This window comes from Microcebus murinus, chromosome 2 (genome assembly GCF_040939455.1).
Source record: "Microcebus murinus isolate Inina chromosome 2, M.murinus_Inina_mat1.0, whole genome shotgun sequence".
In the NCBI taxonomy this organism is placed as follows: domain Eukaryota; kingdom Metazoa; phylum Chordata; class Mammalia; order Primates; family Cheirogaleidae; genus Microcebus; species Microcebus murinus.
The window spans coordinates 51,467,625-52,028,938 of NC_134105.1; the positions used below are offsets into that span (position 1 = coordinate 51,467,625).

General features: G+C 37.4%; 1 protein-coding gene and 1 pseudogene across 3 annotated transcripts; both read left to right on the forward strand.

The window, feature by feature from the left end:
• Positions 1–90,177: 90,177 nt before the first annotated feature.
• PDE4B (phosphodiesterase 4B) lies at positions 90,178–487,077 on the forward strand. 3 transcript variants are annotated; one of them, XM_012767157.3, is made up of 17 exons: positions 90,178–90,353; positions 92,225–92,337; positions 98,967–99,205; positions 367,701–367,895; positions 377,001–377,037; positions 377,148–377,218; positions 385,626–385,675; positions 446,777–446,889; positions 470,217–470,310; positions 475,795–475,973; positions 477,265–477,363; positions 477,510–477,674; positions 479,524–479,623; positions 480,609–480,763; positions 480,859–480,981; positions 481,707–481,889; positions 484,772–487,077. In XM_012767157.3, the coding sequence occupies exons 2-17, from the start codon at positions 92,296–92,298 to the stop codon at positions 485,135–485,137; spliced, it is 2,211 nt and encodes a 736-aa protein (XP_012622611.2). In that variant the 5' UTR covers positions 90,178–90,353; positions 92,225–92,295; the 3' UTR covers positions 485,138–487,077. The 3 variants fall into 3 exon arrangements, with proteins under 3 accessions (XP_012622611.2, XP_012622612.2, XP_012622615.2); XM_012767158.3 differs by lacking the exons at positions 90,178–90,353; positions 92,225–92,337; positions 98,967–99,205 and adding an exon at positions 156,638–156,882; XM_012767161.3 differs by lacking the exons at positions 90,178–90,353; positions 92,225–92,337; positions 98,967–99,205; ... (3 more) ...; positions 385,626–385,675; positions 446,777–446,889 and adding an exon at positions 462,617–469,577.
• On the forward strand, positions 241,415–254,615 carry LOC142865790 (small ribosomal subunit protein eS27-like; annotated as a pseudogene).
• Positions 487,078–561,314: the final 74,237 nt, after the last annotated feature.

Consider the following 561,314-nt stretch of genomic DNA (forward strand, 5'->3'; position numbering starts at 1 on the left):
TTCTTTTTTCTTGCTTCCTGTGGGTTACTGGAACATTTTGTAGGATTTTATTTTTACTCATTTATAGTGTTTTTGAATGTATTTCTTTGTATGGTTTTCTTAATGGTTGCTATAGCTATTACTATGTGAGTGAGTGTGTGTGTGTGTGTGTGTGTGTGACTTAACAGTCTAATGGTATCAGTGTTCTACTACTTTGAGTCAAGTGTGGAAACTTTACTTCTACTTAGGTCTTTTTACTCACCCTTTTTGAAAATGCTGTTATCTTATGTATAAGGCAGTGTTATTTTTTTTTATAACCATCAAATATGATATAGAAAACTCATATAGGGAAGGAATTTGCAGTTGACAGTTCTTTTCTTTCAGCACTTGAAAAATGTTGCAGACTTCCTTCAGGCCTCCATGGGTTCTGATGAGAAATTTGTTGTCATTTGCATTGATACTCTGCTATAAGCAATGTGCCATTTCAGTTTCAAGGTTTTTTTCTATAGTTTTAGTTTTCAGAAATTTTATTATGATGTCTCTTGGCATGAATTTCTTTCAGTTTGTTCCATTTGGGATTTAATCAGTTTCTTAAATCTGTAGGTTTGTTTTTCACTAAATTTGGTAGGTTTTCAGGAATCATTTCTTCAAATAGCTTTTCAGCCTCACTCCTTCCTTCTCTCCTGTGGCCCAGATGGTATGAAAGTTGGATCTTTTGTTATTGTCCTACAGCAACCTGAGGCTTGGTTCACCTTTTTTTCCCCCAGTCTACTTTCTCTTTGTTGTTCAGATTGAAAACATTCTATTGATCTGTTCTCAAGTTCACTGATTCTATCCTCTGGCATGTCCAATATTGAGCTCATCAAGTGAGTGTTTTATTTTGGTTACTATATTTTTTCAGTTTTATCATTTCTGTTTGGCCCTGTGGTGCCTCTAGGTAAGAGTGGTGCCTCTACATGCGTTTTGGCCTGCAGGGGAAAGGGGCACACTTGGGCCTTGTGCTTTTTGTGCAGGATTCTCCATGCCAGTGCTTTGAGGACACCTGCTGTTGTCACCTGGACCACAGTTAGATGCAGGGGAGGAATGAGCTTGCCTGGATCATTTTCTACTGCTAGTTTAGGGGTTAAGAGACTCTGGCCTTGGAAATCTGCTGTTGGGCAGGAGGTAGGAAGACACCCTACCACTGTACTGTTCTCCAGCCCAGGATAACTAGGCAGTCCAACTCCCTCTTTCCATCATTCTGGGTCCTCCTTGGGTTGCCTCTTGCATTATTTCCAGGGTTTATAGTTATACTTTGGAGGGGAGAAGCAGGAAGAGATGAGTATATATCATCTGTCAGGTAAGTGTATGCTTTTATTAAAATACTCTAACTTCTCAGCTATGTAATCTATTAATGTAGTTGAAAATACTAGTTTTGTTGTCATTTCTCTATAATATGTATTTGTTGTAGAAACATAGTCTTTATCTCAATTTTAAAAATCTTACTTAAATTAGGTCAATTAATATTACTGTAACTGGAGAATTAAATGTCAAGTCACATCCTGTCCGTGGAATCTAAGAAAAATATCCACATATGTGATATTTACTTTGTGGAACATTTTTCTTCAAGTTGTCTTAAAACATTTGAAAAATATTAGTATTTTTATCTGTTGGCCATCTCTGTGGGAAATGCTAAAAGAAAATCCTTTATCAGATGGGCAGTTTAAACTTTAGAGAAAATAAATGACATTATTTGCACAAGCAACTTGCTGATATTTTGAGTGGATTAAGGAGCAGATACCAGGATTCTCAGTCTGGCTCTCCTGGTTTATATCACAGTGTTAACTCAGAATTAAAGCATTTTCAGAACTGAAAGTAATGTTAAAAATCACCTATTTCAACCTTATTGTTTTATATATAAGAAAATTGAGACCTTGAAAAGCCATAAGGGAATATAAGTTGCTTCAGTTCAGTGATATCAGGGCTTGTTTATGCAGAGTCCTTAGTATTTCCTAATTTTATGTTTTCTTCAAGAAATCAGATTGCCTTCCTTTGAGACTTGTTAAAAATTTATTGTGAGGCATGATTTTTCAGTACCTTTTTTTAATGAGAAAAAATACTTTAATTAAAGTTGGGATGACATCACGGTCATTTGTTTGAAAAATAGACTTGTTTGAAAATCTGATGAACATAGGGAGCAATTATCCAGAAAAATAAACATGCACTCAAAAATTTGCATCCAGTGTTGAGGGCTTATAAATTCCTAGGGAAGACCTCCAGATATTATTTTGTGTTATACCCATAGGTTCACCATGGATTGTCTTTGCTGGCAAATGTGACTTCAGGATAATGACTCATTTTATAGCCCACATCATCCTTAAAGGCCTGTGGGTGGTGGCTGTTGTCCTGAGCCTAGTGCATTGGTATGCTGCAGGATTTGTTTTCCTGCGGGTTCTAGAGTGCCAGTAGGTAAGAAGGATGTAGCAGGACCAGCAGGTGTTCAAACAGACTGCGCCAAACACAAACAGGCAACTCAACCCACAGTGCTTGCTCTCTCCTCCCCCGCACACACATATACACACTTACACACGTACCTCAAGGCTCCTTGGAAAGATTCTCCATCTGCTCCTGTCTGGGCTCGCCTTCTTACTGTACAGAAAAACAATGCCCCTTTGAGATAATTCTCTGCTTCTCTGGTAAGGCTGCTCTGGTAGACATTTAAAGCTAATTTCACCCCTATCAAATGTTAGGGGCAAAGGAAGCTTACAGTGGCATTTGGTGTATTTACTGAAGGATTTTCCTGAGGGTAAAAACAAAATCACATTCATGTTTTTCTTGTATCACAGATCAAAATAATTTAAGACCATAAAATGATAATGTCTCTGATTGCAGAGATCAGGAAGCAAGGTCAGTATTGAAATTACTCTTAAGGAGGCTACCTTCATACATCTAAAGGAAGCTCCTATGTACTTCTCTGTGACTACTACAACTCCCTGGATAAGAAACAAAACTGAATTGTTTTGCAGTGTCATGATGTATACCAGAGTGGAAAACCCAATGCAGAGAAATGGAAGGCTATACAGAAAGAAATAATAGAACGAGACAACTTTTTTCCCAGCACATTACCCTAGAAAGCATTTTCTAGGACTTTTGTTTTCAGGGTTACTTTTTAGTAACTGAATAAGTGAGGACTGGGAATAAGGGGTCCTGAGTTCCAGTACTATCGTGCAATGAATTGGGTCAGTGGCATCCTCTGTGTAAGCCTCAGGGTATAAAATAAGACTTTGGATGATAATAATCTCTGAAGTTCTTTCCAACGTTATCATTTGGTAAAACTTCAGATTAGTTGACATTATTTGACAAAACATTGTGGGCATTTTGTGACATGCCCAGGTAATTAAACATTATTCATAAGAAAGCTCTTCAAGAAATTAATTTTTTGAATTTGAAATTATTAATAGTATAATATCTTGATATGGTCAGAAATTTGCAATAGTAAGAGAGGTCATGGTTGGGTTAAGTGTACCCGACTATGTGAGTACAGCACATAGCACAATTTGGGGAACAAACACTTTGCTGATAATGATAATGACAGCGGTGATGATGCTATTGTGGATGGCACTAGACTTAATTGCTCTGGAGTTGTGGCAGATACTGTAGATTGACTCATTTAATATCAGTTCACCCCCTTTCTCTTTTGTCTTCCTCTGCTAGACAAGTTGGAAAGCAAAACATTCAATTTTCTAGCTTCCCTTGAAGCTAGGAGTGGCCCACATAACAAAGATTAGATGAAGATTTCTGGGGCGCACTTCCCTTCTTGAACAAAAAAGCAAAGCTTCTAGAAAAGAAGTCTCTTGTCCTTTATTCTTACTGTTTTTTTCTCTGTAGAACATGGATGATGCTTTACAATTATGGCCACCTTGCAAGCATGAGGAATAAATCCATATGCTTAGGATGATGAAGCAGAAATACAGATGTAGCTTGGCTCCTTAGTGACATCTTCGAGCAGATGTATCAGCCCTGTACTGCCTGGTTCCATGCTTACTGTCCCATGAGAAAAAATAAACTCCTTAATTGTTTCTTCCACTATTCATTAGGTTTTCTGTTACTCCCAGCCAAACACGTTCCCAACTGAATACATAAAGTAATTGTTAACACTTTTCATTTTACATTTTTGAAGGATAAAATTACTGTCTACAGATCTTTGTAATGAATGACCTTGGACTGCAAAATTTAGGCTAGTTTGTATAAATATTCTCAACTCTGAAGAAGCTTAGGTGTGAAAATTTTGAATAATTTGTAAAGTTTTTATTTTATTGTTCATTTCATGATGAAAAAAAGCATGAGACTGTAAGAGTCTTTGTTTTGTATTGCTTAGAGAATATTTCAAATTTTATTCAATGGATGAAATTTATATGAGGAAAACTCTATTTCTGTGAGTCACACCTCCTACTTAGCTATAGTCTTCAGTAAGATGGGGATACAGCTGGAGAATACCAATGAGTCTTGAAAAAAATGTTTTCCTCCTTTGGCTTATTGGCAAAATGGATAGCAGAGTGGGTTGCCCTCTTTACCATTTAATGTAGGTTTATTTCCAGCAGACTTCTTCTGACTTCACACTTTCGTACAACCGGGAAATACTCTGAAAGGAAGAGTTTAAAGGTTAGTAGGATGGCCATTTACAGTGAGCGGATATAAAAGATAACAAACATTTGTGTGTGTGTGTGATGTAGCACCTACACACTTTGCACATTTGGATTTGCCTGACTTAAGTTCAGGGAATTACTTTTTGCATTAAGCCATATGATGAGAGAAAGAAAGATCCTATTGGGATATACTGATGATATTTTATCAGTTAGAATTGCATTGATTTGGGAGTAACCAAAAATTTGACATACAATACTACAACAAGTAATGAGCTTTTTTTTTTCTTTTTTTTACATGCCATCAGATGTCTGGAGGGAGATAGTGTGGGGATGGGGGAAGATGGTCCTTAATAAGGAAGGAGATTATCAAGGCTTTGGGCTCCTTCTTGCTTTTGGCTCCACTATCATTAGTGTATGTCTTTCATTCTCCTGGTGAAAAGACAGTTAGTGAACCTCGTAGGCATGGCATCTTCCTGCCACAGGCAGGAAGAAGGGACCAGACCCAAGGCACACAACAGCAGAGTCAGTCTTTTTAAATAAGGAAAATAATATTTTCCTGGGAAAATGCATCTCGTAGACTTCTACTAATACCTATTGATCAGAATTGTGACAATGGCCATCTCTAAGTGATGGGAAGTCTGAGAAATAGATGAAGTTTTTTTTTAAATTTGAATTAGAGAAAATTGGTAACTTCCCAAAATGTCAGGATTCTGTCATATAATGAAAAGGAGAAAATAGATATGAGGTATGCAAGCATCATTGTAATTGCATATGAAAAATATTTTTCAGCTTTTAAAATGATATTTATAGTGTTGTCTTGTAAATTTATAATCTGAATATTTCTTAAAATATGACAGTTTAAAATGATTATTAATTATTATTTTCATTAAAGTCTTAGAAGTTGAAATCATTTAAAAAAGTTTTTTTTTTATCAATTGTCACTTTATGTTAAGGTAGCTGATTGATAGATAAAACTGAAAGTGTATCTTGATAGTCATTGGTATTAAGTTAATTATGGATAAAAATAATCATAATTTCCTTCTACAATTAATAATGACGTGTAAATGTGAAATTCTGAGAAATCATACAGCGAAAATATTAGGTACTATTTATTTATGAAATACTGTACTTTATTTTGTGTTTATATGTGCATTCATATATTTTGGGCTATTTTCTTGTTCTCAGATTTTTAATAATATATATGAATATTACCCAAAAGCAGATATTTATTTTAAAAAGAATAAAATTGGCTGAATCCCAGCATTTCTACTTGGCTATTCTCATTCAGCATATTAACAAAAATATCCTGAGTAATTGAGGGTTTATTCCCCAATTGAGGTAGGCACTCTACTTAGAAGCTGTTTATTCACATCAAGAAGGATAATGGGTCTTTTCTAGTTAAATTTTTTCCCATTAAAATAGGGTGAGGCAACTGTTCTCACCACACTTTAGAGAGATATTACAAAGATAAATGAAATAATGGATGTGAAGTGCATTATTCTGCTCTGAAAGAAAATGTTATATAAATTCTATAAATAGTATTATTAATGTGTGAACAAGATGATGGGTGATCATTTCCAAAAGTGAGTATATAACCAGGAATTTCCAGTGTGGTCCTCAATGTCACTTTTGTCAAAGGAGAGAAATAGCAACATAACAACACATTCTTATGTTCCTACATTGAAATATCAAAGGTAAACCTCATTGTGAGAGGAAGAGAATATATAGAAAGAGCTTCAAAGAGAAGTGATTTATTGAATGATAGATTTTTCCCAGACACAGAGAGTCTTTGGGGTCTCTCAAATGGTTAGTGAAATGGGAAAACTCTGATTAAAATTTATGATTCCAGTTTTAAGAAGTAAATCTTCAATCTAGAATGGCACTTCCAATGGCAATATCTTGGAAATAATAAGGCTTGACTAATAAAAATCTTCAGCAAAGACTATTGTAATATTGTTAATAAAGGCTTTTGTCATCCCTTTGGCTGTAAGTTTTTATTCCTTGAAAGCCAATTTGAGATAGGAAGTTGTTCCTTATTTCTAACTTAAGTCCTATGCTTTCTTTCTATGTACTGGTCACCAAGGAAAATGAATTGTATGGTATGGTGATAATGTTTCATTTGAGCCAGGGAGCAAGATTCACGTCTCAGCTTTGCCACTAATTTGTCTGCGTAACTGGGAAAATTATTCAATTGCTTTGTGTAAAGAAACATCATTTAAACTATATTATTTTTCTTTTTAGGCTTTCTAGACTTAAGGCACTTGTGCAATTGAGGTCATAGGGGAAAGTCACACCTATGACCCAAAATACTGGGTCTCCATGTCAATCTTACAGTGATGGGAGTTTAGCCACGAAATTGTCATGTGAAAAGTGCCCTGGAAATAGGTACAAGGAAGAAAGCTTTACTTCTCTCTGTGCCTCATTCTCTTGGGCCATTTGTTGAAGATAAATGCTTAGGTGTGGGCTCACAGTTGGTGCATGCAAATGAGACAGTAGCTAAAATGGAACAAAGTTGGTCAGTTAAGGAGAGCATGTCATATTCTGTAAATCACACTGCCTGAATTATTTTATTTCTTTTTGCATTACCCTAACTTTTGGCTGTATTATGAAAATTAATGGGAAGGTCAAATTGGGGCAAGTCCTTTGAATGGGAAGACGTGCCCGCAGCCCAAACCACTGCGGTGGTAGCAGTAGCAGCAATAATTACAGAGTAGGAAATTCTTAAGAGAAGACATGGGAGAGATTAAGGGGGGAATTTGGGAGCCATAGCTGCCAAACACCACTAGAGGTCGAAGTGTAATTTTCCAAATGGGGAATTTTCTTCCACTGTGCAGAATGGAACTGTATTTCTTAGTCATTTAACAATTCTAGGAGGGCTGGGAGGGGAGAGAGGAGCTCTGATCTGCTGTTTCAAATGAATGGGGTGGGTACTGCTCTGTTTCCTGCAGTCATTCAGGAACCTCAATTAGAGTAGAGACGCTTTTTCTCAGTTTTCTTAATTCACAGACTTTATTTTTATTTTTTATTGATATATAGTATTTGTACATATTTATGGGGAACTTTTATTTTCAGTTCATAGGTTCCACATTTGTCATGTTCATCTCCATCTAGTCAGAGCATGGAGGACAAAGAGTGGGAGATTTTTATGGTGTAGTGCTGGAAGAGGCACCCATCCTTGCCGCTTATATATTATTGTCTAGAACTCAACTTTGTGGCCAAACCTAATTGCAATAGAAGCTGGAATATTTTGTTTAGCTTTGTCTGTAAAGAAAAGGAAACAGGTTTTCATGGACAGTTAATAGTATCTTCAGTATAATCATTCTGCAAATTTTTTGTTGTTGTTGCTTTACCTCTTTCCTATTTTGGATTCCTTGTTTCCTGATTTCCATATATTGATGTTTCTTGGTTAATCCCTTATATTTATAGATGGAGCATATCTTCCAATATCTTCCTTAGAAAGAGTCTGTCTAAAGTAGAACTTTTGAAATGTTTTACATCGGAGAATGTTTTTCCTCTGTTTTATACCTGACGGATAGTTTTTCTAGATGTAGAATTCTAGGAAGTCATTTTGGCTTAGAAATTTGAAGGCATATTTGTCTTTGTGTTCCTGCTTAAGTCATTGAGAAGTTTGATGTTTTTTTGAATTTTGATTCTTTAAATGCGAACTTTTCTCATTTGAAGCTTTTTTTTTTTTTTTTTTTTTTTGAGACAGAGTCTTGCTTTGTTGCCCAGGCTAGAGTGAGTGCCGTGGCGTCAGCCTAGCTCACAGCAACCTCAAACTCCTGGGCTCAAGCAATCCTCCTGCCTCAGCCTCCCGAGTAGCTGGGACTACAGGCATGCGCCACCATGCCCGGCTAATTTTTTGTATATATTTTTAGTTGGCCAATTAATTTCTTTCCATTTATAGTAGAGACGGGGTCTCGCTCTTGCTCAGGCTGGTTTCGAACTCCTGACCTCGAGCAATCCACCCGCCTCGGCCTCCCAGAGCGCTAGGACTACAGGCGTGAGCCACCGCGCCCGGCCTCATTTGAAGCTTTTTGTACCATCTCATTGTCTTTGGAATTTTCAAATTTCATGATGATTTGCCTTGATACAGGTCATTTCTAATTTGTTGTAGGGGGAAATTCAGTATTTTCTTATTTGATACTGTACTTGTTCTTTAGTTCTGGAAGTTTTTCTTGTATTACCAAATTTATCAATTCTAAAGTGAATTTTCCCCCACAATTTAACATCTCAAATTAGCAAATCAGGATGCATCTTAAATTGATGATGTCTTATAATAAATAGCCAGGTGGCAGCCATGATGTTGTATAAAAAAAAACATTCTACTAGTACTTTCTGATATGATAAAAAGTACCAGCATCAAGAAGTCTTAGATTTATGAAATATTGTAAATTACTTCATTTAGTTTTCTTGGTTCTGTTTTTCTGGGACCTCTATTATGATATTTCATCTCATCTAATCTGCTCTTGATTGGCAAATACACCGTTATTTTATGAATCAGTAAGAAAAAATACTAGTAGTTAAACTGGGAACAAAGTTTTCTTCTCACTTAGAAAATTAATTTTATTTTTCTTAAAATAACATGTTTAGACAAACATAAAAAGGATCATGTGTTTCTCCTATGAATACATAAAAAGGAACACATACTAAAAGAAATCAGATGAGTTATTCTAAAAACTTATTCACATTCAAAATTTTTAATTCACATTCAGAATCATCTCTTTGGAATCCTGGGTCATTCTGTCTGTGTCTATTCATGCAGTTGTACTTTATGTGCCAGCAGTAGTGCTGGTCCTGAAAAGATACTTAGCAATTATATTCATCAGAACTGCTTTGTGATTCCTGCTATGAGGATGTTGTTAAACGTACTTGATTCTCCACTGCTCCTGTCCCTTCTTTGCAAACATATGATTTCTAGGTGTTAAAGGATGCCCCATTTTTGCCTCTTGGATTTTCTCCCAACCAAACTAACATTCATTCTGCAAGTTTTCATGAAAGTGCAGGTCATGACAATGATCTCATTACTGCCGTCTCTCCAATGGCAGTAGTAAAATACTGTCAATTATAAGATGTATCCTGGTATCAAAGCTGTAATAATTTGGAAAATGTATGTGGTATTTAGATGTTGAACCATCTGGACTAATCCTCTACAAATTTCTTATTTTTAAAAAACAAATTTTCTTTCACATCTTAATATTGTAGTATGTGTAATTACTCTTCTACTGTGTGCCTTAATTGCAAGGTAAAGAAGAACTTGAATTTTCTCAAAGTGGAACAGAAATGGCAAGCATCCTTGTTGTTCCTTTACCTCTAAAAGCAGCACATCTACTAGAAGATTCACCTGGGCTGGGAACTGATCAAAACATAAAAAGCACCACATTCATGATTCAGGCGCCTCTTCACAGGTGCCTCAGTGAACCATGTCTAGAAGCAGGAGGAAACATTTTTCCAGCTGTCCCTTTGCATAGACCCACAACCATATTATACACACTGTTCTATAACTAGATTTATTCACTCAAAATTGAGTCAAAAATAGATTTCTAGCATCTTTATGAAGAGCCACATCGTATTTGATTGAATGAACTTACTAAGCTTTATTTAATCCATTCTCTAATAATGAATATTCAAATGGCTTCCATTTTAAGTATCGGAATTTACCAATGCTTTAATAAGCATCCTAAAACAAATGTCTGTAACTGCTGAGTTAAGAGCTATATACATTCTAAAGGCTCTTTGACATCAAATTTCCTTCCAGAAAAAGTATACCAATTTATACTTTCACCCATTATCCATCAGAGTGATCAGTGCCTCACATCTTCTAATTCTGGGTTTTGCCAGTCTTTGATCAATGTGAGGAGAGAACAACGATCTCTTTGTTGTTTTCAACTTGTCTTCTTTGATTACTGGGGAGGATGAAAAACTTGTTAGTGCGATATAGTGTCCTTTGTGAAAGAGGCTTCCCAAGTAGGGTGGGAGTGAGCGGGGCAGGGGAGGGGCTCTGTGGTTGTTGTCAGTAGAAGGTATCTGTCAGGGAATGAGTAGTTACTGCTTTGGAGTCCTGGAACGTTTGGGGAACTCTGTAATTTAACTCCTTTAGGCCTCACAGAGATCCTTTACATGTCTTCCCAAGGTAGCTGGGTGCCAGCTACCATAGTTATTGTTACTTTGACCACAGTGTCTGTGTGAATACAGAGTTGCAACTCCTAGACTGTGTGCTACTCACCTAGTCCTGTAGATGAGGTGGCCCAGGAGCAATACATAGGTGAGGTGTAAGTGGGGCTTTGAGTCAGTGGAGATTAAAAGAAAGGACGGGTCCACCAAACAGGTGGAAGAGCACCAGTGTTTGGAGGCAGGCAATATGAGGCATAGTAAGGGAACAGTAACTCTAGACAGCAGTCCACATAGGAGAGGAGTTGGAGCATGTGTTTGCAAGGTGGGCTGAGGTCACATGGGCTGATTCGATGGCTCAGCTCGGAAGGGAAAACGGTTCCAGCAGAGGAATCCATGCTTGGGCCTGGTCACCTGGGTTTTTCAAGCAGTAGCTAGCACCAGTGTGGAGAAAATCATTATTTTAAGTGTTATTTCACCAGTGTTTCACCATGCTGGAGGACACCGGGCATTTCACCAGTATTTTTAGAGGCATGGTTTCATGAGCTCACAGCCTCAGGTGATTCTCGCAGAGATTTCTATGTGGAGGCCTAGCTACGGGGATTTTTCCCAGAAGTCGGTCCTAGAGCCTTTTAAAATAACCATTCTTTAAAGAATTATCTTCCTATCCATCACCGTTACTTCAAGAACTCTGAGTGTGCCTCAAATGTGAGCTTAAGGAATTTGTTGTTTATCTCAATGGCAGTGGGAGACTTCTGAAATTTTTGAAGTTCAGTATGGTGAGACCTGACAAAAATCATGTTTTAGGAAAGGTAACAGCATTGGACAGCATTGGAAATGAATTCAGGAAATCCAGAAGGTTTCTACGTGCATCCTGTAGTTGATAAAGGCTAGAACATTTCCAGTTGTGGCTGATTTGTATTTAGAGGAAAACAGAACCAGTTGAATGTTTCTAGTACAGGATTATTGTTATTCTGTATTTGCCAGAATTAGACAATTTAGGAGATAGTTCATTTTTTGACAGACAGGTCAGGTCTTTAGAAAATGTATAGGTTGTAACAGAAAATGGAACTGTTTTTGAACTTTCCATGTTGTATGTGGGTAGATATTTTGCATTTAAAAATGCAAAATGTATTCAGAAGGTACATGAAAAACACTCTTATAGACTTGCCATAAGATCACCCACCAACTTTGCCACATGGCAACAAATATGTAATTTTGAATGGAAAATACATCCATTAAGCCATTTAGACTAGCAAAGTTATGTGTCTTATATTTTATATTTCATTTGTATATGGACACATCTTTCATACTTGAAATATTAGAGAAAATGAGATGATCTAAACACTGCCTTAATTTGGGAAATTATTAATATCTTTAGCATGTGGTATAGGATATGTAGAAAGTTTTTAACATTATTAGCTTGGAATCTGACGGCTTATGATTATTTTCTTATTTTCACCGAAATTTAGACTGTACTTTCTGAGATAGCATTTATTATACTTTTAGATATCATCTGTCTTGGCTGGGAAGTCAGTCACTGAATAAGTAATTTCATCTCTGGTATTACTGCCTGACAAATAGTCATTTTCAGAGATGGTCATAAAACCATTATTAATGATCATTTTTAGAGGTAGAATGGCAAATATCTTCTGATAAATCATGCCTTGTGCTTAACTCATTTACTAATAGTTTCTGCTATGGATCTTTTTGGTGCTCATAAAACACAGTTAAATTTTTAGTTCAAGAATTCAATTTTTATGCTTCCAGTAACTGCAGCCAAGGGCTGCACTCTCTTTCAGACTAAATAAGTCATAGTGACATTCCTAGGGCAAAAGAGGATGCTTGTTGAAAACCGGTGGGTGGTGAGAAGGAGATGCTACGTATAGCTTCCCTTTCAAATGCAGTTACGGGGCTTCTCCAAGGTGGAGTGTTTATAAAGTACTGAGTATTCTAGAACTCCTCAGTCCACACTTTCTGTTCTAGCAAAGGCAATTTTTGCTATTTATTTCAACCTCAGTACTTTTATAAAGATTTTGTTTTTTCTCTCTGGGGGATGGCAACTAATATTTATTGAGCACCCGCTATGTGCCAAGCACCTTACCAAATACTTTAAAATGCTATCTCATTTAATTCTTACTGTAACTTCTTGATGAAAGCATTATTATACTTACTTTGAAGATGAAAACTTGAAGGCTCAGCCAAGTAAAGTGCTTAAGTTCACTTAAAGGCTAGAGAGGATTGTTGTTTCACCAATCCAAAGTTTATACTTTTTCTGTCCCTGCTTATGACTCAGTATGCCAAAACTTAAAAATACTTACTGAGAGTTTTATTATGTTCCAGGGATATATGTAACTTATCTCATTTAACCCACACCAAAAAGCATGAAGTAGGTATATTTATTTTCATTTTAAAGGTAAGGAAACTGAGAGTTTCAGAGAGTCTGAGTAAATTGTTCAACGTTATAGAGACGTAGGATTCAAACCCAGGGCCATTTGTCCAAAGCCGATGTCCTTACCTACTACATTGACATGTAAGACATTTTCTTAAAGGGTTATATTTAAAAATTGCTATTACTTTTTTAATAATCATTTTCTATTTATTTTACTGCTTAAGAGCATAAATGGTGCCACCTTTTCATGTAAATATAGTAAGTGTAATGTGAGAGGCCTTTATTTGTCTACATTAGAGTTTCTCAGCCCCATGCTATTGACATTTTAGGCCAGATGACTTCTTGTTGTTGGGGAGAGGAGCTGTCTTGTGGATTGTAGGATGCTTAGCAGCATCCCTGTCCTCTGCCAACAGCACTCTTCCCAGTTGTGACACCCCACAATGCTTCCTGACATTGCCAGATATCTTTTGCTGGGGAGGAAATCATCTGAGGTTGAGAACCACCAGTCAGTCTACCTTATGTCATCTTATCCCATGGAGCTCGTATCATTATGATATCATTATGATCTCAGTTTTATACAGTGAGAATAACTTGCTCAGAGTCACATTGCTGTGAAGTAGTGTCTCTATGACTGAAATTCAAGGCTTATCTATGACTTTATGCTAATTTGTGTTGTATTTCATGAGCTATGGCTTGTCTTCAAACTTCATTTGAGCGTTCTGGAAGGTTTGGCTGTGTCAGAGTCTCCTTCTGCTTTTGCCCCAAGGACACCTGCGACAGTACTTAATACCCAGCAGTGCTTTGACAGATGTTCATTAAACACATGGCCCATTTTAGGTAGGTCATATTTAAGTAAGAATCTTTCATATAAAATGTAACTTAGTAGAGTAAGTAAGAATCAGATATATCACAGGTTTATATTTGATCTTTGTCATTTACTTGTTATAGGATCCTGGGAAAATTTTATACCTCTTTTAGCTTTGGTTTCCTCACCTCTTTGGGACTAATAATCCCTCCTGTGGCTATTATGAGGAATAAATGAATTAACATCTAGAAGTCATCTAGCACAGTGCATGCATGATGCAAGGTTAAAAAATTAAGTAAATTTGTAGACACAGATGTATGCAATAAAAAAAAATTAAGTAAATAATAGCTACTAGTAACACAAATAATATTAATATTAACAGTATTAAAATGATTTGGATTTTCCCTTTATGTCATGGGATACTTTGCATATACTTTCATTTCAATCAAGTTAGAAAAAAAATTTTTCTTTTTTTCTGCCTGGCACATCATGAAAGCTGCTGTTTCATTAACATTGAATAAAACTTACATAAAATTAAGAAAACCATACAGAAGCTAAATGAGGAAAGTAGGGAGGAAAAGTAAAGCCAAACAAACCAACAAAAAACTATTATAGTGAGAAATTAACAGAATGAATTACTTAGATTTCTGCGAAGAATTAAGTTTAGTTCATTCCATTTCACTGTAGAATTATTAACCCTCTTGGTGGCTCCAGGGAGAGGGCTTCTTTTGGCTTTAAGAACAGCTGAATTGACTCATCCCTGATCTCAGCCCTCAGCCTTCTGCTGGTTTGGCATTTCTCACTTCCTTTCCCAAGGTCTGACCTTTTGCCTCATTTCCTCTGACTCATTTTTGGGTTCTGTTTTTGGCTTTCAGCTTCTGCTCTGAAGTTTCCTTTTCTAAGTTTCAGGGTCTTCTTGTAGGTTAGTTATTGATTTGATTTAGTTTCTCTGCTGGACTCTTTCCTTAAGGGATGATGCTCCAAGCTCTGCCATGCCTGAGTTGCATTGATTGCTCAGAGGGAGCATTTCTCACCTTCTTCTGCTCCTGCAGGTCCTGGGCCAACTCGGACAAATCCCTTCTAAGTGTCATTAGCCATACTCATGTAGATTTTAACTACATAGGTTGGTGGCTTTGAATTCCCCAGACAGTAAAATGCCATGGTGCAAATTCATTGCTTTTAGACTCTGGAGGGACTTTTTGTGTTTTAAATGCCACTCAAGTTTTTTTTTTTTTTTTTTTTTTCATCTTCTTTTGGTACACTTTGGAATGTTATTATTTGTAGGAAACATTGAGAGACATAGATAAAGCTGTTTTTGTTTCCAGGACCTGCATGGCTATCCTAAGGACTGAGAGACAACATTATGTATAGAGGCAGACTGGCTGAGAAGCTCAATTCTAAAGCACCCCATGAAAATATGAATATTTTCATATGCACTGTGCAGGGGGTGGGGGAGAGTGAAACCTTAAACAATTATTCTTTAGCTTCTTCATTTCTATTTGTCTATTGAATGCTTTCTGAAAGTCCAAGCCAGCCCTGTATAATTTGCCTCAGGAATAGAAAGTCTTGAGAATGAGGATAAGGACACTGAAGTTTCTCTAGGGGGCTGGAGAGGGAATAGCTAAATCGGTTATAAGACATAGTGGGAAATATTACAGCTGGAAAGCAATTGGGAGCAGGAAGAATTAGGAGGTTATTGAAGGAGTTCAGAACTGAGATTTGAGGGTTTGGAGTATTGGCAACTAAATTGAAAAGGAATCACTCATTTTATATTCATATAGAAAAGACTTAACTGTATAAAATGGGCCAGCCTTTAGATATACATTTAACACCTTGGCAAATGAAGCTATATTTAGACACTTAACTAATTATGGCAGGCCACCATAATTACCATTTAGATGTGAGAAGTGCAGAGAGAAAAGAGTCAATAATAATATTCAAATAAATATTTTAATGAATTGTGGGGATTGTGTTGCCATTCACTGCAAGAAAGAGCAAGAATGGGTAAGGAGATGTCATGTTGAGCTTTGAACATCCTGAGTTTGAAATATTTCTGTGATATAACATAACAGCTATCTGTAGAGTACTTGGAAAGTGGTTCTGGAACTCTCAAGAGCCAAATCAGAGAAACCAGATTTTAGAAGTGAACAATGTAGAGATCTATACATTTTTGTTGTAGTTCCATGGAAATCATATGCAAAACTGTATGAAAAATGTGTACCAGTGTAGTTTTTCAGAGGAGAGGGTCCTCTATAGTTTCAAAGAATCACTGCTACAGACAGTCAGTTAAGGTCTGAAGGACAAAATGGCAGGAATTACAATTTACAAAGTAAAAGAGGCAAATAAATCAAAGATAACTTTCGAGTATATTTTTCTTTGGCAGTGATGTAAGAGCATGAAAGAGAGTTGGTTTGGAAAGATATGTGGCAAGAGATAATGAATTTATGTTGAGATAAAACTTCCGAAAATAATGTGTCTAATAGACAGTAGGCATTGCAGTGATGGAAAATATTTGAGAGACCTGGAAGATAGATTTGTTTGTCTTCAATATTATGATGATAATAGCAGCCCTGAGTGTATGTGAGCTTTAAGCAAAGGGTTAGAGTAAATAGAAAACAAAGAAGAAGGCCAAGTTTTGAGCTCTGGGCATTACCCAGAGTAGAGAGCCAGGTGAACAGAAGGGCTGGGGCACTCCGGGCACTTGACAGAAAATTCAGTCGTGAATTAACTAAAGCACGTTGCTTGCCAAAGCCTTGCTTGAGGCAGCTGCTGGTTGATGGAAGCAACTCAAGATATGTCTCAGCACTCTTTTACTCTGCTTTGCTGGATTATTGGTCTTCAAATCTTTTTTCTCCCTCATCCGTATAACTAAATTTAAGCACAATGTCATGTTATATGTATGCATGTGTGTATGTTGTAGAGAATACATGAAAAGATAAATTTGTAAAGATGAAATAAATTGATAAAAAGATGAATCATAGTATATATTCATACAATCAATGGATTATATTGTGCATCTTTTGCAATTATTTTTTTGTGAGACTGAGTCTTGCTGTCACTCTGCCTAGAGTGCAGTGACATCATCATAGCTCACTGCAATTTTTTTAAACTTTATTCAAATATTGCTTAAGTACAATAAATTACACCCACTTAGAGTCTACAATTTGGTGATTTTGATGAATATATTCAATTGCTGCTTTGCAGTCCATTCCTCTCTGCACCCCAGCCCTTGGCAACCACTGATCTGCTCTCTTTCACTATGGATGAGTCTGTGGTTTTGAAAATTTTATATAACTAGAATCACACAATATCTGCTCTTTTGTCTCTTTTTGTCACTCAATTCCTTTTTTAAATTGCTGTATAAGATATAGCACAATTTATTTATCTATTTACCTGTTGTCATTTAGGTTGTTCCAGGTGTGGGCTATTACAAAAACAACAACTACAAAGATTTTTGTATAAGTTTTTGTGTGGATATTTTTATTTTCTTGGGTAAAATCCTAGTTATGGAATAGATTGGTTGTTCAAGGAGTCAGGAAGTGCATGATGTGAACAAAAGTTCTCTGAAAAGGAATGTGGAGGAAAGAGACTTTATTTTAGTGAACAGTTTGCAAATCAGAGAGATGCAACCTTTGGTGTAAAATGAAGGTGAGTTTCAGAGAACAAAGAGTAGGTTTCAGTTTTATAGCCAAAGTTCCAGCACAAGTTCCTAATAAGGTCTGTTTATGCAAATGAATAGGTGATGACCATAGCTCCTTCAGCTAGCTATGGTCACCTGGTTCTGCTTTAACTTTGAGCACTTCATGTAGCCATGGAGAGTCCATTTTGTCTGTCAGCTGGTATATTCACAATGGCTATACCAAAATCACTGCATTTCCCCGAATAAATACATTCATTCATTCTTCATTAAATACACATTTTTGAAGAAGCACACTTTGTGTTTTGAGAACCAAAATTAAATATTGCATCTCTGCTTGTGTAGAGATTTAAGAAGTATCAATTCAGAAGCCACTTACATGATTAAGTTGGTGTTTCATGTCATGGGAGAAAACAATTATTTATCAAGTGACTGGTAAACTTGGGGAAGAAATTGAACACTATTGGCTTTGTAAATAAAAAAAAGTACAACCAAAATTAAAAATCAAAGCAATATTAAATGAAGTACGGTATCCTGGATTGGATGCTGGAGCAGTAAGTGGACAGTAGTGGGGACATAGGTGAAGTGTCTGTGGGAACTTTGTACTATATTTGCAACGTTTCTGTAAGTCTAAAATGATTCAAAAATAAAAAGTTAATTAAAAAAAAGTTCATTGAGATATCAAATGTATAATTAAGAGTTTTTGCTCAATAAAGTTTTCACTAAAGCTAAAAAAATTAAATTGAGATAAACATTTCATATGTATGATACAGATACATCCTTATTAAATAAAATGCACTTGTAAGTCAGTAATAAAAATACTAATCTCCTGAAAGAAAAATGGGCCAAGGACACAAAGGCAATCAGTAAAATAATTTGTACATAATGCTTTTTAAGGAAGGAAACATACTCACCTGCCTTATGTTTCTATATAGGAGGGTTTGGGCTAAAGTAACATGTTAGCCAATTTCACCATTTCTCACTCTGTTCTCAGTGGGGAAGACTTACTTGTCTGATTTTAATAATTTGGGAGGAAAAATCACACATGAATGGCTCAGCTCTTTCTCTGTTTTCCTTCTTCCTTTGGATTCACCTCTGCTGCTTGTGTTTCAACCTTAGAAGAATCTTGGAAGGCCCAATTATTATCAAAAATCAAATATTCTTTTCTGATCATCCTAAGCATTAGGAAAGTTATTTTTTGAACAGGGTGATTCCTGTTTCTATATTTTAGTTATTATTAATGCAGTCTGTGTGTGTGTGTGTGTGTATGTGTGTGTGTGTGTGTGTGAAAGAGAGAGAGAGAGAAAGAGAGAGAGAAATGTGGAAATGTGGTTTATCGGTAGGGTGGAGAGTGTGACAAATTATCCCAAATGTTGACAGCTAATAAACAGTTGAATATATAATAATTCTACATACTAATAAAAAAATACAACTTAAAGCAAGGAAGTTCCATTTTTCTGCTATGAAACTAATAATTTATAAAAAGGTTTCAGAAGGAAAAATAGCCAGTATTGAAGAATTTATAGTGAAAGGAATTTTAAACTGTGAGTAGAAATATAAATTGGTTATAATTTTCTCAAAAGGCAAATCATAAATTTGTATCAATAGCAATAAAATGATTCATACTTTATTTTGATTTTAAAATAAAATCTAAGGTAGTAATCTTTCTCCCAAAGATTCATAAACAAAGATGTTAGCCACAGCACTATTAATATTGGATAAAAATGAAAAACAGCTTTATTGTCCAGTATGAGAATACTGTCCTAGTTATGATTAAATCCATGAAAAACATTTTTTGAAGAGTATTTACTGAATTGGGGAAATGAATGATATAGTGTAAATTAGATAAAAGCAAAATATAATCCTAGTTTTGTAAGCAGCCTCTCTGTCTGAAATAAGTTTTATAAAATGCATTTTCATGAAATTTTAATTTTGAAAACAAATTTTTTAACAAAAATCAAACATATTCATGAATATGTTTGTAAAACAAAATATTAAGTAACATTATTCTTGTTTTCTAGACTTGCAGCTGAGGTCCAAAGCTGAGGACAAAGGTTACTGCATATACCCCAGAAATGACTGTCTTTTAGGGGAGCACACTCTTTGTGAGGAGTGGCCCAGTGAAAGGGATGTTATCATGATACCTGACACACTGGATATCCAAAGTCAGAGAAGCAATAACAAGGGAAATAATTAGAAGCAGTGACCAACTCTCCCAGTTAACTTAGGAGAGATTGATTCCTTTTCTCTTTCCTTGCCTTCGATGGAGTTAGCCTTAAAGAGAACGTAGTATATAAAGATGCCTTTCCTGACATTCACAACTTTTAAGAGTCAACACAAGTCTAGCTTTCATTGGTGACAGGAGAATAGAAGAGCCCTGAATTTAAAGGTTGAAATTTAGAAATGAAAGGACTAAGCCTTCAGTATCAAAGTGAGACTGTTCTATAGTTATAAATTTACATGTGAGTGTGGTTTTTTGAGGGACCTCGACTCATGGTAGTATACACATGAATTGGCTTTATTTTTTCTACTGTAGTATGTTAAACTCCAGTGCCCCTGCCTTTATTAGTGCAACTTACTGACATGTTGACTTAATTTTATATATAAATTTGCTTTTTATAGAATTGTGTTTGTATTTCGTATATTATAAATAAGTGAAAAGGGCTAAAAGAATATACACTAAAGTTTAATTAAAGATTAATTAATGATCTTTCAGTAAGATTATTTATCTGTTTTGGTCACATCTTTAGTCTTCCTTGTATTTTCAAAAACAATTATATGTAATTTATAATCTCCTAAAATATATATTACAAAAATATCTTTTGTAAAATTATAACTGAAGATGATGTGCATTGTATTATGTGACTTACATTTTACAAGGATATACTTATTACTTTCATTCTTAAAATATTAACACCTCAGGAGACTTTTTTAGATAAACTTGTAAGATTTCTTTTATCAGATAAGAATATAGGGCCTCTTCGGCTTTAGTTGTTAGAAAACAAAGCTAAATTTGTGGCTCAACTGTCACTGCCATTGATTTTGCTCTCATCATATCTCATTTAGAATGCCTCAGCAGCCTTCTGACTATTCCCTGCTCTACCCTCTTCCACCCTCAACAATGCCTTTCCAAGGATGTTTCTAGCATGCAAATCTGGCTGTATTTATTTTCCTCCTTAAAATTATTCAGTAGCTTCCTGTAGTCATAAAACCAAACTCTGAGTCTGGCACACTGAACCTTTCCCCCTCAGGACTCTGCCTAAATGACTATCCTTGTGTCTTGTCTCTTTCCTACTTGCATCCTATTCTTCAGCCTTATTAAATTACTTGTAGCTTTCCTAGAGTGCTGCAATCATTTTTTCATGCTTTTGTTCCATTTCGCATGTTCTTTGTCTTTCTCTCCTTCCCTTCATACTTGCTACCGACCCTGTCTTTGGAGAAAACGTTTCCTTTTTCTTTAATGAGCTCTGTTTTACCTGGCAGAGCAATATGTTCCTTTCTTGTGTTTCCAGCCCCACATGCACAGAACCAGAATTTCTTACTTTTTTTTATCTTTTTTGTCTTTCCTGTAAATATCAATTCTCAAAGGCCCAAGCCATGTCTTCCTCAGCTATCTAAGGGCTTATTATATAGTAAATATTCAATACTTACATATATACAAAATAGATAAAAGCTTTAAATATATTGCCTTTTCAAATCTCTGCAACAAACCTATGAGGTGGATGTTATAATATAGACAAAAAATTGAAGGTTAGAGATGTTATATTTATTGTGTTATTTATATTTGCTTAATACCTGTCCCTTCCTCTAGACTGTAAGTCAAGGAAGCTAGGATATACTGCAGTAATAAAGCACACCGAATTTCAGCAGCTTCCAAAAAAACCCCACAAAATTGTTTCTCACTCATATTATTACACACTCATGGTGAGTTGGGTGCCATTCTACTACTCCTAGATTTCAATATGTGCTCAGTCTGACAGAGCAGCCTCTATCTGGAACTTTGCCGACTATCACAGTAGAAGGAAAAGGGATATGGAATCATACATTGGCTTTTGAACTTCAGCCCATATTTCATTGGTCAAAGCAAATCACATAGCCAGTCCTTGGCACAACAGGATGAGTATGTATAATCCTCCTATAGAGGTGGCACCACAGAGGGGAAAATGAAATATATGCAGACAACATGATCTACTACAGGGGACCTAACTGTTTCGTTTGTCATTGTCTATCCAGCACTCTATGCCTGGTACTGCAGGTCTCAGTGTTTGGTCATTGAATGATTGAATGTCATGAAGTGTGTAGGAGTTCCAGAGACCACTCTGGATGACTTTGCTGATTATATTACTTAATCTCAACTACTTACTAATATCCCTTTTCTGCTCATTCTCTCCTGTTTTTTGTATTGTTTTCAATTGTGCTGTAAATAGCAGGGAATTAGTTGCTGTGACCATAAAAGAAATTAGAGAAATAATGATCAAAGAGGTAGAATGAGGCCAGGAACGTATAGTTTCAGAGAAATCATGTTAAGGAAAAAAAATCACAAGGAAAATAATAAGAGACAGCATCTAACATAGCAAGAAATTGATTAGGGAAAAGGACTATAAGATTTGGTTGGAAAAGGTGTTTGCTGCCAGACACTTCAGTGGAGTCATGGGGGCTAATAAGTGAGCATTTAAAAATATTTAAGGTGAACTCTAAAAGATAGAAGTGAGAGTGACAATTTTGTTTTTCAGGGATTTCTGAGACTGAGATAGGGGTGGAGATGTGGTCAAGATCCCATATTGAAGGTATAGAGAGCTTTTTCTCTTTGCAGTATATTCAAGTGGCTTGTTTTCCATTTTGTTAGACAAGGAGAAGGAAATATCTTTAAAATATCTTTAAAAATGAAAAATGAATAACCACATTAATCTCCTTGAATGACTGATAGCAATCTCAATGATTCTCTATATAAAAAAAGTAGAACTTCAAATCTTGTAAGGTAGGCACTTTTTAAAATTTCTGGTAATCTTCTTTTATAGTTAAAATATGAAATAAAGATTCATCAAAGTATTGTTTTCTCACTGATGAGATTAGATTGTGTGCAGTCAGGAATATGTATTAACACAGGTGAGTTTCCGTAGGGGGAGAGGAATTTCTTTAAGAAGAAATTTAGAGGCAGAGTAAGAATACATGTTTTAAGCAAGGTGGATGTAGATTATTTTTACAATTATTTTAACCACATGGATTTAGGTTTTAATTCAACCTATATTCCTTGATACTTGATAACAGTGAATCTATTGGAAAATTAATTTTTTTTGGTTCCTCCTTTATCTCCAAAGTGGGAATATCATATTTACTTTGACATTTCATTTAATAAATAATAATGCATGTGCAATATTGACAATCAATGGTAGCTCTGATGATGTACTATTAGAAATATTTACAGTGATACTTACTACTCATTTATTTTCAACTCTTAGGAAAGAGCAGGGAAAGTGAGATGACATGGGCAAAACTTGATCAACACTGGTTTACTTTTTGAGACTTGTTAATATCTCCAAAAGGTAGGTCAGCTGTTAGTGCTGAATGGGGATCCCCAGCAGGAGGAATTTCTTTCCCTAGAACCTCAGAATCCTTTCAGCTACTTGGCATCTTAATAAAGAATTTCAGGTGCCCTGACTATAATTTGCAAATGCTATGGCTTGCCTGAATCCATTGAGGAGAGATGAGTGCAGAGCAGGGGACAGGGCACTCTGCTCCAATGACTCCAGCTCGTCCACAGCTTGGTCAGGCACAGTGGAATTCAGTTCATTCTGCACCTAGAAAGCTTAAATTGGTGCATCATTTATAAGCAGCCAACCTTTTTATTCTTGCTTAAGGTTGCAGGAGAGTAATTGCCATAGCAACAGCTATCCCTTCCAATGCAAATAAGTACAAGGATACCCCTTGGTAGAAAGATGGGAGGTTGATGAATTTCCAGTACTGTTATGATTTATTCAAAAAGTCTTCAATTTTAAAGCAATTTAGCAAGTTATTTTGCCACATTTTCCTGGAAAGTAGCATAGATTCTGTATAATAGTACTTAGGGTTAGAAGCTACTGCCTAAGGAAATAAACTTACTTTTTCCTGTCCTGATAGAAGTTCTCCATTTTGTGAAAATGAACTTAAAAATCGACTGCTTATTCCAGTTATTTGTATCTTATTTTGTCCTTAATTTTCCCCAATCCAGTTCTCCTTTAGACTTCCCATTCTAGTTAATGGTACTCATATCTCTTTCTACAAACAGAAGCTTAAAATTGAGTCTCATATTATACTCCTTACCTCACCATCTAAAATTGTTGATCTCCTGTCAAGTTTTCCTGCCTGGGACAGTGGTTTCTGTTCCTGGCATATGTAAGAATCACTTGTGGAGCCTTTTAAAAAATGCCAACCCTGAAACTCTCTGGATCTATTGGGATTTGAATGTCCATCTTTTGTATTTTGAAAGTTTCATAGATACTGAAAATAAGATACATGTAAAATATAAAAATAAGGTAAAAATGTAATAAAACGACTGTCTAGCTATTAGCCAGCCCCCCAAACAGAACATGATTCCTCCTGTGTATTCCTGATCTATCATTTCCTTCTTCTTGCCTTTAAGAGTAATTCCTACTCTGAATATTACATTTATCTTTCCCTTAGATTTCATTATAGATATATGCCTTCCTAAACAATAGATGGTCAAATTTTTTTTGTTTGATCTTTATGTGAATGTTGTCATACTGTATATAATATGTGACTTGCCTTTTTTATTCCCTGTTGTTGTTTTAAGATTCATCCGTGCTGGTGCTGCAGCTGTGGTTCATTTATTGAGTGTAGTGCTCCACTAATGACTGTAGCCTAATTTATTCATCTACTCTCCCATGGATTGTTTCTAGTGATTTTTTTTTAATTTTGCCAGATGCATGTATTAAACAGCATCTCTAGGGCATATATCTAGGAGTAGAATTGCTGGACTGTATCTTCACCTTTACATTTACATTTTCAATTTTAGAAAATAATACCAAAGTTTTTCTTACCAAAGTGGGTGTATCAATTTAATCCCATGATTGTATATGAGAATTTATATTGTTTGATATCTTTTTCTTCACTTGTTACTGCCTGCTAACTTACTGTTTGAAAGTATGTGTCACTACAAAATTCTTAGATTGGAAGTTAAACCCCAAGATGATAGTATTAAGAGGTGGGAACTTTTGGCGGTAATTAGAATTAATGCCCCTATGAAAGGGCTGAAGGGAAGTAGGTAGGCTCCTTTGCTCTGTCCTTTCTGCTGTGTGAGGACATAATGTGTGTCCTCTCTAGAGGATGCAGCGACAGACATCATCTTGGAAGCAGAGAGAGTCAGTGCTTACCAGACACTAAATCTATCAGCAACTTGATCTTGGACTTACCAGCCTCCAGAACTGTAAGCAATCATTTTTTATTATTTATAAATTACTGAGTCTGTGGTATTTTGTTATAGCAGAAAAAATGAATTAAGACAGTGCCCAAGTTTTTGTTTTTCATTTTTATACTAGGGAATGCAAAGTGGTCTTGCATAGTGATTTTAATTAGCCTTTTCTTGATAACTAATGAGGCTGGCATCTTTTCTTATGTGCATCTACCATTCTTCCTTCCTCTTCTGCAGGATTTTTGTTCCTCCTCTTGCTATTCATCTGCATTTTTAAAATTCCACAGGTAATTCCACAGGTAAGAGCATCCCAGGGTGAGAGTGACTACCTTTATGTCTCTCTCTTCTGTCCCTTCCTCATTGTTTCCACTTCATCTGCCCTCGTTCATGCCCTAATCACCTTAGAACATCTCATCTATTTGCAGTACTCTTCTCACTGGTCTCTAAGCATCTAGTCTCCCCACCATCAATTCATCTGACCACATTCTTCTTCCTGGACCCTAGTTCTGACTGATCATCTAACCCCCCTCGTCAAAATATTGGTGAGTTCCCATTGCCTGAAAATGAAGCCTGAACTTCTTATGTGCCTCTTTGATTAATATCTACCTACATGTCTCATGTTGAGTCCCTCTAGTTTCATCACCTATACTTTACTTCTGTTGATCTTAGTTTCTTGTTAGTCTAAATATGAACATCACAGTTTGTTTCTTCCATGCTTGACTACCCATGAGCTCCACTGTTTATACCCTATCTATGCCCAAAATGCTGGAAGCAGTCTCGTTTTTTTTTTTTCTCTGTTGTCCAAACTGTTGTAACATTCTGTAATTGTTTATATTTCTCTTATGCTCCTTACCACTTTCCACCTAGTGTTACAGTTGTCTTTGCCAGGCAGTGAACCCATGGAGGTATGATTCTTCATTCCTTCTTCCTTCCATCTTAGTGCATTTTATGTACTAGGTGATGGTAACTTTTTTTGGTGCGTAAATGAAATAGTAGAGTGAAAATAGAAACTAAGTCTCAAGACTTAGCCATTTTTTTTTTCTTTCTGTGAAACCAGTCAACTCCTCAAGACCAATAGTTGTGAGTCTTCTCAGACTTGTGTGTTCTTTGTCCTAACTAGAATATTTTTCACATACTTGTTATGAAGATAAAAGGAGGCCATGGGCTTTATTGTTATTGTTTAGGCAAATATATTTAAAATTACACAATCAACTATACCCTTAAGACCAAAGATACTTTGAAAAATTCCTAGCGATGAAAAATAGTAACTATTTTAGTGTGATTTTGCTTAAAGACAGTAATTTAAATTTAAGAATTAAATCTGGTGAATAAAACTAAGCAACTAGACAATACTACTTCTCATAAAAAATATTGACAGGGCTTTGTATGCAAAAAATATTAGTGGATTAATTATGTGGAAATATGAAAGAATAAGACTGAAATTTTTATGTCACTTATAAATTACCCCTAAAGTCATCATTACATGAATATTCTAAAAAATTTTAGGGAGGGCAATATCATTGAAAGATATATATAATCTCTAACACAAATATTGTGTGTGTGTGTATATATGTATATATATATAATTTATGCTGCAATAAGTTCTCTCATGTACGTATTTTAAAATAATTCTTGGCATTTTATAATCTCATTTTACAGGAAGCCCCTCTGGTAATATTTTGTGCTATTGGTTCTTAATATGACATTTTTGCTACTTCCTCAGGTTTCCAACTTGGCTGGTGTGCAGGCAATAAGAAGGACCAGTTTTCTAAGGCCCTGTTCAATCAGGCTCCTCAGTGATGTCCCGGATTATTAGAATGGTTAGTTTGGGTGATACCAAAGGTCCATTAAACCCAGCCTATCTCTAATAATGATGGCAGAAGAATGTGGCTTTTTTTTCATGAAATCCCCCAATATATTAATATTAGATCAGTAGCAGGTATGATTGGCTGGTGGCCTCATAGCACTTCTTATCCATTCCCCTTTTTATCTCCTGTCCCCTTCCACTAGAATTTGAAAAACCGAATACGTACATGCGACCTTGTGGTGGTCAAAGAGACTTAAGAGAAAGACTTGAGGACTGTCTGAGAAAGATAATTTGCTTCCCAATGAAATAGATAGACATATGAAGAGAGGTCATTGTCATTGTCCCCTCTTTTTCCTTCTTTCTTGAATATTGGTGAGATGATATTGCAGTCATCCTTGACCTTGTTGAGCAATGGAGTGAGCCCTGGAAATGCCTACTTATATATGTACAAGTAAACAACAAATGCTTTTTGATTGCTTTTCATTGCACTTTCTGTTACTTGAAGCTGAATACATCCTAATTGATAGTCATATGTTGAAAGAGTCATCTATCCATAATTCTTGCTATAATCTGTTAGAAAACATTTCTCTATCTGTATCATTCAACAACCTCTTGATGAGTTTTTTGTTATCTGTCCTAAAATGAGCTTCAAGCATCTCCCTTAGTTTTCCTTTCTTGAGATTTTTTTAGACAACTTCTTACTCATTTTCTTTATATACTACATCCTCTGGCACTGGTTGTGAATACTTTTACAGTGATGGTATCATCGTCTTTATGGCAATCTGACTCATATTCAAATTTCATCATATTTTGCATCTGGACTAACATATGATATTCTGCATTCATCTATATGAAAAACTTGTCTGGTTTACTAAGGAATGACTAATTTTGTCCCTTTAGGGAGTTTTAACAGAATAGCTTCTCTTTCCTAGGTCTACATTTCCTAGAAATTTATGAGACTTCTTACTTTGGAAAGGTTGCCTTATGAGAGCTAGGTAAATCCGTAAATCCTTTTGATGCTTCCTTGTAAAAGAACCTTAGTAGTCTAAGTTGTTATTTTTTTGTCCATGCCTCCTAAATTCCTGATCATTGAACTTGCAGCACCCATATCCAATGAATATGGGGCTTTTTTATTTTAGAGCAAGAGTTGGCAGACTTTTTCTGTAAAGGGCCAGATAGTGAATAATTTAGGCTTTGGGAGCCGCATCTCGTCACTGCTGCATATTTTATTTTGTTTTTATATTTATAACCATTTGAAAATGTAAAAGCCATTCTTAGGTCATGGGTCATACAGAAACAAAATACAGGTTGAATTTGGTTCATGGCTGTAGTTTACTAATCCTTGTCCTGGAGGGTTATTGTTAATTATAGGGATAAGAAGCTTCTGCTCTTCCAAAATAGAGGTAAAACAGTTGTGAGTACTTAAAAGAAACATCATGAGGGAGAGAGATAGAAAATAAGGAGAAGAAAATATTCTAGCATTCCAGCATTAATATATATGTAATAAGTATGAGGATAACTTTTGGTTTCAGCTTGGAAATATAGAGACCTGGAAAGAGCATTGCTTCCACCATACAACAAGAATAAAGTTGGAAAAGCTGCAAATTCATGATTTTTTTCAAAACCTATCAAAGAACTGAGGTCTCAGGGCAAACACAAACATGCAATTTGGAGAGGTGCAGGTACCTGCAGGGAGAAACAGGAACTGAACATTTGTTTACATGAGGTACAATGCAGAGTGGCATGTATGCTATTTAGCTAAAATTAAGAAAAATTTGGTAACGCTGGATGTGGCTTAGAATGACAGTGTAAAGTCTGTGGGGCCATAGACAAAGAGGGATTCACACCTTCTTACATACTTTTCCCTCCTGAGTCCTACCAGTTACTCAGAGTTCTTTTAAGATAAAATCAGGGAGAATTCTAAGAAAGATGCCCTTGGTCTTCATAGTACTAGCTTGGAGAAGGAATAGTAGCCACTTTGAAACTGCCCAAACCCAACACCCCAGTCTTCCATATGGGAAAAAATCATAGGCTTAGAGCACTCATGCTAACCCATTATATCTTAGGAAATAAAATAGAACAAAAAAGAAAGACCTGTTCAGGGAAGGGGCAGGAATGTAGGTTTGGTCCAGCAATACTTCTTTTTGGAGGAGGAGAAGGAACACTTATGAAGATAACACCACAGATTGTGACCCAAAGTCACAGTGCCTGATTAAAAATGAAGCTGAGTCAAAACATTAGATGCTCTACACCCTTGATCCCTTCTCCACCATTCTAACAAGCATTAAATAAAAATAATAGTGACAAACAGTTGGCAGAGCTGCAACAGGGAGTTTCTCTCCTGAGAGAAGTACAACGGGGTGACCCAGAGTGAAGAAGGAAGACCTCTGAAAAATTACTGTGCACATTAAACACAAGGTATCACTAGAGAAATTTGAAGTCTGGATGCAATGAGTGTAATCCTAGCAACCATAAACATCTGACACAGCCCAACACCTGATTAGATTAACACAGCCCCTCTCCTCACAACTAAAGATCTAGCAGAACAAAGGTCTTACTCAAAGTATTAAACAATATTTATGTAAGTATCTACTGTCAAATACATGTCTTGGTTTCAACAAAAAATTACAAGGCATATGAAAAAGCAAGAAAAAATTCTATCTGAAGAGACAAAGTAATCATCAGAGCCAGACTCAGATATGACACAGATATTGGAACTATCAGAGAGGAAATTTAAAATATCTATGACTTATATGTTATAAAGCTCTATTGGAAGTTAGACAAGATGCAAGATCAGATAGATAATTTCAGCTGAGAAATGAAAACTACAAGAAAGAATCAAATAGAAATGCTAAAAATTAAAAAATAGTAGCAAAAGTAAAGAATGTCCTCAACTGACTTACTAGTAGAGTTGACACAGCTATGGAAAGAATCGTTGAATTTGAAGGTAGGTGAATGAAAATTTCCCCAAACTGAAACTCAAAGAAATGAGAGATAAAGAAAGAAAAAAGCAGAGCAGAGCATCCAGGATCTTTGAGACATGCTACTGGAATCCTAGAAGAAGAGAGAGAAAACTGGTCAGGAAAATATTTGGAGAAATAGAGGCTGAGAATTTTCCAAACTTAGTAAAAAGACACCAAATTATAGATCTAAGAAGCTGGGAGAACACCAAATTAAATAAATGCCCAAGTCCCACATCTAGATATATAATATTTTAAAATGTTGAAAGCCAAAGATAAAGTGAAAATCTTGAGACTAGGCAGAGGAAAAAAGTTATATTACCTATAGAAGAACAAATAAAGTTATAGCAGACTTTTCATTAGAAAAAATGGAAGCAAGAAAACATTGATATGACATATTTAAAGCACAAAGACAAAAACTTGTCAAGGCTAAATTCTATATCCAGGGAAAACATTCTTCCAAACTGGAAAGAGTATTAAAGATATCCCCAGACAAACAAAAACTGAGACAATTAGTAGTTATTAGATCTAATTTATGAGGAATGTAAAGGAAGTTATTTAGGGCAAAAGGAACATTATACAGGTCAGAAACATGGATATAGACAAAGAAATGAGGAACATCATTACCAGAATAAAGATATAAAATATTTTTCTTATTTTCATTCCTTTAAAGGATTATTGGCAGCTTAAAGCAGGGTACTGGCACAAGGACAGAGACATAGGCCAATGGAACGGAACTGAGAGCCCAGATATAAAACCATCCTCATTTTGCCATCTGAGCTTTGACAAAACAGACAAAAACATATACTGAGAAAAAGAATCCCTATTCAGTAAATGGTGCTGGGAAAATTGGATAGTCACATGTAGAAGACTGAAACAGGATCCACACCTCTCACCACTCACAAAAATCAACTCATGATGGATAACAGACTTAAATTTAAGACATAAAACCATAAGCACTCTAGAAGAAAATGTTCAAAAAACTCTTATAGATATCAGCTAAGCAAAGAATTTATGAAGAAGATCTGAAAAGCAATCACAGCATCAATAAAAATAAATCAATGGGACCTGATCAAATTAAAAAGCTTCTGCACAGTCAAGGAAACAATCATCAGAGTGAATAGACAACCTACAGAATGGAAAAAAAAATCTTTGCATGCTATGCATGCAATAAAAGGCTGAAAACTAGAATCTATAAAACACTCAGGCAAATCTGTGAGAAAAAAATCAAACAACACCATTAAAAAGTGGGAAAATGACATGGATAGAAACTTTTCAAAAGAAGATAGACTAATGACCAGAAACATATGACAAAATACTCAACATCTCTAATATCAGGGAAATGCAAATCAAAATCACAATGATATATCACTTAACTCCAGTGAGAATGGCTTTTATCAAAAAGTCCCAAAACAACAAATGTTGCTGTGGATGAGGAGAGAGAGGAACACCCATACACTGCTGGTGGGACTGCAAACTAGTACAACCTCTATGGAAAGTAGTATGGAGATACCTCAAAGATGAGGTATGGAGATAACTCAATGTAGAACTACCATTTGGTTCGGCAATCCCACTACTGAGTATTTACCCAAAGAAAAAAAAGACATTCTACAAAAAAGACATGTGCACTGAAGTGTTTATAATAGCACAATTCACAATTGCAAAGATGTTGAAACAACCCAAATGCCCATCAATACATAAGTGGATTAATAATATGTGGTATATGTATATCATGGAATACTACTAAGCCATAAAAATGGTGAACTAATACCTCTTGTGTTAACCTGGATGGAACTGGATCCCATTCTTCTAAGTGAAATATCACAATAATGGAAAAATGAACACCACGGGTACTCACTGTTAAATTCGTACTAATAAATCAACACTTATGTGCACACATGGAAGTAACATTTATTGAGGATTGGACAGGTGGGAGGAGGGAAAAAAACTGAAAAGGGATAAGGATTAATTCACTTTTATCCTTATCCCTTATGGAAGGGATAAATCCCTTATGAAAGGGATATCTTTATGGAAGGGATAAATTCACACCTAACAGGTCCAGTGGGTGCAGTGTGTGCTGCACACTATTAAAAAGAGGAATGAGTTAAACTTGGTAACCTAAGCTTACATAGTAAGAAATCAGAGGAAGAAGAGCAAGTTAAACACAAGCAAATAGAAGGAAAGAAATAATAATAAGGATTAGAGCAGAAACCAAGGAAAACAAAGACACAAATTACTAATATCAGGCATGAAAGGGGTGGATACATTACTAGTGAATCCACAGACTTTTATAGAATAGTAAGGAGATACTTTGATCAATTGTATGCCCATAAATTCAGTAGATTTTATGGAACAGAACAATTTATTAAAAGATTGAAAACTATCAAAGCTTACTTAAGAAGATTACAAAACCCAAATGGTCCTATAACTAGTAAATAAATTGAATTTTTAGTTTAAAACTTTCAAAAAAATATTTAAAAAAGGAAATTACAGGTCCAGATTGTTTCACTGGCAAATTCTATGAAACATTCAAGGATGAAGTATTCCCATTTCTTCACGATCCCTTTCAGAAAATAGAAGATGATGGAATACTTTTCAACTCATTTTATGAAGCCAGCACAGCTTTAATGTCAAAACCAGATAAAGACATTATAAGAAACTCCAGATGGATATCTCTCAGGAACATACACACAAAAATCTTCAACAAATATTGGCAAATTAAATTCAGCAATATAAAAGTGTGAGAGTCATCCCATTGATGAACATCTAGAGGTAAATGAAAGCAAAAATCTCTTCATTAATTCATTCAGCTATTTTTTCATTAAATACACAGTTATTCAGTATTTACTATGTGTAAGAAAATATATTAGCATTGGGGTATCCCCAAAACAATGGTAGGAAGGAGAACTTCTGTTGTGACTTTTAAAGAAAGAGATCAGTCATGGTCATTGGTAAATTCTTTTTGGGAGACACAAAAATGACAGGACGTAGGCATACCATCTTGAGATTCCAGGATATAGCTGCAAGTTTGTTGTTGCTTATGAAATCTTCAGACTCCTAATGATACATGTAATATTGAAAGAAATAATTACAATGTCTAGGGAGATTCTTTCAAAGATTTTGAAGTAGGAGGTAAAACTTAGGGATGTGGGAGCACATAGGAACACAGTTGGTGTTTGCACTGCAGGATAAACTTTAGAAGAGAGGAGATCTGCAAGTTAAACAGCTGCTGTCTGTAAACTTGAATCAAGACTGAAATATCTTTTGGCTGAAGATAAAAAACATGCTCTGCATGCAAGAAGTGTATTTAATTGGCATCTAGGTAACTTGGTCAAGAGTGATTTAAACTAAATTTGGAAGTGGAGGGAGGATTTGGCCCAGATAAACATATGAATCTAGTTTCTATGTGTTGAACATAGAGAATAAATACATAACTAAGAGTTCTGGTGGCACTCAGTGTGACTCACAAGAAAAAAGAATTAGGAAAGGGGCCAGAAATGCTATTGCTGCCTCAGATACCAATCCACAGATCATAGGAAATAGGCAGAATACATTGAGATTATAACTTGGGGAAGTGTAATTGGTCTTATCAGAATCACTGAGTTCTGATGGGATAGAAGTCAGCTTCAGAAGTAGTGGAAAGTGTGTCTTCTTCTGAAAGCTTCAATCAATGGTTGTCAATAGGGAATAAAGAACAAGGATGGTGAATATCAGAATTTCATGTGGAACTTTGAAAGATCTAATTGTGTATATTCCTAATTAAAATTATTAAGTGGGTTTCAATAGTGCAGCCAAATGATCAGAAGGTTGCAGCAGATCTAGTGCTGCTCAATAACATGTTTGGTTCTACTCCTGAGCACAGGGAATATTGCCCTTGTCTGCCTCTTCCTTGAAATTAATGTGACTTTCTATGATGAATGAAAGTTAGCAAAGTGAACAACAGTATTGGATTTGGATAACATTTGCGTGAGTGAGAAATAAATTTTTGTTGTATTAAACCATTTCGATTTTAAGGATAACTTGCTACTGTTGCATAATCTAGCCTATCTTCACTGATACAAAAATATATGTAGTTCTAAAATTTATAGATTGGTGGAAATATATAAATAGATAATGATAGAAGTGGGTTTCAGCCAGGTTTTAAATATAAAACTTTTTCCTCAAATATAAACTTACAGAGATTTCCAATATATAAACAGATAAATTGTGTGACTGCTTTGTTAGAAGCAGGAGCTGGCATGTTCCCCTCTAACCAGCCTTTCCACCCTAAGGAGATTTTAGGGCTGCTGAGGTCCTTGGGGTCCATTTGCAGAACCACTAAATCTTAACAAAGCACAGTTGAAAAACCACAGCTACAGAAAGATAGATTTTAGTTCAATAAAAGGAAGTACTTCTTATCAGTCAGAAATGTCCAAAGGTAGAATGGATCACTAAAATAGGGAGCTGCTGTCACAGAAGTGTGAAAGCATTGACTGGTTACACTAGGCAGGTAGTGATCTGTCATTAACCGGTCATTTCTAGCCTCAGAGGTTTTGGTTCTTATGTCTCTTCCAATAGACAACCTTCTCTATTATTTTATCTCTTTATCTGCCTTATTTTTCTTTATTTTATTTAGCACTTGTTTACATTACATTAAAAATTCCTCTGTCATCTATCTATCCAGTAGTATGCTGAATCAATTTTTAAAGTTTTAGAAATTTTTTGAGCCAGTTGTTAAGCACAGACATTATTAAAAATGAAATTATATAAGCTTACATCTGAGTAAATTATGTCAGAAAACTAGGTAATAATGCTCAAAACTCATCACTTCCTGATTACCTTGCTATATTTTGCTAAATGCTTTTGAGCTTATTTACATGTATTATGTCTGTATGGTGGGAACATTATGTGACGGTGTGCTACTGAACATCTCTCCCAACTTAGCACTCGTGACGTCATGTTGATAGCTTGAAATCAGCCATGTAGGAATATTTATACCACAGGCATCATCCAACTCTGCAAATCAGAGCCCCATCCTTGGAGAACTGCCTGTTCAACATTTACCTGCACACTGCCATATCCATCTATAGCTCTCTCTGCCATGAGGACATAGACTCTGCCTGTTATGTTTATTGTTGTCACTGTTCAAAAATATGTATTTATTGAATAAATTAATGACTGACTAATAATAGGGCCAGCGGGAATTTTAAAAGAAGCAAGATGAGAAAAACCAGGGAACATGAGTGGGAAGGTTTAGAGGAGGTCGAAATGGCTTTCTGTGCTTTTTTGGTATGCCTGCTTTGGCTGTTTTATGGGGGCAGTACACAGGAAATATCATCTAACACTGCTCAGTTTGTATATAGAAATTATCCTGCCCAGTTCTCCAAAGAGAGCTTTCCAAAGCAATCCCTGAGCCATTAACAAGTTCCTGAAGAAAATTTGACATTCTTTTCTTTCCTTGTAGCGTTCAATACAAGTACATTTGAAGGGAGGAGTGCTGATTTTGTGGACAAAGAGATAAAATCTTAACTCAGAAAAATCTTACTTCTCAAAATGCAATCTCAGCAAACCTAAAGAAGAAGATAAGGCTGTAAAGTGGATTGTCTGCCTATCTGGAGAAGACAAACCCAATTAGGTGGCCCCCAGGGAAGGATGAGCAAGTGAAAATGAGAGCAGATCACACCAACCATCCTAAAGAGATTTCATTGCAAACTTCCCTATACTGAAATCTATTGATTATCTTAACGAAGTTCCTACAGGCGTTAACTTTTGACCAGCTTGACCAGACTAAAATACGTTTTCTGAGGACATTGGCACTGCTGTAGGCTAGGGCTCACCAGCTAGAACCCTCTAGGCAGTGTCTGAGCTACCAATATGTTAGGTCTGAACAGCAGTTCAAAAAATTGAATTAGTTTCTAGCACTTAAATATCAGATGATTCCCACTAAAAATCTGGATTTCTGACTTCTCTTGAAAATTCAGCATATCCAGTAACACCAGACCTGTATGACAACAAGGCAAAAATCCACTTGAGCTAAGTAATGCTTAGATGGATCATACACTCTAGAGCTTATAATCATCCCCACCATGTCCCCACATCCTATTCTTGGGCATCCTTACTCTGTAAGCTGATTTGCCTGGTCCTTGTAGTCTTTTGATATTGCTGCATAGTCATGTTCCCCCATGGGATATTGATTACATTTGGTGGTTGGATGGCTAATAAGGACTACATTCTGTTGTTTAGCAGCCAGTAATCCTTCCACTAGACAGTTAACCTCCCTGGGCCTCATTTTCCTCAGGTATAAGTGAAATGGTTGGATCAGGTGATCATTAAGGCTTCCTATTGCTCTAGCACTCTGTGTTTAACACTGAATAAGCTAAATACTCATGCTATTCTCTTACGGCTTTTGTTTCCACCTATTTCTGTCTCTGTTGCTCTATCCATCTCCATCTCTATCTTTATCATCACCTAAAATGTTATTGTTCTCTTACCATCTCTTTTAGAGAAAGATTATCTTTCTCTAAAGAAAGCAGGTTATCTGTAGCAGAGAGGAAGAGTGTGGGATTTGATGAAGGCTAAAAAGCATGCATGATCACCCATTCCCCATTCTGTCTTCTTAAGAGAGACATTGTTTGCTTTGCTAACTAACAGTCTTCACGGAGCTTGAAGCAGTAAAACATACTGATTCTAAAAGAGGATTTCAGAAATCAAGGAGAATACTTCCTTTTTAAATTCTGCCTTACTTTCTAAGTATAATTTTCTCATAATATAAAGAGATCAATTGCTAGAAATGTTCACTGCACACTTTTCAAAGTTAAATATACCAGCCAGCACCATTTCTTTATCATTAAGCTACCATGGTGATAGATATCCTAGACACACATATATAAAGAACAATTTGCATTTTTCTTTATATACTGCACTAGAGGTTATTTATATATTATATTATGTATTGTTTATATAAAGGACAAAGTGCTTTTCACATCTAAATGGATAGCATTTGAATAGTATTTCTCAAACCTGGTTCACGGGCATAGAGATGCTCTCTCCAATACACCAGCTGCTCCAGTAACCTGAGGACCAGGGTGTAAGGTAAATGCCGAGGGGACAAACTTGTTGGGATGTTATTTTAAGCACATCTAATATAATGTGCTGCTGTAGTCTTTTTTCCCCTCTGGATAATAAACAACATCATGAAAAGGAAATGAATTTTTATTTAAGTTTCATAACTAGATGGGATGTATATAGTTGTGTGAAGGGATTGAAATTTTTCTTCTCGATTTCTTATTATTTTCAAATTGGAAATGTTATCTCTTGCCAGTGAAACCTCTGTATGTAATTTGTATTTAGAGTGCCCAAGGATCGACATTGTGTTTCAAAACAGGTAGGACAGTCCACTACTGGTTTTGTTATTTTGTGTTCTGGATCATCAAAAAATGTATAGTGACAAGAAATTTAATTGTCTCTTGGTTGTGGAAGATAACGTTAGAATTATGTGGAAACAAAATCTACACCAGAAATACTTTCAAGGTTTAATAAGGTGTCTAATTTAGAAATAATTTTGTTTAAGACACTTTACGTTTTAGTTCTATTGATCCTTCCTCCTTCCTTCCTCTAGCTTGTTGTGTGTGTATGTATGTATATATATATTTTCCCATTTCTTTATTGCAGGAACAGATGGTGTTAGTAGATCGATCTAGCCCTGGGAGATGACTTGATAATACCAGGTTACTCTAATTGCATTGCTTTACTTTATTTTTTCTTTAATAAGACTGAAAAAAATCCTGTTTTTCTTACGTGTTTGGAAAAGCTCCTCTAATGTTAATTATTCTTACTGACTCATAAGCTTTTGGGTTTCTGTTGCTTAAAAATGACAAGTGCAAGCAAAGGTTTTGTGGAACCAAAAAAGAAAGACCTTGAAGCTAATAAATGCTTTGTATAATTTCATTGTGTTGGATGATGAACTTGAAAAGGATGTGCTAAGGGAAAGAATTTATTTCTGAAAACTAATTGTAACTAGTGCCTTGTTTAGTGGGCATATATAAAATATGGAATTTTTGTTCTGTTCTTTAGTATTTGGAAATAAATACAACAGCTTATAAGTTATAAGCTTAAGTTATAAAATAACAGCTATAAAAATCCTTACATTATCTACCTTCAGCTTTCCAAGATTAGATCTGAGTTCTTTGGTTAAATGTGTATGTTTCTGTGATTTTTAAATAAAAGACATAAGCCAGCTGAAAATAGTATGTGTAAATTACAACACATGAAAAAAAATGACTGCTGAAGTTAATAGAGAGCTATATAGTTACATCTAACCATGGCCTTAAAACTTAACAAATAGTTGTTGGTTATATCATTCTCCAGCAAATATGGTAAGAGCGCAGTTTAGATATAAATAAATATATATATATAATGATGGAAAGTATGGAAAAGTTATATTAGAAGCAAATTAATGTAAATTCTTCAAAAGAAATGTAGATTAGACAAAGATGCCATGTTAGTGTAGTACACTTTAACTGATTTACAAGAATAAAAGTTTAAAAAGAACATGTAGTTATATAACTAATCTTCATATGCAAAATGATATCGAATTGGATTTAAAAAGAATTATTTTCTGAAGACATTAAAAATTATCCTGATTTTTTAATGACTAGTTGCACTTTTATTATAACCTCTTACAGGTTTAGCTGGTTTGTCTTTAGCATTTTTCAATATTACAGTAAGCATTAACAATACAAAAAACCAAAACAACAGATTGATGATTCAGTTCAGAAAATAGAAATAACAGTGAAAAAAAGGTTTCCCAGAAAATATGAGGTATTTAAGGATATTAGCCATCTCTTATACAGATTTAGTTCAATAAATACCTTAGGAATGCTCATTGGCTACCAGAACCTGTGCTGAGCACTGGATGAATTAGACACATTTCCCCTCTTTAAGGACAGATGAAGTGGCTATCTTTGCTCCTTATATGTATTATTCTTCTATGCACTTTTAGTACCTAGAATAGAGCTGAACATATAAAAGGCAGTCAATAGCCTCCTGTTGCATGAAAGCAAATAGTAGATGCAAGACTTAACTGAGATTTCAGAACCACTATGTTGAGTCATATTTGGGCTTCTCAGAGATTATGTAAATGGAAGAGAACGTAGATGTAGGATCTCTTGAACTTGCTAGGATACAAATTATTTAACAATATTTAAATAAAACCATTACACTTAGAGTTTATAGTACTAAACATTTCTATTTATGTTAATGTTTAATGTAGTGGAAAGAGCAGGAGTCTAGGGGTTAGGTACCTGTGTGGTCTCAGGCAAGCAGCCTACCATCCTTGAGGCTGGGTTTTCTCTCCTCTCCTCTTTAACATGAGGGCCAAACAAGGGTTCTTAACCAGAAGTCGCAGATGACCTTAAGGCCTTAAATTATCTAGAATGGTATGTAAAATGATTTGGGTATGTTTGTGCATATAATTTTTACTTGGACAAGATCCAAATTCAGTAGATTCTAAAGAAGTCTTTACCCTCACCTCTAAATTTATTTTTTGGTCTAAATTATCTCTACAGTTTACTACTGTGAAAAATAGTCTTTAATAATCAATAAATTAAAATTAGGGAACAAATCTTTCAGCTTGTTATTATATAATAGAAATGCCATTTGGGATTGTTCTTTGCTTTCTACCCTAATGAAATAATTAACCCATGAAGCAGCTAATGAGCATTTATTGATAATCATTATATATTCGGAACTGGAATAACAAAAGGAAAGAGTGAAAGATCGACCAGTTTCTTTCTTCAAAGAATCCATTATCTAATTAGGAAGATTAAATCATCCTAGTCTTTCCTCTCAGTATCATCATGGAGATGAATCGTACACCATGGAAAAGTACCGGGAAACTATATTTAAGACTATATTGGCTTTAAGTGTAATAGATTAATTCTAGCAGATTTATTAAAGAGATACCATTTTCAAGGTGCTGTGCTAATCCATTCATGCAAGACACATTTATTGAGCACTGACCATATGCCAGGCAGGCACAAATATACACTAATAAATAATATATGATCTTTCAGCATTGAGGATTTTTTTTTACATTTTTATTTCAAGATAATATGAAAGTACGAACATTTTAGTTACATTTTGTATCTTTTCCTCTCCCTAGCAAGGGTTAGAGGTATGCCCTTCCCCTCCACAATTCTCACCACATCCCTCAGATGTGGGTCTACCCTCCCAAACCCTGAATCCCTGGTGAACACCACCACCATTTGAGCACCACAGAAACAAATAATTATAGTGTTGTGATTCAGTATTTTAATTCAGATATGAAAAAGTTGCATGGGAAAACAGAATAGTCACTCCAACATCACTCCTTTTGTTCTGGTTCTCAATGGTCTCAAGTTTAATTGAGTGATCCAATAAAATACACAAGCAACTGGTTAGGCACAGTGGCTCATACCTGTAATCTGACCATTTTGGAGGGCAAAGGTGGGAGGATCCCATGAGCCCAGGAGTTTGAAGCTGCAGTTAGCTATGATTGTGCTATTGCACATGGGCCAACAGAATGAGACCCCCATCTATAAAAAAGAATAATGATAATAAACAAATAAATACACACAAGAAACAAATAAAATATAGGACAAAATGCTTTGTATCATAATTGCCTGCAAAGTATTATATGCTGCTTCTGATGAAGAGTTCTCTGTCATTACTAGGGATGGGACTGTGAAGGAAAGGTCAAAACAAGGTTTGTGGAAGATATGGAACCATGATTGTGGTGGAACTTAATAACAGCAGAGACAGGCAGAAAGGGAGTGGCAAGAGCAAAGACATTGGCCAAGGGCATATCTGTGACACAGCACATTTTCCAGTTTACCCGGAGCACAGGGTGTAGATAAAGAAACAGCAGGAACAGATGCTGGAAAGGTGGACCAGGGTCAAGGATGGGGGCCAAACCTTATCTTTTAGGTACTGACGAAGTTTTTTTGGATTTATCCACAAGGGGAAAGTGAACAGAACTGTGCTCTCTGAAGCTTAATATATAATGAATTGAAATGAGGAGAGAGCCAAAGAAAGAACTGCTATAGCAGTAGACCAGTGCGAAGTAATGAGAAGCTAAACAGAGATGAGTGCATTGCAAACAAAAAGGAGGGAACAGATTTCCATGGCGTTGCAGAGGCAGAACAGCAGGCTTTGACAGTTGATGAGGTGTGGGAATGAGCAAGGTAACAAAGATGAGTCAGGATTTTTTTTTCCTTTTTTTTTTTTTTTTACCTGGGTTACTGGCAGGATGCTATTACTATTGGCAGAAATAAGAAAGTCAGAAGGATGTGTTGTTTGAGAAAGGAATGATGGTAGTCAGTTTAATTCTTATTGAGGTCAGTGTGGATGGGAACAGTCATGCAAAGTTTAGGAACTTGGAATATGGACTAGATTTTGAAGGACAAATTAAATTTGGATAAATGTAGAGGAGAGGCACAAGGACCAGCATGCATGGAGGTTCATGAGTGGGAATATTGGAGGAAACCATAGCAAGGAATATTATTTAATTCAGCATATATTTATTGAGTATTACTGCTATAAGGTTCATCTGACCTGTTATCCCAAGCTTAAGATGATGGTGCCTAGCATTTGACATGAGTTTAGTAGATGGTTTGCTGAATAGATAAATGAAGATCCCTTCCATGTCAAGAATTGTGCAAAATACCAAGAATGAAGGAGAGAATAAGTTTGTGCTCTCTAAATGTTCATAGTCATTATACATGTGTGTGTGTATTTATTTTCAAAACAAAGTGTTACATAATAATAGAATTATATGCGATGCACAGGAGGTGCATCCAAACAGGCTTCATAGAAAAGACATCAGCATTCTCAGAAAATGAGTAGCATCTAGAAGGATGAATAGGAGCCTATGCCAGGCAGATAAGGAACTGGAGGAAGGAGTTCCAAGTTACATGTGCATAGGCATGGGCATTTGAAAACGCATGAATTTTTGTTGGGGAACCTATCAGATTCATAGGATACAGATAGATAAGGGAAGGGGGAAAGATGAGACTGGCAATGTAGATAATTGTAGACCATTTCTTAAAGGACCTTATTTGTCATACTAAGGAACTGTGAATTATTCTGAAGGCATGGAGTACACTGAGGAATTATGAAGAAAAGAGGCAATGTAGGAGTTATACTCTTAGGCATGGCTGCCAGCAAGAGTGAAACTGAGGAGGTCCAGCTTCCTATATACTTGAAGCATACTCATACCTCTTAGGAAGGTCTCAGGAAAATCCCCAAAGAAGGGATTTTAAAAGATGTACTTGCTCGCTTCTCTTTCTATCATTTGGCTTCACCTTTTGGAGCCTGGGTACTCTTATTCCTATATGGCAAACTTTGCCCTTTCCTTCCTTAAGGTACACTCGTTAAGAGAACTACTAAAAGCCATTGGTGACCATGAGAGGCACCCATGTTAACAGGTAAAAAACATAAGTTATATTGTGGCCTTTCAGCTTTTCCACTTCATAATTATGTGACATGGGACTTAATTCATTAGTATATCTAAACTTGAGTTTCTTCATCTGAAAAATAAGGCTGAAAGTTTATGAGTAAATACATGTATTTAACCAATTTGTTGAATTATGTTTAAATCAGTAGATGTTAAAAGACAGGATATATATTTTTCCCAAGTGTGATTTTTTTCTTACATTTGCAAATGAGAAGTTTTGTACCCAAACATATTATTCTTCCAAATTTTTTAAGGATGAAGATACATTTTTTAAAAAGCTGTAATTTAAAATTTCCTTTTGGTTAAATATAATTATTCTAAAAATGGCATATCTCTACATATGTTTGCTTGGTAAAATTGAATATTACTCGCCTGCTTCTAGACTGTGACATAAGTGGGAATAAGACAATTATAGACGCTTCTGGTAATGAATTTACCATATAAGGTTTATATGAGTGAATTGCTTAGTTAGATTGTTTTTTTAAAGTTTTAGGTAGTCAAGTTTCTTTTTTCCTGCTTTTTGCTTTCTATTTGACCTTAAGGGAAACTAACTGTATTTATCTCAAATATTTCTTATCGACATGTCTTCAATATATAATCATAATGCTTGGTACACTTGAAGGCCCTGACATCTGATGCTCATAAGTTGCTTTATGAATGTGGACTTACGCCTGGGGCAAGACAACAAAAACAGTCTACAGAATAAGAGCATTTATTGGGTACTGATGATTGTACTGGGTGCTGTAGGGAATAACAAAATGGAGAAAGAATATTTTCTGTGCTTTCAGGTAGCCTACAATTTAGCCAGACAGTCCAAACACAAATATCTTTTTGAAGAAGAATAGAAGTAGTGTACATGGGAGTATTTGGCATTGCCTTGGTGATGGGTCTAACATTACCAAAGAAACATAGTCTCAGAGCTGGAATCTTAGAGACCATAGTTTTCTCTTAGACAAATGGATGTTTTCCAGCTAAATTGGTTTATTCATTACTATTAACTTGGTGGCCAAAAATGGCTTACTAATTAATTTTTGTTGGATTTGAAATTTAAAAAAAAAATTGAAACAAAACAAGACAAAAACTAATTTGTATTTTTTTTTTTTTTGGTAATTTCTTTAATTACTGGTAGTTTTGTTCCAAAACTGTCCAGTAACCAAAAGAAAAAGGCTGTTGTCTTTAATATGTAGTTTATTCCCTCCACAAACACATTAGTTGGAAGAACAGCAACCAAAGAGGGAGGTAAAATGAAGCAGACAGAGGTTATATACTAAGCATTCTCTTCTGTTGCTTGGCTTGGCACTAAGATGTTGTGACCAGTCGGACAGCTTTTCAGAAATTAAGCAGATGAATAGGCCAATTGTTTTTATCACAGAATTATAAAGAAATTCTGAGGTGAATTGTAAAGCAGCTCTATTTAGGACTAGTTCTGTGAAAGTTTGGCTCACAGTGGGTTTGACAAAAAAAGTGATAGCTGTGCACCCAGACAGTCCCAGCTGTTGCATCTGCAACTACAGTTCTGCCCACCTCCGTGTGTCTAAGGGGCTTCTCCATCTGCCTTTTCTGTACTCTGGCCTTCTACAACATGATAAATTGCTTTTAATTAGTATGCTGGACAATTTTTCCTTCTCTGGATAATATCTCAGCATACAACATAACATCCAACATGACTTTGGCAGTTCAGAACTGAGCTTATACAACATGCATTACTTATGTTCACAGTCATAAAGAAATGCAAATTATTTGTCGAGGAATATATTAATACATTCACTGCAATATAAACGTAAAATACTTTTTTTCAAATTTAAGTTTTCAACCCTGCTATGTGGATCCTCTTTTTAAACTCTGACAACGCCTTGGCTAGGTTCTGTAGCTTTCTAGTCATTTCTCAGTTATTAAAATTTAGTTTTTCCCAGTTTAAAACTTTAACTTATATGTGATTCAAAGCTCTCTCACCTTATACTGTGGGCTATAACCCTGACTTGATCATAGGGGTGAGGTATGGCCTGGCTCTGAGTTACCCTCTATGTTTTACTCTTTGAAGTTAAGCTCTTCTGGTTTGAGAAAAGGTAGGTAGAGTGAAGAGTAAGGAAGCAGAGACCTTGTGTATAGCTGCAGCTCATCCTGGTTCTGGCTGATCCTGGTGAACTTTGTCAATGTGGAGCTTGTCCACCTAAGTTCTGTGCATGTTCTTCTTCAAGGAGTGCTCAGCTCCTGCTCCTTCTATGCCCAAGGATTCCTTCAGATTGAGGAAGTCAGTTCTTGAGTTCTGCATCTCCTTTCTCTGGATGAGTGTCTTTTTACAGGCTCCATGAGAACCTTCAATTTCTCTCCAATGCCTTCTAAGGGACTTTGAGAATAGGGAAGTAGGTTCCCATCTTGTTCTTCAGAGTACACTGTACCATAGTCTCTCTATGCCTTGCTGGCCTGGCCACTTCAGAGGCCTTTCCATTTTCAGATATCTTTTTCAGAAAAGGATCCCAATCCCTATACTCACATATCCCTCAAACTTCAGAGCTTATATTGTAAGCTTTCCCTCTTCTTGTCCAACTCCATGACAGCCCAGGTAGGCCTGCGGTTTATTTCTCCCTGGAAAACATCCAAGCAGGGTAGATGCCAGGACTTCTATTTTCTATGAATGAATCTCTTGGAACCTCTTTCTCTTAGTTCCAGCAAGGGGAAAACAAAGAGAGAGGACGGAATGATCTCTCTCCATGAGCTTTGCACTCCCCCAAGCTTGTGGAGACTGACAACAAGCTTCAGCAGACTGGGTTAAATATTAGATAAGTTATATTTCAGTAGATAGACATAGGACAAGATTGTGGGTTTTCAGATAGAGAGACAATAGTGAACACAGAGTTGAGAAATCATAGAACATGTTTGGAGACAAAAAAATAGGCTAGTTTGATTGTCACATAGAGAGGTAATAAAAATTCAAGTTACACAAAGGAGAACAACTTGGGACATATTATGAAAGGCCTTGAATCCCAGGTTGATGAGCTTCAAATTATTAATAATTTAATTTAGGAAAGGTTATGGAGCTAAGAAGTTAAGGATACAGCTGTGAACAAAACAGAGGGGCAAATGCTGCCAAGTTTGGACATTGTTGTCTACATAGCATTTCTAAGGCTTTTTATAGATAGTAATAAGTGGTTCTGAAAGCTCTACAATTTTAGCTGTGTATCTGGTGCTTGTCAGAGTTACTTCATTTATAGGTATAGAGAATCCTAATAGTTTTTATTTCAGTCATCTGACACAATAGAGTCTTTTTTATCAGAAATTTGTATTATTAGCAATTTCTTACCTTTTAGCAGATAACCCCAATAAAATGTACCAATCCATGATACTCTTTACAGAGTTATAGAAAAACCAGGTTATTCTTTGGATACAGTAAATAATTCTTCCCTTGTATTGATTCAATGTAGGAAGAATTGTAACAATACAGCAGCAAAATGGCATTGAATTCTTGTTGAACACATTAACTGTTGTGGATTGCAAAAAACAGTTTTCTGCTAACAGTCATAACATTTTCTTACATTGTTGGGCAATAGTATTGATTACTTCTATTATGATAATTATTTTAAACACTGCAGTAGTATATAATAACAATAAAATAACAATATAACAATAATAAGATATGATATTGAGATCTTACTGTATGCCTTCCTTTTGGTAAAACACTTTCTCTGGGCTTATTTGAGCCCCACAACAACCCCATGAAGAAGGTAGTTTTATAGATGAGAGAACTATGGCACAGGGAGGTTAAGTTTCTTGACCGGGATCACATTATGTGTAAAGGTGGAGTCAGGGTACGATCCAGGGAGTCTGAGTTCAGTTGCTGAGCTCTTTAGCACCACAGTTATGGGTGGGACTCCATGAGGGATACCCTGGTAGGCTTATTACAAGCAGATTGAATGTCTGTGACCTTTAGATCTTTATTTAATGCAAGTTGGTAGGGCTGCCTCTTTCTCTTAGCCTCCCTCCTTACTGAAAGTGTCTGAGTTAGTTACTGTCATTGGGTATTTATTTTATAAATGTCACTTGGTTAATTTGTTGATAATGTTCAAGAATTCTTTTTTCTTACAGATTTTCTATCTGCTTGTAACTACAAGAAGTGTGTTATAATATTCCAGCTATCTTTGTGCATTTATTTATTTTTCTTTTACGTTATGCCAGTTTTTCCCTCATGTTTTTTGAAGTTATTTTATTAGGTACATACACATTTATAATTTCTATGTCTTCTTGGTTATTTGACTCCTTTCATTGTAACATACTTCTTTTCATCCTGGTCAAATTCCTTGTTGTGTAGTCGACCATGGTTAATATTAATATTATATTAATATGAGAAACATGAGTATTCTCATGATAACACTTTTTGTGTTATATTTTTTCCTACTGTTTTCTTGTAATATATTTGTGTCTTTATATTTTAAGTGGGTTTCTTGTAGACAGCTTATGGTTCGGTCATGCTCTTTATTTAATCAAGTCTGACAATCTCTGCATTTTAATTGGCGTGTTTAAATTATTTAATGTTATTATAGATATGTTTGAGTTTAAATCTACAATCTTTCTATTTGTTCCATCTATTCTTCTTTCCCTTTTTCTTCTTTTATGGATTGTTTTGTTTTAATTGTATATTTTAAAATGTTTTAAATATATTTTTCTCCACTATTAAATTATTAGTTATAACACTTTGATTTATTTTTTAAGAAGTTATTCTAGGGAAATGTTTCTTAATCTGAGTTTAGGGAGAGAATTAAACTTAATAACCTGAGGAATCCATTGTATACAATGAACAAATTCCTCTCTTATTTGACTAATATGGAACTATTTATCTATCATCCTTTGGAAAATGAATAAAATAGTCATTCACATGGTTTTCTGTGCTCTGTGGTTCAAATGAGAGCAGTGGGCTGATTATAGATTCTCTAAAAAGGTTCATAATATATGATATGCTTATCATAGTCCACCTTCAAAAAATATACCACTTCACATATAAGAACCATCAAAAACATAACCCATCTCTCCTCTCTTGTTCTTTTAAATTGCCATACATTTTGCTTCTCTCTCTCTCTCTCTCTATATATATATAATAGTGTATTATTTTTCTTTTGCTTAAAAGAGTAATTTTAAAGAAATTGAAATTATTTATCTTATATTTTCTCATATGTTTACAGAATTTCAAGCTCTTCATTCCTTTTTGTGGACTCAGTTTTCATTTAACATTTTCCTTCTGTTCAATGAATTTTCTTTAGGATATCTTATACCTCATGCCTGCTGACATTGAATCTTCCCAGCCTTTGTTTCTCTGAATAAGTGTTTATTTTGCTCTCTTTAAAAAGAAATGCTTTCTAGTATATAATTCTAGATTGACAAGTTTTTCTTTCATCATGGTTCCATTGACTGCTGACTTGAGAAGTCTGTGATCATTCACATATTTGTTTCTCTGTATGTAGTGTATCCAATTTTCTCTGGATGCTTTTACATATTTATCTTTATCACTAGCCTTTGACAATTTAATTGTGATATATGTGGTGTGATTTCCTTGTGCTTATCCCACCTAGGTTTGTTGAGCTTCTTAAATGTAGGTTTACAATATTCATCAAGTTTTTTAAGATTTAGGTAGTTTTTTCAGTATTTTCCCATTTTCCCTATCTTTCATTTGAAACTCCAGACCTCTCAGTCAGACCTCATAGAATTATGCTTCAGGTCACCAAGTTTCTGTTCTTTGTTTTTTAGTCCTTTCTTTCCCTGAGCTCAATTTTGGTTTTAATATGTTTTCCAATTTACTAAATTTTTTCATTTGAGTGTCTGATCTGCTATTGATATCATCCAATGAATTTGTTTTTCAATCATTGTTTTTCATTTGTATAGATTCCATTTGATTCTTTTTTATATTTAAGTTCTCATTTCATTATGTATAAACTTTCCCTCAAATATTAGGAAATAGTTATAATGTCTGCTTTTATGTTCTTGCTTCCTTATTCCATAATTTCTGCCATTTCAGAGTTGGTTTTTATTGACTGATATTTTTCTTGGATAAGAATCACATTTTCCAGTTTCCTTTCCTGTGTGTTATGTCATTAGATACAGGACATTGTGAATTTTACATTGTTTTGTGTCTGGATTTATTTTGTTCTTTTCTCTTAAATTATATTGAGATTTTTTTCCCTAGCTGTTGGTTAAGTTAATTGCAGCTTATCTTGATCCTTTTGAGACTCTAAAAGAAATTTAAATAGAATGGGTCTTGAGTATCCCTTATTCTGGAGATAGAATAACTCTACTACTTGAGCAGAATTTCTAGAACCTTACTGATTATTCCAGTGGTCAGTGACGAATCTCTACTCTGGTCCGAACTCAAAATTTTCCCAGTCTTGCATGAGCTCTAAGAACTGTTGAGTTTACAGCCACCTGGTTATCCTGGTTATTTTTTGCTTGATTTTGTGAAATTTCACCCCACATCTGTATGTCTTAGTATTCAGTGGACTCATGGAGATCCCTGTGCATATTTTTGGAGCTCTTCTTCTACATAACTCCCTCTTCTCTATACCTCTGTTCCATTGCTTCCAGCCTCCTCAGCCTGCCTGGAAAAATCTGATCTTTGTGTACTCAGGAAGGCTTCTGTGTTCTGCTCAACATCTCTCTCTCTGCTTTGATATGTGGCATGTGATCAGATATTTGTGCCTTCTAGACTCGGTATTTCGTTGCCCTTGACAGTGTTGTACAAAAACTTGCAGGTTCCTGATCTACGATTCCCTTTTCTTTTCCTAGATGTCACCTAGGCCACTCAGGTTGCCATGTTCTGTGTTTTGTAGGCAAGTTATATAATAAAGGTGACTAGGCTGGAGCCTTCTTTTGTATCCAGACATCTTTTCCTGGCTTTGCACACTGGTTATTTTGCTTGAATTTGGAAGTCCCGAAATAGACTCAGGTGTATATCTTTTGGAGTGGGTTATTTCTATTGAGAATTAATTTCATCATTTGTTGTTTCTTTCTGAAGGTTTCATTCTCAGATCGCAACATTAATTTAAGTTCCAGGGCAGCTCATTGTAGTCACTAGGAACCACTGTGAAAGTGTTGAAAGTGAGTTCAGTTCAGCTGTGAGCATTTGAATTCATATAATCAGTGTTTATTCCTTGCCACCTCCTTATTATAAATGGTAGTTAGGTGTGCAGACAAACCCACAAAAGCCTATTTTAGCCACATGAAGCTGAACTGTAATTCTAATAATATCATTCTACATACCAGACTTGCAATCTTTCTTGTATGAGAAAAGTATCCAAGTTTTAAGCTACTATGAAGGCTATCTGGCTGCAAGTTCCAAATAATTAATCTACAAACATTTTTGAAATATATTTTGATGATAAGTTGGGGTTTACATTTACTTGGAAGTATTTATTATCTTGGATAAAATGTGTTATATAATGAAAATAATTTCAGCAAACACAAAAAAATCCTTGAGCATGCTTTTCCTTTAATGTGCATCCATATATCACTTGAGTTAGAGAAAATCTAAGATAAGAGAACTGTCACTAGCATACTCAAACTCAATCAAAATCAAGGCTAAAGCAATTCCTCTAGAAACATTTTTTAAAATAAAGTAAATTTTAAGAAATATTTTTAGAATATGGTTGTGATGATAAGTAGTTTTTTAATTTCCCTGAATTCACCATAATAATAATAATAATAATAAACCCAGCTAGGATAACAGGGCCCAGAACTCACAGACGATATCTATAACAAAACTATCTGAGGAGATATGAATCCCAGAATATGAGGAGGTTAGGTAAGACTACCAACAGCAACAACAGCCATGTCTTAGCAACCTCTATCTGTGACTACTCATTTGCTAGAAATAAAATAGAGGACCATGTTAAACCCCACTATAGAACTACAATAGCAGATTCTGGTCTGGGGGAAGAAACTCTGCTGAAGAAATATTATCTTTAACAAATAACTAAAAGAGTGAACAAGGATAGATTAAAGAGACTTCAGAGGCATATTGACATATTGAGCAGCTGCAATGCATGGTTCACATTTGGATCTTGATTCAAACAGACTATAAAAATTATAAGAAAATTTAGAAAATATAAATATAACTGAGTGACTATATTAAGGAATTATTATTAATTAGAAGTTCTTAGATATGATAATAGTGTTGTGATTATTTTTAAAAGAATTTCTAGCTTTCAGAGATGCATAATGAAATATTTACATGTAAAATAATATAATGTCTGGAAAGGAAGGTATAAAATGAGATACAGATGGCATAAGATTGGCCATGAGTTAATAATTATTGAAGCTAGATGAATGAGGTACATTAGAGTATTCTCTCTACTGTGGAATATGTTTGAAACTTCCTATAATAAATTGTTTTTTAAAAAATCCACTAAGAGCACAAAAGGACATTTAAATGAGACTATAAGTACCAGAGGATGTGCTATTAGACTTTAGAGAAAGTGTTTTCATAGTTTCAAGAAAAGGAATACCACAATAGATTTTAAAATCCTGTGTATCTAGTAAAAATATTTCCAATTCTGTTCAAATAGTAAGGCTTCCTAGCAATCTGCAATTGCAGGTAAGTGCAAAGCCATTTCTTTATAACTTAGGAATATATTTCTTTTCTGGCAATTAAAAAGGTCTATCCAGTAGATTGGCAATTCCTCCAAACATGTATCAAACAGGGCTTATTGTTGGGTGTGCTGAGCATGATTGACTTTAGCCCTTGTGAGAGCTGGGGAGTCTAAACACATGGGCTAAGACTTCTTGTCTCTAGCTGTGTGCGGCTTTGTCTTTTTTGTCCTAATGTTCTATACAGATATTGTCATTTTTAAACATGTGTCATGCCCTAAAAATGTTTGGGAAGCACTAGACTATACTGTAAATCTGACTCGAAATTCCCTTTACTTGGGAACTATTCTCTGTGCCCTACATCATTGTTCAGAACGGTTAGTGTTTTTTCTCAAACAGAGATGTACACTTCAGAGAGAAGCAGATGTCAATCAGTCGACTGACATGCATTTATTGATTTCCTAGACATAGTGAGGAGGGAGGATACGTTCTTTGTCTTACAATTTGTTTTCTATAAAAATTCCTTTATTTCTCCACTGGCTCTGATATTACACTCACTTTATTGCCATTTAATAAACTTTTAATGAGTGGATAACAATGTCCAACTTAGGGTTGGATTCTAGAGAAGAGGAGAGGAATATGGGAGACATGGTTCTCACTTTCCTGTTCGTTTCTTAGTTTTCAATATCGTTGTCCTCATTGCTAAATCTGACACTGATAATCTCTGCCTTATAGAAACTTTATAATCCTTAAGCTTCCAGATGACTCTTTAGACTCCCTCTGCCTCAAGCTTATTCCATTTTTCTAAAAATTCACTGATTGATGCTCCCTCTAATGAAATATAGGTGTTTCTATCATTATTATCTGCCATTTACTTAACAGTAGTTGAGCATCCTACTATGTTCCAAGACTTAGGAACCTGGCTCTCCAGCAGGAGACAGAGATTGCTAAATGCAGTGATAGTAAAGAACAATGAATAGAGAGGGTTCAGAAGGACACTGCCTGGCGGCTAAGGGAGGGCGTCACAGAGACTGAAAATTAGCCTGGGTTTCAAAGGGTGACATGCAGAGTTAGCTTGACATTTTATTTCCACTCCTTCTCCCTCCTCCATATAGCTGGGATTATCTATAGCATTCACTCATTTATTCATTCATTGAACAAATATTTATCAAGCCCCTCCTATGTGGCAGGAACTCTGCTAGGCACTAATTCAGCAGGTGAATGGCCACCAAGCTAGTAAAAAGACACTATGGAGAATATGGATAATCGGGGTTAGGGCTGGGGAGTGGTACAGGGTCAGAGATTCACAAATCCAGTCCAGACAGGGGAATGGAAAACCTGGTCTGATTCTTGGCAGATGTTGTGTTCTCTGGAACATGGAATGGGGTATAAGCAGACAGCTTTGGAAGTACAGGCATATAATGAAGTTAAATAATTTTCCATTCCAGTACAATCTGTGTCATTTACATGAATTCACATCCCAAATACGTTATTTTGGGCAAAGTTATCCATTCTGTGCCTTTGTGTCCATATTTGTAGGATAAAGAAAAGGGTAGCTACCTTACAAGTTCTTGGGAGTATTAAATGTAATTTATATGATTAAAGAGATTTGTCACCTGAAGGTGCTCAATAAATGTAATTGTTTAAAGTTTGAGATTTTGAATTAATGTTGGTTGCAGCAGTCCCTGTGAAAGAGCGAGGGGTATGCATGTGTGTGTGTATATGTGTGTACTGTATATACAAAGTGTGCAGGAATTTACAGAATACCAAGAAAGAATTCATTTGTGAAACACTGGTAGTGATTAGTCATTATCATGGATTTAAGTATCTGCTGTCAGTTCCCAATGACAAGCAAGAATTGCAGTCAGGAGTGTTGGAAGTCCACTTTGTGTTTCTGAGAGGGAGGCTTGATGGTTTCTACATATTTTTCAATCACTGACTTTTGAATTGAATATTCAAAAGTGAATTGAATATTTTTCAAAGCGAATTGAATATTTTTCAATTCACTCCTTATAATTTGTGAGATGATATTTATATTTTTTATTTGCTTTAATTTGAATCATGAGAGTGCTGGAAAAAACTGTACCTATATCACAGTTTAAAAATTGTGCACTTTTGTATCTTTTAGTAGAAAGGACAAATTTTCAGTTTATTTTAGTTTGTAACTCATGATTTTTTTTTCATCATCCCATGGAAATGCTCCCATAAGGCAATTAGAGCCTTTAGTCATTATGGCCATAACTTTGCTTCCATCAGAGATGGTGAAAATGTGAGTGTGGCTGTGGGAAGAATTTGAGAACCAAGACAGCTTACATATGTCATAAGATTAATTTTAGACTAGATTTTTTTTCCCATTAAATGCTCGCTTTCTCCATTTTTACAGTATCTTGCTAAGATTTAAAATATCCAAGAGATTTTTGACCAGAGAGGCAGAATTATATCCCAAGAGGGTTGATTCATTGTGTATTTATATTCTTCTCCAGACTGAATAAATTGCAGAGCTAGGCCAGGAAATGTATAAAATCTTTACATATCCTAACCATGTCTCCTGAACTAACATATTCATGCTCTTAGATGTTATTTTGTCTTCAAATCCTGTCCTAAATGCTCACAATAGCTCTTTCTATTGCTTATTAAGCAAAAAGTGTATCATTTCTCAAGTTTTCCATTAACCCTTTCACTTCCTTGCCACCAGCTAAAAAACAAACAAAACTAAAAATTTAAGGAACAGAAGGATTAAAAATTATCCTCTGCTTAGGACACATCACAATTATTTCAGGTGTTATTTGAAGTTTAAAATATGAAACAAAAACAAAAATCAACACATTTTCATCTGGGTGCAAAGATGGCACTCCTTAATAAAAAGTCTTTCAGACTAACATGAAAATTAGTAAAATATTTACAATATTACTAATTCATCTTTCCAATCACTAATAACTAAAGTTTTTTTTTTTAATTTTTTTTTATTTTGGCATATTATGGGGGTACAGATTTTAAGGTTTCAATAAATGCCCATTTCCCCCCCTCCCCCCAAAAATAACTAAAGTTTTTAGTGAGAGGAGAGGGACATTTTCCCCATGCACATTGGACCATTTAAATAAATTATCAGCAATAAGACAAATATCTTACTATAACCATATGGATGTGAGCAAGCCTATCCTTATTTAATATAGAGCGAAGCAAGATTATCAGGGAGCACAGTGATAGACAGCACCTTGTTGCAACTTAAGTAGGCCCAGGTGTTGGTAATTTTAATTTGTCTAAAAACCAGGCAGGTAAGAATGAGAAGATCTGGGTCAAGAGAGTTTGACACATGAAATTAGAGATGCCAAAATTAGAAGAAGGATCATGCTATAAGACTGATGTCCAAGGACAGCACTGCAGCTCTGGGGCATTGTCAATACTGGGTTCCTGGGTAGAATATTTAGACCAGAAGTGGAGAATGATGACAGGGACCTAGGTAGCAGGATTGTGGTTCAAGCTTCCAAGGACAAGATAGAAGACTGGCTATTAGGGTGAGTCATAGAGTCAGAACTCTTCAAATGATAGCGTCTGTTAGTTGAACTGTTCACTAATATAGCCTGGTGGTTGAAGGTAGACGTTCTAGTATTAGACAGATACCCTTATTAGATTTGGGACCCAGGTCAGTTTATTTAACTTCTCAAAGCCTCTGTTTCTTTATCTATAAAATGTGAGTAAGAAAATTATTTCACAGCATTATTATTAGGATTGATGTAAAACACTTGGCCTAATGCCTGGTATGTAGCTTATTAGAATTTGTACTTTATTTTTATTTCTACCTAGTTATCAGGGTATGAAAAGAAAAAGGGTTGAAACTCAGGCACCAGTGGACACACAGCTTTCTGTGATCTGACCGTGCATTGTGTGGGCTGCTTCTTCTGCCTCTTTCGTTGTGCCTGTCAGCCTGGCTGAATTGTGTGATTGTGTGACAATCCTATAATAAGTATCAATAAAAACCCTGTAGTAATGCTTACTAAGAAATATAATGTCTGAAATCTTATCTCTAGAGGTCTGTTTAATATATTAACCAATTTCATTTAAGCTTTGAATATGACTTTTCACTCCTGAATACAATACAATATGGAGGGGCTTTTTTTTTTTTTTGCAGATATGATTATTTTGTGAAAATGTAAGCATTGTGCTAAGAATAAGATGTGAACATTTTTTTTAAAGAGTAGATGAAATTAAAAATTGTTCTTTTAATGGTTACTGTTTTGTTTTTAGGCACAATTTTATGTGAAAAAGTTATATACATTATGTATAATTATCCAATTTCTTCTTTTGTGTTTATCAAACTCATTATTTTCCTCAAATGTATATGTGCCAGATATAGCTGTATTTTAGAAAATGTGAATTAAAAAAATATTTATTCCTGTGTGCCCACCAAATTATTTAGGACTTTGTCTGAAATCATTCTGAGAAAAATGGTCACATTTATGAGTAATGAAATTAAATTAACAATTTATTAAATAATTGTTAATAATTGATGACAAATAATGAACCACAGTCAAGAGACAGATTCTGGCCTCAAATAATTTATATTTCTTAAAATCATGAGCAGACATTTCTCAGTAAGGTCATTGTTTCAGTTGACACCAAGTTCACTCTGTGAATGGGAAGTGAACAAAGAACAGTGGTGGTTTAACATTACCAGGCTTGGTATTTACATCAAAGAGTCACTGACAATTCTAAACCATAGCAGCTTTGTAACTCTCTGCACTCAATGAATAAATTGCCAAGGTAAATCTCAGTTGTTTAATGTCTAGTGAAGAAGGGGAAAAAGCAGCTATTAAGCCATCACAATTTTCAAAGGAGGACAGAATGACAGTGTTAATGGATGTAGAATTTTCTCTGTCTTCAATCAGTCTGCATGCTTCATTGAATACTTACTGTATGCTAAGTACTGCATTCAAAGTACTATATACTAAGCATTTTGGTGAGATATAAAAAAAAGTATAATATAGGCATTGGTGTGGCACATTTCAGCTAAAGAAAATTCTTTTGCATGTATTATCTCATGTAATCTTCACGACTTCACTGTGAGGAATGAATATAGATGTCATAATTTTCCCCATTTTTATAGATAAGACAACTGAGATTAAATGATTTGCTAAATGATCTGCAGAGTTAGCTTTGGATCTACATCTTCATATACAAATATTCATTTATTCAAAACTATTTATTGAAGGACCACTGTGTGCAAAGCACTACCAAGTACTGTTCTATGACAAAACTAAAAGCCCCTGCTGTTTGTTCCAGAGCTCACAGTCCACACAGGGAGATGGAAATATAACAATTACCAATAGAAAATGCTGGGCTGTAGATGAATGGTGCAGATGTTAGCAAAAGGCACTTAACAATTCAGAAAAGGAGGTTATTTTCACTCTGGTAGAGAGGGATTTATGCTGGACTTTGAAGTTGTGTGTGTAGATAGTTCTTCAAAGGGAAGAGGGAGGATGGTTCAAGCAACAAGATAGAACCCAGGAAGGATAAGATAAGTAGGCAAAACCAGCCTGGGCAACATAGCGAGACACTGTGGTGTGCAACAGTAGTCACAGCTATTTAGTAAGCTGAGGCAGGAGGATTGTTTTAGCCTAGGAGTTTAAGGCTGTAGTGAGTTATGATCACACCACTGCACTCTAGCCTAGGCAACAGAGCAAGACACTATCTTGAAAGAAAGAAGAAGGAAGGAAGGAAGGAAGGAAGGAAGGAAGGAAGGAAGGAAGGAAGGAAGGAAGGAAGGAAGGAAGGAAGGAAGGAAGGAAGGAAGGAAGGAAGGAAGGAAAGATTTATAAGTAGGGCAGCAATAAAAGATGACTGGGCAAAAAAATTGGGAATTATGTCCCAAAGGGTAAGATAATACTTGAACTTTATGAGGTAGGTATCATTAAGGGTTTGTAAGCATTGGAATGATCTCAAGCAAATAATGAAGATGGTAGAGTGTGATGTGCACGTTATATAGTGTGAGGCGAGAGGGAAGAAACCATGTTTTTAATGATCACTTTAAAGCATTTATCTTCTAAAATTAATTATGTTTTTATAATAATTATCACAGACTTTCTTGAATTATTCCTTTGAAATACAATAAAAATATTTAAAATTTAGGGGGAATTATTAAGAATTTAATATAAAAGAACTCTTTTAATTGAGTACATGGAATGAACAATTCTCTTTTTCGGTTACTAAGATTTTTTTTAACATATTATTGTCTAAGACATATGTTTCATAGAAGCACAAAATTCTCTCTATATATGCTAGAGCTTGACATGATATTTCACAAATAGAGCTTGAAATTCTGATTACTTTTCTTCTTCATAGTTTGTTCAAGGACATCCCTTCTGAATTTATTTTTTTAATATTGTATTCATCTTCATCTTAATGCTTCATTTATTTTCATAGGCAATCAAAATAGTTCAAAAGTTGATATAACATGGGAGGGCAGGATGAATTTTTCAGAATTTAAAGAACAATATCAATGAAAAGAAGAATTTTATTACATATCCTAAACCTCCATTTTAACATGAATTACTTAATAATGACTTCATTATGGTTTTGATTCCAGATTTCCCCACTATTAACAAGTAGAAACACAGTAGATAAACAGTATTAGTTTTTATTATAAACATTTCTGTATGTAATTTAATACTATCAATCCTTATAGAAATTCCATTAACTAAAACATTGTCCCTAAGAAGTTGTCAGAATCTACTGTTTAGGATCATAAAACTTCTTATGAATGTCACAGCATACAATGAAAAAGTGCTTAGTATTTTGTCAAGTAATTAAAACAAATATTAATACAATTATTAGTGCATGTATACATATTACATATGTACATACATGCATGTACACATTTGCAAAATTTTATGTTAGATTTAGGTTTATTAAAGTAGAAAAATAAAATGAACATATTATTTTATTTACTAGTAAATCTTTTAATATTAGTGTCAGTACATGGCCAAATTTATCAGAGTCCTCATCAGTAAATTATTTGAATTATTGGTGGTCAGGGTTCCTTAAATATATGATCTTATAGCTGTTGATTAACACATTTTTATAACTTATGACACATTACACATATATAGAATTATTAATAGGATATATAGAATATTTAAATTTAAACAATTTGAAATATGTTCCTAGTTGGGAATGATAGCCTGAAAGTATGCTTTTGTATAACATTTTCAAGTTAATGTGATCAGCAGAGAAATTTTCAAAGTTATGAAAACTTTTAGAAAATTAATGATAAGAATAATTTTATGAGTAATATCTAAACATTTTACACACATATCTTCATGTATACTCGGTAAATATTATTATTCTTATTTTAGAAATGAAGAAACTGAGATGCAGAAGGGTTATATCCCTGGTTTCTCTCCTTCACTTGCCCTCCAGTCTCCCATTAGTGATTCTATTTAGCTGAATCCAGCCAGAAGCCAGCTGACAGGTGTGCCTGGGAAATGCAGTATTCAAAATTCAACATACTGTTTGGTTACTATAGTGTTGTAGTATAGTTTGAAGTCTGGTAATGTGATGCTTCTGGATTTGTTATTTTTGCATGAGATCTCTTTAGCTATTTGGGATCTTTTCTGGTTTCAAACAAAGCATAGGATTATTTTTTCTATATCTGTGAAATATGACATTGGTATTTTGATGGGATTGCATTGAATCTGTGAATTCCTTTGGGTAGTATGGACATTTTAATAATGTTGATTCTACTGATCTATGAACATTATATGTTTTTCTATTTGTTTGTTTCATCTGCAATTTCTTTCCTCAGTGTTTTGTAGTTCTTCTTGTAGAGATCTTTCACTTCCTTGGTTAAGTATATTACTAGATATTTTATTTTCTTTGTAGATATTGTGAATGATATTGGGTCTTTGATTTGACTCTCAGTTTGACTGTTATTTGTGTATAGAATGCTACTGATTTGTGTATATTGATTTTGTAACCTGAGACATTACTGAATTCATTTATCAATTCCAGGAGTCTCTTGGTGGAGTCTTAGGGGGTTTTCTAAATATAAGATCATATTGTCAGCAAAAAGCAATAGTTTGACCTCCTCTTTCCCAATTTAGGTACCCTTTATTTCTTTTTCTTGTCTGGTTGCTCTGGCTATGACTTCCAGCACTATGTTGGATAGAAGTGGTGACATTGGGCACTCTTGTCTTGTTCTAGTTTTTAGTGGAATGCTTTCAACTATTCCCCATTTAATATGATGTTGGCTGTGGCTTTGTCATATATGGCTTTTATAATTTTGAGATATAGTCTTTCTATGCCTGATTTGTTGAGGGTTTTTATCATGAAAGGGTGCTAGATTTTGTTGAATGCTTTTTCTGTATCTATTGAGATGATCATATGGTCTGTATCTTTGCTTCTGTTTATGTGGTGAATCGCATTTATTGATTTACATGTGTAGAACCATCCTTGCATCCCTGAGATGAAGTCCACTTGGTGATGGTGGGTTATTTTTTGATGTACTGTTGAATTCTCCTTGCTGGTATTTTATTGAGGAATTTTTCATCTACAAATATACATAAGAGATATAGGTCTATTGTTTTCTTTTTTTGTTATGTCCTTTCCTGGCTTTGGTTTCAAAGTGATACTGGCTTCATAAGATGAGATGGGAATGATTCCCTCCTTCTTGATATTATGGACTAATTTCTGCAGTATGGGTGCAAGCTCTTCTTTGTAGGTCTGGTAATATTTGCCTGTGAATCCAACTGGTCCAGGGCGCTTTCTTTTTATTGTTGGAGGATTTTTTATTACTGCTTTAATCTTACTATTCATTAATGGTCTGTTCAGAAGTTCTATTTCTTCCTTATTAAATCTTGGGAGGTTGTGTGTTTCCAGGAATTTGTCCATTTCCTCTACATTTTCAAGTGTATGTGTGCAGAGATTTTCATAATGTTTACAGAAGATATTTTGTATTTCTGTGAAATAAGTTGTAATAACTATTTTTTAATTTCTAATTGAGCTTATTTGGGTCCTTTCTATTTTATTCCTGGTTAATCTAGCAAGTGGTCTACCTATTTTCTTTATCTTTTCAAAGAGCCAAGATTTTGTTTCATTGATCCTTTGTATTATTTTTTTGTTTTCCATTTCATTTAGTTCTCTTCTGACCTTTGTTATTTCTTTATTTCTGCTGGATTTGGGTTTGGTTTGCTTTTCCTTTTCTAGTTCCTTGAGATGTGACATGAGGTTGTAATTTGTAATCTTTCTGTCTTTTTTTATGTAGGTATTTAAGGCTATGAATTTTTTCTCTGAGGAATGCTGCTGCTGAATCCCATATATTTTGATAATGTATGTCTCCTTTTTCATTCATTTTGAGGAATCCTTAGATTTCCATCTTAATTTCATTATTGACCCAATAATCATTCAGCAGTAGTTTGTTTAATTTCCATGACTTTTTCTAGAATTGAGTGTTTCTCTTGGAATTGATTTCTAGTTTTATTCCTTTCTAGTCTGAAAAAATATACATGGTATGATTCATATGTTTTGAATTTGTTGAGACATGTGTTGTGGCCTAAGATATGAACAATCTTGCAGTCAAGTGCTGATGAGAAGAATGTATATTGTTGATTTAAAGTCAATTATATCTGATATAATAATGGCTGCACCTTTCTTTAAATTTCTGTTTGAATGGAATATTTTTTCCATCCTTTCACCTTGAATCTGTATGAGTCCTTGTGGGTTAGATGTGTTTCCTGTAGACAGCAGATATTTGGATTGTATTTTTTTTATCCATTCAGCCAGCCTATGTCTCTTAAATGGGGCATTCAGATGGTTCATGTTGATTGATAGAATTGATATGTGGGATGGCATTTTTATCATGTTGGGTAGTACCTTATTGCTTTGTTTACCTCTTGTGCTATTGTTTTACATAAGCTCTGAGCTTTAGCTTTTGGGTACCTTTACTCTGGTGGGTGTCTATTGTGCTGATAAATGTATCATGCATTTCTGAGTATTTCCTGCAGGGCAGGTCTGGTCTTGACAAATTTCCTCAGTGTTTGCTTGCCTGGAAAAGACTTTATTTCTCCTTCATATATGAAACTTTGTCTTGCAGGCTACAAAATTCTAGGCTGGCAGTTGTTCTATTTAAGAAAAATGAGGATGGGCCTCCAGTTCCTTTTGGCATGTAAGATCCAAGTTTAAAGGTCTACAGTTAGTCTGATGGGGTTTCCTTTGTAAGTTACCTGATGTTCTTACCTTATGTCTCACAGGAGTTCCTCCTTCATGTTGACTTTGTCTAGTCTGATGGCCATATATCTTGGTGATTTCCTCTTTGCAGTGAATTTTCCAGGTATTCATTGAGCTTCTTGTACCTGGATTTCTTAATCTCTAGTAAGACCAGGTAAATTTTCCTCAATTACTCCCTCAGATAGGTTTTTTGGCCTTTTTTGCATATTCTTCTTCACTCTCAGGGATGCCCATGATGTTTATATTTGTCTGTTTTATGTAATCCCATGTTTCTTGTAGTCTTTGTTTCTTTTAATTTTTTGTTCCTTATTTTTAGCTGACTAATTAAAGGAGTTATCTTCAAGCTCTGAAATTCTATATTCTGCCTGGTCTAGTCTATTCTTAAATGTTTCCACTGTGCTTTATATTTCCTTCAATTAATTTTTCATTTCCAGAAGTTCTATTTTTTTTTTAATATGTTGATCTCTTTAGTGATTTTTTTCATTCATTTCCTGAATTGTTATTCTGGTTTGTATGCATTGGTTTTCCATTTTTATCTTGGATTTCATTGAGCTTCCTTACAATCCATATTTGGAATTCTTTATCTGTCATTTCAATATTTTCAATTTGGTTGGGATCCATTGATAGGGAGCTGGTGTTCCCTTTTGGGGTGATGATATTAGAAGGTGGGTGTTTTGGGGAGATGATTAAGTCATGAGGAAAGAGCCCTCATAAATGATATTAGTGCCCCAGAGGGACTACTTGCCCCTTCTACCATATGAAAACACAGTGAGAAGGCACTGCTATGAACTAGAAAGTTATCCTTCACCAGACAGCAAATCTGTCTGTGCCTTATCATGGACTTTCCAGCCTCAGGAATTGTGAGAAATAAATTTCTGTTGTAAAGAAGATACCCAGTTTATGGTATTTTGTCAAGGCAATATGAACAGATTAAGATAGTGCTCCCTTGCCCTTTGGATTCCAGCTAATTTTGGCTGATGGGAAACAGTAGTAGAAGAAAAGATGAAGAGGAAGAGAGTGGTTCAAGTATTTACAGCCCTTGTTCTCTTTCCTAGGCTGTAGTTTTCTCAGAGGCCACGTTCCTTTAGCTACTGTGAGGTAATGAGGTGAATCCCTCATTCCTGATTCTGGCTCTTATCACATTTCAGTAGCACTGTACCTTTCCCTTTCCCCTTAGCCACAGGCAATGGTGGTAACAACTCCCCACTATTGCTAGTCCTTGGGTGCTTCATCATTCCTTGTAAATTCCATGACTATTCCTTTGTAAAATGTCCCCTCCTCCAGTGCTCTTAAATTAAGCTTTTTGAGTGTGTTCTCCATTACTATTCTTGAATCTGTGCTACCCCATGCAGACACTTTCTTTAGCACTGACGACCAGCTCAGCTTTCTCAGGAATTGCCCTCAGTCATTTGCTTTTGCCAAAGTCCTGTCCACTTCTTGGAGCAGCTTACATCCAATGACTGAGTAATGTGAAAGTATAAAAGGCCTGGCCCATTGAACCTGGCTTGGGAAAGTGATAGGATTCTCTGATACTATTGTTGGGACTGCACTGAAGCTCAGCATCTCTCCTTGCTAGACCTGCTTCCTGTCCTTACTTCCATAAATGCAGATCCTGAGAGTATTCCCTAATAATTTTCTGCAATGCTGATCTCAGTTTCAGAGCAGGCTTTCCAGAGAACAATTTACAATACCATTTCTTAAAAAGCACGTGTGCTGGCTAATTATTGTAAAGATTAATTATTTTCTTTTGCCTAAAATTACCGATAGGGCCCACAATTGGCATAGCCTTGTTTTTGTGCCTTCCCAGTTCCTTTTTCTGGGATCCTTTATGGTCTTATATTCGTATGCCAATCTGTGCTCCTGAAAAATGATCTAAGCATACTAATTAAAGCTACCTTAAATTATGATTTATGCCTACTAAGGCAGCAAACTTTTAAAAATATTATAGCCTCCAGTATTATTGAAGTTGTTATGGCATGGATATATTTATACAGTGCTGACAGCATTGCAAACCAAAATAACTCTTGAGAAAGATAGTATAACAGTCTATATCATTATGCTATTTGATCTAATAAGCACTTTCCTGAGAATTTATTCTTAAACGATTAAAAGGAAGAACAAATCTATATGTACAAATTACCATCGATTTTGAAAGAAAAGACCACCTCTCAATTTCTGAAATAAAATACTAAATGTATTACTTTTTTAAGCAAGAGAGAGCCTTGCCTGTGAGGCACAGCCACTTTCAGCAAAGCATGAAGCTAATTTTATAAAGAGTTTTGGGAAGTGTGGAGTCCAGGGGTTTGAGGATCTTCTGAGGTAGGACTGTTTAGTGATTAATTGACCTTTCATTGTAGAAGCATAGTTACCAGTGTGCTTCTGTTTTTTTTTTTTTTTTTTTTTTTTATAAGAGCCCCAGTGTTAATGCTTCTGTTGTTGATTGGCTAACCTCAGAAGTATGATCACTGAAGTGAAGCTGTTTCCAATTGGCTGACTTTCATAATCCTGAGCTTTTATTGATTGGCTGACTTTTAGAAACATGGTTATTAAAGTGAGTTGGCATTGACTAATTATATAAGTTTAAACCCAGTTGGGTAGCTATTTATTATCATGACTACCAAAGAATCAGTCTTTTCATAGAATTATAAGAAATTTTTATTCTCAACAGCATATTCTCTAATAAAAACCTGAACATAATCTCAATGTCTATTAATATGCAAATGGTTAAGTAAATTATAGTGAAGATATAATGGAATATTATACAGTTAGTAACTATTATCAATATTCAATAGCTACAGAAGAAATGGTTTATAATATAAGAGTAGGTTTAAAAAAGGTATTTTGAATTGAATTTTATTGCTGATGGCAACTTTTTGAAAAATGGATGTGTATGAAAAAGTATCAGTTCATAGAAGAATGATGAATGGCATTTTTAATATTTTATAGATGTTTTATATTTATATGTATTTATGTATGTGAATACACAACATACATATAATGTTTCTCAATAAAGATTTTAAAAGAAGACAATCTAATAATTCATCCAATAACAGGAGTGTTTAAATTTTAATAGAGAATGTTGAAATGGAGATACTGCAAAGAGCTAAAAGTAGAACTACCATTAGATCCAGCAATCCCATTACTGGGCATGTACCCAAAGGGAAAAAAGACATTCTATAAAAAAGACGTCTGCACTAGAATGTTTATAGCAGCACAATTCACAATTACAAAGATGTGGAAACAACCCAAGTGCCCATCAATACATGCGTGGATTAATAAAATATGGTATATTTTATTAATTTTTTAATTACTCAACAACAAAAAACAATGGTGATCTAGCACCTCTTCTATATCCTGGCTAGAGCTGGAGCCTATTTTACTAAGTAAAGTATCACCGGAATGTAAAAACAAGCACCACATGCACTCACCAGCAAATTGGTATTAACTGATCAACACGTATGTACACATATAGTAATAACATTCATCGGGTGTTGGGCAAGTGGTGGGGGTGAGGGGGATGGGTATATTCACACCTAATGGGTGTGGTGTGCACTGTTTGAGGGATAGACATGCTTGAAGCTTGGATTCAGGTAGGGCAAACGCAATATATGTACCCTAAACATTTGTAACCCTGTAATACGTTGAAATAAAAAAAAAATTTAAAAAAGGAAATGTTGAAGACCAATATGCCTATGCCTTTAAGACACAAATGAATTTATTTCAATTTAGGCCATAAGAGTGAAAAGAACAGTGAACTTGGAATTAATGAGTTAATTTGAGTTTTTGCTATGTCAGACATTACTTATCTTACCTTGAGCAAACCATTTGTCCTTTCTGAGCTTCATTTGCTCACCTTTAAAATGGGACTAATAATTATATGCATCAGAGATTTAGAGAATTAGAGAGGACTCCTATGTGAAAGTGCTTTGTAAACTGTAAAACGTTATGCAAACTCAAATTATTGAAGTCCCTGCTTGTCCACTTCAACATTTCCACCATAAGTAACTCAAAACTAATTGCTAAAAATATAAAACAAAATGAAATTGTAAATTCTTTAAAAAAAATAAAGTGCTTGAAATGTGAAGTGTGTTTGAAATTGAAGCCAAGGAAAGCACATGCTGCTGCTGAAAATATTTGTCCCTTTATGGGGTGCCAGATGACTCAGCAGCTGACAGAGAGTTGGCCAGGTGATAAAGGGGGCAACCTTCCTAAGTACATTGGCATACTGTGTGGCTCCTGCTTCAGTGGGGCACCCCAGAATAGATACACTGGCATTATGGGATACAATGTGCCTTTGTACAGAAGCTTCCTTTGATTTGGCATCATTGTGTTCAGTAGACATCCAAATGGAAAAGTTACAATTTTGTTGCTGTAGAATGCATCAGTATTGGTATAAACAAATGTAGTATATACTCTCTCTTATTGCAAAGTGTCCACTGGCTTCACAATCCTACCAAAAGTTAAACAAACACCCAAACTAAATCATATCAAAGTTGTATAGCTATTAATTTGATAAGTGCAACAATTTTAAAGTTCAACTTTTAAAAACTTAAACAACTAAACCGTAAGTTAAAAAATGCATTTGTACCATTGAGAAGATGAAGAATTTAAAATTGCTGGAATTCTTGCAAATCTTATAATTAGTAGGGGAATTTTGTAATTTAAAGCTTGATGAATTTGTTTTTTCTTGTTTGGCCAAATCCAGTGTCATCTTTGCTTATTTTAAAAAATCTGATAGTTTCTCCAACTTAATCAAAAATATTTAAAAATAATTTGCCATACATTGGTTTGTATTTTTATGGAAATACCATTTTTATGTACATGCTATTCATATGTAATGGTATGTGTGAGTGTTTTAGTACATCAAGTTTCATGATTTTTTTTTATACGGTTAAAATCTAAACCATTCTTACCCTGGAAACTGGAGAATTATACAATTTAATCAGTGGATAAACTAGACATTGTAGCAGATGCAGATGTACTTAGTCTCAGTTGTTCTTTTCTGATTGTGGTAATTTGAGTACCCAAACCACGTTAATGAATTAACAAACTATACATTGTGACAGATTGAAATATACATGTTTTCAGGCTCAATGTATTAATACTTTCACTGTAGCTTTGGAGACAAAGTAAACATATTGACCAATTAAAGAATAATTGAAGTCAGCTGTAATCAAAATTGAGAGGGAGGAGAGAGAGAAAGAGAGAGAGAGAGTCAAGAGAAAGAGATGGAATTTAAGCTGGTAACAAAGAATTTGAATACCTAGAGAAGCTCTCCTCCAGGAGAAGAATATGTAAACATCTAGAGGAGACATAGCATGGGATATTTACGTCTGTTTTTCAAGTAAAGACTGCAGTTCTGCATCTTCAATTTGAGCACACACATGCACAACTGCAGAATTAACAGCAACAAAGGGACTGAGATGGAGCAGCTAATGTGGTTATTAGGAGTATGAGCTCTCAGGTCAGATGCTGGAATTTGTGTTTCAATCTTTCTTAGTTCTGTGACTTTAGATGAGTCACCCACCTGTTCTAAGCTTCAGTTTTTTCATATGTAAAATGGGGATGATTATAATACTGCCTGATGGAAATGTGAAAATTGATGGAGAAAAATTACTTTGAATAGTGTCTAGCATGTAGTTAGGTATCGGTAAACACTGATTGTTATCAGTTGCCATTTTTGGAGGATATATTCATAATTTTCTCACCTTTGATGTATTGCTAAAGGATCCTGGGGACTATAACCTATATCTTTTATTTTTAATTAATTAGTTCATTCCAGATTCAGGTTTTAGAGCATACATTTATACCAGTGCTCAAGAAGATTTAAATTATCTAATGACAGATATTTAATCTTTATATGTTGGATATAATTAATACTTGTTGAATTAAAGTAAATAATTATCAGATGATGGACATATATATTGTCTTAATGGTTAGTCACTTTTCTTTCCTTGGTAGTTCCACTAGTATTTAGTATAGTCCTTATAAAGTTATAGTATAATTATATTTTATAATTTCTTAGTATTTCCTCTTGTGTGTGTCTGTTCCAGTAATGAAACTAGCCTATTGTATGTGGTCAAGTTCATTACTACAAAACATGTATTACTTATTTCAATAACAAAAGTCTAACTCTAGCACTATCACATTGGGGACTGAGTAAAAAGAAGTCTGAGTTACATAAGAAATATTGAATAGATTTACATCAATGTAACTCATCTTAGTTATTTTGTTTGTTCAATATTTCAGCGCTTTAGTGGATTTAAGACTGAAATGCTTATTTATTTAATGAAAGTCATGGTAGAATTTCCAGGGTGCAATGTACTGATGGTAGTTGGCATCTGTGTCAATTGTTGTGATGGATTGCATGATTAATATTAAACAGAACATATTATTTTTACTTTCCATTGTGGAAAATGAAATTAGTGTCTTTTAGAGGTCAAACAGTTGTTCCAGGATTCATTAATGAAATTGGATACTGCCTGAGATTATCTATGATGTCAGGCCCTTGTGATCTGATAATCTCCTTTATACTAGTCCTTTTCTCAAGTAAAGCTGCTCTGTTAATCTCATCTGTAGGTATCTTGTTTTTTTAATTTCAATTCATTTACTTGTGCCTTGATAAAAGAGAAATTCTTATAACAGTAATTCTCCAACTCTTGCCTCTTTGACTGATATCGGTCATAGAATTCTAGAGCTGGAAGGAAATAGATATTGTCTTCATAATCCCTTTATTTTATTGGTGAGAAAACTGAGGCCAGCAGAATTATTGAACTATCTTAAGACCAAAGTGACAAAACCAGAATGGCACTATGGTTTCTGTTTTCTAGTACCTACAAACTATAGGGACTCATACTATTGATAGTATATAATTTAAGTATACTGTATTTCTTGTAAATTCTCTTAAGAATTTTGACAGGGGCTACCATAAATGAGTCATTATTTTGAGTTGAGTGATCTTTTTAAATAGGTCAGGATCTTATTTTACTGTTCAAGGAAATCATCAAACACAACATGCCCCAAACCCTATTTATACTATTTGCTCCCCTATTAAGTCCTGAAAGTCACAATGTCTCCAGCACTCTAATATCTGAGCACTATTTTAATAAAAGAAAATTGGATTAGATATATATTCTCTCTCCACTTAAAAAATGTGTCTGCCTCTGCTGCACCCCTGCCAATCCCAATACCTGCTTCTTTATAAGGCTAATTGTGTACCTGTGCTGTGGATCTGTTCCTTCTACTCCATCAATTATCCTTCAACTTCTCCTTGTATATCAGCTCTTTCCTCTTAACTAATAGACTTATTCAGTCCTCTCTACCCAAAACAAGAACAAAACCCTTTTATTCATCTTCTGTTCCTTTTCTTCTTTGGGTATTACTCCCTTCTTTCTTTTTGCAATAGATCTATGTTTTATGAGGAAAACAACCACATTTTCTATCTCTATTTCACTAGCTCAAATTCACCCCTCAGAAAGTACTTCCATACATTTTCATGATTTCCTTAAATTGAAAAATATCAATTAAAAATAAGTATAGAGGTAATAAATAATAACATGAACATAAATAAATATAGTTCAAACATCAAATGCGACATATTGAAGGTTTATTGTACTCTCTAAAGGAATAAAAGATGAAGATACTATTGACAGATAGTAGTTTTGGAAAGAGGTGTATAGAAGAAAGAGGTGTATAGAAGGTGTATAGAAGGTGTATAGTCATTTTTTGGAAGGAGTTTTATTTTGCATGATGTTCCCCCCTAATAGTCTTTGGACCTTTTAGGGGCTCATGGTTATCTTCCACTCAAATTGCACATAAAAATAAAACCATAATAGAATTATTTTTGGTAAAAATTAAAGAGATATTTTCTAAATTTATATTGAAATGCAAAAGTGTTCAACTAGGTAAACAATTTTAATTTTTATTTTTTCCTTTTATTTTATCATATTATGGGGGTACAAATATTGTTAGGGTTAAATAATTTTTAATAATAAAAATAGAGTTGGAGGATTTACCCTAACTGATTGCAAGATAATGCTGTATTGGCATAGGGATAGACACTAAATCAATGGAACAATTAGAGAGTCCAGAAATAATCCCATGTGTATATGATCAAGTAATTTTAAACTATAGTGCCTAAGTAATTCAATGAGGAAAAGATAGTATTTTCAACAATTAGTGTTGGATGTTTTGACATATATATGGGAAAAATTAACTTGGACCATAACTCATGCCATATATAAAAATTAACTCAAAGTGAACATAGATATACATATAGAACTTGAATATATACATTTCTAGAAGGAAAATAATCTATGTGACTATGAGTTAATCAAAGATTTCTTAGAACATCAAAAAGCATGTAACATAAAATAAATAAATAAATTTGAAATCGTGAAACTTAAAACCTTTTGTTCTTTAAAAGACACTATTACGGTTTTTACTGATGAACACCTAAGTGCACATATAGGAATAACACTCATTGTCGTCGGGCAGATGGGAGGGGGGAGGAGGGGGTGGGTATATACATACATAATGGGTAAGATGTGCACTGTCTGGGGGATGGGCACGTTTGAAGCTCTGACGGGGAGGGGGGCAAGGGCAATATATGTAACCTAAACATTTGTACCCCCATAATATGCTGAAATAAACAAACAAACAAAAAGTAATCTAAAACATTTGTACCCCCTTAACATTTTGAAATAAATAAAAAAGACACTATTAAGAAAATAAAACTGCATGCCATAGCCTTGGAGGAAATATTTATAAAACATATATCTTGTGAAGAATTTGTTTTCAGAATATATAAATGTTATTTCAGTAAGGGGGAAAACAACCAGATAAAATTATGGGCAAAAAAATTTGCACATAATTCACAAAAGAAGATATATGAATGGAAGAGAAACACATGAAAAGATGCTCAACATTATTAGTTCTTAGTGAAATGTAAATTAAAACCATAATAAGATACCACTATACTCCCACTAGAATGGCTAAAGTAAAAACGCAAGTCAAAAACAAAAATCTGATAGTAGCAAGTTTTGGCAATAGTGAAGGGCATCTGGAATTCTTATGCACTGCTACTGTGAATGCAAAAGAGTTTAGCCATTTTGATACATTACTTGGTAGGTTCTTTTAAGTTAAAAACATACACTTATCAAATGACTCTGAAATCCCAGTCCTGGTTATTATTTACCCAAGAGAGATGAAAACATACATCCTTACAAATATTGTATTGTACTTGAATGTTCATTGCAACTCTGTAAGCATAAGGGTTTGGGATTTATCACAAACAGGAAACAGGGGACTCTATGGAGTGATGGAAAAATTCTATATATTGATTGTGGTGCTGTTACAGAACCATGTATGTTACTCAACTTAAAGTTGGTGAATTTTAATATGCTCTTTTTACTCCAGGTATGCTGATTTTAAAAATGACACTTGAACAACTGAATAAACATGGGATCTATTTGAACATTGATTCTGTCTCCCATTACACACAAACATTAACTCCATATGGACCATAATGCTTAACATAGAAGATATGATTATAAAACTTCTAGAAGAACAAATAAGAAAAGCTTTTTGTGCTCTCTGGGTAGGTAAAGAACTTAGAATACAAAGTATACTGTATTTCTTGTAAAAAGAAAAAAAATTATAATTTGACTTTATCAATGTTGAAAACTTTGCACTAAAAACAGGTTTAAAACACTAAACAGGCAACGCACAAATTGCATGAAATATACGTGGTAAAGGACTTGTATAAAGATATGAGGAACTCCTACAAAATTAATAATGAAAATATAAACAAGTCGGTTAAAAATGGTTAATGTACTTGACCAGACACTTCATAAACAAGTCGGTTAAAAATGGTTAATGTACTTGACCAGACACTTCATAAAAGGTGATATACAAAAGTAATAGGAGAATGTTCTCAACATTACTAATTACCATGGAAATATAAGTGAAAACCACAAGTTGATACCATTTCATACCTGGTAAAATGTCTAAAGTTAAAAAAAATGACAATACAAATACTGGTAAGACTTTGCAACTATTGCAATTCTTATACATTGCTGGTTTCAATATAAAAACATTAATTTACTTTGGAAAACCACTTGACAGTTTCTTTTTAATTTAAACATAGACTGGTTATATTCAGAAATTTTGCTTCTAGGTAATTCTTAGGAAAAATAAAAACATATATGAATACACAAAAACTTGTACAAACTATTTTTAGCAGTTATATTCATAATACCCCCAAATGGTAACAACCCAATTATCTATCAGTAGGAAAAAAGGTAAACAAATTGTGATATATTCATAAGATGGAATAGTTCTGAGTAATATAAAAAAGAATGAATTGCTGATAGATATAGCAATACAGGTGGAACTCAGTGAAAGTAAGCTGAGCAAAAGAAACTAGTCACAAAAGAGTACATAGTCTATGACTGCATACATATGAAGTTCAGAAACCTGTATGGTGATAAAAATTCTTCTTTTTAAAAATTTTATTAGTGACCCAATTTCCTTACTAGAATCTGAAAGGATTATTTTTACTTTTCTGAACCCATTAATTTTACTAAGATCTGATCATTATGGGCCACTTTTTCCTGGACCACACTATTTCACTTTATTAAAAATGTTATTTTATATCTAGAAAATTATCTTAAATTATAATTTTAAATATTTGCCTGGCTTATATTATTGCCTTTTCCATTGTTGCATTTGTTCTTTTTTCAGGGATACTGATTATGTGTTTCCTATTTTCCTTATCCATTGTTTAATCCTTTAAAAATCTGTTCATTTCCTGCATTTCCAATGTTCTTTGCTTGCATTATATGTTTGTACCTTTCCAGCACCGTTAATTCTTCCTTTTGCTTCTTTTAAATTGGCCTTTATTTTTATGTTGATCTTACTATTTATTTCCACTTTTTTGCTATGCTCTGCTAATTCATAGTCTGTTTTCTTTTATTGTTTTACAATAGTCATTTATTTGACAGATAATTATTGAGTGTCTGCTACTAAGTAATATATAAAGAACAGAAAATTATTTTTTTACAGTTCTGGAGAGTGGCAAGTCTAAGACGACAGTGCCAACAGGTTTGGTATCTGCTGAGGGGCCAGTTTCTGCTTCCAAAATGGTGCCTTGAGTGCTACATCCTCCGGGAGTGGGAGAGAATCCACTCCATAAAACCCTTCTTAAAAGGCATTAAGCCCACACTCATGGGCTAATCACCTTTTAAAGGACTCACCTCACAAACCCAGTACACTGGCAATTAAATTTTGAAATGAGTTTTGGAGGGGACAAATGTTCAAATCATAGTAATAATTATGTATTAAGCTCTGTTCTCTAAATTGTTGTGTTTCTTCTACGTGATCTTATTTGTAGAAAGTGATCAGTCTTTCTCTCTCTCTCCCTCTCTCCACATACACACACACACACACACACACACACACACACACACTCACACACATATCCACACATACAATTTAATGCCAGTATGCTTTATTAACATTTTTTTTTTTTTATTTTTTTTTATTTTTTATTTTTTTTTGAGACAGAGTCTCACTTTGTTGCCCAGGCTAGAGTGAGTGCCGTGGCGTCAGCCTAGCTCACAGCAACCTCAAACTCCTGGGCTCGAGTGATCCTTCTGCCTCAGCCTCCCAGGTAGCTGGGACTACAGGCATGCGCCACCATGCCCGGCTAATTTTTTATATATATATCAGTTGGCCAATTAATTTCTTTCTATTTATAGTAGAGACGGGGTCTCGCTCTTGCTCAGGCTGGTTTTGAACTCCTGACCTTGAGCAATCCGCCCGCCTCGGCCTCCCAAGAGCTAGGATTACAGGCGTGAGCCACAGCGCCCGGCCTATTAACATTTTTATCTAGTCTCACAATAGTATTTTTCATGTGGTATTCTTTGTCTTCCATTTATTTATCTGATACCCTTATTTAAAAAAAATTTCTTTGCATATATTTTATGTTCTTTCCTATTCTCTCTCATTTGTGGGTAAAGTGAGTTCTTCTTGGCCATTATTTGCGAGAAGGTTCTATAAGAGTGGGGTCAGGACTTTGTTCTAGAAATAAAAGAAATTCTCCTTTTGTCATAGGGTTGGGTATATGAGTGACTTATTTTAGACTTTATTTCTTCTCAGGCAACTTAAATCAGCTCTGCAGTGCTGTTTATGTTTGTAATCCCACATGGGAATGCACACTAATCTTTTCAGGGCATAGGGCCTTTGAAGATGCTAATTTCACCCTGTAGCACCCTCAAATCAAGCTTCTACCTCTATCATTTTCTAAGACTTTTCTTTTCAGAGGCAGCTAATGACTACCTGATTATTTCTATTTAATGGTCAGTTCTCAGTCCTTATCTTGTTTGGCCTTTCTGTGCCATCACACAGTGTCTATTGTGCTTCCTTCTTAAAGCTTGTTACATTTTTGCCTCTGTCACTGTTGTCTCCCTAATTTCTTCCTATCTTTTTGATAAATCCTTGTAATCTTCTAATTATCCTTCATTCAAGATTCTACTCCCTTCAGATCACTTTCTTATTGCCACTGCAATACATTTTCTTGATTGCAGAGCCTAACACTTTGCTCCCCTGTTTACAATTCTTCAAAAACATCTCCTACCTCCTTTATATATAGAATGAATTCCATACCATTTGGCAATACATTAAAATACCAATGTGTTCTGTCTCTTACATGTCTTTCCAGTTGTGTTATCCATTGCTCTCCTTTCTGCAGATCCTATTTGTGAGAGCCATACCAACTACATATAACTCTCTAAACATACCGTAATGTTGAATGTCTCTGGTATTTCTTCCAACTGGATTATTCTTCCAACTATTTTCCTCTGGTGAAATCCACTCATCTTTCAGAACTATGATTCGGTGTAAGTCTATGACCTTCTATTTGGTGCTGATTGGTCCCCTCCATGCATTACTGTCTGCATAATGCATAATGCTCATTACTGCTCATTCAGTACTGCAGTGTCTCAGACTATGAGCTCTTTAGTAGATTATTGCTTTATTTCCTGTCAGGCATTAACAATTATGACCAGATGATAATGAAACAAGAGAATTTACAGATATAATTTGTGGAGTATGGAGGCAATTTTCTCTCTATTCACTATTACTTAACACAGTATTAGATTTAACATGCTTAACAAATGACAATGGCAATGGTTTTCTATCCTCTGGGAAAAAATAAAAAGGAAAATAATAATTGTACTTCAAAATACCTACAATTCCCTAAGAAGTGAAAGAAATATTTTGTATAAACTTTGCATTCTATAGTAGCAATCTATTGGTATTTTTTAAAAAATTGATCTACCTTCTCATTTTATATGTATATTTATAATTTCTGTAATACAGCCAGTAGAACAAATATTAAACTCTTTAATATGAATTGCCTGTTCCTAGGACAATGACCCATTTCTAATGACAATCTGAAAAGAGATAAGGCCCAAAACTTGTGTGACTGAGGTAGTATTATTTAGCTTTAAGATTAAAAAAATAAGTAGGCATTGCTTCTTATACATTAACTACTGAGAGAGTATTCTAGATTACATTCATGGTTAGATAATAATTTGTCAGTATTTGTCCTTTCCTATAATCATTCATGAATAGACTATAGTCTAAAGAACTTGGAATCAATGCCATTTCAGACATTACATTATTTCCTCATCTTATGATTTGTCCTTTTGTGATGATTGTAATGTTTATCTTATCAGATTCATCTTGACCCCATGTCCAGATCCCTGGAGACTGTCTCTCCCTTGTTAGACAGTTGTTACATTCTCTTATAATAAGAAAATTCAGGAATAAATAGCTCTAAAGCAGAGTTATGTAAGGTCGTGTTATTTCTTTTGTGCTTTTTTATGTTTAAATCTTTGAGTTTATTTTATTTTTTTTTAATTTCAGAATATTATTGGGATACAAATGTTTTGGTTCATGGATTGCTTTTGTACTGTTTGAGACAAAGTTATAAGTGTGCCCATCACCTAGATAGGTACCTGTTAGGTATGATTTCATCCATCCCTGCTTCCCCCCTCCCACCTGCTTGATTTCCATTGAGTTTTATTTCCGTCTGTGCACTGAATGATGTTCAGTTAATTTCAATTTAGTGGTGAGTATACGTGGTATCTGTTTTTCCATTCTTGCAATACTTCACTTAGGAGAATGTTTTCCAGTTCCATTCAGATTGTAACGAAGGTATGAATTCATTCTTTTAATGGCTGAGTAGTACTCCATGGTATACATATGCCACATTTTATTTATTCACTCATGAATTGATGGGCATTGGGTTGATTCCACATCTTTGCAGTTGTGAATTGTGCAACAATAAACATTTGAGTGCAAGTGTCTTTTTGATAAAATGACTTTTTTTTTTCCTTTGAGTAAATCCCCAATAGTGGGATTGCTGGATCAAATGGTAGGTCTACTTTTAGCTTTTTGAGGAATCTCCATACTGTTTTTCATAGAGGCTGTACTAGTTTGCAATCCCACCAACAGTGCGTAAGTGTTCCTTTCTCTCTGCATCTATGCCAGCAGCTACTGTTTTGGGACTTTTTGATAAAAGCCATTCTCACTAGGGTTAGGTGATATCTTGTGGTTTTGATGTGCATTTCCCCAGTGATTAGTGATATTGAGCATTTTTTCATATATTTATTGGCCATTAGTCTATCTTCTTTTGAAAAGTTTCTGTTCATCTCTTTTGCTCACTTCTTAATGGGGTCATTTGATTTTTTTTCTTGCTGATTTGCTTGAGTTCTTTGTAGATTCTTGCTATTAGCCCTTTACTAGATGTATAGCATGCGAATATTTTCTCCCATTCTGTAGATTGTTTGTTTGCTCTGTTGATTGTTTCCTTGGCTGTGCAGAAGATTTTGTGCTTTTTAAAAGGAAGTGAGGTTGAAAGAGGGCCTCTCTGTGGTGAGGTCATGAGAATAAGACATAACTGAAATGTTTTGCTGGGATTGTGATTTGGCAAACTATTTAATGAGGACCTGAGATATGCAAGACCCTGCCAGGCACCACTCACTATTTCATTTAACACTCACAATAACCCTTTCAGAAAGGAGGTATTGTCCATATTTTTTTATAAATAACAACATAATTTCAGTTGGTTCAAATAAATTGTTGAATGTACCACAGTTAATGTGTGACAGAATTGGAATCTCAAACCAGAGTTTTCTGAATCCAGTTTCAGAGAACTTTCCTGCACATAGTATTGGCTTGCACTGAATATAGTTTATATTACAGAATCTGCAAGTGTCTATTGCTAATACCAGAAATATGACTGCTCCTATCTTTCTAAAAACACATATTGTTTTATCACCCTCTTATATTTATCATGTATTATTGCAGCCATATCAGGAGTATATACAACAAATAATTGTTTTTCGCCAATAGAAATGCAAGGTTGGAAAGATCAAATGACTCATTAAAGATTCTATAGACACCAATTAAGCTCATATTGGTAGCTAAGGATCAACAAGAAGTCTTGGTTTGCTTATGAATTAACTAATTCTTTATGTTCCTGATAAAATTCCACTTACCTTGTGAGAGCACAGTTCAGATCTTCCTTTTCTAGGAAACTTTCTCTGGCTCTCATATGCAGAATTACATAGCCTTCCTATATGCTATTACTGCACCCTGTAAAGTACCTCTGTAGTATAACTAATTGTATCAGTTGTTCACTCCCACTCTAACACTCTACTTAAACTCTATAATCCTTGAGGACAGAAGTCATGCCTTTTAATCTATGTATCCACAATGTCTGTACAGTACATGACCCTCAGTAGGGCTCAATAAATGGTTTTTGGATAGATTAATGAATAAATAAATGCCTTAGCAAAGGAGTATAAGAATTCATAAATAAATTTATTGGTGATGAATTATTTTTGTTTTGATGTTAGAATGCTTCATAATGTCTAAATAAGTCTTTGCCAAATCAAAATAACCCAAAAAACCCCTTTAAGTTAGAGGCAACTGATGCAGGCACTGTAGTGGAACCAACTGTGGACAAAAAGCCAGATTACTGAAGTTTTAGTTCTAGTTATTTCACTAACTGAATGACAAGCCAACATTTATTTATTTTTTATTTATTTAGTTTTATTAATTTCAAACCAACGGGGGTTAATTAGTGGGTACAAGAGTTTTTGTTACATGGATACCTTGTATAATGCTTAAGTCAGGGCTTTTAGTGTTCTCATCATCGCAATAATGTTTGTTGTACCAAGTAGGTAAGTTTTTATTCAATAGCCCCCTCCTTTCTTGATTTCTCATGTCCTTTATATCGCTTTGTGCCCATGTGTACCCATCACTTAACTCCCACTTATTAGTTTTCCATTCTTAGGATACTTGATTTAGAATAATGATCTCCAGTTCCATCCAAGTTGCTGCAAAAGACATTATTCCATTCTTTTTAATGGCAGAGCAGTACTCCACAGTATATATATACCACATCTTCTTTAACCATGCGTGAATTGTTGGACACTTTTAGGTTGAATCCACATCTTTGCAATTGTGAATTGTGCAGAGATAAACATTTGAGGTGTAGATGTCTTTTATAAAATGACTTCATTTTCACTAGATAGTTCCCCAGCAGTGGTATTACTGGATCAAATGGTAAGTCTACATTTCTTTCTTTAAGGAATCTCCATACTGTTTTCCATAGAGGTTGTACTAATTTGCAGTCCTGCCAACAGTGTATAAGTATTCCATTCTCTCTGCATCCATACCAGCATCTATTGTTTTTTTGACTTTTTAATCATGGCCATTCTCATAGGGGTAAGATGATATCTCATTGTGGTTTTAATTTGCATTTCCTAGATGATTAGTGATGTCGAGCATTTTTTTCATATGTTTATTTTCCATTTGTCTCTCTTTAAAAAGTTTCTGTTTATGTCTTTTGCCCACTTTTTAATGGAATTGTTTTTTTCTTGCTGATTTGCTTGAGTTCTTTGTAGATTCTGGTTATTAGCCCTTTATTGGATATATAGCTTGTAAATATTTTCTCCCATTCTGTAGGTTGTCTATTTGCTCTGCAGATTATTTCCTTAGCTCTGCAGAAGTTTTTTTTTTTTTAATTTAACCAAGTCCCATTTATTTATTTTTGTTGTTGTTGTAATTGCCATTGGGGTCTTAGTCATAAATTCTATGTCTAGGATGATGTCTAGAAGAGTTTTTCCAACATTTTCTTCTAGAAGTTTTATGATTTCATACCATACATTTAAGTCTTCTGTCCATCTTGAATTAACTTACGTGAATGGTGAAAGACATGGATCCTGTTTCTGTCTTCTGGATGTTGATATCCAATTTCCCCAGCATCATTTATTGACTAGGGCTTATTTTCTCCAGTGTATATTATTGTCTGCTTTGTCAAAGATCAATTGGCTCTATGTGGATAGTTTTATATCTGGGTTCTTTGTCTTGTTTCATTGGTCAATGTCTTTATTTTTTGTGCTAATAACATGCTGTTTTGGTTACTATAGCTTTGTAGTATAGTTTGAAGTCTGGTAATGTGATGCTCCCAGGTTTGTTCTTTTTACTTAAGATTTTAGTGGCTATTCAGGCTCTTTTCTGGTTCCAAATGAAGAATAGGATTATTTTTTCTACATCTGTGAAATATGACATTGGTATTTTTGATAGGGTTGTGTTGAATCTGTAATTTGAGTAATTTGGACATTTTAACAATGTTGATTCTGCCTATTCTTGAGCACAACATATTTTTCATTTGTTCATGTCACCTGTGATTTCTTTCTTTCAGTATTTCATAATTCTAATTGTAGAGATCTTTCACCTCCTTGTTTAAGTATATTCCTAGGTATTTTATTTTCTTTGTAGCTCTTGCAAATGGTGTTGGGTCTTTGATTTGACTTTTAGCTTGACTATTGTTTGTGGATAGGAATGCTATTCATTTGTCTAGATTGATTTTGTAACCTGAGATCTTACTGAATTCATTTATCAATTCCAGGAGTCTCTTGGTAGAGTCTTTTTTAATCCATTCAGTCAGCCTATGTCTCTTGAGTGGAGTGATCAGACTGTTTACCTTGATTGATAGAATCTATATGCAGAATGTGTTCTGTTCATCATGTTGGGTAATACCTTATTGCTTTATTTTTACCTCTTTTGATCTTTTTTTGTATGAGCCTGAGCTTTAGTTTTTGGATGGTTTTACACTGGTGGGTGTCTATTGTGCTGATCCTTGTATAATGCAGTTCTGAGTATTTCCTGCAGGGCAGGTCTGGTCTTGACAGATTTCCTTGGTGTTTGCTTGTCTGGCAAAGTCTTTATTTCTCTTTCATATATGAAACTTAGTTTTGTAGGATACAGAATCTAGGGTGGCAGTTGGTTTGTTTAAGAAGGTTAAATATGGGGCTTCAATCCCTTCTGGCTTGTCAGATCTCTGCTGAGAAGTCTACTGTTAGCCTGATGGGTTTTCTTTTGTAGATTATTTGTTGCTTTCATCTTACAGCTTGTAGAATTTTCTCCTTCATTTTGACTTTGGCCAGGTTGATAACTATGTGTTTTGGAGATGTCCTATTTGCTATGAATGTTCTCAGTGTTTGATGACTATCGTGTATCTGGATATCTAAATCTCTGGCAATACCAGGGAAGTTCTCTTCAATAATTACCTCAAATATTTTCCGTATCTTTTACTTTTCCTTCTTCTCCCTCTAGGATACTTATAATTTATACATTGGCTTGTTTCACATAGTCCCATATTTCTCTGAGTGATTGTTCATTGTTCTTTTTTTTTTTTTTCCTGCATCTTTGACAGACTGGATTAGTTCAAAAGCCTTGTCTTTAAGCTATGAGATTCTTTATTCTGCTAGGTCTAGACTGTTTTTGAAACATTTTGATGCATTTTGTAATTCCCTAAGACACTCTTTCATTTCTTTAAATTCTGTTACATCCTTTATTATTTTGTCTATCTTTTTAACAAGTTTTTAATTTCTTTTCATTTATGTCCTGAAACAGTTTTTTGGCTTCTTTGTGTTGGTTTCCACTTTAATCTTCAATTCCATTCATCTTGTTTGCCATCCATATTCTGAATTCCATTTCTTACATTTTGACTATTTCCTTTTGGTTGGGGCCCATAGCTTTGGATCTACTGTAATCCTTTGGGGGTGTTGTAGTAGCTTGTCTTTTGTCATGTTGCCAGAATTATTTTGCTGGTTTCTTCTCATTTGAATCCTCTTCTCTCATCTCAGCATTGATAGATTTGCAGCACACTTTTTCTTTACTTCTGGGAACTCTCCTACACAGTGAGAATGAGGAGAGGTCCCTAGATAATGCTTTATTATCATACTCTGGAGGACTGACCTGGTAGGAGAGGGGCAGACACACTGAGAGCCTGTAATACAACTATTCTCCTGCAACGTCTCAATCACGTGTGGTTGTCACAGTCCAAGCCGATGCTGGGGAATATTCTTTAGGATTGGTGGATTGGTCCTCAGGTTGCTGTTGGAACCTGTTGGGCAGAAGTCTATGTAACTCCCTCTCTATAGAGGCAGGTGGCATGACCTTAGCCAATGCCTGAGAGGGTTATAAGACCTTAGCCAGCAGCTGGATATATTACGGGATTACAGCCAGCCGTAGGGTGGGTCATGGGATCTTGTCAAGTGCCTGGGTACATCATGGGACTGTGGTCAGTGGCAGGGCTGGGTGTGGGAACTTGGTGGATGCCTAGTACATCATAGGACCTTGGCCAGTGCCTAGGCAGGTTGCATGACCTGGGACAGTGCTGGGGGATCTTCATGTGGAGTGCTGGGTTGGTCTCTAGGCTGCTGTTGGAAGCTCAGGAAGGGGGCTGCGTGAGTCCCTTTCCACAGAGGCAGGTGATGTGGAAGATTGAGCTTCTCAGGTCTCCTTGTGCTGGTGGCAGTGACTGGTGAGCCTATCTAGGTAGTGGCAACAGATGTCAGGGCTGTGGGCATTCACTCCATCCAGATCTAAGTGTAATGGCAGTATGTGGAGGGGGTGGCTTGTGGCCATGGGGGCAGCTGGACCACAGGAGTAGTGTCATGCAATGCCATGGGGGCATGGCCCTCTGGCCAGCATGCTGGGCAGGGGCGCTTGTTCTGCTGGTCAGGGTTTAGGGCCACAGGGACATGACCTGTGGGTCAGCACAAAGAACCAAGGGGTATGACTCACCATGTGGCACATGAGGTTGGGTGTGTGACCTGATGGCTGTTGTGAGTTTCAGGGGCATGGCTTGCAGTGCAGTGTGCAGGATAGGGGGTGTGGCTTGCTGGTTAGTGCCCATGGGACTGTGGGTGTGTGAACTGTTGATTGACACCCAGGTTTGTGGTTGTGTGGGCTGGGGCACAGTGAGGAATGGGGCCAGGGTGCTAGTTCAGCTGTTTGGTGTGCAGAGCCGCAGTGGTTGGGCTGTTTGATGGCTAGTGCTCTTTCTCCACACAGGTCCTGCTGAGGATGCTACTGCAGGACCTCTTGAGCTCTGTTGCAATTTCCCAGTGAAGTTGCCACCCAGCTCACAGTCACAGGCATGTGAGTGTGTCTGCTCTCTCTCCCCTCCCTATCCCAGGAAGGGGTGATGTTGGGGCAGCTGCAGCGAAGTTGATCCCTGTGTAGACAAGGTTCTGTGGACCTGAGAGCCCAGATTGGAGTCACTGCAGGCAACTGGGGAACTGAGACCTGGGACCCTGCTGAGTCTGGTCTTAGATGCAACTTTTACCATACATTCTCCAAGTAATTCCCTGATCAGTACAGAGGACCATGGTGGTTGTGGGGGACTCTCCACAGCTCGAGTTGCAGCATCTGCATGGGAGAGCATTGGGCCCTGGCCTTCTCTCCTTTATCCCTTCCCCATGTGTAGGGGTCTCCCCCGTACCCTCCAATCTTGGCGAGTGGAACTCCCTGCCCCTGTCTCCTTCACTCTGAGTGTCTCCTGTTGGTCCTCTGATGATTTACAGCGCTCTCTCCAAGAAGGTCCATCTGTAGCTTCATATCTACTTGCATTTTTTGATCCTTTCCTAGAGAGCAGCATGTGTGGGCTGTTTCTAGTCTGCCATCTTGGCCTCCAACTTTTATAGAGTTCTATATTTTACCTGCAAAATGAGGGAATCATATGTGGCAAAAGTTACAAAGATAGTACTTGACTAAGTAAAGTTTGGAAACCACTGTTCTGAGACATTTTGTGGAGGTGGGTATAATAAGCAGTACTGGAGTGATTTTCAAGCTTTTCTTTTTAAGCGGCAGAACATCTTGTCAAATAAAATCTTACACAGAACTCCAGAATGTAAAGTAGATAAAAATTTGAGATGCTGTGGCTGATAAGCCTCTTTGTCCTTTAATACTTGCTCCTGTTCTCTCATTTCCTACTTATCAAATGTATTAGGTGCTTGGCAGATTCACGGGTGAGTCCAGTTTTAGGGCAAAGCCTAATTCTCCATCTTTAAAAATAACAAGAAAATTATAGTTTATAAATATGAAGATATTTAAAGATAATCAAATATATTTTCCTATGTTCCTTTATGTTCTATTGAAACAATATCACATGGCATTCTGGTATTACCATATTAGTTTCAGCCTTCTGCTTTAATGATTGCTTTTGTTATTCATACAGCCACATAGATCTGGATCCCCTGACCTTTGGTAGGGCTGGGACAGAGTACGTGGCCCAGAATTGGGTGTCTGCTTCTTAGTCATAATTGGAAGAGTTTATATTCAATTAACTCAGTTAAACCAGTAATTATCATGCCATTAGTTAATTTTAGGTCCTTGGAAGATTCCTCACATTTTTGTGATCTACTTAGGAAGTCTATAAATGATATAGTATTTATATTTCTGAGAAAAGAACACAGAGAAATTTTATGTGCTTGCTTGCTTAAAACAATAATGAACTATTGCACTTCGTTTTTCAGTTTTCCCAAGAAAAGAAAAATTTTTAATTGATCATGAGTGTCCAGAGTCTTTGAGACTAAAAAGAAGACTTGGACCAAAGTCCTGTTTATCTCACACATACACAATGTTTGAATAGTATTTTATTGCTGGATAATTTTTAAAAAGTCTAGGGACATAGCACTTAAGAATGAATATCAAGAGTCATCTGTATTAACAAAATAATTTTAGACACTGAATCAAAGACCCACTTTAGAGGAAAAAATTGTGAATTCTTGTTTAAGCAAAAGATAGAGGCAAATTATTATGCTTTTCAAGTTATGTTTTGGATATACAGTTTTATACGCATAATTTAAGTTTTCCAATTTAACATAAATTTCTATGAGATTACATTAAAAAAAGTAGCTGTTCATGGGCTCCATATGTTCTGCAAACTGCAGTGTCATCTGTCTTTTTTGTGTTACCATTAAGAAAAAATCTGGTTCCTTTCTTGTTCTGAAATACTGCCCAATTATCCTCTGTATCTTGGCCCTGACCTGTCCTCATCTGCTGCTCGTTCTCTGATAAATAATGCTTGTTTGCTGCTTCCAAGTGGCAGCAGAGGGTAATAGTTGATGTCATGAGCTTGGCAGGCACAGTGCCTGGGTGTGAATCTTGTCTCTGCCTTTTCCTAGAGGAGTGAGCTTGGATGAGTCATTTACCATTTCTAGTCCTCAGAATTCTCCTGTATAAAATGGAGATAAAAATAGTTGTGAGAATTACATGAGATGATACAGTTATAGGGACTACAGAATAGTGCCTGTCACAAAACTATTTGTATCTCTATCACAATAGTAAGAATTTGTATCCTGTCAATATTTATTTTCCGTGAGCTGATATTTGTAGTTTACCAGGCATTCTGATTCTATTTCCTGCTCCCTTCTATCTGCTGCCTTTGTATCATCGTAATTTTAGGGCATCGAGGAAGAGGCATAGAGCCTATCTAGATTATTCATTCAAACAGTTACTCAGCAAATGTTTATTGCTTGGCACGGGGTTTATACAGTGATTAACTGGATTCACTATGAGCTTCTGAGAGGCATAAAAAACTATGCATCCATACAAATAAATATATAATTGTGATAACTACTGTGAATAAGAAAAATAATGTGATAAGACCTTGTAGAGACGACCATAGAGAAATCTGTAAAGGCTTTTATGAAGAAGCGACATTAAAGCTGAAACCTGAAGAATGAGTTATCCAGGCAAACTTGAGGATGTGTTAAAGTGTAGGGAAAGTTCTGAGACAAGAAAGGCATGCTGGATAAACGCTAAATTGAATTTCACTAAAGAGAAATGACTCAAATGGGTGAGTGATGTGGGATAAAGTTGGAGAAGCAAGTAGAAGCCAAAATAGAAAGTTGAGGCTAGAAATGCAAGCAGGAACCAGACCTGTGGGGACTTGAATGATTAACCATGATATTGAGGGTTTTACATTATCCTAAAAATAACAGGAAGGCATGAAGAATGTAAAGTGGGGGAGTAATATAAAGAACTTTGCATTTTAAAAAGATCACTCTGAAGAATAGAGAGAGGATGAGTAGAAGAGCTTCTTTTTTTGTTCCTTAGTTACAGTATGTGTGAAAGCACTGTAGACTCCTCATTGAAGCTTTCCTTGATAATTTTTGCCCACAGAGGTGGCCTTCACTCATTTGTTCACCTCATGAACCCATTGTCTATTGCTGTCATAGAACCTCTCGCTTTGCACCATGAGCCTGACACAGGCCAAGGATGCGATCAGTATTGTAGAATGAATAATCATTGATTCTTCTGTTCCAAGATTAGACAGTGGTATTTTAAGGTCAAAGACTATATCATGTTCATCTTCATGTCATCCACAGCATCCAGCAAGGCCCTGCCACACGTCAGGCTCTCAATCTTTCGTTATTTTTGTTGTTACAGAGAAACAGCACAAATGAAAAGAAATGGTCAATATTCATGATGAATACAAATGGGGATTTTGGATCATGGATGCAATTTAATTTTTTATATTCTCACTGAAAGTTGGTAATATTAACTGGGATCCTAGAGTGTCTGTAATAGGTTTATGAAAGTTACTAAATAGCACTGAGGGTGGCATTCGAAGACCTGAATTTGAGCATGAGCAAGAACACAGCAAATACTTATTAAGTAAATTGAGTATGTTTCAGCCATCTGTGCCCTTTACATCTGTGTTTATAGATCTTCTATGGTTCATTTTAGCAGTTAGTAAAAATTTCCTAATCTTTCCTAAACCTCCCCTAATCACATCTTCACCTTGGTACAGTGTTAACTCAGAGAGAAAACCCTCATATGTTGAGAGAGATTGTAACATCAAATTATTAATTGATTTCAATATAGGAATTCTTTGTTCCTTTCCCTTCATTTAAAAGGGAACCAAAAATGTCTTCTTAAAAACAAAACAATTTAGATGCCACTTATGGTATGTTAAACTATAAAACATTCATTAGTGGTACCAGTTACTTTTTTAGAATAGGAAAAATAATTCAAATCTTTAAAACTTTCCTTCTTAGGGAGTATTTACTACATTGAAATTCATTTAAAAATCCATTAAAGCATTATTTATAAGTGGAGAAATATAGGATTCATTTGTCACATTCTCTCTGTGGTGTTATTGTTGGAAATTAGCATTCATCCAAACAAATCGCATACTAAGAGTTTTTTCTTTTTTTTGTGAACATGTGTATTGATTTAAAATTTTTACTGTATTAGAATATATAAAGAACACATTTTACAGTAGAAATTGATGTTAGGTGGTTGTTTAAGAGACATGTTTTACTCAACACAGCCTTTAGCCTAGCTACTTTGCCATCTGATGACTATTAGATGAATGCCTTTTTCTCTTTGTTACTTATCTCTCTCTGAGACTAAGCTAATGGTTTAAGTTCATATTAATTATAAAAACTTTTAAATTTTTTTATCTCAAAAGTCCTTGATACTTATTACTTAATTGAATGATTTTTTTCTTTTCATGAAATATTTGCATCTAAATATTGAATAATTTTATGCAGAAAATGACTTTCCTTATTACATATACATTTTTTCTTTAAATTTATTTGTTCTCCATTATTTGCATCACCCCACTTCAACAATTTTCAGGAGGAAGCACATTTGTCTCTCCTGTTTATGCCTCTGATATGCAGATCAGAAAGCAACAGTGATTGAGTATAGTCGTCCTGAATTTTTTGCGATGAGACCAGTAGATTCAAACTCAAGGGAAGAGTTTAATACATTATGTATCATATTCAGGACACGTTTATCCATTTGCTGAGTCTTGAGAGTTGATTTTTATACTTTGTATTTATTTCTGCTAGATTTCTGAAATTTCATTACTTTCATAAAGTTTATGGATACTTACAAATCCAACCCCTTTATTGGCAATTGAGGAAACCGAAGGCTTGGGGCCAAGAGGATAGCTATAATTGGGTGGATGTGGGGGCTGGGAGTGGAGATAGCAATTCAGGCTCTTCTCTGTCCAGACTTTCTTCCTCCCATTCATACTATATTAGATGCTCTCTCAAACCAGGGAACCCTTCTTTTCTTGAACTAGACTTTAATGCTTGTCTAGGGTAGAGATTCGTAGACATTTATACTTTAGGAATTAGTAACATTTCCAAAGGATTAGAGAGGACTGATGTAAAATTGCCAATTTTTAATTTTCTCAGTAAAGCCCATTAAGTACCAAAAGAAATACATGCCTGTGCCTCATTATATTTCCATCATTTCATAAATAGACATATTTGCATCTAAAAACCTGAAGAGCAGGACTTTTCTTGTTAAGCTACAAAGGGAAACTGTAACCCAAAGCAGTAGACTAAAAGCCATCAAGGTATCTCACATTCTCTAAGGAGAACCATATACAAATATAGTCAGGCACCTCCCTCTGAGGGAGACAGAGGTAGCCAGATGGGTCCTGATACCAGTCATCACCCTGGCAATCTCTTGACTCTCATATATATAGGAGAGAATACAGAGAGGTGCTGGAGAAGGGAGTTATTAGCCTATAGAAAATTAAGAATCACTTCTAGAGAGGGAGGTGCCTTCAACAAAGGGCAGATTAGCTTCTGCATCCCTTAGGTTCCAATCAGGAAAACAAAAGGGATTTAACACAAAAAACTGATTACACAAGTATTGGATGATAAAATTGAAAAGGGGCCAACAAGGTAACCCAAAGATTAATTAATTCCAAGAAGCAACCTGCCATTCCTGAGGGAAGAAGGGAAAAGATGATGTTATAAGAATCTAGCAGTGCAAAGGAGGGGTCACCACTATAGGAGCTGGGACCACAAAGGGGTCGCTCTGAAGCTAGTCAGTAGAGCTCTGAGGGGAGTGTCATATGGCTGGTTCTGGGTTTGCCAAGAGGGAGTGCCTGAGTTGTCCATACTCCTGGGAGGAGAAAGAGGGTCCCTTCTCTCTAACTCTCTTCTTCTCGTATCCTGCAAGTGATTCCCATTGTTAGAACCTAGAGGAAGCCAGCTGGGAGCAGATTCTGTTAAATGTAGTTAGCAATTTAGTCTGCAAAGTAGTTTGCATCACAGAGCAGAGTTTAGAGTGATTGGCTTGGGCCTGAAAGACACTGGCAAATAACTCACAGTATCATATTTCTTCATGGATCAATTATGCAGAAAAGTTTTGTGCCTTTTCTGACCAATGAGAAAGAGAAATGGAGAGAGAGAGCTAGCAGGGTGGAGAGAAGAAACAGCAGCAAAGCAGCATACACTTTCACCTCTTAGTGGGACAAGGATACTTGGGCTTATCCTGGATTGAGTGGACATTGTAGCTTGAGCCAATTATATCATTACGCCAATCAAGACTATAGACTATAGAGCCCATTATATCATTACGCCAATCAGGCAAGGGTATTCGACCAGCAAGAGTTTTAATTTGTATCAGTGGGAGTAGAACTGAGGAGACTAGAAAAGTTATTTCTTCCCAGTGTGAAAGCTCCTACTTTACACTAAGTACACAGCCAGCAGTTGGAGAAGGCATCGATGTACAGTGTCATTTTGCCAGAGAAACAGAGGCACTCAAAAAAGGACAGCAATTAAATTCAATTAAATTCTCTGTTAAGTAAAAGGATTTTTACTACTTCATTAGTTCTTTTACTTGCCCCAGTGTGCAAAGAGGTAGAACCTGGAGGCAAAACGGAGGAGAAATAAAATAGTAGACCATTTCTTCTTTCCACTCCAAGTCCCAGACACTGGCCACTGAGCTGGGGGGGGGGGGGAGATGTGATTTAAAGCAGATATAAGATTGGAGCTATGGAATCAATCCAAACTGTTGTTAAGGAGGAATAAATAGATTTGACATTGCAGATGGGAAGGAATTATTGGAGAAAAGTGAAGATCAGTTCATATCTGTGCTTTACTGAGTTCAGAATGTTCAATAAATCAGTACACAAAAAACAAAATGAAATGTATTTGAACATCATCTCCAGAATAAAAGGCAATCTGTAAACTGGAAAAAAGTAGCATGCTTAAAAACTCAAAATATTTCCTTTACTTTTCTCATTCCTGCATAGTTTGGTCTAGCATGTATTCATGATGTAGGATTTTTAAATGATTACCATTATTCATTGAAATTCCTATCAGCCAGGCATCACTAGTACTGATGACTGTAACCTGTTAAAAGGGAAATTCACACTATTACTACAGCAGACAGGGTCGTTTTCCTCATTTTAGTCTTTGATTCTCTGTGGAAAAGGGGGAAAGAGGAAAATGTGAAATTATATAAAGAATATTGTAGTCTTTGAATGTAACAGAGCGTTATAAAGGGCTAATATAAGTTTAAAAGCATCTTCTAAGTGATGAAATATAAAAACCACAAGGAAAACTATTAAAAATATGTCAGGAATGGAAAATATAGCCATTATACTTACTCATTACCTTAGAAATTCTTAGAAATGCTTTGTTTTAATGAGGCATATGGTGTTCTATTTATTGAGAAGCAAATTTTATAGTGGAAAAATAATCTCCAACATTTGCATTAAATTTGAGGCATTTAAAATTTTTAGTATCTTTTAAAATTACACCTTTTGTCCTTATAATAATAGGGAGCATGACTCCAGGAAAACAATCAACTTAACTTGTTTATAGAACAACAGAAAAAAAAAAAGAAATAAAAATCATTTTATTCACTTCCATTTTGAAAAGATGTGAGTAAGACCCAATCACCTATATAGTGATAGGTTAAGAGACTTGGTTTTAGAACCAGAATGTTCTAGTCTTAACCAGTGGAGTGCATGATTTTGGGCATGTTTCATTACTATTCTAAGACTTGATTTCCTCACCTGTCATGAAAATTGTGCCTACTTCATTTGATTGGTTATTTTTATGAGATAATTTAAATCATGTATGTAGATTACATAAATTGGCTCAAGTAAATGCTCAATCTATATTAGCCTAAATGAAAGGCAACAGGCACTAACAATCAGCAATAATATGGCATGTATAATTCCTAGTCTCATGTATTTCAGCAGAATTGCCACTGCCACCCATGAGTGAGGACATTAAACTATCTCTGCCTCACAAAAGCAATTTGAGATAATGCCCACTGACCTTCTTTTCTCGAAGTATTAAAGCCATTCTTGAACCCCCACTAGATTTCATTCATTCATTCTTTGAATAGTTACTTAGGGAGATCCTGCTTGTGTCAGTCACTATGCTAGGCACCGAGGACAATATTTTAAACCTGCCCTCTGGCTTTGTAAAGTTTTGGTAGCAAGTCTATCTTAGTTAGGCTCCTAGCAGATAAGAGATTGCATGCCCAAAGTGGGTGAAAGAGAGTTTACAGGAGGTACTACTGACAAAAAGTATGGGCAAAGTTGAGGATAACCAAGAGGGGTGATGAAGCACCAGGAGCCTAGCGACAGTGGGAAGCTGCTTCCAGTTCTATGCCTAAATAGGGATGCCCGTGGGAGCCGTGACCGAGAGTAGAAGCCATTAGCTACTGCTGTCCTGTGGCCAGCAGAGAGAGATCTCTCTTTCCTCTTGCTCTCTTGATCTCCTGCAACTGCTTCCATTGGTTGAACACTCCCAGGACCCAGGGGGCAGAGAGTCCCTGAGGACCAGTCTCTTAGGGCACAGACCAGGATGGAGAATGGTGACAATGGATCTGGAGGGGCACATGAGGAATATCCAGAAAATAATCTATGTTTCTTGCTTCCTTTTTTTCTTGTCTTATATAACAGATGTTGGCTTTTTCTCCTGAATATAAAAGTAATACATTTTTATTGTAGAACATTTGGACAACTGCCTTGTAACTTGCAATCCTACTTTTTCCTAGCCAGGACATGTTCCCGGTTGAAGGCACATGAATTTATCCAGTAAGCTTTCATACTCAAAGGATCACAAAACAAATTTATTTCCATGGATAAGACCTTACAAAAATGGTCTTGCTTACCAAAAGACCTACTGATGTTACCCTGGAACATTTTGTCTTTCTGCCTGTCGTAAGTTTCTTTATCATGGCATCTTCCTACATGTATTGTATTCGTGGCATATTAAATTCCTTTTTATATTTTTGTATACCATATTGTTCCACAGTATCTCCACTAAACAGATGCAACTCAATATTAAAAAGAAAACTTCCTATAATCCTTATATGATTTCCATTGTTATCATTTCACATGCCATCTTTAATATTTTTTCTGTTCACATTTTTACAGAGTTATAATCACTGAGTATGTATAGTTCTATATCTGGCATTTAAAACTTAAATGTGAATATTGCTTTTGTTTAAAAAACTTAGGAGTATAAGCTTTTTTTCAGGTTCAACCCTACCTATAGGGGCATTCAAACTTGACTATCACTCTGTGATGAAATATCTGTTACTTATCTACTTGTGTTAGGTTTCAAGCAGCCTTTGACTAAAAGCTTTAAAATTCTGCCTACACGCTGTTTGGTCAGCATTACAGGAGCACAGTGGTTGTAATCATTCCTCGGAGTGTGCTGAGGAAATTCTTTTCCTTAGTATATTGAATCAAATACCTCAAAAGCCTGTGGGGTTCTCTCCCTGGAACACTTATAAAGGCAGAATGTCTCCCTCCCCCCACTCTCTTATCTACTTTGTCAGTTTCACTGCCAACTCCTGCATAATATAGTCAAATTATGTGTTAGAAATTCAACCCTGGTTTCCTGGGTGATGGTACAATGCCACTACTTAGTATTCCTAGTCACATAGCTACAATTCCATCATGCTCTTAATCTATATATATCTTCATGTTAAAGAAGCAGACTTTTCAAACAAGGCATGCATTGAGTTTCAATGAACAGAGCGAAGAAACATACAGGAGATCTCGAGTTCGGCAATAATGCAGGACATTTTTGATATTAAGGTCTTGTGAAACCACTATTAACATTTCTTTGATTTGGTAATTTTTGTAGTGCATCTTTTCTAGTTAAATTCTCAGAATTCCGCAAATTCTCTTGTAGCCTGTTATGACAACTTTAAGTTTGAGCCTGTTTTAACAGCCTGAGTCTTCATAAACCAGTGACTAGTTTTCCTCTGAGGCTTGCACAACTGAGGTGCACCCTTAAAGTTTGGTGATGTTATTGAGGCTCTTTGTTTCTGAAGTGACTTCCAAGGATCTGCACAAAACAAGTGCCGTGAGCTGCAGCGTCTCTACCACGAAATCGCCAGATTTGTGTGATTTAAACCAGGCAATTTAAGCTCTTTCTACCTACTGATTGCTAAAATTCCCTGTGATGAATACTTGCCTACTTGCCTATTGTATTTATACATGTGAGAGGTTTAAACTGGTGGTAAAAATTGAGATTAGGATTTTTTTCTCTCATACATATATTTTTGCATTGATAACTTTCCTTTCCTTTTTCTTTTTAACAGTATCAAGGGGTCATATTCTTTAAATTCTGACTCTTTCATGTTTTAGCTATATTATCTTGGCCGAATAATTTTCCTGCCTTTCTGTTCTTATTAGAAAAAAATGATAAAAATAATCTCACAGACTGTTGTGGGGATCAAATGAAGTATTTTATGGGAAAGTACTGTGTAAGCCACAAAGCCCTACACAAATGCATGTTATTTTTGTATTGGTCATGATCATTGATTATTTGGGAGCCTAATTGTTACCCTCTATTCTTACACTCTTCTCTCAAATACCTTTGCACCAACTTCTTGGGTTTTTGTATTTTGTGAACTTCTTTACTCAGCATGTCAAATGTAATTGGCTTGATAAATTATGATACTTGTTTATTGACAAGGTACACTGTTACATTTCAAATGTTAGTTTAGAGGATATGCCATATATTTTTATTTAAGGATATAGAGCTGTTCTTTTTTTGTGTGTTTTTTCTCCTGTAGGTCTTAAAAATTGTCAGCAAAGCTGCTTTGAATAATAGGCATCCTGGGAGGGCATATTTTCCACTTCTATAATGAAGAAAAGCAGGAGTGTGATGACAGTGACGGCTGATGATGTAAGTTCCAGAAGGCAGAGTTGCCGTATCCCACTCACAATCGTTCTGTTCAATAAAGCAGTCACTCGATAATTCTACTCAAAGGGCAGACAAGGGTATTTAACACACCACTCTGATACTAGGTGTTCCCATGACATAGACATTGCCAGCACCTGAATGGACCCAGCATTCTGCAAGGTGGACAGCAAGAACAATACCCTCCCTACAGCTTGGAGATGGCCTGAGTTTCAGCTTGTGCTTTTCATTCACAAAACTGCCAGTCTCAAGTCTATGTCCACATCCTAACTCTTGGGTAATTTCTCTTTCCACACTGCTTGCATTATCAATCCTCTGGTGGCTTTCTTCTATACTTTCTTCCAGGCTAACCCTTGAAAGTCATTTCCTATGGGGAGGATTTTGTGATACACACATTTTCTAGGTCTTTGCTACTCAGGTGTGGTCATTGAATCAGCAGCATTAGCATCACCTGGGTGTTTATTAGAACTGCAGAACCTCAGGCCACACCTCAGACCTACAAATCAGATTGCATTTTTAACAAGATCCCAGGTATGTACATTATGTTTGAGAAGCCCTACTCTAAATCACCTGAAAAAGTCTATAAACTCACCATCTTATAGCTTTGGATCTTGGTCAGTTGAGACTAATTATCTCCTTGCTTTCAACTGACCCCCATTAGTGTGTTTTTAATTTCTAGTTCTTACTCAAGTACCATTTGTAATTGGGCTAAAAATTATAAGCCACTAATCAGATGTGTGAAAGGAAAGAAGGGAGGGAAAGAGGAAGAAGAAGTAATTTTCTATGATTTCTGTAAGAGTTCATCTTGTTGTTAAGCTCCTATTTCATAGATTGGGAAGAAAGCCTTGGAGGGACTTAAACTTGCCAATCAATATAAAATGGTTTCTTTTTGGGAAATGCCCAGTTTTTTCAGGATTTCTCCTACTTCTTACTCCTTTCTTTTATTTACATATTATGTGGCCAAAGCAGGAAACTTAACATTAAGTTATTGTAGCAGGGCACTAGAGGTGGATATTTTCCTTTTCTTGTATTTTCCTTTTCCAATAGCCTCTACTCTTGTCTGCTTGAGGAATAGATCATTTTCCCAGGCCTTTGTCAGTCTCTGCCTAGGTCTGGTGCTGCACAGGTCTGGTGGCAGGTAGAACAGGTGAGGATTACTCTCAGTGTGAGCAGTGCACCTCCTCAGCTTACTGAGAGTTTGGTCTTTCCCTCACTACCTGGACTCTTCACCTGACCTTTCTGTGGGGTTCTGGTCATTTAAGACTCAGCTCAACTCAGTGTCCAAGTACTTTTGGGTGCTCATCTTTGGTATTTGTGGCCCTTTCCCCCACTTTGCAGCAAACTCCTTTGCAGGTATGTTAGGACTAACTTTCAGCTTCCTTCTGTGTCCCCAAGGAGCTTATGGGATCTTCTAGGACTCACAATGCAGAGGGAAACTTAAGTATGCTATTTAGGCCCTTGTCTCCAAAACAGACTCCAAGAGCCTAACATGTTAAATTCTATCACCTGTGACAATGTTTTTTTTTCTTTTATTCTCCCTTCCGTGCTCCCACACCAGAAGGACATTTCCCTTAACTTACAGTCTAAATTCTCAGTACCACTGGCAAAAAGCTATGTTCAGGCTTCCATGCACTGCACGGGATATCTAAAGGAAAACTTCTGGAATTTAAGAATTCTTTTTCTCTTAAAAAAAATCTGGGATTGTCCCTTAATACTATTTATATGCTGTGTGCCCCAAGATTTTTGTGTTTGGAACAATAAAACTGAGCAATGCATTCCATCTATACAAGATGCACAAACCATTTTTTTTGTTTTTCATTGCATCTTTAGAGCAATAATCCTGATCCTCACTAAGGGAATGGTTGCCACTATCAAAAGAGGAGGAAGGTTGCCTGCAAGAATGTGTAAAAAGAGAAAAAACACTTTAAATGAATATTAACCCCACTAGATTGGATAAATATTGCCTACTCTTACTCTGTCCAATGTGGTAGCCACTAGCCACGTGTGACTATTAAGCACTAGTCTGAATGGATATGTGCTGTAAGCATAACATAGACCTTGGATTTTGATTATATAGAACAAGTATAAAAATTGCAAAAATTTCATTAATATTTTGATATTGATTACATATTGAAATGATAATATTTTGGATATACTCACCTAAGTAAAATATGTTATTAAAATGAATTTTACCTGTTTCTTTTTACTTTTTTAATGTTGCTATTAGAAAAGTTAAAATTACACATTTAGTTCTCATTTTTGGGTTGGCCTTGGTTTGTAGTGGACAGTGCTGACCTAGACCTTTTCATTGTGCACCTCACCCTTGCAAGTACAGTGTAGAAGATCATACTGAATGTTTCACACAGTATCTCTTCCCTCACAACAAAAGCAACTTAGAAGATTTTATATTTTATATATCATACCCTTAAATTAAGTTTGCACCCTAAGTCAGGGATATTTTATTATATTCTCATTCATTTCAACTCAGCAAACTTTTATTCAGTGATTTAAATATTCACCTAATATTAATTCAGCACTTATTATGTGCTAAACACTGTTCTAGGTTCTAGAGATTCAGAAAGAACTAGGATAATATCCTTGTCCTCCTGGAGCTTACATTCCAGAGGGTGGGGAGACAGAAATAAATTAACAAATTATAAAATAATCCTAGATATGATAAGGGTAATACAGAAAAATGAAGTTGGTCAGGGATGCAAAGAACAATCGGGTGGTAAGAGTAGGGTCTTTATGGAAGGACAACGTGAGGAGATGACATGTGAGCAGAGGTGACACATAAGCAGAGAGGGAGGGAGCCTGTGCAGGTCTGGGGGAAGAGCATTTCTGGTAAAGGGAACAGTGAGAGAGGAAAGGCCTTTACTGCATGCAAGACACTGTGTTTGGGCCTGTGGGAATACATACATGAATGAATCCTGATGCCTGCCTTTATATACTTGCAGCACATAAATAACTTTAATAGGAGACTTAATACAATGCCTATCATAGGAGCAATATGCATTGAATGCTTGGCATTCTGGAACTAAGTTCCAGAAGTGAGGGGTAAATTAAGCACTATTCAAGTACTGAACACAAGCAATTATTTCTTACTATGGGAGTATAAGATAGTTTAGAGGGGAGGAAGTTGAAGGCTTAGGGAGGAATTGAAAAGGGGAAATTAGGAGAGAAGAACTAGGAGATATGTGTATAAGTGAGAGAAAAAAGGAGAGAGAGAATAGCTAAATATATATATATATATATATACATATCCTATACTATATATCAATATATTATAGTATAGTTTAATATATATGTATATATAATATAGTTTATATTATAATATATGTGCACATGTATGTATATATAGTATAATGAAAAGACAAATATCCACATCTATATCATTATCATGTTATCATTATCATATTATATCAGTTATCATTTCGAACTTCTAATCATAGACATTAGGAGATTGTTTGAAAGAAAGGAAGTAGTAAGAGAAATAAGAATCACCTCTAGCAAACTACTCTTGTAATTGATGGTTACTGCCTACAATAGAACCACAGTGTTCAAGGACCAAATTGTTTTTATTACTGCCTCATGGAGTATCACAACATTTAGCCTAACAGGGGCCCTGAGTGTCATTTGCTGCTTCCCTAATTTCCATTTCTGATTTCATAAGGTTTGAAAAGTTTTGTCCTGTGGTCCAAATTGAATGTGCATCTCAGCACAGAAGTCCTTAAAAATACCTTACCCCACTTTCTTACTATGAGCTTAATGAAAGAATTCAAAAAGTAGAGAAATTTCAAAAATGACTGAACTAGACAAAATCATAACAATGAAACCTTGACTACTTAGGCTCTGACATGTCTTATCTGGATGTTTCAGTGGTCCTAACTTGGTTGGTTTTGATACGGGAACAGGACAAGAGATCAGTCTCTTTGGTATCTCTTTCCCTCTTCCCTGCAAATTTCTACTGAGGTGCAAGGATTTCACACTAGCTTTTCCTTTGTGATAACTTTTTGGTATTATGTTAGCAACAATATTTATTTTTAAACAAACAATTATTCAGGAACATGAGAATAATGCAAAACTTAAGGATTATTAAGGCAAAAGGCCAAATTTGGAATGTGCGATGCATTTGAAAAGTAGTGATTTACAGAGGTAAATTCACATTAATATTTCTTTCTCAAACATCTTTGATTTGATGAGTGATATACAGTTGTTCAAAATCATACTGGTTAAAATAGAAAAATAAGTTCAGGATCATAAATTCAGTAATTGAGAATTCATTTGAATTAAATTTTGCCTTTGAGAATTTTAGTACTTTTAGGGGAGTAGTATATAAATTATGGGTATGAATTATAGAGTTTGAGGTAATTACGAATAACTCTACATAGGTTAATAAATGTTTATAAAGCAATATGAAGTTTTCAATATTTAATTTAATTTATAAAAAGCTATTCCATTGTGTTCTTTTGTGGGGATGCATTTTCATGTTAACTGAAGTCTTCTGAAACAAATCTTTTTAATTCAAAGTGTGACTTCAAATCTGTAAAATCAAGCTTGTTTACATATTAATGTGGGAAATATTTTTGTGTAGTTGTGACTTTGTTATTTTTCAAATAACAAGTACCAAATAAGTACCCATTGAACTCTTACTACAATTAAAACTGATTGGCAATATGTCCTTTTTCTAAAAGAGAAAAATGCCTAAAAATTTTATTAGGAGGCTATGATGGTTGGTGGTTTAGCTAAATAATATATTTATTGTTATTCTTTGGTACAATATTTCTTACATAAGAGGTAAGGTGTATAGGCAAGACTTTTTCTCCAGATAACCAGTACTTTATTTACATGCATATTTGGTACCAGACTGATTTACAGCTATACTGTCTGGCTTTTAGTTTGTTCTTAAATCTTTTCAGAAATATTTTGTATACTCTTTATCCTCAAGTAATTTGTAAGTCTTTTAAGAAACAAATTTATGTATACTAGGATTTTCCTTTGGCCTTTAATTTCTAAAACACACACACACACACACACACACACGCACGCACACCATGGAGTGCTAGGCTTACAGTGGATTAAATATAATAACTAGTTACTAAATAGTAAAACGTGAATGAATTCCAGGATATTTCAAACTTTAGAAAACTTTAGAGTTTTCAAACTTTAGAGAGTCTTAAATTGTTTTGACTTCTTCCTGTCACAGAATTGTGGTTCTGTTGAATTTCAAATAAATGACATATCAAAACCATAAGTCAAGTGCAAAAAAAAAAAAAAAAATAGGCTAATATCCCATTTTCAGTTAGGGAGAGTAGGGATCCTGAAAATTGTCAAGCCTTTTCTTGCTGAGATTTTTGTCATCAAAATATGGTCTTGTGTGGATTAGATAAGTATAAATCATTATAATACAGTTCTCTGAGAATAGATACTATGCCTCTTTTTGCTACTGTATCCTTCTTAAGTAGTACAGTGCAAAACAATAATAGATATACATCAAATATTTGTTGAATGAATACAGCTGGATCCTCAAACTTGAGTTAATTATTCTTGTGTGAACTAGGATAGGGTCAGCCTGGTGGAGGAGTAGAGTGTAAAGAACTTTAGTCCTTTTAAACCTTAGGAGGTCTAGTCTAAGTTTCTCCTAAGTCTAGTGTGAAGGGCTATTAGGAATTACCTCCCTTTAGGCCACAGAGTGATTTTTCAGATGAGACACTTTGGCCTGATGGTAGGACTTCCATGTTAAGATAAATGTGGAGAGTGAAAATTATAATTTTTATATTCCAAGTTGCTCTTGACCACTGCATTGCTATAATATTTTCTATCTTTGAGCTGATACGAAGGGTATACCAGGCAGTGGTTCATTTGGGACTCCCACTCTCAACAGTACCAGGCCCCATAATAACCAAGAGATATGGGAAGAATAAATAACTCATGTGATTGGTTATAGAACAATGCCTTTATCTTCTTACAAGTATTTCATTTGTGTCGGCATTAGGGCATGTACTTGAACATGGCAGTTCAGGAATGGATAACACATACCTCTTCTTTTTCTGACCTCTTATGCAATTTGAACAAAACGAAAATCACCAACCATCAGAAGACTTGCTCCTTTCATAGGAGCAGAGCAGTCACCCATAATTATCAATATTTTGCTGTCTTAAGAAAAATATATTTTACTTTAAAGCACCAAACAAGAGACTTCATGCTTTATTATAATTTGTTTTCATATTGTAGAGTGATAACATTGGTTCCCAAAATATATTTTCAATTTAGCAAATTTCATTTTAGTAAATTAAGGATAAAAGAAAAATAAAAAGAGAAATAAATGAAAAAACCCTCCAATCCACATGCTATAACTGGTAAACATTATCTACATGAGTAAAGATTTCCAAGAATATGCAACTGATGGATTTATTCTAAAAGTTGAGAATCAGCGCCTCCCCCCTTTCTCTTAAACTTTTGACATTAATGTTAGATTACATTTGTGAGGTAATGAACCAGGACTTCATAAATGACAGCTTGATCATGTAGTTTCTTATTTCACTTCATCATCTTAAACATTTGAATTTCATTTTCTTTTTCTTCTTTTTTTCCCCCCCCTGTGGTTCCTCTAGAATGTTAAGGATTATTTTGAATGTAGCTTGAGTAAATCCTACAGTTCTTCCAGCAACACACTTGGGATCGACCTCTGGAGAGGGAGAAGATGTTGTTCAGGAAACTTACAGTTACCACCGCTGTCCCAAAGGCAGAATGAAAGGTCAAGGACTCCTGAGGGAGATGGCATTTCCAGGCCGACCACACTACCTTTGACAACGCTTCCCAGCATTGCTATTACAACTGTAAGCCAGGAGTGGTGAGTAGCCTCAAAGTTAAATGTCAATTCTTAATTTTATTGTCCTATGACTCCAAAAACAATTTCATGGTATTCAAATGTCAGTTATCTGTGAAATAACTAAGATTATTGACATTTTGAGAATTGATTTCCCTTTAGATAGAAAGATGAAGTCTTTTTTTTTAAATTTTAAATTTATTTATCCCATATTTATTTTAAATTTCTTTCTCTTTTTTTTTTCTGTTAACAATCTTGGGTTAAAACTTTTCAGGCTTTAGAAAGATGAAGTCTTTTAAACAGTGTAGATATTTTCTACTTCTTCAGATTGGAAGGAGCCTGCTTTGGATAGAGCCTATTGAAGAAGGAATGAAATACATTTACATTAATGTCAAGGGAAATAAAAATGACTGCCTATGATCTGTTGTTTTAAACCTATTCAGTGTGGATCAATATTTTTTAATTTAGAAAAGCAAAATTATATAAGAGTACTTATAGGATATATATATATATATATATATATGATATTCTTATTGCTGTACTCCACACATATCTCTACCTTCTTTTCATTATAATTCTACTTTCCTAATTTCAGTTTGTGATTACATATAAAATAAAACACTTCACTATAAATGAAAAGAGCAATGAAAATTGTGCTATCAAAAATATGAGAGATACTTGGACTGTTTTGCAAAGTCTGTATTTGTGAAAGGGGCTGTTTTAAAACTAGTGTTGAAAAATAATCAAATACATATACTCTTAGTACTGTGATTAAATTGTGCCATGATTGCTTCAAATATGTGTTTTATTATCTATTAAATAAGTAGTTTCTTCCTTTTTCTTTTCTTTTTTTTTTACTACATAATTTTCAAATGTTTTCCAAGAATGGTCTGCTTACCTACATGGAGATTTATCATTGAAATTAAAAATATTTTTCTATGTTCTATATAATTTTAAATTATAATAATGTGGTAGTTTTAAAATCTCTTCTTATTTAAATCATTTATTAAGGAGAAGGACTAAACATGTCATTAAAAATCCATGATTTTTATGGTGTGCCTTATATCTTTTCCACACGCTGAGCTCTGCAGTGCTGATATGAGCTCTTTGAATGATACACAGAGTCTTTTAGTCGGTGTTTACCTAATGAGCTAAAAATTAGATCACTGAAATTCCAGGTATCACAGTTAGTAGCATGAAATGTTTCATCAAACAATTTGTATGTGATAGAGAAGCATACAAAAACATTGTAGGGAAAATGGGTTAAAAATTTGAGAAGCACTGATTTACATCTTTCAGCTAAATTAACATTATAACAGTCACAGCCAATCATTACAATGGGCATATTGCTTTCACATAGCCTACTCAATCACATGGCTTATGTGATTAGTTTGGTTATGCTTCTGCATAATTGTGGATTTGGAGTCTTAAAGACTTCCAGATTTATTTTTTCAGCAAGTTGGCACTGATACAATTGTACCAGTTATTAAAATATTGAAATACTTTCATACTAGTTGGTAAATATATGCTTTCCTGAGCTCTCTGACTGCCTCTACTACCATCCCAGACTTTTCCCCAGAAGCCCCCAGAATTCAATTCAACAACAAAGAAGTGGTTACTGGCATAGCAGGAGTCTTGTTTTGGTGGGTGTTGGTACTATATCTGTTGTTAGATATTTTGAATGACATCCTGTATGAAGCATACAGTACCTTTTAAAATTTGGGTTAATTTAACTCAAGACATTTTGGGAGTTGTGGAGTTGCTCCTTCCTTAGAAATATCAAATCTAGACTCTACCATTTGGGTCATGCTTGTTTACCTCTCCTAGATGAAAGTGTTTATTTTTTTCAAAGAAGGTAATATCTGCATATGGAGATTAAATGAGGGAATCTAGTCTATATAAGGTATATGTTCAGCAATCAATGAGTGTGATGCCACCATCTGGGGGATGGCCATGCTTGAAGCTCTGACTTGAAGGGGAAGGGGAAGGGGGGCAAGGGCAATATACGTAACCTAAACATTTGTACCCCCATAATATGCTGAAAATTTTAAAAAAGATATATATTCAGCAACCAGCAAATGTTATTTTCTCTCCTCTTGATCATTATCCAGTAATGCCTCTTGAAAATTAGAACCCATGTTTCAAGTATCAGTAGCCTCATGCTGGGTGTCAGTAGTTTAGGGTGAAATGTATATTTCAGCCATTATCCAGAAAGTTTATGTTGTATAGTCAGTGAATACCACATATTAGTAATTCATTCATAACATGTCTGTTTTATTTCAACTAGCTGGATACTTTTAAAACTATGAGAGTATTCAGTCATTAACTCTCAGTTGTTTAAAAAATATAAACAACTAAAAGAATTTCTGTACATCCCCTGAAAATGCTTCCATTGGAATATTGATAGTTGAAAGCTCGTTGGATTACTGGCAGAGCAATCTGATAGAAAGATGATTTGATTAGAAGTGAGAAAGCAGGGTTTCAACTATCATCATTGCCATAAACCTGATGAAAGTTCACAGAGATGTACGACCAGGTGTGAGAAAGAATTATACTTGCCACTTAGAACCCTGAGAATATGGGATCAATTTCCATGTCTAGACCAGCAGTCAGCAAACATTTTCTGTACAGGGCCAGATTAGTAAATGTTTTCAGTTTTGTGAGCTTTATAGTCTCTGTCACAACTACTCAGCATTGCCGTTGTATTGTGAAAGTAACCATAGACAATGTGCAAACAAATAAGTATAGCTGTGTTCCAATAAAACTTTGTTTACAAAACAGGCAGCTGGCGGGAGTTTTCTAACTCTCTTTCTAGACCAGTAAAGATCTCTATGACACATGTGCCTCCTGATTTGGTAATTGCTTTGGTAGTTAAAAAAGATAGAAACTGACCTTGCGGTCATGGCTGATGTGCTAAATAAGTCATAAGTATGGGATTTTGTACTCCAGATCAAAGCATCCAAGCCAGTGAAAGAATTTAAGTGAGTTCTAAAGACAAGTATTGCCCAATACTATAGAAAGTTAAAAATAATAACATTGATATTACCTAAACATTTGTACTCCCATAATATTCTGAAATTTAAAAAAGAAATAAACCAGTGGTCCCGTATCTTTTTGGCACCTGGTGCCTAAAAAAAAAAAGTAAATATATAAATAAATATAACCCTCTCGGGGGAGAGAACATTGATTGTGGGAGCTGGCCATCATTGAAGGCAAAAGTCCTGAAATACAAGAATAGTAGTTTTCTTTATCATGGAGCAAGAAAGAGAAAGGACTTGAGTCCCAATTTTATCAGGTGACTTTCATCCTGTTGCCTTTTGGATGAGTTTTCTCATCCTGCAAAAGACACAAATGAACAAACAATGGACATGATAATACCTACTTTGCAGGTTTATGATGAGAATTAAAGAAAATGTTTGTGATGCATGTAGCAGAGTATCTGGCAGTTAAATGGTTGTTTTGATGTTATTATTGTTATTGTCATTTTTGTTCTTTGGGTCTGTTGCCGGAGACCTATTGTGACCTTTTGTGGATATTGAAAAAGCTTGTTTTTTCATGTTGTCAGGTTTCTTATGCTGGTTCTTTCTCATCTGAAACCTCTTCACTCATCTCAGGGCGGATACATTTGTGGTGCACCTGTTCTCTGCTGGGAACTCTCCCACTTAGTGAAAAGAAGGAGAGGTCCCTGGATTGTACACTTGTGTCTTATTCCAGAAGACTGACCTAGCAGGAGAGGAGCGGAGAGCCTGTAATGCAGCTGTTCTCCTGTATTGTCACCTTCTCCTGTGGTTGTCAAAGTCCAAGCTGGTGTTGGGGATATTTGTGCAGAATGGTGGGTTGATTCCAAGGATGCTGTTGGAAATTTGGGCAGGGGGCTGGGCAAGTCCCTCTCCATGGAGGCGGTTGGTGTGGGAGTTTGCTTTGCCTGGGTATCTCTGTGGCAGTGGCAGTAGTGGCTGTGTGAGGTTATTTAAAAGGTGACTGCAAGTGTTAGGGCTGTGGGCATTCACTCCATCCAGGTCCAGGAGCAGTCACAGCACATGGGTGTCTGAGGGCAGTGCTACAGCAGCTAGGTGGTACATGGTGTAGGCGGAGCTGCCAGGATGCATGATGCATGGGGCCATGGTGACTGGGTGTCATGCAGGGCCACAGCAGCCGGGCATCTCATCTGATCTAAGGTATGGAAACAACCTAAGTGTCCATCAGCAGATGAATGGATAAAAAAATGTGGCATATATATATATATATATATATATATATATATATATATATATATAATGGAATATGAGAGGACTTCAAAAAGTTCATGAAGACCATGGAGTTCTACTCACACAAAAAAAACAATGGTGATAGAGCACCTCCTGTATTATCCTGTATAGAGCTGGAGCCCATTCTAATAAGTGAAGTATCATAAGAATGGAAAAACAAGCACCACATGTACTTACCATCAAATTGGCATTAACTGATTAACACTTAAGTGCACATATAGTAATAACATTCATTGGCTGTTGAGTAGATGAGAGAGGGGAGGAGGGAATGGAGGTATATATACCTAATGGGTGCAGTGCACACCGTCTGGGGGATGGACATGCTTGAAGCTCTGACTTGGGTGGGGCAAAGGCAATATATGTAACAACTTTGTACTCCCACAATATGCTGAAATAAAAAAAATTAACAAACAAAGAAAAATCTCATGAAAAAATGGAATTAAAAGATAAAAGTAAAAAATATGAGCTTTATTTTTCAACATAAGCTGCATCAAGGTCAAGACACTTTGTAAGCAATAACACCAGCCATTTAGTCCATCCCTATAAAACTGAGGGTTCTGAGAATTTAACCATGTCAATGCAGTGTTTTGTACATTGTTAACTGAATAAAAGTGGGTGCCTTTTACATGATTTTTAAGATTAGGAAACAAAAATAAATCAGAGGAGGCAAATCAGGACTTCCTAATTGACTTCCCATTGAAAGTCTTGCAAAATTGCCCTTGTTTAATGAGTAGAATAAGCAGTAGCATTGTTGTGTTGAAGGACTCTCAGGTAAAGCTTTCCTGGGAATTTTTCTGCTAAAGCTTTAGCTAACTTTCTGAAAATACTCTCATGATAAGCAAATGTTATTGTTTTTTGGACCTCCATGAAGTCAACAAGTAAAATGTCTTAAGCATCCCCCAAATGTGTTGCTGTGACCTTTGACTGGTCCACTTTTGTTTCGGCTGGACCACTTCCATCTCTTGGTAGCCATTGCTTTGATTGTGCTTTGTCTCCAGAACTGTGGTGGTAAAGCCATATTTCATCTCCTGTTGTAATTGTTTAAAGAAATGCTTCAGGATCTAGATCCCACTTGTTTAAAATTCCCATTGAAAGCTATGCTCTTGTCTGCAGCTGATGTGAATATAACGGTTTTGGCACCCATTGAGTAGAAAGTTTGCTCAACTTTAATTTTTCAGTCAGAATTATGTAAGCTGAACTAATTAAGATGTTTATGGTGTTGGCTATTGTTTGTGCTGTTAAGGTTAGTCCTCTTCAATTAGGGCATGAACAATATTAATTTTTTTCCTCACAAATTGATGTAGATGGTAAGCCACCACAGGCTTCATGTTCAATATTGTTTCTTCCAGTGTTAAAATGAGTTATCAATTTGAAAATTGCTGATTTCTTTAGGGTATTATCCCCACAAATTTTTCTTAAAGCATCAGTGATTTCACCATTCTTCCATCCAAGCTTTACTGTAAATTCGATGTTTGTTCTTGCTTCAGTTTTAGCAGAATTCATATTGCTTGATAGGGGCTCTTCTCAACTGATGTCTTATCTTTGTCTTAGTGACTTATGATCTCTTAGTGCCTCAAACTAAGTGCTGTTCAGACATATTATAATAAGTTAGTATAGGCTTATTTTGGTGCAGAAACACTTTTAAATTTATGCATAGTGTTTTCATAATTTGCATTTCCTTTGAATTTTTTGAAGTCCCTTAGTATTATTCAGCTTTATAAAGAATGAAATTATATAATATGTGAAAAAATGGATAAATCTTTAGAACATTATGCTAAGTGAAATAAGCTAGTCACAGAAGCACAAATACTGCATCATTCCACTTATATGAGATACCTAAAATAGTCACATTCATAGAATATGAGAGTGGGATGGTGGTTAGTAGAGGCTTGTGGGAGAAGCAGACGGGCAGTGGATAATCAATGGGCATAAATTTTCAGTTATGCAGGATGAGTAAGTTCTAGAGATTTGCTGAACAACATTGTGCCTATAGTTAACAATACTGTATTGTATACCTAAAAATGTATTAATGGGGTAGATTTTGTGTTAAGTGTTCTTACCAGAATACAGTAGAATATAATAAAGATATATTTTGGTGATATTTTATTTACAATAGCACCAAAACAAATAAGTGAAATACATAAAAATTTAACAAAATATGAACAGGAACTATATGCAGAAAACTCTAAAACTCTGCTGAAAAAAATCAAGGATATAAATAAATGGAGAGATATTCTATGTTCATAGATTAGAATATTTAAAATTGTTAGATTGCAATTATTCCCAACTTGATTTAAATTCAAGAAAGTTCCCATTAAAATCTTAATAAGCTATTTCATAGATGTTGACATATTCATTCTAAAGTTTATGTGAAAGACAAAAGATCTAGAATAGCCAATACAATATGGAAAATGGGGAGAGGACAGGAAGCACAAGAAGAAGAACAAGAAGAAGAACAACAACAACAATAAGAACAAAAACAGCAACAACAAAAGTTGGAGGGTTCACATATCTGATTTCAAGACTTACTATAAAAACATGACACAACTGTATAGGGAAAAGAATAATCACATAGGTCAATGGAATAAAATATTGAGCCCAAAATTTGACCCACAAAATATATTCAACTAATTTTTGACAAAGGAGCAAAAGTAATTCAATGGAGAAAGTACTGTATATTCAACAAATGGTGCTATAATCATTGACTGTCCATATGCAAAAAAAAAAAAAAAGGTGAATGTAGACACAAATTTTACACTTTTCACACAGATCAACTCGAAAGGGATCATAGACCTAAACGTAAAACACAAAACTGTAAAATTCTTAGAAGATAACATAGGAGAAAACCTAGGTGTCCTTGAGTTTGGCAATGAGGTTTTGGATTTACAGTAACACCAAAAACACCATCCATGAAAGAAAAAATTGATAAATTAGACAATCAAAATACCAAACTTATGCTTTGCAAAAGACAATGTTAAGAGAATGAAAAGAAAAGCTACAAATTAGGAGAAAATATTTATAGAGCACATATCTGATAAGGGATTTATATCCAAAATGTATAAGAAACTTTAAAAACACAATAAGAAAACAAACAACCCAATTAGAAAATAAGCAAATGATCTGAACAAATATCTTGCCAAAGAAAATATACAGATGGGAAATAAGCATTTGAAAAATATTCAACCTAATTTGCCATTAGAGAATTGTAACATTAAAACAATAATTAGATACCACTACACATTTATTAGAATGGCTAATATCCAAAAAAACTGATGATACTAGTTTCTGGCAAGATTGCATAGCAATAAAAACTTCCATTCATTGCTGATGGGAATACACAATGGTACAACCACTTTGGAAGAAGTAATTTCTTACAAAGCTAAACATAGTGTTACCATACCACCATACCATCCAGCAATTATGTTGCTAGATATTTGACCAATTGATTTGAAAACTTATATCTTTACAAAACTTACACACAAATGTTTGTAACAGAAAAAATCTCAAACTCTGAAGCAACTAAGATGCCTTGCAATAATGAATTGATAAACAAATTGTGATATATCCATGCAATGGAATATTATTCAACAATAAAAAATGAGCTATCAAGCCGTGAAAAGACATGGGTAGATTTGAAATTCATATTACTAAGTGATGGAAGCCAGAGTGAAAAGGCAATATACTGTATGATTGTAATTATATGATATTTTAGAAAAACTATAAAACTATAGATATAGTAAAAGACCAGAGAATCATGAGTGGAGGAATAGAATGTTGTAATAAAAAACTATTGTAGGCATTAATGCCCTCAGACACTAGTGGGGAAAATAGATGTAAAAAATTAATATAATGCAATATGGTGAATTCTAGAGTAAGAACATAGATCACTATCCATTAATCCTTCCCTAAGGGGAGCGTGAACAATAAAAGGTAATATTTGGTTTTGATTTTGAAGCTGAGTAGGCATCTGTTTCCTGGATAGAAGTGGAAGTTACATTTCAGGCAGAGGAAATAGCATAAACAAGACCATAACTAATTGATAGAAAGTACATATTCAAGGAATGCAAGTATTCATGGGGTATGTGAGACGGTGTGGGTGGAGACATGGTCTACATACATATCTTGGGAATGCTGAGTCTGAAAAGGTTGTCAGGGATCAGATCGTGAATGATCTGGAAATTTTGGCTGTATCCTTTAATAAATTGAAGCCACTGAAATATTTTTAAATAAAGTGAATATAGATCTATATTTTAGTAAGGTAGTAAGAGAAAATGTAGAGGTTTTTTGGAAAGAGGTTGGAGGTTGGCAGACTAGAGGAGAAACTTTCAAGTGAGGTGGGCAATAAATGCTGAGGAATTTGAGAAGGGAAGCTGCTGTGAGAATGGAAAGGAGGAGGAAAATGTGAGCAATATGGGAGTGGAATGAATGGGAATTGATGCTCAGTTGAATGTGGACTTAGAGAAGGGGACAGAAGCCATGAATCATGTAGAGGTTTCTAGCTTGATCAACTAGATTAATGGTAATTCCATGAACAAGACAAAAAAAAAAACAAAAAACAAAAAACAAAAACTAAAACAAAACAAAATGTGAGTAAAGTATGAGGAGAAGAATGACGGGCTCAGCTTTGAACAGAGTGATTTTAAAGTATCCTGGACGTGTGCTAAATGAGCATTGTCTGGGGGCAGTTAAGAACATGTGTACTCATAGTTTGGAGACAAGAGACATACAGGTGGCAATGAAGCAATGGAATGAGTGAGATTGTCCAGATCAAGTATGCAAAGATTAATTAGTGTCAATTTTGTCTTGAACTAAGGATACAGTCCTAAGGAATAATAGTAATCTGGGGTCAGGGAAGGAAGTGCCAGGGAGAAGGCAGAAAATGAACAACCATGAAATTAGGAGTAAACAAAATTAGAATAGGGAATTGTTATGAAAGAAATGGAAGGAAAGTCTTAGACAAGGTTTGGTCATCAAAGACAGTTGTACAGAGTGTAAGAAAGATGAAGACTGGGAAACTCAATTTAGTAGACATTAATAACACTAGGGTAAGCTGTCTCCGTAGGATGACAGAAGTCAGAATGCATCGGATTGAAGAATGATCTGGGGGTGGGGGACAAGAATGGGGAGGAATGCACAGCAATGTGTTGGTAATGTTTTAGTTCTGATGGGTGACTACCTATGTCCTTTTGCATATTGGATGCTATATTAACAGTAATAATAGAGAAAATAAAACCTAAAAGAGGCATAAATTGGAGCCGAAGAAGAAAGGGTAGCAATAAAAATTTCTCTTTCAAGATTTTTGTGGGTGAAAGGAAAGAGAATGAGGATGGAAGCTGATGGTGGGGAGAGGAGATCAAGGGAAAGTGCTACAATGTGGAGACTTGCCTATGTGTGCAGGATGGAAGGAGCCAGTAGGTAGGGAGAGGGTGAAGATAAGAGAGATGGGCAATAATTGATGGAGAATATAGCAGGTGGAGCACAGGAGAAAAGATAAACTTTAGATTAGAAACTTCTTTTGAGATATACAAATCCAAGGCAGAAAGGAATGAATACAGTTACATGTTGCTTAATGAAGGAAATATGTTCTGAGAAGTGCATCGTTAGGCAATTTTATTATTGTGTGAACATCACAGCATGTACTAACATGAACCTAGATAGTCTACTACATGCCTAGGCTGTGTAGTAGAGCCTATTGTTCCTAGGCTACAAACCTGTGCAGCATGTTACTGTACTGAATACTGTAATTATAACACAATGGTAAGTATTTGTGTATATAAACATAGAAAAGGTGCAGTAAAAATATGGTATAAAGGACAAAAAATGATATACCTTTGCAGGGCATTTATCATGAATGGAGCTTGCAGGACTGGAATTGCTCTGGGTGAGTCAGTGAGTGAGTGGTGAGTGAATGTGAAGGCCTAGGGCATTACTACACACTCCTATAGGCTACACTAAATTAAAAATTTTTTTCTCTCTTCAGTAATAAATTAACCTCAGATTACTGTAACTTTTTTACTTTTTGAACTTTTAAATTTTTTTAGCTTTTTGACTTTTTTTGTAATAACACTTAGCTTAAAACACAAATATGTTGTATAGCTGTACAAAAATATTTTCTCTCTTTATATCCTTATTATATAAGCTTTTATATTTTTAAAATTTTTAATTTTTTTTTTACTTTTTAAACTTTTTGTTAAAAACAAACACACATTAGTCTAGGCCTACAGAGAGTCAGGATCCTGAAGCTACTGTACAATTAACATTATACATCATGTATATATACATATATATACATGTATGTGTGTGTATATATGTATTTATGTATGTATGTGTGTGTAGAAGGAGTAAACTGTAACATAATGAAAAAAAGTCAGTGCAGTAGGTTTGTGTACATGAGCATCTTCACAAACAGGTGAGTAATGCATTGCACCACAACATTAGGATGTTACTAAGTGTACAAATTTTTAAGCTCTGTTTTAATCTTATTGGACCAGCATTGTATATTCAGTCCATCGTTGACTAAGTGTTGTTACAAGGGACATGACTTTATTGGAAATGAGAAAGATAGAAATCATAGAACCCAATTTCAAAGGGTAGAGATCAGTGGTTAGAGTCCATCAGAATCACCTGGGAGACTTATTGAACACAGGTTGCTGGACCTCTAGAGTTGAGGGTCTGGGCTTAGGACCTGAGATTTTGTATTTTCTAACAAGTTTTGAAATGACACAGTATTGACCTAGGGACCACATTTTGAGAACTATTGGTCTAGATTTTCTTAATAAGGTAGGACGTTAGGTCATCTCCTGAGAATAAGGCGGGGGCGGGGGGGAGTGAGCCCTTCACTCTCCTTTCAGCTGAAGGCCAGCATGTTTCAGAGCACTGAAGCATATTAAGACTAGAGTTTTCATATGGGGGCATTTTTTTGTTCTAGGCTAAGCCAACTGACCTGGGTGGGATTGGACTCCCAGGTGCTAGATACTGGGTACTGCTTTGAGAATACTCACAGCTTAATGTTAGAACAGTCGCCAGCCTCGTTGTCAGTTAGATAGGACGAGATGCAAAAATAGAGAAGGCAGAGAATCTTGTTTCAGGTTTCCTCATGATGCATTTTTTCATAGAAACAGTTTTGTTTCTTCCTCTGTTGTTCCCTAAGAGAAGATTATAAATACAAGTTTGCTTCTCTCCCACCTCCATCTGCCCAAGGGCTGTGCTTTGCTTCTCTAAATGTTTCAGTTGTGAACATGGTGATTCTGTTTGGGCATCTATTAACTTAGGTGTGATGTCCTTAATGTGCACTGTCCCAACTTTCACCTCTGTTGGGGAGAGTGGTGCCAATTTCCTGACTGTTGCCTGGAAGGCTGGAAACAATTTCATCTGTCCTCATTATCTTGGAGGAGGAAGGTGGTCAGTCCACTGAGGTGCCAGCTCTGAAACATGGGACGTACTTTATTGCTCCCACAATCTGTCACAAGTTGATAGTCTGATGAGGCTTTCAATAAAAATATTTTACACTTTTGTGCTGCCTCTCAGCTACAGATCCTAAATCTGTGTTTTAAAGATCAAAATACCCACAGATGCTGAGTGCAAATGCCAGGGATTCAACAAAAGCTGGTGTGAGGATGGGAAATTGATGACACACACATCTGTTCAGCTCTCACCCGGCTTCACCACCCACTGGAATCAGAAACTGCATTTGTGATTCATGCATCAAGCACTGCAATCGACAGGTCAGCAATTCACAAAGTCCCCTTGGGGCTCCCTATTTTAGGTAGGTGAGATAATGGACCTTGGATATTTAAAAGCATGCATCGTTCCCTCTGCACCTCATTGCTTATATATTCTGTTAGTATTCAAGTTTATATTAGAATACAAAAAACACAGGTTTTTTTATGAAAGGTACCTAGGATAGATTTTGACCTATATGATTATAATTGGTGTAATACTTTACAGTATAGATAATATTCTCACATTATAGTATATAATGTTCTTTCCATCCTCTATTTCAATTAAATTTAACTCCACAATAACCTTGTGAGGTGAGCGTTATTCTGCAACCAAAGTGTAATAATTTGTATAAACAGTTTCATAGTAGAAAGAGCTCATTTTTGATGTGTAATGGCTGACAGCTTTCAGTTCCCCACCTCTCTACTTTCCCCTTAGCCCCACATCTTGGAAAGATAAACAAACCTGGGTACTCCCCTTCCTCAGTGCCCATGGGAAAATTCAAACCATGCAAACCCCTGTCCTCTCTAGGGACTCTCACTGTAGCCCCAATTCCCCCTTGACTGTAATACAAACCCTAAACCACCACCACCCTGTCTCAACTTGTTTCATCTTAGACAGGCCTAAGCCCTTCTCCTCGAGGAAGAAGTGAGTAGTAAACTTTATTTCAAATCTATTATTCATATATATAATTCATCCAGCAGGGGATGCTAGGTGCATGGATAAAATAGGTTTCTTAGTTTTGGATTAGCTAATGGTGCTTTATTCCTTCAAATGGGTGGTTATTTCAGATAATAAAAAAGGTATTGTGCTTAACTCAATGCTAAGAACTGAAAGATGAACAAAACATGGCCTCTGTCTTTCCTTTCAGTAATTATAGCCTAGTAGAAGAGGCAGACATGTAAATTAGAAAGTCACAAGGCAATGTCATGTATAGCATGTACAGGGTACTGTAGGAAAGCAGAAGAGGGAGTGGCTGGTTCTTCCTGGGCTGAACGACATGTGTGCAAGGTCATAAAAGCATGAAAGAGGATTGCATGTCGAGGGATCTATATTTAGTTTGGTTTGGCTGGAGAGCAGAGTGAGTGTGGTGAGATGCAATTGCAAAGGGCCTTAAAGGCTCTGCTGGCACATTGGATTTTATCCTGAGAGCACTGGTGAGCTTTTGGAGGGCCTTAAGAAATAAAATGAGAGAAGAATGTTTTTATTTTAAGTAGTTCACTTTGATGGCAGTATGGGATATAGTTTGGAGTAGAGAGTGAAAGACACTTTAGAACACTACTGTCAGTAGACCAGTAATCAAAGAAAGAAGTTACCGTATTGGCTGGGGTAATGCACCTTGATCCTCACGGGAGGGTAAAGCTGCAGCTAAGTAATGGTAATAAGAAGCACAGATATTTCAAGGAGGGTAATGGTGAGCAAAACCACTCCTACTTCTGTGACTTGGCTCCTTGCCATATGTTGTCCCATTTGAGGCTATAGAACCATACATTGTCTATTGGTTTAAAGTATATACCTCATCTTAAAGGATAGTGCCCCATCCTGCAGGGTATGATCTCCCTGGCAGCACCTCAGTGACAAATGTAAGAGTCCATGACATTTCTTTCCAAGGCTGGATGGGGTAGTGGTGGTAAGATGAGTGAACCCCTTGTTTATTTCCTCTCCACCGTACTTCCTTTGCTATAAAGTAATCCCTTGGCCTGAGTTGATATTATGTGAGATTTCAATTTGGTTATTGGATCCTTGGATAGTGAACTGGCTGGGGCACTATAGTCAGGAAAGAAGAATGTAGACCAAGAATACGTGTTAATTCTGTCTAGATTAAGCATACATTTTTCTGGGCGAAAGGGTCCTATATAACCAACTTGCCACCAAATGGCAGGTTGGTCTCCTTGAGACAGTCTCTGCATTGCTTTCTGTTGCCAGCAGGCCTGATATTCAGCAGCAGCAATTACTAGATCAGCTTAGAAGAAATGGAATCCATGCTGTTAGAGCCATTCACAGCCTCCATCTCTACCACTATGGCTACTCTACTTATAATACCAGTTTCCAGGCATCAAAGTGGCCAAGTACAGAGGCTGACTGACATTTACTGGCCATCTCATCCTTGGGATTATTTAAACTTCTTTTGCAGTGGAATCTCTTTGGTAGGCATGAATGTACAATGTAATAATCCCTACACTTTGTAGAGGTCCATCTACATGCCTCTTTGCCCAGGCCTTCTCAGACCTGGTCTTCCAATCTTGCTCATTCAAAAGTCCTAACCAGTCAGCTAGCTAAGTCATTAATCCCTATGTACCAATTTGAGGCCACTTTTCTTCTTCCTTTAACTACTATTTTTTTCAGAGCAAAAAATTGCTGAAAATTATAGTTCAACAGCACCTCATTTCCAGCTTACACCCACATACTGAGTTGATCCATCCCTGTACAAATCTTGGGCTTTTACTTCCTTAATCAACAGGTCACAAGAAACCCTTCATGCGTTCATAGATGTGAAATGAGGAAGAGGCGTTGTTGCAACAGTGACCGTTGGCATGGGGTTTGGGACATATCTTTTGCAGTTTTCTTATACCCTCTGGACTTGCTCAAGTTTGAACCTGGACCTATCACATGCATGTTATGGTGGATCCCTGCTGGGATCATCTGACTTCATGACTTGCTGGGTCTATTACTATCAGTGGTATGCTGATAAATGTTTAATAATCACTTAGGAAAAATACTTCCCTGGCTTGTAGCATTTTCTAAATTCTGTGATGTAAATATTTCTACCATGGTTGATTTCCGGCGCCAAAATTATGTCACAGAATGTGGAGTTAGAAAGAGATGTGTTGGTACAAATCATGTCTAGTATATCACTGTATTCAGCTAGTGGCCACATGATTACTTGATGTCACTTTAGGTTCCTTGGTTTGATGGTCAGTTTCCACTGGGGACAGTGGCTTGCTAGGAGTTGTTCATTAATAGTTTATAGTTCTGTGCTGCAGATGTCATAGCTTTGCTCTGGAACCCTGGGAGTGTGCCCTGTACATAATATATTTTGCTATTATAAGTAATTCAAGTACTATGGGTGGTATGGTCCAAACAGTAATCCTGAACCTTATGTAGAATCCTTCCTAGCCCTGGGCTCCACTCAAAACTAACATGTTTTTGCATCTGAAAAATGGGTCATAGCAGTATTCTCCATTGTGTTATACGTTCCCTTTTAAACTCAAAGAGGCCTACCAAACATTGTGGTTCTGTTTCAGTGATAAGACACAACCTAATAACTTATCTTTTACTTTGGAGTAGATATCCCAGGATACCTAGAACACTGGACCTCTAAAAACTTTACCTATATGACAACCTCTTGAGTTTCCCTCTGGAGCACACATTTCTTTCCAAAACATCCAAAATACTTGCTACTTCTTGTGCATCAGGTACAATTAACATGACATCCTCAATTTAGTGGACCAGTCTGATGTTCTGCAGACTGTCTAGATGATCCAAGGCCCTTCTGGCAATAATATGACAAAGAGCAGAAGAATTAACACAGCCCTGGGGCAAAACTGAATGTACACTGTTATCTGTCTCTGTAAATGAGAGCTTCTAATTCTACTTCCTGATAATAATGAAAAATAATACATTTGTCAGTCAGTGGTGACCCACCAAGTAGTCAAGATTGTATTAATATGCTCTAGAAATGTCCTGCATTTGGCACAACAGATGGAATTGAAGTGACTGGTTAATTTTCGGTAGTCTATTATAATCTTCACTGGCCCACCCAATTTTTGCAGAGCCAGACTAGTGGGTCCTGTTGGAAACGACCACTCGTATATTCTTTAAAGCTTTGAGGGTGGCATTAATTTTTGCCATTCCCTTGAGATGTTGTTATGGGTTGAATTTTGTCCCCCCAAAAGGACTTATTGAAGATCTTATCCCTAGTATCTGTGAACATGAACTTATTTGGAAATAGGGTCAAATGTAGATGTTATTAGATAAGATGAGGTCATACTGGAGTAGGATAGATCCTTCATCCAGTATGATTCGTATCTTCCTGAGAAGGGGAACATTAGGACACAGATATAAACACAGAGGGCAGATAGCTAGGTGAATCTGGAGGCAGAGATTGGCATTATGGTGCCACAAGCCATGGGTTGCCTGGGGCTGCCAGAAGCTGGAAGAGATGAGGAAGGATCCCCTTTTTGAGGCTTTGGAGGGAGCACGTCCCTGCTGACACCTTGGTTCCAGACTTCTAGCCTCCAGGACTGTAAGAGAATAAATTTCTGCCATTTAAAGCCACTTAGTTTGTGGCACTTTGTTAGAGCAGATGATATATATATCAAATTATATACATATATAGTTTGTTATCCTCATGGAAGGGTCTTAGTGGCATTTTCAGGATCATCCTCTTGGCTTTTGCTACAACAGCAGCTATAACTTTCCAATTCAAGGAACAAAGTTAGGGTTCTGCCAACTGCTAAGTATGTTCATCCTAACTGTACGTTTGGAAGCTGGGGAAAGCACCACCAGGACCCCTGTAGATAGACATGTTTTGAACTCTATTACTAGCTGACTTCCATATGCCTCTACTCTTAACAGGCGGGCCATGATGGTGTTTCAGCTGTTTGGTTATCAGCATCAATCTGTGTTCAATAGTTTGGAAATATCTGGGTAATTCACAGATTAAGCTGTGGTGTTGCAGAGTCTTTCCTTTTCTTTACTTGATATGCTCTGGGTCAAAGAACTGGCTCAGGACTAAAAGCTGACCGTGGGAACATGGCCTTTCACTGTGAGTAGCTGACCTTAAACTTCTGCTCTGCAGTCATTTATCTTCTTTGAAAATGTATTTTCAAAAGAGAATGCCCTTACTGGCTGTCTATCTATGTTGCCTGTAGGGACAAAATGTTCCATGAGCCATCTCCATAAAACTCTGTGTGTCAGGGCTTGCTGACTCAACCTGAACTTGCTGCCGATGATAGTAATTCTGTCCACTTTTTTTCTAATGGGTATATGCTGCCACCTGGCCTCTGCTGCTCTTGGATCCTATCATCCCCATTGCTATTAGGGAACCCAGTACTATAACAATATCTCCTACCATTATTCCCAGGTATCCCTCTAACCTTATTGCCTTGACAAAGGGAGTATCTTCCGGGCCTCCCTAAGTAATATGGGCAGTTACAGGGTTTTCTGTGTCATACAATGACCCCACTCCTGGCATGTGTGCTTCTGTGAGCCTTTTAAGCCCTTCCTCCATTATATTCTGCTGCAATTTTTGCATCTCGATTTTGTTTAGCATGGGCCTTTCTTTTTTTCATGTTTTCAAGGGCTATTCCAGCAGCTTATTACAGCTATCACTTGGGTCCTTGCCAGGGTATTAGATCCTGTGTCACTGGAAAGTACTAGCCTATTGCAAAACCCTCCCTAACACAGCTTCATATCCTGTCCCCACTTGATCTAGGCCCTCAGAAACCTCTCTCAGTTCCTGATCGTATCATGTTATTCAGGTCCTGGTGCTTTTTAGGCATATCATTTCTCTTTTGCCTTAGCCAGACCAGTACTTCCTAAATCAGATTATGCTGGTATTTGACTGTAATTGTGAACCAAGAGAAGAGATAGGGAAAATCCTGAGAAGGTCAAGAAATGTCATCTAAGACACTCTCATTTGAGGCCTTTGTATAACTTTAAGTGTGTATGTATGTGTGTGTGTGTGTGTGTGTGTGTGTGTGCGCGTGTGCACACGTCTAGCTCTATCTTCCAATAAGGGAGAATTGGCCATTTCTTCAAGATTCAAGATAGCCTCAGGAGTCACGGTTCTTAATGGTGTCTACACTGGTATCCCCATCCAAGCATCAGGGGCCCACTCTTTCCCTATCAGGGACCTGAGTTTGTACAAGAGGCCTGCCCAGGCTGAGCTTCAGCTCTTTCTGAAGCTCTGCTAACAATTAAGTCCTGTCCCTGTTCTTCAGCTATGGCCACCATCCAGCTGCAGGAGTGGAAGTTTTCTTTAAATGCTGCCAAGGAGTTCCTCTTGCTCTCACACTTTACTTATTTGTTGATTAATAGGCCTGAGCTTGTCATTTTCCTTCTTCAATCAGTGGTGCTTAGCAACAGCCAACCAGTTCCAGTTCTTATAGTTGTTATCTTCTCAAACCTCTGAAATACCCAGGGTGTTGAACAGCTACTGCCTTCCCTTCTACTTGTGTCCCATTACAGGTCACCATAGGTGAAAACCAGAAAAATGCACCAGCATCCCAAGAACTACCTGTCACTGGTGATAGGCTTCTTATTGTCGTGTAGCTGTAAAATAATCAAACTCCAGAATCCCTGTGTTCAGAATCTGTTTCCTATGAGCACTTTTGGTATTATCAGTCATGGATTGGATTTCTTAAGCAGAACCTTAGATGAAGATGCTTGTTTAAGTGATTTATTTGGGATGCGCCTAATAAAGGGTAGTGAGGGAAACAGAAAACAGGGTGGGGGGAAATGCCAAGCAAGACTGTGATCTCAGGAGAAACAAGGTTCAGCCTGATCCCACAAGACACTCTGGAGTACAACTTACATAACAGAATTAGTCCCACATAAAGACAAAGAGGTTGGCCTTAGGTATCCCATGCCAGGGAGCTGGTGGGGGGAGGGGAGTGCATCCTCCCAGGCAAGGTGCTCCCATTTGCTTCAGGGAAATTCTCTGGGATAGAAGTGAGCTCTTTATTGTCATCTAAACACTCACAGCAAAAGGGAGATGGTGCAACCAGAAGAGAGGATGTGGGCAAACACCAACTGCATCCACTACAACGAAGCAGAGCTAATGGGAACTGTCATGACCAGCAAAGTCTTTGAGTTATTCTGTATCCTAGATAAGAACTAGACTTGGGTAGGTAGGATGTTTTTATCTTCTCTCCTTTTTAGTGGAATTACACTGGATCCTGCTAGCCATGAATTTCAAATACCTACTTACTCTCTTTAACTAAGGACCCTCATGCAAATAAGATTCTTTCTGGTCTGCTGTCAACTCTTCAAGTCCCCAAATTGAGAATGTTATTCCCCACTGTGACCCTTTTTAACCTCTCTCCTTCTCATCTTTGCTCTTAAGCTATAATGTTTGGAGTAAGAGATTATGAGAACATTCCCTTTCAGATACATTATCCCATTTGGAATAGCATGGTATACTGCGAAAAATACTTCTTGCTTTCTATGTGCAAGTGAAAATGTCTCTATATTAATATGTGCTATTTATGAAAAGGGACAGAAAGAAAAGAGAGACAGGTGATTCAAAAGTAATGTGCAAGTGATTGAGAGTGAGATTTTGGTTTCCTATTTTTTCAGTTTGAGTTTGGAATTTTGTGTTGTGTGTTTTTGTTTGGGTTTCCACCCCCCAGTAAAATAAGTATAACCTTATCTCAGGGCTTCAGTGCTCTCAAAGGATCTGGCAGTTCACAGTGAGAACCACTCTGTTCTTTTCACCCCAAGACTTTGAGCACACTGCTGAATCAATAGTCTACTCTCCATAAGCACTTGAGAAATGGTGCAAAGCATTTTGAAAACTGTAGAAATCCATGTAGAAATGAAGTATTATGGTTGTTTTAAATGAACCTCTCCAATGTTTGTACTAACATTGTCTTTCACCTTTTATCCCATTTCCCCCATACATGAATCCTGAAACTCTTCCTCTGATTTGCTGTAGAATGCCCTTTAAAATTGCATCCAAAGTTCTAGACTTGATTTGAATCTCATTGTGAGGAAACAAATCCTGATACTCTAAGGTTTGGCAACAGAAGGTGAATCTCCCTTTGGGAAAAACAATGGCAGAAACTTGTGGGCTTCACACCTGTCCACTAAGATTCTCCTTCCTGTAAGAGACCTCCTTTCCTTAGGACAGTGTCCTCCAAGTTGGGTCCCCAGGCCAAACTACTAGCATCACTAGAGAACTTGTTAAAAAATGAAGATTATTGGCTCCATTCCAGACCTATTAAATTTTGAACCTTGTATGTAGGATCCTATAATCTGTGTTTTATGAATCCTTCCAGGTGATTTCTGAGGCCTGTTTAAGTTTGGGAACCATTGTCCCCAGGAGTGTCTTACTGATCACTTTTGGTACCACCCTGCCAGCTTCAGGGAGTGTTCCCCGATTTAGTACTTTAGACCAAATAAACCCTTAACTGTCATGCCATAATTGGTATGTTTAAAATAACTTTCCTAATGACTTGTCCATAATAAAAGTGAACTGAATTCCCAGAGTAATATACAAATAGAGTCAAGAATTCATAAGATACGGAAATGTATTCTAATGGCCAGAAACACCAGTGCTCTAGTCAGACAAGCTAGACTTTGATTCCTTCTTGTCAATTAAGCCTGTTATGGAGGCCCTGTGTCTGTTAAATGATGGCAATAATACCTACCTTTTAAGACTATTGAGAAAATTAAGTGAGATGATGAAAGTAAAGAAATTAGCAAAGTGCCTGACTCATAGAAAATGTTTAATATATGGAAATAAATTGTAATTTAGCTTAGTCATCATCAGTTCATAGATCCCATTTACAGTGAGTCTCAGTGACTACCTCCCAGGCCACCTCCACAAGGAATGGATCATTTTTCACCCTTGGAATTCCGAAGCACCCCAAATATGTCTTGCATCCCTGGAGTCTAGGCCAAGAGAGATGCAGGAATTTTCTCTTCCATGTCTGACTCCCACTGTCCAAATTCTAGTTTGCTGTCTCGAGACCCTTATCTCATTTGAGTTCTTGTTTTTAAAAACATCAGGGCCACCCCTGACATTTACAGTGCCTGAATGAAGAGTGCACACTGGAGACCTGCAATCATATATGTATTTGTAATTTACAAAATAAGTTAAAAATGTTTTATCCTCTGTGTAGACAGGACAAAAGTCTGCAGAATCTCTGGAGCCTGTGAGTGTGTTACCTTATGTGATAAAGGGACTTTGCACATGTGATTAAGTTAAAGACCTGAGATAGAGGGACTACCCTAGATAATCTAGTCCACTGTAATTCCAAGGGTCTTTATAAGAGGGAGGCAGAAGAGGCAGAGAAGGAGACACGACAAAGGAAGCAACTGTTGGAGTGGTGAATCCATGAGTGAGGCATGTGGGCAGCCTATAAAAGCTGCAAAACAGCAAGGAAATGGATCTCCCCTAGGAACTAGAGAGAGAATGCAGCCCTGCTCACCCATTTTGGACTTCTGACCTTCAGAACTGTTAGGATAATACATTTGGGTTGTTCCAAGCTAGGGTTGTGGTAATTTGTTACTACAGCAATAAGAAACGAATAATCATTTTACCTTCATAACAACATAATTTTTAAAAATTGTGTACATACGTTTTTATAAGACTTCAAATTGGAAAAATATCAATGATGATTGAATTTAGTGATAATTTTGCATAGCAAATGGTCTTCGAATGATTCAGTAATAGTTGAATGAATAATGAAATAAAGATGGATACATCAATAATTTTTATTACATAACACTTATTTTTCTTGCCTTTTTTCAGCACAGTCATGAGTTATATAATTCAGTCAGCGAACTTGTTTCTTATAGATATTGTTGCCAACCTAGGCCACCTGTCTTGATTTGTTTCAGTTTTTAGATAATTTTAAAAAAACTAATTTTGATTTGTAGAAATTTGAGGCAATAGAAACAGCATTGTCTTTAAAACTCTTAAGAAATGCTTGGATTAAGAAATATATTGTTAATTTATATGTCATATCCCACATTTTTGATGGGGTCACATATGATAAATTATCCTGATTTCAGAAAAAATTACTAAATATTTAACTTAAACAAGTAGATCACAGTCACATATATTGTGATTTTGAACATCTACAAAGTAATATGTAGATGCATAGAGTTTTACTTAAATTATTTTCCAATCTTTTCAATGCTGAAATAGTAAAAGAAAATTAAACAACGGAAGTATGGTACTTAATTTGTTCAAATATCTCACTTCATTTGAAACTCTAGCTAAATCTAGAATGGCCAGAATGTAGTCTCTGGTTTATTTGTACACAAATCTCCTTCATCCTCATGAAAACATTTTTTATTTCCTCTTTCTAATTTTTTAATATTTTATTGGGATATCACTTTGTTGCATTTTGCATGTGGTTTATTTCAATTTAAGAAGAAATTTTCAAAATATTTAGAAATCCTTTTTATTCTTCTTAAAATGAAGTAGCCAAACCTAGATCTGTTTGTTTTTGTAAGCTTTTGGTATATTATTAATAGCAAGCAACAATTCATACTGCATCCATTTATGAGTCCCTCGAGAACCATGAACACACAGAGATATTAGAAAAACAGATACTTGGCATTACTGGAAAATGATATATTATTACACAAGAATCCTTTACCTTCATTCTATTTGAGAGGATGGATTTGAGTAATTAATTCGAGTTTTCTTTTACCTTAATCTTTCCCCATATACCGAAACCATTCCCATCTCACATGTCAATTTCGGCACAGCCCATAAACCTTCAGGCACTGACACACAACGACCTTTTGTCCTGAGGACTGGGACAAGAAATGTGAAGTGTTTCCCTGGGGGGTGGACAGTTTATGACCTACCCTCTGACGTCAAGCTTGGTTCTGGGGATACTTTTTATGAGATTTTACATTCTCTACCCATAGAAATCTGTCTTTCTCCAATTACCTGAAAAAACAAAAACCAGTCATAGAAATAGTAATGGAAATACGATAATATAACATAACAAGTGACACATGTATGCACACTGAAGCATACACATACATAAGTGAAGAATTGAAACAAGTTACCCAAACTTGCATTATTGACAGTCAGATCTGGGATTCAAGCCCAGGTTTGCTTCACATTGAGCTCTTTCTGGTGTACCAGCTTGTTTCCTCAAGAGCAGGGTTTTATCTTTCTTTTTCTAGTTTAATTATCTAGGATCTTAACTCTATTTGCCACTCAAAACTCACATTTCACTTCTTTGAGGAAGACCTCCCAATACCCTTTTGAACTTTTTATACATAATTCCGATGTTACAAGTATCACATTATACAGTTATTTACTGGGTTACATGCTTTTATCCTGCTGGTTTCTGATTCCTTGAAAGTAAGATTTTTTTGTTTGTTTGTTTCTAATTTCTGCATTTCTGAGGCCTGACAGAATGCCTAGAATATATTAGGAGCTGATTATGTAATAATAAGAAAGCTCCTAATTTACAAAAGGTAATTCACTACCACCATAATTCAGCAAATGTATAACAGTAAGTATGGGCATGACATTCAGAAGTCATTTGGATGACTTTAGGTCCCAGATTGATAGCCACTGATATATTTTAAGAGGAATCCTGAAAAGATTCCACAGTTTTCTTCAGCAATTTATTCAAATATGGGCTGTTCCATGCTGTCAGCAAATTCTTCCTGATATTTAACCTGAAGCAGTAGCCTATAAATGTTATGTTGAGGCTCTGACAGAGTTTATATAATTGCCAAAGTTTCATTCTTAGCACTGGGATATATTTAAGATTTGGGAAAGTCTTAATTCAGCACATTTTAAAGAGCAGTATTTTTAGTTCTTTGGGCAAATGATCCTATTTTAATTTAGGAAACAAAAGGTGTTGATTTAACAGTTCGATTTCACTCTCTGAAGCCTTTCTGCCAACCACTCTCTTTTTCAGGCAAAACCACTATTTCTTCCATGTTTTCAAAGCCACTTTATTTAAAACACATGCATGCATGCCTTCAGGTGCACACACATGCACACATATTCAGTGTTATAGTACTAGTGTTATAATGCTATTGTAGCTGTAGAACTGGAAAGAGGTAGATATAGGTGGTAGTTTCTTGAGTTTTAAGGGTTTCCTCCTTCTGTGCTTCTTCACTGACTTTCCAATGCCATAGCAAACTTCCAGTAAATGTTTTTGAAATATGTGAATAATAAACAAGAGAAAATGAGATGGGGTTTGAAATACCCTTGCCACTTTCGTTTCTGTTACTATAAATGTTATGTATACAAGTCTTCTCGTACATATGTGCAAGATTTTCTCTAAGAGATATACATTGGGATGATTGCTGTCTTAGAGGGTATACATACCTTGAACTCTACCAGGAAACACCAAATTATTTTTCAAAATGTTTGAAAATTTACACTCCTACCAGCAGTGTATAAAAGTTCCTATTTATCTATGCACTCTCTGGCTCTTGATACTGTCAGACTTCTTAATTTTTGCCAATCTAGTCCATAGGTAATGGTATCTCCTTGTGGCTTTAATTTGTGTTTATATAATTGCTAATGAAGTTGAGCAATTTTCAAATGTTTATTTTCCATCTGTTTTTTATTTTCTATAACATGTCTGTTTATGTTTTTTGTCCATTTTTCTATGTTTTTCTTCTTTATTATTGACTTGCAGGCATTTTAAACATATATTTAAATATTAACATTTTGCCAGTGATATGTGCTGCAAATATCTTATCTCAGGCTAGCTTATCTTTATGGGGATTCTTGAAGAATAAAAGTTCTTTATTTTTATGTAGTTGCATTTTATCAATCTTTTATTTTATGTTGTCAATGCCTGTAGTTAAGAAATTCTTTTCCTCTCCAAGTTCAGACAGATATTCTCCTATATTTTCACTAAAATATTTAAACTTTTATAAACCATTGATTGACCCATACTTCTCTCAGTGATTTGCACTGCCATCTCTGGGATACATCAGGACTCCATTTATGCAGAGGTCCAGTCTTGAGCCCTCTGTTCTGGTTTGTTTGGACCATGTGTCTGTCCCTGTCTGTAAGGCAATTTCCCCCACACTGTTATGCTTCAGAAATGGTGGGTTCTTCTTGAACCTGTGCTCATTCGTGTAAATTTAAAAATCTGCTAGTTAAATTTTATAAAAACTTGTTAGAATTTTGGTTGTAATTACAGTTAATCTCGAGAGTCATTTGCTGAGAATTGGCATTTTTATTGTATAGTGTATTCCTCTTCATTCATATGTTATCTTTACTGTTAGGTCTGGCACATTTTTGTTAGATATATTTGACTTTTGTTGCTATAGGAAGTAGTATCTTTAAAAGTACATATATTTTGAATTAGTGGATGATCATGCAAATAAAATTAGTTTTTGTATTTTGACCTTACAGCGAGCTCTTTGTTGTCTTATTATTATTTATAATAATTAGTCTAGAGATTCTTTTGTATTTTACATAAAGACCTATTTTCTGCAAACCCATTAATACCTTTGTTTTTACCTTTATAATCTTTACTTCTTTAATTTTTTTTCTTGTAATTGTACTGACTGTTCAGGTCAGTGTTGAAAAGAAGTAGTGTTATAGATGTGATTGTTTTATTTTTAATTGTAAAGGGAATTGCAATCAGTATTAAGAATTATGTCTGTTGTAGGCTTTTTATAGATGCCTTTTATCAGGTATTATCTTTTAATCTCTTTAGTATTTGGAGTTATGTATCTGCAGTTGTGTGCAGTTATGTATCTGCAGTTGTTATACATAGTTAATTTCAAAGCTTTATTTTGGAAAAATTAAGTTTACAGCTATGTATTAGAAGAATATTATGGAATATGTTTAAATAATCATTTTTAAATTTGAGTCCATTCTGGGCTTTTCTGATATATGAATAAAATATTTCCATTTATTTTTGGGTAGAAGGTTCTATAAATGTCTGTTAGGCACATTTGTCCTAGAGTCCTGTTTAAGTCTAGTGTTTCTTTATTTATTTTCTGCTTGGATGACCTATTCAGTTCTATTAGTGGGATCTTGAAGTCCCTGGAAATTACAATGCTGCTGTTTATCTCTTTGCTTAGATCTAAGAGGGTTTGCCTTCTGGGCCCTCCTGTGTTAGGTGCATAAATATTTAGGATTGTTATGTGTTCTTGTTGAATTTTTCCCTTTACCATTATATAATTACCGTCTTTGTCTTTCTTTACTATTGTTTATTTAAAGTCAATTTTATCTGATATGAGAATGGCTATATCTGTTTTCTTTTGGTTTCCATTTGCATGGAATATTTTTTTCCATCCCTTTACCTTGAGTCTGTGTGAATCCTTGTGGGTTAGCTGTGTTTCCTGGAGACACTAGATACTTGGCTTGCATTTTTTCACCCATTCAGCCAGCCTATGTCTCTTGAGTGGGGCATTCAGACCATTCATGTTAACTGACAGAATTGATATGTGGGATGCTGTTTTGTCCATCCTGTCGGGTAGAACCTTATTGCTTTGTTTTACTTTTTATGCTATTGTTTTATATGAGCTCCAAGCTTTAGCTTTTGGGTGGTTTTACTCTGGTGGGTGTCTATTGTGCTGATCCACGTATAATGTGGTTCTAAGTATTTCTTGCAGGGCAGCTCTGCTCTTGACAGATTCCCTCTGTGTTTGCTTGTCTGGAAAAGTCTTTATTTCTCTTTCATATATGAAATTTAGTTTTGCAGGATATGAAATTCTAGGCTGGCAGTTATATTTAAGAAGACTGAAGATGGGCCCCCAATCCCTTCTGGGTTGTAAGGTCTCACTTGAGAAATCTACAGTTAGTCTGATGGGTTATCTTTGGTAAGTTACTTGATGCTTTCACCTCATGTCTCACAGGAGTTCCTCCTTTATGTTAACTTTGGCCAGTCTGATGACTATGTGTCTTGCTAATTGCCTCTTTGCAATGAATCTCCCAGGTGTTCATTGAGCCTCTTCTTGGATGTCTAAATCTATAGCAAGACCAGGGAAGTTTTCCTCAATATTCCCTCCAATAGGTTTTCCAGCCCTTATATGTTTTCTTCTTCACCCTCAGGGATGCCAAGATTCTTACCTTTGGCTATTTTACGTAATCCCATGTGTCTTGTAGGCTTTGTTCATTCCTGTTAATTCTGTTCTTTATTTTTGACTTAATTTGAAAGAGTTTATTTTCCAACACAAGGGGGCAGCATTCCCGCACTGTTCATTTCTTGTAGGACTGACGCTGCTTTACTTTGTGTGGGTTTAAATACAAAAGAGGTGCAATCACCTCTTTCAAATGAGTAATCATTAAAGAATCATATAAACACAGCCCCATGCTATGTCATTTATATGACAATAATTTTAATGCTAGCTTTGAAATCAGTTCCCCGTAATGAGCAGTCATACACATTTTATAAGTTTTATGTTTGGATCATTGTTTCTGATTCTGTAACATATACCCAATTATGAGAAGAGTAGATACTGGTGTGTTTTATAGTGTTTATGTATGGAAATTTTCTAGAAATATAAATTCCCTTAAATGTAATGTTTAATTATATTACCGGGAAATAGGTAGGTTACCAGGAAATAGACTTGTTTGACTTAAAGGATGAGTAACCCACAGAGCAGATGAGCTTCCTCTTAGCTATGACACAAGATGTCTGCAGGAGAATAAAAGGGGTGCCAAGTATTCCAGCAGGTGCCTGCAAATGAATTCATTTGGAGATAGCGAGTGGGAGTGCAATAATAATAATAATAAAGTACCATTATTGGCTACACATTATATTCTTCTTCTTTTATTTGTTTTACTTACATTGTTTTTTATAAAGTAATCTTGCAAAGTAAGTATTACTCCAATTTTTACTGATGACGATGCAGAAGCTTGGTTGGGCTGACTCACTCCTTAGATCATGAAGCTGGTAAGAGGCAGTGCTGACTGCTAAATCCAGGCCTCTCCCACTACTCCACACTGCCTCTCCCACTACTCCACACTGCCTCTCCATCAACAGTAAAAGAGATTGAATTCAGTGATTTAACAAAATAAGTAATTTGATTTGATATAGAAATTCCTTCATCCCTTACCATATCCATTTCATATGCATGATTTAGTCTAGGCTACCTTAAGCAAAATACAAAATGCTATATAAAGTCTAAATTTTATTATTGCATTTATAATTTTTTAGCTTGTTACATCTGAGCAATTGTTTAATATCTATGTATGAGAACCTTGATTTCAACAGGGGAACTGTGGGTGAGATTCCAGAAGACTCTAGTTCCTTTTAGAGTTATTGTTTTACTGTGTCAGTGACTCCATGACAGGGAAGTGGGTATTTGCTTTATGCAGTAGCACTGTGGATTCACAGAACACATTTTCCTCCGAGAAGCCCAAGGCACAAGCAAAGACAGTGGGTCACCATTTCCATTATTTGATAGAGATGGATATGGGAGATAGAATTCCTTCTTAACTTTGGAGAAAGAGAAAGTGAAGCGAGAACAGATTGCTGAAATAGATTGTCCATGCTTGCCAGTGGTTGAAATTCTTTAGCTAGTATTTTTTTATTCTTGCACCAGAACTGTATATCTTTTGGGTTTAACATCTCTTTAGGAATCACACAGCCCTGAATTTTAGTCTCAATTTTGCCATTGTCTGGCTCATGATCTTGGTCAAACTCTGTGAGCCTCAGATTCCTCATGTGTGAAAGAAAGATAACAATAATATCAATTTTGCAGGACTGATAAATATCCATCTACCTCAGTCTATCTCTGTGTATCTATATATATATATGTTTTTTCATACATACACATTCAATAAATAATGGCCATTTTAAAAAATGTATGCTGCTTGGTGACAAGGGCACTGATCTCTTTATCTCAGAGCCATCTGCAATTCTGAGCAGTGCCCATTAGGGCCACTGGGTGTCTCTAGAAAGCTTGAAGTTTAAGAGTAAGAAAAAAATATCTGTGAACATTCTTTATAAACTGTAAAGCTTTGTAAAAACATTAAATCACAGTCGCTCTCTTTTCTGAACTCAATTTCCATTTGGTACACCCCTATACTTTTGCATTTATCTAGTTACTTCTAATCAATAAACATTTATTGGGCACCTAATATGTGCTAGGGAAACATTCATTCATTTAAAAAATATTTATTAAGGACCTACAACGTGTACTGTTCTAAGCACTAGAGAGTCAACAATGAAAAAAACAGACTCATCCTTTTGCCCCTGGAGCTTGTATTTGTAGGGGTGACATATGCAGACATATATGTCATATGTAGAATATACAGAGGATAATAAAGCTTGGTAAAGGATTAGAGAATAATGGAGGCTGCTAGTTTTAGATAAAGTTGTGTAAAAAGCCTTTTTTGAAGAGGCAGAAACTAAGCAAAGATCTGAATGAAATAAAGAAATGAGCCACATATTCATCTAGAAAAAGTGGGTTCCTGGCAAAGAGAACAGAAAGTCATAGGTCTTGAAATGAGGATGTGTGCTTGGTATGTTTGCAAAACAGCAGGAAGGGCAGGGTGAACCATACAAATTACTGGGTTTCCTACGTAATTCATTGTCTTTTTGAGAGACAGTATCTATTATAATAATTTTATAGCTCCTCTTTTATAGGTGTTCATAATAAGAATAATGATAGTAATTAGTACTTATTGAACACTAGCTATGTTCTAGGTTAGTCCCTACAATCCTACTAAATAAATATAATTATCCACTATTGTTCAGAGACTGTAAATAGCTTCCTAAGTATCATATCATAAGTTGGTGAAGCAATACTTTGTCTTACTTCAAAGTGCAGGCTGCACAGTAACTCAGTGGGCAGACAGATGAGTGAAAAATACATAACAAAGTGAAGAAGGGTTATGAAAAGTTACAAAGAGGGGGTGACATGTGATTTATGCCATGGAAGATGAGGATGCTTCCTTAAGCAAGGAGGAGATGGGATGGGAGTGGGAAGAGAATCTCCTGGCAGAAACAAAGGCATAGAGAAGAACATAAAAGAGCATGGTGTCTATATGCAAGAAATAGCAAATAGTTAAGTGTGGCTGGATAGTCTGTAACACTCAATGTAATACAGATACTCTTTGACTTACAATGAAGTTACAACCCAATAAATGCATTGTAAGTTGAAGATATCATACGCCAAAGATGCTATTACTACACCTAACCCACAGAACATCATAGCTCAGTTCAGCCTGCCTTAAACATGTCCAAAAAAACTTACATTAGCCTACACTTGGAAAAAATCGTCTAACACCAAGCCTATTTTATAATAGGGTGCTGATTATCTTGTGTAATACATTGAATACTACACTAAAAGTGCAAAACAGAAAGGTTGTATGGATTCTTGAAATGTAATTTCTATTGACTGCATATTACTTTTGTACCATCTTAAAGTCAAAAAATTATGAGTTGAACTGTCATCAGTTGGGGGCCATCTATAGATACATTCACGTGCCTACTGTGCCAGGGAGAGCCTGCTGCTGGAACACAAGACATTTCCCAGCCATGGCTGATTGGGCAGAGATGGAACCCTGATCCAAATGTAGTAGAATCCAGCACTATGTTGAATAGAAGTGGAGATAGTGGGCAACCTTGTCTTGTTCCAGTTCTAAGTGGGAATGCTTTCAATTTTTCCCCATTCAGTATGATATTGGCTGTGGGTTTGTCATATATGGCTTGTATCATTTTTAGGTAAGCTCTGTCTATGCCTATTTTGTTGAGCATTCTTATCATAAAAGGGTGTTGAATTTTTTCAAATTAAAAAGCTTCTGTACAGCCAGAGAAACTGTCAAGAGAGCAAATAGACAACCCACAGAATAGGAGAAAATTTTCATAAGTTACACATCCGATAAAGGGCTGATAACTAGAATCTATTTAGAACTCAGGAAATCAGCAAGAAAAAATCAAACAACCCTATCAAAAAATGGGCAAAGGACATGAACAGAAACTTCTCAAAAGAAGACAGAGTAATGGCCAACAAACATATGAAAAAATGCTCAACATCTCTAATCATCAGGGAAATGCAAATCAAAACCACAATGAGATATCACTTAAATCCAGTGAGAATGGCCTTTATCAAAGAGTCCCCAAACAATAAATGCTGGCGTGGATGCGGAGAGAGAGGAACACTCCTACACTGCTGGTAGGACTGCAAATTAGTTCAACCTCTGTGGAAAGCAATATGGAGATATCTTAAAGCGATACAAGTAGATCTACCATTTGATCCAGCAATTCCACTACTGGGCATCTACCCAAAAAATCAAAAGTCACTTTATGAAAAAGACACCTGCACTTGAATGTTTATAGCAGCACAATTCACAATTGCAAAGTTGTGGAAACAACCCAAATGCCCATCAATACATGTGTGGATTAATAAAATGTGGCATATGTATACCATGGAGTACTATTCACCTTTAAGAAACAATGATGATATAGCACCTTTTGTATTTTCCTGGATAGAGCTGGAACCCATTCTACTAAGTGAAGTATCTCAAGAATGGAAAAACAAGCACCACATGTACTCACCAGCAAATTGGTATTAATGGATCAACACCTCAGTGGACATATAGGAAAAACATTTATCGAGTGTCGGACGGGTGGGAGGGGGAAGGAGGGGATGGGTATATACAAACACAATGAATGAGATGTGCAGCATTTGGGGGATGGTCACACTTGACCATTGGGAGGGGGAACATGGGCAATATACATAACTTTAACATTTGTACCCCCATAATACACTGAAATATAAAAAGATTTAAAAAATGTAGTAGAATCCATTGTTTTACTAGGGACATATGACTTGCATGGCTTGATCAAACAGGTGAGTGGGCTGAATGAGATTCTGTCTTTCAAAACATTGAAGCAAGGATGCGGAGACTGTCCATAGTCTATGAATGGCTCTGGTAAGGGAGGTTATGCAAATATGGGGGTTCAGGAAATCATTTGAGGCTATGTACAAACTGATTAGGAAGCTATCTACAGAAGAAGAAAAATGGAGCAAGTGCAGCAAGCAGCAAAGATGGAACATCATGAAATCTCCAAGAGAAGTGGAGACAGTATATCCCCAGTTTCTGTTGTATTTCCAGTTCTTGGTTCTTTAGGCCTCAGGAGGCAGTATCCAGTGATGTTTGTACCTCAGTGATCTTTGTATCCTCAAATTAGGGGGGGCATACAACTTATGATCCAAACTGTCTTATTCCTGAGAGTGAAAGTGGGTGCTATCAATAATTACAGGCATAAACTGCAAAAGTACTGGGAAAACTGGGGAGTATACAATGGTACACTAAGAAGTGTTCAACATCTGGCTCTCCAGAAAACATCAGCAACAACAATAACGACAGACCAAAATTTGGTAGTGTTTGCCAATTTCCATGGTGTAAATACTTCCACCATGGCTGATTTCCAGCCACTCATGTGATATGAACTGGATTGAAAAATTTCCAAAAACTTAAACATAAGCCTCCTCAAGCAGGCATAAGTCAGCTTCAGAACACTATTGGATGCATATTGCCCTACCTAGAATACTCTCTGTCTATACTCCTCCCCTGTAGTTTTACTTAAGTTGTATGAGTGTATTTGATCCTTGCAATTCTGCAAAATACTGATTAGAACAGTACTGCATTTGGACCTGAAACTGCAGGTAGTGGGAAGCCTTGAAGGGAGAAATTGTCTTAAACTTCCTTTCCACGCCCTAGTGTGCCCAGCCCAGTGAGGAACATGCAGCAGCTGTCAGTGAGTGACTGCTGAATTAATGCTCCAGGTGTCACTCATTGCACCCCTGCAGCAAGGTTACCCAGCTGTGATTTACAATTTGCCTGTCAGCAGTGGGAAAGTAACTTCGTGACAGCAGCAAACACCAGCTTCTCAGGGGATTTTGAGACCTGACTCTGACATTTTTACCCAGATATGATTGTTGTCAACTCACCATCCTCTGTCAAACTCCAGGCTTCCATAAGCAGAAAATGAAGTTTGTTAATTCAGATATGGGATGGTCTTACTCTTTAGCCACGTGGGTGCTAACAGCCTGATCAGTGCTTCTCCTTAGCATGTTCACGTTGGCCTTAGGCAAGCACTGTCACAGTCATTCTTCATTCTTCCGATAACACAATCTTTGCCTTCCAGAAAGCAGAATCTTCTGGTCTGCTTTAGAAATAAACTGGTTACCTGAGCTAATTAGTTGATCTTGGATTGTACAAATGCATTCTTACCTGGAATCTAGGTTTTTCTTTCCTTTTTCCTTCTTTTTCTTTCTATTCTTGTATGTAAAGATCTTTATGTATTTTCAGAGGTTGGTGAAATATCAGAAGAATTCATTTTCTGCCAGATTTCCTAAAAACAACTATTTTCCTTGTTTTCAAGAAGTAATAAGAATGGAAAACCTTTCCTCTGAACATCCTAAATGTATTATTGTTACGTGATTGATATTGCACTATTCTGAGACAAAATTCATTTCAAGTCAGGAATGTGTGTGAGCTCACACACGCACATGTGTACACACTTCTGCAGTTCTCAGCTGAAATAGAATCAGGTGAAATGACAATTCTATACTTGTACTAATGCTGTTCTTTTCCTTAAATAGTTGTTTTTTCACAAAAATATTCCCAGGTTACATACCAAGCATGGTTAAACAATGAAAAGATTTCCAGCCAGGCACCATGGCTCACACCTGCAGCCCCAAGTCAGCTGAGGCCAGGGCAGGAGGATCTCTTGAGCCCAGGAGTTTGAGGCTGCAGTGAGCTATGATCACGCCACTGTACCCTGCCTTGGGTGATACAGCACGACCTTATCTCTTTAAAAAAAATTAGAGATTTTCAAGGCAAATTGTTTCAAAGGACCATAAAAATTAAACTACGAAACCACACTTGTAACTAAAGACTCTAAGTCTCAGTTTTCAGTAGGGATGCATTTATCTAGAAGGTCAAGATTCACTGTTCCTGGTACTTTTGGTTGTAGCAAGAGAAATTAACTTCTATAAACCATAGTGTGAAAATCAATTCACTGCAAAATTCTGTGTGCTTACAGTATGCTCATTCATGTCCTTGTTAATGTAAAATAACCATGGCATGAGTCTAAATAGTAGATGTTTATAGTGTAGTATATAGAGAGATGTTTCTAAAGCATGTTTAAAATTCTGAAAAAGAATAAAAATTCTACATCTTTAATAAATAAGCATGATTTAATTTATAACCAGATAATGAATTGCTCTCTGAACATTTAAAGCCATGTTGCAGAAGAATATTTGCTGTTATGCAAAGATAGTCAAAATATATTGCTAAGTTGTGAAAATAAGCTATAAAACTTTATAATAACTTTTTTTACATTTTTTTGTGTTGGGAGCAGACATATGACTAGAAAAATATGATCTATTAACAGTGGTTATACCCATTAGTTATACCTAGGTAGAGTGATTAAAGTCATATTGCTTTATTATTCTATTTACATTTTTTATTGTGCTTTGTTTTTACTGTCTTGAGCATTCTTGACTATTTTAGTTAAAGGAAAAGTTATTCTCATGAGCTTGATGAACTTTATCTTCTTTTTAAAAAATTATTATTATTATTATTATTATTATATGAAGGGGTAGGGGTTGTGAGGAGGGATGCTCAGTGTCCTTGTTTTTTGTTTGTTTGTTTGTTTTTTGTTTTTGTTGTTGTTGTTGAGACAGAGTCTCAGTACTCTGAGCAGAGTGCAGTGGCTTCATCATGGCTCACTGCAACCTCCAACTCCTGGGCTCTAAACAATCCTCCTGCCTCAGCCTCCCAAGTAGCTGGGACTACAGGTGTGCCCTATAATGCCTGGCTAATTTTTTCTGTTTTTGGTAGAGATGGGGTTTCACTCTTGCTCAAGATGGCCTCAAACTCCTAAACTCAAGCAATTCTCCCACCTTGGCTTCCCAGAGTGCTAGGATTACAGGCATGAACCACTGTGCCCAGCTTTGCTGAACTTTAAACGAGATAGAATCGTACACAATTATTATAAAATTATATATATATATATATACACAATAAACTTAGTGTGTGTGTCTATATATATATATGTGTGTGTGTATATATATAGACACACACACTAAGTATATATATATAGAGAGAGACATAGACATATATATAGACATATATATATATATATAGACACACACACACTAAGTTTATTGTGTAAAATAATAATGTGTGAGTAATGCATTGAATTCCTGCCCTTTTATTTAGGGACAGGCTTTAGAATGATGAGCATGGGCAACCTAGAGGAATGAGAACACCTTGGGCAACATGAACTGGTGCCTGCTTAAAGAGTTAAGGCATCTCATCCCCCCATGGAGCAAAGAGAACAAAGCTTTTACTGTACTATTAATTAGAATTCAGCTTTGCATAGTCTGTGGTTACAAACTTCAGTGAAATTGGTGCAGGATCCTATTCTCAAAGGGTTACAAAGCACATATTGTTGTCAAAGTAAATTCAGTACAGAAAGATGGCATCCTTGGAATAGAAATTAAACACATTTTATATGGAGCAAACCACATTAGACACTTTCATCATGTCTATATTTTATAAACTATATTTTATAAACTCATAGGTTTAAATATTAAACAGTGGGGAACAGTTCCAGGAATCTTGTCAGCTTTTTTTTACTTAAAACGAATGTCCTTATTTCCCAGAAATCTAAGACTTAACTTTTTTTTATCAGCTTAGCTGGTGGGGAAAAAAATCTAACTGGAATATAAATATTGTTAACCATTATGGTTTCTAATTAATGGATCAAAGTAACCATGAATGAATTTTCATAAAGCAAAAATCACATCTTATTCACCTTTTGCCCCCAATGCTTAATACAATGCCTGACATATTATAGACACTCAACAAAAGTACCCATACTTTAAAGAGCTAGAGAATGTACATACTGTAGGTCTCTAATCTGTGCTTGCTGATGAATAGAATGACATCATGGAATGAGCAATGGACCAAAAGACCAATATCCAAACCAACTGGGAGTGAGTTCTAATTCTAACTCTTCTATTAACTCAATGTATGGTTTCTTCTCTTTGTGGCTCCATTTACCCATTTGTTAAAAAGAGTGTTAAACTAGATTTACTCCAATGGGAGTTTCTTGCAGATCTGAGTCCCTAAGATTCTAAGGGATCCCTCAGAGTTTTTTCCGTTCTCTCCCTATTGCCAAAGCTCATGCATTTATTAATGTATTTCACAGATGCTTATTGAACGTCTTTGTTGTATGTCAGGCATTGTGCTATGTCATGCAGAACAGGCCTGCAAACAAAGCACACACACAACCCCTGGCCTTCTTCTAGCGAGAGAGTTGTGTTCCTTTCTATTCAACTGACTACACACACACACACACACACACACACACACACACACACACACACATATTTTACTCATTGTTTAAAATAGGATCTTAGAGGAATGGTAAGTGATTCTTATTGGGTGAATTGCTTGTCACTATAGAGTTGTCTTTGATGAGATAGAGGAATTTAGAAAGAGTAAACTCAACTTGCATTTCTTTGTGAATTGTTTGAATGAACAAGAATAATGACAAATTTGGTGTTTTGTAGCTTTTTACTGATGTCGTGGGTATACTTCACATTATAATGCATATGTATGTTTAAAATTGCATTTTTTTTTAAATTTTTTTTTATTTTGGCATATTATGGGGGTACAGATTTTAAGGTTTCAATAAATGCCCATTTCCCCCCCTCCCCCCAAAAGTCTGAGTCTCCATCATGACCATCCCCCAGATGGTGCACTTCTCACTCATTATGTATGTATATACCCGCCCCCCTCCCCCTTCCCACCTCCCCAATACCCTATTACTGTAGCACCTATGTGTCCACTTAGGTGCTACTCAGTTAATACCAGTTTGCTGGAGAATATATCTGGTGCTTGTTTTTCCATTCTTGGGATACTTCACTTAGTAGTATGGGTTCCAGCTCTAACCAGGAAAATATAAGATGTGCTATATCACCATTGGGCAAAGGACTTGAACAGAAATTTTTCTAAAGAAGACAGAAGAATGGCCAACAAACATATGAAGAAATGCTCAACATCTCTAATCATCAGGGAAATGCAAATCAAAACCACAATGAGATATCACTTAACCCCAGTGAGAATGGCCTTTATCAAAAAATCTCCAAACAATAAATGCTGGCGTGGTTGAGGAGAGAGAGGAACACTCCTACACTGCTGGTGGGACTGCAAACTAAAATTGCATTTTAATATTGTTTTTAATATGCCAGAGTAAACTGACTATTTAAAGGAATGTCTGAGTAACTGTAACTAATATAGTGAGTTACATTGTCATTATTTATGACCCAACCAATACTTTTCTTTTACTATCAGATTTTTCTTAATGCAAAGTATCTTCAAACTTTAATACAAAGGAGATAGTTATACTAAAATATTCACAGCCACATTGTGACAAAGCATAGCTCTTCTTATTGCTTTGGTCTAATAGTATGTACAAAATAGGAGGTACTAGAAAATCTCATCTAGTTTACCCAGAAAACACCCTTCTTCTGCAAAGTGTTTAAGTCAGGGTAGGCTGGTTATGATGCTATGACAAAGAACTCCAAACTCTCAGAGGTTTAAAGCACTATGTAGATTTTCTTCTTGTTCATGCTGCTTGTTAATCTTGGGTATAGATGAACTAGACTGATCATAATCACTCTGAAATCCAGGCTGACAGCAGCCAATATCTCAAACATTTTGATGTAAAGTGCAAGAGGGCAAAAAGAGCTCTGGAGGGTCTCACTTTGGCAAGGAATTGTTTGGTTACATCTAGTGACAAATCACTGGTCAGGATTAGTCACATGTTCCATATTTTCACAGAGGGACCAGAAAGTACTATCTTACCATCTGCCTAGGAGGAAGACAGCTGTGATACTTGATGAGTAACACTAATTACTACCATGTACTATATGAAAGAATTGTTTTTAGGCATTAGCTCTCTTAATTTGCTAGGATATCAATTAACTGTTGGTTATCCTAGCAATGTGTTTAGTTGAGAAGCCATGTTAACTTTCTTGAAAAGATCTACTTCATTATATTATATATTGCTGGAATTCCATCAACATCTTCAAATTTTAGGTTTATGACAATATTTGCAATGATGTATTTCTATATTTTTGTCCATAGATATTAATCACTTTATTACTCTGATTCTCAGAAGCATTAAAGAAAAAGAAAGGTTAGGTTATAGTGGATGTTTTCTTTCTTAAATTTTGCTGTTTTCCTTTGTGTGTTCATTAGACCTTTTCAGGGTTTTGCTTCAAATTGCTATTTCAGGATCATTCTTTGATAGTACTCTATTAGTGCTTACTCATTTTCCATTCTAATGCAGTCTGAGCCAGCAGTTATGAATTTGTCAGAAGATTATTTTAGACTCTTAAGTACTTCTAAATATCAATCTTAAAAAGTTTATTTCATTATTAAACTTTCTTAGGTAGAGTAATAAGCAATGCATGAGTGCGAGTGCCTTTTAATCTATATCTTAAACTAAAGCATTATTTTTATATGTATTAATTATTCCATTCACTTATTTCACAAATGTTTATTATATGCCTTCTATTTAGCAGGCATACAAACTGATTTAGTTATATTTTTAAAAGATTTAATTATATACTAAGAACTTACGAGAATTTACAAATAATTTTCCATGTAAGTTCATTATGTTTTGAAAGTCATAAAGGTTCTATGTTTTTTTACATGAAGCTGGGCAATACAAGCCTAGCGATGGAAATAGATTTTTACATACATGACCAGAGACAGGGGCTAGACTGTATTCTTTCCTGTGATCCTTTGCAGAAAAGTAATATATGTATTTGGAAGATTAATGACATGGAGGTATTGATATTATATATTGATATAATATTATATTCTGGGATCCATACTTTATTCACTTAACTAGCCCAAACTGACTATGTGTTTACAGTGGGTCTTACACTTTGGTAGAAAATTAAAATATAAAAATTAAGACATAGGCCACATTCTCATGGAGTTCACACACAATGGTGGGAAATAAATATATTAATATATAATTAACAAATATATAGTGTAATAAGTTTGATGGTAATGGTATCTACCTAGTACAATAGAAATACCAAGAGGTTGTGGAAAACCAACGTGGTAGTATCAGTGAGATCTTCCAAGAATGGAATAACCAAGGGACATTTGATTGGGGTCTTGAGGTGAAATGCACTGGGGAAGTGGGGAGGGATAAGAGCATCGCAAGTACAAGCAGCATGAGAGACTAAATCCATGAAGTGTGGGAGAATGTGTAGCTGGAGGGCTGTGTACCTGAGTTGTGGGGAGGGTCCAGGAGATAATGCTGAAAGGAAACCCTGGGCCAGACGGGACAAGACATTGCCTTGAGTTTGCCTCAGAAGAATATATTATTTTTTCAGGATAAAAAGGAAAGGCCTAAGAGCTTCTGGAGAGGCATTAGCTAAAGGGATTGGAATTTATCTTGTTAGTACCTGGGATCATTGAGTCTTACAAAGCAAGAGGGTGACATGGTCAGGCTGAGATATTTAGGAAGATAAGTAATTGTAGTGAGAGATGGAGAGGGAGAAATTAGAAACAGTAAAACCTGAAAGCACATGGAACTTAAATCTTGGCTTCATCAGTTTAATTTGCCAGTGGGTAGATCTAGGCAATTGAGATAGGTGACTAATTCTTGTACTTTAATTTATAATATTATGACTATGTGCTTAGAAAATGGCAGCTGGTCCTTTAATAACTTGATTGCTTTTTCTATATAAAACATCTCCATTAAATTTTCTTTGAAGTACCAATGCATTTGCTAGAAAGCATCAGACATGTTAATAGCAGTCATTGCCTTCCTCAGCCATGAAAATCTGTGTGGTACTAAGTACTTACTTAGGCATTTCTATTAATAGATAGTAATAGGTATGCTGGGGAGATTTCTGAGGGAATCATTTTAGCAAGAGCCTTATGTGACTTAACTGCAAGAATCCATTAATGAAGAAAGGAAAAAGTTGATGTCACTTATGTAGCCATAGGCATAGTTTGAAGAATGATATGTAGTTGAAGTGAAATGAAAATGCTGAGAGTGATATTTATTCCAACTATTTCAAAAGTAGAATAAGACAGTCCCTGACAGTGTTCAGAGAGGATGCTGTTATCAGCAGTATGAACTGCTTTTGATAAATCAAGAATATAAATGAGGGAGAATGATTAGTGCCAAAACTGACTACTTCCAAATAATCATCTCTAGAATGCCTAAATAGGTGTTTTGCTATATTCCTGTAGCTATAACAATATATCATTTGAGAGATTTCAGAAATGAGCATCATTATCAATAATGAAACAAAGTAGATCATAATCTCTTCTCTTTTTTTTTGGCTTTTTAAATGCCATGTCTTATATCTTATGAATATAAAACCATTATCTGTGTTACTAAGAAACATCCATCATTGTTGCTTCTTTCTGTTATGAAATAACGTCATTCTTTCCAGCTAGGCTGGGTAAGAGATTCTGGTATGAAAAACTTTGGTAACACATTATAACTGTGCATTTGTTGGATGTTCTGTTTATTTGAAATTGATATGTTTGATTTTTAAGTTTCTAAACATTTAGGTCCCTCACACTTTCACATACAAGTGTGTTTTAACGTATATGTTGTGCGCTCAGATGGCCAGTTGTTTTGGGAATCAGTTTGCCATTTAGATGGTCAGTTCACCAAAAGGCCAGGAAATTATTCCTTCAAATGGCCTTCTGGGCACATGTGTACATTTTTTTATCTTGCCATATGACAGAGAATTTTTTGTCATTTGAATTATTCATCTGTTAGAGCTGGTAAATTCTTGGGAGATCCATAGATCTACGTCTTTTAAATTTTAGAATTTTTTTTCCTACAACCTTTTATAGATCTAGATTATTTGAGAAGAGGTGTGGCAAAGCTGAATATTTCCCTAAGGAAGAGACAATTTGTAATCTAGATCAACTTTCTGTCATGGAAAGTAGCTTTAGCCAAACGATGACAATATTCTTCAATTGGTGAGTATAGAATTGGTTAAGACCTGAAGGCCTATGCATATTTACTAAAAAGTAGACTAGAAATAGAGGAAAAGGAATAAGGAATTGCATCCTATCTGATATACTCTGACTGACTTAGTGTTTCTGTTTAACTCTTTCTGGACAGGATTTTCAGTTTTTTCACTTATTTAAATGCAGTCACACTATAAGTAGTCTTTTTACAAACAAGCCTTTTCAGTAAAGAGAAATATGTTCTGTTTTTTTTAACTTCTCTGGAACCAAACTTTACCCATTACTTTGGGTCACGCATGAAGTTGAACGTGACAAAGTGTTGCCTTAGAAAGTTCCAGACTAGTGAATATTTTGTCTTGAATATTCTTTTGATTGCATTTAGGTAAAGTTCTAGGAGCAAAGTGTTCCTTTGGCTGAAAATCTGTCCCTTCTGTTTGTATCAGAAAAACCCAGAGCTAGCCAGCTTTGAGCATTAGCTAATTGAAAATATTAGGAAAAAAAAATCAGCTCTAGAACCAAACACCTTTTCCTGTTAATTGGAAAGCCACACAGAATTATTCCTTAACGTAGTCCCACGTCCACAGAACTAAACTGAAGGTAAATGGGTGACAGGGAAATGCTTCAATTCACAGATAATTATGAATGAATGAATGTAGTTTTCATTCATACTGATTTGTTTACTAATGTAAGTATTCAAATTCAGTCATTATTTTTGTATTTATACATAGAATGTATATGTATATTTATAATGTAAGCATGAAATAATATATACTCTTTTATAGAGTAATTGATTTTTAGAGAAAACATTTTAATTGGAGAAGGAACTTTGGATTGAGACAGCTGGATTTGAATAAAACTTTCTCTTATTTATTAGTTTTCAACTTTGAATCTCAGAACATGGGTTTAAGTGTACAATGAGAGATGAAAATGCATATCATCCAAAGTTGCTATAATATTTGCAAAGCTACTAGAACAAAGTAGACAACTAGGAATTGGTAGTATTTTCTTTTTGTTGTTAATTTATTTTTAATGAGTATTCTAATGCAATTATGAGCAGAAGATTGCATGAAGTTATTGTGAGAGGAACACAGACAAAAAAATATAAGATCTCATTCTTTAAGGGACCTTGCCATAGTTTAGTTGGGGAGATAGATATATTCACACATCCAATAAATCTGAAGCAATCCTAATATAAAACATACAAAGCAATGCAAAACCTTTATAGGGCAAAATATAGTGCTGGAATAATTTTTATTTCACCAGGATGGATATTCTAAATCATTGTTGCCTTCTCTTCCAATCTCTGTTTAGTGATATCTTCACTATTTGTGATAATAGAATACTTTTAATAAACTAAAAGATGTTCTTGAGAATCATTATCAATAATTATGATGTGTCCAACTATAAAAATAGACTGTGTTAATAATTGTCATGGTTCGCTTCAACTTCATCCTATGTTAAGATTTCACTGTTATTTCCAATAAGCCACCAATCTCTAAAACTACATCTTCAAGTTGGCTTCTTATGCAGGAAATATTCAGATGTTAACATAATTTCAGAGGCTCACAGTTGATCACACTGCACTGCCTGGCTGCTACTATCCCCTTCTCCCTGGTCTGTGGTGGACATTACCTATTGATCATGGAATTCTTCCTATTGAATGTAGCCTCACAAACCTCATCTCTGTGTTTCAGGCAGTCACAACTAATTAATTTGACTTGACACATGAAATAACACCTATTTTTCATCCTGACAAAAGCATTTCTGAGTTTGAGAAAGCCCATGCTCACTATCTTAACTAAAGCTACATTCTAGCCCAGTTTTAGGGGACTTGACCTACTAGTAATAATTCTGCCTTTTTCTTTTGGCCTGATAGTATGCTAGAATTCCATGATATCAATTCTGAAAACATGGTAGAATGAAGTGGCTCACAAATATTGTCCTATATCAGAATCATTTAAAAACTCATCAAAGCAAAAATTTCTGGGTCCTATCCTAAGAATTTTTGATTCACTATCTTTGAAAAGAGGTACAGTATACCTTTAGAAAATACAGCCCCAAGTGATGCTGGTGATGCTGGTCATAGAACCACACTTGGAAAACCACCAATATAATTAAAAGAACATAGAATTACAGACAGAAAAGGCTTGGGAACATCATTACTATTAATATTCAGGTTATTAAGTATGAAATATCCGATTTCCTTAAGTACTAGGTTTGAGAGTTAATCTCTCTAACATTTCACTTTGACACTTCTTGTTTTGTGTTTACTGTGAAGGTACATCCTCAGTCTTTCAAATGCACATTTTGCTTGTGATTATTTTTAAATTTTTTTAAAGCAATTTTTGTGAAGCATGGATAAGTCAAAAATCCAGGTTATTTTCAAATATGAGTTCCATGATGGAATCAATAGAGTACAGATAGCTTGAAATATCACCAAAGTGTTTGGGAAGGATGTGGCTAATGAACACAAAATATGTTGATTGTTTGAGAAGTTCCATTCTGGTGATTTTAATCTTGAAAATGAGCCACGTGGGCAAATTGAGACCAAGGTGGATAATGATGAGCTGAAAGCTATAGTGGAAATCAATCCATCGCAACTTATGTGTGAATTAGCAACAAGGTTTAACATTACTATTCCAACAATATTGGACCATATGAAACAAATGGGCAAGGTAAAGAAGCTGGATAGATGAGTTCCACATGAATTAAATGAGTGCCAGAAGAGAAATCATCTGGAAGCTTGTCTTTCTTTTCTGTCACAACATAAAGATGAACCATTTCTACACCATATTGTTAAGTGTGATAAAAAATGGATTCTTTTTAACAATCGCAAGTTTTCATCACGAAGATTGGTAAAGATGAAGGGCCGAAACACAATCCAAAACAAAATATTCATCAGAAAAAGCTAATTGTGTCTGTTTGGTGGTCCAGTGCTGGAATTATCCACTACAGCTTCATGAAACCTGGGCAATCGATTACAGCAGATGTCTACTGCAACCAATTGGATGAAATGACAAGGACGCTGTGATTAAGTAGCTGAGATTGATCCATAGAGACAGGCCAATCTTTTTGCAAAACAATGCTCGACCACATGTTGCACAAAAACTCTGCTCCAACTACAGTGGCTGGACTTGGAAACTCTCTGGCATCCGCCATATTCACCATACCTTGCACCAAAGGACTACCACTTCTTCCAGGCTTTGGATCACTCCTTGCAAGGAAAAATATTCAACTCTCAATAAGCTGTGGATTATGCCTTTTGCAATTTTATCACCACTTGATCTCCAGCCTTCTTCTCTGCTGGCATAAAGAAGCTGCCATTATGATAGCAAAACTGTGTGGATAGTTTAGGCTCATACTTTGATTAATTGTACTGCTTCTTGTTTGAGATATAATAAACTAAACTTTTGATTCAAAATCGGACATTTCATATTTAATTATCTAATCATTTCTTGAGCCTTAAATTTTCTCTATGAAGTTTTCTTTATAATAAAGCCTATTTCATGGAATTATTTTAAACATTACCTGAAAAATATTTCAAGCATTTAGTAAAAATAATCCCTCAAAAATGTTTATTTCATTTGTGTACTTTTTTTGTACTTTGTAATTAAAAAAATCAGATCTAGCATTGTTCTGGATACCATAGGGAAATGTAGGCAAGGATGTATTGTTCTTATTCTTTATGCCATGAAATGTTACATATTCTAATCATCAGAAACTCACTCAATGTTATTCTAAAGATAATCCCATATTTGCTCTTTGCTCTGAAAAGCTTACTTTAAGTCCTGTGGAGAAAGTTTTACTTTATTTAAGTTTGGGAAAGTAGAAAAATGGTAATCCAGCAGATAACTGTGTATAAAAGCTGAGGGGCTACATTGAGGCTGGAATTTCCCTCTTTACAGGCAGTACTTAAGAATGAATGTGATAATATTGGCAACACTTTTTTGATCCTGCAAAGAAGTATACAATCCAAATGTATGTACCAGTTTGCATTGTAAATGCAGCGCCATTTACATTTTAAATTGTAATTTGTTGATTTACATGAATTGCCCTGAAGAATACTTGGTATGAACATTTACATCTATGGACAAGGATGTTGGAAACAGAAAGCTTGAAGGAATTGCCCAAGGATGATGGAGAAGCTGGCTAAGGTCTGATCTCAAAGCAGACTCCTGATGAATAATTCATTCACTTAGGTCATTCTCTTACTTGATTGCTCTTCAATTTACCAGGGGTTTAATTTGTTTCCACAAGTATTTTCACATGCAGATTCTTTATAGATTGCTATATTTTTGTGCCCAGTAATCTTAATAAAAACATCAAGAGTACTCTTTAGGAAATATAATGTTATCTATGGCAAAATAGTTCTTAATTATAATACAGTGTTTTTGGACAGTATAAATGATAGCTTAGAATTGAAAAGAGAATTACTATGCTTACCATAAATCTCCTTGACAACAAGTTCAATGTTTTGAATACTGAATTATTTAGAATTTTATACAAATTCACAGGTCTCTCACCTTGGCAATCTATTTCTTTTTTATCCATCTGGGATTTTAATAGGTATTCTTCAAAATCCCACTAAACATTATTGCCTTAATACATATTTTTGGCTGTACAACTTAGTTGTATTTGAAACTTTTTCCTAATTTTTGTCATCATCATCATCTTCACCTTTCTCCAATATTTATTGAGTTGTGAAAAACTGTGAAAATCAAGTTCAAAGAACATTTTGATTTTTACTGAAATGAAGCTCCTTATTGAAACTCTATTCCATTAAAAAAGAAGTTGTTCACAGATCCCAGATCTTCTACCTAAGGGATATATAATGTCACTTGGGTAGTTACCATCCCCCCAACTGCTTGCTTCTCATTTTGAAATGAAAAGAAAGCCCTCTCAGCATATAGTATTCTGTACAGATTGCTTTCCTGTCTCTGGCGGAGCTCCTGTTTCTCCTGTGAATCATTCCTCTGCACACAGTGTTACCATTGTGCTGTGTGAAAGAGCAAATCCTGCTGGGTGGTGGTGCAGCTACTCCATTGGGAAGGTCACAAGTTCATGTCTGCTTTGCCTTCTGTCTAGCAAAAAGTGTTCCCGCTAAGGAATAGAGAATTGCAATATTTCTCTGCTTGTAGAATGTTCGGCTTTCAATGGTACTGGAGCAGCAGTGGCTAAAAGGCCATTCATGGTGGTAAATTTAGAACAAGGATTATTCTTGCCTATTGTCTGTCGTTCACATGTGTCTTTTAGCATATCTTCTCAGTAGCTGTAAAAATGAATCTGCTTAAGGACTTGGTTGAGGATGAGGCAGATGGTGCTTAATGGGACCTCGGAGTGAATGCTCTTGAAGTTTAACTAAACGATCTTTATTTATTAAGCAGGTATTTTTTTGAACATCTACCCTATGCCATGCATTGCTTTAGGTACTAGAGTTCGTGTGGTAAATGAAACACTAAAGGTCTCTGTTCTCACAGTATCTTTATCTTAGTGGGGGTGTCAGGCAATAGCAATGCCAGAGAACCACAGAAGCTATTAGAAGAATAAAGCTGAGTAAGGTGAGAGGGACAATGGGGGTGCTGTTTCACACAGGGTCATTGGGGATAGCCTTTCTGAGGAGAAGACTTACGAATAGACACCTGAAGGAAATGAGAGAGGGGACCCACAGAAAGGTCTAGAGAAAGAGCTTTCTATGCAGAAGTAAAAGCAAACAGAAACTGCTTGGCCATGTGATGGAGGCCACATGTGAATTCAACATTTATTTGTAACAGGAATGTTTTGTTGATAATGATTATACACATCTATGTAAAATACATTTGAAAATATTACATTAAGAACAAAAAACCGTCAGCACTTCAAGAACTGTGTGTATATAATGAAGGCATAAAATAATATTTTTGTCATAAATGTTTTTCCCAGTAGAGCCATCACAGGGTTAAAACAATATGCTTTATACATAATGTACTGTAACTGCTTTTTTCACAACTGAAAATGTACAGAAAATGGTGTTTTGACTGTCTATCTTTAGTCTTCAGCTGTTGCTGTCACGATTCAGAAGTTTGGATCTCTGCCTTAAGAGGCACATTTCCTTAGCTGTAAAAAAATCTGATGGAATCTACAACTGTAATCATAGGCTGTGATTTTAGAATATAAATTACTTCTTATAAAGGGGTGTGTTGGTGTTCCTTTTCTTTTCATTTGATTCTCATTTGTGTTCTCAATATGCTTTACTTTGAATTTGTTCATATTTTGATGAAGATAAGATTTCCTTTGGCTTTGGTGTGTGGCAAGCAGTGCCCACTTATTTTAATAGATGCTGTACCAACCAAATCCCAATATGTATCAGGTAATCTAGAAAACTGAACCCAGAAATGATGCTAGGCACAGATAGAAGGAAGGAATCAAAGAATCTCTACATGTTACTTTGGTGGTTGGTATCAAGTGGTACCTTATAGTATCTTCTATAAGTGCATCTACATTCACAAAAGTTTAAAGAGATTAAATGAATGTAACACTATTAAGGATCAACACTCATGTGCACAGATGGAAGTAAAACTCAGCAGAAATCAAACAGGTGGGAGGGAGAGAGAATGGATGGGTGAATTCATATCTAATTGGTTACAATGTACACTATCTGGATGATGGGCACACTGATAACTTTGACTCAAGCAGTACAAAATAAATCCATGCAACCAAAACATTTGCAGCCCATAATATTCTGAAATAATAATAAACAAATTTGTTCTCTTACCTCTAAAATTTATAATTTGCCAAAAATAAAATGAAAATATTGACTATAACTAATTTAGCACAAATTTAACAGTTTAAAATTTCACCCTAAAGCTTGCAAAATCAGTACAGATTTCAAACCAAAACACTATTTGTAGCAATGATAGCCAAGAGAACTAAATACCTAACCTAGGAGTCCCAAGACTTAAATCCTAGGAGTGTCTATTAGAAGGTGAAAGAGGCTAGAAATAGAATCATAGGACGACATTTCTATATACAGTATTTAAGATCAAAAAGAAAAGGAGGCACATAGCAAAAATTTCTGGCTTTTAACTCATGCATGTCAAATACATTCTCAGTTTGAGTTGCTAATGGATATACATGCTAAGGCACATTAAACCAGTATCTTCTCTTCCAAAATTGGCTTAAGATTGATGAGAGTGCATCTAGACAAAATTATCTTTTAAAATTACTCATTAATAAAATGAGCTTGCTGCCTAGGTAAAACAAATTTTTGTCACCTATTGCAATCACTTTATGTTGTCCTGAAATATCAAGTTACTTTGTGTTATCCTGAAATATGACAGTTATGAAGAAACGATTCTAGTTTCAGGATATAACATAATTGGGATTAATAAGTTTTTAAAGCAATGTGTTATCTTTATATTTAGAGCATATTCATATGTTTCTTTTTTTCATTTTTCCTTTATAATGAAGTATAGTGGATTAATGCGTAAGTTTTGAAGTTGGGTGGCTTTGGGTTCCAATCCTTACGAACTGGCTGACCTGAGAATTCATCCAAACTTTCTGTCATTCACTTTCTTCATCTGTAAAGTGTAGATTATATACTTCAAAGAGGTAAAAGGTTAAATATGATAACGTGATAATAATATATATGCAAATAACGAGTACATAATAAACTCTCAATAAGTACAAGTTATTATAGCTTGGTCCCTAATTGGTTCTCTCTTTCTTCTCCTGCCTTCTCCCTGAGAGTGGACTAAAATAGATCCTTTCCTTATAGCCTTCATAAAGAACTAACTCTTCTGACAACTTGATTTTTGGACATCTAACTTCCAGAGCTGGGAGACAATAAATTTCTGTTGTTTAAGTCACCCAGTCTGTGTTATAACCAGGAAGTTCTAGAGTAGTGCTGTAAATACTTTACAACTTTAAATATGTATAAATGGCTTTGGAATTTGATTGTGGGTAGAGAGCAGAAGAGATTTGAGGTGCTCAATAGAAAATGTCTAGATTGCCTTGAGGAGACTATTGGTAGAAAAATGAATGTTAAAGGTGCGTTCGATGAGGTCTCAGATGGAAATTAGGAACATTTTGTTGGAAACAGGAGGAAAAGTAGTACTGGTTATAAAATAGCTTGGTCTAACTGTGTTCCAGTTTCTTTGTGGAAAGTAGAACTTATAAGTGATGAACTAGGATATATAGCTGAGGAGATTTCTAAGCAAAGTGTCGCAGGCGCATCCTGGATTCTCCTTGCTGCATATAGCAAAATGTGAGAGGAGAGAGAGAAATTGAAGAAAGAATTGTTAAGCAAAAAATAACCAGAGCTTGAAGATTTGGAAAACTTTCAGCCTGTTTGCAGTAAATATACACAAATATTATGTACCCATAATAATTAAAAATAAAAAAATTAAAAATAAGAAAAGAAACAGCCTTTTGCTATCTACACACCAGGCAGGGAAAAGTTAGACTGAGGCAGCTAGATAGTAAGCTTTCTGATAATATACTGACACTATAAATTCTTTAAAAATAGAGTAGTACTTATTGGAAATAAGTTTCTTACTATTAAAGTTTCTTACTTTAATAGTTTCCTACTATTAAAAAATAAAATGTTCAAATGCAAAAAAAAAAAACCTATAAAACCAATTTGAAAGTTTCAAAATTTTATAACTAACAACTATAAAACCAATTTGAAAGTTTCAAAATTTTATAACTAATACTCTTCTATTAAAGGTTCTGATGCCAAGTAAAATGGGAGTAATACACTCCATTCTGTCTCTACCACAGAATACAGCTTTAAGTCCTAGACAGAATGCATGGAGCAGCTATCTGAGAGCTCTGACAAGTAAACACTAGTAGGCAGATTGGGCAAGAAGACTCAATTGTAAAAAAAAGAATCAATCCAATTTGCAAATGGGCAAGAATCTTGAACAGATACTTGCCCAAAGAGAATATATATGTAGCAAATAATCACTTGAAAAGATAATCAGCGTCAGCCACTAGGGAAATATAAACTAAAACCAGTGTGAGATACAACTATACACCTAGTAGAATGGCTAAACTAAAAAAAAAAAAAAAAATAGTGAAAAGATGTGTTAGCAAGTATGTAGAGCAACTGGAACTCTCATATTGCTGGTGGAAATGCAAAATGATACAACCATTCTGGAAAGAGTTTGACATGTTATTATAAAGAGGAACAAACTTATCAATGACCTAGGAATCCCACTTTTGGGTATTTACCATAGAGGAATGACAGCATGTATTCACACAAAAACTTACCAATGAATGTGTACAGCAGCTTTATTCATAATTGCCCCAAACTAGACACAGCCCAAATGTCCTTCAGTGGGTGAATGAATAAACAAACTGGGAAATACTATTTGAAAATAAAATTGAATGAACTATCAATAAATGTAACATCTTGGCTAAACTTCAAAGACAGTGTGTTGAGTGAAAGAACCTGATCTCAAAAGGTTAACTACTATATAATTCCATTTATATGACATTGAAAAGACAAAACTATAACAGATAGAAAGTTGCCAGGGATTAAGGGTAGGTGGAAGACTTGACTGTAAAGGGGTGGCACAAGAGAGTTTTCTGGGGGTGATTGAACTGTATATCCTGATCCTAGTGGTGATTACACAAATCTACATGTGTGTTAAATTTCACAGAAACAGTGCACCAGAAAAGGTCAATTTTACTGCCTGATAAATTAAAAAATAAAATAAAAGAGACAAAAAAGTAACAAAGGAAGCTTTCCAAAAATATGTAATCTCTTCAAAAGTCTTTGCTATAAAGCTCAGCATGCTCATGTATAAAATGTCTCCAGCCTTTGATTTTACATAGTAATATTGCAGTTTTGCTGATATGAAATTAAATTTGAGTTACTTCTTAATTCTAGGATTTTATAGCCAGTCTTGATAAATAAAATCCTATTTTCTTCATTATAAGCAAATAAGCCATTATCATTAACATTACTGAATTTTAAAAATTTCTAATATAAGCAGATTTAAAATTAACAGAATATGTAGAGAATACACAAATATTCTCAAAATTAAGACTCTAACCTACCATTTTTGAAACATTTTTCCATATTGATATGTATTCTGTACCACTTAAAAACTCATAACATTAAAATATTAATTTAGGAAAAATATTATTTCTGTGAAATAGCTTGAAAATGTATACTTAAACATGAAATTGATCCCTGAGCATGATTCTTTTTTAGCAGCAATGGAGTGAATTTGATTTTTTGAATTTCTGTGATCTCAATAGTATACGATTAATTAGACTTACATAGGGAATTATTTACATTTAAAATTTTTAAGTGTAGATTAATACTACTTCATTTTGTTCTTACCTATTTTACAGAAGTCTATTGACAGGGTAGAAGATAAAAAAAAATGAAAGTTCATTTCAAAGAACAAGGTTTTCCCAAATATACCTTTGTTTCCAATAGGTATATCTCTAATACTGTATTCATCTAAAATCACCCTTTAGACAATTTGCTGACAGGTTAATATTATCTTTGGGAACTGGAGTACCCTCTTTTAGTGTGTTTTTTAAAACACCTTCCATGGGAGCAGTTTCTCTCCTTGCATTTAGGTATCTGACTCATCCTTGCTAATATATCTTGATGTTAACAATGACCTAGGAAACAAAGAGAGAAACTTCCTCAGTATTTTTATTCTGTGTAATCTGCCTTCTCAGAATGTGCCTTCTGAAAGAAACACCTAATTACTCTGCCAAAACCAGAAAGCACTGAGAGAGGGGAGCCTGGCAAGTCTATGCTACCAGCATACCACCTAATGAATAGACATTGTAACACACTGGTGTTCTGCTTTTGCAGAGCAGTGAGGTTGTGAATAATAATAATTATTATTTTAAAAAAACAAAGAAATGATAGTTAAAATGGTAAACATAACCAAATTGCTATGATTTAGAAAGCTTCAGTTTGAAATCCTTTGTAAGCTCAGGTGTAAGAAGTTAGGATATTGGCTGGAATAGTTTTCAAGATAAGAAAAATCCAGGACTAATCGGAGGTCATGATTTGGGGCACTAAATTTATTTTTCATTCATATTTTTAATTGATAAATGTTAACCAGAATTGCAAAGTCAGGCTTTCAGGATACAAAGATGAATGCAATAGTTTATGACCATGGAGAGCTCATAGAGTAGGCCAGGAGAGAAATGAAAATAGGTACCGTGATATATTAAAAAACATTCCGAGGAATGAACCCAATGCTGGTGGAGTAGAGATGGGATGAAATAGCTGACTCTGCCCATGGAAGTTGGAAAAATTTTCATTGAGGAGTTTTCATTTGAATTTAGCCTTTATAGATGAGACATAGTATTCTCGGAAAAGAAAATAGAGACATAATATTCCAGGCAGTGAAAACTACATTAAATAATACATAAAATTTTGAAAAAGTTACTGCTTAATGCCAGTATAACTCTTGCTCTAATTTGATAGTTTATTCCACTTTTGTTTGATGCCTCCCTCATCTTATTCTGCACTGAGCAGATTAGTTATTTATTCATTCAATGAATATTTATTTAAATACCTACTATGTGGCAAGCACTGTTCTGGCAGTTGGGATTATAGGATTGAACAAAACCAATTCCTTTCCCTCATGAAACTTAAGTTCTAGGGGCAGCAAACGGGTGATAAACAAGTAATTAACTAATATTAACTATATTATATGCTGACAAGTACTATGGAGAAAATCAAAGCAGAATGGGGGAGATCTTAGTTCTAAACAGGGCTATTGTGGCAGACTTCATCAGGCAAGTGATATTTAGGCAAAAGCTAGAAGGAGATAAGGGGGAAAACCATGCAGATATCTTGGGGAAGAGGAAACTCGAACAACAGTGAGTAGAAAGGAGGGCTTCATGGGTGGAGCAGAGTGAGCTAGGGTGAAGCTGAAGGAGATGAATTCAGAGAGGCACTGCAGATGGGGAAGCGTGGGGACCCTTTCATATAGGGACCTTAAAGCCATCGTGTGGACTTTGGCTTTTACTCTAAGTGATGAGGAGTCACTTAAGGGGTTTGAATGGGCAATTCTTTCTTGAATAGGTCCACCTTGAAGAAAGATGATACCATAGCATGCTCGAGCATCTAGCATACAAGCCTCCCACCTCGGATTCAGGTGACTTCACCAAGTGGTACAGGTTAAAAACTGATCTCTCTGAAATGACAGTTTACAAAAGATGAGTAATTAAATAGCATCATATGGATAAAAGTGAAGTCATTCACATCATCTTATAAAGAAAACATGTTAGGTAACTTCAGACTCAAAGGTGTTTGGTATATGTGAAGATGAACTTCTAGCAATATGACTAGATCACCCTGTAAGCCTGAATTTCCTCTTCTGTCCCATGAGGTGTCTTCTGTTGCAAAAAGCGTGGGTAGCACTGGTGTAGTATAATAAAATGGATGCTATAGTTAGAGTGGGAAGACCTGGATTTGATTATTGGATCAACTCTTTAAAAACTATGCAACTTTGTGTCTTGATGTTCTTATCTGAAAATGGGAAAAATAATGTACATTCAGTCTACAAATATTTATTGAATGTCTACTCTGTGCCATACACTCTATTCCACATTCCAAAAATACAATATTAAACAAGACTCAGCCCAGCCCTAAAGGGTCATACATTAAATATTTAATACATAGGGAAATCAAATAAGGAATTTCAACAGTATTTGTCTAATACGTTTAAGAGGATCAAATAAGATAATGTATTAGAAATGCTTCCTAGCATTTCTAGCACTCAGTAGGCATGCAGTAAATATAAGTTACATCTCTATAATTCTTTATTCTTAAGATTTGTCAGTTATTTTTACTTTTCCAAGATGGCTATATAACCATTTTAATTAAGGTGACTATTATATTTTTTTCTATCATGTTAGAATAATTCTCTAGCTTCATGTTTTAAAACTAAAATAGGAAAATTTGGAGAAGTTGCAATTTGTGGTGATATAGTTATTTCTAACAGTGTATTTACTGTTATATATTGTTGTGTAACAGCATATACTGTTGGAAGAGGTTACAGTTGTTTGTTAGTGTTCTGCTCCACTCACTTATTACCTTGTCTTTGACTGAAGGGCGGACCCTGGTATACCTTTAATTGAATAGAGTTGAATGGTTGTGCTCAGATGATGGGTTGTTTTAGAAAAATAGAGCTAGACAGTGAAATAAAGACATAATCAACAATAATTCAACTCTGTTAATATTGATAGTCTTAAATCTATTCCTCCTTTTAAAAAGTTCCAAGTAAATTATCTTCTCAAGTATCCAGCTTTGTATTAATGACAAATAGGAGCCATGTTATTTTGAGTTCAATGTTGTGCTAGGTATAATAATATCATTGCACAGAAACTGCAGTTTTTAGTTTTATAACAGTCAGTTGAAAAATGGTCAGAGAAAATTTATTCCAGGTCACCTTTTAAAGTCTGAAGGATATTGAACATAAAAAGAATGCAATTATTTTCACCTGAAATAATTTTATTACAAAGATGTTATCTTCTAAAAATATTTAAAATAATGTTATTATGCTCCTACTACAAGTTTACAGTTTTCCTTGGTTGTGATTAATTGGCCTTCCTTTTCAATTTAATGAAAATCAATTTGTCCATAATATTTATAAGTAATGCATTATTTAATTATTATTGACTGTATAACTCTATTCAAATCCTTTAATGGTATTTAATGTGATAAATTCTTGATTCTTATTGCTTTGCCTGGATGTGGATACCAGAAATTTCATTATCTAAAATTGAGACGTAGCTATAATTAGAATTCTGAAATCATTCCCAAGGGGAAATATCTGTACACTGATAAATTGGTTGAGAATTACTCATTTCTCTTTTTGAGGTATCCAGGGCTAAAAACTATATGTGGACAGGAAGGTTTTCATTTTATTCATTAGCTCCCTCCCAGGCACTCAACAGGGCACGTGAACTCTATTTGCTTTCTCTCCTGTTCTCCTAGCTACTTCTCAAAATAGTACCCATTGCTGAAATATAGCAGGATGTTTGCTTCTATTGTGCTTGTGTTTACTTTCTCTTAGGTAGCATCTCCTGTTTCCTACCATCTAGATTTGTCTTTGATTTCTATATTTGGCACAGTGTCTCCTTTTTCTTTGGCATTTTGACTCTAGAAACATTCTTTTTTTTCAGAACTAAGTAGTTCAGACTTTCAAACAGTTTGGTTATTTTTTGATTTATATTTCAATACACTTTCTTTGGTATGCCTAAATTTTTTCCAGAGTAGATAGAGTTAACAGATTTTACATATTTTTGAGAACTTTATTTCTTAGGATGATTCTCAATTTCTCTTTAATTGGAACATTGGCTGTCATAGCAGGTAAAGTGAAAAGGGTAATGTGGAATGCCACATGATGTCATGTAAATTGGCAATAACAATTGGGAAGTAATTATAATGGCACTATTATGCTGCTTTAGCCAAGTTTGTGTTTCCTTATCCAAACTTCAGTTTACATACAGCTAAATCTGGGTTGTAAAATTTGCCATTTTGTTGGGGGGGGGGAAATTTCTAAAATGCTAACTATATTTTGGAAGTTTTGAAAGTAAATATGAGAAATATCTTTAGTGACTTAAAATCGCCATTTTACTTTTTGCTAATAAGTCACTCAGAATAATGGCAAAATCACATATATTCATGTCCCAGTTTTAAACCATATTATTGCTGAAGGAAAGTCCTAGCTTTGTTTTCATAATGTAGCAAATAATAGGTAGCATTGGCCATATTTTCTCCCATAATATCACTAACAATCTGTCTTCTCAAATATGGCAGTTAAAATATCTCTAGATATTAAAAAATACATTAGGACTTCCTGGACAAAATTACAATATTGTAATTGAATTAAAGAACACTCAATTGGGAATCAGAAAACCTGGGTTTTCATTTTAGCCTTAATATAAACTACCAGAATGACTTTAGGCAAGTCACTTAAGTTCTCTAGCTCTGTTTCTGTGTCTTTGGAATGAGAAGATGAACAGGTGATTACTATTATTATTAGGATTCAGCACAAGTCTAAAATTCCATGTCTGTGCTTTTGTTCATGATATAATTTAGTTAATTATTGAAATATTGATATGCTTTCCAAGACAATACCTACAAACCGTAGTTTAACCCCTTCCTATTATGTTTGAACCACTTCCCCAAGGGCTGGTATGGGATCTACTTGCTCCTACACATCAGTTAGTCCACTCTTATTTAGCCCTTTAGATATTTAGCACATTTCTAGCCAGAGTATCTGACATATATGAATGATTTTATAAGGGCAGAAGATCTCACACCTTACTGGAAAAAATAAATGTCTCCATTTTTCACAGAAGTCTTGCTGTGAATCATTCCTCTCCTGTCACTCTCGCTGACTAGCCCTAGTTCTCCTTTGTCAAATTTGTTTGAGATCAGACTGGCCCTGGCGACAGTCATTGCCAGGACAGACTTTTCACAACTTCAAGCACCACAATTTTCTTTCTACTTCCATGTGTCTTTTAAAATATAGAAGCTGAATTCCAGTGTATATCTAAATGTCAGGTTACAGTGATCTACTTTTGGACTTGAGACATTTTTTTGAACTCCCCTGCCTGTATGTTTCACTTGCAACCCTTATGAACAAAGTACACACACACACACACACACACACACACACACACACACACACTGTCAAGTCTGTGTAGTCACACACAAGCATACAATATTTTGTATGCTTGCTTGCATGCACAAACACGTGCATAGTGCTTGACTCTGGTCTCTGCACCTTAACTGGGAGCATTCATTTTCCCTGGTTGCTCCCTCCATTTCAGATTTGAGCTTTGGCTGTCAGCAGTGGCTTTGCATCTAACATACAGTGGCTGCTGTGGGCAGTCCATGAACAATGAGCTCAAACAGAAGAATGAAGATAATGCTTATTGGAATAAAGATTGGGTTTTAAATTCCTTGGGGGAATGGACCAAATCCAATGTTTTCCTGTTCACTGACATTTTTTATATTAATGCTGTTTTGCGTCTTCTAGAGAAGGAAGGGGGGGAAAAAGTTCAGCAAATTAGCTCTTTCACTCAGAAATGGAATTTGGAAGGCTGTTTTAGCTAGGCATTTTGACAATTCTTGATTTAATCAGTTTATACTGTGATGGGGAGAGGAGCCTCACAAATTTTGTGAAAATCTGAGCAATGAAGGGTGTTGTTAGGGGGAAAAAACAGAGAGCAGTTGTTTAAATAATGCTGAACCAATAGCATTTGGTAGGTGGAGTTACTGTTGTGTGCATTACAGAGGAAGATAATTCTGAATGAAGACTTTAAACATTACACATGCTGGATGGATTTTTTTTCTGTTCTTTGTGCAAACAGAACAAGTGACTAGGTGATTAGGTTTTGCTTACTATCCATTAGTGAATGCAGCTTGTTTGATAAGATTTAAAAAAAAAATACATGTAAAGGATTTATCAGAAGCCCTTATGAATATTTCATGAGTTGATATATTCAGCTGAATGAATTCAGTGAGTGTCAGTGTGTAGCTTGCAGACAAACCTCATCCACAAGGAGGCTACTGACATTGGAAGCACTTTGGCGCATTTTCAGAGGCAAAGCCAGCCTGATAAAGCTTCTTGTGACAGCCTGACTTGCCATTCTTCGAGTATGCTGCTCTTGCTCTAAGCAGCATACATTGGAGCCACAGCTTCCCAAATTAAACTGGAAATAGTTTGCAGACTTACCAGCCTTCTAACCTGCAGCAGTATCTCTGCTATGTTTGAGGCTTTTGTTTTGTATGGTGAAAGCTAGCACTCCTTACAAGACATGACAGCAAAAGATTCTTCAAAGGAACTTACTGCTTCTGAATCTGAGGTTTGCATAAAGACTTTCAAGGAGCAAATGCACTTAGAACTTGAGCTTCCGAGACTACCGGGAAACAGACCTACATCTCCCAAAATTTCTCCACGCAGTTCACCAAGGAACTCACCATGCTTTTTCAGAAAGTTGCTGGTGAATAAAAGCATTCGGCAGCGTCGTCGCTTCACTGTGGCTCATACATGGTAAGACGGGACTTGGAGGTATCTACAGTGCTTTTCAGATTCTTGCATGAGCAGCTGTGATCTAGAATGTAGAAAATGGAACGTTTGAGTTTTGTTCCTAATACATACCCCAAGTGTGAAGTGAATGGAGACCAGGTCAGCTGAAGAATACATAGTGCACTGTGTGCTAAATTATCATTGTGCTACTAGCTGCTTCCAGATAAAATACGCCTCTGACTGTAGAGACTTTAAAATTACTGCTCTTAAAAAATACATAGCTAATTCTAGGTAAATAGAATAACAAAGTAGTTTTAAAAGTGAGTTTTTTGTTTAATCTCTGTTGAGGCAATAGGTGACTTTTTTTTTGTTTTGTGGTTGATGATTTTTAAAATATTTTTGGGACAAAAATAAGTGTTTTAATCTTAGTCCTAATTTATTTCTTAAGACAATGTATAAAGTAAAACTTAGTTAATTGTACCACATGTTTACAGGGTATAAACCGATGGGTTTTTGATTATTGACTTTTATGTTCATACTACTTAAAGGAGAACTAAGTTCCCACTTTTGAAATTGAATGACTAATTATTTTATGATTCCAAAATTTCTGTTATCTTTAAGAGCCTCTATTTTTTTTAATAAAAAGAAACTTAAAATTTACAGACATTTTGTGAATGCCAAATAAATACATTCAAGAACCTTCTATAAAAATTGCATTGAACCTGCCACCTTTCATATGTATGTTTATAAGGAATGTAAATATACCAAAGTAGCCTCCTTAAACCAGTATAATAATGAAATATAAGGAAAAACACAATAATATTAAATTACCTTTGCCTGTAAAAGCTAGACCACTTCAGATTTCTTTGAAGGCTATATTTCTTTTCAGATTAAGGTACCTTTCAAGATTGGGTACTATACCTCAGTTTTATTTACTAGGGATCATAGCAATAAAGGGAGCTCATACCTCTTAAAGGCAATTATAACATCGTGATTTTGTGACTGCATGCTAAATTACCAACTAACATTATAAACTGAGGAGATCTGATTGTTGAAAATTAATATTCACTTGACTTATTTTCTACTTATCTGAAATGTTTGTCTGCATAATCTATTGCCTAGTGTATTGGCAAATTAAGGTTACCCCTAGAAAGATGTAACATGCCTTTGATAGATACCACATGTTTAGCTAACATATACTTTACCTGGCTAAGTATGATATGGCTATTCTTGTTTCCTGGCAATGGACTGGTTTTCATATAATTGCTTTATTGGAGAATGTTATTGGTCATCCTCTTGATGTATTAAATATTGTTATTTAATTGTAATCTCTTGTAGAACACACGTGATTAGTTTTTCAAAACCTACCAATGGTGGTAGCACTAGTAGAAAGGTTTTTATATAAGGATGTACTGATTTGAAGTTCTCTCTCTTGTGCTCTATCCCACCCCTAACGTGTGTATATTTTCATACAGTTTGCTAAGTAATATAACTGAATAGGGAAGACATATAGTCATATTGTTAATTAGTTCTCACAAAAAACATATATAGAAAATACACAATTAATTAATAGATGCATATCTTTTACTACTTGAGTTAATATTAAACCATTATTTTGGCCAAAAAGATATTTAATTTTAGATAGTTAATTTTTAGATATGATAAGTCTTCATAAAACCCTGGTAATATTCTCCTTAATGTTGAATTTTGGTTTCCCAAATATAATATTGTGACCTTTCTTTTTCTTAGAATAGATTTTTTATGTGCTAGGAACATAGAGCTATAAATACTGGTGTTTTTTTTCCTTTTCAAAAGAACCCAAATTTTAAAATGACTAAAAAGCCTGTTTTACTCATGCATTATACAAATTTTCTTGCAGCAAGTTGCAAAATGAGCAATTAAATGATATTTGATGTTACTTATGCAAAAATGATCTTCTTTTAGGTGAGTTAAAACAAAATTCTTCACAATTGCCAAAAAAAAGATATGAGTTTGGAATAATGTTCTATAATATAGGTTTAAAGAATTCATTAATCATTAAATATATAAAATAACATTAGTAATGACTATGATTCATTTTTATCTTTTATTTCCTTCCAACTTACACACTCCCCTTCTTCTGTTTCTTAGCAAAGCTGTATCACAGTTTGTTTTCAGCTCATGGTTATCTATATTTACATTTATTTCTATTGTTTTACCTGAGTATATGCTTAAGATGTTTCAAATTTATTTTCATGAAACATGACATGAAAATTGCTTTTTGGAAAACGGACATATATATCTATGTATTTTAGTAACTTTTTTTCAAATCTTAAAAATTAGGTACTTTTTAATATCAGATGAAATAGTTACACGATGAAATAAGAGTATAGGTACTTTATTTTGCCTCTTTGTTATAATGAAATGTAACCAGCCTTTCACGATTAACGATTGGCATTTTTCAAACCATGCATTTAAGTTAGAAATTCCAAGATATGCACTTAGAAGTCTCTAAAAACATGTTATTACTTTACAGCAGACAGTAGGCTTCTTTTAAGAAGATTGGATTGTTTTGATTCCAGCATTGAAATTAAAGTAATTTTCATGATGAAGCTAAACAATGCAGAAGATGCAGTTTATACCTAAACCCACTAAACTGCTTTTAAAAGATCTTTGGTTATTTGTAGATTTCACATTTTAGTTATATGAATGTGTAGCTCTGGATTTGAAAACCCAAGTTATAAAGTGTGGGCTAATGGCAGAAGATTTAAGAAATACAAGTGAAATTCCAACTGGGATTATTTAAAAAATATCTGAAGAAAAGTAGATGTTCAATATGTTGTCACTAATCAGAGTATTTACACAATCCTAAATCTGGAAGGAATTTGGGTGATTATCTCATTGCTCCCTTTTACCCTTGGGAAGGACCACAATTACTCCATCTTTGACATATGGGAATCTGTCCTACTTTTACAACTAGAGAAAATAATTTTATAACCTCACTTAGTACACAATCTTACTACTTCATAGTCCAGCTGTTGGAAAAATCTTACTCCTGATTAATCTTTATTACTTATACATAATATATACTCTGTTTTTCCCTCTCAGTGGATAGTTAGAAAAGATTTACAAGAAGCTCCATGAATCTGAAGATCGTTATTAACTGTTCCCAGGGTTTTTTACTTTTTCATTCAGTCAACACACATAATCAAGTACTGCTGTGAGCCAGAAATGAAAAAAATTCTGATTCGATCCACATATATTCTAATACCTACTATATTTTTTTTACTAGATGTTCATATGTGTTACCTCATTTAAGTTTCATTTGGAGTGTAAGCATACCCCAAGTTCATGTTCCTTTCAGTATTATGTTTTGTAGTTATAAAAAGTATTCTTAATTGCTTTAGTTCTCTTAATTATTTCTACTCCATTAATTGTTATTTTGACTCTGAACCACCATCCCAAATTTCCAAATTCCTCTTTGAATTCTGAAACCCAAAAGTGGATACCACACTCATTGTTAGGCGATGTAAGAAAATAGAGGTAAAAAACATGTCATAAACTGTAGACTCTGTTCAGAAGGGACAGTGTCAATGGCATGCTGAATAGGGAATGGGGAAATCACTGCTAGAGTTCTCAGGCCAGCATAGTATTTGTCCCTAACCCCAAATCAGGTGTGATAACTTCTATCATTTACTCAGCACTTGTAATGTGTTTGGCATTATTCTAAATGTATTTACTTATTTAATCCCCGAACAAGCCCATGGGGTATATACATCATATACTATTATTATTTCTATTTTATAGGAAAAGGAATGATCAGAGAATATAAGTAATTTGCCCAAGCTATTCAGCAAATATGAGGCTGAATTGAGCTTTGACTCTGAGCATGGGGGAAAGTACACATAGTCCACTGTGGTTACAGCCCAACAGGAAGTAAGACTAGGAAGTAGGAAGGTGGAAAGGCTAGGAGGTGAGACTGTGCTGCTACATTGGAGCCATACTCTAGAACTTCCAGTAACATGAACAAGACTCCAGGCTTCAGCCCATCATCTGTGGGGAGCGGCTACAGGTTGTGGATTGCAATCTATAGTTTTTATTTTTTAAAAATACTTCTTTCTATATCTCCCTTGGAGAAAGAATATAGTTTTTACCTTGGAAAGGTACTTTGCAGAAAGTGTGGGGAAATGGATTGGAGGACAAGGAGCCTGGAGGCAAAGGGAAGAGGGAGAATGTGCATTTGAGATAATGGAGATAATGGCTTCTAATTATTTTGTATTTCCCATAACATTGAAAACTGTGTTTATGACATCCTTTATGACTTAACAAATTACAATTTATGGAAACTGGGAGGAAAGGGCATGAACTTGTTCTTTCTTGCATTTATGTCCTACCAACATGATGCTATGCATGGTACTAGCTGGTTCATTTCCCCCACCTGTGCCAAACAATCATAGCAAAGGTGCATAGGAGGATGGGGCATTAGGGGAAAATCCAATTAGCTCAGTCCTAATTTACTTGAGGTGCTTTGTGTTTTGCTTTATGTGCAGACTCCTGGTGAGGCTTTTTTTTTGTAAACAGGAATTATCTTAGTCCACCATCTGAATCAAATGCCAATGGAAATCTATGAATCATGGTCTGAGGTTGTTGCTTTAATCAGAGCAAGCATTTTATCAGTATATCTATAAATAGTGTTTTCCTGACCTTTTAGTGTCCTCAAGTCTTCAATATATTGGAATTTTAAAATGCTTATTGTAAAAAGGGCTTTGTAAAGTAATGGCGGCAACCCCCAGGACACATGCCGAAAGGTGGCCCAGCAAGCTTGGCCACTGCCTGACTGCTAAAGTCAAGTCTAAGCCCTTTTTTATGAAATCCCATTTGCTTTATTTTTCCATTCTTCTCTTTCTTATCTCCCAGTCTTTCTCCTTGGTTGTTTATAGAGTTTCCTTCTCTAACATCACTGTCAACACACAAGCAGCATCATGCTGGAAGCATTTAAGTGATTCTTAGAAAAGAGCCTAAAATGCTCACCATGGTTTTTAAGGCCCTGGGCCCAGGCTGCCTCTGACCTCATCGTCTGTTCTCCAGCAGCGTGAGCCTTCTCTCTTTACTTCAACGAGCCACACACGTTTACACTTCTGGGCCTTTGAACTTGGTTTTCTACTGCCTGGAAGATCGGTACCCAGATGTCAACACGGCTCACTCTTACTTCCATTCAGACTTCTAATCAAATGTCACTAGCTGAAGAGGCTTTTGCTGACTCCACTGCAATCTAAAATAATGCCCTTTCTAGCCCCTTGCTCTGCTTTATTTTTCTCTGTGGTACTTATTCTTACCTGAAAATACATGGTAAACATGCTTATTTGTTATGTTATTTTATCCTTTTGTTTCTTCTACCCCTAGTACATTTCATGAGAGAAAGGATTCTGTCTTGTGTTATATACCCCAGGAACCTACAAGAAAGGACGAAATTTAATATATATTAATATTTGTTGAAACAAATAAAAGAAAGAATGAATGTCATTCCTGTTCCCTGCCCTTTATTCTTAGAGCACTTTTCCTTTAGCCTGATAAGAAGGAGGAGGAGAGGAAGCTTAGTTGACCCTTATTTTACAAGCATCCTTACTCCATTCATCTTTTAATAGCTGTGCTCCCTTTCTGCCAGCAAGGCTGTTCCAACTTGCTTCCTATTTTGTGTTCCATGATATTGCAGATAGAGTTTTAATTACAATATCTCACTAGAGGCTAAGTGTTTTACGGGGTAGCCTATTTAATCAAGCCACCATGTACAAGTCATACTACCTGGGCTGTAGTGCTGTAAAGTAAATATTTATGGCACTGTACAATTATTTATGTGGTTACTCTTCATGCATCAAGCAGCACAGTTGGTGCTTTAGCTCCAGAAAGCTCTCTACATCTCTGTCATCAACTGCTGAGTAGAAGTGTCGTGTAGAGGAATCCATTTGTTATTTTGCCTTCAAAATATTTACACAGTATATATTAGAATGTTTAATTATCTATATTTTCCCACTGGTGTTTCATTCATAATATAAACACTAGCAATAGCTACAACAATTTGAGATTTTATAGGATTTCCCCAGGGAACTTGGAAATAAGAGTCCGTGACTTGTAGAGTGACGGAATTGTGAGTTAATAACCCTTGTGCTCTAGAAAAGACATCACCAGGAATGAAACTTTTCACTTGGTTCTGTCTAATTTTTTTTTTTTTCTGAATTAGGAGGTTAGAGACATGTCTCACTCATAGTAAATTGTTGGACATAGGTATTTTGGGGTGCCACTGTGTACTTTATGTTTAAAAAAAGTTGCTTGACCATCTCAGGTTGCTTCTTGCTAGAACTTAGGGAGAATAGGGATGAGTGTTTCTCAAGACCCCTGTGGAAGAGAACACCTATGATATGGTGTGTTCTTCTGACAGAGCCAGGCTTGTCCTCCTCTTCCTAACTACACCTTTCACAACTCAGGCTTATTGCAAATTATGTGGATTAGATGTAAAGGGTTTGAGGATAGAGTGACTTCACAAAAAGCATTTCTTTCAAATTGTGTTTTCTGGAATGTCGGTGTCCTAGGAACCATTTTGAAGATTCCTTGAAAAAGAGGATGGTGACGATCTGTTTTCTGGTCCTGGGCCTGAACAAAGCAATGTGGCTAATTATAGGCTTGGAGAATTTTGGAAGATTCTCATACAGATTCCATAATCTCCAAGTACTTGAAAAGCACCAATGTAAGAGATAAAGGCATAGAGAGGAAAAAAAAAAATCTGAGCTTGATAAAGCCACAGAAATTTTCAGGTAATTTATAACATTAAATTCCACACATTCAGTATGTCCAGGAATAAATGAGGAGGGTGGAAGCATGTGTGCATCAAAGAGAGGTCACTGGTAGTGAAAATTTAAAATTTCAAAAAATTGAAAGCATAGAACAATGAAGACCTTGTACCTAGATTAACTAATTAATGGTTTTCCACATAGATTTCTGTGTCTCTCTCCATACATAAAATCATATATATATATATATATGTATATATATATACATATATATATTTTCTTTTTGTTGAAGAGAGCATATTTAGACAGAGAGCAGTACTTTGGGATCAAAAGAAGACCAATAAACATTTTAAGGTATGGAATTATTTCCATTTCATCAGCATGCTTTCCTACCATAATTTAAGATTTTAATTCCTAACAGTGTACTAAAATAATGACAAGTTATAAATAAGTTTGTAGCCCTATTTTTAAAAAGAAAACCATTAATCCAGTTATAGTGGAGGGTTAGAGGCATCTATAATAGATTTTTATGGCTTTCCTTGGTGATAAATTGTTGGTTTTAGTTACCTGAAACAGTTCCTAAGAGGATGTCTATAGCATTCAAATTCTCCTTGCTCAAAAAGGATGGTATTTCTTTTTATATAACTATAAAATCTGCATTGTTAATATGGACCATTATATAATTTCTTAATATACTACACATGGGGTTCTATCATTGTGTAATTTTTTTTTTTTTTTTTTTGAGACAGAGTCTCACTTTTTGTTGCCCTGGCTAGAGTGAGTGCCATGGCGTCAGCCTAGCTCACAGCAACCTCAAACTCCTGGGCTCAAGCGATCCTCGTGCCTCAGCCTCCCAAGTAGCTAGGACTACAGGCATGCACCACCATGCCCGGCTAATTTTTTGTATATATATTTTTAGTTGGTCAATTAATTTCTTTCTATTTTTAGTAGAGACGGGGTCTCGCTCAGGATGGTTTCGAACTCCCAACCTTGAGCAATCCGCCCGCCTCGGCCTCCCAGAGTGCTAGGATTACAGGCGTGAGCCACCGCGCCCAGCCTCATTGTGTAATTTTGATGTTATATTGAATTTTATTTTTTACTGTTAATCTTTGTTTTATGCTACTTCATGTGGAGTCAAGGAAGCTAGGTTGGGTGTCAGTATTTTCTCTTGATTTGCTATGGAAATTTTAGATCGATCAATTAACTGTCCTAGACCTCAGTTCCTTCACTTGCAAAATGGAGAAAAGAGCCTATGTTCAAATATTTTCAAATGTTAATTTAATTAAAAAATAGCTGCTAGCCATTGACCTCTTGAGAAAATGTATTAAAGTACTTAGCACAATATTTCATGCACTATAAGTCACATAATAGGTCTTACTGTTTAATTATCTGACTAAATCTCTAAACAGACACAAACATGTACACTATTGTCAGACTTGATTAATAAAGCAGAAACTATTTTTTGAAAAGCATCCCTGTGTTTGGAATATGCCAATTTGAAAGAGTCATAGTGCATGTGGATTTGTAAAGAAATAAATTTATAATATCCACAGTGCTACCATAATATACTAGAGAAACAAAATATTATTCATTTATTGTCATGTAATATTCACATCCTAATGAACCAGGCTAGATAATACTAAAATGCACAAATTATCAGAAGACCCAGTGTGAATAGCTTACATTCCTAGTAAGAAACCTTAGAGCCTTGTTTTGCTGTCACCAAGATATTTTAAAAAGCCATTTATTTATTGTCCACTGTGTGAAAGAGATAGAAAGAGAACCACTTTGAAGTCCTTCTATCTGCTTCCACCAATAAGCTTGAAAGCAAAAAAAGAAAAAAGAAAACATAAGAAGATGTCTTGTTTATTTCAGGATCCACATATGAAAAGCCAATATACGATTCATTGAACAAATGCCTTGGGAAGAATTCCAGTGTCATCAAAAACTGACTTATCTCAAAATGTCTCCTTGCCACCCTTCATATTCCTCCACAAAATTATTAAAGCCAGTCTGTTGCAGCATAGAGGATCTAAGAGTGCTTCTGTGGCTTTTTTTGTGCTGTAATTACCTCAGCAGTTTATGGTAGAAACCTTTATCTCACCATCAGGACTACTTAGGCCTCCTCCAGAGAGGTCAGGGAAGACAGGACAAATAAATGATGGGATCTAAGTCTTTCTTGCTGGTATCCTAACTGCCCAAGATTTCCTCCAGAGATGTTGTTGTTGAAATTCATATGCAAATTTTAACTTCCTGGGACTAACTGTGGCCTTTGCCTTTACCTATCAGCCTGATCAATCAGGAATAAGCTCACCCATAAAACATAGTTGAGTCTCTCAACATGCACCTTTACCAAAACAACACAGAGACGTTAGAAGGCCTGGTGGTATGGTGCCAAGAGCACAGTATTTGAATTCCATCTCTACCTTTTACCAGTCACTAGGTTTTGGGCAAACCATTCGACATATCTTAGCTATCTGAAAAATTAGAGAAATGCAACTTGTGTTTCATTAGGCCTTTATGAAGAAGATTAATGAAATAATTTGCATACAATGATGAGTGTAGTCCCTATGACAGGGACTACCTGCCAATGGCAGGTAATAAGCAGACATGAGTTCACTAATGTATCCAGAGCTTATGATTTCATATAAAAATGTATATATTATATATCATAATACAAATTACTTAAATATTTTTTTATGACATGATTTAATTAAATCAGTTTTGAGCAACTATGGTGCATCTTAAATTCATTTTTTAGACCACTTCAGTATTACTAATACTTAGTTTCATAAGATAAAACTTTACCTTAAAGCCCATATTAAGTGTTCTTACCACAATAAAATAATTTTTTTTTAAAATTGCTATGCATTAGGGTGTGTAATTACTCTAATTCATCACAGAGACAACTGCAAATTGCAGACTTTGGCGACGAAGTAACCTTTCTTCTTTAAAATTATATTTACCATCTTTAATTTGCTACTTTTCTTCAATAGTGAAACTACATGCCAATGAAACTCTTTTTCTTTAAGTTAATGTAAACAAATTTCTACTAAATTAAAAAAAAAATTAATGGTCTTTTCAAAATACGAGAATGTTTCTGAAGTTGTTTTCCCTAGTCAGTAGAATCTAACCTCCTAGTGACCTGTTTATATAAGAAAGTTTATTCATGAGAGGCGATGGAAACGAGCCTAGGATCTAGAGTCAAGAATCTAGACGTGTACCCTGGCGCCACCACTGACAAACTGTTTTGTTTTTTTAGGTTTTTTTGAGTGCAAAGAGGTAGTCATTTGACCTTTGGGAGCCTCAACTTTCTCATCGGTAAATTAGAGATAAAACAACAACATTTATTTCTCTATTTGTATGATCTTATGTGATTATTTGCAAATATTAATTAGTATTGTTGAGAAATATGGGAAAAGATAAGATTATTGGACAGAAAATAATAATACACTATCACTAATGTGTAAAAAGCAAAGCGCTTCGTTTAAATGTTGGAGGTGTATTTGGGTTGTCTATAAACAGCATCCTGTTAATAAACATTATTAAATACCATAAACATTGCTCTAGATTTCTTTCATAAAAGGGGGAGGAGTTTCTGCTGTATGGGACCACTTAAGTGAGAGACTGTGGAGACAGGGGCTAGACTAAATGGTACCTGAATCTTATCTATGCCATGGGCTTTTGTATCACTTTATGCTTCCTGCAGAAGGATAATAACAAGATCATATAACCAATATGCAGTGCAGTGAAAGTTGTATTTAACCTTTATCCAGAAAACTTGATAGCATTTAAATCAAATAGTTCTTTATTTCTTGGTCATTGCCAAAAATATTGAGGGATGAAAACAGAAATAAGGGTTATATAAGGGTTAGTGCTTCCCTTCTGATAAAAGCTCACTTCTCACAATTTTTTTTTTTTTTTTAGAGACAGGGTCTCTCTCTGTTGCCCAGGCTGGAGTGCAGAGGCACGATCATAGCTCAGAGCTCATTGCAGCCTTGAACTCCTAGGCTCAAGAGATCTTCCTGCTTCAGCCTCTCCAATAGCCAGGACTATAGGAACATGGCACCATGCCCGGGTTATTTTTAAATTTTTTATAGAGATGGAGTCTCACTATGTTGCCCAGGCTGGTCTCGAACTCCTGGTCTCAAAATATCCTTCCATCTGGGCCTCCCCCAAATGCTAGAATTACAGGCATGAGTCACCATGCCTGGCCAGGCTATATCTTTAAGGCAAGGGGTTCTATTTAAATAAACTGGTATGTCATTAAAAATGGCTATTTAGATAAACTCAAAGCTTGGTGACAGTGAAAAATAAGATAAAATACTTTTGAACTTCATAAGAATCATGCCAAGTCCCTGGCTCTGTCTAAATTAATAAAAATACTATTTGGGGAAGCCAATCTGGAAATTGTAGATTAAATTAAGCAACTGCTTCATCTGAATAAAGCTTTGCAGATTCTAATATTATGAAGCTTCTAATATGATGAAGGAGCTATCTTCATAAACACAGTGCTTGCTTGGGATTCAAGGGATTTGAGTTTTAATGCCAGCTGAATCCCAAATGCCTAGGGAGCAAATATGCATACATTTGCTGCTGGTAACATTTTTGTCAAATGGGATTAATAATTACCTGCTCTACTACCCTTACCTTATGTATTAGGGTATGAATATTCAATACTGATGTTTATAGAGTGCTCTGGTTTTCTACAAAGTAACATGGCAGAGGTATTCAGAAGGAAAAAAAAGGTTTCTAAAAATGGTTTATGCATATCAGATTTTCAAAACTGTGTCTTGGCTTTAAAATGCATTAATGAATTTTGTATTTTATGTGAACCCTAAAAATGCTCTTGCCAAGTACTTAGTACTCTGAAAGTTAAGAAGATCGTGTCTAGGGTTTCTTATAGCATTTCTGTATTTATGTATGTTAGGTGTTTCTTCAATGGATAAAAGCCAGATGGGCATTGTTTAGTGAATTAGCTCTAATGTATGGCTTGCACTTTCATTTTTCTTTGATTCCAATCAACAGATATTTACTGTTGGATGATGCAAACATGATGCACCTTCTGATCAAGGAGATTTATTTGGGGCAAGGAGAGTATTTAGTCATTTGACATGCGAAATGATTTATTTTGCATAGATCCAAGTGTTAAAAGCCTGTAAGTATAAAATATAATGGCTCTCCCACTGCTACCATGCAGTGCCAATCTGACTATGAAACTAAAGTTTTGAGGAGCAATGTTCCTCCTCCCTTTCCAATGTCTGTGAACCTTGAATCTGCTCCTGTGATGGTGACTTATTTTCTTGAGCAACAAATCACCAGGAAGCTATCTTTGGGAATCTGGAGTACCAGTAAGAGGTCTGCCGGTGTGAACAGTCAGCAAGTATGTTCTAAGAGAGAGGGAAACGAAATAGCAATGTCTTAACTTTTCACATGGAAAATGGGACAATGATAGAACAATTACATCATACACTTCTTATTCCATTGGATTCTCATCTTCATTTACAGATAAGGAAGCTGAGGCTCTGAGAGAGGTCAACTGACCTACCCTAGGTAACCAAGCTACAAAGTAAACCAAGAATTTGCCCATGTGTTCTCATTTGCAGTTGTATTACATATATTGGCAAGGTCCGTAGAACCAGTGGTACTCCATCACACAACCCCACCCCCAGCCCCTTCTCAACCTCTGCCTCCCAACCCCTGTGGGAACACATCCAGGGTTATCATACTCTCATGTCTCCTTATTAAAAGCCTCTTCTCAGTGAAGACCTCACAAATTCATTTGCACTTAAGCATAATTGATTCATGGGGTTTAATGTGTGATTCCATTTGGGGATGATAAACATTAAATCAGAATAATTAATCTCTACTTATAGAATTTAACACATTAGAAAGCAGAAGCAAAGGGGAGTATTTTGGAGGATGAAAGGTTATTATTTTCCAGTCCCATGAAGGCATGGGACATAGATGATGGGTTGAATGTCCCAGGCATATAGTTTTATTTGCAAACCATTCATTCACTGATTCATTCACCACTTCACCCACCTGCCTGTTCTGTGCCCATGTTTCCTGCTTTTCCTCCTGTTTATGCAGATGAATTCCATGTATCTGGTTAAGGTAGCCCTGCTCACCTATGCACTGCATTTGATTCCCTCACCCACAAGGGCCTTGGCCTTGCACCTGCCCCTACTATCTCCTGCATGATCAGTTTTCCATCCTATTAGATGATTTCTATCAGTCTACAAACATGCTATTCCTCTTTAGAAAGCCCTCTTTGACCCCCATGAACCCTTCCAACTATTACCCTGTTCTTTCCCCTTTATAGCAAAACTCCCCCAAATAATTGTCTTTGTTGCTCTCCTTGTTTCCTCTCCTCCACTCTTCTTTTGGAAGTTTCTAAGCAAGTCTTACCCTTACAACTCCTCTAAAGGTGTTCTTACTGAGACTATAACATCCAAAGCTAATGATCAATTCTTAATCCTCATCTACCTCCGCCCATCAGTAACATATGGACAGCTGATTATTTTCTCTTTCTCGAAACACTGCCTTCTCTTGGCTTCCAAGACATTAATGTCTCTCCTTCCCCATGGGTTGCTCTTTCTCAGTTTCCTCAGCTGATTCCTTCTCATGTCCCGAAACTCTAAACATTGAAATACCCTAGATGGTTGTACACCTCTTCCTTTTCGGTCTACAATCATCCCCTAGGCTGGTCACTTTAAATAACATTTGTATGCTGATGCTGCACAAATTTATATCTCTAGCCAGGCCTTCCCTCTGAACTCTAAACCTTAGGTATCTATCCAACAGCCTTCTTGACAACTAAAACACCACAAAACTGGCATCATGGTCTTCACCCCCCCACACACACACATACCACACCTTTGTTATAATGTGCTCGCAATCTTCTCCATCTCAGTAAAATGCAATTTCATTTTTATAATTGCTAGGGCAGAAATCTTGGAGTCTCGCGTGACTCCTATTTTTCCCTGATATTTCACATTTCAACTGCATCAGCAAATCCTTTCAGCTCTACTTTCACAATGAAGCCAGAATCTGCCTGCTTCTCACCAGCTGCCACCATTGTGATCCCAGTCACCACTCCTTCATCCCTGGATTAATAAGTTAACCCCTTACCTGATCTCCCTGCTTTCACCTTTTGCTCTTCCCTGTGTATTCCCCACATAGCTGCCACAGTGGTCCTTTATAATGTCTGATCAGCTGTGCCACTTCTCTATTCAGAATGTTCCATCCGTCTCACCCAGAGAGTGGGTCACTGTGCATGGACCATGCCTATAAGGCCCCACTGGTCTCAACCTCTTACTTCTCAAACTTCTTTCCGTCTCACATCATTTCAGCCACACTGGTCTACTTGTCGGTCCTCAAGCAGTCTAAGCAGCATCCCTCACCAGAGCCTCTGCTTTGTCTTTCAAAATTTCCTCCAGGTATCTCATGGCCCTTCTTTTTTCTTCTTTCAGGTTGTTGCTTGCATCCACCTAATTAGAGAAGACTTTCCTGATCATCTATGTAAAACAGTGCTGCCCAGCCCAGCCTTCCTCTCATCCTTAGCCCTGCTTTGGCTAAGGTTCTTTACAGCACTTATGACCACCTGATGTAATATCTATAACTATATCTGTATATATTTACCTATATCTACATCTATATTTATATTCATATCATCTATATCTATAAATATAATGATTTAAAATTCATGGTCCCAAACCACAATTACTTTTGCAACAACCTAATAACTTCTTTTCTGTCCCCATCAACTAGAATATAAACTCTATGAGGACAGGACTTTGTCTATTTTGTTCATTGTTAAATTCCCAAAACTATAACACAAGCTAGCACATGGTAAGCAGTCAATATATATTTGTTGAATGAATAAGGTAATGAATAGACAAATGATTTGCAGACTATTTGGGTACCCGCCAGTGTTAAGCACTGAGCCCTCAAGTTGAATGGGAGAGAGAAATGTGAACAGATAATTTAAAATACTATATGATATATAAAATGACAAAAGTAACTATTCCCCTCAAAAGTGGCAATTTTGTCTGCAAATATAAATTTTAAACATTAAAAACTATTATTATATAAAATTTAGCAATATATTAATTTATATATATATACATATATAGAGGGGGAAGTGTGGAAAGTATGCTGAACTTATATTAAGTATTAAGAAAACTTGAATTCATATTTTGATTACATTGTTTACTAGTTGTATGATCTTAAGCAAATAATCCAGTCTGTTCCTCCCATGGTACCCACTACGCTATCAAATTTATCTTATATTTATGAAGATTAAATCAGATAATATGAAAAATAGTAGGTACCAGTAGATATTATTTTTTTATTTCTTTCCATATCCAATACTTCACATTACATTCACAGGTTAGCCTTCTATGCTCTGTCTTATTCCTCCATAATTTCTCAATGAGTTTCTAAATTCCCACCTCATTGACTTTCTTCCATTTTCTTCCTACAAGACTTTCTGACATCATGTGAGGCTATAATCAGCCTCACCATCTCCACAAAGATAATCATCTTGTTCTTCTTGCTTCAACAATGTCACATCTAGAAAGAATTGGTAAGCTCTTTAGTTCTTTCTATGGGTGGAAAGCTAGATCAATCTCAAACATTGTACGACAGTAATAAGTGAATATTTATTCTTTAATTGGAAGTATGTTTATTTGACTAAAATTAGAACAGTGGTTCTTATTGTATCACTAATATGTCATGAATCAATGGAATTAAAAAGGATATTCATGGAGTAAGTGCACAGTGAATTATACCTAAATCAAAACCAAGGCTATATTTTATTCTTGTGCTACAGTTGGGTTGCTGAAACAACAGCAACATGAGTATTTTCAGGAGAGTATCACAAATGTAAATATAATATTGTTTGTAGGCCATTATGTGGAAGAAAAATGTATCAGTGGTCACTATATTACACTAATTTCTTTGAGGACAGGTGCTATTTCTTATTCATGTTACACTATAGCTACCAAGTAGATGTTGGACTGATTCTTTTATTTTTCTCTGAGGTTTCTTGTCTTTATTACATGGGGGTCAGACTTATATTGGTCCTTATTTTGCCATTGAGATATGGCAGGCAGAGGGTGATACAGTAATGTAACATCTGAAATTATAGGCTATGAAGAAACCCACATACATATTATTTTGTCAAACAATTAGAATATTTCTAAAATGTGAACAGATGTACAACAGAAATTAGCAAAAAGAAAAACAACCTACTTTTTGTTTTTGATATAAACATAAATAATTTATATGTGTTTTTTCTAGGTTTTATTAGTTAAAACCTCTTCATTCTTTCTTTTTTTTTTTTTCACCACCCAGAGCACACCTTCATTTGCTGCCTTGAGTATATTCACAATGAAAATCATGTTTTTATCTAGGAACACGGAAGAGGTTTAAGACTGGACAGTTTAAGTGTAAACTTGAAACCAGTGAAAATAAGAACAGTAATGAAAAATAAGAAAAGTAATGAAAGCGCTGAGCACTCAGAAATCTGTGCCAGATCAGAGTTGTCATGGAAGACGTTTATAATGAATGTAATGAAAATGATAGCACTATTCTAACTGTAACTAAAAAGTGGTAAGAAGTAACAGTAAACTAAATTCATAAGTAGAATTTATGTACCTATTTAAAATATGGACCCTGTTATAGTAAAAGGGCAAATACGCCTAAACTTAATGTCGTCTTGTCTTGAGCAAACCTCGAGCAATACTTGCATGATTAAGGCTGACTCTTTATATGTATAACATGAAATACCACTCAACTGCAAAAAACAATGGTGAACTAGCATCTCTTATATTATCCTGGATAGAGATTGAGCCCATCCTTCGAAGTGAGGTATCACAAGGATGGAAAAACAAGCACCACATGTACTCACCATCAAAGTGGTACTAAGTGATCAACAGTAAGGTGCTCACATGGTAGTAATACTCACTGGGTGCTGGTCAGGTTGGAGGGTGGGGCGTAAACCCACAATCAATGGAAGCAGAGCGCACCATATGGGGGAAGGACACACTGGTAGCCCTGGCTTGGGAGGTGAGGAAAACACATTATGTGTAACCAAAACAAAAGAAGACTGACTCTTGAAGCAAACTCCAAAAGGCAGTCATGAGGGTTTTTAAATTTTTTTTATTATTATTTTTTTAAATTTCAATAGATTTAGGAGAATCGAGTGGTTTTTGTTGTTGTTGCTGTTACATGGATGAATTGTATAGTGGTGAAGTCAGGGCTTTTAATGTACTTGTCACCTGAATAGTGTGCATTGTGCCCAATAGGTAATTTTTGATTCCTCATCTCCTTCCCACCCTCCTTGTTTCTGAGTCCCCAAAGTCCATTATACTATGCTGTGTGACCATGCATACCCATCGTTTAGCTTCCACTTGTGAGTACATTCAGTATTTGGTTTTCCATTTCTGAGATAATTCACTAAAGATAATGGCCTCCAGTTCCATCTATGTTGCTGCAACAGACATTATTTCATGCTTTTTTTTATGGCTGAGTAGTATTCTGTGATATATATATGTATATATATATACACACACCTATATGTATACATATATGTATACATATATATACACACACACACTCACACACTACATTTTCTTCATCCACTCATCAGTTAGTTAATGGGCACTTAGATTGATTCCATATTTTTACAATTGTGATTTGTGCTGCAATAAACTTAGGAGAGAATGTGTCTTTTTGATGTAATGATTTTCTTTTCCTTTTCCTTGGATTGAATGGTAGGTCAACTTTTATAGTTCTTTGAGGAATCTCCGCACTGTTTTCCACGGAGGTTGTACTGATTTACATACCCACCAACAGTGTATAAGCATTCCCTTTTCATCCCATCAGCACCAACATCTATTATTTTTTGACTTTTTAATGTTTTTTTCTGACAGGGGTAAGTTGGTATCTTATTGTGGTTTCAATTTGCATTTCCCTGGTGATTAGTGATGTTGAGCATTTTTTCTTATGTTTATTGGCCATTTGAATATCTTCTCTTGAAAAATGTCTTCTCATGCCTTTTGCCCACTTTTTAATGGGGTTATTTATTTTTTACTTGCTGATTTGTTCAAGTTTCTTGTAGATACTGGATGTTAGTCCTTTGTTGGGTGTATAGTTGGGAATATTTTCTCCCATTCTATAGGTTTTCTATTTACTCTGTTGATTATTTCTTTTGCTGTTCAGAAGATTTTTAGTTTAATTAAGTCCCATTTATTTATATTTGTTTTTGTCATATTGTTTTGGGGGTCTTATACATAAATTCTTTGCTAGGTCAATGTCCAGAAGAGTTTTTCTTAAGTTTTCTTCTAGAATTTTTATGAAAACATCTTTTTTCTAGGTATTCAATGAAGAACTCATTTTTAATTGAGACCTAAAATTTATAATTTTTTTTCCTTTTTGTATCATAATGGTGACAAATATCAAAAATTATATCTTATAATTTTTTACACAGGTCCAAGTGCTATGTTTTGAACTTTCATGCCAAATTTTTTTAGTCAAGTTTTTGCCAGTTGGAAACTCTTAAGGGTTGTTTATTTCTCAGTGAAAGACAATCTTTTAAGGAGCTTATGTCCTAAATATTTTCTGGTTTTTCAGTAGCATACATCAGACATAGTCATTGTGTTTGGATTGGGATTTTCATTTTTAACATGTTCTCAAATTCTCTAGGCATTTAATGTTTCCATCTGGTCCTCATAAAAGATTTCACATTTGTAATGCAGCTCAGGCTCCTACTCAGAGAGCATCATTATAATTCCAACCATGACTCTAGTTTGATAGAGCAAATACTTTTTAAACTTTGGACTTGTTTTTAGGTTTTCTCTTTCTTTCTTAAACCTAGGAATAGCATTTAAGTTTAATGGTGCATTTCTCTCTGAAAATAATCATAATGTGCACACCATGACAACAGGCTCACTCCCCACTTCCTTCTGTGCAGTTTGAAGCTCCTAGGGCAGAAGAAGTAACCAAATTGTGAGCCCAGTACAGGGAAACTTAGCAGTTGTCTTACTTTCTCTTCATTAAACAATCTGTTCTCAGTCATCACAGATGGAGGGGATATTTTCAAGGACTTGAATATTTTCTTGAAATACCCAAACAGCAAAGAATCCCCTTTCCAAATGTTAAACAGTAGGTTCTAGGGCACAGTTTGAGCAAAAGTTTACAGCTTCTAGCAAGGTCTTTTCTATGTAGTTAGGTACACAGTACATATTTGTGGATTTGTTTGGAGTGTGTACTTCTGTATGTCAGGCAATGCTCTAGCAACTTCACAAACATTAGCTCATTGAATTCTCACAGCAACTTTATGAATAAGGCACTATTAGTATCCTCATTGAAGTATGAGGAAAATAAGGCAAAAAAGGCAAAAAGACCACAGCTAGCAAGTGGCAGAGCTAGAATTAAAACTTAGGTGGTCAGGCTCCAGAGTCCATGATCTTCACTACTAAAGTACTATGTTCAGCTGCAGATTTCCAAAGGTCTATTATTATGTTCCAAGTATTGAATTGTACACTCTGTGTAACTCCTCCTAGCACCATGCTTGACTCATAGTTGGCACCAATGAATGTTTGTTTATTTTAGTGTTTAATTAAGAATGGGTGAAATAATAACTGAGTTTGCCATAATTTGAAATAGAACCAAAGACAAATCACAGTGGTAGCCAGTGGAGAGGCTGCTCTTCCTTCAGAAATACCACTGGGCCCCAGTAAGGCTTGGGTACTTCCAGGTTGATGCTTAGGATTTTGCGTTTTCAAATCTGGAAGAGCTCTCTTCATTTCATAATTGCTTTTGACTGATACAGTTTTTTTTGTTTGTTTGTTTTTGTTTTGTTTTGTTTTTTTATTTCGGCATATTATGGGGGTACAGATTTTAAGGTTTCAATAAATGCCCATTTCCCCCCCTCCCCCAAAAGTCAATACAGTTTTTTTTAAGTATAATAAAACATAAAACACATGAAATTTACCATCTTATCTATTTCTGAGTGTTCAGTTCAGTAGAATTAAGTACATTCACATTGTGTGCAACCAGTGCCCAGAACTCTCATCATCTTTTAAATCTGAAACTCTATACCAATTAAACAACAACTCTCCATTTCCCCTTCCCTCTAACTCCTGGCAACCACAACATTTTGTTTATTCTTTTATCCATCTGTGGGTATTTGGGTTGCTTTCACCTTTTGGCTATTGTGAATAATGCTGTTATGAACATGGTGACAAATATCTCTTTGAGACCCAACTTTCAATTCTTTGAGGTATACACTGAGAAGTGGAATTACTGGGTCATATTATAATCCTATGATTAACTTTTTGCCCATACTGTTTTCTATAATGACTGAACCACTTGCCAGCCCCATCCACAATACACAAGGGTTTGATTTTCTCTCCACATTCGTATTGATATTTGTTATTTTCTCTTTTTTTGATAGTAGTCATCCTAATGGGTATTAGATGATACATCAATGTAGTTTTGATTTGCATTTCCACAATGATTCATGATGTTGAATACCTTTTCATGTGCTTATTGGCTATTTGTATATCCTCTTTGGAGAAATATCTATTCAAGTCATTGGCACATTTTTAATATTATATGTTATCGTGGAGTTGTAGGAGTTCTTTGTATAGTCTAGGTATTAACTCTTTATTGGATAAATGATTTGGAAATATTTTCTCCCTTCTATGGGTTGTCATTTTACTCTACTGATTGTGTCTTTTGATGCACAGAAGTTATAAATTTTGATGTAGTCTGCTTTATCAGTTTTTAATTTTGTTGTCTATGCCTTTTGGTGTCATATCCAAAAAATTATTATCAAATTCAACATCATGATACTCTTCCCCTGTGTTTCCTCATAGGAGTTCTATAGTCTTGGCTCTTGTGTCTAGGTCATTGATCCATTTTGAGTTGATTTTTGTATGTGGTGTAAGGTAAGGGTCCTCCAACTTCATTCTTCTGCATGTGGATATCCAGATCTCCCAACTACTGACTGACTATTGTCTGTCTGTCTGACTATCTCCCAACTACTACTGACTATTGTCTCCTAGTCTACTGACTGACACAATCAGTAGAGTAAAATGACAACCCATAGAAGGGAGAAAATATTTCCAAATCATTTATCCAATAAGGAGTTAATACCTAGACTATACAAAGGACTCCTACAACTCTACAACTTCATTTTTTTATTGCTGTTAATTCAAGGAAAAAAAGGTTGCATAAAATCCAATCTGTTCTAGAAATATAAGTGGCCTTTCCAGTACATAACATTTCAAATATCAAAGTATATGGTAAAAATACAAATAGGGAGAAGGTAACATACCTCCTGTGTACAGTACAGTATTTTAAAAAGACAGTTACAGATCTAAGTGAAAGTCAAACCACATAGCTATAAACCTGTAGTTTCTATCATATCTTTGTCCAAAACATAATGAATTTAGAGGAATCATTTCCAGAGTTCTAGAAACTGGGGGAAATTTTGTCCCCCTGAGGACATTTGATAGTATGTGAAGACATTTTGGGTTGTCACATCTTGGGGTGGGGGTTGGGGTAGCAGTTGCTCTTGATATCTACTGGGCAGAGTCCAGGGATGCTGCTAAATATCCTACAGTGTACAGGACAGCTCCCTACAACAAAGAATTATCTAGCCCCAAATGCCAATAGTGCTGATGTGGTTGAAGCCTGGCCTAGAGGACAGTAAGGTTAATGTTGTGGGACTGAAAAATTGGGGACCCATTATCTTTTTTTGCCAGTTGAGGATTTGACAATTATAATTCCTGATTCAACTACTTAATGGTCTAATTAAATGACTAGGTGGTTTTTAAAGAGACTTGAATTTTATATACATCATATACATGTTAGGTTTTAAGAATAGGATGCTATTTTGCATTTTACTTTTGCTTTCAAGACTGTCCTTTATCACTTTCTTTCACCATTACTTTGTCCAATTATACATTTATTTTCTCTTTTCTATCAGGAAGCAAATAAATAATTGTAGAGTTGATCATAGGATTTGGGGTCCTATGTGGTTGTATAATGGCCAAGGATTACAGGAATGCCTACCACCCATCTTGGCCTAACTACTCCTACCACTGCTGAGCTACTTGCAGGAGAAAAATGCACAAAGGACAACATAAACAGGAAATAAGTTACTTTATAATAATAAGTTAATTTATAATACCTAGACCTGTATTTGTAATCCCAAAGTTTGGCTCTCTGCCGATCTGAGCTGGAGCACATCAGCACAAGACAATTTTATACTGGGTGGTTATGGTGGTGCAAACTTCATTGAGGAGGTCATGATTGAGCTGAGATCTGACTGACTGAAAGTCTCAAGCCATGAGAAAATTAGAAAGAAGAGTATTTCCACCAGAAATAATAGAAAATTACAAGTACAAAGATCTTAAGGTGAAGGTAGCTTGGCATGTTCATGAAATACAAATGAGGCCAGTATGGCTGATGCTATGAGTTAGTGAGAATAACGGCAGTGTGTTATAGCAAAGATCAAATTAATATTTTTTTCTCCAGAGGAAAAGAGAGGACACACTGCATAGAACTTCTCCTGGGATAAGGAGAATACGTCAAGGGTTCCTCTCAACCTTGGAGACCTGCAGTGGGCAGGTGTGTAAGAAATTGATTTTGTATTGCATGGTTGACTCATATTACCAGTTACTGTTAAAGTATTTATTTGTTCATATATCAGAAACCACCAAACACTTCAATATTCCAGGCATTATTCTAGGGATAGGCATTGGAGAGATTGAGATGAGTAAGACAAAATGCTCATGTCAAGGAACTCATGGTGTGTGTTGATGGATAGGTAGTTTGATAGAACTCTTCTCATTGCTGGGTATGTAACCTTGGGTAGGTTACTAAACCTCTATGTATCTGAGTATCTGCATCTATAAAATGAGAAATTTATGGTAGCTCCTTCATGGGGTTGTTGTGAGAGTTAAGTAAGTTAATACATTTAAAGCATTTAAATCAGTACTGGAGACATAATAACAACTCAATAACTATTAACTATAATTACTGTGAGTATTTTACAGAAGGACAGAAAGAAACTAGTTAATTCCATCCTATAGGTTAGGAAAATTTGAAAAAAGAGGTGAAAATTGAGTTCATTCATTCACTTATCTATTTATTTAATAAATATATATCAAGTGCCTACTGTGTTTTAGATAATGCTTTTCTGCTATTGTAGATACTTCCTTCTTGCTACCTGGATTATCCTTGATACTATCATTTAGCTGTCAGACTTTAGCATCTGCATCATCCTCCTTAATGTAGCCTTGTTTAGTGTGGGGAAAAGTACATATATTAAAGATATAAATTACACATATAATGACAATTGTGAGCCATAATATCAAGTGTAATCCAGTCAGTGAAAGGAAAAATACAGAGCATCTTAAAAGAATGAAAGAAGGCCGGGCACGGTGGCTCACACCTGTAATCCTAGCACTCTGGGAGGCTGAGGCAGGAGGATTGCTCAAGGTAATGAGTTCAAGACCAGTCTGAGCAAGAGCAAGACCCCGTCTCTACTAAAAATGGAAAGAAATTCGCTGGACAACTAAAAAATATATAGAAAAAAATAGCTGGGAATGGTGGTGCATGCTTATAGTCCCAGCTACCCAGGAGGCTAAGGCAGGAGGAGTGCATGAGGCCAGGAATTTGAGGTTGCTGTGAGCTGGGCTGATGCTACGCGTCACTCTAGCCTGGGCAACAGAGTGAGATTCTGCCTAAAAAAAAAAAAAAGAATGAAAGATGATGAAATGTCTTAGACAAGAGATGCAACACAAAAGAGATAAAAATATAAGTTATCATTAAAAAACGAAATAATCAATAACTTTGTAGATTCCTTAAGCTTCCTGTATTTCATGTATTTATAGCCTTCTAATTTTCTATTATTAAAGCACTTACAACCAAAGGGCTTCAATGCTTGTTCTTTGGTCAGCCATAAATACGCAAGGAGCAGAGCAATGCAGCTTGCTCTCAGCTCCAAATCAAACTTGAGTTGTGGGGGGTATTTAGAGATAGGTTATTCCAAGGTGGCAGAATACATAGGGCACTTACTGAAGGAGAGGTGTACAGGCTCTTTGGGTATTCTTGCAGAGAGAAAAGGCAAACAGGGTTGGGGTAGGATGAGGAGAAGAACTGGGCTAGAGTAAGGAGCATTGGGATGGAACAGGAAGGTTTGAGGTGGTTCTCTGAAATTTGGGTTGTGCCTATCCAAGCACTTCTTTGCCATGTTGGGGTTTACATACTTGATACCTTCTATTAAACTGTTGAATAATAGAGCAAAGTTTTCAGAGCAGAGAATTTCTTGTCTTTGTATAACCAGCATCTCTAATTGTGCTGCGTATATAAAAGGCTTTTAGTAAATGTTTACTGAATTACTATATCAATTTATATATCAATTAATGAAGTAATAAAATAAGATTGGAATAAGAGGCTCATATTCTCTAGAGTTAGCCTATAATTTGTACAATATTGATGTATTTAAATATAAAAAATCTATCTAAGTAAAAGATCAAAATATAATATGTGGTTACCATAGTCAGGATTTATTTAGCATTTGTATAAACCAATAGCCTTTCAATTTATTTTATATGTATTAGTGATTGTGGTATATGACTGATTTTTTTTGTGCTCAAAAATTGCATATAGAATTATATTGTATTGCTAATTCTACTTGCTCTCTTGAAGTGTAGTCAATATTATGGAAAGAAAAATGGTTCCAATATTTCTGTAGATTTTCTTGTTTTTATATCTTTACTTGTAACTTGAGAACCAGAAAGCTGTTTAGAAAATTTTAAAATAAAATAAGTCATTCCTTCCTGGAATCCCTATACCATGCATTTCTTGGGTTTAGAAACTCAGTTTAGAGACACTAGTGATTATTCCATAACTACAACTAATTGTGAGGTTCAGAAATTTTAATGATGATAACCCAGTATTAGTGATATTTTAAAAATTTTATAATTAAGGGTGCTTTCTAAGAGCAATTTACACTTCACCAATTATATACAGAGTTGTATATGGAAACCAGAGTTAACTGGCACCATTTATTTTTTATACTTTAAAACCACTTACAGATTGACACCTGGGTAACTGGCTACGTTTTATATAGCCATGTATAGATCATGAAGTCTTAGAGATGGAAGTTGTTTCTTCTTTTACTGTTACTCTTATAACAGGATACATTTAGCTGTTTCAGTAAAAGTCAGGCAAACATTTTATCTAAAGATTATATAGTTTTGACTTTTATAATAGAGTAAATCCTCCTTGTTTTAAGTTTTAAGATTAAGTTTTAAGATTAACTATTTCACTTTTGTACTTCGCTTGTATAGACACAGTAGAAATCTCACAAGATATTTCCAATGTAAGGTTAATATTTTCATATCCCATATCAAAATGTCTGGGCACCTAGAAAGTGTTTGGCAGTGAAAAAAACAGCTTAGCTGGTCCTTCAAATAATTCAACTTAAGGATAGGATTTAGAAACAAGTAGCACTAATGGTATTCATTGGACTGAATACCATTTTATAAAAGTGTCTATGAAATACAATCTTAAATTAGTGGAATATACTTATGCTATACATTTATCCAACCAATATCAATTGAGGGCCACTGTATGTTGACGCAGATAATAAATGTGTATTATTATAATTTAAAGTATTTTTATACAGATTATGATCTGAGGATAAAATTTATAAGATGTAATGATTACCATAATTTCATATTTTATAATACTGAAACTACTTATAAAATTAAAATCACCGTATTTTACTTTTTTGCTGCTTTTGGGACTAATTATACTCTTAAGTTGATGGTAGGAGTTCTTAGTTACTGTTTTCACATTTAAATGCTTCCTGATAATGATGACATAAAGCTTTGATGACCTGGTTAATACTGATGAAGACTTTCAGTGGCATTGCCTGGGGAAAATAGCCTTCTGCATATTTTATTTTGATATTAGTGCAATAATAACTAAATGTATTGGTGCTCTCCCTAGCTTATAAGACATCAATTAAGGGAGTGAAGGCTAATTTATTTAAAAAGCAATTTTTAGAACAAGTTTACAGTTCACACAGAGTTATTTAAATATCCCATGCAAATTTATGGGATGTTCTAGCAAATATTTTCTAGAATATTATTTTCAATAGATTAAATCCTTTTGTAGGAGTCATTGCAAACCAGTATTCCATGGGAGTTCCTTTGCATCAAGAAACACAGACAATTAGATATTTACACATCTAATCACACTCTTTTTTGTTTAATCCTACTGTGTAGTACTAACCTAAATCCAAGTTAGAAGTCTGTCCAGCTCCAGTTTGGAGGCCTAGGTAAGTAAATAATACACTCAGAGAGTTACAGGAGCTACGTGTACATCTCTGGTACATTTGTGGGCATTATTCAAGCCTCAGATTTGGATTCTTTGGTTTAGGTCAGCCAGTCTATGAGAATTCACTGAACAGTCACTTATGACAGCCATCTATACTAAACTGTGTACATAGATGTCAAAGAAAAATAAATTAATTATTATCAACAAGCATTTAATTGATACACATAGGCACAATTTCTCTTTCAAAAGTTTTCATTATGTTTAGGAGGCTAGACATCTATATTTTTTAAATGCCTATTTAAAATATGGCCAGGAAACTTTGTTGCTGGTGAACAGTATAGCTGGGCCAGTTGCAATAACAAGTCAAGTATAGTAGGATTCAGATTTAGGCAGGTGTCTGACATTGTAATAGAAGTCTGGAAGGTCGTATTCCAGGTATAGAGCATAAATTAAAGAACACTTTGAAACAAGACTCTAACCATTGTATGGGGACACTGGTGAAAATCTTTTATTACCTTGGAGAGCTCCCAATAACCTCTAACTTTGATTTTGTTTAGGTACTACTGAGGGTTTTTGGTTTCTGAGCCTTAAGCCTACCTGATTGGTTCTATCACCCTGATGGAGCTAAAAGATAGTTAATGCAGCTGTAGCCCAATTTCTGTGATTAGATGGTGTGGTGCTAGGACATCCTCTTCATTCTGCCAAAACCTTCAGCCCTCACACAGATCATAGGCAATATTTTTGAGTCCCTCAAATGTTCCTATGCACTGAGGAGGACAGATAAGCTTATCAGGAGTTCACAGTGTTGGTGCCCTCTCTCTGCAGGGCAAGGGACATTTTTGGCTCAGACAGGAAAAGTGTTGTCAAGGAAAAGATGTCATATGCTCTGTTTCAATTAGTTGTAGAGACAATAAACACTGTCAGAGTTCAGAGAAGGAAGTTTTTACTAAGGGCCATAGAACCAATAAAAGATGCTACAGAATGTATGGCCTTGCAGTAATGAAAGTGTTCAGATGACTAAGCCAAGGAAGAGGGAATTCCAGGTGAAGAAAATAGTTAACATCAACATTCCATTGATTTCAGTGAAACACAATTACAAGGAAGGGTCTTTATGTTTAATTAGCCTATAATCCACCTGAAGGAGAAAAACCATGCAAACAGAAAACAACATTAGAATAAGTAACAGTTAAGTGTAAAAAGTAATGAGGTAGAGTGTAAATGTAATAATGATACTGAGGAGATAAGGCCTTAGGAATAAAGGATCAGTGCTGTGTGGAGATTTGTCTCCTAATCTGAATTATTATTTTCTGTTTCTTATATTATTATAGTACTTCATAAGTATATGTTGTGTGTGCTTAACTGGAGGATTGAATTCAGCAAGTAATCCTCATAATGTAAAGGAAAAAAAGCTATTATATACAGGAAGATCTTATTTATACATAGTTTGATCATTAATAATGTGGGTTATTTCAAGCTGAGTTTATTTTCTATCTCTTATGCTGCCTACCCACTACTGTTACTGCTCATTTTCCTGCCAGTCTCTTAACTTTGGACTTCTCCACTCTGAAAGATTGTCCATACAAGTATATTCCATTAATGTGATGTAGAGTTGCTTATATTTACAGAGTCCAAGGAGGATAGGAAATAATCAATAATGGGCATAAATAATACATAAATACTATTTTCAGTGGCATGCAGTTAGGTCTTTGGCCAAGGCATTTTTAGAATGCCCCTACAAAATATATATCTAGCATCACAATATCTTGGAGTTGGAAATACTTCAGAGGTCAGCTCATTTACCCCTTGCTGAATCAGGTAGCCCTCCAACTTGCATTGCATTTCTTGCAGCTGGTCACTAGGCTGTGTCAACATTTTCAAAGTTGGAAAGCTCACTACCCCCAAGGAAGCCATTCCACTGTTGGCTAACTTTAACACTTGGAAAGGTCTTACATTAAGCTGGAATCCTGTCCCCATGACTTTGTTTTCTTTTTAATTATTATGGGAACATAATAGTTGTATATCTTTATAGGGTACATGTGATGTTTTGATACAGGCATGGAATGTGAATTAATCAAATCAGGGAAATTGGGGTATCCATCACCTCAGGTAGTTAACATTTCTTTGTGTTAGGAACACTCCAATTCGACTCTTTTAGTTATTTTAAAGTATACCCTAACTTATTGTTGATTATAGTCACTTTGTTGTGCTATCAAATATTGTTCATTCTATTTAATTATATTTTTGTATCCATTAACCAACCATCCCTACTTTATCCTTGCCTCCTTGCTACCTTTCCCAGCCTCTGCTATCTGACATTCTACTGTCCATTTCAATGAGATCATTTGTTTTTAGTATTCACCTCCCACATAGGAGTGAAAACATGCTGGATTTGTCTTTCTGTGCTTGGCTCATTTCACTTAGCATAATGTTCTCCAGTTCCATCCCTGTCGTTGCAAATGATAGGATTATAATATTCTATTGTGCATATGTGCCACAATTTCTTTATCCATTCATCCACTGATGGACACTTAGGTTAATTGCATATCTTGACTATTGTGAATAGTGCTGCAATAAACATGGGAATGCAGATATCCTTTTGATATGCTGAATTCCCCTCCTTTGAATATATACCTAGCAATGGGATTGCTGGGTAATATGGTAGTCCTAATTTTAGTTTTTTGAGGAACCACCATACTGTTCTCCATAGTGGTTACAATAGTTTATATTCTCACTAACAGCATACAAATGTTCCCCTTTCTGCACCTCCTCACCAGCCTTCGTTATTGCCTGTCTTTTTGATAAAAGCCATTTTAACTGCAGTGAGATATTTCTTTGCAGTTTTGATTTGCATTTCTCTGATGACTAATGATACTAAGGATTTTTTCATGTACCTATTGGTCATTTAAGAAATGTCTATTCAGATCCTTTGCCCATTTTTTAATTGTATTATTTGATTTTTTCCTATCAAGGTGTTAGTGCTTCTTGTATATTCTACCTATTACCCCCTTGTCAGATGGGTACTTTTCAAATATTTTCTCCCATTATGTAGCTTATCCCCTTATTGATTCCTTCCTTTGCTGTGCAGAAGCTTTTTAGCTTGATGTGATTCCACTTGTCTATTTTGCTTTGGTTGCCTGTGCTTTGGGGATATTGCCCAAGAAGTCCTCCCCCAGACCAATGTCCTCAAGCATTTCCCCAATGTTTTCTTTTAGTAGTTTCATAGTTTCAGACCTTAGACTTAGTCATTAATCCATTTTGATTTGATTTTTGTATATGGTGAGAGATAAGGGTCTAGTGTTATTCTTCAGAATATGGATATCCAGTTTTCCCAGCACTATTTATTGAAGAGATTGCCCCTTTCCCAATGTATGTTATTGGCTCCTTTGTTGAAGATAAGTTCACTATAAATGTGTGGGTTCATTTCTGGGTGCTCTATTTTGTTCCATTTGTCCATTTTTATGCCATTTTGATGCTGTTTTGGTTACTATAGCTTGGTAGTATAATTTGAAGTCAGGTTATGTGATTCCTCCAGTTTTGTTCTTTTTGCTCAGGGTGGCGTTGGCTATTCTGAGTCTTCTTTGGTTCCATATAAATTTTAGGATTATGTTTTCTATTTCTGTGAAGAGTAGTATCATTGATATTTTGTTGGGGAATTGGATAGAATCTGATTGCTTTGTAGATTGCTTTGAGTAGAATGGACATTTTAATAAGATTGATTCTTTCAACCCATGAGCATGGAATATCTTTCCATTTTCTTGTGTCCTCTTCAACTTCTTTCATCATTATTTTATAGTTTTAATTATAGAGATCTTTCACTTCTTTGGCTAAGTTTATTCCTAGGTATTTTATTTTATTTGTAGCTATTGTAAATGGGATTACTTTCTTGGTTTCTTTTCCAGATTATTTACTGCTAGCATACAGAAATACTACTGAGTTTTGCATGTTGATTTCATATCCTGCAACTTTATTGAGTTTATCAGTTATAATAGTTTTTTTAGGTTTCTCTAGATGTAAGATCATATCATCTGCAAACAAGAATAATTTGACTTTTTCCTTTCCTATTTGGATACCCTTTACTTCTTTTTCTTATCTGATTGCTCAAGGTAGAACATCCAGTACTATGTTGAACATCAGTGATGAAAGTGGGCATCTTTGTTTTATTCCAGATCTTAGAGGAAAGGTTTTCAATTTTTCCCCATTCAGTATGATAGTAGCTGTGGATCTGCCATATATGGATTTTTACTGTGTTGAGGCAAATTCCTTCGATACTCAACTTTTTGAGAGTTTTTATCATGAAGGGATGTTGAATTTAATTGAATGCTTTTACAGCATCAATTGAAATGATCACATGGTTTCTGTCCTTCTATTTGTTGATATGATGTTTGTTTTGTACATTGATTGATTTGTACATATTCAAACATTCATGCATTCCTGGGATGAATCTTATTTGATAGCAATGAATAATCTTTTTAATGAGTTATTGAATTCAGTTTGCTAGTATTTTGTTGAGGATTTTTGCATCTATACTTATCAGAGATAGTGGCCTATAGTTTTCTTTTTCTGTTGTGTCTCTGTCTGGGTTTGGGATAAGGGCTATACAGCCTACTAGAATGAGTTTGGAAGTATCCCCTCCACCTTAATTTTTGGCATAGTTTAAGTAGGATTGGTATTAGCACTCAGTGGGAAGACAGATTTTTAATAAATATTTTTGTATCAGCAGATGGATGGGTAGATGAATAAATTATAATGTGTTCTCCTTTTCACTAATAATTAATGGGGAAAACTCTTGATATATAGGTAAATTTGGTGTATTCATTGATGAGTGAGCTTGGACTTGATAATGTCAATGGTCCCTTTCTAGATCTAACTAATATTGTGTCTCATGTCCTCTATTATCCCAATGTGGCCCTAATTATGTGAGGCTATAGCCTGGCAGTGTAGCTTCAAGATTAAGCTCTTAAGCTTGGAGTCAGATGATTTGGATATATATCTTGGTTCTATTAGCTATGATAATAGGAAAAAAGTATTTAATTTCTCTATGTTTTTTTTTCCTTATCTGTATAATGAAGTTAATAATAGCACTTAATTCATAGGTTTGTTGTGAGGCTACCACAAGTTAATATATAAAAAATGCTTATGACTGAAATATAATAACTACTATGTGTTTGCTATTATTGATATCTATATAAAGCACTACGCATACTGCCTAGCATATAGTGTGCACCCAGTAAATGTTAGCTGTTATTCTTATTGCCGAAAACTCTATCCCAATAACAGGAGGAATTTCTCTGTAAGCCTTATTTCAGACTTTGGTCATAAGACAGAACAAATGAGAGTATATCCTCTAAACACAAATCTATATTCGTCACTTCATCAAAGAAATCAACAATATAGGTTTGGCAAAAGTATGAGCTTCACCTTATGATGTTATATACTTGCAGAGAATAATATATTATATAATACAATATAATATAATATAATACAATATATGGCTGTGTAAACTTACTTTTTCATTTTCAAGCTGCAAATCAAGATTTACTTTGAGCAATCCTATTAGTTTATACCCAGTGTTCCTATGAAAGTGCAAATTGAAATTCTTTGCCTGTTAGTTTTAATGCACTTTCCTTTGTAATATTATAATCCAGTACAATTCAAAATTTTATGATTAGATAGGATGCTTGCTCTAAGTTGATAGAATGTAATTTAATACAAAAGAGGTTGAGTAGAAACATTTTTAGATAAATATGATTAGTATTACAAATATTTTAGAGCAAATTTTTTCAATTTACCATGTTAGAAAAGTGTTTTAGATTAAAGATTAATGATGAAGAATCTGTTTACTCTTCTTTCTTAAACTAAAACACCAATAATGATTTATATACAAGATGAATACTTTTACTTTTTGACAGGAAATGCAAGTCATATGTTACTACAATAATAAGCACTACTGACAAAATGTATTCTTACTTGTACTCATCATAACAGTGATTTCCATTTGCTACACCTAGACATGAAATCATGAAATACTTTGAATATTGAATTTAGGATAGATTTGATTTTATATAATCTTAAACTGAAAATTACCACTTTCAAATTTCTCACTCAGTGCTCATAACAATAAATAATATTTTCTTTGTATACAAAAGTGCTTTCAAGCAGTATACAAATTATTAACCTGCTTGTTGCTCCCCACAAATTAACCCTAATTTCAGAAGACTTCAGAGAGATTAAGTAGCATAGTCAAGCATAGTGACAGAACAGGTATTTAAATCTGAACTCTGATGCCGAATACTGTATTTGCTGTTATTTAAAGTAAATAGATTAAAAGAATTGATTAGAAAATAGTAGATGAAAGGATAACATTCATTCTCCATAGACAAATGAAAAACAAATTAGTATTCCTTCTTTTTGACTCTTATCTCACATTCCTTTACAGAGAAGGGCAATGGAAAAGAGGGAAGGTTCCAGGGAGATGTGGTCAAGGAAGGAAAGTAGTTCAGCCAATAAACAAGGAGGAAAGATAGCTCTCATTGGTGAAAATTTGGTGCATTACACTCAAAATATAAAATTTAATTCATATTTTTAAATTGATAAATATTTTGAATTAATAACATTTGAAAAAATGAAATATTTTAGTAACCCATGTATTTATTTTTATGTGTTTATGTGTGTGGGTTTGCATTTTTTGGGTTTTTTTTTTTTTTTTTTTTTGCCTATTATTCCAGAATTGGGCTGCAGCCTACAAGTAAATTAGAGAGCACTTGTTGTTTTCATTTTTAATTATTGATAAGCTGCCTGTAAGGTTCATTTTCTATTAATGTGGAGGTGGAATTATGCTTTTTCCTTGCTCTTTAGTTCTTGATGAACCCCATATGGTTCTGGTGCTCACAGCTCTTCAATAATTCACGATTATGATGGAAAAAAATCATCAAGTTTTGAAAATCTAGATCAGTGGTTTTCAAAAGTTTTATTCCTCTTAACAGTAGACATATTTTTCAAGTTAAATTATAATCTAGACTCAAACTTTTAAACTGTATTTGAGTGATGGAGTTTGTTTGCATATAAGGAGAATTTATCTCCATGGCTCATTCAACTCTCCAACCCTCTCCCATAGCCTCACAGATGGCTCTTTCAATTCCTGGGGCTCCCACAGAACAGAATTTGAAATGCAGTGATGTAGATTATAAAACAATTAGTAGATAAAATGTAGCTCAGGCCCAGTGTTGAGACAAACCTGATCTGGGTTCAAATTATAGCCTCATGATCAAGTGGCCTTGTTACCTTGAACATGTAGCTCAACTTCTCTATTGTCAGTTTACTCCTCCGTAAAAATGGCAACAAAATACTGCCCTCATAAAACTATTTTGAGAAATGAATTAATGCATATAAAGAATATAGAAGAATGGCCAACAAACATATGAAAAAATGCTCACCATCCCTAATCATCAGGGAAATGCAAATCAAAACTACAATGAGATATCACTTAACTCCAGTGAGAATGGCCTTTATCAAAAAGTCTCCAAATAACAAATGCTGGCGTGGATGTGGAGAGAGAGGAACACTCCTACACTGCTGGTGGGACTGCAAACTAGTTCAACCTCTGTGGAAAGCAATATGGAGATGCCTTAAAGCGATACAAGTGAATCTACCATTTGATCCAGCAATCCCATTGCTGGGCATCTACCCAAATGATCCAATGACACTCTACAAAAAAGACACCTGCACTCGAATGTCTATAGCAGCACAATTCATAATTGCAAGGCTGTGGAAACAGCCCAAGTGCCCATCAATCCAAGAATGGATTAATAAAATGTGGTATATGTATACCATGGAGTACTATTCAGCTCTAAGAAACAATGGTGATATAGCACATCTTATATTTTCCTGGTTAGAGCTGGAACCCATATTACTAAGTGAAGTATCCCAAGAATGGAAAAACAAGCACCAGATATATTCTCCAGCAAACTGGTATTAATTGAGTAGCACCTAAGTGGTCACATAGATACTACAGTAATAGGGTATTGGGCAGGTGGGAGGGGGGAGGGGGCGGGTATATACATACATAACGAGTGATATGCGCACCATCTGAGGGATGGTCATGCTGGAGACTCAGACTTGTGGGGGGAGGGGGGGAAGGGCATTTATTGAAACCTTAAAATCTGTACCCCCATAATATGCTGAAATAAAAAAAAAAAAAGAATATCTAAGTCTCTTAGATGGTGGCTGGCCATTAGTTACTGCTTTCTATCCCTAGAAGTCACCTTAATCTCTAAACTTTTCAGCAAAAGCATCAGGTGAGAAATCTAGGACAACGTATCCTATAAGATAATATGAACAGAGTGGAGCAGTGAACATACTACTGCCATTGTTTCTCTGTCCACCAAACCGTCTTGATTCTCATAGATTCCTTGCCATGTGTTGCCTGGCTCAGGTTCTCCTTGTTCATTCTGTTACATAGGCACTGGCTTTTTTGAGTGCTGCACTAAGCTCTATGAGAGTAGGACCTCATTCCCTATTACCTGCCAGGCCGGGTGCATATTATGCTTCAATTTACAAAGTGGATTAAAAGGTATCATCTTAAAAAATAAAAATACATGCTGCTGGGAAATGTATTTCTAAGAGTACATTTTATTTTTGTTTAGAACCTTTATTAGAATGTGTTAGAATCCAGATGAAAGCAAGACTAGCCTAGGAAAGAAGCCAGAGAGAGGGTAGGTGTGTCAAACAAAAGAAGACAAGACAACCAAATTGAAAAATTTGGAGAAGAAGAGGCTGAAGGTACATTTCCTCTTGTATTTTTTATTTTTGTAATTTTGCCTTAAGCTTTCCATTCAAATCATCCTGTGCTTCTTAGACTAGCTGTTAATATTAGATGTTTGGTTAACTAGCATTTCAAAGAGATAAAGACAATGGAGGATGATTCTGTGAGTCATCCCCTCCAATGAATGACAGCTTGACTAACCCAGTGACACACAGGTCCCAGCCCCACCCCTGCCCTGCACTTGGCTTCTCAGAATTTGCTCCCTTAATCTTGCTTGATCTTTATGTGCTTCTCACACATTCCATTTTAAAGTCCCTTTTGCCTCTTGTAATGAATCCTTTCTTCCTAATCTTTTCCCCTATCTCTCTCTGTGTTTGTATATTTCTTTCTCCCTCTTTGAGTTAGCTTTTTTTCTCTTTCTCTTTTACTCTTAATATTTTGCATACCCTTGATTCATATTTGCACAAGCCATGGATTTTGAATTACATGTTTAAAGTGTTAGCTGAAGTTATTTAATAAAGATTTGTACAAAACTCTAGTTTTACCTTAAATAATAAATAAGTTGAAAGTTTAAAATTTCACACTTCAAAGGAGAGGAAAAGAGCTTTTTTGCTAGGTAATGCACTCCCTCATTGGACTTAAGGTCAGAATATTCCAGTAGAAAAAGAATCATTAAATCTAAAATGGCTATGCTAATTTATAATACCACCAACATTGTATAAGGGTTCCCTTTTCTCCACATCCTCTCTAGCACTTGTTATCATTAATGTTTTTGATAATAGCCAATCTAATGAGTGTGAGGTGATATCTCATTGTGGTTTTAATTTGCATTTCTCTGATAATTAGAGGTGTTAAACATATTGGCCATTTGTACGTCTTCTTTCAAGGAATGTCTATATGAGTACCTCACCCATTTTTAATACAGTGATTTGTTTTCTGTTTATTGAATAGCTTGAGTTCCTTGTATATTTTAGATAGTAGCCCCTCATCCAATGTATGACTTGCAAATATATTCTCCCCATCTGTGTGTTGTCTCTTCACTCTGTAAATTGTTTCCTCTGCTGTGCAGAAGCTTTTTAGTTTGATGCAATCCCATTTATCTATTTTTGCTTTCATTGCCTGTGTGTTTGGAATCATATCCAAGAAATCACTGCCAGATCAATGTCATGGAGTTTTTCCCCTATGTTTTTCTTTAGCATTTTTACTGGTTCAGGCCTTACATTTAAGTCTTTAATAAATTTTGAGTTGTTTCATGTATAAGGGGTGAGATAAGGGTTCATTTTGACTCTTCCACATGTGGATATCCAGTTTTCCTAACACCATTTATTGAAGAGATTGCCCTTTCCCATTGTGTGTTCTTGGCATCTTTGTCAAAAATCAATGAACTGTAGATGTGTAGGCTTATTTCTCTGCTCTCTATCCTATTCCATTGGTTGATGTGTCTTTTTTTATGTCAGTGCCATGATGTTTTGATTACTATAGCTTTGTATGCTTTTGAGATGTATTGGTGTGATGCCTCTAGCTTTGTTCTTTTTGGTCAAGATTGCTTTGACTATTTAGGGTCTTTTGTGTTTCATACAAATTTTAAGATTTTTTTTTATATTTCTGTGAAGAATGGGATTGGAATTTTAATAACAATTGCATTGAATCTACAGATGACTTTGGGGAGTATGGAAATTTAGCAACATTAGTTTTAATCTGAGAACATAGGTTATCTTTCTATTCATTGGTATCATCAGTGCTTTATAGTCTTCAGTATATAGATCTTTCACTTTCCAGTGGTGGAATAAAACTAGTACATATTTGAGTGGTACATTTTGACTAGACCAAATGTGTGCAGTAGATAGGATTTATTTATTCAGCTAGTCATTTAGTCATACATTCAAAAATTATCTAGTTGCTCCTTGTGTCTGTCATTGTACTAGGATTTGGACTTTTGGTGGTAAATAAAAATAGACAACATAAAATATATTCCTATATAGACATGAATTTAATAATCACACAAGAATTTAATGATAAACCATGTAATATATGTTTTTCAGGAAAGGAACTGAAGTCATAAAAGTATACAGCTGGGGCTCTGTTGTCTAGAGTGGAGAAACAAATATTTCCATGATAAAATGACATTGACCTAAATATTAAAGTGAGAGTGAAGAAAGCATTCTTTTTGTTTTGTTTTAATTTAAGATTGGCAACCCTGGGGCATTCTTAAAGTTTAAAGGGAAGGATTCAGCACCTAGGGAGTAGCTGAAAATACAAAAGAAAGGAAAATGTCTGCAAGATATGTGAGATGGTAGATATAGGAAATGATTTTATGGGGGTGGGTCACATTTTGATGGTGTTTTTAAGACAAGAAAAAATAGTTGAGATTATTTTGTAAATAGGCTTTTGAGCAGGGAGTAAATTGGCGAAGGTGTTGCTTTAAGAATGGTGGCAATAGATTGTTGAAAGATTGGAATAGGGATGGGCTAAAGATAAGGTCAAGTGAAAGATCACTGATATAAACAGGCATGGAGTAATAAGGTCATGAATTAAGATAGCTAATGTCCATATAAAAAATATCCTGTATGTGTTTTCTGTTTTTTTTTTTTTTTATTTTTAACAAAGTATTTCAGATACCAATGTTTTCTGTTTTCGTGACATCTTTTCACTCCTAAAAACATGGAGTTGTGTGTAAGTATTTCAAAAGTTATATATGCAGTAAAGTCTTGCCCTATTTCTCTCAGGAAGAGTTTTATTGCTACTGCCCCAGAATCCCACAGAATTCTAATTCTACCTCTTAACACATAACTTTATGAAACAATTAATTATTTATGTTCTTGTTCCCTGAATAAAACTGATAACTTCCCATGGGCTGGGAGAGTTGTTATTTATTTTATATAGGGCACCTAAGGCAGAATTTGGAAAACAGTTGACATATAACAGATATTGTTATTAGTTGACTGTGTGCCTAAATGAATAGAATTAACACTGGCATTTTTTATATCTCTCCATATGTATCTAGTCTTGTTGCTTTTCTTTTTAGTATATCTTCAAATAAAAGACTTCTTAATTTGGAGAGAGCCCATATTTTCTTTTTGAAATCAATTGTATGCCAAAAGAATAAAGATACATTACTTTTAAAGACACAGAGAGTGAGTGAGTGGTAACTAATTTCTTTAACAGTATTATTATTTACTTTTAAGTATAATATATACCAAAACATTTTCTGTTTTTCTATTCTTCATGGCTGGTCTTAGAGTTTCTGCAACAATATTGTTTATTCTTTGCTCTTTCTCATAGCTTTATATCTATCTATCTCTCAATCTATGTGTCCATTAATCTATAATCACATATACATACATATATGTATGCTGAAACCAAATAAACAGGGGTTTAAATTGTGTTGGCTTCATTTAGCTGTGACCCAGAAATGTCATATAGTCACTCAGCCTCAGTTTCTGCATCTTAAAATGGTGAATAATTCCTCTTGTCTTGCAGAGTTTATGGCTGGATTAGAAATAATATCTGTGAAGCATTTAGTAATTGGTATGTAATTATTTTGATATATGTTTTATGGTACTATTGTTATACACTTGTAAGTAGGCGTAAGTGGTTATTGCTTTCCAAAACTGACTTAATGCTTTCTGACATTTGGTGGACATATGAAGGGCAAGTCTGTGATTTCAGATTCTGCCCCTTTAAAAATGGACAGTTGGGAGGAAAAGCTAGGATTCTGTATTCCTCTTCCTCCATCAGCATCCAAAGTGGAGCCTTCAGGTAATGGGACCTCTAATGGGTCCTCCTATTAGAGAAGGTGGCTGGACCATCTGAATGCTGGTTGTTCCTAGGACTCCATGTCCATCTTTCAGTGTTTTAAACTAGGATGACTATTGTATTGGCAGGAAGAGTGCTTCTTGTTACTAGTGTGGGTCTGCGCCCAACTCCGAACTCACAAACCTTTTAGCAGAAGGCACCCAGGGCACTCAGGCCCTGTCTAGTGTTGACTTGAGAAGCAAGCACCCCATTTTACTTAGAGGAACCACCTGGAAGTCTCTTACAGTGATGATCAATTCTTTCCCTTTCCTTAGCCAGCAAGAAGAAGGGGGCTGGAGGTACAAATGCATGTTTCTTCCCACTTCCAAAGAGAAAGGCTATGTAGAGGGAGTAGGCTGGATGTTACAATTCTTTGCTCCATTAGAAGATTAAAATGACAGGTGACACTTCTCTTTTATAAGCCAGGCACCTAGGGGAAAAAAAAGTTGCTTGCTTTGTTGTTTTTCTTTTTTTTAATAAGGAGAATATGCTGAGGCACAGTATGTTGGGAAGTAAAGAGTGGGTAAGAGGTTTGATGAAAGGTTGAGAATAAAAGCAATTGCATTTCTAATACTGCATAAAAACATAATCCTGTAATGTTTGAGATTGTTTTGGATGCAGTTTTAAAGCACTGACTTTACTCAGGAAAGTCATTTTTCAATTAGGGAGAGCAAAGGTAAAGAAAGGATTTTCAGCTTGGGCCCATTTTTAGGGAACACTTGGGTGTCGTTGTATAGGGGCCATTTGGGACATCAACCTTTAGCCTGAAGTATTGGGGGAAAGGAAGGAAAGAGGGATTATAAAAGGAAGTAGGAAAGCCAAAATCATACCTTGCTCACTTGATAATTTTGCTTAAAATCTAATGTGCCTGATTTTCTTGGCTTAATGACCCCATCTTCTTTAAAACCTTTCAGCCCATCTTTTCTGAAATTGGTAAGATTGGAAGTGGAGAGGAGGAGCTAAGTGTGCCTTCAGATGATTTCCTATTGAATAGAATAATTTTTTTCCCTAGAACTAACCCACTAAATTGTTATAAACAGAAGGAATTAGGTGGTGGTAAGTAGTTATTTCTTGGGCAAACATGCTAAGCAAAGTAACTTAAGAGAGCGTGATGGCCCAAAGCTAATTAGTAGTTGGCTTCTAAATTTTTTTTATGATCTAATATTCACATATATGCAAAAATTTTCCAGCATTTCCCCAATAATGAAATGAGTACTATCTTTGTACTGACAATATCCCTTGTTGTTTGTCTGTTTCACATTTCATCTCAAGCCAACAATAGTTAGTGTAGCCTCTGAAGCTTTTTGTCATCAGATCTTACTGACCTCTCTCCTTTCTCTTTCTCCAACTTAAGACCCAGCTGTCTAGAACTATTTGCAACTTCTACAACATGCTATCTTTGTCTGTGCTGTACCCAGTGGATGGAACATTTGAAACTACTTCTCCACTTGCCTCATCCTACTGAATCCTCAAGACAGGACTCAATGTCCTACAGGAAACATGGCCAGCAGCAGGAGGAAGTCAGAGTTAGCTTTCTCCTGCCCGCTCCAGTTGGATTTTTGAGCTTTATAATAGCACTTGTCAAAACATACAGCATGTTGTTTTTCTACCTCCCTCTTCCTAGATCATAAGTAACTTGAGGAGTAAGAATATGATTTACTTTTGCTTTGAAATATATGTATACACACACACATATATAGATGCACATACACATATACACAGTACCTAATATATGATTCGACAAAGTGTCTGACTCAGTAGGTAATCAATAGGTTGAAAGAATAATGAATATATAAATTTCTTGTACTTTACATAATGGATATATAATATGTAAATGTTAAATGTTTTCAAAGGATTTGTTTTTCTTGAAGAAAACAAACTCTTTGATTCTATTTTTATTACAAAAGCTTGAAGATATATTTAATTAACTATTTTAAAAGGAAATGTCATAAATGGAGGTCATTAATCATACAGTAATTCCTTTTCAACCAACTTCTGCTGATTTTCCCCCAAACACCTTCAATTCAAATAAATATTAAAATTCTTAGTATAGATATTAAAATGATTGATACAACTTAAATTTAAATAGCTAAAAAGAAAAATGTTTTAATAGTAACATTTTCAGACCAAAAAAGTAGCATTAGTTTTTCTCATGTTTTCCAAAAAAGGAAGCTAGACTATTGAGATTTAATTTATAATATATTTTAACATTAATGAATGAAAAAATAATAAAGTGTTTATTATCTGAAGAAAGTAAATATTGAGGCCCAGTACATCTTAATATACTGGTTCATTGCTTATACAATGTATATATTATTAATTATGCATAATTTCATTATGTAGCATACATATTGGCAGTAATTCTTGTGTCTGAGATACATTTTTGAATGAGTGATTTACCTACTAAATTTGAGGGACAAAATAATAAGTTAGAGTAAAGTACAAAGCATGGCCAGAACTGGGAGGTAGCTGAGGAAAATAGTGGAGTCAAATAAACTTGAGTTCAAATACTGGCTTTCTCACTTAATATTATACCTCTGAGAACATGATAAATGACTTAACTTTTCTGAGCTCTGTTTTTCTAATCTGGTACAGGCTGTTAATGTTTCCTAGTTCAGATTGTTGTTAAGAGGTTTGAAAGAGATAATTTAGGACAAGCACTTAACCCAGTTCCCAGCATACAGCAAGCACTCAATAAAACACCATTTCTCATTTAAGGCAGTATGTTGCAGTGGTTTTGAGTCAGACAGTCTGTATTTAATGAGACATTTCACTTCAAATTTTCTGATTTGTTAAAGGAAGAAAATTTTTACTGAAAAAAATGATTATCTTATATTAGAAAAAAGTAGATATAATTATTGCTAATACAAAAATAGATTTGATGTATTATTTAAAAATCTGAGTGCCCAATGCCTTTCAAATTTCCAAACACCAACAGTCATGTGAGCCCAGTAAAATAGTGAATCAAATTGGAACTATACTTTAGCAAAAGTGTAGTTCTTTGCAACGTAATCTATTAACTATTTTCTTATTATATGAAATTCACATGTTGTTTCTATGAGCCTTGGATTATACAAAGTCTAATGTAGTTTGTGAGTTTAGGACTATGAATTCAGCTTTAGTCTCATAAAGGAAAAAGGGCACAGAAGGATCAGTGTGCCTACGGCGTGTTCTAGTGCCTATTGAGTGCTTTTGGGATAAAAAGATGAATAAGTTTGAGCCCTTTGACAAAAGTATTTTAGAGACTTTAGAGGAAGGAAAAGAAATTAGAGAAAATTCCTTTGAATTTTTGACCAGTTAGAAAATAAAGCGAAATGTAGACGTCAACTAATTGGATTCGTTTCATTATTTCAGTAAATCTGTGCTGAATCCTTGAGCAAAACTGGTCGGGCAGCTTACATGACAGTTCTCCAAGTAAATGGAAAATTTCCCAAGCTCATGCTGGTTAGGAAACAGAAGGCCTCTTTTAAAACAGTGCAGAACTCAGCAGTTTGGGTTTCATTGAACTGGTTTAGTGGTTTCAACTTATATAACTTCCATATGGAAACTTAAGGGAAGCAGAGAAACTAAACCCTCTTGTTGTACCACCTGAGAACAGCTGCTTTCAGAATAAATTGCTCAGGACCCTGGAGATTTTTTTTCTGAAAAACTGAAATTCTTTCCAAAGACCAACAAAACCATGAAAGTCAAACATATGAAAACGAATTTCTAATGGCTGTGAGGGAAAGAAATCCAGTTTAATCTCTTCAAAGTGCAGGAGCACTTGGAACTGCTTCACCTAAAAGTCAGCAAAGGGTCCAGATAGAACCAAAACCAGACAGGCAACAGAATTGTGTTCTGTAGTGAAGCATGGATGGTGCGATAATTTTGTATTTCTTTTGAAATAGTCTAAAGGCAAATAAGAAAATTAGGTTGAGAATTGTACATTACAGACAGCTAAAGACCACGGTTGGTAAGGACTAAAGATGCAATTTTGAAACTAAAACCAAACAAAAAACCTATCTCTCTCTTGGTTATGGGAGGGCATTGAATGTCATTGAAAGTCTATCAAGTATTATACTAAGCTTCTTAAATGTGCTTTCTTATCTAATTTTCTTGTCATTTTTGTGGGTAGGAATTATTTCAACCCCATTTAGCTTCTGAAGAAACTGAGAGCTGTAGTGTCTCTCTGAAGGTCACATGACTGAGAAGGGATGGATCCAAGATCAAACCCACATGTGTCTCTACCTCTTTTCAATACACCACACTATATTTTGAGGTGTTTGTAATATATGTCTTAGTTGTGTGGATTTACAAATGGTATGGGTAAGGTGAAGCATCCTCAAAATATTGATTGATTTTTTAAAAAAATTATTATAAAAACATTTGCATACCTAAAATTTTTCATTACTCCTTTGAGCAAGTTTCTACATGATTGGATATCTGTTATGAAATGATATGTTTTAGAACAGAAAAATAATGAAGTATTTAATGATTGTAAAGTGTTTCTATCAAATGATTTAGAACTTGGATAGCTTGTTTGGATTGCTTTAGCAGTGGGATCACAAGTTTGATTTTTTTTTTTAAGTAAATGTTTGAAACATTGGCTGTATCTTCAGTTAGATAAAAATTTCTGGATTCCTAGTATGCAGAGGAATTTGAGAAAACGAGTATAGTTAAAACTCATATGTCCATCAAAGTTGCATTACATTTCTTTTATGTTTCATGAGATGTAAATGAGATATTCCACATAACTATTTTTATGTGAATGTTAACTCTGTAAGGGAAGGATTTTACTTCTAGGATTTTGAATAAAGATCTCTCTAAGGAAAAATCCACATTATCCTGCTTCATGCAATCAGTTCCTGAATAAAATTTTACCTTTCCTGGAATCTGAGGTCATCATTATAAACAGCTATTGAATTATTCTGTTAACTGTCATTGATGTAATTTTTATAAAACATAAACTTGAGTAACAACTGGTCCTAGCTTTAAAAAATAAAATCCTAAATTACCCATTTATTTGTAATTATGACATATTTTATTTTTAAGTCCCTGTTACTAGATAACCAACCAACGTAGGTATCTGACCCACCTGCATCCTAATTCTAACCACATGATGAAGGTGAAGCTCCTGCTAAGTGTTTGGCCTTTGTCTTGACATAGAGCTTATCAGGATTTGTGACTCCTTCCAGACTGACCTTTTTCTTCTTTGAATCTTTTTTTTCAGTATATGTGCTGCCAAAGCAAGCACTCTCCTTTGACTCTTTCCTTTCACTTTAGAATCTCAAAATAGTACTTGATCACCAAATATTTGTTTCTTTTGTTTTAAAGCCTAATCTAACTCCTCTAGGTCCCCAGAGGTAATGCTGATTCCTAGAGCGAAGACATCCTTAACTCAAAGTTAGAGATATGATCCAAGTCCCTAAGATCCCTCAACTATCTCCTCCTAGCATGTTTTACTGAAATTATGATACAAATTCTTGTAAAAAAAAATTTACAAGCAAAGTTTTTTGTAAAAATGTTTTCCTGACATGTGTCTTCTAATTTTATTCAAGAATGTAGCAGGAAATTCATGAAGCATTTCTCAAGAGCCTACTGAATGGGAAGTACTCTCAATTACTACACACACAAAGATGGCTAAGAGGCATGCTCAACCCCTAAGATGCTCATGTTAAAGGAGGGGACAGAGGCATAAAGATGTAATATGTATGGAGTATCATGAAGGATACATGCAAGATTCAATCAAAGAAGAGATAAGCTTGGAAATGAATTTTGAATGAATTAAAAAAGTCTGACTAAGAAAATGGGAATAAGCCTGACAGGTAGTGGACCAAGAGACATATATGTACAGGTAGATAGATGCTGTGTTCCTGGAACTATGTACAGTTAAACAGTGCTGAGCACAGAAGTGAGAGAAACAGGGAGTGGCAGGAGAGCAGGCTGTAGGGTGGCAACCATACCATGAACAAGGCCAAGCTAGGGAGCCAGACTTGGTTTTGTACATGGTGGGGTGCTTCTGGAGTGTGTTTATTAATATTTAGCTAAATTAGTTTCTAGTAACAGTGAAGAAGAGACATTTGAAAGGGGCAATGCTGGAGGCAGGAAACCCAGTTAGGCAGTGACTGTAAATGATCTAAGCTGGATGGATATGAGGAAGATCTAGACTCAGTCCATGGTGATAGCGATGGAAGAGGAGATGGTTAAGAGAAATATTTAGTATGACATGGAGAGTTCTAAATGTTTACATCAAACAGCATAAACAAATCCAGATTTTATGGGGCACGAAACATAATACAATTTAGGAATAAATAAAGTTATTAATTCAAAATTAGACGTGAAAATAAATATGTATCTAAAATGAGGGAAGAAATCACAAAGTTATACATTTTAAGAAAATGGCGAAAGCCACAAACCTCATAAAATTCAGAAAAAAAATCTCATTAAGTACATACCAAATGTTTCACCATCTCAACTTCCCCTTAGCCATATCCCAAAGCTATGTATACCTTTTCTAATATCTCCCAATATAGAGAAATATGACAGAGGTAAATCAGATTTCAAAGAGAATCAGGAGAGAGCAAGATACATCCCAGAACATTTTGTTCTCGGTGGCAAATTGAGCAATCGTGCCTCGAGAATGGTCAACAGAGATATGGACTTATTCTTGTTCTTTCTTATCTGCATAAAAGATTTTCAATTCTTTATCAAGAAGATTCCGAATTATCAAGGATTACATGGTTTTAGCCATAAGAATAGAATAATGACTATGATTATTAATAATGAGGAGTAATGGAGGCCATTCAATGAGGGAAAAAATTATGTATTAATAACTTTGCTTCACATAGGTATACTATCCCCTTCTATCATTTATTCTTGTTGTGCATTGCTGAATAAAATGCCCTCCAATATTCAGATACAGTGAGCTCTGCAGCATTCTTTCAGAACCAAAATCTTGAAATCTGTAATGAGTCAATGTAGATAAACTTCTCTGAACTTTAATTTTAATAGAATTTTATCAAATTAGAGGACTGTGAGCAGAAACAAGATAGAAAAACTAAGAATAAACAAGGTTTTATAAATTGTTTTATTTACAGAATAGCAAATATTAACCTTATACTATTAATTCCTGTAATTTTGTTCATATTTGTGAGACAACTAGTCATTCCAGTGAGAAATCTGGCAAGACTGATGAAGCATGTTATCTGTGAAGCTTTCTGTGTCCCTACTTTGAGAGAAAGTATAGCATAGGGATTACGGGCAGGAACCCTGGACCTGGACTGACTGAGTTGGACTTGTAAATAAACCTTATGTGCCTCAGTTTCATCCTCTGTTATTTGGGGATAATAATAACACCCATCTTATTGAGTTAATGAGTGGATTATAGGTGTTAGGTATGGAAAGATCTTAGAAGTAATGCACTTTAAATAAACACCACATAAGTGTTTGTTATTATTATTATCCTAGAGGTAAGAAATAGAGTTTTTCTTACACTAGCCTAGAAGTGCCTGCACAACTGAGTCATTCCGATTTCCACCCTTTATTTCTAGCTACTGTGCCAGGTATGCTGAACTTCAGCCCAGAGTTTCCCAAACTGTGTTTCAAATGGGTGTTCTGAGATAATTCACAATGCCCAATATGTGTTGAGTTGAATTAAATTAAATATTTTAGGAGACCAGAAGCTTCTATATAGTTTTTCACGCCCTAGACCCATAACTACAAGTCTACAGGGATGTGGTTTGAAAATGACTGAGCAATACCCTTTGTATTTGTGACCTTGAGCTTTTGCTGAATATAATTGACTCTGCTAAGACTTTGGCTTCTCCTAGGCAGTGCTGGAGGCAGTGGTGGTTCGGGCCCTTTGGAGAGGCAGATTGTAAATGCCAATTAAATAAATTCCACCCCAACATTAGCTGTCCTATCCTGCCAAGGGAAGTGTGGCTGTTTGCTTAGCATTTGTGATCTTGTTAATATTGGTGATGGCCACCTGTGGGTATGAATAGGACTAGCAGGCTGGTAAGTGACAGATGAGTCATTTCCACAGGGTGTGCACATAAAGTTGTTCTCTGGATCGTGACTAGAGTTGTCCTTGGCAGACCATTGCCATTTTCAGACTTGCTTCCAGTATCCTCTTTTATTTGTCACATTCTAGCAACTTGTCCCTTCACTCAGGCAGAAAGCTCACAGTTCTCTCATTGCTGTGCTTCTTGTACCATCCCCTGAACACAAGGGTTATGTGACTGCCATTATCACTTCCTTTGGCTTTTGATCACTGAACTTCCATCATCCAGGCATTGATTGCATTTATGAGTAAACTCGTCCTTTCGAGCCACCCCCATACTCCAAGGCTCCTAGATGAGCCGTTCCCTGACAGCTAAGGAGCAATCATCAACTCCACCATCCTCCTACACAACAATGAATAATCTTTTCTGTAGTCGACAATACAGGCTCCCACGATTGTATCCTTTTATGACTTGGGGGTGGTGGTGAAGAATCTTGACCAGATATTATTTGATTTGGGAAAGTAGAACAATATGAAGTTAGTATTCAATATTTTTTTTATTTAATAACAATTACCTGGAAAGTGTAACCATCACATTAAACATGACTTGTGCTATAAAGAAAGTAGTCTAAGAGAAATAAATCATGGAATCCAGGGATGTTTAGTGACAAAAGGAGTAAACATTTGTCTAGTCTAGCTCTTTTGTATTAAAGCTGTGGGAGCTGCAGCCAATTAGAGCTGACTTGCTCAAAAGCACACAGACAAGGAGCAGCAGAGACACTGGAATAGAGTCTTCCAGTTCACACAACCCAGTGCTCTTCATTTTCAAACATTTTATACCTGATAATATGTTTGAAAATGCCTGAATACCTTTGGTTTGTAGGCTATTTGTGATCACTTCCTTTTTACCAGGTATGTCAAAGGACATCTAAGAAGTCTACTTTTAATTATGTCAGTAAGTCAGTGATGGATTAAGTGAAAGAATAAGTAGAGACTCCATTTTTAAGATACATTGGGAGAACACTCTCACCAAATTGGCTCTAGGTCTTCCTTGAATGTATCTACTACAATTGCTACAGGAATTGACTGGCCCCCTGAACTGTGGAGCTTTTTACTAGATTCTCTGTATTTTATATTTAGGTTCATTTTTTTATAGTCGTTACTTAAAAGTAGAAGGAGCATAAACTTAGAATAAGAAGATTAGGTGCTACTCCAAATTCTACTGTGAACCCGAAGCCTGATCATGAAAAAGTTACTTCATCACTCTTTGCCTCATTTTCCTCACATGTAAAACTGGAGTATTGCTCTAAATTACATCATCTGAAATTCATTTAAGTTATGAATGGAAAAAGCTACAACCCCCGAATGTTAGAATTGTTGGGTCAGTTAACCTTACACATTTCATACATTTCCCATGCCTGGTTGTTGGAAGCGGGACAAGAGTGGGAGTTTGGCATCTGTGTTAGCACTACCAGCTGAAAGGCTTTCAAACAGGAGTAGCATGGTTTGAATGGCAAAAATACCTTCTTAGGGTGTCTCACCAAATAATGAGAGGATGCTGAAGAGAATTTCTGAGTTAGAGTACTGGGATATTTTTGAAGGTTTTTCAACTAGGCCTCTAATTCACACTTAAAAATGTGAAAACCCATGTAATTAATATGTAGCTGAATTATATTAAAATTAGTATAGTGACATGATATGTTTGAAAACTGGATCACACAAGCCTGGATTTCCTAAATAATCCTTCAAGGAATACAGCAGGAAATTAGAGTTATAGGACCTTACTTAAGCTCATTTACAATATGGTATGGGTCTTCTTGAAAGTATACATATGGAAAGCCACAAAGTGGGTCTGGATATCAGTGATGCTAAGAATTTGACTTCAGCATTTCTTGGCCCTTAGTATTTAACCATTGTGCACGTCCTCAAAATGTCTTTCAGTTTACTTTTGCAGAAATACAAATTGAACCTTAGGTTACTTTTTGCCTTAGTGATGAAAAAATATGTTTAAGGTTCTTACACTACTGCAGAGAATTTTAAAAAGTAGTGTGAAAACCCCACACAAATAAATAATAATATATTTAAAAATATTCCTATAGGAATAATTTGAAGAGAAAACTAGCTTGGGTAATAGGCATTAAATAGTCCATTTTACCTAGGTTTCTTTGATTCAGAGATTCATCATAAGACTTACGGAGATAAGTCCTCAATAAATTAAAGAATACAAAATATACATTGTTTCCTAATATAACCCTGAGAAACTTTAAAATTTATTTTCATAAATTCTTTGTTCACTTGGAAATATACATTTAATTCAGTATCAATAGAAAATCTATTGTTTGTTACTAATGACTCAGATGCTCAAATGATCTATTGTATCGGTGGCCAGTGGCAGGAATGAGGCTCTGTGCAGTATTGTTGTAACCATGACATTCGTGACATCATTTGGTGGGAGTAAAATTTGGAACATTTGGGAAACAAAGCAGTGGCTTCTTTGCTTGCCTCTGTGAGAACCTAATGAATACTAAGAAAGTGTCACCGACAGTGTTGATTTCCCTACCTATATTTAGCAATTTTACATATATTCACACACATACATACACAATAAAACATTTTATTTAATTTTGCCTGCTAATGTATGAGATTCACAATGCCCTACAGACTCTGGGAAGAACGTTGATCTTGAATCGCAAAGCCACGCTCTACTTGAAAAGCAATACCTTTAGATTATGCAGACTATGACAGGGCCAAGAAAACACGTAACATTGGTTCTATTCGGAGATACACCTTTGTTAAAAGAGATCCCTTCAATATGTACTGTCTGAATAAAAATGATGAAAGGGAGGGTACCCTGCATGGCTGTGTTAGAGATCTGTGGTGTTGGAGATCAGTGAGGGGGAGAGCATCATTGTTACCATAGAAACAAATGCTGCTTCTGTCATGGACACACAAAGGACAAACTGAAAACCGAGGAGTGGAAAAGCAAAGGGAGGAAGAGGTGCCATCAATTGAGAATAAAGAAACTATACATGAAGTACTGCATTGATTAAAAAAATAGCATGAAGCAAAATGAGGAACCTCAGTACTGAAAGTTCCCAAAGGAAATGTGAAAAACTGTATCACCACTTGGGTGGGTGCAAAGAAATGATGGCTTTTCTATTTTTAAAAGTTAAATTTTTTTCTAAACTAGACACATTTTTTTTTGCCTTTGGAATTAATTTTTAAATCCTAAAGTCTCTCTTAAAAATTAAATTTGAGAGAAAACAAAATACGGAAAATACTGAAGTTTATGACAAACTGTGTATTTGAATCCTGAGTCTTAGAATTTGTGACAAGTTATATGACCTTACCTTAAAATAAAGAAAATAATACCAACCTCACAATTATTAGGTAGTATATAAGAGAACAAAATTCAAACCCTGTTCCGTAGAGTGAATATTTCTATTTTGAGGAAACGATTTGGGAATGAAATCTGAATATAAATCACTCATTTTAGCATTTGAGAATGAAAAGAACAAAAAAAGAGAAGGGTTTTTTTCACTCATTTCTACCTCTAAAAAGTAGAATGATTAGTTTATGTTTGAAGACTGTGGATAGAGGTAGGAAACATTTATTATACACAGGTAAATATATAATTGGATGACATTTTGCAAAATGAATGAATAAAATGCTATTTTTATTACTTTTGACCTTAAAAATATCTTTATAGGTTTGCTATTATTCATTCATTTGCTAATTTGGATAGATTATCAAGTAAAATTTTATTTTAACCATCTCTTTATGCCATGAATAGACTCTAAAAGTAATATTTCTATAAAATTTGATATATTTTCTATAAATGTTTATCTATAGATTAATGTCATTCATGTACTGTGGTAGACAAGGTGATGTGCTGTCCAGATACCTTTTATGGAAACACTTGCCCAGCTCCTGCTTCTTTATGCATGGGTCGTGCTGTTCCCAGTGCAGCCTACTTTCATGGCTGATGGACATTGGGGTATAAAAGTCTAGCCATCTCGGTTCCATATGGAACAACTTTGATGTCCTGGTGGGTTGGCCAGGCCTGTAGTAGGGCCGACATTGTAGCTCAGCTTCTCCTTCTGCCAATCCCAGTCCCCTCCCCTCCCTTCCATGGTTGTTAAGCCCAATGACACTCCTTAATAAGCATCCTGCCTGCTAAACTCCAATTCTGAGTCTGATTTCTAGAGAACACAACTGGCACTATGTACTTTTTTCTGTTGCAAGTAAGTTTATCATATGGATAAATTTATTTTTTTTCCACTTGAAATGTCTACAGAGTTAAAAAGTCAGTTTTCAAATGTATGCATGGCTTCAAATTATCTGTATTATTCTTTAAGAATTGACAAAGAAAAGTAAGAAATGCCTGCAAAATTTGTTTGCTCATGTTTTTTTTTTTTTTTTTTTTTTTTTTTTTTTTTTGAGACAGAGTCTCACTTTGTTGTCCAGGCTAGAGTGAGTGCCGTGGCGTCAGCCTAGCTCACAGCAACCTCAAACTCCTGGGCTCGAGTGATCCTTCTGCCTCAGCCTCCTGAGTAGCTGGGACTACAGGCATGCGCCACTATGCCCGGCTAATTTTTTATATATATATATATATCAGTTGGCCAATTAATTTCTTTCTGTTTATAGTAGAGACGGGGTCTCGCTCTTGCTCAGGCTGGTTTTGAACTCCTGACCTTGAGCAATCGGCCCGCCTCGGCCTCCCAAGAGCTAGGATTACAGGCGTGAGCCACAGCGCCCGGCCTGTTTGCTCATGTTTTACATGCAAAATCTCAGCTACTAAAAAGTATTGAGCAAATGCCTAAAATTACAGGGTTTAAGGAAACCCCACAGATCCTATCAAATCCACTCATATTGATGAGAAAACTGGATCCCAGAGGGCTAAAAAGACTTGCTCAAAGTCATGCCAGTAGGAGTATTAATAATAGAAGTAGAAGTAAAAGTAGAAGGCAGAACTACTAATTCTCTAGTTTTCTGTGTTCAGATATTTTTTTTCTTTTCTTCTCTCCTTCTTTCCTCATCTATTTCTTTAACCTAATTTCCTTTCTCATGTCCCTAAGCCACAGCTGGTTCCCAGAACTGTGAAATACTTTCAGAGAAATGATTAGGAGTGTGGTGTGTAAGGAGGTATACAAAGGACACATATAGTTCCTGTAATTCTGTCCACTTGTAACTGTGCCTAAAATTTATCAAATTAGAGGGTGCGTTCTGAACCCCATGACACTAAGTTCTCCAAGATGAAGTGAATATTAGTCAGGCTTCTTCTGAAAACCCTGGAGGCAGGCGGAGGGACAGCTTCTGCACTTCACAGTCAAAACTACACATTTGTACCTTCCTCCCAGGAGCACAAGAAATGTATTCTGTATATTTTAGGCATTAGATTCAATAAAGTGCCATTAGGAGTTTTGCAGTCTGTGAAAATGTATTATTTCAGAGCCCATTTTAGCTGTTGCTGTGTGGGAAGACAATGCATTTACTGCTAAATATGTTCCATAGTGTGTGGTCTGGATTTATTCTGCTTTCATCTAATATCTGAGCAGATATTTAGGTAGGGATGATCCATTATCTTTCCTGTAATGCCTTAATAATGTTTTTATAACTCTTTAGCATGTAAAAAATGCTTTTGAATATATATATAATTTTTTTCTTGAATAAATTCTACTATACATATTTTTTATTCAGATACTAGAAAGAGTTATGTAATAATGTCACTTAATTTAAGCCTCAGAGTAATTCTATGGAAGTAGATATTATCATCTCCATTTTCAAATAAGAAAGCTAAGGTTCTGCAAGTTTAAGTTTTTGTTTTTGTTTTGTTTTTGTTTTTAAGAGACAGTGTCTCTCTCTCCCTGTTACCCAGTAACAGTGTAGTGGCATGATCATAGCTCGCTACAGCCTCCAACTGCTAGGCTTAAGTAATCTTCCTGCCTCAGCCTCCTGAGTAGCTGGGACTACAGGCATGCACTATCATGCCTGGCTAATACTATGCAGTACTACTTAGGCATAAAAAAATGACAAATTAATACTGCTTGTATTAACCTGGATGAAATTGGAGACCATTCTTCTAAGTGAAGTATCACAAGAATGGAAAAACAAACACCACATATACTCACTATTAAATTGGAACTAATCAATCAACACTATGTGCACATGTGAAAATAACACTCATCAGAAATCAAGCAGGTGGGAGGAGGGAGGGGGTGTATGAGTAAATTCATACCTAATGGTATAATGCACACTATCTGGGTGATGGGCACACTTATAACTTTGACTCAAATGGTACAAGAGCAATTTATGTAACCAAAACATTTGTTTTCCCATAATATTCTGAAATAAAATTTAAAAAGTGTTTCATACTGATGGGGTCTCACTATGTTGCTCAGGCTGGTCTGGAACTCCAAGGCTCAAGCAATCCTTCCGCCCTGCCCTCCCAAAGTGCTGGGATTTTTAAGTGTGCACCACCACATCAGGCCAAGTTTAAGTTCTGATAACTACTTATTTGCACTTGCTGTTTATTATGTCCCAAGTGTGTTCCAGGAGCTTTATGTATACCGTTATTTGTTCCTCAGAACAACCCAATTAAAGTTGGTACTGTTATTATCACTGGCATCTCACAGACGAGCACACTGAGTCAGGGAGATAAAGCAACCTGGCTAAGGTCACACAGTGGGTGAGTGTTAGGAGTTGGGTTCAGCTGAGGTAGGGTGACCACCCAACCTGGTTTGGCCAAGACTGAGGGGTTTCCCAGGATGCAGGACTTTCGGCGCTCAAACCATAACAATCTCAGGCAAAGAGAACAGTTGGTTATCCTCAATCCAGATTGTGCCCCCAAGGGCCACACTCTGAAGCACTTAGCTCTTCTGTCTCTCAGGCAGAAGGTGATGGATCCAGGATTTGAACTCCTGTTGAGTGACTCTGAAGCCTGTGCCCTGGTATTTCTATCATGTTGCTGTGGTTTGTGTTTTGATACAAATATATCACAAAAGGAATTATATGGATTACTAACTTGTAATATGCTTGGGTAGGGAATCATATGCGAAAGCCTAATACATTCAATTAGATAGGAACATACATTCAGATATTTGTTGTGATTCTCTTCTTAATGTTTAGTTGAGATATAATTGCTATACCCCCCAAATCACATCCTCAATATATACAATTTGATGAGCTTGGATATGCGTACACCCATAGCAGCATCACTGAACCAAGGTAATAAGCATATTCATCACCTCCAAAAGTTTTCTCATGAACCCTCTTTTTGAGTAAGTTCTAGAGATGTGTTGTACAACAGAGTGCCTATAGTTAGCGATACTATTGTGTACTTGCATTGTGTACTTTAAAAAGTTGTTAGGAGCATAGATAATTGGCTTCATCTCACTTAATAGCAGGCCATTTATTTTTCTTACACTTTGGTTTCTCCCAAGCCCATTCCCTATTTCCCATAAGTCACTAGGGACTTGTGGTATAGATTGATCCTGTATTCTCCCCTCTCCCATAGGTCACTCCTGAGTGATAGCTTTCTCATGTCCACCCAACTTTGCTTTCCCTGAAGGGTCTGAAATATATGATGTATACATTCAGCAGCCACAGGTGCCCGTCAATTTTCTCTTCTGCCATGTTTCCTCCTTAGGTCTCCTCTTCTCTAAGTGCTATTGTTTCCTTTATCCCATACCCTACACCTCCCTAGTCAGTTTCATGACATCTCTTTATAGTATAGCACCAATAAAACTGCCTTAGGATTTGAGGGAAGAGAGAAATCAATTTAGACTAGTGTCATGAACACCATTGTAGAGATGATATTAATTGAGCTGAATTTTGAGGAGCACAAATGATTTAGATGAGCATCAGTAATATCAAAGGCTTAATTTTACTGATTTAGATTTTGAAGGGTGATTATAGTCTAGGAATTAAGGGCTATTAAATTACTTTTGCTTTTTGATTGCATGAGCTTAACAACGAGTAACTTAACCACTGGCTGACTTAACCACTTTTCTAAAGTCTTTATGTTTGAAGACAGCATTTCCTAAATGTGTGGAGGCTCATAGTATTTAATTGTATTGAGGATTGGTTTTGGGTTGTGAAGAGCAAACTTGTATAACACTTATCAGATGAGTAACTTTTGGATAACATTTACAGTTCTCTGAACCTCATGTATCTTTTGGCTAGCAGTACCTGACACAGAGAGTTCTTGTGAAGATAAAAATACATAAAGGATTAATAGAATAGCTAGTTTAGTGCCTGACACATAGTAGCCATTATTAGTCTTACCTAAAGAATGATTGTATTCTGTTTGTAGATGAAAGCAACTGATTTTCTGCTTGTTTCAATAGTATGATGAGATAACAAGTACATGGGAATGGATAGCGGTGGTTAGTACTCTAGGTCAGGAATAAGAAATTATTTTTAAACTCATCCCACTCTTTCCCTCTATAGCAACGCCTTCCTTGTCTGGTTGAGGTGTATGTAGATGCTCTCCCCTTGTGCTTCAGTACGAAATGTTTAAGAAAACCAGATATTTTAATTTTTTAAAGCATACTTTTTTATATAAAATCATGTGGTAGAAATCTGAACATTAACAGTAGAAAATATTTTGAGGTATCAAATAAATCATTATAGCAAACTCTGAACAATTTTGCATTTAAGCATGTTTGTATGTTAGATGTTAGAGTGAGGTAGACAGGGAGTGTGTGATTGCGTATTTTGTCCACAAAAAGGTAACTATCATAAATATTTTATTGCTCAACACAGTTTGCATTTGTACTTCAACAGAGCTACTGTACTGATTTTTATAAATACCGATTTGTGTAACTTTTTCTGGCTACCGTTCCCCTAGGACAAAATAATAGGGGCAAAAATGGTTCTAATTTATATTTTACCCATGATTGATTCAACTTTATTATTTGGATATATTTTATAGTCAGGTATGTAGGTGGTGTTTACTTTATCTCTGCTACTAATTTTTGTTTGTTTGTTTATTCTTCTATTGCAAGTTGATTTTCAGGGTGATGGGCACCCTGAAGGCAATAAGAAACAGCTGGGGGAAAAGTGAAATTTTAATTTCAGTTGTTCTTTGCATACAATTTCTTTTGTTTCAGACCCTTGTTCTATTCCAGGGGCTGTGGGGATGGAGGTGGCAGAGAAAGGGAAAGAGAGAGAGAGAGAAAGGTGTGTAAAAAGCCTTTCCTGGATGTGGCCAGAAAGGCACTTGACCATGGAAGAATGGGTCAGAGAGATAAAATGCTGATGGCTATGAAAAGGAGGGAGGAGGGCAGCCAGGAGCCAAAGAAAAGAATGTAGACTTGGGAAAAGCAAGTAAATTGACCATATATGTGGCTTTACAATTCATATTTGTCACTGTGGTAGACAGAAAATAATGGTGACCCCCAAAGATCCCCACTAATCATGACTAGTTCTGCCAAATAGTCTTCCTTTTAGATTGCATATTTCTTGAGAATTAGGACTTTTTGTATCTTGGTTTCCACTTAGTGCTCTTCCAGCATTGGGATGACACAGTTTTTAAAGAATGGACGCCTTTTTGAAGCTAATGCATATATATTCATGTATTCTGATATTTCCCCATATGATATCAAATCAGAAGGGAGCTTATTTTCTTTGGCTTTACCACATTGTTTTTAAGATAGCTCTCACAGTGGAAACTCTGAGAATTTAAAACAATTTCTGGCCAAAACGGCAGTGAGCGAGGAAAAAGCCCAAAAAGAATTCCAAGTCTACACACATTTGGAATCCAACCCTGACTTCAGAAACATTTTTTAAGTAAGTTGTTCTGTGAAAATTAAATTATAAATGACAGATCTCCAAAGATTAATTTTTTAACTACTATAGCATAACATACTTCATGAATGCCAACAGTTCTTTTTTGGTTCAGAATGGACTTTAGCCAACAAATTAAATCTTGTGGTTTTCAATCTTGCATCATTTGTCACTGGATTCTAAAGCTTCAGGATTAAATTTTGTAGAACAAATGGACATAGGCTCTTTCTCTGATGTTCTACCACAGCACTAGCTCTTTAGGTATTATGCTAAAAGTAGGAAGAAAAATTCTTAGGACCTAAAACTTGAGGAGTTTTCACTTGCTATAAAAATTATCCTCATATTTGAAATATGTAATGCAATACCTATTTTTTCCCTCAAAGAACATTCAGAAAGATGTAGCACTGTCTATGTGCTTTCCAACATGGTAGCCATTAGCCATATATGTGAGTACTGAGTGCTTGGAATGTGGTTAGTCTATATTGAATATAAGTGTGAAATGCACACTAGATTTTGAAGATTTAGCACAAAAGACAAAGCATAAAATAGCTCATAATAAATTTTATATTGATTACCTGAAATGCTAATATTTTGGATACATTTGGCTAAGTATATTATTAAAATTAATTTTACCCATTCTTTTTACTTTTTAAAACACAGCTACTAGAAAATTTATAATTTCATATGCACTTTGCTTATAATGTGATTCACATTGTATTTCTATAGGACAGTGCTGCTTTAGATGATTAAATTAGTCATTCTAATTGTAGAGAAATATAGGAAACCATGTTTGGATTCTTAAGTACTAAGTGGGAGGTCAGTGTCTCTTGCCTTGTGAAATCACTCCTGCTTCATCCTTCTGTTCTTCCTGAGTCTGGTGGTTCAGTGTAGATATCTTGTTAAGAGAGAGAATAATAGATGCAATACATATCAGAGAAAGATTAGAATGTCATTGAATGCCATCAAAAGAAGTGAACAAAATTGAGAAGAGGAGTGGACAGCATATTCTCTCAGCAATAATTAGGTTCTTTGTCATTTTTCAGGGAATCTCTAGAACATGTACCTTGAAAATGAGAAATTCAGCCAGATAAAGGTTACATTTGGTTTTTAGCAAGAAATGTGAACCCAGGAGAATATGAGAACGACAGATTTTAACCTTATTTGAATGGAGAGGGAAGAACTGGGTAGGATGGATCAAGCAGTGTGACTTCACACTGTCCTCATAATAGATAATGATTGAAATTGATTGGCAATATAGCATTTATTATTTTATTGTAATACTGTTATTAGAGCCTGGGGAAGTGCCTATCCAAATGCCTATGCTTTCTAAAGAATAAACAAAAGGGCTGATGTCTCCTGCACATGAGTAGAGACTATCCTCCCGTTAAGAGTAAAGACTTCCTAGTTTCATGAAGAACAGGATGGAGAAAAACTATCTATAAATGAGTACAGAGAGGAGGTGAAATCATAAAGTCTCTAACTCATCCAATTATAAGATATTTTTTTCCTTTTGTTTCAAGTGTTTGTTGAAGTACTGTAGACTATACTCATTGTGTGGAATTGACAAAGGTTGATATAATTATTACCATCTAATCTGTGGAATCTTATTATTGTACTTAAGCTGATACACCAAAGGAAACTATGAGCTCTGTGTTAACAAAAAGAAAGAGATCTTCAATATCCTCTTACTGCTTATGAACATCTGTTTTAGAAGTTCCTAATTATCGCCTGGGAGAGAAGGACATGATTGTGAGGTTCATATGGAAGCATTAAAAGTAATCACACTTGGTTCCCCAAATGGGTCTCTCTGCTTGTTTTAGGGGGAGGGGTGGGAGGTTGCTTATTCATATAGCTTGGCAAAATGTTGAATACTTTAGTCATTTTAGCATTTGAAAACTGTTAATATTTTATATCCCAAGCCATGGAAAAGGGATAATTTTGTCTAAGCAAGCCAGCCCAAACATTATAGTATCTTTGTTAAAATAAAAAGCAAGAGATAATCTGGGTTTCTTTACAAAATGCAATTGTCTACTCTGCAGATAAACTCCTGGGTGCTAATCATGGAAACTGTGGTAGTTATAGCACCTAAATAAAAATGGCACTCTATCCATCAGCATCATGGAGGGTTTGCAGGAGATGACTTTGAAAGATTCAGTCAGGGCAACAATTTGGAGTTCTGTATAGCTCTCTTTCAAGAAGTTAAAATGCTCTCTGATGGTAGAGGAAATTAGACTTGTTCTGCATGACTTCAGGTGAATTAGGAAAAAGAAATGATGTTAAAGGAGAAGGAAATTTTATTTAAGTTTGCCAAAGAGTTTCCTAACAAATAGAGATTATAGTGAAAATGATGGCACATTGAAGCCCTGCTTACCTATGAAAGGAAGTGTTAACCAGAATATTGACAACAGTCTATAGAGTACACTAGAATGAGATTTCAGCCTTAGGTAGAAGTTAGGTGGTATATTAGACAAGGACCTTCAATGCTAAGATTATGACAAGTAATGATTAATTTGTCTTATAAGTTTTCTAAAAAGAAACTTTAAGTATCTGTATTGCATTACACATTGCAAATCCAAATGAAATGCATATGTGTATTTAAATATGTAGATAATTTTTATTATAATTCATTGTGATGTCTTTCACATCTCCTCTTCAGTGCAATGAGGAACATGCTTATTAGTAAGGAGCCTCATATTCCAGAAGAGCCCCTTGGCTGAGAGGTAAATAAAGAGTGTAGGTGTTACTGCAGCCCTCCCACATACAGCATAGCCTGGAGCTGATGATTCTGTTGGCACAGCTTGTCTCTAGTTGACCTTATTAAAACATTGATCAGCAAAGGCCCCGTGAAACTTATTTGCACACAGCTGTCTCATAGTAGATATCATTCACTTTGTGCCCTCGTGGTTTTGCACAATGAGTAATTTGAACGACATCAAACTTAAAATCCTCACAAAACTATGAAGATGGGAATATGTCTTTTCTTTAGTTTCTTACTCATTTGAAATGAAAAAATGTTAGAGCAAGAAAAGGTGGATATTATATATTTCAGTGGCTCAAAACCCTGACTATCCTTTAGAATTGTCTGAAGATTTTAAAAATATTATCAGAGTCTGGGCCCCATACTCAAGTATTCTGATGTAGTTTGTCTAAAGTGGCTGCTGAACTCTGGTATTTTTTGACAGCTCCCCAAGTAATCTAATGTGAAGCCAAGATTGAGAAGTACTAGTCTTTTGTAATTATTTTTTATTATACTTTATTTTTCAAATTGATACATAATGATTATACATATTTATGAGGTACATAGTGATGTTAGATCCATACAATGTATAGTAATTAAAGCAGGGTAAGTAGCATACCTGTGATCTCAAACATTTATCATTTCTTTGTGTTGGGAACATTCAATATCCCAACTGTTAGGGAACTGTTTTACCTTTATTTAAATAAAAAGATTCTTTATTCCCATAATTGGGTCATTGAACCCATATTAGTTTCTATAGAGAAATTTCAAGTTCGGTCTTTTGGGACAAGATAGTGAAATAGTCTTCCCTAGGAAGTATTGTCACCCCTCTCTCTAAACTAACATGACAGTTTCAGAGGTGATGAATTTTTTCCTGAAGAGTTAGGGCTAACGATACAAGGAAAAGACTGCTCTTTCCTGCCTTCAAGCCTTTGCACCTGCCATGCCATCAGACTGACATGCTCTTTTCTCACTTGAGGCCAGTGAATGCCTATCCATTTATTAAATCCAATACCAGTATCACTCTTCTTGAAGTTTTTCTTACTATCTTCTAGGAAGTATTAGATGCTCCCCCATCTGCATACTCACATAACTCAGTTCATATCTCTCCTATATGACATGTTCCCAGTTCTGTACAACTTATTTACCTACACATAAAAACCTTCACTCCTCACAGATGGACACCTTACTTAGGTCTAATCTATTGGTGTACTCTCTAGTATAGTTTTTGGCATGTATTATGCATTCAAGAAATGTTTATTAAAATAAACAATTGAGTAGGTGAATGAATGAGTGAGTATAAGTGAAGATGCAAATATTCTTGCTCACACTGGGAAGCCAGAAACAGATTAAATGAATGTTAGGGCCGTGTGGGTTTCTGCCTTGAACTGTTAAATGCTAACTATACAAGAGTCACAAGAATCTTGTTTTGATGTGGAATAAAAACAGCTAACATCTTAGAGTCAGGAAACAAAGGCTGTATAAAAGAGCCTGGTGGAGGACCCTCAGGAACTGGTTATGTCAGCCTGCTTCCTACCGATTTTGTGGAAGATGGCATTTTAGTGACTGAGAATAAGACCTTATTTTTCAAAGTGTCCCAGTAATGTATGTTGACTTATAAAAATCTGGGATCCAGGAGCATAGGACCTACAATCTTCTGGCTGGTTTTCTAACTGTATGAGTCCAGGATTATCTGGAGCCTGTTTCCTATACACTGAGTATGACCTTGAATTTCCCAAAGAAACAAGTTGTCTTTATGTTACTTATTATCCTGGTTGCTTTTCAAACTCTGAAAACTTTGAGTTCTGAGAGATTATTTCAGTCCTTGGCCAATAGACCCAATCAACTACTACACCTACAACATATAGGAGATAAGGGGTTGTCATCCAGGTGGTCATTAGCAAGTCTAGTCACCTCTCGGGTAGTTCTCATGTGACATCTATCATTTCTTCACTTTCTTACTTCAGCTCCTTTCCCCTGGGTACTTTGATATCTACTAGATATGCTGCCATGAAGATCCCAGGAGCCCTCCAGCTACAGTTGTACCTATGTAAAATACTATTGTGGGTGTTGGATTTAAATAGTATTCTTTCAAGTCCTATAAAAACTTAGCTTATTCCGAAAATAGAACAATTATGTTTTAAAAATAACATTGAATATAAGAGTAAGGATTCTTTTTCTTTTGATATGTTCATTTTTTAAATTTCAAAGTGGGAAATGTCTAAATGTGTTAAAATAAATGAACTATCAAAGCCAAAATCAGAAGCACAGGTTTTATAGAAGATACTCTTGCATAAAGTAATTCATAAATAACATCCAGTATGTTTTCCCTGAGTCCTCTGTATTGAGCGTGCTTTCCTATTTAGTTAGAACTCTTAATGCTAATCATTATAATGATATTTGGCAAAGATCAGAATTAACAGTGGGCCATTGAGTAACTCAAAGTTGAGTCAGTGCTTTCTCCTGAGAGTAATGAGATAACTTGGGACTAGATAATGAAACAATTAGAATCAAACACCTTATAAATAAAAATATTATTATTCCTCAAGATTATTTACATTTTAGGTTTCACTTAAGTTTTCCTAGGCTTTCTCAGTCTGAAACCCAGCAAAGCAGAATTTTCCCCAGATGCTTCTAATGAGGAGTTTTTAATGAAAGAACTACTTACAGAGGTGTGGTCAAGGTGAGGCACAAAGCAAGGGTTGATGGAACACCAAGAAACTAATGGCAGTGGGAAGCCTAGGTCTAAAGAATATAGTCTTCCTGGGCCATGAGCTGAAGCTGAAGGGAAGGACCACCCCATGGAGCTATGGAAATGAAAGTCACCAGCTGTATCAGACTACTAAAAAATAAAGAAAAGAGGAAAGAAATAAAAGAAAGAAATAAAAGAAAGAAAAGGCAGTCCACAGCTAGAAGGGAGTCCAGAAGTAGTAGCCATGTCCTATTTCTTTTTTGTCCTCAAATTGCCTGCTGTTATGTGCTGTCAGTCAAATCCAAATGGAAGCCAAGTGGAGCTTCCTCCTTAGACCGTTTACCCATAGTGTTCTCGTGGACTGTTTATCCCCTGGTTTATTATTTTCCTAAACTCTGAAGTCTGATTTTCCCTGTTACCTATATGGACCCATGTATTAACAGTTGTAGTGTGTTGTATTGACTTCTTGGGCTCTGCACTCTGCTCTCCCAACTTTATTAGAATGTTATAACATGTATTTCAACTTGAGTGCCAACTATTAACTATTAGTAGCATTTACTAAAAACTAAGTATTCTGAAGAAAGTAATCTTTAGATTTCTGCATAGAAGTTTTTCTTTCAATATTTTAAGTCAAAGACTAGTATTCTCTTAGTGGTAGATCCAAAATGATATACTACATTTATTTTTTAAAACATCAAATAAATTTTGTATAGTGTCACTAACAGAAATGAAATGAAAGATTAAAATAAATTTGTTCTTAGTTCACATCAATCTTTATTCATTCATCTATTCATTCATTCATGGAACCAAATTTTTACTGAGTGACTATTACTGTATGTCATTAAATGTAAGTTGCGATCAATGTAAATAGCATCCTGCTTTCAGCAATATTAAAATGTGAAAAAATATATATACTTTAGAATTGATGAAGTAATATATGTGGCAGGTGTATTTCAATTTAGAATAACTTTCTTCATTCTGGCTAAAAAGTTATAGTTTCATGTCCATTTCTGCTTTTCAATGCCTTGTAGCTTATGTCTCTTATTCACTCCCCCCTTACTAATCTTCTGAAGCCCAGCATTTAAGAATGTTGATTTTTTTAGTTCTAAAGGCTTAAATATGAATCTTGGCTCAGACTCCTAACTAGCTGTGTGATGTTAGGCATGCTACTTGATCTTCTTAGACTTAGTTCTCAAATATGTAGAATATAGAAAATAATAAGAACTTCATAAGATTATTCTGGAAATTTAGCAAGAAAATGAATTTTTTATTGTTCAATGCAATTTTGGATACATTCAAGCTACTATTTTTTATGTTGTAATATTTACACAGCAAAACTTAGATTGCTAAAGCTAGGGAACATATAAGATACAGCAACCAAAGTCAGTGCCTTGAGGGATCTATGTCTATAATTGGTCTTGTTCCCCTGAAAAGCTAGAAAGACAACACAACTTGGAGAACTCTAACTGAAAAAATAGCACAGAGCAGAAATACAACTCAAAACCAGTGAAGCTATTCCCAGGGAAACAGGGAGAGAGTCAGCAAGCATTTTGCAGAGCATGCATCTTAAGAGAAGAGACTTCCTTGGAGATCTGTGTGGCAGTTATTAGAGTTAACCAATAGCTAGAAATTTAGAAACAGAATTGACGAAGAGTTAAGATGTTTTGAGAGCAGTGACTTACCATGTTTTTTAAATCCAAAGCACACACAATTCCCATCCCTTTTAAAATTTATACTTTAGGATTTCTGAATTTGGAATTGATCTTACTATTGAAATTAATGTCCTGTTTCTCCCCTGTTAGTTAACTTGGTATTTTAGAAGCCCATCCTCAGATTGAGGAAATAAGATAACTTGGTCCCATCCCTGGATTGAGGATATTAGATAATATATGCTTTGCTATATTAACAAGTACATTTTAAACAATTGCAGATTAAAATACAGAAAAATTCTTATTTAAATGTAATACTTCATACAAAGCATACTTTTATATAAAATTGTTATAATATAGACTGAAATGGGATGTAGAATATAATGAGAAACTGAAGAAGACCAATCCAGGGTCACAGAAAAGGAAGATCCAATTGCATAGGTAGGTGCCAAGACCAGGTGGATACCTAACTGATAAATACAGCAAGAATTGTTTGACAAAGAGTGGATAGAATAGACTGTATGTAGCCTTTCTAAGAATGGTTTCCAGATAAGCCTATTTCTGTTTGGTGGCTGTGTTAACTCACTGCTGTGTCCTTCTATGGTTCCCTATTGTCTATTTCAACTCTGTCACTGAAGTTCATCAGCAGTCATGCTATGACCCATAGCTCCAATTGACTTTTCCTGCCTTATTCCATTATTGTGACTTTGACATCCAATCAAAGCATACCTTTCCCTGAGCATCCTCTACTTCTTTCCTGCCCCCATGATGCCACTCAACATTCCCTCCATTGTGAAATACCCGCCCTGCCTCATCTCTGTATGATGAAATCCTAACCGAACTTCAAAGCATACCTCGAATTGTCACTGTCCACTAAGATAGTTTACTTGATTATCATACTATTAATTCCTATTCTCAGTCCTTTTCTAGCATCATGTTTTTGCATTGCTGCTTTTTACATTTTCTAAAATTAGTTTTGCACTACAATGATTTCTAGATTTATAGCTCTAATTTTCTGTAATTCCATCTTCCCAGTATAAGTTTACTGGACACATACTATATTTGGACCCTAGCAGTGCGGAGATGAAATGGCCATACTCCCTGCTCTCCCAATCTCAAGTCTAGTGAGGACATAGAAAAGAAAATCTCTAAAATGGAGTATGAGTACCATCACAGATATATAACAGAGTGTCATCGGAGTTTATAAGGGTGACACTTAAGTTAGCCTTCATTTAAGGTAATAGTGAGGGTCTGAGTCAGAAGAAACTTCCAGGAGGCAGCTAAATATTAACTCTATAAATAGCCCCTCATTGTGTTCTCTCATTTAAACAATTTTGGGTGGAATTCTATCTCCTTTTGGACCTTAACTGATATATATATATGATTATTAAAAATCAGATTTATTCCTTTCTGATTCTTTATGCAAACCTCTGTTATATTTATTCCATGCTTCCTTACATTTACATGTGTGTACATGTGCATGTGTGTACTATGTATTTGTGTGTTTATTTATCCAGCAGGACTGTGAGATCTTGATCAGGTGTACACAGTGTTTCTTTATACTTGTTACTCTGAAATCATCTATTTCATGTTCATACACTTTTATATGTTCATACACTTTTTTAATTGTGGATTCTTTTTGGGCAATTCTTTTTGGGTCACCACCTACTCATAATCATATCCACAGGTGGTCAGTTCAGTGACTATAACATATAGCACAGACCCTTAGTAAATGTGATGAACTAGGTTGATTAATGTGTCTATATACATTTTTTCTCAGAAGTAAAAGGTATGCAATTTTTAGTTGAAATATATGAGTGTTCTTTTTTTTTTTTTTTTTTAGTTGTGTGATACATGTGTATATGAGTGTTCTTGATACTATACATGTTCTGTAACTACGTGGAGGAATGGCTTTGAGGGTGGAAGAGACAGATTTGCAAGCTGAAGAAAAAAGAATTTGTCAGTATATGGGAGAATGGTAGACGGAGAAGTAAATGGAGTGGGAAGCTGGGGGTGGTGAAAGGTGGTAAAGCGAGACACAAAGTGACAATAAACCATTTAAAAATAACTTGTCCTGAAGTGCTGGCTGTTCTAAATTCCTCTTTGCTGAGAAATTCCACATTTTTGGCTCACCTTTTGGGAAGGTAGAGATTTAGGCTAGGGAAAAAGTAGACAAGTATAAGTTTCCATGGAAACAATTACCATAAAATATCGATCAACAAAGATATTAGGAAGCAGGAAAGGAAAGAGATCGTTGCCATGGAAACATGGACAATCAGAGACATGCACTTGAAGAGATTCCTTCTTATTTAGTTTAGCCAAATATCTGAATAAAATCACTATATCTTAGTTTGTAGTTAATTTTTAAAGATTCCTAAAGATTTGCTTAAAAACATTTTTTTCTATCTTGGTAAGTTATATTTAGGGAATATCCTTTGATTTTGATTTGATAAAACATCATCTTACTGAGTATAAAATCCATGTAAAAGGTGAAAGATTTATATGATCTGAAGAGAAACCAGAGTATATAAAATCCATTAAATATTATTAATATATAAGCTATGGAAACATTATTTTATAAATATGAATCTTTTAAATGTATTCTTCCTTTAGAGTATAAAGTGATATTAATAGTGATGTTTTTCTTAATGAAATTTAAATTTTTGCTTTACTTTGCACTGAATAGCAGTGTAAAATATGCTTAAAATATTATTAATAAGAGAAGGTTATTGCAAGCATTAGGATACAGTAAAAACAGACTCACTTTTTCTCTAAACAAATTTGTATGACTTGAATTTTGAAATCCTTTTTAGATTTATGATTTTATTGTGCTTGTTTTAGTTCTCAACTTACTATATAAACATAAAGGGGTTGCGATTAAGGACAATGTATCTGCAGTTGAAAAATATATAAATATTAGATGATTTTAAATTTTCTCATGTCTACAGAAATACAGCCTATAGAAATACACAATGACAAAACAGGATATTAAACTTTAGTGCTGCCCATAAAATTGTAGGATTCCATTTTAAAGTTCCCTTTACAGATTACTTTAGATAATGTATCCTGAAATGGTTCCTTACTTTTTCAGTCCTGTGAAACTGAAAAGTAAAGAGCTCAAGGAGAGCATATCATTTCCTACCAGATACTGAAAGACCTTAAGTGTCAACTGAAAATTGAATTGCCTTTTCTGAGAATCACTTACCCCTCCTGAGTCACTTCTTGTTATCATCTTTGGCATTCAGACTTCAGCATTCCAAAAGAAGAGCACGTAGACCTCTCCCAGACAGCCCCCCTGTTATTTATTACTAATCTTTTGTATCTTCAAAAGTAGGTTACCAAAAAAGCCTCTGTAGGTGCTGTAAAACTGTGTTTTCTATAACCTTAGGAAAACAGAGCATGTTGATTTTTCAGGCTTTGCAGGCAACTAAAAAGCCCATGTGTTTTCTTAAGGTCAAATGACTTTGTTAGGTAGGAGGCACCTAGAGGTGAACTCATCCAAATCTTTCATTTCAAAGGGAAAAAAACTGAGGTACAAAGAGGTGAGGTACTTAGGGCCACGTCTCCTGTTTGTCAGTTTAGTGTTCTCTCCTTAGCACCAGTACATGACTTGGTTATACTTTGCCTATTTCCTCATCTCCCTTAACCTACCCCTAAGACACCGCAAGTAAATGTACACAAATAAACAGCTCACTACCCAAAGCAAGCGTCAAGCCAAACCCTTCATGGAATGCTCCTCCTCTAGAGAAAATTCTGGAGGTCAATGAATATCATGGAGGCTGCTTAAGAAATAATGAGAAACCAGTGAAGAAAAAGAGTGGTGTTCTTGTGTCTAAATAGGATTAACTTCTCCCAAGAGGTATATATCCAAATCACTTTCAAGTGAAAGGGACCGACCTGACTTCTTCTATAATCATTTAAAACTTTCTTTATCCCTTCTTATTGCTGACATTTTTCACCTCATTGTGTAGACATTGTCTTGTGATTTCTCTGAGAGAAAATCCATCACGAAAATGGTTTTACCAATTTTAGTTTGTAGAAATAACATTTCTTGGGGGTGGGGAGGAAAGCCAGGTAGCTCTCCAGTCTATTAAGCAACTTGATAGATAGCTTTTCCTTTTACAGAGTGAGCACGGTGGTTTTGAGAACATTCTGCCTATACAATGTAGCCTTTCAAAATGGCCCCCACATGGGCAACTCCCTAGGATTCCCTGTTCCAGGTACTCTGCTAGGTTCTAGGGACACCAAGACAAATCATATATGGCCCCTCCCCTTGAAGTTTTGCGATCTAGTGGGGAAGAAAGAGAAACAAACAGAAAATAAAGTATAATATGGTGGCATAATAGAATTGGGAGCTCAAGGCAAAGACATGCAATGCACATTTGTGGAATCAGAGTAGGATTGATGGAAATGAAGGCAAAACAAATTGTCAAGTAACCAAAGAAAAATCCTACTTCTCTAATACCAATTATACCCAATCTTTAGCTTTTTTATTTTTTTTTAGACATTTAGCCATTTCCTTATAAGAAAATATTTGCCACTGCACCATGATTTGACAATACCCCTGTATTATGGTTTGATAGTGGGTCCTGCCCGATCTTGTAAGTCTCTGGAACAGGGACTGTATGCTGCTGTGTCTGGTGTGAGCTAGTGTGCCCAGCAGAGAGAACCCTTCTGCAGTACATCTTTGTACCTTTCTTTACAATGTCACCTAGTAGTTAGGAGCAAGAGCTGTGGAGTTAGGCAGATCTGTGTTTGTTCGAGGCTTCACCACAAACTGCATCATCTTGAGCAGTGACTATTTCTTCAAACCTATATCATGGCATATGATGAGAACTCAATGAGGCAGTGTTGGTAAAATGTTGTAACAATGCCTGGACAGTGAAGTCTCAATACTATGTCAAATGCTTTATGATGACACGTATGACTGTGGAAGAGATGGGGAAACTGAGTCCTAAGAGTCTCAGGAGCCCAGGTCCATATTACTAGCTCCCGTCACCCTCCTACCCCAGCTTCTCCAGACTCTCTGTCCCCACTCCTACCTCCCATCCCTTCCCTGGCATATAATGACGCAACTATGTCTCTCCCTTGTGCTTTTTTGGGGAAAAAAAATCATTTGCAGCCAACTCCAAGCATTAGTTGGCAACAAACCCAATAGGAAACCAGATAACATGATTCTTCCCAGAGCAAATATAAACTGCTTTAATAGAAATGCAGTTTCCAGAACTCTGGAAATCCTTCCCTGGCACCCTTGTGGACCACATTTGGAACACTCAGCCTAGTTTTAGATACTGCCCCTAGGATATTAACAAACTAGAGCTGGGTGCGGTGGCTCACGCCTGTAATCCTAGCACTCTGGGAGGCGGAGGCGGGTGGATCGCTCAAGGTCAGGAGTTCAAAAGCAGCCTGAGCAAGAGCGAGACCCCCGTCTCTACTAAAAATAGAAAGAAATTAATTGGCCAACTAAAAATATATAGAAAAAATTAGCCGGGCATGGTGGCGCATGCCTGTAGTCCCAGCTACTTGGGAGGCTGAAGCAGAAGGATTGCTTCAGCCCAGGAGTTTGAGGTTGGTGTGAGCTAGGCTGATGCCACAGCACTCACTCTAGCCTGGGCAACAAAGTGAGACTCTGTCTCAAAAAAATAAATAAATAAATAAACAAAACAAACTAGAGAGCATCCCCAAAAGGGTATGCATGTTACTTAATGGTAGTAAAACCCTGTTATAGAAAAAAATGGTTGAAAGACAAGAGATATTTAGTAGGGGAAAAAGCAGGCATAGGGTATATGAGCACTATCTTTAAATATAGAGAGGCCTTTCAGGAGGAGTAAAGTGTTCCTCAGGAACTTCAAGGCCACAGTCCCTCAGCCATTGCTACTATTTCGTGAACACTGTCATTCAGGCATAGACAGGCAGCACCTGCCTTTTAGGCAGGCACGCCTGCCCATTTCAGAATCACTACTTGTGTCAGAGAAGGTCCTGGAGACATGATTGCTCATTGTTATGGCCTCAGGAGAGGCATTGTAAGACCTTTGGTTTAATGATGGCAAACATATCCAAATGTTTGCATAGTCAGAAGTAGTATCAATGACCCCTGCTTTTTGTGAGGAGTAATCAGGTCTTTTTTAATCATGCTTTCTTTTGCTCAATAATTATTTGATATCCATTCTCACAGTGCTGATTGAGCCATCTTATTTAAGACGGAGCTTACTGAACAAAGATACTTTGATAAAGAGAACAAAAGAGATCTCAAAGAGATCTTTGAGAACCTAAGTCCTGTGAACAATGCCTTTCTAAAAATTATGGTAAAATCCACATAACCTAATATTTACCATTTTATCCACTTTAAAAGGCACAATTCAGTGGAATTTTGTGCATTCACAATATTTTGCAACCATGACTACTAACTACTTCCATAATATTCTCATCACTCAAAAGAAAATCCTAGACCAATTAAAGCATTCACTCCTCATCTGTCCCTCCCCCAGCCCCAGCCACAACCAACCTGTGTTTTGTCTATATGAATTTGCCTGTCCTGTGTATTCATATGAATGCAATCATACCATTTGACATTCCAATTTAATATATTCCTATGACAATTCAGTTGAGGTAGGTGTAATTTCACTGTCGTTATTCCCATAGCATACTTCTCAGAGTACTTCAGTTATTTATTTATGAACTTGACTCCTTTTATATATTGTAAGCTTCTTGTGGGCAGGGATCATGTTCTCCAGTACTGAGACCAGTGCCAAGGATATGGATATATGCTTTAAACTTTGGTTATGTGAATGAATGAATTGTATGTTTCCCTGACTATAATTCTGATCTACCCTGCAATGGCATAGTCACTAATATTTAAGGCTTTCTATGTGCTTGAGACAGTGCCAGGCACTTTCCATAGCAATAAGTTTATTATTAAAGGCCACATTGTGAAGCAGTTACATACTCAGACTCTAGAAACAAACTTCCTGATTCAAGTCTTGCCTCTACCAGTTCTGGTTTGTGTGCTCTTGGTCAAACAGCATACCTTTATGTACTTCATTTTTCTTATCCTTAGCTGGTGACAGTGATGTAAAAATAGTCATACCCACCCTGTTGTAATGCTCACCATGTACTCTGTACTGTTCTAAGAAATTTATAGGAATTTTCTCTCTTTATGGTACCTAGCTCATGGATTTTGTGAAGATTAAATGAGTTAAATCACATAAAGCATTATATTTTGCTTGGCACACAGTAAGCACTGAAAACAGTTGGCTTTTCTTATTAAATCCATTTCAGCAAAGAGGAAATTGAGTAATAGAAAGATTGAGTCAATTGTGTAATGTTACATGGTTAGAAAACTGCTACTGAGGCTACTTTCTACCTGACTTAAAGCCCCTTCCTTTAACCTTCTTGCTGTACTGCCCATCTACCTGAATATCCATTCCCTTTCCCCTTCTCTCCACCTATGTGCCTCTCCGTAGACCCCAGAGTCCAGTCAAAATTGGTTATCTCTCTTTTCTCTGACCTGCTCTGATGTTTACTTGGCAATTCATTTTGTACAGAATTGTGACATTTCCCCCTTATCGTTTTCTTAAACTATATTTTAAGATTTAAGATTATATTTTAAGATTTAAGATTATATTTTTAATCTTGTCATAGATTTTAGATGCTGTCTTATCTTTTTTTCTGCACCACAGCCTAGCACAGGACCTTATATGAAAAGCATATGAGGGGCTCTAGCAGGTGGATGGAACCACTTTATTACTTTGATCAAAGAATACTCCTATTCTCTTGAAGTACAGGTCACCTGCAGCTTTGCAGGAATGGGCATAAGCGAAAGAAGGAGACTCACGTTGACTACCCATCATTCACCTAGCAATTCATTTTATTCATTTAAGAAATATTCTTCATTTGAAGGCCTCTAACGGGTACATATGCTAAACTCCCTGATTCTGAGGAGCTTAACCTCGGATACATTCAGGTCAGATGGATCAAGTCTGTTAATTAAAATGTGATGAATTTTGCAACTAGGCGGCCTATACATTTTCTCATATAGTACATGTTGATTCCCTTCAAATAGAATTAAAAATGAGTGCTCTTAGCATTCTCTATCATTGCGTTTCTGTGTCTGTCTGCCTCTGTCTCCTTCCTTTTATCTTGGTGTCTTTCAATCCCGTTTAAAGCTTTCTCCGTGGACTCTAGGGTATTTCTAGTTAAAACATAACTATTTCTATTTTAAAACTCCTGCTAATTGAGTCACAGTTGCACAGATGCCCGTCTTGGTGACTTGAGGGAGCTTGAGGATTCTGACTCTTTATCTTCGTCATTTTGTATACCTGGTAGCCTACAGGTTACATGTGAAACATCACATAAACCTGCTGGTGCTCTAAATTCCTCATGGATTTTCTGCAGAGTAGTTAATCAAGTGTATTGTACGTAGTTTTTGTAGTACACCTGTAAAGCCACATGAATTGCAACTCAACAAATGCTAGTAGATTATAGAAATTTCAGAGAATGTACCACAAGTTAAGAAAATGGAGAGAATTATTTAGAGACAAGATTAAAGGAGCTAATTATGCACAGCTTGATTGAGCAGAAACTAAAGGGAGATTTAATGGCTCTTTGATATCATTTAAAGATACTAAATGTTGAAGAGGAAAAATTATTTTGTATAATATAACAAAGTGCTATTGAGAGCAATGAGACAGAATTGAAATGAGAATATTTAAATGAAGCACGTGTGAACTCTATTAAAAAGAAAATTTATTAAATTCTGAAGTAGTCTTTCTAATTATAAGGTGAAAGATTTTCCTCAAAGAACTAAAAATAAGCATAGAAAAATATACCAACAAGTTTTTCATGAAAATTATTTTAATGCTTGGACGGTTTAATTGACATGCAATTTTTTTAATGTCTATTAAGTTCCAATTTGAGCAAATCTTTCATTGAGCCCATCTTTCCCAAGATATTTCTACAATATGTGCCCTGAAAAATCCTAGGTCTTTAACTATGTGAGAGACTCGGGACACCAAATATTAAAATAATTACTCTTAAGGGTTTTGTTTCATTGGCACATCTCTGAGAAGAATGGGAGCATTGACCAGCCTGTGACATTTCCGTGTTCCTGTGCCACTGTATTTTCGTTTTCTAAGTGTTAAAATGATTCCAGTTCACACAGGAAAATTGCATCAAAGTGTTACTCAACCAAGCCCCCCAAATCACTATGAAACTGCCAGTAGAACATATCTGTAATTTAAGTTGCTGAAAATTGAACAAAGAAGATGAACTTAAATCATTACCTTGACAAAACCAACCAGTTTAAGAATATAGTTATCTTTTTAGAAAGCGAGAAGATATTGGTTTATAACTTGAATTACAGTCTTAGGGAAAAGAAAAGGCTTACTTACATAAGCACTGTTCAAAATATAGTCATTGAAAACATTGACAGAGGTTTTAACATTTGGACATCATTGCAGAGATAGCCTGAATTTATAATAAAATGATAGGAAGTCTAACATATGATGGGAATTACAGAAAACAAAATGGGGGGGAGCATGTCTTCACCAAAGTGACACCTGGTGGTAACAGAGAGACCCAATAATAGAGACAACAGCAAGGTGGTCACAGTGAGTTATATGTAGACTCTGTTTGGCTTTCTTATCTTTTATTAGAGTGTTGGAGATTTTAAATGAGAAAGAGATCTTTCATATTACCTTTGGTTCTTAGTGCAGAGATTCTAACACTTCCTTCCCTTTTCTTATTGTCTTCCTGACTCATTGCTATTGCATGTTTTACAGAGCTTTATCCAGTCTTTTCCTCCTTGTAAGAAAATTCAACTTTAATCTCTTATTTCTTGTTTTTCCTCTGTAAAAATTACTGTTTAGTCTTCGAGGGGTAAAGCTTCCAACATTGGCATCAATTGAGATCAGTTTGCATCCAGTACGTGTCTTTTCTGTTATCAACATTCTCAATCGCAGTCAAAAACTTCAGTTCTGAGTCCTTGTCACTTGTATGTCAAGTCCCACCAGCCTTTGTCTGAAAATCTTACAGAGACGATATTCCATATCCCAACCATGCTGTAATCTATAATTTCCTCATAAAATTTTAACAAAACTCAGCTTATATAAATCATTAATTGAAAGTAAGTCTCTTTAAGTCTTGTTCTTTAAAAAAAAACTCATTGAAATATATATTCTAATCATCATCCATATATCCTAATTCCTAAAGTAGGATAAAAGTTATATAATAAATAATTAAGAATAAATAAATTTTTTATGGAATTAGCAATTCAATTCTACATTGTTGATGATTCTAAAGAAAATTTTGTTTTTTGGCAGAGAATCTGATAGCAACGTGGATTAGTGGAAGGTGACCAGGTTATGACAGTAGTGCTGGGGAGATTTGCTGCCTGTCTGCTCACTTTGCTGCTTGACCTTGACTTAGTTACCTGTTGAGCATTTGTTTCCTCATTGATAAATGGAATTTCATGAAACCTACCATTCTGTACAGTATTTGTTAAGAAACCTGACCCTGCCACTTACTACATGCATCTTCCAGTTAATCACTTAATATTTCAGTGCCTTAGTCTCCCAGTTTATAAACTGGGGAGAACAATAGTAACTAACTCATAGGAGTTGAGAGAATTAAATGAGTTAAGACAAGTAAAATACATAGAATAATGCCTAACACAGGCTAAGCATTGTAGAAGGGTTCATTATTATTGTTATTACAGCACTGTATGAGGATTAGAATCTATCTTTATAAAATTTACAGGATGGATTATGCTGTTAGTGACTAGGGAACAGGAGTCTGGAGCCTGAATACTGTGGTTATGTCGCTTATAAACTGGTTGTATTATTTATAATCACTACCTTAGGAAAGTGGTTTAACCTCTTAGAGCTCTACTTTTATTACCTGAAAAATGGGAATAACAGTTGTAGCTAGTAGTTACCAAATACTTGGTATTCCAGTATCAGTATGATTATCTCATTTTATCCTCCCTATATCTGTTTGAGCTAAGTGTTAATTAATTAGGCCATTTTACAGGTGAGAGGACTGAAGCACAGAAATGTTAAATAACTTACCTACAGTAGATTAGGCTAATAAATGATAATGATGGGATTCAAATCCAGCTACTTGAGAGCCCAGAGCCCATGATCCATTATATTAATCACCGTGCTATACTATCACCGAAGATAACAATACAGTAACCACCTCCTAGTATTGTTGTGAGAATGAAACTAATCCATGTAAAACATTTAACCCAAAGCCTGGTACACTGAAAATGCTCAAAAAATCTTAACTATCTTTAAGGAGTGTGATGATCTTAATATGGCTTGACATGTTTAAGGTTGCACCACATGGAAGGCAGTGTTGGTCAGTAGTTAGAAGTGTATGTGTGGTAACAGTTCTGAGTCCAAATATTGTTTCTTCTGTTTTCTAACTGTGTAAGCTTGGCAAAGTTACTTATTTGTTTCCTGCCCCTTTATAACACAGGGGAAATTCTGCTACCTGCCAGTGCTATTTATTTCCCTATTACCTCTCACCTTCAAGTCCTTCCTTTTTACACTGTGCTGTGGTGCTGGGGATGGAACTCTGTAGACAATATTTCTCAGACTCACTTGCTACTTGGCTTCCAGTCAGGCTCTGACAGTGGGAGGCCCAGTAGGCCAGTGAAAGATAGGATTTGGGTGGAAAGGAGCACCTTCCTATTTTCAGATCCTATCAGCATCTCTTCAACATCACAGGCAGGTAAGACTCCCGATTCCAGCTTCTTTTGGTACTCCTAGTCCAGTCATGCCTCCCCCACCTTTTGAGCACCAGCCGTGTAGAGCAGCCTCCTCTGAACTTTTAAGTTCTATTAATGCACCTTCCCTTTACCCCCAGCTTGAGGACTGTCAGCCACTTCTTGTAGTCACTAATACCTGGGTTACCTCAGCATCTTCTTTTTCTCTTCAATCATCTAATATCAGTGCAACAAATTCCCTGTAAGCAAAACCCCTTGGTTTGAAATATCTCCCATGGTTTTGGTTTTAATGACTGGGCCCTGAAGAAAAAACTCACTCCTAGGATTCCTATGAGCATCAAATGTGATAATAGTGTGAAAAGCACTTACTCCAGTACCTAGCGCAAAGCAAATTTTCAAGAAATGACAGTCTCTGACATTATCTGGAAACCAGCTTCTGGAACTTTGAGATGTCAAGATGGGTTCAGGTCCCATAAGCAGTGTGAGCCAGAACCTTCCATATTTTAATGATGAAGATCTAGCTCCCGAAGAACCAGAATGAACACAGACATAGTGCACAGAAGACCTGGGAATTGGATGCGCTGCTGTTGGTTACTGGTGTTGTGAAAGTTTGCTCTGTGTGACAGGTGATCTATAAAAAGCCTATCCTTTTCTTTACTATAGAAACATTCTGTATGGAAGTGAAAACTTGTGTGTGTGTCTACAAATACTCTGGATTTGCAAAAACACTATTTTGCCTGCTAAAATGGCATGTGCTTATTTCACAAGTCATCTATTCTAAAGTGTCGTTAGATGCCTTCACAGGGGTCTTTTTATAAAATACTCTTGAGATGGGCTAATATATTTTATACAGCCTTATAACAGAGAAGTAGAACTGGAAGTATAATGCAAAAATAAGTAAGAAAATAAAATCAGAAGGGCACTGGAATAAAGGAGTGTGATAGCATCACTCCCACTCCTCAAATCCTAAAATTTATTAACCTGCACTTTCATTGCCTACTTAATCAGGTGCTGCTTTGCAGTATATCTTTTGCTGTTGTTTTTTATGCTTATTTGACTTTTCACATCTACTCTCCTCTACTCCCTGAGAACAGGGAGCATCTTTTTTTTCTCTCTCTGAGTACCTTGCTTATCCACAGTAGGAGATCAGTTTAAACCTAAGTGAATATCTATCTGTGAGATTCATATGAAAATTAAATGCTTATAAAATTCAAGGTATATAAAAGCTAACTGGTTTCCATTACTCCTATTTCTCTTTTGACAAGACTTTCTCCTCTTTCCAAGGCCCACTTCCCTGAGTAAGTGTATAGACTCTGACATGACAAGACATGGGTTTGAATCCTAGCTCTGTCATTTTCTAGTTAGGTAACCTTGGGCAAATTGCCCAAAATTGCTGTGCCTTAAATGGAGATAATAATAGTATCTACTATACATAAATTTTGTTAAGATTGAAATAAGATAATTCATGTAAAATACTTATAAAGAGCTCAGTAGAAAATGTTCAATAGGCTGGGTGCAGTGGCCCACGCCTATAATCCCAGCACTTTGGAAAGCTGAGGAGGGAGAATTGCCTGATGCCAGGAGTTTGAGACCAGCCTGGGCAACATAGTGAGACCCCTTCTCTATAAAAAGTAAAAAGAAAAATTAGCTGGTCACGATGGTGTCTGTTTGTAGTTCCAGCTACTCCCAAGGCTGAGGCAGAAGGATTGCTTGAGGCCAGGAGTTCGAGGTTAAAGTGAACTATGATTGTGCTACTGTACTCCAACCTGGGCAACAGAGGGAGACCCTATCTCTATTTTTTTTCAAAAATTCTCAATAAATATACATTGTTATACTATTGGTGGCAGTCATTAATGCTATTTATCTATGTGATTTATTTTCCAAGAACAAAATTCGTTTAATTCATTATTCATTAATGAAATTTGCTTAAACATATTATGATTATCTTCTATGCTTGAAATACTACGCTAGGCACTAATGAGTAAGGTAGAAATTTGTGTTTTTCCTTATGGAGCTTAGAATCTAGTGGGAGATAAAGACAACCTGAAGGTAATTAGGACAATGACTATGATTAGGCTTGACCTTTGGCTTGTTCATCTCCCCCCTGTATGGTCAGTTACAGAATCCTCTCCAAAGAAAGTAAAGAAGTATTTTCTTTGAAGTATTTCAAAGCCACTCCTTTGTACCTCCCTTATCCTGTAGTTTGTCACTTTGTGCCTATTATCACAACAGCCTTCTAGTTAGTGTCCGTGCCCATGGTATTTTCCGCCTTCATTCCCTTCCTGCACGGCCACATTAATCTTCTTTAAACACTACTTTCATCATGTCACTGCTCTGTTCAGTACCTTTAAATAGCTCACTCATTCCCCCTCTATCAAGTCTACACTTATCTGCTAACTTACAAGACCACCCACCATTTGTCCCCGAGCTAACCATATAATCACTTCTTCTACCTCTCTTTAGGTCATAGCAGCTGCTGCATTGCAGATGGAATCTGCTTGGTGGGGACATTAAATCTCACCTCCAGACTGACCATGATTGTCATAGAAATGGCTAACCTTTGAGTCCTTCAGATGTGCTAGGTATTGTACTACCTGTTTTCCACAGTTTAACTTATATAAAAGTGAGACTTGTCATAAACATTATTATCCTGATTCACAAATGAGAAGTATTCTAAGAAGTTAAGGAATCCAGTTATGGAATCCAGGATCCAAACGCATGTCTGTTTCACCTCAAATTTCTTGTTCTTTTCACTGTGCCCTCACTCCATGCTGGTCGTGTGACCCATAATGTCCTTCTCCTCATTCTATCAATCCAGAACCTTAACTTATCTCCACAAACTAAGTGCTACTTCTAGTCCTATATTCTTTGGAAAATCTCTAACTCTTCCTACCTTGACTGATTTCCTTCATCTTTGATCTCCATAGATACTAACCTTTTACACTTGCATTGTGTTCTATTATTCTGTATATGCCAATTTTCTTTCCCCAGCTACACTGTAGGTACTAAAGGGCAAGCACCTTATATATAAAACTCAGATGAGCTGCATTTTTCTGAGCATCTGGTGGGTACACGAGGCATGCTTGTTGATAGGATGAATTGTCATGCTTGCCTTTTGTGCAGTCTTGTTGCCTTGGGTCCAAATGGTCAGTACAGGAAAAAGTCAAGAGTAAGCCTTAATTCAATTCTTTTAAAAAATTAAGACAGCTTATAAGAGATATGAGAAATATAACAAGAGAGTATACATTAAGATGAAAGAAAATAGAAAAATAAAAATTGGGACAATATTGCTTAGAATGTGACTTAAAGCATGTAACGTAATACTAGAGGTAGGCTCTGCTTCCTAGCAGTCAAAGGTAAGAAACAGAAGTCTCTCTTACAAAATTTAGACTCCATGAGATAAAAACAAATCAATTGCTCATAAGCAGTAAATCTATTTTTAGTATGAAGACCAGACAGAAATTTCCCATGGGTTCTTATTAAGAGGAAATGGCATAAAGTAGTGAACAACACACTTGCCAACATATTACAATAGTTACAATGAAGAGTTTCATAGGAATTTTTCTTATAATGACCCTCAGTCTAGCCAATGACATCATAGCAACGAAGTGAAATACCTTAAGAACAATTCCTCAGGTGGGAACCAGGGCATACTTTGTGATTTAGACCCCAAGAAACTCCTCCAGTAGAAAGGCTGAGGGATTTCTACTTAAGGAAGGTGCTGGTCCAAATCAATACTCTAGAGATCTGGAGGCTGAGGTATAGAAGCAGAGGGATAGCACACATCCAGGAGGGTCAGATATGGGAGGTCTGGGCTGTTTTTGTAGCCATTTTTCAGGTATTTTATAGTCTCTTGATTCTACTTGGGGGTCTGTCTGGGTTTTGGTGGAAATTTAGGCTGTGGCTTGGGCAAGAGTGGAAGGGATTCTCCCTGATGGGAACTAGGCAGGCCCTGAGGCATTGGGCTGAAGTTGAAGGAACAGTTCTTGTTTGGGCTAGAAACAGAAGTACTAATCAAGAAACCAAAGCTAACATCAGCCATATGCAGGGAGTAAGGGCAGGGATCGTGGAAGATGTGGCATTAGCTTAATGGACTTAGGGGTGTGGCTGCTCGGTTAAGACATACCAAATGTCAGGATTAGTGAGGATGGAGCTGGAAATGTACCTATGTGAGGCTTTGTTCTCATTGGCTCAACAGTGGTCCTGAGTGTGTTCAACATAATCACCTGGGAGTGCTTGTCAGCATGCACGTCCCTGTGCTAGACCAGGACCTATTGAGTCAGTGTCTATGGCATAAGTCTTAGGCGGCTCCATGTTTAATAAACTCCCCAAGTGATTCTCATGCAGACTAAAATTTGAGAACCACTGAACTAGGGACCAAGCGGGGCTGAACCTTCAGGTTTGAGGCATAAGTATCTGCTCTTAGGCTGACTTGGAGCTGACATTGGACACAGAGCAATTTTAGTGGGACTTAGAAAATTAGATATCATTAAATTTTTTATACAGCACAGAATGATGAAGTGGCTTGGAACAAGTCATTGAATTGAAAAGGGGATTTTTATGAGAGAAGTGCAGACAGGGAAATTTAAAAGTCCCCTCGATAATGAGAGAAGGTACAAATTTAATGAATGGGGAATTTTTAATATGAGCTAGCAGCACGCCCTGCCATTTACCTTCTTGGGAAGCAGCTCTAAGAGCATTTGAGAAGTTTTATTTTGGGAGAAGGGAAATCAAGAGTGGCTGTATATACAGCTAGGGAAATAATAACTTGGCAGTGGATGAAAACAAAACCATGGGTTGCTGTAACAAGCAGAGTAGCTGGGCAGTCTGATTCCAGAATGTTCTATTCTAGTTCTGGATACATTTTTTACCAGCATGAGCACAAAGATCCAGGGCATGCAGTGCACATTTCCCTTTGTCTTGACAGTTAATGGGGAATCATGACAAGCTTTGCTTGTGTTAGACTCAAAAGTAGTTGTTTTGACTGCAAGATCGCAGCTGTCTTTGGTGATGAGGAACTCAACCTACCCTGTTGCTTGTTGTGCTATTGTTTCATTTGTTTGTGGTAGTGATTTTAAATAGAGAAAGAAAGGAATTGGGAAAAAGGTTTGAACCAAAACAATCAGGCAACTTCAATAATGAAATGCTACCCAGGCTTTTGCAATAGTAAATCTATGTAATTCCACTGCTAATGCTATCCTCGCTATAGGGATTCATGGAGCCTATTTTACCGGCTCAGTGGGGTTCAATGCCTCTCTACTCTGAAGGGAAAAAGGCAGAATTATCACCAGGATAATGAAAAACACCCCTCCCACGTTTATAGGGTGTTTTATTAAAAGCATGTTGCTTTGCTCTCATATCTCAGTTGCAATATGTGAGTATAAAGTGCCAGAATAGCTCTCAAGGGACACACTTTCTTTTGTGCTAATTTAAAATTCCTCAAGGAGCATGCAGTCAGGTGTGGTGTTAATATTTTGTATCTTTGCTACCTGAGATTTTCATAAAGCAGCTGGTAGGTGCAGTAAAGGATCAACTGAGTTTTGGAGCCACCTGACCAGGGCTAGCAGTTTATTATGATTTGCTCTAGGAACCATTCTTTACTTTCCTAATATCCCACACTCTTAAGTTTATTTTTGTTTTCTTGTGTCATTAATCATTAAGGAATTCTAATTAGTGTTTCTATTGTGATTGAGCCGATAACATGTCATTTCTTATTCTGTTAATAATCAGATTTTACTTTTTATAAATTAATTTTCTATTTTTAAGGTGGAATTTCCACATTTTACTCCTAGTTTCTGAAAATCTTAACCCAATGCTGGTTTTTGTAAACTCCGCCATTAGTTCCTTTTAATTAGCATTTCATTCTCCAGCTCATCTCCATCCTAATTCTTTCAAAACTTTAGGGCCTGTGTTAAGTTCTAAGACAATTAATTCCTACCACAGCATGTGGTCTAGTAGAGGAGATAGACTTGTAAAAAAAAAAATTTCAATACAATGCGATAAGGATAATAATAGAAGTGTTTGAAGAGACAAGTACAATTGAGAAAAGCTCTGTTTGAGTTGGATCTTAAAGGACCATGCGGAAATTTACCAGACATTGAAGGGAAAGGTACCTATGCCAAGGAGAGAGACCTACATGTAAAAGGGCATGGAGTTGGAGTCGTAGAAGAACAAAGTGTTTACTGTGTTCACAGACTGGTTGGTAGTTCCATGCCTGTGAAGTGGGGGTTGAAGGTCAAAAAATAAATGTAAGGCCGGGCGCGGTGGCTCACGCCTGTAATCCTAGCACTCTGGGAGGCCGAGGCGGGCAGATTGCTCAAGGTCAGAGTTCGAAACCAGCCTGAGTGAGACCCCGTCTCTACTATAAAAATAGAAAGAAATTAATTGGCCAACTAATATATATAATATAAAAATCAGCCGGGCATGGTGGCTCGTGCCTGTAGTCCCAGCTACTCGGGAGGCTGAGGCAGGAGGATAGCTTGAGCCCAGGAGTTTGAGGTTGCTGTGAGCTAGGCTGACACCACGGCACTCATTCTAGCCTAGGCAAGAAAGCGAGAGACTCTGTCTCTAAATAAATAAATAAATAAATAAAATGTAGGATCCAAATTGTGAACGGCCTTATGTTGTGCAAACTTGAGCTTGGACTTTATCCTGTGGTATTGGTAGGGCAGTCAATGGCTTCTAAATAGGGAGACAGTATTTTAAAAAGCATCTTAGAAGATTGCTCTGGCAGAAGTATGCGGAATGATTTGCAGTGGACCAGACTAGAGGCAAGAAGATCTGTTAAGCGTTTATCACAATAGTTCTGAGAAGGGCTCAGAGGACCTATGAGTTGGGCTGAGATTCTTGGGATGGAGAAACATTGCTAAGTAAGATTAAATGAAGTTATTATTAATAATTGCCTGTTTGAAGCAGAGAAGAGGAGAGGGAGAGAACACAGTGGATCTGAGGTTTCTAACTTACGGGGTTGGCCGGTACTGGGTCAACTCAGACAAGGCACATGTGAGGAGAAGGCTATACTGGCTGCCCAGGCTGGAGTGCAGTGGCCTGATCATAGCTCACTGCTGCCTTGAACTCCTAGGCACAATCAATCCTCCTGCCTCAGCCTCCTGAGTAGCTGGAACTACAGGTATGTACCACTATGCCTGGCTGATACTTTATTTTCATTTTTTAAGGGACAGGATCTTGCTATATTGCCCAGGTTGGTCTAAAACTCCTAGCATCAAGCAATCCTCCTGCCTCAGCCTCCCTAAGTCTCTGGGATTACATGCATGAGCCATGATGCCAGGCTCTATTTATTTACTTTTTAATGACAAGAAGTTAATGAATTCAGTTTTAAAATGATGAGAACCAAGTACCTCTGGGTATCCAAATGAAGATGTCTAGTATTTAGTTAAGTAAAGAGGCATGGAGCTCAGAAAGAAAGTTGGTACAGGAGACTTGGTTTTGGGATGTGGGGACTTATTATTGGCTTACCAGAATTATGACTTTATAATATTATTGACAAAACCTATTTGTGCAGTTTCGTTGCATATATGGCTCATTTAGAGATTCTATTCTAATAATTATTAAGTTGTTTTTACATTTTCTGCTGCTCGGGCAGATCTACCCTATGCTGTACTTGTATTTCTGTACTTTTTCAGCCCAAATGAAGTAGAAACCTGTCAACTTATCTTTTTCCCAACATTATCCTATTGAATATTCAACAAGGTAAAATGGCCAGAACTTGGACTTGGGAGCCCGGTAGTCACTGGGGCTTTTCTTATATTCTGCCTGAAACAATTGCATCCTTCCCTCTCCCTCCCGAAGTTAGATTTAGCTATGTGACTATCTTTTAGCTCTTGAAATGTGAGTAGACAGACCATGTCATTTCCAGACAGAAGCTTTGAGAGTTAGTTTGTGACTCACCACAACCCCCTTTTCTGCCTCTGCAGCCTTGGAGATAGGATCCCTGTCAACAAGGAGTGTTGAGTGGCTGCAATGAGCAGAGTTCCCCATATGACCCACTTTATACAGGTGGTGTGAGTTGGAGATACAGTTTGCTGCATTAAGCCACTGAGATTGTTATTGTTGTCCTCAAAGCATAAACCAGCCCATTGGAATGTTAAAGACCTAACCAGATATGGGCTCAAGTCCTGGCTATTATTGATTAATTAACTGTACACAAGTTATGCAATTTCTTTGAGCCCCAGTTTCTTCATTTTGGGGATGAGAACAAGGATACTGAATTTACTGGAACTCTGTGAGAATTAGAAACAAGGTATACAAAAAAAGCACCTTGTAAATAGTAGCCATTCACTACAAAGCAGTTGTTATTTTAATATCCATCCATCCTTTTAAATAGTTGCTCAATTTTGCTATGTCGATTTTTGTAATACATTATAGTGGCTATCTTTCTCAGATTTGTGTTGTACTCAGACTTCTTGAATGGGTTATCTATGTTTATCTGAGCAATAGCTTAACAAAGGGAAACAAGATAGGGCCAGAGATCATGCCAACATAGATCTTCTCACAGATAACGTTAGTGGACTGTCTTTAGATAGAATCGCACAATTAATTTGCTTTGCAGTAGCCCCAAATTCTTCATCTTATCCCTGAGGATATACAGCTTTTTGTTCAGAGTTACCCTATAAAAAGGCTACTTAGCCAGTTACTTTGCTAAGACTGCATATGAGATAATCACATCTGTTTCTCAAACATTTGTAAACTATGTGTTTAGTGATATTTTGGCTTTTTCCCCCTCAAGAAAGCTTATTGTTCTATATATTCTGAAGTACACAAGTAGTTTCTGAACCATTCTCTTTGCTTCCAGTGTAATCCTACATCAGAACTTCTGTCATGCTGCCATCAGAGTTATCCTTCTATTATGATCTGATTCTCTGCTTATACCATCTGCCTTGTGTAAAACTCTCCGTTGGCCTCACAAGACCATTGCCCACAGGATAAAGCTGATGGAAGATTTTATGCATTTGAATATCAACTGAAAATTTAAACTTACTAATGAAAAAACATCCACTACACCCTTGATCTGTGCAGATGACAAATTCAACTCTTAGAAAATGGAAGAAAGGGCCCAGCGCGGTGGCTCACGCCTGTAATCTTAGCTCTCTGGGAGGCCGAGGCGGGCGGATTGCTCGAGGTCAGGAGTTTGAAACCAGCCTGAGCAAGAGCAAGACCTCGTCTCTACTATAAATAGAAAGAAATTAATTGGCCAACTAATACATATAGAAAAAATTAGCCGGGCATGGTGGCGCATGCCTGTAGTCCCAGCTACTTGGGAGGCTTGAGGCAGAAGGATTGCTTGAGCCCAGGAGTTTGAGGTTGCTGTGAGCTAGGCTGACGCCACGGCACTCACTCTAGCCTGGGCAACAAAGTGAGACTCTGTCTCAAAAAAAAAAAAAAAAAAGAAAAGAAAATGGAAGAAAGGATGATAGGGGATTACATCTCATAACTTCAACAAAAATTGGTTGACATCATGGAAGAGATGGGAATTTCAGGACAAAGTGACCTTAGCTAGTATAGAAATAAAACTAAAGGAAGACTAGAGTGTGAATAAGGCAAATGTAATTCTAGAATAGTAGAAAGAAAGAGTAAGTTTCAGAGTTAAGTTTGACATAAAAGAAAGTATCACTCTCAGTGATGGTATAGTTAAGCTTTATAAAGCTTATTTCTTCTAGGGATGGTTCAGTCAAGAAACATATTCAGATTATAAATAGGTTTAGATAGATTTATAAATACATCAATAATGTACAATGGAGGGCAGGACAGGTTACAGGAACTTGAATATGATATTTGAGGGAAACTTTCGGTGGCCCTTTATTCTAAGAGGGAATTTATATTGCACAGTTTAGGAGCTTGACCAAGTTTGGCCATTCCTTTGTTCTTACATTTATAAGGGTTGTTATAATCCAATTATCCATAGGAACAAATAGCTATAAGTTCACCAAAACCTTAGATGACAAAATCATTTTCATCTATATACACATATGTAAAATATTATATATATGTGAAATGAATGTATACATTGTGTATATATACACTGACATTGTGAAACTCATAATTATAAAACATTTTTAAGAAAGAGGCACAGACTTCTTTTACTCTGCATGGAGGAAACTGAAGAATGCTAAAAGTCATAGATAGGTTTGAAAATATTCAATTACAAATGTGTTTTCTTTAAAATCTCTCTCAGTTGAGGTAACAGTAGCTATCCCCACCCCCATTCCCTAGGTAGCCAAATTAATTGGGAAGAGGAAGAATGTGTGCATTGGAGTAGAGTCTCACACACGATCACAGTGCCTTGGCAGCACCCTGTCGTGGCCTCCTGTCCCACCTGTGTGATGGCCTTTCAGAAATGACAAATAGTTTCTCTAGTTCCTTTAGGTGAAAAGACTGAAATGGCAATTAAAGAGGCATCCTAGGTTTAAAAAAAAGTAACTGTAACTTCGTAATTTTATTTTCCTAGCATCTGTTCTATTCAAGCCAAGCCTACTGTGGTGATCTTCATCGAGACAATTCAGGGGTTTCCTAGCAACCAAGTTTCCTGTGGTTTCCTTGGTTATAAAGCAATGACATAACTCTTGTGGGCAACTTCAAAAGCACAGAAGAAAGCCCTCCTAAAGAATGAGGTTCCGAAAAAAATCAGGTTACTGCTTACTGAGTATCTCTGTTTAATTTCTTGTCACGGGCATTAATAACACTAATAAACGATGATGTGGAGATTGCAAAGTAAAATTGCATGTAAGATTGTATGTTCTTTTTCATTGCCTTTGACATGTGCCTGGTCCTCATATGTTTTCTGAAACTGGGATTCTTTTTTCAATCTCTTCTAATTGATTGCTATCCTTAGACACAACCAGCGGATGAAATTTAGACACTTTCTTAAAACAAATGACAAGAGGTCATTTATGAATACAGCAGAGTTGTGGTTGCTGAGGAATAAGAACCAATAATACTGCCTTGCTTAAGCTTCTCAAAAGAAGATAGATGAATGGCCAGTAAACATATGAAAAAAATGCTTAATATCAGGGGAATGCAAATCAAAACCACAATGAAGTATTACTTTACCCCAGTCAAAATGGCTTTTATTAAAAAGCCTCAAAACAATAGATGCTGGTGTGGATACAGAGAAAAAGGAAAGCCCATACACTGCTAGTGGGACTACAAATTAGTACAAACTGTATGGAAAGCAGTATGGAGATTCCTCAAAGAACTAAAAGTTGATCTACCATGTGATCCAGCAATCCCACTACTGGGTATTTACCCAAAGAAAAAGAAGTCATTTTATCAAAAAGACACCTGAAATTTAATGTTTATTGCAGCACAATTCACAATTTCAAAGATTTGGAATCATCCCAAATGCCCATCAGTTCATGAGTAGATTAACAAAATGTGTTTATGTATACTATGGAGTACTACTCAGCCATGAAGAAGGATGAAATAATGCCTTTTGCAACAATCTGGATGGAACTGGAGACCATTATCTTAAGTGAAGTATCTAAAAAATGGAAAAACAAACACCACATGTATGCACTATTAAATTGGAACTAACTAATGAGCACACATGAAAACTTACCTAACAGGTACAATGAACACTACCTGGGTGACTGGCATACTTTTAACCCTGACTTGATCTTTACAAAAGCGATCCATGTAACTAAAAATATTTGTACCCCCATAATTCTTTGAAATTTTAAAGAAGTGTGTTTTAGAGGCTTAGATGGTAATGTCAAGGGCTTCTGGTGGAGCCCATCCAGTAAGTGTTAACTTACACTGATTGGTAAATTTTCAGTGCCAGCATAACCAGCATTAAGTACTTTTACTTACTTAGTTTTTTCCTTCTACATTCATAAAGAAAAACTATATTGGGAAACTGTAATCTCTGATAATATATCTAAAATATACAAGATGCCAACAGATGAAGGAAATAGAAATTTCCACAATTAGGAGTAAAATTTGTGCTACGTAGATTATTCGTCCTTGTATCTTCAGTGCCTATCATAGAATATGGCTTGTGTTAAATATGAAAGATGGAATTAATGAATAACCAGGTATCAACAGCTCCTTTAGTTTTTCCAATGGAAATCAGGATTTAGTTTTGGGCTCACCATTGGACATTCTAGATTTTGCATTGTTTGCTGTTGAGTTTTATTGTTGTTGTTGTTTTTTTTAATAGTGATTGATTTTGTTCTGGCACAGTTGGGCTACTTGGAATCAGTTTGATTCTTCTGAAGCTTGCTTTTAAATTTTGTTAGACTAGGTCCAGAGTAGCAGTTAGTCTAGGGCTAATTAACTTTTATGACTAAGGTGATACCTATATGATAATTCTTATGGATGCTCCATGTTATTGCACTGGCTGGTAGAACCATGAATTATGATTAACTCTTCAGGCGCTCTGAGAATTGTTCAGACTGAGATTCTTCTTCAGCCCTGGGTAGCTTCCTCTCACACCGTTGCATACCAGAATTCAGCCAGACTCAAGGAGAATTCTCAGCAGATCCCCAGAGCATTACCTCTCTACAACTCCCTCATCTCTGGTATTTAGTCTTGCAGTCTCTAACCCCTTGTCCTCCCTTAACTCTGATGTCTTTCTTAACTCAGCATGAACACTGGTCTCTGTCTGGGTTCCCCTTCTCTGAACTGCAGCCTAGCCACTGCCTTCAGGCTGTACACTGGACATTCACTGAACTCACCTTGTTTCTTTACCTTCATTCAGGAATCACAATCCATTGTTTCATAGATTTTTGTTCAGTTTTTAAGTTATTTAAAATGGTATGGTTAATATGGTTCATTATTCCATCATGGCTGAGAGCATAAGGCTCAATACTTTCAAATAAAATACCATCTTTGAAATCTGCACATTACATAGGTAGCCTGGGTTTTTGCTTTACATCAATGGTTAAAAATATCAGCACTCCATGTGGTTCTTCAAGAGGTTAGTTTTGAATTTTTGCTCCCTAGCTTGCAAGAAAAGCTCAGGTAAGAATGGTAACACTTTATCATTCAAGAAAGGAAGTCTATAGATTATAATGAACATGTCTGTTTCAAATTTCTAAGACTTCATTTCTATGTCAAATTAGAGCATTGAAAAACATTTTAATTGGAGTACTTTCCTTTAACTCTCCCATCAATGGCTTCACTCAGCTATTTTTTAATATTATGCTTTTAGCTTTCACTAAAGACATATAAAAACATATCACACTTTCTGTACACACACACACACACACACACACACATATGGACAAAATGAGAATTGAATTCCCATAACACATCTCCCATCAGTTCCCACAACTAAATCTAATTCTCAGATTTTTTGTTCTTAGCTTGGTAAAAATATTGAAAAATTTTAAGTAATAATTTAATAGAAGCCATTTAATGTATTTTTTATGTTTTTAACTCATTTCAACTTTGTTGTTCTAATGCCTTTTTCTTTATGTGATATGATTTAATACCAGAATATACATTTTTAGACAATAAATGAATAAAATCTGTTTTTCTGCTTTGACAACGATGGACACACAGGTAGTAGTCAATAAACCCTGGTAAAATGGATGTACATTGCTGATAGACTTAAGCTAGTGGACATATCCTGTCTTCTTTTTTCAAATACTTAAGTGAGCAGGAAGTGGGTTAAAGTCAAGCCCCAAGCAATATTGGCACCTACATTGTGCAACATACTGTGGTGGGTGCTAGGAAATAAATCAACTGAGATGCGGTCTCTGTCCACATGGGACAGTCACTCCAGGTCTCTATTCCATGTCCATGCAGTGAGAACAGATTCCTTCCTCTGCTTTGGATGTTCCCTTTCCCTATAATACACCTCACCAGATAATCTTCCATTTTGTCCCTTACTTCATTCAAGCTCCTGTTTAAGTGTCACTTCATCAAAGAAGTCATTCTTGATCATTTTTCCTAAAACACAACTACCTCTTTACTCTCTTACTCTGTCTTATTTTTCTTCATAGCTTTTGTCATAATCTGATATAGTCTGTATTTATATTTTAATTTTCCCTCTTCCCTTCACTTCAAAGGGAGCTCTGTGAGGGGAGGGAATCTGGCTGATAAGTTCATCACAGTACCCATAAGTACTAGAACAGTGCCTAGCACAAGTAAGTGCCTAATAAATATTTGCTTAATCAATCAATTAATGAATAAAAATGAATTCTCTGTTATTAATCTGATCCTAGACACGTTTAAGTTGAACCAGGGATGGGGAACCTGCAGCCTTAAGGCCACATGTGATTCTCCACATCCCCAAGTGTGGCCCCTCGGTCGAATCCAAACGTCTCAGAACAAATCCTTTTATTAAAAGGATTTGTTCTCTAAAATTTGGATTAAGTCAAAAGGCTGCACTCAAGGACTCAGAAGGCCACATGTGGCCTCAAGGCCAGCCTGAACTATTTGTACCTTGCTAGCACTGCTGGCCAGTTGGATTGGGACTCAACAAGAATGTCTTCCAGTCTTGCTGTCATTGGGAAGAGGGTATTCTATGTGGAGAGTTTAATCACACATATCCCCCCAATTATTACTGAATCAGGATGCCTAAAACCTTTGCTATTACCTATCCACAGCCAAGCTAAACACTAAGCTTTTGAATTTTTGATCTTTTGATTTTAATAGTTAATGTGAATAGACCCCAGTAATTTTATATATTTTATATAATAAGATCTTTTAGAGTCTTGTGGGTTTTTTGTTTGTTTGTTTTTTAAGAGAAAGGTTTCTGCATTGTACTAGCATTCTGCTTTAAATATGAGATTTTGTTATCATGTTTTCAGAGAGAATAGATATGTCTACCTAAATATGCTTTATTTTGAAATGTTAGGAAAATGTAATGAGTCCCAGACAGAGTAAATTTTGTAAATCAGAATTTATCATTCTAGAAGCACATGGGAAGTATTGGAATTCATTTCGCTGTGAGTATAACTGCTGAAGTGAGTCTGATGTTTTCGAAGGCCATTAAGGCCTTTTAATCATACATTTTGGACTTATGAGAAAATCTTGGGGGTTATTCTAAAATCCTAACAGATGCCTTCTGTTAAAATTCCTGCAAAATGTATCTCTTCTTGTACTTTGATTTGACTTCCATATTTATTTAATAAAATAAAGCAAACAAGTATCTTTTATTATTAGGGAAAAAAACAGAAATAGAAGGAATCTGTAGGATCATTTAGATCTACTTGTTCAATTTATGGTTGAAAAAACTGAGATTCACTTTCCTGAGTCAGAAAATGACTTTCTCAACAACATGAGGTTAATGATGGCCAGAAATAGCAATCAGAAACCTACTGTGTTAGCTTGACTAGCACACCAAGCTTCTTTAGCTCCAAATACTTTAGATATTGTGCCTTAAATATCATTTCAATAGTAAAATTTTCCTCTTAGATGTAGATATGCCAAAGAATATGCCACAGTCTACTTTTAAGGAAATTAATTATATAAAAGAAAGGATCGTATGGTTATTTATGAATATAGTATTTTAAAACAAATAAATTTAGCATTATTATTAGCAATAGAGTACAATCACTTTGCCTCCCTAGGAGTATTTAGTTTAGTTGTAGGACTGCATTGTAGACATATTTTAAATTGTTGATTTTGTTCAAAATTAGCATCTGCTGCTGAAGAATCACCATGACTCCTCACTGAAAGGTTAAAGTGAATTGTTAAGCATGATGAAGTAAGATAAATCATGCCTATATAAATTTCTTCACATTATATATTTCTTCTCTATATCTTTAGGAAGTTCAATAACCTGAGACAAAGCGGATGCTGAATGTGTCTCTCCAAAGGGTTGAAACTTTAAAACATTTTGTCCTTTTCCTTTCATTGGATTTCCTTTTCTTACCCTGATACTTATTTTGTGTCTTAAACTTCTATTATGGGGTCAATATATCTGCCACTGAAAAAAGGTCTTATAGTTTCTCTTTTAGTGAACCGGAATATTTTTCCATACATGTTGATAGTGATACAGTATAGACATTGGTTTAGCATGATAAAGCTCTGAAAGTTGCCTTGGCTTTCCTAATGAAGATCATGGCAACCTTTTTACCATACTTGTTGTTTTCAGCATAGTATGAAACCCACAGGGGAAAAAAAAACCCAACCAAGTAAATACAAATAAATAAATAATATAATTCCATAGTACTGAGTTAGTATGATAACCCTTATGCAGAAAAATAGCTATAGATATTTTCCCCTGCGCAATCTGTCAAAACATTTTGGGCTTCCATGTGGTCTGTGAGTGAAATTCAATTTTCATTACAAAATCTGTTTATACAAAAGCATATGCTCCATTACTTTCCAGGAAATATGAAGTCATAGCCCACTGTGAATGCATATAAAGCATAGCAAGTACATACCAATGAAATCAAGATTAAGAGGCGTCATTAATTATTTTCAATGTGCACCTGAAATGAGAAAAGCACAATAATGAACTTGAATTGTTGATGTCAACCCATTTCTCAATATTTATTATGAGTTATGCCCATCTTTCCAGTGGTGACAACTTCCCCATGAGAAAATGCCACACACAAAGGATCTCCTTCATCCCTCTCCAGAAGAGGAGAAGTGGAAACACCAGAAGTGTCTGGTGCAGAGCCCCAATTCCTACTTCATGGATGTAAAATGCCCAGAATTCTGTAAAGTCACCAAGGTCTTCACCATGTACAAACAATAGTTTTTTGTGTTAGTTGCTCAACTGTCCTTTGCCAGCCTACAGGAAGAAAAGCAAGGCTTACAGAAGGACATTCCTTCAGAAGAAAGCAGCACTAAAAGTACTCTGAATTAAGATGAATGGGAAACCATCCCAATAAACACATTTTGGATTAAAAGACCAATTATTACATAGCATGAGCTTAAAAGCTATTTTGATTTTTGCACTTAGAAAGTTTTCAGTTGTTCACATGATTTAGAAAACAGCAAAAAATACCTGCCTTCCCATGAGACTTTTTATGGTGAGTCCAGTGTGATGACCAAAAAGGCTTTTTATTTGATAGCATCCTTGCTGCAGGAAATAATATATTTTCATGTAGATATATTCATTTCCAGGCAGAACACCAAGTTATTTTCCATTGTTTTTCCCTTTAGGAGCTTTCCTGATTCTAAACCTTTTATGAGATAAAGCAAGTCTTTTTGAAGACAAATTGGATCCTGTAGAATGTGAAACTATTCTAAACTACCAGGTGTATATGATCAGTCTCAGTTGTGTAAGCATCAACACAGGACAATAAATTGAAACCTTAAAATCTGTACCCCATAATATGCCGAAATAAATAATAAAAAAAAAGCTATTTTGAAGCTTGTATTGATGTGAAGTAAGTGTCAATATAAAACAATGGAACAACAGATCTTACCCATTATAGTGAAATCAGAGTTAAGATATTTCATTTGGATTTTTAAAAAATGAAACATTATTTTTTAATTCATCATTTAACTTGATAAATAGAAGTTGTATGTATTTATGGTGTCCAGCAGGATGTTTTGATATATGTATCCATTACCTTACACACCTATCTTTTTTGTGTTGAGAACTTTAAAAATATACTCTCTGAGCAATTTTCAAGTATGCAGTATATTGTTATTAACTACAGTCATTATGTTGTACAATAGATCTCCTGAAGTTATTGCTCTTTTTTAATTGAAATTTTGTGTCCTTTGACCGAAGTCCCCCCAAACTCATTCACCCACCCCAGCCTCTGATAACCATCATGGTACTTTCTGTTTCTATTTTTTTATTATTATTTATTTTTTATTTCAGAATATTATGGGGATAAAATCATTAAGGTCGCATACATTGCCCATGTCTCCCGTCCCCCCTCGAGCGAGAGCTTCAAATGTGCCCATCCCCCAGACGGTGTGCATCACACTCACTATGTATGTATATACCCATCCCCTCCTCCCCCCTCCCCCCTGCCCCACACCCGACAAATGTTTGTTTTTCTTTTTTTCTTAACATTTTGGTTACATTTTATATCTTTGCCTCTCCCTAGGAAGGGTTAGAGGTATGCACTTCCCCACTACAATGTTCACCCCATCCCACAGATGTGGGACTACCCCTCCAACCCCCAAATCCCTAGTGAACACCACCATCCTTTGAGCACCATCGTGTTAATCAGTCAGTACCAATTTGATGATGAGTCTATATGGGTACTTTCTGTTTCAATGAGTTTGATTTTTTTTTTGTTTTTTAGATTCCACGTATTAGTGACATCATTCAGTGTTTGTCTTTCTGTGTTTGGTTTATTTCTCTTAGCATAATATCCTCCAAGTTCATCCAAATGAATTAAAGACTTAAACATAAGACCTGGAACTCTAAAACTATTAGAAGAAAACACAGGGGAAAAGCTTTTTGACATTGGTCTGGGTAAAGATTGTTTGGATATGATCCTAAAAGTACAAGCAGCAAAGGTAAAAATAGACAAATGGGATTGCATCAAGCTTCTGAGCAGCAAAGGAAACAATAGAATAAAGGGACAACCTATGGAATGAAAGAAAGTATTTGCAAACCATACATCTAATAAGAGGTTAATATCCAAAATAAATAAGGAACTCAAACAACTCAATAGCAAGAAAACAAATAACCCAACTAAAAAATGGGCAAAAGACCTGAAAAGACATACAAATGGCCAATAGATATATGAAAAATGATCAATATCACTAATGACCAGGAAAATACACATTCATTTTAATGTCTTTTATTAATGATATTATGGTGTCCATATATATTTGTTAGTATTTATTGTCAGTCATAGTATGCAAATTATTCAGTTTCTAGTTACAGCACTGTTATAAATTATCTTTATCCAGCTGACTCATAAAATCAAACAAAAGACCTGTTTGAGTTTCCAATGAAATTAGCTTGCCTATTGGCTAGTTTTTGACTGGATTTAAGTCAAACCATTGATCATATAAAAAGTTCCTATTCCCACACCATTGTCTTCATTCCATTATTCTCTTAATCAAGTCTTTTTCTGCCCAATGTCTACTGTAGTACTGATGGTAGATGGAGAGATGAAGTCTATGTTGACTGAGATAAATAAGTTATTTGTATATCTCTTGCTAATCATTGTACCTGATTATTAAGGGATAAGGAAATTAACGCAATTGTGACTAGGACATTGAGCCTGTGAAATTCTGTCATAGAATATCATGATGAAGATATATCTAAAATAAACTAACAAATGTCTTAAAATTCTTCTTGTTTCTTAGAGTTTCTTTATCCAATTACATATGTAAGAATACATATGTAACTGGTGATGATGAGATAAAATTCTTTGAGTAAGTGTAACAATAGTTCTGTAGGTGAAGTTAAAAGACCATATTGACATTGCTAGAATATTTTTTTGCAGTAGGCATTTTTGTTAGAATATCAGGGGTTGAATTTGTGGAACTCTTCTTAAAATGATCCACAGGTGACTTCTATGTAGTACTCCTAGATTAGAGATTTCTATTCATCTAGTTATAGAAAGATAGAAATGTCAAGTAAATTCACAGTTAACACTTTTCAATGAAAATGTTAGCCTTAATGTAAATTTCTAGCACTACAGTAGGGTCCAGGTACCACATAAACCTGACTATTCTAGGAAAAGCATTCATAAATGCAGAATAATGCTGAAGAGGATCTTGATTTTTAAATCATTGCTTAAACCTAGCTTTTCAATAAAGAGCAGAAATTGATGAAAGTTTAAAGGAATAATAATCAATAGACACAGTCAAAATAGTAACTTCTATCACATTTATAAAGATGTGTGAAATAGAATTGTTCAGAGGAACTTGGAGGTTTTCCTTGTCTCTAAGTTAGGCAGCTTTAACTAGACTGGGAGAGGTCCAATGTATATACCTGGCTGCAGATGTCTACCGTTAGAGAAAGTGGAAGAGGGCAATGGATAAACAAACTCCACAGGTCGTGTCTACTGCTAAACTAACTCTTCAGTATGATTGTGTGAGATAATGTATGAAATAGCACATAGCACGATTTCTGGCACACAGTGAATGCCAAATATATGGTAGATAGTAATTACTAAGGGAGGTAGCAATTCTTAATGGCTAAAAGCATAGATTCTGAAGTCAAACCATCTGTGTTTTCATCTTTCTTCCACAATACCAGCTGGGTAAACTTGGGAATGTTATTTAACTTCTCTGAGGCTTGAAAGATAAAAATAGTGTCTACCTCATATGGTTGTCAGGAAAATAAATGAGTGAGAATATATAAAAAGCAATTAAAACAACCCCTAGTATGTAGTAAGCACTCAATTTAAATACCAGCTATTTCTACTACAGCTACAACTATGATGAAGGTGATGATTACTACTCCTACCACTATTTCTGAAACTACTGTTATCTGGTCTATCTTATTGGTAGTTGGTTGGGAACTTGTAGAGACTTTGGATAAACAGTGTTGGATAAGTCAGCAGCTTAATGATATGACCAGTTTGGACAGAGTTGAAGCTTACTTTGTAAAACCTACATAGCACGTGTGAAAAAACAGGTTACAAGGAGGCTTAAGCTATCAGATAAACAAAGCACTTTTATCAACTTTAGCAAATTATTTATAAGTAAATGATGAAATGATGCTATTTTAATCACAGATTTAAGGCATACCAAATTCTTACCAAGATGAAAATACCTGAGTCCCAAGATTTATTAAGAAAAGCTTTATATGATATAAACATTGAAACAGTTTTCTAATAGTTATTTTATGTGTTTTAAAAGAATTGACAACCTATTTTTTAATTGTGGTAAAACATACATAACATAAAATTTATCACTGTAAGCATTTTTATACAGTTCAGTGGCATTAAGTACATTAACATTGTTGTACAACCATCAACATCTTCTTCACAATCAGAAACTCTTTACCCATTAAAAATAACTCCTCATTTCTCCCTCTGCCAAGTCCTTAGCAACCACTATTCTACTTTCTGCCTTTATAAATTTGACTGCTCTAGGTTCTCCACATAGGTAGAATCATATGATATTAATACATTTGTGTTTGGCTTCACTTAGCCTAATATCTTCAAAGTTCATCCATGTTGTGGCATGCATCAGAATTTTATTTTTTAAGGCTAATATTCCATTGTATGTATATGCCACATTTTATTTATCCATTCAGTTGTTGATGGACATTTAAGTTGTTTCCACCTTTTGGCTATTGTGAATACTGTTAATAATGCTGCTATGAACATTTGATGTATCTGTAGTTAGTATTTTAAAGAGTATTATTTAACCTAGCCTTTCTACTAAAATGAACTTTCCCCCCTAATAGTCCAAATTACTGAGCTTTTCCTATGTACCTTAAATGTCGGTCATCAAATTTTAGCTTACATCACAATCACCTACTTAGAGAGATTGTTAAATAAAATTAGTGGGTCCTATCCCAGAGTTTCTGATCCAGTAAGTCTAGGGTAGGGCCTGAAAATTTGCATTTTTAATACATTACCTAGTGATGCTATTGCTGCTGGTCTAGGAATCGCATTTTGAGAACCACTGTTTTATAACATTGCTTTCGTTGATAAAAACCTCTACTACTGATTTTGCCACTAGCTTTGTGACCTTGAGCAAGCACATTTACCTCTCTTTACCTCTACAAACTGAGTACTCACACCAATACATGTTCTTTTCTCTAATCTAAAATTCTATGAATATTTATTTTAGAATCCTAGTTAGAAACAGATGGCACTTTCAAATTAGAAAAATTTGAGGAGATTTGTCGAGTTTTTATTTACAAAGGTGAGTAGAAGGGAAGTCACAAAAGGCAATTCAGTTGCCCAAGTAAGAAACGGTGGCACCATCATCACCCCTAAGTCTCACAAGCAGAGGGAAGGGGAGAATTACAAGCAAGGGTGAGTAGAGACAACCATCTTATAACAGATGTGCCTTTCAGTTGGCCCATGATGACCCCTTGGGAAGGAGGCAGAAGAATAACTACCTCTCTCTACTCCCCATTGGCTGAAGGCAAGGAGAAGTTGGGGCAAGAGAGCCAAGTGCTGTAAGTCAGGTAGTTCAACCTTTCCTAGTCTAAAGCATAGGGTGAAAGTGAGAGTACATATGGAGGAATCCAACAGAGGATATCCAGAATCATGGAACTAGCAAATATAAGAAGCAGCTGCTGGAAAATCTATCAGAGTGAGTTTTTTAAAAATATATAATTTTTTCCTATTGTTACTAAGATGTCTTTAATCATCCTCTCAAATTATGGTTTTTTTGGTCTTTTTAGCCCCAACTGAGCATAATTGTTGGTGTTGATTAGTCACAATGCTGCTTAGTCACATGCATCATAGTCTGGGGCCTCTTTTATGTCGCAAAAATGTTTGCAGGTATGATTACATGTAGAGTGAGGCTTAGAGGGAGCATTGGAAAGTGTCTGCTGAATTAATTAAATGACCAGATAAATACAGATATATAAAATTTCATAGGTTACTACTTGAAAGTAGATAAGCAATGATTTACTGTAACAATTACTTCTGATCACTTGTGGTCAAAATAAAAAAAAATAATTTACTAGTTGTGTACTGCGTGCCTGGTGCCTTCCCAAGGTTCTCATTTAATCAACATAGCCAAGATGACAATTATAGACAAAGTAATGAGGGCAAGCACAATCTCTAAAGAATCCTCTGTCATCTGTGCTGCCTGATTGTTAGACCGATTCAGTCTCCCTTTGTTTTTGTTGTAGTTTGTGTTTTCCTTCTATGCCTCTAACATCAATGTATCCACACCTTATCATATTTAATGGTGTTAAAATGCTTTTCAGTTTACAGAGGGCTTCATGTCCATGCATCAACAAATCCCCATAGCAACTCCTTGGAGGAAGTAGTGTCCTCCCACTTTAACAAAAGAGGAAACAGAATCAGAGAAATGTGGTGACTTTCCCAAGACTTCACACAAGTATATAGCAGAACAGAACCTAAAACTGGGTCTTCGTCTTCCAAAGCTCCGGTTTGTCTGTAGTGATTGTGACAGCTTCTGAAGTGGCCAAGTTTCTTTCTTGTTCCTTTTCTCCCCTGGTGTTGAGATTTTGAGACAAAATTGCATTTAGAATTCCCAAGCACCGAAAGGTGCTTTTCCCCATGGATTTGAATCAAATGTGCGAATAGCATTCAAAAAGGTTAATCTGTTTACCCAACTAGAACATTTTGCACTGCAGAAAATAACTAGAAGTTGCATTGCTGGGCTGCTCCAGATGTCCTACGCTTTGAGCTGCTTTATTTGCATTTGGTATTTCAAAGCTCTTGATCAATTTACAATTATAATTGCCATCAAAATTTTACTTTAACTAGCACTTTGTGAAGGAAAACATCAATTTACATTATTTTGCAGAGTTGGAAAATATCTAATGATTTATAAAACAAAATGAGTTTCATCAAGACAAGTACAAATTGCTGTTGCTATTCTGTGTTATAATCATTTCCTAATACAAGATTTTGTTATTCTCATACATGTGTTTTATATTCACTATGCTAGTCCATAATAAGATAACTGTAATCATTTAATTATACAGCTTCTGTGAGAGAATGAAGAGCACACACATGAATAAGAAAATGAAACAGCTCATTATAAAATGTACATTGGATGTCTGTCTTAGTGGTACTTATAGCTAGATTAACAGCAAGCCTAATTCCATGTGTAAGGTATTTCTTACTTTTCATATCTCCTTTGAATTTGAAATACATAAAAATGTATTCACTCTATACACTATCAATAGAGTCCTTGCCAGTGAGTTAAAGGAATTCTTAGAAAAGTCTCAGTTTCCTTAAATTATAATAGCAGGAAGAAAGATCATAAATTATGCATTGAATGCATTGCTTTGAGAGTCAATAGATAATAACAAACATTTATTAAGTGTTTGCTCTGAGCTAGGCTCTATGCTAAGAACATTATAAGTGTAAGTTCATTTAATACTCACAAGAATAATTTGAGAGTAAGTACTTCCACTATTATGAGCTGCTATGGTTTGAATGTTTGTGTCTCCCTAAAATTCACATGTTGAAAACCTAATCACCAGTGTTATGGTATTAGAGGGTGGGGACTTTGGTAAATGATTAGATCATGTGGGCAGAGCTCTCACAAATGGGATTAGTGGAAAAGAGGCCCCAGAGACTTGCAATGTCCCTTCCACTATGTGAGGACATAGCAATAAGGCACCGTCTATGAACCCGAAAGCAGGTAATGACCAGACAACAAATCTGCCAGCACCTTGATCTTGGACTTCCTAACATCCGGAATTGTGAGAAATAATTCTCTGTTGTTTATGAACTACTCAATTTATAGTATTTTGTCACAGCAGCCCAAATGGATTATTATGGAAATCCTTTCTCAAAGACGAGAAAACTAAAATTTAGAGTGGTTAAATTGCCTAAAGTTCTGTAGCCAGTAAGAAATAGATAAAACATCAAATAATAAAGCAGATTTTTCAAATAAAAGTGAAATCCAGGAAAAGGAAGAAAGTACTAATACTTGGTTGTGAATTTTATTATTAGTCTGATAAAAATAAAATAATTGATGTGCAAATTATACAAGCTTAGAATGAAAAGAAACCTTAGATTGAAAACTCCCTGAAAACAAAGACTATGTCTTACTTATTTTTGGATCTCCTTACATACAAAAAATCTCAAGTTGAATTTGTCCAGCCTCAAAGCCTTCCAAAGTTAGACAGTTTACAATCCAATTGATTCTTGAGAAGTTTCAGGTATCAAAAGATTTTTTTAACTGTTAAGTAACAGTTTTCTGTCCATAACTTCCATTTGTTGAAATTGTGTGATCATGAAGTATAAATGAATATAATGACCAATAATAATAAAATATTGATATTCAAAATGGATGACACAATTCATACTGAACTGTCAGCAGCCCAATAGTAGATTAAACTCCTGACCTACCGTGGTGACTTACCTCAGAGCAATGATTCTCTTTTCTTGCTTACTTTTGGGGCAGTTAGGAATTTCTTAAAATACACCAATGCCCAGTTTTCACTACAGATCAAATTAATCTGCATATCTGCAGTTTATCTAAATATAAGAACTTCTTAGCAACTCCCCAGATAATGCTACTGTGTAGCCAATATTGAGAACTACTATTATAGAGAAATATACACTAAATATAGAGGGTTATTTCCAGGCAGGGAATTACCTAACTACCCAGCCAAGACAATCCAGACTGGCATTATTTTTGTCGAATTCATCAAGCATTGAGGTCCAAAATCTGATTCTAACCCTGCATAAAATTTAATTAGACCCTAAGAAATGGATAACAAGTTAATAAAACATGAAATTTTCTGATATAGAATATGGAATTCCAGAATCTGGGGAGTTTACATTGGACACATTAACTGTCTGAAAACTTCTTTCCTCTTTTTTCATTAGCTGGGTGGATAAATTTATCAGATTATTGCTCTGAAAGACTAGAATCTGAGCAGAAAGAGTTGATAGTGTTGTAATATTTTGCTTAAGGTGTTAAGAATCCTGATAAAATGTCCTGTGGCAATGGTCTTTCGTCCAAATTCTGATATCCTACAGATGCAAGGTCCTTTGGACATTCTAAATTAACATTGCCAAATTGACTTCTTTGACTCCTGTTTTTCTAAGATTTTGTACTTAACCCTACTTTCCTTCTTTAGATATAATACTTTATCATACAGTTTTTAGCATTGGCAACATTCTATTTTTATTATATTTTCTTGATTGCATTGGTCACAACTTCTAGAGCCCCAGAAGCGTAACCTATAGAGAATGCTTATCAGATGTGTGGAAGACAGGAACCTGGGAGGGATGGAGCAAACATTAGAAGAGCAGTTTGCTCTTAACCTACTTTTCCACTAAGATGCTCATCAAGGTTGATGTTCACTTGCATGGGTATACCCAGATTTTGAAAACCTTGTCAAATTATCTCTATTTCTATTTTTTTAAAATCTGGGTCTCTCGCATGTTTTAAGCTTTCTTCAAATGCCTGATGATTCTTGATTGTCCATTCATATTTAGGAATGAGTCAATAAAAAAGCTGATGTGGAGCTCTGCATTGAAGAGTAAGTCTAGCTTTACGGCAATGTGGCAGAGAGAGTGGACAAGGCATTCCACTGGGGACTTCGTGCTGGGCTCCCCTTGCCCCCACAGCCACACACATCCTCAAGGGTACAATGCTCCAGTTTCACCATACAGTTTAGTCAAATTCTTTAGAGAGGCCCTTCCAATTTTTTGCCTGGGGACTGGGATGAGGGTGTCAATATCTGGAGGTCTAAATAAAGACTTTTGACTGTTTTTCTAGTTTTCCATCCTAAGGTTCATTCTGGTTCCCTTTGCAGCCGTAGCACCCAAGATGTCACTGGGCTGAGCCTGTCTCTGCCCTGCCTCATTCTTTGACACTACTCAATCCAGCTTTGGTCATCCAAAGTGTCAGTGACCACCCTCTACCCTTCTTTTCATCATTGTGTATTTATCACTTGTTGAAAATTCCATTTTTATTTAAAAATATCTAAGGAGGAAAGGGAGACCAATACCTTTGATGCTGGGAAAATTAGATAATCACATGCAGAAGAATGAAATGGGACCCCTATCTCTAACCATATACAAAAATTAATTCAAGATGGATAAAAGACTTAATTGTAAGGCATGCAACCATAAAATTCTAGCAGAAAATGAAAACGCTCTTCTAGACATCACCCTAGGTAAAGAATTTATGACTAAGACCCCAAAGGCAAATACAACAACAAAAATAAATAAATGGGACTTGATTAAATCAAAAAGCTTCTGCACAGCAAAGGAAATAATCAACATACTAAGTAGACAACTTACAAAATCAGAGAAAATATTCATAAACTATACATCTGATAAAGGGCTAATATCCAGAATCTACAAAGAACTCAAATAGCAAGAATAAAACAACCCCATTAAAAAAGTGGGCAAAAGACATGAACAGAAGTTTTTTGAAAGAAGATAGACAAATGAGCAAAAAACATATGAAAAAATGTTCAACATCACTAATCACTGGGAAATGCAAATTAAAACCACAGTGAGATATTACCTTAAACCAGTCAGAATGGCCATTATTAAAACGTTAAAAAAACAATAGAAGTTGGCATGTATGCATCTAGAAAGGAATGCTTATATAATGTTGGTGGGACTGCAAATTAGTACAACCTGTTTGGATAAAGAAAAACATTCAGGAAAAATGTTGAATGTGGACTACAGCAGAGATAAATAGATATAAATGATGCACAATTCCAGCTGCCCTAGCTATATTCCACCTTTTGTCTTCTCAAGAAAGCTTTTGTTAATTGTAAAAAGAGTAGATGGATGATCATATAGAAATCTCCTTAAATCAAATTCATGAAACCAGGTACTTGCGTATAATGAGAAATTACTTCTGACCTTCTTCACAACTGTTTATGAATGGCCACTCTGTTGTGACACTGATTTAAGAATGTCATTAGAAGCATCAGAAGTCTAGAAGATCTTCACAAGCTATAACTATGAAAATTATCTGGCAAGGTGACATTTAATACTGGTAGATATAAGATTGTACTAGTGCAGAAAAAACTAGCATATTAAGTATACAAGTTGGAAGAAATGCGATAGCAACACACATAGAATTTACCCAATCCTTTTTAAGTCTTCAAGGCTATAACTATTTCTAAAGTGTTTTTGTATCCCCCTCCTAGCACCCAGCAGAGAGCTTTATTTATCATGAATACTAAATTTTCCATTGACAAACTGAGTTCATTTCTGTGACCCTGGCAGCCCAACAACTTAAAAAATAGTAGAGCTGGAAAGAATTTATCAGATCATCTAATTTTCCTTTGATTCTGGGATAATTTTTCTTTTTCATATGTCATCATTGCTGAAAAAAAAGTTGAGTATGAAAATTGATATGCACAGATAAGGTGCGAGTACTTCTTTTTCTTTAAAAAAGCCTATTATATTGTTAGTTGTCTTAGAGTTGGTGGCACTTAAGAATTGAGTAAATACAGCCCTTACTTGTTCCTAATGTGCCATACTTTTTCATTCCACTCCACTTTTGCACATAGCTTTTGTCTGAAATACTCATTCCCTCTTCCTTTGGTTAGGTGAATTCCTAACCAATTTTTTTAAAATCAATTCAAATGTTGGTGAATTGATTTGGTGAAGCCTTCCTGGATTCTCATAGGAGCAGCTATGCTATCTCCTGTAGTGTGTCACCTTCCTCATCTTTATATATACCCTTCTTCAACTGCATTTTACAAGTAACAAAACTTGTTCAAAGAGATGAGTTGACATTTTCAAGGGTATGAGTCAGGAGGCCCTCAGAGTTACAGAGGAATCTCATTGAAGACCTGTGTAATCTCTGTGTATCCAGCCGGGTGGCCCAGCTGGCTTCTGGATCATCTTCATTTTGGTTGAATTTCAAAGGTGTTTGAAGAAGAAATAGGGGAGTAGAGAGGTCAGGAGTTCATTATAGTAGATGCTTTCAGAAGATCTCTTTACCATGTAATTTGTGCATTTGCAGAAGTTCAGCAATGTGTTTTCCACTGTGATTTTAGACAGTTTGCAGCTGTACAGAGGCATTTGGTACATTTAGTCCTATAGTATCAGGTAGGATCTGACCCTTTAAAGTTATTATTCTGGAATAGGACACACAGAATAGCTGCTTGTGCAGCTGTCTACATGCACAGGTAGCATCCTCAGATTACAGAGTGGAAAGAAATATATTTATTTATTTCCCAGGAGAAATATTACAATATTGTTTCTAGCATTCTGCACAAAGCAACGTATTAACAGAAAAGCAGTGCTGTGATACAGGGTCCTGCCCTGATATTACTGTCATGACCCCTAGTTCTCTCTTTTCCCAACACAAGGTTCTGCTGGGATTTCCAATTTGCAGAGGGAGCTCTGCAAAAGTGTTGGATTGTGGACGCTGTTACTGTTATGGGTTGAATTGTGTTCCCCTCAAATATGCTGAAGTCCTAACTTCCAGTACCTGTGAGTATGATCTTGTTCAGCAGTAAGGGTTTTTGGATGATCAAGTTAAGATGCAGTCATTAAGGTGGGCCCTAATCCCATAGGACTGGTATATTTATCAAAAAGGAGAATTTGGACACAGGGACAGATACAGTGGGAAGACACAGAGGGAAGACACAGTGGGAATGGCACCTACAAGCTAAGGAACCTCGGAGGCTACCAGAAGGTAGGAGAGAGGCATGGAACAGGGGTTCTCCCTCACAGCCCTCCAAAAGGATAGACCCTGCTGACACCTTGATTTTAGACTTCCAGCTTCCAGAACTGCGAGGCACTAAGTTTCTGTTGTCTAAGCACCCAGTTTGTGGTCAGTGTTAGGAAGTTAATGCAATCAGTAACTTACTTTGATCTTTGTGTTGCCTCTCCAAACCTCAGCTCATTATTTCTGAAATGAAGGAACTAGACAGCAGGATCTCCAGCTCTGAACTTTCCTGGTCTCTCTGCAAGTAGACTGATACACTAGTTCTGCAGCTATACCTCCCTTGCTATCCTCCCTTTGATTCTTTTCCCTAGCCCTTTGGCTTGGATGTGGCATGGCTAGGAGTAGCTCACCTTTCTCTGGTCCCTGAGGAAATTTAAGTGAAGCACATCCTCCTCCTGCCCAGAAGTGATGGCAGGAATTCGACAGAGGAAAGACTCGCTGTGTCTTATATAAATGTCACAGACCTCTGACCCCGTCCTTCTGTCACACCTGCCTGAAAATCCCAGGCCAGATATGCCACGCTGGAGATCGAAGCCTGGATTCAGCACACAAATAGGTTTTATTTGCCTTCACTGTGTTTTACTTCTTTTATTAATTAAAAATATTAGTTACTGAGATTTTAAAAATTGCAAGATTTCACATCAAAATCTGAATTTTTGGCATAGTAGGCCAGGATTCCCACACAGTAATGACGAGCTCATTTCCAAGGAGAGGTGGTCGCCTTTGAAGAAGGGTGCGCTATCTGGTTTCCACCGCCTCTTCCTCTCCTCTTCGTCCTTCGTCAGGCCCAGTTCTGGCTTCTCTCGTGGATGCTACCTCCAGGGGCCCCACAGGCACTGTTGTTTGGGGCCTCAGTGGACATTAGATGAGAGCTATTGATTTCCCTATTGTTTTCTCTGGGAGTACAGAATTTAGTTGAAGTCATTGTGTCTTACATGTCATACAAACATCTACATATGTTTATGCCTTGTACTGATTATGGATATGTCCTTATAATGTTATGCACATTGTAGAAATTAAATAGATATTTATTTAAAAACCAATCTTTTCAGTACCATGAGGTCTATAAAGATAGGCCAGGCCGTGGTGCTGCCTCAGGGGGTTACAGCCTATTTTGAGGAAATTAAGATATTGAATCGTGCAGGTAAGAGATTCAAGAAGAAAGTGAAAAGTGTAAAGAAAAAAATGCAGACCAAGCTTGAGGAGAATTCAAAGGAAGAAAAGAGCAATTCTAACCGGGGCTATAAAGGGAAATTTTGCAGTGGTGGTGAAGGATACTTTAGCTGATATTTGAAAAAACGGTAGGATTTGCTCAAACATGAGTAAAAACGAGTATGGGGTGGGAAAGTATGGGGTGACTTTGAGAAATAACAAATAGCTCAATTTGACTGAGCTGAGTTAAGTTGTGGGAATAATAAGCTGGAGGGGATGAAAGTTTGAACTACCTAACCGTGGCATGAGTATCAGGCCTGAGGGCTTCAGGCAGCACCGAGTAACGCATCCTTTAAAGGAGCTAAATCTATTCTTTGGCCTTAGCTAAGAATTAGACAAGAAGCCTGCACTTAACCTCTGTTGTTCAAAAAAGAAAAATGGCCTCTTATGTTTGCAGCTACTTTAAGTTTCAAGGTAGGGAAAAATATCCATTTTTAATTTTCTTCCTTCTCTTATTGTAACAGTTTTCAGGGAAAGTATTCTGACACAGTTCTTGGCAGGCAGTTCTAATGTAGCAATACAGCATTCTTATCTCCACTACAACTTCCCCTCCCTGAACTTTCTAGCATGAGTGTGTTAGCATTCTTCACTTTCACAAAAGTACTCTCAATAACGTATTAGCTATTCACTGAGGGAACTAATTTGTCATTTTGAAACTTGAGTTAGATAAATCATTTCCTTTCCCATTTTGTTCTTTCTTCCTCTCACTCTCTCAACAACTTTTTCTCCCCTTCTCTCCCTCACATTTCTCTTTGTCTCCCTCCCTGTCTTTCTTCCTTCCTCCTCCTCCTTTCTTCTTCCTTTCCCTCTCACTGCTTCCTCCCCTCCTTTATAAGATAACCAAGAGATTAAGAGCAATGACTTGGGAGTCACATGGTCTGGGTTATAATCCTAGTGCTCCTACTGACCTGTTGTAGAAACCTGAGATAGCTACTTAGCTTCTTTGAGCCTCAGTTTTGACATTTGCAACGTAGGATATGATAATATTCACCTCCTAAGGTTATTGAGAATATTCATGCATTAATACATGCAAAGCACTTAGAACAATGCCTGGCACATGTTAAGTACTCAATAAATATTAGCTACTATTGCTCTTGTTATATCTGCTGCTTTTCTTTTTCACATTTATCTTCACTGTGGATGGGTTTTTATAAAAATGTGGAAAGAAATAAATTATAGATGTTCCTTATTTAATTTTAGACCCAAGAGATATGTTTTGGTATTCAAGAGATTTTTACTATTATGAAATAGCATATAGAATGCACAACCCAGATCCATATAATTAATATAATGTATTATTGGACACTGACTTGTAAGTGGATTAATTTTCTATGTATAATCGTGAAATCACTTTTAGGAGGATATGGCCCTCTTGTAAATGCCTTCTTCTATTTGCTGACTGAGATAGAGGAACTTGACTGTGATCTGGCATATTATGTGTAAGGGGTTAGAGGTCTTGAGTTTCTTTGAAATTTTTCAAGAGCTCTGTGTTTCGACCATTTATCTATTTCTCTTTTCTTTTTCCTTTATTGGGTACATCCAGCCTATCATACCTTGACATTTGAAAAGGTCAGTATTTTTCCACACACTAGTAAGCATATTTTACTTGAAATAGGTAGAACAATGAAATTCTGATTCCTTTTTGTGAGGACAATGTTTTTAACAAGAGAAAATAGCACAACTTATGCAGGTTCTAATAACTGTGAGTTCAACAGGTATGGTAAATGAGATCCTAATAAGTTTTGCAAGAAAATGTACAAATGTAACATTCTTGACACCAGTGTGAAGATTATCCTTCCACAGTATCTTTGTGTATCTGTGCAACTTGTTTCCTAAAATACTGATGTTCCTCAGCACTTTCAGATATTTGAAATATAATTTTTCAATATGATTTTTCAAGTGAGATTGATAGGATATAAGTGGAAGTGGAGCTTGCCTGCCTTTATTTCTGCCTCCCTTTGTCCCTCCCTCTCTTATTATTTTAGTTTTCTTTTTTTCAAAGGTTTGAATGTCATTCTGCTCCTGTCAAACTGGTAAATATTGCCATTAAATACTCATCATAGACATTTTTCACCCTCCTCACCACCAGTTCTTCAAATAAAAACAAATTAGTTGTGTTTAAATACCATCTACCAAATTGTGAGTGCCTTTAGGACAAGAACAAATACTCTTCAAAATACGTAGAAGAGTGGATTTTTCTCACAGTACCCATGATCAGGAGAACTCTCTTAGCTTCCTTATGGTTATATTGATTTATAAACTGGGATAAAGATTCTTGCTTTCCTTGTCTACCTCTCTAGGTTATCATATCACAGTAATGATAATAACAACACATAACTTTTGTTCAGCTCATCATGGTTTTTAAAATGTTCCCATATACAAGGTGATGCATGTGAAAGCTCTTTGGAAATACAAAATGCAAAGTAAATGCAAGGCACTGTTTTCATTAGCAAGAAAACTGCTCTGCACTGAAATAAGTCTGTGTGATGCCATTAAGCATTTAATTTCATTCCTTAAATTATGAATTTGTCTCATGAGAGGTGATGAGCTTAACAGCAGCAGCATGAATGAAGCAGCACTGACATAATGCATAAATGTAATTCCAGGGGAGTTGGGAAGGCACCAAAAATGTGCTTACTTTTGCCATAGCTTGAAATGGAAAATGATCATTCCCCTTGGTTAGTTCTGAAGAGCTAACAGATTGACAGTAATACGAAACAGGATCTAATTTTACACTGATGCAATTTAGATAAAATATAAAAGTTCTGATGCTAGAAAGAACACATGTACTTGCTTATAAATTTTATTCAATTGGACACTTTGAAGAGTCTACAGTGCTCATATTTCGGCAACATCCAAGAAGATGTTAGAATGATGGAATGTCTTATCGTTGAAAGTGACTTTATGGATCATCTAATCAGTTAATTTGATGGGGAAACTGAAACCCAGAAAGGCAAAATGGTTTTGCAACAGCCACATGACTTTTTAATGGCTGAGCTAGACTCTGTCAATATATTGTCCCCTACATTTTACCCACAGTAATTCAAATTCTCACTAGACAAACTCCCTGAAGGTAGGTACAGCAGGTCTTCGAATAACGTCATCTTGTTCAATGTATTTTTGTTATAACGTTGACGAAAAATAATTGATTCCCAGCCAGGACCACTGTCTGTGTGGAGTTTGCATGCCCTTCCCAGGTCTGCAAGGGTTTCTCTTGGTATTCTGATTTCTTTCCACATCCCAAAGCTGTGCACATGAGGTGAATTCCTGCAGCCAGCTGCATGTGGGTTGAATGTGCCCTGGGAGCAAATGGTATCCTGTCCAGGGTGGGTTCCCACCTTGCACCCTGAGCTGCCAGGACAGGCTCGGGCCACCTGCAACCCTGTAATGGAATAACTAGGTAAATATTTATCTCTCTTTCTTTCTTTCATTAATCTTTCTTAAATGTATATATAGCTCACATGTATTTCAATGTTTAATGCTAGAAGTGTTTGGGGTCTTTATTTAGAAGTTTAGTGCTGTTTTGTGACAGAAATATGCCATAGGAACTTAACTCTTGGGTTTTTTTTTTTTTCAGAATATTTTGGGGTACAAATGTTTAGATTGCATATATTGCCTTTGCCCTGCCCGAGTCAGAGCTACAAGCGTGTCTATCCCCTAAATGGTGCGGTGCGCACTGCACCCATTAGGTGTGAATATACCCATCCCCTCCTCCCTAACTCTTGTTTATATCAATTAGCCTATGGCAAAATTGATTTCCTCATATGTTAGTTTCATCTAACGTTGTAGTTTCCAAGAATGTATCAATGACATTAAGTGAGGACTTACTATATTTTCAGTCGGCAATTAATATATCCTTCTACCCATCGATCTACCCAGCTGTCAAGAATGTATTAAACGTTCATTTAAAAGCCATATATGTGTTAACACTGTGTTGTTAAGTGATAAAGATAAAAGGATAGTTAAGATGGGTGGCTGATCTCAAAGTGTTTGTAGTCTAAGTGGGCGGGGGAGAGCAGTGTCAGCAGTTGAAATACAATGTAATAAATGTAACAAATATCAGAGGCATGCACTAAGGGACAGCAAAGAGGCATGAATAATCACTCTGCAGAGTAAGGTAGAGGAGTATTTTGAGAAGAAATATTTGAGTTGCAACATAAAAAAAGTCAGTTCTTCACCTAGCAAAACGATTAAGACTTGATAACGTTCTAATAAGCCTGTGATGGTGCCAATATCAAAAACAAAGTATTTCAGTGGTATAAGCTTCCACTGTAGTATTTACTCTATGACCCCTTCCCCTTTTTTGTAAACTTTAACCTTCTTGGCCCCTGGTGATATTAATTCACCCCAGCCCTGCCTTATTAAGATAAGAGCTTCGATCTAATATATATATCTCAGAAAACCTAGAACAAATAAGTGAAATGTTCATTTATTTTCAAACCAAACAAACAAAAAAATAAACCTGTCCTTAAAGCTCCTCCTTTTAGAAGAATTTCACTTAACAAATGTAGAAGGAATGAGAGAAGCATGTATTTTCATACTCTCAGATTATCTACTCCAAAATACTTACTAGTTACAAAAGAAAAGTCCTAATGTTGTGGTGTGGAAGCCCAGCAGATTCCTCCTTAACCAAGTGATCGAGTTTAATATCAATGATAATGAGACACATGGATATCATGTACCTCCTCATAGGATACACTCGAAGGGTACATCATGAAAGACCATGAAAGAGGGAGGAATTGTCACAGACTGGAGATGAATAAGAAAATTTTAAAGCTAAATGCATTATGAGATACTAGATTGGATCATGGAACAGGAAAAAAAGGGCATTAGTGGAAAAACTGGTAAAATAATAGTAGATACTGCAGTTTACTTAATATTATTGTATTAATGCTACATTAATTTCTTAGTTTTGATAATTGTACTATGGATATGCAAGAAATGAACATATGGCTTTGCATATATTAGGAAAACATTGGGGAACTGGGTGAATGTGAAGAACCTCTACAATTTTTTTCAGCTTTTCTGCAAGTTTAAAATAATTTCAAAATAAAACCAATTAAAAATAATTGTCTTTATACATTAGGGACATTTCTAAATGAACTTGGAAGACAGGGTATGTAATGCTCAAAGCTGATCCAAATCATTGCATTAAAGAAAATTTGAAACAAAGGGGAAAAGATGTATACATTCCTGTAACATCTTTGTTCTAGTATTTAAATAAGTATAGAATTTAGATACAGTATATAATTTAAGTATAATATATGATTACTTTCACTGAAGTAATATTTTTGACCCTGAGATTAGTTTTGACTAAAGTCAGAATTAGTTTTAACCTATCTAGTGTACCACCTATATTCACATCTTTACCCTAAAAGTAGAATATAATATGAAACAAGAAAATATGTGATTTGTCAAGTATATCCGGAGATTGATTATGGGGTGTGAAAAAGTGTGGGATTATAAGACCTCTCCTTAGCAAAGAAAATGGTATTTATTTTCTTTAGAAAACATTTGCTATTCCCAGAAGATGTTACTGGCTTAAGACTACCAGCATCATAACATTAACTATCTCTTTATGAACTTTCTAATAATAATATTTTTATTACTAGACTATGCCTTTCTTTGCTTCTTCTTTATGACTGAGAAGATTATTTTAGTTAGTGCATGATTTTAATTGGGGAATTTTCTCAACTATTCACATTTAAGAGTTCTTAGATAATTCTCTTTCAGTGTTTAGAATGCCAGATATCTATATTTTTAAGTCATGTAAAGGTTTGTTTGTCTGACCTGAACTGATCTAAGTGGGTTTTATTGCACGTTATTTCTAATAATATCATGAGTTTGAAAATTCCACTAGTTTAAAAGAGGTAGATTCTGGGCCTAATTACTAAATTTTCTTTCCTTAAAATTCTGTGCAATCAAGGTGAAAGGGTTTGTTTCCAAGGAAACAAATGCACTCCATTTTTATCACATAAAATGTTTTCTGCAAGAAAATTCCATAACCAGTCTCCAGGGAGATACTGTGTCATAAAATAGCTCTCATTGGAGATTTTTCCAAAGGAGCACTTTATTTTATTTTTGTTCCCTGAAAATTATCCTGCATTTGTATGATCGTCATTGTATTGGATTTCAAAAAAATTTACAACAGAGCTGTTGTCATCATCTTATTAGAGTCATAAAATGTACAATTCTGGGAGAATGTGATTTTTCTCTGACCATTAGGTTACATTTATATTGGAGTCTAAATAGCATGTATTCAAGATGTTTGCTTGAAAAGAAACAGCCTGTTCTAAGTATGATATTCATCACCCTGAAGGCTGAAAAAGAACTTCAGTCTTTATTGGTATCTATTTGAAGTTGAACATGAATGCTTCTTCTTTTAAAAATTTGAAAACCATATAAATACTCTGGCTTTGCAAACTTTCATGATTGAAAAATAAGGAAACTGAGGGAAGTAGAATCCATTCACAAAAAACTGAGACTTTGTTTTCTGATGTATCTCTTGTACTAGTTGGTCTTGCCCATGTGAGTGCTTGCATTTAGAGACACTGTTACTCATATTGCAGCCTGGATCTGGAATATAATACATGCTACAAAAATGTTAGATAATGGAATAAAAGACTTTACTACTTATACATTAAGAGAACAAATTTTTGAAATAGAAAACAAAGTAACTGTGGAGTTACGAGTGATGGGGAGAGCAAATAGTAAAAATTAGAAGTCATAGCCCTGTGCTTTACTAATTCTGCAATTTAGCACATCAGTCATTTAAATCTCTTTAAAATTGGGAAAGGAGTATCTATTAATATCTCATAAGTTTAAGTGTAAAAAGTGTACTTGTTAGAAGAATTTCTTTAAAATATGAGAACTATTCCATGAAAAGCAATGTGATTTCTTACATTGTAAAAGTAATAACCACATAATATGACTTTCTCTTAATTCAGATGTATTGTTTTCCTTGTTTCTACTGCAAATCTCATGCATGGGCCAGTTACAGTGAAATCATTTAAAAATATTACCTTGCTAGGTTAGCCTATATCCTAAAAAATAGAAGAGAGTTTTTAACAATTCTGTGAAAGATTGGACTTCTGTCAGCCTAATCCTAATTCTTCAAATCTCCAAAATTCTATCTTCAGAGACTCAACATGTAGCTACCTAACTCAACTCACTTAGCCCAAACCTTTATGTGACTTAAAGATATAGATTGTCAATCAAAGCATATAGAAGAATGGGTTGATTTGTGAAATGGAAACAGAGCCCTCATGAGAGACTCAGTTGAGCTCTTTAAAGAGTTTAACCTGTGTAGCCACATACTTTGTGAAAAAGAAGGGGGACACGCATGACAGATGGTAGCACATAGGAAATAGTAAGAAGGGATATCAGTAAAACATTTTTTTTTTGTAAAACAATTATTTTTTGAGTGCTGAGTGGCAGGGACTAGGCTAGATTCTGTCCATCTACAAGATCTCATTTAAAATCACACGAAATTTGGCAAAATATGATCAACCCCATGTAGTTTATTCTGAGGTGTGCCACCCAGGTCCCCCTTAAGGACTGAACTACACTCACTTTCCCAACTGTCGCCAAATGTTGGCAGTTGAAGACTCTTGTGTAACTCCCTATTCAGAAATTTTCTCTCAACCAAAGACAGCCACTTTTCCCAGGATCATGTTCCTTCCTGGGTCAGCCTGCCTCCAGTGACTGATTGATGTGGGTTATACCTACTCTCAGTGTGAGACATCTTTGGAGGATCATCCCAGCTTCAGAAAGAGCCTCAGCTAAAACCTTGGCTGCAACAGGATCACAGTTTATCTCCTTCTGTCCAATCCTGTTTTCCTCACCCCTCATCTTTGAGTTGTTCCCCAAAGTACTGACCAATAAATCTCTTGCACACCAATCTAACTGCTGGAAATTCATTTTACAAATGAGGCTTCTGAGGTTAGGGAGTTTTATTATTTCACCCTAGCCCACACAAGCAGTATGTGGTGGAATCATGATGCTGTTTCCAAATGTCATGCATGCTGTAAAAGCCCAGCAATTAGAAATGGTGTTCAAGGTTGCAAATAACCCCTACCAGGTCAGTTCAATTTCTCAGTTTCAGATTGGCAGCCTGGAGCTTTCAGAATTAGTCAGAAGGGTTGTGCAGAACTAAAGCTAAAGGTAGGGCGGATGTGTCCAAGTGTCACCATTAGCAGGAAAGGGTTAGAGCTAGCAAGGAGATAAAACTTGGCTGGCATAAATATTGACAACTGAAAGCAGACATTTACAGTATTTTTTTTTTATGGAACCTTGTTAAAAAGTCAATTCCACTGAGCAGATACTTATTTAACCATATCATTTTCAATATGTAACAAAAACTGGATGATCAAAATAAGGAACTATAACCAACATAAAATATTTATGATAAAATATTTATTTATATATTTAAAATTTTTTATAATAAAAAACCTAGTGAAATTGAAAACAGGTCGTGAATCTAGAAGGGTTTTGCATATAGGAGAAAATTAACATTTATATTCAAAAACATTGATATGTTGCCTATGAAAATGGCAAAATCAGACTTACTGCTAATATTAACCTTCAACATGCTGTGAATACAAATATATATTACTAACCAGTGAAAGGATGATGATTTAACATTTTGAACTTTTCTAGGAAGTAATTCAATTAACAATATCTATTGAGAACCTAGTGTGCACCAGACACTAATCTAAGCATTGAGGACAGAACAATGAAAGAGAGACATGGTCCCTGCTCACATGACCTTACATTATACTACCAGTAGGAAGACAGTCAGCAAGCAAACACATGTGTAAACAATGCCTCTTTGTCAACTGTCCTCTGAGCAGTGAGGTGTCAACCACTTCAGGATCTGTGAGAAGAACCTTCTAGACAAAAGGCCAAAGTAGAGCCCTATGAGGGAATTAGGGAGGCTTTGAAAAACAGAAAGAAAGGCAGGATTGCTGGAGCACAGCAAGTGTTGGAGAGGGTTTAGATGAAGCTTTAGGGTTAGGTTAGAGCTGATGGCTTGTGGGCTATAAAAGAGAATTGGGGTTTATTTTATGTGTGATGAGAATTCACCAGTGTGTCTTAAGCAATGGAGTGACATGATCTTATTTGTATTTTTGTAAAAATCATTCTGACTTTGGAATGGCCTGAAAAATGTGAGTAAATTCAATAGACACTCAAGCATCAAGTATTGCCCCGAGCTAAAGAGGAGACAGCGAGAGAGCATATAGTACAGCAGGGAGAATGTAAGTTTGGGAGTCTGGTAGATCTCTGTTCAAACTCCAGCTCTGTTTCTTTCTAACTGGAAACCATCCTCTGAGTCCTAGAGGAGATAATAAAACTTAGTTTGCAGGGCTATTTTTAGGATTAGGTGACTCATGTTCGGTGGCTGACACACGGTTGGTACTCCATATTTTGTGATAGAGATGAATGTGAAGTATGGCACCGTGATGTAAATTATGCTGGCTTTTCTCTGATCTTATTTGTTGGTGACACTAGATATAAACTCTGAGCTATCTTAAACAGAAAAATAGCTGTTTTATTGGCCATTTAGTTTCAAAGGGAGTTAGATACAAGGAGCTGCTGAGGCGAGGATCTGCTGAGGCCATGAGACTAGAATGTTTCTTTGTAATTTCTCTCTCTCTTTTTTTTTCTCATTGCCTTAAAATTATGTGTCTCAGGCATACTTGTTTTCTTGACTCCAGGTCACACAGAGAACTCTTAGTTAGCACCCTGGGCTGACTAGAGTACATTTGTGCAGTATATGCATGTGTACTTAATGCTCCTCTTCTTTGCTTTAGCAGTGACTCAAGAACAAGGCACAGGAGAAGACCAAGGTCATCCAACTTGTTTAACAGGCTTTTTAGGATGAGGAGATTCAGATGGAGCTCAGAGGCAGCAGGGGCATATCATAGAAAACTGTTATGTTGGGAAATTTTATTCCCTTGAGGCGGCAGCTAATGCAGGGGTTGTTACACCACGGCTACTTGGTTAGAGGGCATGCAACAAGGATAATGGGTCCCAGAAATATTCTTCCATATTGCATTTTTAGGATTTTGTTTAAAGTGAAAAACATAGGACAAGGAGGAGGATACCCGGAGGGAGATGAGGATTCAGATACAGAAGGAAGAAGGTTGCCTTTGTTTCTCTTTGGTAAGTGATTAAGTCTCTGTAAAATGCTATTCACATTTTCACAATATGATACCCCACTAAATTCTAAGACTCAGGTGATCTTTCTAACTTCGCATATTCAAGAGGCATCTTTGGATATTACTATCAAGCAGGTATCTGAATAAATCTCAATATATGTTACTATTATTGCTTATTTATGACTCTTAGTTCACAGACTTGGGAATGCAATAAATAAATATTACCACCTTAATTTATGTCTCTGAGTCCTATTTTGCTTACCTGGTGGAAAACTTAAACTTAGGTCTTTTTGGTGTTGTCACAAAAGTGAGTCACAATTCCTGGGTCTTATTGCAAAGTATGAACATAGGGGAACCTTGTGTCTGGTCATTGGGCGTACAGGCTGACTTGACCATACGAACCTAGAAGTAGTTGTTCCTATCCTTATAGCTTCTTTAAGTCTACACTAACAGCCTTTTATTGCTTCTTTACAACCCTTAGGGCCCAAGAATCTTAAGCAAGGCTACCTCTAATTCAGTCTGCCCAGAAGACCCATGAAGCCGTCTCCTTCCTTGGGTCTTGCTACCTTCCTGATGATACTACTGGGAAGTAGAGCCCAGTGCTTTCCTACTCTCAGGACCCCAGCCCGGCAGTGGGGAGTAGGAGGAAGTTGGTAGCTGGGGTTGGGCTCTCACTCTCTCTGTGTCCCCTTTATCTACTAGCCTAAAAACTTTCTGACCTTCCGCATGGCTCCCTGGGGCAGTGACTCAGCGCCTGCCTTCTGCTTCAATAGGAAAGGAGGGAAAAGGGAAAAGGCAGGGAGAGAAAAGCAGAGGTTGCTATCTCACATATCATATAGACAAAACTGGAAAAAAGACTTTTGAGGCTGCTCTTAAAGAATGAGAATCTTTTCTCAGATGAGATAGCGATGCAGATGAGTACGTTGAAACCAAAAGAACAGTTTTCTTGTTGTGCCAGAACCATGCTGGCTTCCTAGGGAAACATACTCTGATTCAGTCTGAGAAACAATCGTGTCTTAGGCAGAAAGTCACAGAGTTGGCACCATAGAGTTGCTCTGGATAAGCCAATGCAATGATGTGGTGATTTAAAAACTTCTCTATTTAATAATAGGGGGCACTAAGGTAGAAGTAGTATTTAGAACAGCAGAGCTCCCAAGGTAACATGGCCTTTTAGTGCTTCTCTCCATACTTAAGTGGCTCGGTCCTCTCTTTTGTTTCTCCTGTTTTATTCTTCTCTTTTTCATGTTTCGGGTTTGGAGGAAACTCCTGTGAATCTTATCAGACACCCTATGACTTATTTCACATATACACTTCGAGTCAGCATCCAAAAAGTGCCAGTGTGGCTTGGGGGGGCTAAACATGTCTCCCAGCCCTGAAAGACATAGGTATATGTCCCTTACTACACTTAATTCATTTGATGGTCTTTAGCACATTGCTTATGCTATTTAAGCCTGTCTCTCTATTCATAAAATAGAAATGAATAGTATCTACTTCATCATTTTGTTCTGAGGGTCAAATGAAATAATATGATAGAAGGCAGTTTGTAAAATACCAAGTTTTGGGGAGGTAGGATTAGAATGGTTTGACTCCCTCTAACGTGAGTGGTGTGAGAATAGATAGTTTGAGAATAGGCAGCAACCTTCTGAGGTTTCACCAAAATTATAGCCATGCTACATTTCCAGGGGAAAAAAATGAACTAAACAAGAGCTAGGTTTTAGGCCAAGCAGAGAATTCATATTTATCCATTCACATACGCATTTCTCCATGCAACAAATATTTAGTAAGCCTTGCTCAACGATATGCTCTGTACTGCAGCTGTCAGGATTCTGGGGTGAGACTGTACCTTGCTCACTTCTGTATGATATTGGCACACATTTTACCAATAGAGAATTAAAGGCTAACAAGTATTTGTTGAATGTAATGCATCAAAAAAATATAGTCCAGGTAGACTTACCATTTTTGTACATATGTGTAAACCCTTAGACTTTGACATTAAAGCCGAATCACCAAGCCGACTTTCCCTCCTCTCAGGTCAATTTCCCCTCAGGACCTTCACTGCCAGCAAACCTGAGTTAGAACCTTCACAACAATTGTGACAGGTTCCAATAACACACAACTTCAAAAAAGTAAGTGGATGAGGGCCTTGATCTTTTCCTTGTGAGGAGGGTCTTTGAACCCCATAAAAATTACTGACTTTCCCCTAATTTATCCACATATCAAAGGTATATTGGGAGGGTCACCTTGAATTGGGACCCAAAGGGTCTAGTTACAATCTCTATATTAGTTTTCCATTGCTGACATGACAACCACAAATTAAGTGGCTTAGATCAACAGCCATTTATTACCTCTTGATTCTGTTGGTCAGAAGTCCAAGTACAGCATGGCTCAACTAAGTTCTCTATTTGGAGTCTCACAAGCTAAAATCAATGTGTCAGCATGACTTCCTTTCTTTCTGGAGGCTCTGAAGATGAAAATGCTTCCAAGATCATGCAGACTGTTGGCAGAGTTCAGTTTCTTGTGGTTGTAAGGCTGAGGGCTCTGATTTTGTTTTTTGTTTTTTTTGTTTTTTGGGGTTTTTTTTTTGCCAAAAACCAGCCAGGAGCCTCTCTCAGCCTTTTAATGCTGGCTGGTTTCCTGGTCATGTTGTCTCCTCCATCTTCAAACCAGGAAAAGAACATCCTTCTGATGCCTCAAATCTCCCTGACTTCCCGTATCTCTCTTCTGCCTCTAGTTCTCTACTTTTAAGAGCTCATGGGATTAGATTGGGCCCACCAGGATAATCCAAGATTATCTTCCTGTTTTAGGGTCTGTAACATTAATGATATCTGCAAAGTCCTTTTTGTCCTTTAATGTAATATACCCACAGATTCTGAGGGATTAGAGCATGGCCATCTTCTGAGATCCTTCTGCTTACTACATGTTCTTTCTGGGGACAATGCAGCATTACTCAGAAGAGCTACTGGAGGCATTCTTCCTAAGAGAATACACGCCTGCTCCAGAGACAGATATCCTCTGTCTCTCCAGCTCTAGTAAGAGAAGAGGAAAATACAATTAGAAAGAAAAGAATTTTCATCAGGCATTCCATCGTGCATATAAATATTGGGTATTGGACCATTCTAACCTGTATGAGATGCTCAGTAAATGGTAGCTATTGTGATGGCGATGATGGCAGTGATCCTTCTAGATTTAACTTAAGACAGTATGCCAGTTACTGAAGCAGATTCAAAGTAGATCGAACATAGCCTCTTCCTTAGGGAAAACGACAGGTATACAAATAAACACAAGATGGGGTGGTAAATGCCTTGTTAAAAGGGACTTCTTGTCCTCTTGATGGCTGTTTTTGATGCTCATTTTAAACTGGTCCTCACCCAGATAAAAATGGTGCAAAGGGTGAACAGTACTGTTTGTTAACATTTGATTTACCCCAACTGCCACTCACGTCCTGTGCGATGCCAGCGTGGCAAATGCAGGAAGGCCTGCCACTCGATGAAACTGCCTCAGAGAGGGCCAGGAACTGGGAAAGGTCAGCAAAGCCTCTCAGATTTAAAAATAGAGAACCGGGAAACAAAGGACTCGATGCAACTTTTACAACTACAAATTAAATGCAAAGAATGACACATCATTACATAAGCAGCATAAAATATAATTTAAATGTCAAAAGAACTGAAGATTCTTTAATCATGTAAGAAAAACTTGCAAAATGTGTTAAATGTCTCAATTTGTACTATACAAAAAAACTGAAAAGTAAAAATGGCATTGTTTTATAATGCAAACATCCAGAAATCAGTCGTGTTTTCCTACTGTTTATAGGAATCCTTATGTGTGTTTTACCCAACTGTAAAAATATTCATCTTTTAAAAACACTCACGACTTTCAGGGATCATGTATATATTTCAGTACAAGAGGGTATTATTTAACTTATGACAGTACTTAAATGAGATATGTGTGGCTAGTAAAGTTATAGTGAAATCTTATATGTGAAGGATACATTTTCATCGGGAGGAGCAGGCATTATCACAGATTGCTCTACTACTTGGAATATGATTTCACATACATTTTTCCTTTCTTGAAAATTAGTTTTGTGGCAATTGGTTTCCCTACTTCTGCCACCCACTTACATTTTAGATCTTTGTTTTGAAGCCTGTGAGATATATTTAAAAACATCATATTAACGTTTTAGGTCTCTGTCTGGATACAGTAGTTCCACATATGCCATTCTTTGGCAGGTGCAGAATGTTACTAGTTTGGTTGTCAGAGATAACACTCGAAGCCAAGCTAAATATATCTATACATATGTATGTACGTCTATACACATGCATTTACATATGTACATATGTATAAGCTATACCTAGAAAATTTACTCTTCCTTTAGTAAACATGTTTTGTGCTCCTACTGTGTCCCCTGCAATGACCCGAACACTGAGAATACTAAGATTATAGGACACAGGACCCTGGATTCAGAGAGCTCTCAGAATATGGGTAAATGGCTACCAGAAGTGTAAGTAGAGAGCTTTGGGAATACATAGAAGAGAAACTTACTATAAACTAGGGCAGAAAGAATTAAGCAAGGTTTCCTGGAGACGACTTTATTTTAGTGAACGAGTCTTTAGAAGTAATTTGTTTATTCAGGTCTCTGACATTTTTGGTATATTTTCAGCTTGGATGAATTCCCCAGTTTAGTGGAGGGTGGGATGGGAAGGAAAGGAGATAGAGTTAGAAAAGAAGAGAAAGTAAAGTTCTCTCAGAAGGCCTCTGCAAATTGCCCTGGGCTGGAACTTTCATTAGAGGCGATTGTTTCCTTGTTCTGAACCTCTTAGGAGTGGGGAGTAGGGACCATCTCCCTGCCTCTGGGAAGGGTCGGAGCAGAATATATCATTCCTCTGGGTTTATGAAAGGCAGGGCCTGAGGACATCTTAGAACCGTTTCCTTTAGGGCAACATTTTCCTGGCCAAGCTGGGGTGGTGCTTCATGAAGTCACATGGATTTCCCTTCCAGATCAGTCATTGCTCCAACTAGGACAGCAACACAAAGTATTCTGCACCTGGGATACCCTGAAAACAACAATGGAGTTGAAATACGGTTGACCCTTGAACAAGGGGGCTGGGGCACCAACCCCCTCCCACAGTTGAAAATCACGTATCACTTTTTACTCCTCCAAAACTTTACAAATAGTCTACTGTTGACTGGAAGACTCATCAATAACATAAATAGTGAATTAACACATATTTTGTATGTTATATGTATTCTATACTGTATTCTAACAACAAAGGAAGCTAGAGAAAATAATTTTATTAAGAAGATCATAAGGAAGAGAGAATATTAATATATTCACTATTCATTAAGTGGAAGTAGATCATCACAGAAGTCTTCATCTTCATCATCTTCAGCTTGAGGCAGCTGGGGAGAAGGAAGTGGAAGAGGAGGGCTTGGTCTTGCTATCTGCAAGGTGGCAGAGGTGGAAGAAAATTCCAGTATAAGTGGACCCATGCAGTCCAAACCCGTGTTGCTCAAGGGTCAACTGTAATTCTATGCAACCTCTGAGAAAGTCAATAAATGGTAGTGCTGAAAGATTCAAAGTCACTTCTGCCAGTTTACACGTTGCTTTGCTTGGCTCACTTCACAATTAGAAAAGCTACAATCCTTTGCCAGGAATTCAGTATGCAAATATTTTCTAATAAAGAAAACCATAGGAGGAACTTGAATTTTGTTGCAGTATGCCAACACACTGACAGAGTGTTTTTGTGTTGACAGACTGCAACATTAGAAAGCAAGTACAATAGAGTTCATTTACAAGAACACCTGCTTTAAAAATAACCCTACTGTTAGGAGGAAACAAGTTCTGGACTAGTTTTTTTGTGTGGAAAAATCCACAAATGAATAGGAAATGTAGTAAAGTTGCCGTGAGTCGCACACAGAACATTTGCATTGTGGGCAAAGCTTTATATTCCATCTGAAGTGTCACAGTTATGTTCTGATTTAATGATTTTGTAATGTTTCTGTTTTCCTAACAGAAAAAGTTCCTGGCAACTTTGTGTATATATAGCTTTCAGTCCAGAAAGGAGGTAGAAGGATCAGCCACCAGAAAAGGTCTCTAAAGATTTTCCTTCCAGCACCAGAGAATGGGTGGGTAAGATGGAGAATACATTTGGACAGAGAGAACAGCTCAGCTCACATCTGTGCTGTGACAGAGATTTATAAGACTCTAGATGCAGTGTGAGTATCTCAACACAGGAGCCAGGCCGTTGATTAGAACAAGAAGTCTCCCTTTTGCCAGACTCTGAGCTAAATAAAAGATGAGACATAGCCCTCGTCTTAAACAATTTGCCTTCTAATGAGGGAAACAAGTCCATTCACAACTAACTATATTATAAGCCTTTTGTGCGCCCAAATGCTGATTCATTTTGATCAGGAGAATTAGGCTTTGTTGAGTAGGTAACATTTGAGAGGAGGCTTGACAAATAGGGACAGTATTGCCAGGTAGAAAATAGGAAAGTGGAAATGATAGGTTAAGATCAGCCATTAGATCTGGAATCCTGGGCAACAATGTGAGAGTGATTAAAGGAGCAAGGAGTAATAACGCAGGGCGATGAGACTACTGGAACTGTGGTGAATTGGAGCAGCACAGTGAAGTCAGAAGACCCTTGACACTCCGCCAGCCAGGGTGTTTCTGGGATGGTGGTGATGCTAGATGTGGGGTGGGCCACATGACTAAGCATTGTTCCTTATGAACAGGCCCCTAATTCTAATTTGGGAGACAATGTGCCCATGTAAAATCACTCACCTTCACAGAACTCCCTTATATCCAGGGATGGCTATGTAACTCAGTTTGGGCCATTAAGATATAAGCGGAAGTTGAGATATAAACAGAGGGTATTCTGGAAGGCTCTTTCAAAGGGGACAGACGTAGCTGACATCTGCCTTTTTCATATTGCTCTGTAACCTTCTTTCTACTCAGTTTTCGGGGATGGGCAGCATAACCTAGATGGCAGAATTCTTGTGCCAAGAACTATAGAGCAGGAGCCTGGCCAAGCAGCTGCAGTGTCTCTGGGCTGCCTACTGCAGACTCCTTGGTGTGGGAGAAAAAGAAGTTTCTTATTTGTGTCAACCACTATGGCCAAGTTGCTGCTAACACAATAAAATTGAATAGATGGCATGTGACAATAGATGGCATGGCATGGCAATTGACATAGATGGCATGTGAGGAAAATTGAGTGGAAGTTACAAGCCCTAAGAATTGTGACAGGAAAACTTTCCAGCTCTTCCCAGGTTAGTACTTTGCAAAGCCTTCTAGATTATTTTTCCACTGAAGAGGTGTGCATTCTTAGAACACCCATCCATTCATCAATCAAATAAATATTTATTGTGCCCCTGCTATGTGTCAGACATTGTGCTGGATGTCAGGGATACAAAAAAGTACAGGATGTGGCCCCTCAGGAAGCACATGCTCTACTAGAAACTAATGTGTCAAGGTTCATCATAAATAGGATTTGAAAATTGTGATTTTTTAAAAAAAAAACTCCTAAAACTCTAATAGAGAATAAATTTTTCTCTTCCAGCCACATCAAAAATTTGGAGTGTAGATTGGTTACTGATACAGATTGAGCATTCCAAATCTGAAAATCCAAAACCTGAAATGCTCCAGAATTTGAAAATTTTTTGAGTGCCCAAACAACACAAAGAAAATGCTCATTGGAGAATTTTGGATTTCAAATTTTCAGATTAGGGATGTTCCACTACTCAACCAGTAAGTATAATACAAATATTCTAGAAATCTGAAATCCAAAACACTTTTGGTTCCAAATGTTTCAGTTAAGGGATATTCAACCTGTACATTAATGCTGCAGAGGAAAGTGGCTATGGTGCTTTGCCACCAGTGACTTTGAGTTAAGGGAGCCCAAAATGAATGTCTTTCTAAAGGAAAATGAACTAAGTAGCTAAAGAGACATCACCCTGAGAGATAAAAAGCCATCAGTGGACGGTTATGGATAGCTATTCTTCTTCTTTTTTTTTTATTTTATTTTTATTTATTAATTTTTTTATTTTAGCGTATTATGGGGGTACAAGTGTTAAGGTTACATATATTGCCCATGCCCCCCTCCCCCCTTGAGTAAGAGCTTCAAGTGTGTCCATCCCCCAAACGCTGCACATCTTACTCGTTGTGGTTGTATATACCCATCTTCTCCTTCCCCCTCCCTCCCTGCTGACACCCGGTAAATGTTATTCCTATATGTCCACTTAGGTGTTGGTCTGTTAATACCAATTTGCTGGTGAGTACATGTGGTGCTTGTTTTTCCATTTTTGAGATACTTCACTTAGTAGAATGGGTTCCAGCTGTATTCAGGAATATTTAAGAGGTGCTATATCACTATTGTTTCTTAAAGCTGAGTAGTACTCCATGGTATACATATACCACATTTTATTAATCCACTCATGAGTTGTTGGGCACTTGGGTTGTTTCCACAGGATAGACTTCTGGAAGCTCCCATCCCCACTATTAAAAACCACTGCACCCTATCAAACTTCTAACTTCTTAAGGTAGTAGGATGGGCCGGTGTGTGAAATACCACCTCTTCATGCCTTGATAAGGCTCTGGTGGCCATGAACAGCAATCTACAAACTTGACTGCTAGCTTCGAAAGTAAACATTTAATTTGAGGATTAATCTATTCCTTTCCAGGCATTCATCAAACATTATTGATCACCTACTATGTGCCAGACACCATGGCAGGTGATGAGAAAACAAGGTAGGGTAGCCCAGTATTTGCCCTCAAGTTCCCAGGAGCCTGTGCATGCAGAAGAAAACGGGCAGGTAGCAGGCACCGGAGCACGCACCTAAGAGAGCTGCAGAAAGTGCAGGGATGGTTAATTAAACAGGAAGCCAAGAAGATTTGATAGTATTAGAGTCCAAGAGAACTTTGTAGATAGTATAACTTAAGCAGTGCTAGAGAGAATGTTGTAACAATGAGCAAGTCTATTATTTCTCTGCCTTGATATTTGGACATTACTACAAATAGGTGGTTAAGAGCTCCCAGGTATATAACTGAAGCCTGAGGAGCTGTGAGTTCTTATATACTGCAAAAGTCAAAACATGGGCATTTTATGGAAATGAGAGTACCACATCATTCATCTTTGTATTATGCGTGCAGTGTGTTTTGAGGCCATGAGTTTCAGGGACCTTTGGAAGTCATTTCCAAGCTTTTTACTTAAGAAACAATCCTGTGGTCTTCAGATTATGGTAAGTGATTTCCACAAAAGCTTTTATGCTTTATTATCGCTTACTCTTCAAGACATGTGGGCTGAACTAAAATGAAGAAGGTGCTTTTCCAGCTGGTTCGTTGCTGCTTTGCTTCCCGCAGTAGATTGTTGTGCTTCTCTGGATAAATACTGAGTATTGTTTTTCTCGTAATTATTTCCTCAGTGATAGTATCAGCTCTCTAACATTGAGTAATGATCCCTGCTATTATTAAGAATTTGTGTGTGTGTGTGTTGAAAATTGTGTGACTGCTATGTGACTGCAATATTTGCTTTGCTTTACAAAATTCAGTGAGGATAGAAAGACATTTTTGACAGGTCAACCAGTTCACCTTCCCTCCACCCCCCATTTCTGGAAGTAACTTGAACACAAGCTATTAGACATTCTTATTCTTCTTTTCTGCTCACACCATAATAGGAATATATCAAAAGCACTCATCTTGAACAAGACTTAGGAGAAGACCTTAGCCTAGGCAGCATGATTTTACAGACTTAGCCTACCAAGACCTTTTCCCTAGATAAGCAGCTAAATGGTTAGCACTGTTGCACACCTCCCAGGAGCACTGTTCAATTTAGAGTCTATGTGAAATGTGGCCCCGAATTGTGCAATACACAATCCACAGAGTCACACTTCACGACTCTGAACTAAGATATATGAAATTTGTCCACCTCCGCATCACACACATTGGGAGTCTGCTTGCTGTCCTAAGACTCAAGGTTATATATTAAAATTTAATATAAAATTTGCTTCTATTCTAAGATATATCTGTTTATTTTAAGATAAAAATCATGTGTTAAGCTGCTTACCACAGAGGAAAACTGATGCTCCAAGAAAACTCATGTTTAAAATCCTATACTTTCTTGTATCTATTGCATACTAAAAATGATGGGTAAACACAAAAAATGATGGGTAAACAGCTTCTCTAGTGAGAAGCCGTATGCAACTCCAGGGCCTGCAAATCCAAACTGTTTTGATTTGTGAGCCCATGCTCTCAAGGGGTTAAGTATGACTACATTAATGAACCAGTCAATAGCTTTTAAAAAGGTTGACAGCCCCTGAACCCCAAGTGAGCCAATTCGTGTGGTAAGGAACAATTCACATGGAAGGAAAACAAAAATAACATCTTATATTTGATCGATATATTATATTTTACAAAGTGCTTTCATAGGAAACTGTGACCTTCTTTAGTCAAAGACTGTCTTTGAATTCTTTGTGTTTCCATTGCCATAGACCAAAGTAAATCCTTAATAAATAATTATTAAGTTAATCAGCATTTATTATATTTGGCCCACCCAACAGTGCCGTAAGTTGGAAATACTGCCATTTTGCAGAGGATGGCACTGAGGTTCAATATGGACTTTCCTAGAATAACACTGTTAGCTCATGGCAAGATCAGGAGAAGGAACTGGTACATCCACAGTGCACACTCTATGAGACACCAAATGCCTTCCACATCCCACCTTCACAGTTTCCTCTCAATAACTACACAATTTTAGGGGACAGGAAAAACAGTCCACACATATTGAACTGCCTTTTCTGGTTCAAATGTCTGGTGCAGAGTAAAAGCTATTAATATTTTCTAAATCCAGCAAATCTTCTTGTCTGCTTGGATTCAGTCAGACTTCAGGATGGAATGAGCAAATTACAGATGGCAGTAATAGGGTGCTTCCAGGGGGGCCATCTCTAACCTACTTTTTTCAGCTTCTTGGAGCTCCACTTGGAAACATTTTAATCAGTGGTCGCCAACCTTTTTGGCATCAGGGACCAGTTTCATGGAAGATAATTTTCCCATGGACCAGGAGTTGGGGGATGGGAGGGATAACTCATGCCACTCACCTCCTGCTGTGTTGACAGGAGTGGGGGATGGGGGGAGGGGGACTACAGTTTTAAATCACTCGGGAATAGAAACCAGATTGTGATAGACAGATTTATAGGAGCTCTGTCCTGACAGATGTCTTTAATGATTTGGTATCATTCTATCATTTGAGGCTCTAATTATTTGCACTGTACCAAACCTTACCAAGTCTTGCAGGAAGACAACAGAAATCAGAATAAACGTGTTTTCTCTTCTTAAGGATCACTACCATATCTGTATCATTAAAGGAACACATTCACATGAAAGTAAAAATTTACATCAGCTTTCCCATGGAATTTTCTGTGACAAGCTCCCTTGTTACCCAAATCCTATCTATTCTTGAAGAATGCTGAAATTCCCTTCCTCTATGAAGCTTTCTATGCTGATTCTATCTCCCAGGATAACTTCCATTTCTTACTTCCTATAGTTTGTTGTTTCTTTTTAACCTTTGTATTGATTTATAATTCTCATCCCATAACATTTATCCTTATAAAGTTTGCAATCATTTGTAGTATACTTAAGATTTGTGCAATCACCAAAATCTAATTTAAACTTTTCCATCACCCCAAAAAGAAACCCTGTATTAGCATTTGCTCTCCACTCCTACGCTCCTTACCTTAGTCAACAAACAGCCACTCTCTGTCTCTATCAATTTGCCTTCTGGATTTTTCATATAAATGGAATCATATAATAGGTGGTCATTTGTAATTGGCCCCTTTCACTTAACATGATGTTTTCCAGGCTTATTCTTGTAACATATATCAGTACTCCATTCCTCTTTATTGTTGAATAATATCTCATTGCATGGATATACCACATTTTGTTTATCCATTCATCAGTTAATGGACATTTGGTTGTTTCTACTTTTTGCCTACTGTGAACAATACTATTAGGAGTATTCATGTACAAGTTTTTGTATATAACTAGAGGGTAATTACTAGGTCATATGGTAACTATATATTTAATTTAAAAAATTATTTTTAATTATTATGGGTACACATATATTTGAAGAATTGCCAAACTTGCCCAAAGTGGCTGCATCATCTTACAATCCCACCAAAAATGAATGAGCATCCTCATAGCTTCACATTCTCACCAACACTTGTTATTGTCTTTATTATTTTGGCCATCTTAGTGAGTGTGGGTGATATATATTAATAATTGTGGTTTTGATGTGAATCTCTCTTGAATAATGATGGTGAGTATCTTTTCATGTGTTTAATTGCTATTTTTGTATATTTTTTGAGAAACATCTATTTAAATCCCCATTTTTCATTATATTATTTGCCTTTTAACTATTAAGGTATTTGTACGTTCTTGACACAAGTATGTCTAATTATCAGTTATATAATTTGTAAATAATATATCCTATTCTATGGGTTGTCTTATAAATCTCTTGATGGTATTATTTATAGCACATTAATTTTAATGTGGTCAAATTTATATTTTTTGTCACTTGTGCTTTTGGTGTCATATCTAAGAAACCATTATCTAACACAAGGTCATGATGATTTAATCCTGTGTTTTCTTTTATATATTTAAAAATTTGGCTGTGTGATACATTTTGAGATAATTTTTTAATATGTTGAGAGGTAGGAGTCCAAGTGCATGTATTTGGTATGTGGCTATCCAGTTGTCTCAGCATAAGTTGTTGAAAAGACTAATTTTTCCCATTAAATTGTCTGGATATCTTCATAGAGAATCAATTTGCCCTGGATGTGTGAGTTTATTTGTGGGCTGTCATTTCTAGTCCACTGATCTATACATGTCTGTACTTAAGCTGTCTTGATTACAAGTTAAGTTTTGAAATTAGGAATTGTGAATCCTCCACCTTTGTCCTTTTTCAAGATAGCATTGGCCATTTAGGGGCCTTTGTAATCCTATGTGAATTTTAGAATCAGCTTCTTCATTTTTTTTTTTTTTTTTTAAAGGCCAATGGGATTTTGATAGAGCTTGTACTGAGTCTGTAGATCACTTTTGGGAGTATTGCTATCTTACCAGTATTAAGTCTTTCAACCATTAAACATGGCATATCATTTCATTTATTTTGTTCTTCACTTCTTTTCAGCAATGTTTCAAAGCTTTCATTGTATACTTGTGCACCTCCTTGGTCAAATGAAGTCCAATATCATGGTGCCTGGCTTGCAGATGGCCATCTTCTTGCTGTGTCCACACATGGTAAAGAGCTGGAATTGTTTTCTTAATTTTATTTTCAGATTGTTCATTGATAATGTATAGAAATACAACTGATTTTTGTTTATCAGTTTTGTATCTTGCTGAAGTCATTTATTAACACTAGTAGTTTTCTACTATACTCTGTAAGATTTTCTATATAGAAGATCATGTCATCTCCAAATAGAAATAGTTTTACTTCTTCCTTTCCAATCATAGTGTCTTTTATTTCTTTTTCTTGTTTAATTGTACTGGTTAGAACCTCCAGTACAATGTTGAAAAGAAGTGGTGAGAGAAGACAGCCTTGTCTTTCTCCTGATTGTAGGAGGAAAGCATCCAGTCTTTCACTGTTAAATATGACAGTAGCTGTGAATTTTTCAAATGTGTCTTGTATCAGGCTGAAGAAGTTCCATTGTATACCTAGTTTGTTGGGTATTTTTATCATGAAAGGATGTGGAATATGTCATATGCTTTTAGTGTGTCTATTGAGATGATCATGGTATTCTTATCCTTTATTCTATAAACATGGTATATTAGATTAATTACTTTTTGTATGTTAAATCAACTTTGGATCCTAGGTTAAATCCCTTTTGACCATGGTGTCTAATGCTTTTATATATTGCTGGCTTCAATTTTCCAAATTTTTTTTAGGGTTTTTACATCCATATTCATAAAGGATACTGGTTTATATTTTTTTCTCATGATATCTTCATCTGGTTTTGGAATCAAAGTAGTATTGGCTTCATAGAATGAGTTGGAAAGTGTTTCCTCTTGTTTTATTTTTTGGAAAAGAAACTGGTTTGATGAGGATTTGTGTTAATTCTTTTTAAAATGTTTGGTAGAATTCACCAGTAAATCCAACTAACTGGCTTTGGACTTTTCTTTGTTGGGTGTTTTGTGGATCAAGGTAGTTACAGACAAAGAAAACAATAAGAAGTAATAGGATTTGACTAGTTTTTCAAGGAATAGTTAGAAAGCGAAGGCAGCTGGAAATGAAGTGACTTCCCATTGCCTACATGTTCAAATGTGATCTCCCCAGTCTGTGTTATGGCTCTTCCTAATGTGGACCTTGTTCAGGGTCTCTAGCTTCATTCCTCTCTTGTCACTACTTCTTTCACACTTTCTCATCATCCATGCTGAACTTATGAAAATAATAGTTACTGTCTTCCAGGAACTGTGTTAAAGTCTGGGACACAATTGCAATCCGCTATTATACTCAATTTCCCAGAATTAAGTCCTATCTTATTTCGTGACTTTGTTCATGAAGTTCTTACTACCCAGAATGAACTATGCCTTTCTTCATCTCTGATCCCTCTCTGCCTCTATTTTGTGCAATTGAAAAATGCCTCTTCATAGTTTAAGACATACCTCGAGTGCCACCTAAATAAAATATCAGTGAAAACTATCTAACAATCTGGGTATTTTTTGTTAGTTCTGTTTCTCTCCTATTAAATCCTTTGATGGCAGGAACCAAGTTGATTCACATCTTTATCTCCAGTCTACCAGAGTTCTTGGCACATAGCCGATGCTCCATAAATACTTGAATTAATGGATAAGCCCAGCTATGCAGAATGAGGTTCCTCCCCCAGCATTTTGGATAGCTGAGATGTTATTGTGCTTCTCCATACTTCTCACAGCACCTGGTGCAACACTGATATACGCTCATTGAAGTCAGCTCTACTAAATGACAAATTAATATTATAATGTCAGTAGCACGTTTTGAACTCTTCAGGAAAAAGGCACCATAAAAGCCTCAAACTAGCTGTAAAAACTAGATATGATAAAAATCTGTTTGGATGACATCTCTTTTTGAAAATACAAAAACAATTCTGTTGTGTTTTGATACATAATTACGCTTGAAGATTTATGGTGTAACAGAGCTGTGTTTTGGGATTCTGGTGATCATAACAACACTGCTTGATGCTAAGAAAGGGGAAATCCATTTTAGAAGCTTTTCAGTGATAAGCTTTGTTTTCTATATCTGGAAGCAGTTCTCAGTGCTGTTTACTTAAGTGCCTTAGAATATAGGAAACTTAGAAGCACTGGGGGATCCCTAAAGACAGGAGCTGATTTAATGTTTCTTATATTCTCCGTCTGGCAAAAGACAAATGAGCAGGCAGCGTGGCAGCACTGGCTGTGGCAGCGACAGCAAGGTCTGTACTTCTTGCCATGGCATCCGTGGCCTGTATTGGTCATGGTTCTCCAGAGAAAAAATCCGATAGAATATATACACATACAGACTAACAAATTTATTTTAAGAAATTGGCTCGCACACTTTTGAGTTCTGGCAAGTCCAAAATTTGTAGGGCAAGCCAGCAGGCTAGAAATTCAGGCTGGTGTTAATGTTGCCTTCTTGAATTTGAAATGAGTAGGTTAGGCTGGCAGGCTGGAAAGTCGGGCAGATGTTAGTGCTGCAGTCTTGAGACAGAATTTCTTCTCCTCTGGGAAATGTGTTTTTGCTCTTAAGGTCTTCAACTGCTAGCATCTGGCTCCACCTACATTATTTAGGGTCATCTTAAAGTTAACTGACTGTAAATGTTAACCACATATGCAGAAAACACTTTCACAGAGACACATAGATGAGTGCTTGATTAAATAAGTGAGCACTATAGCCTTGCCAATCGTCACAGGGTCCTTTATCACGGCAGCACCTGACTTCCTCTTTCAGCTCACACTTCTTCCCGTGCCTTATCACGCCTCACACCAGACCGCTAATCTTGCTCTGAAGGAGTCCTGCACTTCCTTGCCTTTTGGTACCTTTGATGATTCCTCCATCCCTACTATAGGTTCTCTCTCCTCCTTCCCCAATCTAATTGTCAGATTCCTACCCTTCTCCCTTGGATCCTGTGCAAATGCCATTTTCCTTTCTAGACCTTGACTGCTTTCTTATTTAAATATCCTCCCTCTCTCCCTGAGCCCCACAGCAGATGCCCTTGCTCTATGGTCCCCCCAACACACTCCGTTTTGCATGATTCTTAAATGTGTTGCTGGCAACTCTCCTCCCTCCCCTGTGGCCTGAAGGGGTCAAGAACTTCAGGATTTTTTGTTTTGCTCTGTTTTAATTTATTTGCTCCCCATAGGGTATAGAGCTTTCATTGACATGCTAATCTTTATCCTTACTCTGTGCTGGGGCTGTGCTAGCTGCCCAGGAATACAAACAAAGATCAATTTGACAAGTTTCCAGCACTCTGAGACTTCACAGTCTAGTTGGGAAGGCAAATAAGTAACCTGTAGGTGTCCATAAGTATTTGTTAAACTGAATTAATTCCTGCAGCGGAAGTGTAGGCACTTTCCCCACAACATCTACTCACCTTGATACTCCTACATACAGACATCAGCCAGAGCGACAATGGGCTTGCAGTGGGCTGGAAAACTCTGTCCTAATTAGACTTTTAGAGGGATCCTGTGTGTGGTGTGATCTGAGGGGCATTAGGAGGCCAACTGATCCAAAAACATCTCTGTTGCTAAGAGGCCTGATAGGCCACCAGTGGTGATTCATTCATTTTGGGGCTCAGAATTACCCTCTCTCCAAAAGCACCTGGAAGTAATTACTAAATACCTATGCTGATATCTTTTGTAAATTATTTTCCCTTCTCAACTGGCCCTCCTTGAGAGACTCCCACCAGCCAAAGGAGTTAGAGACTCCTCCTCTGGGTCCTCCTAGCACCCTGTGCCTTTGACAGTATAAATTTTTTACCCTCTAGTGTTTGTTTGTTTAATGCTTGCCTTAGTTCCCCACTAGACTAAGATCTTGAAGAAAACATCTCTGTGACTCCAACATCTAGCAGAGTGCCAAACATACATGGGAGGCTCTACAAGGGTTCCTGGAATGACCAGGTGCTCTCGATGAGGATGTACCTGTCAGCTGCCCTTCTTCTTTCATAGAATGAGCCCTGAATATGTCTGGAGGACAGGCTTGATGAAAGAGAATTGAAGGGTGGAGAGAAGAGAGATGGGGGGGAAAGGGACCCTAGGGAAGCCACTTTTGTGCCTGGGACCAGCCTTGATCCTACTGTCTGCTATCGTCCACTTTTTGGTTTCGTTGGTGAATAAAGTGCCTTTTGAATGAAACATGCTCTTTTGTTTTGCAATGCACAATCTGAAGTACCATCTGCTGGCAGTAGTGTTTCTGGAAGCATTTTGTAAAGTGGAAAGGTGGCTACACATGCTCCATTTACAGAAGAAAAAGGGTTTTCAACATATCTTAAATTTCTACACAAATTGAGAACACAAACCTCTTCTCATGCCCATCTCTCCCATGCACTAACCCTTTCCCTTTGCTCAAAGAATAAGCTAGTAGAGACAGCCAAAAGGTGCTTGTCCTTTTGGTTGCACAATAGGGTTGGAGCCCAGAGATGCACCTGGATTGGAGCTGAAATCAACATGGAAGCCAAGATACCTTCGGAGTTGGCTATTATCTGTGGCTCTCTCATTAGCTGAACGAGCTCTCTTTCTCACGCTATCTCCTCTCTCCAGAGTTGCTCTCTTTTCTTCTTCTCCTACCCAATGTGTCTCCCCTTCTCTCAGGTTTCCTGCTCACCCATGGTTTCTGCTCCCTCCATCATGGCAACCCTAGATACCCACTACCTCATGACTTTTCAGATTCAAAAATATATGCCTCCAAATAGAAACCCTGTGAGTCACACTAATTCTAATTTTTCCACAAATGTCTTCTTAAAATTAATTTTTAGCAGGGTCAATCAATAGATTAATTTAACCTAATATAATCAAGAGCTGATTATATATTGTAGTTATCTGTCTGTAATTTTTTACCACTAGGTTATTTTATAGATATATATGTAATAGTGTATAGTATATATGAGATACTATGTACTACATATGGCACTTACAGAATGCCAGGATGTGTGCTAGGTTCTGGGGATACCACTACGTGAAGACATAAATCCAGTTGAGACCACCTTGGGAGTGAGTGTACCTAGAGACAAGACTGAGCAGTGGGACACCCCTAGAAGTCTGGAGAAGGAGGAGCCAGTGAAGTAGTTGGGAAGCCAGTGGAATATTCTGTGTCTGAAGTCACGTGAAGAAGAGTGTTTCCAGGAGGAAGGCGTGACTAGATATGATGGGTGTTGCTAATAACATTGATAAAAGCAGTTTCAGTAGAATGAGGAACAAAAATCAGATCTGAGTTGACTGAGGAAAGTATGTCAGGTGAGAAAGTCGAGACCATGAACATAGTCGGCTCTTAGGCTTTGCTAGATATCCTAACTGATATCTCTCCCTCTCACTTACCTTCTTCTAATCCACCTTCAAAAGAGTAATCTTTCCAAAACATGAATCAAACCATGATATGCTCTGCTTCAAACCATTATTGACATCATCCAAATGAGTATGTGGATGTTTATTGTCTATTTCTCCAGCTTTATTTCCTGCCCCTGCCCAACTTCTTGTACTTTATGCTTCTACAAAGCCAGTATTATTCATGAAATTTGTTATGCTATTCCATGTCCTTGCCTTTGCAAATAGCAGAATTGGGAGAAATGGAAAGTATGGGATGAAAAGAAGAAAAATTTAAGAGACTAGTTGATAGGATTCAATGTGTAAATGACATTATCCTAACTAGTGTGTAAATATCAAAAAACTACTATTGCTTTCTGTATAGTAGGCATTTGATATGTTTTTGCTAGAATGGATTCAAAAGTGACATTCGTGTTTTTGGCTTCAGATTCAATAGGAATGAATGAGTGAAAGGAAACTAAAGGGGTGAGTTCATTGGTACATGAACAATTTCATCCTTTTTCAAACTCAATAGCTATTATTGTGGCTAACAAAGCAACTCTTATAAATTGAACACAAACAAGAAGTAGTCAGGAGAGTGTTTATGATGTCACTATAAATATTTATAATAGGAACATGATACAATGTTTTGTGCAACATGGATTAAGAAAAGTTAGACTCTGAATGCTCATTTAGATCAAATTATTAAACACCTGACACTTGTATAGCTTTTCCTAATTTACAAAGTGCACTCACATCTATTATCCTATTTAAACTTCAGTTTTTCAATCTCCATTGGACTATTATCTTCAGTTTGCAAGCAGTCTGTTATAACTCCATTCTCCATTCTCCCTTTCTAGACCTCACATCCCCCACCGGAAACAAACCTGGATGTTCTCTCTCTTTTATGGCAAAGCCCAGGACCCATTTATGCTCACAGCCTCGACTTTCTCACCTGACATTCTTTCCTCAGTCAATTCAGATCTAGTATTTGTTCCCATTGCTCCACTGAAATTGCTTTTATTAAGGTCATTAGCTGCACTCATCATATCTATTCACACCTTCTTTCTGGAAACACTTTTCTTCACTTGACTTCAGACACAGCATATTCCACTGGCTTCCCAACTACTTCACTGGCTCCTCCCCCTCTGGACTTCCAGGTGTCCCACTGCTCAATCTTGTTTCTGGGTACACTCACTACCAAGATGGTCTCAACGAGGCACTGGTTTTCAGTGTTATTAATATCTGCAAGCTGATGACTTTCACATTTATATCTTCAACCCAGTTCTCTCTTTTTATGTCTAAACTTGTGTATCCAACAGCATTCTTAATGCTCTCTAGATAGGCATCTCAAGCTTACATGCCTAAAACAGAACTCTGAAATCCCCTGCTCTAATGCCAGTGTTCTTCTTCCCAGGAAATGGTGCTAGCTCATGTACGTGCCTTAGCCAAAAACCTTGATGTCATCCTAATGCCTCTTTTTCCTCATGCTCAGCATTTCATCAACTGGCAAGTCCGGTTGGCTTTACCATCCAAATGTACCTAGAATCTGACTAGTTATTACCATCTCTACTTCTACCAACCTAGGTGAAGCCACCATTCTCATCCCTTAGACTTCAGGAACATCTTTCTAACTAGACTCTCCACTTCCTTTCTGTACTCCTGCAGTACAGCCAAAGTGATCATTTGAAATATATTCTTAAAACTATCCAGTGGGATTCCCTTTATATTCTGATTAAAACCCAGTCTTTTCTAGAACCTATAGGTCTTTATGACCTAGCCATACCTTTCTGCCCAAGTTTATTTCCACCTTAGGGTATTTGAACTTACTGGTTCTGTCTGGGATGTTCTTCTACTGGACCTTCACATGATTCATATCCTTAATTCCTTCTGATTCTACTCAAAGGTCACCCTTCCCCTCCATTGCAAAGCTTTTTGTCCCTTAACCCACCTTATTTTTCCTTATTCACTTACCTGTCAAAATAGTAAATATTTGCTTAATTAATCATGGTCCCTCTTTCTCTCACTAGAATATAGGTCCAAGAGATTTGTTCTCTCCTATATTTCTAGCATCAGGAGCAGTACAATATTATTATAGGTGTCCAACAAATACATGTTCAATGAAGGAATGTAATTTAAATATAATTTTTTTAACTAGAAGTTAGATGCTCATTCCATGAACCAAAGGTCATGTGAAAAGTGATCTATTTTTTTTTTTTTTTTGAGACAGAGTCTCACTTTGTCACCTTGGGTAGAGTGCAGTGGCATCATTGTAGCTCACTACAACCTCAAACTCAGGGACTCAAGCAATCCTCCTGCCTCAGCCTCCCAAGTAGCTGGAACCACAGGTGTGCACCACCACACTCTGATAATTTTTCTATTTTTGCTAGAGACTGGGTCTTGCTTTTGCTCAGGCTAGTCTCAAACACCTGGGCTTAAGCGATCCTCTCACCTTGGCCTCCCAGAATGCTAGGATTACTGGCATGAGCCACTGCACCTGGCCTTTCCAGAATATTCTGACAAAACATTTTGAGAACCTTGTTAACATTTTCCTAAATAAATGGGGAGGCATTAGAGGACTTATGTAATTGCAGTTTTTGCTGGTGGAGAGATAGAGCCCATCTCCATTGATACAGAGTCATCTCATACTAAGGCTCTACTGCGTAGATTTAGGCACAATGACAAGAATGGCAGGAGAACGCCTTAAAAAATAAGTTTGCATAGATTTTTAAATTTTGCCCTAGTGAAACAAAAAGGGCAGAAGAGAAAACACAGAGAGAGTACATCAAACCGAAGAGCTTCAGGATCCAATCATCAGAGTGAAGAGGCAGCCTACAGAATAGAAGAAGCTAATTTATAAACTGTGCATCTGGCAAGAGGTTAATAATATCCAGAATATATAAGGAACTCCAATGGGAGCAGTAATGAGAGAATTTACTTGACATATGGAGAATAGAGACAGAGAGACCAAAAGGTGTTTGAACCCTTCTTTAAGTCTTCCTTAAGGTTGGCATTGCTTCTACCCTTTCAATCCATTCAGTGGCTCTGTTATATGTACCAATAGTTTCCTCTTTTTTACCAATGTCAATTTCAATTGAATATTTGGCAGTTGAAATTTCAGGAACCCTACATAATACAGTACATCATATCTCCATTTTATAGAATATCATAATACAGTACATCATATCTCCATTTTTATATCTCCATTTGCATATGCATGCAAATAGCAAAACATGAAGAAATTAAATCACTTGTTACCTGTCAAGTGACTAAATGAGATTGGAATTCAGGTCTGTGGGCTTCTACACACCTCCTGCTGTGTCCAGTGTACCACATTGCCACTCTTTCTACACTCTAAAGGGTCAGTATTTGCAATATTGAAACATGTCACACAATCTACTTAGGTTTTTATTTTTAATGGAGACAAGTATTTAATATAGTTATAGAAAAAATTTATAGCCATCCAAGCATCCTCACACATGCCCCTGCTTGTGTGTTTTTATTTGTAATATGTCCAAGTGGGACTCAATGACCTCTGAAATCCTGTCTGTAGGATTTGTTTAAATATGAAAATGAAGAGCTGTCAAGTCAAGAGGAGGTGCCTCCGCCACACTTCATGATTATGAGCCAAGCTGGCTTCCTGCCCTCCAACACTAACTCTAGAGTGGCACTGTCAGAACATCAATATGTTATTATTTCCAGATCAGAGTCCTATCCTGAAGGACATGTGCGCATTGTCAGGAAGGAATTAAAAGATATCCAGAAACAACCAATCTTTTGGAAGATGAAAAAGCAGTTCTTTTTTTTTTTTTCCTTGAAAATTATAGTATACACTCCTAAATTTTGAAAACATATTATTTTGGAATGGTTATTATAAGTGCCTTCGTTTGGCATTTAGATCGGGTGCCTGACTGCTCCTTCAGAACCTCAGGAGCTGTACAGGTGACCGTGTTGGAAGTAAGAGCAGTACAATGAACCTTGTTTCAGCACCAACATGCACGGACAGGCGCAGGCATCAAACCTGAACAGAAACGCACACATACACACACTGGCCTTTTTGTTTTCTTTGGAATGTGTTCTTAGAATGTTACTGAGAAATTGTTCCCTGTGGGAGATTTTGACACTTGCCCAGGTCTAAAATGTCAGGATAATCTTATAGTGAATGTATTTCTGGTTTAATACTCAATTCTTAGAAAAAGAAAATCAATTCATCTTTTTAGAATCTCTTTTTCACAGAAGCTCTAATTATTTTTACATTCATATTTACATGGTATCTTATTGTTTACCAAGTGTTTTTGTACAATTTTCCTATTTAAATTATTGACCATTTCCCTAAGCGTTGTAGGGGGGAAAGGGCATGCCTCAAATCATGGCTTGAGTGTGGCAAAGTCATAACATGTAACCAAAATGTTTGTACCCCCATAATATCCTGAAATTAAAAAAAAATTATTGACCAAACCTATAATGTCAATAGTATTATTATCTAAATTTTACCTATTTGTCTTTCATTATCACAGCAGCTCTATTATTTGCATTTAAAGATGAAGATACTGAGGTTCTTGGGACGAATGACTTATTCTGGGACATGCAGCTAATAAGTGGTGTATGTCCCAGGATAAGTCACTTGTCCCACTGATAGTCTACTCAGGCTTCAGATAGTGCAAAAAACAAAGGCATTAGAGCCAAATGTGTCTGGGTTGGAATTCCAGATTCATCCACTAGTTGGTGACCTTGAGCAGGTGACTTCAACCTTTGGATCCTTGTTTCCGTTATATTTTAAATGGAGGTAATCGTAACAAAATTACAAGTTTGTAGTGAGTATTAAACAAGAAATTATATAAAGCCCTTGGCACTCATCTTTGCCAATGTGGTACTCATTATACAAAGTAGGTGCTCATTAATTGGCTTCAGTTTTAATCCAAGTGCTCTTGACTGCTAAAAAAAGGAATAGTGCTGTATTTGGTGTTGATATATGAAGGTTTATGTAAGCTCCAAATGTTCAGTAAAACTTTTATAGTATGAAGTGGTCAGTGCTAAGGTGCCTTGAGGCTCCAGGGATTTTCTGCTTCCTCACTTTACCCTAATTAAAATAATGCCCAGGGACTTGCTCTACAGTTTCTTAGGGTTCTTTGGTGGTTAGGTTCATGAACTTGCCTTCCTTGCTTTTTGCCATTATGGTAACTTTAATCCCATACTCACATAGAATCTAGTAGCTTATGGTTTCCAGGGAAGGGAAAGAGTCTATTCCATATTCCCTTGATGCTATCATCTGGGACTGGTATCCAATAAAATTGATAATCTCTGTAAGAGAGTGCATCAGATTTTGGATAAACCAACCAACTTCTCTCTGTTCCATGGCTACAGCTCTCAGCTTGCTGCCCAGCCTGTAAGGTTGAATACCCCTTATCCAAAATACTTGAAATCAGAAGTGTTTCAGATTTCAGATTATTTTGGATTTTTGAATATTTGAATATATTTACCAGTTGAGGATCCCAAGTCCCAAAATCCAAAATCTGAAATGTTCCAATGAGCATTTCCCTTGAATGTAATGTTGGCACACAAAAAGTTTCAGATTTTGGAACATTTTGGATTTCATATTTTCAGATTTAGGATGTTCAACCTGTACTGGCCTCTGATCATAGTGTGTGAATGACATGGTACTGGACCTCAGATAAACTGAGGAATGAGTTAAGGGTTATCAGTTGTTAGGATATGGATTGATGAATTATCAATTGTGTTTTTGTCTGTAAGAAACAGAAGATCTAAGTCAACTTTAATCACTTAAAGGCCATTAGTCCTATTGGGGTCATGGAAAGGTTATTGAACTTCTTTTAGGTCAGTATCTGAATTTCCTAAATCAAGATAATAATGCCACCATCCTTCCAGGGTTGTTATAAGGTTCTTTACTATAAGAACACTAGCCTTAGACACCGAAGAACTGTTCTCCAATTCTTTTCCTTCTTCCTACTAGCTATATATTGGGAAACTTTCAATTCTCCCTGCATCTCATGTGCAGAATGAAATTAATAATACTTCCTCAAAGGTGTTGTGAGTTATAGATAAGATGTATTGGTAGATAAGATTGCATGGGCAGCAATACCTGGTATAGTATCTAACACACTGATGTTAGTTGAGACTGAATCTAGATGTCAGCTTCCTAATCTATAAAATGAAGATGAGGGTACTTTTCTCAGAAGATTGTGATGAGGATTAAATGCAATGTTAAATGTGAAAATATTTTGGAAATTACAAAGAAATACATAAGGGTAATTGTTAGTACTATTAATCTCTTATTATGATTATTTATAAGATTATCTTCTATTACATTAATCATTATTGCTGCTCATCGTTTCTAAGTCAAATAGTCAAATAGCTTCTGATTTTTTATATAAAAGAAATACTCATGTAAGGAGATTGCTTGGAAATACATTTTCAAATTCTTCAGTCTATAAGATTTTGTTCAGAGATATATCTAGACCCTTGTAGACTATTGTAAGGATTTTGGCTCTCACTTTGAATGAAATATAATGTACTTTAACCAATTTAGTCATGTTTTAGCATGTCATGTAAAATTGTTCTGAGTGCAACAATTTTTAAAACATTATTTAAACTATAGAATAACTTCACCTAGTCCTGGTGCATGACTTATTACTAAGTGAAGCTGACTGCTCAGGTGAGGGAGTTTGGGTGTATTTTATGCTGCTAGCTGTTGATGGACTGCCTACATGCCTTTGTGCTCTCAGATAACATTTATTCCTTGTTGCTTTTCCTCCTAGTAAGCTTTCAGCATAATCCTTAAGATTTGTTTTTCTGTAAGTATGCAAGTCCCTGCCATCATTTTTTCCCCATTTATTTCCTGATGTTGCCCAGACCTCTCCACTGGAAACTAAGACTCACTCCATCAGCAAGACATGCTTTAGTAAGTAGAAAGCCAAACGAGAGCCATTTATAGATATAATCCTAGAGTAATGTATTTCATATGTATGGTCTTTTTTCCCTATCCGAGGAATTTCTACTAACAGTAGTTCAGCAACTCTGTTATAGGCAGTAGGGCATAAAATAGAGAGTCCAGAAGATTTAGTTTTAAGCCCTGACTCAGGATCTTCTACATGTGTGACCTTGACCTTGAGTGTCTCTCAGAATTAGTTTCTTTAACTTACATTTGAATCCCTGCACTGCCACTATATCTAATTAACTGTGCCCTTGGACCAGTGATGGTATCCTTCTTAGGCTCACTTTCTGTTATGAAATGAGAATAAAATTAATCTTACTTCAGGATGTTGTTGGAAAAATTAAATAATATAAAGTTTGAAAAGTGTGGTTCCTGGCATATATAATAGCTATTGTTATTATTACTGTAATCGTGTCAATATTAGCATTGTAATATTTGATAAGAGATGCAAATCATAGTTCATTATTTTTTCTGAGACTGTTATCAGTGGGTTTCTCTCAGGAAACCCAAAGAAAGACATTTTTCTTCCTTCAGCTCTGATGTTTGAGTTAAATAAATTTCATTGTCAAAGAACTTAACTTTGTAGGTAGTATAATTTTTGTAGAAACTATTCTAAGAAATATATAGACACACTAAAAAAAACTAATAAATAAGTTTAGCAAGGTTGCCAGATATAAGATTGATACGCAAAAATCAATTGTGATTCTATACATTAAGACTGAACAATCTGAAAATGAAATTAAGAAAATTAAGAAAAATTAAGAAAATATCCTATTTACAATAGCATCAAGAAGAATAAAATACTTAGAAATAAATGTGCCAAGAAGGTACATAATTTGTATGCTGAAAACTATAAAACATTGTCAAAAGGAATTAAAGAAGACCTAAATAAATGGAAAGACATCCCATGTTTGTGGATTAGAAGACTAAATTTTAAGATGGTATTACTCCCCAAATTGATTTACAGATTCAGCATAATCCTTATCAAAATTCCAATTGCCTGTTTTTGGAGAAATTGAAGGGTTAATCCTAAAATCCATGAGAAAATGCAAGAGACCTATAAAAGCCCTTGGGAAAAAAAGTTTAAAAAGTTTTTGGAGGATTCACAATTTCCAATTTAAAAATTTACTGAAAAGACAGTATAATACTGACATAAGGTAGACATATAGATCACTGCAATAGAATTGAGAGACTAGAAATAAAGTCATACAGGTATGATCGACGTATTTTTGACCAAGGTGCCAAGACAATTCAATGGGGGAAAAATAGTCTTTTCAACAAATAATGCTGAGACAACTGGATGTCCACATGCCAAAAGAATAGAGTTGGGCTCCTAATCCACAACATAACAAAAATTAACTCAAAATTAATCGTGGACCTAAAAGTAAGAACTAAAACTATAAAAATTTTATAAGAAAACATAGGAGTAAATATTCATGACCTTGGGTTAGTCAATGGTTTCTTAGCTATGACACCAAAGACACAAATGACATATAAAAAATAGATGAATTACACTTCATTAAAATTAAAAACTTTCGTGCTTCCAAGGACACCAGTAAAACAGTGAAAAGACAACCCACAGAATGGGAGAAAATATTCATAAATCATGAACCTTATAAAGGACTTGTTTCCAGAATATACAAAGAACTCTTATAACTTGACAATGAAAAGCCAAATAACCCAATTAACAAATGGGCAAAGGATTTGAATAGACATTTCTCCAAAGAAGATATACAAATGACCAATAACTGTATGAAAATATGCTTAGCATCATTAGTTATCAGGGAAATGAAACCACAATGAAATATTGATTCATGCCCACCATAATGGCTTATAGTGATAAAGACACACAATAAAAAATACTGTAGAGAATGTAGAGAAATTGGAACTCTTATAAGTCAGGTTGCCGGTGGGGTTGTAAAATGGTGCAGCCACATTGAAACAGTTTGGCAATTCCTCAAAATGTTAAATATAGAGTTACAATATAACCCAGGAATGTCATTCCTAGTTTTATGTCCAGGAAAAATGAAAACATACCTTCACACAAAAATTTGTACAGGAATGTTCATAGATGCATTATTCATACATAATAGCTAAAAAGTGGAAACAACTCAAATTACAATCAACATAAACAAAATGTGATGTATCAATACAATGGAATCTTTCTAAATAATAAAAAGGAATGAAGAACTGATATATGCTACAATATGAAAGAACCATGAAAACTTTATGTTAACTGAAAGAAGTCACATATTGAATTATCCAATTTATGTGAAATGTTCAAAATAGACAAATCTATAGAGACAGAAAGTAGACTAGTGTTTGCCAGGAGATAAGGGAGGGGTAAATGGAGAAGAGGTTTCTTTTTGGGATGATGAACATGATATAAAATTTTATACTGATGATGGTTGCACAACTGTGGAATATACTAAAAGCCATTGAATTGGACACTTTATAAGGGTAAATATTATAGCATGTGAATTATATCTTAATAAAGCTGTCATTTTAAACAGGTAGTTAAGCTGTTTGATGATTCTATGGAATTGAAAAAGAAAATAAGATGACTTTTCCATCTTCAAGAGTAAAAGCATAGTCTCTGCCTGTGGTTGTGCTGGTGAATTATAGTGTGCATCACATGGTGAATTAGCAACAAGTCATCTTTAAAATTCTCCTTATCAAATATTTCCACATAGCCTTTGTTAATTTTATATTCCCTCCATAATCTAAAACCAATCCTTTAGTTGCATTCTCAAAAGTCATCATGCTGTCTGAGAAGGTTAAATGAACCACATTCACCAATGCCCCTGTCTTTTCTGTTCAGTCCTTTCAAAAATTATATTGCTCCTCGAACATCCAGGGAAAATAAAGGCTTTTCCTATAAGAGAGTTATGTTGAACATTCATTCTTACCCCAAATAGTATTTTCATGAAAATGACCTCTATTTAATTATGAACAAGCCAATTATCTTCTTTTTTATTATCTGTAAACCTGGGGACTAGCAGTTATTTTTATTCATTTATTAATTCGTTCATTTTTATTTTTTTGATTTTTTAATTTAATTTTTTATTTCAGAACATTATGGTGGTACAAATGCTTTGGTTACATAAATTGCTGTTGCACTGTCCAACAAGCATGCCCATCCCCCAGACAGCATGCATCTCATCTGTAAGGTGTGGATTTACCCATCCCCTCCTCCCCATTCCCACCTGCCCAATACTCTATGAATGTTACTTCCCATATGTGCACATTAGTGTTGATCAATTAGTACCAATTTAATGGTGAGTACCTGTGATGTTTGTTTTCCAAACATCATTCTTGTGATACTTTACTTAGAAGAATGGGCTCTAGCTCCATCCAAGATAATACAATACGTAGTTCATCTTTTTTATGGCTGAGTAGTACTCCATGGTATACATATACCACATTTTATTAATCTGCTCTTGTATTGATGGGCACTTGGGTAGTTTCCATGTCTTTGCAATTGTGACTTGTGCTGCTATAAACATACAAGTGGAGATATCTTTTTTATAGAATTCTTTCATTCTTCAATAAATATTTATTTAGCACCCACTTTGTGCTTGGCACTAAAGTATGCCCTGACAATAGAACAATGAGAAAAAAAAATACAGAAATCCTCTTTCTCCTGGAGTTGCATTCTAGTGCAAGGATACAGATGATAGATATAATAAATAAATTATGTGATATGTTAGTGACAGATATTGTGCAAAAAACATAATAAAACAAAGTAAAGAGAGCACTGGGGTAGGGGTGCTCAGGCTGGGTGACATTTGAGCATTGACTTGAGCAAGTGTGGGAATGAGCCACGGACCTAACTAGGGAAGAGCAGGGGGAATAACCACTGAAAATTTTCTGAGGTGGAAGTGGGGCTGGCATGGTCTAGGGGACAGCAAAGGGCCATTGTAGCTTCCACAGTGTAAGGAAGAGGTAGAAGGGGCTAATGAGATAATGAAGAACACATCTAGGGCCTCATAAACCATGGTAAGAACTTTGGTTCTCACTTTGAATAAAATGGAGGCCAGTTGGAAGGTGTTCCACTGATGGGTGATGTGTCACCTGAGTTAGGTTTTTAAAGGATTATCCTGGTTGCTATTTTGAAAAGTAACTGTAGGAGGACAAGAGTAAAAGAGCAAGTCCGGTTAGAAAACTGATTTCATGCCTAAGTTTTGATCTTCTGTGAACCTGTATTTTTTTATGCCTGTTGCTGCCGTTGCACAAAACGAGCCCTGTGCTAAGGTCAGCTTCTCTGAGACATCGTGAGGGCTGGGAAGTTGAGATGAGGAGGCAAATATGAAATAAAGAAATCAGGCAACCCTTCTAGGAACACAGATCTAAGTAAAATATAAGATCATTAGCATCCAGAGGAAGGAAAGTAAGGCTAAGACCTAAAAAAGTAAAACAAAGGGGGAGGCTATTTAAACATGCCTTCTCATTTCATTGCAAACCAGCGTTTGTCCTTGTGAGTAACGATCACATTTTACTGGGAAATCCAGAATGCTAGGACCCTTGTCCTGTCCATTGAATGCATTGGGGTCATAATCTGTCACTCCGGGACACTCCTTTCGTTCTTCGGGGATCTTTGAACAGGCTCTTTGAACCTGTTACTGCTGTGCTGAGTTAAAGGTGATCCCAGTGGCCTTCAGAGGCTACAGTTTCTGCTTAGAGGCCAGTCTTTCTGGGCCAGAGGTGGAAATTTAAATACACACCAGCATGCTTAGAGCAGTCAGGGGAGTTGGTCCCAAACCTGAACGCTGAATTCATTATTCCGGTCGCACTGTTATTTCTTTGTGCAACATAGACATTTTCTTTGCTCTGTAATCTTCTGCGATGAAAAGGACTTATAATCTCTCCGGGGTTTTCTCCTTTGTTGTGGTCTCACATATGTCATTCAGGAAATCTGACCCCGTGTGTTAGGTGTTTTCTCATCGTGCACTGAATGGGCTAAACAATGCAGAACAAGTCAGACAGGAGGTTCGATAGCTCCAAACGCAATGTAAAAGGTAGAAGGGGAGGGAATTTTATTTGATTAATCTGATCACTGTGAACTTCGGCTAAAAGGAAAACCCCAAACATGCTGACATATCACGAGGCATGGAGGAGAAAATGCAAAATGAGAGAGAAAACAGAAGATACTGTTTAAAGGGAAATTTTTTTTTCCTACAATTTTGGAAACTCAAATTCTTTCTCTTCCTGAGGTAAATTGGAAGAAATGCTACACACACCATGGGAAGCTATCATTCAGATTTGGCTGCAGAGCAATTTTCTCATTTGATTTCCAAAGGAAACTATTGATGATGTTCCTGTTGAACGCTTACATGTTGATTGCTAAGTCATTTGTATTCATATTTGAAATGATATCTACTCTGCGATGGGAAGTGACATGCCACCAGAAAGAAAAATAAAAGGGACAAAGAGCCAAGTAATAACTATGTAGCAACAAGAACACAGGGAAACTGATGAAAATGGACTAAGTTCCCGAGTGGTGGAATACCGGTAGTGTGCAGCTTTTCAGGATGTTGCATGTTAGTGATTTGCCTCCTCCTCGGCGACATTCGTGGATATGGTAGGTGCTGGTGATGCTACGAACAGCAAACTTCAGGTGACAGTTCAGAAATAAAGCTGGGAGATGGTTTTATATTTAAAAATCACTGATTAACAAGAAATTTTAAAATAATCAGAATGTGTAGGGGAAATGTTATGCTTTGCAAAGTTATATGATTTTTAGGAAAAATACTTTAAGTACATTCATATATTAAAAGTTCTTTATCTTTCCTTAAATTATAAGAGTAGATAGTGAATTGGGTGGAATTTTCCTGTAAAAATAAATTATTTGTTTCCTTAGACCAGGGTAAAATTTGCAAATGATACCCATTTTTGCCTACTTGAAGTTTAAAATAAGATTTTTTTAAAAGATTTTCTCTGTTAGACTCTTGCAAAAAGAAATATAAAGTAATAAGCAGTTACTACAAATTGTGAAGATTTCCTAACCACTCCCAGATATATATTTTTATGTGGCTAATGATTAGTTGATGAGTATGTTTTTTAATCTTTGTTTTTTAGAGCTTTCAGAGAGATTTAAGATGCTTCGTTTGCATTGTTCAAAATATTTCTGTTGTCTGTGAACTATGTCTCTATTTTGAGGGTTAACACAGTAAGAAACATGGAATTATGGGTAGGTGGGCGACAAAGGGTACCACAAAGTAGAAACAACCAATGATTTGCATGATTTTTAAACTGATTTATCCTTGTGTAATGTGACAGTCCCACATTTACATGTACAACAAAACAGGAATATGAGCATACATTTTAAATACGGCACTGCTTGCTTGGAGGTTATTTAACTTTCGAACTGCTATGAATGCCAAGGCTTTTAGAAGGCAGAAATTATGGCTGGCATAAATTTTTTCACAGTCCCTAGCATGGTACTTTTAGGTAGTGTTAATGAGTAAATTAGAAAAACAAAGCACTCTTACTCTTAATTTTGAGCATAATTAATTCTCATACATCAGTCCACAATTTTTCCTGATCACATTTTTTCTAGGATCAATAGAAAATGTCAGGGACATGCAAAGAAAAGGAACTTACAATTTTTACTATTCCTATCAAAAGAGAATTTTGAGTAATTGGATCAAAAAAAGAACCCTGTTCCTCCTATTTTAACATAAATTCAATGGAAAGCAGTCATGTATTATACTTCACAGGGTGGAACATCAGTGTTCTGCAAAAACATAAAAGGTAGCAGTGTCTTAAAATTAGAAAGTATGTGGTTAGACAGTTAAGAAAGTTCTTGATGGTTTTCAGACCTGTGATATATAACTAATGTCATTGTTGATTTCTACAAAAAGAGGATATATTTAAAAGAGGAAAAAGTAATTTAAACTTATCTAGCCACGAAACCCTTTTTGGAGGTGAAATGCCTATTAATAGCTCAGTGGACCTCTGGAACACAGTCCGGGTGACATGATGCTGCTTCAGTGAAACAAACACTGCCCAGAGAACCAGATCAATACTGTTGAAAATCACTGCTTGTTTACCAGCTGTGTGACCTTGGGCAGATCCGAGCTCTAATTTTCTTGTTTTGTTTTGTTTTTTTTTTTGAGACAGAGTCTCGCTTTGTTGCCCAGGCTAGAGTGAGTGCCGTGGCGCCAGCCTAGCTCACAGCAACCTCAAACTCCTGGGCTCGAGTGATCCTTCTGCCTCAGCCTCCCAAGTAGCTGGGACTACAGGCATGTGCCACCATGCCCGGCTAATTTTTTATATATATATCAGTTGGCCAATTAATTTCTTTCTATTTATAGTAGAGACGGGGTCTCGCTCTTGCTCAGGCTGGTTTTGAACTCCTGACCTTGAGCAATCTGCCCGCCTCGGCCTCCCAAGAGCTAGGATTACAGGCGTGAGCCACAGCGCCCGGCCTAATTTTCTTGTTTTTAAATGAATTTGTAATGCTTCCTTTGAAATGTGATGAAGATTGTGACATGATATGAAAACATCTAGTATAGTTACTGGCACATATGAAGCACTCAATAAAAACTAAGTTCATATTAAGGATGAAATATGAAAAAATAGACTGGTATTATGTGACTGATTGTGTCATTTAATTGATACATAAAAGTTCTTAGCAGACTGCCTAGTCTGAGGAATTAATTCAGCAAATACTAGCTGCCTTATTCCTTGTCTGCCCACCTTCAAATTATCTAGAAGTTGGCTAGCACTTTGTTGGAAATTCAGAACTTTTTAGTAATGATATGATGTTCAAAGCAACTTTTAAAAGTTACACTTACCCATGGAAGTGGTTGATTCATTCATCTTTCCAACATAATATTGATTGAGCACCTATTATGTACCTGGTGCTGCACTAAGCTTCTGGAATCTAAAGTTGTATAACCATCAGATAGGGTGAACCCCAAAACAAATAAATGATTATAAATCATTGTGTTAAAACAATAATAGATGTGTGTACAGTCTGCTTTGGGAACATCTATATCTGGTTGGGGCATAAAGGAGGTGACCCATAATTAGAATGTTGATGGATAAGTAGGCCATAACTAAGCAGAGAATCAGAAGAAAGATCTTTCGGGCATAATATGTTAACAGCATAGCATTAATTATTGCTGTTCCAAATCATAAGAAGGGAAGTGACTGCTTGAGACAACATTGAAAAGGCAAACAGGGTTATATAAGCCTTCATGATAGCTTCTATTTCATCCTGAAACCTGTGAGGGACTAGTAAAAGTACTAAAGCAGGGAAAGACATAAGCCAATGAGTGGGGCCAGCCTGGAGGCAGAGACTCCTCAGAGTGTTTTCTGTGGAAGCTAAGGACATTTCTATCAAAATTGAGTTGTTTTCTGTTATAGGAGGAAAAAATTCAGGCAAGTGCTACTAAACCCACAAGAGTCTATTTGCATTTATTTATAATCTTTGAGGTGACTCAATGGCTTGATCAATTCTTATATGGCATTTTCAACAATCAAAATGAAACATCAGAGTTAGAATGTTGAATTGTTAAGTGGTAAAATGTTTTCAAGGTTCAACAATTAAAGACTTGGAAACCTGCTTAGAGTATCCTTGTAAACCCGATACCAGATAGAAGTTTATCTCTTTTTATGTAACTCATCAAGAGTTAAGTGTAAATTCATCTTCTCTCCAATTGAGCTCATTTGACTTACATGTTTTTTAAGTTACTTTACCTACATTTTTTTTCTATTGAACTACAACTAACAGTGAATTCAGGAGAGAAAATAAAATTGAGCTCTGTATTTTCAGTTACACCCACATCAATTAATTATATGTAAACAATCACTTAAATGCACTAGGGGAGCTAAAATTCAGAAGATTTGCTAGGGGAAATCCTTTAGCAAAGAGAATTATTTTACTTCCCAATTTGTTTGTTTTATATATATCCATTTTGTACTACATGTAGTACATGATTAAATACACTAAATGTAGGTCTGCACACCCACATTTAGTGTCCTTAGTAGGTGGGATTATGGGCTTAACCTAAAACACTGTTGGCTACCATGGCAATTACATCAGAAGTTAAGCTATAGATTTGTGAGCATTTCCAGAAACCAGTAAATACTTGTTTATTTTTTGAACTAATAGAAAATCCATAGACCCTGACAGAGTATATTTGTCACTGCTAAACACTGAGCAGAAACTAATGTTCAAACTATGTAAGAACTAATTTGGGCAACCATTAGGTTATATCCTGTGTATAGTTCTGTTGTCAAGGATACTTGTTTTGTTTGTTTGTTTGTTTGTTTGTTTGTTTTTAGCTCAAAGAAGACCCTTTGTTTTAATTACCTAAGCCAGAATAAAAAAACTGTGCCTGAGACCAGTTCCCTGTGATGAAGATAAAAACCAGTAAAATTTAAACACTCATAAAAATAAAATATATTATCTCTTAGTGATAGTCACTGATAGGTACATACAGCAGAAAAATCCATTTCCATCAACAACTAATTTATGTATAAACACCCAAGACTTAAAAAAATGTATTCACATTTTTTCTGTGCTGTGGTCATTATCCTCCTCTTGAGACTTTAGATATAGCATATGCAGTGTAAGTGAAATGCCTAAAATCTTACTTTGATGAAGAAAAATATATGTAATATTTGAAGAATTGCATTACTTCCTGCTCTCCATGCTATTTTAAAAAACTGCGTACAGCCTGCTCCAGCAGAACACACACTTATAAGTCAGTCATCTATCAATCATCACATATTCGCTGTGCTCAGCATGAAGCTACATATCAGGAGGGTGCAAAAGAAGTGTGAATACTTGCCTCAAATTTAGGGCAGAAAAACAAACTCTTTCCATGAGATTATTTCCTTGAAAAACCATGCAAAAGAGTTTTTTCTTCAGGAGAGAAAAGAACAAGAAGAGACTTCTTATTTTGTATAACAGCTACTTAGTACTTATAAGCTGGTTAAAGGCAGATGGCTCAGGCTATCAGTTCAGTAGAAGACCTAAAATTATTCTTCGAGAATTGGTTGCAGGAAGTGATGTTAGTTTACTCCTAAGACCTTGTCATCAATGCAGCTCCTTTTGCATAGTTGAAACAACAAAGGCAAGGTTTCCCAAGCTGAAGACACATGGAAGAAAAGTTCCAAGATTGGCGACTGGCAAAAAAGCAGGCAGCTAATATGACAGATAATGTCTTCAGAGAGCCCCGCCCACAAAACCACAGACCTAACATGGCACCGGGTCTAGGCACTGTCTAAAGGCTGCAGGTACATCCACTCTTGGAACATTCTCTGCCTGAAATCTCAGCTTCCCAGAGTAAGCTCCGTTGTGCCAATCACAGCGAGTCAGATGGCTAAGACTTACCTATTAGAGTAACACAGTGATTTAATTTTCTTCTGATAATTAGAAGATTGAAGAAAATAAATATCTTAGCTATAGTCCTCAACGTACTCAAATATAAGCACAGATTATAGCACAGATGAAATTGACATTCTCAAAGGTAATCAAGTCATAAAATTAGTATTTTTCTCAAGGTTATTTGTGTCAACTAATTAAAAGTTAGCTTTTGAATTACCATGTCTGCTGAATCAGCTTTCAGTAACATAATGCTAATATATTTCACATAAAGTAGTTGTATTCAAGCAAAATATTTTTAAAATTCATGAATTATTCAGACTTTGATGTAGATGGTATGCAAAGAAACATCCTAATCACAGATAACCTCACAACTAATCTTTCTTTTCCTTATGATAGACTAAAAAATTCATTTCTTAACTGAACCTTTATCGAGAGTGCTACTGTATTATGTTCTGTGGTCACTAGTCCTGGTGACACAATACTTATTCAGAATTAGCCCCTGCCAGGTCCCTGCCTAGAAGGAGCTTGTCCTTTAACAGGAGAGACAGATACCTGTCAATACAAAGTTAAGATGAGAAATGCTATAAAAGAGCTATGCAGAAAGCTCTGTGAGGCCCCAAGGAGAGCTAGCACAGGCTTCACAGAGGAGGTGACATCTGACCTCAATCTAAAGATGGCAAGGGAGTCAGTCCAGATAGAGAGAAAAGCAAATGCAAAGGAACGGAGACAGAAATAGGCTGACTGGCCCAGAGAAAGATAAACCCTGCAGTGTGGCTCATTGTATTCATATATTGTTTATTTCTGTGCCTCCTCCTCCCATATTACTCCCTACCATGAGCTAGAATGGAAACTCCATAAAGGCAAGAAATTTTGTCTATTTTATTATTGGTATATACCAAATATTTAGAACAGTGGTCAGCACATAATAAGTGCTCAATAAATGCTTATGAAAGGAGATAGAAAAAGAGAGTGTGTGTGTGTGTTTGAGTTGTTATTGTATGATTTGGGACTTAGTCATATCTAGGAATCCAAGTGACTTTGTAGAAATGACCTCTGACAAAAGCCTTGGTCTTTGAACCTCTTACCTCTAGAATACTTGGTCTTAAGGGGGATTTTATTTAAAAGCTAAGAATCCCCTTGTAGCCATTATTCTGAAAGCTGCAAAGTTGCAAAGCCCTGAATAGTATCATATAGTACAGGCAGGAAAAAGTCAAGTTTAGGCTTGTGTCCAATAGCACATTAAAGCCAGATAATAAATATTCAATCTCTGTGACATTTGAGGAACCTCAGTTTGTGGATATTGAGTGTAGGTCCTTGGAGTTTTATTGATTTCCAAGTAAGCCACAGGAATGCCCTGTAGTCTTTCTTAAAGGTGGGGTATCATTAGTAAAGAAACAAGGCTTTAAAAGGGTCAATACAGGCTTTGGTAGGCATTGTTTTTCAGTGAAAACCCAGCGAAATGCCAGTCATATAACCAAGAGTCACTTGCTAAGATACAAAGGACACAATCTTGGAGTTGAAATTATAATTCACATTTAAAAATACCATCAAGTCTCAGTACAATGCCTACCATTCCTTTAAAAAAAGACAATAAAATGAAAATATTATATATGTATCTCTATTCTCTTATATATTACTTGGAAAAACTCTGGATATGTGACATATTTTGATATGTAACATGAATGATGTGACATAATGAATTTTCCCTTCTCCTCCCAAAAAACTCAGAATCATTGAAAATTTATTATATTGTTTAAAAATATTAAATATTTACTCTATGCCAGTTTAGGGTACCTTATATACTCATTTATTCTTCATAACAACCTATTAGGTAGGTATTCCTATGCCTATATTACAGATTAAAAACTGAGGATTTGATGGTATTAATTTTCCCATTTTCATAGAACAAATATTGAGCAGAATCTGAATGAAACTTAGTTCTGTATTATTCTAAAACTCTTGCTCTTTCCATCATATGATAAATACATACAATCTGTTTAGTTACTGTTTTCTTGACTGCTAATGGCAGTGATTTTAATGTCTAAGTTATTATTTATGAAGTTTATAAATATTTAAATTTAAGTTAATGAACACATTTAATATTCTTTTATAACCTTTATGAGCAGAAAAATAATATTTATTTCCCATTTTATTTAGAGCTATTGGTACTCTTAACTAAAAATATTTTGATTGCTTAAAAATACAACACTCAACAAATTTGTATGGCACTCATACTACAGGCAAGGGGTAACTATAGAACATATGCTGTCTGCTGAAACTGTTGTAAATAAGTGAAAGATCCTCAGAGACCTTCCAATTAAATTTGGATAATGAAGCATATATGTTCAATTCCTAGTCTATGCATATCAATCATCTGTCAGAAGAGATGTACAGATCTACTTTTACTTTTCATTGCTTTGATTGATTAAAAGTCACTGATTCATTCGCGTTTGTCAACCTTATATGGAAACTCACCCAGCTTATCTCTATTAATATCAAGCATCATCATGCGGTGAATGGGCAAGGCCAGACTGTGTAGGTTATCTGCACACTCAGAAAGCACTCAGTGATCCTTTTCTCCTTTGTGTGTCAATGGACAGTGGAGCCTGCCCAGGGGCTGGGTAGTAACACAGAATACAATGGAGAGTAGGGACTGAACACAGAAACAGAAGTTACCCGGAGAAGACTCAGTAGTATGGCATGGAGAGTGAGTGCTACTCATTGGCAAAAAAAGAGTCCTCTTCATGGGCTATTTACACATCAAAAATGTATTTGAAAGAAAGAAAAATATGCCATGATAAATAATAGCTAACTTGTTTCCTCATCACTGAATTTGCAACGGCTAGGATGACACAGTTGTCAATCAATAGTTGTTGAATGAATGAATAAATAAATGATCCAGGACACTCGAGTCATTTGGACTAGTGTAGTTGTCAATAAACAATTAGTTTTCTGTATGGACTGATGTAGGCTTTTATCTCTGGCTTCACTGCAACTTCTGGATTGATATAGTAGATTATACACTTCTTATAAGCACAGGGTACCCTGAGAGGGTATGAATTTTAAATACATCTTTCTAAACCTGATTCTAGAATATCTAGTTGTCCTTGCTCGTGGCTCCAGAATCCAATGCCTGTTTTCTCAATAGAAACAGGGCCCGGGGTGTGGGGAGGAAACATCCGTCCCTGTTACATAGAACGGGTTCTAAAATCTCTTTGTTAAAATAGATCAACTGAAATCATAAATACTAATGTTCATAGATTCATTTAGCATTCTTCAAGAACATTCTTTGAGCATGCCATTCTGTGCCTAGCTAGGGGAAATAGAAATAAATAACATGTTGTGATTCATTTCTACATGTTACTCATTTCTCAAAGTCAAGGAGGAAGAAATCAGACATGAGTGAGTACATGCATTGCAATCTGGTAAGTGTATGTCATCAAAGTATTTATTAACAGGAATTAGAAAGTAAAGATGAAAAGGGACAGAAAATATGTGAAAGCATGAAACAGCATAGCAAGTTGAGGGAGTTGTAAGATTATGGCCTGGGTGGATATTAAGAATCGTACCAGGAAGGTAAAGGTATCATGTTAATCAAGCTACATATCACATAGGGTTTGTTGTGACATACTTACTGAGGGGCAGAGACTTTTCATAAAGGCTTTGAGAAGTCATGGAGGTTTTTAAGCAGAGAATGGCATGGCCAGATGTATAATTTTAAAAAATGATCATATAGGGAAATCTCAAGGCAGGGGAACTTTTTAGAAGGCTATAGCAATAATCCAGGAAACCAATGATAAAGACATGAACTAGGGCATCTATGACCAGAGAAAGGAAACCAACTCAAGAAAGACAAAAGGGGCAGAGTCACCTGCTCTACATAACCACTTGGACAGCTACCCTCTTGCTTATAACACTGTAAACGTTTGGCAAGCCACTAGCTGATAAACCAGATTTCCTATAGCTGTGAAGGGGCCTCACTCTGCTTTTATTGGGACAGGTAGCAGTGATTAGATGTGGGAGGTCAGAATGATTCTCAAGTTGGTTTACTCTGTGGACTGCGTTTGTGTGTGTATATATATGTGTGTTCCCACTACCTAGCACAGTACTTGGCATTGAACCACAATAATACACACATTTTAATAAACATCCAAATAATAGCTGTCCCATTTAGAGTGCCTCTGAGGTGTTTTATTCCTGTGTCATTTCATTTCATTATTACTGTGCATATGCAGAGTCATTCAAGGACCTGCCTCAACTAAGAAGTGCAGCTGGGATACAAGCCGGCATCTAATAGGCCTCAATGCCCACATCAATACCATTATACTGAACAAAAAGGAGGATGAAGTTGGTGGTGATGAAAAGTTCAGGGCTGCATCAGTCAGGAAGCTTAGACTTGTAAATAATGTACAAGATATTTGGTAGCTTGAACTATGATTTATTGTCTGTTGCACAGTTAAATCAATAGGAAAGGGTAAAAAAAAAAAAAAAGATAAAAAAGAAATGTACTGTTTAAATCCAAATACTAAAAGATTACTTTAGGTATCGTACCTTGGGTAAACACAGTGTGATTGGCAAGAAGTTTGTTATTCCAGCTAAACTAAACTCTTAGTGCTGACATTTAAACACATGTTCTCTTGTTTGTTCCTCATTGAAAAAGCAAGTCTCTCGCATAATGGCTTTTCATATTTTTGGAGTCTATTATTAAGTTAGAGGAATATATTATCCTATATACTATTAGCTGATGCAATAACATAGAGTGAGCTGATGATGATACTTGAACAATAGATAATTGCTGAAGAGTATTGTTTTTGAGTTTCTTGTCCTTGGCCAGTTTGACTTTCTAGAATGAATGGCTTTAGATCCTATTGAATTTGGCTATAAATCCTTGAGGTTTACCTTGATGTTTTCTCCCTTATGTTTACCCCCAGTCTTTTCTCTAATTCACTTTCTGCTTATTTTATCATCAGCATTATTCGTCAACAAACACTAAAGAAGGAAAGTGGAGGCAGGATTGCAGTTAGTTCCATATTCTTCAACCCAGTGAGAGTGTTCTAGCTCTCCTAGGTAACTTCAAAAACAACAAGGTCTATTTTAAAGGTGCTTATTAGCTAGATTTACTATGATTGGCCTTGGATACCCTTAGCAGCTTAAAGTTTCCTCCTTAGAAAAAATAGAAGAGAAAAAAGAGACAGTGGAGACCTTTACTTTAAACAATTAGATTAAGTGCTGCATTTTTTACAGATCTCAATATGTTATTACATACTCAGGCAAGTAAGACTATTCCTAAGAAGAGAGCTTGAAAAATCAGTAAATAATATGTTATGCTTAACAAACAAAAAAGCGGTTGGCTCTGCTTCCTTCTCTTTGGTTTTATTTTGAATGTTTTTGAAAGAAATGTTAATTCACAGAGCACTAGTTTCCTTCCTGTCAGTTGTCGCAGGGTTTTTTGCTGCTGCTATTGTTGTGGTTGTTTCCTAAATGATGGTAAAGCTTTGTTGCACGCACCTTTTTTTTTTTTTTTTTGCTTGGACATTTGGGCATTTCTTGGGAACTGGTTAAAGATTATCATTTGGCTTTTAGTAGCATTTTTGGAATGAACAGTAATTTGATTGTTTTGAATTTTTTATACAAAATACATGTAGAGCGTGATCTTTAATAATTTTGTAAATGAAACATTAAAGGAAATTGCTCCCATATTTAAATTAAATATTTTAGCAAGCATTCTCTTCTTTAATTCAGTTTTAATTGCATTATTAATTATCATGAACAAAATATTCTTAGGGAAGAAGCTGAACAGATCATCTAATTGCAGCTTTTACTGCTTTGAATGATAAAGTGCCTTTGATTTGATGCTGAGCCAGGAGGGCTTGATTGATAATATCTGTCTCACATGTCACCCTGGTTGAAAAGGATAAAACCTCAGTAGGCTCGGTGCATTGCAGCTGTCTCCGCTGCTCCAATTTCTCTGCCCCATTGACGTCATTGGGAGGTTTCAAACCAGTCCAGGGTGTCTAGTAAACCTGCACGCAAATGAAATGAAGAAACAGAAAAACACTGATTCATAGCTTAGCTCTCACTCCAAAGAGGTGGCTGTTATAGTCTCTTGAATAATGCGCAGATGTTTTCTCCTGAACTTAAAAAATATATATATCATCAACTATCCAGAAATGTGGGAAAGCCTCCTACAAGGAATGTGAATTGCGTAAGCCCTTCTGAAATCAGATTATAATCACAATGAGCTACATTTATCCAGGGTTCTCAGATATCATAACCTGCAGCCAGCTTGTCTCTAAAATCAGGAATATCTGAGGCAGAAAGCGGCATGGGAAACAGCTATCTCTGGAGACAGGACTACGTTAACCGCCCGGGCTAGTTCCTGGCACCATTTCCTCCTCTTCTCTGGTCATAGGCAGCCTTTTGTGCTGAGTTTTAAATGAGGGCCCCTTATAGACAAAGATAGGAACACAGAATAGAGTTTCAGTTTTTTCCAGGAAAGATTTTTTGTTATTTTGCTTGTTTACAATACATTAAATATTCACGATAAATGCTAAATCTCAAAATAACTTATCACGGAGAAACTTTTGTAAATGCTGCCCCATAGCAATTTAGTGATTTGGTTGAGTATTAATATTATTATAAAAAATATTATTATAAAAAAAAATTTCATCAGCTGGGCAATTTTGCTGCTGGGAGCAGGAGAAGGCTCTCCTTTCCCCCTCTCCTCATTCTCCGCATTACAGGGGTCCTCAAACTTTTTAAACAGGGGGCCAGTTCACTGTCCCTCAGACCGTTGGAGGGCCGTTGGAGAGTGCGGCGCACATTCCACACATGCGCACTGTGGGCCCAGTAATAGTCGGCTACTAAGCAGGACAGGCAGCGGTGGCAAAAACACCCAGCGGGCCAGATAAATGTCCTCAGCTGGCTGTAGTTTGAGGATCCCTGCTCCACAAGATACAGCAGGGAGGGACTCACAATAAACAAGTAGCTTTCATTTCTTATTCACCCAAGAAGCTCCATGGCATACAGTTCAAAAATACATGAATCTTTAGGGCACTTTAAAGTTGACAAAGCATTATCACTTTCATGTTCCCAATTAAGTTCATTAGACAACACTGTAAGGTAGGTAATATAATTATCACCATTTTTTTCTAATCCTATGACCTACCTTTTGAAATCACTTCAATTTAGCAGAGATATATTGACCATTTATTACATGTGGTAGGTTCTTTAGGGTAAAAGACAGGTAAGACATAGTCATGGGCCTTAGGGAGCTTAGGGAGCTAGGGACAAAACATAGACCCACACACACCTGTATCACAAGGTAGAATAAGATGGGTGCATAAGACAAAGTGATGGCATCTGACAGTGGATCTTGCATGAAGGAGCATTTCAGAGAAATAATTAAGCACTGGTGATATTTTAATAGGTAAAGATGATAGGTCTGGCCATTGTGGCCCAAGGGACCTTCATGAACAGAGTCAAATAAGCAAGATGGTCTGAGGGCTGATGGGAATGACACAAGGGACGTTGTTTTGAGACCAAAGGCTGGAATCTGGTGAAGGTTAGGTTAGGACATCAGTGGCTGACCTTAAATACCAAGATGAGATGTTCATAATAATAAGGAGACATTTAAGTGTTCAAGCTAGGGCGTAAAACAAATCCGTGCTTTGGTAAAATTGATTAAGTGGCAATGTGTAAGATATATGAGAGAAAGAAAAATCAGGAGGTTCCATAGAGATCTAGGGAAGAGGCTGAGGAAACTGAATACTTGGAATTCATTCATTTGTTTAAAACTATTTGTTAAGCATCTGCTATTTGCCAGGCACTATTCCAAGTAGGAGAATATAGCAATCAGACATAAACTCTCTGCCTTCATAGGTCTTTCTTTCTGCAAATGAAGAAATAGAAAGGAAGGGACAAATTCTCCAATGCTATGGGGTAGAGCTAACAGCATTCAGTAACAGGTAGTTTTGAATGGAAAAAGATTCAGAGCTAACTTGGGGATTTCTCTTCTTGAGAGAATATGTCTCATAACCCATTAGCTAAATAATATTTCACATGGATGCCATATAGCTCAAATATGATGAGATGTGGAAGCATGTTCGGCAAAGCACCAAGTGCTAAATAAATATTATCATTATTAGCTGTGAGTGGTTGTATTTAGTGTACTTTTATTGTAACAAAATATTAATATTTCAGTGTGTTTAACTTGGTAAATTGTTTCCCCTTTTACTTATCATTTGAAAGCAAAGAGTTGAAATATATTTATATTTATTGTGTTTTCAAATAATATCAGGAAAGTTATCTCAAAGGAATGTTTGAAATTTACCTTGCCCTATAATCTTACCTTATTGCCACTGTGATTGTTGCTTATATGCTAACATAATGCACATTTTGAAAAATGATACTATGAATTGGCTAGGGAGCTCCTAAAACTTACATCTAGGGTTCTGGTGCCTAATGAAAAAGAGATTCAAATCTGCAGAGAACATGCTTTATGTATTGAAATATTTCGTGAGCTATGCCCATCATAAGCATTTAATGTTTTAAATAGCTAATCTTCTTTGAGATTTTATATATATATGAATGATTTATTACAGAGATTTCTCCTATACATCCAGAAGTCTTATATTTTATTTGTTGATAAAAATACCAATTTGTTGGTCATATTATTAGTAAGATTTTATTATCACATATATTTAAAAATTAGCAGAAATTAAAATGTTACTTCACATTCAAGTAAATGTGAGCCACATAATCAGATTATTATCCAGTCCACAGAATCCCTGGGGGATATCAATAATGACACTCGTTATGTGTCTGCCTTTGTCAAATGGAGAATGAGAATACACATGCAAGCAGAAATGGAGAATTGAGACCATTACCTGGATAATTGAGGATCCCTGTTAGTAAAAATAAAATGATGTTCTTACATTGATAATTACCCTCCCCAAGTTGCAGCTTTACTGAAAAAGTCTTACTCAGTAAACATTGTTATATATGTATATGTGCTGGGCCTGGTGCCCCAAATCGCCATTTCTCTCTGTCTCTGTCTCTCTCTGTACTTCTATCGAAGACTTTTTTGTGGTCCCTTCTGCCCAGCTGGATAAAGATGAGCAGATAAGAAACAAATGTGACTTCTTTTTGCCTATAAAAATGTGACTTCTTTTTGCCTAAAATTTTAATAAAATAAAAAAAAAACTGTTTAGTGATCAAGATACCATTTCCCCTGTTGTCTTTTTGCTTAGAATTTCGGCTCACCTGCACTGATCCCAATTTCTGACAAGCCTTTCCCGCTTCCACCCACCACCCTTTCTCATTCTCCCCTGTCCCCAACTGTCCACTGTCTCACTGCTCCCTTGTCCACAGCATAGTGTGTTTATCTGTTTATATGATTCTTTCATCTCTGGGCCATGAAACTCTTGAAGAACATGCCTGTTACTTTCATATTTATACCCACATCAGCTCATAGAGTCTCTGACACATATTAGGTCCTCTGGAAATATAAGAAATGTCTGAGCATACTTTTGACAACAGAGATATGTCTTTCATGGCTTTGGAGGAATGCTTGATTGTCTAAGAAAGAGCCCTTTTATCTTTGATGCCTATTAGAAAGGTTGTATCTCTCATCATCTCTTAGGGTAACTTTCTGAGTGTTGAGATATATGGCGATAATAATAACAATAATAATAATGATGCAGCTATAGTTTACTGAGCACTTAGTGTTTGACAGATCTGTGCTAAGCACCTAGCATATAATAATACCTCAGTCAATCTAGGTAAATATTCTTATTTTTTCTTTCACATAAAGAAACAAAAAGTTACATTACTTACTGAAAATCACACAGATATTAAGACTTGGTAAAGTCAAGATTAATCCAAGTTTTTCTGCTCTAAAGCATACTTTTAAAAGCTATGGGAAATTGACAAATTGACATATAACAAACCCATAAGAAAAGATATGAGTTTTTTAAATAAAAAAAATAGAATGGATTTTTTATTTGTACACAGAGCTGGAACATGGTTGTCACATAATAATGGAATGGCTATTTAACATGTCTGCCAGTGTGGGAAAGTACCTGATTTCATGATTATAGTATGGAAAAAAAGTCAGATGTTTCCACAAAAAAAGAATTTCATGCTGTGTGTCTAGACTTTTAAACATCTGGATATACTTTGAAACATGGTTTTTTAAATTGCCTTTGCTTTGGGTCTTTGAAAATGAAGAATATGTTTTATGAAGCAGTTACTGTACAGACTTGAATGCTAGTCTCAACTTTATATTTTACTAATGTGATCCTCCCTGATTCCTTAAACTTTCTGAGCTAGTTCTTGGTTGTCAAATCTATGAACTGGATGGAATAATATCCTGGGTTCCCCACATCCCATTTCTTCCTATTCCTCTGCTGTGCTTGACTTGATTCTGAGCAACCTCTGAAGGCCAATATCAACTTAATTTAGTAAGAAAAGGCCTGAAACTTGTGGAAGTACTTGCAGGGGAATATTATCATCTCAGAGCCTTCAAATAATAATCTCCAATGGGTTCTCCATGGTTTTGGATTATCCTGAAAATTAATGAGTGAAAGAGAAAACAGTTTTCAAAATGTTAGCAATTTCCTACATTTGGCCTTTTAACCTTTAGAAACATTGATCAAGGGACCTTTAAATTGATTATAGCTGACCTTTGGAGAAAAGCTATGAATTTTTGAGGTTATTGCCTACATGGAGTGCTTATATGGAACTATTAGCAAAGTAAAAGGGAGACTTTAGGTTCACCATGGAAAATGCTTTTAGCAACTAAAAGCATCATAGTGATAGAGTCTTTGAGCTGGAAAGAAACTTGGGAAGTCATCTAGTCCACCTTTTAGCCTGGGGCCATGTCACATTTGAACCATAAAAACAGATTAGAAATCTTTTTTGTTTTTTTTTAAGGGAGATTCGACAACTTTCTTTGGTATCTTGTTCCAGTAACTGACAATCTCACCTGTCAACAAAGTCATTTTTCATAGCTAACCGAAATCCCTAGGGCTGCAGTTTGAACTCATTTTCTTCTGTTCTTAAAGGTAGAAAACAGCTGGTATAATAACTCCTCATGTACATGAAGATTGTTATCAATATCCTATTCAGCTCTCATCCTAAAGCCAAATTCCTGGAACCTGTCTTCATAATTTCTTTTTGCCTAACATAAAGTAATATATAATAGCATATTTAGCTATTATACTCTGAATTGCTTAGTTGCATATGTTACATGGAAATAATAACTTGGATTCTGCTTCTATTTAAGCAAACATGTAATGAAAACTTTTCCTTTTAACAATAGAAATAGAAAGCATTGTGTTCACAAGAGAGATTACAAAAGTGTATATTGCCTTAAAAATCTCAAATTTATAAAAATTGTGAACTAAAAACTAACAAATTCAGGTAGATAATTTAATAATCTATGTCAATGACTACTTTCCTCTAAATTTCTACTCCTATGCTAAGCAGAAGCTTAATATAGTAAGGTAAGTTTTGGTATCAAACAACTCCAGTTTCAGTACTGGATGTAACTGCACTCAGTGAGCAAATATATTATAATTTCTGAACTTTATTTACCTAAAATATTAGAGAAAATGTTAATAAAAATGGTGAGTTCCTTGAGAATAAGGGCCATTTCTTATTTATTTTTGTATCTCCAGGGCCTAGCAATTAGGCCCTAGCCCAATTCATAACACAGATTAACACTCAATGTTTGAATTTTACTGAAGAGTTGCTTATGAGAATTAAATTAGATTATATATGAGAAAATATTTGGCCAACTATTGAACTTTATATAACTGTGAGTTGTTATTATTAATAATTGTAAAAGAGTCATTATTGGTAATTAGTTAAAAATAATTAAGCCAAACTTTTACACATATTTGTCTTTCCAGAATATTTCTCTTAGCCATTTGTTGCATATCTTGTAAAAAGTTATCTAAACAAGAGCTTCTTAAGATGAATATTCGATAGTACAAAGCTTACTGCTTGGAGTTGAATGCTTGGACTCTTCAGCTGAGCAATCTGAGAATGACAAATGAACTCACATGTGACCGAGATGACTCCCAGAAGCCAATCAAAAGTCACCCTAGCACCAGGAGAACAGAGCTACTCTAAAAAATTTATATTTTTCCAGGGCTTCCATGACCTTGTGTACATTTCCCTACATGGGAGAGAAAATCGGTGATATCTTTGACTGACAAAAGCACCCAAAGGTTTAAATGACATTGCTTTATTTATTAAGAACATGGCTAAAGGGAGTCTTTAAGTACTTGACCTTCTTCCATGGGGAACACAGCCAAAGAGCCAGAGGAATAATACAGGAAAAACTTTTATATTAAGGACTTAAAAAGAAAGCAGTGTTTGTGAATAATATTTTAGATTTTCCTAAAGAGCACCCTTCCCTGTCTTTCTACTTGGTTTACAAATATCTGATTTAAGGACCATGAACTTCAGAGTCAAAGTAGTTTACCTCTGTCATACAAGTAGATCCTCGGGAAAATTACTTAGCCTCTCTACCCTAAGTTTTCTTTTCTATATAATAGGAAATATATTACCTAGCTCATAAGATTCCTGGCACTGTTGAGCTCTTGGTAACTTCATTTCCTCCTGCACCTTCTGTTCTCCTTCTCTTTTGCCTATCTCACTAGTAAGCATTGGCTGGCTAATATGATTCACAAAACTGGTCTGTTCAATAGACTTAAGAGACGCCCTACAATAAACAGCTAAAATTCTTTGATCAAATATTTTATTGAATTTATTTCCAAGAGTGATATTGATTGCTTGATAATGACACAAAGCTATAAACCTTTGAGAATGTGTTGCTATATGAGGAACTAAGTTAAGAAAGAAAGAGAGAAAGAGAGAAAGAAAGAGAGAAAGAGAGAAAGAGAAAGAAAGAAAGAAAGAAAGAAAGAAAGAAAGAAAGAAAGAAAGAAAGAAAGAAAGAAAGAAAGAAAGAAAGAAAAAAGTAGCTTTAAAAGTAAGAATTGATTGTAGCCTATCGAGGCCAAATGGCATGGGAAGGACTTCTGGACAAAGAATCAGCAGCCCTGGGTTTAGGCCCAGCTCTGCCACAAACTAGATAACCGTGGGCAAGTCACTTTTCTTTTCTGGGCCTTACTTGCTTTATCTTTAAAATGAGAGGCTGCTGCCCTCCCAAACACTTCTTAGAGCACCGAAGGGCTCATGCCCCACTTGTTGTGCTATCAGAACTTGGGACAGAGAGGATGGCTACAGAGTGATGTGACCCTTCGACTAGCACATTGCTGCAGGAAAAATATCAGTTGCAGTTGCCCCAGTATGAACAAAGGAAGATTCTGGAGGCAGTTTTTCCCCCTTATATGTATTTTTTAGATGAAGAGCATGCTATTTTGTTTAGTGAGAAAATTTGTCACTAAATAGAAAAGTGAGAAGAAGAAGAAGGACAAAAGAAACATAAGCAGGAGTTTAGGATAAAGAAAATAACATAAAGGGAAAAAAACCATAGCAATTTGAAATCAGGCAAATGATTTACTTTGCTAAATCAAATTTCAAAGATTGAAGTCTGCATCAGTTTGTGTTGCTATAGTCTCTCTTGAATTCACCAAATAGGAGTATCACTCTTGGTAATTTTATTTTGATGCAGCTGAAAGGTATAGATATTTGTGAATCTCCCACTTAAGGCCCGAAATTGATCTCTTTATTTAGAATAAAAAATATATTTGAAAAGCTTGTATTTTATTTTTTCTCCATTATTTTGCATTCGAAAAGGGATCATGTCTAATTGTATGCTCAGTCTAGAGCCATATTCTTCAACATAACAGATAATAAATCAACTCACTTTGCCCAACCCAGAAAGCAAAATAACTTATAGATGTTCATCTCTCAGGGCTAGCAGCAGTCTTTCCCACTGTCAGAGGGAGCTTTAAAAAAATCAGCCAGTGACACACATCATATTATGCTTATTCTAAATAGAATATTCAGGAATGGTGTTTCTCATAGTTAAAACTGTGTTGAAATTCTCTACAGATATGCCATCTAAACTCCAGTGAAGAATCACCTTCCCTTTTCTCTTTTCTTATATGCTGATAAGGAAAAATACGAGTCCCAAAGAACATTGGTTTCTTCAAAATTCTCTTTCATTTTTTTTTTCTCCCAAAAGATCAAAATAAAATGAACTTATTTATGACTTAAGGATAAGGCACACAAGAAATGTGTGCCTTAACAACCTGGGATTCATCCTGAAAGTGTTTAAAATGCTCTGGCATTTAATTTGAGAAAGAAAAGGAAGACCATGCTGCTGTAGATATCTTTTCAAAATTTACTGCTGTTTTGCTGGAATGGAAAGGGACAGGTTTCTGTCGAGTTGGCAAATTAGTGTGCTTGAATCAAACAAAGAGAGCAGGCCAAGGAAATCACACTGCTTTTAATACCTTCTTTGCAAAGAGCTTTTTTGGACCAAGTCCATAACTGCTACAAGTAAGTAGTCAGTTGCAAGAAGAATGTGAGTGGAGATCAAGTAGACTGTGGCTTTGTATTAATTCACTATTAATGTTACTTATGTTAATTTGAATCTGGAGACTTCAACCAAGTGGCTAATACTCTGCAATGGGCCCCAGTTCCCTTTCTTAGTGAGTCTTGGGGGTAGAGGTCATTTCTGAAACATGATATAAAAATTCACTCTTCTGAGTGACTGCAAAATAGAGGGTGTTAGAGTTCTACATCTTACCTTTCTATTCAGTTACATACACAACTCTGTTTAAGTTTTATTCTGTTTATAAAAGAAATGCATGCATTTCATTTTTTCTGTTTATAAAAAGAAATGCATTTATAAAGAAATGCATGGAAGATTTATAAAAAGAACAAAAAGTATAAAGAAAAAAATCCCTTTGTGTTCAATAAAACAATCAGAAAGCAGAGTCAAACTAGATAAAGCAAAAAGTGGCATTTTTTGTAGGTGTAATGAGGTTTCTTAGGGAAACTATAATAGAAAAGCATATGTTTCCAAAGCCTCGAAGTCCATTAGGACTCACTTGTGGCTTCTTTCTGCTCCTCTCTGCACTTCTGTTGTGTTCTTAATAATCTTTTGGTAGTCTGGTCTTTTCCAGCTTACATTACAGAAAGCATGGCCACAAAGCTTCTGAGTTTTAGAATTGTGGCTCAGCTACTCAGAGAAAAACTTAAGTATTATACTCCCTCTCTATTTCATACTTAGATTCTTTAGAAAGAGGCTCCTGGGCCCAATTTAGGTCAATAGTCCACCCCTGGCCCAATTGTGTATAGCACAGGCTGCGGTGGAAGAGTATAAGGACAGGACATATACTTGGTTCCTCTGCACTCATATAGACTAGGGGGTGGGGCAGACTTCCTCAAAGAAAGGGGACTAAGATGGCATTGCAATAAGCCATCCTTTTAAACCTGTAATTTCTTTACCCAGAGATAATTACTGATAACACTTTGATATATTTTCTTTTGGTTTTCCCTTATATACATTTTTTGACATTGCTAAGGACATTCTGTTTATAAAGTTTTTAATCTTGCTTTTCTAATTAATATTTAATCATTAGCTCTCACATCTTCAGCCATAGGTTTTTTGTTTGTTTGTTTTATTTTATTTATTTATTTGTTTATTTTTTACCAATAATAACTTTAAAGTAACAGCAATGGCAATAGGTAGCATGTAGCAAGTGTTGCGAAGTATTGCATTATTGTGAGATAATCCTATTCACTCTCATAGTGGGATAGTATTTAGTAACCTGTTCACAATTGTAATAGGTTACAACACATTTTCATAGATATTCCATTTGGTCGTCCAAACAATGCTATGAAACAAGGTATTATTATTAATTTCCCTGTTTACATATAAAAAAGGAAAAAGTTATATAACTAGTAAATGGTCCTTTCTAGTGTCATTTTAAATCTTCTTTCCTTGAGTTCATGTCCTGTTGCCTCCCTGTATTTTTCTGCATTCAGGTAGACTGACTCTGCTCAGTAATATCCTGCCAGGGACTTTCTAGACTCACAGTGGCCACAGGGACAAGGGGAGAAGGCAGGAAAGAAAGCTGAAGCAACATGCCAGAAATCGGGGTTTTGTAAACTGTGATCACCCAGGACCCTGGTGGAGTGGTGATGGAAGCATTGGCTTCCAAATGGTCAGGCATAGTTTTGCTTTTTCCCCAGAACCTCTGCTGCTCATCACTGTGGTCTGCACTGCTAGACACCCTCATGCCTGGGCATTTTCTTTCTATGGCCCCTTTTTGTTTCTTCTTCTGATCCAGTTTCCTTCAGGGAAACTCGGAATATACCCTACAGGATTGATACCCAGTTATGGGTTAGGTTCAAATGATGTACCAGAGAGCTTCTGTCCCTGAACAGTCAAGAGCAGGAGGCTGTTTGGCCTGGGGCACAGACAGAATCTCTAGGGGGCAATGCAGCCACACTCCAGCATTCATCCTAGGTAGAGCTGAATGACCAAAAAATATAGGTAGTGTGATACCTGAAAAGGAAGCTAGAGAAGGCAGCAAGAAGGTCGAGACTCTGTCGTGCTAGGTGTGCTAAGCATTCTGTAATCATTTCCTATCTTAAAAAAAAAAATCCTTTTGGTGGGATACTAAGAAGTGATACTGTGATATGTGGATCACATATATGAGTTTCATTCATTTTTCCAGCAGCTGGCTTGGTTCCGAAATATGCTTGCCAGTAATTTGTCACAGGTAAAGAAACTGGTAAGTGGCAGAACTGTGTTCTAAACCAGGTAATCTGAGTTTGGCTAGAGTTGACAGGGGGAGCCAGTCACCTGTAGGGCAGAGCATGGAACTTATATGATCATATGTTGAACTTTGGAGACTGTATGGTCCTCTAGCTCAGGAGCTGGTTTTATTTGTCTTTGAATCTCTAACATGTGAGTTTAAAACATGTAAGTTAAACTGAAGATAGGTTATTGGAGCCAACACAAGCAAGATCCTGCATTACAGCACAGCTTATAATGGAGTGATTTCCTCTGCTGCCCTTTAGTGCTTTCCTATTTGTCTTCCCCAGACAAAAAAAAAAAAAAAACAAAAAAAAAACACCAAGGAAATACATTTTTTCCTCCAGCCACAAGCATCACTGTAAACAGTAATGGAACTGATTAAATAAACACAATTTATAGAGCAAAAATTTATGAATTCTTGAATCACAGTGAGACAAATGGGGGGGTTAAAAGATTAAGGTTTTTATTTTTGTTTTTAGAGTAACTTATAGTTGTGCTATTTCTTTATTTTATGATACCATATTTTTAGTCTCTGAGTGCCACCATTTCTTATTAATCATATGTAGATTTATAATGAGGTTGTCTTGTAACATTCATTGATTGGAACTTACTACCAGCAGGATTAAAGCAAATTAAATATTTCTTAATGTGATTTATAGTGTTAGTCTCAAGAATTTAGAAACTCAACTCCAATTATTTGCACAGATGGCATTTTGCTATCATAAATATTTATGAACCACAGGTCACTGAAGATATAAATTGATTTCCCATCAGTTAATACCAGCCATTTAAGGCAAATGAAAAACATTTTGAAAACAGAAATTTCTTTTATTTTTAGTAATAGCTTAACTCTATTGCTGATCTTGTTACTGACAAGAATCTCAGAAACAGAATCAAGTTTTTTGAGTTTTTCCAAAAAAACTTTTAAGTTACTAGGAAATATAGCCGGCTTAATTTCTTATATGATACACAAAGGGGAAAAAAAACTATTCTAGGATGTGGTCCCAGTTGTAATGGTGAGTCACTGCCTGCAGTAGTCGTAATGATAGAGGATTCTATTTATTGCCATTCTCTAAGCCTCGCACAATGAAGCCATGCAGAAATTATATAATTATTCCTCCTGGATGGATCTTCTTATTAGTTTATAATTACAAAATACTCTTTGAGTACTTTTGTTCCCTGAAATTGTCTTCAGAATTGCATAAAGAACCATAAGGTTGGATCTTAGCTTGTTTATCCTCTTTATGTTTGATTTTGCCAATTAATAGTGTAGCTTCCTAGGTGTTGAAATGTGACTTCTTTATCTTTTGTATGGCTCAATTACTTGGAGTACTTTTAAATAAATCTTAAGGGAAACCTCTTATTTTCACAATTACATGGTATATTTTCCCACTATTTATAACTGCTTCCTGTACAAATTAAACAGCTTGTGTTGCTACTGTTCCATGCTCTCTAGGTGTGCCGCCTTCGATATTTCCTGTCATTTTTGGCCATTGCTCATAAATTATTACTAATCATTTTCATGATTTTCTCTTATAGGAACCTTGAGGGACAAGCGCAAATTCTCTTACATAAGCTGTTGTTGATACTGGTTGTTTTTATTTTTTCCCCAACCCCCACTCCAACAACTGTTGAGTGTGTACCATGGGCAAGCAAAGGGAACAGGGAGATAAGTGAGTCCTCAAAGAATTACAATCTAGGCAAGCACCTGCTTCCAGCTAACTGTTCTAGCCAGTCCTAGCCAGTTCCAGAGATAGAGGTGCCCATGCAGGTTATCAATATGTGCTTAACTCCTGGAAGATTCTTTTGGAATGATTATTAAGATAATTGTTGAAAGAAGCTATGATAATTTTTCCCTTCCAAAGCTGTACATATGGGGAGCATAAAACATGCTTTAACATAGTAAGTTTATTGTTATAACTGGAGCCATGCAATAAATTTGTTAATTTCCTCCTCCAAAGTCATTCCAATATTACAAGACAGAATTTATTCTATATGTTGCTTAATGGAAAGTTATCACAAATAAAAAGTGGATCATAATGAGTAGGTCCATTAAATAAGTGTAGAAAATATATTGATTTATTATCTACAAAATAATACTGTGCTAAATGCTTTGCTTGAATTATCTCACTTAATTCTTACAGCAACTCTTTGAGGTGGCTATCGTTTTTTGTTTTTTTAATCTCAGAATATTACGGAGATACAAACATTTTGGTTACATATAATGCCTTTGCCTCACCCAAGCCAGAGCTACAAGTGGGCCCTTCTTCTATACAGTGCACCTGTACCCATTAGTTGTGAGTTTAGCCCTCTCCACCGCCCTCCCCCCACCTGCCCACACCCAATGAATATTACTTCTGTGTGAGCACCTAAGTGTTGATCAGTTAGTACCACTTTGATGGCGAGTACATGTAGTGCTTGTTTTTCCATTCTTGTGATACTTCACTTCAAAGAATGAGCTCCAGCTCCACCCAGGATAACATAAGAGGTGCTAGTTCACCATTTTTGTGTGTGTTTGAGTAGTATTCCATGGTATACATATACCACATTTTATTAAACCACTCATGTATTGATGGGCACTTGGGTTGTTTCCATATCTTTGCAGTTGTGAACTGTGCTGCCATAAACATCCAAGTGCAGAGGTCTTTATTATAGAATGCCTTTTTTTCCTTTGGGGAGATGCCTAGTAGTGGAATTGCTGGATCAAACGGCATTTCCGTTTTTAGTTCTTTCAGGTATCTCCAAATTACTTTCCACAGCAGTTATACTAATTTGAAGTCCCACCAGCCCTGTAAGAGTGTTCCTATTTCTCCATATCCATGCCAACATTTGTTGTTTTGGGACTTTTTAATAAAGGCCACTCTCATTGAAGTTAGGTTATATCTCATTTGCATTTCCCTGATGTGGCTATTGTATATACTCTCATTTACAGGTGAAAATCTGAAGTTTAGGGAAAGGACTGGCATGCCCAAATTTCCTAATTAGTAAATGGCAGCAGACCAGGACTGTCTTGACTCCAATGAACATGTCCTAACCCTGCACAGCTTCAGACTCTTTCATCAGAACCATGAGATACTCAATACTGTATGTCAAGGTGGGAATCCTTAGTCTCATGCTAGACCACCTCAAGAGCCTTAGGCCTTTTTCATGTGTGTTTTGAAGATAGTGACCTTTTAGTCTGATGATGATCTCTTATCACACAGCAATCTGCATGCAAGGAATTATTAATATCTGCTTTGCTTAGAAGGAAATGTGTGTGGCTTTACTTACAGCACTATGAATCCAATTCCGTTGTTTATTAAAATTATTACTTATTGAGTTTCTACTACATGCTGGAGAGTTTCATGTCATTTCCTTTAATTTTGTTTTAAAATAGATGAGGATACCAATTTTCAATAATCTTCAGTAATTTGCCCAAGGTTATGTATCTGCTAATTGGGTAGAGTGTCTTGGATTCAGACTCAGCTGTTTGATTCTGAAGTCCATACCAAACTACCCTGATAATTATGTCAGAGGTTATGTTTACCACACATTTGTGTCCCAGCAGCATGTAAATTTTTAATGTAATTGTTGAAGTACAATATAAAAAAATGATGTGCACACGTTTTAAATGTGATGATGCATTTGGTGAGATTTTAAAAATGTATATACCCTTATAGCTGCCCTACTCAAGTTATGTAAAATTTCCATCACCTAGTAAATTGCTCAGTGCCCTTCTGAAGTCTCTCTTGCCCCTTGCCCCAGGCTACCATTGATCTGATTGCTATCACTATAGATTAGTTTTGCCAGTTCTAGAACTTCATATAAAAGAAATAGTACAATATATTAATATATTCTTTTTTGCTTGCTTTTTTTCACTCACATAAAGTTTTGTGAGATTCATACATGTTGTCTATACAAGTATAGACATTTCTTTTTATATCAATATATTTATTCTTTTTTATTATTGAAGAATATTCCATTATATCATTTGAACACATTTGTTTTTCCATTTGCTTGCCAATGGGTATGTGGCTGTTTCTAATTCAGGGCTATTACTCATAAAGCTGCTATTGAACATTCACTTCCCCATTTTATTGGTTCATGAGCATAAATATCCCAAAACATTTCTGGAACTCTGCATTTGTCTTGAGAGATGCTCTCATTGCTCTTCATATAAACCCATCTCATGGAATATAACATGGACTCCAGCAGCTAATCTCTGAAACTCATGTTCTTTGCAAGCATTTTGCTCTCTGCCGTTTGCATTGCCATAGATCCTGCTGATTGATTACATTGCTTTTAGAGCTGATGATCTTTTTACTTCCCATGCAAGTCATATCTATCACTGTGTCCGTCAGGTTTCTTACTTCCAAGCAACTGAAACCAATCCTGGCTTCCTTAAAAAGTAGATGAATCTATGAATAGTATTTAGGGTGCTTCATACAATCAACAGGAATCTATAGAACAATATTTGGCAAACAGATAGGAGCAAGGAAAGTTAGGCAGCTGCCAGGACCACAGCCAAGATCATATCACAAAACCAATCTGTTGCTGACGCTACTGTCACAGCTGCTGACACTAGACTCTCCATTTCTGCTCTTCATCATGGGACCATAATTAGTTATGCATGACTCTCTTTCCAGTACCTATTCCATTCCCCTTTGCCTTCAAATGGTAATGCCTAAGTCAACAAAACCCTTGATCTGGGTTGGGGCAGGAGTAGGCACACTAGAAGGTGGGCCAAAACCTCCACCTTCTAATTGTGACATCATAATTTGCTTAAGCAGTTCCTCTTGGTGACAGAGCAAGGTGGTGGGGGAGGGAGTATGCTTGACCCCTTATCTTATAGGAAGATAAGACATACCATTCATGATAGATGGCCAGGCCACATGGCCACTTGAATGTCATGTGGTTAGAACATATTGCATGATTTATGGATGAGTCTCTCCTATGACTCAGACTCTAGCCAGATACAACATCTTACTTGTGTAAAAGACATGCCTTTTCTCCAGGCAATCATACTAGTCACTCCAAGTACATTGTCTCTCCTAAAATTCTGGATGAATTATCTTTGTGCAGCAACAACTATTATCCATAGCCTATGAATAAGTTTGGATGTGTAGTGGAGTCTCCCCTTTCAAGAACAGTTATGGCAAGATGTATCACATGGGGTTCAGCCACTGGGAAAATTTCTCTTCCTCACTTCATGGCCACCCTTAGGTGACCTTTCTCTCCTATTTCATGTCACGGAATCTGCTTACAGTTGGTACCAAACCTTTCAACCCTCTTTCTCTCATACCTGGACCCTACTGGACCTGGCTCTCTAATACTTCTCTGACTTCTACTTCCTTCTCATTATTTTCTGCTATGTGGACCTTCATGCTGTCCTTCAAAGACACCATGTAGTCCTTTGCTCTAGCTGTTTCCTCTTCCTGAAATGCTTCCCATTCCCACCGCCACATGCCTCATCCTCTCATCTCCTGCAAGCCTTTGCTCGAATCTCATATTCTAAGTGCAGCCTAGCTTTCCCCTCCTCTCCTTCCAGAACTCCTGATCTTACTCTATTATTTTTACTTTTTTCTATAGCACTTACCACTTTCTATATACCATATAATTTACTTGTTTAATGCTTTTTATTTCTTCCCCTCAACAACAGAATGTAAATTCCTTGATGTCATTTCTTTTATGCTCACTGACAAATAATTCTGGCCCATATTAGATGCTCATTAAATATTTGTTGAATTGGCACAAATCTTGGTGACCTCCAACTTGATGCTCTTTCCGAGACCTGCTACAGACTCCATGCAGCCTTCTAGACTGCTGTACGCGGACGCTGACAGCATCACTGGACGAGCTCAGTGATAAAGACAATGTGGAGTAGCTGTTCACACTGCCGCACAGCACAGCAGCAAGGCCCTCTTGTGCACTGGATCCTTCTCAAAGTTAAAGCTGTTCAAGCCACATGGCCAGTGAGTGTAGACAGCACACCGTAATGTGGTGTATGTTGCCTCCATAGTCTATGGAGGCCACCAAGTTTTGTTTTTCTTTCTTGGTAGTGGATCAATCAAACCTTATTTTCTGGACATGGATTTTCTTTTTACTTGTTTTCTAAGTTAGGTTATCCCTATTTATTTTGTCTCTAGAAACCCCATAATCAGCTGATACTCCTACAGATATTCTTTCATTTCATTTAGGAGTTTCATTAAACTCCTAAAGGAAGCCTCTTTTCCGAGGAAGCTGTAATGATACAACATGACTAAGAGTGCCAAGGAAGGACCAATGACTTCCTTCTTCTTCACAGTGATTTTGCTGCCCTCGCAGGGAACACCTTTGTGGGTTTTTTTTTTTGGGGGGGGGGGCATTAAGGTGAAAATTATTATCAGTCCTAAAAATTCTTTCAATATTTACCCTATGATGCCTATTAAGTCTGCAAATAAAAATTTTAGTGACTAGATATGATATCCAGGTGTTCCAGAGGCTATCTTCATTTTAGATCTGTGCTACATACCTATGGCATTTCTGTTTTTCCAACAACTTTAAGCACTATAATCGTTGTTACTGCAAGACCATAGGCTACATAGTCTCTTGAACTGATTAACATAGGTTGTGCCCTTTTGCCTTTTAGGATCTCCTCCCTGAAACCCGAAAATGTAAGCCATCACCAACTGTATATATAATTCAATTTTTATTCTTCCTACTTGATGGAGACCATATGTATGGCTGGACTTCCTGGGTCAATTTGCTTTTGGTCCATTGCTCCTCCAACACAAATTTATCTTGACTTGGAATTTTGTGGCATTTGGCTCCAGTATAGATTTAGAGCACCTCTACTTGTATTCATTCAGGTTTTCACCACATTGCCCCTGAATGATTTATTGGAAGCCCAAATATGATTCATCCGATTATCTCATTCATATCTACATAGAATCTTTCTGTGCTGCCCCCATGACTTTCAAGAGAAAAGTTTGAACTAATTAACATGACCAAAAGAGTCTTCATAATCTGGTCTTGCTTACCTTTCCAAACCTTACTGCCAGCTGTAAAGATGCCTATTGTACAAAAATCAAATTTCTGTACCAAAAATTTAAATGTCACCGTAAGCATAACTGTGGCAAGACGTATACTATGATCTTGGGCATAAAATAATGAAGCTAAGTAACATCACTTTTTTTCTTATGTGAAGAACATTCTTTGATTCTTGGTCCATGAAATGTCCCCTAGCTCCAAAAGTGGAGTTAGCATTTTCTCCAGGAAACTGTACATCTGGGATTGGTACTATTTAGACTTTAAATGAAGAAAACCCTCTGTTTAAGCAAAATGAAAGATCAAAAGTATCCTCAGATCTTTTATTCATCCCCTACTTTCCCTTCTGGCATTTTTCCATAAAACCTTGAGAGATTTTTTTCAGAGAACAGAAGCAGTGAGGTTGAGAGAAATCACAGAGACCAGAGAATCAGAAGTGAGCTCCTATTTGTTCAGCACATGCTCTCAGTTAGGTATTGGGCTGAGGGTTGTACATATATTATTGCATCAATTCCAAGACACACATTCATGTAAATTTTAATATCTCAGAAATATGTCTTAAAATCAATAATGTCTAAGATTTTATTAAATATACCTTGCTTAATCTGAGCATCAACTTTATTAAGTTTTACAGATTAAGAATCTATAGATCACGATAAGGGACTGATAACTAGAATATACTTAGAACTCACGAAAATTAGGAAGAAAAAATCAAATAACCCCATTAAAAAGTGGGCAAAGGACTTGAACAGAAATTTTTCTAAAGAAGACAGAAGAATGGCCAACAAACATATGAAGAAATGCTCAACATCTCTAATCATCAGGGAAATGCAAATTAAAACCACAATGAGATATCACTTAACCCCAGTGAGAATGGCCTTTATCAAAAAATCTCCAAACAATAAATGCTGGCGTGGTTGCGGAGAGAGAGGAACACTCCTACACTGCTGGTGGGACTGCAAACTAGTTCAACCTCTGTGGAAAGCAATATGGAGATACCTTAAAGCGATACAAGTGAATCTACCATTTGATCCAGCAATCCCATTGCTGGGCATCTACCCAAATGATCCAGTGACACTCTACAAAAAAGACACCTGCACTCGAATGTTTATAGCAGCACAATTCATAATTGCAAGGCTGTGGAAACAGCCCAAGTGCCCATCAATCAAAGAATGGATTAATAAAATGTGGTATATGTACACCATGGAGTACTATTCAGCTCTAAGAAACAATGGTGATATAGCACACCTTATATTTTCCTGGTTAGAGCTGGAACCCATACTACTAAGTGAAGTATCCCAAGAATGGAAAAACAAGCACCAGATATATTCTCCAGCAAACTGGTATTAACTGAGTAGCACCTAAGTAGACACATAGGTGCTACAGTAATAGGGTATTGGGCAGGTGGGAGGGGGGAGGGGGGCGGGTATATACATACATAGTGAGTGAGATGTGCACCATCTGGGGGATGGTCATGATGGAGACTCAGACTTTTGGGGGGAGGGGGGGAATGGGCATTTATTGAAACCTTAAAATCTGTACCCCCATAATATGCCAAAATAAAAAAAAAAAAAAAAAAAAAAAAAAAAAAAAAAGAATCTATAGATCAGAAAAATAATTTTCCCAACTCACAAGAGGCAGAACCAGAATTCAAGCAGAGGTCTGGATAGCTCCAAAACCCAAAAAAATTATAGACGTTATTTCAGATTTGGGATATCTACCTACTAATTATTATGACAAATTCAGGATCCAATATAATCTCAACTGGCTAGGGCAGCCCAAGGCAAATTAAATTAAATTGAAAGCAATCTTCTCTCATAATATGACCAGGCTTGATGGAATAAATAACAATGGAAAAGTCAGGAGTAAGAATTAGGCATACCTACTGGAGTAAAACAGGGCCTGAGTCGGGTAGGGGTTAAGAAGTGAATAGCAGCGGGTAAAGACGAATGAAGAGAGTCTAGATTTCAGTAACAGGCAGTAGAAACTTGCTATGACAGGTGAGGGGAAGTTTAGTATAAGGTAATTGGGTGTTTTGACAGGCAGACAGAGCCCAGGAGGTGGGAAGCTCAGCACAGGCATTATATAAAGATGCAGACAGAACACCTCGAGATCTCTCTCAATAGGAAACCGGTCATAGGCAACAAGCCCATGTGAAGGTTATAGCATAAGCCAATGCTAGCAAATATTTTCACTGTAGAGGCACAGAGTTTTTGACAGTCAGTGAAGAAATGATTTTTCTAGCATGATATATAGAACAAAATCCCAGGGTGGGGAAATGCCAGAGGAAAATGAGAGAACCAGTAGTAAGATAATGCAAAAAACCTGAGGCTTGATATTGGAACTCCTAGTTGCTAGCTATGCTCTACTGGAAAGGAAAAAGAGCTCTCCTATAGCTCTTATGACTCCACATGAAGAAGGTTAACACACAAGATTACAGAGGAAGTAGGAGCTGTAAGCTGGCCAGGTTACTGCTGGGCAAGTAGCATAATATTCTACCTATAGCTGTACAAGGGCATAGATTCCTTTTGGGGCTGAAGAACAATATGATGGCTTCTTTCTGCAGGAGCCTTCAGAGACAGGGGATTGAGTCAACGCTGAACATGCCCCAGGAAAACCATATGCCCATCCACATGGCGACCATCTCATCAGCATAAGCCAGACAAGAGACCAGGAGGAGCTCCCCTAAACCAATAAGTGACCAGTTACCTAAGTATGACTCTGCCTCCCCTATTCTTACTGGAGTCAGCCCTTGAAAGGAATGGCAAGAAAGGTGATATAGCACCAGGCTCTGCCCCTATCTCACAAGAGGTTGTACAGGGAGAATGAGAGAAAGAGCAAAGGCCAAATATCTACACACTGGTAAGAGGAGAGCATGACATTTGATATGAGATTGGAGTTTTAGAGTGGCATGGATTGTACTTCCAAAACTGACAGTGCTTGCAAATTATCTGCCCAGGATGTTATTAAAGTATCACAGCAAAGGGAAACTCAAAAACATGTGATAGTTAATTTTATGTGTCAATTCGACTGGACCAATGTGTGCCCGGATGATTTGGTTAAACATTATGTTGGGTGTGTAGGTGAGGATGTTGAGATTAACATTTTAATTGATAGATTAAGTAAAGCAGTTTACAATCCCCCATGTGAATGGGCCTCATTTCCTATTGGTTCTGTTTCTCTGGAGAACCCAGACTAATGCAGTACCTTTGAAGAAAACAATTTTAAAAAATCATTGTAGTGTTTTCCCAACAGAGTTGGAATTTTGCAATAAACTGGTTACAATAGTGTTATAAAGTGGTAGCACAGTACTCAGTTATGAATATTCAACTACATCTCTAAATTTCCTACATTACTTTTGTGGATTCATTTCTAGTGCATCTAGCCAATTAGTCTTTAAATACAATATAATTATTTTTAACAAAAGCATACCATATTATTAAGGCCATGCAATTTGGCCATGAGTCTACATTCTTAAGACATCTCTGAAAATGTCTCAAAGCATAGTTACTCAACTATTAGCTAAGGACAGAATTTGACATGCTCACTTCCCAACTAGCCAGTTCATGATGTACAAGCAAACAAAGGAAAAGGGATACTGAAAGAACTCATTGCAGGCACAGGGAAGGTGAGACTATTTGGAGAAGAAGTCCATCTTGGCAGTAGCATAGTGATAAATTTGCCTAATTCTTTCTGTATTTGACTGTGACTCTCTGGATAGTATGTTCTCAATCTCAGGTTTACTAGCTATGCACAGCAAGGTGAATCGAGGACAAATCATGTCCCTAGACTTCAGCTGTAGTTATAAATTCCCTTGCTTTTGAGATCAAATAAAGCCTTAGACTGGAATTACTCTTTTTTTTATGCCATCCTACCTGCTTCCTTTGCCTCGAATTTATTCTTCCACTATCAGAAATAAGGCAGGTCATTAAGTATAAGAGGGGTCGTGCAGCTACCCCAGTTTATAGTGGTGCCAGCTTACCCTCTCCAGATCCTTGCCTTTGCGTCATTGGTGTACACATTTAGGACACTGGATCAGTTCAACTATATTCATTTTTGAAGGCCACACGAGGCTATTACACTTACTCATTGAGTGTTTACCCCAATGGTGTAGAGGTCATTGGTCAGGCAGGAAACATGAAGCATATCCAGCTGGGATTGTAAATGGCATTTGATAACAATTTATTCACGGAGGTGTAGGCAGGGAGGTTGAGATGCCCAAGGGCTAACAACAGTGGGAAGTGGTTACTACTGCCACGCCTGAAGGAGCAGGAGGAGGAAATGGTTAATGTGGGGTAAAATACAGTAGCCACTGCCACTACAGCACTAAATAAGAAGGAAAAAGAGAAGAAATATGCTGACATCTTTCTCCTCCTGCCTGCCTGTCCTTGGTGCCTCCTGCTGGCTGAACTCAACCAAAAGTCAGAGGGCATGGGAAGCCACGGCCAGCCCCTTAGAGCACAGAGAAGGGTGGAAAATGGATTGAGGGTAGGGGCAGGGGAAGGCAAATGGAGAGCAATCAACCCAGTTGTTGTGCATGTGTGTAAGTTTTGCTCTTTTATTTTTATTTGTTTTGCATTTATTATTCAAATAGTACTCAGTGAAAAATGTTATTTCTCTGTCAAGACCTAGGTTTTATTATTTATTATCTACTAACATTCCTGCTACAGGAACTGCACCTGGGATCTTCCAAACAATATATAATGTATTCATTACTATAACCATGAATGGAATATACTATTAACTCCATTTTCCAAATGGAAAAACTGAAGCTGAGAGCGGTTTAACTTTCCCAAGTTCTCATAGCTAGTAAATGGCAGACTGAGACTTACAAACCAGGATTTCTGATGCCCAATCCATTTTCCTTTCCATGCACCATGAGTGCACTTCAGCACGTATGCACTGGATTGAATGTCCTTAACAGACATGCATTTATACATTCATTCAATCATCCACCTATCCATCTGTCCATCCACCCATTCATTCCTTCTCCCTCTAAACCCCTTTGGGGAGTATTGTAAAATAAGGGAATGAACATTGTTATTGAGTACTGTAGTTCTCTGCCACACCTTTTGTGTGACTTTGAGCAAGATCCATTAAATTCTTAGGTTTTCCATCAGAAAATGAAACATTTGGGCTAGTTAAGTTGTTTCAAACTTACTGTTTTAACCACAGTAATCTTTTAAAAAACAAGATTCTACTTTGAAATTTAAACAAAATTAATGAAATTGCAATTCTCTGGATAAAGTCTGGAGAAAAGACACTGGATCCTGACCTTACCTGGGTTCACCCCGAGTTCCTGGGTCACTCCTAATTTCTAAGTTCCTGTCCAATTCTCTGAAAATGTGTGAGTCTGTAATTGCTCTCCTTGCACTGTGTAGACAAGGAAGCAAGATGAGGGGTTGTGGCCATGTCTTCAGTAGCAATTATAGCAACACACTGGTATAGTTTCCAGAAGATAAGGAAAAAGATAATGTTTATAACTTCCTAGATTAGCAGTTTTTGGTCAATTTGTGAAATCACTGAATTTTTCCACACTAAATTTATGACAGGCTATCCTCTATGATTCTATTTTCCTCCTCTTCTATTTCCAAATCACCCCCTCATCCTCAGACAGTGGTGGTGCATTGTTTCTTCAAAATGCAACCAATGATGAGGCTATAAAAATGAAGAGAGTAAGTCTTTCCAACTCTAGAAAGAAAATGGATTGTATTTCTTCTATTGTGACCCAGATAAGAAAAAAATTAACAAGGAAATTGTATTTCACCTTCCAAAACATATAGCTTTGTGTGTGCCTGGCATCTAGTAGAAACAGCAATCATATTTGCTGAATAAATCTATGTTGTTAACTATTTATATTACCCTCCACCAATACACAGTGGATTTCTTAATGGTAATTATTTAAATCCCAAGTATCATGAAGAGTACCATGCACATAGTAGTTTACTGAATACTTTTAAATTATTATATAGTAGTTGTTTACCCAATATCTGTTGAATTAATTAATGTCATGCATATAATTCATAGTGTATACTTGAGGTATCATGTGAAAGCTTTCTGGAGGCAGTATTTGAAAAGAGCCTTGGAGGATGGCTGGGATTTGAAGGGTGGGAGAGAAGTGCTTTCCAAATAATGGCATAATGCAAAATCTAGAGATAGGACATTGAATTGCATGCATGGGACCAGAGAAATTGTTTAGTTACTCGTTAAGGTTTAAGAAGAAGACACAAAATGAGATGGCTAGAAAAGTAGTTTGAGATTAGACCATTGAGAATTTTCATTGGCTGGTGAGGATTTTGACAGGCAATGGGAAGATACTGAAGGATGTTGAGGAAAGGAATAGCTTATCTAGAAACATATTATAGAAAAATTAAGTTGATAACATTATATCTGATGGATTGAGGGGGAAGAAATTAAAGGCAGGGAAAACACTAGGGGAAGCAGCATTAGTCTGGTGATAACTTTCCCAAACCCTATATGGCCTTTGGGTGCAAATTGTTAGTGATTTACTATCCAGTGAATGGGAAATGCAGGAAGATTCAAAGCCCATCCAAAACAGTAGCTCCTAAATACTGATTTGAGGACAAGGAAGAAACTAAGATATTCCCAACTGGCGTAATCTGAGATCCCAAAAGACAGAGTCACTAGAGCAGGAATTTACTGGCCTCCACAAGTAGGAAATGGGAGTGATTCTGGCCTTCCATTGTGGAACAAGCTCAAAAGGCACACAATCTCTCTCTCTCTTTCTTCACTGTCTGGAAAGAACAAAGAAGGAACATAGGGAGATGACTCACTAGCCATACTTTGGGTTCAGTTATTACTGCTTTTTCTTCTCCTTGATGGTCTCATTTCTATTTGACAGAAAGTTATGCTCCTCCTCGATAATCCATTCTTTTCAATATCCGTGCTCACCACCTACTCCCTCTCAGCCTAGCAAATTGTAATCTTTTCATGACCCTTCTGGGACCTCTTCCCTACTCTTCAGAAATGCTGTGATCTTAGAAGAAATTTGCTGTCAGGTCTTTACGCACATGTTATTCCATCAATAGACTGTGATGTTCTTGAGAGCAGAGATGATATTTATTCATCTTAGCACTTAACACCTAGCATAAGGCCTAGCACTGAGTAGAATTAAATAAATTTTGGTTGAATGGTTGCATAGACTTGTAAGAATAGCAGCAGCCACTTTAAAAAAATCTGTTTTACCAGGTTTTAATTGTGGGGTTTAACTATGGTTTTTTTATAGGGAAAAAATCATGCTGTCGTTGCATTTACTAATGTGCATTAGTTTTGCCAAAAGCACTTAATAGCATCAGTGTTCCTGTCTTCTCAGGTTGATTAAATAAAGTCAAATTGCCTCTCACTCAGGAACTACAAATATGAGGGGGGTCCCATTCTCCCACGATTGCACTATAGGGAAGGACTTAGTCATGTATGAACTTTCAAATATAGGCTCAGGAAAGATACATCGTTAGAAAAATTTTCCAATATGGTTTCTCCTGGAATACAGTCCAGTGGCAAGAGGAGCATGATGGCAGGGGGTGGTGGCAGATACCAGTGGACAGGTAACATATGATATTGGTAAGTGGCATATTTCTCATGCCACTCTGTTGGCTGCTACTGAGAATGCATTGCTTTAACTTGGTGCCATAGAAGTTTCACAGAGTTTAAAACCAATTAGTAAACCATTGCAGAGAGAGATTTTATAGCGGATACAAATCATTTCACATATAATAGCATTTTCCTAAGATGCGGTTTCGGTTGTGGTCACAAGGTGTGCTATCTGTTTCTCTTCTGCCTATCATATTGGAGACCAAGTCATGGGGAAAATTGAAATCCAGGGAAATGCACAAAGCACAATATTATCTCTTCCTGCTGTCTCTGGTCTACCATTTTTATACAGAAAAGTGTTTTAATGATTTCTGGGTTAGGCAATGACATTTGAAAAGCTGTTGTTCATCTGGCCAACACAGAGATCAAATTATACAAATAAAACTACTTGATTGGAATCTTCGGGTCAAACACTGGCAAGAAGACTATTGTTGAGGAAGGATTCTGCAAGTCCTTTCAAAGAGACAAGATCCAGCAGAGAATAGGGGTGGAAACGAGCCTCATCCTTAGAAATACAATCACAGAGGAGGAACTCAAGAGGACTTCCAGTCACCAAGTCTGTGAGGGAGTTAGAAGTGACAAACCAGAGATTACGTTCTTTGTACAATTCTGAAAAACTTTGTCTTTCTCTAGCTTATTATTTTTGTGATTTCTTGACAGTTTTCCTATGGTGACTAGCACGACAGCTCATAAAACTAGAACGGGCTGACTATTTATCTTCTAAGGCAATGAGAAATTAGGGGGCTTGCAGAAGATTTCCAGGGGATGGGAAAAGCTACTTAATGACAAGACAAACTAAGTAAAAGGAAGGGGGAGTTCAGGGACTATTTGGAGGCTTGGAAGCGGTCTGGGGTATGAGCAGCCATAAACCTCACAAGATTGGATGTTTGACTTACCATTGGGAGAGGGAAGAGAGAATTAGCTGATAACAAGATTGCTTCTTGATCCCCTTCTACTTCAAAGCATTATAGCTCTAGATTAATATTCAGTGATCCTTTGTTCAGGTACTTTTCTTTAAGCCTCATCGCCCTTCCATTAGAGTGAGAAAACATTTTATATTTTCCAAATTGTCTCTTCCTAAGTTCCAAGGGATAAAGTGGGAGACATTCAGGAGCCTGGTGTGTTAGCATCCTCTTACTGCAGTATGAAGTTGAGGGGCTTTTAATGTGGATATTAGTTATCAAAAATGATTATTGAAATTGCAAAGAAGCCTTGCAGGCTAAGATGGATGATGACAGCGGAGCCTTTTGCATTATAAATTAGAATGGATGTTCCCTTTTTAAGTCATTTCTCTTTTAGGTTGCTAATTTATCTTTTTACCTGTGATTTATCATTCCCCACTCACATTCTTATACTGCCTTTCCCTCTGCTACTATTTCTTAATGGCATAGACTCGGATTTACTGTGACTGATTTGGCAACTTTAGAGGTTTAAGAAAGGTGTCTTAAAATTGTTGCCGAGAGCTTTCTGGAGATGGGTAATAACATTGATTAAAATTGATAGTCCTTTGAAGGAGAATAAGTTGAAAATGTTGCCAGGGTTCCAGGAAATAACATAAAGTCTATATCTTCATTTATTTTTTTCAATTAAGCCTTGGCTATTTCTGTCTAAAGTGGTAAACAGATACATTATTTTTACTGCTATTACTAGTAGCAGTAGTGATAGTAATATTTATGTAATGTATATTAATATATCAGTTAGAGTTTTTGGTTTCTTACAACAGATAATATCCTTAACTAATTTAGACAAAGGAGAATTTCCTGAATTTATTGAAAAGATTTTGGGAGCCCCTACCATCATTATGAGCCTGGAAATAGGCAAGAACCAAGGCAGCCCTAGAGATAAAAGCAGGATCCTCCAGCAACGCCTCCCAACAGGACCCAGTAGAAAATGACCACCCCACTATGATAAAGAGGCAAGCACCCTTCTTAGCCTGTTTGTCCCTCTAGCCAGGATTTAAATTCCAAGTTGGGGAAGGAATCTTGTTTGGCCAAGTGGGCTCACATGCTCACATGCAGTCTCCATGTTTGGGTTATGTAGAACCTCTGATTACTTATTATATCAGCAGACTTCATCTAATGGGAAAGACAGAACTGTTAAAAATGGAAATGAAGGCTCAGCAACCAAAAAATAAATCCATGCTACTTTATTTTTCATAAAAAAATGTAAAACATTATCCATTTAACTTTTGCAGCAATACGCTGAAGTATGCAGGACATATTATGACTATTTTATAGATTGGGTAATATAGGATTAAATAGATCAGCTAAAGTCTCCCAAATAATATAACAATTAAGTGAGAGAATAATATTTAAAAATATTTTTTCTTTCTTTGCTGTCTCCCCTATTGTTTGGTGCTTTGATAATCAGATAAGATGCTTAAGAAACTTCAGCTCCAAAATCTTTTCTCCTTTCATCCTTCTGGCCCTCCCACCCTCTGTCATCCTTCCTCTCATCTTTCTTTATTCCCTCTGGTTAATACTATTGAAAGCTCATTGAATTCCCTTTCCTTAAATAATTCAGATTTGAAAAGATTGACTTCAGGTACTGAGTGTACTGACACATTTTCTTCTATCTCCATATCTGTACTAGTTAGGATGAGTTCTGGCTGAATATGCTGGAAACTGTAAAATGTTGTTTAAACATATACAGGTTTATTCTCTCATGTATAAAAGCCAAGGCAAGCCAGGTCTGGTGTGGTGGCTCTGGGACATCAATGGCAACCCAACATTCTCCTGTCTTTCTATCTACCAGCTCTGGCTTCCAATTTTTAATATCTCTTCATTAGTCATCATCACTGCGCAGTGCCCACCAGCACGCTAGGTGTTCCGGATTGGAATGAGGAGGAAAAGCAGAAGAACAAACAAAGGCTTTCTTTCTGTGGCTGCCCATGGTCTTCCCCAGAAACCTTCTTGGAAGTCCCTCCCAACAGCTTCTACTCATACTTCACTGGCCAGAAAATAATCACCTGGCTCCACCTAGTTCAAGGGCAACTGTAATCTCTTTCTGAGCCTAGATTTTCTCACCTTTAATTCAGGATATGTAATTCTTGCTATTGTTGTGAGTATTAAATAAGATAATGTATGTGCATTTCCTAACAAAAGGATTTGGCAAATAATAATCACCTAATAAAAGTTGATTCCTTTCTACTCTGTCCCTTTGGCCTGGTGTTCAGAGTCCCCATTCAGCTTCTGGTGGTCCATTTCCCTTCACTTTTTGTGGAATCTCATAGTTTAAAGGAGAAGATATGAGTTTTTAACTCAGGACTTCATCCAAATATCAATGATTACACTGACTAGAGATGGGATCTTGAGCAAATTATTCAAACTTTCTGATCATCCATTCCTCACTGTTTAATGTGAATTTAAAAAACCTAACTTGTGCAATTGTTGTAAGAATGATATAATTTAATATAAAAATATGCTCCCAGATTAATCCTGGCATACAAATAGATGCTCAGAAATGTGAGTTTTTTCTCTAGTCCCCTCTCCCCCACAAAGATATGCAGTCATTTATTAATGGAAGTGTTTATCTTTGGAAACAATTAACATTTATATGGCTTTTCATAATAATTTTTTAAAAATAGTAATAAAAGAGCAACAAAATATCATTTAAACTGTTTTGTTTTTCTACTTGTGAGTTCAGAATACTTCAAATATGATGGTTCCTTATTATTATTTTTTAAAGGAGACATTAACCTGAACTTATAGTCTCTGAGTGTTCACTCACTTGGTACTGGGTGTGTTCCAGGTAATAGGAATTCAGCAGTAAACAAAACCTGATAAGGTCTCTTTTGTTTATGAAGCATATTCTAGAAGCACAAATAAACAAACACACAAATAATATAATTTCAGGCAGTGATACATGAAAAAAAAAAATGCACAGCAAGATAGAGAAGAATGGCCAGTGTCATTTCAGATGAGATTCTCAGAGAGGACACCTTCAAGGAGGTGATGTTTGAACTCTCTGCCCACCACAACACACAGCCTTAAGAAAAAGGCTATATTTGGACTGATTGCTCAGTTTCCCTAAAAGACCAACAGGACTAACTCCAACTCACTTACACTTCTGTTTCCCTCAGTTACCCTCAGAAGTCCAAGCCTCTCATGATCACGCTGACATTGTGTCCCCATATGGCCTGACACATCCCTAATATAAACTAATCTTCGCTAACTTTCCACCATGCTGCTGAAACTCTTTGGGGGGTGGGGGTGAACACTGAGATCTCCTCCATCCTCAATCCTTTAGCAATTGTTCCCTTTTCTTGCTCCAACGGACAGTGGTTCTCCCTTGGTCTCTGAGCTATACTTGGTGGGTTCTCTCTTATTTTATTTTTTTCTCCTATATTAAATGCACTCTGGGGCTTAGACATAGAAGGGGCCTCTTTCTCACTTTTTATTGCTGCCTAGAGATCATTTTATTCCCTTTCTTTCTCAAATAGCTGGCTCCTTTGAAGTGCCTGCCATCAGACCACACCACCTGCTACCCTTCCCTGGTGTCATCAGCCACAGACCTCTGGATCATACCCTCTAATTCACTGAATAGTGCAGCATCTGACTCACCCCTTGTCTCCACCACAAATGGTGGCATTATTTGTGATTATTTCTACATCCATGCAGATGATCCATTCAGTACCCTGGTCTTATAATTATTTGCTATCACTTTGAATAACCTTTTCTTCCACGCCAACTCAGCCATCTTCTTTCCACGTTTACCCTTGAACTTTTAGTTATCAATAACTGAACTATCTCTAAAACCTTGATATCAAGCATTCCTGCTTGATGTTTGACTCTCACGTCCCATCTTTCCAGCTCATTTCTCTATTCCCCCTGCCTGGACTTCTACTCCATCATGACTTCCAATGCATTGACGCTACCACATGTCATTGTCTCACACTCCCCTCAATCTTTCTCACATAAATTACCCACTTCTTCCTTCACCCATCTTAGATTTAAATGTTTATCATTAAAATTATTCCTTCCTAAATACTGAGTTGTCCACCAAAGTTCCAGGCAAAATTTCAGAGCTTGTTAGATCTCTTCTTGCCTACTCAGAATCAGCACAAGAGCAGCTAAACATGGTTGGAGAAAAATATTCAACCATGCTACTTGAGCTCATTCTAAATTAATGACCATGAGTCTGAGATGAACTGTCAATGTTACTGCACAATTTTATTGCATGTTTCTGGTCGACTCACTCTCCCAGTCTCCAAAACAAGTATTTCTTATCATATCGCTCCTTAAACCTCCCAAACCATGTGCATCTGTCTCACTCTTACTGAGAAAATAGAAATCACAAGAGAGCTAATTTATCCAGCTGTCATAGAATCTACCAATGTGTTCTGCCTTTTCTTTGGATGCAGTCCATGAATCAAGCCCAGCGTTTCCATGGTGCACTGGGCCCCATCCCATCCTGCCCCTCAAGGCCTTTGCACCTGCATCTGTCTCCTCCCTCACCTTCATCATCAATCTCTCGTTCTCTCCCTCTGTCTCTCTCTCAAACAGACAAGCCTGACATCAAAAAAGACTAAATGGACTGCACAGCCTTCTCCAGCTACTATTCCACGTCTGTCCTTTCACAGCAAAGCTCTTTAAAAAGTTGCCTTTATTTCCTCGCCTCCCATTCTCACCTCAACCCACGTCACTGAGGCTTTTGTCCTCTACACCCACATGGAAACCACATCTTCTGTATCTTCCCTTTTGTCAGAACCCATAGTACATTATCTATCCTCATCTTACTCATCCCAATACATACTATTTCTAGGAATTACTGCATTCTGAATATGAATTCAAATATTTTTCCACCCTCACATTTTATAATGGGAGTCCCTGAGGGATATGGGTTCCTTTACATTCATTTAGAGGATTTGAACTGAGTTAAGTGAAGAAGGTATGTCTCCCCTGGGTGCAGATACAGCAGCTCCCAGGGCGTTTCCTCTGATGAGCTTTTGGAGAAAAACTTCTCAAGCACAGTCCCAGTCCCAGCCAGGATTCAGCTAGACTTGGGCTCTAGAAATTATAAACTGAATACTTGGCCCCACAACCAAGGAAGGAGTAGTAGATGCTTAATCAAGCTGTGAAATCTTTTAAAAAACACCCTCTGTTTAATTTATTTACATAAATTCTTACTGTTTTTTGAGTCTCTAGTTTCATTTTGTTTTCCCGGTGATTGGCGTTTCCAATCCTTTATTTTTGTTTGAAAACAAATTTGTTTTTGTGGATTTGTAACAATTTCCCATCAATAATAAATCCCTCCCCCCATGGGGAAGTAGCACATTCATCCTATGGGTCATATTTGTCTCAAAGGAAGCCTAGCTCAAGGATGATTTCTTCACTACAGGCCTAGGACACACAAATTCTTATTTGCATAGTGAAATTCAGAATCATTCTGTGTTGCATTTTCAAGTCCTCAACCTCATGGAATTGTTGAGGGTGGGTCAAGAGATGAAGTAGTGAAGTGCAGGGATTATAAATTTTAAAATACCTGTTGATTTGGCCAACAAAGTGTTGTAAAGCTGAGCAAGCACCAATTCACTAAGACCCCACCAATCACTTCCTATTATCTTATGTCCAATCAGTTTTATTTAACAAATCTTTGTCGAGTGTCTTCTATATGTCAGGCATTGTACTAGGCTCTGGAGATGTAGCAGAGAGCAAGATAGGGCAAGGTCTCAAATCTCATGAAGCCTGCCTTCTAATGGAGAAAGACTGATAAAAATGAGCCAACAAATGAATGAACAAGAAAATTTCAAATAGTGATAAGTGCAACAAAGTAAATTAAATAACATGATATGGTGTGAAGTGTTGGCAGGAGGAGGTGATAAAATAGATTGGGTGGGCCAGGAAGGCCTTCCCGAGGAGTTGACAGTGGCTTTGAGGTGTCAATAATGTGAACAAGCCACTTTCTGAAGAATCAGGGAGAGGATTCTAAGCAGAGCCAAGAGCAAGGACAAAGAGCCTGTGGTTTCTTCAAGGAAGAGGAAGGTCAGTGCAAAATACGAGCAAGAAGGTAATATCAAATCAGCTCAGAAAGCAAAGTGTAGATCATTGAAACTCCTGTAAGCTGGAATAAGGATCTTGGATTTTATTCTAAATGTAATGGACAGCTATAGAAGATTTTGAAGCATGATCTAGTTTATATTTTTTAAAGTTTGTTCTGGTTACTGTGGGTAAAATAGTTTATAGGATCCAAGAGTGGAAATAAGAAGATCAGTGACTACTGAAAAAAAATCCAGATAACAGATAATGGAAAGTTGATTGAGGTTTGGAGCTATTAATGTGAACAGACTGCACAAGCATGGGATAGATATTGGCAAGAAAGCCATCAGGCCTTGCTGATGAGTTGGATGTATCACATGAGGGAAGGAGAGGAGTCAAGGACAATTCCTGGTTTTTTGGCTTGAGCAACTGGATGGATGACAGTGCCATTTATTGAGATGGGAAGGACTAAAGGAGTAACAGGTTTAGTTGGGGAAATAAAAAATTCTGTTTGGGTCATGTGGAGGCTAAGGAGCCTATTAGACATCCATGTGTAAATGCTGGGTTGGAGCTGAATATAGGAGTCATTGCATACATTTACATTACTCTTGAGTTTGTAACTTTGGTATAGAATGGCGGTTAAAAAGATTGGTTCAGCAGTAAAAAGATCTTTGTTTGAATCCAGGTTCTGCTGCCTACCAGCTCTGTGACCTGGAGCAAGATTCTTCAGTGTCTAGACTTCAGAAACATCATTGATGTAAATAGAGGAAATATTATATACTTCATAGATTGTGAAGATTAAATAAGTTAATTCATGTGAGGTGTTTAACAAAGTGCCTAGAAAAATATAAATACACAATATATACTAGGTATTGTTTATTGAATACCTACTCTGAGATATGCCCTTTCTATACATTGTTTCACCTAATCCTCCCAAACTCCTCACATCAGCCTTATTGGCCAAATAAATACCAGTCTACAGGACACTGAGGAAAGATGGATGCAAACACAGATTTATTTTTCACTTTTCAAAAAAAAAATGTGTATACCTGCACACACTACCTTTGACTTATCAGTCTAGGACACACTCCTGTGAACCTGAAATGGGTTATCTGTCCACTGAAATCCAGATTCTAATATGCAGCTGCCTACTTGACGTCTCTTCTTTGATGTCTGTCATCTCAAGCTTAATGTGATCTGATCTCTACCCCCAAACCCAAACCTCCTTCCACTGACTTCCTCATCTCAGTTGATAACATCTCAGGCCCTCTAATTGCTCAGTGTAGCACTTGTGGTCATCATTGTCCCTGTGCTTCTCACACATGCTTTATGAAAGCTTTATATGAAATGGCTTCACAGCGTCTCACCCTCACCTCCTGCTACTCACCCCTCACTCTCATTGCTCCGGCCGCACTGACCTACTTGCTGTTATTCAGATACACCAGGCATTTATTATTCAAATACACTCTGGCCTTTGCACTTGCTGTTTCCTCAGCCTGACACTCGATATCCCAGATATTCCCCCAGATGCCATGCTCAGCTGACCACCCTGTTCAAAACTGAAGCTCTTCTGGCACTACCTCCCCTTCCCTTCCATCCCCTCCCCATCCTTCTCCTTCCCTTCCATCTTACCATGTTGCCTCCAGGGGAAACATCAGGTGTGTTTCTGCTCCAAACGGTTGGCTCATTCTGACCAGTGCCATGCCCCCTGAAGCCAGTTTCTCTAGAGTCAGTTCTTCCATCCAGTAAAGGTCCATTGGCCCTCTGCCTGCTAATTCAGCACCATGGGCTGTTTCTAGCTACAATATAAGACACCCTACTACAGCGACTAAACAGAGCCTCGTTTGTCATGTGCACCAAGAATTTCAGGGGTAGCTAAGTAAGCTAAGGCCTTACATCACTTAGTGGTGTCACCAAAGATTCAGAATCTTTTTATCTTCTTTTCCCACCATCCTGGTGCTTATCTTCAAAACCATAATATTGATTTGTCTGTGCATCGAGTCTTCTGTCCCAGGCAGGGAGAAAAAGAGGAAAGGGAAAAGAGCCAGCAAAGCATAAAGTGTTCTAGGTAGTAACGTTTGTCTTCTATAGGTTGAATTATCTGAAATTGCTGATTTTCAGCTATTTTTTTAACCTATAAAAATGGCAATTTCATATTGTCTGACCTAATATTTGGGAAGGATTGCCTTCCCCAGAGCTAGAAATCCACCTACGTCTCATTGTCCGGGACTACGTCACTTGGACACTCTTAGCCACAGGGCAGAGTAAGAGACAAAGACTGTGTGAGCCTTTGGCAAAGCCAGTTCAGTGCCTGCCGTTCACATTCAGTTTGGCTCCTTCTGTGTTGCCAAGTCGTCCACACATCTGTTCAGCCTCCTGGCCTTGGGCCATCCTCCCCAGGGCCTCTGTTATAGGGCGGCCACCACTCCTTCACCGACGAGCGATTCATGATTTTAAGTACTAAATTCCTACTTCACACTTCAGCACATGAGAAATTTTGGATCTCCTATATCTTATGGAATTACATTTCAGAGAGTAAGGCAGTAATGACAAAAGCTCAGGCCTTCTGTTTAAATAAATCCTACTGCCATTTCTATTCTACCACATTTGTCCTGTGCTGGGCTTGGCTAGAAAACTGCAAAGCTGAACATCGAAATCTTTACACATATTATTTCACCTAATCCTCACAGCAGGTTTTTAGCTTTCTCTTCTATTGCTATTTTAGACATGTGGAAACTAAGTTTCAGAGAGGTCAAATCCAAGGCCCTTTAGCTGGCAAATGACAGAGCTTCTATTTAATTCCAAGTCTGCCACAATCCAAAGCTTCTGCCTCATCCACTGCATTAAACTGCTGCTAAGTAGATCTGTCCCAGGGCAATCATTTCCTACTATCTTAGGACCTCTTGAGTCATTCTGAGTATTTCCTAATGAGGCTGACAAAAAAAGGGAAGCTTACAGTTCTAAACAGTCACTCCCACAGTTAGAGTTCTTGCATTTTCCCTGATTCCTGGTCTTTCTGTCCACTGTCCTAGACCTTTGCTCACACATGGATTTGGATTTGTGGAAATCTTAGAGAAGATATTCTAGATAAAGTCTAGGTGGAGGAAGAAAAAGTGAATAAATATAGCTCTGGGAGAATACATGATTCAGCTTAGTTATAGATAAGAGATGGAGGCCCATAAGCTTACAAGGTCAAGTTCAAATCATACCATTAGTACTGTGACTGCCAGGCAGAGAAGTTCAATCTTTCTTCTGCCAGCAGTGATGATATGTTAGAAATTTTAACACAGGAGGATTACATTACACTTTATGTTTTGTGCTACAACTTAAAAAAAAAAAAAGTTTAAAAATTGCGTTAAATACCAAGCAAATATTGTAACCCTACTACAGGGATTCCCAAGGGATTTTTTTTTTAATTTTGTCTCCTTTTCTATCATAGTGTATTTTTTTTCCAAGATGGCAATAAGATTTACAGCTTGTGCATCAGAAGAACTGTCAGCCTTTAAACAGACAAAATGGAAAAACAACTATCTTTAAACTCAATTTTCCCAGTAAGAATAAAAGGTGCTACTACTATGTTAAATAAGAAATGATCTTTACTATCTCCCAATTCTATGTTAAAATAGTTCCTAAATTGTAAAACCAGCAGGGGAAATGGAAGGGAATATTATGGAGTATTATGGCTTTCCTGTCTAGAGTAGAATGGTTATGCTTCAGAATGGAATTGAAAAAAAAATATTGAAGAATATTGAAGAAGTTAAGTGACTCATTTATAAAATTGAGATGCTTCATACAATAAACTCAGCTAGATTGTTTAAGGTGGTGATTTTTATTTGTCCAAATAATGTCACATTATTGAGGTGGCACAGAAAACAGCACATCCATCTGTGAGTCAGAAATATGTGAGTCAGCAACACTGTGCAAAAAGCCCTCTGTCCTTTTGATTACTGAAACTGATGTTTTGGTTTGACTGGGTAATTTACCAGTAAGTTAAGATAATTGAGTATTAAAGAGGAAATCCATGTTGAGAGAATTGGTTGTGAAAAGATAAAATGTGGAAATGGAATTATTGACAGAGTTGAGAATAAGTATTCAGGGATGCCTTTATCAAATAAAATCAACCCTTCAAAGGACTTGTTTAACTGTTTGTGACTGAGGGAGTCCGAGGACAGCCATGTAGGAGAAGCAGCTGGAAGAATGCTTCGCAAATGTGTTTCCTCAAGTGCTTAGGTTTGAAGGCAGGAGCTGTTTCTGTTATTGAAAGAATGGATTTGTAAAGTAACAATGCCCTCTTTAAAATAGGAGTCTAAATAGGTATTGATATCTGACGAGGAAAATGAATTCACACTGGTTAAAAAAGTAAGGACTTTTCTGTCTACCTCAAAACACTTCTCCAATATGCCTCTGTTGAAAGGATTGCTCTGGAAAGAAAAATGGAAGCCTGTCATAGTGATTTGGGCATTTTATACTCCATGGGAGGACTCAGTGTGAGGTAAAGGATTGTCACAGCCCCCAAGGATACTACACTGGTGGGGCCATCCCCCAAGCCCTACTGGCTGCACCTCACCTTGGTTTTAGGGGATGAAATGGGGGATTGTTCAGCCTGATGAAAGGAAAGTTATAACCTGCTCGTAGCCATTCGGTTTATATTACAGGAAGATTTAACTTCTAAAAATAATGGCAAAGAACAGCAAAGCCTGGAGACTTTGCTTGAGCTCTAATAGGATCATGATACCATTTATTTTTGGAACGTTGACGTTTTTGAAACTCTTCAGATGTAAAATCAATGCTAAGTAGTTTTATAGAAATTGGATGCATTTTACATAAGATTACCACCAGCGCTGAGGACAGTGACGCACAAAAGCGGCACAGAGACAGTGCCTTGAATACACTGGAGAGCCCAGTCTGGGCGCCTCGCTGGCAGCACCTGGAGTCTGTACCACCTCTTCCCACATTTATCCTTTAGGCCGTCTACTCAATCTTCTTGAGGTTTCCAGTGTGTTAGCTTTGTCTATCCAACTGGATTGGCTGTTCATCATGTTCTTTCTGTAGTTCTCACAGTCTTAAACCCATTAGGGAGTCATTACTGAATAGATAGGATTTTATACCCTGATAAAAGCAATGATAAAAATCACCTGGAAAATTGTTATAGAAAAAAAAAAGCTGGGAACTAACCTCAGGGACTCTCCAACGTTTACAGTTTGGGGGGAAAAGTTAGAATTTGGAAAAAAACTAGGAAAGTCAAGGAAATAGGAGGAAAACCAGGAGAAGGTGCTGCCTTGATAGTGAAATGAAGAGAAAGATAACTTAGGTCACATATTCCTGACATTTGAGAAGGATAATGACTGAGAATGGACCACTGGTTTGGACTTGATGTAGGACACGGATGATGTGACAGAGGGATTTCCTGAGAAGCAACTGTGGACCAAACCTGATTGAAATGTGCTGGGTAAGAAAATGGGTGTTGAGGAAATGGAGCTAGCAATAAAGAAAATTTCTTTAAAAGTTTTATTTAAAAAGAAGTGCCAAGAAAGAGGCAATGGATGGAGAGATGTATGGGTTAATCACAAGTATTTTTATTAAAAACATCTTTATTGCGGTACAAATGACTTGCCCAAAACTCAAAATGTACAATTTGTACCTGTGCATACACTCGTGAAACCATCCCTACATTCAAGATAATGAATACATCCATCGAAACCAAAAGTTTCCTTTTGCAACCCCTCCCACCCCTTCCTGTTACCCCTACCTTACCCTGAGGAAACCACCAATCTGCTTTCTATCCTTATAGATTAGTTTTATTTTCTAGAATTCTAAATAAATGGCATCATACAGTATGTATTCTTTTTGTCTGCCTTCTATCACTCAGCATAATTAGTGTAGTATTCATCCATGTTGCTGCAGGTTATCAGTAGTTCATTCCTTTTATTGTTAAGTGGTATTCCACTCTATGGATATATCACCATTTGTTTATCCATTCACTTGTTACATTTGTGTTGTTTCCAGTTTTCACTATACCAAAGCTGCCATGAATATTGTCTATAGACAATCATATCATCTATGAATAGAGACAATTTTACTTCTTCCTTTCCAGTGTAGGTGCTTTTATTTCTTTGTCTGGCCTTATTTCACTGAGTAGAACCTTCAGTAAAATGTTGAATAGAAGTGGTAAGAACAGGCATCGTTACCTTTTTCCAATTTTTCTAATTTTAGAAATTGTTTCTAATTTAGAACAAATTTCTAATTGTTCTAATTTTACTGGGAAATAGTTCAGTTTTTCACCCTGAAGTATGATGTTAGCAGAAGGTTTTTCATAAATGCCTTTTACTAGAAGATTTTCCCTTCTATTCCTAGTTTTCCGAAAGTTTTGTTGTTGTTGTTGTTGTCAGGAATGGATGTTGAACTTTGTCAAATGCTTTTTTCTTCATCTACTAATGTGATCACGATTTGTTGTTTTTCAGTCTGTTAAAATGATGGATTATCTTGATTGATTTTTGAATGTTGTAACAATCTGTATTCTTTGGATAAACCCCACTTGATCAATGTATCATCCTCTTCATATACTATTGGATTTTATTTGCTATAATTTTAAAACAATATTTCTATGCGTGTTTATTCCCATAAACATATTATTGATATTTGCAGTTTTATTTTGGGGGTGTTTTTTGTTGATTTTTGTATCAAGAGAAATCCTGACCTTATACAATGAATTGGAAAGTATTCTTTCCTCTTCAATTTTCTGAAATGGTATGTAGAATCAGTATACTTTGAAGAATTTTTGGCAGAATTCACCAGTGAAGTCCTCTGGGCATACAGTATTCTTTGTGGGAATGTTTACCAAACTTTAAAAGTTAATTTTTGTAATAGATACAGACCTATTCATGTCATCTCTTTCTTCTTGAGTGAACTTTCTAGTTTGTGTCTTTCAAGGAATTTATTCATTTCATGTAAGTTGTCAATGGTATTGACATAATATTTTTCATGATACTTTTCCTATTATGTTTATAGTGTCTTTGGAGTCTATTCTGATATTTACTCTTTCATTCCTGACATTGATAATTTGCATTTTTAATTTTGTTCTGGTAAAGCTAACTAGGGGTTTGTCAATTTCATTGATTACTCAAAGAAACTATTTTGGCTTCACTGATCTTTTTCTTTGTCTCTCTATTTTATTTATTTCCACTTGTATCATTATGTTTTTCTTCTGCTTACTTTAAGTTTTATTTTCTCTTCTTTCCCTAATTTCTTAAGCTAGAAACTGAAGTCATTTATATTTTTAATTTCCAGTAAAGGCATTTGGCGCTATAGATTTCCTTGTAAGTACTGCTTTAGCTGCATCCCACAAATTTTGACATGTGATGTTTTCATTTTAATTCAATTCAAAATACTTTTAATTTTTCTTTTGATCTTTTCCTTGGATCTGTAAGTTATTTAGAATGTGTTTAGTTTCCAAATGAATACTTGGGGCTTTACCAGTATCTTTCTGGTTTTGATTTTTAATTCAATTCCAATCTGATACAAACTTTGTATAACTTGGATTTTTAAGAAAGTTATTGAGGCTTGTTTTATAGCCTAGAATATCACCTGTCATGGTAATATCCCATTCACACTTGAAAATAATGTATTAATATATTCAGTGTATAGAAAAAATTAGCTGGACATGGTGGCATGCGCCTGTAGTCCCAGCTGCTCAGGAGGCTGAGGCAGGAAGAGGGCTTGAGCCCAGGACTTTGAGGTTGCTGTGAACTACAATGATGCCACTGCACTCTACCCAAGGTGACAGAGTGAGACTGTCCCAAAAAATATATACATATATGTATATATTCAGCCATTATCCAATGTAGTGTTCTATCAATGTCAATTAAATAGAATTAACAGTGTTGTTCAAGTCTCCTGTATACTTATTGGGTTTCTGTTTATTTGTTCTATAAATTATTGAGGATATCCTTGTGGATTTTTCCATTTCTCCTTTCAGTTTTATCAGCTTTTGTTTCATGTATTTTGAAACTCTGTTATTAGGTACATAAACATTTAGAATTGTTATATCCTCTTTATGAATTGACTCCTTTATCATGATGAAATGGTCTTCTTAATTCTCAGTAATATCCTTGGCTCTGAAATCTTGTTCCAGTAGCCATTCTAGATTTCTGTTGATTAGCGTTATCATAGTTTAGCTTTTTTCATTCTTTTTCTTTTAACCTATTTGTCTCCCTATACTTAAAATGGCCTATTGGTAGCAACATATAGTAAGATCGTGCTTTTTTTTATCCATCTTGAAAATGCCTGCCTTTTAATTAGGGTCTTTAGACCATTTACATTTAAAGATATTATTGACATGGTCAGGTTTAAATCTACCATGTTGCTATTTGTTTTATATTTATCTTATCTGTTTTGTTGAAAGGAAAACTTTAGACAATTTAACAGAGTTTAATTGATCAATGATCAGTTAGAGAATCAGGCAGCCCTCAGACCAGAGAAGTTCAGAGAGCTCTGCTACATAACGTGGGCCAGCGCATTTATGTACAGAAGACAAAAGTGAGATACAGAAACGGCTTGTTTGGCTACAGCACAGCATTTGCCTTCTTTGAACATGGTCTGATCAGTGGCGGCCTGTGGTTGAAGCTCTGCTGCTCTGATTGGCTGAGACTGAGCCATTCCTTACAAAAGTATACTCCTAAATTAAGTTTTCAGTTAGTTTACATACTAAGTTAGATTACAGTTCTTTCCCTAAGGACTCAAAGTACACAGGAGTCCTCAGGCCAAACTTAATTTGATGGTTCAGTATGTGCTTTTTTTTCTCGTTTTCTGCTCTCTTTTGGATAGTTAAGTGTTTTATGCTTTCATTGTTTTCGTTTGTTAGTTTTTTAGCTATAATTTTTTTATTTGAGTGGTTACTTTAGGATTTATAGTGTAAATCTTAGCTTATTGAAGTCTACCTTTAAGCAATATTTTACCGCTTCATATAAGAATCTTTCTACAACATACTTCCATCTCTCCCTTCTTTGCCTTCATGTGCTTGTCAGTTTTTATACAATATGAACCTAATAATACATTGTTTTTGCCATTCAGTTGCTTATCTTTTAAAGAGATTTTAATAATTTTTAATAAAAAGAAAAAAAATCTTCATTGCTTCGTATAGAACCAGATTTCCATCTGGCATCATTTCCCTTCTGCTCGAAGGCTTTCCTTTAACATTCTTGTACTTCGGGTTTGCTGGTGATGAATTCTTTTTACTTTCATATGTTTGAAGGAAGTTTTTTTGTTGTTTTTTGTTTGTAGGTTGGTTTGGTTTAGATATAAATCTTTACAGTCTGACTATTTGGTGTACAACATGGAAAATGGTGGTGCAGGAGAGAGCAAACTTACTGTAGAAGGACAGTCCATGAAGAGGAGAGAAGGGTCAGGGTCAGGACAGAATGACTGACTTCAGATAAATTCATGTAAATTTATCCATAGGAACAAGACGAAAAACAGAACAGATGTTTACAGGTGCAAGTGAGTTGATTGATTTCGTTTATGGATCCAATCAGACTGGGTTTAAATCTAGAATCTACCATTCAATAACTGAGTGGGTGTCAGCACATTATTTAAACATTTGAATTTCAGTTTTCACATCTATATAATCAAGTTCCTCCCTTCCTCATGAAGTGATTATAGCAATGAAATGAGGTAATGTATCCCAAATGCTTAGCACATGGACTCACACATTGTACCTGCTCAATACCTGTGAGAAAAAAGTATAGCTTTTCTATGCTAAGCAAAAGAGAAAAGATTCCAGGATCTCATTTTTCCACTTCTACTTTTTCTTCTCCCCTTTCTCTCACCCCTCCTTATTTCCCAAAAGAACATATTTAAAATCCAAATGCCAGGCTGTCTGCAGGTGCAGTGTTCAAGACTGATAACATTTGGACGCCAGATGTTAACTGACGTAAACACTATTAAGTGCTATGTAGACCGGAGGCTGAGGCATTGATTTCCAATTTTATGATTATTATTTGAGTTTATAGCAAACCCACACTGCAACTCCTTCCATTTCCTTACCTCCACTGAAAGCAGATATATAGCCTGTATATTCTCAAGAGAATAGAAATTATTTCTAAAAATGCAAAGTTCTTGAAATGTGAGGCAATGGCATTTCACAAACCTAGAACTGGGAATGCATCCCTGATGTGGACCACAGAACCTCCTTGGAGCTCTCTTTGAAAGGTCAATGACTTGTGAATTTGATCTGAAAACCAGTCTCATTTTCTGAAATAAACTGAGAGTAATAACCACCAAAAATGCTTCAAGCCTGTGACACATTTTTACCTCAACCGATATTTTAAATTTCAAGTTTCCTTAGAATTGGTATAGGAGCAGGCCCAATGGTAAGAAATAAATGAAGGCCCCCTTCTCCAAATAGAGAAATAATTTTAAACAATAAGAATAAGTTGGGTCTGCTGTGAACCACTGAGGTTATTGTTGGTGTTTAATACACTCACACAGTCAATTATTTATTCATTAGTCTATTGAACAGACATTTGTTCAGAACTAGCAGCATGTTCCAGGTACATGACAGCCACTAGTTAATTCATTGGTAAACACAACAAATGGCCCTTGTGGGGCTTAAAGCCTTATGAGCAAAGAAAGCAATAAAAGAAAACAAAAAACACACCAATAAATATAGCAAAAAGCTGCAATAAGTACTATGAAGAAAAGTGGACCTACGTAAATAATGGGTTGGGGAAGAAATTTGTTGGTAGGTAACTTACTCCAAGGCTTAAGGAATGAGAAGAAGGGAGCCATACACAGAGTAGAGGAAAAAATAAGCAGAGAGACCAGCATTTATTAATTAATTAATTAATTCAACACATATTTATTCAGCGCTTTCTATGAGCCTGGAACTGTTCAAAGCAAAAAGATATACCAGTATGCAAAACACACACATGCAAAATGGCTGAATTGAGAAAGGATTTGACATGTTTCTGGAACAGAAAGGAAGTCACTGGGCTGCATCATACTGAACAGGGGGCCATGTGGTGTAAAAGGAGGTTGGAGGGGCGGTAGGGGCCAGATTATGTGAAGGTTTGTAATTCACGGTGAGAAGTTGGGATTGTGTTCTAAGGGCAATGACATGATTTAACTTTTATATTAAAAGATTGTTTTTGCTGTTATATGGAGAAGGGTTTGGAGGATGGGTGGAGTAGTGGAAGCAGGGAAAGCCATGGGCGGCTGTTCTAGTTCAGATGAAAGATTTTAATGCCCTGAAACAAGGGTGGCAGCAGACATAGAGAAAACTACAGTTTTGATATAGGATGGACAGGATTTGGTCACCTAAAAAAGAGAAAGGGGACTGAGAAAGGAAGTAAAATTGTGGACGATTCTGGTTTGTACAACTGAGCAGATGGAGCTTCTGTTCACTGCAGTGAGGGAAGATGGGTGAGTAAGTGGCTGGGGCACGGGATGGGGACTGGGGGCAGTCAGGCTAATGATAAAATAAATTCAAGTTTCCTGGCCCAAGTCTTAATGAGTTAAATCAATCCAGAAACGAAATTTCCTATCTCATGGGGTTGACATATCTCCCATCACTGGAGTGTACAAACAGAAGCTAAATGAGCATTTATCTGAAATATTTTTGATACTGATTTCAAGCAGTTTTCTGGAACTGATTTCCAGATGGTATCTGAGAACTTATAAAAAGAAAGCAGCAATTTCTTTTGTTTTTTTTCTTTTGTTTGTTTGTTTTGGATTTTTTTTTTTTTTGAGACAGGATCTCACTCTGTTGCCCAGACTAGTGTACAGTGGCTTGATTATGGCTCACTGCAACCCTAAATTCCTGAGCTCAAACTATCCTCCTGCCTCAGCCTCCCAAGTAACTGGAACTATAGGTGCACACCACTGCATGCAGCTAATTCTTTCATTTTTTGTAGAGATGAGTTCTCACTACCATGTTTCTCTGAAAATAAGACCTACCCATAAATAAGCCCTAGCAGGATTTCTAAGCATTTGCGCAATATAAGCCCTACCCCAAAAATAAGACCTAGTGATGGGCGTGGCTACGCAGCGTATCTGCACAACTCACGTAAGTGGCCCTTCTCATCTGCCCCATGAAAGCTCTATTGCTCAGCATAAGAGATTGGCCAATGGTTCTAAAGTAAATGGTTTAGTAAAGTAAATGGAGAAGGCCAATGGTTCTAAAGTAAATAGAGTTGCAAGAAATTCAGGATGGAATTCGGGTTTTGGGGAGTTATGATGATGTTCCAGAAGAAGATGACTTAACTATATTTGAATAAATGTAGATTGTTGTACCGTACTTAAAAAAAATAACACATCCCCTGAAAATAAGCCCTAGGGTGTCTTCTTGAGGAAACATAAATATAAGACCCTGTTTTATTTGCATGGAAACACAGTATGTTGCCTAGGCTGGTCTTGAACTCCTAGCTTCAAGTGATCCTCCCTCACTAGCCTCCCAAAGTGCTAGGATTACAGGCAGGAGTCACCCTGCCATGTCTTAAGCAGCAATTTCTTGAAGCCATCGCTAGTTGAGTAAGAACTAGTTTTCCCAGATCGATCTCATTTCCCTAATTGCCTTGGAGCTACTGGACCCTGGAACCATATTTCTTAATAAATATTTTATGTACTTAATAGATTTTATTATTGGCAGGGCTACTTAACTTATGAATTAGAGTATATATGTATTATTAAGAGAACATTTGATTATCTCTTATGATAACTTTTTGTAAAAATGTAGTCTGGAAAATACTGACTTAGTAGAATAATTTGTATACCCACAGTACATACTAGGTGCATAGTGGGACAGGATCAATGCAAAGTTGTTCCCCCCACCCCCACTGCCCTTTATAATGTCTACATACAAAGCACATCCCCACACTAAATTATTCACTTTTAGGGGACCCCTACCTTTCTTGAGAATAAATGATTGTGCTATAAAAAGTGACTATTAACAGTTAAGAGCTGTCTATCCTTAGGGGGTTTTATTGGATGAAAATTGAGAGTGGGTCTGTGAAATTTCATCCATAATTTGAAACATAATGAAACATATACTTATGAAATTAACATTCCTATTTCTGAAGAACATTTTTTATGTGCAAATAGATGGACAGAGCATTTTGTAAACTTGCTAGAAATAATGTTTTCATAATTATGATGTGGGAGTATTAATGTAGTCTTGTTTTCTTTGTCGATTAAATTGTATGACTTAGGAACAACACAATATGAAATTATTAAAGGGTCACACTAAAATTTGCTCCCAAGCATTTGAAATAAAACTTTCTTAAAAAATGGTCCTTATCTTACAACCTCAGTAGACAAATTAGGTGTTGGTGTTGTTGCTGTTGTTGTTGTTCACCCATTTCTTTAGTGAAATGTTTACAACCCAAGAAAGGATCTCAAGCGATAAATAAAACAACTTGCAAAATAAAGTTCTCAGCAAAATTAAAGATTTCTACCAAAGGAACATCAAGAGGAATACTCATAGCGTTTCCCTCTCTCACACCATCAATACCAAGGGTTGAGAATAACGTATTCTACGTGTGGTCACTGGCCTTCTCCTTTGGGCTTGGTGCCCTACAGAGGGCATTCCAGCCCCCTGTTTGCCGGTGTTATTTGGTGGCAAATCCTGGTTCTTCTTTATGGAGCGAGCTGTCCGTGGTTGATTAGAGCAGAGGGCTAGAGATGGCTCAGCATCCCCCTCACACCACTCACAGCCCTTCTTGTTGGAGAAGCGCACCTGTGCTGTGTGTGGCAGGTATCAAGTGGGGGTTGTGAAAGCGCCTTGGTCCCACACCATTCATCCCTCCATTTGTGTATTCAACAACCATTTCTTAAGTACCTCCACTCTGACAGGCATGGCCCTTAGCACTGGAGTAAAAAAATATGAAAAAAGATTCAAACCTAAGTATCATCTGACTCCATTCTTTAGTTAATACAGATATAGAAATGGACATAGGAAAGAACCCAAGAAGGAGCTTTACTATTACCTCCATCAAATCTCAACTCAAATGGCACCATCTGAGAAAGATGGATGGTGTCTGCTGGTGAACTGCAATAGACAACCTACCTGGTTGCATAAAGTGGAACTATTAACTACCCGAACTAAATGAGCACTATTTTCTCTGTCTCTACCATGTTATTATGTTTTATTTTCTTCATAGCACTTATCATTACCTGAAATTATCCGATTTGATTTATTTTTTGTCCATCCCTCTGCCAAGGACTTTGCCTTGTACATTGCTATATTCCCAGGCAGAGAACAGTGCCTTGTTTCATGGTAGGTGCTTAACAAGTTTCTGTTGAGTAAATGAATGACCATCACCATTAACATAAAACCACACATGAAAGTAAGTGTTTTTTCCATCTCTAAAAGGTCTGCAAGGTGCCTAAATCTCAGAGGCACCTCAGATGTCTACCCCACATCTTCATTTCTGCAGGAAGAGACTGAGGTGTTGGGGGCAAGATACAGGGAGTCCCTGTTTCGTTTCAGCCAATTCCCCTGGAGCAGGATCTAGAAGCCAGATGTCCAGAATTCCAGAGCTCTTCAGCATTGCTGTGCTACCTCTCGTTAGGCCTTTCTGTAGGGAAGCAGTCTTGGATTGTTGCTGTGAGTGCAATTTTCAAAGCCCCTGGGAAGAAGAGAAAGTGACAGGTAGCTGCTTCTAGAGTTCAGATGAGCTAAACATCAGAATTCTCCTTCCTGGTCTTTGAGGGGAAGTCATAGACTTTGGAACCAGATTCTCAGGGCAAAACTGTAATATCCTGCTGGAGCTGTGGCCACAGGACATCTGCCTGCCTTCAGCTAGGACACGGGCTCTATATCATGCTGGCTGTGATTTCACACAGTGAAGCCCTTCATTAGAAATCAGGACTGGCTGCAGCTTGTAGCCATTAATCATGTAAAGGTGGGTCACTGTCATTATGAGTAAAAATGCATTCCCCTGTTCCACTTCCCCATCTCCAGGGACCAGCTAGCACATTGAGGTGATGGCCGGTATGAGCACATAAGTAAATGGGTAAATGGTTCTTTATTTTTATCAAAAATGGTAAACAAGCATTCGAAGACATTAGTTTCTGAGTACAATGGAGGAGAAAATTTTCCAATAGAGCTTTAAAGAAACACAGCAATTTTTCATGAATACATCCCCTCCTCAACATACACACACTCTGTACACAAACTTACATCTTATTATGGACACAACATTTCTCATAAGCAAAAAGTCCTGGATGGAGTTCCTGGGATACAGTGGTGGTGGGGGGGGTGCTAGGAAAAAGAGTTTAGCAACTCCATTTGGGAACTCCACTGAGCTCTTCACCTGCTAGAGCTTTTGATCCAAAAGCTGGAACTGGCTTTTTGTCAGATGAGAGAGAGAATTTGTGAGATCTTTACATACATTCAACAAATATTTGTTGCGTGCATTCTGATATGAGACTCAACTCTAGGCCCAGGGAATACAAACCTAAATTAAAGCTTAGTTCCTGCTTCAAGGAAGTCACAGTCTTGTGGAGTGAGAGATCAGTAAGCTGAGGAACACAGTCCAGGGTGGCAGATTCTGAGATCACGAAGGGGTCTCTGGGATGTAGAGGAAAGGACCTAGGCACAGATTGCAGGGTGTAAGAGGGAAAAAAGGTCACACTACATTTCAGGATTTTTCTAATGAAGTTTCACATTTTAGAGCCTCTATTTTCTCATCTTTGAAATGGAGCAAAGACAATTAGCCTGCCAGGTGTCGTGAGATTTCAATGATGTAGAAGAGACTTCACAAGTAATTTTTAAGAAAGAAAAGCAAACTCGAGAGGCCAGAGTTCTCCCCTTTCCAAAGGGCGGTGAGCCACTCTGCTGACCTGTGGGTTTAAACCTCTTTTGTAGAGTTTGCAGTCTTTTCAGTGGGGTTATTAGTTAGAATAAGCCAAAGAAGTCCATTCTCTAGAATGACCAAGTTGAAAAAGAAAAATCTACTCTGGCTCAGAAATGAATTACTCCTAGGACGTTGCTTGCGAGTCTTTGTTGTAGCAATTGGAGTTTGCACAGGTAATTGGAGATCAGGAAACAATCACCCTGGGGACAATTGCAGACAATTCTGCGACCTCCTGGCTTAACTTGAATTCTTGGAAGTAGAGCTTCTCTCGGTTTAATCAAAAGTTTCGTGTATACCTTGCGGTTCTGCTCTTTATCCCTGATTTTTCCTCCCAGGCTTATGAATAAGGCTTCAGTCATATTTCTCTCTCCAGGGCTGCCAGCCAGCCCCACCTGCTGGGACTGGAGGCTAAGCGTGCAGCCCGGGGACACCGTGGCAGTCTTCTGCCATCTGCTGGCTTCCTCCAGTCACCAGCTCCAACTCTTCCTGGCGCTGGCTTTGCAAGGATTCCTAGGGAATGGAAACCACCAGGAGAGAAAGTGCCTGGCAGAGAGAGAACCTTCCTGCTTTTATTGAATAACAAAGAGACAAGAAGACGATGGCATTCAGAAACTGGCATGTGAGGGCTCTTCCCTCATGGGGGGTTTGTGTAAGGATGTGACCATCTCAAATAGCTAAGCCAGTGATATTTCTCTGCGGGTTTGTTTTGCTCAGAGAGCACACAGCAGTGCCTTTGAAAATTTTATTTTATTTTTAGATCATTGCCTCACAAGGCTGATCAAAGAAATTAATGCCACATCTCTATAGATTCATGTACAGTGAACAGCAGAGACCCATGCCAGTGGGAATTGAGGTGAGGGAAGGGAGTCAGAAAGAGGGAAGGGGTAGGGGACACATTTCACAGTAAGTCACAGTATTCTTTACTTGGTTTGGTCGACATTTTTTTGAAGACCTACTATTTCCAAGGCTCTGACCAGATGCCTGGGGTATAAAAATGAGTACTATTGAGTCCCTTCTCTATGGAGATAACAACCTATTGGGGAGCAGCTAAATAAATGGAGAATTAATTAGAGAGGTGCAGTGCTGCGGCAAAGTACCGTGGTGAAGGAGCATGTATCAAAATCTAACCAGAGCTGCACTGTCAGAGAGAGCTCACTGGTGGAGGTGACGTGAGCTGAGTTTTGAAGGTAGTGACTTATTGGAGACAGTGGTGGACAGGGGGTTCCAGTTCCCGGGGCACCATTGCCACCACCCCCCACCCACCACCACCGCCTCAGGGAGCAGAGAATGCTAGACACAAAACAGAAGAAAGTTGTTAAAACATTGGGTTTTAGACAACAAACAAACGATTGAGTCCAGGGGCATGAGCAGAGGCAGGGACAAGCAGGCAGATCCAAGTGAGAGGGCAGCGTAAATAATCCCAGAGATCAGAGAGCAGGGTTGGCAGGGGTCTCCAATCCTAGAAAAAAGGCCACTTTCAGTGCCCCATCTCTGTCTGTATGTTGAGTATGGACAAGCTCTTCCAGGCTGGTGTAAGTCACAATTAAATATTCAGAAACTTGCGACATCCTCCCTTAATCTATCTGAAACTTGTGTGTGACCTCATCTAAATGTTGAGGTAGCTCTAAGCTCAAAGATATCAACTGCAACATCATTTAGACTCATACATACGATGACCAAGAGGAGGGAAAATGCTTAAGAAAACTGTAGTACACCTACTGAATGAACCATTAGAGGGTCCATGGAAAATGATAATTTTGCAAACTGCAGTACATGACAAATGCTTGTAAAAAAAAAAAAAAAAAACCATCAAGATCCAAACCTGCAGAAAAAAAGATACTCAGAAGAAAAAAAAAATGCCAAACTGCTAGTAATGATGTTGTTTTTCTCATCTATTGTCTATGTTTTATATAACTTTCTTATATTGCTTTTGTAATGATTTTTTAAATAGAAAGAAGCCGAAAGGTGAAATGTGTGTCCTGATTAAGACAGAGGCAAAAAATCACCGTAAACAAATAATGACCCTCTTTATTGTGTTTGTTTCTGCTATTTCAGATTCCTTCTCCTTCCTAATTGTCTTTCAGTTTGTGTGGTATATTCATTTTGCCTGTTAAGCCCGTCCTCAGCCTTCCCCTCACCCACACCCCTCCTCGCTCCCCGAATCTGTGGGACGTATTGTGATGTCTGCCCGCTAATTTTGCTGTGACTGGGGCTGGTGTCTGGTTGGTGATTCATGTTTGTTCCCAAGTTGTACATCTGTGTTGGTTGCTTTGAAACACTGCCCCAGGGAATATGAAAGGCCATTTGTCTCACTAAGACTGCTTCTTTGCACCAGAGACTTCTTCCCTGGCTTCTTCTGAATTCCAGCAAGCTCTCCCCTGTGAGTTTAGGCAGGGTAAGGAAGAGAGAAAATAAAACCAAACAGGGGCAACGTGGAGAGAGTTTCGGAGTCAGAGTGTAGTCCCAGCTTATGTGGCAGGCGTGAATGTGCTGGATACTAACACTAAGTACAGAATGCCTGTGACACTCACTTTAAGGGAAATGCTTTGCGGACTCACCCTCTGCCCACTAGGAATGCCTTTAGCAAAAAAGAGGGTAGGGTGAGCCCTGGAGGAAACCCTCAATGGAAAAAGTTCTGAAAGCTTGGTGGGCATACCCACTTGGCACCTCTTCAAAGATTTTAGCACAGATACACACAGCAGTGATATTCATAATATTTAATGACTGGTGCTGCATGAGCACCTACCAATTAAATGGACACAGGCCAATTGTGCTTCCAGACACCAACCCTTTAGTTACCGGATCACCAAGCAAGCCCAGCCGATCCTGGAGGGCCTGGGGCAGTGGCTGGCTGCCAACTGTTAAAAAAGTTTTGCAATGTTTTAACATCCAGAAAGGCTGTATGAATACATACCAGATGAATAACGACATAAATACACATGAGATTTTGAAGCTTATGCCCACTGTTAAGCTTTGTGTAATCCCACTTTCACCTTTTAAGAGCCTACTTTCTTTGTCCTTAAGGGTTCAGGGCCAGCATCAGGACCTACTGGTTCTACAGGATTTGGGTGGCATAAAAGAGTCCTTATCCACAAAGGTGCTCTTTATTTTGCTCAACAACTAGTATAGAGCTTACCCAAAGAAAGTTTGCAAGTTAGCTTCATTATATTTTCACTTGCTGCATTGTATGTGGCTTACAACATAGCTCTACCTCTGGCAGGCAGGCAAACAGGCTGGCGTGAGTGATTGCCCACCCGCCTGCCTGCCCGCAGTCTTTGAAAGGCAGCCTCATCCCAGACCATCAGCCTGCTGAGAAAAATCCATCTGCGGTACCTTGAAAGCCCAAATACATACTGGATTGTTATGGCTCTTCCTTGTCCTTTTACCCAGAGATTCTCACTTGCTGCTTCTTATCAGACACCGGGAGTTTGTAAGTTATCTAAAAGCAGCTTCTCAAAATGGTCTCCCAGGAAGCATTATAACCCAGAGGCCTGACATTTCATTTCTTCTTTTCCTGTTTCAAGGAAACCTACAGCTTCAGGGTAATTTGCTGTCGCCCTTGTCTTCATTCAAGACAACAGCCAAGGTTGCTCATAGTCCAATTGACGCTTTACATACCAACCATAAATTCTGTTTGAATCCAGGGACTGAAGAGAACTCTGTGATTAGGGGAGTCTGAGCTTGTAAAGAAATTAGTTGGAGGACTTGGGTCTTCCAATTCTTGCTTTACAAGTTACTACTAGCCTGCGACTTTAGGCAAGGTTTTACGTCTCCGTAAGCCTCACTTACCTCAAATGTGGCGTGGGATTGTGTTATATACTTTACAGGGTTGTTAGTAGTAAATGGAATAATATATCCAAAAGCCCTTTGCCAATTAAAGAAATATAAGCAACATCCACCCAAAGAGGGCAGGTTGTAAGAACTAGGGCAAGAAAAGAGGCAAGAATGTTGAAATAAATTATGGCAGCTGGGTGAGTATAAAGGAAGCTCACTGTTGTGGTCTAACTGGGAAAAGACAGCTCCCAGCCCCACGCCCTTTCCCAACACCTCTCTGCAGAACTTTGGGTGGGGAGCAGTGAGTGTTCTAGAAAAATACTAAGGAAGAGAGTTACTGTCAATTTGAGGCTATGGCATGTTGTGTGTGCAGGCAAAATGCACAGAGAGCTGAGAAGGACATGGTGCCCGAGGTAATACCAGAATGGGAAGAGAGAAAACAAGAGACAAAATATCTGCTATTCCCATCTGTGTGTTCAGTGATTAGAGCTTGTTTGAATGATTCTGGGCTTGGGGCACCTTCTCAGAGAGAGGGAGACTGATTGGAAATCTCAATGGCAATTTTCTGTAGGAACCAGTGAGTGCATCCTTCTCTAGACACAGCTCTGTAGCCTTGGAGAGTCATCTGGTGTTATAAGATTAAGTCATTTTCTGTGGTTAAACTTGCATATGAATATTAAATCTCAGCCTGGGCCTCCCATCTAATCAGCCAATGGAGGTTTTCAGGATAACACTTTGTTCCTGAAACATTTAGAAATATGCATATTGTATCATTAATGAGGTTGCAATGTATTCATTTACGGCAGGGAGAAGTCATCCAGCTAGGAAGGCTCATTCACCTGATAGTTCAGTGTCTGACACCTACAGCTGTGTCCCCTCTAGATGTCCCCTCTAGAGTGGCTTTTTATTACCAAATTATTTTGTACTCGCCTTGTATTCTGAATTTGTCAAGGTTGCTCATGCCACTGAATGGCCATGGTGTTTGCTCCTGGCTTCAATTTCTGGCTCCACCAGTTGCTAATGGTGGACTCAGGTAAATAAATGGCTGCACTTCTGTGGGACTCAGTTTCCTATATACAAAATGAGAATAATCATGACTGCAACTCAGAGGTGTTTTGAAGATTCAAACTTTCCACGATGTGTAATGCTTTATGTAAAATGCCTGGCACCGAGGACCTGCCAATGTGTGTTACATGTCCTCCTCCGTGGCTCTCATGTGACCAGGGTTTCCTGCTTTCTCTTTAAGCTTTGATGTGGAAAATGGCCCTTCCCCGGGTCGGAGCCCGCTGGACCCCCAGGCCAGCTCCTCCTCTGGGCTGGTGCTTCACGCCACCTTTCCTGGGCACAGCCAGCGCAGAGAGTCGTTTCTCTACAGATCAGACAGCGACTATGACTTGTCACCAAAGGCGATGTCGAGAAACTCTTCACTTCCAAGCGAGCAGTAAGTACACGCTCTGTCTGGCTCCCAGTCTCACACTTACTTCATCTCTAACCCTGTCAGGGCAGCAGCAGTAATTGTCCCCTTTTAACCCATGGGAAGGGGGGAGAAGAAAAATGAACATGAGCAGAGATGACAACGATGACCATCTTAAGGACATCAATGCTCTACAGCTTGAGGAATGTGTAGCTGGGGTCTCCAAGAGTATTAAAAATCCTTAGCACAGTGTTCACTTTATATCTGTTACTGATATTTTTTAGAAATTTTCGTTTAGCTTCATTTCGCAAACTGCTGAATCATTTGCAGGATGAGAACCTTAACGCTTTTTACAAATCACACTTGAATTTTTGGCTGCATGTGCAGTTTGCATGAGGCTGCAGCAGAGAAGAAAAAATGGAGGTTGGTTATATGCATCCTCTCCCAGTGGCCTTTTTGCTTGGTGACATTTAATAAGCTGTCATGCCACCACATGCCTGTGTCCCTTCTCTGGAGCCTTAACACAATGCCCACTTGTTGCCTGGCTCCTTGGTGAGACACAACACACTCCACCGCCCTGTTAAGCACAGCTGATATTTTTGTTTTGCTGCTATTACTTGTAAATCTCTAATTTTTATTTAAAGAACAAGGACTGGACTGTGTCTCTTGTTTATTCGATTTCTGAAACCAAATAAAATTGGGTGCTAAAAAACTAAGGAATCCATGCCTTAAAAGGCTTCTGGGCACACAGACAATTGTTTTTAATATTATGTGTTATAAAAATATCAGTAGCTTCCTAAAGTCTCCAGCTTGGAAAATTCCACTGGGTTCTCTTCCGCTATTGGAAAAGAGCCAAAAATGTCACCCTCTTGTGAAAGGGGCAGGGGGCATTTTAGAGCTACCAGCAAAAAAATATTCCCCAGGGCTTTTCTGCCAGCAAGTTTTAATAGAAGCACCCCAGCCCTAAAATATGTCAATCATTATGTGGGCCAACGTTTATTTTTTTTTCAGTCATTTGGCAAATATTTACTGAATCTCTTCTATGTGCCATGCATTGTTCCAGGCTCTGGAGGATAAAAGCTAAACAAAACAGCATAAAAATCACAGATGATTTATAAGCAGATCTCATTCTCAAAAAGTTTACATGCTCTCAGGGAGGGTACAGTTAAAGAAGAAAGATAAGAGGAACACACACATGCACACATAACTCTGAAGTGGAAGAAAACTAACATTTAAATGAGCGCTCATCATGGGTGGAGGCAGGCTCATTTACATATGTTATCTCTGTTAATCTTCACAGCAACCCTGTCAGGTAGGTGCCAGCATTATCCCCACTCTATAGATGATGAAACTGGGACTCTGGGAGATTGAGAAACTTCCCCAATCCCACGACTGTATCTCATGCTGTATCCCATGATGTAGCTAACAATGACCATATTCGAAACTCTTGAACTGTTTTCACCCATGTTCTTCAGGTTGCAATGTGACATCTCTACCACCAGGTAGGAAAGAGATGACTGCGGAGTGAGGTGCCTGAGGCTTGGAGGAGAGATAGCCACCTTGCTGTAGATCTTATAGAAACTGGGCCATTTCTGACAAAGGTCTGGATGGGAGGCATTAATGGAGAGTGAAAGTACTAGGAATACTCTCCCCTAGCAAGATAAAAACCTTTCTGCTCTAGACTTCATCGTGGTAGTGCATAGGAAATGTGGTGACCTCAAATTAATTAGATCTTGATTCACATAATGTTCTACAGGTAAAAGACTAATCATTCCACAAACTAACTTTGGAAGCTAGTCAATCCCCAAACTAATTCCCCAGTTAACAGTTCCCCAAACTCATCCCAAACAGTAATGCCAGGTCCTAGGGTTGTTCAGTGTCTCCCCGAAAGACAAACCAAATTCTAGATTAAACTTTGATGTTACTTTGCTTGCAATGAAAAAGTAGTAGAAATTTTGAACTTGAAGAGACCTTAAAGATCACAGTCCAACTCAGTCTATAGGTGCTAAAACAGAGATGTGGTTCTCCATGCCTCTGCATCCAGTTTCCCTGCTGCCAGTGGTTTACCATCATTTCAGTTTTACTAACCAATAAAATTGTTTTCCTAACTTTAAGACCTACACAGTGTTGCCAGATTTAAATTTAAGTAATTAAAATTTATATATGTAAATTATTATCATTCTCACTTTTTAAAAATAAGAGCTTACAAAAATGGGATGGGCACACTTTCATAATAAAGAACAGCCTTTCCCAAGAAAATACAGTTGGCAATGTGATACCACCCTATCAAAAATACTGATAACAGGATATATTAAACTTTTTGCATGAATAAAAATAGCATAAGATTTTGTTTTGCAAATATTTCAGTATCGCAGCTAAAACTTTTGTTATTTGTCAGTTTAGGAATTTATATTTCTCAACACAACAAGAAGTAGAATTTGAATAATATCCAGATCTTCTGGTATTTAATTTTATCAGGACCATGTTGGAAAATCCAGTTTCACCCCAAGCATCTGGATCTAAACTGAAGCAATTCTCTTAAAGCTATTTCACCTAAGTATTACTTTTGGGGATGAATTGAAATACATAGAGGAATAACCCTCCCAAGCTCCCCATTGCTTCTCCTGCCTTCCACCTGTGGATCCCCGAAGGAAAAGGGTGACAACAGGCCAGGAGTCCTGATGCAAGGCCACTGAGTGGGAGCTTTGGGGTGTCCCCTGCTCGGAAGCACCTCATGTCCAGCACAGAGCAGTCATGGATTTTTATAAAAGGTGGAAAACTTTGCATAATTCCATTGCATTAAATCCTAGTAATAGAGGAACACAAGCTGTTAAAAATTTCTCATTTGAACTCTTTCAGAAGAGTAAGAGGAAATTATGGGCAGGGAAGAGTGAGTGAAAAGATATTAAGAGTAAAAATGTGAACAGAAAATGAAAATTGTCTTTAACTTTTAGCTAGAAAAGAGAGACCAAAATAAGGCTTTCAAGTAAAGTAAAACACAATCACACTATTGGGTCCTGAAAGGAAATTTTGATGCTTTCCTAGATGTGGCAATAGTCTGTTGGTTTCTGTTCAGTTCCTGTGTTGTAGTCATCTCTAGTGTAATGCCTTCATTTACTGAGAGGTACAGATTTCCTCATGGGAACATAAAGTACTGGAAAGTGGTGAGGTCAGTTTTATTGCCCCAAATTGTGACAGGAACTACCAGGAACAGGATGGAGTTTTGATTATCTACCTGCAAAGCCATAGGGAAAGGAGATTCCATGTTTTCTCATTCAGTCATCCCATTTGCAAAGCCTTACATAGACAAGGAGCTTTGTAAAGCCACCATTTACATGAAGACTAGTGGTCTCTAGAGAGATCAATCAGTCAAGGGAAATGATACATAAGAATCAAGAAAAAAAGCAGAAGTAACAGCTTACTTACGTTTGAGACCTGTTTATTTATGGACTGCCAAAAAAGTATGAGGTAGTTTCTGAGACTTAAGTTAGATGTACAGCCATCACACTTCCTAGTACCATGGATTTTAAGACATTGAATCTTTTTTATTATCTCTAAATTATCTTTAAATAAATGCACACATATATTAAGTATTTTCTATATGCTCTGTATTATTTAAAGTACTTTACATATATTAACTCATTTAATTTCCATATCCTCAATGCGGTAGATGCTGTAACTTTCTTGTTTTAGAGATGAGAAACATTGGAGCACAAAGAGATTAAGTGACTTCCCCAATACATGAGAACCAAGGCTTGAAACCAACAAGTCTAGGTGGTAAACCGTATGGATACCCAGTGCATAGAGAGACTCTAAATGAGGCTAAAATATAAAAATGATGGTATTAATCTCTGCTCTACCTTTCCAGCTGTTATGAAGATCAAATGCATTCTCTCTTTTAATAAATATTTACTTAAATTTAGACGCTGTGTTAACAAATAAGACAGGTTTTGTGTCTTCAAGGGAACTAAAAGATTTGTAAGTCAACAGGCAGTTTTAACAGCTTCTGTTAAGGGTAGCTGTAGAGAGTTATGCATGGGACTTTGAAATGTCTGGCCAAGCGGGGTGAGCAACCCACTTTGAGGACTTAGCCACAGGAGCTAGGCAGGCACGAGGATGTGCAGGATGTGCTAACGGACACTCTGGTTGCGGGGCAGCATTTGGGGGAACCACAGCTCAGCATGGTTTTGGCATAGAAGGGGAGGGGTGAGGAAGTGGTGAAGGAGGAGAAGGAAGAAGGAGCAGGAACTGCGTCAATAATGGTCTATACTAAGAAATTGGCCTTCATGCTACAGACAAGCAATGAGGTGCTACTAATGGCTTTGAAGCAGGAAAATACGTAATCAGACATGTTTTTGAAAGATAGCTATGATTGAAGTATGAAGAATGGTTTGGAGGGTGGACAAGCCTAAAGACTAGTCAGGAGCCAATGGGAAGCTGTTTTTGTAATCTATGTAATAGGGGATGGGAATCTACATTAGAGCAGACTCAGTGGACAATTCATACATATTTGCAAATTAGGTTCAATAGGAGTTGGTGGTTGATTGTGGGGTGAGAGAGAGGGAGGTTTCAGGCTTGACCTGCAAGATAAGTGTTTGTACCATTCCCTGGCATCAGGAGCATTCTCTCATTCCATGAAATAATGTGTATGAAAATGCTTTATAAGCTGCAAATACAACATAAATATGAGTTCTCTTGATTGCAGTGGGGACAGATGCAAATATCTTAAAGATGTTCTTACCAGCTGGAAATAAAGACATGCAACCCCTTAATTGCATATGCTCCTTGATTAGCAATAGGGTTCTGTCCTAATAAACCCATTCTAAGTTGAAAATATCATTAAGTCAAAAATTCTTTTAATACACCTAACCCACCAAGCATCACAGCTTAGCCTATCCTACCTTAAATACGCTGAGAACACTTACAGTTAGCCTATAGTTGGGCAACATTATCTAACATAAAGCTATTTTATAGTAAAGTGTTCAATATGTCATGTAATTGAATACTGTACTTAAGTGAAAAACAGAATGATTGTATGGGGGCTCAAAGTGCAGTTTCTATTGAATGCGTATCACTTTCACACCATTGTGAAGTCAAAAAATCTTAAGTCAAATCATTATAAGTCAGGGACTGTTCATATAAAAATATATCTCCTACTAATAATAACTATGACTAAATAACTAAGTGTTTTTATTTACCAACCACTGTTATTAAGAGTTGTACATGTATAATTTAATCATTTAATTCTCAAAAATTTAATTTAATCATTTAATTCTCAAAAAAAAAAAAAGCCCTTTCATGGATAAAGAAGTTGAAACACAGGAAACCTAATGTTTCACATCTAGTAATAATGCAGCCAAGAAACAAACCATTGCTGTTTGGCTCCAAAATCTGTTCTCTTAACCACTATAATATTCATCTTTTTTTAATGAGACACACTAAAATTAATTATAAGAAAAGTACAAGTAAAATTCTGTGCCCAGTGAGGAAACAGAGAAAGGTGAAAATTAAATAATAAATAAAATTTAGAATGCAGCAATGAAAAGCAGAATTTTTGCCTTCTAGAAAACCATTTCATTGTTCGGAGCAGACCTACGCTCAATTCTATGACTCAATTCTGAGATTGGAGTTCTCTCATTTCCAATTATTCTGTCAAATTGTAATGTGCCGCTTTTGTCACTAGATGTTGCTCATGCAATGGATCTGAATATCTGGCCTTGTACCTGAGAGGCACTGCCTTCTCTAGTGGTTTGGGAAATTAAGAAATGCATGTTTTCATAATCAAATGTTTTGTTATTTCTATGCCATTTGATTCCTAATTCGTAATTTATGAAATTATGATTTTTAAAAATTCAGAATAGCTGTATGAATAATCTGGCCATACTCAAACAGGAGATTTTTTGTTTTGTTTTGTTTTGTTTCCTGATACTTACTGTAAATCATCCAGTAATTTCTCTAACAGCTATTGTCTAAAATACAGCATAAACTTTTGCAGTTCAAATCCTTGAAGGGAGCCAATGCTGGGGATCTACAAATCCATCTCTTGCTTCTGAATGTTCTGCTCTCCTCAACTTCAGAAGTTCCATAATGATCAAATCATGTTGACATTGTGCTGTTAATGTTTGTTTTCCTCTCTTTAATCTTTACTTTGTGCAATTTTAGGAATTCCCCAACTCATTCAGCAATACATCTGCTCAAGGCACTATACATGCTTGAGATTTGCTTATATTATTTAGCTTTTATCAGATCATTTAGACTTTAGAAATCCAGGAGCCATAGAAGATCTGCTTAACTCTAAATCCATTTTCTTGTCCCCAAATCACCCTGATGTCTCATGAATAATTGAACTTCACATCATAAATCAGAACAAAGTACAGGATCTTTCACCCATCTCAAAGTTCATCCCAAGAAAATAGCTTGGGGTAGGGGAAGTTTCTGATACAGTTCACTGCATTGCATTTGTCACAACTGCTCCTCTCTTGGTTCTTAATCTGTGTCTCCTTTGGGCTTCTCTCCAAGAACCCAGAGGTTCCTCCTTTGGCTCCCTATCCATATATACTCCCACCTCGGGAAGCCTCCCCCTGTCATGGCCTTCACCACGCCTGCTGTTGTGGGTAACTCCTGCATCTATAGCTGGAATTTCCACGTTTCAGTCTCCGTGCTTGATGTCTCCACCTGGATGGCATGAGTTCCTTGGAATTCAACATGTACCTGAAACCATCCCAACTCCTCCTCACTTTCTTCTTTCCACTCACAATTTCACTGTTTTCTCAGATGCCCATTTTTAAAGTTGAAAATAATATTTCTTTGTGACCCCTCATCCAACTAAATGTTGAGTCCTGCAAGACCTCTGGGGTCTCTTCGAGTTGTCTCATCCTAGGTTTTTTCTTTTTTTTTTTTTCTTTTTTGTTCTCATCTATTCCTTCTTATACAAATGACTAAAAGATCTCCCTAACCATTCTTTCTACGTCTGTGCCCTCTCCCATCCCTCCCTCCACATCCATTGCATTTTACTTTCTCAAACACTTTTCTGTTTGCCCATCTCACTTCCTGTCTCACTAAAAACCTTCATTGGCTCATTTCTTCCTACTGAGTTAAGCACCAACTCATAATCTTTGTCCAGATTGTTCATAATATGGGTTTGGTGGACCTTCTAGCTTTATCCTTTACAAATGTTCATAGTTAATATGCTCAGCTCCACCCAAACAGCCACGGAGCATCTCAGCGAGCTTGATTAATATTTTCCCATTTCAATGCTTTTGTTCTTGCCATTTCTCTCATTGATAGTGTCTACCATCCCTGCCTTTTTAAAGCCTGCCCTTCATGTTGACATTGCGCCCTGTTAATGTTTGTTTACGTCCCTTTAATCTTCAGTTTGTGCAGTTTTAATAACTCCCTAACTTATTCAGCAATGCATCTGCTCAAGGTACTACATATGCAAAGTTCATCTCAAAGACCACTCACTCACTCAAGCCTTTCCTGTTTCTTCTAACCTGTAATTATCACCTCTCTTTTGGACTCCATTAAGTATCCGTTGTTTATATTTCTCATTCTATATTTAAAATGTCTCTTACAGTTTTTTGAATATTTTTTCGTCTTCCCTACTGTTTTAATTTGGGCAGATCATGAATTCCATATAATTTAATTTGTCAGCTATGTGGCATCATCATAAAATAGGAAGCATAGTATTTAAAAGCACAGATTTTTGTGCTTTTTACATTTTCAAACAGTCTCAGCTCTTCCACTGACTGTGTGCTAGTTCTGCATTTGTTTAACTGCTCTGAGGCTTTATGTCATCTATAAAATAGGAATATTAAGAGTACCTGACTCCACTGCATTCCAACCTGGACAAACAGCCTAGACCCTTGTCTCTAAAAAAATGTTTTTAAAAGTGTGTCTGTTTCACAGCCTTGTTACAAGAATTAAATGAGATAATGCATGTAAAGTGCTTAGCACAAGGCCTAGAATGTAGTGATCACACAATGAATTCTTACTCTTTTTATTGTCACTGTAAAAAGCGGGCACACTAGAAATTCGCTACATTACATTGAAAGGAGATTTCTAGTTAAAGACAAAGGTAGAAAGAAAAGTATCATGTTTTATAAAGAGCCCAAGTTAAAAGCCTATGCTTCAGTTCAGGATCCCCATGGTACCTGGTACATGCAGGTGCTTAGTAATTACTGGCTGCACTCAGGTAGTTAACAAATGAGGTTCCATATTTATGGGACAATCATGAGGACAGAAAAGGTAGACCAAACAATGAGGGAAGCTCGATGTCATCAGCTTCTATGTTACTATTATGATTCACGCTGTGATAGAAAAGTGGTCTGATTCTGTAACTGAAGCTCAGGCCAACATGTTTTCTAGTATCTTCAGTGGAGAGCTTGCTGAATGTGGGCTTAAGGTGACTTATTGAACCATGAGAGAGAGAGAGAGGGAGAGAGAGAGAGAGAGAGCTCCTGAAAACACATTTTTGACTCTTCCTTGTATAGATTTACATAACGCTAGGTGGAGCTTCATCAGGTCTTTGGGGCAAAATGAATGACAATCGTATGGTTATAATAGGTTCAGTGGTGCACTACCATTAAAAGCTTTTCCTTGGGTACTTTAAGAAAGAAATTATATTAAAAACAAAAAGTAATGGGATTCCCAGACAGAAATCTGTGTTTAAATGGCATTAAAGCTGTGGTTCACATCAACAAAAGCCAGGAAATCCAATGTTAAACCTTTACCCAGACTGTTACACCATTTTTCCAACTGTGTGTGTCCCTATGAGCAGCCCTGTCTTTGAATTTCCTGGCTCCAGCAACCAAAATCCACAAGTCGCTTTGAATTACAGTACTCTGGATCTGTTATTTAATGGGAATATACCCTGAGGATATATGCTTGCTTGCACATGATTTTACTGGTAGTCACTGTAAATCTAGGAGTCATGAATCTAGTACTATTATTTTTTTCTTTCAAGTTTTTGGAATCCCCACGTATGCCTAATTGTGAGTCCTGCCTTATAAAAAGGTAGAAGACTTATATAACATTTGTGTTGCTCACGTTGACAAGGTTTGATTTATCTGTATATGTCACAGTTATAATTCAAATGCATTTCTAAATGTTCCTTTTCTCTCTTTTCACCAGACATGGAGATGACTTGATTGTAACTCCCTTTGCTCAGGTAAGCACCTGCTGGCCCTGGCTAGCTCTCACTCTGACTATAAGTATGGTCTCTGAACCTGACCTTTTGTCTTCTTTTGTCCCTAACCATTTGAAACATTTTTCTTACAGGTCCTGGCCAGCTTGCGGAGTGTGAGAAACAACTTCACTGTACTGACAAACCTTCATGGGACATCCAACAAGTAAGCATTGACTTTTTGTGGCATTATAAGTCCCTTCCAGAAAGGTAAAACATATTGAGCAACATTTTATAAAAACAACTATTGTGTGGGAATTTGTCCTCCAAGCTAAATCAGGGTACACAATAAAATTTGAATATAGGATGGAGCACCATACTATTTTAGAACTGGTAAGACATTAAAAGTTATCTAGTCTGGATTTTATTATCCTTTGTACTTGTAATACTTAATATACAGCAGGAGTTCAACAATAAAAGAATAAAGATTTTTTGGGGGTTCACTTTTATATTTGCCACTTTGGCCAGTAATAATCATAAATTCCATTATGTGTTTTTTGAATAAGCTATGAATGAATTCAAATATTCAAACTTAAAGGTACCAAAAAGTTTAAATTCAGGTTGCCTATTTTTGGATAATATAAAAACAGGTTCATGTAGTTTAATGAAGAAGAGGGGGATTCTCTTCTCCTCTGCTCTCAACTAACTATATGATGCTGGTCATTTCGATTAACATTGCTGATCCTTGATCTCCTTTAACCTTAAAATAAAGGGTTTGAATTTTATATTCGCCACTTTTCTTCTCTAAAATCATTTCGATTTATAAGCCTAATTTAAGTGCTATTCATCTCACTTTTCTGCATGTTTTAAAAGATTATTGCAGGGCTCAGAGCATCACAGGATCCATGATCCTGGAATATGAGGACTAGAGGAGACTTTTGAGACCACTGATTCAACCTCTTTGTTTTACAGAAGGACAATCCTAAGCTCAGAAATCCAGCGACTTGCTAACGACCCTGACATAAGTTAGAAACACATCAGAGCCCAAAACCAAACCTCCTGATTTTTCAGCCAGTGTTCACTACAGAGTACCCTATCTCTCCAATATTTATAAAATTATTCGTCAACCCTCTGTTATGCTTTCATCAAAATTTTCATAGAGTGGGTTTGTTAAAAGAGGGAGTAAACCCTGCTTTGAATGCTGACTTTGCCTTTCGCTGTCCCATAACTTGTTGTAGGCCTCCTTGTGAGATGACTGTACACACCCCGATGGAGTCTTTCCCGTCATTGGTCTCTCCTCCTCTAATCTTTTCTCCAGGCTACCACCAGAGTGATCCTTCTCATGTGCTGTTTGACCCTGTCACCCTCTGGCTTGGGGCATTTCAATGGTCCACTGTGATCGTTAAGAGAAAGTTTAAACGCCGGTGCTTGGCACCCATGGAACTTCATGACCCAGCTGTAGTTAATTTGACTGATAGTTAATTGGGTTTATATTTAATGCAATGTATGTGAAATCTAGAGGCTTGTCCCATCCTCTTTTGGAATGCTACTGTCTGTTTATTTATCTGTCACTTAATTTATCCAGCAAGTATTTATTTAGTACATACTATTCATTCATGCATGTATGTATGCATATAACAAATACTTACTGAGCACCTATTTTGTACCAGGCACCTATGATATAATAGTAACCAAAACAGACAAGTTCTCTGCCCTTTCAGGGCTTACAGTCTAATAGGAAGTGCTGGGGGATACAGTGGTGAACAATCAGACCAGCTCTCTAGCCACGTAGGAGTATGTTCAACAACCATGGCCTGTTGCTTCCTGCATGCTTTCTTCTCCATCCTAATCATGGACTTACCGTTTGCTCTTCCTAGAATGTCTCATTCCACCTGCCAATGTCTGCCTGGTCAAATCCTGGTTGTCTTTTATGACTCATCTCTAGAATCACCTTCACCAAGATGCTCTCCCTGATCCCACCAAGCCTGGCCGAGTGGCCCTCATTTGGTCCCAGAGCACTCTGAACACTTTAGCACACTCTTCATGGATCTGCCCTACACTAGACTGTGTGTCCCTTAAGAGTGAGAATTGTGTTCATTTTTCCTTGAATTCCCAAGAATTAACAGAATTCCTGTATACTTTGTGCTCCATAAATATCCATCATACATATGAATTTCTGAATAATTGATTATTGGAGGAAAGACTACCAATTATTTAGGAAATTATTTTTTTAGGAAAAAAATCCCTTCCCTATCCCCTGCCTTTTTTCTTTATGGAATATGATCTCTGGAACCATATTTACTGGCTTCATAACCCAGTTCTACCACTTGAAGATTATATTCTTGGGCAAGCTAATCACTGTCTCTGTATCTCAGTTTCCTACTGTGTAAATTAGAACTATTGTGAGGATTAAATGAGTTGATATTTCTAAAGTACTTAAAATAGCATCTAGCACAGAGTAAGTGCTCAATAAATGTGAGCTATTATAATAATGACCTTTCCCTTGCTGAATCCAGAAGCATTGTTAACACTGAGGCTTTCACATCCATTATCTGAGTTACAATCACTGTAAATGATGTGCATGACGCGTATTGTTCCCCCCACTCTGTGAATAAGGAAACAAAGCTTAGGGAGATTAAATTACTTGTGCATGAACATACCTCTTCTGGTAAGCAGCAGAGTCACATGTGAAACCCAGCATCCTGACCCTCATTGCAGTGCTCTTTCCCTTCACTGCACCTGTGAAGTCCTCTGGGTTATGGGCAGAAGTCCCTGGGAGGCTTTGGAACAGAAAGATGTTTAGGAAGGACTTATGAAATTCATTTAATCCTCACAACAATTCTGAAGGTTAGAAAGCCTGAAGGCAGAGACATTAGCTAAGACAATATTTTCAGGAATTAAAATGTCTGAGTGAAGCCCTGAACCAGAACAATGGAGAAGGGAATGGTGAGGAAGGGATTAATAAGGACACATTCCAAAGGCTTCTTTGTCCAGCATAGCTGGACTCAGGTGTTTTTAGTCTCATTTGCTGGCATGGGCTTGTGGTGAGGGTAGGGGGTTCCTCTGTTAGTAGTATTGGGGCATCCAGCCTAGCCCTGCTGATTAATGAGCTATGTTAGCTCAAACCACTTTCTTAAGAACCAAGTGTTTTCTTAGCCTTGGGGCCATACACAGAACTGACCCAGAGCCCATTCTCACACTCTGGCTGAGGACTACCCCTCAAATTATGGCCTTTGTGTCACTTTTAGTCCAAAGCAAACCTCACTTATCAGACAGAGTGGGTCTTCAACAGCAAGATAGTTGCATCTAATGGGCTTTTTCACACCCATACCTATATTTGTACAGGGTTGATCTTGTTACTGATTCTGAGTACTACTTTGCAACCAACACCCATTAACAAACATTTAAAGCAGGACACATTTACCACTAGAGCTTCACCAAAGGCAATCGACATTCCTCAGTCTAGCCCAGGCCCAGACCCAAATTATGATGGGTTTCAGCCATCAGGGAGCCGAAATCAATGAAATCAATCAGTCAGCCATCAGCAGAGTGACCTGGCAGGGGCAGGTTGGAAAATTGAGAGTCTATTTAATGTACTCCATTCTATTTCTAGATAGTCAATACCCTCAAACAACTGAGGAAAATCCAAGAGAAGGAACTGAAAGCAAGAATGTCTGCCAGGAGGGGATACAGCATACGGAGGGTCTTTCTCCACTCTCCACTCCCTCATACTTACTTATCTTAACAGCTGAAACCATAAGATTCATGGAACTCAGATGTCACTTTCTGGGATATTTGACTTGGGTTTTAGGATGCCACTCCCTGTCTTGAATGTAACATTTAAGCAATAATTACGTCCTTGGAGTGGTTTCCATGAGACATCTGGATTGTGTGGTTTATAATATGAAAAGGAACTCCCACATAGAACTATACTTCTCAGAAGTCAAGATTTCTTTTATCTTTTGGCTCTTTGCTCTGTGTAAAAGCAGTTTACCACCCAAAGGGGGGAAATCTCAAAATTCCAGTTGAGGTGGTTTCCTTGCACCTCCATGAAATGACCCACTGAGGGAATGCTTGATTGGCCCTGTATTTCTTGGCTGCAAATGAAAACCTACATTTCCTTTGTCCCAGGAGATAATTTTGAAAATATGGCTTTCATTTAGAGTTGTTAATTCAGATAAGGATTCTTAAAGCATTTAAGAATGTACTTGGAATTAGTGATAGGATCAACTCTGTACATGGCTTCAGACAGACTGGTGGAGTGACCAGGGGTGGGAGTGAATGTGCCCACCATTCACCAGTCTGATAACCAGAGGATGGAGCTGGGAGCCAAGGAGAGCCCTTCTTTTAACTGTGTCATTAACTTCATGACTATCATGCATGGCTACCAGGAAATCATGTAACAGCTTTGTATTAGCATTCTTTCAAGACATAATTTAATCAACATGCATGTCACCTTCAGGAAAGAATCAATAACCACTTAAATTTTTTTTTCAGTATGTATCTAAAGTGTCTTTCATTGCTTTATGTACTTTGGCATGGGATTTAAATTAACTGGGAATCATAAAATCTTGAGCATTCAGAGCTGGAAGGAACCTAGCTAAATATCCTCAGATTAAGTGAGGAAATATATGTAAAACCCCTCACACAGGACCTGGCACATTGTAAATCACCAGTAAATGTTAGTTGCTGCCTGTTCTCCACAAGTGAGGAAGAAACTAAGAGGTTCAGTGAATCGCCCAGGGCCATACAGTGGGAAGATGCCAGAGCCAGGATTAGGATTCCTGTCTTCTTAGTCATAGTGCAGTTCTCTCCACTGTGCTATTCAGGGCTGGAAAGTATTAACTGCTGTGGCCATATTATCCTCCCTATTCCTATCACCAGCCTCAGCAGCCAGGCACGTAACTTCTTATGATTCTTCCATAAGTTAGGGACTGCTGAAGACTGGGCAACCAACACCATTTTCCTCTGGCAGACATCACAATTTTCCAACTGGCACTCTCATGCCTTAGCAGCAATAATGCGGTTTCCAGAAGTCATTCATTCATTTCAAATGTATTGGAGTCTCTTCTTTGCACCAGGTCTTGAGAATAAGCGATAAACCAAATAAATGTGGTCCCCGTCTTTCCAAAGCTTACACACAGAGATGCTTATCAAAATTAACAATTCTGGCCGGGCGCGGTGGCTCAAGCCTGTAATCCTAGCACTCTGGGAGGCCGAGGCGGGCGGATTGCTCGAGGTCAGGAGTTCGAAACCAGCCTGAGCAAGAGCAAGACCCCGTCTCTACTATAAATAGAAAGAAATTAATTGGCCAACTAATATATATATATATAAAAAAAAAAATTAGCCGGGCGTGGTGGCACATGCCTGTAGTCCCAGCTACTCGGGAGGCTGAGGCAGAAGGATTGCTTGAGCCCAGGAGTTTGAGGTTGCTGTGAGCTAGGCTGACGCCATGGCACTCACTCTAGCCTGTGCAACAAAGCGAGACTCTGTCTCAAAAAAAAAAAAAAAAAATTAACAATTCTAAATAAAAGCTGCATTTCCAAAATGAACTTCTGAGACAAAAGAGTTTGTGTAATATATTTAATTTCCAAGAAGTCATTGAGAGAACTAGGTGTTGTGAGAAGTTATGCTATTAAGAAGGCAGAGATTTCCAACATTAAGGGTCTCCTAGTTGTGTGTCTTCTTTCAGAAAAGCTTTTTGTTTGGATTTCAGGAAAAGAGGCAAAATCAAATTATTTTAAAATGTGTTATTAATCCAATAAATATGTATTGAATGCCTATGTCATACCAAATATTATGCCAGATTCCAGGGTTACAGAGATGCACAAGACTTGATCTTTGCTTAAATTCCTCACAGGTGTGTTGAGGAGACAGACAGGAAAATGGGAATTGCAATACAGGCTGAGCAGAGCAATGACAGGGTAGGCATAGAGAACCACAGAACTGGGGTGAGGACTGCTCACAGAAGGGAAGGCTCCTCTGAGGAGGGGATGCCTGAGCAGAGTCCCGGGCATGGTAAAGCATTAGGCACTCAAAGAGAAGAAGAAAAGTATTTGTGTCCAAAGACACAGCAACAAGAGGGCATGCTGTGCTCAGGGAATAGTGAGTAGGACATAGAAACAAGACTGCCTGTGAAAAGGAAACCAGATAAAGCATTTGGTTCCTTGAATCACTTTCACATCAGTAGTTCATTTAATCAACAGTCCTTTAGTATTTTGGAGTTCCTTCTCTTTGAGAGGCAAGTTGGTGGGTCCTGCAGAGGATACAAGGGAAGCATTCAGAACTGGATCCTGCCATCAATAAGTCACAGATTTATTAGTGGAGATAATATGTACCCATGTGAATTATAACATGAGGATACAGAAAAAGCACCATGGGAGATTAGAGAAGAGAGCACTCTCAGCTAAGAGGATGGCATCCTTTGGAGAAGATGGCACTTAACCTTTCATGAGCAGGTGATATTTAATGTGGGGGGGAGCTTCCTTGACAGAGCATGGCCTGAGTCATGGCTGGAAAGGGGAAGCACATGTTCAAGGAAAAAGAAGTGATCAAGTTTGGCCTTGGGAAAGTATGGGTCAGCTCCGTCCTGTGTTCACTCATCCGTTCATTCTTCCATTTAATAAGTATTTACTCAATGCTTGGCATATGGAAGATCATCCTAGGTGCCAGGGATCAAGTATTTAACAAGTTGTTCCCTGCCCACATAAAGTTTACATTAATCTAAGGAGTTATCTATTGAACACTAATTAGTGCCTATTTTAATTACAATTTTAAAGTGCTACATAGGAGAAGCACAAGATGCATTTGAGTACAAGGCCAGTCAGTGGCTTGAGATGAAATGTCAGGTGGGGAGGAATTCTAACAGGTAAGCTGGAAAATGTATGTTGAGGCTAGAAAGCAAAGGACTTTGAATGCCAGGGTAAGGAGTTTGGAATTTAATCTCTTAATTTTCCTGAAAAACATCCCTTGGTCTGAGTGCAGGTGTTATCAGCAGACAGCATAGTAGAATGAACATGCACTTTGGATTCAGAAAGACTTAGCTTTGAATCCTGGCCATGCCGATTATAAACCATTTGCTTCAGTATGTTTCTGAACCTCTCTGAGCTTCAGTTCTTTTATCCTTAAGATGAGATGATAATACTCCCAATGGAAGCTAAGATGTCCCTAACACAGTGCCTAGTAGAAAAAAGCAATCATTGGTTGATCATTTCCCTTCTCTTATCACATGTGAAAATTTCATGCCACCAAGAGTTTAAAAGTACCTTGCTAGGATCACCCAGCTAGTAAATTAGTGGTAGATGTAGACCCTGTCAATAGACTCTGCAGCTACAAGGTATGATTACCTAGAAGCTAGATTACCCCTAAGGGATCAGAAATTTATTTGGAGCCCTTAAAAACCCAGGAAAATAATTTTGTGGCCCCACCAGTAGAAAGATCCTTCCTTAGCACCAACTTTGCAGGCCATTCTCTAGCATTTGGAATTTGGGTTCTTTCTCAAATTTACCTGTGCAAGGGAATTCACAGAGGAGTAAAAAATACAGATTTCCAGGCCTCATCCCAGATACACTGAAATGAGTATCAAATGAGTCTGATGCTTGTCCATGTTTAAGAACCCCTGGCTTAGGGTCCACTCTCTTGCTAATTACCAATATCCTGTTGCTCCTTAGTGGGATAGAGAGTCCTTAATACAAGTGGTTCTGAAAATGTGGTCACCAGACCAACACCACCTGGAGACTTCTTAGAAATGTAAACTCTCAAGCCCACCCCAGGCCTACTCAATCAGAAACTCTGGGGATAGGGTCCAACAATGTGTTTCAATAAGCCCTCTGGGAGATTCTGATGGACCCCACGGTTTGAGGGCACTGCTCAATAGTATTCCTGAGAGGTTCTCCAGCAGTACACTGGGAATCTGGAAAAGTCTGGCAGAACTTTTGTAAAGCATGAGCAAGATGGTGAGAACAGAAAAATTGAGGGGTTGGGGGGCAGAGAAAGAAAAGGAAAGAAGAAAAAATGAGGGGCTCCAGTATTAGGGGAACATGGGTTGGCTTCCTTGTTTCATTTAACCCATGACGTATTAAATAACAAGCTTGTTATTTAATACGATGTTCCTCCGTGAAACTTCTGCTCCCTAAATTGAGTAAGCTGGATTATTATTCCTGGTGGCTGTATGACCTTTGGCAGGTGGCTTCACCTGTCTGGGTCTCAGTTTCCTAAGGTGCAAAAAATGTGAGGTTGAACTGATTGATCGCTAAGGATTCTATATAGCACTGCCCAAAGGAATTGGCATTCAGAGTGAGGCCCAAGCAAGCATCTCCTCTTCTGAGGGCTTCTTGGAACAGCAAAACCAAAAAACACAGGGCTGGTTAGGGATCTGGAGTAAACAAATTCCTTCCTGGAGAGCTGGGGCATCCTGAGGCTGTGCAGAGGGAAATTCCAGGCCATCTGAATGTGAGAGAATTGCAGTCATCTACCCGTGTTACAGGAGCCTGCCTTCCGGAGATAGCATTATGTCACTCGAGAGCTTATTATGACCTGCAAAACTCCTCAGTAATAATGGGGGGAAGTGCAGGGGGTACAGGGTGGGGAGAAGTACTATACAGACTCAGTCCTTCTTTTCTCTGTCTCCACAGGAGGTCCCCAGCTACTAGTCAGCCTCCTGTCTCCAGAGTCAACCTACAAGGTAGGCCATGTCATGAGGTCTATCTCAATGTTTCAGAAAAATAAATGTGCCTCTTATTCCAAACCATTTTTAGAATAATAGCATTTGTTTGCATATTGTGGCCTTCAAAAGGATCTCTCTTGTTGACTTTTTTCAAAGGCATACCAGAGCTTTGCTTTACTCGATATAAAACCAAATTAAAAGCAGTATTAAATAATTTGCCCATTGCATGCCCCCGGCTTTCAGAATGTGATAAATGTGCGGTAATGCTGCTTCCCAGAAGAGGAGCCGGAGGCAGAGCTGTAATGATAGCGCAACTGGACCTCAGCTTGCTGGCCTCAGTGAACTCCAGGAGAGCTAACCTCAAAGACCCCGAGGTGCCCCACAGTGGTCTGAGGGCCCCCAAGGGTATGCTAGTGGTTTCCTCTTAGCATCAACTATAGATCCCACTTGGATTTACATTCTTTCCAGGTGTGAAACCAAGGGCTCCTTCCACGTCACAAATCATTTCTTTTGGAGGTCATCCAACTTTGTTCCTCAAAGGTGTTTTTTTAAGAACCTAATTTCTCATCTTTCAGTACAGTGCATCTGCTTCTCAGGTAGCTTTGAGAGCTGCAGAGAGGAAGGGCCACCTTGAAGGAAAACCATGGAGATGTGTTGAACAGAAATTTGTCTTGAAATAAAATGCAACCAGTAAGATGACATTTTTAAAGTCCAAATGGAGTTTCTCCCCCTGAATCTGTTCCCCTGTGTTGTAGTAGTGGATCTGAGAAAAACCACAGGAGAAAACAATTAAGATGGACTCGTGCTGAAATCACCTAATGCCTTACATTGCGTTGTATGCTTTCCTATTGCCAGTGGTGCTATTCCCTTCACCATATCCTTACCATCTTCCTTACATGGATGTTGTGTTCTCTTGCTAGTATCATGACCATAAGTATAGTGGAAGTATTACAATAGCCCTGTATCTAAAAGAAGGGAACAAAGGCAGCAGATCCTATTGGCTCATTGGCTTCTAAAGTATTTATGATACATGCTTTTAAAAATATTTTATAAGACAAAGATTGAGACCAAGAATAAAAGTGAAAGAAAGATATTAAGTAAAGGTGAGTTTACTCTACAGCCCTATGATATGACATACAAAGAAGTGATTAATACTATTTCTATAGACTACAAAAACCTGGAGTGTAGCATGTACTGGTTTCTTTAGAAGTTTTACAAAAAGAAACAAAATAGAGTGTTTTAACATATAACTGGTGTTACATACTTGGAGATCAAAGGAGGTAGTTTTGAAACCTCTATCATTTCATCATATTGGCTTAACAGTAAAGCAATGTCGCTCACATTTCTGTTAGCCAAATTTATTAAGATGCTTTTTACGTCAATTTGAATATTTAAGACTATGTTTTTTCTTGTAATGAATATGACAAACATAAGGAGAATATGTGATATTTATGGTTCTATAAATTAACTCCCTGGCCAAAGGTGTGTTTGGAAAGATCATTTTGTGATTATTGGCACAGTAACTGCAGCTTGGCAACTAGAGATTCTTTTGATAAATTCTTCTAAAACAATGAAACAAAGAAATGACAATACCACTTAGGCAATTTGTTTTCATCTGCCTTTGTGACAAACTACAAAAATCCTGGCTTTTCACTGGAAAGAGAATGTAGTGATATCAATTACGTAATTACAGGTTTCAAAATCTCCTTAACATTTAACCATAGTTAGAAAAGGAAGGAGGAGACACACATCCCGTCTTTTGTTCTTATTATCAGCTTAAATAAGTCAGGCAGATTTTTCCTGTTATTTTAATATTTATCAGCATATGACAAAGAGGTGCGTTTAAATAGAAACTTTAAAGGGGAATGAAAAATAAGTGGCTCAGATCAAACAGAATTGAGAACTGGAGGGCTGCTTTAAAATACCATTTTTCACGATAGTAAATCCGGTTTTCATTTGTCAATACTAAAGTCGAATTCATATATTTCAATTGAAATCTCAGATAAAAAGTACAAAAAATCCACAATAATTGAAACAGATTTAGAAACAATCCAGTTTGTTAAGAAACACTGATTGACGTAGATAACTCTATTCTTACATTGAAGCAAGTTTGAGAAAGAACCAAATCTTCTTTAAAAGCTTCTTTTTTTAAATTTTGAACATATAAATGAAGGAAATGCAATTCATTTTAAAAGCTAATTATCAGAAATCCTGGTAAAATTGGTACATTTACTCTTATAAATTGATCATTAACTGAAATAGTCAATGGGGAAATGAAAGGAAATATCTCAATCTGCAATACCTTTCTTCTCATTGTTGAACCATAGTTATTCTCAGCTCTCATGGCTGAATACAAATTTCCTTCTTTTGCACAGACATCTTATTTTTTAATTGACATAATTGCTTCTTTTATCTTTGCTATGGTAACAACTTAATTCTAGGACATACTTTAATCTGTGCCTTGTATGTCTCTTCCTTTGGAGATCAAGCTCCTGAAGACAGAAGTTGTACCTTATTGATCTCTATTATTCATGGTGGTTTAGCACAATTATTTTCACATAGTAGGAACACAGTAAGTCTTGAATTGACCAGGAGAATTGTGTAAAATTTAGGGACTTTATCTGAGGAAAATGATCACAAAATTAAATATCAACGAGGAGCCACATTTTTTTTATCTCTATGCCTATGAAAATATTCCAATGTTGTTCTTTTATATTTTAAAAAAATCCGTTATTTCATTGAAATTAGAAGAGATCTGAAACACACGCTATAACTGCTTGCATATGTTAGTGTGCTCTTAAATAGGTTTTGAATAAAAAGAGTGAAATCTAAGAAGCTGGCATTTTGCACTCTGAATAGGAGAGCCAGAGGAAAGCAATGGAGAATTTTAAGCCTGGAACAATGTGGAAGCCATATGCTCCCGGGTTGAGGAGAGAGACGCGGTGAATCCTCCCAGGAGTATTGAAAATGCCAGTGCTGTGGAATTTAATGAGCATCTCAATTTGTATCGCATTTTGCCTTTTCGCAAGCATGAATTTTAAGCTTTCTCTGCTTTCTGCTCAAGGATTAAAACAGAAAGGGAAAAAAAAAAAACAGAATAGAAAAAGAAAGAAAACTCCCAAACAAGGCAGAATCTTGAATTCTGTCACCTGTACATATTCAAAATGGAAAATGGAAGTAATTCTCAGGACTTCAGGTCCCCAAACTATATTCAACAACAACAACAAAAAAAATCAAATAACTGAGGGAAATTCGGGTGTGTGCAGCGCATATGTGTGGTAATTGTCCCACTTTTTCCACTCTTTTGCTCTTTAATAGTGATTACGGGTATGTCATGACAGTAAGAATTAACTGAAAAAATTAAGTGCTCACTGCCTTTACAAAATGATTCTTTGCTTTACAAAGGGATTAGAAAACCATTCCCTTTAATGGCCAGCACCTGAGTCATATAAATGTGACTTGATGTGTAATAATATGTATCATACATACAATATTTTAGGGGCCAAGTTGTTTTATAAGGTGGGGTTTTCTATACTAAATTTCTTCTTCTAAAATTTACCAATAAACTTACTGACTGAGCAGGAACATCACCGCTGGTAACAGATCAGATGTTATGAAGAACAACCCAAAGGTCTACGGGTCATCAGAAAGGAAAGCAAACCACGTCACCACGGTGACTAGGGAATTGCCTGGAGGACTTGAGGCCAAATTGCTGCAGACACTAAGTCTGTCCCAGCCTGAGCATCCACAGCCTCCTCGGTTTATGGTGGTTTCAACACTAGTCAATTAGAAAGCGTTTCAAGAAAAGGCTGTGTCTGGAGAAATAGGATAAGGCAGTACAGGGCTTTCCAGTCAAGTCTGAAATAGGTTGGCCTAAGTGAGAAACAGATTTAATTAAAGTTTCCCAGTGCTCATGGGAACCCATTTCTTTTAATATGTATCCAGGCCATTCAGGGGAGGAAATGGCTGTTTACCAGTTTATAAAACACAAAAAGAGGCTTTCTCCTAGGAAGCCTATTTCTGCATATGGGTTCCTCCCCTATCTTCCCTTGATGATGACTGTCCTCCTGGCGGGTCCTGCGGGTGGGCCAGATGCAGGGGCTGTTCAAGCAGTGGACAAGAGGCTCAGTGAGTCATCTTTGATTCTGAGGAATTCAAAAAGTCATGACATTGGTTCAGTTCTCATTCTTTGCCAGACCTTCCAGGGCCTGGGATGAGTGAGGGTCCATGTGTGCACGGGAGAAGGGCTCTATGAGAACCACAGCAATGGCCTGGGAGCTGCTCTGTGTCGGCTGACTGGAAGTGAAGCCCGGCAGAAGCAGAACCTTTGCTTGGTTTCTACATTAAGCAAGAACTGTCCTGCAGGATTGCAACACTATGGACAAATACGAATAAAATCAATCTGGTTACCAAAGGCTGTAAATATTCATGATAAAGGAAGGATTGGAGGGAATTATTTAAAAAGAAAAGAAAGGAAAAAAAGAAGAAAAGAAATGAAAAGAAAAAGAAAAAAAATAGAAATATCAGATTATGTTTTCTTGTGTATTCTGAATGCTGTATAGCCTGAATTTATTGAAATAATTTCTTTTATTATTCACCTTGAATGTTTAGACAGCCTGCAAACAAAACTGTAGGGTAAATGCACCAGAAAGGCCTCCGTAATTTTGAGACTAATTCCCCAAATTGTTGTTTGGGGAGAATTGCTTTTGTCTAAAATAGTCCTCTTGTGAAAGTTTACCCCGGAGCATCAACACTGAGCTATTTATCTTGATTTGCAATTATTTCATACATATCTAAAATTAAGTATAGGTAGTGGCAGAAACATTAACAAGTCAGCTAAAATGCAAATAGTTAAAATGTTATCCTTAAGCAAACATTGCCAAAAATAACACCGTTCTCATTATGACTATTTCGCTGGTTCAAAATTAATTTCTACATTTAGCATAAATATTTATTCGTATTAAATGAGAACAGCAGCATCTAATCTCTCACTAGCTGCACGAAGAGTTGAGTTCATTCCGTGTTGACTCCACTCCATGTTTTTGTACTGCTGAGAAACACCATCCACCCACCCCCCCTCTGAAAGTTGGACTCATGCATGTTAGTAAGTATTTCAGTTATGCTATTGACGTCAATGGAGTCATTAAATAGATTGCTGGCCCTCCCAGAGGCAAATCACTGCCAGAGACCTAGATACAGACACGTTTTCTACAAAGACAACCATCAGGTTTTGCTATAGCAGTAAGCCAGAGAAAGGGAAAAGTTTATACTGTAGCAGACCTATCTCCAAATACAATTTCTTTCTTTCTTTTGCATTTTAGTTCCGGCCTTTCTTTCTCTTTGGTTACAGTAGGCTCAGGCAGATACCCAGATAATGTTGCCTGAATGTTTTGTGTGCAAAAACATCTCCTGTAATTGAGACCACAAAGGGAGGTACCCCACTTTTAGAAATAAGTCTCACCTTTTGCTCTACACAAGCCCATCTGGATGTTTATTCAACGGCATAAATTATCGAGGCAAATCCCTATTGTCTGCCAGTAAGGTTGTGTTTGATATATAGTCCCCTGAATAAACAATCTCCTCCAAGCACACACATGCACGCACACACACGCACACAATTGTGTCCTTTCTGCCACTTCTGCGTGGCGTGTAGCTGCAGCCTTTCATCTGTGAATCAACCTTTATGCAGCTGGCACTGTGCTACAGCACCCGGCTCTGTAGCAAAGGGTGGAGGAGGAAGCTGGGAAGAAAGATTCACTTCTCTCAGCTGCCTCCTCTGCAGGGCTCCCGCAGGAGGCCGTCCACGTGCCTGTGTCCTCCCAAACCCCAGCTGGCTGCCTCAAGCCTGGTCATGCAGCGCCCAGGCATGTCACAGAGAGCCCTTGAGGAAACATCTGCCTCTTTCTGCGTATTCTTGACAGCTCTATCGACCTGGACAGCCCCAGGAGGCAGAGCCAAAGATTTGCCTCACACCTGGACTCTTCTGCCTCCCAGGTTCAAAGTCAGGGAGCCATCTTTGGCAGATTTCTTCAAATCTGGTTGTCCAAATCTACCCCGTTGGCTTTAGAACCTATTTCCCTCTGTCCTCCTTGCCAAAATACCTGCTAGCTCTCAGGCCATCTGTATAGTGCTGACATCTCTGGCTAATCTTGACTATGTGGGACTTTCAAGGGACTTGAAGTGAACTCTATTATCCATAACCTCAGGAAGAAGTGGCAGTGTTAAAAGAAATGAAAGAGGGCCGGGTGCGGTGGCTCATGCCTACAATCCTAACACTCTGGGAGGCGGGTGGATTGCTAGAGGTCAGGAGTTCGAAACCAGCCTGAGCAAGAGTGAGACCCCTGTCTCTACTAAAAATAGAAACAAATGAATTTACCAACCAAAAAACATATATATACAAAAAAAAAAAAAAAATTAGCCGGGCATGGTGGTACGTGCCTATAGTCCCTGCTGAGGCAGCAGGATTGCTTGAGCCCAGGAGTTTGAGGTTGCTGTGAGCTAGGCTGACACCACGGCACTCACTCTAGCCTGGGCAACAAAGTGAGATTCTGTCTCAGAAAAAAAAAAAAAAGAAATGAAAGAAAAGAAAACAAATAAATATGATTCATTTTTCACATTATATCATTCTCTTAGTTCCTAGCACAGTGGCTGGCACAAAGTAGGTACTCAGATAGCATGCTGAATTGAATTGGGTTGAGAACCCAGGTCAATCCCTCAGATGAATTACTTCTCTGAGACTCAGTTTTCTATCTGGAAAATGAGCATTTTAATATTTTATTTCATAAGATTGTTGTGAGGATTAAATGAGAAGAGCTATGTATGGTGGTTAAGAGTGAAGACTCTGGAGTGAGAATGCCTCTTTCAAATCCTAACTCCACCACGATGTGACCTGGGGGCAAATTAATTGTGTCCCAATTGCCTCATCTTCAACATTGGGATGGAATTGTACATACATCATATGTTGGTTGCAAGGACTAAGTATGTTCAAATATATGAAGCACTTAGACAGTGCCAGTGTTGGCACTGGTATTATTAGTGTTCTGCAACATGTCTCACACAGCACCTAGCACATTGCAGGTGTTCATATGTGGTAGCTACGAGCCTAGGTCTTCTGGTATCAGTAGGGAACCCAAACAGAAAGCCCCGCTGAGCTCTTTCTAAAAGATTCTAGTCTACTTCCCTTCCATAGTAATACAATCTAAAAGGGAACCTTTCTTTGAAGCTTAAGATTCTTTCCCCCTGCAACCATAAAAACTTGGTAAATAGAAATCGCTTTAGAGTTGAAGATAGGATTCTCCAAGACATACACTACAAAGCTGAGGAGGCAGAAGGGAGAATGGAACTGATGTTAAATATCAGGGGGCATGATCTAAGTATGCTTTTATCTCTTAAAAGCGGAGTGCAAAAGAGGAACACCAAATTATTTAGGATTCTGATAAACTGGTTCTTAGTTAACTGAGAGCCCTCTCTTGCACAAAAGTCTGAGAGGGCATCACTTTATAAAATAGCATATTTACAGCTGTACAACTGATCACAGTTGTATTTAAATCCAGCCTTCAGGGTCGGTACACACCTATACTGACATAGGTGTTTCGGTCCAGGCAGCTTAGCAGGGAGCAGTAGTAGAAGCAGGTGCAGAACTTCTCTTTGCAGAGAAGACAAAACCTACTTTTAGGGTGCAGCATGGGAGAGGGCTTGGACTTCTCTCGAAAAGACTTTACACCCTGTCCAATTACTGCAGAGAAGGGAAAAGTACTCTCAGACCCACCTAATCCCCTTCTCCTCTTTATTGGGGGAGGGGGATGAGAAGGAGATCAGGGTTGGCCTAGAGAAGAATAAATATGAAAGTTTGCTATTATACAAGAAGGAAGGAAGAGGGCCTTCTAAGTTCCCTTTTCTGCCTCTTGCATCTCCACCATGGCATGAGCCTGGGGGCAGGGTGAATTCTGCTTGCTCGCTTCTGATCAACCCCTGGCCAGCACATTGCGGAGTTGCCTCCAGAGCTGTTCTCGGAAGCCAGGAGCATTTCAGGGAACAGTCTTTCACCCATGAGAAGAGAAACAAAGCAGGGACTGTCCCCTTGAAATAGAGAACAGGCAACAGAACTCACTGGATCTTTTTCTTAGTTTATTGTCTTGACTTCCTCCCAGCCAGCGCTATTGACAAGTACCAAAAGTGACCCTTCAGACTTTTGTAGACTTTCCCTACCCCCTCTTTGGCTGTGTCCATGGAGTGAGCTGGGGCCATGGTGATCATTCAGTTTGTTTGATCTGTGGGGACAGCCAGGGCAGATAATGCAGTTTTCCCTCTGCCATTTCAGTTGTATGTTGGGCTTCAAATTTACAGGGTCTGGCCTGGCAAGTACTGCTGGTCTAGTAAGCCGGATAATGTCTCAAGCCCCATATGTCTGCCTCTCATTTCAGGAGAGAAAAGGAGCTAGCAGTTATTCACTTTCTGTTATGTGCCAGGCCCTGTGCTAGGCCCTGTGCTAGGCCTTTTGTATTACTTTACCTAATCCTCCCAACTAAACTGCTTTATGAATACAATTGTCCCTATTTTACAGATCTCGGAAAAGGAGGCACAAAGAGTATATGGGGCTTACTCAAGACCACACAGTTAGTGATAGTCAGAACTGAAACCTAGATCTGTATTTCTTGAAAACCTATGGTCCTTTCTCTGCATTGTGGATCACGTGGCCTCTGTATCCCACCGTAAACCTCAGATGTTATAACTTACAGAAAGGGGGATGTCTAAGAATGTCACAATAGGAGGGCTAAATTACTGGGTTGTCAACAGCCTTAAATAATCACTACATACTAGAGGACTTTCTTTAATTCCTTTGTCATCTATCATTTTAAGTTGTAAGCAAATGTTTAAGTCTTGAGAGACATATGTCTCACACATGTCCATTATTCATTTATTAATATTCAATAAGCATATGTTAAATGCCTACTGTATACAAGGCACTGTGTTAACCCCTGAGGATCCAAGTGATGAAGATAATGCCTTTAGACCATAACCTCATATATCTTATAGCCCATAAAATAATACATAAATAAATACCTGGTTTTCCATTTGATCAATGTAATAAAGGAAAGTACAGAATGTTATGGTATCTCCTTGCTTTTTCACCTATAAAAATGGGAATATATAGCTAGGCACAGTGGCTCTTGCCTGTAATCCTAGCACTCTGGGAGGCTGAGATGGGAAGATCACTTGAGGTCAGGAGTTCAAGATCCACCTGAGCAAAAGCGAGACCCCATCTCTACCCAAAATAGGAAAAATTAGCTGAACATAGTGGTGTGGGCCTATAGTCCCAGCTACTGGGAGGCTGAGGCAGGAGGATCATTTGAGCCCAGGAGTTTGAGGTTACAGTGAGCTATGATGATGACACTGCACTCTAGCTGGGGTGACGGAGCAAGACATTGTCTAAAAAAAAAAAAAAAGCAGGGGGGGAAGGGGTGGAATAATCCCACCCAGTACTTACCATTAGAGTTGTAGCGATATTTAAATGTGTTATATATAAAGCATTTAGGATAGTGCTTGGCACCTAGTATTATTTAATGTTTGCTCTAATTATTATTATCATTAGATATTCTGGGGACTAAAGTTGATTAGGAGACAGGGAAGGCTGCTGCAAATAAGCTCCAAACACTGAGGAGCTGGGATGGGTGGAGGGTCCTCACAGGTGCCACAACCAGAGACCTGGGTGGCTTGAGCAACAGTAAGGGGCCAGGCCAGAGAAGTTGAGAAAGGCCAGGTTGGGCAGAATATTTGTAGATCATGGTAGACATGTAGATTTTATTGAAAATTCAGTTGAGAACCATTTTAAGATTTTAAGAAGCAGATTGACATAATATGATTTGAATTTTAAACACAGAACTTTGAGCCCCAAGTGTGGGCTATTGGCACATCCTATGTGCTCCCAGTACCTGTACTTTGTCTGTCATGATACTCAGTTCCTGCCCCTCCCAGCCACCTCGTGGTTAAGAAGGAGGGCTCTGCAGGTAGACTATTTGGACTTAGTTTTGTTTCTATTCCCTTCTTTTTGTATGAGTGTAGACAAGTAATTCAACATCTCGGGGCCTTGATTTGCCCATCCATGCAATGGGGATAATAATAGAACCTTCCACATAGAATTGTTTTGAGAGCAAAATTAGATAATTGTATGTAAACTGTTTACAACAGTGGCTGGCACACAGAAAGCACTAAATAAATGTTAGTTTTTGTGAAATATAGTGTAACTGCCTATTTTCTTGACTGTTTACACTTGGTGCTCAGTGCCTGGCACACGGAAGATGCTGAAAAAATATCCATTGAAAAAAGGGTGAACATGGAAACAGAGGTAGTGTGATAAATTGCAAGTAAAAGTAAAATGGGTTTCTTTGAATAAAAGGGGTATATTCTGATAAGGAGGAGTTTGCTTAGGGGGGACAGAGAAACTGACTTTGCAACTGCCCAGCTGCTACTGCTTTGGGGAACTTGAAACAACGTCTGTGGGACAAAAATTTGTTTCAAAATCTGTGATACCAATCTGGACTGCCATCTGCACAGAAAGAAAATTGGGCTTATGAAAGAGCTTTTTCATTTCTTAGGCTATGTGACTATCTCTCTGGAAAGCAGAGGCAAGGCTAAACCTCCGGAGTACTCCGCTTGCTGCCTTTGGAAGGACGGACTCACCGAAAGACCCAGTCATCCTACCAGGAACATGACACTATGACTTCCTTTTCATCCTTGCATGGCTAATAGGGCCTCCGATGAACAAGGGCTCAGTTCTGGGAAGTAAGCACACACCTTAAGTGTGGTGAATGAGCATTGGAAGAAGCTTTTCATGTCCTCGGAAGCTCGGAAATCTCTCAGGCATTCAGTGGCAACAGCTCCCTTGTTTCTTCACGCAGCCTGCCTGGGGTACCTGCCCTCACAAACAATGGATCCTTCAGCTCTCTGGATGTTCCAGTTCTGTGACGTATGCGTATGCGTGCGCATGCGTGTGTGTGCTGGTTTGTTACTTTTTTATCCCAGGAGAAAATAAGGGTTCTTTGCATGCTTTTTTTGTCAACACAATGGGACTCTGTTCTCACTGACCTGGTTTTCCATTATTCCTTGCCTCTCTCAGCACAAGTTTAGGCAGTCTGGCCCTCTTCACCCACAGATTGTTCCTAGGCCCTCCCTGACCTACCCCAGTCCTGCCCCTTACACTTCTGAACTGCGTTCCAGATAGTCCTCTTAAATCTAATTTAAAGGCTTCCTCTAGAAAACCTCCTACAACTATCCTGCCTACTGCTAGTAACTGCTCACTCCTTTTACATTGTCTTGGACTATGCGTGTCCTATGTTGCTTTTAAAAAGCATCACAGTTCTTTATGTCAGGGGCATAAGCTCTTCCTACATCCTTCATCCATTTATTCAGGGTCATGTGTATTCCTTAGGTTAAAATTTTATCATGTGGCTTGTCACCGAGCTGTAGGGAGGAGGAATACTAATGTGACTAAAGCCCAGACTCTGATCCTGAGTTTACACCATCTGGAAATAAGGAATAAACCACATGAAGATAAGGACCGTATCAGTCAGGGTCTTCCAGAGAAACAGAACCAGTAAGAGAATATTTACTTTAAGATTTGGCTCACACAAATGTGGGGGCTGGCAAGCTTGAAATCCATAGAGCAGACAGGAAGTTCAGTCAGGAACTAATGCTGTAGTCTTAAAGCAGACTGTTCTTTCCTGGGAAACCTCAGTTTGTCCCTTAAAACCTTCAGCTGAGTGCATGAGGCCCGCCAGCATTATCAGGGGTAATCTTTACTTTAAATCCAGTCATTGTAGATGTTAACCACATCCCCAAACACCGCCACATACAACCCCTAGATAGATGCCGATTAAATAACTCGGTGCTATAGACTAGCCAAATTGGCACATAAAACTGGTTATCACAAGGACCAACCAACAACAGAAACAAAAACAAAAAAAACTCGTCTTCCGAATCAGACTAGAATTATGCCTAGCTCTGCTACAAATAAGATATATAAAATCCAGGACAATAAAATCTCTGTATTCTTTCTGACGAATTGAGACTTTACTTCAAAACACAAAATAATCATTCATTTCAGCTCACAGAATTGTTTTGAAAGCCAAATGAGAGTTTGAAAGGCCAGAAGTGCAGAGTATTGCTCTTTTGAACACGTTGACAATACCCAACAATGGTGGCACACTTACTAAATATTGGTGGCTGCACAAATGCGTCACCATTTTCTCTCTGGGCAGTCATTGGAGAAGAGAAAATGGCGGGCTTCAGCTTTACGAGAATGTCAATCTACTTGTGCCCAATATCTGGAGCCCACAACTGATGATCTTAAACTCAATTGAGATAAATACCTTTAAGAGAGGTTAATTTGGGCCAAAAATATCTCAGTGGAGGTAGGAGTGAGGTAGGAATCTTCTTAAAATATATTACTTATTTCTACAGAGTGCAGTTTGCAACATTCATACCTTCTTACAGGATTTGGACATTTGAATTTCAATCCAATTTGCCAGTGCATTTTTAAGACTTCTTCCTTCTCCAACCTGAATATTAAAACTTTCTTATCTCCATTTTTCCCCTGAGTCTTGTGACCCTGTCACTGAGAAAGCCTCCAGCCTCTTTGCAGAGCACATGGGCACCAGGCAGCTCTCTAACACCCACTCATAGCCTTCTTTTCACCACAGTTCCAAACTTCTGATCACACCTCCGTATTCCTGCACCTCCCAGAAGGTCTTTGAATGCAAAGGCACTTGGCTTTGGTAACTGCCTCTCATCTTGACTATGTTAGGCCTATTGACCCCAGCATCTGGAGAAAAGAGCAGATTAAATGTAGCTCAGGAATAAGAGGATGCTGTCCAGAGCAATCTGAGAGTGATTGCAACGCCAGATATAAACATCACTGCAAGGCTGTAAGTACCTTTAAGGCAGATACCTTCCTGGACCTCACCTGCAGCACTTTACTTACCTGGTTGCACAAATAGTCCCTCGGCCTATGAACCTGCCTTCAAAGCGCAGTTTCCTCCTCACTCTCATTTGTCTTTTGATAAAGAATTGCTCTTAGCAAATTACCAAACTGAACCTACTGTGGATACTTCCTGGGGTTTAAAAAATAAGCATCGCACCATGTTCTTTTCACCAAAATCTTGCCTTTTCTTTAGGTCTTGAGTAACTTGTTTTATTTAAGTTGTAAAAGCACTTAACTCTACTTTCTCTTTTTCTGCATCAGTCGCATACACTTCTACTGTTCCATTATCTAAATTTGTTGGTGTGATTACTTATTACCCTACTCCTCAAGTTGCTGTGGAGGGGTTCACACTAACCTTTGATAAGGAGCAGTGTCAGGGAAACATTCCATTTTCACCATGCTGGCCTGCCAAGGCAGAGGACAAAGGCACATTACCGCGAGTGGAATTTATACAAGAGACTTTTGCCTCAGTGAGCCTTTCAACCCATTAGAGAGTTAGCCGGAAATAGAATGGGTTCCACTGGGAAGCAGTTTGTTCTGCATTCCCTTGTTGGAAGATCACTTGCCTGAACAGATGTAGAGTTTATCATGGGATTCTCTCATTCAATAGAAGGGTGCATGCAATCAATTCTGATTTTTTCCTGCATCGTGAGCATATATGCTAGAACTGTGGTTGCATAAATCCGTTTCAACTCTGCACTGCCCCCAAAGTATTTTGCTTGTTTTCAAGAGCTCTCCATAAAACATTTATTTCAAATATAAGTCATGAGGCAGGGGGAGGTATTAACATAATATCAAACTCCTACTAAGTACCAGATCTGTAATTAGGAGCTCTTGGAAGACCTCTTCATCCTCAACAATGCCGTATGAAGCCAAAATTACTATCTCATTTTTTTAACCAATGAAACTATACCTCAATGAGGGTAACTAGTAATATAAAGGCACTCAACTAGTAAGTGACCGAGCTAGGATTTGAACCCTGGCTTGTTTGGCTCTGAAGCCTGTATGATTGGCAGCAGCCCTCTGTGCTATCAGGTGAGTAACAGTGCTACAGGTGAGGCCCACACAGGTACCTATCTTAAAGGTACATATATCCTTGTGTTGATGTTCACATCTGCTGTTCCAGTCACTCCCAGCTTTCTCTGGACAGCACCCACTTATTCCTGGATTACATTTAATCTGTTCTTTTCTCCAGATTCTAGAACTAATGAGAATTTAGGGGGAAATGTGTTTCAAGTTCTGTCTCCCCTCAGAGGAATGGCTGAGCCAACAGGGAGGTGGTATTGTCTTCGTCTCTTCTAGGAATACGTCCCCTTCACTGAAAGCCTCTTGGGTCCGGCAGGGAAAGGAGGCAGGGGGAATTTTAGGACTTAGCAGAGCTGTGGGAGATGTAACTCCAGAGTGTTACTCACTGCTTTAGAAGACATCTCCAGCCTCTGACATCACAAGGAGAGAGAATTAGATTTCAGATCTGTAGTGAAACTGGGGTGTGTCTTGCTTGAACACAAGGAGGCAGCCGTCCAATTCTAGGCTGGCTCTGGAAAGTCCCATTTTGAATAATTTGCTTCTTATGATGCTGTGTTCAACTTCCCTACCTCAAATGAAACTGTGTGACTTAAGTGAAAGAGCACTGGGCTGCAACTCAGGAAGTCTAAATTTTAGTACTGGTTCCAGCCAGGTGTGTAACCTGAGGTAAATCTTTTAACCTTCCCAGACTCAGTCATCTTTAGTTTGAAAGATTTTGAGTCTGTGAGTCTAGATTCCAATCTTACTTCAGACTGCTAAAATGGCTCCTGGCCCAGAAACACTGGTGTGTGGGTGCTGGGTTGGGTCGCTGTTTGTTACAGAGGAAACATCCCCCGAGTAGAATCTGGAGTTCAAGCCCAAGTCTCATTAGTCTAGCTCCAAAACTTGGGCTTCTTCCACCTCTCCCACCCTGATGTTAGGCCACACTATTGTTCCGTAACAGTCTATCTTTATTATTTTCCTAATCCCTGTCAGCCTTTTAGTTGGCACAGTTCGTCAGCAAACACTCACTGAGTGCTTATGAGTGCTGGGGAAACAGGGATGAAGGGGACATGGTGCCTCACCTCAGCTTAAAAAGCATTTTCATAGGAAGATTCTGGAGCCAGAATGCCTGGGTTTAGATCCCAGTTCCACTACTTTTGAGGCTAATTACTTCAAACTTTCTCCATACCTCAGTTTCTTCATCCTCATTTTCTTCACCTTTAAAACCTTCCTTTTAAGATTAAGGATTCCTTTTAAGATTTAAGGATTAAATGAATTGTTTCATATAAAACACTTAAAATAGTGCCAGTCATAAGGTAATGACCAAATACTTCATTGCTGTTACTGCTACTGTTACATATGTTCGTCAGCCCCCTTGTGCCAGAAGTCTTGGAAGATTGCAACTGGGCCTTGTTCACTGGCACTTAATAAATGTTTGTTGGATCCAGTTATTTAACAAATATTTACAATGCTTCTACTATGTGCAAATCCCTCTGATGGATCCTTGGTAGAATCACAACTTACTTTTAAAAAATCAGTATGTCTTAAAGCTTACATAAACATAATTTGGAAAGTTTTTCTCTTTAAATATTCCTCTTCTTTTTTGTGTGTGTGGCCTTTGTAGAGAAAAGATTAAGAAACTGGGAGGAAAAGATTCTACGCATATATTTATTAATTTAATCAAACAACCATTCTAAAGGAGGTGGGATCAACAGACACCAAAAGGAAGATTAGAGTATTTCTTAAAGGACAAACCTCTTTTAGAAGTCTGATGTCAGACGAGACAGTGCCACCCACTTTTAATAGGTTTTCTGTGTGTCACCCTCTCATTCACTCATTCATTCAGGGTAAAAGCACTGAGTGAGTACTCACGACAGCATGAATCAAGCATTTTGGTGGGTAATGGAAATACAGGAATGAATAAGACAGAGTGTCCCCCTTGGGGGAGCTTACAGTCTTGTGGTGCAGATAAACATAAATTGATATATATATAGCATGAGAAAATTTGTCAGAAGCATGAATAAAGTGCTCTGGAAGCACAGAGAAAGGCAGGTAGGTAGGAGCAGGATCCTATCCTAGGTACAAATAACACTCTGTACTGGAAGCATGTTGTACTTCTCCTAGCTGGGGTATTCATTAGCATGGCTGAATATTTTAGGAACTTTAGCTCAAGTCATCGCATTCACTAAACATTTATTATAACCAAATGAATTAGGAGACTACAGATTAGTTTTAAGCAGGGCCACTAGGACAAGCAAGGTATAGGAGATATAATTTGAACCCTGCCTTAAAGGCTGGATAAGATTTCATAAGGCAAAGTGAAGGATACTGTTTAGGAAAGCAGACCATGCTCAGACAAAGGTATGGAGGCCAGCCATGAGCGTCTGTGCACACCTGTAGGCCTATAGTCTTAGCTACTCCAGAGGCTGCAGCAAGAGGATCGCTTGAGCCCAGGAATTAGATGCTGTAATGCACTGTAAATGTGTCTGTGAATAACCACTTCACTCCCACCTGGGCAACATAGTGAGACCCTGTATCAAGAAGAAAAAAATAGGAATATAGAGGCTAAGAAAAGTCCCTGAGGGATTAGTGAAGGGAGGATAAGGGGTGGAGGCATAGTGGGAAATTAGGCAAGAAAGATGGCTGGGAAAAGAATAGAGGGCTTTGTGTACCTACCAAGATTTTATTTTATGTGCAGTGAGGAGCCATTGATATTTGTTCAGCAGGGAGTACACTACAGAGCTGTGCTTCTCTGATGGTTAACGTAGTATTAGCTACAGCAACAGAAAACAGCACCAAGCTTAGAGTCAGAAAACATGGAAGAGATGAATGAATCCCAGTGCATCCATCAATGAACTGCATGATCTGGAGCAAGTCTGTAACCATTTCTAAGTGTTACCCTTCTTATCTATACAGTGAGCAAGATGAAACTTCCTAAAAACAATAGGAGCAACAATCACAACAGTTTTTACTGATTATTACCCTCTTCATAGCATTGTGCTAGGCCACTTCTTTGTAATAATATTTAAGCCTCAAAAGAACTCTGTGAGTTCTTAAAGAATTACACATAAATTTACTCATATGGCCCACCAACTCCACTGTTAGATATCTACACAATAGAACTGAAGACATAAATCCCCACAAAGCCTCAAACACAAATGTTCTTATCAGCGTTATTTATAACAGCCCCAAATTATAAACAACCTAATTGTCCATCAACTAGTGAATGGCTAGACAAATGGTGCTGTATCCATAAAAAGGAAATATTATTCAGTATAAAAAGGAACAAACTACAGATACATGCTACATATAACGTGGATGAACCTCAAAAAGGTGCTCAGTGAAAGAAGCCAGATATGAGAGACCATATATTGTATGATTCCATTAATATGAAATATTCTGAAAGAGGCAAATATATAAAGACAAAAATTAGTGATTGGTGATTAGTGATTGCCTGGGGCCAGAGCGGGGGCCAGGGATTTACAATAAAGGTGCCTGAAGGACCACATTAGGGTGATAAAAATATTTTTAAAGTGATTTATGATCTTGGGTATATGAGTTAGTAAATTTGCTAAAAATAAGTTAATTGTATGTTTGAAAAGGCAAAGTAGATGATATACGATATATGCCTCAATAAAGTTACTTAAAAGATGAAAACAGCTTTGTGAAGTAGGCACCATTTTTATTCTTACTTTGCAGATGAGGATATTGACTTTCCCAAAGTCTCTCTTGCAAAGTAGTGGAGCTAGGGTTCAAAACTCTGCCTGATCCTGAGCCCATGCCACTGTCCATACCGCATCCCTTCTTTACGTCACAAAGTGGTTGTGAGAATTAAATGAAGTGCAGAATACATGTTTGATCCCATTATGCACAAAGCAGGCATGAGGGTGGCTCTCAGAAAATCATAGCTGATTCTGATTTGGGCAGCAGTTGGCCAGGTGAGCTGGAGGGATGTGAGTAAGTAAAGGGCTGCACAGTGCTCCAGGCAGGAAGTGCCAGGGACCCTGCCCGGGGCACTGTCAAGGGGGAAGAACAGAAGATAGAGAAAATAAAGCCAAGCTAGGGGTATGCTCTTCCTCCTACCGTATTTTAACTTCTCTAAACAAACACTCAGGCTGCTTGGTTCTATTAACAACAGGAGACAAAGAACAGAGGTCTTCCTTTCCTTCAGCAAACAGCTGACACACTTTCCCATCATAAACTTCGTAACTCAGGATGTAAAACCAAATCCAACAACCCAACCCAGCCAGAAGGTTACATAAATAAGTACTAAATAAATAAATGTAGATTTTTTTCCCCCCTTGGCCCATGAGTCTCCATAGAACATGCCATGTGCTTCTGAAGTCTACTAGTCAATTTTTCTTTCTTTGTGAATTTGGGAGAATGGCTCACTCGGGGTTATAAACTGAAACCTTGAGAAGTTGAAACTTTTTGTATGTTTTGTTTTCCATTTTCCCCTAGTGAGTCCCATCGTTAATGATAATTATGAATCACAGGTGAGGGAGCGCACCTAACATTTCATCTTTTATTTTGAAATGCTGTTAAAACTCAAAAGGCAGAAACATAGCCCGCAGCCTTGGCAGACGCATGACTAGGTGACTTATTGGGGTTTTTTTCTTGCGTTACTTTCTATGACTTATACTCTGTGGTGTGGATGTGCCTGCCACATTGTGAAACCTTATTATTAATAAATGTGCATTCCTCCAAAACAAACAAGACAGCATGGCAAACAGTGGTGTTTGCTCTGTATACATTTGGGTTGGTTTTTCATCAATTCCTAGGACCGAAGTCCTGGTGTTTCCCCTTGCATTGGGGGAAAAAAATATGAGAATTTACAGTTTGCCTATTTTGGCAACATAAACATGGGACGATTTGTGGTCACAGAGTCAGGACTCCTCGTTCCGAAGGGCTTGGTAGCAAGCGGATGGGGCTGTGAGGTTCCTTAGGGAGGACAATATTGAATCTGGAAGTACATGGAACTTAGCCCCTGTGGTAAAGAGAATATTCTGAATACCCCCGGTTTTATGGCATTCAGTCTTTTTGAGTCACTGTCCCCAAAGAGCCAGGAAAAGCTAGTGTATATCTGCCATGGTAATTAAGCACTCAAGCTTGAAGAAGCTTGAAGAAATCTTAAACGTAGCAAAACTAATACTGCCAGCATTTTTAGCTGTTATATGATCTCAACCAGTCATCTTTCAAAATACCCTTATTAGACACTGTGTGTAAGCGTGTGCTAAGCACCGTGAGCAATGTTAAATTAGAGTCCCAGTCCTCAAAGAGATTATAGTGAGTGCAGGTGGGATGATATTTAAATGTGACCTATCTACCATTTCAGTAACAATTAAAGGGAATAGTGGTGGTTCCTTCCTCAATGAAGACTTTCAGAGCTGTCTCCCCCCCACCACTGGCAAGTGGAGCCTTCGTCTCTGAACCCAAACAATTCGATCTAACTCTATTAGGAATAATAGAAAGGCCGTGCACTTTGACATCAGAAACTCCTAAGTCTGAATCCCACATTGCCCATGCATTAGCTGGATTGTAGATTCCCCCAAGGACAAAGTCTGTTGAAACACTGTGTATGTAAGAACCCACCACAGTACTTAACGTTTAGTGGGCCATATATAAATATTTGATGTTGGACACACAAATTAACTGTGTAACCCTAGCAAAGTTAACGTCTGAGTCCACCGTGCCTCCTGGAGAAACAGAGTAATCATACCTACTTCATAGGAGTTGAGAGATTGCCTAGAATGGTCATTGGGAATGAAGACCCTAGCGCTTCCTTGCCTAGGCCCAAATTCTGGCCAGTCGTTCATTAGCTCTGTGATGTTGAACAAATAACTTGCCTTTGCCTCAGTTTCCCAAACTATTAAATAAGGATAATAATACTACCTAGTTTTGTTATATGAATGAATTAAAATTGACTAAAAGCAAATGAATTAAAATTTGACTAGTTCTTAGACTAGGGCCGGGTTATAGTATGTTCCATGAAAATAGTTACAAAATGCCTAACAACCTGTTACAAATGGTGCTGAATAAATGTTAGTTCAAGAATTTTTGTTTGATCCTTATTTCCTAAGCCAGTAGCTCATTCATAATAAGTGCACAAAACACACTATAATTATTAATATTAATTGAGTGCTGTAGGTTTTCTGAGGATCAAGCTAGAAATATGGGGAAGGGTTCCATCAAAGACGAGAAACTGAAGTCGGACCTCGGTGGAGTTAAATGGCAGGGATAAGTTCATGGAGGAGGCTTATAATCTGCAAAAGCTGGAGGGAGGAAGGGTCGGTGCACAGTCACAAGACACTCCATCAGCAGCAGGGCTTGGCGCCCGTTTCTGGGAGAATAATTTGTCATGGTCTAGCTTTTTATGTGAGTTGGGCCAAAGCTCTGCTTTAGTTCTATGGTTTCAGCCACTCAGATGAACACTTTGATGGCTGCTTATTTATTGACTCGTTTATTGAGCGAGTATTTATGTAGATCCCACTACGTGCCAGGCATTTTACTTGGCAGTGGTGAATAAAATAGAAATGCACCTACCCCTTTGGGGCCAGGAGGGTGAGACAGACTATAAACAAGAGAATAAACAAGTTTTAATTTCCATGGAAGCTATAAAGCTAGGAAGGAAAAGGCTGGGAAACATAATGTTCAAAGGTCTTGAGAATGGTGTATTTGAGAAGACCACTGTAGCCGGAACAGAGTGAGCTGGGAGTGAGTGGTAGAAAAAGGGTTGATGGCAAATGGGCAAGGCCAGATCTGGTAGGATCTTACAGGCTATGGTAAGCTGTTTAGATTATACCAAAGCAAATTGGGAAACCATGGAAAAAAATTTTAAATGGAGAGGAGAAAATGTTTTTTAAATATTTTTGTAAAGTTCACTCAGACTTCAATGCATATGATAAACTGAATTGGAAAAGAAAGAAGTGGGAGGAATGTTGAAGCAGTCTAAGCAAGAAGCAATGTTTGCTTAGTCCAGGATGGTCCTTAGTAGGAATTGAGAGAAGTGGAGAAATGTGTAATATACTTTGTAAATGGAATAGATAAGACTTACTGGTGGATTAGCTGGGCAGGGTCTGAAAGTATAAATAGAAGGGAAAGAAAAAGTTCGGGAATGAAATCCAAGCTTCTGGCTTAAACCACTGGGTGGGTGTTGGTGCTATTGACGAAGATGGAAATGAATAGAAAAGGAAATATTGGAAGGTGGGATGGGAAAGAAGTCAAGAGATTAACTTTAGATGTTAATTTTGAGCTGTGTGAAGTAAGTCGAGATGGAAAGGTGACACTGATTTTGGCAACATGGATGTCATTGATGATCTCAAGAGGAGCAGATGTATTGAACTTATAAGGATAGGAGCTAGATTCAGTGGGGGTTGAGCACATGAGACTAGTGGAGCATATTTATATATTTATATATGGTTGAAGAAAATTCAGAGAGAAGAAGAGGTTATTGATGGAGAGAGAGGGGAAATAGTTGAAGGAACAATTCCAGAGGTGGTAAAGGGCAGTGGATCCAGAAGGCAGGGTGAGGTATTGGCCTTTGGCAGCAGCAGGGACTCGTGGTATGAGAAGAAGGAAGGAGGAAATGGGTTTCAGTGGAGGTAATATTAATAATAATCATCACTATAGCTAATATTTATTGAGTTCACTATGTGCCAGGTAATGTTCTTAGTAATTTTCATTTATTAACTCACTTAATCCTCAAAACAATCTTATGAGATAGGTTTGTAGACATAGTGAATCTAGTCTGTGAGTTCTCATCTGATGATTTAAATTGTGGAGAGGGAGGCAGGTGGAAGGTTTGAGGAGAGAGATGGTATGACATAGTTGTCATAGAAAATAGTGTTCAGTGGGCCTTCCAGGTATGGTTTAGAGGTCATTTAAGATTTTAAATCACTAATATAAAGTGAATCTAACTCAAAATGCAAATGATTTGCTACAGTATTAGCAATCAGACTTCAGTGGCCTGACTTAATTAATGCTTAATGTAGAAGCAGGGATAATTTCTAATGCCAGGAGTAATAATCAAGTACACTAGCATCCCCTACTAGCATCCTAGCACTTAATGTACTTTCATGAAGCTGCTTTGGAGACTTGGCCCCAAGGAGCCTTCCATCTGCCACACTCCCCTCATCCCCCAGCTCAGAGGCAGGAACCAAGGAGTCCATGAAAGAATGACCTATTGAGTGAACCACAGCAGCCCATCAGGATGACAGAAATTGACTGGCCAAATGTGAGCTTTATACTTAGTAGAGGTCCAAGCTGGTTGCTCTGCCCCATTCTACCACACAGTTTTCCAGGTTTAGCGCAGTGACTAGTGTACCTCCTCTACCTAAGAAATCAGCATCAGCTCTCCCCATCGCCCAGATCTCAGGAATGGGGAAGGAGTGCACAACCTTTACTTGACACAGAAAGCCTTAGATCAACAGCAAATAGCAATAGCTAACATTTACTGAGCACTTGTTCTGTACTAGGCTCCAAGCTAATTGCTTTTATATGCAGTGCCCCATGAATCTTAAAAACAACCCAGCAAGATAGGTATCCTTATAATCTCATATTACAGAAAAGGAAACTGAACTTTGAGGTGGTTAAATCATTTTTCTAAGATTGGGATGTTAACAAGTAGAGAAGCCAGGAGTAGAATCCAGGCAGTCTGACTCCAGAGTGTAAGCGCTTTTCACAACTACGGTATAGTAGCAAATCCACGAGCATCCTTGCCAGATCAAGCTCTGTTGTGCATATCCACATATTATCATATGTTACCACCATTCTACAAATTTTACTTGGAAAACACATGGGTTTTATTTTCAACTATTCTGAGACTGATTTCTACTCTCCCATATTCTCAAAATGAAGGACTAATTTTGGGGGTGATTACGGCATTAGTGAATTTTATTTATATTTCCCCCTTTTGAGAACAGCTAGCCTATTAAAGGGAAAAGTTTTTGGTTTGTTGGTTTTCTGCAAGCCTGGTGACCTATGTTAAGAGAATTTCCCCTGAAATCAAATATGCTAACACCATGTGACAGCATAAGTTGCCCTCGATGGGCACTAAGGACTGGCACTAATAACCTGATCTTTTCCTACCATGTAATTATGAATTGAGATTTGGTTTTTACAATAAATTCCCAGATAATTGAGGTCAATAACAAAATTTTAGTCTCAATATCTGAGCATCTTAACTGTCCAGGTTATTTATAGATATACTGATAATAAGTTCTGTATGCTGACCTACTTTTAGGGGGCGGTAGCTTGTGAATTGTTTTTTCCATAAGTGAAGGATGTGTAGATTCGCATGGATCCATTTATACATCCCACACATAATTAGAGTCAAATGGTACTCATTAGATTGAACATGAGATTTGAATTTCTGCATTAGGGCTTGGGGAATCTGCATTTTTAAATAAAGCCTCAGGTGATTCTTATGTAAGCTAAAATTTAAGAACCACTGAATAAATGTGCTCTAATTGTTTTATTTTTTTTCCTCTCTCCTTTTCCTGTTAAGGATGAGAAGAATTAAAACCTTTGATAGGCTTGACTATCGCTACAATAATAATAAAAACCAATATCCGGTGGAACGCTTACTCCGCCAAATAGTGCTTTACGTGCCTGTTTCATGTGTAACAAATTCTTAGGCAGAGACTGTCATTAGCCCCCTTTTGGAGATAGAGAAAATGAGATGGAGGGAGGGTAAGTAGTCCAAGATCACACAGCTACTAAGCAGCAAAATGAGAGTCCAGAGTGATACTAGAGCCTTTGAAGGCCGAGTCACTACCTAAAACTGGATATAAATCCCAGCTTTACTACTTACTGGCTTGAAAGATGAGGTTAATAATACTGACTTTGCATGGTTATGGTAAGAATGACAGAACCATGCACATAAAGCACCAGGTAAGTACATGCCTGCCAAGTAGTAGCTACTCATTAAATTGTGGCTATTAAATGTAGAGAGCTGGGAGTTTGAACAGGTATTCCATGATTTTGATCACTACAATCAATGAACACATATAATCCAAATGCCTCTTCTATAGCAAATGTACTCTTCTCTCCTTATTGTTTTAAGTGTCCAAATTACTCAATTAGTTCTACCTCCTCCTTCTCGCTACCTTTTTATATATGATCTGTATCTGAGACTCCCTAAGATATTCTAATTCTATATAATTTGAAAAGTAACATAAACATTGCTATTGCCTTTCTGTCCTTTCTAAGTAAGTTTGAATGAATTTAAGATCAACTTCTGCAATGGCTTTAGGTATTGATGTTTGCAAAGGGCCAGAACTCCCTGGGGGTAAGTTGACAAACAAACCCAGCTGTAGTACCCTGGTGACCCAGCAGCCCAGACCTGCCATAATAACCTATTTGGGGATGACATGGTAATCTGGTCCATGGCATTTGGCTTAGTGGCTCCTATTATGACATACGATGATTCAAGTTTACTTATGTACACACCAGAGCTTCACAAAATGACCTTTGCTGAGGTCCTCGAGGTCGAGCAGGGAGGGAGGGAGGCACACTGGGGCACTCCAAACAAAGCAGCTTTGTTTTTACACCACTTGCTTGGACCAGTGTCCTCTCACGTGCAGCAGCCATTTGCTGTAGGGCTCTTGGCAGAGTGACTAAAATGTGACAGAAATGAAGGGCAAAATCCAAAATCCCCTGGAAAATCACCCTCCCACCAAATGTTGGCCCTGGGATTATAGCTCAGTGAGTTATTGCTTGCCATCCACTCATTTGTTAACTCTTTTCCTTTATGGCTATTTTAAAGGTGGCTGAATTAAATATTTTTTGAGCATCTGCTATGTATATCACACATACAGTATGCTAGGGCTGTAGAAGATAGAGCCTGGGCTAAAATCATGTACCCTCTCCTGGTCTGTAAACTGGGGGTTTGGACTTCATCAGTGATTCCCAATTCTATGTATAGTTTAATAAAGCATTGTCAACATGACATTTTTTATTTAAAAACACAAAAGAAAATAATCTTCAGAAGCCATAGGAAATAAAAGTTTGACACAATTTGCTTAGCCTATAGATATATAAAAATCAGAAAATTTCAACCAAGGGGTTATCCAAATATGCATAAAGACCAGGTATGTGATATTTTTATGTCCTCAACCATATAAAACTGGTTGAGAAACTCTAGGCCAGATAACCTCTAAGATTTCTTTCAAGTTTAAAAAGTCTGTGATTCTATGAGAGCTTCTCCCAATAGAGTTGGTATTTTTATATCTCAGAGAAGAGAGATGTATTCTTAGAGAAGGATAAATCATTAGAGCTTAGGAGATAATCAGTTATTTCTAATGTTGACTTCTGATCGTTTATTCATAGACAAATATGAGTGTTGACCACAAACACCATTTCCTGATTAATTTTACTGATATTGGCCACGAAATCTAATTAATTTAGGCCCAGAGTGAATCTTTTGCTTGTTTTTATCAATCTCCACTATCTTCTTAGCCCAAATTAGTCAGATAATTTAGCTAAGAAGTATTTATTAAACATTTTCTGTCAGCTTTCTTGTGCTTTGCAAGCAGATCAGTAATAAATGTAAAAAAAGAAATGATACATCTTAAGTGCTTTCTTTTTAAAGCCAGATTTTATTTGTATTTTCTTTGTATGTTAACTATTTTTTATTAATTCAGAATGTTCCAACAAAAGACAAGAGAAACAAAATGAAACCTAGTAAAGGAAAAATCAATGAGCAGAGAAACTGTCAAGAGACAGACTGAATTAGAAGAGAAAGTGAGGAATAAAATCCAAAAAGCATTTTTAGGGAAAGCCCCTCTGTAAAGGAAAAGAGGACAAAGATACGACATAGGGTGTGTGTTTCCTGACTCACATGTTGGCTCTATACCTGGGTGATTCATTTGGTGGAAAACACAACTGGCTCAGAGAACTTTTTACAGGCCCCAAACTTTCTTGGAATCATTTGAAGCTTCATTCTTTGCATATGTTTTTGTCTCACTTTTTTTTTTATTTCAGCATATCACAGGGTTTCAAATGTTTAGGTTATATATATTGCCTTTGCCCCACCTGAGTCAGAGCTTCAAGCATGTCTCCTTTCTTTAAAATGGAAATATTAATTACTTATCAGAAAAAGTCCCCATGATCAGAGTTTATCTGTATGGGCACTTGAGATTTAGAATTATATCATGGACTTTGGAGTATGGGAAATGTTTAAGAATCTGAAACAGGTTTGATCCCAGAGGCCTCTCTTTGTCTCCCAAAAAGAATAGATGAATAGTAGGTCCCCCAAGGGAGCCCTGTTGGTTAGGTTCAAAGGGGATAGTCCCTTGGAAGGTGCAAACTACATTAGTAGCTTTCAGACTATTTTGATCCACAGTAAGGATATATATCTTAGTCAAGACTCAGGCCCCACGTGTTTGGGTGTTTTGGGAAATAATGCTTACCTTTACCATGTATGTTATACTTGATATATCCTATTCTATTCCACTTTATTCTTTTGTTATTTTAAGTAAATGCTGTCCAAGACCTATTATTTTTTTTTAATTTACAAAGGAAGACCTATTATTAATACATTTATTGAACAACTCACTACTAGATCTCTAAGTGCACTCCCCAATTTCTGTCCTATCTGCAACCTCCCCCCTAAACACACACATTGTTAAAATGCAGTACAATACAGTCAATTTTCAGGAATGCCTCTCTCGTACTCCATCCTTCATGCTAAAATATTTGCAGCTTCTCGAGCACCATACTGTCTTCCACTTCCCTGCACATGTCATTCTCTCTACTCAGAGCACTTGAGTACTTTCCCGCCCCACCTCCCCTTTCTTCACCATGCTAACGCCAGCTGTTTAAGCTCAACTCAGGGGTCAGCATCCCTTATTCTTAGGCTATGTTCGTCTTCTGCACCATCCTGAGCATACTAGACTTATCTGTAGTTCAGCCTTATCACACTGTGTTCTAATGACCCATTTATTAGTATGTTTTTCTTTTTCACTAGACTCATTAAAGACCAATGCTTGATACATACCTGATGAATTTGATGCATTTTGGATGAATGAGAACCACCTATTGGTAGACATTTGGTATAGAGTGGGCTGACTTATTGATAAACTCCACTCTCCATACTTTATGGAGAATTTCCATCTTCATTGAAGTTGATGCCCTGACCCTCATTAGAATCCTTTTTCTGTTCCTGACAGGAGATAGCGTAGCGAAGCATCAAACAGCTAAGAACTCAGACTCTGGAGCTGCACACGGCTGGATTTGAATTCTAACTCATCAGTTACTAGCTCTGTGACCTTAGGCATGTTACTCATTTTTTTTTTTTTAATCTCAGTTTCCTTATCTGCAAAATAGGAACAATAACCTCCTATAGCAGTTGGTAGGATTGTGTGAATATTGTTAAATAATTGCATGTAAGCTCCATGAGGGCAAGACTTCTTACCACTTTGGTTCATTGTCATGGACTTGTTGAATCAATGACTGTTTTATTCATAATAGCCCTCAATAACTCATAGCAGCTCTTATTCATGTGAATTTCTCACCAAAACAGAATTCCTTGGAGTATGTATGATACACATAGTAATTCCTTATAATTTATTCAGTCAGAAGTTAAGACTCCCACCTGCGAGGTGACCCTTCCAGAGTCTGCCATTCGGAGACACAAGAAACATGTTGAAGCATTTGTATTCCTAAAGAATGTTGTTTTTCAAGATGTTAGGCTAGAATTAAGCTTAGTCATTTTGAGGCTGTTGGATGCTATGGAAGTTCTGGTGCTCTGTTTTTGAGTCACCACACATGGACATTTGACTCTTTCTTCCTTTCTTGTCCTTTTTCTTATCATATTTCTCTTAGCCATATCGCCATTCACTGCATGTTAAAACCACAGATTCTGAATTAGAGTCTTGGGAACATTTGCTGAATTTCTCAGTATTCCTAGAGTTGTCTCACTCCCTTTCTCTACAAAGATCTTGTGTAATACTCATAGGGATAGAAAAATCCATTATTCCCTAATGTCCTTTACTGTTTCCAGTTTTTTTCACAGATGTTTGTATTTTAGGGTTCCAATTTGAGCCTTTCCCATGTTCAGTACTTTTATAAGTAATTTGTTGTGCCACAACAAAGGGTTGCTTTAAGTTTGTTTGAAGTTCGTCAGCTTTCAGCTATCCCTACACATGACGTTTCTATCAGAAAACAAAACAAAAGAAACAAATTTTAAAAAGTAGTCTTCAAACTCTTTGACAAGCCAGGCCAAATTAAAAAGATGGCATTGCTTCATTTCTATAATATATAGAAGCAATAAGAATGAAAAGAGATCCTCAAGACAGTGTTCTTACCCTTGCCTTCACTTTCTCATGTATTTATCCAAAAAGTCCTTTTATTATAGTATTCATTGCAGAGCCTTTTAGCAAAGTTAAATGATCCAGATTATGAGTCCATTATGGTTGCTTACCTTACATTATACAGTGGTGATGAACAGGGATGTCTTATTGCCTTCCCCCATCGTATCTAAAAGTCTGCCAAAAGCTGTTTTACTCATTTGTATGAATTTAGATACCATTTCAAAGTATACTTCTTATCATAAATTCCTCAGCTATATACACTAAGAAAACACATATAAAAGAGAATAGTAAATCCTAAAGCACTACGTTAATTTAATATCTTATAAAGTTCATCAATAGAACAATAGACTTTTGTTCTCATGCTGACTTTGTTCTCAAATTTAAGATTACTCCAAAGTCACTACAATTGTATCATGCTGGGTGTGAGTCTTCATTAAAACTTTGAAAACAGAAGGAGGAGCATATTTGGGGGCAAAAGAGAAAACATTTTGTTAAGTGGAATTAGAGGAGAGGGAAGCCTCCCTGACTGTCTGATAGGTCTCACTTAGTTGGTTCAGTGCTGGGGACAGAGTAGACCACAGAAGAGCAGAGCTGTCTGGAGAAAAGAAGAAGGTTAACATTTCCGGAACCCCTACTATGTGCTAGGTGCTTCATGGGTCTTTTACATCCTTGCATTGAAACTATGGGGGAGATTATTGCATTCATTTTAAAGGTAAAATTACTGTTTCCCATTAAGAGGAATAAAAGTTCAGTCATCTGTCCAAAGTCACACAACTCTTATGGGGCAGAGGTCTGGATTTGAATCCAAGCTTTCAAAACTCATACTCTTTCCACTAACCACACAAACTTGGAAATGCTCCAGTTGAGCCCACTCTGGGGCCAGTCAGGTGTGTGTTGCCCTTGACATTCCTTAGATCTCCACTTTACAGACATTCCCTGACAAATTGAGGAGAGGTGTCATCTTGTACGTTTGTAAATGTATCTTTTTTTGTTTTTGGAGACGGAACTTGAGATATCACCTTCTCAGCTTCTACCCTGAGTGGTTCCACTGAGGGCATCACTACAGCCTGAAATGTCTTTTACCTGGGTTTGAAAGCATTTAGTTGTTACCTGTATTCATTGGACAGTGCTGTAGAACACTAAAGCATATTTCTCCTATCTAGCTGTAACTTTGTATCTGTTGACCAACTTGTCCTTATCCTTCCTGCCCCCTACCCTTTCCAGCCTCTAATAATCACAATTGTACCCTCTACTTCTACAGGCTCAATTTTGTTTAGCTCCCACATATAAGTGAGAACATGCGGTATTTATTTTTCTATGCCTGGCTTATTTCACTTAAAATAGTGTCCTCCAGGCTCATTCATGTTGCCACAAATGATAGGATTTCATTCTTATTTTATGGCTGAATAGCATTCCATTGTATATACATACCACATTTTCTTTATCCATTCCTCAGCTGGTGGGCACTTAGATTGATTCCATCCTTGGCTATTGTGAATAGTGCTGCAATAAACTTGAGGGTTCAGGTATTCCTTTGATATACCGATTTACCTTCCTTTGGATCAATTCCTAGTAAAGGGATCGCTAGATCATATGTTAGTCCTGTTACTAGTTTTCTGAGAAACGTCCATACTGTTTTGTATAATGGCTGTACTAATTTACATTTCTACCAAATGTGTATAAGAGGTTTCTTTTCTTTGAGTATTTTCCAGTATTTGTTATTTTTTGTCTTCTTGATAATAGTAAAAAGCTTTCAGCTATTCCCCATTTAGTATGTTATATGGATTTGTCATATATGGCCTTTATTGTGTTGAAGTATATTCCTTCTATGCCTCATTTGTTGAGAGTTTTTATCATGAAGTGCTACTGAATTTTATCAAATGTTTTTTCTGCTTCTACTGACCTTTAGTAGTACTCTTTAATAATAATAAATTTGATTGCAGAATGAAAATATATTACAGGGAATAATATGGTATAATATGAACTCATAAAGGCATGAATATTAAAACCCAATCAAATGCATATTGGGAACATTTGCCTTGTTGCACAAACACAGGAATCCAAAGAAATATCTCTCTAGTAGTCTTGCTTTTACCTTCTTCAGGCATGTGAGAAGACTTTCACAGATCCTATTTAATTCTCAGCGTAGACAGGCTCACCCTGCAACAAAAGTGAGCAGCAGAAGCCAACAGCTTCCTTGAATAAATTAATTTTCTGTTGATTTTAGTTATCTTCTCAAGATTTTCTAAGATACTGACCATGGAAATGAATATTAGCAACTTAGTCCCAGGTACCTGGTCAGCACTCAGTGTATTCCTTGGTGCACTGGAGCATCACTGCTGGGGAGGAGAGCGTGGCACCAGCTGCTTGCTTAGAGATTAGCCAATTCAGTGCACTGTATTGACTGTAGACTGCTCCCATCCTCTCATTTCACATGAGGGAGAGAGATTTGGAGCGACTTCCCTGTAGCTGATGATAGACCAGAATCCACATCTCCTGACTGCAAGTCCAGAACTCTTTCCATTCCTCAGTAACTCACTTATGCATACATCCATCTGACATTTACTGGATGTCTCTAGTGTGTGAGTAGCTGTGACCACAAAGACGAATTAGACACAAACCCTGTGCTCAAGGTCTCTACCCTGCCTTATGCTTTTGATTTCCCCGAGGATCTGAATTCCATTAGGAAGGTGACTCTGTGCCAGGCCAGTCTCTCCATCGTGGCAGGGTTAGGCAATCACTACTGACTGTGTGCAGTCCTATTTCCAGTATCCAAATGTATTCTTCATAAATCGCCTATTCTTTGGTCTTTTGACTTTCTTACTAGGGTTTCTCACCCAAACATAGAATTACTGCTAAATAATATTTAAGAGGGTGAGCTCTGAAGATCAAACTATTAATACCACAAAAGAGGATCTATTTTTATCGCTAGTAAACGGGAGAGAACGAAAGAGAGAGTCAGTATGTATGTGCATGGGTGTATGTGTGTATGTGTACATGTGTGTGTATAGGAGTGTGGATCTCTGAGATACTCAGAAGAAAAGTGCTTATTTGTTTATGAATGGATCACAGTGTAAGCTACGAGTACATTCTACGCCTCGCATGGCTGTAGCATTCGCCAGGCTACCAACATCAGTTAAGCAGATTTTTTCCATTGGTAATTTTTAATAATTTAAGGACACTCTTTTCCCATTATTTTAAGAACCCAACTTGGAGCTCCTCATTTGACCAGCAAGTGTTTTCTGAGGTCCTACTATATTCCCAGCCCAGTGAGAGGTTTGGGCTACAGGAGACTGAGTCAGAGCTCATGATCCTCAAACCACTTTCACCTTCATTTTGTTGTTGTCATTCTTGCTCCATTTGATCCTGAGATAAGAGGACTAATAATATTATCTCTGTGTCACAGAGGAGAAAGCTGAGGCCCAGAGAGGTTTAGTAACTTGCCAAGATCCTTAACACTAGTAAGTGGTAAAGCTGGGAGGAGATCTCAGTCTTCTTGCCACTGGGACGGTGCTTTTCTTTTCTTTTCTTTTCTTTTCTTTTCTTTTCTTTTTTTAACTCTGCCAGATTGCCAGCCCATATATTTTTTTAAATGCAGAAGGGATTAGAGAAAAAAAATTGGAAACATATAAATGTAACCTCATGATAGAATACTAACAATGAAATGAAAATGTTAACGTTCGTTTTAAATACTACCTAAACTAGGTCAGGAATCCATCCTCTAGACTTTCCTCCCCATGGGCATAATTGAGCCCAAGTGACATGTTAGGTGGATACACCCATGTGAGTTATAAGGGTAGGGACCTTTCTCTTGCAAGGATTGCTGCAGAACTCCTCCTAAATAATGACTGCAATGGGAGAGATACAAATAACATGTTCACTGGGCTTTCATAACTCTAGAGACAACACCTTCTAAAACTTGGAGCTTACTTTTCATCCAAATGATTGACTTTGTCTGGAAAATGGCCATTAACTTCTCAAACCATAGAGGTTTGGACTAGTTACAGTAAGCCTAGAAGCAGAGAAAGATTAGGACACAGCATCCTTGGGTCAAAATGGGGAAAGTTAAACTGCCTCCAAGTTGCAGTGCACTGTCCCATACTTGTTTCTGGGGGACCCGTGAAGGGCCTGAGGCAGAAGGGACCCGTTGGCTTCGGGGCAGGAGACAATGCAAATGCACAGTTCACCCACAATCCAGCCTCTCTTGGCATCACCCCCTAGCTGAGTGACACTCTAAAGAGCCTTGCCTGCATTGGTTTCCACATTGTCAAATGAACAAGAAAAACATAAAGAATTTCAGATCGCCCAGCTTGGTATGTTTCCCTGATGGTCATCTTACTGTCATCTGTCACCACAACATGGGCTGTGGTGTTGTGTGGCCTGGGAGAATCTAAAAACTGGTTTTCTGGCTTTTGATCACTTATTTGGTTTACTGTCAGCAGATGATATTAAAACCAGCTTGCATTTGTGGAGCAAATCTGGATGGGCAATGGAGGATGGAAACAGGGAGTGGCCTGGGTGGTGGCTGGAATTAGAATAATGATCTCTTGTGTTTTAGAGGTTGCAAAGCACTTTCCCACACATGGTCTTATTGGATTCCTACAAAGTCCTGTGAGCGCAGGTATTTTTAGCACCACTTGACAAATGAGAAATTTGATGTTCCAAAAGGTGAAATGACTGGCCAGGGTTCACAGAAATTTGATGGCAATACAAAAAACAGAATGAAAGCTGAAGTTTCTGCTTCCTTGTGCAACACACCAGAAGGTGATTAGAATCTAGCATAAAGCTTTTTAGCTATACTGAGGTAATCAGCAGTTGATTGTATTAATAATACGCTGTGAGCACAGATTTGGTGCTCTACTCTTTCTAGGCCTTCACACCTGCTCTTCTTGTGGTTCCCCTCCCCCAGCCTCTTTATTCATGTAGCTCCTTCAGTTAATCACTTGGGAACCACTTCCTCCATGAAGACTCAAGGCTTTCTTAGATGCCATCCTATGGGGTTTCCATGGCACCCAAAGCTTACCCACTCTGTCCTTACCACCCCAATTCAATTGCCTGTATTGGAATATAGCTCCATCTAAGCACTAAGATACACATCCAAGTCATTCACGAGTGGTTATTTTTTCACCTTTGTAAGCCCAGTACCTAGCATAAGTAGAGTCATGATAAATATTTCTTGAGGAAATGTTGTGTAATCTATAGCCAAGAGGGAGTTTTGCTTCCACATTGCCCTCAGGGGCACAAGGGGATTGAAAACTCTTTCTCCTCTCTCCCCACAACCCAGCTTTTTAAAGATATACTTGACAAATAAAAATTGTATATATTTACAATGTGTGACATGTTTTGATATATATATATATGTATAATGAAATGATTAAATAAAGCTAATTAACATATTCATCACCTTACACACTTTTTTTGTGATGGGAACATTTAAGATTTACTCTCCTAGCAATTTTCAAGTATATAAAACATTATTATTAACTATTGTCATCATGCTGTCCAGGAGATCTCTGGAACTTATTCTTCCTGTGTAACAGAAACGTTGTACCCTTTGACCAACCTTTAAAACCATCTAAGACACTACCATTTCCAGAAGGAGGCTCTCAGAAAGCCAACCTCTAGCCATTTGCCTAAAATGTTAGATCATTTCCAAAAGTAAGCCTTAGAGTTGGGAGAGGACTAGAAGTGTGACAAGGATGGAGGTTAGTGTTTATGTAACTATATGGGGAAAGAGGTAAGAGCAGATATTTTTGGAGTTACTGGAAAACTTAGCCCTGACACTTGGCCTGCTCATGTGTCTGGTATTATTGCTGAGAGCCAAACTTCATGCCAAACCTCTAGCCGTCAGATATCAGTTTCGGGAAGAGACTTGAACTTGCCTATGTGGTTATTTATAACTATAGTTTCCTATCTTGTGTCAGGTTAGAAGACCCCACAACACCACTGAGATATGTTGTCAAAATCACATGTAGATGGCATAAAATAAATATGGCAGATAATGAGTAAGACCTAGGACTCACAAGTCATGTAAACATGGAACCCAGCATTTAACGTAGTACCTATATATGCAAAATCCTTTCAAGTATTTAGGAATGAATGGATACATGAATATCATCATCATATAAAATGAACTGGTTTAGTCTTATTAGTGAGACTATTTCCACAATGGCAGAAATTTTAAAGGACATGTAGAATTTGAGAAGGGATACACTTTACAGACATTGTGCTGAATTTTCAGCAAAAGTAGTCATAGTCAATATAAAATAAATGGGCATGGCTGTATTCCAATAAAACTTTATTTACAATAATAGGAAGTCGACTATGTTTGGTACATCATAGTTTCTTGACCCCAGTATAAATTATAGCTACCAATTCCCATTTTCACTATTTCATTTCCTTCTGGAAATCCTTCCTGCGTTCTCCATTGTCCACAAGCTGAAACCCAAATTCCTTAACTCTCTGCTCTGATCAGAACAGTACTTTCACATCCCTGATGCTTAATGCTCTTTCCCCTCTCCTCGTGCTCAACTCACATTTTTCTATGCAGATAATACATTCTTAATGTTTATGCCTTAGCCAGATCCCACCCATCCTTCACAGGAGATGTCTTCAAATGGGGGTAAAGGAGACACATCAGAATCATCTGGAAAGCCTTTTGACATTAAACATAGTGCTCATCTTCCATAGTAAATTTTCATAGGCCCAGTGATGAGAACAAAGGAAGCAAGAACATAGATACTTTGAAGATGTTCCTTGGCTTATTCAAGCAATTTCCATCCTCCCCCCAAACCACTGCTTTATGGCATTACTGAAATTCCACTTCCACCAAGAAGCTTTCTCTGACCACATTAACCCATATCAGCTTTTCCTTCTATGGACTTCCTCAATCCTCATTGGTCACAAAATTCATTTTCAGCGCCTGAGATATTATTTGGTTATTTAAGCTTTTCCTGTGCCAGGCATTATTCGAGGTGCTGGGCACACCGAAGTGAGCATTACAATAAAGCCCTTCTAATGACAGGGAGAGGCAGACAATAGCATGTGCCGAAAGAGTGAATAAGATAATTTCAGACAATTAAAAAAACAAGATAATGGGGTAAAGAGTGACTGGAAAGGGACGGGGGAGATATTGGAAGGACAAGGAGATGCTACTTTTGATAGGGAGGTCAGGAAAGTCTTAATAAGTCTATAACTGAGCTAAAATCTGAGTGAAAAGGCCTGGAAGAAAAAAATTGGAGGCAGAGGGAACAGCACAGTTTTATCTTTCCTTTTCCTGAAGGTGCTATTGATCAGAGGATGTTAGAGAAGACTCATAGAGATGATTAAATAGTCTTCTCATTTAGGGTAGCCAGATAAAATGTACAGGATGTCTAGTTAAATTTGAATTTCAGACAAATAACAAGTAATTTTTTAGTATCAGGACTCATTGTAGTATAATAACTAAAAAAATTGTTTATCTGAAAATTTAAATTTAACCTGGTGTCCTGCTTTTTGTTTGTTTACTTTTCTCTAAATTTGACATTTCTACATTTTACTCATAGGAAAAAGTGGCCCAGGGTGATTTGTGTATAATGTCATGTAGCTCCTTTGGAGTTGAACAAATCTTTATCTAAAGCAGAAGCAATTTAATTTGGTGTTGATGTTTCAGAAGTTCTTATATTATTTTCTAATTGTCTCCTTGGATAGTCATTTATCTCCCCAACAACTCCTTAAGAGCAGGGTCCCTATAACTTTTTTTGGTTATATACTAAGTACAACCAAAAATTATTAAAGTATATTACTTTAGTATATTAATATACTTAATATACTCAAGTTAGTAAGTACTTAATTTATTCTTTTATCTGCCTTTTATTGTAAGCCTACAATAGTAGTAGTGCTTTTCTAAAGACAAAGGTGACAGGCCTCTGCCCTCAAGTATAATAGGAAAAATTAGCATATAAAATCATTTTAAGTCAGCTTAGATGATGATAATAGACCACAACAGAGGTACACATGAACTGGGCATCTGAAATGGAGAAATGGCTTCCTGCCTTAGGAATCAGGGAAGTTTGACTCGGGCCTTTATTGATGGTAAACATTTCAATAACAGATTACAGAAAACATCGTCCAGGGAAAACAGCTCAAGCAAGGAGAAGCTGGTGAAAAATAATGAGACTTGTTTTGGGAACAAATCCATCTCTGTGATTGCTGCAGAGAATAACTAAAAGAGTATGAGATTTTTAGACCTGGGTTATAAACAGCACAGGACAACCAATAAAGGGATTTGAATGCCTTTTATAAGTCATGGGACTCATTAAATACTCTTGAGCTGGCACTTGATGAAATAAGAACCACAAATAAAGAAAACCAATCTGTTCGTGGTGTAAAACATGGAGATGAAGAGGACAGTGACTGCAGATGTTCTAGTTAGTTAAATCAGGGTTTGCCTCTAGTTTATAATAAGAGAAAATAAAAGATGGGACTGGATGCAATAGATATTTTTAAGGTAGAAACCCTGAGCCAAGTGGTGGGTTGTAAAAGTTTATGAAAATGGAGGCATTGAAGGTAAAGCTGAGATTTTAAATTTAGGTGACTAAGAGAATGGTGGTACCATTTAAGAAAATATGGAAGTCAGGGAAAGGGGTGGATTGTTGGTGGAGGAGATGATGACTTTATCTTTTTTAAACATTGCATTATAGAATTTCATACCTTTAAAAGTCATCAGGATAATGTGCAATCTCTTTGTTTTGTGTAGAAGATGATCCAGTGAGAATAAATGATTTGCCTGTGACCACTGGGAAAATTAGTGGAACAGCCAGTTTGGGGTGTCTGATGTCCTGTTTTCCCTGGATGGTCTCTCTTCCATGAGATGAGCTGTCTTATGATGAGTTTATAGAAATGGAATAGTCACGTGGTGAGACGCAGCTGTCAGTTTGAAATGTAGATGTGGCTCATTGGTAACACATCAGGGCCAACTTTTTGATAGGCATCTAAATGACAATAACATTTGAAAGTACAAAAGCCAACGAGATTGCCAAAAGAGATAAAGTTCATATAAGTTACATGTGACAGATGACAATGGAGTTTCAGAAAGTGTCCACTAAATTTCACATTTAGAAGGCCATTGGGATGAGTGGCAGAGAGAGAGAGAGCGAGAGAGAGAACAGTTGTGCTTGGAGATAGCAGAAGCAAGAAACAAGGCTACAAACATTTAAAAAGTGAGGGGCTAGTGAGGATGTGGAAAACAGGATTTAAAAGTATTTCTCTGGAAAGTGGCAGTAAAAGGAGAAAGACAGGATATTGTTGCAACAGAGCCTGAAGAAAAGCCTTCAGGTTGTTATGAGATGGGAGGAGCATGAATGTGCATGTGAGTAGAAGCAGAGAGAGCCCTGGAGAGAAGGAGGTTAGAGGTGGGAATGAGTGAGGGAATAGTCCTGCAAAATGTTAGAGCAGCTGGGGGAGCAGGAAGCAAAAGGACACTAACATGGATGATGAAAGTGAAGATAGAGGAGCCTCCTGAGGCATAAAGCCAAGGGGTGAGGTGGATGGAATGTGAACTGACTGTCTTGTCAGTGAGGTAGGAAGTTGGGTCCTTGGTTAAAAGTGAAAGGATAGAAGGGGGGATGGGTATTTGTAAATACTGGGAATATTTTGGCATAACAACTGGGGGCAATCACTAAGGAGGTGATAAAACTGAATTTTTTTCAGGACATGCTGAGGTTAAAGTAGTACCTTAGGACATGCTGAGGTTAAAGTAGTACAGCTGTGGTTGATCTAATCAACCTAGTATTAATGCTTTTCAACTATAGAAACAGAAGAGAAAATAAGGACAATGGATGTTTTCGAGGAATTCTTAGGTGGTGGTGAGTATTTTTATTTTTTTCAGTTACTGTTGATGGAATTCATGTTAGGTAAAAAGCCAAGAAGACTCAGCCATTGTCGGGGGAAGGAGATAGAAGAGGAGGGGAGAGAAGAGAAGGAAGTTATGTTGAGGGCCAGGGTCAGGTTTCCAGGGGTGCTTTGTGCCAGGCACCCTGCTAGCGTTTGCACACATTCTTTCATTTAATCCTCATGCTGAGTAGTCATAACCTTATGAGGTAGCTATTATTACCCCAGATTTGCAGATTGAGTAAGCAACTTACACAAGGGCCCGTAACTGTAAATGGCAAAACTTCTTCAAACCCTGCCTGCTGTTGCCTCCAGTAGCCAAGAAGGAAATGCAAAATTAGGCAGATAAGGTGGTTGAGGTCAGATGAAGAATTTCAGAATTAGAGATGGAACACATCCCAGTGATCAGCTCCAAAGTGAAACAGTGGTAACAGAAAGAGAATCAAAATGCTTGTTATAGATGTCAAGGCCCAAGGAATTAGCAAATTAATTGATTACTTTGCAGAAACTTTTTATCACAGTATAACATGCAGAAAGAAAAGTACACAAATCACAGGGATAAAAATCAGCGATTCTTTATAAAGTGAACACACCCATGTTACCAGTACCCAGACCAAGAAATAGATCATTGCCAGCCCCATGGAAGCCCCCTCAAGTCCCTCCTGATCACTAACCGCCAAGGTGACAACCATCTTCACTTCTAATATCATAGATTAGTTCTTCCCTTTTTGGAACTTTATATAACTTGAACCTTTTTCATGTACTTTTTAATATTTGGTTTCTTTTGTTCCACATTTATGTTTATGAGAATTATTCCCATTGTTGCATGCAGCAATTGTTCCAACTGATTTAACCACTGACATAACCTTGCAAATAGCTACCATCTTCTCTAATGGGAAAAGAGTCCAATTATATGAGGCCCATAAATGAAAGGTTATGTACAATTCTTTTCTAGGTGCTTTCTTTGGATAGAAAGTTGGGGAGACTTGGCAGATATGTTTCTAGTAGATACAGAGCTATTATAAAATTGTGTTTAAATATAGTTTGTAGAACATTTATTAAAAAGTTCTGCATGATCTACTCTATAGTGCTATATACATCCTTATATCAGAAAAGAAGATTCAAAACTCAATGCAGTTTACATATGCACATTTAAACTTGGGAATGAGGATGGGATTCAATGAATAGACTGACATTTAAAAAAAAAAACTGTATCATTATGAGGCTTTGTAACCTTGGGATTCACCGAACTATTCTTAGTTGTTTGGGAATGATGTACGCTTAGTCCTGGAAGAAGATTTAAGGAAATGCCAGCTGCTGTTCAGTAATGTTTGTCCAGGAAGGCTCTACGTTAACTATTCTGCAATACAAATATAAATAACTGGATACACTTTAAGATGCAAGACGTGATGATCTGAAAAATGATGTCTCAGGGAGGTTGGAAATGTAGACAAGTACATGATTAGTATACCAAATTGGTTTATGAAGTCTCCAAGTTACTCAACCTCCCTTGAGATTAAGTTTCTTCATCTGTAAAATAGAGATAATGCTTCTTCCAACTCTCTGGGCTGCCATGAGAATCAGTAGAGGTGACATATGAGAAAATACTTTTCTAATTGTAAGTTAAGAGTATGGTGGGATTCTTAACTGGCTGTGATCCTTTCAGTTGCTCATTGCAGGTCAATGTGAAGGGAAAATACCTAGACTGGAAGCACCATAGATTGCAGCAAAGTTTAGCAAGGTGATGAAGAAAACTGTGCCTTTGGAGTCAGACAGTCCTGGATGAAAATACAGATTCTACCACTCACTAGTGGCTGTGTGACTTCTGGCAAGTTATTAATCTCCTGGAGCCACAAATTAATTTCTAGAATGGAGATCATAACATTTTTTAGATTTGCCAAGAGGAATGGGTAATTGTAAGTTAAGTACTCCTCCACTCCTCGTATCATCTTGTGCACAGAATTATTTCAATAAATAGTGCTGATTACTGTAATTCTATTATGATAATGATAATAACAATAGTATAATGGCCTCAAGCAGCCACTTAGTGTTGTTGATGTGCAAGGCATCTGACAAACATTGACCTCCTGGGGTACCTGTTGAGCTCTCCCACTGTTCTGTGATTTCATTATCTGGGGAACTCTTGCAGGCTGATGACAAAGTGCAGGCTTGGGACCCTGGCAGCCCACACCATGTGGCCTCTGGGGACCTGAAGAACTCAGGTGCCAGAGGGAACTCATATGGGAGGGCTTCTGATGAGAGGAACTTTTCTTTCCCCTCCACTCCCAACTTCTCAGGTAAGCCCTGTTCCTTCCTATGCTTTCTTGATGAGTTTTAGGATTAGGGAACATCAGAGCTGAAGGAGACTTGTAGGCATCATCTGGTGCAACACCTACATTTCACAGTTTATAAATTAGAGTTAGAAGAGCCGAACAGTTTTCTAGGGTGAGCTGATGATAAAGCCAGGACTAGAACCCAGGTCTCCCAACTCCCAGTCCAAACTCTTCCTTCTATCCTACACTGCCCTCAGGGAGGAGGCATCATCTCCACTCTCTCAGAGCAAATGCAGGATTGTTGTCTCCTTGAGATTTGGACTTGAATCTTATTCCTCATGGAATGTCCTGGACAATGCTTTGCATGTAATAGTTGCTCAGACGAATACCTGTAAATGGAATTAGATTTCTGGAACACCCTCTTCTCACATTCAATTTGTAGAGCAAAAACCAGCCTTAAAGATCATCTTTGAATGACCAGGTTCATTTCTCTGTGCTGCAGCACATTTGCACATGTGCTACTTCCCAGTGAAAGCCTTCTCTAATTGGTGGGGCAGTCCTCTCACTGCCCCAGTGTAGAGCTATGTGCTAATGCTTCTGTGGAGATAGTGCTACATAGTAGCTAAAAGTGTCAATCGAGAGTCTAAAGAGACTGAGGATCCTGGCTGATGCTTACTAGTTCCTTAATGACTCTAAACCTGTTTTCTTATCTGAAAATGGGGAAGATGATACCTACCTAAGGTGTTAAATATTAATAGTGTATGAAGTTTTTAAGTAGTGCACGTCACACAGTCTCAAAAACTGTCTTTCTGTTGGGTCGTGTCGCAATTTACACATTGACATGTTTATTTCCCTTGTTGAACTGTTATCTTCTTCAAGTCTCAAACCTATTCTTAATTAATTTTGTGTCCATGGGACCTTGGATGGGATTGTCTGGTACAAAGTAAATACTCAAGGTTTCCAGAAGAGAGGGAGAAAGACAAGGAAGGAAAAAAGAAAGGAACAGCTGTGAGGTGCAGCTGAACTCCAATCTAAGAAACTGAATACCTGGGTTCAAGCACCAGCTTTTCCAGCGACTAGCTGTGGAGTTCTAGCCAGTCATGGAATGTCTATGAAACTCATTCTCTGTATCAGCAAACTGGGTTTGTTAATACTCACATGCTAGCACTGAAATGAGGATAATGAGTGACAGCGTATGTGAGACTGCTCTGCATATCAAATGTACTTTGGGGATTTATGAGAATCATTATTGTTATGAAAAGATGTGCCTCACTGTCTCCCTTCCTTTGCCTGGTAATTAGTTTAGCCGTGACAGTGCAGTGACTGCCCATCTATGGAGTAGAAGGCACTGTGTTAGGTGTTATGAGGAAGTCTCCACTTTCAAGATGTTTACAGTGTGGAAGGGAGGTTAGAACCCAGGGCCACCACCCACAGCTGTGACAGGCGGCTTGAGAGAACTTCTGGGTGGCAGACTTTGACCTTGATGGACCCTCCTCAGTGAGTGCCCAGCGGCAGCAGTCTCTGAAATGACCGCTACCAGCATGTGCATGCCAAGCCTGCTCAAGTTCACCTTTGCAATGCTATCTCCTTTGTCAAATGTCACCAGCATCATTTTCTCATTTCCCTCATAACACACATTTTAAAGCAGCAAACTATAATCCCCATGACGTAAATGGTACAGTAGCACAGCAGGGGGACAGAAGGTGGCCTAATGCCAGAGGAATAGAAAGTCAGGGCTGATTCCTGAAGGCCACTTCCCCACTCTGAGCACCGCATATGGGGACCTGCTCTGAGACTTTCATCTTTACCCTCACGCACAGAGCTTCCCCTTCCCTAGGTATAAATCCCCAAGTGTGTAGGCCGGGGAACCCCTTGAGAAACATAAATACAGAGAATTGCATTTCAGTGCCTCTTACACTTACTTCATCAGGGATCCATAAAGCCTTTGCAGTTGTAAAAGCGGCTTCTTATTATAAACATTCCCTGAAAGTATTGCCTCATTTCCCCGCATCCAGATCCAGATTTCTTTAACCTACTCTTTTCATGTAAATGAGGCATGTAAGTGGATGTCAAACATGCATTTCTTAACTTTGGAGGCTTGGGTTTCCTCAGAATATTTAGAAGGCTTAGCTCACATGGGTGTTGTATTCTTTTTCTATTGCGGCAGTAACAAATTGCACAAACTTAGCAGCTTAAAAGAACACAAATCAAGGTTTGGGCAAGACTATCTTCCTTTCCGGGGACTCTAAGGGAAAATCCATCTTCTTGCCCCTTCCATCTTCTAGAGGCCGTGCACATTCTTGGGCTCCTGGACTCCATCATCTTCAAAGCTAGCAAGAACCAGTCAAATCTTCCTCATGTCCCATCACTTTGACCTTGACTTTTCTGCCTCCCTTGTCCACATTTAAGAACACTTTTGAATACATCAGGCCCAGCTAGATAATCCACTATAATCTCCTGATTTTAAGGCTACCTCATTGGCAGCTTTAACTCCATCTGCCACCTTAACTCCCCTTTGCCATAGAACCCTAACAGTTGGACAGGTTGCAGGGAGTAAGATGCAGACATCTTGGGCAGGCCATTATTCTGCCGATTACAGGTATTGGGAGTGACTGAAAATGCCCCTAGAGCAGGATTGGCAAACTTATGGCCCATGGACTAGCCACCTGTTTTTGTAAATGACATTTTATAGGAACATAACCGTTTGCTTATGCATTGTTTGTGGTGGCTCTCATGCTACAATGGCAGAGTTGAGCATTTGCAAAAGAGGCCATGTGGCCCACAAGCCTAAAATATTAACTGTCTGGACCTTCAAAAATTCTTTCCAGACCTCTGCTCTACAGCACTCCATATATCTGTGGTTCTGACTGTAACTCTATAGAACCTCACTCAGGGACTTCTTCTTCATGTATTTTCTTCACGCTTTTTCACAACCCAATGCCCATCTCACTTTTTAAATTCTGATAGTACTCTGCCTGCCTCTCCAGCTGTTCCTCCTCTATCCTTAAGACTACTGAACCCTTGCAGTAACTCCAAGCACCATAGAGTGTCAAGTCTCTTTACTTTGAAAAATGGTGTTCCCTCTGCTTGGAATGCATTTCTCTTCTTTCTGTATCTCTTGCCAGACAAACTCCTATTCATCCTTTAAAACCTTGCCAAGGCACAAAACTTCCTCAGGAGCCCTTCCCTAACACCCCCATCCAAGAAGTACTTCCTCCTAGTCTCAAAACAGTCTTTCTGGACTGTAAGTGCCTCAATGGCAATGTCTGCTACATTTACTCTTCTTGGTATCCCCTGCTCCTAGCTGGAGAAACTGGTTCATTCCATTTCATGGAGGGAATGGCTGTGTTTTCTTGGAGATATCAGTTTCCTTTTTCTGGCCTTGGTCTCATCACCTGTGAACCAAGGAGTTGGATTAAATACAGTTGGTCTCTAAGGTCCCTTCCCGCTTTCATGATTCTTTCCATCCCAGAGGATTTGGCCTGGTTCCTTATAGATGCTAAGTGAGAAGTCTCCTGCATTAAGCTTGTGCCCTGCAGGTTGGAAATCATCCAAGACGTATATCACTCATGCCTTGCTTTGACTGTGTGGCAACTGGAGACTGAGGAAGTCGGGGAGGAGGGAGTAGAGGAGAGTGAGGAGTTGCTGAGATAATCTTGGGGGACTCTCTTATAAGTATTTGTCCTTGACCTTTCTCCAGGAACTGATTAGAAGGCAGCACATGTGGCCTGGAGAGTCATAATTCTTTGCAGCAGTCCCCACCTGGAGCTCTATCCACTTGCTAGAGACCCACGCTAAATCCTTATAGCCATGTGGGAATCAGGCCAAACTCAATGTGGTCCAAATTAACATGATTTACCCTCCTCCTCTACCTCCCTCACACCTGTCAGTGGTTCTGCTCCTATGTCCCACTCCGAGGCTAGAAATCGTGGTGACAGTTTTGGACCCCTTCCTGTCCCCAGTCCTCTATCTCTCTCTCTTTTGAAGATACATTTGTTTCCTTCCAAACATTGCTTAGAACTTAACTCTTCTCTCCCATTCTATTGTCACCTGCTAGTCTAGCCTACATAGGTGATCCTAATAGTTGGGTCTTCCTGAGGTTTCTCACTCTCCTTCCCATTTAGAGCCACCTTACATACTCCTGCCAGCCTAAGTGTCCCACATTTCCTCTCTCCTGATGCCTCCCTCCTGTTCAAGAACCTACAACAGCTCCTTCCTGTTCCTACATCAAATCCAAACTTCTCTGCCTCACTCATAATCTGGTCCCCCTCTGACTCTGTTTTTCTTCAACACTCTCTTCAGTGAGACCTGTCTCCCCTCTGCTTTGCCTTTTATTGTGGCCTGCATGCCTTTCCTCCTATGGTTACCTTCACCTGGCTTGTAATTCAGTTTAGTTGAGTGCACTTCCACCAGCGCTCATGAAGCACCTGCTCTGTTCAAAGCACAAGCACACCTTTGGTGCTCCCAGTCCTTCTCTGATGATCTGTCCTGCAGCCCACAGTTGGCTCTTCATGTTTTCATTCCCTGACTGTGCCGTTCCCCTCTGGGACACACATTCATTGAGGATGCCAACAGTTGTGTCTTTTGCTCTTTGTAATCCCCTACTGGAACCTGCTATTAAGTCCAGACACCCAGGCCACCTTCCTAGCCTTATTCACCATTTCCTTCCCACCTCTTCTGTCATCTGTGAGTTAATGATAATAAATATACCTCCCAAGGTTGTTTTAAAGATTAGAGATATTTGTTCAGGGTGGCCCCTCAATTAATGGCTGCGATGATTAACGTTATCCTTCTTACCCATCCTTCCCTGGTCCTTCAGGTTTTGATGCATGGGCTGTTAAGCATTTGTAGTTAGAGAAAGTAACAAAAGGGATTTTATCACTATAAAACATAGACGTTGCTCCTACCCATAATTCTGTCTTTTTTTTTTCAGCAGAAAGTAAAGGCTAAGGAGACCCTCATTCTTGATTGCAAAACTCCACACTTGACTCCAAAATTATAGTAGGTTAATGCATCTCATGTCACCTATTCATAGGCAAGCATTTATTAAGTGCTTGCTGTTTACCAGGCGTTACCATTAGCAATTTCAATGACCTTTTTTGTAGGTGAGTCATTCCCCCTTTCTCATCTCAGACCCAGGCCTGCCTACCTAAGAGGAAGTGCAGTATGGGAACTGTGCAATTCAGAGTTTTCACTGAGGGCTTGGTCCTGAGCCTCAACCACATAAACCTCACTCACCCTCCGCCCTCCTGGGTTCTTCTCCTGAGGTTATGGCTGCCAGGTGCCAGCTGGGGCCTCTGTCTGCTGGCAGCCCGGGCTATTCAGTTTTAGAAAAATAATTTCTAATCCAAACTACAACTATTTGAAATTCATTCAAAGTGGAGCAGTAATTCACTCATTCAATAAATTCCATCAATGAATAAATTCTATTCAGTAAATGTTTGCTAAATTAAAGCAATCATTCAGCAAGACTGACTTAATCTCTAAATGTCTGCTGTTTCTGCAATAAGCTTTGTAATATAATATATTTTTTAAAAGGTCAGTCAATATTCCTTTGTTTTCTACTATTTCCAATAATACAAATTCTCTTAGTTCAAGAAAACTTTTTAAACTAGATAAGGTGACATTATATGATAAAAACCAGAAGAACCTCCAAACAAACAACAACATCAATAAACCTTGGCTAATAAGAAAACATTAAAAAAATTACTTTAGGAATCTATTATCTAGATTATTCCAATTTTAAGACTGTTCTAAATCTGTCTGATTGTTATATGTGTGAAGCTTGCAGAAAGAGACCAGAATGTCAGAACTGACATACAAATCATTTACAATCCTTGTCTGTATGTGTGTGTTCAGGGAGAGATTGATTTAAACCAATATTTTCTACCTAGCCTGCACATTTATGTTGGCAGGATTTCACTGGTAAATATTGGTTTAAACCAAACACTGAATCTTTAATCACATTTAAACAGACATTGCATTATACTGCATTAAACACTGCATGAGAAAGGGAGAAACAGAGGAAAAGTAAGTACAGCTGATAGCTCCCATCTTTCCAGCATAAAAAGGAAAAATCAGAATTAAGTAAAATTCTTCAGAGGGAGAAATGCCAAGAAAACCATTGCTCAAATACAAAATTTTGTTTTTCTAAAGTCTGGAGCTGAGTTCAGTTAAGTGACGTAGTTTACAGACCAGGGGAAATTAGGGCAGGAACGGAAGTACTGCTAAATTAGGAGAAATTGGCCAAAGCAAAGCCAGCTAGCTGTGACATACACAGTGTTGGCTTCTTTCTCTGATTCTCAAACAATTCTTGTTTGCTACTGTGTCGAGTTGGGTTGCCATGAAACCTGAGGCCTAATTTTATATTTCATTGGAAGTTCTGAAGCTACCACATACAGCAACTGTTTATCTGCCCACAAAGGTTGCAAAAAGCATGCTGTTAACCTTTCCTAACAGACACACACACACGCACACACACGCACACACACACACGTACACACAAAACCCCAACCCCCCCCAAAAAAGTCACTTGGCTTCCTTCATTCTGTGTCTTCATTCACATCCAGTGGCTCTTATTAAATAATCCAAAACCCCATAAATCATCTTGAGAGCCCATAAGTCTCCTGCTAAAATATTTCTTCCTCCAACCCTCACCACCTCTGAACTCCCTAAGTCCCATTTCAGACACAGCCCTGGGCTGTTTGGATATTTGTTAAGAAAGTCTCCAGGAGGACTGGTTGTTTTATCTCTAAAATCTATGATTATCCCCATATAATTAAACCACATTTTGTGGTAGATGACAGGATTTGAGAAAAGCAGGGATCCTGTGAGATGAATGGGCAGCCCTAATGAAGGCTGCCTCAGGGAAATGTTGTTTGTATTTATTTATTTTCTTTTCCTTTAAAAATATATTTTTTTCATCAGCTTTTAGGAGAGAGAAGGTGGGACTCCCAGGAAAGAAATGTTGAAAATGAAAACCTCAGGTAGGGTAGTTATCACCAAACCCAGCTGAGCATGGGGATCCCCTGGAGCAATTCAGAAAGGACAAATTCCCATAACCCACCCTGCAGAGAGGGCTTTATACATCCAGAGTTCCTCCTGGGATTGCCCACAGGAAATTCAGACGAGGTGTCACGTGATAAGTATCAACTTTGAATTCAGGCTGGATTAGAAACTGAGTTCCAGTATATACTTAGTGGTGTGACTTTGGTCAGATTGTGTAACCTCTCCGAGCCCCAGTTTGCTCACCTATAAAATAGGGATAATAACTATTTACTGAGTTTGTTGCAAAGATTAAGTAAGATAATACGCAAAGTCTCTCATGCATTGCCTGGCTTATGGTAGGTCAAAAATAAAGCCAATCCAAATGTCTCCTTGGGACTTACCCCACTGAGACAGCCACCATGGCTTTCCTGGTAGCACTGGAGGCAGAATGCCTAAGTCTGAATCCTGGCTCTGCTAAGTGACCCTGGGAAAGTTATTGGATTTCTCTGTTTCTCATCTATAAAATAAAATGATCTATTATATATAAAACAATACTCAGGTCATCAAATTATGATAAATACTAATGGATATAAAGTGCTTAGAAACAGTGACTGCTACTCAATAAATATTAGCTACAATAATTATTGTTATTACTGCCTCTTTTCAGACAACATTTATAGTGGGCTGAGTGCTGGCCTTAGAGTGTCTAAGTCCTGGCTATAGCCTTGTGATCTAGAACAATGCTTCCCAGGAGAAATATAACGCAAACCACATAGGGAATCTTAAATTTTCTAGTAAACACACAAAAAAAACAGGTGCAATTAATTTTAATAATGTAATTTGCTTAACTCAGTATATCCAAAATATTATCATTTCAACATGCAGTCAAATATAAACATTTATGGAGCTATTTTACATCATTATTTTTCATATAAAGTCTTTGAAATCTAATGTGTATGTTATACCCACAGTGCATTGCACAGCAGACTAGCCACATTTTAAATGCTCAGTAGCCACATATGACTAGTAGCAACCATATTGGACAGTACACAGAAATGTCAGATTTTAAAGCAAGTCCTCTCGCCTAGATTATCCTCAATTATCTCATTTGTAAAAATGGAGATAACTCTAATGACTTTGTTTGCAGAAGAAAATTAGCAAACCTGAAAGTGCTGTGTCAACTGGAAAAGGCTGTACTTAGCAGGCTTTCTGCTCTTTGCAATACTTGCACTGTCAAAGGCAAATGTGATTCTCACAAGGTTATGTGCCAAAGTCCTGTGGGATCTGAGACATCGTCCAGCATAGCACCAGGTAGAGACACTTTCCTACAGGCAGATGGCAAAGATTTTAGCTGGTAAAGTTTCAAGAGACTGGAACTTCTTGTCTACTTTTCCTCCCCATCCACCTCCTCCACTCTCAACAGCAAACACATTTACTTTTACTCTCCACCAATTCTTGGAATTCCTTTAACAACTTTCGTTCCAAAAATAAAGATAAAATTAAGGTATAAATAACACTTGCATTCCCTCTGATACCACCTTCATTTGAGGCCAATTATTTCCTAAACTACTAACTTTTCCTACAAATAATAATCTCTAATGCTAATAATTTACCTGCTTATTCTCTCCACACCATCTTATAATTCTTAAAACTTTCTGCTATCAGATCAATAATTCATCTTCTTGTAGGCTATATTGTATATAGCAAGAGCACTGAACTTGGAGTCAGAAAGCCTAGATTCAAGTTTCTAGGTTTTGCATTTACTAATTATGGGATTTGAGGTGAGACACTTAAATTCCCTGAGCTTCCGTGCTTGTCTATAAAATAATAGACAATAATACCTCTCTCATGAGGTATCATGAGAAGTAAAAGAGATGATACATAAGAAAGTGATATATAACTACAAAGGATTAAACAACTATAAAATCGCATTAAGAGATTTATAAACCACTTCCTGCATATCATTCTTATACTGAGCAGTTTTCATTGACTTCCCATTGCCTGCCAAATAAAGTCAGATTCCTTAGTCTAGTTAGTATAAAGAACTCTCCAAGATCTGGCCTTGACTTCACTACTTTTGCAAATCTCTTCTACTCTACTTCCTTACCCAAACCAAATCTTCTAACCAAATTGTACCGCCATTTTTGTCTTCCCCAAATAGGAAGTGGAGTGACATATTTCTAATTTCATACCTTTCTTCATGCTGCCCATTGCCTTGTTTCATTTATTTATCTTTCAAAATTCTACCCATTCTTCTTTACCTGGCCTCCAAATTTCTCCTGATCTTTCTTTCCTCCAGCTCTATCTGTGCCGCCTCTGAACTTAGCTTGTATCTTCCTTATGACAACTGTAAAAATCTATTTGGAATTCTAGTAATGGTTAGTGCCTGAATGTGGCTACTCAATGAGACTTAAATAAGGAAATCTGCATGTGATTTTGCAGAAGTACTATTGAGGGCAGAATGTCCCCCATATTAAAAGTAGCCAATGTAGAAATCTAATCTGATCAGGACATGAAAGCAAAAGAAAGACAGAGCTCATCAATTCCAGTACTGTTGAATAAATCAGCAAAAAATTTCTCTTTGGTAATGGATAACCCATCTATTGATATGCGGGGCAAGTCCACGGCTCACGTAATAGTTTTTGAGCTTCTACTAGTAATAGATGTTGTGCTGCATAAAAGACCAGCCTAAAAGGATATGTTCCCTGCTGTCATGAAGGTTAGCATCTAATAGCTAAAGAAACTAAGAGATAAATAATTGTAATGAAATATGTTACATTGGAAATGGAGGCCTGCACATGGTGATGTAAGAGCTTAGAGGAAGGGAGCGTGATCCAACCTCAGAATATTTATAAAATTTTGTAAAGGAGATGACTCTAGGCTGAGTCCTAAAAAATAAGTGAGAATTAGCCAGGTGAACAAAGTTGGGAAAGGCATGTCAGGCAGATGGAAATGTATGAATAGAAAAAACCACAATCTGTCTCAAGAGTAGAGCTGGGTATATCAGCCATGAGGAAAGGAGCCATATAAACCATCCAACTAACTCCCCTGCTCTGATTTCATACCTGCCAAGCAATCTTATGATTAGAGTTTGGTTTCCCATGGAGGAGAGCATGTGATGACCAGAAGACATGAAAAGCTTTTTGGAAATTATTGCTTTCTCCTTATTAATTCTTTGGTTTCTGATTTGTCATTGGGCTCTTGTGGGTTGAACTAGTATAAGCTGAATCAACTAAAGATACACTGCTAAAATCACATTTATGGACCTGAAAAGCTAGAGTGAATTTTGGTCTACCACCACCCTAGGGGTCAACGGTTTCAACCTATGAATGTCTCAGATCCGTTTACCTCTCTTCATCTCCACTGCTGCTACATACACACTTCTAGCCATCACCATCTCCTGCATAGGCTACTGCAATAAAAAAAAATGATAATGCTGTCTTAGTCCATTCCTGGAGCTATAACAAAATATCTAAGGCTGGGGAATTTGTGAAAAGCAGAAATGTATTTCTTGCTATTCCGGAGGCTTAAAAGCCCAAGATCAAAGCATTTACAGGTTCAGTGTCTGGAGAGAGTTGCTCTCTCTCTTCAAGATGGCACCTTTTTGCTGTATCCTCTGGAGAAAATGAACACACTCTGTCCTTAGGCTGAGTCCTAAAAAATAAGTGAGAATTAGCCAGGTGAACAAAGTTGGGAAAGGCATGTCAGGCAGATGGAAATGTATGAATAGAAAAAAACCACAATCTGTCTCAAGAGTAGAGCTGAGTATATCAGCCATGAGGAAAGGAGCCATATAAACCATCCAACTAACTCCCCTGCTCTGATTTCATACCTGCCTCAGCAGAAGGCAGGGAAGGACAGAAATGCCTACCTAGTTTCCTGTAGCCCTTTTGGAAGGTTACTGATCTCATTCATGAGTTCTTGCCCTCATGACTTCATCACCTTCTAAAACACTGGTGATTAAGTTTCAACCTATGAATTTTGGGGGACACATTCAGACAATAGCGAATGCTACCAGCAACTGGCATGAATACTTGCTAGGTGGTGGGTAATGTGTTATACGCTTTAATGTGGTTTACTTCATTTAATCCTCTTAACTATCCCATATGAAAGATATACATACCCCCATTTTAGAGATGAGACAATTTTTAATAAACCTTAGAAAAATTAAGTAACTCATCCAAGTTCACACTGCTAAGAAATGGCAGTGCCAGAAATCAAACTTATGTATGTCTAGATCCTGGGCTCTTATTTAGGTAACCTCATTGCTGGTCTCTAACATTCATTCTTGCCTTCAAGTTCTTTTGCCAAAGTGATCTTTTTAATTGCAAATTTGGCTAGGCCACTCCTTCTCTACGGCTTCACAAAGTTTCCCTGATTGCTTCTAGAATAAGGTCTAATGTCCTTTCCAGGGCCTTCTGTGGCTGTGTGTGACCTGATCCCCACTTCTGCCAGTCTTTCCCTCTCTGTTTCTGAGCATACTCTGATGTCTCCTTGCCTAGAATGCCTTCCTCCCCCTTGGTACCTAATTCTTATTCCTTTGAATCTAATAACTTTCCAAGGCAGGCCTTGCCTCAACTGTCTTTACCACATCCCCACATCTCAGACTTTTGGGTCACCTGTTATTCCTGCTACAAATTTTTTATAGCACTTTATTCTTCTTAATAGCTCCATTCTGAATTTTAATAAGTTTCTATATAATAATTTGTCTATCCCTGCTAGGATATAGGCTTCAAGTAAGCAAAAACTCTATAATATTCACCACTATACCTTTTGACTTTCATAATGTGCCTAAAACATGAGCAATCAAAAAAATCTACCCACTAAATATTTATTGTATCATATTCAATAAATAATAACCAATACTTATCTCATATTTGTAATATAGCATGCACTGTCCTAAGCACTTTATGTTTATCTGCTAATTAAATACAACAATGTATTAAATAGATACTATTTTTATACTCATTAGATGGATGTGGAAACTGAGGCACAGAGAGGTTAAGTAACTCCTCCAAGGTCAGATAACAGTAAGTGGCAGTACTAGAATATGAACCTAGGTAGTATAGCTCCAGAGACTAAGCTTTTAACTACTACTCTATACTCTTAATAAATCTTTGTTCTACATATTTAATTTGTTATAAAAATAATTGGACAGAAATTTTCCTCTATCTCCAATCAATTTCCTGTGTCATTGGTCTTTACTACAAACACAGGTAGGTAATTAAGTTCCTTGAACATCCTTTCACATCCGTGGTACTTGTTTTGATCTGGATGAGTACACATTCCCATTAGTAAGCTAATGCCAAAGTCGCCGTCTTCCTGGAGAGAAAGTTTGGGTAAGGGTAAAGGCATTGAAAGAGTGGGAGGTAGACCAAAAGGAAATAGTGCTATGAGGCTGGCACATCAAAGATGTAGTTTTCCCTTGTTTAAGCTTGTCTTGGTAAAAGAGACACTTAGACCATTTGTTTCTAACAGGCCTCATGGCCTAGCAAAAAATGATCATGGTATTAATAATCAGAGAACTTAGGTTCTCTCTCTCTCTCTCTCTCTCATATCATATGACTTTGAGCAAATTGTTAAACATATCCAAGCCTCAATTTTCCCACATTCATAATGGAAAATGTATGTCATAATGATAATAATTTCTATCTCATGGGATTTATTTTTCAAGGAAAAACTGACATATGCAAGAGAAAGTGCTTGGTAAACTGTCAAGTTATATATACAAAAGCTAGTTGTGATTAAGAGTGTTTTTTCACTTGTAGTCTTAGAGGAGTTTGCTAAAGAGATCGGCATCAAAATGACCTACTTTTCACTGTTATTTCCCTTGAGGGCAGTGAACTTCTTCTCCTATGAATCCACCCAGACTCCCAGAGTGAAATCCCTGTCATATGCAATTGCAAAATTCCATATTTATAAAGACATGTTAACAAAGTCCTGCCTAAAGAAAGGCCACATAGGACTTGCAAGCTTTGCCTTTGGAAGAATTGCATGACAGTTGTATATGTGTTCTCCAGTTCCTGTCATTTATTCTAAGAATGTTTTATTCCAGGTTAAAACAGCAAGCTTTCTTGAAATGTTGCACTATGGGTGTGTTTCACTCACTTACCAAATATTCATCACAATAAACTATATAGTTTTGGACATAATAACCTATGATGAATAAAAGATACTGATAACTATAAGGAAAAAAAATCATGACCATGACCACCAAATAAATAGGCCAATAGCCCCAAACTAATACCTTTATATAAGGGGAGGCCAATGTCCATATGTACTCATTGCACTATGGGGAGGAATACAAGATTGAAATAAACATTCTAACTTTGGTACCCAGAGTGTAGAGAGGAACCCAGACTTAAGGACAGGGCTTGAAACTTATGAATAAAGCTAGAAGGAAGCTGGATGTAAAAACCCAATTAGTACACAACTTCTCACTCCCAAGTATCAGAAGAGTAGGAGAGGAAGCTGGATAAGGCACCTAACTTCATACACCTGCCATTTGGAGAATGGAAAAGGGATTTTCAATATAATCATGCAGTGCAATGAAGAGCACCACAGCTGAGGTATTGTGTTCATTGCTGTAACCCAGCACCCCACCCAGCAGCAGGCTCAGCACACAGTAAATGCTCGATGTCCTTTGCTAAATGAAATGAATGAACAAACAGCTTTCTTATACAATTCTCCATGTCCAAAGGGCCACTAACCTGGTATGTCAGTCAGGATTTAGTGAAAGCCAAATGATCCAACAGGTCAGGCCTATATTTTAGAAGTGAAAACCAACAACCTCCAACCTAAGACAAGTACCAACAAGGCAGTTTTTTGAAGTCATGCAGTGGGAGTGGCATCTCAGGATTTCATGGCCAACCTTACACCTGCTCCCTTCCCTAGGGCCAGAGCAAAACTTCAAGACTCAGCTGTCAAATATGTGTCAATTATGTCCTCGGGAAAGTGACCCAGGACCAGAAAGGTGGTGGGGAAGGAGGAGGAAGTTCCTGACACATACCAGATGCTGAACCAAAAGCGGATGTCCATTAGCTTAATTCTCACAGCTGGTTTACAATATCTTCCTGTTTTACAGGAGAAGAAATGGAGGCACAGTGGGCTGTCTTACCTTGTCTAAGGTCACACTGCTAGTAAATCGCACAGTCAAGGTTTATAAACAGCTGGGTCAGACTCCCACGTGTTCCACTGAATTTTGAGCGTCTGGGTCTATGTCATATCAAAACTAACATTTTTGTTGTTTTTCCGGTATGTGAGACTTAAATTCTGTTGACACATTGCTGTAGCTTAACAAAAGGAAAGGAAATGTGTTCTTAGAAATCTAGCTCTTGTTTTTCAAACTGGACTTTCCCTAGATGGGACTGTCTGTTGAAAGCCTACATGAAAAAATCAGGAAGACGGAAAAGTGCACAAATCGCAAGTGTGGAAATCAGTGAATTTTTATAAAATGAACACACCCATATAACCAGTACCCAGACCAAGAAATAGATCACTGCCAGCCCCATAGAAAGCCCCTCAAGTCCCTCCTGGTCACTAACTCCCAAGGTGACAACCATCTTGACTTCTGATATCGTAGATTAGTTCTTCCCTCTTTGGAACTTTATGTAAATTGAACCATGCTCCTTTTTCATATACTTTTTAATATTTGGTTTCTTTTGCTCCACATTTATGTTTATGAGAGTCATTCATGTTGTTGCATGCAGCGATTTTTCCAACTGATTTAACAACTAACATAACCTTGCAAATAGAAACTGCCTTCTCTGATGAGAAGAGAGTTCGATTATATGAGGCTCATAAACAAAAGGTTATGTCCAATTCTCTTCTAGGTGCTTTCTTTGGGTAGAAAGTGGGGGAAACTTGACAGCTATGTTCTGATGATACAGAGCTATGTTAAAATTATATTTAGATGTAATTTGTAGGAAACATATTTTGGGTATATTGCTATGCTTTCACTCAGGAATTATGTATAATTTGGGTCAGGGCACTTACCTCTCCGAGCCTCAGTTTTCTCATCTGTATCAAGAGTGTTGGAACTTAGGGTTTCAAAGTCAAATGACATGAAATATGTAAAGGGCCTCTACCCCCACTTTTCTACAATATCAGTAGGGTAATAATTTCATACTTTCTTGCACAGATTCCAGGCCAGCTTTTAGGGCACCTGAGGTCTATTACCAGCTTGGCCAGTGACTTCATAACTGCTAAAATCTGCTCCCATGTTTTCTAACTACGAGCAGCTAGCTATTTGTGGCCAGGCAGAGGTTTCTAATTACCCTTTCCTGTCACCCTTCTCTGGATCTCTTTCTCTTCCCAACACTGCTCTGATAATACATACACATTTCTACTGGATTTACATGAAAAAGCTGGGGAAATTGGGCTACGAACCTAAGTATTAGATGAACTGAAAAATTATTAAAACAGAAAAAAAAGAAAAGATCATTGACTGAAACAAGAATGATACTTAGCAGTTTTATAGTGTGTTTAGATTATACACATATGTCAGTACACACACACGTACATGAAAGGATATGTACAAAGAGATTAACACTGGTGATCTCTGCTTGGGAAAAATATGATATTTTTATTATTTCAAATTTTTGCTTCTCCATATTTTTCTGCAATGCCACATCTGTAACAATACTCCATTGTAACAATAAATGAGACATTTGCAAAATTACTTAAAGGGTTGTGTGTCTTCTCCTATTCTACCTTCCCTGTAAGAATAGGATATTTTTTTTTGCCCTCATTTTAGAAATAAAGAAATTTAGTCTTAGAGGACTTAGGTAATTTGCCTGAGGTCACCCACTGAAGAAAGATGCAGGATGAGAACCGTAGCAAGTCTTCTGAGTAAACATGGCACAGCTTCCCTCTGCTAAGGGCTGTGGTAGGTAGATCAGAAAAGGGAAGAGGAGACTCAAGAAATGACAACATTTAGGAAAGCAATTACACAGTTTTAAACAGAAAAGACCTAAGGGTAGCATGCAACTTGAAATGCAGCATTTTCAGGAATACAAGCTTTTTTCAGTGCCAAACTGAATCTTCAATTTCATAGACTCAGATATAGGTCTTGCCAAGAATCTGGAGGGGACGATTTGCCCTAATATTTTAACCTCTGACTTAGTTTGTACCTAAAGGTAAATGAGATAATCAAAACTCTTCTGCGTGTATCACGTAGAGATGTTGCAAGGATTAATGAATAGTGTGCTTGGAGCTCCTTTGCGAAAAGAGCTATTTGATTGCCACATATTATTACCAGATTAATATTAATTACAATTGTTTCTCCATTTTCTCTTCCTGTTTCTCAGGGTCAAATGCAGTACCTACCAGACCTGCAGAAGGAAGAAAATCTTCCTTTGCCACTCTTGTTGGAGTGAAAGAGGGAAAGGGGGAGGAAGAGTAAGGAGGTTGGTTCTCCCTGCTCCTTCCCTCTGGAAATATTTGAAAACTAAGGTTGACCACATGGCCACACATGGTCCCGTTACCTGCTCTTACTGTCTTAAGACTTGCTGCTGTGGTGTTAAGCATTGCTTTTGTTCTGTTTTTAGAAGAAGCTAGTTCTCCCAGCTTGGAAGAACAGCCCTCAACATTGCTTTTTCTCAGGGCCATCTTATGTGAGACAGGACATGCAACCTGTATGGTGGCACAGGGCCTCTTGCTCAGAAGGGTTCCATGTTTGCTGTCCTGAAACTCTTAATAATTTTATCTTTGCACTCCCGTTTTGTAGGTGAAGTCTGGTGGGACCATGGAGTGTACACCAGGGGCCTGGAGCCTTGGCTCTTTCACTGTCCCATTGCCTGCCACCTGCCTTCCTCCCCTGGACAGGCTCTTGACCACCCACTTGTTTGATCCCTGACACCCCAGGAATCATTTAGTCTTCTTTTTCCCACACCTACCATGACCACTGCCTCTCTCTATCCCCAGCAGGGGCCTGCGTACAAGTACAGGAAGGGTCTGAGTTAGGCATGTGTGCCTTACCAAGTCTCAGATAGGGCATGGTAGCAGCTGTCCTTGCCCTGGGCTGGCATATAATATCATAGACAGAGGCCATGTCTTGGTGGGGGTGAGCCTCTTGTTCACCCCTGATCCAGGTATTTACCAAATCCCAATACAGAGGTTGCAGTACCCTTAGCAAAACACCTAAGTACCTAAGGGATTATCTTCTGCAGATTGAGACATTGAGACCATGGGGAAGAGAAATGTCTGGCTTGGCTTTCCCAGGGCTCCCCCCTGGCCAGGACATAGCACTTGAGTCTGTCTAGCGGGACAGGCTGGTGAGCTGTGCGTGTGCCCTCATACAGAGGACACAGAGCCTCCAGCCTCCTGCGAGGGTCTGCGCTTACTGCTTGGTGTCCCTATGCCTGAAAGAATATGATATTAAATAAAACACACCAAACCATTCATTAATTGTGACAAATGTACCATAATAATGTAAGATGTTAACATCAGGGAAAGTAGGAGTCGGGTGTGCGGAAACTCTTTGTATGGTCTTTGCAATTTTTTTCTGTCAGTCTAAAAGTATTTTAAAATAAAAAGTATATTTAAGAAAACCACTGTAACAAGTTGAGAGAGAGAGAATGCAGACTAAAGGAAAAAGCTTCATACTTTAGTACCTTTAATAACGCTTTTTCCTGCTTTTTGAGCAAGGGGCCTCTGAACTTTCATTTTGCACTGGGTTCTTCAAATTATGCATTTCTGATTCTTACTGTAAAATCCCTTGCTGGATATGCCATTCTGCTGTCTCCCTTTCTGGTCCCCCTCATGCTTTTCCTCACCCCTCAATGCCAGGCCTTGGGGTTTCTTTGGCTGCCATAAGTATTATTCTAGGTATTTATCACCTACTAAGAACTGGCTACCATACCAGGCACTTTATATACTTTATTTTATTTAATCCCTTTATAATTTTATGAGATAAGTATTTTTATTCTTATTCTACAGATGTAGGAAATTGAGATCCAGGACCACACAACAAGGGGTAGAAGAGAAAGTCTGTATTCCTGATTCTTACTCCAAATCCAGTGCTCTTTTGACAGTGCTACAGATAGATGTACCATTCAACCTCCATGTGCCCAGTTATGTGCAGACTGCTTGGTCATGCAATTTGGTTTCCATTCCTCCAAGGATTTACTGAGTATCTGCTAGGAACCAATCACCGGATGTGCTACTAGCGTTATGAAGTTACAGTAGGGAGCTGCCCTGGTCATTTTCTTTGGCTGCATCCATAAGTAGCAAGTGTTTGATGCCTCCTAGCCCATTCTGACATCTGTGCTTCCTGCCTTAGTCACCATGATAAGAAGGCTATAAAATGGGACACAAAGAAAATCTCGACTGTGGATTAAGAATTTGGAAAGTGACAATCTAACTAGAATAACTAATGTAACTTCAAAATGTAATAATTTTTGCTTAAAAAATATTATAGTTGACCTGAAGAAGAAAGAGCAAGGGAGCGAAGTCCTATCGTATCCACTGACCAGTCACCCACGTCTCATACTGTATCAACTCTAGAAGCACACATGTGCTTGTTCTGTGTAACAGACAATGATTGAGCTGTCCTGGTAACTCCTAATTGGTGTAGCTTTGAAGACTCCTTTTTTTTTTTTTAGTGCTTCTGCCGGTACATATTTTCTTTGTCAAGCTTGAGTGGAAATCAGATCCGTTTTTTCCGCTTCATGAAGGAGAAATTTGATATATCATCTTACTGTCTTTTTGCATATCAGCTGATTCAAAAAGCTCTGAACAGACTGCTTACTCCCCACCATCCTGGTGAAGGTCTGATCTTAGCTATAGAGAACCACAGGTTGTGATGTGGAAGACACTAAGGTGCAAAGTCCGAGTGGTTGAGAAGCGGTTGGACTTCTTCTATTAGAGGCAGTTGGATTTCTTCTTCTATTCTTCTAGAATGAGGACGGGATGAATCTTTTTCTTCAGAAAAAGCTTCCTTGGAAAAAGTGCTCTTCTGGGAGGAAACAGAGGAAGCAAGAGGGTGTTTTGGATGCACTAGAGAGTAAGTGAGGAGAATGTTCGTGTTGAGGCAGCATTGCAAAATTGGAGAGGAAGAAAGAAGGGAAGGTATGTGCAAGTCTGGCTTGAAATGAGTTTTATTAAAAACACTTCAATTCTTGTCTGCAGATTTTTGAGGAGTGTGAAAAAATGGAGGAAGTCACCTCCAGTGGTTTTGTGGCTTTTCAAGTATGACATACAGGATATTGAATTTAACCCCTGTTTATACCGAAGTGTCTGAATATTTGGGGAATAAACAAAGCAACTATTCTTTGAAATGTGCGTTTGTGGCCAAATGATTCCAGTCACTTGGAATCACATTTCTGTTTATTCTCTTTTCTGCTCCAAGTATTTGAGCACCACACACATAAAATTATTCATATAATGAATAAAAAAACTATGTGGTCTTCCTAGAATTTTTGTATAAATGTATAAAAAGGGGGGTTCTAAATCTGACAGGAATGTTACATTAGAACTCCATGCAAGATTTTTAATTTCATTAGTGCCTATCGTGTGCTTGCACTTCAGAAATCTTGGTAGAGTTAATGGATGCTGTTCCCCTCAAAACCGGTCATGTGGAAGAGTCTGCTTTTTACAACTGTCTGTAGCATCTTTAATTCAGTGTTTATTAACATAGATTTCTTAAGTCAATAACCTGAAGGATTTATTTAGACTCGTAAACTTTTGACTATGGAATGGCAGATTATTTGCAAAAAAAGTTTTCATTATCTAGCAAAAATGTAATACTGAAAATGATATTTTTCATATGGACTCCCAAGAAAGGTATCCCTAAAATCTAGATTCTTAGAGCAACAAAGCAGAGTTCCCAGCTTTAATCAAAACAAAAAATCTGCAGCGTTCACATCTGGCTCCACCTGAAAGTCCGGTTCAGAATTTCCCTGTGATCCTGGCACTTGCAGAAGGGAAGTTTGAGCTTTGTTTAGCATAACAAGAGCTGCAGGACTCCCAGCCCAATAAATGTGTTCACGTAAAACTCCAGACAGTTTCTCTTAGACTGAAGTCTTATCAGGGAGACCTTATTTTGCCTCTAATTAGGGGAAAGATTCGAGGGAGAGAAGGGCATAGCCTACGCTGTTGCTCGTGTGGGTCAGTGTTTGCTGAAGTAAAAGTTATTCCAACACGAACACACTCCCCGCAAGGAATGACTGCCTAGCCTTTAAACAGAATGGTCAAACAGTTATCCCCCAAATTTCAGCTGTTGCATTTAGAAGAAGAGCAAAATGAGAAAAAGCTTTCCTCATCTCTTCCCAAGACTGCAAACACTCAGAAATGACATCACGCACCCTAAAGAGCCCCGAGATGACTAAGGCAGAGTGAGCCTGAGAAAACTCTTTGCTGCTTCTGCCTTTAGTTTCAGGACATACTTATGCAGATGAGCTTATAAGAGACGGTTCCCCGCCTTCTTCCTCAGAGGAAGTTTCTTGGTGGATCACTGACACCTCATCCAGGCGGGGGGGACGAAAACTTGGCACCAGCTATCCCAGGCAGAGCACCACTGTGATTTGCTCTCCTGGTGGAGAGAGCTGGAAGGAAGGAGTCGGCGTGCAAATAATGAAGGAGCACGGGGGCACCTTCAGTAGCGCCGGGATCAGCGGCGGCAGCGGTGACTCTGCTATGGACAGCCTGCAGCCGCTCCAGCCTAACTACATGTCTGTGTGTTTGTTTGCAGAAGAATCTTATCAAAAATTAGCAATGGAAACGCTGGAGGAATTAGACTGGTGTTTAGACCAGCTAGAGACCATACAGACCTACCGCTCTGTCAGCGAGATGGCTTCTAACAAGGTAAGAGATGAGCATTTTATTCAGTAAAGTGCGACCACACGTAAGGAGCTCCGGCTCCCTCTCACCCCGTCTGCAGCCGGGTGCAGCCAGCGGGGACCGCGACCAACCAGCCGCCTTAAGATGCCCGTTGGTCTGTCTCAGACGCTTCTCTTCCAAAGTGTCACATTTTGCTTGTGTCTTGATGCTACAGCAAAAGTTTAAAATCTTCAATAAGCTTTAATTTCCAGAAACCAAACTTCTCTCTTATGGATGCAGTTTGGAATATATTTAAGATGAGAGGCGTCTATAAATCTTCCAAATCACCACACAATTGAAAATGTCCCCCCACCCTTTTTTTTTTTTTTTACAATTATCAGAAAACTAAAATCTGAATGAGTCCATAGGGTGAAATGTATAACCTGTTGCATTGCAATCAGTTGTTACATATTTTCTTTAAACAAGAAAATAACCTCCACATATCAATGGCAAAGAATAGTTTGCTTTCAACTTTGATAGATTCCTTTTGAGAAGAAGGACATTCTGGGACTATTCTAACATTTCTTTTTGTGATGCTGGCATGATCTGAGATAAAAAAGAAACAATATACTTGGTCTCCAAAAACAGAAAGTTACTCTTTTTTAAGTTTGCTGGTTTTCAACGTGGAATCATTTAAAATTTTCACCCATCCTGCAAAAAAAAAAAAAAAATTAGTTTTATTTACAATCCCCAGACAAAACTTAGTGTTGAAGAGCTTTAATTATCTATCATTATATCATTTGTTTAATTAACACCTGGACTTAGAGTGCTAATTTATGTAGTGAGAGTTGTTGCTTTATGTTTGTATTTTTATGTTGAAGAATGTTACATATATAAGTATATATAAAGTTATATACAGATGTGTGTATGTATACATACACATGCACACGTACTTTGATGGAAAGCCTTTTACACCGCTGCACCCTCATAATGAACATTTTCAGAGTCTCAATCATTCTAGCCTGAGGTGTTATCTTATTGTTTTAATGTTTCTGGGGCTGGAAAGAGATTTTGCTCCACATCTGCCAGCATGCCCTTTCCCGCCCTGAGGTGCATTCGTGAGCCTGTGTCCCTCCTCCCTCTTTCCGGGGGTAAAAGGATCACCTTTGGCTCTGGCTCACTGGCTCCTGCTCAAAGGCCCTGCACAGAGGAAGCAATGTGTCCTCAGGAGATCTGAGGGAGGGGAGGTGGGACTCTTCTGACTTGGAACTCTTTGTTTATTGGTGAATAAAAGGGCAAAAGTAAGTCCCTTCCTAAAATTTTCATTCAGAGTTCAAGTTTGGGGGGTAGCAGGGAAGAAAAGAACGCATTTGAGATTTAACTATTTACCGATTTTTCTCTGAAGCTCTCAATTGAAGGCTAAATTCAGGGATTTTCTGTTCTAAAACTCAACCAACTGCTTCCCCGTGGGGAGGACTTAGCTGCACAACTTCCCCAAATCACACTGGGACTCCACGTAGAAGGACTTTCACAACAGCCTTCAGCCTACTTCGGAGCATTGGCAGATACTCTGTTTTCTGTAGTTTGTGATCATTGATATCCATGCAAGATGTAGATCCAATATTTAGAGGGTCGTTTTTCAACAGGTTTTAGCATAGAGGGTATGGAAAACTTCTAGAGTCATCAAAATAAACTAAGATAGTCACCAAGATAAAGCAGGCAACTAACTCCAGGAAGAGAAAAAGAATACTCCCTGGGAAACCACCAATTGCCATTATTTTTCATCATGAGTGTTGTTGCTGCGCCATCATATTCTAATCTCATTTGTGTCTGGAGTGCTGAAATTAGACATTGACTGTCTTACAAATTTATTTAAAATGATTTCATATTCAGCATAGTAGTTAATAAGGCTCTGAGCCCAGGCACTGTATAGGTCCTGGTAAAAATCCCAATCCCTTAAGTTTCCGCTCCTCCTTTATGGTGTCTTTGCAGGAAGCAATGAAAGTTGAATAGAGCTAACCCCAACAAAAGGGCTAACCCTTAATGCTGACAAAGTTAGCTTAAGGACAAGGCATGCAGCCTCACCCATCTGCCAGGTCTAAGTGGAAAGGTTGTCAGGCAAAGCAATTATCCAGTGGATGGATGATTCCCAACTGACAGCAAAAGTCAATTTCAATTTTTAAAAAGATCTTTTACTCAGCTACCTTTTTGTAAAAAGTCTTGATTATTCAGATACTTGTCTCAGGTAAAGCTGAAGCATAACGTAAATCATGGCACGTGAGAACATTTCTGTGGCCATCAAAAAGAAAGTGATCTATACCAGTTCTTTGGGAACTGAGTTATCTACAGTAAACAATAATATTCCACATTCAATTTTAAATGTTGTTCAAATTATTGGAGATTTCCATCCAATTTGCCATTTAAAAATATCATCATCATCATCATCATCGCTACTATTAGTACTATGTAGTCTCCTTTGTCATGTTTTGCTTGTCCTCACTAAACCGAGGAGCCACAGCAGATCTCTGAGTGGCAGACCTGGAAGTGAGTGTGAAGACATTTTATAGAGGGAGTAGGTTTATCAGCAGCAGCCACTACATTTTTGCAAAGACTGTTTCCTGGTTCTATTTCGGCTAAGTGATCACTGAGTTTTGTTTGCAGTGTCTGAATTTGCTTAAGAATGGTGCTGGGAGAGAGAGTGCTATGCCGGAGGGGGTATTTGGGAATTATGTTTTTGCAGTCTGCATGTAACTGGTAGACAGTTGACTATGTCTGGTGAAAAGCAAGGAGTCTTTCTTATGATTTCATCTAGGTAGGGTTGTGCTTGTTTGTTTGTTTGTTTTTTTCCTTAACTCTTTTACATTTTGAAGAAAACTGAGTGATTCAAAGATTATAGCAGACTTTCCCAAAAGTGCTTCACAGCCCAGGGTGTTGGATAAGGAACTGTTTCTGTGACTTAACAAAAACACAGTCTTCTCTTTGGCCCAAGTTTCCCTGGTCCCTTCATGCTGGCCACAGGTCAAATGGAATTCCAGAATTTTAGAGAACAATGTAGCTGGGTAGGTTAGTATTATAAATTATGGTGCCCCAAGAATTACCAAAAAAAAAAAAAAAAGGTGGGGGATAAGTTTAGCAGGAATTTAACGAGGTGATGGCATTATTTTTCAAGATGAAAAGGTTGTCTAATGAGCCTTCTGCAAGCTGCCTAAGTTGGGTTAGCCGTGTTAGAGCTGTTCTGCTTAACAATAGATTACCTTCTTAGATTTGTTCATTAAATTTTGCATTTCAATTTTCATCACCACCTGAATTAGAAGAATTGTCTTACACTGCAGTGAAACGCATCAGAGCATGAGTTCCTCAGTGGCAAAACAGTCAGATGTTTTGAAAACAGGATGCTTTGGCCCTGCATTACGAAAAGAGGAACGGAAAGAGAAACAGTATAGAAAGGAAGAAAGCAGGTCCCCTCAGCAGGCATAAACAGTGACCTATCTTCCTGAACTCCACTGTGGCTCAGTTCCTGACCTCGTGTCACCAAAGCCCACCGACGTCACTGGAGGAGGATAGGGGGAACGGTGCAGGGGCTATGAGGGTGACGACAATTTCCTGTCTCCTTCCTGACAGACGCAGTCAGAAAAGTACAGGGTTGCAACAACAGTGGCTGAGGAAGGACCAGCCCAGAACAATCCCAGGAGGCTCAGCTGTGACTGACAGGGAAGGAGGAGCTGTTCCTTCCTCCATTTTACTGAGAAACGTAGTCTCTCACCTAGAATTTGCAGGTGGCAAACGTCAAAAGTGTCATTCTTACCCAGCACATTGCATGTTTCTCAAAAGATCGACGTGCTATGGTATTCAGCAAGGAGCTATGTTCAAGCAACTAGTCACTGTCTTCACTTCTCTCCAAATGCCCCCCACTGTCCTTCTCATTCTCTACAGGCTTTGCTCTGGGCCTGTGTTAGATGCAGCACAAAGGTTGGGCCCTCCCAGGGAAAATAGATGTTCTGTTGTTGAGAAGAGTGGCCCTGTGTATTAGTACTTTCCACAGAATGAAGCATTAGGACCTAGCACTTCAGTAAATGTTTGCTAAGGAAACCTATCAGATAGGAATGGGAGATAGGAGGTCATCTTTCTCTTAAGGCTGTGAAGTCAGCTACAGATACCATCACAGGGACCCTCCTAGCTACACAGCTTATTTTTCCAGTTGTTCTGGTGCAGCTGTACTGTGGTACTCAACACTGAGAGTAAAAGCAGCTAATCACCTGTGCTCTTGGTGGGAGGGAACAAAGTCTCACAGTTCTACCAGCCTGGGGCCAGTTGAGAACCAGGCTGAATGGCACTGCAAGGTGGTTGTGAAAAGCTGATTGCCCTACCATTGGGTGAGTCATTTTCTATTTAACTGAACAATCAATAACTTTGGAAAAGGTTGGATTCAGCAGAACTGAAAGGAAATAGATCTTACTGGCCAACAGATTGATCTTAGAACTCTGTCAGGAAGGTGGTAAGCAGGTGACCCATCCTTGAAAGGAATTAATGCCATTTTTGCCCAAAATTCAGTGATGTGATTAGAGCAGTGCCACCCTTAGCACGAGACAGAGCCTTTTCCTGGACCCTGTGCTTTAGGAGAGCCTTTGCCTGGCCTTCCCCCAGCTGTCCTCTGGTCCAGGAAATAAGGAGTTGGCTGGGTCAAGGGAGCAGCTCTACTTCCCTCTTTAGACCACACTCTGCATCTGTGGGACCCCAACATTCTCTGCCCGAATGGCTTTGAACCCACTTCTTGGGCCTGTACAGACCTCTTCCCTGAACATGCTACAGAAGCACACACCCTTAGGCCTAAGGAGTAGCCGAGAGGCAGCAATTTGGGGTGTGAGGAGAGTTGCGTGGGAGGAGCTTGGGCATGCAGGCTGTGGCAGAGGGCTCACTCACACGGGCCTGCACACAGGTCCCTGGAGAGGCGAGGGCTTGGGGAAAGAGGAGGGCTGGGCCTGGACCAGGAGCTAGGTCCCCCTGCACTTCCATCTTGGGCGAGTCCAACAATTCCAAATTCAGTCTGACCTTCCAGGCTGTTATGAAGGCATATCTGTTGAGGTAGGAGTATAGGAGATAGCTCAATCTATAATCTTTATTTATATATTTAGACTTACGGTATGTGGCCCCACACATATTAGAGGTGACCCTGGATTAGAGGGCAGAATAGAATGAAAATTAGTTCTGATAGCCAGGTGAGCACTCATGCATTTTTTTGGTGCAAGTTTTCTCTCTTTACTGCTCAGATTTATATAAAATAAAGTAAGGAGGCAGCAAAGTAAAGTGAAAAGGGTTGGGATTAAGCCATGAGTTTGATTTCTAGCTCTGCCTTTATTTAGATGTATTATCATAGACTATTAAACATTTTGAATCTTTACATTTTTGCATCTCTAAAACTAATTAGTTGGAGAATACTTTGTCCATGGTCTCCTTCAGCTCTTGCGTTTATTGGTAGAATAATAACAGGGAACAAGCAGACTGCTTATACAGGTGTATGCTGTGTGTGCAGACATTGTGCTGAGCTCTTAATATTCACAGCATTAATATTATTAATAGTCACAGCAATCCTTTGAAATAGGTACTGTTATTATCCCTGTTAGACAGATAAGGAAAGTGAGGCCTAGAGAGTTGAAGTAACCTGCCCAAGGTAAATTAAGAGAGCCAGGATTCCCACCCAGGCCATCTGACTCACAATCAACGATCCCAGTGAGGAAAATAGAGAAAAGTTTAGGGGTTTTTAATAATTCTTGTAAGGGAATTTTAGAGTGGTCAGTCAGAGATCTTGTTCTGGTAACTCTGGCCATCCTGGGTGACTTCTGGTTCACAATCCTAATCTGCAACTCCCATGTTCTCAGCCTCTAAGCCAGCCATTGATTGCCCTACACTCAGTCTCCTTGGCTGAGAAGCAGTGTCTACTAGCATAGATTAGGGGAAGAATAACCACAGTTATAGAGAATGGTTGTAAAGCACTCAAAACATGTAACTAACAATATTAAACTAATCCACTTCCTATTGTGGATCAGTTTGCTAAATTCAAGATTTGTTTCTTAAAATTCTCTGACATGGCCTAAGATAAGATAGTAAGGTTTTGTTTAAAGGACCTTACCCTGCCCCTAAATTCCCTTTTTGCCTGGCTTCTGAAAGAAAAAAGAAAATGGAGAGAAGCCATTCTTACTTTTAAAAAATTTTTATCACCATTCAAATGATTGGGGCAATTTCATTATATACCACATCCTTTCCAATGCATGCAACATGACTATAAAACAGATAATTAATAATTAAGTAATATATAGGGAAATTTTCTGGAAGTAACTTGCAGGCTGTTTTCCTTGGACTTTGTCTTCAAATAAAGATAAAAGAGAAGGTTAAGTTGTTTATTCTTTGTCATTGCTTAATTACTCTTTCTACGACAAAATACAGTTGTATTATCAAGAGTACAATTCAGTATTCCAAGTTCTAGTCTTATCAAAACTTAACAAATCAAAGAGTTTGAAAGTTATTTAGTGCTTTGTTTATTTCTGCATTGGTTTTTACAAAACCATTTCCTTCACTGAGTTCTAATGCACTTAGTCCAATCTTTCTGCTAACTTACCCAAGTGAGCAAATCTCTAAAAGACAAACAGGGATGAAGTGAGGGAACATACCTTTGAATGTTGTATCTCTGAGTAGCTGATAACCCAGCATAATAGCTCAAAAATCTGATAAATAAGTCATTTTAAGGGAAGCCTCTCTCCACAAGGGCAGGGCGAATAACTGTTCAGTGTCAAATATAAATCTAGAACACTAGTCTTGAATAGTAGAATTATAATACATTAACAGAATAAATGTTTGGTTTCCATTCGTATACTTCTTTCTTTCTTTCTTTCTTTCTTTCTTTCTTTCTTTCTTTCTTTCTTTCTTTCTTTCTTTCTTTCTTTCTTTCTTTCTTTCCTTCTTTCTTTCTTTCTTTCTTTCTTTCTTCTTTCTTTTTTTTTACTATGTCCCAGTCTAAAAGGCTGCCATGTCCTGTGTCATCATTATCTATGAAAGAAAAGCCAAACTTGCGTTTGTGCTATTCTTCTAAAGCATTATATTTCCGTATAAAAGTGTGCTCAGCAAGTGGGGATAGCTGAGCTATCTGGAGCCAGGACAACTAAACCAGAAGATGGCAGGGCAAACTTAGGCCACAGTCAGTAGACCTCACGCTCTTGCAGGCACTGCGTCAATAGCCAATGTGTTTCCCCGCACATCTCCTCCCTTTAGCGTTTTCCAGGGAACTACCAGCCCCTTTCTGTCTTGCCCACTTGTACGTGATGTTTCCCCTCCACTGGTGCCAAACTGTTTAGTCTCTTGAATATTTCACTGTAACTTCCTTTGTTTGATTTGCTTTAAAGTAGCCAAGTGTTTCCACAAAGAAAGGACTGTTCAGTTATTTGGAAATGAAGAAGAAAGTAAAACGCCTGTTTCTTTTGTTTCTGTTTTGGGAAGTGCCTGATAATCTTTTCTTCTATATGGAGATTTTAAAACTATAAATCATGCAGTTCTGTTCATCAGTCACAATATTTTTCCTTCTGATAATTTCTTGCAATTTAAAAATGTACCACTTTTGAAAACTAAAACCCTAAAAGATTAAAGTTTAGTGAACTTATTAAAACAAAATTTATCTTTCTGGCTCAGTCACTTTCATCTTTTAATTGTTTTAGTTATTCAAAGTATAGTAATTTTTAAATTGATTATTAGAAACTTTAAATGGCCATATTCCCCTCACTCTTTGCTAACAGCATAGTGCATAATATTATAACCTGTAGCAATTATGAAAATGAAATTTGAGTACAGATATCAGGAAGTAAAAGTGATTAAGCCAATTTAAAAATTTTAGATTTAGGATAAGAGGTGATGGCATTTGATATCTGAAAAAAATAGATTTGAGTAGTTACTTTTGAAACAAAACAGGCAGAGGAGAAATTGTCATTAAGTCAAAATATCTTTCCAACTCAACTACATAGGCTGAACAAAAGCCAATCAGACAGGGTAAAGTGAAATTTGGCAGCTATCTAATGTCTTGGTCACTATTGATGGCATCATTTGGTAATTCAAACCAAAAAAAAAAAAAAAACTCTAAACATTTTCTTTCTAGTTAGAGTTCTACATGGTTGGATTAAACAATATCCTAGAACTTTAAGCCCAAAAGGAAGTCTTAAGTATTATCTATTCGAAGTCATTTTACAGGGGAGAAAACTGAGGTATTGGTTTTCTTGTTAATAAAAAGTGAGGATTGAATATATAATGTATTTCAAAAAACTTTGTAAACTATAAAGCATAATCTCAGAAGTAATTTTATTATGGCATGACTTCTCCAGAGCTGTAAGATTAATTAGTGGGATTAAGATACTGAAATACAGGTCTCATTTGCAGCAAAAGGCTGACTACACTTAAGAAAGACGTGGAACATTCCCTCATTATTTGCATTGATCTCATTCTCCATTTACCTTTATTGAGTAAAAGCTATAAAATGTCTTAATCCTTTCAAGTAAAAAGAACTAATTTAGTATACCTGAAAATTTGGTGATCAAAATATAGAAGGAAATAGTTGGACTGAGTTACTTTAAATGACTCTGGACTTAGTTGCTTTTCTTCACTTTTTGCTGTTTTAATTTCTGGATTTAAAAAAATATATATAAATAACAGCTGGACATGGTGGCTGATGCTTATAATCCCAGCACTTTGGGAGAATGAGGTGGGAGGAATGCTTGAGGCCAGGAGTTCGAGACCAGCCTGGGCAGCATTGTGAGACCCTATCTTTACAAAACATTTAAAAACTAACCAGGTGCAGTGACATGTATCTGTAATCCTAGCTACTAGGGAGGTTGAGGCAGGAGGATTGCTTGAGCCCAGGAGTTTGAGACCAGCATAGGCACCAGAGTGAAACCTCTTCTGTACAAAAAAATTTAAAAAATCAGTTGGGGATGGCGGGGCACTCCTGTACTCCCAGCTACTCAAGAGGCTGAGGTGGGAGGCTGAGTCCCAGGAGTTCAAGGATGCAGTGTGCTATGATTGCCCCACTGTACTGTAGCCTGCTCAACAAAGTAAGATCATGTCTCAACAAAAAAAAAGAAAAAAAGAAAGAAAGAAAGAAAGAAAGAAAGAAAGAAAGAAAGAAAGAAAGAAAGAAAGAAAGAAAGAAAGAAAGAAAGAAAGAAAAATATAAAGCATCAGATAAAAAAACTTTCATCCCACAAAGGCAACCAGGGTTAGAATTTTCAACCTCCATTGAAATGATGCCCTATAGATAATTTATGTTCAACTTTTTCAGTCAACATAATATCCCATCTCTTCATGTGATGAATTATCATTACTAATAGTCGATGGCTGCTTCATATTCAGTGCGCAAAATGTACTGTTAATAACTTACCCAATTTACGATTAATGTTTTCAGTTTTTTTTTGTCATTCTAACTTCTTACCATCTCTGGTTATTTTCTTAGGTGAGATTCACACAAATGGAATTAATGAGTTAAAGGCTTGAACATTGTTAAGCCTCTTGATGCTTGTTTGCTTTCTCACTAATTCCTATGCCAAAGTTTAAGTAGTAAAAATCCTCTGTTGTTAATGTAACTGCCCTTAATTTTTTTTTTTTTTTGAGACAGTCTTGCTTTGTTGCCCAGGCTAGAGTGAGTGCTGTGGCATCAGCCTAGCTCACAGCAACCTCAAACTCCTGGGCTCAAGCAATCCTTCTGCCTCAGCCTCCCGAGTAGCTGGGACTACAGGCATGAACCACCATGCCCGGCTAATTTTTTATATATATATATATTAGTTGGCCAATTAATTTCTTTCCATTTATAGTAGAGACGGGGTCTTGCACTTGCTCAGGCTGGTTTTGAACTCCTGACCTCTAGCAGTCTACCCGCCTGGGTCTCCCAGAGTGCTAGGATTACAGGCGTGAGCCACCGCACCCAGCCCTTAATTTCTTTCTATTTCTTCCTTTCCTCTCCCTCTGAAACTGAAGGTGATAAACTGGAAAGTTTTACCAACTGGTAAAAAAATAGTCAAGATGTGTATTCTCTTTGCCACTTAGCAGAACTGTTAGCTGAGAAGGTTGAAATCAAGATGGTGGTCTCAGTTTGACCCTCTTCCTACACTCAGGAATGTTTCTGCCAAATGGCCCGGATTATGTGAATCTCTCACAACTCATATGATTTCTTGATTCTTGAGTCCTGTTATCAACATCCTAGTGGAGTTGGGTACAACAGTGTTGGCAGCTACCTATTGAGAAACAAGATAAATGTAATTAATCCCGTGTACACGTTTTAAATCAAATAAATCTCATTCACAACATACAGAGATACATTTTTATGTATTTAAGTAGCTTAAGATAAGTTTTAGTATTTGTAGACCTCTGAGTTAAGTAGATATTCTATTTTGCCACATAGTATGGATAAATATAATAAACTATTAATCTAATTATTTAAAATGAGTAGATCCAAGAAAAATAAGGGAAAAAGATTCAGGGAGAATTGATCATCTTGGTATACTGTCTATTAAGGGAAATTATTCCATGCCTAAAAGATGCTTGACAGTCTAACTTAAGCTATTTTGGTCTCTACCAATTCTAATCATTATTTACGTTATGAAGTAGGACAAAGTAAGCGAAAATTACTTAGCATATAATGTAAGAAATGAAAAGAAGGTTCCTAATTCTTGAGTGGGTAAGAAAGCTAGATGCTTTGGTTACCAAAATAAAACATAGAAAACTTGAATTAAAAAGTGAAAAATGTTAAAAGGAGATTCTACTGAAAAAAAAAATATTTAAGAGCCCAGGATAACCATTTGAATATAAAAGGAATGGATACAGATTAGAATAAAAGAGACTAAAATTTTAGTAACTCTGTTGATCAAAACAATGGACTTCCAACTTCCTCTCTACCCTTGATGTCAGAAAAGCTATTGAAAACATGGCTTAAGAATGTTAGTAAGAGTTTTGTTATCACTTGAGAATGAAGAAATACAGGCCTTCATCCCTCTCTTGTTATTTCACTGCCTAGAAAATTTCCTCTTGGCTCAAACATGTCATTAGACCCTGCTCCTGGTATGCCAAACTTCGTGGCTTTCTTTTTTGAAATCCTGCCTTAGCCACTCTAACTTCCATAAGATTTTCAAAGACCATCCTCTTATCTAACTTATTGTTTAATACCATTGCTAACATTTTAGCTATCTGGGATTTTATTTACGTCTGCTCTGCTTGCAAGTTCTCAAGACTTGAAATCACATTTTGGATGACTGAGACCCCACTTAGCTTATAGTATTAGGGCTAAAAAATATCAAGGAGGCATTGCTCTATTTCTGTTTAATTGTAAGGAGAAAAGTGAAAAGCAAATGAAACCTTTTGCCAGTTGGTGGTAGTTGATTTGGGGTTTATTTTGTTTTAACAAAGCGGTCTGTAACTCTCTTACTTGATTTGGTCATTTAAGAAATTTGTTGACTTGGAGGCTTTTGATAGATTATCCTGCTTTTAACCAATGCTAGGATGGGTAATGACCTCACTGGGGGGCACAGCACAATACTGAAGATGGAAATTCTTTTAGCATTTTCAAAAAATTTAAATTTATAGAACATCCTTCTATCATCCAGTGATAGTGTGCTTTTCCGGTATACTTTTGCATGTGTATTTGATTGTGAAAAGCGAGGGACCTTTGATGGGTCACTAATAATGGACTCCATCTCCCACTCTGTATCTCCTACTCAAAGTCCCCAATGGTCCATTTAACTGGCCAGATGCTGCCCATTTACCAAGCTGAAATGGCACAGCGTCCTTCCAGCCTGTAGCCCCCATCCACTGTGAGAGCACTGCAGGCTCCATCTGTAATTGAGTCAGATGATTTAGATCTGTCTGTGTTTACTGATGCAATGGGTATGTTTTTCTTGGCCAGGCCCAGTACATTATTTGTGTTCTTGACAGGGTGAGCTGCCACTGAATTTTTTCCTGCTGTATGTTAACACTCAGGATCTGATTGCACAAGGCTTATTTGCATCTTCCTTATGCACTGCATGGGAGCTTCCCTGAGAATATCTTGTCAAGATTGACTACTATTATTTTTTAAACATTTAAAAATCACTATCATTTAATTTCAGAGAATTTGTTTTGTTTTTATGGGAATTAATTGAGAGATACTTTTGTACTAATATTTTGCTTTTGTATATTTAAAGTATTAAAATAAGTTCACTGTCTAAAACTGTATTATATGTCTAGCATAGTAAAATTTGCAAACTGAGAAAGGTCATATATTGCTTTTTAAGAAAGACTCTTCAGGGCCTTTAATAAAGTCCTAAATTGGAAGAGTCTTGCCAAAATAAAAAAAAAGGTGAACCCTTTTATAGGAATAGATTATCTTTTGTTTTAAATAAGATTGGGTTAAAAATGAGTAAAATATTGAGCTCATTTTCTGAAAGGTAATAAAGGAGGAATAGATATTAGGAAGTATTTAGGAGGATTTTTCTTTTTCAATCACTGCTTTTCAAATCAAACCACATGATCCAGGGTTGCATTTACCAGAACACTCCGCACCTGCCTGAGGGAACATCGGTTATGAGGCAATGCAGAGATTTCTAAGGCCCATTTTTTCACTTAAAGCTCATTTGTTCTCAAAGAATCCTGTGATACCAGGATAGAGCATTAAATAGAGAGTCATTCCCTTTAAGTATATAGCTATATATTATTTTCGTGTTGCTACATCCAGCATGGCATGGTGAGGACACATATCTGAAGAGCCCTTTCCTGCATACACAGTCCTTTCACTTGTGCTCATCTGACACTGAGAGAAATGCCTTATTATATGGCCGTTTTCAGATGTGAAATTGAGATTCAAGAAAGGGGTGATTTTCCCAAGCCCTTCAACTACTAATGGCAAGACTCAGAGTCAAATCTTGTTCTCTTTGCTCCCGAGTTAAATAATTTAAAAATAAAAATTAAGGGGAAATCCACAGGGAAATTTATTATCTTCTTATATAACTTGTTAACAAAACATATAATCATAGAATTTTAAAGCTAGAGATCAACCAAGGGTCCTAATTTTTCAGACCTCAGTTTTGATAGTCTCTCTTTAGAGAGACCTTCCTTAATTACCCTATCTTAGCAGCTTATTGATTTTACAACTTACTATCAACAATTTATGATTTTTGGTTTTGGTTCTAGAACTTGGTTTTTACTTATCTCTTTCATTAGACTATAAAGTTACTGGACACATGAATTGCATCTACTGTGTTCACTATTGTAGCCCCAGCATTTAAAATAGCTCTAGGCACATAGTAGGCATTTGCATAAATATTTTTTGATCAATTGCATGAGGTTCAGAAACTTAACGTAATTTGTCCAGAACCAAATATTGGTTAATGGCAAATCCGTTAGAATCCAAGAATCCTGTTTCCTGTTACGCTATAATGGACTTCACATAGGTATTTGCTATACCTAATTCCAGTTTTTCTAATTGTTAGGCTGGATGAGAAACCCTCATCTGGTTTACAATGACTCCTCAAAGTACCCTCAAAGGTGAAAGCTTGCTCCTGAGTCTTTTACATTCAAAGTCAAATAACAAAGAACGAAATTGTCAGTTCCTGTGAGCAGAAGTGTGAAGTATAGTTTTGTTTGTTTATTTCTTTTGTTTTTGGTTCAGTTTGGCTCTATCTGGCTTATTGTTCTCTCGAAAAGTCTGCATCCCATGGACAAGAATCTAAGCCCTTCAGAAATGGGCAATGGTTATTATTCTTCTGGGAGAATATTCGTGAGCACACATTGCATGTGTAACTCAGCCACTCTCCATTTCTGTTGTGTCTGGAGAATAGCAGCCTAATTATTCTGCCATCATTTGGTTATGTTTTTCATCCCTAGCATGCTGCGGACACTCCTCTCGCCTCAGCCACATATTTAATTAATTCCTGTGTGTTACCAGATTGATCTCAACTGTGAAAATCTGAGCAAAATGCATACATACTTGGTGCAGTTTTCCTTATGGCAGGCAATCTGTGGTCATTCATGGCTTTTAGTTAATATACAAAGAATCCTAAAGTCTCTTAATTTGAGAAAATTGGCTAAATCAAGGGGGCATGAATGGATAGAATTACCAACAGCTGGACCTCTCCAAATAGGCTTTTTTGTGGTATGACTCTTAAGGCCATTTTGAGTTATGGTTTTCATTTGGCATGCTTCATCTCTCTTTCTGGCAATTCTGGTTTACACTCCTTAGACTGGTGAATAATCTAAATGTCAACCAGCGAGTCTGAACCTCTGTGAGTAACTTGTGTGTCACATAATCTATATGACATAGGGCTGCATCACACCTGCAGCAGCCTACTGTGGGAATTTCATAGTTAATTATGTGAGCTGCTGTCAACAATTAGAAGAAAGGAGGTTAGGTGCCAAAGAACCAACCAAAACCTCCACTCAAGAGCAAATCCAAAGTGAGGAAGGTACCATGAGTTCAGATTCTTTTAAAATTCAGAGATAAAACCTAGCTTCGAGCACAAACCCTGTGGACTAAAGAGCAGTAACTTGGTCTCAGACACCTTGCCAACCATTTTGCACATATTATTCTTAATCCTCCCTATTTTAAAGATGGAAAAACATAGTCTCTAAGGGACTCAGTGACTTGCCCAGCTACTCAGCTAAGTTACAGTATGGGTTTTTATTTCCGGTTGAATGTTCAGATGCTCCTATGGCATGTTATGATGATGTTGGATTTGCTGTTAGAGTGTCCTTTGTGCTTTTAGAGCCCACTGCTAAGGCAAGCTTGCAACCAGCATCCTTTCTTCTTCATGTGTGAGCTGTGCAGCCAACTCTGAAACTGCTCTATAAGTCTTCTATGAACCCAACCAACCTAAACATCTTGAGGTACATTGTTGTTCAAAGCATCTGCCCATCTCTTCAAGATTATGGTAGCTAATAACAGAAAACACAATATATAAAACAAGTATAATTGCTATCTTTTGTCAATAGTCTAAAACTATATTAGTCTACTGTTTTCATCCTTTATAGTTTAAAAATATGTTCAAACCTCCACCCTAACGCCAATGGTTCTCAATTTGCGTGTTCATACTCCAGCATGGAGATGATCAAAACACCAAAACAGATTACACATATGCTTTCAGGGAGGAAAAGAATAGGTCACGTAGCCCAGGATTTTCTTTTATTTATTTTAATAGGCCCCACAATTGATCTTGAAAATTGCCAGGGTAGTAGGCTGTCCCAGCCCTGAAAAGCTGCTGATCCAGAAGCAGTGATTCTCAAGGCAGGTTTTGTAGCGTCCACCGACTTTTATCTCAAAGTCTCAAGAGGTATGTGAGAGTCACTAGCTGAAATCAATGCAATTGATATTAAACACAATATATGCCACATGGTACTTTTAAGGGGGTGGAGTAGTAATGTCAAAAACAAGCTATGGTTAGTGGCAATAGCCACTTTAAAAAAAAAAACCACACAAATTATGGTAGATTTTTAGGGCTGCAAAAATATTGGAAAATTTAAAAATTTTTAATCTATTACCCAAGAGGTGTTACAGACTAAAAATGGAAATCAGTTCTTTTTTTTTTTTTTTGAGACAGAGTCTCACTTTGTTGCCCAGGCTAGAGTGAGTGCCGTGGCGTCAGCCTAGCTCACAGCAACCTCAAACTCCTGGGCTCAAGTGATCCTCCTGCCTCAGCCTCCTGAGTAGCTGGGACTACAGGCATGCGCTACCATGCCCGGCTAAATTTTTGTATATATATTTTTAGTTGGTCAATTAATTTCTATTTTTCTTAGTAGAGACAGGGTCTCACTCAGGCTGGTTTCGAACTCCTGACCTCGAGCAATCCGCCCGCCTCAGCCTCCCAGAGTGCTAGGATTACAGGTGTGAGCCACCGCGCCCAGCCGGAAATCAGTTCTTTAAGAGAATCATGACCAGTACTTATAGGTTGTGAAAATAAAGTAGAACATTTGAGTGGTGGTTTCCCTGTTCTGTATAATTGCTTTCAAGTCAGACATCATCTACTATGAAATCACATTCATATCCTGTGGCCTTAGAATTGTCTCTAGAAGCTCGAGGTTAAATCTTAGCCATTATGCCTGTGCAGAAGAAGTTGTAGAAGGCTTAAATAGAAAAAAAGTGACTGAATAATATTCCTTGATTCTTTGACTTTTCTCAGGTACTTCAGTGATTTTTGTCATCTGTTGTAAAAGGCTTTTGCTATATTTAATTATGAAGCCAGCACCCCAAATCTTCCAAAATTCCTTTTTTTTTTTTTTTTTGGTCTCTATTAACGGACAGATTAAAAGGGAGGGGCCAAGTACACAAAATGAAATTGTGAGGCTCCAGGATCTGTTTCACGTCTTCTAGTGTTTCTCACCAGAAGGAAAGGCCTCTGTCAAAAATAACAAATTTGAAAATTTTAAATTATCTACAAATGCATAGTATCCCTGACACATTATGATGAGTATACGGCTCTGAAATCCTATTTCTTTAAGGGATATTTGGACATGCAAATATCTGGACCACACTTATAGTAAAAAAACAAATTGTTGTTTATCTGAAATTCGAAGTTAACTAAGTGCCCTGAATTTTTATTTGCTAAACCTAGAAGCCCTATATGTGTTAAAACATATATATAGTTCATAAATATTATATATATGTAGTTTAAAAATGCATAATGAATATATCAGTCTTCAGGTATAAATAGTTACAGTGTATTTTGTCTATTTAATTGTGTTACTACAGCAACTTTCAGAGTTAAGAGAATGTTGGGAGTTGAGAAATTTCTAAAAACACTCTTAGGGAAATTATTTTGGGTCTAGGAAAGGTCAATTTTTTAGTGCTCCAATAATGTGTGTCATAGCTCCTCTTGAAAAGTTTTCAGAAATTCTAAGAAAAATGTACAATAGCAAAGGAAATAGGTAGGAAGAAATGCCTAATGATTATGAGACCCAGTCTCAAGTTGTATAGCAGTTATACTTGAATTCTTTGGATCTTTTGATCTTTTTCAACTCGCTATAGTAAGGCACTCATAGTTTGTCTCTACTTTGCCTTTTAATATGTCACTTGAGCAGATACTTGTCCTCTAACCAGCAAGTAGAATTGATTCTCTTTTTGCTTCATTATAATTTTTGATGCAGAATTATGGTAGATATAGTCATGCTTGTTTTTCATGAGATACTTATTTAGCGTGGATTACTACATCAGTGGGAAGGTAAGAAGTTAATCGCTTAATTCTAATATGTTTAGAAGAGTTTCTTTCTGATTTGGCACATGGACAGTGACAATGACCTCTCTGTGTTCCCTGGTTTTCCAGGGGTTTGCTCTAGGTATTAGTACAGCAGAATTTGTTTGCTAAGGTGGCCCATCATGGAACTTTAGTCTCTGGTTAAGTAGATGTTAATGGACAATGGCATGTCCATTACTCCTTCTTTTACCCTATTACTAACCCATTTGATTCAACTTCCCTTGCCTATCAAGTAAGACCATTAAAGAAGCTGGACATCAAGTTTCAAATGAATGACACTTTATATAGGGAAAGATAGAAAGAAGGGAAGAGATGAGATGTACATTATCAAATACTCTGAAACGTTAAGAATTGTGGAAACTGTGAGTTTCATAGGGGGTTTGAGACAAAGTACACTATATCCCCATTCTAGTTTTTCTTTTTTATTTTAAAGTCAGATTTGCTTCACTTCTTTGGGTCTTTGTTTCTTCCCATACAAAATAGAGGTATAGAAGAGGCAATTTCTTAAAAGTCAAGAGCGATCTTAGAAATTAGCCATTTTACAACTAAAGAAACTGAACCAAAAGAAGTTAATTTGTTTTACCCAAGGTTACACACTTGGTTAGTACCAGAGCTACGACAGAGACAGTCTCTGTTTACTTCATTTCTTACTGTACTGCTCCACTGCCATTTCCACTTCTTCCTACGGCTGTTAGCATTCTGTGACTTTAGGAGGGATTTTCAGCCCCTTCACTTTCCTGATGCCTGGGAATTCTTATTAAGCTATGACTAACAAAGTATAAAATATGAGTCAAAAGTTAGTCCCTAATAAAGTCATTGTGACTTTAATGACTTTGGCAGTTGTTTCATACTGCGAAAACAGGAAGATCCTACACAATAAGGCGCCTGTCTCACAGCTGGGCTCCTGCGTAGTAGCCGGCCACCCACAAGAGTAACTGCTGGGGCTGTCTTCCTCTCTTTGACACCTTTTTATCCCTGTCCTTACAGTTTTATCCTACTGTCTTCATCATGAAGTTATCAATGAGAGGAAAGTGCCTGCTTTATCTAATCTTCCGTAGGCTGATCACTTAGAATTCACTCCTAAGTGATTTCCAGTTCATCCCAACAAGCCTAATTCATCATAAAAGTAGCTCTTTCATGTGCTTGATACCAAGCGTCTTGGATTGTTTCATTCTTAGAAACACAAAATCACCAAATTTAGATTTGAGAAGATGTGGAGATCATTCCAGTTCACCCCTCCTGTGTGACTGGTGTAGCTAAGACTGTATTTGGCTCCCTGTGGATCTTCGCACAAAACTCAAACTAGTCCTCCAATGAGAAATACAGAAAAATGATGAAGTAGTCCATCACTTCAGAAGAAACTGGCTTTGAAGAAAATAATCTCTGTATGTAGCTTTGAAACTAAAGAAAAATGAAAGCCATCAAACAAAATGTTTGGAATTGAATTTCAGGTTTTGCTAGTTATCCTATATTTTTAAATGACTTCTCAGTATGAAAGGAACGTATTTTTAAAACATCACAGATGATTTTATAGAGAAGGTATAGTCTAGGCAAATAATATTAAATCATTTATGTAGAAAATAATACCTTCTTACCTTTTCAAAAAAGAGCTGCAATTTCTAGCAGGGTTTGCAAACCTAATGTTGGGCATAAGCTTAATACGGCATTGGAGGAATTTGTGTTACTAAGGGTTGATTCACAAACTTTGCTTGTCTGTGTTGAAAAGGGGCTTTGGCCATTTCCTCTGGGACATTATTTCTAGGTAGGCTCTAACAGGGTTTTCTTTGAAGGCAGATTCTTACAGAAAAATAGTATCTCTGTACATGAGACACATTTATCTTTGAAATAGTGTGCTCCTGTTTGTGGAGTTCTGTACTGCATTTGATAAAGTAAATAATGTCCATTCCTTTGCAATCTTGTAACCCTTTGGGACATAGTTTCACTCAGGAGCTGTTTTACCTTCATATCTGGACTAAACACCTAATTTGATAAATAGACAGGGAGATTCCAAAAGTCTTAGACTGTAAAACTCCAAAGGATGATAAATGCTTCTCTTCCTTTGTTGGTGACTTATTCTTATTTCCACTTTGAGTTGTTTTTCTCAGTAGTATAGGAGTTTTGTTTTCTGGGAAATATTGGTTGCTGGTAAATAATATGTCCAAGCTGTAGGAGGCTGCAATAAAATTTATCATAGAATTATGAAAGATTAGGGCTGAGAAGCTGAGATCCTAAAATTGTGCGTCATTCTCGTTTTACACATGCGGGGTGGCATGACTTCACAGGACTGTTAGTGAGAGCTGAGAATGAAAGTCAAGATCCGCCTGCTACTTCATGGCTGCCTCTGGCTTCCCAGAAACAACTCTTAGATGGGAGTCAGACGCTGAAAGCCCAGCTAAGCCTCGCTCCTCGTCTGTCTCCTCAGCCTTAATGTCAAACATAATTCATATCCATTCCACTCCTTGGTGTGTCTCGTCACACAGGCCAACATAATCATACTAACTGGAATCTATGTTACTAGAATGTAAAAGATACCCCCTGTCTGGTCCTTGAAGGCCATGTCTGCTTTCCTGAGTTTGTACAGAGCACAACATAAATGGGCCCTTCATAAGTGCTTTTTGATGAGAGCAATGATTGCCTTAGTCAGTGTGGTTGGGCCCTCCCTTACAGAGGAGGAAAACCAATGGTTGTTGCTAAGCAACATTTAAAGCACTAGCTTGGTTTCTGACACTGAGTGACCTCCATTTGCGTACTTCATCATGTGTGTTTTATGGTTGCCTAAAGATGACTGTGTTTTGGTGGCATTGCCATGCCCTTAGCAAAAGGCTCATAGAAGAACTAGTTTAGGCATGGAAAGGAAGGAGGTGATAGTCATCTGTTAAAGACTTACATGAGTACACTGACCCCTTCTGTAAGTATGCAGGAAAGATGAGGAGTTTGGTTTATTTTCAGCCCTGTAGCTGAGAGTAACCTCCCTGATCCCATGTCAGGACTGATTGACAATGTATCTCCACAGTGTCCTGTTGCAACAGGAGGCTATAGAAAGAAAGAGAAAAAAAAATCTTTCCTCCTCTAGCTTTTTATGATTCAATTTTTACCTGCTTTTATCTTCTAAGCTGAGGGACCAATGTGGCTAATAAAGAACTGTCCCCATTCTCTTCAAACTGTCAACTGTTGTGGTTAACCAATGTGCTCTGATATATCTGACTAGTACTACTAGAATGAAAGCTGATTAAAAGCATGAAAAGAAAAAAATAAAGCATGAAAGCATGAAAAGTGTTTTTGTTTGTTTTCACTGCTATATCTTCACTGCTTTGCCAGGTCATTTTAGGTATTCAATAAATATTTGTCAAATACATGATAAAATGGCATTATTGAACGACTACAAACCTGATTGACTTCAAAATATTCCTGCGTATTTCAGAGAGACCAAAGGAACCAAAATTAGATGATTTTTTTTTGAATGTTAGATTTGACTAAATCTAGTGCAGAGAAAATTATGGGAGAAATCATCTGTCTTTAAGGTCTTTACAAGATATTTTAACAGCAGTTCTAGTAAAGTTTGCTTCTCTGCCAAAATTCAGCTGATAGATCAGAGCATATAAACCTGTCTCTTCCAGCTTCTAAGTTTTCAGTGTAAGTGCCTGTCTTTTAAGGACCTGAAAATGAGAGGCCATTTTGACTGAGCAGTTGTGTCTTTAAAAATAAATAACTTAGAATTTGTGTGATTCACGTGGAATTCAAAATTGCACAGAGTTCAACAAGTAAAATACACTACTAGCTGTGATGATTGATTCAGCGATCCCTGGTTACTATTATTAACATATTGTATAATGAGAGACACACACACATACACAAACAGGGTTACCCAGAAAGGGGGTGATTGAACCTCTCTGAGGACACTGGATCGTGCAGTGAGCCAATAGGCAGCAACACTGACTTGTATTGGCTTCCCCTCAAAGGCCAGGTCTCCTGGGCATGATCAATGGCATGACCCAGGGCTTGGATGCTTGAAGTGAAGCTATTGTTGGATGTGGGATGTTCATGTGAAAGAGGAATGCCTCATAAGAAAGAGAGCCAATTGCAAGTTGGGGCTGTTGCCATGGTGCTTTGCTATTCTCTCCACCTCAACTTGCTATAAATGAACTCCTGGAAGTCCAGGGGTAGAGTAACAGAGGGGAGGGAGAAGGAGGAGAGTGGGATGGGCCTGGGTAGGGAATCCCACTGCAGTAGGGCTCTAGTCTTAGACTTTCCCCTTCCCTGTGCTCTAATGCTCACAGAAAGAGAGAGAGAGACAGAGACAAAGAGAAAGAAAGAGAGAGAAAAACCTACAAGAAAGGAATGGCTTTCTTGACATGCCCCAGGGTGCTAAAATAAAGTAAAATTAATTTAACTCCTCAATATTTCTAACATGAATTAGAAGAGGTAACACTAAAAAAACCAAACAAGCATAGTCACTCATAACTCCAAATAATTCACCATTCATTCGGCAATGTCATATTTCCTAACACACTGCAGATCCCAGATAAAGGTTAAATGAGTTTAATCTATTTGTCAAAGGCAATCAAATATGCATATTAATGAGCTGATGGAGTGCAGAAAATTGCAGGCTGTGTATGAAATGCTTTTCAAATGAAATAAATTAATTCCATTCCCATTCATTTTATTGTGAAAAAAGGGCTAAATGCATTAGAACACCTTTAGTGGGCAAATGCCTTCAAAAAGCTAGTATTAAAAAAAAAAAAGCCTAATCTGAAAACAGCCACAATTCTAATCTTTTTGGGTTTGTTTTTTTTTTTTCAGTTTTTGTTTAAATGTTCAGAAAGAAAATTAATCAAATGTACCATCACTTTGAAACAATTAGAGTGGCTGAGCCTGCCTCTGCAGAGCGCTGGTCTGCAGTGGAGAGAGAGGGTTAAGGAATACCTAGTTGAAATGGGGGAGGGTACTGACTTCAGATTTACTTAAATATTCATGGGGCTTCCTCCATTTTAATCTTCTCCTTTTAAAAGATGGCTGTGTTTCCCAGTCTGGCAACTCCGCAGGAAAGAAGAATTGCTCCTTCCTTGCAGAGTTCAGCTGAGTAGGACTAATGTAGAGTGGAAACCCCTTCAGCCACCAGGACTATTCATAATTCATAAGTGCTTCAAACCAGCCAGCTGAATGCATTTGGACAGGCTCTTGCTCCTTCGTGCAATTCCTGATTTCATTACTCTCTTCTGCCAGGAAATAGGCAGGGAGCATAGGCTTCTTGCAAGAATGGTGTGCGAAGATGGGCTTTGTTTGGATTAGGAAATGCCATAGATTTTGGAGGTTTTGTCTTTTCTAAGTTTTGATTATTTTACCACTGGATCTGCAGGGCTTTCCTGATCCTTTCGGGATTGCTCTCTGAGAACTGTGAATTCTTTCAAAGAGATTTGTGGATTGTGGCAAGAAGAACATTCCAAAATGCCTGAGGCAAACTATTTGTTATCTGTATCTTGGGGTTACATCAAGGTGGGTTAATTTGATTGTATTATGTGTCTTTGATAGAGTGTGAAACATTTACATCTGTGTTTTTTTTCTGTGAAGTAGAAGACATCTGCAATGATTTAATTTGTGTGTTCCTTTAACCTGCTGGGACTTACTGTAAAATAAGGGCATATTATATTACATTGTATTTAAATATACTGTACTGCATTTTAATCCTATTCTTTTTATTCAACTATATTTTTTAAAAGATGCTTCTTATTTTTCATTCATTTTCTCTTAAACTTTTTACATATAATCTTTCACAGAATAGGTTAATTCAAATTATATTTTAGAGTTAATTTCAGACAAATGTGTTTTTTAAAGTAGTTACATTTTTAAGTGAAATTATCTTAACCTCTGTTAAAATTCTTTTTTCCTGTGTTTGCATCTTCAAAAGAAATCAGATGTTAATTGTAATGAATCTTAGGAAAATATTTTTTCCCAAGGTGACGTTGGAATAATTTCCGATTAAAGGGGGTATTATATTTTGTAGAAACAGTATCATTTATCTAATGGTATCTACTCATCCCATCTCTTGGTTCCTAGACAGTAAAGTTGGAAACATTTAAGGGGATAATTTACTTATTTTTAGGTGGTTAATGCATTTTTATTCTTCTTAAACAGTTCAAAAGAATGCTGAACCGGGAGCTGACACACCTCTCAGAGATGAGCCGATCAGGGAACCAGGTGTCTGAATACATTTCAAATACTTTCTTAGGTAAGATATTAACTGGGAAAAACCTATCTCATAACTGGGGATTTTCAGAATTAATTTCTATAACCCATCAAGGGCATCCCCACATAAATTTGGAACGGGGTTAAGTCACAGAAAAATCCATTTAAAATAATAACTAAGGGCAGTCTTCAAGGGAAAAAATAAATAAGCAGGGAGATGATATAAAAAAAAATGAATGAGCATACCCATCAAAGACAGAAAGAAGGTCATTATGGGCTTGTTGTATCTATACATCCCTCAGGCCACCCCTTGTCTACCTGTCAGCTTCTATCTCTGCCAAGACCTCTCAAGTAATGGAAAAGGTCCATTCACCCAAATCCTAGAGACAGCTCCATTGGTTCTGCTGACATAGTATTCTTTAAATTCTTCCAATAACTAGGCTTTGAACAAAAGGCTTCCTCTAAGGTGTTTTATAAGGAATATGGTTGAGAAATAATTCTATAATGATCTGGTCTGTGAGAATAAGCTTTGGAAATAATTTGATTATTGCTTTGCTAAGTTATTTCTTAAAAATAAATGGATGGTGATGGGGAACACCCCATCAACACCCCATTTAATATCATTGAAAGATTTCCTCTTCTGCAATCTGATCCTTTATTTATCATTCTCTATGTTACATTGCCAGCACTTAACTCATGACACTGACTGAAAAGGTTTGCATAAATGATGCTCAGCTATTGTCTTGCATCTTGTTTAATTATTAGGGATTTCTAATCTCAGACTTAAGGGCAACTCTATTGTATAATGAACTTATTTGGACTATTTTGATTTAATAAGGCCTACAGAATCTGCAAATTTGTACTTCAGAGTGGATGGGTAGCATCTAGATTTTGATTCTGTTTACTTTCAATTGCTGCTGAATTATCCCTGGTTATAAAACCTTATTTTCCGAAGAAATGACCCATTCTTACAGCTGAACATCACACCCTCCCTTCTTTTTGGCACAGCCGCGTATTGTTAAATCAATGAGCATTTACCTTGATGCCTTCTGGTTTTATTTTTAAAAATCAATCCTATTTCTCTGACACCAAAGCAGTTCCTGCTATCAGCAGATCAATCAGCTCTCTCTTTGAGCAGCCTAGTACAAAACTCACTGCATTAACTCTGCAGCCAGTGGTCACTGGGCGTGATTAACAAGTGCCTTTCCAACTATATGTAGGTGTCTGCAGCACTCGTTTCCCCCAGCTGCAGTTGCAGCAACCTCTGTCAGAGAACAAAGGAAGAATTTTTCATACAGCCTAGCTCTCAGAGGTGGCTAGAATCTAACTGTACAGAAAACATTACACTCTGATCCTTTTCTTCTCCCTTCCTCCCCCTTTATCTCTTTGAAGATGAGGATCTTCTGCTGACATTTCAGATATACCCTGTTCTGTGTAATACCCGATCGTTTTTCATAAATGGGGAGCTGTTTTAGGGACATTTACAGGTTAATAACTATCAAAGAAGAAAATAAAATCACATTTTTGTTTTTAGAAACATTGTATTTTAAAATAACAGGGCTTTTATAATTTCTTGCTACTGGTGTTAAAGCTACATGAAGCCTCTGAGCTCTTAATCATTGAAGACCGGACTAAGCAGTCTTCTTCATTTTAGTGTCTTTCCATATCTTCTCATCAAGGAAAATGAGAACATCTTAGTGTAATTAATCTTTTTTTTTATCATCATAGACTGCCAAAAAGAAAACTGATAAGATGATAAAGATACAACAATTTGTATCTCAAGAACAGGCAAATGTCAACTCTTTCTTGAATATTCTATTTGCCATTTAGGCAGATCTCTTTAGAAAAACCAATTGTTTGCCTTCCCATTATTTCAAAAATGGGATATTAAATTATCAAGAACAAGCTGTTGAGGAAGGTTATCAGAATCTCAAACTTCATAGACTTTTAGCCTTAGGAAAGTGGGGGTGTGAGTGTGTGGTGGGGTAATGTATTTGAGTGTGTGTGTGGTAAACCCCATCAAACAGACTAGACAGGTGGATTAGAATTTTAAATGCTCTTGGGAAAATATAGGGAGAAAAAAATTATCATATAAACAAAAGATGCCTCAGTTGCCTCACCTAGAAACAGGAGCACTGGTACAGATCACATCCCAAATCTCTTCCAACTCTAACATATGACTCTGATATGTACCACGTTTATCAGTTCTGCTAAGCCATACCTGGCCACCTGGATTCTTTGTGATGAAACCTAGGCTTGTAATTTGACAGTCTTAAAAAACAAATGAACAAAGCTTGTTTCCAGACTACAAATGCAAGCCATGGAACTGTTAGTCCTATCTTGTGAGCATAGTGAGTGTTCCTGGAAGTCCATGAGGCCTTCTTCATAAACTGTCAGATCCGCAAGCGACCTTAATGACCTTATTATCCAATTCCCTTATTTTACGGGAGAAAACATGGAGGCCTAGAGGTTTGAAGTAACTTGACAAAGGTCACAGAGCACATATGTTCCTGAGCCAGGACTAGAACTCAGCCCTGTTGACTTCTAGACTTAAATACCCTGTCACTCCTTTTACTAGGAAAGAAGGCTGGTAGGAACTCAAAACAAATAGAAGAAAATCACATTTAAGGGCATTTACATAATATGTATATTGTTTCAGAAAGAAGTCTTTGGAAATCAGGATTATTGAACCTAAAAATAAAATGTTTGTTAACAGTTTCCAGTAATACAAAAGGCTCTTGTAAGAAAGAACATGACAGCCATCTCAGTGACCACAGCATGAGAAGACCTTAGCAATTTAAGTTAAACCTAAAGAGCGCTGTCTCAGTAAGAGCCACTGAATGTTAAAATGTGTCATCCAGGGAGGAGGGAAATCCCTTAATCGGGAGATCTGTGAACTTGTGTTCTTCTCATCTATAAAGATGATGTCCTGGTGGGCAGAAAGAAAGGTGGACCGTAGACCATTTACCAGTCCAGACACGTGCTGATACTGTCATATAATGGGCTCCGGATTACTGATACAAGGAGAAATAGAAGTATCTAGCTTCAGGGGAAATAAAGCAGGACCCAGGTGGAGGGTGCATAAATAAAACAAGATTTTTAGATGTTATATTTACAGTTTATTTAATATTTTCAGAGACCCCCTACTTACCATCTCAAAAGCTAGAGCTTAGAATTTTGCACAATGGAATGTATGATCTTGCGAGAAAAGCACCTCAAATTATGCCATTAACAGAGCTTGGATGAAACCATTTTTTAAATCTGTTTTTTGCTTGTCTTAGACTGGCCAACAGTTTCCCCATTGTATTCTGACCATTCTGTAAATCTAAATTCACTGAGTGTTTATCATGATTTGTCGAGTCTGTGTTTCAGGTTATTTCCACACTGAGCTGGCTAAGCATTTAACAGAGGAAATTCAGAATAGGGAAACCCGTCAGTTGTTCCAATGCCTGCATAGGGAAACACCCATTAATGTCAAATTGACACTCTTTGTGAATAATGGTCTTCTTCTTTATTGCAGTGTTCCAGACACAGTAGTGGTTCAGCTCAATTACTCACTATTGTGGGGAATCTTTAATTAAACAAAGGTGAAAAGCTGCTAGTCTCACTAGAAATGGTTGTATGTGCAGTGGCACAGGAAAATCTAACAGCCTGTTTAACCAGAGGTGAAGAAAGGTAGTCTGGAAAGGCAGGGGTCACTGTGGCCTTTCATTTTAGCAAAAAAGTAGTAATTATTAGGAATGAAGTGACAAGGAGAAAAGTAATTTCAAAAATAATATAATACACAGTTTTTATGCCAGAGATTTCAGGAAAGAGATTTTTAACAGGAACCTCAAGGCCTGGGTTCTATGCTATTAAATCACTGTGTCTGGAACAAAGTAATGGCAAAATAAATATCTGTTAAATAAATTGCCCTTTGAGCTCGGGCAAGTTGCTGACTTCATCTGAAAAATGAGAGTGTGGGATTGTTGGTTCCCAAACCTGGCTCTGATCATCCAAGTCACTTGGGAGTCTTTTAAAAAATACTGATTCAGTAGGGCTGGGTGCGGCTCATAAATCTGTATTTTTCAAAAGTTTCCTGGGTGCTTCTGATCTTGGACTAGGACTAGGACTTGGAAACCCCTAAACTAATTGAGATGACCACTAAAATTCCTCCTCAAGCAAAAATCATAGGCTTGTGATTCTAGGAGCTTGTGGATAGCTAGAGACAGTACTTGGATGCTAGAGATCAAGAATTCCCTTGGTCTGGTCCTGCAGACAGGTGGCAAGGTGTACATGATGCTAATACTGTCTTGCTGTGCTTGCTTTGTTTGATGGAGTGTCCACAGGGGCCTGTGAGCGGGCACAGGTCTCGGGGGAAAACATGTGACTATGCTATCATCTGCAAGAGTCTGAAAGCAAATAGTCTAGATCGCAGCATGCCATCTGGAAGCATGTCATTTTCAAATGGAGAAGTTGTCTTTCTACTAATTTTCACTGTAACAAGCAGAGATAAATGTAAGGCACTTTTGAAAGCTGCATTAACTCTTTCAGCCACAGGGTGTCATTTAGTTCAGTGAAGTAATGGTTAAGCAATTTGATATATTATTGCCTTGGTGCACTCACAGGCATCCCGGTGGCCTGAAAGAGTTAATGCATTTTTCAGAAGTACTCAGGATATATCCTTCTGCGAAGTGAAATAGAGTATTTGATTGCTGGTATTTTAATAGCATAACATAAAGGGAAGAGCTTCTACAAGCAAGTAGATACTTTTTTTCACTAATCCTAGCTCTGCAGTTACCTTATTATAATTTTTTAAAATATTTTAAAATATTAAATATAAATATTTAATAACCATAAATATGTTAATAAGTGTTATGCCGATTACACAGAAGAGGCCTTGTTATTATTTATTAGTAGAATTAATAGCTACAAGGCATGAAATAAAACTGAAATTATGGTCTTACTCTAAATCTTACATGGTAATAAATCGAGGCTTTAAAGTAATTATTTGAAAATCACGAACCACTTATTCTTCTAATATATATACTCCTTATTTAAATTGAACCTTGCTAAAGTCACACAGATTTTTAGAACTGAAAATAAAACAAACAGACCACGAAGCCTATTTTTATTAACTTGGGTTTGACTGATGAGCATTTTTTATTATACAAACATAGAAGTTACTCACTTTAATAAAAAAAAGTACATATAAATATTGATGCCCCTCCTTGAAAATGTGTAAGTGTAATTTTCCTAAATTATACTGAAAACAGAAGATGTGGGCTTGAGTCCTATCTTTGCCACTTCTTGGACAATTTCCTTCGCTCCTCTGGGCCTCAGTTTGCTTAGCAATAACATGGAGCAACAAACCGTCATATTTCCCTGCATACTTCACAGGATTGTCCTGGAGGTCCAGTGAGATAATGCTATGGGAGTCCTTTATAAGGTCCAAAGCCATTGTAGATGGTTAGAGGTGTTTGAAATATTGCAGTAGATTCTCATTGTCACAGAAGTGCTGGAAAACGTATTCCTCTGTCCATTGCAGACAAGCAGAATGATGTGGAGATCCCATCTCCCACGCAGAAAGACAGGGAGAAAAAGAAGAAGCAGCAGCTCATGACCCAGATAAGCGGAGTGAAAAAGCTGATGCATAGTTCAAGCTTAAACAACACAAGCATCTCACGCTTTGGAGTCAACACAGAAAATGAAGATCACCTGGCCAAGGTGTGTATGAGCTGGGTTTGTGTGAATGTAGCTCACTGCTTTACAACAGACAGATGCTCATATACCTTTAGAAAATAGTGAGGATTACTTTTGCTTTATCATTAAATTTTATGATAAGGAAGCTAATGTAGCCTCTTTTTCCATTGCTGGGGCACCTGATTGAAGATCCTTTTTTCAAACCATACCAAAGAACCATGTTTTTTTTGTTTTTTTTTTTTCTTTTTGGTCCTGAGTTGGGTTTGTTAATGAACAGTATCTCATGAATAGAGAATCCTTCTGAAAGGACTCTGGAAAAATTCAAGGGAATGCCAGTACGTAGGTCTAACTTTATCTCAGAGGACATTTGGGGGACTGTATGCCAAGGACCAATGGGAAAATCTGCACTGATTATCAGGACTGGAGAAGAAATAAAGAGAAAATGACAGCACTGACTCTTAAGCCCAAATTCCAGTAATGGAGGAAGACATAGAAAGAATTTATACTGCCTCTAGGAGGCTGCACGAAGTGACTGCTGAGGTCCTTTCAGCCTTGTGAGAATACGAAATGAGTTTACTGTGGGCAAGAAAGCTTCTGAAAGGCCTTACTGAATGCTGTCAGTGAGGCTTTCTGAAAGCTGTCATTAGAGTAAGGTTGATTAAACATTAGGCCAAGTCTCTGGGGAGAGTCTGGATCTCTTACTCTGGGCAGTTATTAGGAATGGAATAAATTACTCCTTAAATCAGATAATCTTGAAATAATCCCACAACACAAGCCTGAATGATGTTTTTTTCAGGTCCATCTGTGGCCCAGAAGCCTAGAATATAATTCATGACTGGCATTCATCATGACCTTTTACATTAAATTGGGTTGACTTATGCACATTCTGGCAGCTGCGTCTTTCTGACCTGGCCCTCGGTGATAATAACCAAAGGGCAGAGGAGTTTCCCTAAGACTGTTTTCTAGCAATTACTAATGGGCCAGTGGGCAGCAAGGGGAGAGGCAGGGAAATGGGGCTAGAGTGATCTCTATTGACATGAAGCTACCTTTGAAAGCAACATTGGTTGAAGACTGACACGTGGCAGCTATAGGTCAAGAACTGAATCTATAAATACCCACACATTTTCCCTTTTCTGGAAAAAAAAAACTTAACAGCTATCATAAAGAGGCCACCCAACCTCCTATGCCATTTCATTCTCAGATTTTCATGCAATTAGAGGACTTTTAAACAGGCACTCTAAATACCCAAGCAGCCAGCATCCAAAACATAAAAGAATGAGGCATGCTAACAAAACTGTCTAATTTTTGATTACAGGAGCTAGAAGACCTGAACAAATGGGGTCTTAACATCTTCAATGTGGCTGGATATTCACACAATCGGCCCCTAACATGCATCATGTATGCTATATTCCAGGTAAGTAAACAGCAGTGAATGCTGGTTTTCCAATTGGATGGCTCTTGATGATTTTTTTTTGCCCATCCCATTTCACTTTTCTGATTTAACCTTCCTCCATTTTTGGACATCCACTTACTTATGTTCTAATCAATTTTACCACATAGGAAAGAGACCTCCTAAAGACATTCAAAATCTCATCTGACACCTTTGTAACCTACATGATGACTCTAGAAGACCATTACCATTCTGACGTGGCCTATCATAACAGCCTCCACGCTGCCGACGTGGCCCAGTCAACCCACGTGCTTCTTTCTACACCAGCATTAGATGTGAGTAGCTATGATCTGTTTTGCACACCTGCCCATCCTCTTTTAAAAGTACCATATAATATGCAATGTATATACAAAAACAGTATAATCAGATGCATGCTTAAACTGGTTCTTGATTATGTGTAGCATCCATCTATTGGGTTATTTATAAAAATGGATGACATTTCTACTTGCTTTGCTTTCTAATGTCAGAGTAACCTTTGCATCTCTTACAATTGAAAATTATGCAATTATCAGGCAATTAACAGGATCATCAGGGCAGAGATTGTGCCTGTATTCAATGTATTCCTAGTAAGGAATACAATATATCTCAAAGTGTCTTGTTCAGTATCTTATATATTGTATACCCTCAATATGCATGTACTGCTCTGAACTGCCCAACACCACCCCAGGCACTGTGGAGGATATCACAGAAATAGAATATAAAATGCTGTGTATAGTTCCTATTAGGAATAAGTATCCATAGGCTTATTCTCCTAAGAATTCATCAAACTGATTCTATGAGTTAAATAAAAAGTAACTGAAAATCTAGAGCAGAGGAATTAATAAAGCTGAAGCAAGGAGGAACAATGTTCCATCTTGCCAGACAAGATCTGAGGAGTGTCTGTGACTCCTTCTCTCACAGATTAATGTGTCTGTTTATACCAGTGTAATCAACAACGTGTACAGCAGGCCAGGCTCTTGCTTGACTGATGGAAATGATGGTCAGGTAACTCCAAGCATGCTGGCCCACTCCAGGAAGGAACTGGCCATACCCTATTCAGCCCCTTCTCTGCAGATCAGTTTGGGAGGTGAAGAAAGATCAAACTAACTACATCTCTACTGCTTGGGTTCCATATTTTCTAAGAAAAGAAATCCAAGAAGACTTGGGGAAAAGAGATAGAGAGCTAAGAGTGTCTGAACCTCTTGAAGGAAAGAAACAGTATTGTTTTTATGGTCTGTATAAGTATCAGAGTGGGGCAACACTCTTTATCAAATATCCATTATTATTGATAGTACACCTACTGTGTAGTCAGAAATTGGCCATGAATGCCACAGACTTTTACAGAAGGGAGAGTTCAGTGTATCCTGGAGTAATGAGATGGGTATTTATGGAAGAGATGGAAACTGAGCTGGGATTTGAAGGACCAGAAGATTTCAGTAGTCACAGAGGATATTAGTCCTAGAATCAGCAGCAATCTATACTTAATAAATACTAGGTTTAAATCATTGTACATGGGCAGAGAAGCCTTCTTGACTTGGCATGAAAGAGTTGAGAAGTGGGACATTAGGTTTCAGTTCTTAGGAATGTTCTCAAATCTTGCCTATAGTAAACATTTATTTGGTGGATATGTATTGAATGAATGAATGTATAAAGCTTGTGACCACACTACAAATTTAGCTTTGGGAAATAATTTATTGCTTATCTTACAAATCTGGAATTTGGTCAGTTTTCTCTATGTTACTCAGCCTGAAAGCATATGAAGGTTGTTATATCTCAGAGCAGAGCCAGTCTGACTTGCTTCTTTGACTTGAATGTGCTTATATTACATAAGCACCATGCTGCGTCCCCTGATCCAAGAAACAAACATCAGGTGTTTACACACACCACAAGCATTGTGCTAATGCCTTCCCAAGCCTCAGCCTGCAGGCTTGATATAGGAATGAGGTCCGGCCATCCTCCCTTTCTCATCAGAGACTTTATAATGATGAACAGAACCTACCTTTAATTAAATTATTGTGTTGCGATGTTATATAAATCAACAGTCTCTCTCCCAACAAGAATGAAATGGGTGACTTTAAAATGAAACTGAACAAGCAGGATAGGCAAATTGGATGTGGAGTTAAATGTGCTCCTGTTGCCCCACAGGCTGTCTTCACAGACTTGGAAATCCTGGCGGCCATTTTTGCAGCTGCCATCCATGACGTTGATCATCCTGGAGTCTCCAATCAGTTTCTCATCAACACAAGTGAGTTCACCACTACAACAGTCATGCGAGATAACCGTATGATTCACTGCTTGATTTTTTTTTCCTTCTAATGTTTTCATTATGGATAATAACAAGGATAATAATGAGGTAATCCTTCCACTCCTCTCAAACCGGTCAGGCCTTTCCTGGATACTGTGTCCAATCTGGCAACACAATATGTGAGCTGCGTGGAGAACTTGAAGAGGGTCAGAGGGAAGCCGTAAAAAGAATTCAGAGTTTGGAAAATATAATATGTAAGGAAAGAATAATAGATGTGGAATTATCCAGTAAGGACAAGGAAAGGCTTAGGGATTTCATGATAATGATTTTCAGTGTTAGAGCACATAGCATCGTAACCCACGACTGTCCCTGTCTCCTGGGAAACAGCCACAAATATTGGATCTGAGCTCCAGAACCTCCAAACAGAAATGAGATTCCATGAAAAGCACTAGAATGGGATTCCACTGTTCAGAAAGAAAGGTCATTAAAAGTTGTGCACTGTCTCTTCCAGCTGCATAGGTTCGATTATGGATGGAGAGTAGCAGAGTTAGGTGACCTCAGTGGCCGTTAGGGTGGTCCTGCCTTAGGATGCCAAGCCATGCTCACAGCTTTTGTCATGCTCAAAATCTCTGATTTACATGCTAATGAAAAGTCATTCATTCTCTCAGTTAATGCACTATCTCTAAGTGCTAAAGAAAAATCTAAGTACTTTTTTTTTCCCTGAGAATATTGATTATCCTGTTGTGGTCATGATTAACATCAAGTGTTGATGGTTTTATAGAAATGTTCTTTGAGCTCCTTGCTATAAAGGAGTCTTTTTCATCAGTCCTTGTTCTTTATCATCAGAATATATGAATGATCTAAGTTTGAGGTATACCATTTTCTTTTAACCTCTAGGCAACTAAAGCTGATTTCACACTGAGATAATGCCAATGTTTGAATCATATCCCTCTGTATTAAGTCATCATTTTGTCTTATTTACTAGATTCGGAACTTGCTTTGATGTATAATGACGAATCCGTGCTGGAAAACCATCACCTTGCCGTGGGTTTCAAACTGCTACAAGAAGAACATTGTGACATCTTTTCCAATCTCACCAAGAAGCAGCGCCAGACGCTCAGGAAGATGGTTATTGACATGGTAAGACCTCAGCCTCCCTACAGTCCTCACTTCCGTTGGCTATTCTCTCTGATAGATGGAATTTCTTAAGAGTTTTCATTTTCTTTTTATCCAAGGTGTTAGCAACCGATATGTCTAAACATATGAGCCTGTTGGCAGACCTGAAGACGATGGTAGAAACCAAGAAAGTTACAAGTTCAGGCGTTCTTCTGCTGGACAACTATACTGATCGTATTCAGGTATTTGATGACAGCCTTTGCTTTAACACAAAGCCAAACCAAGCTAAAGCAAACAACAACTAGAAAAAGAAAATAAACATAAATTCAGTTAGTTGTATATCCTAGGCTACTACTACAGATCTAGGCTTATTTTAAGAACAAGCTAAAGAAAATGGACTTTCAAGTTTATCCTCTAATTTATGAGGAAAAACATAGTCCTATTCACTGAAATGCTTAGTTCTAAAAATAAAATGCAGAATCTATTTGTAATAGGGCATACGTGACTGTTGGTCCCAAAAGCTCATGTTTGGATTTAAACTCCATTGACTTGAAATTTGTTAGGTCTGTTTTGGATATACAAATTGCCATCAGCTGGTCTCTTCTTTCCACAAGTGGAAAATATGAAGTTATCTACTTTGAATAATTCTTTGCATTCTTTCCAAACTGAGGAATGGAAACGATAGCAACATCTGACCTCTAATGTGCCTTCCAGCTTTTAACTTCAATGATTGTCAGTCTAAAAAGACATACATTTTCCCCTTTGGGACTCTATAATGGTAAATAACCAACCCTAGCCAGCACCATTATCATACTTCTTCTTTTGGTGCATGCATCATAATTATAATGCAACTAAAATGTTCTCGGGTTTGGTACCAAGTGTACTAGTATGAGAGGGATGAGATGTTAGATGTTCTGGCAGTATTTACACCTAATTTTATGGGATTTCCAAAACTTGATGATTTCAGGTCCTTCGCAACATGGTACACTGTGCAGACCTGAGCAACCCCACCAAGTCCTTGGAATTGTATCGGCAATGGACAGACCGCATCATGGAGGAATTTTTCCAGCAAGGAGACAAAGAGCGGGAGAGGGGAATGGAAATTAGCCCGATGTGTGATAAACACACAGCTTCGGTGGAAAAATCCCAGGTATTTAATATGAAATTTTCAAAGTTTTTCTGAGCTCTCATAATTGTAGAACTTGAGAGGGGGTTGTTCTATCTAGTTCCTTTCTTTTAACAGAATATATACATGAAATGATAAGGAAGCAACTATGCATTTAGCTTCATTATACTCATGACTCATTTGACTTTTCCACTACACTCAATTTCATGGGTGGGGACAAAGCAGTCATCAGAAACCCATCAAACTTTGGACTGTGTATCCCCAAATTGTTCAGATAGTTGTCTAGGACCTTAGCAAATCCAGCTGATTGATGGAATGCTGCCGTCTCCCCCATCCCATCTCTCCAAGTTTCTCCTACCTCTGTCTTCACCCAGGAGCTCTGCTCCTCATCCTTGTTTCCCACCCCCTGCTTTTGCTTTCTCTCCATAATTTCCCATTGTCACCATCACCAGACACAGTCTCTTTTACCCCATAGTCAAAGCCCTGTCTGGCATCCCTTTCCAAGGTTGTTTCCATGCCTTAAAGAACATGCTGACATTTCCTGGCTGTGTCTATAGCTACACAATCTCTGTGTGCTCAGAACAGGGGACAATACTCTGGAGGCAGGAGAGGGTACAGAAATGTCCCAGATGCCAATGGCTACAGAATATGTAGCACTGGAAAGTATCAGTATCCCCATGAAGGCTTCAGGACTCGTTGAAATGTCATTTCTTTCAGGATAACAAATGGGCTGAGCTAGGTGGCTGCGAGTGAGAATGACTTCATAGACTGTCCCAGGTCTTTATTACAAAAACCTGCAGAGTGTTTTTTTGTGTTCCTATCCTCTTTCCCCCACTGCCTGCAAACCTCAAATTTACATATACTTGTAATATTGATGTACAGTTCCTTTGCAATTATTGTTTTGTTGCTTCTTAGAGAAACCCAACCAAATGAGTTTAAAATCAATGAAAGTGCTGAAGTCTAATATGCTATAAAAATTTAAGATAACATTAATCAGGGCCAATTCAAATACTTCAAAGCCTTAACCGGAACAACAAATAAATTAATTAAAAGAAGTAGTACCCTTTTATTAGTAGCAGTGATATTTTCCATTTATGTGATGGCCTGTGTTGTTTTCCACACATTTTCCCATACATTAGCCCATTTGAACCCTAAACAGCCTCGTGAGATGGATAAAATAGGCGTTTCCCCGTGTCAGGTATAGATCTGTCCTCTTGGTCCAGTTCAGCAGTTCCCTCCACCCAAAGCTCTTTACTCTCTATCCCATGGACAATTCTCCTTGTTGCCATGACATCATCATGCACTCTGGTGTTTCCCACACATGGGCTCCTTTGAACATTGTCTGATTAGTCTGGCAATAAAGCTCTTTCTGGACTGGGAGCTCTTACGATCATGGAGCTCTCTCATCCCATGACCTAGGAAATAAACAACTAGCAGCAACCTTTCAAAAAAGTCCTAAACATTTCATAGCAGAAGCAAAACAAATGAAAAAAAGGAAATGACTGCACTGTGTTCAGCTTATTCAATTTTCTCCATAGCCTTGAGCTTGTTATTTTGGGTCCCTGGAAAACACCTTGAAAATAGTCTCTAAAATCCATGAAACACACATAAAGAAGCAAATGGGAGGAAAAAGGAGTGGGTAGAAGCAAGAGAACTATCTGAATCATCCACAGTCAAGTTCTTATAACCAATGCAGATCAGAGATGCCCTGACTTTGGTGTGAAATCTTGTTTGTTCAGGCTAGGAAAGCACCAGAAAGAAGAATGTGTATGCATAAATGTATGAATGAAAGAGTCACATACAACTGAGGTTCTTACATATAGCACTATATATAGTACAACTTGAATGTATTAAATGACTGGCCAAACACCAGAACGTTAACAAAGGAAAGTTCCCAGTAACGTGGAAAGACACCTATGTAATGTCCCATGGGTGCCCTGGCCCACCTTCCCCCGCATCCCGGCCCAGCACCTTCTAGTTCCGCAGCCCATGGGAGGGGAATTCCATTCCCTCATTCAGCTAGTGCCTATTCTCTGTCTCTACCTGCCCCCACCCCCAGTGTTTCCTGTTTGTCTGACAATGTGGAGGTCAGCATAAGGCCACCTAGCTAGCTCATGCAGGATGCATAGCCCCTGGGTAAACCATAACAGAGCCATAAGCCTCGTATTTATTCACAGGAACACCAGCAAAAGGAACTGCTTAATTGTTTTTATTTTCCCTTCTTTCTCCTGATGGAAATGACTATGTGCCCTATGGATCCAAAACAATGGCAGACATGTCCGCAGAGGGGATGCGTGTTTGTTTCAGGGCTTGAAGTATTTTCCAGTGTTTTATCAAATGCCTCTATGGGCCAAAAGCATCCCACCAAACTTAAGAAATTCCAGAGTAGTCACAGGCCAGCTGCCCATCATTTTGAAGCAGTGGCATATTTTAAAGTTATCAGGGAAAAAATATTGAGTCAGAACACATTAGACCTGGGGCTTCCTTCTTCAGAGAATGACTCACAGAATCCAAGTAGTGACAAAGTCATTCCCAGCCGGGATCACATCCAGACTTCTTATCTGGCACACGTAAAAGGAAAAACAGTCTGTTGTAGTGAGATGAACGCAGCTTTGGAGTCACTTACTAGGAGGTGACCTGTGACAAGATATTTAATCTCAATGAGTCTTAGTTTCCTCCTTTGTAAATAGTTGATGGCAATCCTGCTTTGCAGGATTCAGAGAGACAGCATGGCTACTGCACCCAGGGCAGGGCCAACCCTATAATGAGTGCTCAAATCATGGAATCCATTGTTATTGATCTCTCTGGGGTGGTTATTGCTCTTTCTTTGCATGGAAACCAGGACAGCTTGTTTGGTTTTCAAAGGCCCATCACAGTAACAGATGTGCAATCTGATTTCTCTCCAGGTGGGTTTCATTGACTACATCGTCCATCCACTGTGGGAGACCTGGGCAGATCTGGTACAGCCCGATGCTCAGGACATTTTGGATACTTTGGAAGATAACAGGAACTGGTATCAGAGCATGATACCCCAGAGTCCCTCCCCACCGCTGGACGAGCAGAACAGGGACTGCCAGGGTCTGATGGAGAAGTTTCAATTTGAACTGACCCTCGAAGAGGAGGATTCGGAAGGACCTGAGAAGGAGGGAGAGGGCCACAGCTATTTCAGCAGCACAAAGACACTTTGCGTGATCGATCCAGAGAACCGGGATTCCCTGGGAGAGACTGACATAGACATTGCAACAGAAGACAAGTCCCCGGTCGACACATAATCGCCCTCTCTGTGTGAAGACGAACATTCCACCCTTGATGAGCATGCCAGCTGTGTGGTAGCGCCAGCCCACCATGGGGGCCGAGGCCTGCACAGGACAAAGGCCACCTGGCCTTTCCAGTTACTTGAGTTTGGAGCCAGAATGCAGGACCGTGAAGCAAATAGCAGCTCAGGAAATCCCACGGTTGACTTGCCTTGCCTGCAAGTGTGGCGGAGGGCTGAAGCTTCATGTGTTACTAGAGGCCGGTTCTGATCACGACTAAATGGCTTGAAAATGGAAGACACAAAACTGAGAGATCATTCTGCACTAAGTTTTGGGAACCTGTCCCTCCAAGTGACTGAACTGACTAATAACTTCATTTATGAATCTGCTCACCTGTCCCTTGTCTGCCAACCTGTGTGCCTTTTTTGTAAAACATTTTCACGTCTTTAAAAATGCTTGTTGAATACCTAGAGTTTAGTATCAACTTCTACACAGATAAGCGTTCAAAGTTGACATAACTTTTCTGACTCTTTCTGGAAAAAAAGAAAAGGAAAGAAAACCGTCTTCCTTCTTTCTTGGGCAATATCTTTCACTTTACTACGGTTACTTTGGCAAACAGAAAGGATACACTTCTAACCACATTCTCCTTCCTTCCCCTCTTGTCCAATCTAACTCCCCAGTTCTTACAACTTATCTCTGTTTGCCTGCTTCAAACAATATTTTCTCTCTTCTGGAGTTTCACTCTTTTGCTGTAAACAGAATAAAGTTGAACAAACTCGGGAGTAGGAAGGGGTAGTTGTTTTGTTCACCATAAGAGTCTGCGTAGAAATCAACTTAATAAGGCCGTGTGCCCTGCCGTGTCCTGAACCCCTCTGCCACTAGAGTCGCATGGTCCCACCCTGTTCTCCCTCCTCTATCCACCCGACTACATGTGCTGTTTTCAACTTAATGCTGCCGTCTTTCTCTTGCACTGCCTTCTGCGTTAACACCTCCATTCCTGTTTATAACCATGTATTTATTACTCAATGTATATAATGTAATGTTTTGTAAGTTATTAATTTATATATCTAACATTGCCTGCCAACGGTGGTGTTACATTTGTGTAGAAAACTCTGCCTAAGAGTTGCAACTTTTCCTTGTAACGTTTTGTATTGTGTATTACGTAACCCTAACATGGCTTGAGAGAGACATACGGCCCCCTTGGCAGTGAGGATGGGGCTGGGCTTCTGTTCAGAGGGTCTGCTCCTTCCTTGTCTGAGTTGCTGATACTGTACAACCCCTCTAAGAACCGGTTTTGGAAACAGGACTCTCACATTAGATACTAAATGGTTTATACTGAGCTTTTACTTTTGTATAGTTTGATAGGGGCAGGGAGCAGGGGGGATGTAGTTTTCACCCATGTTCTATCCAAATCTGAGTATGCATGAGTTGGGTTATAACTGGGTTCTACTATAATTGCGACTTCGGTTGAAAAAGCAACACTACATTTGCTCACAGGTAATTCTTCTGAGTGTTCCCAAACTACTGACTTAGAAGAGCTAGCCTCCTGCCTGCCATTAAGCAGGAATGTCATGTTCCAATTCATTACAAAAGAAAACAATAAAACAATGTGAATTTTTATAATAAAATGTGAACTGATGTAGTAAATTATGCGAATGTGAAGCTTCTTCTGATAACACTTGTGAGGCCTCTTACTGGTGTCAGTTTTCAGTTTGTAAAAAAATGTTTCATGCTTTCAGTTCAGCATTGTGACTCAATAGTTAAAGAAAAAAATGGCACAAATGTGCGTGCCCAATGGGTTTGTATGTCTATGAACACTGCATTGTTTCAGGTGGACATTTCATCATTTTTCAGAAGTTTCTCACAATGTATGTTATAGTATTATTATTATTATATATTGTGTTCAAATGCATTCTTAAGAGACTTTTATATGAGGTGAATAAACAAGAGCATGATTAGATTAGACTGTAGGCCCAATTATTTCTTGGTTAGTTCTGACGTATTAAAAGCAGCAGATCTTTCTTTCTCTTCTCTCCCACCACTCCCCACAGAGAAAGCCAACCACTTTATCTGGCCAGCATCACAGCTGAAGTTTCAAAATCTGTGTCCAGAAAGTCCCTTCGCTTGGAACGGTTCACTTTTTTCTTAGCAACCGTTCACCCGGCTCGGTGGTGCAGGAAGGGGGTTGGTGAAGGCAAACAAACAAAACCACTTTGTTCACCTCAGACCGTTTCCTTCTACCTCTTTAAAAATTTGAAGAGTTTAATCTACTAGATAAATAAAGGGAATCCCCAACTTGGCTGGGTCCTCTAGAAAAATGAATCATAGATTATAGAACATTAGCGTAATGTTGTCAGGTCGGCCCGTTGATTCATCTGACACGCGAAGAATCTGAGGTCCAAAGAGTCATCTTAAACCGCAATCCACAGAGCACGGGTAGGCACTCGTGGTTTTCTCAGTGATCCGTGGAGTCTCTTGATGATCATATGGTTATGATTTGCTTTCTGGAAAGAGCTGTTTAAATACCGTAGGACAAATACTTAAACGCTTTGTCAAAATCTTAAAGTCAGCATTTAAAAATATTTAATCTTGAGGGGTGTGTGTGGTGGTGGGAGTGGGGAAAGCTGCAAACAAGAATCAGTGGTGGACCATGATAATTTAACCACAGGGAAGTGGTCTATGAACCCTGTATGAGGATCTGCTCCAAAAGAACTCCATTCAATAAGCTGAAAGTACTGTATTTCTTTATAAAGACAAGTGAAGATGAGCCAACTTTACAGAATCAGCTTGCCTGCTCGTGGCAGAGCTAGTGTTTCCAGCACTTTCCACCATCTTTGATTTCTGATTGCACCTCACCATCTCTGAGCTTTTACAAATTGAGTGACAAAAGAAAATCGGTTGCAATACTCACAGGTATGACTTTTATGATGCCTAGAGCTCTAAACATGGGCAGGTCTGTTTTCCACTAAGAAGTGGTCCTTGCTGCAAATAAAAGTTATGATGGAAAGAATAATTTTGTTAAATGCTTATAGGCTGGGCACAGTGGCTCACGTCTGTAATCCTAGCACTCTGGGAGGCCGAGGCAGGCGGATTGCTCGAGGTCAGGAGTTCAAAACCAGCCTGAGCAAGAGCAAGACCCCATCTCTACTATAAATAGAAAGAAATTAATTGGCCAACTAATATATATAGAAAAAATCAGCCAGGCATGGTGGTGCATGCCTGTAGTCTCAGCTACACGGGAGGCTGAGGCATCAGGATTGCTTGAGCACAGGAGTTTGAGGTTGCTGTGAGCCAGGCTGACACCACGGCACTCACTCTAGCCTGGGCAACAAAGTGAGACTCTGTCTCAAAAAAAAAAAAAAAAATGCTTATATTCAGGCCCATCCTCTTCTCAGATTTCAGATTGAATTGGTCATGAGTGGAACCCCTGGCATCAGCTTTGTAAAATTTTCCCCAGGTAATTGCTATGTGCAAATGGAGTAGAGGATCACTGCTCCAGAACAGAGAGTGATGCTTGTAGCTGAGGCATTCTTCACCCCAACTGGCTTCAGACATTCACTGTGCACCCACCACGGCCACCATGCCATGCCCAGTATAGCTATTTTCAATGGTGATTTTTGTTACATCCTAAGTTTATCTTTCTCACTGACTTCTAACCTAACCTCCAGGTAAGATGGGTCTGCACAGTTTCACTACTTTCCTACATGGACATCTCAAGAAGAACCAGGCCAGAAGTCAGGGGTCCAAGGCAACTGTAACATTTATGAGGGCAGAGACCAACCATGCCTAGCGCTTTCTCCTGTTTCCACAATGCCTGCCCTTGTACCTGATATGAAGTTGATGTTCGAGCATTTGTTGAATAAATTTGGATGTTGTTGACAACAAAACTTCAGTTCACAGGAAGACAAGAAGAATGTGCATTCTAGGCAATGTCATTCTCAGTTTCTCTCACTCAGATTCAATGATCTTTCTTCAGATGTGTCTCCCCACTCAACACTGAACCCCTCCACGATAGCACAATGTTTTTTGCTTGGTCTCTTTTTAAATCTTTGCACTTTTTGTCACCAAGCACTATGCTGGTCCTAAGCAAAAAGAGTGGGACTTTGTTGAGCTAATGACCCAAGAAACCAGGTCAAAGTCCCTTTTGTTGAAATTACTTGTAAAAATATCCATACACTTGATTTTCTTGGGGCAAGAGTAGAGTACTCTGAGGAAAGCATGGTTGGACAAACCTGTGTCCCAGGCCTTTTCCTGAACCTATCTAGCTGTGGGAATTTGGGAAAATCACTTACATTTTATGAACCTGAATTTTCCAAAAACATGTTTGATTGAAAATATCCAGTGACAGGCAACTCAGAAATATTCTTTCAAAATAATGTAACTTGTTAGGTTTCTGAGATGAAATCAAATTTTACTCTTCGAGAGACTCTTCTCTGATTTGTGATTTCCTCTGCAGTCAAATTATGCATATAATTCCACCTCTAATTTCCTATTCTAATAAGAAATAAGAGCCAGACTTTCAGAGTTCTTGACTATGTGGCCTTGGGAAAAATGATATGACCTATCTATGCCTCAATTTCCTCATCTGTAAAATAGAAGCAATAGTAACAGTACCTATGTATAAGATTATGGTGAGGATTAAATGAATTGAAGTTGTAAAATATTAAAAATAATGTCTGGCATTTAACAATTTATGCATTTAACAAATCTTAACTACACATAGCTAGAGGTAGCATATTTTCTATACTTTAGCTCCTTCAACCATTATTCATATAACTTATGTTCACCATTCTGGTCAGATTATTCTGGGCTTGCTCAAATAGACAGTGCTTCTCTTAGGATGAGTGTTCCAGAACCAAGTGTCAGTCATGGTAGGGCACAGTGTGACTCTTGCCTTTCTTTGTTCTGGACACTGCTTCACAGCCCACGATTGTATCCATTTGGGGGATGTCAGTGACTTGCCTGGATGATTCATAAGGTGCTTACAGGCAAAAAAAAAAAAACCCTTCACACCTTTTCGCATGAACAACTGCTAGACCAAATCTTCTCCATTTTGTACTTGTACAATTAAGTTTCTGAACTTTTGTGGAGAATTTGTACTTTTATCTGAAAAACCACTAGAATATAGGAAAGAGGGTTTTCAATTTGTGCGTCAGACTGATCTATTTGTAAATCCCAGCTCTAGCACCACTTTTATGACCTTGGAGAACGTATTCAACTTGTTTGATCTTTAGTTCCTTTTCTGTAAAACTAAGGAATATTACCCATATCAAAAATTATTTAGAAAGATTAAAGAGTCTGACACATTCCGGACATATAACAAATGAGAGTTATTAGTAATATTATTAATAATACCATGAGGTGATGATTAAATGAGATAATATGTGCGTTAAATAATATGCAGATATTAATATGTGCAATAATAATATGTGCATATTATTAGTTTTAATCTATTAATTCTGGCCTAAGAAATCATTATGAATTCTGATTCTGAGAATTTGTTAACTGTGCCCCCCACCAATATTTGTAATCTACATTTTTGATAATAATGCATATTTTTATTTACACTTTAGTAAAAATGCTAACCGAGATAGGACAAGGAGTGGATGTGTGTTAAGCTGCCAGCAGTCTTCCAGATCAGCATTGATCCATTAGTCAGTGTTCCATGGGTAATGGCCCTGAGTCAATTATAAATTCACCCATGTACACCATCACATAGGTCAATCTGGCCAAAAACGTATCAGGAGAAATGCGATCAAAGTCCTTCCTGAAATTCGGGCACACCATAGCCAAAGCATTTCCTCCCTTGGTACAATCTATTAACCCTCACTAACTGAGAAAAGAGTGTATGATAGCATGACTTGTCCTTAGGGAACTAATGCTAGTTACTTCCCTCTCAAGTAGCCTAAAAACCATATGATAACATGAACTTTTCATACATTGATTTCATGGCTGACAATCTTAGTGCTGGACTCTACCTTTCTTCATGAAGAGTGGAATAATATTTGTCTATCACACACCGGCAGATTTCTGCTCTATTTTGTGTTCTCTCTGATTTTTCAAAGATCACCAATTATGCACCAAAAATACATTGGCAAGATCTTTCAATATTCTGGGAAGCCATGTGCCTGGAAACACAAAACTACTTAAAGAAAAGAGATGTTCTCTTAACACTTCTATGCTTTACTTGACAGGTCTAACAGAAGAGCATAGTGCTTGTGTACTCTTAAAAAACAGCTTATATCCTTTTAACTGAGGAAAACTGTCCTCTTCCTCTAAATACACAGTTTCAGAAAGGATGCCCATGGAGCAGTGAAGGAGGATAGGGGAATCTATTTACTAATTTAAATGAATTCTTCAGCACTTACCATTGATTAATTCGGTAAACATGTATTGAGTCCCTAATATTTTTCAGGCACTGTTATAAGATGTCCCTGCTCCTTATCTTTCATAGTATATAGGAAAATAGATGTGCATTATAAAAAGTGCTAAAGTATGACCACTGTCTGAGGGATGGACATATGCTTGAAGCTCTGACTCAGGTGGGGCAAAGGCAATACATGTAACCTAAACATTTGTACCCCCATAATATGCTGAGATTAAAAAAAACGAAAACAAACAAAATTTTTAAATAAAAAAGTGCTAAAGTAGAGGTACACATAAAGAACACAAATGTGGGAGCATCTGACTCTTATGGGGGATAATCATGGAGCATTTCTGATAGGAGAACAAGGTTGAGTCTTCGAAGGTGAGTGAGAAGCAGTCAATAGACCAGATGGGTTGGGAGAGGAAGGCCTGTGTATATTCTAGAAGGAAGGAAGAGCATGTGAAAAGAGTAGAGGATATGAAAGAGTATTTCTGAGGCTTATTCATGCATTCACTTATTTCAAAAATATTTACTGAGTGCATACTATGGACCAAGTACTCTCCCAGGCATTGGGAATACACAGATATACAAACAGAGAAAAGCCCTACTCATGAAAGCTGCAATTGGTGAGAAAGATATTAATAACAATTTTTTAAGTGAATGTGTTATTAGGAATGGATACAAGTTCTCCAAAGGATGAACACATATGAGAGCAATGAAAAGAAATCACCTTGGCCAGCCTATAAGGAAAAGGGGAGGGAGAATTTTATGACTGTAAAAACAACTTGTACAAACGTCCTGTAGTAGGAGGCACCTAGGAGGAACTGAGAGAAGACTGGCTGGACCTGAGGTGGTGGGGTGGTCAGAGATGATGCTGGTGAAGAGGCACAGGCCAGACCCCACAGGACCTGGTGAGCCATTATGAGAATTTTACTCTTGCTTCAACACGATGGAAATCCACCAAAAAGTTTAAATAGGGAAGTGATACAATCAGACTTCCATTAGGATGATTCCAATGATTGTTCTAATTACAAAGTGGGGACAAATCCAAAAAGAACAATAAAGAATGTAAGGGATCAGTTAGAAGGCTCCTACAGTAGTGCAGACAATATGGGATGATATCTTGGACTACAATGGGGCTGAGGGATGGAAAGAAATGGATGGATATGCAATTATTTAAGCATTGCATTTACAGATCTTGGTGATGGATTTTATTAGAGAAGAAAAAAACTCAAGAATAAATCCCACCCTATTGCCTTTTGTGACTGGAAAGATGATGAAGTCATTCTCTGGAAAAAGAACCACTAGGGAAGTACTAGTTGGCAGGGAAGCATGACTCCGGTTTTGGGTGTGTTGACTTTTGTTTATCTTTGTGACATCCAAGTGCATGTGAACTAGACAATTGAATATGGCAGTCTGGAATTCAGAGAAGTCCAGGTGGGAAGTTATCATATAGATAGATCATAGACATACGTAAGGTACCTGAAGCCGTGGGAGGGCATATGGAAAGAGCATGTCATGAGATGAGATGGGGAGAATAAGATTAATCTTTGAGGTACTCTGGTGTTTCATGAGAGAATATAAAAGGATGGGCCTAAAAAGGAGATTGAGAAAGAGAAACTAAAGAGCTAGGGCATTTACCAAGAGAATCTGGTGTCTAAGAAGCCTAAAGGAAAGAGTGTTTTTAAGCAGGAAGTGGTCCACAATATCAAATCCTACTCAGAGATAAAGTTTAAAAAAAATGAAGGAACATACACATTTATTTAGAAATATGGAGATCACTAATCAACTTAGAGCATTTTTTTAGTGGAGTGATGGCCCAGTAACTAGCTCTCTGTGAGTAAAGAGTAAATATATACATATATGTATATATATATTTTTCTTGACCTCCATTTTACTCTTCATTCACAGACAGCTAGCTACTGGGTCATCACTCCCCTAAAAATGCTCTAAGTTCGTTAGTTCTATATATGTATAGGCAGTAAGAACAGATGAGAAGCTCAGGTATGAAGAGGAAGTTTGAAATAGAGTGATATCCACAGGACAATTACAGGTAAGAGAAACTTTTATTTTGAAAGTATAAGAGAAACTTAAGTATGTTTTAATAAAAATGGAAAGTATCCTACTAAGATAAAGCAATTGAAAATACAGGAGATTGCCTTAAATCTGTAAATCACTTTGGCCAGTATGGACATTTTAAGAATGTTGATTCTACCAATCCATGAGCATGATATGTTTTTCCATTAGTTTGTAGTTATCCTTATAGAGATCTTTTACCTCCTCGATAAAGTATGTTTCTAAGTATTTTATTTTCTTTGTAGCTATTGTGAATGGTATTGAGTCTCTGATTTGACTCTCAGCTTGACTGTTATTGGCATACAGAAATGCTACTGATTTGTGTACATTGATTTTGTAACCTGAGACTTTGCTGAATTTATTTATCAATTTCAGGAGTCTCTTGGGGAAGTCTTTGGGATTTCCTAGATAAAAGATCATATTATCAGCAAAATGTGATATTTGGACCTCATCATTTCCCAACTGGGACACCCTTTATTTCTTTCTTTTGTTTGATTGCTTTGGCTAGAACTTCCAGTACTATGTTGAATAGAAGTTGTAACAGTGGGCACCCTTGTCAATTCACAATTGCAAAGATGTGGAATCAACCCAAGTGCCCATCAATTGATGAGTGGATTAACAAAATGTGGTAAACATACACCATGGAGTAGTACTCAGCTATAAAAAGAAATGAATTAATGTCCTTTACACCAATTTGGATGGAACTTGAGACCATTATCCTAAGTGAAGTATCTCAAGAATGGAAAAGCAAACACCAAATGTACTCTCTAGAGATTTGGATGTAATTGATGGGCAAACATAGGCACAGAAAGAATTAAAAATCATCAGAAATCAAGATGGGAAAAAGGAGAGAAGTGGAGGGGTAAAATCCTACCTAATAGGTACAATGAACACTATTCAGGTGATAGGTACACTAGAAGTCCCAACTTTAACATTATATTAACAAAAACATTTGTACCCCCTTAATATTTTTAAATACAAATATATAAACATTACAGGATAGAGATGGGATCATTGACAATGTCTGCCTGGAAAGCAGAAGTGATGTGGTCCAAAGCACTGGTAGAGGGATTAGTCTTAGAAGAAAGGTCATTTTCCCCAATATACCAGAAAAGGAAGAGCACAGATATAAGTAGATTTATGTGTTCACTAGAGGGTTCACTTGAAAGACTTCCTTTCTTCTGATGTCAGGCACATTTTCTTTTGAAGAAAGAGCATTGGCCTTTTCTCACTCGCCATTTCTTTTAACCAAGAGGAACGCTTAGTTAAAAATCAAGTTAAAACACTCTCAGAGGATGCTAAATGGACTCAACTATCTCATTGTTGGAGGAAAATGACACTGTTGAGCCTGAGAAAGGGATATTTCTAATTGAAGAAGAAAAACGGTAGCAATCTTTGAAGATGTAAAGAATTTTTTATGTAAAAAGAATATTAGTTTGTTCTTGATTGCACTCAGGATGAGACCCAATTAATGAAAGCTATGGGAAGGTTTTCTTGGACTCAGAAGTAAGACAAACTGAATTTTCTGACTCTTCTTGACCAAAAAGGAATATAAGATTTTAGACATGGCGAACCCTCAGATGTTAAAAGGCACAAGGTGAAGGCTGGATGTTGAGAGTTTCTATCTCCTTGCTTGTTTTTCTCCCCTTTAGAGAGTGAAGACCGTGTGTCTCCTCTTCCACGTGAAGTTCATTCTTAAGAAGACAGGAAGTAAGAGTTACCAGGCCAGAGTTTTTCTGTGACTCACATTATCTCTACACTACCAGCCCAAGCTGTAAGACTCCCCTGTTGTGTTTGCTTTTGTGTGCGTGTGCATGTGTGTGTGTGTGAGTGTGTTTTATTTGGCTTGTTTTTCATCAGAGTTTTGAATATCCTCTTTATTGTCTTCAATAATTTTTCATCTTGCTTATTTTCATTGTTTGTTTTTTACTAAGCATGTACTCATGTTCATCAAGTGAACTTCTTGACTCTTCTCTTATGGCCCCAATCTTTTGTTTCTATTCTGGGGAAGATGGTCCTCCTACTACTATTTTCATACCTATTAATTACAACCTGAGCTCTTCAGACAGCATTCTTGTGCAGTCACATGCGTTTTTCTCATTTTCTTCCTAAAATCCAAGAATATTGGTGTTTTGTATAGCCCTTTATAAGCTCTATAGTATCAATTCACAGGCATCACTGCATGTGATTATCACAAAAACTCCATTAGTTGCAGGGAATGTACCACTAGCTCCAACAGCATCACCACTAACATCGTCACTGTCATAATTATCTGCACCAACTCCATTTTAAAGATAAGAAACTGAAGCCAGGGGAAGATAAGGAAGTGCTTCAAGTTATTCCACTAAAGAGCTAAAAACTAGAGATCTGCATGACCCTGAAGTCTAGACTCTTTGTACGTGTTAAGCTGCTGCTCCAGACTATCAGGTTATTGTAAATTTGGAGTTGGCATGGTCACTTTCTCCAAGGCTGCCTGTTATTTCCTCTTCAACAACCAACTCTTCTCCTTTGGTTCTAATTACATGGAATCGCAGTTCCCTTAGTTACTTCCTCAATTATAAAAAATGATTATTGAATTATTAAGTGAACTTTGCAAGACCCCCTTTTACCAAGTTCTCTTGAATACTAATGTTTCTTAAGTAGTCTGAGCTAGCTCTGAGTCAAATTATTCTGCCTCTTTTGAGCTCTTTCTGTCTACAATGTCTCTCTTAGACACATGTCAATACCAACCTTGATAGTGTACCCAATCGTTCAATTTATTGGTCAGTCAGTTAATGAAAACTGATTTGGTAAGTACCTGAGACCTGCCAAGCATTATCGAGACTCTTATGATAAAATGATGAAAAACAAACAAAATACATAGACCATTTAGAAAGACATTAATCAAATGATTGCAAAAATAAATGTAAGTGTGCTTAGTAGTTGTCATTTTTGCTCTGTTAGCTCTTTTCTTTTTGCTTTTGTTAGGTCTTTTGCAGTTAATATGACAAATCTACCCTAGAAACTTATATCTTTAACATGCTAAAACTTTTCTACAACATACCTTGCTCTGTTAGAAAACTACCTTACTCATTTCACAGCCACATGGAACCTTAGGATTGGAAGGAACTGGGTATGGTGGTGTGTACCTGTCATCTCAGCTACTTGGGAGGCTGAGACAGGAGGATTGCTTGAGCTCAGGAGTTCAAGTATAGCCTTGGCAACATAGTGAGACTCCATTTCTAAAAAGAAAAATGAGCATCTTCAAAAAAATAAGTTCAAAACCAATGTCACCATTTTTATTAAAAAACCTTTAACATTTATTCAGCTTAAAGCTAACAACTTTTTATATCATTTCACTCCTTCATTTTTCTAGAATTATATTTTGCTACTGATCTATTTTGGAGGATACATAAGGATATTATATTGTTCAAAGTTATGTGTTCAATGGATAATACTAGTTAAAAAATTACTGATGCTTTATATATAATCCACCCAAATACAATCATAGATATATAAGGCAGGTGCTTTTATGAGCCTGATTTTCTGTATGTAAGAACTGTGGGACAAACTAATAAAACTCCAGACTTTAGCCCCAAAGTCTTCAAGTTCAGTCACTCCACACACTCCGTTCTCTGTCTTTTGGTTTTCTAGTAATTTCTGCTTGCTAAAATCTTCTAGGTTAAAATTATTGTGGCCTTATTTAATGTATATGACATTGAGGGCTCTGATAATTTTTCTCAAAACGTTATTTCAGTTCTGTTCATAAAAAAATACGGGGCCGGGCGCCTGTAATCCTAGCACTCTGGGAGGCCTAGGAGGGCGGATTGCTTGAGGTCAGGAGTTCAAAACCAGCCTGAGCAAGAGCGAGATCCGTCTCTACTATAAATAGAAAGAAATTAATTGGCCAACTAATATATATAGAAAAAAAATTAGCCAGGCATGGCGGCACATGCCTGTAGTCCCAGCTACTCGGGAGGCTGAGGCAGGAGGATTGCTTGATCCCAGGAGTTTGAGGTTGCTGTGAGCTAGGCTGATGCCATGGCACTCACTCTAGCCTGTGCAACAAAGCAAGACTCTGTCTCAAAAAAAAAAAAAAAAAAAAGGCTTCATTTAGGTTTTCAACAACTATATACAGTTAGTGCTAGAGTAATAGAGATTTAAAAAGACAGTCTCTGACTTCACTTAGCTTCATTGTGGGAGAAATGGGAAGGTGAGGGAATCTTTCATTACAATGCAGTGGGGAAAGCACCATGCTATTAATAGCAGTAAATAGAGGGCATAAGAAATAACAGGGAAAAGGTTTTGCTAGATCTCCTTAAAGAGATAGAAAGATGTGGAAAGCATTCTGGGAAAAGCTGATTAGAATCCTGTGGTTGCTTCACAATTTAGTTTGTTCTTTTAAGATTTGATTTAAATCATGACATCTATGCTTGGGCAATCACGTGCAAGTGTCTGTACATTCCACACACTGCCTAACATAAGGCTTGGCAAATAGAAAGTACTCAATAAACCAACATTTGATAAATCAACAAGGATTCACGCACGCGTACACACACACACACACACACACACACACTTAACCTACCAGAACCTGTCTTTAAGTTTTAATTTTATGCTTGTTTTTCTTTCTAAATACTCTGGGACACCTACAGCTGCCCTGGCTTAAACCTAAGGACTGAAATTTCTACCCAATCGGATTTACAGACTTCTTACCAACACACCTGCCTTGGGGACTGTAGTAGTTGCTTACAGCTGTCTTAACAAATGGCCACAAATGTGGTGGCTTATGACAACAGAAATTTATTATCTCACAGTTCTAAGGTGCAGGCAAACCCATGATCTCTCTCAAGGCTCCAGAGAAAAATCCTTCCTTGCCTCTTCCAACTTCTGATACTTACAGGCACTCCTTGGCTCTGGCTGCATAACAAATCCTGCATCTGCCCTCACACAGCCCTCTCCTCTGTGTGCCTGTCTTTTCCTCTTCTGTCTCCTATAAGGATGCTTGTTATGGGATTTAGGGCCCATTAAATTGTCCAGGATGACTTCATCCTGAGATCCTTGGTTTCATCTGCAAAGACCCTGTCTCCAAATGAGGTCACATTGACAGGTTCTAAGGCCTAGGATGTGGGCATATCTTTTGGGGAACTGCAATTCAGCCCACGACAGGGGCATTTCCAGCAGGGTCAGGTCTATGGTGAGAAGAATTAGGTACTTGCATCAGATGCAAAATTTAAAAGAATGCCATCATTAATCAAGAGAAAGGATATTTTAGTGCAATATATTTTTTGAAAAATCAAAATTAATGGGAAAAGTCAATGATGAATAAAATATGAAAATAAAGATAGGATCAGTATTACTGGTTTTTTTTCCCTTTTGTTCCTCCTTGTTCTCCAGTATGGTTCACCATTGCACTGGTTTCCAGCAACAGCCCAGGTTTCCAATCCATAGCGAAGATAAGCTCAACCAACTCCACAATTTCCCTTGGCACAATTTAGTTCACCCTTCTCAGAAACATTGCTCCAGGGAGCTTTACTCAGGAGACCAGGCTACTATTAGCTGGGCTTCTCACTTCCAGTGCAGGCTTATTTATCTTATGAATTGTGCAAACACCTCCTGAGAAGCTAATTAAAATGGAAGTCAATGCTGCCAAATCCGGGAAGCCTCCAAATGAGCACCATGAGGCTGCCAGAAAATGTTATTAATACACACACCCAACTCCTCTCGTGGCTTAAGGAGGGGGGTAGAGGACTCTGAAGGACAAATGAACTCTGAAAGGTGAATATCAAGTACAAGCTCCTGATCTCCACTGCCAAGCACAGCAAATGAAAGGCACTTGATATGTATGTACTAAAAACTTATTGCGAGTGGATGGAGTATAGGAACAGGAATAAAACCGAATTCCCTGCCTCTTAGCACCACTAGACAGCAAGAAATGCTATCTACATTTGATTTGCATGCTATCACTTGAAGTTAAATTAATAAGACAGATCAGTAAGTTCAGCCCAATAGTAAAATAAAAATATAAAATCTGATATTAAATAATAACCATTGAGGAAGTTTAATAAAGAAATAAAATCACATTTACAACAGTTCAGCAAAAATATCTTAAAATACCTAAGAACAAATAAGAAGAAATAGGTAGGACCTATAAGAAAAAAGCTCAGAGACATTACTACAGGGCATAAAGAAAGACTTTACTAAGTGGCAACACACACTACACTCTTGGGTGAAAAGATTCCATATCATAATATAAATCCACCCCAAATTCGCATATAAACTTACTGCAATTCCAATAGTTTTGGAGAGAATTTAAAAACCTCATTTTAAGATGCATCTAGAAAAGGTCAAAGGCAGTGAGTAATTGATGAAATTTTGAAAGGAAAAAATGGATAATATAAACTTCCAAGTAATTAAAATTATTATAGAACTGTAATAATTAAGACAAGGAATAGTGTTACAGGCTAAGAAAATGGACACATGAAATAGAACAGAAAGCCTATAAACTGAGTTCTCTCTATATAAGATTTTTATGAGTGATAAATAAAGGCTTTATAGTAAATCATTCCTTTGAAAGGAAGGCTTAATACATATTGATCAAAGCTGGAGCTCTTTATTAATTATTAGAGAATAATAGTTCTCTCCTTCATATATCACTTAAGCTAAAATTGATTAAAGAGTTAAATATCAAAATGAATAATAAGAAATTATATGAGACTATCTTATCTCAGGGCAAAGACAGATTTTTCTAAGCATGAAAACAAGGAAAGAAGCTGTAAAGTAAAAGATTAATCAATTTTTCTCTATAAAATTTAAAATCTTTATGTCAAACCTCATCATGAACAGAATTAAAGGAAACAATAAATGTAAAAACTATATGCATGTCTACGAAACATAAATGATCATTGGCCTCTCAAAAATCAGTAAGGGTTAGTTTTGATTCTCAAGATCAATAAGGAAAAGAAAAGATGAATACTGTACTCAAAACATGGGTAAAGCTCATGAATAGAGGATACATTTTAAAAATAATCCAAATGGACAATTGTGTCTGAAAAATGTTAACCTTATAAGTAATGAAAGAAATGCAAGTTAAAATAACAACAGAATACCACTTCTCAGCCTTACAAAATCATTTTTAAAAAATCAAGCCCAGTAGTGAGATTCCAATAAAACTCAAGACTCTGCGATGCTTCCTCTGGCAGAAGTGTCAATCTGTCCACTTCTTTGAAGTGTTTTTGGTACTATATATCAGAAGCTTAAAAAATCTTCCTATTCTTTAACCTAGTAGTTCCATTTTAAGTGGAACTGGCTCAGAAAATGATTTAAGCATACCTATATATTTGTACATATTAATTATAATATTATTTATGATGGAAAAACCTTAAAATACTCTTAATATCCAATAACATGAAAATAATTTTATGATGGAACCATATCATGCCATTAAAACAATATTATTAACAATATTCAATTATATATTCTAATGTTATATTTAGGTTTAAATTTGTTAAAAGCTGTATAGTAAATATATAAACAAACACCTGAGCATACAAATGCATACTACAGGAAAAAAGAATTATTAACCCTGATATATTATTAATAATATTTGGTTTTTCTCAGGAATAAGGTTTTGATTTGCTCTTTTAAAATATTTTTCTGTTATGTTATCCAGATTTTCTACATTTAGAGTGCATTATTTTATAATCAGAAAAAAGGAATAAAAAATATTTTCTAAAAGGCGTGCTTGCCAGCTCATAGGATGTCAACACTGGAAAGAGGATTAGCAAAAACTTGACCTGACTCCCTCATTCTTCCCAAAGACTCATAAAGCTAGATGATTGGCAAAGGCCTAAGTGCATGTGCCTCTCAGAGACTCAACCTATTTCAGAGGATCCAAAGGGGCGGCACCCAAAGGGACTAGCCACCAGCCCTCAGTGCTCCTGGGGATATGGAAGACCAAGGGCAGTTTTCCAACTCATCTCAAGCTCTGGCCACTCCTATTGAAACTTTAAGACCAGAAAGTGGAGGATGTGACCAGGCCTCTGCCCCACTGCCCAGGAGACCACCCCTCACCTGCCTAGACCCTCGAGCAGGTTCTGAGTTCCTTTGTCCAGAACATGGAAGGATCCATATGTAATCTGAAAGGTGAAGCAACCGAGGGAATCAGTGAATTCTATCCACCTCACATCCAAATACACCATGGCTCTCCACCCCTGCCCTAATACTAAGTTCTTTTTCACTCCAAAATAGGTGTCAGTGGTGGTAGCAGTGGTGGTGGGATCATTCCACAGACCACAATGTGAATAGTAGAATTGTACCAGGTAATGACCTTGATCTTGAAGGACTCTAAGGAGTTTGCCGTGGAGAGGGCAGAAATGGATGAGTTTGCCAAGCAAAAGGAACAGTGTGTGCAAGGGGCCAGAGCTTTGATGCTGTGTGATGAGAAGTTCAGCAGCACGGCTCATGGGGGCGAGAGAGGGTGACAGCCCCCGCATCAACCTTGAAGACTGCACGAAGGAAGACTGCAGGCAGTCAAGAGTAGAGGGTGGGTGCAGCAGCAGGGTGCAGTAGTGTGCTGGCCCCTGCAGAGGAGGAGCTGTCAACAGCCAAGAGGGGGCAAACTGGCCCAGCAGCGAACTGGAAGCATGTCCCTGAGGAGGCCACAGCCAGATTCAGCAACTACCCTGAGCCCTAGACTGGGCCAGCCTAGGCATCACTGGAGAAGAGTCTAGTTTGCTAGTGCCGTTCCCCTGCCCCAGCTGCACATGTCCCCTCATGTGGCCCAGAGGGGACGGCTAACAGGAAATCTGTGGCTTCGAAAGAAAGGGCTAAGTGGAGGCCCCCCAAGAGAGGAAGTGGCAGAACTTTGCTCAGAAGAGTTTTCAGCTGTGAGAAAAGTCTCCAGAAATGCAGAAAGGCCGCCTGGCCCACAGCTGCTTGGCTGAGAGTTGCAACTCAGTTCATCGATGACAGACACATTCCAGTGGCGGATGAGCTTGGAAGACAGTGGCCTGTGGTCATGTCTCAGCTCCACCGCCTTCTTGTGGTGACGCACAAGTCATTGATCCTCAGTTTCCTCATGTGTAAAAGGGGGATAATAAAGTCCCTATCTCACGGGGCTACTGAGATGATAAAATGGTATATTGCATAGGGCATGAATAATGCTAAGTATTATTGTTAACTTTTTAATCTTCCCTTTCCATCTTCCTGGGACCCAGTCCGTTATTTGTATTTGTATTGGAAGAGAAGAGGAAAGGGGTAAGCGAGCAGTCACTCACTGAGTCTCTATACCCAAACTACCCTCTGAGTTCTCCCCAGGGCCCCATGAGGAGGGCATTAAGATGTCTCATTGGCAAAGAAGTTGAAACTCAGAGAAGCTAAATCACTCGTGAAAAGTCCTGACATAATTTGTGGCAGAAAAAGTATTCTGTTCACCTCCCAATCTCCTGCCTGTTCCACCCACCAGGCTGCCGGCCCCCAGCCCGCGCTGCCTTCCCCAGCTCAAGCTGTCAGGGCCGCCTGCCCGACACACCTGCTGCCACAGACCCTTCCGGTCTCACGCAGACCTGGAACATGGCCCTTGTTTTACTGGCCACGCTGACCCCGGCCAGGACACAGCCAGATGTGCCATCTACCTGTGCCTCTCTCCCACAGGGAGTTTCTGGGGCAGGAGGAAGCCTTCCAGAAGCCCAGAATGCCCAGAGGAACAAGGGGTTGGGGACGATTTAAATGGAGTAGAAACTCAGGGGGTGGCGTGAGGTGGAGAGTTGGTGGAAGGTGTTTTCACACTACATATCCCGTGACACTCTCTATGTGGTTTAGCTCTTTCACTAGACAAAGTAAGAAACTGAGGCTCAAACACTTGGAGAGAAGCCCCTCCTATGGTAGAAAGAGCTGGGATTGAGAGTCCCTGAGATCTTTGTTCCAGTTCTAGTTGTTTTACTTATTCTGAGCAGGGAGCCTAGCGCGGTTATAACACAAGTGCAAATACCATTCTCTGAGTGCTGCCTAAGGGCTAGGTCTTGTGTGAGGCTCAGAACAGTTGTTATTACACTGCATCCTCACCGTAACCACGGGAGATATCATCCTTCGCCCCCTTTTCGAGATAAGAACTGAGGCACAGTGCCATCGCAAAGCCCCTCCCCAGGGCTCAGAGTGCCCCGCTTATATCCTGAGGCCACCCTGGGCAGACGCTTCTCCTTTATAGAGCAGGGAGACTCTGAGTTTGAAAGGTCAATGTCAGAAAAAAATCGTTCCTTTTGAAAACCACCACTCTGGTTGATGCTGGTGTGCTGTGTGTTTCCAGGGAGTCTGAGGGAAGTTCTAGAGAGACATTCGTGGCAGTTCTGAAGTTCGTGGGCTATATGGCCGGAGCCACATTTGCTGAACTCAATCACCAAGACTCCGTCTCTTTCAAAGGAACAGAGCTCCCCCGCCCCCTTGCTGGACTCTGCATTTCCGGAACCCTGAGCTTTGCTCTCTAAGAGCCACAGATGTGTTGAAACTCTGTAGAATTCAGGGGAAATCTTTGCTGGGTCAGAGCCTGTGCAGTTATCCCTCTGGGAGTTTCCAGCTTAGTGTGGGCTCACTGTCAACAATTTCCCTTCCAGAAGCTCTAGAGCTGGCCAAAGGCCAATGTCCTCTTTATCCTGCCCAGGTAATTGACGAGAAAACACAAAGGTTACACGTTAATAAGAAAGAAATATGACATCAGCCTAATTGTCTGGAGAGGAAAGGCTGGCATAAGGGAACAGGGAAGAGCCAACATCTGTCCGATGCCAGGTGTATACAGGGATTTTACATTGGTCACCTTCCTGATCTCTCATTGAAAGCAGGGGATCTTACCCAAATTTTAGAGAATGGAGAACCAAGTTGACCAAGATCACCCAAAGAACCAGGAGATTTTTCTCTTTTCAAAGCAAATACTCTTCATGGCCTGTGATTCTTGCTAATTCTCTAGCTGAGAGACAACATTATGTAGCTATGTACGAAGTGACTTTAGGCAAGTTATTTAATTCTCTGAACCTCAATTTCTTCACACATAAAATGAGGCCCATAGTGCTTGTACTTGCCTTATAGGACTCTTACGAGTTTCAAATGGGTTAATACAGGGGAAATGCTTAGAACAATGTACCATGACAATGGTGTCAGCCATTTTAATTATATAACTCGATTTAAGAAAGGCACTGTGGTTTTACCAGGTATGTAGTGTACCCCGGGGAAAGGAAGGAAATTCTCATATAACACTGGGTGGCTGCTTCAGATCCATAATTCCATTTAGGTCTCCACAGCAATCCTGGGAGTGAAGCATTTTATAGTGAGGAACTTGAGGAATAGAGAAGTTAAGCCACGAGACTAATGCTGCACAGCTAGAGTTATTTGAGCTGAAACTCAAACCCGGAGCTGATGACAGCACTTCTGCTTTTCCTTGTCATGGTGTCCGTTGCCTCTGGGTGGAAACAGAACAGCGCGAAGAGAGAGCATTTGTTTGCAAGTGCCCATGTGTGTGACTAGGGGAACACCAGGGGAGGGATGGTTGCTATCTTACTGCGTTGCCTTATTTTACAGAAAACGTTATTTTCTGACTATGTCCTCTGCACATTTAATTATGGTTGATTCTTTAAATGGTCAAAACACAAAGGAAGCTGGCAATTCAGGAGACTGCTGTAATGATTCAGAATTTGAAGACATTGGTTTGTATTTATCGTTTGCTTATAGTCTGCTTACTATGTATGCACCAGACTTGGGGCTAGGAAAGTAAATGAAGGAGTGGCATATTGATTAAATAATGACACACTGAATGCATGTTCACAAATGGTGACAGCTACCATTGACAGTACTTAAGGAGGTGGATGGTGGTAATGGTGTGAGCTAGCTGGGGGCTCCAGAGGCAGCGTGCAGAAGTCTAAAGGAAGAAGTTAACCAGGTAAAGGAGGAGAGGATAAATATGATGGAGAGAAAGAACAGCATGTGCAAAGGCCCTGTGAAAGAAGGAAGCATAAATTATTTGAGGAACTGAAATGTTCTCTCTGTGTCTAGAGCATAGAAGAAAGAAGTAAAGAGGTTCAAGATGAGGTTGAAAAGGCAAGAAGGGGTTAGGGTATGCAGAACATTGGTGAGCACATAGAGGTGGTCTTTGTTCTAAGAGAATGGGGAGGGAGTTATATAAAAAGAATTAAGATTATTGATGGGGACTGTAAAAATTCAAGTAATCTGTTTAGGTTACAGCTGATACAAGATCATGTTGTATTATGCGGTAGCGCATGGTTAGTACCCATCATATTGTAAAGGGATGACAAATCGTCTTCAACTTGCCTGCCAACTCTAAAAGAAAATTAGTGGCTGTGGGAACAATGTGTGAGGACTCTGTGGGTACATCTGGATCCAATAGGCATGAGTACTGTTAGGAATGTTCCAGTAGGAATTCCAGTAGAAATGTTATCCATTAGCGACGCAGGCCCAGACTGGGCTGGACCTTGGGGCTCCAACTCAGGCAGCATAAAGAACAGAGGCCCTGTCATCAGACTGACCAAGTCTGAGTCATGACTCTGCTACTTGGTATCTGTCAGAACTTGGGCAGTTTACTTAACAGCTCAAAATTTCAATTTCCCAAGCTGTAAAACAGACATAATAATGCCTACCTTGGAGGGGTATGGGGAGGATTATGGGAGTTAAAGTGTTTAACGATCCAGCACATCACAGACTTCATAGTTATAAACTTCCTCAGTCGTGTGAAGGGAATTTGGGGAATATAATCATGGAATATTTAAAGTTTGAAATACCTTGGAGTGAGCAGGAAGCAAAAAAAATAGAAAAGCCAATTTATTTCACCTATCACATTGGATTTTTGACTTGTTTTCTGTGTCCTGTGAAAGCTCTTAGCACAGGTCCCTAATAGCAAGCATGTAGGCTGTGTTGAATCGGGCTTCTGGGGCACGGAGCTATGTTGTGGAGAACACAAGATGGCCATAAGTATGGATGCTATGCAACAGACCTTTACCAAAACAACAAAGAAGGCAGGTTTGTGCTCTGCATTCATTTACAAGGTTCCATAAATGAGCTGTCAGCACACTCACCTCAGTAGTGTAAGAGGACATGAAACTGGGGCACCAAGAAACAGACTAGCTATTAGACACTGAAGCAAGATTTTAGGCTGTCCACCCAGGAAGCCTGAAAAAAGAAATAGTCAGGAAAGGATTGGATGACTCATACACATTGAGAAGGTGCAGGAATTGGGATGCTGAAGATTGAGAGAAGATTGTGAAGAGGATTTCTTCAGAGAGAGCTGTTAATGAACTGAGTCCCAGCTACCTCCAGGGTTTTAATTTTCCTGGCATAGACTGGGCACAGAGTTGATATTCAACAAGCACAATAGCATGAACAATTGAATGAATAACTAATACATGACTATAACTCAAAATAAGTGAGGGATAGAAGAAGAACATTAAGATTCTTTAATTAACCTTGAGGCTGCAAATACACATAAATTATAATACACAGAATTGAGAAAGCTTGCAGGTGTGATGAAGGAGACATTTTACATATAAAATGTAAAATTGTTTTGTATAAAAAATAAATTTATTTACTTTTCTTTAGCAACAGAGTCTTGCTCTGTCTCCCAGGCTGGAGTGCAATGGCCTGATCATAGCTCACTGCAACCTCAAACTCCTGGGCTCAAGTGATCCTCCTGCCTCAGCCTCCTGAGTAGCTGGGGTTACAGGTGCGAGCCACCATGCCTGGATAATTTGTTTTTAAAATTTTTTATAGAGATGGAGTTCTCAGTCTTCTGGGCTCAAGTGATCCTCCTACCTCAGCCTCCCAAAGCTCTAGGATTACAGACCATTTTTTATATTCTTTGAAAAGTATGGAATGAGAGTCTAGGAGACTGGAAATAGTTTCTAATTTTCAAAATGATTGAATTTCAGAAACTATAAATCTTTGCAATTAATTTGGGCAAAACCCTAGAGCATATTTCTAACATGTGGTCATGGAAACAGTCATCACCAGGAGGTAGCATCCTTCTTGAGTACCCTGAACAAGAACACGCTAATGATACTGTATTCTGATTTTAGAGGACGATTTGACAGCTGGGCTAATTACCAAAAAGGTGTGTGCAATGGTAAAACAGGCAGAGTCGTAGTTTGTAATCACGTTACCCAAATCCATTCATGGCAAATTAGTCTAGACAGAATTCCTAGATTCGTGATGTAGACTAGTGGTTTTAGTCCTGGCCAACTGTTAGACAAAACAGGGAAAACTTTGAAAATACATCAATATCTGGCACCATCCTCAGAGATTCAGATTTCATTTGTCTGATATGGACACCAACTGTACGAATATTTCAAAAGCTCTCTGGTGTTCTAACATGCAAAAGTTTATCACTATTTTCTTAATGTTCTATTCTTGGGCATAGCCTTTATAATATATTTTTAAAGAACATATTATATGAAGACAGAGAAGCTACCTATGTCATATTTGTAGATGAATCAAACCTAGGAAGTGATGGAATCAAGTTTGAAATGAGCAAACAAATAAAAAGTCTCAACAAGACAGAAAAATGAGCAAAGACATGAACAAAATAAAATGTCTTGTTACGTTGCTGATGAAATGAATCAACACGCATGAAGAGCTTGGAGCAGAATGAGGCACATGATAAGTGTACCGAGAACACTATCACATCAGTTCCTCTTCGCCAGGTTAGGTCAGCATTACCTCCATGTCGGAAAACCTGAGGCACAAACGAAGTCTGCCTCTCTAGCCTGGGATCACGCGGTCAGTGGCAAACTTGAGCTTGAAAGCCAGTCCTGACCGACGCCAGTGTCCAAGCTCTTAGTTACTCTCCTGCGTGTTAGTGTTAACTTTGATTGTAGGGCTGAAAGGGATGCTAGAAGTCACTGCAGACATTTTAGAGAGGATGACTGAGGCTCAGAAAGGTTGAGTGACACACATAGGCAGAGAGTGGAAAAGGGAATAAGGAAAGAAAAGAAAGGGAAGGAGGGAAAGAGAGAGGGAGGGAAAAAGGAAGGAAGGAAAGAAGGAAGAAAGGATAGAAGAAAGCCAATTCCCATGTTTATGGCCCTTTCTAGAATAAAGGAAACCTGATAAAATCCTGGCTTATTCCACAGAAATGGAATACATCAGTAGAAAAATTCCCTAGAAAACTTCTGAGAAATGCTCTCAGAGAGGTTCTTCTGGATCTTCCTAGGCAGTGCTGGATTTCTCTCTGTAATTCCAAGACCACCCTAGGGGCCAGATGTCTCCCCCCTCACAGCCCCGTACTTGGACCGAAAGGTGAATTAAGGAGATGAACTCTTATGTTAAGGATACTAAGGGCTCAGAATTTAAGTTTCTTTTCTTTGGCATGGGGAAATCCTGGCCCAGAGGTATGGAGAAGGATATTGAAGGCATTTTAGAGCAAAGCTCAAAAGCCCTGACATGCACTGAGGCTGGCTCTTGCCTCACTTGTTCATGAGGAACCTCCTGGTCCTGGACAGTGTGTCCCTGTGACTCTGGGACACACTGGGAGGGTCCCACATGGACTTGCAAACCATCTTTGTTGGCTTCCTTATTGTTCCTAGCTCATTTTTCTTTTTTCTTCCAGCATCCCCACTCCATAAGACTGATTCTGTGTCATGGAGGTGCCTCACTCACTAGTGAGCATGGAGATTAAAAGAGATTGAGTGCAAAGTAGGCTCTCAATTCATCAAAATTTATTATAATAATGGCATTCATAATGAAGAAAACCAACTCTGCTGGTTCCTTCTGCTCTTTTAAACTAGATGCCCACTGAAATCAAGAGGGATTAGAATAAACTAGCGTGGAATATTGGAAGGCATAGACAGTCCTTTTCTATTGATGACAGTGATGCAGACTTTAAACGCAGGAGGATGCCCCAGTCTGGATGAAATAACGACTGCAGGCATGTGTTGCCATGCGTGCCAGGCAGGATCTCCGAAATCGTATCCTGGTGGACACTGGACACTTGACCTAAAAGCACCCAGAGCCCAGACTCCTCCCGCCTGCACCTCTGAACTCCAGCCACCCCAGAGAATGAAGACGAAGACAGAAATCCCTGCAGTACGCATGCTGAGGGCCAGGGCTTGTGCTAAATGCTCACAGTGTGTGACCTCATCGAGTCCTCACAGCAACTTGTGGAGCCAGTGCTCTTGACAGTTCAAAGGAGTTAAACACTTTGTCCAAGAGCAAGTCACCTTTCTGACTCTAAGACACATCCTTAATTCCTTTGCACGTTTCAGGAGTTTCTGACAGCCGTTGTGTACCCAGACCAGCAGGGAGGGCCTCCTTCTCCTCTGCTCCTTTGCTCAGACCCTAAAACCATCCCCACATCCTGGCCTGCTACGAGCCTAGCTGGGGTGCTTTCCTTCTCCCCTCATGGGAGTCTTTGTGAAGAACGAATTTAGTCTCCTGGCTGTGTGGCTTTGCTTCTGAACCAAACTAGGACTCACATGACTCTAAGTGTTGGGTCCCCAGAGACAGCATGTGCAAACAGCAGCTGCAGCTGTGGCTGCCTTTGCACACATTGTTTTTGGAGGGGCCCTGGCCCCCAGTCTGAAGGACTGAACACGCTATCACCTTTCCGAAGGGTACTAAAGGGCTATCTGGGCCAAGATGCCTCCATCTCTGCAGGAAATGGCAAGCTTTCCTCACCATTCCTAGCATAGAAATGCCTGCAGTCAGGGGGAAAACTCCCAGCAAGAGCTGGTGCTGGTGGACTGTACTGGCTCTCCTTGTCCCAGCTGATTGTCACCATTTCCTCTTCCTGGAATGGTGGCAGCATCCATCAAAGTCTATTCCTGCTGCTGGCAGAAAGGTACGGTCTCAGCGGAACCTGGATGTGGCATTTGGGGAAGGAGTCTTGGGTGCTCTGGACATCTGAACCCCAGGATTGAGGCAGGATTTTCCTTCCACATTTCCACGTAGGCCCTTGAAAGGCAGGTCTAACAGAGCTGTGTTCCACTGTGCCTCACGCTCCAAATTCCTGCATCAGTGGCTTGAGATGATGTCTGCTACTTGCTTGAATCCTGTGTCCTTTTTAGAAATATTTGCCTAAATCCTGTGTTATTTTAAGATCTTCATTAGGGAATTTTCTCAAGAGACTATATTAAGGATTTCAAAGGAAGATATCCTTAATCTTCTGTAATACATGCCAATTCCTTATAATCTAACCTAAATATAGCAAGCCAAAAATAATTTGAGCTCAGAGAGACTGAAGCTGAAATGACCTAAAATGCCATTAGTCAGGTTCCCTGGAAATAGACCCATAGAGGGAGATTTGCACCCAGGTGCTCCTTGGAGAGCACTCTGGGGAACAGCATCTGGAAGGAGGTCAGGGAAACAGGACTGGGCAGAGGGAGAAGTTGAACTAGAATAAAACAGAGGTTTCAGCTGATCCTATGGGGAGCTCTGAAGCACGGATGGCCCTTTAGGGATACTCCAAAGTAACCTCTATGCTCTTTGTACCTCTGCAGACTGGCTTCCAGGGAGGGGATGGTGAGTAACCTTGAACAAGGCAGTTGTCTTTGGCTGAGAGACAGCGATTCTCGAAGAGGAGCACAGCTATGGGCCGTCAGCAGCCAACGCTTCCAGCTGCTGGGGGCACTGAATGCCTTTGTTCTAAAGGGGGGATTTGGGTGACACACGGCAGCGTCCACTACTCAAGCTAAAGCTCTCACTTAACAGGGAAGAGTCGTAGAGAGGAAAAGGGGTGGCCCAGTATCACACAGCAAGGCGAGAGAATAAACAACAGCACTCAAGTCCATAAGCCTCAAAACCGTGTTTTCCCTCTCGTACCAACACATCTGCCGTTTGCTGGGCATCTCTTATTGTGCTAGCACAACGTGTTAAAGCAAGTTACATGGATTCGTATATCGACTAATCAGATCGACCCCATAGAGTGGGTATTACTACCTTCATTGTGAAATGACAGAAACCGAGGTCTCAAATGCCCACCTTTGTCCCTACAACTCACCAGCAGCCTTTTCTCTGCTGCTTCAAATCATGCTGTTGTCCCTGATCGTCAACAATTTAAAAGAGGAATAAGTCACCATTCCCTGCCCAACAATCCCTCACTGCCATGAGCAATGCCATTTTCATTATCATTTGTGATTCCTTTCTAGCCCACTGCAATGCTCATGCTTGCTTAATAAAATGAATTTCTGGTTTATCCAGCCAAAGGCCCATGGATCACAGCCCTGCGACTAAACATTCTTTCAAGCATACAGCAAATATTTATTATGTGCTCACCATGTGCTGGCATTGTGCTAAGCATTTCGCATTCATTCTCTCAGACTACCCTATGAGGGAAGTGTTTTATTCCTATTTTACAGATGAGGAAAACAGAGGCTTAGACAGCTCAATCACTGACCCAAGATCTAGCAGCCTGGATTTAAAGCGGATCTGTTTTGCTTTGATAAAGCTGCATTCATTCATTCTCTGTGATTAAGCAAATATTTATTAAGTGCCTACGCACTACCTGGGTACTGTCCAGAAATGTCCTGGAGATAAAGTTTCACTCAGGACATATGTTGTCCTTCCTTGTCTTCTTGGTTGTTGCATTATTGAGGTGGAATCACAAATACAGCAGCCTACAGGGGCTTTGGGCGAGTTGGACAGGTGGGGAGTGCAGGGGGAGAGGAGAGTTAGACCTGGCTTCTGGGAACAGTGGCTACTCAACTCCAGCCAAATGTTGCCATGTGAGAACATGAGCTCAGGGTCACCAGATTTCCATCTTCAAGAGGTGCCAGGAATCTGTGTCTTACGTGAAATATCTTGATATTTTGAAGTTGGGCACTAGTCTAATCATTCTGTTACCATTAATGTGGGCTAAACAAAAGCCATATGTGGGTCACATTGAGCCTTGGGATACCAGAAATGCCTGAGACTCCTAAAAAGTCAGCCCACCTGAACCAGACAGACCTCACATTGAAAGAGCAAGTGTACCCGATACTTTCCCTGGTTCCTGAGACTCCGTGCATGTTACAGGAAGCTTCAAGTGGTGTTGCAAAGCTTTCTTTCTAGAGAAACCTTGCAGACTCCGAGAGCCTTTCTTATTGCTTGGAACTCTGTTCTTTCCTGAATCTAGGCTATTAGCTGACCTGCTTCTGTCAGGAAATAGCTTGACCGTGGGCGTCTGCAAACAGCCAGAGAAGGCTACGTGACCACTGCTCACAGCCTCCTTCCCCCTTCTTGTTCCTGCTGCCACCAGATGGTTCTGAGATAATGCCATGTCTTTCCTGCGAGGAATAACATTCCCGAGCCATTCTGCTAATCCCCTCTGGTAGTCCTGGGAATGCAATTTCTGGGCCTCTCCCCTCCTGTCGTTGCTTCCCCTGTCTTATCTTCAGAGGGCTAAGGGACTTGAGCTGGTCATTCTCCAAGAGGAGTCAATCATCTGCCATGCTGAGAGTTCAGGGGCTCACATAGACGGTACAAACATGCAGACACGGAGTTCCGGCTCGCCCACGGATGCTTACAATATGTTTGGGACCACCCTATGATTCCCCAGGTTATTTGTGATACCAATCTCACTCATTATCTCTGCGGTTGAGATGTTAAGATTCATATTCTGTAATCAAAGAAGTGGAATTCTTGCCTCTCGCAAATCCACTGGGAGAAAAAACAAGATGATCTTTGCCCACAAACCTGGCATCCAGCCAAGCTTTGGTCTATGCTTCCAGCCCCTCCCTCGGTCCTCAACATGATTCCCGCCCCAGTTAGACAACATCTCGTCGTGGCTCTGCTGATGGCATAGGAGGCCAGGTTGGGGATCTAATCAATACTTCCTGCCTGCTCCCGGATATTATTAATAACTGGTAAGAGAGAGAATTAGACCCCTGAGATGAGATCATTATTAGCTGATAGAAAAAGCTGGCACTATTATTCTGGATCATTCTTTTTACTTTTTAAGTTGAAACTTCTGGCTGACACGCAAAGCCATTGGGTTTCCAACCCAGAGAATATGGAAGATATTCTGAATACATTGCTTGACCCAGGCAAACCCTGGCACTTAAATTTTAATTTGGGATTTCAGTTATTTTCAAACTACCCTTTAAAGGCCACATAATGCCACCATTTTAAAGTTTTGCTGAGGCACTAATTTGGCTCACACTAAGAGAAGCAAATAATTTGGGAAATGAATGAGCCTACCTGACTGCCTGTCATCAACCTCTCTGGGGCACTTTGTCTCCGCTTAATCCAGGATTTCATTTGATCCTCACAAAAAGCCCTGTTGGGTGTGTTTTATTACTCTTATTTTACAGATTAATGTGTAGGAGATCACAGGCTATGGTAACATTCACAAAAATGAGAATGTGAGAAAGTCTCAAATAGTATCTCATTTGCATGTTGAGAGTCTACTGGACTAATTTTCCTTTTCCCTACTTGGAACAATCCAGCTGAGTGAAAAAACATAAGTGTGATGATCTGGAAAGAGCCTTCTAACTACAGCTCAAGGCTCAACGGAGCCTCCCTAGACTGCGAGATCTAATTAGAGTTACCACAATCTCCAATTCTACCATCTAGGCAAGCTTTAATGCTAGACTGGTTTGCCAGTTCTCTGGGCTTTACACTCATATGGGCAGCTCCCTTGTCTACAAATGCTATCTCTATTTCTTTGGGGATGTCCCCAGACCAACCATTCCACAGATTTCTATAAAAATCCAAACAAATATTTTAGGGTTTTGTAGACTTTGCAGAAGTATGTTTGTTTGTTTGTTAGGGGGAATAGTGGTCATTTCCTATGAAAATTTTCCTATATTTGCTGCTCAAAGAATAAAATTATCTCCCTTTTGTAATACAACCATGAGAACTATCCTAAAATGGAACAGGCTCCCCCAGGAAGTAGGGAGATTGATTGCTCTAGGCCAAAGTCCTAGAAAAGCTTTTAAAGGAACACTGCAGAAAGATTTATATGTACGATTATGCCAAAGTACCTTTAAGATCTTTCCAACCTGGAGATCCTCTAGTGCAGCGGTTCCCAACCTTTTTGGCACCAGGGACCAGTTTCACGGAAGACCATTTTTCCATGCACCAGGGGAGGGAAGGATGGCTTCGGGATGATTCAAGCACATTGCATTTATTGTGCGGTCAAACCTTTCTGCTAATGATAATCTGTATTTGCAGCCACTCCCCAGCGCTAGCATCTCTGCCTCAGCTCTAAGAACCGCTCACCTCCTGCTGTGTGGCCAGTACTGGGGGATGGGGAGGGTTGGGGACCGCAGCTCTAGCGCAGTAGTTCTGAGCACTCCCAGGGCTTGACAGCGGACAAACTTGGATTTGAGTCCCTACTCCACCTCCCACTAGCTGTAGGAGCAAGGGATGCTATATATCCCCTCCAAGACTCGTTTCCCACATCTGTAAAGTGCAGGTGATACCTGATAAATGACAAAATGCTCCTCGGTTATTTAACACAATGCCTTCTCCATAGAAATGGCACCAAAGAAGAGTGAAAAAAAAAGAGCTAATACTCCACTACTAGTATTATCTTTATTTTATTGCCATTCTTTTGTTATTAGGTTGTCCAAGTCAGAGAGGCAGCAGGACTTAATAAAAAGGGTATTCAGGCCGGGCGCGGTGGCTCACGCCTGTAATCCTAGCACTCTGGGAGGCCGAGGCGGGCGGATTGCTCAAGGTCAGGAGTTCAAAACCAACCTGAGCGAGACCCCGTCTCTACCATAAAAATAGAAAGAAATTAATTGGCCAACTAATATATATATATATAAAAATCAGCCGGGCATGGTGGCTTGTGCCTGTAGTCCCAGCTACTCGGGAGGCTGAGGCAGGAGGATCACTTGAGCCCAGGAGTTTGAGGTTGCTGTGAGCTAGGCTGACGCCACGGCACTCACTCTAGCCTAGGCAAGAAAGCGAGACTCTGTCTCAAAAAAAAAAAAGAAAAAAAAAAGGGTATTCAATTAGGAATCAAGAGAAATAAACTCTAGTAGCAGTTGTGCTACATAATATCTTAGTGATGTTAAACACATCACTTGACTGATCTGGGCCTCAGTTTCCTCATTTGGAACTGTGAGGTGATACGATCTTCTCTGACTATCTCACACAGTTGTGTTACATGAGAAAATTAAGGGAACTATACTTTGAAAATTTTAATTACTTTAAAAATTAGTCAAATTGTTCAGTATCTTGTGCATGGTGGTGGATACATAAACCTACAGAGATGAGAAAAATTATTTAGAACTTAATACATATAAGTACACACACATGTGAAATTAAACTGGGGAAGTCCAGATAATACTTTTGGATTATATTAATGTCAATATGCTGGTTGTGACATTATATTATAACTTTGCAAAATGTTACCACTGGGAGAAATTGCAAAGTGTATAAGGGATCTCTGAATTGTTTTTTACAACTGTACGGGCATCTATAATTATCTCAATTAAAATTTCAGTTTAAAAAATTAGTCAAAATGATGGAGTTTGCCACATCTGCTCTAGATGCACATCCCACAGTTTCTGTGTCTAGGTCCTCTTTTTCCTAGTACTATTGTGTTGTCCCAGCTGGTCTGGAATTCAGTGAAGCACACCACCTTTTCATGCTCCTGGAGAAATAACCCCAAATCTGCTCTACCCTCAATCCTCCCTGCCCCCTTAAATCTTATTTATCCAATGCTACCTACTAAGTGCTACCTACTTGTCCAGTGGTACCTACCTTTCTCTGGGAATATATCTGTATTCTGGATGGGAGTCTTCCAGAGACATTGCCCCATAAACCAACAGGAAGATAAGGATGCTGGAATTATCTATATACAGGAGATGGGCCTAATGATGCCTATGCAGAAAACAGCCTGCTTTATCTGAAGGTACCAGACCTGCTCTGTGTTCCACTGAATCTTCCATCCCAAGCCCCTATAGCTCAGCTGTGAGGTCTGCAAACACTCATATCCTTGAAGCAACTTTCATTCCATACCAAATTGTATAGCCAGAGCCAGAGGCATAGGCATGGACTAGATGACCTCCTGACTTCTCTTCCAATTCTCAGAATCAAATATCAAAGAGATTCCAGGCAAAGTGATTACAACCCTTTGTTTCTTCAACAAAAAACAGTTACTAAACTCCTACACTAAAGCAGGCACTACGCCAGAATCTGAGCACTCACAGCTGAATAAGATGCAACATAGCCCTGGCTGGGTGCTAACCTCTTTCCATGAAGCTGAATAAAAGAATCACGAATTCCTATTTGATATAAAAAACAAAAACCCAAAACTCTTCAAAGGCATTTTCTCATTTGATCTGTAAGCAAGTCTGTGATTTTAATAACTGACATCCCCATTTAACACAGGAGGCAACTGAGGCTCTGAGGGATTTGTCTAATGTCAAAGGGCTATTAAGCAGTAGAGCTGGAATTTGAGAAGGACAGACACTTCAAGTGAAAGGCAAGCCCATTGTTCTTAGTCTATGCTGTCTAACCTTGAGATTCTCAGCCTGTTAAAGGCATTAGTGTGAACCGGGCAAAAAAGTATGTATATGATCAACTCATCCTAGTCCTTCTGGTGTTTCAGATACCTCCTGCCCCTACCCACTTGTTCTCTCTGCAGCCTGCAACTGAAGCCAGGCTAAGGCAAATGCAAAGACGAGGGTGGATTTGCACACTCCAACAAAGCAGCACAGACCTTGGGCTTGAGTCCTTATCTTCCTCTTCATCAAAAGGGCCCTGGTTGCACAGCACATTTCAGAATTGGAATGAAGGTGTAATGCACAAAACGAGAAGTCTAGTTTTAGAACAGTCTTGAAGCTCCTAAGCTTTTTGCCTAGAGACAATAATTAGGTCAGAGGGCTTTTAGATCATTTGTGCCTGAGTAGGGGGAGGATAGTTGCCTGCAGTTTCCATGACAACCATATTTTTCCCATAAATAGATCTACCACAAGCATGGGACAACCTTGTAATCAGTTCTTAATAAATTTTCTCAAATGACTGACCATGACTGGAAGTACACCTCCCTTCTCCAGTATACGACTTATTCGTTCCCAACAGTGACTGAGTTCATAGGGTTTCTTTTGCATTACAGGGAAATTTACTCCACTGTTTGTAGAAGCTATCAGAAATTTATTTAAATAAATATTTTCTGTGCTTTTACCAATTCAATCCTTTCTAAAAATAGTCTGTCAATAGCATTTCTCCAGGCCAAACAACCTTGGGCCGTAATAACTCAGTGACAAAGCGATATTTCTCTGGCTCTTCCCCTGTCTGCTGTTACAATAATTCCACATCCCCCACCCCACAACTCTTCCCTCACTTGTTCTAGGAGTCTTCAGGGAATGGCTCATCTCATATAGGCTCCTAAGTAGAAATCTTGGCTACCATTTTCCTTGGTTCTTGTTCAAATTTGCAATAGTGATGTCTTCTGTCACAGTCAATGACAAATGCTCCATGATGTGACCTTGATTCTGGAACATGGTGACCTCTACATTGCAGATGTGAACTGACTTTGGCTCAGTAAGTAGTTCTTCATGGGGACATGCCTTTGGAGACCCATCTCACATGAATATGTGCTTGAAGCTGTCTTTATTTCATGATGAGTACAACTGAGATTGACAAGCTAAGACCCCTGCCACAAGCCAAAGTGAGCAAGTGTGTGCATTGGCTTTGCATCAATAGCTGAACTAGCCTAAATTTGAGCCAAGAAGTGATGATAAAAGTGCTGATGACACTTGGGTCTCTTTTTTGCCTGATACAAGTAGTTAAGCTAATCCTACTCTTGTTCTCAGAGTGACTGGAAAAAGAACTGAGCTCATTTAATCTCTCCTCTGGAAAAAAAAAAAGAAGACAGAGCAGAAACTTGGGTCACAGCCTCTTACTGGACATAATTTCTCATCCAGAAGTTGAGTCACACATCCAACAAATGGGCTTACAAGGGAAGTGGAACTGATGATTTGCAATAAAGATTCTTTCAGATGCTGCATTTGTTTGTTATTTATTTCCTGCGTTGCTCCATATAGGAGTTAATGTAGCTATCAGAGATACTTAAAGACCACAAAGAAACATAAACAAGAAGCAGGTGCAAATAAAACAGACAAACGTGATTGGGACACGAGATAGAGTTAGAAGGAAATTCATGCAAAAATGACACTCACGCAGCTCTAAGCTTTCCAGCACTGACATACAAAGAGAGACCTGATGTAAGTTATGGGATTCCTAGATTTCTTAGAATTTGTTTTAAATTTCTCAAGAAAAGATTGCTATTCCTGACACCAAATATAAATAAAGTTCTCCCACGAGGACTTATAAAATGTACTTCATGAGTAATTGCAGAAAATGTGGTCAACAAAACCAAAGAAGCCCTCAATGAGCAGAGAGTGACAGTGAGTATACAGGCGGCAGTGCATGAGATGGAAGATGAAAGGAGCCCCAGCCGAGATTCACAGGTTCTTGCCTACACCCCCATTCCCCCACCGGCCTCTCCCTTACATGGTTTTTGCTGTATCTGGCACTACTCTTTCCACTCCTTTTTTTCCTTGGTGCCTCTACCCATCTATCAGTAGATAGATGATAGATGCCTCCGTAAAATTGTTTCCTCTTCCTATCCTAAGTCCAGGAAGGGCAAAGTACGTGCCCAAGGTCATACAGCTAAGCAGTCAAATTTAAGTGTCTTAAGACTTTCAGTCAGACCTCTGTGTCAGCCCAATCTCCACCCTTAAACACTAACTCAGTATTTAGCAAATGTTTATTGAGTTCAACTAAGGTGATCCCATCGAATTAGATTATGGCATTTCCTTGCTCAAAACCTTCCAATGTATTGAATGAAACCTAAATAGGGGAGTGGCTTCAAGGTCATATACGGCCTGCCCCCTGACTATCCCTCTGAACTCATTTCCAAGCATTTTCCCTTTTATTCACTGTACTCTAGCCCATTGGTCCTCTTATTCCCGAAATGGGCAAATTCCTTCCCATCTCAGGGCCTTTGCACTTGCCATTTCCAACACTGAGAGCACAGCTCTCCAGATCTTCCTGGGGGTAAGAAGAATTTTCTTTCATTCTGGTGTCTCGTATGCTGTCTCTTCCTCATCACCCCAACACCCCCCCCCGTTACTCTCTTCCTCCTCCTCTGCTTTATTATTCCTTGAAGCATTTATTGCCTGCAGTTACATTATACACTTGTTTATTTATTGATTGTCTCCCTTAGGCAGAATGTAAACACCATGAGGCAGGGGCCTCGCTTGTCCTGTTCCCGTGGTGTCCTTAGGACCTACCAGCAGTGCCTGGCATGTTAGACAGAGCCAATGCATTGCTGGTGAGTAGACAGCTGAATGTGCCCAATGCGCAGTGAAGGTTGAATGTCTGTTAACTGAATGAGTGAATATAACTGATGCTAGGAACACAACACACACAACAGTGAACAAGACAGTCAGACCTGTGTATGCTCATGGCACCTAGAAAGTAAGAAACTTTTAAATAAGTAATAACAACAAAATAAGAAGTGTAGTGATAAGGGGAAGTTCAGGAAAGTAGCAAGGACCTCTACTCTACTCTAGTCATCACTTGAAGACTGGACACGCTTGAAGCTCTGGCAGAGTGGGGTGGGGGTGGGGGGCAGGGGCAAGATATGTAACCCTAACAATATTTGTACCCACAGAATTTGGGAAAAAATAAATTAATTAATTAAAAAGAAAAAAAAAGAACTTAGCACCTTAGATGTATGGCCTTAGGAAACTAGCCTCTCTAAGCCCTACTGTCCCGCTGTGTGAAGTGGGCACACTGCTGCTACCAGTTGTGTGGCTGTTACAAGGAAGAATAGGGGTGTATGTAAAATGCCTAGAATGTAGGCTCAGTAAGTTTCAGCTTCCATTGCTATTATATTAGCATCTGTTATACTTCATGGCATCCCTCAGAATTTGGGAGAATGACTTGTGTTTTGAACTCTGCTCTGCCAAGGTAAGAGCCAGAAGTCTCTTTCCCAACCTTTCTTTCTTATATATACATATTTTAATTGACAAATCATAATTGTATATGTTTATGCATACAATGTGTTTTGATATATGCATACAATATGGAATAATTAAAGCAAGCTAATTAACATATCTATCACCTCACTTACTATTTTTTGTGGTGAGACATTTGAATTTACTGTCTTAGTTATTTTGAAATATACATTATTATTAATTATATTCACCCCACTGAGCAATAGATCTCAAAATTTATTACCCTTGTCTAACTGAAACTTTGTACCCTTGGCTAGCAACTCCCTCTTGTTCCCACCCCCTCCCTCAATCCCCGGCCTCTGGCAATCATCCTTACTCTCTACTTCTATGAGTTCAACTTTCTTAGATTCCACATAGAGGTAAAATCACACAGTATTTGTCTTTCTGTGCCTGGCTCATTTCCCTTAGCATAACGTCCTCCAAATTTTATCCACATTGTTGCAAATGACAGGAATTTATTTTAAGGCTGAATAGTAGTCCAATATGTGTGTGGATATTCTATATTTTATATATATACATATCACATTTTTTATCCATTCATCTGTTGATAGACACATACATTGATTTCATATTTTGGTTACTATGAATAATGCAACAATGTACACAGGAGTGTAGATATCGCTTCAACATTTTGATTTCAATTCTTTTGGATAAATACCCAAATGTAGTATTTATGAATCATGTGATAGTTCTGTGTTTAGTTTTTTGATGAACCTCAACACAGTTTTCCATGATGGCTGTACTAATTTACATTACCACCAAAAGTGCACAAGCATTACTGTTTCTCCACATCCTTGCCAGCACTTGTTATCTTTCATCCTTTGGGGTGTGTGGTGATATCTCATTGTGGTTTAATTTTAATTTCCCCAATTATTCATGATTTTTAGCATTTTTTCATAAACTGCTTAGCCATTTGTTTGGCTTCTTTTGAGGGGTGTCTGATCAAGTCCTTTGCTCATTTTTAATTGGGTTATTTATTTATTTATTTATTTAACTATTGAGTTGTTTGAATTCCTTATATATTTTGGATATTAACCCCTTATCAGATGTATGATTTGAAAATATTTTTTCCTACTCAGTGTCTCCTTATTTTGGGTTGTCTCTTTACTTTGTTAATTATTTCTTTTGCCATGCAGAAGCTTTTAAGTTTGATGCAATCCCATTTGTCTATTTTTTTGCCTATGCTTTTAAGTTCATATCCAAAAAACTCATTGCCCAGACCAATGTTGCAGAGCTTTTTCCTTATGTTTTGTTCTAGCAGTTTTACAGTTTCGGGTTTTGAAGCTTGGATGTCAATATGTAAAGTTATGCTTCATCAAGCAACTTCATGCTCTTTTATTAGGAAGAAAGCAATGTGATGATGTAGGCATCCCATGGACTCCAATTTTTAACAAAGGGGGTGGCTAGGGTGTGCAGTTTGGGAGTAAAGTATTGGCTAAGATTCAAGCTTCTTCAGTCTAGCATCATCAGTATGAGCCAAGGTATTTGTTGCCAGTAGTGGCAGTTGTGTGGACACTTCATCCACAAGGAAGTTTTGGTGTTTTGGATTGAATAACACCTAAGCCTGATTCTGTGGCCCTCCTGGAAATTTTGTGAGCTCCCTAAGATCCTTCTTAAATTCCTTTTCTACTTATACTAGTTAGGATTTTTTTCTATGTTTGCAACCAAGAACCCAAGCAACAAATCGATCATGGGTTACTAAGTGGTTTAGTATCTTATGCTGTGCATATCATGTTTGCTACTGATGAGGAGCTTATACAGGTCAAGGATGTTGAGGAAGAAACTCCAGGGTAAAGAGTCATTGCTACCTCAAAGGCAACCTCTCCCCCTAGTCCTTTCTTGGCAGCAGGTGTAAGGGCTATCTCCATCCTATGCCTCTGGCATTGTTGGTAATGTCCCAATCAACTAGCCTGGGGTATATTGTAGTCTGTGTCTCATTCTTATCTTCCTTTCTGGTCTGCATTCATTCAACTTTCATGACCATTTACTCTGTGCCAGACACTGAACACATAGAAATGTAAAAATTATCGCATTCCCTTCCAAAGAACTGACAGTCTCTTCACACCACTGTCCTTTAAGCAACAACTAAAAGGTCCCATAATTCTAGGTGATTCTCAACAAAGTAGGATAATTCAGTGACTAAATATGTAGGCTTTGGAGTCAGACTAACCTATATGCAAATTCTGGCTCCAACACTACTTGGTGATTTTTGCTCAATTATTTAATCTCTTAAGCTTTAATTTCCTCATCTATAAAATAAGGTTAGTAATGACTAGTACATAGGATGGTTGTGAAAATTAAATAAAATAGTGTGCATGAAGTACTTAATAGAGTGCCCAATTCTTTGTAATGTGCAATGAATATTATTATTATTAAAAACAACAAGTCTATCTGAGGATGTCAGGAAATCCTTCACAGAGGGGGAAAGACGCTTGTATTATTACTTAAAGGAAGCATTCTTAGTCTAAGCAGGCAGGTGCACCTGGGCATTTTGTTTCTTGGTCAACAATTATTCATTTTAAAAGATTGTTTCTTGTAACATCCTGGGATATGGAGTATCCTGTTTTGGTTCTTCTATTTTGTAAACAGAGAAAAATGTCAGAAATTAATTAGCTCATCCAAGTCCATACCAGTTTTGTCGTTTAACCGGTAAAGGCCTTCTGTGAGAAAAGACTGTGCAGTTAATCTGCATTGAATAATACTTACTTTTTGCAAAACTTTGTGGGGGATGAGAGATACAGAAATACATGACTATTAAGAGACACCACTAGGTGAATGCAACTAGGGGTGGGTAAGGATTCTGAGATGAGCACACTACAAAGACAGAAAAGACAGAAAGGTCACTTTGTGGTGCCAGACTAGAGCATAGGAATAAAAAAGAGATCACAGTAAAGTGGGATGGTCAGAAAAGGCCATCATAAAGGAGGTGAACTTGAAAAGCTGGGCTTTAAAAAATGAATGGAACTTCAACAGTGGGTAGAAAAGGGGATGGGCAGCAGGTTGGGAGAAGATGGGCTATGAGCAAAGTGCATGGTGGTGAGGACACACAGCACCCACTCAGGAGACATCAAGCAGTCAAATTCTCTTTGTGCAGTTCTTAAGAGGTCGAGTAACTTTCCCAAGGTCACGCAGCTATTTGGGACTAGGACGAGGTCTTTCAATTTGCAGCTTGACTTGTTCTGCCATGCTTTGCAAAATTTGTATCTGCTGGGTGGGTGTTGCAAAGAAGGCACCATTTCCTTACTTTAAAGCAGTGAGACAGAATAACCAGTCCTAAGGCCTAATGGACGCAGATGTGCTTGCCTTCAAACTCCAGCAAGCTGACATCTACCTGCTGTGGCCAAGCAGGGCCGCCCTATAGGGAGGCCACTCCTGCCAATCTGGTATTCTCGCCACACCCTGACTCTGAGCATGTGGCTCTGTGGGAATAGCCAAGGCCAGGTGCCTTCCTCAGGGCCTTCCCTGAGGGGACACAAAGGGGATTGGGCCACACAGACCACCTTGGCTCTTCAGATGGACATCAGTGCAGGGAGCATGTCGTGACTTTATGACCCTGGATAGAGCAAGATTTGTGAGTCCCCAGTTAACTGCTCCTAGTGGAGCCCTTTTTAATAAGCAGTGTTACTTAGAAAATCAAAGAGTAAACTTGGAAAAAGAAGATCTGGGTTCAAGTCCTTTTCTAACTTTGTGACCTAGGACAAGATATTATACAGTGTTACCAAGAGATTGGTTATGCCAATCTCCCTGTTTTATAGGTTAAGAAAAACAAGAAACTTATTGGTTTAATGGAAGAGTTTAATGACTTATTCAAAGTTATACAATATGTTAAATCTCTAAATCTCCGTTTCTTCAAAATAAGAATAGTGTCAACTCTACCTTCCTCACAAAGTTTTATGAGGCTCAAATGAAAAATATATATGAATATTCACCACAGTACTTGATGTGGATATCAGGAGCTCCTAATGTTCTCTTCCCACATGAGTAAAATGGTGGTAATCACACACACACACACACACACACACACACACACAACATAATATGTAACACACGTATAAGATTTATTTAAAAGGACTTTGAGAACAAACTTATTAACTCTGGGTAAGAATGTGCACTATCTCTGTCTTGTTCTCCCACTATCTCCCTCATCTCTTCTGGGGAGCAGAGCCTTGCACAAATGTGTCTAATCAGGTTGTCCCCAAAAAGGGGAACCTTAGCTGTTATTTGGACTGGGGTGCACAGCAAAATGTCAAAGACACGTAGGACCAGGAAAGCTTGTGACTTGGCTATTCCACTCATGTTGGGGTTTTTATATAAACGGTCTGCATTCATTTAAGAACAAACACCAGACATCCCTGCTCCTAGCTTCAGAATAGATGAAAAGTACAGAAAAGCAGAGAGGGATTTGTGTTTGTTTGTCTTGGTTTTAGGAAATAATTTAGAATGTGGATACTCTAAACAGGAGTTTCCCTATAACAATTAGAACACTTTAATTAAAAAATTCATTCTCCTCTCAGCCATTTGCAATGCCCACATTATATAGCACAATCAAGCTAGCAGGTCATGTTCCTGTTTCAGCAATTCTCAATGGAATATTCCAGAGTGTTTGTTAAAACACAGATCCATGGGTTCCAGTCCACACCAACTAACATAGACTGACTTGCATAGGTAAGTTAAGTAAGCTCTCATGCACACTAGAATTTGAAAACAACTGCATGATCCTTCAAGTATCTGAAATCATTTCTATTTTTCATATATGAAACAGTCTGTTAGTTTAAACTCTTAAAATCTGTAGTCTTTGGATCTCTAAGTCTCTTCCAAGGTCACCGTGTTTTCGTATTTGGCATAGGACTCCGCCAAAGAAATTAGATGGAGTATAATGGAAATGCTGCCTCATGCTTCCTATAACAAGTCTTCACTCTTCTCTCTTCCTGCTCCAACTTTCTCCACAAACACACAGCAGTAAAATACACCTATTTTTAAAGTTCTATTCTTATGCACCACAAAGCTTAAGAAACACTGCCCTCCTTGTGGTAGGTGCTGTACACGCCAGTGTCTCTGATTACTAGGCAAGGCATAGGAGGAATGTGTGGTGAATGCGTCAGTGGGAGGAAGGAAGACAGGGAGAAAAAATAAAGGCAAGAAATGAAGAATCTACATGGTTGCAGTGCCAGGAGCCAGAAGGGTTAGGTACTGGTCTCAGCTCTGTCATTAACTTAGTGTGTGATCTAAGGTGAGTCACACCTCTCTTTGGGCCACAGGGTACTCACCTAGGACCAGGCAGAATTCTGTAAGGCAGAGCTTCCCAACCTATGCACAGTATCATACCAGTGTGCCACATGTGGATTACAGGTGGGCTACAAATTACTGAGTTCTCCAGCACTCAGAGTGTGCCTCTAACCAAGAAGAACCCTATCACAATTTTCTTGGGGAGTGGTCTGAGCAGGGGAGAAGTCCAAGGATCACCCTTATCCCTTACAGTCCTCAAAGAAGGCAGTGAATGCAAAGAGTCACATTTACCATGCATTTCTCCACCAAAATGCCTTAAGAGCATGCAGCCAAGAAGGTGCTCTCCTGCATGGGCATCTCAGTAGCCAGCTCCAGACTGCACCACTAACCGTTCTAGATTAGGTCTGAGGACCAGTGGGAAGTTTGTGTCCAAGTGCCCCAGAAGCTTTGAGCTCAGCCCAAGACGCGGCCAGTGGGGATGAATGAGTGCAGAAATATCACACGGGCTTCTGGTGTGCCCAGTGCCAGTGGTAGCCCAGAATCTTTGTCTTTACACACATCAGAGACCCCTGTCCATCTGCAGCGGATGGACAAGAAGCCCATTTGGTGGTTTCCATGGTAGCTGCAGGGAAACTGCTCTTGCAATGCATATACAATATGCAAATTAGACCTTCCTTATTCTTTTGAAACAAGAGGTACATAAAAGCTTGAATTTGAAATACCTTTTTTCTGTTAGAAAAACTAAAAATTAAATTATCAGTATAAGAAAAGGATAAGCTATTAGGTTCTTTAATTTCAAATGATGTAAATTTTCAGACGGCTGTAAACAGTGATTTAAAGTTTTTTTATCATCTGCCTGTGTGAATGAAGGTTCTTCTCAAAAGACACCACTAGGAATTTGAGACAATCATCATTGAAAAGTCTTGATCAGAGTTTCGTGCAGCTATTTTGAGTATCGTTCTGTTGGTAAAAAGATATGTCAATGGTAGTAAGTTCACATTTCTAACTTAAAATTTTGAAATAATTTTATTTGGAACTTTTATAGAAATTTCGTATTTAATATATTTCTAAATAGCCTATATTTTACTTTTCCTGTAAGTATATAAATATAAGGTGTAATGAATTTTTTCACTGTGTTTTATTTAGCTATTCCCAGATCCCCTCCAATTTTCCCTTTGTTCTATACAAATATTTTTATTTTCTCTGTGTGCAAAATGTCACAAAGGATGGGTACAGAGTTTTAGGGCAGTGATTTTCAACTGGGGATGATTTTGTCTCCCAGGGAACAATTGACAGTGCCTGGAGACATTTTGGTCTCACCATCTCACCACTGGAGTGCTTCTTATTGGCATCTAATAGAGGCCAAGAATGCTGCCAAACACCCTATGATGTACAGGAAAAGAACCCCCCATAAAAAGAATTATTGGACTCCAAAATATCTATAGAGCCAAGGACAGAAACCCTGTTCTAGGGCCTTTCTCAGATTCTAGTGTTCTAATTCTGAATTATAAGTGCTCTTGTAGATTAGAGAGGATGGTTGGCACTGTGGATGTGGCCAGGGACAACCAGCTCTAACTTCCTAAATGCACCTCTAATAGCAGACCCAGTAGGCAGGTAAAACGTGGGGCAAGACTTCCCGTGGGCCTGCTGGAAATCAGGCTGTGGATATTTGCTTGTGATGCATTTCAAAGCAGCAGCAGCAGCGATATGACTTTTATGGCTATGATCTTAGTATTCCCAAGTGAGCATGTTCTTTTCCTCCCTGTTTACTTGTTTTAAAGTTCCCATTAAGGAAATGGCATTTTTCTTCCACTGGATTGTGACTCATGTTATTTTTCAACAGCTCCCCTCTCCCTGCCCCCTACTCTGGATCTCAACCATGACTAGCTTGGCTGGAACAGGTCTCTCAACAGGCAGAGACTCGCACTGACAGCTTTGCGACTCATTCCTTTCTCCTTCCCCTACAATTCCTTTGTAAGTTGAAGCCATCCTGTTTTTTGGTATTAAAGCCCTGCCCCCAACACTAAACAAACTTTCCACTTCCTCCCTGTCTGGTACACGTACCTTCCATCCTCTTGGTGTGGGTTTTGTTTTTACACTTCAGGATGATTCAAGCGATTAGGGATTAAACCAGTCCTGGCAGCCACACTGCTTCATCAATATGGCTCTTACCGCCCCTTCAGTCAATTTTACAGCAGATCCACATCTGCCACCTGATACAGCAAGGGCAGGTTTAATGGAGCGTCAGATGCTTTTATTTATCCTAGGACTAACTGAGGATAGGCAATTCTACTAATACATGTTCTTGGACAGAAGAAAGGTCAATAGATCTGGGGTCTTTGCTATGTATGTTTAAGCAAGTCTCTCAATCATCGGAGCTTCACTTTGCTCATACATAAAACAGAAGTAATAACCAGAACGCTGCTGAATTTTTTCCAACTTTTAAAAAGAGAGAAAGCACTGAGAAATTTTGAAAAACGTATCAGTATTAGGAAATGCACACTTTTATGGCATTGACTCATTGTTAAATGTATCATTTCTACTGAAATGAGGAAGTTGGTTTTTACAGTTGGAGTCAGGAAATAGTTTACATCCTTTGTAGGGTTTAGAGGCCCTGGAAGATTATGGTCATCGATGTGACCCGTGATAGTACTTTACTATTGGCAAAACCAAGCCATCAACCCATTTAAGGAATATATATTAGGCCTCTTTTAAGCTCTTTGAACACAATGACATTTGTTTCTATTTCGTAGATGAGAATACTGAAGCATCAGATGGTTAAGTGGACTGTTCAAGACAACCACACAATTTTTTTTTATTTCAGCATATTATGGGGGTACAAATGTTAAGGTTATGTATATTGCCCATGACCCCCTCCCCCTTCGAGTCAGAGCTTCAAGCGTGACCATCCCCCAAACGCTGTACATCTCACTCATTATGTTTGGACACACCCATCCCCTCCTCCCCCCTCCCACCTGCATGACACCCGATAAATGTTATTCCTATATGTCCATTTAGGTGTTGATCCGTTAATACCAATTTGCTGGTGAGTACATGTGGTGCTTGTTTTTCCATTCTTGAGATATTTCATTTAGTAGAATGGGTTCCAGGTCTATCCAGGAAAATACAAGAGGTGCTATATCATCATTATTTCTTAAAGCTGAATAGTGCTCCATGGTGTACATAGACCACATTTTATTAATCCATTCATGTATTGATGGGCCCTTGGGTTGTTTCCACAACTTTGCAATTGTGAATTGTGCTGCTATAAACATTCGAGTGCGGGTGTCTTTTTTTGACCATGGAAGAAAGGTGGAAGGTAGAACACTATGAGAGGAGCTATGTCCAGAACAATTAATAATTGTGACATGCTCAGTGCCATGATTTGAATCCTAAATGGGCACTTCTCTAGATAAAAATGCAACTACTTAAGTCAAATACCCGTTATTTATTTTTTTGTTAAATTGTAGTGTTCAATTATTCACCAGAAACAAGAGTATAGGTTAACGTTATTTTTTGAAATATTTGGTTTATTGACCTGATTGTTTGAAAATGCTACCTGGAATTTTCCCTCATACTTCTGAGTCATTCTCACCAGGCAGACAACATCCAATACTTTTCCATGATATGATAACCCTCCCCCCTCTAATTTCTTTCCTCTTCCTAACAGATACTTGAGTTATAGTATCAAACTTCAATTTGTGTAAATATTTGAACTGGGGAAACCGAGAGTCCAGAGAAGAAAGTACGTCCTGCTGATACATCCCAATTTAGAGGCTTCCCTTTCTGCCTTTTTCTTGGGGAGGCCCCATACAGTTCAGTTAGGAATGCCTTAAATCCTGAACCACATTTGGAGTCTACTGAAACCTCGGTGTGCGTTAAAGCTCTCGAAACTTTCAAATCTCTTAGGGGTCCTAATTGTTCAGTGTTCCCGACTTGGACGGCAGATAACCACATCCTCAGGTCTCCTTTTACTACATTTGCCCCAGACCTGGGTTCTCTAAATGAGGCGTATGGGTGTTTAGACAAAATACTCTGGTAGTGTTGGCTAAGAAAGACAATTAGAAATGTGTTTTGAAAACTGCCTCCAGGTTCTGTACTAGTTGGAGCTCTGTATCCCCGCCAACATTTGATAGCGTCAGTTTTTTCTATTTTTAGCCATTCTAATAGGTATGTAGTGGTATCTTGTGGTTTTCACTTGGATTTCCCTAATGGTTAATGATTTTGAGCACGTTCTCAAATTCTTATTTTCCAAACATATATCTTCTTTGGTGAAATGTCTTGAATATATACACACACACATATATATTGTACATATATATATACACTACATATATAACACATCTATACTACACATATATTACATTTATTATATCTATTATATCTATTACATATATATCACACACATATATAACAAGTGTGCACTGTTTAATAATGGGATTACATTTTGAAAAATGCATCATTAGGTGATTTGTCGTTATGTGAACATCATAGAACGTACTTACACAAACCTGGATGGTACAGTATACCACATGTATACTGTAACATATGTGGGTGATATGGTATAGCCTATTGCTCCTAGGCTACAAACCTGTACAGCATGTTACTATATTGAATATTGTAGGCAACTGTAACACAATGGTAGGTATTTATGTATCTAAGCATATCTAAATGCAGAAAAGATACAGTAAAAATACAGTATTATAATCTTATGGGACCACTGTTGTATATGCAGCCCATCATTGACTGAACCACCCTTATGTGATACATGACTGTATAGGTGTGTGTGTGTGTGTGTGTGTGTGTGTGTATGTGTGTGTGCGTGTATGAGACTTCTAAGACAAAAGCCATTGTTAATGAGGCAGATGACTCTGGAGAAAAAAAACTTTTTTTTTTTGAGACAGAGTCTTGCTTTGTTGCACAGGCTAGAGTGAGTGCCGTGGCGTCAGCCTAGCTCACAGCAACCTCAAACTCCTGGCTCAAGCAATCCTCCTGCCTCAGCCTCCCAAGTAGCTGGGACTACAGGCATTCGCCACCATGCCCGGCTAATTTTTTCTATATATATATTAGTTAGCCAATTAATTTCTTTCCATTTATAGTCGAGACGGGGTCTCGCTCTTGCTCAGGCTGGTTTCGAACTCCTGACCTCGAGCAATTCGCCCGCCTTGGCCTCCCAGAGAGCTAGGATTACAGGCGTGAGCCACCGCGCCCGGCCTGGAGAAAATATTTTAAAAATCCATCCAACAAAATGTCTCCTCATCCCCAGAGGTTCCACTTCCTGGTCCCTCAACTGTTTCTGACGTTTCTTCTCACCTAGAAAATAAAATAAAATATGGTATACAGTAACCTTTTCATCAAAATACAGTACTGGCCAAGCACAGTGGCTCATACCTATAATCTTAGCACTCTGGGATGCCAAGGCAGGAGGATCACTTGAGGCCAGGAGTTCAAGATCATCCTGAGCAACTCCATCTCTACAAAAAATAGAAAAATTAGGGGGGGAGGAGTGGTATACACCTGTAGTCCCAGCTACTGGAGAGGCTGAGGCAGCAGGATTGCTTGAGCCCAGGAGTTTGAGGTTGCAGTGAGCTGTGATAAGGCCACTGTATTCTAGCCTGGGCTATAGTGAGACCTGTGTCAAACAAACAAACAAAAAGCCCTACAGCATCACAGGTGGAGACCGAAAGCCTGCCATTGTTTGCTGTTGCTGTCATTTCAGCTGATACAGGTATTCCAGTGAAGCTACTGTGCTGCTTAGTTATCCTGAACACATTGACACCTTTGCTTTCCAATGCTTTAATACATACAAACTTTGTTTCGTGCACAAAATTATTTAAAATTTTGTATAAATTTACCTTCAGTCTGTATGTATATGATATATATGAAACATAAATGAATTTCATATTTAGACTTGGGTCTCCTACCCAAGATATCTCATTATTATATGCAAATAATCCAAAATCCAAAAAATTTCAAAATCCAAAACACTTCTGATCTCAAGCATTTTGGATAAGGGATACTCAACCTACATATATAATCAAGTCCTCTATGAGATACATGATTTGAAAACATCTTCTGTTAGCCTGTAGCTTGTCTTTTTATTCCCTTAAAAAGTGTTTTGTAAAAGAGTACAAGTTTTACATCTTTATAAAGTCCAAACTGTCATTTTTTTTTCTTCTGTAGATTGTGTTCTAGATGTCATATCTAAGAAGACTTTGGGTACCCCAACCCAAAGTCACAAAAGTTTCCTATGTTCTAGAGGTCATATAACTTTGTGTTTTAAATTTAGGTTTATAATCTACTTTTGTTTATTTTGCAAAGTATATATCAAACTTCATTTCTTGCATATAAATAGTCAATTGTCTCAGCATTGTTTATTGAAAAAATCACCCTTTCTTGACATTTTCCTTTGTAGCTTCATTAAAATTCACTTATTCACACTTATATATATTTACATATATAAGTGTGTGTGTGTGCATATGTGTATCTATTTCTGGACTCCTTATTCTGATCCACTGATTTATTTGCCTGTCTTCATGCTAATACTGTACACTGTCTTGATTACTGTAACTTTATAATAAGTCTTGAAATCAGGTAGCACTACTCCTCCAACTATGCTATTCTTTTTCAAAGTTATTTTGACTATTCTAGGTCATTTGCATTTCTATTTGAATTTCAGAATCAAATTATCAGTTTCCACAAAATCCTGCATCAGGCTCCTCTTGGATTCCTCCTCCTGTGCCACACCTAGACTTTCAAAGCAATAAGCTGGGGCAATGGGCTCAACTCACTTGTTTCTAGTCTTTCAGGTATCACTGTCCTTCACTGCCTGATGTCAGGGGTCTTCAAAAACATTGTTTCACATATTTTCTCTCTCTCTTTTTTTTTGTTCTTATTGTTGTTTCGAGCAGCACGGTAAATCCAGTCTTCATTACTGCATCTTGGTTGGAAGCAGACTTGTGATCAAATTTTTTGAAGTATCCTTATCTTTTAGAGTAACATACTGACCTATATAAAGATGAGATGATAAGATGTCTGGATTTGCTTCAACATGCTACTGACATCTGAAAGTGTGCGAGGCATAGATGAAACACAGCTGGCTCTGAGTTGGGAACTGTTCGCACTGGGTGGTGGGGGCAATGGGGAATTGTACATTAGGAAAAAAGGTTTGTTCAAGCTTGAAATTTTCCATAAGAGTGTTTTCTGTATAAGGATATTTATACCTGTCAAGATCATAGGATTTCTCTGAGGATTAAATATGGAATTGTATGTATTTAGTGCTATGCTTAGAACTTAATGAAGAGTAGCTATTAACAGTACATAATTGTATGAAGCCACTCACCTGTCTTAATACACAAAAGAAGTTTGATAAAAGCCTCCAACAAAACTGTTACAAACCCACTAGCCAAGGTTTTAGAGACTGTAGCAGTGTTCTCTAAGCCAATTGAAATTTGGTCTTGGCATTGGTTTTTCCAGGAAATCTTCCAAACCCACCAACAATAGGGTTGGTACCTTTTCTCTGAATCACCCTAGCACCCTGTCCCTTCCACACCCAAAGCTCTTAAGTATGGCCTGGTAGCTCTCTAGTTATGTATCCGCCTCTCACCTCCTGAGATCTCCTGACATTCACGTCTGTATCCTTAACTCTTTCACATCGTCTTCTCATCTGCCCATCTCTGCGACCCTTTTCTCTTCGAGCTTTGTTCCTGCCCGTGTGTACAATCTGCCGGGTGGACGCTTTCCTGTTTGAGGGGCTTTACATTCACTTTCTGTTTGTATACTTACTCAAGCTCACTGTAAGAGATGAGCATATTTTCTTCTGCAATTAGTTGTATTGCCATGAAAACTCCATGTCTCTACAATCCTTTTCCAAATACCTCTTGTGTTTCCAAATACCAAATACCTGATGTGTTGACTTATTTTGGTGTGGCAGCCAGAGCTCAGGGGGACAGTAAAAAGACATCACCAAGAGAGGGAAGAGGAAGGTGATGAGGGTGAACAGAGACCTACCAGGATCTCCATCCAGGTTGGTCCAGAGATGCACATTTTCTTAGTACACAAACAGGCAGGCCATGGTAAAAAAAAAAAAAAATCAACCATGAAATCTAAGGAACTTAGAATGTGAGAGCTGGAAGGGCCGTTCATTGAGATAACTGAATCTTTCGAACCCCCTTCAACCACCAAACACACACACACATGCACGTGCATGTGTACACACACATGCATGTGCATGTGTACACACACATGCACACACACACACTCACTTTAGCAGCTGGAAGTGTCTCTGAAGACTCCTTAGGTCGCTGATGAACAAGAGAACAATTTGACCACTGGTCTAGTTTAATATTTTCACCTTCAGGAAAGCCATAAAGGAATGTTGAGTGTGGGACACAAATCTCACAACTCCTGATTTCTTTTCTTTCCACTAATCAATCTACACTGCCACCTCTGACCTAAACAACAGCCACCACACTCCACAGATGTGTCTGTCTTCTTCTGGGTGTCAGAGCTGTAGACATCATTGTGGATCTAATTTTAGTCGAAGCGTTGCTGAAACAATCACCACTTTCAAGAGTCGATCAGAAGCATTTCCAGCATTTCTCAGAAAGAGAAGGCTACATGACATCCAGCTTGAGATGGTTTGAGAAGCTGAGCTTGCAGAGATGAAGCTTCTGCTTGGAAGGCCAAGAAGCAACGCAGTCCGGTTTGTATGCGTGCGAGTGGTTTTATAGCACCACCCAGTGGCAATAGGGGACACTGTCACAAAAGCCAAAAATCTTTCACACCTTCTTTCTTCATTTTTAAGTTCAATCAACAAGTGTTTATTCAAGGGCCCCCAACTTGTCAGGCTTTACACGAGACACTGGGAGCCTAGAAGGTGTTAATTACAAACACCCACAAGCTGATTTCAGAAAGCTCTCTCTCCTTGTTTCTCTTACAGGCATCTCTAGTCGGCTGACTTTACTACCAAAAAGTGAATCAGGCCTCTGAGACAGTCCTCTAAGACAGGGCCCTCTCACTCCTTAATCTGTGATTTAAAGTGGCCTCCTACAGCTGAGAGCTCAGAAAACAGAGACCACCTTAACTCCAAGCTCCTGATGTGGGCATTTCTGGGGAATGGGAGGCTTCTGCCAATTCTCCCTGGGTGATAACCACCCAGAGGTTATCAGGCTGAGAATGTAAATTCACGTGCTTTCTTCAGTCTTATAGAGTAAGGCATGTAAATTTAGATCATTGCCATGGAAACTTTTTTTCTTTTTTAGTTTTCACAGATTAGGGGGTTTTGTAACATGGGTATATTGCATAGTGGTGAAGTCTGGGCTTTTGGTGTATCCATCACTCAAATAGTGTACTTTGCACCCAATAGGTCATTTTTCATCCCTTTCATGGAATTTGCCATGGAATCTTGAAAAGACATCCAATTGGTAAATTTTCTTTCCTTCCAATTTATCATGACTCTATCTTGCAGGTGCTGATTAAACTCAAGATGGAGAAAATTATGATTTGTACCAAAAATATGGATGGAGAAGACATCTTTGCTGGACAACTTGGCTTACTTACATAGGCCAAGAAGTCTGCTGCTAAGAAAGCTCCCACTTCACCATTGTCTTCGATTTTTTTCTGTGTCCAATTTATAGTTTTCTGGATAAACCTGAGAAGTTTCTTAGTTTCTAGTGATACATTCTATTCCTATTTTTGTTTTGCAGTTGCTGAAGTAACTTGGACAAGTCATTTCATTCCTCTGTCATTTCTGTCATTGGAAAAACAGAGTTTGGAATGATTGGACATGGATAATCAGAAGGTGTGTTATCCTTTTGGAAAATGTGTGTGAAATTCCTTGGAACTTCAGACAACCAAAACTCTTAGCCTGGCCTGAAAATTTCAACTCATCAAAGAAAGATGTGGATTTTAATTTCTGGCAAAATGGCACGCTAGTTACTCTATAAGACCTTCTAGATAAAATGTAATCCAATGATGAATTACATAAACGTTACAAATAATTTTAGGCCAGGTCCAGTGGCTCATGCCTGTGATCTAGGAGGGCAAGGCAGGAGTATTGCTTGAGCTCAAGAGTATGAGGCCAATCTGAGCAAGAGGGAGATACTGCCCCTATCAAATATAGAAAAAAATTAGCCAAGCATGGTGGTGCATGCTTATAATCCCAGCTACTCGGGAAGCTGAGGCAGGAGGAGCCCTTGAGCCCAGGAGTTTGAGGTTGCTGTGAGCTATGATGACACCACTGCACTCTATCCAGGGTGACAAAGTGGGACCCTGTCTCCAAAAAAAAAACCCAAAAAAGAAAAAGAAATATAATTTAATGCATCGTTACACCTATTAAAATAAAGGGAAATTTCTGAGGATCTAAGAATTAAATGGATAACAGAAACAATGAACTAAAACCCCACAGCGAGCAGGAAGCAGTAAGCAAGTAGGCAGAGGAGGGAGATATAAGGTGGGATTGTCTGGAAGTAAATGCTTACATTGCTGCAATCAGCATCCTCAACATGGGTTCTTGGGATTCTTGCAGATTTTATTCAATAAAATATAGTTCACACTAAAAAATAAAAACCAAAACCCCCCAAACACACACAGAGTATGTAAGAGACAACAGAAATAATAAATGAAAGATTTAGACTCTCAAAGGCTTCAGATATGATAGTGATCTGATAAAGAATGTGAAACAACCATGCAAACATGAAAGGCTAAAAGAAATAAAAGAGAAAATAAAAAATAAGCAAGAAGAATAGAACTGATAAGGCAGATTTTAGAAAGGACTAAATTAAACTTATAGATTTCAAATACATACACAGATCTCAATGGCTGAATGAAACAGCTAACCAAACAGAACTGAAGAGACAATGAGAGAGTTGGAAAATATTACTTGGAGGAATTATTACCTTTAACACAGCCCAGAGATACAGAGAGATACTATATATGAACAGATTATCAAGAGACATAGATGATGGAAGCAAATGCTAACGTGACTAATTAGAGTCACAGAAGTAAAAGTTAATATATAAGTGGGAGAAGGCCTTGCAAAATAGTGAATGAGAAAGTACATGCTGGACAGTGAGCTGCAAGGATGATGATGGTGATAAAGATTTTTAAAAAATGAGAATTCTGAGGTTTACAGCCATTCTCACTATTTTTTAAAACACATCCCTCCAGGAGTAAGATAATCAAATGACAAAAGGAAAGAAAATACACAAGAGGGCTGCTACTATTTTTAAATGGTGGAAGTGAGTGGAATGGCAAAAATAACTTAAAAATATACCATCCCTAGAGATGGGCTTTGGAACATGGGATCATGAGTGCTTTTGTACATTTTCTTCTTTGTTTTCCAAAATTTCTACAATAAATGGGTGCTAGAGTACCTTGCTTAGGATTGTGAGCTGTATTCGTTTTGAAGGGGAAGGAAAAATGCCTTCCCCCTCAACCTTCTAGGTTCTCTGGATGAGCTATGCATTAAATTGGCATAAGGCAGATTACCAGGAGAAAAACAATTCAGTTATGTACGTATGTGCAAGAGTCCCACAAAAATACGAGACTCAAAGAAGAGCCAGATAGTTGAAGCTCATACAGAATTCCAAGCTATGGAAAGGAGCAGGGGCTTGGTCTGAGGGGAGGTGGAGACAATTATCTGGGAGAGTGAGGGGAAGAAATGTGTGGTGGGTAAAGGTTGCCTTGTTATGCAGATAAGGGTCTCTTGGGTGATAAAAGCAGTCTCAAGAACAGCTCTCTTCCTAATACAGATATCTTTACTTATGAAAATTTCCTTTATACATATAAGTTTATTTTACAAAAGGGCAGCTTTTCAGAGCTACTCTTGTGTTTGCAGCTTCTCAGAATAACCAGCTCATAATCAACATGCCAAAGAGGAATATGTAGAGGTATTGTGTCCTGAGCCTCAGCAATTACTTAGGGACATTGTAACAAAGTACCACAAACCGAATGGCTTAAAACAATGGAAATTTGTTGTCTCAGAGTTCTGGAGGGTAGACATCCAAAATCAAGTTCTTGGTAGGGCCACGCCCTCTCTGAAGGCTCTAGAGGGAAATCTGTTCGTGTCCTTCTCTTGGCTTCTGGTGTTCCTGGTGACTCTCATCACTCCCATCTCTGCCTCCTCCATCATCACGTGACATCCTTCCCGTGTGTCTGTCTCTGTGTGTCTGTGTCTCTTCTCCTCTAATAAGGACGCCAGCCTCATTGGATTACTCTACTACATTACGACCTCATCTTAACTAATTACATTTGCAATAGCCTTATGTCCAAATACGGTCACATTCTGTGGTTCTGGGAAGCACACGCACTTTGGGGGGCAATCTCCAATGTAGCACATGGATTGTGGGCTTCGATCTTGGCTCAGCTACTAATTAGCTTTTTAACCTTGAGCAAACTAGTGCATCCTTCATCTCATCTGTAAAGTGAGAACAAGAATATTAACCTCACAGTCCTTTTATAAGAATTAATGTATAGGGCTTAGCATGTGCCAAGTGCAGAGTAAATACTCAGAAGCAGACAGCTATTTTTTTTTTTTTTTTTTTTGCCTTCACTGTCAGGAAAAAAAAATGTTTAACAAATTTAAAAAGGGGTTGGGGAGAAGGGATCACTTAGTCCCTGGACCAAAACATGCCCTCTAAACAAAGAAAGCTTTAGGGAGCAGAATATCTACCTAACATTCTTTTCTCTCACACATTATATTTAGTACCTACTAAAAAATCTAATTTAGCTCAGGAGATGCTGGGTTGTAGTTAAATGTAGTTTCTGATGCAAGAGATAACACTTGCATCTATTTCAGTCTCATCCTAGAGGCCCAGGAGAGATACACAATTTTATCTGAGTACCTGTCTAATCTAAGAGGAGTACCTGTTGCTACCTTTTCCATTTTATCCCCTGCTCTGTGCAGGCCCTACTGTCCAGATTCATTTTAACTTGACCTTTGGTGTTAATAGAAGAAGGGAGCAGCAAGCTCTACTTGACAGAAAGTAACTACCTCATCAACCTAATTAACCTGCTCTTCATTAAGGTCAGGTATTGTGGATTTAGATCTACGTTATCGGAGAAGGCTATGGTATTAACTTAGAAGAAACCATTAACATTTGGGGATGTATTATTTTTCCGATAAATGCAGGCGTCCTCAAACTACGGCCTACAGGCTACATGTGGGTGTTTTTGCTCCTTTGTCTTTTTACTTCAAAATAAGATACATGCAGTGTGCATAGGAATTTGTTCATAGTTTTTTTTTTAAACTATAGTCTGGCCCTCCAACGGTCTGAGGGACAGTGAACTGGCCCCATGTTTAAAAAGTTTGAGGACCCCTGAATTAGAGCCTCAATAGGGCAGGACATTCTGAGGAGAGGAAGGAGGTTAAGGAAAACCCTGGTTATCTTCAGTGTACAAATTTATGGGGGCAAAAGTAGTAAAGGGTTAACTGAGAGCCTCAGACAAACAACAGATTTGCCACCTGAGAAAAAAAAGCCCCCTAAGGCAGCAGTGAGCAGCTGAGCTGCAGTATTTACATGTGTATAATGTTCCCTGTGCTCCTCTAAAAAAACACTCATGTGACCTTGTGTATCCATGTGCTTAGAGAATGGGTAAATAAACATAAATAGAATATGAAGCACACACCCCAAAAAGAAGGTGGGCATTGGAGCCACACTGCCGGAACCTATGGTCTAGCTCTCCCATTTCTCAACTTGTGATCTGTAACATCAGCTCATCCTGACTGCTAAATGAGAGCCTCTACGGTTGTGGAAAAGATTAAATGAGTTACTACATGTAAAACACTTAGAATATTGCTTTACGCAATAGATGTTAAAAAAAAAAAAGTCCTGCTCAGTAACTCACAATTTTTCAGCCAAAGACACAAAGACGTTGTAGTTGTATTGGTTCTTCAGAATCTCATTATGAGTTTTGCTTAGGTAAGGGCTCCCTTTTGAACTAATGAACAGGATCAAGCTAATTCATTTTCAGCTGAACCTATATCAAATAAAAGAAAGCAAAACCTTTTTAAAATAACACAGTGATGTTTAGTAATGGAAGCTATAGCATTTTAGCAGTGCCAGAAAAAAATAAAATGGCAGTGCCTGCTATATAATCTAACAACCTAAAAATCAGGGTATGTCTCTGTGGGTGAGGGGCTGACACAGATTTTGCTAGTATCAAAGGGAAAAAATAATTTTTAAGGCATAGGCTGTCTTCTTGTTGTTTTAATCAGGAAGACAAACAATTTAGATAGGAGTAAGTTTAACTTTTGGGGGAAGTGTTTTGTCAAATGCCACATTTTTTAATCCAAGAAGTTCTTTTCATTCAATCTGTTAGCAAATAGAGACTTCACTCAAAAACAGTGTTGTACATCTAAAATAAATAATTTGACAGGACAGGAGAGCTATAAGATCCACCAGTTGGTTCTGACCACAAGAAAAAGCATATTTGGACATTTGCCTTAATCACATCAACAGCCTAGACATGACGGCGGGTCATTGAGAAAAGGGTGACAGGTCCTCACATTTGAAGAGCTGATGGGTTCATAGAAAGAACCAGATGGAATGCATTCTGAATGGTCTGATTCCTTGGAATATTTTTGATCAAACTGTGCTATTACCATAATGTTCACAATAAATAACAGCAAGTCCCTACGTGTTTTTATCCCAGTCTACATGTGTCCTGGGCCCTCGTATCAGCCCCTTCCTTCCTCTAGGCTATGTAGAAATATGAAATAGCACACTCTGGCTCTTAGCGGGCAAGGTACTCACACAACACATATATTAATAAATAATTATGGATTCACATTATAAAATTTAAAAGAGCTTTAAAAATCTGATCAAATTCCTTCTAGAAAAGTGCAGCATGGCCAAGGAGATGGTGCTAATATTAATAGATAACATTTCTATCAAGCTGAAAATGGACCAGAAGCTGTTCTAAGCACTTTACCTGTATTAACTCACTTAATCCTCACTGCAACCCTATGAAATAGATACTATTATTATTGACAATTGAATGACTATTAAATTGAGGTGCAGAGATGTTAAATAACTCATCCAGGATCACATAGCTAGTAAGTAGCAGAGCCAGGATGCAAACCCAGTCCAACTTGTGGAATCCATGGCCTTAACCTCTAGATTAAACAATCTCTTGAAGCGGTGACGGAGGACACCACTGAACATGATCCTGTTTACCGTAACCCATACGACAGCCTTAAGAAACAGCCACAGTATTTCCTAGAGAGAAATCTGTGTGGCTGAGATCTCTGACTCTACCTTTTCAATCTACTCAGCAAATAATGATTGAATACCTAATTAAGTGTCAAGCACTATTATTGATATAAATACTTGGATATACAGCAATAAGGGCTTCTGCCTTCATGGGGTTTACAATCTAGAGAGGAAGGTCAAAGATAAACAAATAAACTGACAACTACCTACTATACTGTCCAGTCATGGTGTTTGCTATAGAAAAAGCAGGGTGAGAAGACAGATGGTAATGAGGGGGCTACCTTAGTTCAGGTGGCCAGAGAAGGCTTCCCTGGGTAAGTGACAAATAAGCACCAAGACAAGTTGGTGATAGAGAGAACCACGTGATGAGGGGCTCCAAAGCCAGACTGCTCGGGGTCAGAATCCTGGTTCTGTGTGAACTTGTTCAAGTTTCTGGAACTTTCCATGCTTTGGGTTTCTTATCTGTAAAATGGGGATAAGAGTAATTGCTTCTCAGTGTTGTGTGGATTAAACGATTTAGCTGTATATCAACTGTTGTAAGACCACATGTTTCCCCCACATTTCAGCGTCTCAGAATCACGAACTTCCTACACTGAATAAGGCTTACACTCGCTGATGGGCATCTAGCAGTCCTAATGAAGTTGGTTCTGATTGCTCATGAGCCAAGCCAGCTGTTGTTCCAGGCTGTGTGACAGGACACCTGCGGCCACTCCATGCCACAAACCGTTAAGGACCATTTTAGGAAGATCATGAATTCTGATTATTGGAAAATGTTTTGTGTGACAACGTGCAATAAGATCCAGGAAACTCAGGCATAAAAACTAGGAAAAGGGTGTCAGCATCTTGAAAGAAAATCCTAGAACTGGTATCCTGGAGTGGAGTACTCTTGTAAGAAGTATGACAGGACAAATCTCTTGATGACTCTCACACTCATTATATAGAAAAACCTTTGACAACTGGCCTTTGACAACTCTGTCAAAAGCAATTGAGGATAGACAGGCTTTGAAAGTAAAGGAATTTTTGAAATGGATTAAATGATTTATGTACTTGCATTTTCCTAACACATGAGCAAGCATAATCTCTGATTTTAAAAAATTACATCCAAATAAGGATCATCTTTCAATAAGAAAAAAATAAAAATTTAAAGTGACAATAAAGTATTGTTCATATTTAATCGGCTACAGGTCTTTCTTTCTTACTTTCTCACAGAATAATAATGCCTCTTACAAAGGATGCATCTTAAAGTCAATGAAATGTTGGTGAATCTTTTATACTAGTGCCTGGCAATAGTAAACTTTCAGTAAGCAATCATCAGTATCTCTCAGTTCTACTGGGGACAGTGGACAGTGGTGTCCATCTCTATGTTTCACTGCTCAGTCTACCTTCCTCACTTTCTTTTTTATTGAGAATTATTTTTTAATTATGAAAAAATTAAATTACTATTTTAAAATGTAAATACGCATTTAAATTTCAGTTAAATAGAGATTTTTTTTCTCTATTTCAAAATATTAAGGGAGTACAAATGTTTTTAGTTACATGAATACCTTGTAATAACGTTAAAGTCAGGGCTTCAGTGTGCCCATCACCAGAATAGTGTTCATTGTACTTGATAGATAAGTTTTTACCTCTCACTCCCTTCCACATTCCCCCTTTCTTGGATTCCAATGACCCTTACATCTCTTTGTGCCTTTGTGTGCCCCAATCATTTCGCTCCCAATTATTAAAGTTTGGATAATGGTCTTCAGTTCCATCCACATTACTACAAATGACATTATTTCATTCCTTATGGCTGAGTAGTACTCCATGGTATATATTTACCACGTTACCACATTTTCTTAATCCACTCATAAATTGATGGGCACTTTGGTTAATTTCAGATCTTTGCAGCTGTGAATTCTGCTGTGATAAACATTCCAGTGTGGTGTTTTTTTGTTAAAATGACTTCATTTCCTTAGGGTAGATACCCAGCAGTGGGATTGCTAGATTAAATAGTAGGTCTATAATTAGTTCTTTGAGGAAACTCCATGCTGTTTTCCACAGAGGTTGTACTAATTTGCAGTCTCACCAACAGTGTGCAAGTGGTCCTTTTTCTCTGCATCCATACCAGAGTCTATTGGATTTTTTTTTTTATTTTTTTAATTATGGCCTTTCTGGCATGGATAAAGTGGTATCTCATTATGGCTTTAATTTGCATTTGCCTGATGATTAGTGATAATGCAACATTTTTTTCATATGTTTATTGTCCATTTGCCTATCTTCATTCAAAAACTTCTGTTCATGTCTTCTGATCACTTTTTAATGGAGTTGATCATTTTTTCCTTGCTGATTTGTTTGAGTTCTTTGTAGATTCTGGATATAATCCTTTGTTGGATGTATAGTTTGTGAATATTTTCTCCCATGTCGTACTCTTTCTATTCACTCTGTTGATTATTTCTTATGCTGTGAAGAAGCTTTTAAATTGAATTAAGTTTCATTTATTTATTTTTGGTTTTGCAGTATTTGCTTTTGGCATCTTAGTCATAAATTCTTTGCCTAGGCCAATATCTGAAACAGTTTTTCGTACACATTCTTCTAGAATTTTTATGGTTTCATGACTTTCATTGAAATCTTTCATCCATCTTGAGTTAATTTTTGTATATGGTGAGAGATGAGGGACTTGCTTCATTCTTCTCCATGTGGCTGTTCAGTTTTCCCAGCACCATTTATTAAATAGGACTTCTTTTCCCCAGTTTATGTTGTTGTCTGCTTTGTCAAAGATCAGTTGGTTGTAGGCAGGTGATTTTATTTCTTGATTCTCTATTATGTTTCATTGGTCTATGTCTCTACTTTTATACCAGTGCTATGCTGTTTTAGTTGCTGTAAACTTGGGGTATAATTTGAAGTCAAATAATGTGATGGCTCCATTTTTTTTTCTTAAGATTGCTTTGGCTATTCAGGCTTTTTTTTTTAAATTCCAAAAGAAGCATAGAATTATTTTGTCTAGATCTGTAAAACATGACATTGGCATTTTAATGGGTAATGTGTTGAATGTGTAAATCGTTGTGGGCAGTATGGATATTTTAATGATGTCAATTCAATCCATAAGCATGAGATGTCTTTCCATTTGTTTATGACATCTATGATTTCTTTCATCACAGTTTCATAGTTCTCCTTGTAGAGAACTTTCACTTCCTTGGTTAAGTATATTCCCAGGTATTTTATTTTCTTTGTAGCTATTGTAAATGGTATTGAGTCCTGGATATGACTCTCAACTTGATTGTTTTTAGTATATAGAAATGCTACTGATTGATGTGCATTTGTTTTTTAACCTGAGACTTAGCTAAATTTATGTATCAATTATAGGAGTCTTCTGGGAGGGTCTTTAGGGTTTTTTAGATACAAGATCATATCATCAGCAAACAGAGATAGTTGGACCTCTTCTTTTGTGATTTGGATACCCATTATTTCTTTCACTTGCCTGACTGCTCTGGCTAGGAATTCCAATACTATGTTGAATAGAAGTGATGACCATGAACACCCTTTTTTTGTTCCAGTTATTAGAGGGAATGCTTTCAACTTTTCCCTATTCAGCATGATGTTGGCTGTGGACTTATCATACAAGGCTTTTATAGTTTTGAAGGATGTTCCTGGTATGCCTAATTTGTTTAGGGTTTTTTATCATGAAAGGGTGCTACATGCCATATCAGAAGGAAAAAAGATCAAGACAAAGATTTAAAAGGATAGCATTTTCCCTAAATCAGCTAAGAAAATCTAAGATGACAAACTGTACTCTGAATTGGCAACATTGTGTCCCATTACTGATGGAGTAGTACCTTAAGAAAGAAACTACATTTAGTTCTAGAAAGAAAAAGTGATATTTCCTATATACTGAAGTATGTGGCTTGAAATTCTTACCTGCTATATGCATAAATCCCAAGAAAAGTCATTAATTTAAAGGAATTATAGGTGGAAGCAATAGAGTCAAAAACCTATAATGAGAAAAAAATTCTTCAGTTACCAAGAAGTTCCTCTGATCTTGTAGTCAATTTCTTAAAGGAATATAACCAAGGAGTTATCAGAATCATAAAAAAAAAAACCCACCAATATTACCTTCTTGGAGATATTCTCTAGATTGAAAAGAAGGACTAGATTAAATTATTTTAATTCAGTGATACACCCCCTTTTTATTGTGTGCTTTGGGAGCTTGAAGGATACTGGCCAATTCCATCATAGATGCATTAAGATGCTAAAGGAATACCCAGGAAATTTAGTTTCCTAAGGGGGAAAAAAAGGTATAAACTTTTCCCAACAATGCAGAAATTCCAGCAAAGATGGAGGGGTACCAAGGACACACAGATAATTGAAATATACATTTTGAGAAACTATTGTGGGGTAATTTCCAAAAAGTAAAGGCTCAGATATTACATGTGAAAGAAGTGGGTGCCAAGTTGTGTGGTAAAAAAACATGACAATTGCAAAAGAAGTGTAGGAGTTAATCCCTGAAATTCATGAACAACTTCGGACTTGCCCAGGAAGTAATGGATAGTTATGTCAACAATAAAATGTTTCACCAAACAATAAAGAGTTGTCATAAGCAAAACTTTAATGTAGAATGTTGCAAATTGTGGATTTCACAATTTCAGATTCTTTGCCATTAGCCCCTAGATATCCGTGACAAAATGTAGGTGAGACTTGGATCTCTCACCTTCAATCATAGATGGGAGGGATTCTAAGCCTTTCCTAATATTGAATGGTGGGTATCATACATCCAAGAATCAAGAACCAGGAGACACAAGCTGCACATGTTCATGTGCACATCTCCCCCATCTTATGCTCTTTGCTTCAGTAAACAAGACACCTGGAAAGATGGCCAATGGTGGGTGCTGCTGGCACTTCCTTCACCTACACCAGCACCAGCTCCAGTACCAGCATCAAGAAATGTTTTTAGTTTTTGTGTTTTTTAATCTTGTTCTCATTTGAATTTCTTACATTTGTTAATTTTTAAAAATATTTAAATTAAAAATCATGTATTTCAGACTCTATTTTTCTATTTTCCAGTCTTTACCAGTTTTCTGAAAAATATCCCTTGTCTGCTCCAGGATCCAATTCAAGACCCCATATTGAATGTAGTTGTCATGGCTGTGTAGTCTCCTTCAATCTCTATGTCCAGAATTGTAAATAACTAAATGTTTTGATATATAACAAGTCTTTTAATCTATATAAATTAAGCCCAAGCAAATAAAAAGCTCAAAAGTTATATGTGGCTATTACATGTGTCAAGGATGATTGCAAAAAAATTATACTGCCTTAAATGGTACAAACTAATTCATTTAAATGAAATAAAATTCAATGTTTATTGTGCACAGGTCTATGAATTTTGACACACACCATGCATTTGTGCAGCTGTATGCTATAATCAAGATAAAGAACACTTCCATCACCCACAAAAATTTCTTTGTTCTACTACTTTGTAGTCAAACAGTGCCCCAAAACACCCAGCCCTGGCAACAGATTTATTGACATGAAATTGTTCATATATTCCCTTATTATCCTTTAATTTCTTTTTTTTAAATGTAAATCTGATTTTATTTGAACAGGTAAACTCTGTCTACAACATGCAAAATGAATATGAAATTTAATACAATTGTATGGTTTACTGAAACAATAGCTCTAACTAAAGTCCTCAGCTAAAGATTTTCTTTGGCGTGGATTATGCAGAGAAGCTGTCAATTCAATAAGAATTAAAATGTTGAGAAAATACAAGATTCTATTTTTCTTGTGAAATGTTGACTTATTCTTGGCATAGATTAAAGCTGGGGTTATTAAGGTCATAGTAAATATTTATTGAATGTTTTAGGATACTTCATGCCCATATTTTATCATTAATGCAAGGCAGAAAACACTGCTGGTGGGACTGAAAACTAGTGCAACCTCTGCGGAAAGCAATATGGAGATAACCTTAAAGTGACACAAGTAGATCTACCATTTGATCCAGCAATCCCATTACTGGGCATCTACCCAAAAGAACAAAAGACACTCGATAAAAAAGACATCTGCATTCGAATGTTTATAGCAGCACAGTTCACAATTGCAAAAATGTGGAAACAACCCAAGTGCCCATCAATACATGAGTGGATTAATAAAATGTGGTATATGTATACCATGGAGTACTATTCAGCTAGAAGAAACAGGTGATATAGCATCTCTTGTATTTTCCTGGATAGAACTGGAACCCATTCTACTAAGTGAAGTATCCCAAGAATGGAAAAATAAGTACCACATGTACTCCAACAGCAAATTGGTATTAACGGATCAACACATAAGTGTGCATATAGAAATAACATTTATCGGGCATTGGGCACATGGGAGGGGGGAGGAGGGGATGGGTATACACATATATGAGTGTGATGTGCACCATCTGGGGGATGGACACTCTTAAAGCTTTCACTCTGTGGAGGAAGGGAGGGAAAGACAACACATAAATTATCCTTTAATTTCTGTGGACTATATACATAGTGAAGTCACTACTCATTCCCAATATTGATAATTTATGGTTTCCCTCTCTGATCAGCCTGACTAGAGATTCGATTTTATTAATCTGAAAGAAACAGCTTTTTATTGATTTTCCTGTCTTGTCATTAGTTTTTCTCTCTTGTCATTCTGTTTTCTATTTCATTTTTGTTTGTTTGTTTTGTTTTATTTTTAAAATTTTTAATAGATTTAGGATTGAAGTCCATTACATGTATAAATATATTGTGTAATGGTAGAGTCTGGGTTTTTGGTGTACCCATCACCAGAGTAGTGTACATTGTACGCCATAGGTAATATTTCATCCCTCACCCCCAGCCAGCCTCCCCCTTGTGAGTCTCCAATGTCCATTATACCACTCTGTGTGCCCTTGTGTAGCCATAGTTTATCTCCCACTTATAAGTGAGAACATATGGCATTTATTTTTCTGTTCCTGAATTATTTCACTTAGGATAATGGCCTTCAGTTCCGTCCAAGTTGCTGCAAAAGACATTATTTCATTCATTCTTATCTCTGAGTAGTATTCCATGATGTATGTCTATTTTCTTTGTCTAGTCATCATTTGTTAGGCACTTAGGTTAATTCCATAACTTTGCAGTAGTGAATTGTACTGCAATACACATAAGAGTATAAGGTATCTTTTTGATATAGTGATTCCTTTCCTCTGGATAGATACTCAGTAGTGGCTTTGCAAGATCAAATGGCAGATCTATATTTAGTTCTTTGAAAAATCTCCATAAAGGTTGTACTAATATACAATCTCATCAACAGTGTATAAGTGTTCCCTTTTCACTTCATCCGTGCCAACATCTATTGTTTTGACTTTTTAATAATGGCATTTCTAATTGGAATAAGATGGTATCTTATTGTGTTTTTAATTTACATTTCTCTGATGATTCGTGATGTTGAACATTTTTCATATTTTTTTTTTGGCCATTTGTATAGCTTCTTTTGAAAAATGCCTGTTCATGTCATTTGCCCACTTTTTAATGGAGTTCTTTGATTTTTTTCCTTGATGAGTTGAATTTCTTATAGATTCTGGGTATTAATCCTTTGTCAGACACATAGTTTGCAAATAATTTCTCCCACTCTATAGGTTGTCTATTTATTCTGTTGATTATTTCTTTCACTGTGCAAAAGGGTTTTAGTTTAATTAAGTCCTATTTGTCTATTTTTGCTTTTATTGCATTTGCTTTTGGGGTCTTAGTCATAAATTGTTTGCCTAGGTCAATGTCCTGAAGAGTTTTTCTAAGGTTTTTGCCTAGAATTTTTATTGTTTCATATCTTACATTTAAGTCTTTAATCCATCTTAAGTTAATTTTTGTAACTCAAGAGAGAACCCTATCTGTGAAATACAGGGATCCAGTTTCATTCTTTTGCATATGGCTATTCAATTTTCCCAGCACCATTTATTAAAGAGTGTGTCCTTTCCCTACTCTAAGTTTTTATCTGCTTTGTTGAAGATTGTTCGTTGTATGCACATGGTTTTATTTCTGGGTTCTCTATTCTGTTCTATTGATCTGTATGTCCACTTTTATGCCAGTACCATGCTGTTTGGATTATTATAGCCTTGTAGTTTAATTTGAAGTCAGATAATGTGATTCCTCCCATTTTTGTTCTTTTTAATTAGGATTGATTTGGCTATTGGGGCCGTTTTTTGATTCCATATAAATTTTGGAATTGTTTTCTCTAATTCTGTGAAAAATGACATTGGTATTTTGACAAGAATTGCATTAAATCTGTAGATTGCTTTGGGCAGTATGGTCATTTTAAAAATATTGATTTTACAATCCATGAGCATGGGATGTTTTTCCATTTGTTTGTGTCATCTATGATTTCTTTCATCAGTGATTTGTTGTTATCCTTGCAGAGATCTTTCATCTCCTTGGTTAAATTTATTCCTAGGTATTTTATTTTATAGCTATTGTCATTGGGATTAAGTTATTGATTTGGGGGTTCTCAGCTTGATTGTTGTTGGTGTATAGAAATGCTATTGACTTTTGTACATTTATTTTATAACATGAGACATCGCTGAAGTCAATTATCAAACTTAGGAGTGTTTTGGAGGAGTTCTAAGGGTTTTCTAGGTATAAAATTATATTATCAGCAAACAGAGATAATTTGACTTCCTCTTTTCCAATTTAGATGCCTTCTATTTCTTTCTCTTGCCTGGTTGTTCTGGCCAGGACTTCTAGTACTATGTTGAATAGAAGTGGTGATAGTGGGCGTCCTTGTCTTGTTCCAGTTCTTGGGGGGGAAATGCTTTCAACTTTTCCCCATTCAGTATAATGCTGCTGTGGGTTTGTCATACATGGCTTTTATTATTTTGAAGTATGTTCCCTCTATGTCAAGTTTTTTGAAGGTTTTTATCACAAAGGGATACTGAATTTTATCAAATGCATTTTCTGCATCTACTGAGATGATATGGTTTTTGGTTTTAATTTTGTTTATGTCATGAATTACATTTATTGACTTGCATATGTTGAACCATCTTTGCATCCCTGGGATGAAACCCATTTGATAATTGGGTTATCAAGTGAATTATCCTTTTGATGTGCTGCTGGATTCAGTTTGTGAGTATTTTGTTGATCTTTGGGAACAGTTTCAGTAATCTTGGCACCAGTTCTTCTTTGTATATCTGGTAGAATTTGGCTGTGAATCCATCTATTGCCGAGTTTTTATTTTGTTGGAAGATTTTTTATTACTTAATGAATCTCCCTACTTGTTATTGGTCTATTCAGGGAGTCTATTCTTCCTGGTTCTATCTTGAAAGTTTATTGTTTTCAAGAATGCTTCCATTTCCTCTAGGTTTTCTAGTTTGTGAGCATACGTTTTTACATTTAATCTTATTCCACTTTTGTCCTTTGGCCCACTTATCTTTCTAAAATATTTTCTTTTTAGTGGTTGTTGCAAGCTTTACAATATTCATTATTGATAAAGCACAGTCTTCTTAAAATAACATTACACTACTTCAAATGCAGTGTAGGAAACTTATAGCACGTGTTTCCAATTCCCCCTCCCATATTTGGTGGTGCAATTGCTGTCATACATTTTACTTTTACATATCTCATAATATATCACTCTTATTTTTGCTTTAGACAGCCAATTATCTTTTACAATTATTTTTAAAAATTTATTTATTTTTATTTTCACCATTTCCAGAGACCTTCATTCTTGTGTACATCAAAATTCTCTCTGGTAACATAGTCCTTCTTCCTGAACAGTTCTCTTTAACACATCTTGTAGTGCAGGTCTACTGATAATTAATATTTTTGGCTTTTGTTTGTATAGAAATGTCTTTAATTCTCCTTCAGATTTGAACTATATTTTCACTGGATATAAGATTCTAGGTTTATAGCTTTGGGGATTTTTAAAGCACCTCAATGATATCACTTGATTGTCTTCAAGCTTGTATGGATTATGACAAGGAATCTGTTGTAATTTTTTTATTGTTTCTCTGTATGTGTCTTATCTTCTCTCTCTTTACAATTTCATCTTTATCTTTTATTTTCAGTGGTTTCAATATGCTGTCTCTTGGTGGGGGTGTGGTGTGGTATACTTAATGTTTTTGTGCTTTGAGTTCTTGGAGATTTTTAGATTTTTTGACATATTTTTTTATTTTGAAAAAATTATTGACTGTTATCTCTTCAAATACTTTTGCTGCCTCATTTTTTTCTGTTCTTCTGCAGTTCTAATTGTATATATGTTGGATTACTTGATATTATTCCAAAGTCCTTGTATTCTCTATTCTGTTTTTTTCACTTTTTTTGTGTGTGTGTTTCAGTTTGGGTAATCTCTTCAAGTACACTGATTCATTCTTCAACTATATTGATTTTTCTAATAATTTTATTCAAGTAATTTTTCATCTCTGTTAGCATGATTTTTATTTCCAGCATTTCTATTTGCCTTCATCTTGATTTTCTGATATTCCTGATCTATTCATACATGCTGTCCATATTTTCTCCTACAATATTTACTATATTAATCATAGTTAATTTAAATTCCTGCCTGATAGTTCCAATATCTGGGTAATCTCTGAGTCAAATTCTTTTGATTACTTTGCCTCTTGAAGGTGGTTGTTATATTTTTTTATTGCATGTTGGATATACTATGTTGGACACTAGAGATGAAAGTAAATACTATTTATGCCTACAAAGAGGGATACCTATTGTTCTGTTAGTCATTAGTGTTGGAGTTTGAGTCAATATGATCAGCAATTCAGCTGGGTTTCAGTTTTGTTGATGCTTTAGTGTCCTGCCAATGTCCTTATTCTAGCATTATGTTGTGATTAAGGTGGGAGTTTGTTTGCTCAATGGTTTTGCTCAATGTGCCTGTTCTACTCTCAGCTTTAGGCCTTCCATGTGTACCTGCATATCAAAGAAGTTGTCTCTCCAATTTGTTTGCCATTTGCCCAGAAGTAGACTGCTATTACTTGATACTTGGCCCTTGCTAGTATGGTAGTGGGGACTGAGGGATGTTCTCTATGCCCTGCTTCTGCATCATTCTTAGGCAGGCCCTGTGTGAAGATTTGCTGCTCTCCCATCAACAACTTAAGTCTTTTGTTCCTTAGAGGAGATGGAGCTGGGCAGGATTTTGTGCTTTTCCCATAGTAGTGGCTTTTTCCTCTTGTCCAGACTTATAAGAGTTAGGATTCTGTGGATTTTCTGGAATCTTATGTTGTGAGGTAGGAGCAACATTTTGTTCAATCTTTTACATGCTAAACGAAAACTGGGTGCCTCTAGATGTATTATTTTTAATTATTATTTTTTGTTTATGAATTTAATGCATGATCTCCCTATAAATTTAGACCATAGGAAAGGTATTTTTTGAAGAGATAAAATTAACTGGTAATCATTTCACACAAATACGTCTTCTTCAAGATTTATCTTTCCTGGTTCATATGTAAGCTTTGGCAAACAATGGCTGTGAATAAAGAATTATAATTCTGGACCCCAAGGTATGGTGCTAGTGAAACAGTGATTAAAAATTTGAACATGAAAAGACATCAGTCATCTAATGGTAGACAGGTTTCAACCCAACAGTATAGAATGAGTCTTCAGTGGTGATGCCATACAGAAATGATCAAAGCATCAGCATTTATAGAAACAGATTTCCTAGTTCTGTCTCTTCCATTAAGAGTTGAACTCTTTCACTATCGTATCTCTCTCCAGCACCTGGAACAGTGCCTGGCACATAGTAACCACTCTATAATATTAATAATTTGTTCTATGAATAAATGAATAAGAAAGCCCCTGTGTTTTTGTGCAGTTAGTGTCAAAGCCTCAAGAAGGAGACATTGGACTTTCTGTTGGTCATAAAGGTGAAAGAAAGTGTTAATCCTTAATTTAAAAGGAGGTATATGAAATTACATCTTAGGCTGATAAACAGGTAGTGTAAGTTACTTCTTAAAATAGATCCATGTTGTTTTGAAAACTGCATATTAAATCTATTATTAGTTTTGGATATATCCCTACAAAAAGGAAGCAAATAAGTAAAATTAAATTTGGAAAATTGATGGTAGAGTATAAGGAAGAACAAGGACAGATCAGCTCTCCAACAGGTATAACTGAACACCTTCTATTTGTCTAGCTCTGTGATCAGCACTGTGGGGAGCAAGAACACAGAAGTCCTGAAATGAGTCTCATCAAATAGCTTCAAGAGAGTCAGGCAGAAGTTGATAGAAAAAAATTAAGAAGAAAAAAAAGCTAGATCTGCACACACCTGTGCCTTATTGAAAAGAAATTTTAAAAGGCTTAGGGAAGAAAGTGACTTATCTGAGACTCATCATAAAAGGTTCCAACCCATAAGAACTTATTGATCATTTTGCCTGACCTAAGACTACCAAAAAGATCTATCTATTAAGCATTAATTCATTACCTTTTATCTGGCGATCATACATACTGGAATCTAAAATATTCTCTAACAATAAGTTCTATTTCAGTCTAACTTGTTTTTTCACAGTGGAAAAAAAAGCTTTAAAAAGTCAATTTCTAGACTGCCACCTTACCTTACATAGTCACAGTCAGACTATGTTGCCTTGGTAACTTCACAAGATAAAATGTACTGACTGCTGCATTCACCCATGATGTCACAGCAGATGGCATTGCCTGGGCAGCAGAATAAAATCGTTGCCCTCTGGACTTGCTATTTGGACTGTCTCAGAAACTTCTTTCACAGAAAGAATCATACAATGTCAATGTTGTATGTGGTATTCTTTTAGGCACTAGAATGCTTCAGAGTACATCTCTCTCCTTTGATATCAGTCAATCAACACAAGCCTGGAATATAGGGGAGCCTTGGGTTCCTGTAGTGGATACTGTTTGTTGTTTACACTGTATCCATTCCTTCCTTTCTCCTTCCCTATTTTGTTTAGGCATCCACCCCTCACCACTCCCTGACAGTCATATTTGTAACTCAGAATAGCTGAACCCATCTGCATTCAAGAAATGGATCATAATAACTAAGCCAATCATTGTAAGTCCACCCCTTGCCAGTGATTTGTTCAGGGACCCAGGTTTAAGTTCATCAGTGCACAGGCATTTCCCTGGCGACTGTATTGGTCCAGGATCAAGCACATGACCAGTTTGGCCCAATCAGCTTGCAAAGTACCATTCCATGGTGAAAGGAGGAAAAAAGTTCCTTTCACCAGGTCCACAAGAATAAGGAATTGTTTTGCCACAGCAACAATGAGCAGGCATGTTCAAACCACGAAGGATGCAAGCCTGAGGACAAAGCTGACACCTGGTAGAAAGGCAGAGCAGAGAGAATAGCAGAGTAATTGAATCAGAGCTCTTGATTGAGCCTTCCTTGTAGACTGTTCCATCTCTGGACTTCCAGTTATATGATATAAGGCATTCTGTTATTGTTTCACATAGTTTAGAGTCAAGGTTTCCTGTCTCTTGTAACTGAGAGAACTATATCTTTACTGATATAGTTCAAGTATCCAATAACAAATATGTGCTCTCGGACAAACCCCTTCATGTCTTTGTATCCCAGCTCTCCTATTGAACAATGAAGGGATTGGACTGGAAGCCTCTAAATTGTCCTTCTGGTATTCTAAACTCCCATATGTAATAGGCAAAGCATAGTTCTAGGCACCATGAAGTTTTTAAAATAAGATAAGAGTTCACATTGGCAGTTAAGGCCCAAAGCTTAGGACAAAAGGCATTAGAAAGTATGCTGCATTTTAAGAACAACGGCCTCTAGAAGTTTACCTGAATGGCTTAGTGAGAGGTGCCAAAACTACCTAATCTCTAGTTAATATAAGAAGGACTTTGAGAGGGAAAGGGTAGCAAATCTTTTGGAAAGTACAGAATTCACAAAGAGAAGGTATTTTCTTCTTTACTATCACCTGTGGAAGAGAGGTAGCTGGTTACTTCCCTTCCTCCTAACCAAGGGGCTCCAGTAGAAACACTCATAAAAACTGGGGTGCCTGCAACAAGGGGAAACTTGCATTTATTCCATAGTCAGAAATTTGCCTGGCTAGGAGCTTATTAATCTGCGCCCTTTTCACCCTGAACAGGAGAAGAGAGAACTAGAAAACAGCAGCACTGAACAAGGGGCCAGAGTAGAGCAGCCTGTCTTGATTGTACCTGAGATTCTTGGATGGCACCATGAAAAGTATTTGGGCTTAACCTGGGCCATCTGCTGAGTCAGGGAACCTAAGCAAGATGGAGTACCTTTGGGGGAACTGGGGAATGGTTAAATTGACTGCAAGCTGGATTTCCCAAATCATGGCATTGTGCAGATGAGAGATGCCCCACAGCCTAGGGTGAGGATATGAATGTCTGCTGCACCTAACACAAGGTCTGCCATATTGCAGAAGCACAGTACATATTGGTGGAAGGAAGTTAGGAAAGAAGTTAGTTGGTTAGTTCTTTCTTTTTGTACAGCACTTTGCATAGTCTCTGTGTGATTTTTGAGGAAGATGAGGATAATAAAAGCAATCTGCCTAGGCTCCAATGACTCCTCTTTACCACATCGTAGCTCACAAACACACTCATTTTTTGCCTCTGAAATGGTTCCTCCCACTTCATGTCTTTTTTCTTTACACACACCTGAAACTCCTGAGAAACTGAACCCACTTGCTGTTCCTGAAGTACACCCAGCAGTGTAGAAGTCCTCTTATAGGCACTAAGAGAGACCTAAACACCGTGTCTCCTGGTATATCTGGCAAACCCTTCCCCCTCCATCAAGAAGAGATCTTGAAGTATTTCCTGACTTTCCTATATAAGATTCGGGGCTTCCATGACACCTGTGGGTCCATTTTTATTATGCCTTATTTACTTCTTGAGTCATGTTTACCCAAGGTCTCTTATATGATCCAAATTTGCTATTTTTCTTAGCTTGAATTAGTACTATTTACTATTTTCTGTATTAGTTTACAGTGAACATTTTTTTTGTTGTTTTCTTTCTACTTCTCCATCTTGACAAAGTTCTTTGAAATTCAAATTGTATTCTCTTTCCATTCTAGAAAAATATTGATAGAGCTGCCCATACAGTAAAAGTGTGTGTGTGTGTGTTGTGTTTATACACACATATCTATGTATATATGTGACAGTTTTTAAAGGTTATCTAATCAACATCCTTATTTCAATAATAAGAAATCTGAGGTCATCAGAGGTGAAATTACTTCTCTAAATTTGCAAACTTTATAGTAAAGCCAAAATACAAACCCTGATATCCCCATAGACAGTAAAGCGTTAGCTTTTTCCAATACAAAGCAAACCGAGCTATCTTAAATTGAGCTACTCATAATTCCATGATGAAAACACTACACATGACCAGAGTAATCTTCACATTGATTTCAGAACCTCTGGCCACAACTTTGGCTGTAGGGTATTCCAAGCTACTGGAATATAAGGCAGGACCATAATATGTAAAAGAGAAGACAGAATTAGCATGTAAAAAGATACGTAGCAAAAATCATTATATACTCCCTGTACCATTCTCAGAATTTGGCATTCTTTAAACTGGAAGGAAGCCTACAAGCTACTCAGAGAAGTGCTTTCTGTGTGTCAAACATTTTGGCAGAGTATTGACATATCAGATTTTATTTATTCATCACAAAACAAACACATTGAGGAAAGTGCTACCTCTATTTTTCAAATGACAGGATTTGATTTAAATAAGGTAAACGCCTTCCTCAAATTTTCATAGACAAGTAGTTATGGACCTGGTCCACAAATTCAGGTGTGGCCAACTTCAAGCCTTCTTAACCCTTTGCACCTAAGTCAGATTTACTTCCTTTCATCACGGGATTCTCTTCTACAGATTACAAGGAGTGGAGTCCCCAACTTTACCTGGCATGTTTCAGTCTGGGGTGGATTTTGTTTTGAGAGGCAGCTCTTTGTATATTTGAAGAATTCTGGGTTTTCTTCCTAAATTTAGATACCTAAATTTGCCTACAGAAACTTCGACTGAGTCTTTATGCAGCCCTTTGGAGCAAACCTAACCAACTAATTCTTTGTAACTATACTTCTTCCAAGCTCCTTACATCTTTCTCAACTCTGAGTCTTCATTTCTTCAGTGAAAACATCCAGTATTCCTTCAAATATTATTGGTAAAACTTTCCTCCTAGGCTCCTCCCTGTGTGGTACTTCTTGCACCTTATATTTTCAGTGTTGCCGTTGAAGGATAACTCTCAGAACAGGAGGCAATACTCCATTTGCAGTCTGTTTTCAACTGGACATTGAATTACATGAGCACAGCCTAAGTTTATTAGCATTTTCATTAACATTCCAATATACCAAAGATAGATTTTCTGAGCACCATTCTACAAGGCTTAAGAGCACTCAAGAAACTCTCAAAAATTTAGCTAACAACACTTAAGATTCATCCAGTTAAAAGAAACACTATTAACATGTATTCAAATGCAGCTGAGTTGGATCTCAACTCCCAACATTAAAGACTTTTATAGAAAATAGCAAGCTACTTAGCTGTGTTACTGTTGTTGAATTAGTTACAGAGCCAAATCAAGTTTGGTGGGATTTTTGCCAGCTTCTGTCCTGAGATGTGCATTGGTCTTCATCTGAGGCCATTTCTAGGGATATCCCAGTTAGTGGAATGTAAGAGTTACAGAAACACAAATTCAAGACTCAGTCATAAACTAAGAAATTATTTTATTCCTTTGACTTCATTTTTCAAGAATGTTCTTTTATTTTAATGGAATTCCCAAGGCAGCGGTTGGGCCTTTCTCTCCCACGCAAGGGAGAATCAGCAATAACCTAAAGAATCATGCCTCTGTGCCCTCAATAACCAAGAAAGATAAGGGGTAATAGGGAACCTTTCAACCAACACTAAATATCATAACTCTCTCATATTGTTAGTACAGAGCAGTATATAACGAGAGAAATATATCCTTTCTGTGTCACGGCAAGTAAATATTTCTATTTATATATTTGTGATAGGCAAAAGGATCAGCTAGATTATAAGCAACATTATGAACATTTCTGTCTTTACCATCATATTCCATATATGATAGATAATGCTGCAGACATGTGAATGAATAAACGAACTGATAGGATAAAACCTATAAATGGTTGACAATGGCTTGAATAAGATTTGTGTGTCTCCTGATGGGGTCTAGATTTTCTTTCAATGTCATGGTCTTTGGATTTTTGCTGCCATTGCCCATTAGCAATCCTTATAGTCAATGCCCCTAGACAAAGTCAGGTTTCTCAGTCTTACGTTCCTTCATAATTTAATTGCATAAGTTGGGTGAACTGAGCTCCAACAATCATACACTTTTCTTCTATCTTGAGAGAGATGATCTTATCAAAAAGAGTCTTTTATGGGAAATGTTGGTCAAAAGTAACAAATTTTCCATCAGAAGATAAATATGTTTTGGTGACTAATAATACCGTATTGTATACTTGAAATTGGCTTGGAAAGTAGGTCTTGAGTGTTCCCACCACACCCAAAAGAATGATATTAATTAGCTTGATTGTGATAAACATTTCACAATATATATGTATATCAAATCATCACATTGCACTCTTTAAATATATATAATTTTTATTTGTCAATCATATTTCAATAAAGCAGAAGGGAAAAAAGAATCTTTTAGATCAGGTTGATTTGGTCCAGACACAGACTTTCTAAGTTAAATTATGGGCCTTATAACATAAGCAGGTTTAGAAGTAGATCAAATGCTTCTTAACAATATTCTGCCAGGATTACTGTTTTGTATAGAGTAAGGTCAAAAATTATGTCAATAGGACAGATACGTTGTCCCATGGGTACATATTTGTCCTATTGACCTAGTAACTTTTAACCTTACTTGATAAATAATCATAAATATTATTTATGATAAATAAATAATACTTATTAGGTGACAAGTGCTTGCTCTTAGGTAACTTGTGATGTATAATCAGTTATAGATCTTGTTGAAATAGAAATGATTTGAAAGCAAAGAAACAACAGTATCTCAGTCCTCCTCACTCACAGAAAAACTCACATCATTCCATTTGTGAGATATCAAATCCTGGACCAAGGAATCCTTTTGTGTCTAGACAATGGTGTTAGGTAAGATAAAGGAAGAAGGCCTCATTCATATATGTAGACAGGTACAGTTTCCCAGAAGACAAGTGCTATTGTTTGAATGTTTGTGTCCCCTCACCCATTCAAATGTTGAAATCCTAACCTCCCCACCCCCAAAGTGATCTAGTAAGAGATGGGCCTTTGCGAGGTGATTAGGTCATGAGGATGGAGGATTAGCCCCCTTATTAAAGAGGCCTGAGGGAGCTCGTTTGTCCCTTTGCCATGTGAGGACTCAGCTAGAAGTTACCATCTATGAAACAGAGAGAAAGAGTGCTCACCAGACACCAAATCAGCTTGCACTTTGATCTTAGACTTCCTAGTCTCAAGAACTGGGAGCTAGAAATTTCAATTGTCTATAAATTACCCAGTCTGAATCTAACGTATTTTGTTATAGCAGCCCAAATGAATTAAGGTAAGGGGGCTGGGGACACCAAATTGTGGAGCTTAAAGAAGGTTAAGGCAAGAGAAGGAAGAGATACTATAGGTCTGACTTTTCTAAAATCACACCCCCTCCTAGACCTTCCTCATATAATAGAGTAAGGAGTGTCATGGGAGGCAGGGGGGGTAGGCAGGGGAATCCATTACAGCAGAACTACAATAGCACGTACCACATTGTGCAATTGGAATTTATCAGTTGATTATTTGACTAATGGCCTTCTAGACACACAGAGCCCCTCTGTTCTGCTCGCTCTGCATCTCTAGATCCTAGGCTGATGCCTTGCATGTAGTAATTACTCCACTTAAGTGAATGAAGCTTAAATACACAAATGAAAAGCTTCTTTCCTTAGCAAATATAAAACTCATAGCTGTCTAGGTTGGAATCAAAGAAGAATCAACTGGGAAGAGTAGCTGGTAAATCAGTCCACATCTGTCCCAGAAATTCACCTTTCCTTTTAGGGTCAGTCACTGACTGTGACATCACCATGCTGGCCTACATCCACTTCACACTCTTATAACTCTCTCTCTTAATATCTCTTATCCCAGAGCAGCCAGGACTAGAACAGATGGCATTCACTATAGACACATATAGTAAAAGGGAAATAAACACAGAGTATCAGGAACCTCAATCAGTGGTCTAATTTAAAGAGCTTTTTTGAAATTTTGAATGGTATAGAAATAAATCATCTGGTAGATCTCAACGAGATCTCAAAGAAACCTAAATAAAGTAACATCTATTTATAAAAAAATATTAAAATGGGTTTGTGACATGCTATAACTATGGAGAGTTCCAGAACATAGAATAGCATGTAGTCCAATTTTCTGTGTTTTCAGGGAAACTAAAAATTCAAAAAGAATTGTCTGATATCAAGAGGACTAGTGGAAGAGATAGAACTGAGATTCAATCCAGTGCAGTTCCCTGGTCACCAATTTAATGTTTAGTATCAACTGTCTGACTCTTCAGGTCTCCATGGGCCCTAATCACTGAGACCTAAATAAAATTAGTTTTCAAATCAAATTAATGCTACTTGTGCAATTTTATTAAAATATAGTTTATCTTAACTTCTTATTATCTTGCAGAAGTAACTCAATACATTAAAGAAAGTTGATAGTTGTTGACAGATAAATGTGTTCGTAAGGTAGTGAGGAGAAAGAACAGTTGCTTGTTTAGAGAAAAGTCGGGTTTCAAGATAACATGGTCTTCCAATTTGTCAGGTGAAACTTTTTGGATAATCAGACAATCAAGAGATAGTCACATGATAAATTGATGAACCAAATTGTTCTGGGTCAAGGGTTTGATAGAAGAAGTCTTCAGGGCAGAATTAAGACCAGGGGTCCTCAAACTTTTTAAACAGGGGGCCAGTTCACTGTCCCTCAGACCGTTGGAGAGTGCACACTGTGGGCCCCGGATGAGTCGGCTGCTAAGCAGGATAGGCAGCAGGGGCAAAAACAACTGGCAGTCCGGATAAATATCCTAGGCAGGTGGCATGTGGCCCGCGGGCTGTAGTTTGAGGATGCCTGATTAAGACAATGACACAAGAAGATGTTGAGTAAATTTGCCTGAGACAAGCAAGTAGAATGGGCAGAAGAGGCAGAGATAAGGAAAGAGGTAGCTACTTTACTGGGAATATCTGCCTAGAAGCTTTCCAATTCTCTCAGGTAGTCCACTGCCCTCTGTTACTTTATACACCTGGAATTAGATGTTGCACCATCTGACATGGTTATATCTCCAGGTGTATTGCAATCAGCAATAGCTGTTTTGCTTGGTTCTTGGATGAACAACTGCTAATAAGGAAACTCAATCATAGCACTAGAAGAGAGAAATGAAAATAAAGACGTGGGCAGAAAACCTTTGCCACAGAAGTCTTTGGGCTAAATTACAGAACAGTGTTACC

Excerpts from the sequence above, each read along its gene's own strand:
- PDE4B (XM_012767157.3), top strand. The coding sequence starts at position 92,296 with ATGAAGAAAAGCAGGAGTGTGATGACAGTGACGGCTGATGAT. Across the intron at positions 479,624-480,608 it reads TCAGTTTCTCATCAACACAA|ATTCGGAACTTGCTTTGATG; the intron begins GTGAGTTCACCA and ends CTTATTTACTAG. Across the intron at positions 480,764-480,858 it reads GGAAGATGGTTATTGACATG|GTGTTAGCAACCGATATGTC; the intron begins GTAAGACCTCAG and ends TTTTTATCCAAG.